This window comes from Mobula birostris, chromosome 7, assembly GCF_030028105.1.
Source record: "Mobula birostris isolate sMobBir1 chromosome 7, sMobBir1.hap1, whole genome shotgun sequence".
NCBI lineage: Eukaryota > Metazoa > Chordata > Chondrichthyes > Myliobatiformes > Myliobatidae > Mobula > Mobula birostris.
The window spans coordinates 5546499-6045394 of record NC_092376.1 but is presented as its reverse complement, the minus strand read 5'-3'; the positions used below and the strand labels follow the sequence as shown (position 1 = coordinate 6045394).

Here is a 498896-nt window from a genome sequence, read left to right as displayed (position 1 = left end):
TGTTGATCTTTTATTTTTATTTTCATTCTTTTTTTTTCTTTAATTGTGTTCTTTTGGGTTTCTTGCTTTGTCAGCAAGCAAATCTCAAGTTACACATTCTCTGATAATAAATGAATCTTGAAGAGTCTCCAATGTTTCTGCCTCTACCTCCAGCCCAGGCAGCGCATTCCAGTCACCAACCACACTCTGGGTAAAAAAAAAATGCCCGTCACAAGTCGTTTGAAATTACTTCCTCTCACTTTCAATACATGCCCTCAGGTACTAGACATTTCAACCCTGGGAATAAAATACAGTCTGTCTGCTCTATCGATGCCTCTCAGATCTCCCCTCAGCATCTGCCACTCCAGAGAAAACAATCCACATTGGCCTAACCTCTCGTTAAAGCACATGGCCTCTAATCCAGGCAACATCCTGGTAAACCCCTTCTGCATCCTCCTTTGGTATTGCATTATTTGACTAGGTGATGATTGGTTAACTCTTATCTACAAGTTTGAATGGAATGTCTCTTATCTACTGTGTAAGTGCAGAACGCTTTGGCTGTCATCATTTCTTCTTCTTTTCCTTCTATACTAGATTCTTTAACTCCCAGTTTCCAATTCTCATTGTTCTATCAAATTTTGTGAAGCAACAAGTTTTCTGCCTCTTTCCTGACTTCCAAAAGATCTTTGGATTAAAAACATCAGAATCCTACATGGGTCTAAATTCTGGAATTCTGTTCATCTGAAGGACTCCGCTGCAAGTCAAGGGGTTAGTTCCCCCTCACCTCCTCAGGGGCAATACATGTTAGTTTTGTATGTGATACCAAAGTACCAAAAGCTGAAGAAATAAATATTGCTGGAATGGGAGAGAGCATTCTGAGGAAAGAAAGGCAATTAAAGTCAGTGATCCACACAATGGGGGTGTAGTGGACAACGAGGAGGACTATTGGAGCTTGCAGGGGGATCTGGACCAGGTCAAAAAACAGAAGATGGAATTTAATGCAGACAAGTGCGAGTTTTTGCACTTCGATAGGGCCAACCAGAGTAGATCTCACACGGTGAACGGTAGGGCATTAAGGAGTGAGGTAGAACGAGGGGATCTGGGAATTCAGGTCCACAATTCATTGAAAGTGGCGGCACAGGTAGATAGGGTTGTAAAGAAAGCTTTTGGCACGTTGGACTTCATAGATCAAAGTACTGAGTACAGGAGTTGGGATGTTATGTAAAGTGGCACAACACAAACTACTACATCTCCATGCTACCCAACAACTAGGCCTCCACAACTGTCTGTGGCAATGAATTCCGCAGATTCACCGTCCTCTGACTAAAAAAACTCCTCCTCATCTCTGTTCTAAATGGATGCCCCTCAGTTCTGGGGTTGTGCCCTGTGGTCCTAGACTCCCCTAATATAGGAAACATCTTCTTCACATTCACTCTGTTTAGGTCTTTCAATGTTCAATAGGTTTCATTGAGATCCTCCCTCATTCTTCTAAACTCCATTGGGGACAGGCCCAGAGCCATCAAACACATTATACATTAACCCTTTCATTCCCAGAATCATTCTTGTGAACCTCTGCTGGACCTTCTCCAATGCCAACACATCCTTTCTCAGATAAGGGGCCCAAAACTGCTCACAATACTCGGTGAGCATGGTTTGGTGGTTGCATGGATTTTTTTCTTAGGGAGATAAAGAACACTGATAGCCAGTACAAAGAGGTGAGAGGGAGAAGGGTTGAGGTGTGATCAGAAATAAGTGAGTGAAATGCCCTCTTCTCATTACCCAGAAGGGACTCTCCCTGAAACCTTTGACACCTTCGTCGTTGTGGCTATCGCTCGAGGTCGAGGATGATGGTCTTCGTTCTGAAGAAGTGGCCCACAGAGCGAAGATGCCTGTGCGTGTATTTGTTTAACGTGCACTTGATGTTGCACTCCAAGAGGGACACAATACTTCACAAATCAACCAACTGATCCCAATGGCATGGAAACCACGATGATTGGAGCTGATGGATTTGTTGCAGCCTTCATCCGCTTTCACAGCCGTTGAGTTTGAAGTAACTTCGTCTGCCTGTTCCACCGTTGAGGTCTTGGTTGGATTGTTCTTTGTCAAGGACCTCACCCTCGACCTTACCGCCATGGGTGACCCTACCAGGAGCATAGCTCCAGATGGCATTGCTCTCGGGATCACAGGACCACACAAGCTTCTCCACCACGACAAGGTGACAATCCATGGAGAAGCTGACACCTTACTAATCAGGAACTTATCAAACTCTGCTTTAAATATACCCAATGACTAGGGCTCCATAGCAGTCTGTGGCAATGAATTCCACAGATTCACCACTCTCTAGCTGAATAAATTCCTTCTCAGTTTTGTTTTAAAGGGATGCCCTTATATTCTGAGGCTGTGCCCTCTTCCCCTTGCCCCAATTAACTACCTTCAGACCAACCAGTATATTTATACCACCTTGTGTTGGTGTCTCACACCTCGCCCCACCACACACCCACTCATCTGCAAACTAATCACCAGAGCTCATACTGTGCTGAACAAGAAACAAAGGAATCTGGTGAAGAAAGAGGTTGCTGTGATCAGCCGAGTTCACCACCTGGAGTTCAAAGTCCTGCAGTTGGCCAGTGATAAGATCATAAGACATGGGAGCAGAATGAGGCCATTCAGCCCGTTGAGTCTATTCCACCATTCCATCATGGCTGATTTATTATCCCTCTCAACCCCATTCTCCAGCATTCTCCCTGTAACGTTTGATATCCTATCTAATCAAGAACCTATCAACATCTGTTTTAAATATACCCAATGACCTGGTCTCCTCAGCCATCTGCAATTGACATTACAGAAATGTAGGTGCTGGCAGTCTTAAAGTGGGAAAAGCTGAATAAATCCCTGTGGTCAAACTAAGTGTTTCATGGAGACTACAACACCATACAGGCTACTTGGCCCACAATGTGGAGTCGACATCTTAACTGAGATCAATATAACCCTGCCCTCCCACATATCCCTCCGTTTTTCTGTCACTCATATGCCTATCTAAGAGGTAGTTAAATGCCCCAAAAGTATCTGCCTCTGCCACCAGCTCCCCACCTCCCACTGCAGTGCAGTCCTCACTGTGCGGGCACTATAGTAGCAGACCGGTGAGCGAACAATATTACAGCTCAGGGTGTCGGAGTTCAGAGCATCCTCTGTAAGCAGTCTATGTATGTCCTCCCCATGAGGAGGAACTGTTTTTCCCAGAGAGTGGTGAATCTGTGGAATTCTCTGCCCAATGAAGTAGTAGAGGCTGCCTCAGTAAATATATTTAAGGCAAGGTTGGATAGGTTTTTGCATAGTAGGGGAATTAAAGGTTATGGGGTAAAGGCAGGTAGGTGGAGATGAGTCTATGGCCAGATCAGCCATGATCTTACTGAATGGTGGAGCAGGCTTGACAGGACCTACTCCTGTTCCTATTTCTTGTATTCTTATGATAATGAGGTGACTAGAACTGAAATTAGTACTCCAAGCGTGGTCTAACTCGGGTTTTATAGAGCCACAAGATTAAGTCATAAGTCCATAAGATATTTCATCATGGCTGATCCCATCTTCCGATCATCCCCAATCTCCTGCCTTCTCCCCACATTCCTTCATGCCCTGACCAATCAAGAATCTATCAACTCCTGCCTTAATATGCATAACTACTTGTCCTGTACAGCTGCCTGTGGCAATGAATTCCATAGATTCACCTCCCTCTGACTGAAGAAATTCCTCCTCATCTCCACTCTAAAAGGACTATTCTAGGCTACGTCTTCTGGTCTTAGATTCTCCCACCATAGGAAATGTTCCCTCCACATCCACTCTATCAAAACCTTTCATCATTCAATAGGTTTCAATGCAGTCACCTCTCATTCTTCTGAATTTTAGGGAATACAGGCCCAAAGCCATCAAACACTCTTCATATGACAAGCCTTTCAGTCCTGGAATCATTTTCATGAACCGCCTATGAATCTCCTCCAGTTTCAGCACATCCTTTCGAAGGCGCCCAGACCCGCTCACAATACTCCAAGTAAGGCCTCACCAGTGCTTTATAAAGTTTCAACATTACATCCTTGCTTTTATATTCTAGCTGTCTTCAAATGAAAGCTAACATTGCATTTGCCTTCCTCACCAATACTGACCCCCCAAGTCACTGGCAGCCAATGAGAAAAGGCCTCCTTTATTCCCACTTGCTACCTCCTGCAGGTCATCCATTCCTCTATCCATGCCAGTATCTTTCCTGTAACACCATAGGATTTTATCTTGTTAAGCAGCCTCTGAGGCACTTTATCAAATGCCTTCTGAAAATCTAAGTAAGTGACATCTACTACCTCTCCTCTGTCCACCCCACTAATGGACCACAGCTTTCCCAACCACTGAGGTTAGGCTAACTGGCCTATAATTTCCTCTCTTTTGTTTTCCTCCCTTCTTTAAGAGTGGATGACATCTGCAATTTCCCTGTCCTCCAGGACCATGTCAGAATCAAGTGGTTCTTGAAAGATCATGACCCATTCATCTCTTCAGTAATCTCTCTCAGGACTCTGGGATGTAGTCCATCGAGTCCAGGTGACTTATCCACCTTACAACCTTTCAGTATGCCTAGCACTTTTTCCTTTGTAATAGAAATGGCACTCACTCCTGCTCCGAGACACTCACAGACCTCTGGCACACTGCTCGTGTCTTCCACGGTGAAGACTGATGCAAAGTACTTACTAAGTTCATCGGCCATTTCTTTGCCCCCCATTACGACCTCACCAGTGTTATTTTCCAGTGGCCCAATATCAACTTTCACCTCTCTTTTATTCCCTATATGACTGAAAAAACTTTTAGTATTCTGCTTTATATTATCAGCTAGTTTGCCCTCATTTCACCTTTTCCCTTCTTATAACTTTTTAGTTGCCTTTTGATAGATTTTAAAAGCTTCCGAGTCATCCAACTTCCCACTCACTTTTGCTACCTCATATGCCCTTTCTTTGGCTTTTATGCAATCCTTAAAAGCTTGAGCATGTAGATATTAAGAAAGAGGATGTGCTGGAGCTTTTGGAAAGCATCAAGTTGGATAAGTGGCCGGGACCGGATGAGATGTACCCCAGGCTACTGTGGGAGGCGAGGGAGGAGATTGCTGAGGCTCTGGCGATGATCTTTGCATCATCATTGGGGGCAGGTGGTTAACATATGAGGAGCGTTTGGAATCTTTGGGCCTGTACTCACTGGAATTTAGAAGAATGCGTGGCGATCTCCTTGAAACCTATCGAATGTTGAAAGGACTAGATAAGGTGGATGTAGGGAGGATCTTTCCTCTGGTCGGGGTATCCAGAACTAAAGAGCACAGCCTCAAAATTGAGGTGTGATCTTTTTCAAACGGAAGTAAGGAGGAATTTGAGGATGATTTAGCCAAAGAGTGGTAAATCTGTAGAACGTTCTGCCACAGACTGTGGTGGAGCCCAAGTCCGTGGGTATATCTAAAGCAGAAGTTGATAGATTCTTGATTGGTCAGGGCTTCAAAGGATATGGTGTGAGGGCAGGTGTATGGGGTTTAATAGGATCTGGGATCAGCCATGATGAAATGGCAGAGCAGACTCGATGGGCTGAATGGCCTAATTCTGCTCCTTTGTCTTATTGTTCACAGACTCAACCTTCAAATTATCCTTTAGGGAATCCTGAACTGGCTCCTTCACCCCTTTGCCCTTCCTGTCTGTCACATGGTCCTGAACTCAATCCCCTGACTAACAAATGCCTACTTAAGCACCCTATCACTGCAACTAGACTGGCATCTTTGAGGGATCTATGGATGTGGACTCCAAGATCCCTCTGTTCCTCCACAATGCTGAGAATCCTGTATTCCGACTTCAATTTCCACCTTCCAAATTGAAGCATTTCACATTTCTCCAGGTTGAACTGCATCTGCCACTTCTCAGCCCAGCTCTGCATGCTGATGTTCAGTTGTAACCTACAGCAACTTCTACACTACTAAAAATCTCACCAACCTTTGTGTCATCTGCAGACTTACTAACCCACCTTTCCACTTCCCCCTCCGTCATTTATTAAAATCACAAAGGGCAGGAGTTCTAGAGAGATACGAGCACTACAGCACTGAAGTAGGCCCTTCAGCCCATCTAGTTCATACCAAACTATTATTCTGCCTAGTCTCATCTACCAGCACCCAGACCATAGCCCTCCATTCCCCTCTCATCCATGTACCTATCCAAATTACTCTTAAATGCTGAAATCAAACCCTCATCCATCACTTCTGCTGCAGTTCATTCTACACTCTCATCCCCCGCCTCTGAGTGAAGGCATTCCCCCTCATTTCCCCCTTAAACTTAGGTTAGGAGCAGTAGTGAGAGAGGAACAGGCAGGAGATTCTGTGGACATGAACAGGGCACTCTGATGGTATGTTGCCTCACAGGTACCAGGGTCAGGGTCATCTCGGATCACACTTACAGCATTTTGGAGGGGGAGGGAGAACAGCCAGATGCCTTGGTACATATTGGTACCAATGACATAGGAAGGAAAAGCAAAGGGGTCCTGAAAAGAGAATTTAGAGAGCTAGGTAGAAAGCTGAGAAGCAGGACCTCCAGAGCAGTAACTTCTGGATTGCTGCCTGTGCCACGCGCCAGTGAGGGTAGAAACAGGATAGTCTGGTAGATTAATGCATGGCTGAGAAGCTGCTAGGGTTTCAGGTTCTTGGATCATTGAGATCTCTTCTGAGGGAGGTATGACCTGTACAAAAGTGACTGCTTACACCTGAACCCAAGGGGGGCCAATATTCTTGTGGGCACGGCATGTTAGAGCTGCTAGGGAGAGTTTAAACTAATTTGGCAGGGGGATGGGAACCAGAGTGAAGGGACACAGGATAGGACGGATGGTAAAAAAGCAAAGATAGTGTGCAGTCAGATTGTCAGGAAGGTCAGGCAGATGATAGGGCAAAATTGCAGCCAGCAGGGTGAGTATCAGTACATTAGGGATGCAGAATCAAAAAGGGTAGCAAATACAGTACTCAAAGTGTTATATCTCAGTGCATGGAGTACAAGAAATAAAGTGGATGATCTTGCTGCACTATTACAGATTGTCAGGTATGATGTTGTGGCCATCACTGAATCATGGCTGAAGGAAGGTTGTAGTTGGGAGCTGAATGTCCAAGGCTACACGTTGTATCAGAGGGATAGGAAGGTAGGCAGAGGGGATGGTGTGGCTCTGCTGGTAAAGAAAAGCATCAAATCAGTAGACAGATGTAACATAGGATCAGAAGATGCTGAATCCTTGTGGGCTGAGTTAAGAAACCACAAGGGTAGAAGGACCCTGATGGCAATTATACACAGGCCTGCCAACAGTAGCTGGGATCCAGACAACAGGAAATAGAAAAGGGCATGTCAAAAGGGCAATATTATGATAGTCATGGGAGATTTTAACATGCAGGTCGACCGGAAAAATTAGGTTGACAGTAGATCTCAAGGGAGTGAGTTTGTTGAATGCCTATGTGATGGCTTTTTAGAGCAGTTTGTCATTAAGCCTACTAGGGGATCAGCTATACTGAATTGGAGGTTATGTAATGAACCAGAGATGATTAGGGGAGCTTAAGGTAAAAGAACCCTTAGGAAACGGTGATCACAATATGATTCAGTTCAACTTGAAACCTGATAGGGAGAAAGTCTGATGTAGTAGTATTTCAGTGGAGTAAAAGAAATTACAGTGGTATGAGAGAGGAGTTGGCCAGAATTGATACTGGCAGGGATGACAGCAGAGCAGCAATGGCTTGAGTTTCTGGGAAAAATGAGGACGGTTCAGGATAAATGTATTCCAAAAACAAAGAAATACTCAAATGGCTAAATAGTACAACCATGGCTGACAATGGAAGACAAAGCTAATGTAAAAGCAAAAATTAGCGGGAAGATAGAGGATTGGGAAGCTTTTAAAACCCTACAGAAAGCAACTAAAAGAATATTAGGAGGGAAAGGATGAAATATGAAAGCAAATAATATCAAAGTGGGTAAGAAAAGCTTTTTCAATTATGTAAAAAATAAAAGAGAGATGAGAGTGGATTTAGGACTGCTAGAAAACGAGGCCAGAGAAATAATAACAAGGGGCAAAGAGATGGCAGATGAACTATTTTGCATCAGTGTTCACTGTGGAAGCCACTAGCAGGGTACCAGACACTGAAGGGTGTATGGGAACAGAAGTGAATGCAGTTACTATTACAAAGGAGGAGGCGCTCAAAAAGCTGAAAGACCCATGGGTACATACTGTAAGTCACCCGCACCAGACGAACTGCACCCTAGGGTTCTGAAAGAGGAAGTGGTAGAGATTGTGGAGGATAGATACATACACAGACAGAGACAGAGACAAACAGACAGATAGATACACAGATAGATCTACACAGAAACGGACAGAGCGACAGATAGACTGACAGAGAAAGACAGTCAGACAGATAAGTAAATAGATGAATAAAAAAAAACAACTAACTAATTAAGGTAACTAAACACATACATAACGTGGGCACTGAATGTACATGTGATAAATAAATGAATTTGAATTTGAATTTTGACTCTGAATAACATCATTGTGAAGTGGAGAAAAAACAAACTGGGGCATCAGTCACAAGAAAAGTTCAGTTCCACTGATTTATTTAACAAAAGTACAAAAACACAAATCATGACATTCAAAGTTAATGAAATAACAGACAGACATTTATGAGATGAATTTAATAGTTTGTTAGCCGAACACATGTAAACACTGTTTAATGGACCAGGGACAGGACCAAACCTGGACTTCCAGAGTTTCCATCCACTGAGTCCCTGGTTACTCTTGCTTTTCGACACAGCCGTACAGAACGGGTACAGACCATCTGACACAGCATGCATTGGTCCTCATCTGTACTAACACTATCTGCCAGCTCCTGTAGCCTCTTTTGCCTGGTGATTGGAGGAACTATCCCGATGTTTCTGTGATGTTGCGAGAGGCTCTGCCTCCTCCTCATCATTAGGGAGTCCGTGTAGACTCCAGTCACACTCAAGATGGGGGGAGTAAAGCTCCTCAGATCCCCTCTGGCCTCTGCCACCTTCCTTTTCCAATGAAGGGTCTCGGCCGGAAATGTTGACCGTTTAATCCCCTCCATCGATGCTGCCTGACCAGCTGAGCTCCTCCAGCATTTTGTAGGTGTGTGTCGTTCAGATCTGTTCTAACCCTCTTCCCCCAACCTTAAATTTATGTCCTTTGATTTTATACACCTCAGCCACAATTGAAACAAAATCTGGTTTTCCACCATCAAAAATTAGATCACCTCCATCAGAACTGCCCTGAACCCCCCATTTCTTCCACTTTAAGGAAAACACATTCAGCCTCTCCTCATCACTGAAAGTCTCCCTCTATAGATAACATGCAGGGTAAGTCTTTTCCCCAGGGTAGGAGAGACCAAAACTGGGGATGGGATGTTGTAGGTGAAAAGAGGAAAAATTTTAAAAGGGACCTTTTCACACAGTGGCTGGCGTGAATATGGACCAAGCTGCCAAAGGAAGTGGTTGAGGCAACAGTTAAAACACACTTGGACAGGGTTGTGGATTGGAAAGGCTTAGAGCACGGATTCCTGTCCTGGGGTCCAGAGACTCCTTGGGTAAAGGTCAGAGCCCATGGGATAAAAAAAGTTTGGGAGCCCCTAATTTAGAGGGATACAGGACAAACATTGGCAAATGGAACTAGCCTAGATGGGCATCTTATTCCAAATCAGGGGTCACCAATGTCTTATCAACTTGACCGTAAAATCCCATGGTTCTCAATCCCATCCCAAATCTCAGGTTGGGAAGCCTCCAACCTGATGGCATGAACATCAATTTCTCAAACTTCCAGTAATTGCACCCCCTCCTCCTCTCCTTCACCATTCCCCATTTCTGTTTCCCCTCTCTCAACTTATCTCCTTACCTGCCCATCATCTCCCTCTGGTGCACCTCCTCCTTCCCTTTCTTCCATGGTCTTCTGTCCTCTCCTATCAGATTCCCCCTTCTCCAACCCTTTATCTCTTTCCCCAATCAACCTCATGGCTCTTTACTTCACCCACCCCCTCCCCCCGGGTTTCATTTATCCCCGACCACCTTGTAGTTCTTCCTCCCCCCCCCCACCTTCTAGTTCTGACTTCTCATCTTTTTTTCCAGTCCTGACGAAGGGTCTCAGCCTGCTACATTGACTGTACTCTTTCCCATAGATGCTGCCTGGCCTGCTGAGTTCCTCCAGCATTTCGTGTGTTGCTTGGATTCCCAGCACCTGCAGATATTCTCGTGTTTATCATCCCAAATCCACTTTGGTCACAGGCCAGAGTATTCCAGGACTCGATGGAGATGACTTCCTTAAGGACTTCCTTAGATTTCTTTTCTGTTTATCTGGTTATCACTCCCAGTGACAGAGCTTGGAATAGTGTCCAATCGCCCGCTGGCTCCCAGTCCCAGCAGCCAATGGGATATCTCATTCCTCCTCCAAAGTCAGCTGATGACCCAATGATTTTAAGCCAAAGGCCCCTGCCCCATCTGCAGATGTTTCCTGGCCAGCTAAGTGGTTTCCTGCGTTTCTCTTCTCGTGACAGATCCAGCTGAACTTCTGAGTTCGACATGCCTTCCTGTGACTCACTGCCTGTCCAACCTCCAAACTTGTTGCTTCCCTTCAAAATAATTAATGGTCACGGAAGTTGGAATTTAGTGGATGGCTTTACATTTCTAGTCACAGGTTATTAGCACCAGTCTACCAATAACATAGTTGCCCACAGATCTTTCCTCTCCTCTGTCTCTTCACTTCCCAGGCCTGGGTCATTAAACCAGAAGTCATAGGAGTAGACTATTTGGCCCATCGCATCTGCTCCACCATTCCATCATGGGTGATCTATTATTCCTCTCAAACCCATTCTCCTGTCTTCTCCCTGTAATCTTTGACACCCTGACTAAACAATTCCACAGATTCACCACCCTCCGGCTAAAGAAATTTGTCCTCATCCCTGTTCTAAAGGGACATCCTTCGATTCTGCAGCTGTGCCCTCTGGTCCTAGACTCTCCCACTGTTAGAAACATACTCTCCACATCCATTTTATCTAGGCCTTTCGATATTCAATAGGTTTCAATGCAATCCCCTCTCATTCTTTTAAACTCCAGTGCCCAGAGCCATCTAAACAACAAGGCCAGAGCCATCAAACGTTGGTCATATGTTAATTCTTTCATTCCTGGGATCATTCAAAGGAACCTCCTCTGGACCCTCTTCAAAGCAAGCACATCCTTTCTTAGATATGGGGCCCAAAACTGCTCGCAATACTCCAGATGCGGTCTGACCAACGCCTTACAAAGACTCAGCTTAACTATAACATGTCCCACTGCCCAGGAGGGACCCAGAGCAGGCTCTTGCCCAGAGGTATCGAACCGATGACGCGTACTGCATGTCGCTCCCATGGATGTGTCAGTAGTCAGTCCAGAGATTGGCCACCTTCGCTCTGTCCACACTGACCAGGTACTCGCCCGACTGCGACCAGGAGACGGCATTAATGGAGGACCTAGGGGAGTGAAAGAAAGAGAGGATGTATTAATCTCTGAGGGGGAGAGGAAGACCTCAAGGGAGGCGGAGTTGTGGGGGTGGGGAGGGGTAACAAGGATGCTTAGCAGTGTGGAGGATCCTGGGGTCCATGTCCATAAACATTGCCACACAAGCTGATAGGATAGTTAAGAAGGCTTATGGCGTGTTGGCCTTCATTAGTCGGGAAGGTAATGTTGCAGCTGTACAAAACCCTGGTTAGACCACACTTGGAATATTGGTGCTTCATGATAGGAAGGATGTGGAAGCTTTAGAGAGGGTGCAGAGGAAATTTACCAGGATGCTGCTGGGATTAGAGAACATGTCTTATGAGGTCAGGTTGAGTGAGCTGGGGCTTTTTTCTTGGAGCGGAGGAGGATGAGAGGTGACTTGATAGAGCTGTACAAGATGATAAGAAGCATGGATCAAGTGGACAGCCAGAGACTTTTCCCCAGGGTGGAAATGGCTACTACAGGGGGCATCATTTTAAGAGGATTGGAGGGAAGTGTAGAGGACATGTCAGAGATAGATTTTCTTTTTTAAACAGAGTGGTGGGTGAGTGAGCCAGTGGTGGTGGAACAGGCAGATACATCAAGGATATCAAAATCAACATTACATCTAAAAACTGGGAGGCCATTTCACTCGATAGATAAAACTGGAGGAAATCTGTTCTAAAGGGAGCTGCGATACATGAGAGTGACCTCCGCCATACTGCAAAGAACAAGTGGCGGCTGTGACAGGAGAGACTGAACAACCAAAAGACTCAACCACTGACCACAGTCACCACTTACTCGTGTCCACACTGAACCAGAATACGTGGATCCTGGATCGGCCTCCACAGCCGAATGAGGACCCACCAATAGACAACCCACTAGGGGAACATCATACTCAACTCCAGTGACAAGACTACTATTTATACCCCAAATAACCCCTTACATTTATTGAGGGTTTAAATGTAGTATCTATACTAGATTGGAGGCATCTAGTATACATAACGCCAAGAACAATCATGGTCGCCCACGTCACATGACACGGCACACAATGATGATGATGAGTAAAGAGTGCTGCTAGAAAGTTTGTGAACCAAGTAGAACTTTCTCTATTTCTGCATACATATGATCAGATCTTCACACAAGCCCTAAAACTTGATAAAAAAAAGAACCTAATTAAATAAATAACACAAAAAATATACTTGTTAATTGATTTATTGAGAAAAATTATTCAATATTACACGTATTTGTTGGAAAACCTATGTGAAACTTTGCTTTCAGCAACTGGTGTGACTTCTCCTTGTACAGCAACAACTTCAACCAAACATTTCCATTAACTGTTGATCAGTCCTGCACAGCAGCTTGGAGGAATTTTACGTCATTCCTCCTCACAAACTGCTTCAACTCTGGGATGGTGGTGGGCTTCCTTGCATGAACTGCTTGCTTCAGATCCTTCCACAATGTTTCTATAGGATTAAGGTCAGGCCTTTTGACTCGGCCATTCCAAAACAAGAATTTTCTTCTTTTTAAATCATTCTGTTGTTGATTGACCCTTGTCTTTCGGGCCATTGTCTTGTTGCATCATCCAACTTCTATCAAGCTTCAGGTGACGGACTGCTACCCTGACATTCTCCTGTAAAATGTCTTGATACAATTTTGAATTCATTGTTCCCTCAATGATTGTACGCTGTCCAGGCCCTGAGACAGCAAAGCTGCCCCAAATCTTGGTGCTCCTTCCACCGTGCTTCATAGTTGGGATGAGGTTTGATGTTGGTGTGTTGTGCCCTTTTACCTCCAAACATAGCAATGTGCATTTCTACTAAAAAGTTCAACTTTTCTCTCATCTGTCAACAGAACATTGTCCCAGAAGCATTGTGAAACATCCAGGTGGTCTTTTGCAACTTGAGACATGCAGCAATGTGTTTTTTCGGAGAGTAGTGGTTTCCTCCATAGTGTCCTTCCATGAGCACCATTCTTGTTCAGTGTTTTTCTTATAGCAGACACGTGAACATAGACTTCAGCAAGTTCTAGAGATTTCTGCAGGTCTTTTGCTGTTACCCTTGGGTTCTTTTTCACCTCCTTCAGCACTGCACCTTGTGCTCTTGGTGTGATCTTTGCAGGGTGCCCACTCCTAGATAGAGTAGCAACTGTACTGAGTTTCCTCCATTTGTAGACAACTTCTCTTACTGTGGGGTGATGAACACTCAGGTCTTTCGAAATGCTTTTGCAGTCTTTTCCAGTTTCATGCATCCGTATAATTCTTCTTCTAAAGTCTTCTGAAAGCTGTTTTGACTGAGGCAGGGTGCACATAAAGAGATCTCTCTCGAAAAGAGCGGGCTCTGTCAGTAACCTGACTTTATATGTCTGTTTTATAGGACACAGCACCTCTACAATCCATACCTCCAATCTCAACTCATTGATTGGAACATCCAACTCCAAATCGCTTTTGTAGAAGGCATTACCCCAGAGGTTCACATATTTTTTCCAACAAATACATGTAATATTGAATCATTTTTCTCAATAAATAAATGAACAAGTATAATTTTTTGTGTTAGTAATTTAATTGGGTTCTCATCCTCATTTTAGGACTTAGATCTGATCGCATTTTAGGTCATATTTATGTAGAAATAGAGAAAATTCTACAAGGTTCACTAATTCTCGAGCATCACTGTACGTAGGTGCCAATTGATAATCAGCATTCATGGAGCTTTCCCACATTGCGGAACTGTTCCACTTCACAGCTTGCTAGGGTGTAGAAAGTTTTAGGAACTTGGAGTATTCTGGTCAGTTCTGGTTGCCTCATTCTAGGAAGGATCCAGATGTAGGGAGAAGTTGGGTGGACTCAATGTTAGAATTCCAAAGAGATCTAGATTACTCAGGCCTCCACTGGTCGGGGACAACCATGGATGCTGTGGCCTAGCTGTCAAGGTCGCAGGCCAGGGCAGTGTGATATGGAGAGCAAGCTGTTGCCCATGCAGCAGGCTCCCCCTCTCCACACAGCTGATGAAACCAAAGGAACAGCAAAGGCCGATACAGTTTGGCACCAGAGACGTTGTAAGTGTTGCCAGTCAACATGGGACTCAATGTAGGTCTGCCTTAGGGACTCCAGCTCCGAATTTCTCGCTTGGGATTTCTTCCCAAAGCCTCCCCCATGAGAGGGTATAGCTGCAAGGCAGCGGAGGTTTGAAATCAGAGTTTTCCTTCTCCTAGATGAGCTGCCAGCCACAGCTAATGAGCCCCATCTGCCATGAGCGAGAAGCTTTAAGGCACCAGTAATCCACCTTTGCTCCTTCACCTGTCAGTAGAAACAATTCTACCAGGCTTAGTAGCTAAACCAGACATGAGGGCCAGGAGCTAGACTTGGTTGTCAGAGGCCATTTTGGGATGCACGCCACTGGGAGCGTTTAATAGGCAGTGGGAGCTTATCCCACTACTCACCATCTCACTCTAGCTATAACAACCTTAAGGAACCTTCCTGATCCATACCCAATGTGAAAGAGTTTGGTGAATTCTGGGGAGACACCAAAGAATGGGGTCAGGCTGGACTGTCATTACATGGGGTCAGTACAGGCTCCGTGGGTCGAGTTTACTCCACCTACCTGTGCTCTCCAGACAGGGCTGCCTTTACGTCCCCGGTGTGGACGTCCCAGATGTGGAGCGTCCCATCCGAGGATCCGACCACAGCATAGCACCCATCGGGGCTGAGGAGAAAGGAAGAGGAACGCGAGTGGGAAACCAATCAGACAATCAGCATTTACGGATCATCCTCAAACTGTAGAACTGCTCCAACTCACACTTGCTAGGATTGGTCAGCGGGGCACTGAGAGGATGCAAACCTGGGCTGAAAGGTGGCAGACGGAGTTCAATCTGGAAAAGTGTGAAGTGATTCACTTTGGAAGGTCAAACTTGAAGGCAGAGAACAGGGTCAATGACAGGATTCTGAGCAGTGTGGAGAGACAAAGGGATCTTGGGATCCACATCCATAGATCCCTCAAAGTTGCCACTCAAGTTGATAGGGTTGTTGAGAAGGTATATGGTGTGTTGGCCTTCATTAGTTGGGGGATTGAGTTCAAGAGCTGGGAGGTAATGTTGCAGCTCTATTAAACCCTGCTTCGACCATACTTGTAACATTGTCAAATCACAGACAAGAGAAAAATCTGCAGATGCTGGAAATGCAGAGCAACACACACAAAATGCTGGAGGAATTCAGCAGGCCAGGAAGCATCCATGGAAAAGAATGCAGCTGACATTTTGGGCCAAAACCCTTCAGCAGGACTGGAGAAAAAAAATGCTGAGGAGCAGACTTAAAAGGTGGCAGGAGGGGAGAGAGAAACACAAGGTGATAGGTGAAACCTGGAGTGGGATCCATAGATGCTGCCAGGCCTGCTGAGTTCTTCCAGTATTTTGTGTGTGTTGCTTGAAATATGTTTCGTTCTGGTCGCCTCATTACAGGAAAGATGGGGAAACTTTAAAGAGTGCGCAGAGGAGATTTTCCAGGATGTTGCCTGGATTAGAGAGCATGTCTTATGAGAATAGATGGAGTGAGTTAGGATCTTTCTGTTTTGACAGAAGGAAGATGAGATGTGAGGGGAGAAATGGTTCATACAAAAGGGTAAATTTTAAGGTGATTGGGGGAAAATCAATCTTATTGAAACATACAGTGAAATGCATCATTTGCATCAACAACCAATACAACCATAACAATGTGACGGGGTCCCCGTAACTGTCATCACACTTACTGGCGCCCACACAGCATGCCCACAATGTTTGGAATAACAACATAGAACACAACAGCAAAATAGTCCCTCTCTTCCAATCCCAGCAAAGCCTCCAAGCCTCCAGTCTTCAGTCATCGGCCTTTATCTTCCAAACTTCCGATTGACCTTCCAACTTCAATATTGACTCTCGGACTAGCTGATGATGGGACCCCAAACTCTAGGCTCATCGGCTCACTGGTGGTCGTGCCACCTGCTCACACGGATACTTGATCCTAGGGCCCACCGACCTGAGACAGGCCGATATCCACAGATGTCTAGTATCTAATCAGCCACTCATGTGGTGGCAACTCAATGCAAAAAAGCATGCACACACAGTCCAGAGGTTTAATTGTTCAGACCAGACATCACAATGGGGAAGAAATGTGATCTAAGTGATTTTGACCGTGGAATGATTGTTATTGCCAAATAGAATGGTTTGAGTATCTCAGGAACTGCTGATCTCCTGGGATCTTCATACATAACAGTCTCTGGAGCTTACAGAGGACGGTACAAAAAAAACATCCAGTGACATACACAAGATGCTGGAGGAACTCAGCAGGCCAGGCAGCATCTATGGAAAAGGGTACAGTCGGCATTTCAAGCCAAAACCCTTCAGCAGGAAGGGTGTTGTTCTCTTTTCCATAGATGCTGCCTGGCCTGTTGAGTTCCTCCAGCTTTCTGTCTGTGTTGCTCGGACTTCCGGCATCTGCAGATTTTCTTTTGTTTGTGATTGGATAAACATCTAGTGAGTGGCAGTTCTGAGGGTGAAAATGCCTTGTTAGTGAGAGAAGTCAGAGGAGAATGGCCAGACTGGTTCAAGCTGACAGGAAGGCGACAGTAACTCAAATAACCACGTGTTACAACAGTGGTGTGCAGAAGAGCATCTCTGAATGAACAACATCAAAACTTGAAGTGGACGGGCTACAGCAGCAGAGACCATGAACATACACGCAGTGGCCACTTTGTTAGGTCCAGAAAGTACCTGTTCCAGTTTCCTCCCACAGTCTACACACCTACCAGTTGGTAGGTAATTGGCCATTGTATATTGTGATTAGGCTACGGTTAAGTTGGTGGGTTATAGGAGTTACCTAACAAAGTGGCCAATGAGAGTATTCCATTGTGAGAACTGATCGTGTGGATAGTACACGAGACAAGTTACTCCATTGCACCTTGGTACCTGTGACAATCATAAATCAATATCTGGGTAGGCAATACATTGATGATTGGAAAATGTGGGCTGCCCCCAGCACATCTTCGGACTATGTTGGTCGTTGACGCAAAACAACAAATTTCACTGTATATTTTGATGTACATGTGAGAAATATTTTTTTTATAATCTTTAGATTCTTTGGTTTCTAATCTAACTTAAACATTTTGGGTCATCCGTAATGGAAGAGACTAGTACCAGATGGTACAGCCTCAGAATAGAAGGACGTCCCTTTAGAACAGAGAGTAGGAAGAATTTCTTTAGCCGGAGGGAGGTGAATCTGTGGAATTCATTGCCACAGATGACTGTGGAGGCCATGTCACTGGGTATAATGTATTTAAAGTGGAGGTTGATAAGAAAAGGTGCAAAAGGTTCTGGGGAAAAGGCAGGAGAAGGGGGTTGAGAGGGATAATGAATCAGGCATGATGGAATGGCACAGCAAACTTGATGAGCCGAAAAGCCTAATTCTGCTCCTGCGTTTTAAGGCCTTATCCAATCCTACTTCTCTGCCCCCTTCGAACGTGAGGATTCTGTACCTCAGGCTGAACGGCTCCAGCTGGGCTTTGATTTTCTGTGCACCGTCGATCTTCAGGCCAAAGCACTCAGGGACCCGTGCTGATATTATTTTTGTGACTGTATGTGCTGTGTGTGACTGTATGTAGCCTGGTTTACACCTTGACCCTGGAAGGATGTTGTATCGTTTGGTTGTATATACATGTATGGTTGAATGACAATTAAACTTGAACTTGAAGTTCAGTGCAAGACCCACCCGCCTTCGAGTCTCACTCACCTGAAAATCGCTTTGGTCCAATCAGCTCCACACTTGAACCCTTCTGACCTGGAAAAAAAGCGTTCAGGTAGATTGAGGTACGTCCAGCTTCACGTTCCGGGGCACTAACATCTCTAAGGGGCTATCCTGAGCCCAAGCACATGAAGCAATTGCACAAAAGGCATACCAATGGCTGAACTGCATTAGGAGTTTGAGGAGGTCTTAGACCATTACAGCACAGTCCAGGCACTTTGGCCACGACGATGAGCCAATCCTCAACCTACTCTAAGAACTATCAAAGTTTTGCCTCCTACAGAGTGCCCCATTTTTCTCTTGCCCATTTGCCTATCCTTTAAGTGCCCCAAATGTATGGCACCAAAGACTCTTACAAGTTTCTAAAGATGCACCGTGGAGAGCAGTCTGATTGGTACGGTATTGAGAGGATCCAAGAGCACGAGATCACAAGAGGCATTGGTACAAATCCATAGTTAACTAGCAAATTTCTCCAGATGTATGGTGGAGGCACGCCGACTGACTGGTAACGAAGGGCCACTGCACTGCACTGGAAGAGGGTTGTAAAGACTATCCTGGGCACTGGCCTCCCCAGCATTGAGGACATCTTCAACAGATGCCTCAGGAAGGTGGCATCCAGCTCTGAGAGCTCTGATCATTGGGAACGTGGCCTCTTTTCCCTACTAAGACGCAGTGAATCAGGAACAGCTTTTTCCTCTCTGCCCTCAGATTCTTGAATGGTCCATGAACTTATCAACTAATTTTCCTTTATTTATACATTATTTATTTACTGTATTTATTAATCAATAGTAATTTTATGCCTTTGCACTACTGCTGCAAAATTTCATGTCATATAAGTCAGTGTCAATAAATCTTGAGTGGTGGTGTGCAAATATGACTCTACCAAAGGAGGTGAAAGGTGCTCCTTATACCGGCCAGCCCGCAGGTCACCCTTGGACAAGGTGTAGCACCTACTTAACTCCCCCCCAACCACAAAAATCAGGGTCACGTGAAGCCAGGGGAGCAGGTGGTGGATGGTCGTACGAGCAGCCGGAGCATATCACAAGTCCTGGTTATGCGACCACTGACACCAGGCAGACAATCTCTGAAGAGTATTGATAATGGCTGGGGTCACCTATCCTGTAAAGACACTGCCCAGAAGAAGCCAATGGCAAACCACTTCTGTGGGAAAAAATGCCAACAACATTAATGGTCATGGAGTCATAAAAAAGTACAACACAGATACAGGCTCTTTGGCCCATCTCATCCATGCTGACCATTTAAACCGCCAACTCCCATCGACCTGCAATCCGGAGAGACCATGATCGCCCATGGCATACGACACATCACATAATGAACAGATAAGAATATATTTGTATCTAATGAGACTGGAACCTGGAGCACAAAAGAGCTCTTGGAAGAACTTAGCAGATCAGGCATCTGTGGAAGGAGTAATACACACACACACACACAACTGGATATGCATCTGTGGAAATGAATAAACAGTCAATATTTATGGATGCACCGTAGAAAGCATTCTTCTAGAGTGCATCACAACCTGGTATGGAAGTTGTCCTGTCCAAGACCAGAAGAAGCTGCAGAAGATCGTGAACACGGCGCAGCACATCACAAAAACCGATCTTTACATCGCACACTGTGGGAGCAGTGCTGCCAGGATAATCAAGGACACGACCCACCCAGCCAACACACTTTTCGTCCCTCTTCCCTCCGGGAGAAGGCTCAGGAGCTTGAAGACTCGTACGGCCAGATTTGAGAACAGCTTCTTTCCAACTGTGATAAGACTGCTGAACGGATCCTGACCCGGATCTGGGCCGTACCCTCCAAATACCCAGACCTGCCTCTCGGTTTTTTTGCACTACCTTACTTCCCATTTTTCTATTTTCTATTTATGATTTATAATTTAACTTTTTAATATTTACCCATTTTAACTATTTTTAGTATCTTTAACATTTAATATTTATAATCCAGGGAGTGTGAAGCGCAGAATCAAATATCGCTATGATGATTGTATGTCCTAGTATCAATTGTTTGGCGACAATAAAAGTATAAAAGTATTTTGGGCCGAGTCCTAATGAAATGTCAACTGTTTATTCATTCCCACAGATGCTGCCTGACCTGCTGAGCTCCTCCAGCACTTTGTGCGTGTTGCTCTGGGCTTCCAGTATCTGCAGAATCTCGTGCCTTTATGGTCTGTGGAAGGAAATGTTTCAGGTTGAGACCCTTCAGCTGGACCTTAAAAAAGTCTGAGTGTGGCTGGAAGTTAGTGACACAGGCTTAAAAAAGTCTGAGTGTGGCTGGAAGTTAGTGACACAGGCTTAAAAAAGTCTGAGTGTGGCTGGAAGTTAGTGACACAGGCTTAAAAAAGTCTGAGTGTGGCTGGAAGTTAGTGACACAGGCTTAAAAAAGTCTGAGTGTGGCTGGAAGTTAGTGACACAGGCTGGTGCAGGAAGCTGCAACGATGCATTCGTCACTAGAGCAGACAGGAGTTGTAGAGTGGTGTCAGGAACATGTAGGCACTGAGAAGTGAGCTGTTGCCCGTGGCTAAGCCTTCGCTTTGGAGGAAGTAGGATCGATCAGAAGGGATGTTCATCGTGAGGATAAGTTGCACTGGGCAGAGGGGAGTGCCAGAGGGAGACAGGTTAGATACAAAGACAGAGTGCAGAACAGACCCACCCGAGCCGCACCACCCAGCAACCTACCAATTAACCCTAGCCTAATCACAGAACAATCTACAATGACCCATTAACCTACTAACCCATATGTCTTAGACTGTGGGAAAGGTAAATGCTGTCCTTTTCTGCTAACTCCCTCTGCATGCTCTCCAAGAAACCTCCACCAGTGAAGTCTCAGCACAATCCCAGACACGGATAGACCCGCATTCTATGGGGCAGTCCCAGGACATTTCCTACCTGAGCTCCTTCATGACCCTGTTCATCCGCAAGTCCACCACACTCAGGAGGTCATCCCGAGAGCACCCGAGCAACTGCGTCTGGTCCTGGTTGATGTCCAAGGATGTCACCTTCCCCTGCAGTACGATGGCGTCAGTCTGGACTCCCGACCTGAGCAGAAATGACCGACAATATGAATGGAGACGTCCTAGTAGCCAAGAGGTGTTTAACACCACGAGTGACATGGGTTCGATTCTCCCCATGACCACGTGGGTTTCCTCTTGGTGCTCCGGATTCCCCCACGTTCCAAGGACGTACGATGGGCTAGTAGGCTAATTGGTCTCACGGTGTAATGGGAATCCCTGCTCTAGCCCTTTCCTCTCCATGCCCAAGTGTCACTTAAAAGTTGTTATTGTAGCTGCCTCTTCCAAGAGGACCACAACCTTGTCATTGGGTTTGAAGGTTTGCATGCCTCAATGGCCGGGAAAGTAATGTCGGCTGGAGTCAGGGCTTTATACTTTGGCTCATGGTAGGGTCACTCATGCCAGACAGGTCAAACTAAGAATGGTCCACTGGTCCTCCAGGTTTGGGCGTTTGGCTCAGGGCTAACAACCCTGACTGGTTGAACAAAACTGTTACAGAAACAGCAATGAAGAATCCTTCTACACCTGAGTGCGACGGTATTCCCGAGCCTCCACCCGAGACTTGCATGACTGACGGTAGTGAGAACTGAGAGGAAGGTACTGAGATGAAGAAGGAAGGACTGAACACCGCCAGAGATGGACGAGCTTCACTGCCGCCCGAAACGCCAGCGGCATAACAGGCAGTAAGTGTGGTACCTCCCTCAACCACTTCCCCTGGCAGCTTGTTCCATAAATGGACCACACAGTGTGTATTAAGTGTTGCCCCTCAGGTTCCTATTAAACCTCTCCTCTCATCTTAATAATAATAATAATAATAAGTACTTTATTGATCCCGAGTGGGAAATTATTTTGTTACAGCAGCAACATTTAAAAACACACTTAGCAATAATAATAAGTATAAGAATATTAACTAATAAAGTACAGAATAATAATACACAATAATTTACCACTGTGCAAAATAATCTACAAAATAATAAAGCAGGGACTATTGCGTTATGAGGTGTGTTCTCCTGTTGCAGAGATGAACTGTTGCATATGCTAATTGCATTTAGTAGGAAAGATAAACCCATGTCCTAAGCTTCCTGCATAACCTGCATAAAAGTGAATTATTTCCTTTCAATGATTCTGCTTCTATATATGACGACATTCCTTTTAGGGTTACGGATTCTTTTAAATATTTAGGTATTTTCATCACTAAAAATTATGGAGACCTTTATAGAACTAATTTAGTTCCCTTAGTGGATTTTATGAAGCAATTATTTTCTAGATGGAATCCACTTACACTTTCATTAGCCAGTCAAATTCATGCAGTTAAAATGATGATTTTACCCAAATTTTTTATATGTATTTCAAAATATTTCTATTTTTCTAACTTTTTTGATCAGGTTGATTCTATTATTTCATCTTTTGTTTGAAATAATAAAAGACCAAGAATTGGAAAATATCATTTACAAAAATTAAAAAAGGATGGAGGTTTTGCTTTGCCTAATTTAAGAGTGTATTATTGGGCAGTTAATATACGTTATGTGTGTTCTTGGTTATAATGGACCAATAAAAAATCAACGACCACCTTGGGTTGATCTGGAATTGAAAGCTGTGAAACAATTTTACTTAACTTCGTTAATAGGAGCTTCTTTACCTGTACAACTAGCCAAAATTTCTATTCTAAATATATACCCTATGATTAAGCAGTCATTACAAATTTGGTATCAGTTTCGTAAGTTTTTTAATCTTAAAAAATTTAACCTTCTTAGTTTAATTTATGAAATTATTTATTTAAACCTTCACTTGATGATCCTACCTTTTCTCTTTGGAGGAATAAAGGAATTTATTCCTTTATGGATCTGTTTCAAGAAGGTGGATTGATGTCCTTTGACAAATTAGTAACTAAATACTGTCTCTCATACTCACACTTTTTGCAATATCCTTACAAGAATATTTAAGTAATTTTCCATATATACAAGATTCTGACCTGTTAGACATTATTTTAAAAATGAACCCTTTAGTGAAAGGTTTCATTGGGAAAACTTGTAATAGTAAATTACAACAGGATAATTATCCTTTACTTAAGATTAAGCAAGATTGGGAAACAGAGCTTAACATGACCTTGATAACAGAGGATTGGTTGCGAATTTTGAAGTTGGTTAACTCTCTTCGATTTGTGCTAGTCACTCTCTAATTCAATTTAAAATTATACATCAACACGAGGAATTCTGTAGATGCTGGAAATTCAAGCAACACACATCAAAGTTGCTGGTGAACGCAGCAGGCCAGGCAGAAGGGGTACAGTCGACATTTCGGGCCAAGACCCTTCGTCGGGACTAACTGAAGGAAGAACTAGTAAGAGATTTGAAAGTGGGAGGGGGAGGGGGAGATCTGAAATGATAGGAGAAGACAGGAGGGGGAGGGATGGAGCCAAGAGCTGGACAGGTGATTGGCAAAAGGGATATGAGAGGATCATGGGACAGGAGGCCCAGCGAGAAGGAGGGGGGTGGAGAACCCAGAGGATGAGCAAGGGGTATAGTCAGAGGGACAGAGAGCGAAAAAGGAGAGAGAGAGAAAGAATGTGTGTATATAAATAAATAACAGATGGGGTACGAGGGGGAGGTGGGGCATTAGGGGAAGTTAGAGAAGTCAATGTTCATGCCATCAGGTTGGAGGCTACCCAGACGGAATATAAGGTGTTGTTCCTCCAACCTGAGTGTGGCTTCATCTTTACAGTAGAGGAGGCCGTAGATAGACATATCAGAATGGGAATGGGATGTGGAGTTAAAATGTATGGCCACTGGGAGATCCTGCTTTCTCTGGCAGACAGAGCTACATTGACACATATGTTTTGGTCGTGTTCTGTATTGAAACAGTTTTGGAAATCTATTTTTTCTACAATTTCTAAAGCTTTATAAAAATTAATTTACAACCTAATAAATTGACAGTTTTGTTCGGTATAATCCCTCAATATATTCACAGTATTTCTATATCAGACCAATATGTGCCAGAAGGACTGTTTTATTGAAATGGAAAGATGCCTCTGGTCCCACTTTGATACAATGGTTTTCCCAGGTGATGTTATGTCTTAGTTTGGAGAAAATCAGACGTCGAACTTTTGATCCTCGATTTGACTTTGAGAAAAGGTGGGGCTCTTTTGCCCACGACTATCATTTGATTTCAGTTAATTAAGATGGTCCCTTTCTGATTCTTGGGTAAGTGGATTTGGTTGGCAGATTGATGTCTTTCTTTTATGGAAGCTTGTATGGCGTACAGTTCCGGGGTTGTGCTCCAAATGGATTTTTTTTTGTTAGGGTTTTTTTGTTTTAGTTAGTAGGGGTTCTTTTTCCTTCTTTCTTTTTTCCAAAAAAAAATAGCTTTAACATTTTGTTTTTTTCTTATTATTATTAATATATTGTTTAACTTGGTTGATCGTTTAACTCTTATTGTACATATTGATATGTTGACTTAATTACTTCAATGTATTTTTTGTTGTTGATTTTCAATAATAATTGATAAAAAGATTTAAAAAAGAAAAGAAAGAAAAAGGTTCTGGATTTCACTACCCTGGGAAAAAAGACTGTGTGATTAACCAGAATGTTTCTAGGACTAAAGAGACTGAGTTATGGGGGCAGGGCAGGGGGTGGTGGAGTTGAAAGTTGAAAGTAAATTTATTTCTTAAGTACATATATCATGGGGGTAATTGGGTGGCGCAGGCTTATTGAGCTGGAAGGGCCTCTTACCGTGCTATATCTCTAAATACGTAATAAATCTGTTCATTCTATACACCCTGAGATTCATTCTCTTGTGGGCATTCACAGTAACATAAACAAACAGAATAGAATCAATGTAAACAACAAAATGCTGGAGGAACTCAGCAGGCCAGGCAGCATCCATGGAAAAGAGTAAACAGATGATGCTTTGGGCTGAGAATCTTCATCAGGACTGGAGAGTAAAGACGAGGAGTCAGTGTTAGAAGGTGAGGGGAAGGGAGGAAGAAATACAAGGTGACAGGTGAAACCGGGAGGGGGGGAGGGGGGAAGTGAAGAGCTCGGAAGTTGATCAGTGAAAGAGATACAGGGCTGGAGAAGGGGGAATCTGACAGGAGAGGACAGAAGGCCACGGAAGAAAGAAAAAAGGGGCGAGGAGCACCAGAGGGAGGTGATGGGCAGGTGGGAGAGGGAAATGGTGAAGGAGAGGGGGGAGAATCAATGCAAAACTGCACACAACACGATAGACTAACAACCAATGTGCGAAGGACAACAAACTGCGCAAATGCAAAAAGCAAACAATAACAAAATAATAATAATAATAATTAAAAAACAATTAATATCAAGAACATGAGATGAAGAGTCCTTGAAAGTGCATCCATTAGTCTGGGAACATTTCAGTGATGGGGCAAGTGAAGTTGAGTGAAGTTATCCCCTTTGGTTCAAGAGCTTGATGGTTGAGGGGTGATAACTGTCCCTGAACCTGGTGTGGGTCCTGAGGCTCCTGTACCTTCTGCCTGATGGCAGCAGTGAGAACAGTGCCTGGCCTGGGTGGTGGGAGCCGTTGATGGTGGATGCTGCTTTCCTGCAACAACACTCCGTATAGATGTGCTCAGTGGTGGGAAGGGCTTTACTGATGATACACAGACTGGGACTTTTCTCCTTAGAGTGCAGGAGATTGAAAGTTCATCTTGTTAGACTTGTATCAAATCATGGGGGGCATAGATAGGGTAAGCGTTTTTTTTTATATACAGGGAAAACCAGAATATGTGGTTGTAAGGTCAGAAGTTAAAGCTTTATTAAGAACCCGAGGAGCAACTTTACTTATTTATTTAATGATAGAGCTCGGGAACTGGCCCTTCCGGCCCGATGAGCCCACACGGCCAATTCGCCCACATGCCCAACTCACCTGACAACCCATACATCTACAGAATGCTGGAGGAAACCTATGAGGTGACGGCGAGAGGGTACAAACTCCTTACAGACCATAGTGGGAATTGAACCCACATCACTGGCATTATGCATCCTGGTGAATCTCCTCTGCATCCACTCTAAAACTTCCAGATAGGCATGACCAGAACTGTTCACAATATTCCAAGTGTGGCCTAACCGGAGTTTTATGGAGCTGCTCGCCTGGATAATGAATGCCAACACACCAGACACCTTCTTAACCACCCTATCAGCTTGCTCGGTGACTTTGAGAGATCTATAGACGTGGGCCCCAGGATTCCTCTGTTTCTCCACACTGTTAAGACTCCTGTAATTAACCTTGTACTCTCTAGGACTCAGTCACCCTATCCAGCCCCACACAAGGAAACCTTCCTCCATAACATTTCTCAGTCTCCTTTGCTTCAAGGTTCATTCTGTAACCCCCATTGTCCTGTTACCCAATTACTTTCTCCTCTCCATCTACACTTCACGCAAACCTTCAGTCCCCTGGGTCCCTGACCCTCTTCCCTACCTGTTCCCATCTGCCCACCAGCCGTCCCTTATCTAAATTCACTAATCACCTTCTGTAATTCTATAGAAGCGCAGTAGAGAGCGTCCTAACAACTACATCACTGCATGGTGCGGAAACTGCATTGCATCAGACAGGAAGACTCTGCAACGACTGATCAAAACTGCTAAATATATTATCAGCACCAGCCTACCCACCATCAAGGACATATAGACAGAAGGGTGTTGGAAAAGGACCAGGAACATCATGAAGGATCCCACCCATCCTGCTCATGGACTGTTTGTCCCACTCTCATCAGGGAGGAGGCTACGTAGCATCCACACCAGGACCACCAGACTCAAAAACAGTTACTTTCCCCGAGCAGTAAAGCTGATCAACACCTCCACCTACTAACCCACACTTCAATGTCTCTAACCACCAATACTTCTGCTTTTCCAATTTCCCCCGGGATCAATAAAGTATGACTATGACTATGACTATGACTATTTTCCTGACGGACAAATGTTAGGTGCTCAGTGAAGTGGTCTCCCAATCTACTTCAGGTCTCACCAATATACAGGAGGCTACACTACACCGGGAGCACTAGATTCAGTAGATGACCCCAACAGATGCACAGGTGAAGTGTCACCTCACCTGGAAGGACTGTTTGGGGCCCTGTGAGGGAAGACATGTAAGGGCAGGTGTAGCACTTGTTCTGTTTGCAAGGATAAGTGCCAGGAGGGAGATCAGTGGGGAGGGACAAATGGACAAGAGAATCAGGTAGGGAGCGATCCCTGCAGAAAGTGGAAAGAGGGGGGAGGGAAAGATGTGCTTGGTTGTGGGATCCCTTTGGAGATAGCAGAGATTACTGAGAATTATGTGCTGGACGCGGAGGCTGGTGGGGTGGTAGGTGAGGACAAGAGGAACTCTATCCCTGGTGTGGTGGCAGGAGGATGGGCTGAGGATGTATGCAAAATGGAAGAGATGTGGGTGAGGGCAACGCGGATGGTGGAGGAAGGAAAGCCCCTTTTCTGTGAAGTAGCAGAACATCTCAGTAGTTCTGGCACAAAAAGTCTCAAGCTGAGAAAAATGCAGCGGAGATGGAGGAACTGAGAGAAGAGAATAGCGTTTTTACAAGTGACGGGGTGGGAAGAGATAGCTGAGAGAATCAATGGGTTTATAATAGACATCAGTAGATAAGTGTCTCCTGAGATAGAGACAGTGAGATTGAGCAAGGAGAGGAAGATGTTGGAAATAGACCAGGTAAATTTGAGAGCAGGGTTGAAGTTGGAGGTAAAGTTGATGTAGTCGATGAGCTCGGCATGAGTGCAGGAAGCAGCAACAATGCAGTCATCGATGTGGCATAGGGGAAGTTGGGGAACGATACCGGTGTGGGATTGGAATGTGGACTGTTCCACATAGCTGACAAAAAGGCAGGCATAGCCGGGACCCATGCGAGCACACATGGCTACACCTTTGGTTTGAATGAAGTAGGAAGGGGCAATGGAGAAATTATTGAGAGTGAGGACCAGAGCAAAACACACAAAATGCTGGAGGAACTCAGCAGGTCAGACAGCATCTATGTCATCTTCCCACTTCCATTCTGACATGTCCTCCTCCGCAACCACGGTGAGGTCACACTCAGGATGGAGGAACAACACTGTTTATTCTGACTGGGTAGCCTGTAAACTGATGGTATGAACATCGATTTTTCTAACTTTGGGTAATTGCACCCCCTCCCCCCACGGCTTCACCATTCTCCATTCCTGTTTCCTCTCTCCTCACCTCCTTACCTGTCCATCACCTCCCTCTGGTGCCCCTCCTCCTTCCCTTATTTCCATGATTTCCTGTCCTCTCCTATCAGACTCACACTTCTCCATCTCTTTATCTCTTTCACCTATCAACTTCCCCCTCCCTCTCTCCCTCACTTTATCATTTCCTGTCAGTCACCCTTTGTACAGACACTCCCGTGCCTAACATCACTTTATGAACATACAATCAATCTATGTAGATACTCCCTTATGTATTTATATTTATTTTGTTTATTATTATTATTTAATGCTCTTTATCTTTTATGCTGCATCAGATCCAGAGTAACAATTATTTCATTCTCCTTTACACTTGTGTACAGAAAATGCGATTAAACAAGCTTGAATCAGATTCCACCATCTACAGCCCTTTGTTGGCTCCACCATCACCTCCCGGACTCTCCACACTTCCCTACCCCACCTGACTCCATCTGCCAATCAACTCCTCCTCAACCACATCCACCAATCGCTTTCCATCTGCTGTCCCGCCACCCCGCGTCGCTGCCAATCTCCCTGGTTACGACCTTGCACCTTACCGTCTACCTGCACTGCACTTTCTCCAGAGCGGCTTCGCTTTATTCTGCATTTTTTAATTGTTCTATCTCAATCCACTGTGATCTGTACAAACGGTATGCAAGATAATTTAAACAGTCTTCCTCAAAAGATAACTTATCTCTGCACCAAACTGTTGCTGTGGCCTGCAACGATCACAGTGTGAACTCATTGTTGTGAACATCAGTTCTGAATTCTATTTGCTTACTTTCATTATTTGTATGATTTGGTTTCTTTCTTTTTTTTCTCTCTGCAAGTTGCGTGTTTGACGGTCTTCTTTTGTTTAAATGGGTTCTATGGGGTCTCTGTTTTGTGGCTGCCTGTAAGAAGACGAATCTCGAGGCTGTATAAAGAATACATACTTTGACAGTAAATGTACTTTGACTTTGAATTAGCACATCAGCTTTTTCAAACTCCACTCCTAAACTGTGGAATTCAAAACCTAAAACTATGAAGGATGCAGACTCAGTTGACGCATTTAAACACCAGCTCAAAACCTATTTATTTATCCTCACTTTTAATGAACATCTTTTTGTCTTTTATATTCTTTTTTTTTAAATTTTCATGTTTGTACTTTATCCAGTTGTTTACAATATATATTAATGACTTGGATGAGGGAATTAAATGCAGCATCTCCAAGTTTGCGGATGACACGAAGCTGGGCGGCAGTGTTAGCTGTGAGGAGGATGCTAAGAGGATGCAGGGTGACTTGGATAGGTTGGGTGAGTGGGCAAATTCATGGCAGATGCAATTTAATGTGGATAAATGTGAAGTTATCCACTTTGGTGGCAAAAATAGGAAAACAGATTATTATCTGAATGGTGGCCGATTAGGAAAAGGGGAGGTGCAACGAGACCTGGGTGTCATTATACACCAGTCATTGAAAGTGGGCATGCAGGTACAGCAGGCGGTGAAAAAGGCGAATGGTATGCTGGCATTTATAGCGAGAGGATTCGAGTACAGGAGCAGGGAGGTACTACTGCAGTTGTACAAGGCCTTGGTGAGACCACACCTGGAGTATTGTGTGCAGTTTTGGTCCCCTAATCTGAGGAAAGACATCCTTGCCATAGAGGGAGTACAGAGAAGGTTCACCAGATTGATTTCTGGGATGGCAGGACTTTCATAAGGTGAAAGACTGGATCGACTAGGCTTATACTCGTTGGAATTTAGAAGATTGAGGGGGATCTTATTGAAACGTATAAAATCCTAAAGGGATTGGACAGGCTAGATGCAGGAAGATTGTTCCTGATGTTGGGGAAGTCCAGAACGAGGGGTCACAGTTTGAGGATAAAGGGGAAGCCTTTTAGGACCGAGATTAGGAAAAACTTCTTCACACAGAGAGTGGTGAATCCATGGAATTCTCTGCCACAGGAAACAGTTGAGGCCAGTTCATTGGCTATATTTAAGAGGGAGTTAGATATGGCCCTTGTGGCTAAAGGGATCAGGGGGTATGGCGAGAAGGCAGGTGCAGGGTTCTGAGTTGGATGATCAGCCATGATCATACTGAATGGCGGTGCAGGCTCGAAGGGCCGAATGGCCTACTCCTGCACCTATTTTCTGCATTTCTATCCCATTGTAAAGCACTTTGAACTCCATCATCTGTATATAAATGTTCTATAAATAAAGTTATTATTTTTATTATTTTATTTTTATCTTTTTTTCAGCCCGAGCTGGTAAAATCTGAGGTATGGGTATAACCAAGTGCACTCATTTCTCAATTGTTAGGAACTTGCAGACTATTCTTGTGCTGTTTAGTATTGTGGTTTTCTGAAGATTTATATAAACATTGCTGTGTGGGCGTTTAACGCTACTGTGTAGAGACTTTGGGATGCTACCAGTTGTCGCTATTACTACTGGGACAATATACTGCCAGGTTGCTATAGGCAAAGTGAGTCAAGCAAGCAGCTCCGATGGAAACAATCAAATACTCCCTTTTCAGTCGGCTACAGCTGCGAACCGCAACTACGTCCAAGGTCTGCACACCATTTTAATGCTATTAAATAATCTGTCACTACTTAAAATCGATGGAGTTCAAATGGACTCTGGTCGCTGGCGCTGGCCCACTTCTCCTTCGAGACGGCAGAAGAGGGGATGCCGAGCAGGCTTAAAGGTTTATCTAAGAAAATGTGGATTTGGACTCTCAATACCGACCATCTTGCTGGCAAACCTACAGTCTCTAGTAAGTAAAACTGAAGATCTCAGAGCGAGGCTGCTGTATCAGAGGGATGTTCAGACCAGTTGCATTTTTTGTTTCAGGGAATCTTGGTTAACCCCTTCCATTCTGCACGTGGCGATCCAGATTGATGGGTTCACAATACACTGCTAAGGTAGGACTGTGAGTCTCCCAAGGGTAGAAGAGGTGGAGTTTGCTTCATGATCAAATCCTTGTGGTGTACAAACATGGTGGGTCTGTCCCAGACCTGTTCACCTGACTTGGAACAGCTTGTAACCAGGTGCCGTCCACTTTATCTGCTGCAGGAGATTTCAGTGATCTCAGGCCAGTGTAAAACAGGCTCTAGACGAGCTGAGCGAAGTAAGCAACAGGCATGAAACAGCACATCCGGATGCCTTCGCCATCATGCTCTGGGATTTTAACCAGGCCAGCTTGAAAATGTCGCTAAACAAAAAGTCTCTAACAAATCACTTGTAGTACCAGAGGAAACAACACACTGGACCACTGTTACACCACCATCTAGAATGCCTATCGTACTATTCCATGCCCTCATTTCAGAAAGTCTGATCACCTGGCTGTACTTCTCCCTGAGTAGAGGCAGAGACTGAAGACTGCAGCACCAGTAGTGAGGACAAGAAGGTATGAACAAGGGAAGCACAGGAGCGCTTACAAGACGGTTTTAAATTGGTGGACTGGACTGTGTTCGGGGATTCATCTTCAAATCTGGATGAGTGCCCCACAGTTGTTACCAACTTCATTAAAACCTGTGTGGATGAGTGTATCCCTACGAGAACTTGCTGTACATTCCCAAATCAAAAGCCACAAATGAACCAGGAGGCTCGTCGTCTGCTGAGGGCTAGGTCTGTGGCATTCAAGTCTGGTGACCCAAGCCTGTAAAAGAAAATCAGGTATGGCTTGCAGAGGACTATTTCAAGAGCTAAGGAATGATTCTGAACAAGGTTGGAGGTGAAATCAGACTCTGGCAGGGTTTGCAGGCCATTACTTCCTAGAAAGTGAAACCCAACACCACGAATGGCAGCGACTCTTCACTACCAGATGGGGTCAACACCTTTTGTGCTCGCTTTGAAAGGGAGAATGAAACCACAGCTCTGAAGATCCCTGCAGCATCCAATGACCCTGTGATCTCTGTCTCAGAGGCCGACATCAGGCTGTCCTGCAAGAGGGTGAACCCTTGTAAGCCAGCAGGCCCCAATGGATTGCCTGGTAGGGCTCCGAAAGCCTGTGCCAACAAACTGGCTTGGTGTTCAAAGACATTTTCAATCCCACCTGCTTCAAAAGGGCAACAATTATACCAGTGCGCAAGAAGAGTAGTGTGAGCTGCCTTAACGACTATTGTCCAGTAGCACTCACATCTATGGTGATGAAATGCTTTGGGAGGTTGGTCATGACTAGAATCAACTCCTGTCTCAGAAAGGACCTGGACCCACTGCAATTTGCCTATCGCCACAACAGGTCTACAGCAGACACCATCTCAATGGCTCTTCACGCGGCTTTGGGTCACCTGGACAATGCAAATACCTACATCAGGATGCTGTTTATTGACTATAGCTCAGCATTGAGCACAGTTCTGATCAAAAAGCTCCAGAACCTGGGCCTCCGTACCTCCCTCTGCAACCGGATCCTCGACTTCCTAACCGGCAGACAACAGTCTGTGCAGATCGAAAACAACATCTTCACCTCACTGATAATCAACACTGGTGCACCCCAGGGGTGTGTGATTAGCCCACTGCTCTGCTCTCTCTACCCCCATGACCGTGTGGCTTGGCACAGCTCAAACACTATCTGTAAATTTACTGACAATACAACTACCGTTGGCAGAATTTCAGACAGTGACGAAAAGGTGTACTGTATATATCCTTAGGAGTTTTATCTGACCGTGGTATAAACTTTTTATGTCTGTTATTCCTCCTTATGTCCTCCGTAGTGTTAATGCAAGCAGACTTTAGATGACTCTCCTAATGATTTATACTGCTCTTCTCATCAACACAGTAATATTGCTAACGTAAGCACCCCTAGTCTAAATGTTTGTTTTTTTTTTGTTTTCTTTTGGAAAATAGAGAATTAACACAAGTAAAGGGAAAGATTTGGGAAAGGGATAAAAAAATGAAAAAATTAAGTAAATAAGTACATAGGGATTGGATAATTATGTCTGCGGGCAGGAGCAAGCATGAACAAATTAGGATATAAATACCTACAATGGTTGATACATAGGCTTATATACAACATATTGGACCAGTGGAAATGGTCCAGAAGGGTTATATGGAAACTATTATTACTATTTTTCTTAACAACTAATTCCATTACTTAGCCTAATAGGTTAGATTTACCACAGTACATAATTACCTATTTAAATGTTTATTTTCCTTTTATATCATCTCAATGTGTACTTAAGAATGTATAAATAATTGTAGTTTTATACATATAAAAAAATGGAAAAGATTATATGTGTGAAAAAAGTACATGATATTTGTGAATTCCTTATCCAAATAAAAATAAAATTTAAAAAAAAAGTGCGTTTGAATGTACATAATGTTTTCCAAAGTTTGTCATTTCAGTTCTTGATTTTCTTTGTAAATTTTCCAGATCAGTTTCAGACCAAGATATTATTCCAAAAGAATACTTTAATATGGGTGTGGCAAATGTTTTTATTGCTTTTGTTATATTTTTACTGTTGAGCTCTGTTTGGCAGATTTTCTTAAGTCATGAAGTAAATTCTGTCAGAAGCTTTACTACTATTAAGACAACATTTTCACTATATCTTGGTATTTTATCTTGGTTAGGGGGGCACGGTGAGCATAACCCTTTACAGTCCCAGCAACCCGGATTGAATTCTATCTGCTGTCTGCAATGAGTTTGTACGTTCTCCCCTTGACTTTGTGGGTTTCCTCCGGGGGCTCTGGTTTCCTCCCACAGTCCAAAGACATAAAAGTTTGTGTTAGTAAGTTGTAGGCATGCTATGTCGGTGCTGGAAGCATGGCGACACTTGTGAGCAGCCCCCAGCACACCCTCGGACTGTGTTGGTCGTTGATGCAAATAACCCATCTCACTGTATACTTGGTGTACATGTCACAGATAAAACTGATCTTTTTAAGACAAATATTACAGGAATTCAAGCTGCCCTCCTCATTTGACATTGAACTAGATTAGGATTTAGCACATGATACCCCGGCAGAATGTCTACTGGGGATTTCACGTCAAACACCTACCTGCTGTCCCATAGGCGCACGTTCTTGTCAAAGTGCCCGCTAATGATGCTGTAATCGGAGCAGACGACGTCACTACACCGAGATGGGACAGACAATGACTTCACACCTGGGACAAAGAGGGAAACAGGTAGACTCGTTAGATAATCCTTGGTCGAGGAAATAACCCTCCTCAGAGTTACAGATATTCTGGTTAAATAATCAGTCAACTCATTTCAAGGGCTGGAATTCATTAGCTCCAGAGCAGGGGTTCCCAACCAGGGGTCCACAGAGGATAGTGGTAGGGGACTAGGCATAAAAAAGGTTGAGAACCCCTGGTTTAGAGTGACGCCAAACTGTAAGACCATAAGATGCAAGAGCAGAATTAGGTAATTCAGCCCATCAAGTCCGCTCTGCCATTCCATCATGGCTGATTTACTGTCCCTCAATCCTATTCTTCCTGCCTGCTCCTCATAATCTATGATGCCCTGACCAATCAAGAATCTATCATCCTCCGCTTTAAATGTAGCCAATGACTTATCCTCCCCAACTATGTGTGGCAAAGAGTTCCACAGATTCACCACCCTCCAGCTGAAGAAATAACTCCTCATCTCTATTCCAAATGGATATGCCTCTATTCTGAGGCCGTGCCCTCTGGTCCTAGACTCCTCCCCACAATAGGAAACATCCTCTCCAGGCACCCCCCCCATCCAGGCCTTCCAATTTTCAGCAGGTTTCAATTAAATTCCCCCTCATTCTTCTAAACTCCAGTGAGTCCAGGCTCAGAGCCATCAAACATTCTTCGTACTTTAATCCTTTCATTCCCGGAATCATTCTCCTGCACCTTCTCCAATGTCAGCCCCTCCTTTCTTAGATATGGGGTCCAAAACTGCTCACAATCTTCCAAAAATGGTCTGATCAATGCCTCGTAAAGCCTCAGCATTACGGAGAACATAGAACAGTACATCACAGAAATAGGCCCTTCAGCCCTCAATACTGTGCGAAACCAATTAAATCAGTAAGCAGGTGGCCAATTAAACTAATCCCTTCTACCCACACAATGTCCATATCTTTACAGTTTCATCACATTCATATGCCTATTTAAATGCTTCTTGGAAGTCCAGAATGTATCTGCCTCTACCCCCACCCCAGGCAGTGTATTCCAGACACCCACCACTCCCTGTGTAAAAACCTTGCCCCTCACATCGTTTGAACTTACCTGCTCTCACCTTAAACGCATGTAATAGACATTTCAACCCTGTTTGTCTGTTCTGCCTCTCGTGATCTTATAAAGGTTTATTAGATCTTTCCCCAGCCTCCGCCGCGCCAGAGAAAACAACCCAAGTTGTCTGACCTCTTATTATAACACACGCCCTCTATTCCAGGAAACATCTCGGTAAACTTCTTCTGCACCCTCTCCAAAGACTCAACATCCTTCCTATACTGGGGCAACCAGAACTCTATGCAATACTCCAGATGTGGCCTTGCTTTTAAATTCTAGTCCTCTCAAAATGAATGGATCATTTGATTGTATAGTCTATACAATAACATAATGTTGAGGACTTTACACAATCCATCAAACAAACCATGGACTCTGGCTACAGTTCCCACTGCCTCAGTAAAACAACCAACATAATCAAAGACCCCACTCAGCCCAGACATTCTCTCTTCTCCCCTGGTCCCATGGGACAGAAGATACAAAGGCCTGAGATAACGTACCTCCAGGCTGCAGGACGGCTGCTATCCCACTGTTATCAGACTATTGAACGAACCATTCAACACTAAAGATTAACTCTTCATCCATCTTATTGTCTATCTGCTCTAAACTTTCCCTGTGTCTGGAGCAGTTTATTCTGCATTCTGTTTTGTTTTTAACTACCTCGGTGGGCCTACGTATGGAACAATCTGCCTGGATGGAAGGCAAACAAAAGCTTTTCACTGTATCACTAAGCATATGACAAAAATAACACACACACAAGGTGCTAAACCTCACACTTACTTGAGTTACATTCCATTATGCCTCCCTGACTGGAGGCCTGTGACTAGTGGTGTGCTGCAGGGATCAGTGCTGGGTCCATTGTTATTTGTCATCTATACAGTGGCATGCAAAAGTTTGGGCACCCCTGATCAAAATTTCTGTTACTGTGAATAGGTAAGCGAGTAAAAGATGACCTGTTTTCCAAAAGGCATAAAGTTAAAGATGACACATTTCTTTAATATTTTAAGCAAGATTACTTTTTTATTTCCATCTTTTACAGTTTCAAAATAACAAAAAAAGGAAAAGGTCCTGAAGCAAAAGTTTGGGCACCCTGCATGGTCAGTACTTAGTAACACTGTGGCAAGTACCACAGCTTGTAAACGCTTTCTCTAGCCAGCTAAGAGTCTTTCAATCCTTGTTTGGGGGATTTTCACCCATTCTTCCTTGCAAAAGGCTTCTAGTTCTGTGAGATTCTTGGGCCGTTTTGCATGCACTGCTCTTTTGAGGTCTATACACAGATTTTCGATGATGTTTAGTTCGGGGGACTGTGAGGGCCATGGCGTGCGCCTGTTGAGGTAGTCCATTGTGGATTTTGAGGTGTGTTTAGGATCATTATCCTGTTGTAGAAGCCATCCTCTTTTCATCTTCAGTTTTTTTACAGACAGTGTGATGTTTGCTTCCAAAAAGTTCTATTTTAATTTCATCAGTCCGTAGGACTGGTTTCCAAAATGCATCAGGCTTGTTTAGATGTTCCTTTGAAGCTTTTGAATAGAACTTTTTGGCCGCAATGAGCAAAGGTATGTTTGGAAAAAAAAATTTCATGAAAAAAAACCCTCTCCGACCTTTAAGCACGGGGGTGGATCGAACATGCTTTGGGCTTGTGTTGCAGCCAATGGCACGGGAAACATTTCACTGGTAGAGGGAAGAATGAATTCAATTAAATACCAGCAAATTCTGTAAACAAACATCACACTGTCTGTCAAAAAGCCAAAGCTGAAAAGAGGATGGCTTCTACAGCAAGGATAATGATCCTAAACACACCTCAAAAATCCACAATGGACTACCTCAAGAGGTGCAAGCTGAAGGTTTTGCCATGGTCCTCACAGTCCCCCGACCTAAACATCATTGAAAATCTGTGGATAGACCTCGAAAGAGCAGTGCATGCAAGACAACCCAAGAATCTCACAGAACTAGAAGCCTTTTGCAAGGAAGAATAGGCGAAAATCCCCCAAACAAGAATTGAAAGACTCTCAGCTGGCTACAGAAAGCATTTACAAGCTGTGATACTTGCCAAAGGGGGTGTTACTATGTACTGACCATGGACGGTGCCCAAACTTTTGCTTCGGACCCTTTTCCTTTTTTGTTATTTTGAAATTGTATAAGATGGAAATAAAAAAGTTTTCTTGCTTAAAATATTAAAGAAATGTGTCATCTTTAACTTCATGCCTTTTGGAAATCAGGTCATCTTTTACTCGCTTAGCTATTCACAGTAACAGAAATTTTGACCAGGGGTGCCCCAACCTTTGCATGCCACTGTAGCAATGATCTGGATGATAATGTGGTTAACTGCATCAGCAAATTTGCAGATGACACCAAGATTGGGGGTGTAGTGGACAGTGAGGAAGGCTGTCATGGCTTGTAGAGGGATCTGCTTCAGCTGGAAAAATGACAGATGGAACTTAATGCAGACATGTGTGAGGTTTTGCACTTCAGTAGGACCAACCACGGTCGTTCTTACACAGTGAATGGTAGGACACTGAGAAGGGTGGAGGGCACGTGAATGCGAGCCTATAGAGGTGGGGTGTAGACGTTTTGTTGGCTGCTCACTCTCTCCTTGACATTACGGGGGCTGCAAAGAAAAGGGCCATCAGGACCATCGCAGAGGCTGCTGAGTGAGCATCCAGATAGCTACAGATCAAGAGGTGTGACCTGTGGACCAGTGCTGCTGGGACATAAGCTGGGGGCTGATCAACTCTGGCTAGGTTGCCTGCATGAGGGTGTCTGATGTTAAGTGACCCGAAACATCCAATGACCCCAGGTTACATCATTGATTATGTGTCCCAGCGCATCCAAGGATGTATCTCAGCAACTATATACTGTATATGTAACTGTATAGTATGTTTCCCAGTGGTCATAGTATGTATATGGAATTGTTCAATGTGTCTCCTAGTAGTTACAGTTCTCTGTATACTTCCGGGAGCTTCTTGGGGGTATTGCGTTATTTGAATAGGAGCAATCTCATTGGTTAACTCTTATCTACAAATTTTAATGTAATGTCTCTTATCTATGTGGTATCAGAAGGGCTGAACACACTGGTCATCTGTTTTTTTTTGTTCTTTACGACCAGACTTTAACAAGTCTACAATTCCAGATCATTTTGCTCTATTCATTTAACACACATCAAAGTTGCTGGTGAACGCAGCAGGCCAGGCAACATCTCTAGGAAGAGGCACAGTCGACGTTTCAGGCCGAGACCCTTCGTCAGGACTAACTGAAGAAAGAGCTAGTAAGAGATTTGAAAGTGAGAGGGGGAGGGGGAGATCCAAAATGATAGGAGAAGACAGGAGGGGGAGGGATGGAGCCAAGAGCTGGACAGGTGATTGGCAAAGAGGATATGAGAGAATCATGGGACAGGAGGCCCAGGGAGAAGGAAAAGGAGGAGGGGGAAAAACCCAGAGGATGGGCAAGGGGTATAGTCAGAGGGACAGAGGGAGAAAAAGGAGAGAGAGAGAAAGAATGTGTGTATATAAATAAATAATGGATGGGGTGCGGGGGGGGGAGGTGGGGCATTAGCGGAAATTAGAGAAGTCAATGTTCATGCCATCAGGTTGGAGGCTACCCAGATGGAATATAAGGTGTTGTTCCTCCAACCTGGGTGTGGCTTCATCTTTACAGTAGAGGAGGCTGTGGACTTTGATGTGCGTTGCTTGAATTTCCAGCATCTGCAGAATTCCTCGTGTTTATGCTTTATTCATATATTCGTTTGTTATGTGCTGTGTCGTACGACATGGGCGATCACGGCCTGTGACCATGTTCGTTTTAGGTAAATTTTTCTACAGAAGTGGTTTGCCATTGCCTTCTCCTAGGCAGTGTCTTTACATGACGGGTGACCACAGTCGTCACCAACACTCATCAGAGATTGCCTGGCGTCAGTGGTCGCATAACCAGGACTTGTGATATGTACCAGCTGTTCATACGACCATCCACCACTGCTCCCACGGCTTCACGTGACCCTCATCGAGGTGGGGTGCTAAGCGGGTGGCCTGCAAGCCAGCGGAGGGAAGGAGCACCTGACACCTCCTTTGGCAGAGACATAACTGTGCACAGTTCCATTTGCTCTGGAAGAACGTGATCATGCTAGAGAGGCAGCAGAGAAGACTCACAACGATGGTGTGTAGACTCTGTGGATGCTGAAAATCAGCAGCAGCACACAAAAAATGCTGGAGAAACTCAGCAGATCAGAAGAAAGTAGTAGATTGTTTTCCAATCGTGATGAAGGTACGTGGCCTGAAACGTTGACTGTTTAGTTCCCTCCATAGATGCTATCTGACCTGCCGAGTTCCACCAGCATTTTGTGTGTGTTGAGCATAAAAACTGAACAGCACAGGCCCTTCGGCCCACAATGTTGTGCCAACCTTTTAACCTACTCCAAGATCAACCTAACCCTTCCCTCCCAGGAAGGCCTCCATTTTTCTATCATCCTTGTGACTATCTAAGAGACAGAAGATGGTGGGTTATAGAATGAGCTGCCAGAGGAAGTCGTTGAGCCAGGTACAGTTGCACCATTGAAGAGACATTTGGAAAGGTCTATGGAGAAGAAAGGTTCCGAACTGGGATTCCCAACCTGCGGTCTAAGGACCCTTCAGTGAATGGTAGGGGTTCGCGGCATTAAAAAAAAAGGCTGGGAGCCCCTGGTTTAGAAGGATATGGACCAAATTTGACTAGCTTGAGAGAGCCCCCTTGGTTGGCATGAACAAGATGGGCCAAAGGGCCTGTTTCAGAGCTATACATCTTCTGTGACTCTATAACTCACTCACAGGCTTCTTTATTCAGGTCCCAGATTTTGATCGTCCTATCGTGGCTCCCCGTCACCACCTCTCGGTAAAAGCACCTGAACTTTGCAGCCGTGACCTTTGCACTGTGACCTGATAGCGTGTGCTGAGCACAGCGGACAAGAGAAAAGTAGATGGTTAGCACAGAAGCAGAATAAAATCAAAAACGTGACCAAACCCACCAAAAGTCCAACAGAAGTCTCTGGAGATTTGACCTACTAATCTGACGGAAGACCCCTTCACTTTCCTTCTGCTTTAGAACATACGACGTTGAACCGTATAGGCCCTTTGGCCCTTGATCCTGTGCCAACCCTTAAACCTATTCTAAGATAAGTCTAACCCTTCCCTCCCATATAACTCTCCATTATTCTATCATCCATGTGTCTATCTAAGAGTCTCTTAAACATCCCTAATGTATCTGGCTCTACCACCACCCCCAGCAGTGAGTTCCACACACCCACTCTCTGTGTAAAAAACCTACCTCTGACATCCCCCCTATACTTGACTCCAATCACCTTAAAATTCCACCCCCTGGTGATAGCCACTTCCACCCTGGGAAAAAGTCTCTGGCTGTCCACTCGGTCCATGCCTCTTATCATCTTGTACATCTCTATCAAGTCACCTCTCATCCTCCTTCGCTCCAAAGAGAAAAGCCCTATCTTGCTCAACCTATCCTCATAAAACATGCTCTCTAATCCAGGCAGCATCCTGGTGAATCTCCTCTGCACCCTCTCTACAGCTTCTACATCTTTCCTATAATGAGGAGAACAGAAATGAACACAGTATTCCCAAGCGTGGTCTAATGATGGTTTTATAAAGGTGTTTGAATGTTGTAGGCATCTTCTACCAGATGGGGACAGGCACCAGAATCAAAATTAGATTTAATATCACTGACATATGTCATGAAAGTCGTTGTTTTGAGGCAGTAGAATCTTGTCGTACAGGTTTCCCCAGCCATCCGAAGGTAGAGCGTTACTATGAAACGGTTTGTAAGCCGAAATGTCGTAAAGCGAAGAAGCAATTACCATTGATTTATATGGGAAAATTTTGTGAGCATTCGCAGACCCGAACATAACCTACCAAATCATGCCAAATAACACATAAAACCGAAAATAACAGTAACATATAGTAAAAGCAGGAATGATATGATTAATACACAGCCTATATAAAGTAGAAATACTTTTTCACAATCATTGCCGGCACTGTTCGCCGAAGCGAAAATCTCACGCAAGCGCTCTCCGCAGAAACACTCTCTCCAGTAACCTTTCAGCTATGAAGCTGCCAAATCATACCAAATAACACGTAAAAATACACAGCCGATGTAAGGTAGAAATAATGTATGTACAGTGTAGTATCACTTACCGGAATAGGGAAGACAGCTTGCCAATGGTGTGTTAGACTGAGTCGTCAGACGTTTGAGTGGTGCAGTGGCCCCCACCCTCCAGGCCGCTGACCGATACATTGCCACAAAGCATGCAGGAGTCCAGCGGTAGCCGGGAGGCACACAGCACATATTTAAGAAAAAAGCCAAAATAAACATGCTAATTAATTAGGTGCCGCCAGACACGTAATTGTCGGCTCAGATCAGTGCTGATTGCATTGGCTCTGATCTGGGCCGACATTCACGTGTAGGGTGGCACCTAATTAATTAGAATGTTTATTTCGGCTTTTTTCTTAAAGATGTGCTGTGTGTCTCCCGGCTACTGCTGCATTCTCCGCGAATCGGTACTGTATCTGTCCGTGGCCTGGGTGTTGGGGTGGTGGGACAATGGGGTGTCATCTCGTCATCTGTATCCATTAGGGCAGGCAGCTCATCTTCTCCTATGACTGCCCGCCTGGATGTCGAAGGTCGAGGTTTGTTGTCTGCTGTGGCTGATGTGGAAGGCTTGCTTGACTGTCGAGCCTCGCGCATTTTTCTATCATACAGTTCTTTGTAAGCACTCAAACCATCTTGCAAATATCCCCTAAACCGACGTAACCTTTCAAAATTAAAGTTGTACTTTATCATTGCAGCGAAAATCTCACGCAGTGGCTTCGTGTTCATTTCGCTACTGCATTCGGTTTTGATTGTTATCCTTTCCTCTTCCAATTGCATCAGCTCTTCATCTATCAGTTCTTGGTCATGGGATGCCAAAACCTCTTCAACATCATCTTCGTCAGCTTCCACAAGTCAAACTCACTTTGTCCTTACTTCGTTCACCACGATCAAAACGCTTAATTATGTCTAGTTTTATGCTAAATATAACACCCTTACGAGCTCTTTCAGGCTTTTCCAATACCTCAGAACTCATCTTGCTAACGGCTGCTCAATGCAACGTGTTAAAGCAATGCCATTCCGAATCCGGGGGAGAGCGGCTGCTTGGGGCGCGCGCGGCTTTTTATCGCCCGCTGATTCTTTTGTGCGCTGATTTTTTTCGTAACAGTGAAAACACCTTCTGAAAGCGAAAACAGGGTACTAATGTAGGTCTTTTGTAACAGTGAGGTTTCGTAAAGCGAATGTTCGAAAAGCGGGGGACACCTGTACATAATAATTTTTTAAAACTATAAATTACAATAAAATATATAAAAAATCAAATCAAGTATTGCAAAAAGAAGAAAAGGCCCCATGCCTTCGTTCCTCCTATCCAAGCTGCAACAATCACTCACTCAATGAGTCAGACAGGCCGCTGTTCCTGCAACCATCTCCCACACACAATGCTGTAGTTCATTTCCCTGATAACTCACAAACAGTTCGAGTTGTGGACACGTTCCGGGATCTGAAAGCTATCAGGTTGTGGGCCATAGCTGGCAGGATGCGTCCCGTTGCGGGCCGCAGCTGGAGGACTGGGCGCAGACTATGGCCACACTTTGGGGGAAGGTGTGACACTTGGAGGAGGTGCAGAAGATGAGTTTTGTCATCTCCGCCATCAGCACGGTAGCACGGTTTCTCCGTGCAAATGACTCTGCCCTGTTTATCTCCTTCAGACGGGAATCCCTCTCACCTTGAGCTCACAGTCCCTCAGGCTCCACAGGCGTGCTGAGTTGTCGTATGATCCGGCCAGCAGCTGCAGACCCTACAGCAAAGGAAAACTGAACATGGGGTCACCATATACAACCCTGAGATTCATTTTCTTGTGGGCTTACTCAATAAATCTATCGAATAATAACCATAACAGAATCAATGAAACACCACCCAACTTGGGTGTTCAACCAGAAAAATGATAGGTATAATAATATACCTACCTGTGCTTGGTTCTAACTCCTCCCCCCCACCATCCTGCCCATGTTTATCCCCTCCCTTTGAAATCCCTCACTCACCGATGGGTCAAAGTCGATGCTGGTCACCCCGTCGTTGCTCCCCTCCAGGGTCCTCCTGTTCTGTAGGGTGCCTGAAAGAGGACAGGAGAGAATGAGATCGGACCAGTGCTGGTACCAACACTCAAAATGATGGAAGCACTCAGCAGGCCAGGCAGCACCTATGGAAAGGAGTAAAGAGTCGATGTTTCGGTCCGAGACCCTTCATCAGGACTGGAAAGGGAGGGGACAAAGCAGGAATAAGAAAGTGGGGGAAGGGGGAGGAAGACAAACTGGCAGGTAATAGGTGAAGCCAGGTGAGGGGGAAGGTAGGTGGGGTGATGAAGTAAGAAGCTGGAAGGTGATAGGTGGAAGAGGTTATCATGATCTGAAGAAGAAAGATTCTGATAGGAAAGGACAGTGAACCATGGGAGAAGGGGAAGGAGGAGGGGCACCAGACGGAGATGATTAGGGCTTTTGGGGTGAGGGAAGCAGAGGGAGAGTTGGGGAGAGAATGCTGGATGCAGCCCCACACTCAAGAATCAGCTGCTCCACCAGAGAATGTCCAACTTCCCTGACCCCAGCAAAAAGCACATCGCGCTCACGTGCACGTAGATACTCGGGCACACACAGACAGACAGCATTTCGACTTCATTAGGAGTTTGAGGAGCCTTGGTATGCAACCAAGTAGTCTAGTAGTGATGGCAGGGTTACACTTCTGGATGCATCACCGCCTGGTATGGAGGGGCAGGAAGTTGTAAACCCCACCAGCTCCATCACGGACACTAGACTCCCCACCGTCAAAAGGCGATGCCTCACGAAGGTGGCATCTATCACCATTCAGGACATGCAATCTTCTCATTACTATGATCAGGGAGGAGATACAGGAGTCCTAAGATCTATGCCAAATGTTTTAGAGACACCTTCTTCTCTTCCATCAACGGATTTCGAAAAGGACAACATACCCATGAACACTCCCTCACTATTCCTCTTTACTGCCATTTACTTATTTGTAACTTAAAGTCATTTTCTGTCTTGTATGGTCCTGCTGCCACAATTCAGTAAATGTCACTAAGTATGTCAGTGATAACAGATCTGATTCTGATGCAGGCAGACAGGCATGCATACACCACTGATTCCTCTCAGCCGCCCAGGTGCACGGCCACACAGTCACTGCAATGCTCCCACGCACGTACCCTTTGTTGCAGCGCAGCTGGAATGAAGACAGACGTGAAGAGGTTTACGAAAGGTGAAAGAGTTTCTTTGTTGTACTATATTTCATTAACCCCTTCAATTGACAAATAAAAATCGAAAGTATGCACTTTTTCAATTTTCATTTGAAGTATTCATATTATCCATATTACAAACAGAAACATTTAAAGTGTCACTCAATGTTCAGGCCGTGTAAACATTTCCTCTCAGAGCAACGGTTGGCCTACACAGCTGCAATGTTGGTTGTACACACAGGTAGACAAGCGTGTAGACACAAACCGATAAGCGCACATGCACAAAGCGACTTGCACACAGATACGTACTCACACTCACTCACATACAGTGGTGCTAAAATGTTTGTGAACCTTTTAGAACTTTCTATATTTCTGCAAAAATACGAACCAAAAATGTGATCAGATCTTCACACAAGTCCTAAAACTAGATAGAGAGAACCCAACTAAATAAAACGAAAAACATTGTACTTGTTTGCTTACTTATTGAGAAAATGATGCAATATTATATGTATTTGTTGGAAAAAGTATTGAACCTCAGAGGTAATGCCTTCTACTAAAACTATTTGGAGTCGGGTATCCCAATCAATGAGATGAGATTGGAGTGTGAGTTGTAGAGGTGCTCTATCCAATAAAAAAGACCCGACAAAGATCTGTTTACGTGCACCAAGCCTCAGTCAAAACAGCTTTCAGAGGACCTTAGAAGAATTGTAGAGATGCATGAAGCTGGAAAAGACTACAAAAGCGTTTCTAAAGACCTGAGTGTTCATCAGTCCATCCTAAGAGAAATTATCTACAAATGGAGGAAATTCAGTACTGTTGCTACTCTCTCTAGGAGTGGGCATCCTGCAAAGGTCACACCAAGAGCACAACATGCGATGCTGAAGGAGGTGAAAAAGAACCCAAGGTTAACCGCAAAAGACCTGCAGAAATCTCTAGAACTTGCTAAAGTCTCTGTTCACTATAAGAAAAACACTGAACAAGAATGGTGTTTATGGAAGGACACCATGGAGGAAAACACTGCTCTCCAAAAAAAAAATTGCTGCTCATCTCAAGTTTGCAAAAGACCACCTGGATGTTCCACCATGCTTCTGGGAAAATGTTCTATGGACAAATGAGACAAAGGTTGAACTTATTGGCAGCAATGCATATTGCTGCGTTTGGAGGGAAAAGGACACTACACACCAACACCAAAATCTCATCCAACTGTGAAGCACGGTGGAAGGAGCATCATGGTTTGGGGCTAATTTGCTGCCTCAGGGCCTGGTCAGCTCACAGTTGCTGAGGGAACAATGAATACAAAATTGTATCAAGACGTTTTACAGGAGAATGTCAGGGTAGTGGTCCGTCACCTGAAGCTTAATACAAGTTGGATGGTGCAACAAGACCATGATTTGAAAGACAAGAGTAAATCAACAACAGAATAGTTTAAAAAGAAGAAAATTAGTGTTTTGGAATGGCCAAGTCAGAGTCCAGACCTTAATCCTATAGGAATGTTATGGAAGGACATGAAGCAAAGCAGCTCATGCAAGAAAGTTCACCAACATCCCAAAGCTGAAGCAGTTTTGTAATGAGGAATGGCCTAAAATTCCTCCAAGCCAATGTACAGGTCTGATCAACAGTTAGCGGAGACGTTTGGTTGAAGTTATTGCTATACGAGGGGTCACACCAGTTACTGAAAGCAAAGGTTCACATACTTTTTACAACAACTACATGTAATATTGGATTATTTCTTTGTAAATAAATGAACAAGTATAAAATTTTTTTGCGTTATTTATTTAATTGAGTTCTCTTTATTTAGTTTAGGGCTTACTGTCATAAGGAGGTGGCTGGTAACGGACCCAAGTGCAAGACACAGACACTGAAGTACCAGGGACAGGACTAGGATACAGGGCGATGGCTAGGACATGGACAAGAAAACTGGGAACCCCGAACAGGACTAGACAACAGAGCTAGGAGCCAGGGCTTGGACTCCGAGCCAGAAACTGGACAAGGACCCAGAATCTGGGTCTTGCCTCTGGCTCGGACCCCAGAACTAGGCAAGGACGTGACTTGGCTGGCAAGCAGGACGAGGTTGGAGTCTTCAGACTTGAGGCCAGGATTGGCTAGAGACTTGAGGCGAGGCGGGAGACCAGAGACTTGAGGTGAGGCGGGAGACTGGAGGCTTGCGGTGAGGCTTGAGGCTAGGGGTCTTGAAGCTCATCCTGGGCAGGGTGCGGATCATCACCCAACGGAGGCAAGAGACAGGAAGGGACAGGACCAACCGCAGGGTAACGGCAAGACGACCTGACCTACCCGACGGAGGCAAGGGACAGAACCAACCGTAGGGTAACAGCAAGATGGCCTGGTTTACCCAACGGAGGCAAAAGGCAGGAAGGGACAGAACCAACTGCAAGGTAATGGCAAGACGGCCTGAATTACCTGGCAGAGGCAAGGGACAGGAAGGAACAGAACCAACAGCAGGGTAACGGCAGGACGGCCTGGCTTACCTGATGGAGGCAAGGGACAGGAAGGGACAGAACCAACTGTGGGGCAACGGAAATACAGCCTGGCTTACCCGACGGAGGCAAGGGACAGGAAGGGAGCTAGGTACAGGGTGGCTCCAGGACAAGACTTCAGGTGAGACGAGGCGAGAGTTACCAGAAAGACAAGACTTCAGGCGAGGAAACAGAAGACAGGGAAGGGATACAAGGAGTAAGGACAAGAACAATCCAGCCACCACGCCCTGGTCTCTGGGAGTATTTATGCAGCCAGCTCCAACGAGAATCAGCTGCCTTAATTAGTGCTCAACAGGAACAGAAACTGGGTAGACAGGAAAACCTGGAGCAAGGGTCAATGGACTGGACTGTGAACTGGAATGCGGACTTTACGGACCGGACCAAGAACACTTACGTGAAGATCTGATCACATTTTAGGTCATATTTATGCAGAAATAGAGAAAATTTTACAGGGTTAACAAACTTTCTAGCACCACAGTACAGGCATCTGCTGCTTTACACATTAAGCCACTGGACATTTGACTCCTCAGAGTGCGTTGGGTGATACGAGACCCCTGGAGTCTCACCTCCGACAATGTCCCACAGCTTCACAATCCTGTCACTTCCTCCTGTGGCTAGGATCTTGGAACTTGGGGAGAACTTGACAGTGTTAACCTCTCCGTCGTGTGCAAACTGGTCCAAAGTGGAGAAAGAAAATAAAATGCTTGGAGTTAATCAAATGAAATGAACCTCCTGAATTGAAAACCCCACAGTGTGACCCTTCCTCAGTACCACCCACTCCCATACTGGGACCCTCCCTCAGTACCACCCTTCCCACAGTGTGACCCTCCCTCAGTACCACCCCTCCACAGTGTGACCCTCCCTCAGTACCACCCCTCCCACAGTGTGTCCCTCCCTCAGTACCACCCCTCCCACAGTGTGACCCTCCCTCAGTACCACCCATCCCACAGTGTGGACCTACCCACCTTCAAACACTTGGCCACACCCTCATGCATGTTGACCACACCCACTCACCACCCTGACTCCGCCCTCCCACATATGGCCACGGACACTCAAAACAATGGCTCCAATTCCCACACCTGTCCATGCCCTCTCAACCTGTGACCCCACGTTCTCACCACTCCGAGCCCCTCAGACTCACCACACTATGCCGGACACAGGCGGGGACCCTGGAGATGGAGAAGATGCCAGTGGGGCTGCAGTCAATTTCACTGCAGGAGGCACTGGAGCGTATCCTAGATGGGGAAGACAGAGATAATCAGATCAGTCTAGACAGTGAGATAACCCCTTTCATAGGTTTGCTTCCTGTCTAGACAGTGAGATAACCCCTTTCATAGCTTTGCATCCAGTCTAGACAGGGAGATGCATCCATTCGTCTGCCCACGGTCAGTCTAGATAGGAAGACCCCAGTCTCTCTGTCTGGACAGGGAGAGTCTCCTATTTGTCTGGTCTGCTTGCACTCAGTCTAGACAAGGCCAGCCCCTGTTTATCCGCCTGTCAGCACTTAGTCAACACAGGGTATGTCCCCTATTTGCCTGTCTGCTTGTTCAGTCTAGACATAGTGGAAATGGTCTGTCCGCCTGTCTGTGCTCAGGTTAAAGTTGATGTGTCTGTGGTCTGTCTGTCTGCAGAGGATGGGACCCCACTTATATGTCTGCACCCAAAGCTGAAGAAGATGAGATCCCATGCCCTCCCCAATGTGGGTGGAGGGGTTTAGACACTTCGGGGTTTAGTCAAGATAGAATGGGTGGGGGTGAGAACATCCGTCAAAATCCAGCTCATTTGAAACTCCAAGACTTTGTTAGTCACAGCCTGACCCCACCCAGTTGAGGCAGCGATGAGGCACTTCAGCCCAACTCATCCAAGATGCCTATTGGTACTAGCCCCACTTGCCTGTGTTTGGCCCACACCGCTCTAAACCCCAGCCTGGGGTCCACAGATCCCCTGCCTAATGGTATTGGTCCATGGCATGAAAAAGATAGGAACCAGTGCTCTAAACCTTTCCAATCCTTCTACCTGTCCAAGCGTCTCTTAAACATTATAATTGTACCCACCCCTCTCACTTCCTCTGGCAGCTCATTCTATACATCCACAACTCTCTGAGCCAGTCATTAACACTAATGTACAACCAATGTTCCCTTTAATTTTTTTTTACAGCTGTATGAGCCAATCATTGGTGTGAGCAGGAAACTTTTACACGGCCTGAAAACTGTGCAGCACTTTAAATTGTTTTTTTGTTATATATATACTATGAATATTTAGAATGAAAATTGAAAAATCACATACTTTTGATTTTATTTATTAATTGAATGGTATAATGAACTACAGTACAAAAATCTTTCACGTTTCATAAACCTTTTCCAGCTGCGTCCAATTTCAGCTGCGCCACAACAAAGGCGACGGCGCGGGAGCATTTCAGTAGCTGGTGGCCACGCACCCGACAGCTTAGAGGGAACAGTGCGTACAACATAGAACACTGCAGCATATGATGTTGTGTCGACCTTTTGGCCTATTCCACCCCACACAGCCTTCCCTCCTATAAAGCCTATAACCCTCTATTTTTCTACCATCTGCGTGCACCGGGCAGAAAATAGAATAGTCGTACTACCGGGCTGAAGCACAATTTCCACCCCAGAATATTGAACAGACCTCATGTACAATAAGCTGGACTCTTGACCTTACAATCTACCTCAATATGATCTTACATTTCATTGTGCTACCTGTGCTACACTTTCACTGCAACTGAAGCTGGGAGGTGATAGGTGGAAAAGATTAAGGGCTGGAGTCTTCTTACTTCACCCCCCCCCCCCACCCACCTGGCTTCACCTATCAGCTTCTAGCTTGTATAATTTAACCTCTTCATCACGAAGGATGATTGCATTTCTTACTTTAATAGCTAGAAGGTCCATCTTGTTGAATTGGAAAGAGATCAACCCTCCTACAGTATTTCATTGGTTTTCACAAACTATGGTGTGTCTGAATTTGGAGAAAATTAGAAGTGCAGTTTATGACCCTTCTATTAAGTTTGAAAAAATTTGGAGGCCATTTATTCAGCATTTTCATTTGATGTAATTTGATCATTTCCAAACTGGTTTCATTTCTCTGTACTGTTGTTGGAGGGGAGTGGAGGCGTCGACGCTGAAGTTTTCTTCTTTTCCATTTTTAAGTTGTTAGTTTTGCCCAAGTCTTTTAGTTTAGTTTAGTTTTTTTTTCTTTTGGGATGGGTTTTTTTTTCTTTTTTTGTCTTTTTCCTTTTTTTTTGCTTTATATTATCCGTGATCAGTTCTACATGTATGGGAGTTTTGGTAATTTCCACTATTTGGTTTTGCAATTACTCTTTTTTTAAATGTAACAATACATCTCATATTATCTGTATTATTGCTATGTTTTGTTTCTATATTTTGAAATTAATAAAAAGATTGAAAAAGAAAGAAAAGCTTCTAGCTTGTACTCCTTCCCCTCCCTACCTTCTTATTCTGACACCCTCCCCCTTCCTTTCCAGTCCTGATGAAGGGTCTCAGCCCGAAACATGGACCGTTTATTCATTTCTATAGATGCTGCCTGATCTGCAGAGTTCCTCCGGCATTTTGTGTGTCACTCTTGATTTCCAGCATCTGTGGAACCTCTTGTGTTTATGTTCTGAATTCTGTTATAGCTTTACCTTGTCCTACAGCAATGCACTGTGTAGTGATTTGATCTGTATGAACAAGCTTTCCACTGTATCTTGTTGAGGGCCTTCTGTTGGTCAGGTTCAAGCAGGGATGTTGCATCCCAGACATCAATGTGATAAGCAAGTGTGGGGAGGTACAATATGGAGAGCAAGATGTTGCCCATGTAGCAATCTCCCCCTCTCCATGCAGCTGATGGATTCAAAGGAATGCCAGAAACCGATGCAGTTTATCACTAGTGGCGTCGCAGGAGTTTCCAGTCAGCGTTGAACTCAACGTAGGACTGCCTCAGGGACTCCAGCTCCGGATTTTTCCCCTGGGGTTTACTCCCGAGGCCTTCCCCGTGAGTGGGTATAACCGCAGGGCAGCAGAGGTTTGAGATCAGAGCTTTCCTTCTCCTAGATGTGAAAACAATAAACCAATTCCAGTACTTACCGAAAGAACCCTCTGATGGTCTGGAGGACCTTGGACTGGTCCGGAAGGCTGAAAGAGGCTGACCTAAAACAAAGAGGGACATGTGAGGCTAAATATCAGAGGACCAAACCAGGACGGGGCAGTAGGCCGAGGAGAACCCAGGAAAAGCTAAACAGGGTGATGGAGGCAGCTTTTGGAATGCTAGTCTGTGATGGCCATTCATTTTCCAGGGCCCAAGGGAACTACTGATCACCCCATCTTTAGATTAGGTGAGCTTTAATTGTCACACACATATCAGAACATCAATGACCAGCAGTCTGAGGCTGTGCTGGGGGCAGCCCGAAAGTATTGCCACACTTCAGGCGCCAACATAGCATGCCACAGCTCACTAACTCTAACCCTCATCTCTTTGGAATGGGAGAGGATCCTGGAGCATGCTGTCTTGGGGAGAACATAAAACTCTTTATAGGCTGCAACATGGACTTGAACTCTGGACTTACAGTGGGCGCTGTAAAGCACTGCACTGATCGCTATGCTGCCGTGCCACACAGCATGTAACCTTTCCAAGTATAAATGTTAGAAAGCAGTCAGGATCGCCAGGGACGGCAGAGAGATGGAGAATTCATCCCTCAGCAATCGGTTCCACGACTGACGACTTGTTCGTCTGCAACTAACCGGTATACCTTTTTAGGTTGTAAGTCATGTACCTGTGTTTGGAAATCCTTCATAGTCTAGAAATCTTCAGTAACCTGGAAATCTTTTATAAGTTAGAATTCCTTGCTGAATTAAACTTTTTGTCAAGAACTATTCCTCCAGATTAATTGTACAGTATATCAATAAACTGTGTTTAAACTATTTTGTAAGCTGAAGGTATCTCCTCCTTGGTAGGGAGGTGGGACGCACCAGTCGGACAGTGATTATTGACAGCTATGTCTCACCGTGGACACTAAACTGAGAAGTGAACTAGTCCGTGACGTGTCTGTTGATGTGATACAGATTAAGCTCCCTAAAGTGAGGGGCTCACGGTTACTTGTGTCCGATAGGGCTTAAAGATTTTAAACGTTAGCTTTATTACCACACGCACATCGAAACACACAGCAACATGCATTGCCTTGTGTCAAATCAAATCAGTGAGGATGATGCTGGGGGCGACCCACAAGTGTCACCACGCCTCCAGTGCCAATGTAGCATGCCCACAAATTACTAACGCTAACTGGTACGTCCTTGGAATGTGGGAGGAATGCAGAGCACCCGAAGTTAAGAGAGAGAGGACGTACAAACTTCTTACAGACAGTGGCGGGATTCGAACCCCGATCTTACGACTGGTACTGTAAAGCATTGCGCTAATTGCTACGCTGCCGTGCCACCTTCGTCTTAAGGTTAGAGCTCCCAGACAGCGGAATCATTTTATCGCAGACCTTCATTGGTCAGGACATTGAGTACCGAAGATGGAAGGTCATGGTATGGTTGTACAAGAAATTGAATGGCGTCATTCGAGGTGTAAAGTCAAATCTGAGGGGACAAATGGCCTACCTGTATATTTCACCTGGGGACTTTGGTGGGTGGGAGGGGTTACCCATACATTCTTGTGGCAGGTGGCAGGACCCACCCCCCTCCACACTGGCTGATGTCAACAGGAGAGGGGTGATCTCGGCTGTGCATGGTCCCAATCTCCATCCAATCATCCACTGCTCCTAGCTCCCTGCTGCCCAATCCCTCAACAACAGCCCCCTGATCTGAAACCAGAGCAATCGGAGGATAATTCCCCCTCAGGAAATCTTACCCCACCCCCCACCACCGCCTGAGGGTGGAAGCTGAGTGGTTACGTCACAGCCTGGTATGGAGCCCAATCCAACACAGGTAAAGCACTCGCCATCAGTGAGCACACCTACATGAAACACTGTCGTAGGAAAGCAGCATCCATCATCAGGGACCCCCACCACCCAGGACAGGCTCTCTTCTCGCTGCTGCCATCAGAAAGAAGGTACAGGAGGTTCAGGACTCACACCACCAGGTTCAGGAACAGTTATTACCCCTCAACCATCAGGCTCCTGAACCAAAGGGGATGACTTCACTCACCCCATCACAGAACTTTCCCCACAACCAACAGACTCACTTTCAAGGAATCTTCATCCCATGTTCTTAATATTTATAGCTTATGAATTAGATTATTATTTCTCTTGTTTTCTTTCTTTTTTGTATTTGCGTGGTTTGTTGCCTTGTTCATGTTAGTTGTTTGTCCATCCTGTAAGTGGTGGTCTTTGTGTTTTTTTGTGTTTCTATTGTGTTTCTTGGATTTACTGTGTAGATGGTGACGTATATGCACTTTGAGAATAAATTTACTTTGAACTCTTGAGTGAATTCTGTCTTAACGACTCCCGCGAGCTGCTTGTTTACCTGGGAGCCAAGCGGGATTTGAGATCTGTGCCTTCGTGCGACCCTGATTCCTCCTGTGGGACAACTGGTTCCCAGTGAAGTGGCTCCCTGAAGGCAAAGAGAATTTCAGAGTCAACATGGAGACTCAGGACCACAGACTGTACGGAATGTTCCCTGGATTGAAACTGCAATGGCTTCCACAACTGGCTGCTAGATTCCCCAGCAGGTGACTGGTTTCTTCAGACAGCAGGTCATCCAGGCAGCATACTGGCGCAGCAGCTTTGATACCAAGTTCCAGCACTGTCTGCGTGTGGAGTTCGCACGTTCTCCCCATCAACAAGATTGAAAGCTTACAAAGGAAATTTACGAGGGTGTTGCCAGGACTTGAGGAACTGTGCTACTTGAAAGGCCTGGAGTATAGGAGAATGAAGGGAGATTTGATAGAGATATACAGAATTATGAGGAGTATAGATAGGGAAAATGCAAGCAGGTTTTTTCCACCGAGGTTTTTATGAGACTAGAACTAGAGGTCATGGATCAGGGGTGAAAGGTGAAATACCTCATCCCCATCAGAGCAATGCACAAAATACTGGAGGAACTCAATTGGTCAGGCAGCATCTATGGAAGAAAATAAACAGTTGATGTTTCAAACTTGAACTAGAGGGTTAGGGGTGAAAGATGAAATGTTTGAGGGGAACATGAGGGGGAACTTCTTCACACAGAGGGTGGTGGGAGTGTGGAACGAGCTGCCAGTGGAAGTGATGGATGCAGGATTGATTGCAACATTTAAGAGACATGTGGAGAAGTGCATGGTTGGGAGGACTATGGTCTGGGTGCAGGCTGATGGGAACAGGCAGAATAACAGTTTGACATGGACTAGATGGGCTGAAAGGCCTGTTTCTGTGCTGTAATGCTCAATGACTCGATTATCGCGCGATTTTCCATGAGGTGCTTAGGTTTCCTCCGAAATTGCAACAATGTGCGGAGGTCAGAGGGTTAATAGGCCTCAGGTTGCAGGAACAACACCTTATATTCCATCTGGGTAGCCTCCAACCTGATGGCATGAACATTGACTTCTCTAACTTCCATTAATGCCCCACCTCCCCCTAGTACGCCATCTCTTATTTATCTATTTATTTTTTCCCCTTTTTTTCTCTCTCTCTTTTTTCTCCCTCTGTCCCTCTCACTATAGTGGGCTCCCATCCCCCTTTCTTTCTCCCCAGGCCTCCCATCCCATGATCCTCTCCCTTCTCCAGCTCTGTATCCCTTTTGCCAATCAACTTTCCAGCCCTTAGATCCACCCCTCCCCTCCTGTCTTCTATCATTTCAGATCTCCCCCTCCCCCCCACTTTCAAATCTCTTACTATCTCTTCTTTCAGTTAGTCCTGACGAAGGGTCACAGCCCGAAACGTCGACTGTAGCTCTTCCTATGGATGCTCTCTGGCCTGCTGCGTTCACCAGCATTTTTGTGTGTGTTGCTTGAATTTCCAGCATCTGCAGATTTCCTCGTGTCGTTGTCTCTGCAATTCTTATTAGTTTGGAAGCATCCAATCAGAAGATGAGGTTGCTTGTCCAACGTGACTTGGGCAGCCTCTGATCAGATGGCAAAAATACTCACTTCTCTAACTTCCCGTAGTTTCTCCCTACCCCACTGCCAACCCTCGCTCTTTCACTCTTTTTTCATTCCCCAATCCGGCTCATCTCTCACCCCTTCTCTTCACCTCACCTGCCCATCCACTCTCTTGGGTTCCTCTCCTCCTTCCCTTTCTCCCGTGGTCCGCTCTCCGATCCTCTCTGTCACAAAACGAGCAATAGCATCCAAGCCAGCAATGTCGCTTTGTTGAGACCCTCTGCTCCTTCTGCAAAAAGTGGAATTCCCCGGTGGCCAACCATTTTAACCTAGCCCCATTCCCATTCCAACATGTCAGTCCATGTCCTCCTCTTCTGCCACGATGAGGCCACTCTCAGGGTGGAGGAGCAACACCTCATATTCCAAATAGGTACCCTCCAACCTGAGCATGAACATTGATTTCTCTTTCTGTGAAAAAAAAAATTCACTTCCCCTTCCCTCTTCTTCTATTCTCCACTTGGACCTCGTACGTCTTCTCCCCACCTGTCTATCACTTCCCCTGGTGCGCCTTCCCCTTCCCTTTCTCCGGTGGCCCACTCTCCTCTCCTATCAGATTCCTCCTTCTTCAGCCCTTCAGCTCTTCCACCTATCGTCTTCCAGCTTCTTACCATTCCCCACCTCCACTCACCTACCTTCCCCTCATGTGTTTCACCTATAACCTACAAACTTGTACTCCTTCCCCTCCCCACTAACTTCTTATTTTGGCTTCTTCCCCCCTTCATTTCCAACCCTGATGAAGGGTCTCGGCCCAAAACATGGAGGGTTTATTCATTTCCATAGGTGCTGTCTGACCTGTTGAGTTCCTCTAGCAGTTTGTGTGTGTTGCTCAGGACTTCCACAATCTGCAGAATATTGTACATTTGGAACTAGTGAAGTAGTGGGGGTGGGGGTGGGCTGGGATTCTGGGGTTGTTTTGTGAACCAGCGTACCTCTGATGGGCTGGCTGCCTATCTTCTGTATTGCATTAAAATATTAAAACAAAGGACTAGCATTGACCAGACAGGCTGAATGTCCTTCTCCAATTTTGTGAGCCCATCCCACTCCCCCCAACAAAACATGTTTCTGACTCACGGTTCCTTGGAGATTGGGGTACTTGAAGCAATTGCCAGATCCTTCTGTAGATGTCTCTGCTCAGCCCTGGACAGGAAAATGCACACAGTCGTCATGGCCAGAGCAGTAACTCAATGCAAACTCTAGAATGCGTGCCCAAAGTAACACATCTGTGATGGGGCAGTGCAGAGGGAGCTTCACTCTATATCTGACCCCATAGTGTGTGATGGGATAGTGTAGAGCGAGCTTCACTCTGTGTCTGACCCTAGGAGTGTGTGATGGGACAGTGCAGAGGGAGATCTGCTCTGTGTCTGACCCTGGGAGTGTGTGATGGGACAATGTAGAGGGAGCTTCACTGTGTTTCTGACCCTGGAAGTGTGTGATAGGACAATGTAGAGGGAGTTTCACTTTGTGTCTGAGCCCAGGACTCTATGATGGGACAGAGTACAGGGAGTTTCACTCTATATCTGACCCCATAGGGTGTGATGGGATAGTATAGAGGAAGCTTCACTCTGTGTCTGACCCTGGGAGTGTGTGATGGGACAGTGTAGAAGGAGCTTCACTTTATATCTCAGCCTATGAGTCTATGATGGGACAATATAGAGGGAACTTCACTCTGTGTCTGACCTCATAGTGTGAGTTGGGATAATGTAGAGGGAGCTTCACTGTGCTTCTGATCGCGTGAGTGTGTGATTGGGATGGTGTAGAGGGAGTCTCACTCTGTTATCTCATCCTGCTCGAAGACGAGATCAGAGACCATTGTTTGGACTTTTTCGCCCAGTTTGGGACCTCTCCGCCCCTCTCCCTTCCCTGTGCTCATGGAATAAGCTTTGGCCATTACCTCCTGGGCTTCTCGATACTGTTGTTGAGGTGCTGAGCCTCACGGGACTTGAGGATCAGCAGGTCGTGGATCAGCTCGGAGGCCTCGAGCTCGCGCTGGCGCAACTGTTGCCACTGTGCATGGTACTGCAGCCGCAAGGCATCATACTCGCCCTTCACCGTCCGATTCGCCTGATCCAGCGATGCCACTTGACCTAACAGCTTCCTCCGTTGCTCCTCCATCTCTGCCAGCTTCTCCAGCAGCTCTGCCAGCCTGCAGTGAAGTGAGAGCAGGGGTCCACGGTGACGCAGGGGTAAGGAGTGCATCAGGGGTCAGAGGTGGTAGGGGTCCATGGTGGGTCAGGGGCAAGCAATGGGTCAGGGGTCAGAGGTGGCAGGGTTTGTGGTGGGGTGAGTGGGGGGTAGAAAGGGAACAGGAGGGGAGTGAGTCAGGGGTAGGAGGGACACAATAAGAGTAGGTGTGAGAAGGGTATGGGTCAGAGGTTGCACATTGAGGGTCAGGCCCCCCTGCATCCTGTGGCTCACACAATAACGGTGATTACATCCCAACCCCATCATCATAAGGCATTGCTCAGACCGCACTTGGAGTACTGTGAGCAGTTTAAATACACCTAATGACCTGGCCTCCATAGCTGCCTGTCGCAATGAATTCCACAGATTCACCTCCCCCTGGCTAAAGAAATTCCTCCTCATCTCTGTTCTAATACTGTGTCTGTAGGGCCTGTACTGTGCTGTACTACTCTAACACACACAGGTCGTTGGGTGTGTAATGCTCTGTAATGTTTCACTGCTAATGTAACGGCTTCTCTGTAGCAGCAGTGTATGCGTTATGACTAGAGATATCGGGCGCTTTGGAATGTGCGCCGTCCAATCAGAGTTTCTTTCTTGTGGATCTGAGAGAAGGTATTCGTGGTCTTTTGTCGGCAAGAGGTGAAGAGAGAAGACGCGAGTGGAGAGGGTCGGTAGACCGCCGAATGGAGTGGACTTGGAGCCAGGGTGCAAGGGTTAGCAACACTCGGAGGTCGGTGGGGAACGAATGGACGGACAACCGTGAGCTCCAACGTGCACATTAGACTGTTTCATTAAAATGGGCCCTTTTTCTTTTTCTTTTCTTTACTAACCCGACAGTCAGATTAAGATTTATAAAGTTCAATTGTTTAATTGCATACGGTGTGGTGTCAGATATTTTGCGGTGCAGATTTGTAACTGGGCAGCACATCACACAGCTCCACACAAAGAAGATTTCTCAGTTTGGCTGGGCCAGAGGCTGTCCTCCCTTAGACAAACGCATGCTGGCCGAACCTCAGGCTTACAACTGTGGGGGTATCGCTCGGGATTGATTCCGCTGGATGCTGCATGACTGCCCTGAGCATTGTGTTTAAATCTGTGCTGGGATGAATGTTGCTGGGGTGGAGTGCTGGTACGCCTCTGTGGGGTTACCGTGCATGTTGAGAGGGGTGGATATTCATACCCCTGATGAATTGTTAGTTCGACTTTTGAGTACTGTTAAAATTGTCGGCAAAGTTGAGGTTGTCGCGCAGAGGTTTGGTAAAATGGTGGGCTCGGTCCTTGTTTCAGTTCAGACTAGCGTTGACGAACAGGGCTGGGACTGCCAGTGTCTATCAGTGGCCCAAGTGAGGCGGGGCCATGGCCTGTCCATGCTGTCAGGGAGGACGGGAGTGTAGCAGAGCGGTCCGAGTCACATCGAGTTTCCTGTAGCTGGGGGCGGAGACTTCAAAGACAGGGTTCGACCGTTTCTGAGGAATGAGGGGAAGGAGTGGTCAGATTTGGAATGTCAGTGAAGAGTGAGAGTTCTGAGTTCGCATCAACCCTCACCTCTCTGCTGAATAAGTGGCCCAGTGCAGAGGCAGAGGGTCCCCGCCGGAAGCTAAGAATATTCTCTGGAATAACGCCCACCCGCCGAGGGGGAAGAGGAGTATGAGACGTGGGTGGTGCAGACTTCTCAGTTGCTAGATGAGAGGCAGCGCTCTGATGACATAAGAGATTGGCTGAAAGTTTGAGGAGGTTCGTCGCTGATGTAGTGAGAGCTGTGAAAATGTGGAAACCCCTAGACAACACTGCCGATTATCCGAGAGCACTGGAGAACGCCTTTGACATGACAGGGTGCCCACTGGAGCTCATGGTGGGGTTTCAGGACATGCTTCAGAAGGGGGAGAAGCTTTCTGCTCACATTTTCCGGCTAGAGAGGCAGCTAAATAGCTTGCAGCACAGAGGGGTCATTCAGGTGGCTGAGGTGGATCAGTTAAGAATGGACTAGACAGCAAAGGGCGCCCAGTCCCAGGACCTGATTGCTTGGGGTCTCCGACGGTCTCGTAAGATGTGCCCCTTCCCTCTTTAGTTGAGCTGATTAGAGAGGTATGGGAGGATGAGAACATGTCAGAGGTGTGGGAGGGCTCCGTCAGCAGGATACAGTCCTCGGTAGTAGCCCCTTGTGGTGAAGTGACCACAGCTAGCCCAACCCAGGGGATGGTAAAGGAGAATGTGGCAGAGTTGAGAACTGAGACGTCCCGGGTGTTAACAGTGGGTATGGACCCTCCGGATGATAGGACAGATAGACGGGCAGACCCCCTAAGGGGACGGACCGCGCAGACGGGTGCTGGTGGCTGGGGTTCTGCTAGGCGTTGGGGGAGGGGTGCAGCCAGTATTACCTGTTATAACTGTGGTGAAGAGGGACACTTCAGGCGGGAGTGTGAGCAGCAGGAAGCCCCTAGGAGAGTGAGCCCCTGGATACCTAAGTAGAGAGGGATGTTGGGAAAGTTAGCGAAGACCCAGTGAGGGAACGGCCTGGTGTCTCTGGGGGAACACGTTCCCAGCAATATACCATTGAACCCCCAAAAGCAAAAGACCTTATTCCTGAAGGCTTCGTGGGGTTATGCTTTAGTGTGTCACTACAGATAGAAGGTATTTATGCTAAAGTCATCCTCAACACCGGGTCGCAGGTCACGTTGCTGTACAGTTCGTTTCACAACCGGTATCTGAAGCATTTACCATTGACACCATTCAGGGCACTGGAGATCTGGGGGCTTAGTGCTAGTGATTATCCATACGACGGTTATTTGTCAGTGAAACTGGAGTTCTCGGAGGCCGATGTGCGAGTGTCTGAGGTTCTTGATACATTGGTGCTGGTTTGTCCGGACCCTGTTGAGAAGGGCGGCGTTTCAATTCTGGTGGGGACCAACACCCCTCTTGTGAGGAGACTCGTGGGGGCCTGCAAGGAGAAGGCTGGTGAGAGCTTTCTGGGAACATTGTCCGTGCACCCGGGGTTTCGAGCTGCGTTTGAGGAAGTGCATGGCTGCATCAGGCCAGATACCGAATTTAGACGAAGGACTGTGTAGTTCACCCAGTTGAAGCCAATGGTGTTAAGGCCCAGGGAAGTAGTGAGAGTGATGGGGACCCCCAAATTTCCCGGAGTGCCTGGGGCAAGGCCCTCTTTGTGGACACCCCAGAAGACCAATGAGGGGGAGTCAAGATTTCCTGCTGGGGAACTGGTGAGGCCCGAATTGCAGAAGCCCTCGGTTGTACAGGCGAGCAGGATGGCAGTGATTGTCAGGAACACTATGAAGAGGGAGTTCACCTTCAAGCAGGGATGCCCCTAGCATATCCCTTCCCAGTGATGGTAATGTCTAGCGTCCCTGTGAGACAAGCCGGGGAGAAACTATTGGAAAAGGGGGGAAAGTCGACAGCTGAGTCATTCAACTTGGGGACTCCCCAGTGTGTGCGGTGTGGAAAAGGAGGTTTGTAGAAAAGATGTTGAAGCTGGAAGGTGTTTTTTCCACTGACTAGTTTGATGTGAGTTGTTCCAAGAGGGCCTTGCCCCCAGGTACTATCTGAGTGCCCGAGGACACCCTGTTCAGAGAGAGGTCGCGGCGACTGGCCCCTGCAGAGGTGGAAGATGTTAGGCAGCATTTGAGTAAGTTGAAGGAAGCTGGAATCATCACTGAGTCCAGAAGCCCCTATGCGTCCCCAATAGTAGTGGCCCGAAAGGATAATGGGAAGGTATGGATGTGTGTGGACTATAGGACTCTGTACAGGTGCACTGTCCCTGACCAGTATACAGTCTCGAGGACTGAAGACACGCTGGCCTGTCTGAGTGGTGGGAAGTGGTTCAGTGTGCTGGACTTGAGGAGTGGATATTACCAAATCCCCATGAGTGAGGCTGACAAAGAGAAGATGGCATTTATATGTCCCCCGGGATACTTCCAGTTCAAAAGGATGCCCCAGGGCATATCGGAGCCCCTGCAACCTTCCAGCAGGTCATGGAGAAGATGGTGGGGGACATGAAATTGCTTGAGGTATTGGTGTACTTGGATGATCTCCCGGTGTTTGTGTCTACCTTGGAAGAACATGAAGTGAGGCTGCTGAAGGTGCTGGGCTGCCTGAAAGCTGAAGGGTTAAAACTTTCCCTGGACAAGTGCCAGTTCTGCAAAACGTCTGTTAGCTATGTTGGGCACATAGTCTCACAAATGGAGTAGCTGCAGATCCAGCTAAGATAGAGGTGGTTACCACTTGGCCAAGACCCCAGACTGTGAGCAATCTGCACTCGTTCCTTTGGTTCTGTGGTTACTATCGGAGATTTGTGAAAGGCTACGCGAAAGTGAGTCACCTGTTGAATCAGCTTCTATGCAGTTACCCTCCCTTGGGGAAGAAAGGGAGGTGAGAGAAAGAACCGGAGGGTGGAGAGCATCTTAGCCCCTCAGAGCCCTTTGGACTGAGGTGGGCTGCGAATTGTGAAGAGGTTTTTCAAGTGCTGAAGGAGTTGCTGACCCAGGCACCGGCGCTGGCTTTTGCAGGCCCCTGATTGCACATGAATGCCAGCCGAGAGGGCTTAGGGGGCATCCTGTATCAGGGTCAGGGCACCGGGTTGAGGCCCGTTGCATTTGTCAGCCGGAGTTTGTCGCCCTCCAAGAAAAACTATCCCATGCACAAGTTGGAATTCCTGGCATTGAAATGGGCGGTGGTGGATAAGCTGAGCGACTACCTCTATGGGGCCAAGTTTGAGGTGAGGACGGACAACAACCCCCTAACTTATATCCTGACCTCAGTGAAATTGGATGCCACAGGCCATCGGTGGTTGGCAGCGTTGTCTGCCTGTGATTTCAGCCTGAAGTACCGGCCGGGAAGCAGGAACTTTGATGCTGATGCTTTGTCCCGACGGGTGCATGAGGGACTGGACATGGACGAGGAGTGGGAGAGCGTTCCTGCCCCTGGGGTGAAGGCCATGTGTCAGTTTGTCATCACTGTGAAGGCAGAGGGAAAGGAGAGGCAGGATCAAGCGGTGGATCAATTGGGAGCTTCTGATGACGCCATTCCCCAAGTTTACTGTAACCTGACTGCTCTGAAGACAAATCAGCTGCCAGAATTGAGTTCTGGGGAAGTGGCAGCTGCTCAGCAAGATGATCCGGGAATCAGTACCATTTTGTCAGCGGTCGAAAAGGGAGACATGGCTCAGGCGGAGAAGACGAAACACGTGTTGGTGCCTCCATTACTGAGAGAATGACCTTGGCTGGAGTTGTGGAACCAGATCTTATACCGGGTCACGTCACCCCTGGACCGACCTCGGCGTTGCCAGCTGGTTCTGCCCAAGAAGTATCAGAGGATTGTGTTGAAGTCACTTCATGATGATTCTGGGCATTTGGGGATTGAAAAGACCTATGGATTGCTCAGAGACTGGTTTGACTGGCCCTGAATGGAGCTGGAGGTCGAAGAGTACTACAAGTCATGCATTCGATGCATACGGCAGAAAACGCTGCCTAGGTTGACAGCTCCCTTGACCCACTTGCAGAGTGCAGGGCCCCTGAACCTGGTTGTAATGGATTTCCTGTCAATAGAACCCGATGCCAGCAACACAGCGAATGTCCTAGTCATCACGATCACTACACCAGATGATAAAGTTCAATCATTTAATTGCATATGGTGTACTGTCTGATATTTTGTGGTACGGATTTGTAATCGGGCAACACATCACGCAGCATTCACACAAACGAGATTTCTCAGTTTGGCCGGGCCAGAGGCTGTCTTCCCCTGGACAAATGCACGCTGGTCAAACCCGAGGGTTACAGGTGTACTTAAGGCAGAGATTGACAGATTCTTGATTGGACATGGCATCAAAGGTTACAGGGAGAAGGTCGGGAACTGGGTTTGAGGAGGAGAAAAAAAAGGATCAGCCGTGATTGAATGGTGGAGTAGACTCAATGGGCCAGATGGCCTAATTCTGCTCCTATGTCGATGATCTTATGGTCTAAATGGACGTCCCTCTATTCTGAGGCTGTGCTCTTTGGTCTTAGACTCCCCCACTATAGGAAACATCCTCTCCATACCCACTCTATCTAGACGTTTACCTAGACCACTCTATCATGATAGATTGTAATGAGATCCCCCCCCGTTTCTTCTAAGCTCCAACGACTACAGGCCCAGAGCTATTAAATGCTCCTGATGCATTAACCCTTTTGTGCCTGGGATCATTCTCATGAATGGACCCTCTCCGATGATAATGGGCCCAAAACTGCTCACAATACTCCAAGTGCCGTCTGACCAATGCCTTATAAAGCCTCAGCATTACATCCTTGCTTTTCAGTATTCTGTACTCTAGTACTCTCGAAATAAATGGTAACATTGCACTTGCCTTCCTCACCACTGACTCAACCTGCAAGGTAACCTTCAGGGAACCTTGTACAAGGACTCCCGAGTCCTTTTACACCTCTGATTTTTGAATCTGGAAGACGCACATGGGTAGTTCCTCCACCCTGTATGGTAGGGATTTAGGTTCATTGAGGAACAGAGTCCTCAGTGTACAAGCCCGAGGAATTGGAACTGTAATTGTTTATTTTTCACAGGCACCATCGAATGCAGAACTAGGCAGGTTTTATGGCCTCGCCCCTCAAAAGACAATTGGCTGGTCAGCTTTTTCGAACTCTGCTCCTAAACTGTAGAATTCAATACCCAAAACTATACGAGATGCAGACTCATTTGCACTTGACACTTTTAAACACCAACTCAAAACCTATTTAGTTATCCTTGCTCTTAATTAACATTTATCTTTTATTTTCAAGTTTGTACTTTATCCCATTGTAAAGCACTTTGAACTCCATCGTCTGTATGAAAAATACTCGATAAGTAGTTATTATTATTATTAATAAAGTGCCCTGACCAACTGCATTACTGTGGGGTATGGAAATTGCAAGGCATCTGACTGCAAGGCCCTACAAAGGACTGTGAGGACAGCTGAGAGGATCGAGGTCTCTCTTCCACCCATCCGGAATGCTGCGTAAACAAGGCCCTTAGAATTATCAAAGATCCATAAAGCCACAGGACGAAGGAGCAGAATCAGGCCTCTCAACCGATCAAGCCCATGCCACCTCACAAATTCCATAGAATCACCACCCTCTGGCTAAAGGATTTCTTCCTCATCTCTGTTCTCCCTCTATTCTAAGGTTGTGCCTCTGGTCCTGGACCATCCCACTAAAGAAAACCTCTTCCCCACATCCACTTGACCCAAACCTTCTAAAATTCGATAAGTTGTAATGAGATCCCTCCTCATTCTTCTAATCTCCAGTGAGTACAGGCCCAGTGCTATCAAATGCTCCCCATACGTTAAGCCTTTATAACCATATAACCATGTAACAATTACAGCATGGAAACAGGCCATCTCGGCCCTTCTAGTCCATGCCGAACTCTTATTCTCACCTAGTCCCACCGACCTGCACTCAGCCCGTAACCCTCTATTCCTTTCCTGTCCATATAGCTGTCCAATTTAACTTTAAACTACAACATCGAACCTGCCTCAACCACTTCTGCTGGAAGCTCGTTCCACACAGCTACCACTCTCTGAGTAAAGAAGTTCCCCCTCATGTTACCCCTAAACTTTTACCCTTTAACTCTCAACTCATGTTCTCTTGTTTGAATCTCCCCCACTCTCAATGGAAAAAAGCCTATCCACGTCAACTCTATCAATCCCCCTCATAATTTTAAACACCTCTATCAAATCCCCCGTCAACCTTCTATGCTCCAAAAAATAAAGACCTAACTTATTCAACCTTTCTCTGTAATTTAGGAGATGAAACCCAGGCAACATTTGAGTCAATCTCCTCTGTACTCTCTCAATTTTATTGACATCTTAATTTCCTTTCTGGGATCATTCTTGTGAACCTCTTCTGGACTCTCTCCAATGCCAGCATATCTTTTCTAAGAGAAGGGGCCTAAAACTGCTCACTATACTCCAAGCGCGGTCTCACCAATGACTTGTAATGCCTCAGCATTATATCCCTGCTTTTATATTCTAGTCCTCTCGAAATGAATGCTAACATTGCATTTGCCTTCCTCACCACTGACTCAAACTGCAAGTTAACCTTTGGGAAATCTGACACAAGGACTCCCAAGTCCCCTTGCGCCTCATATTTTTCTATTTTATTCCTGCTTAGAAAATATTCCACACCTTAATTCCTTCTACCAAAGTGCATGACCATACACCTCACTGCACTGTATTCAATCTGTCACTCTTTGTCCAGTCCCCCACTCTGTCTAAGTCCTTCTGCAGACTCATTGCTTCCTCAACACCACCTGGCCCTCCACCAATCTTCATATACTCTGCAAACCTGGCCACAAAGTCATCAATTCTTCATCCAAATCATTGACATATAACATAAAAAGAATCGTTCCCTACACCGACTACTGCGGAACACCACTAGACACCAGCAGCCAACCAGAAACGGACCCTTTATTCCCACATTTTGCCTCCTGCCAGTTAGCCAAACTTCTATCCATGGTAGTACCTTTCCTGTAATACCATGTGTGGCATCTTGTCAAAGGCCCTCTGAAGATCCAAGTAGACATCCACTGACTCTCCTTTGTCTATCCAGTTTGTTATTTCCTCAATGTATTCCAACAGATTTCAAAGGCAAGATTTCCCCTTTAGAAAACCATGCTGACCCTGGCCTATTTTATCATGTGCCTCCAAATACCCTGAAACCTCATCCTTAATAATCAATCCCAACATCTTTCCAATCACTGAAGTCAGGCTAACTGGCCATGATTTCCTTTCTTCTGTGTCCCTCATTAAATTTTCAGTCCTCGATAACTATGCCAGAATCTAGTCATTCTTGAAAGCTCGTTTCTAATATCTCCACAGTCTCTTCAACTCCCTCTTTCAGAACCCTGGGGTGTAGGCCATCCTGTCAGAACCCTGGGGTGTAGGCCATCCTGTCCAGGTGACTTACCTACCTTCAGGCTTCTCAGCGTTCCAAGCACCTTCTCCTTGTAACAGCAACTTCTGCCCCCTGACACTCTCGAATTTCTGGCATACTGCCTGTGACTTCCACAGTGAAGACAGACACAGTACGTTCCTCCACCATATCTTTGTCCCCACTTTTTGTATCCTCTTATATTATTGGCTAGCTTCCCTACAAACTTCATCTTTTCTCTCTTTATGGCTGTTTTAGTTGCTTTCTGTTGGTTTTTAAAAACTTCCCAATCCTTTCCTTCCCACTAATTTGTGACCTCTCTTTTGCTTTTATGTTGTTTTTACTTCCCTTGTCATCCATAGTTGCCTCATCCTCCCTTTAGAATATTTCTTCATCTTTGGGATGTATCTTTCATGTGCCTTCCGAATTTACCTCATTAACACCAGCCTTTGCTACTCTGCTGTCATCCCTGCTAGTGTCCCTTTCCAATAAACTTTGGCCAGATCCTCTCTCATGCCTCTGTAATTCCCTTTACTCCACTGCAATACTGACACATTTAATTTTAGCTTCTCCCTCTCAAAACGCATGGTGGAATTCTATCATATTATGATCACTGCCTCATTTGATCACATTTCCGAGGATCTCACCTGGTCCCTAAGCTCCTCCATCCTGATCAAAAAGGTGCAACAGCACCTTTATTTCCTGCAGAGCATCAAGAAAGCTCACTTCTGTCCCAGGATACTGACGGACTTTTACCGCTGTACCATTGAGAGCATACTCACCAATTGCATCTCAGTGTGGTATGGCAATTGTCCCGTATCAGACCACAAAGCACTCTGGCGTGTGGTGAAAACTGCCCAGCAGATTATCGGCACCCAATTGCCCACCATTGAGAACATCTACCATAAACGCTGCCTGGGCAGGGCGAAAAGCATTATCAAGGATGCATCTCACCCTAACCATGGACTTCTTACTCTCCTCCCATCCAGTAGGCGCTACAGGAGCCTCTGCTCCCGCACCAGCAGGCACAGGAAGAGCTTCTTCCCTGAGGCTGTGACCCTGCTGAACCTCACATCACAGCGCTAAGCAGTATTGCACCCATACTGTACTGTCTCAGTACTTTTATATTTGTGTGCTGTAGCACTTACTTTTTATTCACAGTTATTTTGTAAATAACACTATTCTTTGCATTTCTGGTCAGATGCTAACTGCATTTCATTGGCTTTGTATCTGTACTCGGCACAATGACAATGAAGTTGAATCTCATCTAATCTAATCTAATCCTTTACCTTAAACTTCCTAACCAAATCTGGGTCATCACATAACGCCCAATCCAAACTTGTTGTTGCCCTAGTGGGCTCAACCGCAAGCTGCTCTAAAAAGCTATTTCATTGGCATTCTACAAATCCCCTCCCTTGGGATTCAGCGCCAACTGGATTTTCCCAATCTACCTACATATTGAGATTCCCCCATTTTAGTCCTCTTGAAATGAGTGCTAGTATTGCATTTGCCTTCCTCACCACAGAGTCAACCTACAAGTTAACCTTTAGGGAACCTGGTTAATTGGGAGACCATGTGCAGGATTCCCTACAGGTTAATTTGCAGTTTGAGTCTGTGTAAGGAAGGCAAATGCAATGTTAGCACTCATTTCAAGAGGACTAGAAAATAAAAGCAAGGATGCAATGTTGAGACTTTATAAAGCACTGGTCAGGCCTCACTTGGAGCACAGTGAGCAGTTACCTCAGGAAGGATGTGCTGAAACTGGGGATGGTTCAAAGGAGGTTCAAGAAAATGTTTCCAGGATTAAACGGCATGACATATGAAGACTGTTTGATGGCTCTGGGCCTGTATTCACCAGACTTCAGAAGGATGAGGGGTGACCACATTGAAACCTATCGAATGGTGAAAGGCCTTGATAGAGTGGATATGGGGAGGATGTTTCCTGTGGTGGGAGAATCTAAGACCAGAGGACACAGCCTCAGAATAGAGGGGAGTCCTTTTAGAATGGAGATGAGTAGGAATTCCTTCATCCAGAGAGTGGTGAATCTGTGGAATTCTTTGCCACAGGCAGCTGTGGAGGCCAAGTCTTTATGTATATTTAAGGCAGAGGTTGATAGATTCCTGATTGGTCAGCTCATGAAGGGAGACAAGGAGAAGGCTGGAGATTGGGACTGAGAGGAAAATTGGATCAGCCATGATAAAATGGCCTGACTCTGTTCCTATATCTTATGGTCTTAAGGGCCTATGGTACAGGAGGCCGAAGGCATGTGCTCACAATTTCAGGGACAAATTCCTCAGATTCACCCCCCTGCCCTGGTGTTCTGATGTTAGCCTACCTGCTCTGCGCCGCCTGCAGCTCCATCTCCTTCTGTCTGTAATCCTTGTTTCGTTCAAACACCTCCTGGGCAAGCTGGGGGAGATACAAGGAACGTTACTCTGAGGCCTGAGCCTGGTTGCAAATGGAGGAGGGTTCGTTATGGAGCTAGCAACCCCATCCCATAAAAAACCAAGCTACAGAAACACCAAGAGAAGCTCCAACAACCTCATCCATAGGATCAAGGATCTTCAAAGGGCTACACCTGGGGACAACTTGAAAAATTGGCCCAGGACAAAGGACTCTGTTGAGCTGCTGTGGGTGGCCATGGGCTTAGGTAAGTAGGTATGCTTACTAAAGCAGTGAGAAGTATAGATAGACTCTATGGAGGAGAGGCTAAGACTATAAAAAACTGTTACCAGACCAGGTATTCCAAATGAAGCTTCATCGGTGGAACACCCTGGCTCACATTTTTACGGCTACGCTGCAGGTGTTTCATTTTAGCAGCTCTGTAAGTTCAGACTGTTCTGCTTCAGCCTGTTTGGGTTATTGTTGAAGATAAGGGATGCTGAAGAATGTGTGTCATCAATTAGAAAGGCTGGTCTTGTTTTTTTTTTCCTGTGTAGCATGAGATAAAGAGGGAAGACGCTGCAAAGAACCAGCCATAGGATTCGACCCAGTGGGGCCTGTGATTCGACGGAGCCAGGCACCGAGATCAACTGAGGGTCGGTGAATATGTGTGACTTTTGGAAGAGCTGAGCTCCAACTTGTGCACATTTGACTGTTTAATTATAATGGGTCCTTCTTGTTTTTTTCTTTCTTTTCTTTACTCACCCTTTAGTCAAGTTAAGGTTTATAAATATAATTCCTTTAATCGTACGCAGTGTGCTGTCTGTTATTTCTTGGCATTGAGCTGTAACAGGGTAGCAAAGTACACAGCACCCACACAAACCGGGGCTTGGGGTGGCAGAGTCATCTCAATCTCACTGGTTTGCCGGGACCAGAGCGTGTATTCCCTACGCGTACGCAGCCAAGGAAACCAGCGGGGTTTCGTTTGAATACTACAATTATATCTGCTTCACTCCTCTCCCTGGACCTGCATTCCAAACTTCAAACCCTTGCTGAGGAAAGACCCTCTCCCCGTCACCTTTGGCTTCTTTACTGATCTTCATTCTCTGTCCCCTGGTCCTAAACACCTCCATCACACAACATAGGAACAGGCCTTTCAGTGTATAATGTTGTGCTGAACCAATTAAATTAGTCATCAGAGAACCAACTAATCTCTTTTGCCTACAGTGTCCATATCCTTCCATTTTCCTCACATTCGTGTGTCTATCTGAAAGTCTCTTAAAAATCCCTAATGTATCTGCCTCTACCCCCACTCCAGGCATCCACTCTCTGTGTAAAAAACCTGCCCCTCGCATCTCCTTTGAAATTACCCCCTCTCACCTTAAATGTGCCCGCTCTGGTATTAGACATTTCAACCCCGGGAAAAAGATACTGTCTGTTCACTCTATCCATGCTTATAATCTTGTATACCTCTATCAGATCTCCCCTCAGCCTCCAGCACTCCAGATAAAACAACCCAGATTGTCCAATATCTCACACGCCCTCTAATCCAGGAGCATCCTGCTGAACCCTCTCCAAAGCCTCGACAACCTTCCTATAATGACCAGAACTGTACGCAATACTCCAGATGCGGCCCAAGTAGAGTTTTATAAAGCTGCAACGTAACTTGCTGACTTTTGAACTCAGTGCCTCAACTAAAGGCAAACATGCCACAAGCCTTCTTAACCACCATATCAACCTGCGCCGTCACTTTCAGGGAGCTATGAACTTGCATCTCAAGATCCCTCTGCTCATCAACACTGTTAAGGACCTTGAGAACGTTCTTTCCATTTACTTCTTTCCCTCCACCATGAGATTTCTGAACGGTCCAATGACCCACGGACAGTAACTACTATTTTGCTGTCCTTTTGTACTATTTTTATATATCACTATTGTAATTTAACGTATTGCACTGTACTGCTGCCATAAAAGAAAACTCATGACATACTGTATGTCAGTGATAATAAAACTGATTTTGATTCCGAGGAGACTTGCTGTGCCACCAAAGACTCTTACAAGTTCCTACAGTGTACAGTGGAGACCATTCTGACTGGTTGAATCACAGAGGCGCCAGTGCAGAAGATCACAAGAGGCCGCTGACGGTTGTGGACTCAACCAGCTCCATCATGGGCACACCCCTCCCCACCATCGAGGACATCTGAAAGAGGTGATGCCTCAAGAAGGTGGCATCCATCATTAAGAACCCTCACCTTCCAGGCCATGCCTGCTTCTCATTACTGCCATCATGAAGGAGGTACAGGAGCCTGAAGACCCAAACTCAATGTTTTACGACAGCTTCTTCCCCTCCACCATCAGATTTCTTAACTGTGCCATGAACAGGACTTTATTGTTACTTTTCTCCCCCCCCCCACTATTTATTAATAATGATGTTCTGCCCGTAAACACTACATCATTATTCCTCCTCAGCACTATTTTCCTTTCTATTGTAATTTTTATGTCCTTGCACTGTACACCTGCCACAAAACAACTTCACCACATCTGTCAGTGAGAATAAACCTTCCTCAGGGAAAATAGTTTGCTTGGATTAACCCTATCTATATCCCTCATAATTGTGTATAACTCTATCAGATCTCCCTTCATTCTCCTCAGCTCTGGGGAATAAAGACCGAACTTATTCAACCCTTCCCTATAATTCAAACCATCAAGTCCCGGCAACATTCTTGTAAATTTTCTCTGCACTGTTTCACTCTTATTGACATCTTTCCTGTAGGTAGGTGACCAGAACTGTACACAATACTCCAAATTTGGTTCCAACAACATCTAACACAGCTTCAACATAACATCCCAACTCTTTGTGGTAAACTATATATATATAATGTTGTAACAGGGTTATCCGTCCTGGCACGTCCCTCTGCTGACTGCTCCCGCGGCTCCTTCCACAGACCACTGAATGAAGGCGATTGTGCCATTGCCCCTCCTCTCAGTCTAGGGGCAGATACTCAGCATGGACAAGATCACATTTTACTGCTAATAAAAGCCTTTCAGTATTTACTCTACTTCCAGTCTTTTGGAGTTATTGATAGTGCATCACTCTTGTTCTCCAATACTTTGATTTATAAAGGGCAAGTTGATAGGGTTGTTAAGGCATATGGTGTGCTGGCCTTCTTTAGTTGGTGGATTGAGTTCAAGAGCTACAACTCTGTAAAACTCTGGTTAGATCACACTTGGAATATTGTGTTCATTTTTGGTCATCTCATTATAGAAAGGATGTGGAAGCTTGAGAGAGGATGTTATGTACTGCAATATTCTGCTGCTGCCAAACATATGTCAGTGATATTAAATCTATTTCTAATTCTGATGTCTGTTCCCATCTGGTAGAAGATGCCTACAACACTGAAACAGCTTTATAAAACCATCGTTAGACCACGCTTGGGAATACTGTGTTCATTTCTGCTCCCCTCATCATAGGAAAGATGTGGAAGCTTTAGAGAAGATGTAGAGGAGATTCACCGGGATGCTGCCTGGATTAGAGAGCGTGCCTTATGAGGATAGGTTGAGTGAGCTAGGGCTTTTCTCTTTGGAGTGAAGGAGGATGAGAGGTGACTTGATAGAGGTGTATAAAATATAAGAGGCATAGATCAAGTAGACAGCCAGAGACTTTTTCCCGGGGCGGAAATGGCTACTACAAGGGAGCATAATTTTAAGGTAGTTGGAGAAAAGTTTAGGGCGGGAATGTGAGAGGCAGGTTTCTTCTGTTTTTTTATTTTACACAGAGTGGTGGTGTGTGGAATGCCTTGTTATAAATGGTGTTAGAGGTAGCTACATTAGGATGTTTAGGAAACTGGGCACACTGATGATGGAAAAATGGAGGGTTAAGTGGGAGGGAGGGTCATGATCTTGCAGTAGGTTAAAAGCTCAGAACAGCATGGGCAGAAAGGCCTACAGCATACGGCAATGTTCTATGTTCAGTACCAGGGATGTGGGACCTCAGGTCTGTGGATGGACTGGAGAAGTGGAACCGTTCTCCTGGGAACAGAGGAGGTTGTGAGTGGAAGTGTTTATGATCATGACAATGGCACAGCGGGAAGAGCCACTGCCCCAAAGCCCTGGAGATTCAAATTCCATCCCAGCCTTTAGTGTTGTCTGTGTGGAGTTCGCACGTTCTCCCCCTGTCGCCACATGGGTTTCCCCTGTCCTCCCAAGTGTGTAGGATGTGAGAGATCAGTAGGTTAATTGCCCCTTGTGTGAGTGAGGGGCAATCGATGGGAACGTGGGGATTAGTGTAGGGTTGATGTTAACTGGGTTAGCATAGTCTTGATGGGCTGAAGGGTCTGTTTCCACACAGTATGACTCTAATGCTTAAGCCTCTCATAGAGCTCAATAGTGGAAGAGAAGGTTCAAACCACACCATCACTTTCACCAGTTGGACAGACTGAGGTGTTGAGAACCACGTAAGTTGGTATGCTTGCTTCGGCACTGAACTGAACCCGTACACTCAGTTTCAGGGACTCTACAGCTCATTGTCTCGGTATTACTTATTTATTTTTCTATCATTTGCACAAGTTATCCTCTTTTGCATATTGGACGTTTGTCGCTCTTGGCTACGTGTGGTTTTTCATCTATTTCTTGTGTTTCTTTGTTTTGTGGCTGCCTGTTAGGAGACAAATCTCAAGGTTGTCTGTGGTGGTTCGTCCATCGTCGTTGATGAAGTCCTCGACACCATTAGTCACTTTGAGACTGGATGCGGTGTGTCCGAAGGTGACTGGTCAGGCCAATTCGGGCACAAAATGTCAAGATTCAAAAACTTTATTGTCATTCTAACCGTACATCAGCTCTGCAGGGCAGAATGAGACAGCATTTCCCAGGAGCAGTGCAATCATAACTTAACAAACGCAACACTAAATTATAAACATAACAATAAATAGTAAAACACAACAGCCATATGTCAGTTAAAATCAAGTTAAAAGTTTTCAAAGCAGAGTCAGGTGGAGCAGCTATTCAGCAGTCTGACTGCCTGTGGGAGGAAGCTGTTTAGTAGCCTTGTGGTTTTAGTTTTGATGCTCCTGTAACGATTGCCTGATGGAAGAAGAACAAACGGTCCTGGCACATGTTGGGCAGACATGTGTAGGCACTGCAGTTGTTGTGCTGGTGGCTCTGGACTTGTGCAGCTCGCGCTTATGTTGTGTTTCAGCAATGAGCCCTGCTTCGTAAGCTTGACAGCCCTTGTGGATGAGGCCACACCAGGTAGGGTGGTTTTATGCCAGCGTTTCCCAGGAGGTCGTGTCTATGTCAAATGACTTCAGGGAGGCCTTTAGTGTGTCTTTGTAACGTTTCTTCTGCCCTCCATGCGAGCGCCTTCCAGCAGAGAGTTCCCCAAGAAGGAGCTGCTTGGGTATGCGCTCGTCCGGCATGCGGATGACATGACTTGCCCACCGGGTCTGTGATCTCATCAGCAGTGTGTGGACTGATGGTAGACTTGCTCTAGAGAGAACTTCAGTGTCTGGTACTTCGTCTTGCCATCTGACGCCTAATATTCTGCGAAAACAAGTCACGTGGAAATGGTTGAGCTGTCTTGCATGCCTTCGATACACAGTCCACGTTTCACAGGCATACAGGAGGGTACTGAGTACCACGGCTCTGTAGACCTTCAGTTTTGTTGCTGGACTGATTCCTCGACGTTCCCATACAGTGGAGCGCAGTCTACCAAAAGCAGAACTTGCCTTTGCTATTCTGCAGTTAACGTCTGTATCAATAGTCACTGCTCGGGAGAGGGTGCTGCCAAGGTCAGTAAACTGGTCCACTGCCTGTGGTTTCTGTCCTTTGACTGTGATTTTCGATTCTGTGTATGGTGCATGAGGAGCAGTCTGGTGCTTGACTTCGGTCTTTTTGATGCTGATGGTGAGTCCAAAGTTGTCACAAGCCGTGGAGAATTTGTCCATATTGACTTGCATCTCTGGCTCCGAGCCAGCATACAGGGTGCAGTCATCGGCAAAGAGGAAGTCTCTAGAACAGTCTCCTTCTCTTTGGTAATAGCCTGAAGTCTCCTCAGGTTGAAGAGCTTCCCATCCACACTGTACTTGAGGCTGATTCCAGCATCACTGTCCTGGAAAGCATCATTCAGCATGGCAGTAAACATCATGCCAAGCAGTGTGGGTGCGAGCACACAGCCCTGTTTGACACCATTGGTGACTGGGAATGCCTCAGAGGGTTCTCCACCGTCCAGCGCTCTGGCCATCATGCCATCATGGAACTGGCGTACCATCTGAAAGAATTTGGCAGGGCAGCCGAACTTTGACATGATCCTCCACAGGCCTTGTCGGCAGACAGTGTCGAAGGCTTTCGTGAGGTCAACAAAAGTTGTGTAGAGTTCGCAATTCCGCTCCTGACACTTCTCCTGAAGTTGGCACGCGACAAAAATCATGTCGATAGTCCCACGAGTTTTGCAAAAGCCACACTATGACTCTGGCAACAGGCCCAGCTCCAGATGAGTGACCAGACGATTTAGCAGGACTCTTGCAAGGGTTTTTCCTGCGATGGAGAGCAGTGAGATTCCTCGGTGGTTGTCGCATACTTGTTGATTGCCCTTCCTCTTGTAGAGGTGTACGATGGATGCATCTTTCAGTTCCTGAGGAATGGATCCTTGCTTCCAAAAAGACTGGAACAACTCGGTGAGCTTCTCTACAAGTACAGGACCACTGGCTTTCTAGATCTCTGCAAGTATGGCGTCTGCCCCTGGGGCTTTGCCACTGGATAGCTGGCTGACAGCTTCCGTGACTTTGGCTACTACCGGTGGGTCATCCATGGCGCTGTTGATATCAACCTGGGGAATCCTGTCTGTCGCCTCATTGTTAATAGATGACGGTCAGTTGAGGACGGCTTCAAAGTATTCAGCCCATCTCTGCAGGATCTGAGCCTTCTCTGTAATGAGAGTTGTACCATCTATACTCAGGAGGGGACATTCCTGAGAGACTGAGCTCCGTGGAGAGTGTTGAGGGCTTCATAGAATCGTTTCCAGTCGTTTCTGTCAGCGTATCCCTGTATTTCATCTGCCTTGGCGCTCAGACAGGCATCTCGCATTTTACACAGTTTTTTCTGGACTATCCTGAGAACACTGGTAAAGGCGTTTTTCTTGGCAGCTGATGATGGGTCGTTCTGATGGGCACGATGAAGGCGGTGCTTTTCAACAAGTAGAGCCTGTATCTCCTCATCGTTCTCATCGAAGCAGTCATGCTGCTTGCGGGTAGAGAACCCGAGCATCTTCAGTGCAGATGAATGGACAGCATCCCTGAAGCGATCCCAGTCGTCCACAGCGCTGCCTGCAAGGTGTAGGTCAGCAAGCCTGGTTTCTAAATCTTCAGCCAGTGCTGAAACAATGCTGGGGTTCTTCATCCCGGCCACATTGAATCTTTTCATTGCCTTGCTTCCTTGTGGTCGCCTCTTGGGTCTGATACGAAGCTTCATTTTGGAGACAATGAGCCTGTGATCTGTCCAGCAGTCAGCGTCACACATGGCCTTGGTCGCTCTGACATCCTGCCTGTCTTTTCTCCTGACAATGACATAGTCGATAAGATGTCAATGCTTAGAGTGGGGGTGCATCCAGGAGGTCTTGTTACGGGTAGGCAGGCGGAAAGTTGTGTTGGTGAGGAGCAGGTCGTGTGCTGCACAGGTCTTCAGTAAGAGTAGGCCGTTACTGTTACATTTGCCACTCCATGACTCCCAACGACTCCCTGCCAGGCTGCAGAGTCGCGCCCTACTCTTGCATTGAAGTCGCCGAGTAAGATCAGCTTGTCGGTGCTGCTCCCTGCGTCTAGTTCTTCATAGAACCTGTCTTTTGTCACGTCTGGGTTGGTCATTGTGGGGGCATAGGCGCTGATCAGGGTGGTTTGATTTCTGTTCTGTAGCGGAAGCTGTAGTGTCATGAGCCGGTCATTCACGCCCTTGGGAAGACTGGCAAGTTTCCGAACAAGATGACTCCTGACGGCAAATCCAACTCCAGCATCATGACACTCATCGCTCCCGCGACCGCTCCAGAAAAACGTGTATCCGCCTCCAGTTTCAGTCAGCTGACCCACGTTGGCAAGACGAGGCTCACTCAGGGCTGCAATGTCAATGTTGTATCTTGCAAGCTCTCTGGCAACTAAGGCTGTTCTTCTCTTTGGTCTGTTTGCTGTAGGGTTGTCCAGTAGCGTGCGCACGTTCCAAGTGCCAATGGTGAGCGGTGTTACCTTGCGTTTTGTTGTGTTTGTTCGACCGCCACGATAGGATCCCCGCCAGCCGCGGTAAACTGGCCAGGGTGTAATGAAGCTGGCAATGTTTCGGGCACCTTCTCTAGCCCCTTCCTCATCCTACGGAGGTGAGCAGTGCGTTCCTAAAGAGGGCTGCTCAGTCGACCGGGTAGACACCAAGTTTCACTGCTGCTTCGGTCAGTGAGAAACGACCATTAGACCTGAGCCGCCTATGTGCAGATCTGTGACTACAGCTCCCAATGTATCCACACCTGCTGCTCCATCGCTCGCCCATCGGCACAGGACTTCAGACGTTGAGGGTGATGATGATGACGATGGTGTCGAGACTAGCGCGTGATTTGGATTTATTTGAGGGAGAGTTGCCTCACTCTCTCTTCCCCATTCCCATCTGGATCCAGTGGCAAAACAGAGTCGAGACGGCTGGAGATGGGACTAGGTGCAGTGGATGACCAGGACATCTTCTGTGTCTTGTCCTGCTCTACATGTTCCACAACGCTTGCAGAGACCGCCTTCTTGACCGTTGGACCTTCCGCTGGTCTCATCCGCTCAATCCGCTGGAGTCTGTCTTCACATGCTGGGATAGACAACTCCCTATCTCACCGAGGGTTTGAGACCCGTCAGCTACCCTCACCTGGTTTAGCCGGCTTGTCGAAGCCGTTGCCCGGGGTATGGCTGCTGTCGCATGCAAACAGCGACGGGGAGCCACAGGTGAGAGTTGAGTGCTAGGTGGGGACCAAAGGTGGACAAACTGCCTCGAAAAGGATGCGATATGTTCCCCCACCAGAGGTGCTACCCCTCCCTGACACCCCATACACCCCTAACCTCTATCTATGGTATACATACTTTGAAAACTCGACCCAGCTCCCTGGAATCTGACTCCACTCATCCAGACAGAGAATAGAGAATTGAGGGATGTCCATTTAGAACAGAGGTGAGGAATTTCTTTAGCCAGAGGGAGGTGAATCTGTGGAATTCATCATCACAAACAGCAGTGTAGGCCAAGTCACTATTTAAAGCAGAAAATGATTATTTATTCGTTATGTGCTATGTCATATGACCATGATTGTTCCTGGCAAATTATTCTACAAAAGTGGTTTACTATTACCTTCTTCCAGGCAGTATCTTCACAAGACGGGTGACCCCAGCCATTATCAATACTCTTCAGAGACTATCTGCCTGGTGTCAGTGGTCACATAACCAGCACTTGTGATATGCTCTGGCTGCTCGTACGACCATCTGCCACCTAATCCCGTGGCTTCACGTGACTCTGATCAAGGTGGGGGGGGGGGGAAGCTAAGCAGATGCTACACCTTACCCAAAAGTGACCTTCAAGGCTGGCAGAGGGCAGGAGCGCCTTATATCTCCTTTGGTAGAGACATATCTCTACCCCGCCACCCAGGAGGATGATAGGTTCTTGATTAATCAGAGCGTCCAAGGGTACAGGGAGCAGGCAGGAGAGTGGGATACAGAGGAATAGTGCATCAGCCCGGATGGAAGAGCGGAGCAGAGTCAAAGGGCTGAATGGCCTAATTCTGACCCACAGGATGCACCTAATATCCACAGTAACACGATGGTCAAAATTGCCTAATTCTGCTCCTATCTCTGTACTCTGGGTGCGGCTGTTGTACAGATGCAGCATTACTTCTCAGTGTTTTGCTCCGTGCCCCTCTCAGCAAAGGTGTCCTTGTTCATCAGTCACTGAAAACAAGCAGGCAGTGAAGAAAGCTAATGGCATGCTGGCCTTCATAACAAGGTGAGTTGAGTATAGGAGCAAAGAGGTCCTTCTGCAGTTGTACAGGGCCCTGGTGAGACCACACCTGGAGTACTGTGTGCAGTTTTGGTCTCCAAATTTGAGGAAGGACATTCTTGCTATTGAGGGAGTGCAGCGTAGGTTCACGAGGTTAATTCCCGGGATGGCGGGACTGTCATATGTTGAAAGATTGGAGCGACTGGGGTTGTATACACTGGAATTTAGAAGGATGAGAGGGGATCTGATTGAAACATATAAGATTATTAGGGGATTGGACAAGCTAGAGGCAGGAAACATGTTCCCGATGTTGGGGTAGTCCAGAACCAGAGGCCACAGTTTAAGAATAAGGGGTAGACAATTCAGAACGGAGTTAAGGAAAAACTTCTTCACACAGAGGGTTGTGGTTCTGTGGAATGCTCTGCCTCAGAAGGCAGTGGAGGCCAATTCTCTGGATTCTTTGAGTTAGATAGCGCTCTTAAAGATAGCAGAATGAAGGGATATGGGGAGAAGGCTACTGATTGTGGATGATCAGCCATGATCACAGTGAATGGTGGTGCTGGCTCGAAGGGCCGAATGGCCTACTCCTGCACCTATTGTCTATTGTCAAAGGCAATTATGCCGCAAGGCCGCCTTGGCACCCGCCCACCTACTTATCTGGCCACTTTCAGGGAGCCATGAGCATGGTCCCCAAGGTCCCCCTGTGTACGTCACTGTTTCTCCAGGGTCATTTATTGCAGAGAGCAACAGACACAAAATGCTGGAGAAACTCATCAGGTCAGGCAGCATCTCTGGAGAGGAATAAACAGTCAGTGTTTCAGGTCAAGGTCCTTAACATCTGCATTAGTGCAGGTGGCTGTGGAAAGCGTACACGTCCTGCCAGTCAGAATGGAAAGAGGGAAATTGTTTCACAGTCACGCACGAACCTTGCTGTCTAACCTGAAACCTCGGACAATACTAAAATTTATCATGAAGGAAGTGGCAACTCTGATATTCATAATGCTTGTGCAGAAGTGGCATGGTTTGTGAACGGTTTCGTTTTTCTGAGGTTTCAGCTTGCAGAAGGAGAAGGGGAACCAGCAGAACTTTGGTCTCCGGAGTGCTCAGAAGGCCTTCAATACAGTGCCACATGAGAGGTCATTAATCAAAGTTGGAGCACAGGGGGATTGTTGTTGGAGTAGAGAACATTGCATAGAGTCATAGAGCACTACTGAAGAAAAGCAGGCCTCTCAGCCCATCTGGTGTTGGTGATGGCATCCGTTAGTCTCGCGAGACCATGGATCTGCGCCTGGAAAGTCTAGTGTCCTCTCCAGGGTGCAGGCCTTGGCAAGGTTGTATGGAAGACTGGCAGTTGCCCATGCTGCAAGTCTCCCCTCTCCACGACACCGATGTTGTCCAGGGGAAGGGCAAGGGCCGATACAACTTGACACTGGTGTCATCGCAGGAGTTGCCAGAACGAGATTGAAAGCAACATCGGACTGCCTTAGGGACTCCAGCTCCAGATTTGTCCTCAAGGTTTACTCCAGAAGCCTTTCCCATGAGTGGGTATGGCCACAAGACAGCAGAGGTTTGAAATCCGAGTTTCCCTCTCTTAGATGGACTGTCTTCCCAGGCTGACGAGCTCCATCTATCCGAAGCACTGGTTTTAAGGCGCCAGGACCTGCCTTCGCACCTTCTCCTGTCAGTAGAAACAGCTCCGCCGGGCTTAGAGGCTAAACCACACGAGAAGGCCAGGAGTTGGACTTGGTTGTCAGAGGCTATTTGAGGCGCATGCCGTGAGGAGCACTTTTAGGTAGTGGGAGCTTGTCCCCACTACCACTCCTCAGCTTGACAACCTTTCGGCCCATCTGGTCCATGACAAACTATTAATCTGCCTCATCCCATTGAACTGCACCAGGACCATAGCCCTCCAAACCATCCCATCCATGTACAGTACCATCCAAACTTCTCTTATGTGTTACAATTGAACCCGCATCCACCATTTCTACTGGCAGCCTGTTCCACACTCTCACCTCCCTCTGAGTGAAGAAATTCCCCTTTGGGTTCTCCTTAAATACATCACCTTTCACCCTTAACCTATGACTTGTAGTTGTAGTTCCACTATGCATTCAAGGTTGGTTAACAGTCTGTTGCCACGGAGATGTGCTGAGGCCTACAGGTTTGTGATTTTTTAAATTTTTATATTATATATATATAAAAAATTAAATAAGTAGTGCAATAAGAAGGCAAATAAAAATAGTAGGTAGTGTAATTGGGTTCAATGTCAATTCAGAAATCTGATAGCGGAGGGGAAGAAACTGTTTTTAAAATGATGAGTCTGTGTCTTCAGCTTTCTGTTCCTAAACAGTGTTCTGTTCCATCATTTTAGAAACTGTTCCTAAAATCATGAGTACGTGTACCTCCACCCTGATGGAATGGGAGGAGGACATGTCCTGGGTGATGAAGGTCCTTAACGATGAATACGACTTTTTGAGGCATCACCGTTTGAAGGTGTCCTGGATGCTGGGCTGGTGAATCTGTGGAATTCACTGCCACAAGTGACTGTGGAGGCAAAGTCATTGCGTATGTTTAAAGTGGAGATTGATAGGTTTGTGATTAGTCTCGGCATCAAAGGATAAGAGGAGAAGGCAGGAGAATGGGGTTGAGGGGATAATAAATCAGCCAAAATGGAATGGTGGAGCAGACTTGATGGGGTGAATGGCCTAATTCTGCTCCTATGCCTTAAGGTCTTATGGAGACAGGAGAGAAGACGAACTTGGACAGAATGGAAGAATAGGTGAAGAAGTGGCAAATGGAATACTGTGTGGTCACACACCAAACATCAGACCGGGGAGTATCTCAGAAACTGATGATCTCCAGGGATTTTCCTATGCAACATTCTTAGAGTTTACAGAGAATGGTGCAAAAAAATCAAAAAACATCCAGTGAGTGGCAGTTCTGAGGGTGAAAATGCCTTGTTAATGAGAGAGGTCAGAGGAGAATGGCCCGACTGGTTCAAGCTGACAGGAAGGTGACAGTAACTCAAATAATTATGCATTATAACAGTGGTGTGCTGAAAAGCATCTATAAATGCACAACAAATCAAACCTTGAAGCGGACGGGCTACAACAGCAGAAGACCACAAACATACACTCGGAGATCTCTTTATTAGGTACAGGAGGCGTCTACTAAATTGTGCACGTCACCACAAACTACCTTGAGATTCATTTTCTGCAGGCATTTACAGAAAAATTAAATACAATAGAACTTATGAAAAACTATACACAAATAAACACCGACAAACAGCAAAGGTGCGAAAGAAGTCAAAATGCAAATAAAAGAAATAATCTTGGGTGGCGGGTTGGAGGTATGCCTCTACCAAAGAAGGTGTAAGGTGCTCTTTCCCTCCGCTAGCCTGCAGGTCACCCTTGGGCAGGGTGTAGCATCTGATTAGCCCCTCGATCAGGGTCACATGAAGCCACGGGAGCAGGAGCTGGGTGGTCATATGAGCAGCCGGTGAACATCACAAGTCCTGGTTATGCGACCACTGACGCCAGGAAGACAATCTCTGAAGAGTATTGATAATGGCTGGGGTCACCCACCTTGTAAAGACACTGCCCCAAAGGAGGCAATGGCAAACCAGTTCTGTAGAAAAACTTCGTGAAGAACAATCACGTCCTTGAGACCACGATCACCCACGTCATACGACACGGCACATAATGATGATGAATACTGAGAATACGAGTTGTAGAGACTTTGAAGTGAGTCCTTAGATTGTGCAGACAGTTCAGACTTGATCTCTGGTTCTAGTTTCCCTAATCCCGCATGCATTCATCCTGACCGTGTCCATCATAATTTTTGATTTTTTGATTTTTCATCCTTTCTTGCCTCTATGAAGTCATTGCTCAGTCTCCTAATCTCCAAGAAAAAAAACTCTCCTTATAACTTAGTCCTGGCAACAGCCTCATAAATCTCCTCTTTCTAGTTTAATACCATCGTCCCCATAATTCTGATGCCGTCTGTAAGGAGTTTGAACATCCTCTCATGGGTTTCCTCCGGGTGCTCTGGTTTCCTCCCACAGTCCAAAGATGTACCAGTTAGTCTTTGTAAGTTGTCCAGCGACTAGGCTGGGGTTAAATCAGTGAGTTGCTGGGCAGTGAGGCTCATTGTCCTGGAAGGGCCTGTTCACACTGCAAGCATCTCTAAATAAGTAAGTAACCGTGCATCTGCTGAGAGCGTCCATCTGGGTGGGAGGTGATAGATGCTGTATAACGCATACAAAATGCTGGACAGATAATAGATGATAGGCTCTGGCACATTTCTGTGTTGCTATTCAATACGACAGGGTGATCTTGCCCACAAATCATAAGATGAATTGTTGTGAAACTAGATATATCAATGGAGAAGTAAATGAAATGTGGTTGAGGACATCCAGTCCAAGTTCCTCAGTGACAAGCAATACTTAGATTTTGTTAAATCTGGAAGACCACAAGACATAGAAGCAGAATTAGGCCATTCGCCCCATTGAGTCTGTTGACCATTTCAGCATGGCTGATTTATTATCCTTCTCAACCTTAGTTTCCTACATTCTCCCCATAATCTTTGATGCTCTGACAAATCAAGAACTATCAGCCTTCACTTTACATATACCCAATGACATATATATATTTTTTAGATTAAGCATTCTTGTACATTTAAATAATTCATATGTAAAATTCCATACGTCATCACACTATTGTGATTTGTGCATGCCTCGATTAAAGTAAACTCGAAGATAGACCTGCATTTCAGACTCTCATATCTTCCTTTAAAGTGATTTAGTGTTTTGAAATTACAAAACTTAACACTGGCAGCGAGGGATTTTCTTTTAAAATGAACCCAAGATGGCTACCACCCTATACGAGCACAACAAGATGTACCAGATGTTAAAGTTTTAAAAAAAGGCAACAAGGAACGGCAAAACAGAGCAGCATATGTTCCTCGAGGGGGGGAGAGAGAGGGCGGGGGAGAGAGGGAGGGGGAGAGAGGGAGGAAGGGCGAGGGAGGGAGGGGGAGAGAGGGAGGGGAGGGAGGGAGGGCAAAGGAAGGGGAGGGAGAGAGGACAAGGGACGGGGCAGGAGAGAGGGAGGGGAGGGAGAGGGGACGAGGCAGGGGAGGGAGAGGGGATGAGGGAGGGGGAAGGAGAAAGGATGGGGAGGGGAGGGAGAGAGGACTGGGAGGGGAGGGAGAGAGGACGAGGGGGGGAGGGAGAGAGGACGGGGGGAGGGAGAGAGGACGAAGCAGGGGAGGGAGAGGGGATGGGGAGGGGGAAGGAGAGAGGACGGGGAGGGGGAGGGAGAGAGGACGAGGGGGGAGGGAGAGGGGACGATGGGGAAGAAGAGAGGACGGGGAGGGGGAAGGAGAGAGGACGGGGGGAGGGAGAGAGGACGAGGGGGGAGGGAGAGAGGACGAGGGGGGGAGGGAGAGAGGAGGAGGGCAGGGGAGGGAGAGGGGACGGGGAGGGGGAGGGATTGAGGACGAAGGAGGGGAGGGATTGAGGACGAAGGAGGAGAGGGAGAGGACGGGGAGGGAGGGAGGACGGGGAAGGGAGGGAGAGAGGACGGGGAGGGGAGGGAGAGAGGACGAGGGAGGGGAGGGATTGAGGATGAGGAAGGGGAGGGATTGAGGACAAGGAAGGGGAGGGATTGAGGACGAGGGAGGGATTGAGGACAAGGAAGGGGAGGGATTGAGGACGAGGAAGGGGAGGGATTGAGGACGAAGGAGGGGAGAGATTGAGGACGAAGGAGGGGAGGGAGAGGGGACGAGGTGGGGAGGGAGAGGAGATGAGGCGGGGAGGGAGAGGGGACGAGGCAGGGGAGGGAGAGGGGACAGGGGAGGGGGAAGGAGAGAGGACAGGGAGGGGGAGGGAGAGAGGACGGGGAGGGGGAGGGAGTGAGGACGGGGGTGGGGGAAGAAGAGAGGACAGGGAGGGGGAAGGAGAGAGGACTGGGAGGGGGAGGGAGAGAGGACGGGGAGGGGGAGGGAGAGAGGACGGGAATGGGGGAAGAAGAGAGGACAGGGAGGGGGAAGGAGAGAGGACCGGGAGGGGAGGGATTGAGGACGAGGAAGGGGAGGGATTGAGGACGAGGGAGGGGGGAGAGGGGACGAGGGGAGGAGGGAGAGGAGACGAGACAGGGGAGGGAGAGGGGATGGGGGAGGGGGAAGGAGAGAGGACGGGGAGGGGGAGGGAGAGAGGATGGGGTGGGGGAGGAAGAGAGGACAGGGAGGAGGAAGGAGAGAGGACCGGGAGGGCCGGGAGAGAGGGGGAGGGAGGGAGGGGGAGGAAGAGAGGATGAGGGTGGAGGAGGGAGCGAGGACGAGGAGGGGGAGGGAGAGAGGATGGGGGAGGGGAGGGAGAGAGGACAGGGAGGGGAGGGAGAGAGGATGAGGGAGAGGGGACAAGGGTGGGGGAAGGAGAGAGGACGAGAGAGGGGAGGGACAGTGGACGAGGGAGGTGGAGAGGAAGAGGGAGGTTGCGAGGACAAGGGAGGGGGAAGTGAACAGAGAAAGGCTCAGGCTCCATCGCAAACTCACCTCGCCATTGATACGTTGCAGTTTCGAGATCTCTTCTTGGTAACGTTGCTGGTGTGAATCTGTGGTTTCAGGCTCCTGTGTGGGACTGAGAGAACAATTAAGTTTAACGATTAACATCGAAATATCTACACATACAGTGAAATTCATCATTTGCGTTAAATCAAGTCAGTGAGGATGTGCTGGAGACAGACCGTATGTGACACCATGCTTTGAGTAACAACAGAGCATACCCTCAATTTACTAACCCAAACCCCTACATCTTTGGAATGTGGGAGGAAACCACAGCAGCTGGAGGAAACGCACATGGGTCTCGGAGGGGACATACAAACTCCTGCAGGCAGCGACGGGATTACACGATTGGTAAGGCTGCCATTGCACTAACCACTACACTACCGCACAGCCTGGGGAAACTGTGTGAGATCCATGGCACTCCCAACCCAAAACCAACCTCCCAACTGTGACAAATGCTCTCACTTCCCTCCTGTCTCCATAGGACCATTAGACACAGGAGCAAATTTAGGCCACTCAGCCCATCGAGTCTGCTCTGCCATTCCATCATGGCTGATTTACTATCCCTCTGCACCCCATTCTCCAGCCTTCCCCCCGCAACATTTGATGTCCTGACTAATCAAGTGTCTATCAGCGTTCACTTTAAATATACCCACTGACTTGGCCTCCACAGCCATCTGTGGCAATGAGAGGCCTTCCGTTGGTCAGGTCGACCGTCAATACTATGTCCAAGCTGTCTGTGATACGCAGGCCAGCATTCAAGCCAAGGCATAGGATAGAGCCTGCTGTCGCCCGTGCAGCAAGCTCCCCCTCTTTATGCAGCTGATGAATCCAAAGGGATGGTAGAGACCGAAACAATTTGGCACCACTTGCCAGTCAGCGTTGAACTCAACGTAGGATTGCCTTAGGGACTCCAGCTCTGGATTTTTCCTCGGGGTTTACTCCTGAAGCCTTCCCCATGAATGGGTATAGCCACAGGACAGCACAGGTTTGAGATCAGAGTTTCCCTTCCCTGAGATGAGCTGCCAACCACAGCTGATGAGCCCCATCTGCCTGAAGCGACTGGATTAAGGTGCCAGTAACTCCCCTTTGCCCCTTCTCCTGTTGGTAGAAACGGTTCCACCAGGCTTAGTAACTAAGCTACACAGGAAGGCCAGGAGCTGACCTTGGTTGTCAGAGGGCCAGGAGCTGAGCTTGGTTGTCAGAGGCTATCTGAGATGCACGCATTGGAAGCATTCATTAGCTAGTGGGAGCTGATCCACACCACCTCTCCCAGCTATAATAACCTTAAGGAAACAGTGGCAAAGAATTTCACAGATTCAACACCCAAAGACTAAAGGAAATCCTCACTTCTGTTCTAAAGAGATGTCCTTGTCTCCTGAGGTTGTGCCCTTGATCCCAGACTGACCACCTCTCCACATCCACCCTCTAACTTTCAATACTCAGAAGGTTTGCAGTTCTCAGCAAAGATCCAAAACGGCGAGTCAGAGACTGACCTGCACTTTAGTGTTGCCACGGAACATCTAAGGGATGGTCCAGAACTTCCTCCCTCATCCCACTTCTAGTGCTTCCAACACTTACACTCAATGACCTCTTCATTAGATACCTCCTGTACCAAATAAAGTGGCCGTTGAGTGTATGTTCATGGCCTTCTGCTGCTGGCCATCCGTTTCAATGTTTAATGTGTTGTGGATTCAGAGGTGCTCTTCCGCATACCACTATTGTAACACGTGGTTATTTGAGTTACTGTCACCTTCCTGTCAGCTTGAACCAGTCTGGCCATTCTCCTCTGACCTCTCTCAGTAACGAGGTGTTTTTGCCCACAGAACTGCTGCTCATTGGATGTTTTCTGTTCTTCACACCATTCTCTGTAAACTCTGGAGACTGTTGTGCATGAAAATCCCAGGAGATCAGCAGTTTCTAAGATACTCAAACCACCCCATCTGGCACCAACAATCATTGCATGGTCGAAATCACTTGGATCACATTTCTTCCCCATAATGATGTTAGGTCTGAACAACAACTGAACCTCTTGACCGTGTCTGCATGCTTGTATATGTTGAGCTGCTGCCGCGTGATTGGCTGACCAGATATTTGCATTAACGAGCAGGTGTACAGGTGTTCCTTATAAAGTGGCCACTGAGTGTGTGTCTTCAACGCGGATAAATAGGTGAATGTACCTGGGAACAGAGGGAAAGTAGGGATCACGTGTGCCCAACCAGTGTTGAAGGAAGTCTGATTTCTCCAGGAGTTGGTTGTCTATTAGTAAAATAGAACAAAAAAAAACATCAACCAAGGACTCAAACCCCTGAAGAAGAAACATCAATAATGATTTCACGACTACGGGAAGTCCTGGGTCTGTCCAAATTTTTATCCCTTGACTCAGCATGCCATAGAAACCAGCCTCCCCTCTGTGGATTTATTTTCTTTGTATTTGCAGTTTGTTGTCATTTGCAAGCTAGTTGTTTGTCCTGTTGGGTGCGGTCTTTCATTGATTCCATTGTGTTTCTGTGTATTATTGTGAATGCCAACCAGAAAATAAATCTCCGAGCTCTCTATGGTGATACATACGTACTTCAATAACACATTTAACTTAACTTTGAGATGTCTCACAGCTTGGCACAGCAACTGCTCGGCCAGTGACCACAAGAAGCTGCAGAGAGTTGTGGGCACAGCTCAGCACATCAGCCTCCCCTCCGTGGACTCTGTCCACACTTCTCCCTGCCTCAGTAAAGCAGCCAGCATCATCATAGACTTTACGTTCTCGCTTTGCCTCCTCCCATTGGGTAGAAGATACGAAAGCCTGAAAGTGCATCCCACCAAACTCAAGGACAGCTTCTCCCCCAGGGTTATAAGACTACTGGATGGTTCCATAGAACAATAAAATGAGCTTTTAATCTCGCAAATTGACTCGTTATGACCTTACACTCAGGCTACGTCCACACTACGCTGGATAATTTTGAAAACAAAGCCTTTTCTCTTCGTTTTGACTCCCTGTCCACACTAAAACAGTGTTTTCATCCCCCAAAAACGGAGATTTTCAGAAACGGTCTCCAGAGTGAATAAATCTGAAAACGCCTAATATGCATTGCAGTGTGTACGGGGTAACCGGAGCTTTTTAAAACCGCTGTCATGACGTGCCGCAACAGATGGCGACAGCCTGGCATTTCATTGTTTTCTTCTTATTATTATTATTATTACTACCTTATTGTGGCAAACCATTGATACTAGAGCAAACAATCATCACAGCGACATTTGACTCTGCGCTTCGCAGAACCTAACAATTTCAGAACAGACGACAACAAGACTGAAGCCAGAAGAGTTAGAAAGGTACTTACCAAATACTTTGACCCATAGCTTACTGAATAAATAAGTATACTCACTTTGCCCTGTTTTCTGTCCTTGCTTGTATGAAGGTGGTTTACCTATTTATGCAAGTACTTCTCTGACAATAGATGTGTAACAGCCTAATGTAACATTGTATGGAAATACAAGATAACACTGATGCAGACATGTTTTATACATTTAACAAGGTGCTTTATTAATGCAACAGAGTTAGTCAGTTTTTCAATGTTCGTCGTCAGCCGGGTTATACTGTCTGTGAACTCCCTGTCAGTTGCCTCCATAGGCTTCAGTATTTGTTTTTTTTTAGTTTTAAGTCCTCCTGCGCGAGAGCCAAGAGCAATTCCTTTTAAGTTTTTTTACTCTGTAACTGGACAAACGTGCACTAAGTATACCATTTCCTCTTCGCTTGTTTTCTGTGTGTTCTGCGCGTGCCCAGTAGAGGAGATTCGCCCAAATATCCGTGTTAGTGTGGACAGGGATATTTTGAAAAATGCTTAGTGTGTACGCCTATCGTTTTTACTCGAAACCGGTGTTTTCAAAATTATCCGGCGTAGTGTGGACATAGCTTTAATTGCCTACCTGTATTTTATCTGTAACTGTTAAATTCTGCTTTTGGAGCTCCTGGAGAAATAATGTAGGGAGTTGGGTAGAAATCTGAAAAGCAGGGCCTCCAAGATCGCTGCCTGTGTCACACGTCATTGAAACTATGAATAGGATGATTTGGTAGATGAATGCATGGCTGGAGAATTGGTGCAGGGGGCAGGGTTTCAGATTTCTGAATCACTGGGATCTCTTCTGGGGAAGGTATGACTTATACAAAAATTACAGGTTACACCTGTACCCGAGAGGGACCAATATCCTTGCGGGCAGGTTTGCAAGAGCTGTTGGGCTGAGTTTAAACTAATTTGGCAGGGGGATAGGAACCAGAGTAAGAGGGCTGACGATAGGGCAGTTGGTATCCAACTAGATGCAGTGTGTAGTGAGACTGTCAGGGAGGACAGGAAACATAGAAACATAGAAAATAGGTGCAGGAGTAGGCCATTCAGCCCTTCGAGCCTGCACCGCCATTCAGTATGATCATGGCTGATCATCCATCTCAGAACCCTGCACCAGCCTTCCCTCCATACCCCCTGATCCCTTTAGCCACAAGGGCCATATCTAACTCCCTCTTAAATATAGCCAATGAACTGGCCTCAACTGTTTCCTGTGGCAGAGAATTCCACAGATTCACCACTTTCTGTGTGAAGAAGTTTTTCCTAATCTCGGTCCTAAAAGGCCTCCCCTTTATCCTCAAACTGTGACCCCTCGTTCTGGACTTCCCCAACATTGGGAACAATCTTCCTACATCTAGCCTGTCCAATCCCTTTAGGATTTTAAACGTTTCAATCAGATCTCCCCTCAATCTTCTAAATTCCAACGAGTATAAGCCTAGTTCATCCAGTCTTTCATCATATGAAAGTCCTGCCATCCCAGGAATCAATCTGGTGAACCTTCTTTGTACTCCCTCTATGGCAAGGATGTCTTTCGTCAGATTAGGGGACCAAAACTGCACACAATACTCCAGGTGTGGTCTCACCAAGGCCTTGTACAACTGCAGTAGTACCTCCCTGCTCCTGTACTCAAATCCTCTTGCTATGAATACCAGCATACCATTCGCCTTTTTCACCGCCTGCTGTACCTGCACGCCCACTTTCAATGACTGGTGTACAATGACACCCAGGTCTCGTTGCACCTCCCCTTTTCCTAATCGGCCACCATTCAGATAATAATCTGTTTTCCTGTTTTTGCCGCCAAAGTGGATAACTTCACATTTATCCACATTAAATTGCATCTGCCATGAATTTGCCCACTCACCTCACCTATCCAAGTCACTCTGCATCCTCTTAGCATCCTCCTCACAGCTAACACTGCCGCCCAGCTTCGTGTCATCCGCAAACTTGGAGATGCTGCATTTAATTCCCTCATCCAAGTCATTAATATATATTTAAAACAACTGGGGTTCCAGCACTGAGCCTTGCAGTACCCCACTAGTCACCGCCTGCCATTCTGAAAAGGTCCCGTTTATTCCCACTCTTTGCTTCCTGCCTGCCAACCAACTCTCTATCCAGATCAATACCTTACCCCCAATACCGTGTGCTTTAAGTTTGCACACTAATCTCCTGTGTGGGACCTTGTCAAAAGCCTTTTGAAAATCCAAATATACCACATCCACTGGTTCTCCCCTATCCACTCTACTAGTTACATCCTCAAAAAATTCGATGAGATTCGTCAGACATGATTTTCCTTTCACAAATCCATGCTGACTTTGTCCGATGAGTTCACCGCTTTCCAAATGTGCTGTTATCACATCTTTGATAACTAACTCTAGCAGTTTCCCCACCACCGATGTTAGGCTAACTGGTCTATGATTCCCTGGTTTCTCTCTCCCTCCTTTTTTAAAAAGTGGGGTTACATTAGCCACCCTCCAATCCTCAGGAACTAGTCCAGAATCTAAAGAGTTTTGAAAAATTATCACTAATGCATCCACTATTTCTTGGGCTACTTCTTTAAGCACTCTGGGATGCAGACCATCTGGCCCTGGGGATTTATCTGCCTTTAATCCCTTCAATTTACCTAACACCATTTCCCTACTAACATGTATTTCCCTCAGTTCCTCCATCTCACTGGACCCTCTGTCCCCTACTATTTCTGGAAGATTATTTATGTCCTCCTTAGTGAAGACAGAACCAAAGTAATTATTCAATTGGTCTGCCATGTCCTTGCTCCCCATAATCAATTCACCTATTTCTGTCTGTAGGGGACCTACATTTGTCTTAACCAATCTTCTTCTTTTCACATATCTATAAAAGCTTTTACAGTCAGTTTTTATGTTCCCTGCCAGTTTTCTCTCATAATCTTTTTTCCCCTTCCTAATTAAGCCCTTTGTCCTCCTCTGCTGAACTCTGAATTTCTCCCAGTCCTCAGGTGAGCCACTTTTTTCTGGCTAATTTGTATGCTTCTTCTTTGGAATTGATACTATCCCTAATTTCTCTTGTCAGCCACGGGTGCACTACCTTCCTTGATTTATTCTTTTGCCAAACTGGGATGAACAACTGTTGTAGTTCATCCATGCAATCCTTAAATGCTTGCCATTGCATATCCACCGTCAACCCTTTAAGTGTCATTTGCCAGTCTATCTTAGCTAATTCACGTCTCATACCTTCAAAGTTACCCCTCTTTAAGTTCAGAACCTTTGTTTCTGAATTAACTATGTCACTCTCCATCTTAATGAAGAATTCCACCATATTATGGTCACTCTTACCCAAGGGGCCTCTCACGACAAGATTGCTAATTAACCCTTCCTCATTGCTCAAAACCCAGTCCAGAATAGCCTGCTCTCTAGTTGGTTCCTCGACATGTTGGTTCAAAAAACCATCCCGCATACATTCCAAGAAATCCTCTTCCTCAGCACCCTCACCAATTTGGTTCACCCAATCTACATGTAGATTGAAGTCACCCATTATAACTGCTGTTCCTAATTTCCTGCTTAGTACCATCCCCAACCTCACTACTACTGTTAGGTGGCCTGTACACAACTCCCACCAGCGTTTTCTGCCCCTTAGTGTTATGCAGCTCTACCCATATCGATTCCACATCTTCCCGGCTTATGTCCTTCCTTTCTATTGCGTTAATCTCCTCTCTAACCAGCAACGCCACCCCACCTCCTTTTCTTTCATGTCTATCCCTCCTGAATATTGAATATCCCTGAATGTTGAGCTCCCATCCTTGGTCACCCTGGAGCCATGTCTCTGTGATCCCAACTATATCATATTCATTAATAACTATCTGCACATTCAATTCATCCACCTTGTTACGAATGCTCCTTGCATTGACACACAAAGCCTTCAGGCGCGCTTTTACAACACCCTTGGCCCTTATACAATTATGTAGAAAAGTGTCCCTTTTTGATTTTTGCCCTGGATTTGCCAGCCTGCCACTTTTACTTTTCACCTTACTACTTTTTGCTTCTACCCTCATTTTACACCCTTCTGTCTCTCCGCACTGGTTCCCAACCCCCTGTTCTGAACTAACCTCCTCTCGCCTAGCCTCTTTAATTTGATTCCCACCCCCCAACCATTCTAGTTTAAAGTCACCTCAGTAGCCCTCGCTAATCTCCCTGCCAGGATATTGGTCTCCCTAGGATTCAAGTGTAACCCGTCCTTTTTGTACAGGTCACGCCTGCGCCAAAAGAGGTCCCAATGATCCAAAAACTTGAATCCCTGCCCCCTGCTCCAATCCCTCAGCCACGCATTTATCCTCCACCTCATCGCATTCCTACTCTCACTGTCGTGTGGCACAGGCAGTAATCTCGAGATTACTACCTTTGCGGTCCTTTTTCTCAACTCCCTTCCTAGCTCCCTATATTCTCCTTTCAGGACCTCTTCCCTTTTCCTACCTATGTCATTGGTACCTATATGTACCACGACCTCTGGCTCCTCACCCTCCCACTTCAGGATATCTTGGACACGATCAGAAATACCCTGGATCCTGGCACCAGGGAGGCAAACTACCATCCGGGTCTCTGGACTGCGTCCACAGAATCGCCTATCTGACCCCCTTACTATCGAGTCCCCTATTACAACTGCCCTCTTCTTCCTTTCCCTACCCTCCTGAGCTACAGGGCCAGACTCTGTGCCGGAGGCACGGCCACTGTCGCTTCCCCTGGGTAAGCTGTCCCCCCCAACAGTACTCAAAGAGGAGTACCTATTGTCAAGGGGCACAGCCACCGGGGTAGTCTCTATTACTTGACTCTTCCCCTTCCCCCTCCTAACCGTGACCCACTTGTCTGCCTCCCGTGGCCCCAGTGTGACCACCTGCCTGCAACTCCTCTCTATCAACTCCTCACTCTCCCTGACCAGACGAAGGTCATCGAGCTGCAGCTCCAGTTCCCTAACACAGTCCCTTAGGAGCTGCATCTCGGCGCACCTGGCACAGATGTGGACGTCCGGGATGCTTGGAGACTCCAGGGCCTCCCACATCCGGCACCGAGAACAACAAACTGCCCTCACACTCATACTGCCCCTCTCCTCAAATAACAACAAAAAATGAATAACAAACCTTCCTCGCCTCACCCATTTCTGCCTATGCCCGTTGAGCCGAAGCCCTTAAGCCTTCACTCTGCTCCCGCCTCACTCCGCTGCCTGCTGGCTGAAGGAATTTCAGTCAATAGGATGAGTTGCAGTGTTACAGGGAAACAAAATGAAAAATGGTAATAAAAACAGGACAGAAGCTGTAATACTTGAATGCATGCAGTGTATGGAATAAAGTAGATGATCTTGTAGTGCAGTTAGAGATTGGTAGTTACGACGTTGTTAGCATTACTGAGCCACGGCTGAAAGAAGATCATAGTTGGGAGCTTAACGTCCAAGGATACACACACTGTATCAAAAGGACAGCCAGGTAGGCAGAGGAGGTGGCATGGCTCTGTTGTTAAAAAATAAAATCAAATCATTAGAAAGAGGTGACATAGGATTGGAAGATGTAGAATCCTTGTGAGTAGAGTTAAGAAACCCTGTTGGCAAAGACACTGCTGGGAGTTATATACAGGCTTCCAAATAGTAACTAGGATGTGGGTACAATTACAACGGGAGATAGAAAAGGCACATAAGAAAGATAGTGTTACGAAAGTCGTAGGGGATTTCAATATGCAGGCAGATTGGGGAAATCAAGTTGGTGCTGGATTCCAAGAGAGGGAATTTGTAGCATGCCTAGAAAAGGCTTTTTCAGAGCAGCTAGGGGATTGCGCATTGTGTAATGAGCCAGATTTGATTAGGGAGCTTAAGGTAAACAACTCTTGATCATAATATGATAGAATTCACCCTGCAGTTTGAGAGGGCGAAGCTAAAGTCAGATGTATCGGTACTACAGTGGAGTAAAGGAAATTACAGAGGCATGAGAGAGGAGCTAGCCAAAATTGATTGGAAGGGGACACTAACGTGGGAGACAGCAGAACAATGGCTGGAATTTCTGGGAGCAATTTGGAAGGTGCAGGATAGATACGTTCCAAAGACAAAGTACTCTAAAGGGAGCTCATTTGCTCGTTATTATCATTTGAGTTAATTGATATCATTTTTCCAAGATCTAATTGTAGATGTTTTAGTATATTTTCTTTTCTTGTTGGCGGTTTGATGTTTATTTTTAGAAGCTTTTTGTATGACACATGACTCCGGGGTTGTACACCTAATGGGTTCTTTTTTTTCTCTCACTTTTCTGCTCAGTAGGTTTTTTTTGTTATCACAAAATTTTTTTTCAATCTTTAAAATAATGTCTTTTTTGAGACATTGTAAGTGTTGTTACTTCAATGTACTCATGTTATTTTTCCTGTATAATATAACAATAAAAAGATTTGAAAAGAAGGAACAAGATCAGAGCCCCTGGATTACAGTAAAGATATTTGCATGGATAGAGCACTGGCTGATTGGCGGGAGCAAAGGGTGGGAATAAAGAGAGTTTTTTCTGGCTGACTGCCGGTCACTAATGGTGTTCAACAGGGCTCTGGGTTGGGACCACTTCTTTTTATGCCATATGTCAAAGACTTAGACGCTGGAATCACTGGCTTTGTGGCCAAGTTTGCAAACGATACAAAGATAGGTGGAGGGGCAGGTGGCCTAGAGGAAGTGGGGAATTTGCAGAAGGACTTAGGAAGATTGGAGAATAGGCAAACAAGTGGCAGATGAAATATAGTGCATGGTCAAGCACTTTGGTAGAAGGAACAATGACGAACTATTTTCTAAATGGGGAGAAAATTCAAAAATCAGAGATGCAAATGGACTTGGGACAGGGACTTCAGAAGTCCCTAAAGTTTTACTTGCAGCATTGAGTCAGTGGTGAGGAAGGCAAATGCAATCTTAGCATTCATTTTAAAAGGATCAAGGATGTAATGCTGAGGCTTTATAAGGCATTGTTCAGACCACAGTTGGAGAATTGTGAGCAGTTTTGGGCCCCTTATCTAAGAAAGGATGTGTTGGCATTGGAGAGGGTCCAGAAGAGTTTCACAAGAATTATTCATGGAATGAAAGAGTTAACATATGAGAAGTGTATGATGGCTCTGGACCTGTAGTTGCTGGAGTTTAGAAGAATGAAGGTGGGATTGCATTGTAACATATCAAATATTGAAAGGCTTAGATAGAGTGGATGTGGGGAGAATGCTTCCTATAGTGAGAGAGTCTAGGACAAGAGGCCACAGCCTCAGAATAGAGAGACGTCCATTCAGAACAGAGATGAGGAGGAATTTCTTTAGTCAGAAGGTGGTGAATTTGTGGAATTCATTGCCACAGATGGCTGTGGAGGCCAAGTCATTGGGTATATTTAAATGGGAGTTTGATAGGTTCTTAATTAGTCAAATTGTGTCAAAAGGTTATGGGGAGAAACAGGAGCATGGGGTATAGAGGGACAGTAAATCAGTCATGATGGAATGATGGAGAAGACTCGATGGGCCAAATGTCCTAATTCTGCTCTTAGGTCTTATGGATTTATGGTTAAATAAATGCCAGGAAGCAATGACAGCACTAGAAATATTGCCTCATGTTTGCAACCACTTCCTGAACATTCTGTTGCCTCTCAAAATTCAGTGTTGCCTAGTCTGTGTCTTGTCATAGCACAGGAACTGGCCACTCAGACCATTGAGTCTGGGCTGACCCACACCCACCCAGTTACACCAGCCCCATTAAATTTAATGTTTACAGCAAATTTACTAACAAAGTACCTACAAGTCACCATATACAACCCTGAGATTCAATTCCGTGCAGGCATTCACAGTAAACACAGGAAACACAGTAGGATCAATCAAAGATCACACCCAACAGGGCAGACAAACAACCAATGTGCAAATGACAACAAATTGCGTAAATACAAAAAGACAAAAAAAAATAATAATAGTAAATAAATAAGCAATAAATATTGAGAACATGAGGTGAAGAGTCCTTGAAAGTGAGTCCATTGGTTGTGTGAACAGTTCAGTGATGGGGCAAGTGAAGCTGAATGAAGTTATCCCCTTTGGTTCAAGAGCCTGATGGTTGAGGGGTAGTACAGTTCCTGAACCTGGTGGTGTGAGTCCTGAGGCTCCCGTACCTTCTTCCTGATGGCAGCAGTGAGAAGAGAGCACGTCCTGGACGGTGGGGGTCCCCGATGACAGATTCAATTCAATTCAAGTTGAATTGTCAGTCACCTGTACGTGAATACTCATGAATACAGCCCAATGAAACAGCGGTAACCTGGAGTCAAGCTGCAAAACGTAATACCAACAGCCACACACAACACAAAGCACACACGGCATCACAATTACACAGTAAGAGTCCAAAACCTGCGTCATTAATCTATAATCAACCACAACAGTGCTGGGGGAGCACTAACTCCAGCCTGGACAACACGCCACACCAACCCCGGTGGACCACACCGGTGATGTCTCTCTCAGGCGACACTGCAGCTTAAGGCCCAGTCCTTGCCTTTACAAGATAACAAGCACATATAGAAAACCAATAAACTACAACCACGCAAAATAGTCCAGACCTTCAGCCCATTGAAATCTTCAGTCGACCACAATAGAGTTTGCCTTCTGCTGAACGAGAACGGGGGGGGGGGGGGGCAGCTATGACTCCAGCCCAGATGTTGTGCCACACGGTCCCTGGTGGAGAACACCAGCTCGGATGCCTCTCTCCCCGGTGGCTGTAAAGCAAGTGGCCCCTCAGCTTGAGGCCCTGAGTGCACTGACCGCAACAGGGCTTGTCTTCTGCCGAGCAAACAACGGGGGTGTGGGGGGGGATGGTGCAGCACTGACTCCATCCTGGACTCTGCACCACACTGCCCCTGATGTAGCACACTGGCTTCGACACCCCTGTCCTGATGGCTGTAAACAGGCAGCGCTGCGGCTTGAGGCCTCACTAGGACCAGGGCTACGCAGTTCTTCTGCCGTCCACCCCTACTCCCAGCTAATAAATCAGTGAATGCAACTTGCAGCATAGCACATTAACAGTATCCAAAAGGGTCTTGTGATCACAAGAAAAGGAACCATGACGGTCACTGGCTATTTGACTGCCAGCCTCCATCGATTCAGGCAGCGGCACGGTGCACAGCTCCTTCATGTTCTCCGCCAGCGAGCAACTCAGTGGTGGTGTAGACCTGAGGAACTTCAAGTTCTTAATGTATTTCAGGATCTTGTGATCATTAAAAATACGTTTTTAATAATCAGATGCTGCTTTCCTGCAATAGTGCATCATGCAGATGTGCTCAATGGTGGGGAGGGCTGTATCCACCACTTTTTGTAGGCTTTTCCGTTCAAGGGTTTCGATGTTTCCATACCAGGTTGTGATGCAGCCAGTCAACATACTCTCCACCACACACTTACTGTAGAAGTTTGTCAAAGTCTGCTACATCTTCTCAAACTCCTCAGGAAGTAGAAGCCCTGCTGTGCTCACAGAGGTACTTGCATGCTGGGCCCAGAACAGGTCCTCTGAAATCCTAACACTGAGGAATTTAAAGTTGCTGACCCTCTCCACTTCTGATCCTCCTGAAGCCAACAATCAGCTCCATCGTCTTTCTGACATTGAGTGAGAAGTTGTTGTGGCACCACTCAGCCAGGTTTTCAATCTCCCCCGATACGCTGATTTATCACCACCTTTGATTTGGCCTATGATGGTGGTGTCATCAGCAAGCCTGAATATGGCATTGGAGCTGTGTTTAGCCACACAGTCAGAAGTGTAAAGTGAGTAGAGCAGGGGGCTGAGCACACAGCCGTGTGGTGCATCTGCCCTGATGGAGATTGGGGAGGAGATGCTGTTGCCAATCCAAACTGACTGGGGTCTACAAGTGAGGAAATCGAGGATCCAGTTGCACAAGGAAGTATTGAGGCTACGATCTTGGGGGCTCATCGATTAGTTTTGAGGGGATGATGATATTGAATGCCAAGCTGTCCTGGTATTCCAGGGTTGAGTGAAGAGTCAATGAGATGGCATCTGCTGTGGATCTATCATGCAGGTAGGCAAATTGGAGCAAATCTAAGTTGTTCTCAGGCAGGATGTGATACGTTTCATTGCCAATCTCTCAAAACACTTTATCACAATGAATGTACACTGCCTATAAAAAGTATTCACACCTCTTGGAAGGTTTCATGTTTTATCGTTTTACAACATTGAATCACAGTGGACTTAGTTTGGCTTCTTTTGACACTGATCAACAGAAAATGACTCTTTCATGTCAAAGTGAAAACACATCTCTACAAAGTGATCTAAATTAATTACAAACATAAAACACAGAATAATTGATTGCATAATTATTCACCCCTATTATGACACAACAAATCATTACTGATGCAGCCAGTTGGTTTTAGAAGTCACATAATTAGTTAAATGGAGATCACCGTGTGCAGTCAGGGTGTTTCAATTGATTGTAGTAAAAATACACCTGTATCTGGAAGCTCCAACTGCTGGTGAGTCAGTATCCTGGCAAAAGCTACACCATGAAGACAAAAAAACATTCCAAGCAGCTCACAAAAAGGTTATTGAAAAGCAGAAATCAGGAGATGGATACAAGAAAATTTCCAAGTCACCGAATATCCCTGGGAGTACAGTTAATTCAATCATCAAGAATTGGAAAGAGTATGGCACAGCTGTAAATCTGCTGAGAGCAGGCCATCCTCAAAAACTGAGTGACTGCGCAAGAAGGGGACTAGTGAAGGAGACCACTAAGAGGCCTATGACAACTCTGTTGAGACTAGAACTAGGGAACATAGCCTCAAGATTCGAAGTAGTGGATTTAGGACGGAGGTGAGGAGGAACTACTTCTGGAGCGTTGCTCTTTAGCCTCTACCTGTACGCAGGTAGAAGAAGGGCAGCCATGTGATCAGATTTCCCGAAATGCAGTCTGGGCATGATTCAGTAGGCTTTCCTTATCTTAGTATAACAGTGGTCTCGTGCATTGGGACCCCTGGTGCTACAGGTTGTGTGCTGATGGTAACTGGGCAGAGATTTCTTCAAAGAAGCCTGGTTGAAGAATCTGACTATGATTTGAAATGCATCGGGGTGGACTATTTCTTGTTTGCTGATGGCAGCATGCAGTATCTCAATTACCTGATTATGATGGTGCTATGTAAACTGCAGTCAGGATCACGGAGGATCATCTAATCACCTTAAAATGGTGCCCTCTCATGTTAGCCATTTCTGCCCTGGGACAAAGTCTCTGCCTGTCCACTATCTATGCCTCTTATCATCTTGTACGCCTCTTATCAAGTCACCTCTCGTCTTCCTTTGCTCCAGAGAGAAAAGCTCGAGTTCGTTCAACCTATCCTCATAGGAAATGCTCTCTAATGCGGGCGGCATCCTAGTGAATCTCCTCTGCACCCTCTCTAAAGCTTCCACATCCTTCCAATAATGAGGCAACTAGAAGTGATCACAACATTTCCAGTGTGGTCTAACCAGGGTTTTATAGAGCTGCAACATTACCTCATTTGGTAGTTTTGTTAATAACTGACTACCTCTTTCAATGACCTTAGATCATTCACTGAACTTAAATTCTTGTTCTGTCTTGGAATTTTAGCACTTGGATTATTTTGCCAGGAGATGCAGTGAGAGAAGACATGATCTAACCTGTTTAGTTCACATTCCAACAGCTCAGGAGGGGTGCGGTGTCATGCTAGAATACAAGCAAACAGTAGAGAGAGAGAGAGCAAGACTAGTATAAACTGCTTCTTGCCTCTTTCCAACCCCGTCCTCCTTCCTGGTACTTCTGGTTAGGGACACGTTTAAACTAACTACACGGTCAAAGTCAAGCTTGCTGCCCTGTCAAAGACAAAGTGGAGTTTATTGTTATCTGCACAGGCCCAGTGAGAAATCTACTTTGTATTTGCAGCAGCATCACAGGCACCGAGCACTGTTTACCTGTGCTGCGCCTGCACTACGCGCACTTTGAATTATATCTTGTTAACTTATTTGTGGTAATATTCTGTTTTGCGTGCTGTATGTGATGTGTTTAGTGGGTGCACCGTGGCCGGAGGAATGTTGTTTTGTTTGGTTGTATGTATGTCCAGTCAGATGACAAAGTTCGATATTACATCAGATAAGCGGCATTCACAAGAAAAACATAATCACAAACTATAAACGAGAAAGCCTGGAAATCCAAAGCAAAGGGCACAAAATGCTAGAGGAACTCAGCAGGTCAGACAGCATCTGTGAAAAAGACCAAGGAGCTGGTGGTAGACCTGAGGAGAGCTAAGGTACCAGTGACCCATGTTTCTATCCAGGAGGTCAGTGTGGACATGGTGGAGGATTACAAATACCTGGGGATACGAATTGACAATAAACTGCACTGGTCAAAGAACACTGAGGCTGTCTACAAGAAGGGTCAGAGCCGTCTCTATTTCCTGAGGAGACTGAGGTCCTTTAACATCTGCCGGACGATGCTGAGGATGTTCTACAAGTCTGTGGTGGCCAGTGCTATCATGTTTGCTGTTGTGTGCTGGGGCAGCAGGCTGAGGGTAGCAGACACCAACAGAATCAACAAACTCATTCGTAAGGCCAGTGATGTTGTGGGGATGGAACTGGACTCTCTGACGGTGCTGTCTGAAAAGAGGATACTGTCCAAGTTGCATGCCATCTTGGTCAATGTCTCCCATCCACTACATAATGTACTGGTTGGGCACAGGAGTACATTCAGCCAGAGACTCATTCCACCAAGATGCAGCACAGAGCGTCATAGGAAGTCATTCCTGCCTGTGGCCATCAAACTTTACAACTCCTCCCTTGGAGGGTCAGACACCCTGAGCCAATAGGCTGGTCCTGGACTTATTTCCTGGCATAATTTACATATTACTATTTAACTATTTATGGTTTTATTACTATTTAATTACTTATGGCGCAACTGTAACGAAAACCAATTTCCCCCGGGATCAATAAAGTATGACGATGACTATGACTATCTATGGAGAGGAATAAACAGTCGAAGTTTCAGACCTGAAATGTGGACTATTTGTTCATTTCCTTGGATGTTGCCTGACTGCTTGAGTTCCTCCTGCATTTTGTGGGTGTTACCAATCATAAATGATTCACAATTTTTACAAGAAAAAACACAATTAGAACAAAATCTAAAGTCCATTTTGGTGCAAAGTGTTGCTATATAGAGGTTGTGGTGAAAAAGAAAGATCAGTTTATTTGTCACATGTACATCAAGGCATTCAGTGAAATGCATTGTCGGCATCACATCAACTCAGTGAGGATGTGCTGAGCGCCGCCCGCAAGTGTTGCCACACTTCCAATGCCGAAACAGCACGTCCACAACTTACTCACGTCTTTGTAATGTGGGAGGAGTCTGCAGCACCCGGAGGAAGCCACGGGGCCACAGGGAGAACGTACAAACTCCTTACAGGCAATTAAACTCCGATCTTACAGCCAGCGCTGTAAAGTGTTACACTGAGCACTAGGCTACCATGTCGCCCCAATAAGAATTGAGCCGGGTGGCTCGAGAACCAAATGGTTGAAGGGAGGTAGGCGTTCCTGAACCCTTTGGTGTGGGACTTCACGATTCTGTACCTCCTGCCCAGTGGGAGCTGTGACAGCCAGGGTGGCATAGCAGGCAGTACGGCACAAATACAGCTTGGGGTTCAATTCAGCTGCCAGCCGTAAGGAGCTTGTACTGCATGGGTTTCCTCCCACAGTCCAAAGACGTCCCAGTTTATAGGTTGGTTGGTCACTGTATATTGTCCTGTGATTGGGCTCGGGTTAAATACGTGGGCTGCTGGGTAACGCGGCCCGTTGGGCCGGAAGGGACAGGTCCATGTTGTGTCACTAATAAAGACTAAAGAAATAATGCTGGCTTGGCACAGGTAGCAGGGGTCTCTGATGACGGACGTGCACAAGTACAGTGAGGTACAGGTTGCAATGAAGCACTTGCTTGCAAAACAAGACTGTGCAGAACAAGAGAGCGTAAAAACATAAATACAAAGTTGTCCACGATGCAGCAAGAGCAACCGGCAACGATCAGCTCAATGACACCTCTATCCCACTGTTATACCACTATTGAAACGTCCTCTAGTACGATAAGACACACTCTTGACCTCACAGTCTACCTTGTGTTGCCCTTGCACCTTACTGCCTGTCTGCACTGCACTCTCTCTGTCACTGTAACCCTCTACTCTGCACTCTGCTTTCCTTTGTACCACCCTGATGTACGCATGTTTGTAATGATCGGTATGGATGGCACGCAAAACAGGTTTTCCCTCTACCTCAGTACGTACTAATAGTAAACAGATTACCAGTGACCAAAAGAAAGGTTGACAATTCCTTGAAAAGTAATACTCTAAGTTCAAAGTAAATTATATGCTAGTCAGAATAGAGGGATGTCCATTTAGAAAGGAGATGAGGAGGAATTTCTTTAGCCAGAGGGTGGTGAATCTGTTGAATTCATTCCCACAGACGGCTGTGGGGGCCAAGTCATTGGGTATATTTAAAGTGGAGATTGATAGGTTCTTGATTAGTCAGAGGGTCAAAGGTTACAGGGAGAAGGCAGGAGGACGGGGTTGAGAGAGAAATGGATCAGCCCTGCTGGAATGGCAGAGCAGACTTGATGGGCCAAATGGCCTAATACTGCTCCTATGACTTATGGTCTAAATTTAATATCAATATACGTATATGTATACTACCCTGAGATCCATTTTCTTCTGAGTATTTACAGAAGATACAAAGAAACACTATAAAATCAATAAAAACCCACGCACAAAAAATCTGACAAATTAATGTGCAAATACAAAAGAGAAAAAAAATATACGAGCAATACATATCAAGAACATGAGATGAAGAGTCTTTCAAAGTGAGTCCGAAGGTTGTGGGAACGGTTCAGTGTGGAGATGGATGATGTTGTCCATGTCAGTTGAGGAGCCTGATGGTTGTAAGCTGTTTCTGAACCTGCTGGTGTGGGGCCTAATGTTCCTGTACCTCCTTCCCAGTGGTAGCCGTGAGAAGAGAGCACGGCCTGGGTGGTGGGGGTCCGTGATGATGGATGCAGAGCTCCGTGTAAGTGTACTCAATGGTGGATGGTGGGGATAATCAGCTCAGGAACACCTTCTATCCCACTGTTATACAACTATTGAAATGTCATCTATGGGGAGGGTTTTACCCATGGGAACTGGGCTGTGTCCACTTCTTTTTGTAAGCTTTTTTATTCCTTGGCACTGGTGTTTCCACACCATGTGGCACAAGGAAGAGAAAATCCTGGAAATCCTTAGCATAAAGTCAAGGAACAATAAGAAGCTCTCTGGCCCGATCAGTCCATGCTGAACACCGTGCCCACCCAACTAGTCGCAATTTCCTGCATTTGGCCCATGTGCCCCCCATCCCATCCCTCCATGGACCCATCCAAGTGCTTCTTAAATGACACCTTTGTACCTGCCTGAATCACTTCCTCTGCCACCTCGTTCCATTGACTCATCACCCTCTGGATGAAAATGTTGCCCTTCAGGTCCCTTGTAAACCTTCTCCCCTCTCGCCTCTAAAACTATGCCCCCTCCCCAGTTTTGAATTCTGCTCTGAGACATTTCAAGTCAACGACTTGTAGCACCAACTTTTTCCAGTCCTAATGAAGGGACTCAGTGACCACTTTATTGGGTACAATTGTACTCCTGCTCGTTAATGCAAATATCTAATCAGCCAATCACATAGCAGCAACTCAATGCACAAAAGCTTGCAGACATGGTCAAGAGGTTCAGTTGCTGTTCAGGTCAAACATCAGAATGGGGAAGACATGTGATCTAAGTGACTTTGACCGTGGAGTGATTGTTGGTGCCAGACAGGGTGGCTTGAGTATCTCAGAAACTGGTGAGCTCCTGGGATTTTCATGCACGAGACTCTTTAGAGTTTACAGGGAATGGTGCGAAAATCAAAAAAGAAAAGCATTCGGTGAGCAGCTGCTCTGTGGGCAACAGCAGCTTGTTAATGAGAGAGGTTGGAGGTGAATGGCCAGACTGGTTCAAGCTGACAGGAAGGCGACAGTAGCTCAAATAATCACAAATTACATCAGTGGTGTGCAGAAGAGCATCTCTGAACGCACAACATGTCGAACCATGAAGTGGATGGGCTACAGCAGCAGAAGACCACGAACATCCACTCAGTAACAGGAGGAACATCATAAAGTGGCCACTGAGCAAAGACACTTTTCTCCCTGATTTGCTGGTTGTTTTATGAATTTTGTGCACGGTGCAGAGGGAGGAAAGTGAAAATAAACGAGGGTAGTATGAGGGACCTACAGATAGGTGGCATGCATCATTAAGGACCCCATCACCCAGGACATGCCCTCTTCTTATTGCTACCAGCAGGAAGGAGGTACGGGAGCCTGAAGACACACACTCAACGTTTCAGGAACAGCTTCTTCCACTCTGCCATCAGATTTCTGAATGGACACTGAACCCACAGTACCTCACTTTTTTTTTCCTTTTGGTCTCTTTTTGTCCTACTTTTTCAAATCTATTATATATTTACAGCACTGTGCAAAATTCTTATATATATACTGTGCAAAACACTTATATATAGTGCCTAGGTCTCTGTCCGAAATGTCGACTGTACTCGTTTCCATAGATGCTGCCTGGCCTGCTGAGTTCCTGCGGCATTTTATGTGTGTTGTTTGAGACCATAGTCATAGTCATACTTTATTGATCCCAGAGGAAATTAGTTAATTTCACTGTATTGCGCTAGTACTGCTTTGGTATTGCACTGTACTGCTGTCACAAAAATACCAGCTTCATTTCATATGTGAGTGATGATAAACCTGATTCTGATCTGGGTCTCTATTGTGGACTGAGAGCAGGAAGGGGGCAGGGAGAGGGGAATCATGGTTGGGAAAAGGGGAAGGAAGAGGGGAGGGAGAGGGAAACACCATTGAGACATTCTGTAATGATCAATAAGCTAATTGTTTAGAATCAAATTTCCTGGCCTGGTGTCTCGGTGCTGGGTGTGTCTGCACCCGCACCAAACCTTGCCCCTTGGCACTCCTTTGCCAGCTGTCCCACACCTTTCCCGTAGCATTCCACCCTCACCATTCCCACCATCCTCTACTCCCACCAGATTTACAAACTCGCTCTCCACTCCTCACTGACAAACACAGTACTGTGCTGAAGTCTTAGGCACCCTGGCTATATATATGTGCCTAAGGCTTTTACAAGGTACTGTACAATACGTATGTTTTCAGTATTATGTTTTTCAATGTACTCTGCTGCAAAACAACACATTTTACGACAGTGATATTAAACCGGGTTGTGATTTAGGGGGCTCAGCATCATCCTGGGAAGGTGAGGTTGTGAGTTGGGTCGGGTCAGCAGTGAGGAAAGCAGATGCATTCATTTTGAGAGGACTGGAATATAAAAGCAAGGGTGAGACTTTATAAGGCACTGGTCAGACCGCACTTGGAGTATTGCGAGCAGTTTTGGGATCCTTACCTAAGAGAGCGCGTACTAACATTGGAGACGGTCCAGAAGAGATTCGCAAGTACAGTCTATGAGGAGTGTTTGATGGTTCTGGGCCTGTAGTCACTGGAGTTTAGAAGAATGGGGAGGAGTGCTCATTGAGCACCACACCAAATACACTTTGGGAGTTCTCACTGTGGAACATTTTGTTCTCTTTCCATAAGACAGTGAAGCAAAAGTAGGCTATTCAGCCCATCAAGTCTGTTCCATCAAGTCTGATTTATTATCCCTCTAAACCCCATTCTCCTACCTTCTTCCCGTAACCTTTGACAACCTGACTAATCAAGAACGTATCAATGACTCAGCCTCCACTACGGTAATGAATTCCACAGATTCACTACCCTCTGGCTAAAGAAATTCCTTCCCATCTCTGTTCTAAATTCTTTATTCTGAGGCTGTGCCCTCTGGTCATAGGTCTTTCCATACTTGATGGGCTTCAGTGAGATCCCAGCTGGTTGTTCAAAACTCCAGCGAGCACAAGCCCAAAGCCATCAAACGCTGCTCATGTGTTAACCCTTTCATTCCCAGAATCATTCTCACTGACCAGGGGTTCCCAGTCTGGGGTCCACGGACTGCTTGGTTAATGATAAGGCTCTGTGGCATAAAAAAAAAGCTGGGAACCCCTGCTCTGGTCCCTCTCCACTTCCAACACACTTTTTCTTAGATAAGGGGCCCAAAACTGTGCACAATACTCTATGGATATCTGGACAGGAAAAGATTCTAGGGATATGGAGGCTGTGCAGGGAAATGGTCCTGAGGTAGGAAATCACCTCAATCATAGATAGCATAAATAGGGTAGATGGTCAGAGTATTTCTCCAAGGGTAGAAATGTCAAGTACTAGAGGTTAAGGAGAGAGGGGAAAAAGTTTAAGACGGGATTGGCAAGTTTCATTTTTAAGGCACACTGAGGTATATGCAGTTAGGATCTACACAGAGGCCACCAAGAGTGGTGCTGGAAGCAGATACGGAAGTGGTGTTAGATGGATGGGCACATAAATGTGCAGAGAAGGGAGGGACATGGATCACACGTGGGCAGAAATTAGGTGGTTTCATTCAGCATCATGTTCAGTGGGCTGAACCCGCACTGTTCTAACATTCCGCTTCACTGAATGATGCAGCAACATTGAGGGTTTGTGGGGTCCACGTCCATGGATCCCTCAGAGTTGTCACGTGAGTTGATGTGGTGGGTACGAGGGCGTACGGTGCATTGGTGTTTATTACTCGGGGGAGAGCCATGAGGTGATGTTGCAGCTCTATAAAATTCTGATTAGACCACACTTGGTATCTTCTGTTCATTTCTGGTCACCTCCTTATAGGAAGGATGTGGAAGCTTTAGAGAGGGTGCACAAAAGCTTTAGAGGTCTGGATTAGAGATCATGTCTTATGAGGAGAGGCTGAGTGAGCTAGGGCTTTTCTCTTCAGAGTGAAGGAGGATGAGAGGTGACTTGATAGAGGTGTACAAGATGACAAGAGGCATAGATCGAGTGGACAGCCAGAGACATTTTCCCCAGGGCTGAAGTGGCTAATGGGGGAGGGGGATAACTTTAAGGTGCTTTGAGAAGAGTATGGGGATGATTTCAGAGGTAGTTTCTTTCTCCAATGGAGAGCAGTGGGTGTGCAACACCCTGCCAAGGTCCTGGCAGGGGCATGCACAATAGGGATATTTAAGAGACTCTTGCATAGGCACATGGATGATGGAAAATAGAGGGTGATGTAGGAGGGAAAGGTTAGATTGATCTTGGAGGAGGTTAAAAGTTTGGCACCACATCGTGGGCTGAAGGACTTGTACTGTGCTGTACTGTGTTCTGGATCGAAGGGGTAAATTCCCAGCTTCTATCGCCTTCCCCTGGTCGAGGATGAATGGAAGAGGCACGAGTAGATTGCTGCTTCATTGGGAGGGGCGGGGAGGGGAGGGGACGGGAGGGGAAGGGGCGAAAGGGCAGTTCTGGCATTTGTCACGCAGCTTCAAAATGTCAAGGTATGGCCCTGTGTCCCCGTCAGCCCGCACCCACCGGGGTGCCGGTGCCACTACATCTAACATCTCAGTAAGGAATCTTAGTTCCAGGTCACACCAGTTCACTGTGTGCGTACAGAAGACAGAGATCCAGCCCTGGGGTACAAGACTGAAGTGGCCAGGAAGGAGGCATTGCCCCAGCGCGCTGGTGTACAACAGCCACATTCCTCAACGACCTGATGAAGGTCTTGGCTCGGAATGTTGACCGTTTATTCCCCTCCACAGGTGCTGCCTGACCTGCTGAGTTCCTCCAGCATTGTGTGTGTGTTAACACACAACTGGGCTATCTTTGTAGAGGTCCGCTTCCGGGCTCCATGCGCATCTGGTTAACGCAAAGCCGAAAAGGAAATGCCCGGACGACTATACCTATATATTTTTTGAAAACGCCCTGCCCACACTGAGATACCTCTGGCGAAAGTAGACCGAGTTTAATCATTGACTACACCGGCGTGCGGATTCCCTCCCACCCCCGACCCCAGGGTTAAACAAAGAGCCAGGCCTCACAGGAGTTGATGATGGTCTTGAAGCGCTGCTTTTGGTTGCGGTCCCTCTCCTGGAGCTGCCGGGAGATGTTCGCTCGCCAGCGACCGGGATCTCCCACCGCCATGGCGGCAGTGACAGACGGGATTGACAACAGTGAGTTTGTTACAGCGCGGCTGACGTCACGGCGCTAGGGGAGGGAATCCCCGACTGCTCCACGCCGAGCCCATGGGGGGGGGGGAATGAGGAACACCGCACATCTCTGCCAGGTTTAAAGCACCGTATTTAGCGAAGAAGCCAAGTTTACCGCACGCACATCGATAAATACAGTTGATGAACAGGGTATGGATTAGAGGGACGCGCGTCAGAGAGGGAGAGGAGGCTGCATACTGGATGTGTAGATTTGTAGATTATACACCCCCCCCACAACCTGGTTTATTCTTAAAAGATGTCCTGAAATCGCACGTCGACTTCGATTAACCCTCTAAAACCTTTTAGAATAGCGGGTTTATTATCAGAGTAACACGCACAAAATTCTGGAGGAACCTGGAAGGTCAGGCAGCATCTATGGAGAGGAATAAACAGTCGGCGTTTCGGGCCGCGACACTCCATGGATGCTGACCGACTGTGTTCCTGCAGTATTTTGAGTAATCCAAAGAACTGGGCTCGATTCTGACCTCCGAGCCTATCATAAAGATAAATATTATGAAATGCAAGCAGGCTTGTTTTTCCACTGAGGTTGTGTCATAGGATGAAAGGTGAAATGCTTTAACGGAACCTGAGGGGAAACCCGACGGTTGAGTGAACTTGGCCTTTTCTCCTTGGAGCGACGGAGGATGAGAGGCGACCTGATAGAGGTGTATAAGATGATGAGAGGCATTGATCGTGTGAATAGTCAGAGGCTTTTTCCCAGGGCGGAAATAGTTGCCACAAGAGGACACAGGTTTAAGGTGCTTGGAAGTAGGTACAGAGGAGATGTCAGGGTTAAGTTTTTTACGCAGAGTGGTGAGTGTGTGGAATGGGCTGCCGGCAACGGTGGTGGAGGTGGATACGATAAGGTCTTTTAAGAGACTTTTGGATAGGAACATGGAGCTTAGAAAAATAGAGGGCTATGGGTAAGCCTAGTAATTTCTAAGGTAGGGACATGTTCGGCACAACTTTGAGGGCCGAAAGGCCTGTATTGTGCTGTAGGTTTTCTATGTTTCTGTGTTTTTAACTTCGCTCAAGTAGTGCTGGCACGGAAAAGATGGACCTACAGTATTTCTGTGCTGTAGTTCTCGCTGAGAATCATATTTATTAAATGGCTGACATACTGACTTAACGTGAATTTTATTGCGTTGAGGCAGCAGTACAAATATAATTAATTGCACAAAATAATAAATAGTGAGGGAGAAAAGTAACAACGAATTTGTGTTCGTGAGACTGCTCGGGAATCTGATCGTGGAGGAGAAGTAGCTGTTCCTACAACTTTGAGTGCGGTCTTCAGTCTCTTGTACCTCCTCACTGACGGTAGTAACGAGAAGGCGGCACGTTGCGGACGGTGCGGGTCCTTAATGACGACAGGGGCTTTCTTGAGGCATCGCCTTTTGAAGCTGTCCTCGGTGGCGGGGAGGGTTGTGCCCGTGGTGAAGCTAGCTGAGTCTACAACCCCTGCTGCCTCTTGAAGATCCCCGTGTCGAGTTTCTACATCCCCCCGGGACCCTGTGGGTTTCCCAGGGGGTGCCGATTTCTCCGCACATCCCAAAGACACGCAAAATTGGTGAGCTTACTGGACGTGCTGCAAGTTCACCCCAGTGTGTGGGTGAGGGATTCAATCTCGGGGGGGGGGGGAGAATAAGGTGGGTTCAGCATAGGATTGAAGTAAATAGGCAAATGATAGCACATAATTATGAACCGAAACGCCTGTTTTAGGGCTGTACATCTTCCTATGATTGATCTACCCCAAGCCTCAAGGAGTCATAAAACATTACAGAACATAAACAAGCCTTTCAGCCCATCTAGCCTATGACAAACTGGTATTCTGCCTAGTCCTATTGACCTACACCTGGGCCATTGCCCCAATACACGTCCCATCCATGAACTTATCCAAACTTCTCCTAAATGTTGGAATCAAACCTGCATCCACCACTTCTGCTGTCATCTCATTCCACACTCACCACCCTCTGAGTGAAGAAGATTCCCCTTCAACACTTCACCTTCCATGCTAAACTCATGCCCTCTGGTTCCAGTCTCACCCAACCTCAGTGGAAAAAAGCTTGCTTTAACCCTCTATATACCTCTCGTAATTCTGTATACTGTACCTCCATCAAATCTCCTCTCAATCTTCAACATTCCAGGGAATAAGGTCCAAACCTGCTCAATCTTTCCCCATTTCTCAAGTTCTGGCAACATCCTTGTCAATTTTCTCTGCACTCTTTCAAACTTCTTGATATCTTTCCTGCAAGTTGATGACCAAAACTGCGCACAATACTCCAAATTTGGTCTAACTAATATCTGTGATGTCTTCAAAGTAATACTGTATCCCAACTCCAGTATCAATACATTGATTTATGAAGGCTAATGTGCCAAAAGCTTTCTTTATGACCTGTGACGCCACTTTTGGGGAATAACGGACCTGTATTCCCAGATCCTCAGTTCCACCACACTCCTCAGTGTCCTAATTCTCACTGTGTCCTGTCCTGGTAGAAGTATATTCAAGACTAGACAACCAGGTTCATTATCACTGGCGAATGTTGTGATTTTTGTTGTTTTGTGGCAGCAGTGCAATGCAATATATAAAATTACTATAAATTACAATAAGAAATGTCTGAGACTTAGGTAAATAAATAAATTGTCAAAAGAGTATGATGTTTATGTGTTCATCAACCATTCAGAAATCTGACGGCATAGGGGAAGAAGCTGCTCCTAAAATGTGTGTGCGCACGCGTTTGCTTCTTTGTTTGTCTTCAGGCTCCTGTACCTCCTACCTGATGGTAGCAATGAGGAGAGGGCATGTGCTGGGTGATGGGGTCCTTAAAGATGGATGCTGCCTTTTTGAGGCTCCGCCTTTTGAAAATGTCCTCAAGGCCAAGGAGACTAGTGCCCATGTTGGAGCTGAATGAGTTCACATCTTTCTGCAGTTTTTTTCTGACCCTGTGCAGTGGCCCGTTCCCCACACCAGGCAGCAATGCAACCCATTTGAATGCCCTCCACGGTTCATCTTTAGGAGTTTTCTAGAGTCTTTGGTGACATACCACATCTCCTCAAACTCCTAATGAAGAGAAGGATAGATGTGTGGATGCTGAGTTGATTGAGAGATATGAAGTTCATATAGATAGCTGGTCAGTCAAGATCTGCTGAACGGTCTCCAAACTGAAACAGTAACAGGATTGGAGGATAGCTAATGTTGTTCTGCTGTTTAAGAAAGGCACTAAAGTAAACCAAGAAGTGACAGGCTGGTGAGCCTGACATCAGTCGTGGGAAAGTAAATATATTCTAAGGGACCTAATAATATACGAGTATTTGGATAGAAATGGACTGATTTGGGATAGTCAACATGGCTTTGTTGGGTCATGTCTAACCAATCTTACAGAGTTTTTCAAGGAAGTTATCAGGAAAGTTGATGAAGTCAAGGCAGTGGATGTTGTCTACATGGCCGTTAGTAAGGCATTTGGCAAGGTCCTGCTTGGGGGGTTGGTCAAGAAGGTTCAGTCACTTGCCATTCAAGATGAGGTAATAAATTGGATTAGACTTTGGCTTCGTGGGAAAAGTTAGAGGGTGGTAGTAGATGGTTGCCTCTCTGACTGGCGGATTGTGACTAGTGGTGTGCCGCAGGGATCAGTGCTGCGTTTGTTGGTACTTGTCACCTATATCAATGATCTGGATGTTAATGTGGTAAACTGGATCAGCAAATTTGAGGATGACACCAAGATTGGGGGTGTACTGGACAGCAAGGAAGTCTATCAAAGCTTGCAGCGGGATCTGGACCAGCTGGAAAAATGGGCTGAAAAATGGCAGATGGAATTTAATGCAGACAAGTGCGAGGTGTTGCACTTCGGTCAGACCAACCAAGGTAGATCTTACACAGTAAACGGTAGGGAACTGAGGAGTGTGGTAGAACAAAAGGATTTGGGAATATAGGTCCATGATTAGTTGAAAATCGCACCACACAGGTAGGTAGGGTCATAAAGAAAGCTTTTGGTACATTGGTCTTCACAAATCAATGTATTGAGAACAGGCGATGGATGTTATGGTGAATTTGTATAAGACATTGGTGAGGCCTAATTTGGAGTATTGTGTGCAGTTTCGGTCACCTTTCTACAAGAAGGATGTAAAAAAAAAGTTGAAAGAGTACAAAGAAAATTTACAAGGATGTTGCCGGGACTTGAGGACCTGGGTTGTAAGGAAAGACTGAATAGGTTAGGTCTTTATTCCTTGGAACATAGAAGACTGAGAGGAGATTTGATAGAGGCAAACAATATTATGTGGGATATAGATAGGGTAAATCCCAGCAGGTTTTTTTCCCACAGAGTTTGGGTGGAACTACATGGGATAAGGGTGAAAGGTGAAAAGTTTAAGGGGAACATGAGAGGAAACTTCTTCACTCAGACGGTGGTGAGAGTGTGGAACAAGCTGTCAGCGTAAGTGATGCATGCAAGCTCAATTTCAATGTTTAAGAGAAGCTTGGATAGTTACTTGGATGGTAGGGGCATGGAGGGCCATGTGCAGGGAGAAAGCAGTTTAAATGTTTCAGTCTGGACGTTTGGCCAAAGGGCCTGTTTCGGTGCCATACTTCTCGCTGGCTCTTCAACATTCTTTCTCTTCAAAGGTTCAGAAGTTCAAAGGTTCATTTATTATCAACGTATACATCTCTGAAATTCTTCTCCAGAAAGCCACGAAACCAAGAAAGAACTGCAGCACAATCATTAAAGCTCCCCCCCCCCAATCCCTCCTCCCTGCGCAAAAAAAAAAAACAAAAACAGAACAGGCACGTCGATCCCCAAATCCCTCTTCCTCATACACAAAAGATGAGAAGGATTGGGCGAAAAATACAGAATATAAAAAAACTTTAAGTCTGAAAAAGAAGTCTATAGTCCAAGTCCATATCCAAAACACAGAAAACCTGGGTAGCGTTCTCCGGACACAATGGCAGCCTCTGCCCTCTCTGATTGCAGAGCGATCCCACCAGCAACCAAAATGCAGTCTCCCCTCTCTGAAAGCAAAGCGGTCCCACCAGTGATCAAAAGGCAATCTGCCCTCTCCGATAGCAGAGTGTTCCCCCAGCGATCAAAATGCAGGTAGCTGGTGCTCTCCTTCCACATTCATCTTGATGTTTCAATCTCCCTCGTTGTATACGGGATGGTTTTTTGAGCCAACATGTCGAGGAACCAGTATGCGGGATGGTTTTTTGAACCAACATGTCGAGGAACCAACTAGAGAGCAGGCTATTCTAGACTGGGTTTTGAGCAATGAAGAAGGGTTAATTAGCAATCTTGTCGTGAGAGGCCCCTTGGGTAAGAGTGACCATAATATGGTGGAATTCTTCATTAAGATGGAGAGTGACATAGTTAATTCAGAAACAAAGGTTCTAAACTTAAAGAAGGGTAACTTTGAAGTTATGAGATGTGAATTAGCTAAGATAGACTGGCAAATGACACTTCAAGGATTGACGGTGGATATGCAATGGCAAGCATTTAAAGATTGCATGGATGAACTACAACAATTGTTCATCCCAGTTTGGCAAAAGAATAAATCAAGGAAGGTAGTGCACCCGTGGCTGACAAGAGAAATTAGGGATAGTATCAATTTCAAAGAAGAAGCATACAAATTAGCCAGAAAAAGTGGCTCACCTGAGGACTGGGAGAAATTCAGAGTTCAGCAGAGGAGGACAAAGGGCTTAATTAGGAAGGGGAAAAAAGATTATGGGAGAAAACTGGCAGGGAACATAAAAACTGACTGTAAAAGCTTTTATAGATATGTAAAAAGGAAAAGACTGGTAAAGACAAATGTAGGTCCCCTACAGACAGAAACAGGTGAATTGATTATGGGGAGCAAGGACATGGCAGACCAATTGAATAATTACTTTGGTTCTGTTTTCACTAAGGAGGACATAAATAATCTTCCAGAAATAGTAGGGGACAGAGGGTCCAGTGAGATGGAGGAACTGAGCGAAATACATGTTAGTAGGGAAGTGGTGTTAGGTAAATTGAAGGGATTAAAGGCAGATAAATCCGCAGGGCCAGATGGTCTGCATCCCAGAGTGCTTAAGGAAGTAGCCGAAGAAATAGTGGATGCATTAGTGATAATTTTTCAAAATTTGTTAGATTCTGGACTAGTTCCTGAGGATTGGAGGGTGGCTAATGTAACCCCACTTTTTAAAAAAGGAGGGAGAGAGAAACCGGGGAATTATAGACCAGTTAGCCTAACGTCGGTGGTGGGGAAACTGCTGGAGTCAGTTATCAAAGATGTGATAACAGCACATTTGGAAAGCGGTGAAATCATCGGACAAAGTCAGCATGGATTTGTGAAAGGAAAATCATGTCTGACGAATCTCATAGAATTTTTTGAGGATGTAACTAGTAGAGTGGATAGGGGAGAACCAGTGGATGTGGTATATTTGGATTTTCAAAAGGCTTTTGACGAGGTCCCACACAGGAGATTAGTGTGCAAACTTAAAGCACACGGTATTGGGGGTAAGGTATTGATGTGGATAGAGAATTGGTTAGCAGACAGGAAGCAAAGAGTGGGAATAAACGGGACCTTTTCAGAATGGCAGGCAGTGACTAGTGGGGTACTGCAAGGCTCAGTGCTGGGACCTCAGCTGTTTACAATATATATTAATGACTTGGATGAGGGAATTAAATGCAGCATCTCCAAGTTTGCGGATGACACGAAGCTGAGCGGCAGTGTTAGCTGTGAGGAGGATGCTAAGAGGATGCAGGGTGACTTGGATAGGTTGGGTGAGTGGGCAAATTCATGGCAGATGCAATTTAATGTGGATAAATGTGAAGTTATCCACTTTGGTGGCAAAAATAGGAAAACAGATTATTATCTGAATGGTGGCCGATTAGGAAAAGGGGAGGTGCAACGAGACCTGGGTGTCATTATACACCAGTCACTGAAAGTGGGCATGCAGGTACAGCAGGCGGTGAAAAAGGCGAATGGTATGCTGGCATTTATAGCAAGAGAATTCAAGTACAGGAGCAGGGAGGTACTACTGCAGTTGTACAAGGCCTTGGTGAGACCACACCTGGAGTATTGTGTGCAGTTTTGGTCTCCTAATCTGAGGAAAGACATCCTTGCCATACAGGGAGTACAAAGAAGGTTCACCAGATTGATTCCTGGGATGGCAGGACTTTCATATGAAGAAAGACTGGATGAACTAGGCTTGAACTCGTTGGAATTTAGAAGATTGAGGGGGGATCTGATTGAAACGTATAAAATCCTAAAGGGATTTGACAGGCTAGTTGGAGGAAGATTGTTCCCAATGTTGGGGAAGTCCAGAATGAGGGGTCACGGTTTGAGGATAAAGGCGAAGCCTTTTAGGACTGAGATTAGGAAAAACTTCTTCACACAGGGAGTGGTGAATCTGTGGAATTCTCTGCCACAGGAAACAGTTGAGGCCAGTTCATTGGCTATATTTAAGAGGGAGTTAGATATGGCCCTTGTGGCTAGGGGGATCAGAGGGTATGGAGGGAAGGCTGGTGCAGGGTTCTGAGTTGGATGATCAGCCATGATCATAATAAATGGCGGTGCAGGCTCGAAGGGCCGAATGGCCTACTCCTGCACCTATTTTCTATGTTTCTATGTTTCTATGTTTAATTGACAAACAATGGAAGCTTTACTCGGTGAAATGGAGTCGAACATTGGCTTGCGCCCAACAGCCTTCTCACCATAAGATTCGTGCACACTGTCTCCACCTCCCGGAATCCTCTCGGAGACTGCAGAGCACTGTACCACCAAAATGATCTCCAAACTGCAAATCACAAGCTCAAACAGTTCCAGAATCACATTCAAGATGAAAAACAAACATAAAAGACATAAAAGAATTGAAATATATGGTTTCATGATCTATCCAAACGATGTCAACTGAAGGAGCATTGTACACAGACATCTTCTTGACCGGAAGTCAGTATAATCTTTCCACAGATTGCTGCCAGATCTTTTGAGCATTTCCAACTCTTTCCATTTTTATTTTGGACTTTTAGCATCTGCAGCACTTTGGTTTCAATAAAACTTTGACAAACTTCTCTGGATGCACAGTGGAGAGTATCCTGACTGGTTGCATCATGGGTCGGTATGGAGACACTGATGCCTGGGAACAGAAAAGTCTATAGAAAGTGGTGGATATGGCCCAGTCCATCACAGGCAAAGCCCTCTGCATCATTTGAGCACATCTACAATGGGCACTCCAACAAGAAAGCAGCAATCATTATCAAGGACCCCGTCATCCAGGTAATGCTCTCTTCTCACTACTACCATCAGGCAAAAAGCACAGGAGCCTCAGGACTCTCACCACCAGGTTCAGGAACCCCATAACTATCAGGCCCATGAACTGGTGTGGATAACTTTACTCACACAACACTAAACTGATTCTGCAACCTACAGACTCACTTTCAAGGACACTTTACAACTCAAGTTCTCAGATTTATTTTGCAGAGTTTGCCTTTGTTTACACATTGGTAGTTTGACAGCCTTTCTTTATAGTTTTTTTCATAAATTCTATTGTATTTCTTTATTTTCCTGTAAATGCCTGCAGGAAAGTGAATCAAGGTAATATTTGGTAAAATAAACTTACAAACGTACTTTGATAACGACACACACAAAATGCTAGAGGAACTCAGCAGGTCAGGCAGCATTTATGGGGAGGAATAAAGAGTCGATATTTCAGGCTGAGACCCTTGATCAGGACATCCAGTATTTTGTGTGTTACTCTGGATTTCTAGTATCTGTAGAAACTGTTGTGTTTATACTTTGATAATAAATTTACTTTGAACTTTGAACCTAGGGGTTCTCAGTAACAGAAGCACAAACAGGAGGCTAGAGAACACAAAAGCCAAATTTATTGAGAAACATAAATGTTTAATATTTACAGTAATCCGACTACCTGGGTTGTACTGACTGAGTGATATGTTGGTAAGCCTGGACCTGCTCCATGATCAATGACTCTCATTCCAGTGAGCGTATTCTGCGCCATGTCGTACAGGAAGCCGCTGGCACTCTGCTGCCTATCGTTCTGTACTCTGTGTTGGTTAGGAGGGGTGGGTGGCTTCACTTGTTCTGGAGTGTCCGCACCTTGCTGACATTGCTCTGCCACAAGCATGCAGTGGAGAATAAGGATGAGGGATCTTAACCAAAACTGGGCTTTCACTAAAGCAGGGGTTCTTAGCCTAGGGTCTGCATAACCCTTGGGGGGGCGGGGGGGGGGGGGTTCCATGGATAGATTCCAGGGAGACTGTAAATCTTGTTATTTAATGTGTTAAAGAAGCACAAATATTGCTATATCACACATTTGTTTTTTTAAATATGTTGATCACTATTTCAATATGTGGTTGGTGGGGTGGAGATACGTCTCTACCAAAGGAGGTATAAGGCGCTCCTTCCCTCTGCTAGCCTGCAGGTCACCCTTGGGCAAGGTGTAGCACCTGCTTAGCCCCCCATGTGAAGCCAGGGGAGCAGGTGGTGGATGGTCATAATGAGCAGCTGATGCATATCACAAGTTCTGGTTATGTGACCACTTTGACACCAATTTCTGAAGAGTGTTGATAATGTCTAGGGTCACCCATCTTGTGAAGACACTGCCCAGAAGGCGGCAATGTCAAACCACTTCTGTAGAAAAAATTGCCAAGAATTCATAGTCAAGACCATGATCACTCACGTCATATGATACGTCACATAACGATGATGATGGTTGCTTTTGTAATCTTATGTATTTTATTTTATATATTTAACTACATTATTCTGTGAAGGGGTCCTTAGGCTTCACTGGACTGCTAAAGGAGTCCATGGTTTAAATAGGTTAAGAACCCTTGATCTAAAGGATGGTTGGTGAGACGTCACCTCTTTAAACTAGACTAGCCATATAAATACCATGGTTTCAAAGGTTGTTGGCGGTTCTGCAGTGTTTGATTCATGTTTGGGATGGCACGGTAATGAAGCGGGTAGTGTAACTCTTTATCATAATGATCAGGCTTCAAATCCTACCCCCTGTAAGGAGTTTGCATACTCTCCCCATGACCGTATGGATTTCCTCCGGGTGCTCCAGTTTCCTCCCACACTCCAAAGACGTACAGGTTAGGGTTAGTGAGTTGTGGGCGTGCTATGTCGGTGCCAGAATCATGGTGATGTTTGCGGGCTGCCCCCATTACATCATTGGACTGTGTTGGTCATTGACACAAACAAAGCATTTCACGGTATGTTTCGATGTTCCAATGTCCACGTAACAAATATAGCTAATCTTTAAAAAAGACTGTCTTGATCCATCACACTCATAGCTTGTGAACAGTCTCGCCCCCATCGACAAGGCACAGGTCAGTGTGACGGAATACTCTCCAATTGCCTGGGTGAGTGCAGCTCCAGCAACTCTCGAGAAGCTCGACACCATTCAGGACAAAACAGCCCTCTCATTCGGCACCCTATCCAACCTCGCTAAACACTCCCTCCCTCTCAACGCTAGCGCACAGTGGCTGCAGTGTGCACTGTATACCAAACACACCCCAGTTACTCACCTGAGCTACTCCGACAGATCCTCCCAAACGCGCCACCTCTCCCACCCAGAGGGACAAGGGACACCACCACCCACATGTTCCCCTCCCAGTCACACACCGTCCCTTCACTGTCAGCATGTCTGAATCCTGGAACTCCCTTCCTGACAGCACTACGGGGTGAGGAGGGGGCGCTCCTTCGCCACCCCCAAGGGACAGTTCAACCCACCCCCAGGGGCCAGTTCAGATTCAGGTTTACACTCAATGGCCACTTTGAAAATTACAAGGGCGGTCTGCTGCTGCTGTACCCCGTCCACGTCAAGGTTCGACATGCTGTGTGTGTTCAGAGATGTTCTTCTGCACACCATTGTTGTAACACGTGATTATGTGAGTTACTGTCACCTTGAATCAGTCTGGCCATTCTCCTCAGGGCTCTCTCATTAACAAGGTGTTTTTGCCCACAGAGCTGCTGCTCACGCCGTAAACCCTGGAGACTGTTGTGTGTGAAGATCAGCAGTTTCTGAGATACTCAAACCACTCTGTGTGCCACCAACAATCATTCCAAGGTCAAAATCATTTAGACCATAAGACCATATCTTATGGCCTTAAAATCACATTTCTTCCCCATTCTGATGTTTGGTCTGAACAACAGCAGAATCTCTTGACCATGCCTGCATGCTTTTATGCATTGAGTTACTGCCACGTGATTGGCCGATTAGATATTTGCATTAATGAGCAGGTGTACCTAATAAAGTGGCCGCTGGACTCACTTATCTCACGCGCTTCGCAAAATACAGTGAAACGTGTCACTTGTGTTAACAACCAACACAACCGACGATGTGCTGAGGGCAGCCTGCAAGCGTCACTGTGTATTCCGGCACCAACAGACATTTGAGAAGGGGAAATAAATGCCAGTATTTTAGTGACACCCAGGCCAAATGGACATAAAAAATATCCTTGCCTCTTCGGGGCTGAGTAGCAGCTCGGTGGAATTCATTTCCTTTTTGAACAAGGTTGACTCTGCCACAGACAGTTCCAAGCCCTACTGCGAATGGAGGAAGGTTTTACATGGGGCTAGCAACCCCACCCTGTAAAAGCACAGAGCTACAGAAACACCATTCCAGGGAGGAGAAGGATCTTTGAGGATGGGCTCCACCTGTAGACAACATGAAAGACCGGCCCAGGTCCGAGGATTCTGGCTAGATGCTGTCAGTGGCCTACGCCCCAGTTCCTCTCCCCGCCTTGTGGCACTCCAGGCAGCAATTGCCATTTCTTTAGCATTTTAGTCTTTTTTTTAAATGAGGCCACGTTGCTAGCTTGACACTCAACTCAGCACTGACGGAAAGTGTGCAGGGAGCCAGCGGGATTCAAACCCGGGACCACTCGCCTCCAAGTCCAGTGCTGATGCCGGCCGGCTAAGGGCTTAAGTAGTAAGTTTAGTAAGATTAGATGGAAATTTATTAAACAGAAAAGCCATCAATCACTGAGCCAGGTGGACATACACATTCAATGTCATCCCATTAACCATGGCCGGGGTTGGGTGAGAGAAGTAGGCCACTCCATTGAGGTCACATGATTCACCTGGAAACACGTGAGGCAGTTCACTTTGGAAGGGCGAACCTGAAGGCTGACAACAGGGTCGATGGCAGGATTCTCAGCAGTGCGGAGAGACAGAGGGATCTCGGTGTCCACATCCACAGATCCCTCAATGTTGCTGCGGAAGTTGATAGTGTTGTTAAGAAGGAATATGGTGTGTTGGACTTCATTAGTCGTGGGATTGAGTACACAAGTCACAAAGTAACATTGCAGCTCTATAAAACTCTGGTTGGACCACACCGGAATATTGCGTTCGTTTCTGGTCACCTCATTGTAGGATGGATGTGGAAGCTTTAGAGAGGGTGCAGAGGAGATTTACCAGGACGCTGCCTGGATTGGAGAGTATGTTTTAAGGGGATAGACTGAGTGAGTTTGGGATTTTTTGATCAGAGGATGAGAAGTGACTTGATAGAGGTGTACAAGATGATAAAAGGCACAGATCAAGTTGACAGCCAGGGCAGAAATGGCTAATACAAGATGGCATTATTTTAAGGTGATTGGAGGGAAGAGTATAGGAGGATATCAGAGGTAGGTTTTTTTTTTCCACACAGGGAGTTGTGGGTGCATGCAATGCCCTGCCATGGGTGGTAATGGAAGCGGATACATTAGGGGCATTTAAGAAACTCTTAGGTAGGCACATGAATGGAGGACTATGTAAGAGGAAAGAGTTGGTCTTAGAGAAGGTTAGAGGGTCAGCACCACATCATGGGCTGAAGGGCCTGTTCTGTGCTGTGAAGGTCTGTGTTCTATGTTGTATGCCTGTCTGCCATGTTTCTATGGGAAGGGATGATCTCGCTTGGAACTGGGTGAGGATAATATCACTGTGAATGCAGCGAAGAGATTCTCGCACAGCCACACATCAGACATGGTCAGAGACCGGAGGACAGACACATCAGACGTGGGTCAGAGGCCAGAGGAGGATAGACACATCAGACGTGGCTCTGAGACCGGAGGACAGACACATCAGACGTGGCTCAGAAACCAGAGGAGGACAGACACACCAGACATGGCTCAGAAACCGGAGAAGGATAGACACATCAGACGTGGCTCAGAGGCCGGAGGAGAGACACATCAGATGTGGGTCAGAAAACGGAGGAGGACAGACACATCAGAGGTGGTCAGAAAAAGGAGGAGGACAGACACATCATACGTGGTCAGAGACTTGACGAGGACAGACACATCAGACGTGGTCAGAGACCGGACGAGGACAGACAAATCAGACATGGCTCAGAAACCAGAGGACAGACACATCAGACGTGGTCAGAGACCGGAAGAGGACAGACACATCAGATGTGGATCAGAAACCAGAGGACAGACACATCAGACGTAGCTCAGAGACCAGAGATCAGACACATCAGACGTGGCTCAGAGGCCGGAGGACAGACACATCAGACATGGCTCAGAGGCCAGAGGACAGACACATCAGACGTGGCTCAGAAACCGGAGGACAGACACATCAGACGTGGCTCAGACGCCAGAAGACAGACACATCAGACGTGGCTCAGAGACCGAGGGAGGACAGACACATCAGACGAGGCTCAGAAACCAGAGGACAGACACATAAAACGTGGGTCAGAGACAGGAGGACAGACACATCAGACGTGGCTCAGAAACCAGAGGACAGACACATTCAGACGTGGCTCAGAAACCGGAGGACAGACACATCAGACGTGGGTCAGAGACAGGAGGACAGACACATCAGACGTGGGTCAGAGACAGGAGGACAGACACATCAGACGTGGCTCAGAAACAGGAGGACAGACACATCAGACGTGGTCAGAGATGGGAAGAGGACAGACACATCAGACGTGGCTCAGAGACTGGAGGACAGACACATCAGACGTGGCTCAGAGACCGGAGGAGGACAGATACATCAGATGTGGTTAGAGACCGGAGAAGGACAGACACATCAGATGTGGATCAGAAGCCAGAGGACAGACACATCAGACGTGGCTCAGAGGCCGGAGGAGGACAGACACATCAGACGTGGCTCAAAGGCCGGAGGAGGACAGACACATCAGACGTGGCTCAGAAACCGGAGGACATTCACATCAGACATGGCTCAGAGGCCGCAGGAGGACAGACACATCAGACGTGGTTCAGAGGCCGGAGGAGGACAGACACATCAGACGTTGTCAGAGACAGGAGGAGCACAGACACATAAGACGTGGCTCAGAGGCTGAGGACAGACACATCAGACGTGGCTCAGAAACCGGAGGACAGACACATCAAACGTGGCTCAGAGACCGAGGGAGGACAGACACATCAGATGAGGCTCAGAAACCAGAGGATAGACATATCAGACGTGGCTCAGAAATCGGAGGACAGACACATCAGACGTGGCTTAGAGACCGGAGGAGGACAGACACATCAGTCGTGGTCCGAGATTGGAAGAGTACAGACACATCAGACGTGGCTCAGAGACCGGAGGACAGAGACATCAGACGTGGCTCAGAGACCGGAGGAGGACCGACACATCAGATGTGGCTCAGAAACAGGAGGAGGACAGACACATCAGACGTGGTCAGAGACTGGAGGAGGACAGACACATCAGACGTGGCTCAGAAACAGGAGGACAGACAGATCAGATGTGGCTCAGAGACCGGAGGACAGACACATCAGACGTGGCTCAGAAACAGGAGGACAGACACATCAGACGTGGCTCAGAGGCCGAAGGAGGACAGACACATCAGACGTGGCTCGGAGGCCGGAGGACAGACACATCAGACGTGGCTCAGAAGCTGGAGGAGGACAGACACATCAGACGTGGCGCAGAGGCCAGAGGACAGACACATCAGACGTGGCTCAGAAGCTGGAGGAACAGGCACATAAGACGTGGTCAGAGGCCAGAGGAGGACAGACGCGTCAGACGTGGTCAGAGGCCGGAGGAGGACAGACACATCAGACGTGGCTCAGAGGCTAGAGGACAGACACATCAGCTGTGGCTTAGAGGCCAGAGGACAGACACATCAGACGTCGCTCAGAAACCGGAGGATAGACATATCAGACGTGGCTCAGAAATCAGAGGACAGACACATCAGACGTGGCTTAGAGACCGGAGGAGGACAGACACATCAGTCGTGGTCAGAGATGGGAAGAGAACAGACACATCAGACGTGGCTCAGAGGCCAGAGGACAGACACATCAGAATTGGGTCAGATGCCGGAGGAGGACAGACACATCAGACGTGGCTCTGAGACTGGAGGACAGACACATCAGACGTGGCTCAGAAGCTGGAGGAGGACAGACATATCAGATGTGGTCAGAGACCAGAGGAGGACAGACGCATCAGACGTGGCTCAGAGAACGGAGGACAGAGACATCAGACGTGGCTCAGAGACCGGAGGAGGACCGACACATCAGATGTGGCTCAGAAACAGGAGGAGGACAGACACATCAGACGTGGTCAGAGACTGGAGGAGGACAGACACATCAGACGTGGCTCAGAAACAGGAGGACAGACAGATCAGATGTGGCTCAGAGACCGGAGGACAGACACATCAGACATGGCTCAGAAACAAGAGGACAGACACATCAGACGTGGCTCAGAGGCCGAAGGAGGACAGACACATCAGATGTGGCTCGGAGGCCGGAGGACAGACACATCAGACGTGGCTCAGAAACAGGAGGACAGACAGATCAGATGTGGCTCAGAGACCGGAGGACAGACACATCAGACATGGCTCAGAAACAAGAGGACAGACACATCAGACGTGGCTCAGAGGCCGAAGGAGGACAGACACATCAGATGTGGCTCGGAGGCCGGAGGACAGACACATCAGACGTGGCTCAGAAGCTGGAGGAGGACAGACACATCAGACGTGGCTCAGAGGCCAGAGGACAGACACATCAGACGTGGCTCAGAAGCTGGAGGAACAGGCACATCAGACGTGGTCAGAGGCCAGAGGAGGACAGACGCATCAGACGTGGTCAGAGGCCGGAGGAGGACAGACACATCAGACGTGGCTCAGAGGCTAGAGGACAGACACATCAGCCGTGGCTTAGAGGCCAGAGGACAGACACATCAGACGTGGCTCAGAAACCGGAGGACAGACACATCAGCCATGGCTTAGAGGCCAGAGAACAGACATATCAGATGTGGCTCAGAGATCAGAGGATAGACACATCAGAGATGGGTCAAAAACCGGAGAACAACAGACACATCAGACATGGCTCAGAGACAGGAGGAGGACAGACACATCAGATGTGGCTCAGAAACAGGAGGACAGATCAGACGTGGCTCAGAGACCGGAGGAGGACCGGCACATCAGACATGGTTCAGAAAGCAGAGGACAGACACATCAGAACCGGGTCAGAGGTCGGAGGAGGACAGACACATCAGACGTGGCTCTGAGACCAGAGGGCAGACACATCAGACGTGGCTCAGAGACCGGAGGACAGGCACATAAGACATGGTTCAGAAACCGGAGGACAGCCACATCAGACGTGGCTCAGAAACCGGAGGACAGACACACCAGAACTGGGTCAGAGGCCAGAGGAGGACAGACACATCAGACGTGGCTCTGAGACCGGAGGGCAGACACATCAGACGTGGCTCAGAAGCTGGAAGACGACAGACACATCAGACGTGGTCAGAGACCAGAGGACGACAGACACATCAGACGTGGCTCAGAGACCGGAGGACAGAGACATCAGACGTGGCTCAGAGACCGGAGGAGGACCGACACATCAGACGTGGCTCAGAAACAGGAGGAGGACAGACATATCAGACATGGCTCAGAAACAGGAGGACAGACAGATCAGATGTGGCTCAGAAACCGGAGGACAGACACATCAGACGTGGCTCAGAAACAGGAGGAGAGACAGATCAGACATGGCTCAGAGGCCGAAGGAGGACAGACACATCAGACGTGGCTGAGAGACAGAAGGAGGACAGACACATCAGACGTGGCTCAGAAACAGGAGGACAGACAGATCAGATGTGGCTCAGAAACCGGAGGACAGACACATCAGACATGGCTCAGAAACCGGAGGACAGACACATCAGACGTGGTCAGAAACCGGAGGACAGACACATCAGACATGGGTCAGAGGCCGGAGGACAGACACATCAGATGTGGCTCAGAAGCTGGAGGAGGGCAGACACATCGGATGTGGTCAGAAACCGGAGGAGGACAGACACATCAGATGTGCTCAGAGACCGGAGAAGGACATACACATCAGTCGTGGCTCAGGGACTGGAGGACAGACACATAAGACGTGGTCAGAGACCGGAGGAGGACAGACATATCAGATGTGGCTCAGAAACTGGAGGACAGACACATCAGATGTGGCTCAGGGACCAGATGACAGACACATCAGACGTGGTCAGCGTCCGGAGATCAGACACATTAGACGTGGCTCTGATATCGGAGGAGGACAGACACATCAGACGTGGCTCAGAAACCGGAGGAGGGCAGATACATCAGACGTGGTCAGAGACTGGAGGACAGACACATCAGATGTCGCTCAGAGGCTGGAGGAGGACAGATACATCAGACGTGACTCAGAAACCGGAGGACAGACACATCAGACGTGGCTCAGAGGACGAAGGAGGACAGACCCATCAGACGTGGCTCAGAGGCCGGAGGAGGACAGAAACATCAGACGTGGCTCAGAGGCCAGAGGACAGACACATCAGACGTGGCTCAGAAACTGGAGGAGGACAGACACATCAGACGTGTCTCAGAGACCGGAGGACAGTCACATCGGACGTGGCTCAGAAACCGGAGGACAGACACATCAAACGTGGTCAGAGACCGGAGGAGGACAGACACATCAGACGTGGTCAGAGACCGGAGGAGGACAGACACATCAGATGTGGATCAGAAGCCAGAGGACAGACACATCAGACATGGCTCAGAGGCCGGAGGAGGACAGACACATCAGACGTGGCTCAGAAACCGGAGGACAGACACATCAGACATGGCTCAGAGACCAAAGGAGGCCAGACACATCAGACGTGGTCAGAGACCGGAGGAGGGCAGACACATCAGACGTGGCTCGGAGACCGGAGGACAGACACATCAGACGTGGCTCAGAGGACGGAGGAGGACAGACCCATCAGACGTGGCTCAGAGGCCGGAGGACAGACACATCAGACGTAGCTCAGAGGCCGGAGGACAGACACATCAGACGTGGCTCAGAAACTGGAGGAGGACAGACACATCAGACGTGGTCAGAGACCGGAGGAGGACGGACACATCAGATGTGGATCAGAGGCCAGAGGACAGACACATCAGACGTGGCTCAGAGGCCGGAGGCGGACAGACACATCAGACGTGGCTCAGAAACCGGAGGACAGACACATCAGACATGGCTCAGAGACCAGAGGAGGCCAGACACATCAGACGTGGTCAGAGACCGGAGGAGGACAGACACATCAGACGTGGCTCGGAGGCCGGAGGACAGACACATCAGACGTGGCTCAGAAGCTGGAGGAGGACAGACACATCAGACGTGGCTCAGAGGCCTGAGGACAGACACATCAGACGTGGCTCAGAAGCTGGAGGAACAGGCACATCAGACGTGGTCAGAGGCCAGAGGAGGACAGACGCGTCAGACGTGGTCAGACACCGGAGGAGGACAGACACATAAGACGTGGCTCAGAGGCCAGAGGACAGACACATCAGTCGTGGCTGAGAGGCCAGAGGACAGACACATCAGACGTCGCTCAGAAAACGGAGGAGGATCGACACATCAGACGTGGCTCAGAAACCGGAGGACAGACGCATCAGCTGTGGCTTAGAGGCCAGAGGACAGACACATCAGATGTGGCTCAGAGATCGGAGGACAGACACATCAGACATGGGTCAGAAACCGGAGGACGACAGACACATCAGACGTGGGTCAGAGGCCAGAGGAGGATGGACACATCAGACATGGCTCTGAGACCGGAGGACAGACACATCAGACGTGGCTCAGAAGCTGGAGGAGGACAGACACATCAGACGTGGTTAGAGACCAGAGGAGGACAGACACATCAGACGTGGCTCAGAGACCGGAGGACAGACACATCAGACGTGGCTCAGAGACCGGAGGAAGACCGACACATCAGACGTGGCTCAGAAACAGGAGGACAGACAGATCAGATGTGGCTCAGAGACTGGAGGACAGACACATCAGACGTGGCTCAGAAACCGGAGGACAGACACATCAGACGTGGTCAGAGATCGGAGGAGGACAGACACATCAGACGTGGTCAGAGACCGGAGGAGGACAGACACATCAGACATGGCTCAGAGGCCAGAGGACAGACACATCAGACGTGGCTCAGAATCCAAAGGACAGACACATCAGACGTGGCTCAGAAGCTGGAGGAGGACAGACACATCAGATGTGGTCAGAGACCAGAGGAGGACAGACACATCAGATCTGCTCAGAGACCGGAGGAGGACATACACATCACACGTGGCTCAGGGACCGGAGGACAGACACATAAGACGTGTACAGAGACTGGAGGAGGACAGACACATCAGACGTGGCTCAGAAACTGGAGGACAGAAACATCAGACGTGGCTCAGGGACCAGAGGACAGACACATCAGACGTGGTCAGAGTCCGGAGATCAGACACATTAGACGTGGCTCTGATATCGGAGGAGGACAGACACATCAGACGTGGCTCAGAAACCGGAGGAGGGCAGATACATCAGACGTGGGTCAGATACCGGTGGACAGACACATCAGACGTGGGTCAGAGACAGGAGGAGGACAGACACATCAGACGTGGTCAGAGGCCAGAGAAGGACAGACGCATCAGACGTGGTCAGAGACCGAGGAGGACAGACACATAAGACATGGCTCAGAGGCCAGAGGACAGACACATCAGCCGTGGCTTAGTGCCAGAGGACAGACACATCAGACGTCTCTCAGAAACCGGAGGACAGACACATCAGCCGTGGCTTAGAGGCCAGAGGATAGACACATCAGATGTGGCTCAGAGTTCGGAGGACAGACACATCAGACATGGGTCAGAAACCGGAGGACGACAGACACATCAGACATGGCTCAGAGACAGGAGGAAGACAGACACATCAGATGTGGCTCAGAAACAGGAGGACAGACAGATCAGACGTGGCTCAGAGACCGGAGGAAGACCGGCACATCAGATATGGTTCAGAAACCGGAGGACAGACACATCAGACGTGGCTCTGAGACCGGAGGACAGACACATCAGACGTGGCTCAGAAACAGGAGGAGGACAGACACATCAGATGTGGTCAGAGACTGGAGGAGGACAGACACATCAGATGTGGTCAGTGACTGGAGGAGGACAGACACATCAAACGTGGCTCAGAATCAGGAGCACAGACAGATCAGATGTGGCTCAGAGACCCAGAGGACAGACACATCAGACATGGCTCAGAAACAGGAGGACAGACAGATCAGACGTGGCTCAGAGGCCGAAGGAGGACAGACACATTAGACGTGGCTTGGAGGCCGGAGGACAGACACATCAGACGTGGCTCAGAAGCTGGAGGAGGACAGACACATCAGACGTGGCTCAGAAACCAGAGAACAGACACATCAGACGTGACTCAGAAACTGGAGGACAGACACATCAGACGCTGCTCAGAGGCCAGACGAGGACAGACACATCAGACGTGGCTCAGAAACCGGAGGACAGACACATCAGATGTGGCTCAGAGATCGGAGGACAGACACATCAGACTTGGGTCAGATACCGGTGGACAGACACATCAGATGTGGGTCAGAGACAGGAGGAGAACAGTCACATCAGACATGGCTCAGAGGCCGGAGGACAGACACATCAGACGTGGCTCAGAATTCAAAGGACAGACACATCAGACGTGGCTCAGAAGCTGGAGGAGGACAGACACATCAGATGTGGCTCAGAGACAGGAGGACAGACACATCGGTCGTGGCTCAGAAACCGGACGACAGACACATCAGACGTGGCTCAGAGACAGGAGGACAAACAGATCAGACATGGCTCAGAGACTGGAGGAGGACAGACACATCAGATATGGCTCAGAAACTGGAGGACAGACAGATCTAACATGGCTCAGAGGCCGGAGGACAGACACATCAGCCGTGGCTCATGGACCGGAGGACAGACACAGCATACGTGGTCAGACACCGGAGGAGGACAGACACATCAGACATGGCTCATGGACTGGAGGACAGACACATCAGACGTGGCTCAGAAACCAGAGGGCAGATACATCAGACCTGGTCAGTGACCGGAGGACAGACACATCAGACGTGGTCAGAGGCCGGAGGAGGACAGACACATCAGACATGGCTTAGAGGCCGGACGAGGACAGACACATCAGACGTGGCTCAGAAACCGGTGGACAGACACATCAGATGTGGCTCAGAGATCGGAGGACAGACACATCAGATGTGGCTCAGAGACAGGAGGAGCACAGACACATCAGACGTGGCTCAGAGGCCGGAGGAGGACAGACACATCAGTCGTGGTCAGAGATGGTAGGAGGACAGACACATCAGACGTGGTCAGAGAGCGGAGAAGGACAGACACGTCAGATGTGGCTCAGAAACTGGAGAACAGACACATCAGACGTGGCTCAGAAACCGGAGGACAGACACATCAGACGTAGCTCAGAGACAGGAGGACAGACACATCAGACGTGGGTCAGACACCGGTGGACAGACACATCAGACGTGGGTCAGAGACAGGAGGAGGACAGACACATCAGACGTGGCTCAGAGGCCAGAGGACAGACACATCAGACGTGGCTCAGAAACCGGAGGACAGACACATCAGACGTGGCTCATGGACCGGAGGACAGACACAGCATACGTGGTCAGACACCGGAGGAGGACAGACACATTAGACGTGGCTCATGGACCGGAGGACAGACACATCAGACGTGGCTCAGAAACCGGAGGGCAGATACATCAGACATGGTCAGAGACCGGAGGACAGACACATCAGATGTCGCTCAGAAACCGGAGGAGGACAGACACATCAGTCGTGGTTCAGAAACCGGAGGAGGACAGACACATCAGACGTGGTTCAGAAACCGGAGGAGGACAGACACATCAGACGTGGCTCAGAAACCGGAGGACAGACACATCAGACATGGCTCATGGACTGGAGGACAGACACATCAGACGTGGCTCAGAAACCAGAGGGCAGATACATCAGACCTGGTCAGTGACCGGAGGACAGACACATCAGACGTGGTCAGAGGCCGGAGGAGGACAGACACATCAGACATAGCTTAGAGGCCGGACGAGGACAGACACATCAGACGTGGCTCAGAAACCGGTGGACAGACACATCAGATGTGGCTCAGAGATCGGAGGACAGACACATCAGATGTGGCTCAGAGACAGGAGGAGCACAGACACATCAGACGTGGCTCAGAGGCCGGAGGAGGACAGACACATCAGTCGTGGTCAGAGATGGTAGGAGGACAGACACATCAGACGTGGTCAGAGAACGGAGGAGGACAGACACGTCAGATGTGGCTCAGAAACTGGAGAACAGACACATCAGACGTGGCTCAGAAACCGGAGAACAGACACATCAGACGTAGCTCAGAGACAGGAGGACAGACACATCAGACGTGGGTCAGACACCGGTGGACAGACACATCAGACGTGGGTCAGAGACAGGAGGAGGACAGACACATCAGACGTGGCTCAGAGGCCAGAGGACAGACACATCAGACGTGGCTCAGAAACCGGAGGACAGACACATCAGACGTGGCTCAGAAACCGGAGGACAGACACATCAGACGTGGCTCATGGACCGGAGGACAGACACAGCATACGTGGTCAGACACCGGAGGAGGACAGACACATTAGATGTGGCTCATGGACCGGAGGACAGACACATCAGACGTGGCTCAGAAACCGGAGGGCAGATACATCAGACATGGTCAGAGACCGGAGGACAGACACATCAGATGTCGCTCAGAAACCGGAGGAGGACAGACACATCAGTCGTGGTTCAGAAACCGGAGGAGGACAGACACATCAGACGTGGTTCAGAAACCGGAGGAGGACAGACACATCAGACGTGGCTCAGAAACCGGAGGACAGACACATCAGACGTGGGTCAGAAACCGGACGACAGACACATCAGACGTGGCTCAGAGACAGGAGGAGGACAGACACATCAGACGTGGCTCAGAAACCGGAGGAGGACAGACACATCAGACGTTGTCAGAGACAGGAGGACAGACAGATCAGACATGGCTCAGAGACTGGAGGAGGACAGACACATCAGACGTGGCTCAGAAACTGGAGGACAGACACATCAGACGTGGCTCAGAGGCCGGAGGACAGACACATCAGACGTGGCTCATGGACCGGAGGACAGACACATCAGACATGGATCAGAACCCGGAGGGCAGATACATCAGACGTGGTCAGAGACCGGAGGACAGACACATCAGATGTCGCTCAGAAACCGGAGGAGGACAGACACATCAGACGTGGCTCAGAAACTGGTGGACAGACACATCAGATGTGGCTCAGAGACTGGAGGAGGACAGACACATCAGTCATGGTCAGAGATGGGAGGAGGACAGACACATCAGACGTGGCTCAGAGGCCGGAGGAGGACAGACACATCAGACGTGGCTCAGAGGCCGGAGGACAGACACATCAGACGTGGCTCAGAGACAGGAGGAGCACAGACACATCAGACGTGGCTCAGAGGCCGGAGGAGGACTGACACATCAGTCGTGGTCAGAGATGGGAGGAGGACAGACACATCAGACGTGGTCAGAGGCCAGAGGAGGACAGACGCGTCAGACGTGGCTCAGAGGCCAGAGGACAGACACATCAGACGTCGCTCAGAAACCGGAGGACAGACACATCAGACATCGCTCAGAAACCGGAGGAGGACAGACACATAAGACGTGCTCAGAGACCGGAGGACAGACACATAAGACGTGGTCAGAGACTGCAGGAGGACAGACACATCAGACGTGGCTCAGAAACTGGAGGCCAGACACATCAGACGTGGCTCAGGGACCAGAGGACAGACACATCAGACGTAGTCAGAGTCCGGAGATCAGACACATTAGACGTGGCTCTGATATCTGAGGAGGGCAGATATATCAGACGTGGTCAGAGACAGGAGGACAGACACATCAGACGTGGCTCAGAAACCGGAGGGCAGATACATCAGACATGGTCAGAGACCGGAGGACAGACACATCAGATGTCGCTCAGAAACCGGAGGAGGACAGACACATCAGTCGTGGTTCAGAAACCGGAGGAGGACAGACACATCAGACGTGGTTCAGAAACCGGAGGAAGACAGACACATCAGACGTGGCTCAGAAACCGGAGGACAGACACATCAGATGTGGGTCAGAAACCGGACGACAGACACATCAGACGTGGCTCAGAGACCGGAGGCCAGGCACATCAGACGTGGGTCAGATACCGGTGGACAAACACATCAGACGTGGGTCAGAGACAGGAGGAGGACAGACACATCAGACGTGGCTCAGAAACCGGAGGAGGACAGACACATCAGACGTTGTCAGAGACAGGAGGACAGACAGATCAGACATGGCTCAGAGACTGGAGGAGGACAGACACATCAGACGTGGCTCAGAAACTGGAGGACAGACACATCAGACGTGGCTCAGAGGCCGGAGGACAGACACATCAGACGTGGCTCATGGACCGGAGGACAGACACATCAGACATGGATCAGAACCCGGAGGGCAGATACATCAGACGTGGTCAGAGACCGGAGGACAGACACATCAGATGTCGCTCAGAAACCGGAGGAGGACAGACACATCAGACGTGGCTCAGAAACTGGTGGACAGACACATCAGATGTGGCTCAGAGACTGGAGGAGGACAGACACATCAGTCATGGTCAGAGATGGGAGGAGGACAGACACATCAGACGTGGCTCAGAGGCCGGAGGAGGACAGACACATCAGACGTGGCTCAGAGGCCGGAGGACAGACACATCAGACGTGGCTCAGAGACAGGAGGAGCACAGACACATCAGACGTGGCTCAGAGGCCGGAGGAGGACTGACACATCAGTCGTGGTCAGAGATGGGAGGAGGACAGACACATCAGACGTGGTCAGAGGCCAGAGGAGGACAGACGCGTCAGACGTGGCTCAGAGGCCAGAGGACAGACACATCAGACGTCGCTCAGAAACCGGAGGACAGACACATCAGACATCGCTCAGAAACCGGAGGAGGACAGACACATAAGACGTGCTCAGAGACCGGAGGACAGACACATAAGACGTGGTCAGAGACTGCAGGAGGACAGACACATCAGACGTGGCTCAGAAACTGGAGGACAGACACATCAGACGTGGCTCAGGGACCAGAGGACAGACACATCAGACGTGGTCAGAGTCCGGAGATCAGACACATTAGACGTGGCTCTGATATCTGAGGAGGGCAGATATATCAGACGTGGTCAGAGACAGGAGGACAGACACATCAGACGTCGCTCAGAGGCTGGAGGAGGACAGATACTTCAGACGTGGCTCAGAAACCGGAGGACAGACACATCAGACGTGGCTCAGAGGCCGGAGGAGGACAGACACATCAGACGTGGCTCAGAGGCCAGAGGAGGACAGACACATCAGACGTGGCTCAGAGGCCGGAGGACAGACACATCAGACATGGCTCAGAAACCAGAGAAGGACAGACACATCAGACGTGGTCAGAGACCGGAGGAGGACAGACACGTCAGATGTGGCTCAGAAACTGGAGAACAGACACATCATACGTGGCTCAGAAACCGGAGGACAGACACATCAGACGTGGCTCAGAGGCCGGAGGAGGACAGACACATCAGACATGGCTCAGAGGCTGGACGAGGACAGACACATCAGACGTGGCTCAGAAACCGGTGGACAGACACATCAGATGTGGCTCAGAGATCGGAGGACAGACACATCAGATGTGGGTCAGAAACCGGAGGAGGACAGACACATCAGACGTGGGTCAGATACTGGTGGACAGACACATCAGACGTGGATCAGAGTCAGGAGGAGAACAGACACATCAGACGTGGCTCAGAAACCGGAGGAGGATAGACACATCAGACATGGCTCAGAGGCCGGCGGAGATCAGACACATCAGACGTGGTCAGAGACCAGAGGAGGACAGACACATCAGATATGGCTCAGAGGCCGGAGGACAGACACATCAGACGTGGGTCAGATACTGGTGGACAGACACATCAGACGTGGATCAGAGTCAGGAGGAGGACAGACACATCAGACGTGGCTCAGAAACCGGAGGAGGATAGACACATCAGACGTGGCTCAGAAACCGGAGGAGGATAGACACATCAGACATGGCTCAGAGACCAGAGGAGGACAGACACATCAGATATGGCTCAGAGGCCGGAGGACAGACACATCAGACGTGGGTCAGATACTGGTGGACAGACACATCAGACGTGGATCAGAGTCAGGAGGAGGACAGACACATCAGACGTGGCTCAGAGGCCAGAGGACAGACACATCAGACGTGGCTCAGAAACCGGAGGAGGATAGACACATCAGACATGGCTCAGAGGCCGGCGGAGATCAGACACATCAGACGTGGTCAGAGACCAGAGGAGGACAGACACATCAGATATGGCTCAGAGGCCGGAGGACAGGCACATCAGACGTGGATCAGAAACCGGAGGACAGACACATCAGACATGGCTCAGAAACAGGAGGACAGACACATCAGACGTGGCTCAGAAACCGGAGGACAGACACATCAGACGTGGCTCATGGACCGGAGGACAGACACAGCATACGTGGTCAGACACCGGAGGAGGACAGACACATTAGACGTGGCTCATGGACCGGAGGACAGACACATCAGACGTGGCTCAGAAACCGGAGGGCAGATACATCAGACGTGGTCAGAGACCGGAGGACAGACACATCAGATGTCGCTCAGAAACCGGAGGAGGACAGACACATCAGACGTGGTTCAGAAACCGGAGGAGGACAGACACATCAGACGTGGCTCAGAAACCGGAGGACAGACACATCAGATGTGGGTCAGAAACCGGACGACAGACACATCAGACGTGGCTCAGAGACCGGAGGCCAGACACATCAGACGTGGGTCAGATACCGGTGGACAGACACATCAGACGTGGGTCAGAGACAGGAGGAGGACAGACACATCAGACGTGGCTCAGAAACCGGAGGACAGACACATCAGACGTTGTCAGAGACAGGAGAACAGACAGATCAGACATGGCTCAGAGACCGGAGGAGGACAGACACATCAGACGTGGCTCAGAAACTGGAGGACAGACAGATCAGACATGGCTCAGAGGCCGGAGGAAGACAGACACATCAGACGTGGCTCATGGACCAGAGGACAGACACAGCATACGTGGTCAAACACCGGAGGAGGACAGACACATCAGACATGGCTCATGGACTGGAGGACAGACACATCAAATGTGGCTCAGAGACAGGAGGAGCACAGACACATCAGACGTGGCTCAGAGGCCGGAGGAGGACAGACACATCAGTCGTGGTCAGAGATGGTAGGAGGACAGACACATCAGACGTGGTCAGAGAGCGGAGGAGGACAGACACGTCAGATGTGGCTCAGAAACTGGAGAACAGACACATCAGACGTGGCTCAGAAACCGGAGGACAGACACATCAGACGTAGCTCAGAGACAGGAGGACAGACACATCAGACGTGGGTCAGACACCGGTGGACAGACACATCAGACGTGGGTCAGAGACAGGAGGAGGACAGACACATCAGACGTGGCTCAGAGGCCAGAGGACAGACACATCAGACGTGGCTCAGAAACCGGAGGACAGACACATCAGACGTGGCTCAGAAACCGGAGGACAGACACATCAGACGTGGCTCATGGACCGGAGGACAGACACAGCATACGTGGTCAGACACCGGAGGAGGACAGACACATTAGACGTGGCTCATGGACCGGAGGACAGACAAATCAGACGTGGCTCAGAAACCGGAGGGCAGATACATCAGACATGGTCAGAGACCGGAGGACAGACACATCAGATGTCGCTCAGAAACCGGAGGAGGACAGACACATCAGTCGTGGTTCAGAAACCGGAGGAGGACAGACACATCAGACGTGGTTCAGAAACCGGAGGAGGACAGACACATCAGACGTGGCTCAGAAACCGGAGGACAGACACATCAGACGTGGGTCAGAAACCGGACGACAGACACATCAGACGTGGCTCAGAGGCCGGAGGAGGACAGACACATCAGACGTGGCTCAGAGGCCGGAGGACAGACTCATCAGACGTGGCTCAGAGGCCGGAGGAGGACAGACACATCAGACGTGGCTCAGAGGCCGGAGGACAGACACATCAGACGTGGCTCAGAGACAGGAGGAGCACAGACACATCAGACGTGGCTCAGAGGCCGGAGGAGGACTGACACATCAGTCGTGGTCAGAGATGGGAGGAGGACAGACACATCAGACGTGGTCAGAGGCCAGAGGAGGACAGACGCGTCAGACGTGGCTCAGAGGCCAGAGGACAGACACATCAGACGTCGCTCAGAAACCGGAGGACAGACACATCAGACGTCGCTCAGAAACCGGAGGAGGACAGACACATAAGACGTGCTCAGAGACCGGAGGACAGACACATAAGACGTGGTCAGAGACTGCAGGAGGACAGACACATCAGACGTGGCTCAGAAACTGGAGGACAGACACATCAGACGTGGCTCAGGGACCAGAGGACAGACACATCAGACGTGGTCAGAGTCCGGAGATCAGACACATTAGACGTGGCTCTGATATCTGAGGAGGGCAGATATATCAGACGTGGTCAGAGACAGGAGGACAGACACATCAGACGTCGCTCAGAGGCTGGAGGAGGACAGATACTTCAGACGTGGCTCAGAAACCGGAGGACAGACACATCAGACGTGGCTCAGAGGCCGGAGGAGGACAGACCCATCAGACGTGGCTCAGAGGCCGGAGGAGGACAGACACATCAGACGTGGCTCAGAGGCCGGAGGACAGACACATCAGACATGGCTCAGAAACCAGAGAAGGACAGACACATCAGACGTGGTCAGAGACCGGAGGAGGACAGACACGTCAGATGTGGCTCAGAAACCGGAGAACAGACACATCATACGTGGCTCAGAAACCGGAGGACAGACACATCAGACGTGGCTCAGAGGCCGGAGGAGGACAGACACATCAGACATGGCTCAGAGGCCGGACGAGGACAGACACATCAGACGTGGCTCAGAAACCGGTGGACAGACACATCAGATGTGGCTCAGAGATCGGAGGACAGACACATCAGATGTGGGTCAGAAACCGGAGGAGGACAGACACATCAGACGTGGGTCAGATACTGGTGGACAGACACATCAGACGTGGATCAGAGTCAGGAGGAGGACAGACACATCAGACGTGGCTCAGAAACCGGAGGAGGATAGACACATCAGACATGGCTCAGAGGCCGGCGGAGATCAGACACATCAGACGTGGTCAGAGACCAGAGGAGGACAGACACATCAGATATGGCTCAGAGGCCGGAGGACAGGCACATCAGACGTGGATCAGAAACAGGAGGACAGACACATCAGACGTGGCTCAGAAACCAGAGGACAGACACATCAGACGTGGCTCATGGACCAGAGGACAGACACAGCATACGTGGTCAGACACCGGAGGAGGACAGACACATTAGACGTGGCTCATGGACCGGAGGAGAGACACATCAGACGTGGCTCAGAAACCAGAGGGCAGATACATCAGACGTGGTCAGAGACCGGAGGACAGACACATCAGATGTCGCTCAGAAACCGGAGGAGGACAGACACATCAGACGTGGCTCAGAGACCGGAGGCCAGACACATCAGACGTGGGTCAGATACCGGTGGACAGACACATCAGACGTGGGTCAGAGACAGGAGGAGGACAGACACATCAGACGTGGCTCAGAAACCGGAGGACAGACACATCAGACGTTGTCAGAGACAGGAGAACAGACAGATCAGACATGGCTCAGAGACCGGAGGAGGACAGACACATCAGACGTGGCTCAGAAACTGGAGGACAGACAGATCAGACATGGCTCAGAGGCCGGAGGAGGACAGACACATCAGACATGGCTCATGGACTGGAGGACAGACACATCAGACGTGGCTCAGAAACCGGAGGGCAGATACATCAGACGTGGTCAGAGACCGGAGGACAGACACATCAGACGTCGCTCCGAAACCGGAGGAGGACAGACACATCAGACATGGCTCAGAAACCGGAGGACAGACACATCAGACGTGGCTCAGGAACTGGAGGAACCTCGTAAAACACTACAATAGTCGTAGTGCCTTACAGCAAGGATACAGGCCCTTCAGCCCAACCTGTCCTTGCTGACTGTGTTGCCCATCCCCGCATTTCGACCCTAGCACTCGAAGCCCCTTTATCCATGTACTTACCTAGGTAAGACCATACGACATAGGAGCAGAATTAGGCCATTCAGCCCATCAAGTCTGCTGCACCATTCCAGCATGGCTGGTTTATTATCCCTCTCAACTCCATTCTCCTGCCTTCCCCACATAACCTTTGATGCCCTGACTAATGAAGAGCCCATCAACCTCCGCTTTAAGCAGGTGGCATATCGGTAAGCATAACATTTTACAACACTAGTTGTAATATTGGGGTTCCGTTCCCGCCACCGTCTGCAAGGAGTTTCTACATTCTCGCCGTGACTGTGTGAGTTGCCTGCGGGTGATCTGGTTTCCTCCCACATTCCAAAGACCCATGGGTTAGGATGAGTTGTGGGCATGTTAATTAAGCCCAGACGCGTGGCGACACTTGCAAACTGTCTCCAACACATCCTCGATGCAATGAGTCATTTCACTGTATGTGACAAATAGAACTTATCGTTAAAAAAAAGTCTTTAAATGTGCCCACCTCAATGGCTATCTATTTATTATTTATTTAAAGACACAGTGTGGAACAGCTCCTTCTGCCCCACTGAACCACACCGCCCCGCTACCCTATCCCAATCACATGACAATTTACAACGACCAATCAACCTACTACTGGTCCGTCTTTGGATTGTGGGAGAATCCGGCACTTATTCCAAATACGCCCCACCCTTTGCGTGAAGAAGCTGCCACATTAGGGACATTCAAGAAACTTAGACAGGTACATGGATTATAGAAAAATGGGGGGTTACGTGGGAGGGAAGGGTTAGATTGATCCTGGAGTAGGTTAAAAGCTTAGCACAACAGCGTGGGCCAAAGGACCCCTGTACTGTTCTACGAACTCTTGGCCTCAACCAAATTTACACCTTCTTAACCAAACTTAAACGTAATTCGCTAATGAATTCTGTTCAATAACGCCTTGCGTTGCCTGGGATCGACCCTCAGTGGCCACTTTATTAGGTACAGGAGTGGAAGCCAGTGTGGTCTTCTGATGCTGTAGCCCGTCCACTTCAAGGTTCGACTTGCTGTGTGTTCAGAGATGCCCTTCTGCACATCACTGTTGTAACACGTGATTATTTGAGTTACTGTCGCCTTCCTGTCAGCTTGAACCAGTCTGGCCATTCTCCTCTGACCTCTCACATTATCAAGGCGCCTTCAACCTACAGAATAGCTGTCGAGCCGGTGCGAGTCACATTCCGAAAGAAAGCAGACGCCAGGGATCCAAGGCGGTGTTGGTAACCCCACCTGTCCCATCTTGAAACACAGACCAAGAAGTCTAACACATGCACACGTCTGAACAACAACTGAACCTCTTGACCATGCCTGCATGCTTTTATGCATTGAGTTACTGCCACATGATTGGCTGATCAGACATTTGCATTAATGAGCAGGTGTACAGGTGTACCTAATAAACCGGACACTGAACGGATGTTGTGAACCATATTGAAAAGAATTCCAGCAAACGGAACACGGAGAATGCAGTGACAATTATTAATCAGGTTCCTATATATAAAAAAAAAATCACATTGTAGGGTGCCAATGATTTTTGATTTCAGATGCTTCCAATGACACATTTTTGTATTTTTTTGTTCTGTTTGTTTAAACTGCAATAAAAATTATAATTATTGGTTAGGGTTGGTTTCTGCAATCACTGGGAGGGTGTATCTTTAGAGTTCAATTGGGACTCTCCGATCTCAGTGAGAAAGTCCAAGTTGCTGCTGCTAGGAAGCCCTGTGAAGCTGAATTTGGAGGACACCTTCACCCACTGGTCTCGATTGGCTTTTACCTGCTGGTACAGAGGTTCTGCCTGTGGGAAGATGTCCATCAGGAGCCTGGAGAGAGAAGAGAAAGTCACAGAGATGCACAGAGTAGAAACAGGCCCCTCATCCCATCAGGTCATCCCTGACCTTTTGGCCCATTATGTCTGCCCGCATTAAGACCATATCCAAAATTCTGGAGGAACTCAACAGATCGGGCAGCATCTACGGAGAGGAATAAACAGTCGATGCTTTGGGCTGACACCCTTCATCAGGACTGGAAAGGAAGGGGGCAGAAGCCAGAATAAGAAGTTTGGGGGGAGGGGAAGGAGGACAAGCTGGAAAGTGATAGGTGAAGCCAGGCAGGTGGGGGAGGGGTGAAGTAAGAAGCTGGGAGGTGACAGGTGGAAAAGGTATGGGCTGGAGAAGAAGGAATCTGATAGGAGAGGAGAGAGGACCATGGGAGAAAGGGAAGGGGAAGGGGCACGATGGGGAGGTGATAGGCAGGTGAGGAGAAGAGATAAGGGGGGGCAGAGTGGGGAACTGAAGAAGAGGGAAGGGGAAGGGGGAAAGAAATTACCGGAAGTTGGGGAAATCAATGTTCATGCCATCGGATGAGAGGCAACCCAGACGGAATATGAAGTGCTGCTACTCCAACCAAAGTGTGGGCTCAGCATGGCCATAGAGAAGGCCATGAACCAATATGTCGGAATGTGAATAGGGAGTGGAATTAAAATGGGTGGCCAAGGGAAAGTCTGCATTTTGCAGATGGAGCAAAGGTGCTTTTGTGTGCTGCTCTGGACTTCTCACATCTGAACAACCTCCAGTGTTCAAGACCATATCTTTCTACTTAAGTGTCTGTCTGACTCTTGAACATTTGTTTGTATCTGGTTCCTCATCATTTGCTTTTTCTTTTCTACGTCAATGTACAAATCTATGGAACAATCTGTATGGATGGTCCATTACTGTGCGGTAAGACGGTGGCATGTTTGCACACAGCAGCCTCTCAGGGGCCAACCAAAGGTATTTGGTTAAATGTGTTTTTTTTTAACAAACTCAAAACAATTCTACTCCAAGAACTTCGAGTACTGCAGGGCTACCTTATCAGTGAGCGGCTGGCTGATGGGAGTAGCTGGACTGGTGTCGACAGCAGAGCCGGCTGAGGGGTCAAAGGGGATGGCTGGGATGTCGGAGAAGGAGCTGGCCAGGAGGTCAGGATGTCAGAGGAGTTTGGGTTTCTGTTTGAAGGAGCTGATCTGGCTGCAGACCGTGTTGCAGCCCACTACTCGGGAGCATCGGTGCTGGTGCACAAAGGCAGTGCGCGGTATAACCATGGGAGATCGTCTCTGACATTCAACTTGTGACTGCAAGACTCTGTTGGGCAGTGATAATGTAAGTTTCCAGAGGCTTGTACGTTTGTCTGGTGGCGCGACAGACAACATGGAAGCTGTGTAGCCTCGTCTGTAGTGAGGACCAGGCCGTAGGCTTACCTGCTGCTGCTGCAGACCAGGTGAGGAGACGCTGGAGGCATTGCAGCATGGCGTCCAGGCTCAGCTGGGAGCTGGCCCCTCCCACTGGTGCTGCCCTCCTGTGGTCAAGTGATGGAATGGCAGGCTGGATTGCGTACGACTGCACATTCCCGGGAGACTGGACCATCAATTGTGGCACGTGTCGCTCAGGGTGTTGGACTATATATATATGTTTTCTTGTGTGAATATGCTTCTTTGCTGGCTATCTTGAATATGCTGTTTTCTATGTTTTATACCTTGGCTGCAGAGGGACACTTAAATTTGATTTGATTTGATTTTGACAGAAAAACTTTTCACATAAGTACTAGGAGCAGGGATTGGCCATCTGGTCTGTCAAGCCTGTCTGCCATTCAATATGGGATCATGGCTGACCTGGCCATTACTGAGCTTGTCCTTCCCTTTCTCCCAGGGTCCACTTTCCTCTCCGATCAAATTCCTTCCTCTTCAGCCCTTTACCTTTACCAACTATCACCTCCAAGCTTCTCACTTCATCCCTCCTCTCACCTGGTCTCATCTATCAGCTGCCAGCTTGTACTCCTTCCCATCTCCTTCCCGGACAATCTCACCTGGTCCAGGAACACCACTGGGATTGTGAAACGGGCCCAGCAGAGATTGCACTTTCTGAGGAAGCTTAAACAAGCATCACTCCCCACTAACATCTTAACTACATTCCACAGAGGTGTGGTTGAGAGTGTGCTGACCTTTTGCATCACAACCTGGTACTCCAGCTGCAGTGCTGTTGACAAAAAAGCCTTGCAGAGGGTGGTTAGGGGAGCAGAGAAGGTTATTGGGATCTCCCTACCTTCTGTCCAAGACCTCTTTCAGAGTCGATGCCTCCAGAAGACACGGTACATCATTAAAAACCCCTCACACCCTCTCCATGAACTGTTGTTCTTCTGCCATCAGGCAAACGTTACAGGAGCATCAAAACTAAAACCACAAGACTACTAAACAGCTTCCTCCCACAGGCAGTCAGACTGCTAAATAGCTGCTCTACCTGACTCTGCTTTGGAAACTTTTAACTTGCACTGGACACTTATAATTGATTTTAACTGACATGTGGCTGTTGTGTTTTACTATTTATTGTTATGTTTATTATATAATGTTGCATTTGTTATGTTATGATTGCACTGCTCCTGAGAAACGCTGTCTCATTCTGCCCTGCAGAGCTGATGTACGTTTAGAATGACAATAAAGTTTTTTTAAATCTTTGAATCTTTGTATTTGAATCCTTTCACCTTCGTATTTTGGCTTCTGTCCCCTTCCCTTTCCAGTCCTGGTGAAGGGTCTCGGCTGGAGAAGTGGACTGTTCATTCCCCTGCCCCCCCCCGATGCTCTTTCTCTTTACCCATTCTTCATTCTTCATTCTGGTTTCCCTCTCACCCCTTCCCTTCTCCTCACCTGCTCAACACCATCCTCTGGTGCCTCTCCTCCTTCCCTTTCTCCCTTGGTCCACCCTGTTCTATTAGATTCCTTCTTTTTCAATCCTTTCCCCCTTCCACCCATCACTTCCCAGCTTTATACTTCAATCTCCCTCCCAACTTCCCCCTCACTTGGTCTTACCTATCACCTGTCAGCTTGTGCTCCTCCCTCTCCCACCACCTTCTTACTCTGGCATCTTCCCACTCCCTATTTATTCCCTCCATAGATGCTGCCTGGTCTGCTGAGTCCCTCCAGCATTTGCGTGTTGCTCTGGATTTCCAGCACCTGCAGAATCTCTTGTGTTTATAGTTCCCAACCTCTCTACTGAGTGGCTGGCCCTTGTATGTAAGTAGGCCATTCACCATCTTTACCAGCCTATCTAGTTGTGTGGCCATATTCAGGGAGCTACGGTCTTTCACTCCAAGATCCCCCTGAGCCATTGCCTGGATTCTATTGGAGAGAAGGATGATGAGAGGCAACTGGAGAGAAGGTGTACAAGACGATAATTGGCATAGGTAGATTGGTTAGACAGACAATTTTTCCCAGTGCAGAAATATTTAATACAAAGGGACATAATGTTAAGGAGATTAGAGGAAAGTATAGGGGGGTTGTCAGAGGTAGGTTTCGTACACGGTGAGTGGTGAGTGTGAAGAACATGCTTCCATGGATGGTGGCAGAGGGAGGTACATTAGGGACATTTAACAGACTCACATATAGGCAATGGATGATAGAAAAATGGAGGGTTATGTGGGAGGGAAGTGATCTTGGAGTTGGTTAAAAGGTTGACGTAGCATTGTGGGTTGCAGGGCCTGTACTGCTCAGTAATTTCTACGTGTTATATTTTATGTCTGGTTCTCAGTCACTGGCTATTAAGTGATGTGGAACGAGTGAGTTCTGGTCCCTCAGGGTGAAGGCCACTCCTATCTCTCTCCTCTTTCTGGAAACATTTAAAGTAGCCAACGCCCTTCGAGTCCATAATGAATTATTATTCTGCCTATCCCATCATTCTATACCTGGACCATACCCCTCCCATCCATGTACCTATCCAAACTTTTCTTAAACATTGAAATCAAACCTGTATCCACCACTTCTGCTGGCAGCTCATTCCACACTCTCACCACTCACTAAGTGAAGAAGTTGCCCCTCGGGTTCTTATTAAATATTTCATCTTTCCCCCTTAACCTATGACCTCTAGTACTAGTCTCACCCAACCTCAGTGGAAAAAGCCTGCTTGCATTCACCCTAACTATACCCCTCATAATTTTGTATACCTCTATCAAATCTCCCCTCATTCTCCTATGCTCCAGAAATTAAAATCCTAAGCTATCCAACCTTTCCCTATAACTTAGCAACATGGCAACATTCTTGTAAGTTTTCTCTGTACTCCTACAATGTTATTGTTATCTTCTTTGTGGGTAGGTGACCAGAATTGCACAAAACAATCGACAATATCTTACACCATAAGATATAGCAGCAGAATTAAGCTGTTTGGCCCATCGAGTCTGCTCCACCATTTCACTTGGGCTGATCCAATTTTCCTCTCAGCCCCAATCTCCATCCTTCTCCCCAGCCTTCTCCCCATATCCCTTTATGCTCTGACCAATCAAGAATCTATCAACCTCTGCCTTAAATATACATAAAGATTTCGCCTCCACAACTGCCTGTGGCAAAGAATTCCACAGATTCTCCACTCTCTGGCTAAAGAAATTCCTCCTCATCTCCATTCTAAAAGGACGCCCCTCTATTTTAAGGCTGTGACCTCAGATCTTAGACTCTATCAAGGCCTTTCACCATTCAATAAGTTTCAATGAGATCACATCTCATTTTTCTGAATTCTAGTGAATACAGGCCCAGAGCAATCCAGCATTCTTCATATGGCAAGCCATTCAATCTTGGAAACATTTTTGTGAACCTCCTTTGAACTCTCTCCAGTTTCAGCACATCCTTTCAAAGATAAGGACCCAAAACTACTTACAACACTCCAAGTGAGGCCTCACCATGCTTTATAAAGTTTCAACGTTACATTCTTGCTTTTATATTCTAGTCCTCTTGAAATGAATGCTAACATTGCATTTGCCTTCCTCACCACAGACTCAACCTGCAAATTAACCTTTAAGGAATCCTGCACAAGGATTCCCAAGTCCCTTTGTACCTCAGATTTTTGTAGTTTCTCTCCATTAAGCAGCCTCATGTGTGGCACTTTGTCAAAGGACTTCTGAAATTCCAAGTACACAACATCAACCAATTCTACTTTGTCTATCCTGCTTGTTATTTCTTCAAAGAATTCCAACAGATTTGCCAGGCAAGATTTTCCCTTGAGGAAACCATGCTGACTATGGCCATTTTATCATGTGCCTCCAAGTACCCTGAGACCTCATCCTTAATACTCAGCTCCAACATCTTCCCAGCCACTGAAGTCAGACTAACTGGCCTATAGTTTCCTTTCTTCTGCCTCTCTCCCTTCTTGAAGTGGGGAGTGATATTTGCAATTTTCCAGTCTTCCAGAACCATTCCAGAATCTAGTGATTCTTGAAAGATCATTACTAATGCCTCCACAATCTCTTCAGCCACCATTTTCAGAACTCTGAGGTGTACACCATCTGGTCCAGGTGACTTATCTACCTTCAGACCTTTCAGTTTCCCAAGAACCTTCTCCCTTAGTAATGGGAACTTCACACACTTCATGACCAATGACACCTGGAACTTCCACCATACTGCTAGTGTCTTCCACAGGAAAAACTAATGCAAAATTCTTATTCAGTTCAACAGCCACTTCCTTGTCCCCCATTACTACCTGTCCAGCATCATTTTCCAGTGTTCCAATATCTACTCTCACCTCTCTTTTACATTTTATGTATCTGAAGAAACTTTAATATTACTGGCTAGCTTACTTTTGTATTCCATTTTTACCTTCTTAATGACTTTTTAGTTGCCTTCTGTTGGTTGTTAAAAGCTTCCCTAACTTCCCACTCATTTTTGCTCTATTATATGCCCTCTCTTTGGCTTTGACTTCTCTTGTCAGCCATGGTTGTACTATCTTGCCTTTAGAATACTTTTTCCTCTTTATGATGTATATACAAACCCCATTTCCAGAAAAGTTGGGATATTTTCCAAAATGCAATAAAAACAAAAATCTGTGATATGTTAATTCACGTGAACCTTTATTTAACTGACAAAAGTACAAAGAAAAGATTTTCAATAGTTTTACTGACCAACTTAATTGTATTTTGTAAACATACACAAATTTAGAATTTGATGGCTGCAACACACTCAGCAAAAGTTGGGACAGAAGCATGTTTACCATTGTGTTACATCACCTTTCCTTTTAATAACACTTTTTATTCGTTTTGGAACTGAAGATACTAATTGTAGATTTGCAATTGGAAATTTTGTCCATTCTTGCTTGACATAAGACTTCAGCTGCTCAACAGTCCGTGGTCTCCGTTGTCTGATTCTCCTCTTCATGATGCGCCATACATTTTCAATAGGAGATAGATCTGGACTGGCAGCAGGCCAGTCAAGCACACGAACTCTGTGTCTACAAAGCCACGCTGTTGTAGCCCGTGCAGAATGTGGTCTGGCATTGTCCTGCTGAAATAAACATGGACGTCCCGGGAAGAGACGTCACCTTGATGGCAACATATGTCTCTCTAAAATCCTAATATACGCCTCAGAGTCAATGGTACCTTCACATACATGCAACTCACCCATGCCGTGGGCACCGATGCACCCCCATACCATCACAGATGCTGGCTTTTGCACCTTTCGCTGATAACAATCTGGATGGTCGTTTTCATCTTTGGCACGGAGAACTCGACACCTGTTTTTTCCAAAAACTAGCTGAAATGTGGACTCATCTGACCACAGCACACGGTTTCACAGTGTTTCAGTCCATCTGAGATGAGCTCGGGCCCAGAGAACTCGCCGGCGTTTCTGCATAGAGTTGATGTATGGCTTCCTCCTTGTGTAATACAGTTTCAAGTTGCATTTCTGGATGAAGCGAGGGACTGTGTTGAGTGACAATGGTTTTCGGAAGTACTCCCGAGCCCAGGTGGCTATAATTGTCACAGTAGCATGATGGTTTCTTAGGCAGTGCCGCCTGAGGGCTCGAAGATCACGTGCATTCAACAGTGGTTTCCGACCTTGCCCTTTACGCACTGAGATGTCTCTGAATTCTCTGAATCTTTTCACAATATTATGTACTGTAGATGCTGACAGACCTAAATTCTCTGCAATCTTGCGTTGAGAATTGTTCCTTTTGAACTGACGAACAATTCTCTCACGAATTTTGGCACAAAGGGGTGAGCCACGACCCATCCTTGCTTGCAAAGACTGAGCCTTTGACGAACGCTACTTTTATACCCAGTCATGATACCTCACCTGCTACCAATTAACCTGCTTAATGTGGAGTCTTCCAAACCAATGTTACTTGAATATTCTGTGCACTTTTCAATCTTATTTTAACTCTGTCCCAACTTTTGTTGAGTGTGTTACAGCCATCAAATTCTAAATTTGTGTATGTTTACAAAATACAATTAAGTTGGTCAGTAAAACTATTGAAAATCTTATCTTTGTACTTTTGTCAGTTAAATAAAGTTTCACGTGAATTAACATATCACAGATTTTTGTTTTTATTGCATTTTGGAAAATATCCCAACTTTTCTGGAAATGGGGTTTGTATATCCCGTGCCTTCTGAATTGCTTCCAGAAATTCCAGCCACTGATGTTCTGCCATCATCCCTGCCAGAGTTCTTTTCCAATCAAATCTAGCCAACTCCTCTCTCATGCCTCTGTAATTCCCTTTACTCCACTGTAATATTGATGCATCTGACTTCAGCTTCTGCTTCTCAAATTTCAGGGTGAATTTGACCATATTATAATCACTATCCCCGAGGGGTTCTTTTACCTTCAGCTCTCTAATCAATCGTGGTTCATTGCACAACACCCAATCCAGAGTAATAGATCCCCAAGTGGGCTCTCTTTTACGAGCTGCTCTAAAAAGCCATCTCATAGGCACTCTGGAAATTCCCCTTCCTGAAATCCAGTACCAATTGAATTTCCCAGCCTACCTGCATGACTATTGTAACATTGCCCTTTTAGCGTGTATTTTATATATCCCATTGTAATTTGCAGGCCAAATTCTTACTACTGTTTGGGGGTCTGTATACAACTCCTTTGCAGTTCCTTAGCTCTATCCACAATGGTTCAACACCTTCTGACCCTATGTCACCCTTTATAATGATTTCATTTCATTTTTTACCAGCAGAGCAACACCGTCCCCTCTGCCCTCTTGCCTGTCCTTTAAATACAATGTGTATCCTTGGTCATTAAGCTCCCAGCTATAATCTTCTTTCAGCCATGATTCAGTGATACCTACAACATCATACCTGCAATCTGCAACTGTGCTACAAGTTCATCTACCTTAATCCATATACTGCTTGCGTTCAAACACAACACCTCCAGTCCTGTATTCACCCTTTTTGATTCTGTCTGACATTTACATTGGAACTCATCCTGTTGACTGCAAATTTGCCCTGTCCACAGCCTCTCCTCAATACACATCAGCTCTGTTTGTAAACAAGCTACCTCACCTTCAGCACCATTATCCACCTTTCCTACGGTTCTTCCTGCATTGAAATATACGCAGCTCAGGACACTACTTCCACCATGCTCAACCTTTTGATTCCCAATTTTGTCTGAGGTCTTATCAACATTTCCTCCACAATCTCTCCACTAACTGCTCTGGTACTCTGGTTCCCATCCCCCTGCAATTCTGGTTTAAACTCCACAATGCAGCATTAACAAACCTTCCTGCTAGGGTATTAGTCAGGTGCAGACTCAATGATCCAAAAATTTTATACCCTCCCTCCTACACCAACTCTTTAGCCACATATTAAATATATAACCTTTCTAGTTCTGGCCTCCCTAGCATGTGGCACAGGTAGCAATCCTGAGACCACAGCCCTGGAGGTCCTGCCCTTTAACTTCCACCTATCTCTCTGACTTCCTTTCGTAGAACCTCGTCACTTGTACCCGTGTCATTGGTACCCACATGGGCCATGACTTCTGGCCGTTCACCCTCGATCCAAAATATCCTGGACCCTGGCACCCGGGAAGCAACATGCCATCCGGGAAGCCCACAGAACCTCCTGTCAATTCCCCTCACTAACAAATCCCCTGTCACCACAGCGTGCCTCCTCTCTCCCCTCTTCCCTTCTGAGTCACAGAGGCAGACACAGTGCCAGAGACCCGACTACTGTGACTTTCTTCTGTTAGTTCATTCCCCCCCATCAGTATCCAAAGTGATAAACCTGCTGTTGAGGGGGATAGCCCCAGGGGTGCTCTGCACTGGCTCCTTAATTGCTTTCCCCTTCCTGACTGTCACCCAGTTTCCTGTGTTCTGCACCTTGGGTGTAACCACCTCTCTGTATGTCCTATCTCCCACCCCCTCAGTCTCCCAAATGATCCAGAGTTCATCCAGTTCCAGCTCCAAATCCTTAACGCGGATTGTTAGAAACTGCAGCTGGATGCACTTCTCGCAGTTGTAGTCGTCAGGGTCACTGGAGATCTCCCTGCTCCGTCACATCTCACAAGGGGAGCGTTCCACTATTCTTGCTGAGCAGATGTAAAGAAAAGAATGAAAAAACTTGAACTTTTCTTTCCTTTTCTTTCCAATCCCAAATGCCAATTGGTTGCTGGTCAAAGCTCTTTTCCGTTGTAGCGACCCACTGCTGCCTTTTATCCTCGGGCACTGGATCTGACTGAAATCCCCTCCTCGCAAATCTTACCATGTCCTGACTAGCCACTGGACAAAGCTCTTATACAACTTCAACATAACATCCCAACTCCTCAAAGTTCAAAGTACATTTATTATCAATAAGTGTGTAGTTTATACAATCTTGTACTCAGTACTCTGCTTAATGAAGGCCAATGTGTTTCTTTATGACTCTATTTACCTATGTCACCACTTTCAAGGAATTATGGATCTGTATTCTCAGATGGCAGGGTGGAGATACGTCTCTACCAAAGGAGGTGTAAGGCACTCCTTCCCTCTGCTAGCCTGCAGGTCACCCTTGGGCAAGGTGTAGCACCCACTTAGCCCCTCAGTCAGAGTCACATGAAGACATGGGAGCAGGTGGTGGATGGTCGTATGAGCAGCTGTTGCATATCACAAGTCCTGGTTATGTGACCACTGAAGGGTATTGATAATGGCTGGGATCACCTACCTTGTAAAGACACTGCCCAGAAGGAGGCAATGGAAAATGAGCTCTGTAGAAAAATTTGCCAAGAACAATCATGGTTATGGAAAGACCATGACTGCCAACATCATACGATAGGGGATATTACAAATGAACAAGTCCCAGATCCTTCTGTTCTACTGCAACCCTCCATGTCCTACCGCGTGCTGTGTAACTCCTACACTGGTTTGTTCTCCCAGACTGCTACGTCTCTCACTTATTTGCATTAAATTCCATCTATTATTCTTACAGCTGGTCCAGACACCTGCCCTCAGTACCACCACTGACGGCGGGGGTGATCACGGTCTAGTTGCTGTTGACTGTTGCTGGGTAATGGTAACCTGGTTACGAGAGTGAATCCTTGTACTTACTTGTAAGTTGGCATGCAAATATGTTCCATGAAATTGATCTGGAGCTCAGGAACATAGGCCTTCTCTCGGTCCATCATCTCTAAGGGACGGTTCCCCATTGCCTTCTCCTGCAAACAGGACATGAAAGGAAGAGGTCAAATGTCTGCAGAGGCCGTCAGGGTCTTGGCCTGACTACTCTTGTCACTATTCGACTGCAAGAGGAATCACGGACCAAAAAGTTAGACCTTCCCCACAGTCGAGCTGCACGGTAGCAGGTGCCGCAGTAGCGCAGCAGTTGGCGCAATGCCATTACAGCCTTGGCAGAGTTCGGCATTCATTCTGACGCTGTCTCTAAGAAGTTTTTAACGTCCTTCCTGTGTGTACATATGTTTCCTCCAGGTGCTCTGATTTCCTCACACAGTCCAAAGGTGTACCGGTTAGTGGGATAATTAAGTCATTGTAAATTGTCCTGTGACTAGGCTAGGGTTAAATAGGTGAGTTGCTGGGTGGTGTGGCTCGTTGGGCTGGAAGGGCCTGTTATGCACTACACCTCTAAATAAAATAAAATAAAATATATTGGCCAGGGTAACACGTTACAGCACCAGCACTGAGGGATTGATTCTCACTGCTGTCTGTAAGGGGTTTATATGTTCATCTCATGACCATGTGGGTTTCCTCTGAGTGCTCTGGTTTCCTCCCACAGTCCAAGGACGTATGGGTTAGGTTTAGTAAGTTGTGGGCTTGCTATGTTGTCACTGGAAATGTGGTGACCCTTGTGGCCTGCCCCCAGCGCATCCTTGCATTGTGTTGATGCAAACAAGGCATTTCACAATGCCCAAGAGATTCTGCAGATGCTGGAAATCCGGAACAACACACACACACAAAATGCTGAAGGCACTCAGCAGGTCAGGCAACATCTGTGGAGAGGAATAAACCGTCGATGTTTCGGCTGAGACCCTCCATCAGCACCCTTCATCAGGGATTTAATAAGACTCTGAGCATCAACTTTTCCACCCAATGGGTGGTGAGTCTATGAAGTGAGCTGCCAAGGGGAAGTGGTTGAGGCAGGAACAATAACAACATTGAAAAGACTCTTGGACAGGTACTTACTGTAGGTAGGAAAGTTTTTGAGGGATATGGGCCAAATGCAAGCAAACATTTGGTTTCCTCTACCAAATGGCAGTGTGTTAGCTTAGCTTATCGTGCAATAATATTACAGCAACAGTTTTAAAGATAAGGTTCAAAACCCATTGCTGTCTGTAAGGAGTTTGTATGTTCTCTCTGAGACCACTTGGATTTGCTCTGGAAGCTTCCGTTTCCTCCCACATTCCAAAGACATATGGGTTAGGGTTAGTGAATTGTATGAATTCTATGTAGGTGCCTGTAATGTGGCAAGACTTGTGGGCTAACCCCAGCAGGTTCCTCAGGTGGAGCCTCTTTATCAGCAGGTCAAAGCGAATTGAGACCAGTGAATTAAGGTATCCCCTAAACTCATTTTCACAGAACTTCCCAGCAGCAGGTGCTGATGAAGGGTCTCATCCCGAAGAATTCTTTATTCCTGTCCATAGACGCTGCCTGACCTGCAGAGTTCATCCAGCGTTGTGTGTGTGTTCCACTGTATGTTTCAATATTTTGATGTACATGTGACAAGTAAAGTTAACACCCACCTACATTTACTGGCATAATTTACATATTACTATTTAACTATTTATGGTTCTATTACTATTTATTATTTATGGTGCAACTGTAACGAAAACCAATTTCCCCCGGGATCAATAAAGTATGACTATGACTATGACTTTCCCATCAGAGAACACAGACAAGTCCCAACAAAAATAAGCCTTAAAACACATGAATGTGAGAAGAGAAACAAATATTTTCCAGTGTTAACTCACCAAATCTCCTTGTGAGAAGAATTCCTTATAAATCAACTCCTAGAGAAAGGAAGAGGAATGTTCGAATGAGTAGAGTTTCTAATGAACAACGCAAACACGAGGAATTCTGCAGATGCTGGAAATTCAAGCAACACACATCAAAGTTGCTGGTGAACGCAGCAGGCCAGCTGTTCCTTACTATCTCTTCCTTCAGTTAGTCCTGATGAAGGGTCTCAGCCCAAAACGTCAACTGTACCTCTTCCTAGAGATGCTGCCTGGCCTGCTGCGGCCACCTCCAACGGGATCCCGCCACTAAGCACATCTTTCCCTCCCCGCTTTCTGCTTTCCGCAGGGATCACTCCCTACGCAACTCCCTTGTCCACTCGTCCGCCCCCATCCCTCCCCACTGATCTCCCTCCTGGCACTTATCCTTGTAAGCGGAACAAGTGCTACACATGCCCTTACACTTCCTCCCTTACCACCATTCAGGGCCCCAGACAGTCCTTCCAGGTGAGGCGACACTTCACCTATGAGTCGGCTGGGGTGATATACTGCATCTGGTGCTCCCGATGTGGCCTTCTATATATTGGCAAGACCTGACACAGACAGAGAGATTGTTTTGCTGAACACCTATGCTCTGTCCGCCAGAGAAAGCAGGATCTCCCAGTGGCCACACATTTTAATTCCACATTCCATTTCCATTCTGTTATGTCTATCCACGGCCTCCTCTACTGTAAAGTTGAAGCCACACTCAGGTTGGAGGAACAACACCTTATATTCCGTCTGGGTAGCCTCCAACCTGACGGCATGAACATTGACTTCTCTAACTTCCGCTAATGCCCCACCTCCCCCTCGTACCCCATCCGTTATTTATTTATATACACACATTCTTTCTCTCTCTCTCTCCTTTTTCTCCCTCTGTCCCTCTGACTATACCCCTTGCTCATCCTCTGGGTTTTTTCCCCCCTTCCCTCTTTCCCTTCTCCCTGGACCTCCTGTCCCATGATCCTCTCATATCCCTTCTGCCAATCACCTGTCCAGCTCTTGGCTCCATCTCTCCCCCTCCTGACTTCTCCTATCATTTTGGATCTCCCCCTCTCCCTCCAACTTTCAAATCTCTTACTAGCTCTTCCTTCAGCTAGTCCTGACGAAGGGTCTCGGCCCGAAACGTCGACTGTACCTCTTCCTAGAGATGCTGCCTGGCCTGTTGCGTTCACCAGCAACTTCGATGTGTGTTTCTAATGAACAAGTCCAAATTAGAGCTAATCAAAGAGTAGCTAGCAAAGCATGAAAGGCATGGAGGTAAAGCATGAAGCACCTTGGGTATTGCATTATTTGAATAGGGGCCATCCGATCAATTAACCTTTATCTACAAACTTGAATGGAATGTCTGTTATCTTTGGTATAAGAAGAGCAGAGCACATTGGCTCGCTATCTTTTCTCTCTTTGCTCTTTCCTGCTGTTTCTACAAGACTCTTTCTACTCTCTGTTCTCCTAGCACTTAATAAAACAATTGTGAAACAAGATTTTTGTCTCATTCTTGACTTCCAAAAGAACCTTGGATCAAAAACATCCGAATTCAACACCCATGAACAGGCAGCTGGGATTAGGTGGTATCCAGTTCTAGTCACCACATTTCTGGAAAGTTGGGAAGATCCTGGAGAGCATGTGGGAGACTTTTAGTGGAATAGTTTGGGAAGCAAAGGTATGCAGCTTAAGGTTTGGATCTTGGAGAAGTGAGGATTGTTTCCCATGGAGCAGATGGGATGTGGAAGATGAGAAGACCTGAGGAGAGCTAAGGTACTGGTGACCCCTGTTTCCATCCAGGGGGTCAGTGTGGACATGGTGGAGGATTACAAATACCTGGAGATACGAATTGACAATAAACTGGACTGGTCAAAGAACACTGAGGCTGTCTACAAGAAGGTTCAGAGCCACCTCTATTTCCTGAGGAGACTGAGGTCCTTTAACATCTGCCGGACGATGCTGAGGATGTACTACAAGTCTGTGGTAGCCAGTGCGATCATGTTTGCTGTTGTGTGCCCTGGGCAGCAGGCTGAGGGTAGCAGACACCAACAGAATCAACAAACTCATTCGTAAGGCCAGTGATGTTGTGGGGATAGAACTGGACTCTCTGACGGTGGTGTCTGAAAAGAGAATGCTGTCCAAGTTGCATGCCATCTTGGACAATGTCTCCCATCCACTACATAATGTACTGGTTGGGCACAGGAGTACATTCAGCCAGAGACTCATTCCACTGAGATGCAACGCAGAGCGTTACAGGAAGTCATTCCTACCTGTGGCCATCAAACTTTACAACTCCTCCCTTGGAGGGTCAGACACCCTGAGCCGATAGGCTGGTCCTGGACTTATTTCATAATTTACTGGTATAATTTACATATTACTATTTAACTATTTATGGTGCAACTGTAACGAAAACCAATTTCCCCCGGGAGCAATAAGTATGACTATGACTATGACTATGAGAATTATTTTGGAGAGGACAGAAGGTATTTCTATTAGTTTTCCCGAAGACTTGAAGACAACACTTAAGCCCCTCAGCCTCCCCTGCTCCACGGAATAAAGCCTCAGCTTATTGTATAGTATTTCTTTATTTTTCTGCAAATGCTTGCAAGAAAATGAATCTCAAGGTATATGGTAACATAAACGTACTTTGATAATAGACTTTGACTTTGGTTTTTGAATCTGAATGGGAATCGGAACGTGAACCTGCACCTGAGTCCGTTAGTGGTGCAGATGTTATTGCCTCACACTCACCGCTGTTTTGATGGTGGTTTTCCACCCTTTGGTTTGGTCATTGAGGTCACAGGTTGTCATCATCAGATTCAAGAGCAGAGTGTGATGGTCCATGTTCTCTTTGTCGTAAGCTGCCGTGAAACACAAGAAGTCTGTAAGAAAGATCCCAGTTCGAACCAGGAGAGGGTGGATGGGAACACCACGTACTGTTGAGAGTATCCTGACAGGTGCAATGAAACACTTACTCTCAGCAGCATCACAGGTGTACAGCATCAGGTAAGCAACATTCATACGAAAAAGAAAAAAGAAATTGAACATAAATTATTTATTGTCTTCCTAGATAGCCATGAACAGGCCCTTTCAGCCCACCCGGCAACCCACTGATTTAACCCTCGCCTAATCACAGGACAATTTACAATGACCAACTAACCTACCAACCAGTACATCCACAGAGTGTGGGAGGAAACCAGAGCACCCGGAGAAAACCTATGCATTCCACAAGGAAAGCATACAGACTCCTTACAGATGACGTTGGAATTGAAATCTGGATTCCGACAGCCTGAGATGTAATAGCGTCACGCTTAGCCATCACTCTAATGTACTGCCCTGTTACGTCGTGGTCTGGTACGGCAATCTGAATGCGCAGGAAGCTATAGGGAGTGGTGGACACAGCCAATACATCACAGGCACTTAACTCCCCACCACCAGTTCCATCTACAGGAGCTTCTGCCTCAAGAAGGCAATGTCTATCATCAATGGTCCCCACCACCTGGGCCACACCATCTTCTCATCGTTCCCGTTGGACAGGAGGTACAGAAGCCTGAAGTTCCACACCACCAGATTCAGGAACAGCTCCTTCCCTTCAACCATCTGGTTCTTGAACCGGCCGGTACAACCCCAATCGCCACAGTTTAGCATCATGATCACTACTTTGATCACTTTGCTCCAGGATGAACTTACCTCTGTTTTAATTATGTTTTTGCCTTTAAAAATTGTTCCAGTTATATTTTTTTTCATGTGAGTGCTGATTATCTGACGCCCTATGCCAGTGATGCTGCTGTAAGATTTTCATTACACCTGTGCAGACGGCTAGAGGACCATAAGATATAGGAGCAGAAGCCAAGGAAAAAGGCATATAAGGTAGCAAAAGTGAGTGGGAAGTTGGATGATTGGGAAGCTTCTAAAATCCAACAAAAGGTAACTTAAAAAGCTACAATAAGGGAAAAGATGAAATATGAGGGCAAACTGGCCAATAATAAAAAGCAGGATATTGGAAGTTTTTTTTTCGGTTATATAAAGAGTAAAATGGAGGTGAGAGTTGATATTGGACCACTGGAAAATGATGCTGGTGATGTAGTAATGGGAGACAAAGTAATGGCAAATTAACTTAATGAGTACTTAGTCATGATCTTTCAAGAATCTCTTGATTCTGGCATGGTCCAGAGGACTGGAAGATTGCAAATGTCACTCCACCCTTTAAGAAGGGAGGAAGGCAAAAGAAAGGAAATCATAGGCCAGTCTCCTAACCTCAGTAGTTGGGAAAGTGTTGGAGTCTATTATTAAGTATGAGGTTTCCGGTTACTTGGAGACTAATGCTAAAACAAGTGGCTTCTAGGAAGGGAAATCTTGCCTGACAAACCTGTTAGAGTTCTTCAAGGAAGTAACAAGCAGGGCGGACAAAGGAGAGGCAGAGGACATCATTTAATTGGATTTTCAGAAGGCATTCGATAAGGTGCCACACATGAGGCTGCTTAACAAGATAAATTCCTATGGTATTACAGGAAAGATACTGGCATGGATAGAAGAATGGCTGACAGGCAGGAGGCAGCGAGTGGAAATAACAGACCTTTTCTGGTTGGCTGCTAAAGACTAGTGGTGTGCCTCAGGGGTCAGTATTGGGATTGCTACTTTTCACATTGTTTGTCAATGATTTAGATAATGGAATTGATAGTTTTGTGGCAAAGTTTACGGATGATATGAAGATAGGTGGAGGGGTAGGTAGTGCTGAGGAAGCAATGCGATTGCAGCAGGACTTAGACAAATTGGAAGAATGGGCAAAAAAGTGGCAGGTGGAATAAAGTGTTGAGAAATGCATTATAATGCATTTTGGTAAAAGGAACAATAGTGCGGACTATTATCTAGTGGGGAGAAGGTTCAAACATCAGAGCTGCAGAGGGACCTGGGAGTCCTTCTGTGCAGGACTCCCAGAAGGTTAATTTACAGGTTGAGTCTGTGGTAAAGAAGGCAAATGCAATGTTGCCATTTACTTCAAGGGGAATAGAATATAAAAACAAGGAGATAATGCTGAGCCTTTATAAAACACTCGGCAGGCTACTTGGAGTATTGTCAATAGTTTTGGACCCCATATCTCAGAAAGGATGTATAGTCATTGGAGAGAGCCCAGAGGAGGTTCACAAGGATGATTCTGGGAATGAATGGGGTAACCTATGAGGAGAATTTGGCAGCATTCAGGCCTGTACTCACTGGAATTTAGAAGAATTCGAGGGGATCTCATTCAAACCTATGAAATGTTGAAAGGCCTAGATGGAGCGGATGTGCAGAGGATGTTTCCAATAGTGGGGGAGTCTAGGACCAGAGGACACAGCCTCAGAATAGAGGGACGTCCATTTGGAACAGAGATGAGGAGGAATTTCTTTAGCCATGGGGTGGTGTGGTGAACCTGTGGAATTCATTGCCACAGATGACTCTGAAGGCAAAGTCAATGAGAATATTTAAAGTGGAGATTGATCGGTTCTTGATTAGTCAAAGGTTAGCGAGAGATGGCAGGAGAATGGGGTTGAGAGAGATAATGAATCAGCCATGATGAAATAGCAGAGAAAACTTGATGGGCCGAATGGCTTAATTCTGCTCCTCTGTGTCAGTGGCTTATGGCAGTTACAGAGAAAGTTTAGCGAGCTTGGTACCTTTAACCATCTCCTGGAGTTCCGGTAAGATCTCGATGTGGTGAGCCATGTCAGTGGCCAAAATAATGTCCCGCATCAAGTCCAGCATCTTCTGGTAGTCCTGCGCCAAGGAACAGAGGAGGTCAGGAGCACTCAGTACGAAGCTACTGGAGAAGGATGGGGAGAGCGTGGTCACCGGGATTGGACGGGACGAGACGGACAGCAAGTAGGATGGAATAGTCACCAGAAGGACAGATGCCAGGATGGGGTACTCACCGGAATGGAGTGGTCGCTGGGTACATGGGTACTATGGACACTCAGATGGGATGGTCACCCATAGAACATAGAATAGTACAGCACAGTACAGGCCCTTCAGCCCACAATGTTGTGCCGACCCTCAAACCCTGCCTCCCATATAAGCCCCCACCTTAAATTCCTCCATATACCTGTCTAGTAGTCTCTTAAACTTCACTAGTGTATCTGCCTCTACCACTGACTCAGGCAGTGCATTCCACACACCAACCACTCTCTGAGTAAAAAACCTTCCTCTAATATCCCTCTTGAACTTCCCACCCCTTACCTTCAAGCCATGTCGTCTTGTATTGAGCAGTGGTGCCCTGGGGAAGAGGCACTGGCTATCCACTCTATCTATTCCTCTTATTATCTTGTAGACCTCCATCATGTCTCCTCTCATCCTCCTTCTCTCCAAAGGGTAAAGCCCTAGCTCCCTTAATCTCTGATCATGGAGAGGGGAAGGATGAACACTGGGTTCGTATGGACGTCTGGGGTGGGACGTACACCAGAATGAGATGTACAGAGATAGAATGGTCACCAGGCTGGAATGGACACTGAGTTCAAGTTTCTTGTTGTTCAACTGTACACACGTATACCACCAAACGAAATAACGTTCCTCTGAACAAAGGTGCACAACACAGTACATATAACCCACACACATAGCACATAAAGTAACTTTACCACAAATAAAATTAACAACTAATAAGGTGCATTTACAACACAAGTTAAAAAGCAAACAGCATAATGCCACTGGCGCTTTAGAAAAGATGAGACCCAGGTGGTGGCAGAGAGTTCAGTAACCTCACAGCCTGGAGGAACAAGCTGTTTCCCATCCTAACTGCTGTTCTTCTAATGCTATGGTACCTCCTGCCTGATGGTCAGGGCTCAAAGAGATTATTGGGTGAATGGGAGGGACCATTGACACTGCTAAGGGCCCTGATATCCTTCATAGGGACTTGTGGTCAAATACTTCACAATTCATGTGCCACACAGTGATACAGCAGATAAGGACACTCGGCGGTGCTTCTGACATGGGATGGTCACTCAGCCAGGCTGGGATAGGGACAGGGACAGGATGGACACAGGGGGAAGGTGGACGGGAAGGATGGACATTGAGGTTGGATGGACACTGAGTTAGATGTCAGGCACTGCCTGTGTGGAGTTTGTACATTCTCCCCACAATAGTATAGGCTCTGGTTTCCTCCCACATTCCAAAGACCGACATTGTCGATGGCTCAATCGGCCATTGTAAATTGTCCCCAGCGTGTGGGTGACAGGTGGAATCTGGGAGGAAACGATAGGAATGTGGGGAGAATGTGATTAGTGTGGGCTCAGCACATCACTGGGACTCAACTACAAGACCTGGCAACAATCTACAAGTCTCGAAGTACAGGCACACTCATAACATCATTAAAGACCCATCCCATCCCGGACTTGTCTGTTCAATCTCCTGCCATCTGGTAGGAGATACAGAAACATCTTAGCCAAGACAATAAGACTGAAAAACAGCTTCTTCCCCAGGGCTGTTGTTTAGCTGAATAATGCTACACCCCAGCTTGCCGATGGCCTTTGTATGTTATGGACCATCAAAGTCACTTGCTGCATGTAAAAATGGGATTTTTTTTCTAATTAAGCAGTACTGCATGCATTGTAAATATCTATTTTGCACGGACTGGAGTAACTCCACAATCTCACTGTCTTGAGCAATGGCAATAAAGTTCTACACACAAAATTAGAACATAGAATAGTACAGCACAGTACAGGCCCTTCGGCCCACAATGTTGTGCCAACCCTCAAACCCTGCCTCCCATATAAGCCCCCACCTTAAATTCCTCCATATACCTGCCTAGTAGTCTCTTAAACTTCACTAGTGTATCTGCCTCCACCACTGACTCAGGCAGTGCATTCCACGCACCAACCACTCTCTGAGTAAAAAAACCTTCCTCTAATATCCCCCTTGAACTTCCCACCCCTTACCTTAAAGCCAAGTCCTCTTGTATTGAGCAGTGGTGCCCTGGGGAAGAGGCGCTGGCTATCCACTCTATCTATTCCTCTTATTATCTTGTACACCTCTATCATGTCTCCTCTCATCCTCTTTCTCTCCAAAGAGTAAAGCCCTAGCTCCCTTAATCTATGATCATAATGCATACTTTCTAAACCAGGCAGCATCCTGGTAAATCTCCTCTGTACCCTTTCCAATGCTTCCACATCCTTCCTATAGTGAGGTGACCACTAAAATTGCTGGAGGAACTCAGCAGGCTAGGCAGCATCTATAGAAAAGTACAGTCGTTCGGGCCAAAACTCTTCGGCAGGACTGGAGAAAAAAGGTGAGGAATAAATTTAAAAGGTGTGGGAGGGGAGAGAGAAACACCAGGTGATAGGTGAAACTGGGAGGGGAGGGATGAAGTAATTAGCTGGGAAATAGCCTTCTCCAATCAACTTCCCAGCAATTTACTTCATCCCTCCCCCTCTCGATTTCACCTATCACCTTGTGTTTCTCCCTCCCCTCCACTCACCCTCTAACTGTGACTCCTCATCTTCTTTTTCTCCAGTCCTGCGAAGGGCCTTGGCTCGAAAAGTCGACTGTTTACTATTTTCCACAGATGCTGCCTGCCCTGCTGAGTTCCTTCAGCATTTTGTGTGTGTTGCTTGGATTTCCAGCATCTGCAGATTTCCTCGTGTTCGTGACAATAAGGTTCTGCTTTGTCCTATTCTATTCTATTAGTGCGAGTGGGTGGTTGAACGTTGGTGCATCCTGGTGAAGTTGGCATTTGGCATCCTGGTGAAGTTGGCAATTGGCATGCCGGTGAAGTTGGCAATTGGCATGCTGGCCTTCATCAGTCAGGTCATTGAGTACAGAGGTTGGTACATTATGTTGCAACTCTACAAGACACTGCGGAGGCTGCACTTGGAGTACTGAGCTCAGTCTAGGTCACTCTGCTATGGAAAGATGTCATTAAGCTGGAAAGAGTGCAGAGGAGACTTATAAGGATGTTGCGAGGTCTTGGGGAACTGAGTCATGGAGAGAGGCTGAACAGATTGGGACTTTTTGTTCTGTCAGCACACAGGTGAATGAGGGGTGATTTAATAAAGGTGAATTAAATCATGATGGGCATAGTTGAATGCACACAGCCCTTTTCCCAGGGCTTGGAAGTCGAGAAATCGAAGGCACAGGTTTAAGGTGAGGAGGCAGAGATTTAACAGGAACCTGAGGGGTAACATTTTCACCCAGAGGGAGGCCCATACATGGAATGAGCTGCCAGAGAAAGTGATTGAGACAGGTATATTAACAATATTTATGAGACATTTGGGCAGGTATATGGATAGGAAAGGTTAGCATTGTTGCAGCAGCCATCATCTTGAGTGGACATAGTCGGAGTGGTGATCTTAAAGCGAAAAGAGACTTCACTCAGAGAGAGCAAAGGAAAGAAATGCTCAGTGTTTCTCCCTCTCTTCTTTATATCTGCTCAGTGAGGACAGGAGAGATGACAGATAGGATAGTGAAATGCTCCCCTTGTGGGATGTGGGAAGGCAGTGTCCCTGACAACTACAACTGCACATGGTGTGACTAGTATCTTGAGTTGTGTATATTTCAATGTAAGAAGTATCGTAGGAAAGGAGGATAATAGTACTGAAGATGAGGTAGCTGGTTTACAAACAGAGGTAATGTGTAGTGAGGAGAGGCTGTTGATAGGGCAAAATTGCAGTCAACAGGATGAGTTGCAATGTAAATGGCAGATAAAATCAAAAGGGTGAATACAGGACTTAAGGTGTTGTATTTGAATGTGTGCAGTATATGGAATAAGGTAGATGAACACAGCACACAGATACAGATTGGCATGTATGATGTTGTGGGCATCATGGAATCAAGGCTGAAAGATTATAACTGGGAGCTTAATGTCCAAGGATACACATTGTATCAAAAGGATAGACAGGAGGGCAGAGGGGGCTGTGTTGCTCTGTTGGTAAAAAATGAAATCAAGTCATTAGGTAGAGGTGACATAGAAGGTGTTGGCTGATTGTGGATGGAGCTAAGGAACTGCAAGGGTAAAAAGACCCTGATGGGAGTTGTATACAGACCCCCAAACAGTCGGAAGGATGTGACCTACAAATGACAAAGGGAGATAGAAAACGCATGCCAAAAGGGCAGTGTTACAATAGTCACGGGTGACTTCAATATGGAGGTAGATTGGAAAAACCAGGTTGGTACTGGAACAGGAGGGGGAATTTCTAGAGTGCCTACGAGATGGCTTTTTACAGCAGCTTGTGTTGAGCCCACTAGAGGGTCAGCTATTCTGGATTGGGTGTTGTGCAATGAACCAGAATTGATTAAAGAGCTTAAATTAAAAGAATCTTGAGGGTCAAATGATCAAAGTATGGTCTCAATTCACCCTGAAATTTGAGAAGGAGAAGCTAAAGTCAGATGTATCAGCATTACAGTGGAGTAAAGGGAATTACAGAGGCATGAGAGGCGTTGGCCAGAATTGATTGGGAAAAAAACACTAGCAGGGATGATGGCAGAGCAGCAACGTCTGGAATTTCTGGAAGAAATTGGGAAGGCACGGGATATATACACCCTAAAGAAGAAGAGATATTCTGAAGGAAAGATGGCATAACCGTGGCTAACAAGAGAAGAAACAGCCAACATAAAAGCCAAAGAGAGGACAAATAATAGAGCAAAAATCAGTGGGAAGTTGGAGGATTGGAAAGCTCTTAAAAACAAACAGAAGAAAACTAAAAAAGTCATTAAGGTAAAGAAGGAATACAAAAGTAAGCTAGTCAATAATATTAAAGAGGATACGAAAGATTTCTTCAGATACATAAAGTGTAAAATAGAGTTGAGAGTGGATATCAGACCACTGGAAAACGATGCTGAACAAATAGAGATGGGGGACAACAAATTAGTGAAGAGACTGAATAAATAGTTTGCATCAGTTTTCACTGTGGAAGACAGTAGCAATATGGTGGAAGTTCCAGGTATTGGAGGAATAAAGTGTGTGAATTTACCATAACTAGAGAGAAGGTTCTTGGGAAACTGAAAGGTCTGAAGGTAAATATGTCAGCTGGACCAGATGGTGTACACCCCAGGGTTCCAAAAGCGATTGTGGAGGCATTAGTAATAATCTCTCAAGAATCAATATGTTCTGGAATGGTTATAGAAGACTGGAAAATTGCAAATGTCACTCCACTATTCAAGAAAGGAGAGAGGCAGAAGAAAGGAAACTATAGGCCAGTTAGTCTGATCTCAGTGGCCGGGAAGATGTTGGAGTCGAGTATTAAGGATGAGGTCTCAGGATACTTGGAGGCACATGATAAAATGGCTGTAGTCAGCATGGATTCCTCAAGGGAAAATCTTGCCTGACAAATCTGTTGGAATTCTTTAAAGAAATAACAAAGAAATAAAATGAAGATCATTTGATGGCTCTGGGTCTGTACTCATTGAAGTTCAGAAGAGTGAGACGAGATATGACCTCATTGATACCTATTGAATGGTGAAAAGCCTTGATAGAGTCAAGTCAAGTCACTTTTTATTGTTATTTCGACCATAACTGCTGGTACAGTACACAGTAAAAAGGAGACAATGTTTTTCAGGACCATGGTGCTACATGAACAATACAAAAACTACACTGAACTACGTAAAACAACACAAAAACCACACTAGACTACAGACCGACCCAGGACTGCATAAAGTGCACAGAACAGTGCAGGCATTGCAATAAATAATAAACAAGACAATAAGCACAGTAGAGGGCAGTAGGTTGGTGTCAGTCCAGGCTCTGGGTATTGAGGAGTCTGGTGACTTGGGGGAAGAAACTGTTACATAGTCTGGTCGTGAGAGCCTGAATACTTTGGTGCCTTTTGCCATATGGCAGGAGGGAGAAGAGTTTGTATGAGGGGTGTGTGGGGTCCTTCATAATGCTGTTTGCTTTGCAGATGCAGCGTGTGGTGTAAATGTCTGTAATGGTGGGAAGAGAGACCCCGATGATCTTCTAAGCTGACCTCACTATCCACTGCAGGGTCTTGCGATCCGAGATGGTGCAATTTCCGAACCAGAGTGGATTTGAAGAGGATGCTTCCTACGGTGGGAGAGTCGAAAACCAGAGGACATAATCCCAGAATAGCAGGGGTGTCCTTTTTGAATGGAGATGAGGAGGAATTTCTTTAGCCAGGGAGTGGTGAGTCTGTGGAATTCTTTGCCACAGGTAGCTGTGGAGGCCAAGTCTTTATTTATATTTAAGGTGGAGATTGATAGATTCTTGATTGGTCAGGGCATGAAGGGATATGGGGAGAAGACAGGAGATTGGGGCTGAGGAAAATTAGATCAGCCATGATGAAATGGTGGAGCAAATTTGATGGGCCTAATTCTGCTTCGAAATCTTAAGGTCTTGTAGCCTTATGGCTAGGAAAGGTAGAAATTCAGAGAAGATTTGATAGGAGTATACAAAATTATGAGGGGTATAGGTAGGGTAAATGCAAGCAGGCTTTTTTCACTGAGGTTGTGGGAGACTAGAACTAGAGGACATGGGTTAAGGTGAAAGATGAAATGGTTAAGGGGAACCTGAGAGGAAATTTCTTCACTCGGAGGGTGGTGAGAGTGTGGAATGAGCTGCCAGTGGAAGTGGTGGATGTGGGTTTGATTTCAACATTTAAGAGGAATTTGGGTATTTTATTTATTTCGAGATACAGCAAGTAACGGGCCCTTTCAGCACAACACACCGCACTGCCCAGCAATGCACCTGTTTAACCCCAGCCTAATCACAGGACAATTTACAAAGACCAATTAACCTACCAACGAGTACGTCTTCGGACCGTGAGAGGAAACTCTCTCCCTCAGGGGAAGAACATACAAACTTTCTTACAGAGGACGCCGGAATCGAACTCCAAACTCTGACTTCCCCAGGTGTAACCGCTAACCTACCGTGATGCCCCAAGAGTAATCTGTGTAAATTTAACGTTTTGAAATTGTGGACGGGTAAGTATGTTTGAACAGTATGCAAGACAGGTTTTTCAATGTGCCTCGTTACACGGTACGATAATAAACTGATCTACCAATTGCACTCACCTTCCGTGAGAAGGACTCAAAGATATTGCACCCCTCAGTGTTCAGAATGGCGATGGCCTGAGCAAAATGGTGCCTCTGTGTATGGGAGAAAGAACGCAGACCTTGTAAGTGAGTGAGACCACACCACAGACCCCCTCAAACCCTTCCTTCCCATCCCACCAAGTGTTGACACAAAGTTGTCACTCACAGCTTCCATTCCCACCACTGACACTGATGGGAATGAGGCTCTTGGGCCCACTCCGTCCATTGCAGCGCTTGGGATTCCCCCCATGGATCCCATTCCCCTTCTGCTCCAAATGTGCCCAGATCCCAAGGAACCCTTAAATTCTGGTTGCCCATTCTATCAGAAGAAAGGACACGAAACTGTACAGAATGGTACAGGCCCTTTGGCCCACAACCTTTTAACCTACTCCAAGATCAATCTACCCCTCCCCTCCTGCACAGCCCTCCATTTGCCAACTGAATAGTCTCCTAAATGTCCCTAATGTATCTGCCTCTGTCACTGACCCTGGCAGCACGTTCCACACATCCACCACTCTCTGTATAATAAAAACCTACCTCTGACATTGCCCCTGCACATTCCTCCAATCACATCAAAAAGCTGTCCATTAGAACATGGAACAGAGAACAGACAAGCACAGTACAGCTGAACTGGCCCACAATGTTTTTAACCTACTCTAAGATCAATCTAACACTTCCCTCCCACAGAGCCCTCCAGCTTTCTACCATCCATGTGCCTATCTAACAGTCTCTTCAATGTCCTCAAAAGTACCTGCCTCAACCACCACAAACCATGCAATGTGTTCCAGGCATGCAGGTAAAAATCTCAAGAAAGCAGCATCCCTCACCACCCAGGGCATGTACCATGAGGGAGGAGGTGCAGGAGCCTGAAGACACACCTCAATGATTCAAGAACAATTTCTTTTCCTCTGCCAGCAGTTTTCTCAACAGTCTGTGAAATACCTTACTATTCCTCTTTTCCACTTCTCTTTTGCAACTCATACCAAATAGAGTCATTGAAAACTACAGCACAGCCACAGGCATTTGGCTCATGTAGACCATGCCAAACCATTTAAACTACCTACTCCTACTGAACTACACCTGGACCATAGCCGTCCATACCTCTCCCATCCATGTACCTATACAAATTTCTCTTAAACATTGAAATCGACCCCACATCTACCACTCGCACTGGCAGCTCGTTCCACACTCGCGCCACCCTCTGAGTGAAGAAGTTTCCCTCATGTTCCCCTTGAACATTTAACCTTTCACCCTTAACCCATGACCTCTAGTTGGAGTCTCATCCAACCTCAGTGGAGAAAGCTTGCCTGCAGTTGGACGGTGGGCAGCAGGGGTGTGTAAAAAGTTCTAGCTTTCAATCAGGATGGTGATCAAAATTTTAAAGGCAGCAGTTTCTCTGAGTTGAGGAGTAACCAATCAACAGGAGGCAGTGCGTAAACAGAGTTACCTTTCAGTCAGGTTGGCATTCAAGATTTAATAAGCAGAGCTTCCTGATAGCTTCTCGGAGTTGACAACCAATCAGCAAGAGGGATTAATTAGAAAGGACCAATAAAAATAGCACAGGTGAAAGTGGAGTGGCCATCTTGTGAGTGTGCCAGTACTTAAGAGTGGCTTTGGCTCATCAGGCTTGGCTGAGGTAAAGTACTTTGTAAGTTACTTTCTCTTTCTCTTCTTACTTGTTCATTCCTCATCCATTAGGGCATAGTTGCTTAGTGAGAATGGCTCCAGGGGCTGGGTTTTGTACTGTGTGTGGCATATGGGAAGTCTGGGAGACCTTTGCACCAGGTGCTCCAAGTTGCATCTCGTGAGGGAATGTGCTAAGTAATTGGAGCTGCAGCTCAATGACCTTCAACTCACACAGGAGAATGAAGAGGTGATAGACAGGAGCTACAGGGAGGCAGTCACTCCTAGATTGCAGGAGACAGGTAACTGGGTGACTGTCAGGAGAAGGAGGGATAATGCACAGCCAGTGCAGAATACACTTATGGACATTCCCTCAATAGTAAGTATTCAACTTTGGATACTATTGGGGGGGGGAACCTACCAGGGGGAGCCACAGTGGCCGGGTCTCTGGCACTGAGTCCAGTACCGTGGAATTGATGGCTTTTTTGCAAAGTTTGCAGATGATATGAAGATACAGTAGGTGGAGGGACAGGTAGTTTTGGAGAAATAAAGGGACTGCAGAAGGATGTAAACAGATTAGGAGAATAGGCAAAGAAGTGGTATATGGAATACAGTGTTGGGAAGTGTGCAGGCTCTGGTCTGTATTCACTCGAATTCGGAAGAATAACGGGTGACCAAGTTGAAGCTTATCAAATGGTGAAATGCCTTGATGGAGTGGATGTGGAGAGGATGCTTCCGGTGATGTGAGAGCCTAAGACTAGAGGACACAGCCTGAGAATAGAGCGCTGTCCTTTTAGAAGGAAGGAATTTCTTTAGCCAGAGAGTGGTGAATCTGTGGAATTTGTTGTCACAAGCAAGTCCATGTATATTTAAGGCAGAGGTTGATAGATTCTTTAGTGGTCAGGGCATGAAGGGATGCGGGTGGGGGGGGGGGGGGGAAGCCAGGAGATTGGGGCTGAGAGGAAAAATGGATCAGCCATGGTGAAATGGTGGAGTGGACTCAATGAGCCAAATGGCCTAATTCTGCTTCTATGTCTTATTACTGTATCTTATGGCCTCAAGATCTTCCAGAGGACCAATTTTGTCCCTTGCAAACCTTTTGCTCTTCACATATCCATAGAAGCCCCTAGGATTCTCTTTCACCTTCTCTGCTAGAGCAAACTCATGCCTTCTATTAGCCTTCCTGATTTCTTTCTTAAGTGTTCTCTTGCATTTCTTATATTCCATAAACACCTCATTTGTTCCTGCCTGCCTGCCTATACCTGCAATCCACACTTGCCAGATCCTTTCTGATACCATCAAAATTGGCCTTTCTCCAATTTAGAATATCAACCTGTGGACCAGACCTATCCTTCTCCATAATTATCTTGAAACTAATGGCATTATGATCACTGGATGCAAAGTGTTCCCCTACAGAAACTTCTGTCACCTGCCCTGTCTCATTCCCTATAACAGATCAAATATCACACACTCTCTTGTTAGGACTTCTATGTACTGATTAAGGAAACTTTCCTGAACACACTTGACAAACTCTCTCCCATTCAGCCTTTTTACAACATGGGAGTCCCAGTCAATATGTGGAAAGTTAAAATCACCTACTATAACCATCTTATGTTTCTTGCCACAGTCTGTGATCTCTTGACAAATGTATTCCTCTAAATCCTGTGGACAGTTAGGTGATCTATAATATAGCCCCATTGGTGTGGTCATACCTTTGTTATTTCTCGGATCCACCCATAAAGCCTCACTAGATGAATTCTCCAGTCTGTCCTGATGGAGCACGGCCGTGACATTTTTCCTTACAAGTAAAGCCACTCTTCCCCTTTAATCCCTCCTGCTCTATCATCCCTCACAGGTGGATAGGGTAGTTAAGAAAGCTTATGGGGTGTTAGCTTTCATAAGTTGAGGGATAGAGTTTAAGAGTCACGATGTAATGATGCAGCTCTATAAAACTCTGGTTAGGCCACACTTGGAGTACTGTGTCCAGTTCTGGTCACCTCACTATAGGAAGGATGTGGAAGCATTGGAAAGGGTACAGAGGAGATTTACTAGGATGCTGCCTAGTTTAGAGAGTATGCATTATGATCAGAGATTAAGGGAGCTAGGGCTTTACTCTTTGGAGAGAAGGAGGATGAGAGGAGAAATGATAGAGGTGTACAAGATAATAAGAGGAATAGATAGAGTGGATAGCCAGCACCTTTTCCCCAGAGCACCACTGCTCAATACAAGAGGACATGGCTTTAAGGTAAGGGGTGGGAAGTTCAAGGGGGATATTAGAGGAAGGTTTTTTACTCAGAGAGTGGTTGGTGCGTGGAATGCACTGCCTGAGTCAGTGGTGGAGGCAGATACACTAGTGAAATTTAAGAGACTAGTAGTACTAGAGAGGTATATGGAGGAATTTAAGTTGGGGGCTTATATGGGAGGCAGGGTTTGAGGGTGGCACAACACTGTGGGCCGAGGGACCTGTACTGTGCTGTACTATTCTATATTCTATATTCTATCATGTCTAAAACATTGAGCTGGCAGTCTTACCCCTCCTGCAACCAAGTCTCACTAATGGCTACGATATTGTAACCCGAGGAAAGAGGACCGGGTCGAGACAACAGAGACTTTTGGAGAAGAGGAGTTCAGTGGGTAATACCTTTCTGGCTGACCGGAAGTGCACTGAGAGTGGTAAGCGTAAAGGAGTTGGGCGCTTATTGGTCTGGCTAACAACGGATGGTGCAATCCGGGGCATATTACGATCGAGGAACGTGTTTGCAGACTGGATATTGAACTTTTTACTGTTGGACTTTGGCCACATTCCACCATGATACAACACTGGGTATCACAGGAGGTCGTTCCTGCCTGTGGCCATTGAATGTGCAGCTCCTCCCGTGGAGGGTCAGACACCCTGAGCCAATAGACTGGTCCTGGACTTATTTTCCATCTGGCATAGTTTGCATTTTGTTGTTTGATTGTTGGGGTTTTTTGTATTGCTATTTACACCCTATTCTTGGTTGGTGCGGCTGTAATGAAACCAAATTTCCCTCGGGATTAATAAAGTATATCTCTATCTATCTATCTATCTAACTCCACGTGCTGATCTATGCCCTAAGCTCATCTGCCTTACCTATGACACCTCTTGCATTGAAATACATGCAGCTCAGAAAATTAGCCCCACCATGCTCAGGCTTTTGATTCCCGACCTCGTCTGACTTCATAACAGCATCTGTCTCCGTGACCACTCTACAATTTGTTCTGGTGCTCTGGTTTCATTCCCCTACAACTCTAGTTTAACACCCCCAACACCGTGCAGCATTAGCAAACTCTCCCACTATAGATATTAGACCCTTCCAGTTCAGGTGCAAACCATCTCTTCTGTATAGGTCCCAGCTCCCTGGAAGAGAGACCAATGATCCAAAAATCTGAAGGCTTCCTTCCTTCCTACACCAACTTCTTAGCTGCGTATTAAACAGTACGATCTTCCTATTTCTGGAATCATTAGCACATGGCATGGGAAGCAATACTGAGATCACAAACCTGGAGGTCCTGTCATTTAACTAAGCACCTTACTCCCTGAACTCACTTTGCAGAACCTCGCCCTCTTCCTAGCCATGTCATTGGCATTTACATGGACCACGATCTCTGGATGTCTATGTTTAAATGTTTATAATTACACTGTACTGCTGCCAGAAAACAAGTTTCCTGGCACCAGTCAGTGATGATAAACCTGATTCTGACTAATGTACCTTTCGAGTGTTTCTATGGCCCAGACATGCCTGCAGTTCCCAACAACGACACTGGATGGCGGTATTGGCCAGGATAAATCTGTGCATTTGGACTCTGAGTATTCTGAGCAACGTTAAGCTTCTCTAAGTCATAGTCATACTTTATTGATCCTGGGGGAAATTGGTGGGAAGAAAGGATGTGCTGGCTTTGGAGAGGGTCCAGAAGAAGTTTACAAGAATGATCCTGGGAATAAAAATGTTCATGTATGAGGAGCATTTGATGGATCTGGGACTGTACTTGCAGGAGTTTAGAAGAATGAGGGGTGATCTTATTGAAACCTACTGATTAGTGAAAGACCTAGATGAAGTAGATGTGGAGAGGATGTTTCCAGTAGTGGGAGAGTCTAGGACCAGAGGGCACAGTCTTAGAATACAAGGACATCCCCTTTAGGACAGAGATGAGTACATTCTTTAGCCAGAGGGTGGTGAATCTGTGGAATTCACTGCCAATGGCAATGGAGGCCAAGTCATTGAGTGTATTTAAAGCAGAGATAGATAAGTTCTTGATTAGTCATGGCATAAGAGGTTATGGGCAGAAGGCAGAAGAATGGGGTTGAAGGGGAAAATAAATCAGCCATGATGGAATGACAGAGCAGGCTTGATGGCCAAAGGTGGACAGGAAAGTTGATGAAGGCAAGGCAGTGGATATTGTCTACCTGGACTTTAGTAAGGTATTTGATAAGGTCCCACATGAGAGGTTGGTCATGAAGGTTCAGTCAACTCACACAAAATGCTGGAGGAACTCAGCAGGCTAGGCTGCATTATGGAAAAGAGTAAACAGTCAATGTTTCGGGCTGAGACCCTTCATCAAGATGCTGCCCAGCCTGTTGACTTCCTCCAGCATTTTGTGTGTTGCTTGGATTTCCAGCATCTGCAGATCTTCTCTTGTTTGTGAAGAAGGCTCAGTCACTTGGATTTCAAGACGAGGTAGTAAATTGGATTAGACATTGGGGTTGTGGGAGAAGACAGGGAGTGGTAGGAAGGGTTGCCTCTCTAGGGATCGGTGCTGGGTGGGTCCTTTGCAGTTTGTCATCTTTGTGGATGATCTAGATGATAATGTGGTAAACTGGATCAGCAAATCTGTGGATGACAGCAAGGTTGGAGTCATAGTGGCCAGTGAGGAAGGCTATCATGGCTTGTAGAGGGATCTCAACCAGCTGAAAAATGGCAAATGGAGACAAGTGTGAGGTTTAGTACTTTGGGAGGACAAACCAGGGTAGGACTTACACGGTGAGTGGTATGGCACTGAGGCAGAACAGAGGGATCTTGAAGTACAATTCTATAATTCCTTGAAGGTTGCATCACAGGGTAGACAGGGTCATAAAGAATACTTGGCACCTAAATCAAAGCACTGAGTACAAGAGATAAGATCTTAAGCTGAAGTTGTATAAGGCTTGGTGAGGCCTAACGTGGAGCATTGTGTGCATTTCTGGTTTCATACCTAAGGAAAAATATCAATAAGATTGAAAGAGTGCAGAGGAAATTTACAAGGATGTTGCCAGGACTTGAGAACCTGAGTTATGGAGAAGGTTGAATAGGTTAGAGCTCTGTTCCCAGGAGTGTTGGAGAATGAGGGGAGATTTGATAGAGATATACAAAATTTTGAGGGGTATAGATAGGGTAAACACAAACAGGCTTTTTCCACTGAGGTTGGGTGAGACTATAACTAGAGATCATAGGTTAAGGGTGAAAGGTGAAATGTTTAAAGGGAACCTAAGGGCGAAATTTACTTGGGGCGTGGTGAGGGTGTGGAACGAGCTGCCAGTAGAAGGTGTGGATGCAGGGTTGAATTCCACATTTAAGAGAAATTTGATTAGGTACAGTACACGGATGACAGGGATATGGAGGTCTATGTTCCAGGTAGATGAGACTAAGCAGATTAATGGTTCAGCACAAACTAAATGGGCCAAAGGGCCTGTTTCTGTGCTGAGAGTTCTATGACTCTATGTCTTATGGTATTATGGATTCAGCTGTACTTGAACCAGGCTCGTCCTGATAAGTCTAGGCCTTTAGAGAAAAGTCTCGGGCTGATGTCAGAGGTAGGGTTTTTTCTCCTCACAGAGTGATGGGTGCATGGAATGCCCTGCCTGGGGTGATGATAGAGGCAGATACATTGAGGGCATTTAAGAAGCTCTTAGATAGGCACATGGTTGATAGAAAAATAGAGGGCTAAGTGAGAGGGAAGGGTTAGATTGATCTCAGAGTAGGTTCAAAGGTTGGCACAACATTGTGCAGAACTGTGTTGTAATGTTCCATGTGTTATGTTTTAAAGACCTCCTCTGTCTGGCAGAAGTGGTCCACACTCTCAATTTCTTCTTTGGCTCTTCCCACCTCTTTCAAACCAAAGGTGTAGCCGTGGGCACTCGCATGGGTCCCAGCTGTGCCTGACTTTTCAGTCTAAGTTCCAAGCTTACACCGGTACCACTCCCCAACTTTTCCTATGCTACATCGACTTCTGCATTGGTGCTGCTTCCAGCAGTCATGCTGAGCTCATCGACTTCATCAACTGTGCCTCCAACCTCTGCTCTGCCCTCAAATTTAGCTGGTCCATTTCCAACACCTCCCTCCCCTTTCTCGATATTTCTGTCTCTGGAGACAGCTTATCTACTGATATATTTTATAAACCCATCGATTTTCACAGCTGCCTGGACTATACCTCTTCCCACCCAGTCACTTGTAAAAATGCCACCTCCTTCTCTCAGCTCCCCCATCTCCACCGCACCACCTCTCGGATGAGGTTTTCCATTCCAAAACCAATGAGATGTCCTCCTTCAAAGAAAGGGGCTTTCCTTCCTCCACTATCAATGCTGGCCTCACCCACACCTCTTCCATTTCACTCACACATGCTCTCACCCCATCCTCCCACCACCCTACCATGGATAGGGTTTCTCTTGTCCTCACTTGCCACCTCACTAACCTCTGCATCCATAATTCTCTGTAACTTCCACCACCTCCAATGGGATCCCACCACCAAACACATTTTTCCTCCCACCCCTACTTTCCACATGGATTGCTCCATACCCAACTCCCTTGTCCATCAGTCCCTCCCCACTGATCTCCCACTGACACTTATCCTTGCAAACAGAACAAGTGCTGCACTTGCCCCTACACTTCCTCACTTATTACCACCCAGGGCACCAAACAGTCCTCCCAGGTGAGGCGACACTTCACCTGTGAGTCCATTGGGGTCACCTACTGTATCAGGTGCTCCCAGTCTGGCCTCCTGTATGTCGGTGAGATCCAACGTCAATTGGGAGACTGCTTCACCAAGCACCTACTCTCCCTCCACCAGAAAAAGTGGGATCTGCCAGTGGTCATCCATTTCAAATCTATTTCCCATCCCCATTCTAACATATCAGTCCATGGCCACCTCTACTGCTGTGATGAGACCACACTCAGGTTGGAGGAGCAACACCTTGTATTCCGTCTGGGTAGCTGCATGACCATTGAATTCTCCAACGTCTGGTAATTACCCACCCCTTCTCCTTCACCACTCCCCATTCCTGTTTCCCTCTCTCACCTTACTTCTCTACCTGCCCATCACCACCCTCTAATGCTCCTCCCCCTTCCACGGTCTTCTACCCCCTCCCATCAGATTCCCCTTTCTCCAGCCCTTTATCTCCTTCACCCATCAACTTCCCAGCTCTCCTCACCCCTCCCCCTCTCTCAGTTTCACCTATCACCTACCACCAAGTACTTCTTCCTCCCCTCCCCCCCCACCTTCTTAGACTTCTCATCTTTTTTCCAGTCCCGATGAAGGATCTTGGCTTGAAACATTGACTGTTTGCTCTTTTCCACAGATGCTGCCTAGCCTGCTGAGTTCCTCCAGCAGTGAGTGTGTGTGTGTGTGTGTGTGTGTGTGTGTGTGTGTGTGTGTGTGTGTGTGTGTGTGTGTGTGTGTGTGTGTACTTGGAAGCGTTTCTCTTGTCAGAGCCACCTTATGTTTAGATATCCTGTTCCTGGTGTCACTTTACATATGTAAAAATTGATCTCTCTGTATAAACTAATCTTGCGTATCCACAGTCACACTCAATGCTTACTTGTACAATGTGTTTTTTGTGTGACTGTTTACTTTTGCTTGCTATTTTGAAAGTGCTGTGTATGTTTTTCACCTTGGCCCCAGAGGCACGCTGTTTCACTCGGCTGTATCCATGTACGGGAGAATGATAATTATACTTGATTTGATTTGAATTTGTTTATAGGATTGCTTTTGATTTTGTTTTTTGTTTGTGTTTTTCACCCTCTTTGCGTTTTTTTTTTATGCTACAATGGATCCAGTGAAAATACTGGCAGAACTCAGCAGGTCAGCTACTATCAATGGAGAGGAGTAAGCATTTGATGTTTCAGGCCTTGACTCTTCATCAGGAGTGGAAAGGAAGAGGGCAGAAGCCAGAAGAAAAGTGTGGGGCAAGTGGGGAGCATGAGCTGGCAAATGATAAGAGGAGGGTGGGGGAGGAGTGAGAAATTATCATAGAGCAACACACACACACACACACACACACACACACACACACACACACACACACAATGCTGGAGGAACTCAACAGGTCAGGCAGCATCTATGGAAATTATCTACGTTTCGGGCTGAGAACCTTCATCAGGACTGCTCGCTCACTCCCACCCTAAACCTGGGCTTTCCAGCCTGGGAGAGGATTTCTGTCCCACTTAGAGGGAGGGGAGACAAGGGGACAAAAAAAGATTCTATTACCTCCATGACTGATCCTTCTGAACTGTACAACGCAGCTAACACCGACTTCTGTGGAGGGAGAGCAGAAATGTTTAAAGTCAAGAGAGTTCTCTCACCTGCCATGGTAATTTTGAGCAGAGATTATCATTGGTTAATGAATTAGTAACAATAATTATAGACATTTTACTGAAAAAATGTATGTGTTTTCATTGTTTTACTATTAATAAAGAACAACAGATTGAAATAAATGAAACATTTTAGAAATACTGTTCAAAAATCATTCATATTAATCTTTTGAAAACAGAACATCAATTCTAAATAATAACATTTCTCAGGTTGGACAAAGCAGTTAGTTAGAGTTCAATGCTGGCATCCTCCGTACGTCATCCCTGTGGAACGTATGGGTTTTCCCCGGGCACTCCAGTTTCCTCCCACAGTCCAATTCACACCGGGTGATTGTAAGCTGTCCTGTGACTAGGTTAGGATTAAATCGGGGTTGTCTGGGGTTGCTGAGGTGATGTGGCTCGAAGGACCAGAAGGGCCTACTCTGCACCGTATTGCTAAATCAATCAATAAATAGTGTTGCTCTCCATCTAAATGCTAATTTGCATACCAGGCCTGCGATGATCTCAAAACGTATCATCCAGCGTCAGGTGTTCTCACAACCATCCAGCAGATCCCAAGTCGGCATGAGATAATTCATGAGAAAACATCACACTGCTCTCCAGTTGTAAAATCCTGCTCTGCTTCATTTGGCAGTGAAGCTAATCATTATGAATCTTTTTACTATGGGTGGATTTTAAAGAATCAAGGGCAACACTAAAAGCCATTTGTCAACAATATTTTTGTCTGTGCCAACTTGCGCATGTGTGCCATGGGTTCGCCACCCGTTAGTCCTTTGTGGGATAGGGGAGACTCAGTTGTCATTAAAGATTCCACTAGACCCAGGCCTCTGGTGTTGCAGTCTTCCAGCACACTGGATAAAACAAACTCCCCGTGACTGTATTTCCATGTGGGGGAAGATGAGTGAGCAGGGAACCCTGTTAGGGAATTCTCCACCACGGTACGGCCCCAATGCTCACCGTCTGGTACGGAGGGGCCACTGCACAGGATCGGAAAAAGCCGCAGAAAGTTGTAAACTCAGCCAGCTCCATCGTGGGCACTAGTCTCCCCAGCATTGAGGACATCTTCAAACTTTGATGCCTCAAAAAGGCAGCATCCATCATTAAGGAGCCTCATCACCCAGGACATGCCCTCTTCTCATTGTTACCATCAGGGAGGAGGTACAGGATCCTGAAGACCCACACTCAACGTTTCAGAAACAGCTTTTTCCCCTCTGCCATCAGATTTCTGAATGGGCAATGAACCCAGGAATACTACCTTATTATTTTGTTTTGCTTTTTTTGCTCCCTTTTTGCACTATTATTTAATTTATTGTATGTATATTGTATTGTAATTTACAGTATTTTCTATTATGCATCGTGATGTACTACTACCACAAAGCAATGACTTTCACAACATTTTGCCAGTGACATTAAACCTGATGCTGGTTCTACTCACCGACGCCACTTGGAAAGAGTTGTTGGTCCCCCGGTGGTCTAGATCATGACACATACAAGACACAAAGAGCGCGAGAATCTCAAGGTCACTGTGAAGGGAAAGAAGAGAGAGTGAGTGTGAGGGCTTCTCAGACTCTGCCCAGTCTGGGCAACCCAGATATCGTGAGGGACACAGCTGACCTTATGACGTACGGGTTAGTAGGTGAATCGCACACATGGGTGTAATTGGGTGGCACAGGCTCACTGGGCTGGAAGGGCCTGTTACCATGCTGTATCACTAAATAAATAAAAATAACAATGTTACCCCTCACTTACAATAAGGTCAACTTCAGCAGCTGATTAACCCACTGACCTTACGCATCCTTGGCTTGTGGGAGGAAACCAGAGACCCTGGGGGAAACCCAGGGAAGACACACAAACTCCATTCACAGACAGCGCCAGAGATGGGACTAGATTCAGATTTTTTCTTCATGTTTACATCAAAACTTACAGTGAAATGTGCCGTTTCTGTTAATGACCAACACACCCAAAGAAGTGCTGGGGCAGCCCGCAAGTGTCGCCACACAATCTGGTGCCAACATTGCAACGCCACAATGCCCAGTAGTGCCCAGGCCTCAGCCAGTGGAATACGAAACCTGGACTTCAGGTTTCTATGTCCGGAAGTCTGGAGATCCAAATAAACTTCCAATGAGTCAGTTGAACATAATTTTCCCTTCATAAAACAACCCTGACTTTACCTTGATTTATTTCTGAAGGTCCTGCGGATCCATTTTTAATAAAAAGTTGACCAGCTGTATCACCGTCTGGTACAGGAATTGCAAGTCAGCTGACTCTGTTACAGGTTGTGGGAACCATCGGGGGTCTCTCCTCCCCACCTCACCTCCATGTAGGACATACACCAGAAGCTCGGCATTCACAGAGCCCTCAGCATTGTCAAGGACCCCTCCCTCCCATCCGTCCCTCCGTCCCTTTGACCTCCTGCGTCAGGAACTCAGTATAAGAACACGTACGAACTGTCAGGCTGGGTACCAGCTTCTTCCCCAGGCCGTGAGACAGCTGAACACCCGGCTACCACCCAGTACACGTTATTTATAACAATGCCAGTAGCATTATACTGTTGTATATTTAACTCTATGTTAACTTGTACACCCTACAGAATCTTTTTTTTTTGTCTGTTAATATTATTTTAAGTGCTGTGAGTGATATATGCACTGTGTGGTGCACCTTGGTCCCAGGGGAATGATGTTCCAGTTAGCTGTGTATTTGTGTACAGTTGAATGACAATAACCTTGAATTTGATGATGGAGCTCAGCCCATCGCCTGTCCATTTCCTTCCACAGACTAAATGGGCTGAATGGCCAAATCCTACTCCGATACTTTATTGCCTTTAGATGTCAAGAGTTGCTGAGTTGCTCCAGCAGTTTGCATATTCTCTATTTTCCCACAGCTCCGAGATTTTCTCAGGACTGAGGAGCTTCACTTCTCCCAATGATTTTCGAATCTGTCTCTCCAGGGAGGCAGTGGACCCTTCTGCTCCACCTCCCCCTACCCTGTTGCTCCTCTGACCCTGGCTGATACAATTACAATGTTTAAAAGAGAGAGTAACTGGCCAAAGTTGACTGGAAAGAGACACTGGCGGGAAAGACGGCAGAGCAGCAGTGGCTGGAGTTTATGCGAGAAATGAGGAATGTGCAAGACAGGTATATTCCAAAAAAGAAGAAATTTTCGAGTGGAAAAAGGATGCAACTGTGGGTGACAAGAGAAGTCAAAGCCAAAGTTAAAGCTAAGGAGAGGGCATACAAGAAAGCAAAAATTAGTGGGAAGACAGAGGATTGGGAAGTCTTTAAAACCTTACAAAAGGAAATCAAGAAGGTCATTAAGAGAGAAAAGATTAACTATGAAAGGAAACTAGCAAATAATATCAAAGAGGATACTAAAAGCTTTTTCAAGTATATAAAGAGTAAAAGACAGGTGAGAGTAGATATAGGACCGATAGAAAATGATACTGGAGAAATTGTAATGGGAGATGAGGAGATGGCAGAGGAACTGAACAAGTATTTTGCATCAGTCTTCACTGAGGAAGACAGCAGGATACCGGACACTCAAGGGTGGCAGGGAAGAGAAGTGTGCACAGTCACAATTACGACAGAGAAAGTACTCAGGAAGCTGAATAGGCTAAAGGTCGATAAATCTCCTGGACCAGATGGAATGCACCCTCGTGTTCTGAAGGAAGTAACTGTGGAGATTGCGGAGGCATTAGCGATGATCTTTCAAAAGTCGATAGATTCTGGCATAGTTCCGGAAGACTGGAAGATTGCAAATGTCACTCCGCTATTTAAGAAGGGGGCAAGGAAGCAAAAAGGAAATTATAGACCTGTTAGCTTGACGTCGGTGGTTGGGAAGTTGTTGGAGTCGATTGTCAAGGATGAGGTTACAGAGTACCTGGAGGCATATGACAAGATAGGCAGAACTCAGCATGGATTCCTTAAAGGAAAATCCTGCCTGACAAACCTATTACGATTTTTTGAGGAAATTACCAGTAGGCTAGACAAGGGAGATGCAGTGGATGTTGTATATTTGGATTTTCAGAAGGCCTTTGACAAGGTGCCACACATGAGGCTGCTTAACAAGATAAGAGCCCATGGAATTACAGGAAAGTTACATATGTGGATAGAGCGTTGGCTGATTGGCAGGAAACAGAGAGTGGGAATAAAGGGATCCTATTCTGGTTGGCTGCCGGTTACCAGTGGTGTTCCACAGGGATCAGTGTTGGGGCCGCTTCTTTTTACATTGTACATCAACGATTTGGATTATGGAATAGATGGCTTTGTGGCTAAGTTTGCTGACGATACGAAGATAGGTGGAGGGGCCGGTAGTGCTGAGGAAACGGAGAGTCTGCAGAGAGACTTGGATAGATTGGAAGAATGGGCAGAGAAGTGGCAAATGAAGTACAATGTTGGAAAGTGTATGGTTATGCACTTTGGCAGAAGAAATAAACAGGCAGACTATTATTTAAATGGGGAAAGAATTCAAAGTTCTGAGATGCAACGGGACTTGGGAGTCCTCGTACAGGATTCCCTTAAAGTTAACCTCCAGGTTGAGTCGGTAGTGAAGAAGGCGAATGCAATGTTGGCATTCATTTCTAGAGGAATAGAGTATAGGAGCAGGGATGTGATGTTGAGGCTCTATAAGGCGCTGGTGAGACCTCACTTTGAGTACTGTGGGCAGTTTTGGTCTCCTTATTTAAGAAAGGATGTGCTGACGTTGGAGAGGGTACAGAGAAGATTCACTAGAATGATTCCGGGAATGAGAGGGTTAACATATGAGGAACGTTTGTCCGCTCTTGGACTGTATTCCTTGGAGTTTAGAAGAATGAGGGGAGACCTCATTGAAACATTTCGAATGTTAAAAGGCATGGACAGAGTGGATGTGGCAAAGTTGTTTCCCATGATGGGGGAGTCTAGTACGAGAGGGCATGACTTCAGGATTGAAGGGCGCCCTTTCAGAACAGAAATGCGAAAAAATTTTTTTAGTCAGAGGGTGGTGAATCTATGGAATTTGTTGCCACAGGCAGCAGTGGAGGCCAAGTCATTGGGTGTATTTAAGGCAGAGATTGATAGGTATCTGAGTAGCCAGGGCATCAAAGGTTATGGTGAGAAGGCGGGGCAGTGGGACTAAATAGGATAAAATGGATCAGCTCATGATAAAATGGTGGAGCAGACTCGATGGGCTGAATGGCCTACTTCTGCTCCTTTGTCTTATGGTCTTATGGTCTTATGGTCTTAAAAAGAATTTGGATATGGGCCAAAATGAAGATTCAGTTTATTCCGGACACGATGTAACATGGCAATTAATGGGACACTATTACAGCTTGTGACATTGCAGAGTTTGGAGACCAATATCAGAGTTTCTGTAAGGAGTTTGTATGTTCTCCCCATGACCACGTGGGTTTCCTCTAGGTGCTCTGGTTTCCTCCCACAGTCCAAAGACGGACCAGTTAGAGGGTTAATTGGTCATTGATTGGGCTAGTGTTAAACATGTGGGTTTCTGAACGGTGCAGCTTGGTGGGCCAGAAGGGCTGTTCCACACTGTATTTCTAAATAAATAAATACACGTCACATGTACTTCAAAACACACAATGAAATTTGTCAGAATCACATCAGTGAGGATTGTGATGAGGGCAGCCCACATGTGTTGCCACACTTCCGGCCCCAACATTGCATGTTCACAATGCGCTAACCCAAGCCCCTACATCTTTGGAAAGTGTGCCTGAAGAAGGGGCCTATGGTCCCAGAGGAATGGGGTATATGGGGGACTTTCCAGGGCTGGTCTGAGTTCTCAATAGAGATGTCACATTGTAATGTGAAACCGCTGATACTAAAGAGAGTGAATATCAGAACATCAAAGCTGCCCTCCAGTGTTTGCTCAGTGAAGACAAGCTAGATTGTGTTTGTACTGGTGTATGATAATTGCATTGTTGTTTGTTCTTGCAGAAAGCATAGCTCCAGGATAACATCCCACCCAACTTTAATCTATAGACCATGAAACTTGGGTTATATTATTAATTATTTTTATGGTTTTATGTTTTTCTGCCATCATAATTACATGTGCTATATGTGCAGTGTGCTGTTGGTACTATGTTTTTCACCTTGGCTCCGGAGGAATACTATTTAATTTGGCTTGTATTCATGTGTAGGGTTCAGTCACAATTAAACTTGAACTTCAACTTAACTTTTAACTTGTTTAGGGGACGGCTTTGTCAGACCTCCACTCCATCCGCAAAAAGCAGAATTTCTCAGTGGCCAACCATTTCAATTCCTGTCCTCATTCCCAATCTGGCATGTCTTCTGCCACTCTCAGGGTGGAGGAGCAACACCTCATATTCTGTCTCAGTAGCCTCCAACCTGTTGGCATGAACATTGATTTCTCCAACTTCCGGTCAATTTTCCACTTCCCGTCCTTCCCTCTTCTTTAATTCCCCACTCTGGCCTCTTACCTCTTCTCCTCAACTGCCCATCACCTCCCACAAGTGCCTCTCCTCCTTCCCTTTCTCCCATGGTCCACTCTTCTCTCCTATCAGATTCCTTCTCCTCCAGCCCTTAACCTTTCCCACCTATCACCTCCCAGAGTCTTATTTCATCCCCCTCTCCCATCTGCCTAACACCTTCTAGTTTGTAATCCTTGCCCTCCCCACGTTCTTATTCTGGCTTCTTCCCCCTATTTTTATTCATTTCCATAGATGCTGCCTGACCTGCTGAGTTCCTCCAGCATTTTGTGTGTGTTAAACTTAACTTGATGCATTGTAAAAATGCGGTCCTGTAATCACTGAATAAATCCCCTTTGTAAAAGGGGAAACACACCAAAGGTTTCTACAGTGCAAGAGAAATACCTCTACAACCAGCAAGCCTTAATTGTCTGGTGCAGGGGTGGCAAACTTCTTTGAGAACATGTGCCAAAATCGGCAACGGTCTCCGAAACAATTCTCACATGCAACGGAAATTGTAAGTAGCGATGAGCATTGATTACTTAATTAGTAACTATAATTATGTATATTTTCAAGGAAAAAAGTCCATGTTTTTATTGTTACTGTGACGGTTAGCATTCTAGGGTTCAGAGTTCAATCCCAAAGTTGTTCTACAAGGAGTCTCTGTACATTCTCCCTGTGGAATGTGTGGGTTTTCCGGTTTCCTGCCACACTGGGTAGGTTAATTGGTCATTGTCAATTGTCCCGTGACTCGGCTAGGGTTCATTGTGGTTGTGACTCAAAGGGCCGGAAGGGCCTACGCCGTACTGTATCGCTAAATAAATAAATAAAATAAAAGACAAGTTCTGTTGTTTATTTACATGTATTTGTTGTTTTACTATTAATAAAAGGATAACAGAGATAAACTGAAATAAATGGAGCCTTGCAGAAAATCTCTTCAAAAATGAATTAATATTTTAAAAAGACAATTGAAAATCATATCTAAATAGTATTGTTTACTATCCAAATGGGTGGCGGGGTGGAGATACATCTCTACCAAAGGAGGTGTAAGGTGCTCCTTCCCTTTGCTAGCCTGCAGGTCACCCTTGGGCAAGGTGTAGCACCTGCTTAGCCCCCCCAGTCAGTGTCACGTGAAGCCATGGGAGCAGGTGGTGGATGGTCGTATGAGCAGCTGGTACATGTCACAATTCCTGGTTATGTGACCACTGACACCAGGCAGACAATCTCTGAAGAGTACGGTATTGATAATGGGTGGGGTCACCTGTCCTGTAAAGACACTGCCCAGCAGGCGGCAATGGCAAACCACTTCTGTAGAAAAATTTACCAAGAACAACCATGGTCATGGAAAGAGCGTGATTACCTATGTCATCTGACACAGCACATAATGATGATGACGATGACTACCCACACACTCAGGTCTGGGATAATTTCAAAACATATCATTCGATGTCAGCGTGTGTCCTAATTGGTGATAATCTTCTACAATAATTCCTGCATGGCATGGTAATCTTGGACTGTGGGAGGAAACGGGAGGACCCGGAGGAAGCACACGTGGTCACAGGGAGAACATACACACTCCTTACAGACAGTGGTGGGAATCGAACCCGGGTCTTTACCCTCATCTCCTTACAGCCAGTGGTGGGAATCGAACCCTCATCTACTTACAGCAGGTATTCTGCCACCGGCAGGTTCTTGTAGAGGAGATAGCAGAAGTGCGTGACAGAGAAGGCGTGCGTCCAGTTGTGGTAAGGGGGGTCTCGGTAACCCTTCTGCACCATCAGGCAGAACCTGTCGAGACAGAGATGTCAGTGAGGGTCCACGAACCACTACCCCCCGACCTCCTCCCCCTGCTCCTGCTCCCAGTGCGTGATCTACAGACAGAGCAAATCAGAATCCTACTTATTACCACTGTGTTCACTCAGTGGCTACCTCATTTACTACCTCCTGTAACTAATAAGATGGCCTCAGGAGTGGAACCCGATGAGAGCTTCTACCACCGTGGCCCGTCCACTTCAAGTCTGACAATGCTGTGCATTCAGAGATGCTCTTCTGCACACCACTGTTGTAACACGTGGTTATTTGAGTTACTGTCACCTTCATGTCAGCTTGAACCAGTCTGGCCATTCTCCTCTGACCTCTCTCATTACAAGGTCTTTTCACCCACAGAACTGCAGCTCACTGGATGTTTTTTTTTGTTTCTCACACCACTCTCTGTAAACTCTGGAGACTGTTGTGCAGGAGATCAGCAGATCCTCAGATACTCAAACCACCCCATCTGGTACCACCAATCATTCCACAGTCCAAGTCACTTAGATCACATTTCTTCCCCGTTCTGATGTTTGGTCTGAACAACAATTGAACCTCTTTACCATGTCTGGATGCTTTTATGCATTGAGTTGCATTATGATTGGATGATTATATATTTGCATTAACAAACAGGTGTACAGGTGTGCCTAATAATGTGACTTTTATGAGATTGCCACCCTGGGTATATTTGCCCATGAGATTGGCACCCTGAGTATATATACCCATAACATTGGACCCTTAGGTATATATGCCCATGAAATTAGCACCTTGGGTATATATACCCATGACACTGGCACTTTGGGTATATATGCCCATGAGACTAGTCACTCTGGGTATATGTGCCCATGAGATTGACACCCTGGATATATGTGCCCATGACAATAAACTGAAACTTGAGTAAATTATTCATGACTGACAGATGATGACAAGTTGTGTCAATGGCTCATAGGACAGGACATAGAATAAGACTTAGGAGTGGAAGGGAACATAGCACATGCCATTGGCAAGGTTCTAGAGGAAGTTCACAAGAATGATTCTGGGAATGAAAAGGTTAATGTATGAGGAGCATTTGATGCCTCTGGCCCTGTAGTCTCTGGAGTTTTTAAGAATAAAGGGGTATCTCATTGAAACCTGCTGAATATTGAAAGGCCTGGATAGGGTGGATGTGGAGAGCAGGTTTCCTATAGTCGGGGAGTCTTAAACCAGAGGGCACAGCCTCAGAATAGAGGGATGTCCATTTAGAACAGAGATGAAGAGGAATTTCTTTAGCCAGAGGGTGGTGAATCTGTAGAACTCATTGCCACAAGCAGCCTTGGCGATCAAGTTGTTGGGTATATTTAAAGTGGAACTTGATGTGTTCCTGATTAGTAGGGGCGTCAAAGGTTACAGGGAGACAGCAGGAGAATGGGGATGAGTGGGAAGATAAATCAGCCATGACCAAATGGCAGATCAGGCTCAATGGGCTAAGTGGCCTAATTCTGCTCCTTTGTCTTGTGTTCTCACATTCTAAGCCAATTAGAGGAAGATTTGCCCATGACGTCTGAAACCAAACAATGACAGGAATATGGTCCCCAGTTTCATAAAGGGAAACATTCTGCGCTGGGTCAAGGTCCTTACCTTCCCAGGCTTCGTGTAATCTGCAAATAACCAACAAGTCATCTGCAAGAACCAACATATTTCTGACCTCATGTATGCGTGAAGGTTTCTTTCACTCCCAAGTAGGGGCCAGGCCTCCTCCAAGAGGACCACAGCCTTGTCGTAGGGCTTGGAGGCTTGTGTGCCTCAGTGATCCAGAGAACGACGTTGGCTGGGGTCAGGGCTTTAAGCTTTGGCTCTTGGTAGGGTCACCCATGCTTAACAGGTCAAAGGGTAGATGGCAGACTAAGAATGGTCCATTGGTCCTCCAGGTTCGGGGGTTCAGCTCAGGGCTAACAACCCTGACTGGTAAAACAAAACTGTTACGGAAATAGCAATTAAGGATCCTTCTACATCTGTGTGCAATGGTATTCCCGAGTCTCAACCTGGGACTTGCATGACTGAAAATAGAGTAAATGACATAATGAAGGAAGCCCTGAATGTCCTGAGATGGAGGACCTTCATTGCTGCCCTAAGCACCGGCAGTAGAGAGAGAGAGAGAGTGGTCAGGACTAGGAAGAAGACCTACCTGGCGAGAGTCTTCAGGTCAACCTTAAAGTTGGTGGTAATGCCCATATCTTGAGCCATACCGAGGACAGCCTGAAACCAGAAGGGAAGGTTCCTGAATATTAACTGTGAACACTGACACGAGATTGTACAAGATCAAAAGATGCAGTTGGGAAGCAGTAAGGTACAGGAAAGAGATAGAGGACCTGGTGGTGACACAGTGTCCAACAACCTTTCTCTTAATGTCAGCAAAACTAAGGAGCTGGTCATCAATCAAGAACGTGGGTGGGGGGGGGGGGTCGGTACACAAGCTCCTTCTAAATCAACAGTGTTGAAGTTGAGAGATCATAAGATATAGGAGAGATTGGGCCATTTGGCCCATCGAGTCTGCTCTGCTATTTCATGATGGCTGGTCCATTTCCCTCTCAGCCCCGATCTCTCACCTTTCCCCCCTGTATCCCTTCCTGACCTGACTAACCGAGAACCCTATCAATCTCAATTTAAATATACCCACTGATTTGGCCTCCAAAGCTCTCTGTGGCAATGAGTTCCACAGATTCACCACTCTCTGGCTAAAGAAATTCCTCCTCATTTCCATTCTAACTGGACATCCCTCTATTCTGAGTCTGTGTCCTCTGGTCACAGACTCCTCCACTACAGGAAACATAAGAGTAGAAAGCTTGAACGTCACCAATACCCTGCCCTAGTCCAACCACATAGACCCTCACCAACTCCTCTGGAGGCTGGAGAAATTTCTTTGATCTTCACCAAATGTTGCACGATAGGGGAAATAATAGTGAGGGCTACTAACCAGTGATGTGGATTGTGTGAATGCGGTAAAAGTAGAAACATGGAATGCAACAGTGACCACACCCAGTGTGTCATAGTGTGCACCCAATGTTGTAATAAAAAACAGGATTTACTGTTACACCTGTGGATAACCATTTTATTCTGTAATCAGGACCTAGTCTACTATATAATCCGAACAAGCATGCTAACCACTACATCCCTACATAGTATGAAAAATGCACTGAGACGGACAGGAGGGCTCTACAACGGGTAGTCAAAACTGTCCAACCCATCCCCGGCACAAGCGTACCTGCCATCAAGGACATCTGTACAGATAGGTGCCAGAAAAGAACCAGTAACATCATGAAGAATCTCTCCAAATGGGAAGATACAAAGGCCTGAAAGCGCATTCCACCAGGCTCAAAGAAAGCTTCTTTCCCACAGTTATTAGACTCTTGAATGAAAGTCTTGTACAATAAGATAAACTCTTAATCTCTCACTCTATCTAGTTGTGACCCTTGCATCTTTCTGTCTACCTTCATTGCACTTTCTCTCAAACTGTTAACACATTCTGTTTTCCTTTTTTTATACCTCAAGGACTGATGTATGGAATAATCTGTCTGGATGACACACTGACTTCAAGTTGAAGCTTAATTATCATTCAACCGTACATGAATGTAGCCAAATGAAACAGCATTCCCCCGGGCAAAAACACATTACCCAAAGCACACAGCACAAACAGCACATAAGATTACAATTTCGGAAAAATAGTCACGCAAAAAAATATAGCCCAAGTCCCTGAGTTTGTTCTTCCACTGAGCAAACACCAGAGGGCAGCACCGAGTAACACCAAACAGCGGGGAGCCTCATAAATGACACTGGGGCCAGCAGTCCAAGCCTGTCCACTTTCTCCTTATAACTCAAGCCGTCAGGTTCGGAATCATCCTTGTGAATCGTTCCCGCACTGATGACAACCTTCCTATAGCTGGGTGTCCAGAACTGCACCCAGCACTCCAAGTGTGGTTTCATCAATCCCTTGTACAGCTGTAACACGCAGTCCCAGCTCCTGCACTCTGTGCCCTGTCTGATTAAGACAAGCATGCCAAACACCTTGTCCACCACCCTATCTGCCAGGCCTTTTGTACACAAAGAGCCCAAAGCATAGTTGAGGAGGTAAGAAATAAAGTCAATTCAGTTCAACCTCTTTGACCCACCACTGTCAGGGAGGAGGTCCAGGAGCATCAGGACTAGGACTGCCAGACTTGGTAACACCTTCTTCCCTCAGGCTGGGAGACTAATGAACACGCTGCCAGCACTGAGGTCTCGTCACTAGGACAGCGAACTGTTTACCTGTGCTGTGCACCGGGTGCACTATGAATTATAGATTATTAATTTATTCATGCTAATATTGGTTTATGTGCTCAATGTGATATATTCAGTACTGTGCAAAAGTCTCGGGCATATATTCTTAGTGAGAGTACCTAAGACTTTGGCACAGTATCATTTTTGTCAATGTGAAGCAGAGAGCCAGTAAAGGTTGTTGGGAATGGTGAGGGTGGAGCGCTGCAGGATGGGTGTGGGACATGTGGCAGAGAAGGAGAGCCGGGGTAGCAGGGTGACACACTCAACCTTGAGACAACAGGCAAGGACATTTGATTCCAAACAATTGGTTTCTTGATCATTACCGAATGTCGATCTGGCGCTTCCCACTCCCTTCCACTTTTCCTAACCATAATTCCCCATTTCCCTGCCTCCTTCCCACTCTCAGTCCACAATACAGACCCATATCAGAATCAGGTTTATCATCACTCATATTTGTCATGAAATTTGTGTAAGACATAAAATTGCTACAGTCCTGTGCAAAAGTCTTAGGCACGCAACTCTGCTTCCCACTCCCATTCAGATATGTCCATACATAGCCTCCTCTACTGCCATGATGAGGCTAAACTCAGGCTGGAGGAGCAACACCTCATATACCGTCTAGGTAGTCTCCTGCCCCTTGGTATGAACATAGAATTCTCCAACTTCCGGTAATTCCCTTCCCCTCCCTTCCCCTATCCCTATGTCACTCTGCCCCCTCCTCCAGCTGCCTATCACCTCCCTCATGGTTCCGCCTCCTTCTACTACCCATTGTGTTTTCCCCTATTCCTCTTCACCTTTCCTGCCTCCCTTCCCCCACCCCTTTATCTTTCCCCTTACTGGCTTTTCACCTGGCACCTACCAGCCTTCTCCTTCCCACCCTCCCCACCTTCTTTATAGGGCATCTGCCCCCTCCCTCTTCCGTCCTGATGAAGGGTTCCGGCCTGAAACGTTGACTTATCGTTTCCATGGATGCTGCCCGACCTGCTGAGTTCCTCCAGCGTGTTGTGAGTGTTACCATACTTTGTGGGTGCACCCTGGTCCAGAGGAATGTTGTTTCATTTGGTTGTAGAGTCAGATGACAGTAAACTTGAACTTGATAACGTAACGTAACCACTGCACTGTATAGAGGCTTGGCCCCTAATGGACAACCTACCATCGCGGTGCTATCCACAGGGACGGAGCGTGGGGTGAAGGTGAACTTGTCAAAGTCAGGACTGATCTCGACCACAGGCTGAATGCCGTACCGCAGCAGTTTCATTACTTCCTCGTTCGTGACCTGTGTTTGACACAAGAGGAAGAGGAAAACCCAGTTACACAGAACATGGAATGGCACAGGAACAGGCCCATCGGCCCACATTGTCTGTGCTGAACACGATGCTGAATTAAACTGCATCTCTTCTGCCTGCATGTGATCCATATCTTTCCATTCTCTGCAGACTCATGTGTTGAACACCTTATACTCCAGTATCAGACCTCCTGTTCACCTTTCGCAGTATCAAGTTGATTTTTGTGACTTAATAGTACTTTTTATGTCTTGCACCATACTGTTGCTGCAAAACAACAAACTTCACAACAGATGTCTCTGATAAGATCAGAATCAGAATTCAGAATCAGTATTAGAATCGAAAATCAGAATCAGGCTGAGTATCACTGGCATATGTCATGAAATTTGTTGTTTTATGGCAGTAGTACATTGTAATACATAAAGATAAAAACTATAAATTACAATAAGAAATATATAATATAAAAAATTAAGTAGTGCAAACAGAGAGCAAAAGAAAGAAAAATAAGTATTGAGGTAGTGTACATGGGTTGATTGTCCATTCAGAAATCTGATGGAGGAGGGGAAGAGGCCTTTCCTAAAACATTGAATCAGACCACACTTTTAGTACTGTGAGCAGTATGCACCCCTTAGCTAAGAAAAGATGTGCTGGCATTGGAGGTACACAAAGATTCCAGGAATTAAAGGGTTACCATATAAGGAACATTTGATGGCTCTGGGCTTGTATTTGTTGAAGTTTAGAAGAACGAGGGGGGGGTTCTCTTTGAAATCTATCAAATACTGAGAGGACAGAGATAGAGTGGATGTGGAAAGGATATTTCCTTTGGTGGGGGAGTCTAGGACCAGAGGGCAGATCGTCAGAATAGAAGGACATCCAATCAGAAAAGAGATGAGGAGGAATTTCCTTAGCCAGAGGATAGTGAATCTGTGGAATTCATTGCCAGAGAAAGATGTAGAGGCCAAGTCATTGGGTATATTTAAAGCAGAGGTTAATAATTTCTCGATTAGTTGGGGCATCAAAGGTTACAGGGAGGAGACAGGAGGATGGGGTTGAGAGGGATAATAAATCAGCCAGGATGAAATGCTGGAGCAGACTCAATGGGCTGAATGGCTTAAATCTGCTCTATTGTCTTATGGCATCCAAGGTCTCGTTGTTTTACAGCATTACCCTAGGTTCATACATTTCCAGGCGACCGTCTGGACTCTGTCCTTATGCTGTACGGCCTTATAATAAAGCTGATTCTGGTTCACCACTCACTCTCTGTAAATAAACCTGCCCCACACATCTCCTTTCAACTTTCCCCCTCTCACTGTAAATGCATCGATCAGCTCCCTTGAATCGACCCTTCAAAGTCTTTTCTGCACACATTCTCGATTCCTAACATCTCGCCTATGGCAGGGTGACCATGGGCACCGCGGCAGTGTAGCGGTTACTGTGACACCATTACAGCTCACGGTGTTCCGGAGTCCAACTCCTCCTGCTGTCTGTAAGGAGTTTGTACTTGCTCCTCATGACAGCGTGCCTTTCCTCTGAGTGCCCCGGTTTCCTTCCACAGTCCAAAGACATACCGGTTAGCAGGTTAATTGGTCATTGTCAATTGTCCTGTGATTGGATTAAATCAGTGGGTTGTAGGGTGGTGTGGCTCACTGGGGCTGAAGGGCCTGTGCTGCGATATATTTCTAAATAAATAAATAAAACTCAACACAATAATGCATGAGCAGCCTCATCAGTCTCCTGTACAACCACACCATACCTCACAACGTCTATACTCAATGTCCTGACTTAAAAGTTGAGAGGTCATGGTGCAGTTAGTCATAGTCATAGTCATACCTTATTGATCACGGGGGAAATTGGTAATAAAACCATAAATAGTTAAATAGTGATATGTAAATTATGCCAGTAAGTTATGAAATAAGTCCAGGACCAGCCTATTGGCTCAGGGTGTCCGACCCTCCAAGGGAGGAGTTGTAAAGTTTGATGGCCACAGGCAGGAATGACTTCCTATGACACTCTGTGTTCCATGTCGGTGGAATGAGTCTCTGGCTGAATGTACTCCTGTGCCCAACCAGTACATTATGTAGTGGATGGGAGACATTGACCAAGATGGCATGCAACTTAGACAGCATCCTCTTTTCAGACACCACCGTCAGAGAGTCCAGTTCCATCCCCACAACATCACTGGCCTTACGGATGAGTTTGTTGATTGTGTTGTTGTCTGCTACCCTCAGCCTGCTGCCCCAGCGCACAATAGCAAACATGATAGCACTGGCCACCACAGACTCGTAGAACATCCTCAGCATCGTCTGGCAGATGTTAAAGGACCTCAGTCTCCTCAGGAAATAGAGACGGCTCTGACCCTCCTTGTAGACAGCCTCAGTGTTCTTTGACCAGTGCAGTTTATTGTCAATTCGTATCCCCAGGTATTTGTAATCCTCCACCATGTCCACACTGACCCCGTGGATGGAAACAGGGGTCATCGGTACCTTAGCTCTCCTCAGATCTACCACCAGCTCCTTAGTCTTTTTCACATTAAGCTGCAGATAATTCTGCTCACACCATGTGACAAAGTTTCCTACCGTAGCCCTGTACTCAACCTCATCTCCCTTGCTGATGCATCCAACTATGGCAGAGTCATCAGAAAACTTCTGAAGGTGACAAGACTCTGTGCAGTAGTTGAAGTCCGAGGTGTAAATGGTGAAGAGAAAGGGAGACAAGACAGTCCCTTGGAGAATTGTATTAAGTTTTAGTCACCCTGCTATTGGAATAACGTTAACACTAACAGTTAGGAGTTATAATACAGTTGCATCTTACATCTCCACCTATCACTGAGCAACCCATGTCTCATCCCTCCCCCCACACCTTTATAATAAGTCCTTCCCCTCTACACTCTCAGCCCTGACATGGGATCTCCACCTGAAACATCAAACATTCATAAGACCATTAAACCGTAAGACATAGGAGCAGAATTAAGCTATTCAGCCCATTGCATCTGCTCCACCATTCCATCATGACAGATTTATTATCCCTCTCAACCTCATTCTTCTGCCTTCTCTCCATAACCTTTGAGACCCTCACTAATCCGGAATCTATCAACCTCTGTTTTAAATGTACCCAGTGGCTTGGTCTCCTCAGCTGTCCATGGCAATGAATTCCACAGATTCACCATCCCCTGGCTAAAGAAATTCCTACTCATCTCTGTCCTATAGTGACAGCCATCTATTCTGAGTCTGTGTCCTCTGGTCCTAGACTCCCTCATGATAGAAAACATCCTTTCCGCATCCACTCTATCCAGGCCACTCTACGTTAGATAGGTTTCAATAGAAAGAAAGATAGAATTCAAATGATAGTCAGATAGATCCCTCTGCCTCCTCACATGTTGCTTGACCCATTGAGTTTCAATATGAGGTTCTTTTTTGTTCCAGGTTGGAGAACAGGGTTTAGCGGGAGTATAAATCTATTTATTCATTTACTTATTGAGATACACCGCAGAAAAGGCCCTTTTAACCCTTCAAGCCACGCCACCCAGTAACCCCTAATTTAACCCTAGCCTAATCACGGGACGATTTACAATGACCAATTAACCTATCAACTGGTACATCTTTGAACTGTGGGAGGAAACCGGGGCACCCGGAGGAAACCCATACATGCCAGGAGGAGGACACACAGACTCCTTACAGGGAACAGTGTGAATCAGCCATAGTGGAATGGCAGAGCAGACTTGATGGGCCAAATGGCCTAATTCTATCCCTATGCCTTATGATCTTACAGTCTATTCCAGCATCTGTGTCCGTTGTGCTGCCAGATTTAGTACTCAGATAACTGAGGTCGGCAACGGTAGTGTAGCGGTTCACATAACACTATTACCTGGGTTCCATTCCCGCCCCGTCTGTAAAGAAATTAGACATTCTCCCCCATGAACTGCATGGGTCTCCTCCCACAGTCCAAGGAGGTACCACTCAATAGGCTAATTGGTCATTGTATATTGTCCCGTGATTAGGCGAGGGTTAAATCAGTAGGCTGCTGTTTGGCGCAGCTCGAAGAGCTGGAGGGGCCTGTTCCGCACTGTATCTCCAAATAAAGTTTTAAAAAATAAACACTCTTCACATGGGTGTAATTCGGCAGCGCGGGCTCGTTGGGTCAGAAAGGCCTGTTACTGTGCTACACCTCCAAATCAAAAGTGTGGCAACACTTGTGGGCTGCCCCCAGAACATCCTTTTTCTGGGAGGGCCCTTAATACAAACAATGCATTTCACTCTAATTTTTGATGTACACATGATAAAATGAATCTGAATGAATTGGAAATAAAAATAAAATATATTATCCTTTTATCAGAGACCACTTCTGACCTTTAACCTAAGACATCAGCTCTGCTTCTCTCCCCACACCCGCTGCTGGTACTGCAGAATATTCCCAGGACTCCCTGATTTTGTTTCAGAATTCCAGTATCTGCATCTCACCTTCATGTGGTACATCATCATCTCATTGGCCAGGTGACTTCTGTACTGGGCTTCGTGAACCTTCTTATACAGCAATGACTAAGAAGAAGGAAAAAGAGGTCAGGACATCCAACAGCATCATCCTGCTCACTAATGATATGCAATTGAATTTGAAGACAGCATGCGGGGTAAATGGCATGGTATGGTTCTTTGACGTGTGGAGGAACATGTCCATAGATCCCTCAAAGTTGCCATGCAAGTTGATAGAGTTATTAAGAAAGCGTGTGGTGAGCTAGCCTTCATTAATTGGGAGGTTGAGTTCAAGAGCAGCGAGGAAATGTTACAGCTCTATAAAACCCTGGTTAGACCACACTTGGAGTATCGTGTTCAGTTCTATTCACCTCGTTATAGGAAGGATTTGGAAGCCCTCAGCCTCCACCGCTCCAAAGAAAACAAGCTAAGTTTATCCAAGTTGTATCTCATATCCTCTAATCCAGGCAGCATCCTGGTGAATGTCGTCTGCACCCTCTCCAAAGCCTCGACATCACTTCATTATAGGAAGAATGTGGAAGTTTTAGAGATAGCGTTGAGGTTGAGACCAGGATGCTGCCTGGATTAGAGATAGGTTGAACAAGCTAGGAATTTTCTCTTTGGAGTCAAGGAGGATGCGAGACGAGTTGATAAAGGTGTACAAGATGATAAGAGACATAGAGTGGAGAGCCAGAGACATTTTCCCAGGTTGGAAATGACTAATTCAAGGGGGCATAATTTTAAGGTGATTGGAGGAAAGTATAGGGGTGGATTTCAGAGGTAGGGTTTTTTTAAACACAGAGTAGTGGATGTTTGGCACGTCCTGCCAGGGGTGGTGGTAGAGGCAGGTACATTAGAAACTTTTTAAAACACTCTTAGATAGGCACATGGATGATAGAAAATGGGGGGGAGGGCTATGTCAGAGGAAAGGGTTAGATTGAACTTGGAGTAGGTTAAAAGGTTGGCACAACATTGCGGGCTGAAAGGCCTGACTGTGCTGTGTTCTATGGTCAATGTTCTATGATCAATTTCTCTGATTACATTTAAAACATCAATCAGATCTCCCCTCAGCTACTGCCACTCGAGAGAAGACAACTCAAGTTTGTTAAATCTTTCCTTGTACAGCAGTTCACTCTGTAATCCAGGCACCCTCTCCAAAGCCTCCCCACCCTGTAATAGGGCAACCAGAACTGCACACCAACCCTGAGCTGTAAAGTTCTATGTTCCATGTACAGATAGGGTAAGTTCAAACAGGCTTTCCCCCATCAGGTTGGCTGAGACTAGAACTAGAGGTCATGGGGTAAGGGTGAAAGGTGAAATATTTAAGGGGAACTTCTTCACTCAGAGGGTGAAATGAGCTGTCGGTGGAATTGGTGGATGCGGGGCTTTGTTTCAACATTTAAGAGAAGTTTGGATAGGTACATGAATGGGAGGGTTATGGTCTGGGTGCAGGTCAATGGGACTAGGCAGAACACACTGGGTTGAAGGGCCTGTTTCTGTGCTACAACTTGGAGCCACCTAAACTCCACGGCCCACGCCCCCTGTCCCCTGTCCCTCCCCGTGTACTCACGTGTGCAATGCTGATACCACAGTAGATGGAGAAGGCCAGAGCCAGGTCCTCATCAAACTTGGTAAACCACGGCCCATTGACCTTATTACACAGCTCGGCTACCCCAACGATCTCTGTGAAGGCAGGGGTTGGGGAGGAACGGGAAAGGGAACAGCATCAGACCAGAAACAGAGCATTAGGCAGGAGTTTGCAGGAAGAGATGTCTGTCATCTCAACCCTGCTCCACCTTTCAGAATCCTTGACTCAGATTTGAATTTTAAATCCCACCTAAAAATGTGGCCAGAACAGCATTTCGATGCTTAAGAAATGATACAAAGGTACGTCCATTTCTGTCACATAATGATACAGAAAATCTAATTCACGCCTTTGTATCAAATAGACTAGGTTACTGCTATGCACTTTCTACTGGCCTTCCAAAGTAACTTCAACTCATTCAGAACACCACGGCTAGACCTTTAACCAAAACCAGGATGAAGGAGCATTATCACTCCCATACTAGCTACTCCGAATTGGCTTCCTGTAACTTAATTATTGTTTTTAAAGTTCTCTCACTTGTTTTTAAAGCCCTCAATGATCTGGGACCAGAGTACATCACAGAATCATTTTTGTTTTATAATCCTGCTTGAGCTCTCAGATCTTCTTACACCAGTCTCTATAAACCTAAATAATCTCCCTCAAAAGATAATTGGCAGGTTGGCTTTTTTGAACTGCGCCCCTAAACCCAGGGCACACAGTACTGCAGTGGTCAGCACAACACGTTACAGTACCAGTGACCCGGGTTCAATTCCCATTGCACGGTAGTGTAGTGGTTAGTACAACGTTTTACAGTACCAGTGACCCGGGTTCAATTCCCATCACACGGTAGTGTAGTGATCAGCACAACACGTTACAGTACCAGTGACCCGGGTTCAATTCCCATCGCACAGTAGTGTAGTGGTCAGCACAACACGTTACAGTACCAGTGACCCGGGTTCAATTCCCATCGCACAGCACTGCAGTGGTCAGCACAACACGTTACAGTACCAGTGACCCAGGTTCAGTTCCCATCGCACAGTAGTGTAGTGGTCAGCACAACACGTTACAGTACCAGTGACCTGGGTTCAATTCCCATCGCACAGTACTGCAGTGGTCAGCACAACACGTTACAGTACCAGTGACCCGGGTTCAGTTCCCATCGCACAGTAGTGTAGTGGTCAGCACAACACGTTACAGTACCAGTGACCCGGGTTCAATTCCCATTGCACGGTAGTGTAGTGGTTAGCACATGGCTTTACAGTACCAGTGACCCGGGTTCAATTCCCATCGCACGGTAGTGTAGTGGTTAGCACATGGCTTTACAGTACCAGAGACCCGAGTTCAATTCCCATCACACGGTAGAGCAGTGGTTAGCACAACGCTTTACAGTACCAGCGACCCGGGTTCAATTCCTGCTGCCTCAAGAAGGCAACATCCATCCAAAATCCCCAACATCCAGGCCACGCCATCTTCTCACAGCTCCCATCGGGCAGGAGGTACAGAACCCTGAAGTCCCACACCACCAGGTTCAGGAGTAGCTGCTTCCCTTCAACCAATTGGTTCTTGAACCAACCAGGACAACTCTACTTACTACCGCAGTACAGCAACACTCTGAACACTTTCATCACCGAGCATGACAATGGACTGTAATTGTGTTCTTTCTCCCATAGGGCAGAAGAGATACAAAAGCCTGAAAGCACATACCACCAGGCTCGAAGACAGCTTCTATCCCACCATTATCAGACTCTTGAATGGTCCCCCTGTATGATAAGATGGACTCTTGACTTCACAATCTACCTCGTTATGATCTTGCACCTTATTGTCTGCCTGCTCTGTACTTTCTCTGTAACTGTTATACTTTATTCTGCATTCTGTTATTGTTTTACCTCATTGTACCTCAGTGCACAATGATTTGATTGGTATGAACAGTTTGCAAGACAAACTCTTCACTGTACATGTGACAATAAGAAGCCAATTCTAATACCCACACTCAAGGACTAGAGTGGTTAGAGTTACAGAACACTACAGCACAGAAACAGGCCCTTTGGCCCATCAAATCCATGTCAAACTATTAATCTGCCTTGTCCCATCAACCTGCACCCCAACCATAATTCTCTATACTCCTCCCATCCACGTTCCTATCCAAATTTCCCTTAAATCAAACCAGAATCCAGCACTTCCACTGGCAGCTCATTCTACACTCCCTGAGTGAAGAAGTTTCCCATCAGTTTCCCCTTAAGCATTTCACCTTTCACCCTTACCTTATGATCTATAGTTCTAGTCTTGCCCAACCTCAGTGGAAAAAGCCTGTTTGCGTTTACCCTATCTATACCCCCTCATAACTTTGTTTTACTATCACATCTCCCCTCTTTCTCCTACACTCCAGGGAATAAAGCTCTACTCTATTCAACCTTCCCCTATAACTCAGGTCTTCAAGTCCTGACAACGTGCTTGTAAATTTTCTCTGCGCTCTTTCATATCTATTGAAGGTTCAAAATGGCAACTCACCACAACCTTCTCAAGGGCGACTAGAAGGGGCAATTAAATGTTGGTAATAATAAACCAATTCCAATTATATATTCCTTCTCTAAGAGCATGATGACTAGTGCAGATAGGCACCAGGGTCAGCACGGATGATTTGGGCCAAAGGGTTTGTTTCTATGCTGTACAATAAACCAATTCACCTCAGATTCCATCAAGGTATCCTCTAAGCTGATGGAAGAACATTGGTTCCTCCAACTTCCAGTAATATTCCCCTCCCACTTCTTCCATTCCCTCTTCACCTCACCTGCCTATCACCTCCTTCTTCCCTTTCTCCTATGCTCTACTCTCCCGTCCTATCAGATTCCTTCTTCTCCAGCTCTTTACCTTTTCTACCCACCTGGCTTCACCTATAACCTTCTAGATTGTCCTCCTTCCCTTCCCTCCGCCTTTTTATTCTGGCGTCTTCCCCTTTCCTTTCCAATCCTGATGAAGGGCCTTAACCTGAAACATCAACTGTTTGTTCATTTCCATAGATGCTGCCTGACCTGCTGAGTTCCTCCAGCGTTTTGTATGTGTTGCACCAATTCTATATTGACTAGAGTAGAAAGGCACCAGGGTCAGCATGGGTGAGATGGGCCAAAGGGCCTGCTTCCATGCTGTACACACTCCAAAATTAATTCCACATCTGCAATGTGGGATTCGAACTCAGGTCCTGGGATTCCCAGTCCGGCACACCATACAAGAGCCGGGCATTGCCCTCGGCCCATACTCACGGTTGTTCTCATCGATAATGGGGAAGCAAAGGATGTTCCTGGTCCGGAAGCCAGTTGTGTCATCGACGCCCCGGTAGAACAGTGGGTGAGAATAAGCATCCTTGATGTTGAGGATCTGACCAGTGGTTGCCACATGACCGGCGATCCCCTGGTCTGCTGGCATCCGGAATTCAGCGGACTGTGGGGACATGGACAGAGCAATCGGGGTAGTTGGGATGGAGGCTTGGGAGGGTGTGGGTAGGGGTAGGACAGAGGGAGGCACAGAGAGTGATGGACACAGACAGAGAGACAAAGAAACACACACAGACAGAGACACACACAAACAGAGAGAGAGAGACAGAGACAGAGGCAGAGAGAGAGGGGCAGTGGCAGAGACGGAGAGAGACACGCTCAGACAGAGACAGTGACAGAGAGAGAGAGAAAGAGAGAGACACAGGTAGATAGAGAGGGAGAGAGACACGGGGGGGAGGGAGGCAGAGAGACAGACAGACACACACACACTTTCACAATTGTATTTGTTTCTATAAGATCCCCTCCCCTCTCATTCTTCTGAACTCCAGCGAGTATAGTCCCAGGCAACTCAGTCTCTCCTCATAAGCTCATCTCCAGAACCAACCTGTTAACCTCCTCTGCACCACCTATTGAGGAAGTATATCTTTCTGCAAGGAGACGAGGGCTGCCCGCAGTACTCCAGGTACGGCCTCACCGGTACCCTGTACAGTTGCAGCATAACCTTCCAGCTCCTAAACTCATTCCTTCTAGCAATGAGGCCAACATTGCATTGCCTTGTTGAGGACGTTACCAAGACCATAAGCCATAGGAGCAGGTTTAGGCCTTTCAGCCCATCGCATCTGCTCCACAATTCCATAATGGCTGACTTATTAACCATCTCAACCCCATTCTTTCCCTTCTCCCCATCATGTTAGATGCCCTGACTAATCAAGAACCTATTGACCTTTGCTTTAAATATACCCAATGATTTGGCATTCACAACAGTCTGTGGTAATGAATTCCAAAGGTTCATCACTCTCTGGCCTAATAAATTCCTCCTCATCTCTGTTCTAACGTGATATCCCTCTATTCTGGGGTCTGTGCCCTCTAGTCCTAGGCTCCCCTACAATCGGAAACATCCTCTCCACATCCACTTGATCTAGGCCTTTCAATATTTAGAGAGCTTGAGATGAGACTGGATAGGCTTGAGCTTTTCACCCTGAAACTTAGGAGGCTGGGGTGGGGGGTGTGACACTATATAAGTTTATAAAATCATGAGGGGCACAGGTAAGGTGAACAGCCAAAGTCTTTTCCCAGGGTAGTGGAGTTTAAAACGAGAGGGCATAGGGTTTTCGGTGAGAGGGGAAAGCTTTAACATTAACCCAAGGGAAAAGTGTTTCACACAGTGGGTATAATGCTTGGAGGGGAGTGGGAAAAAGCATAGGTATGGCGGACGTGCTTGATTCCTTGCTGGGTTGGGGGCTGGCCTTTTCCATCAGTGCTGCCCTCCAGTGTTCGCTCAGGGGAAAGCAATCTGGGTTGCATTCATCTACAGCTGCACTAGTGCATGATGAGAAACCGCTGCATGTTTGATCTTACAGAAACATGGCTGTAGGTCAACATCCCATGTACTATCAAACTACAAGCCATGGCAGTTAGGGACTTGGGCTATATTATTGTTAGTGACTGTGCGTTTTTCTGCTATCATAACTATATGTGGTCCATGTGCTGTGTGCTGGTGGTACTGTGTTTTGCACCATGGCCCCCAGAGGACTGCTGTTTCATACGGCTGTATTCATGTGTATGGTTGAATGACAAACTTGAACCTAAACTTGATACAGGCCAAAGGGAGGCAAATGGGATTAAGATAAATATGCATCTTGGTCAGTATGGACAAATTGGGCCAAGTGGTCTGCTTCAGCGCTGTATGATTCTGAATATTGCGAGGATCCCAGATAGTCTGGATAAATTCGGCATAGCCCTTTTGACCCTCACCAATTTTTATCAATTCACATAGAAAGCATCCTATCTAGATGTATACTTTGGTATGGCAACTGCTCTGCTCATGACTGCAAGAAACTGCAGAGAGTTGTGAACACAGCTCAGCATATCACGAAAACCAGCCTCCTCTCCGTGGACTCTGTCTACACTTCTCTCTGCCTCAGTAAAGCAAACAACATAACCATATACACAACTCACCCAAGTCAGGCAGAAGATACAAAAATCTGAAACCATGTACCACCAGGCTTAAGGAAAGCTTCTGCCCCACTGTTATAAGACTATTTAACAATCCCCTAGTATGATAAGATGGATTCTTGACCTCAAAATCAACCTCATTATGGCCTTGCATCTTATTGTCTACCTGCTCTGCACTTTCTCTGTAATTGTTACACTTCACTTGTATTGTTTTATCTTGTTCTGCCTCGGTGCACTGTGTAAAGAAGTGATCTGTATGGATGGTACACTGTACGTCAGTCAGTATATGTGTAATGAAGTGATCTGTATGGATGGTACACTGTATGTCAGTCAGTATATGTGGCAATAATGAACCAATTACCAAAATCATTTATGTATTAATCGGTATCTTGGTCAGCACAGACAAGTTGGGCTGAATGGCCTTTCAAGAGCTGAAAATTACCCCCAAGCACTCTCCCTTCCTATGTTATTCAACTTTCATCCTCTCCTCAGTCCTGTAGCATGAATCTGTGTGGTACAAATAGACTCTGCTCTCACAAGCCCCAGTGACGCATCCCAGCCAGACATTGTCAGGTTGACCAGAGAAAGCCCCTCACCTCATCAGTTACAAATCCTCCATCGAACACTTTTGCAACAAGCTCCTTATTGTTCTGCTCCAACAGGAACACCGAACAGCTGTGGGAGGGAAAGAGGGAATGAGTTTAACATCACTGACAGACATCAAGGGGAGTAACTGCCTACAGGGCAGGGGGAGACCCTCTTTAATGGGTATGGTCGATGGGGGTACTGAATAATAGGTATAGCTAAAGGGGACTGGCCATCCCTCTAAAAGGTATAGCCAATCAGAATGCTCTTTAAAAGGTGTAGTCAATGGGGATAGACTATCTTTAAGAGGTGTAGTCAATGATGAGAGACTCATTTTAAAAGATGTAGCCAATGGAAAGAAAGCTGCTTTGAAAGGTGTAACCAATGGGGAGAGTGCCTGATTAAAAGCTGTAGCCAATGGGGAAGCGACTCATTACAAAGTGTGGCCAGTAAGGAGAGACTCATGTTAACAGGAGAAGCTAATGGGGAGATAGCCTCTATAAAAGTTGTAGCCAATAGGGAGAGGCCTCTTTCAATGCAGTGGCCAATGGGAACAGACTATCGTTAAAAAGTGTAGCCAATGGACAGAGAGTTTCTTCAAAGATGTAGGCAATGTATAGAGGTTCCCTTTAAATTGATGAGCAACGGTTTCCTATAAAATAATTTGACGGGTAGAAGTTCCCCCTTTAAGTAGAGGAGATGTTTTTACAGAGGGGATATGATGAAAAGACTCCCTCTTTAATAAGGGGGAAGGTGACAGGGAGCCTCTCTCTTTAAGAGGGGTTCTGCATCAGGAGAAACTCCCTCTTTAAGGCTGATTTATACTTGTGCGTTAAATGTACGCTGTAGGTATGGCGTAGCCGCGAACCCTACGCAGTATCTACGCTGAACCCTACGCCGTAGCCTAACGCGCACCTCTCCCAAAATGTAACTACGTGTCGCAGCGTCGTAGATCGCAACAAGTGTGATTGGTCTGCTTGATAGCATCACATTTCCTCCTATGCTGCGATAGCTTCCCATTGGGCAACTGAAGGGCAACTGTGGCTTCAATGCTTTCCATAAAGCTTTACAGACCTCTGAAATTATGGAGGACCCTGTGCTTGACGCCAGTTTGTAGCTAGCTGCTACAGCCTGTTGACTTCTACCTGAAGCTAAAACTCAAATGGTGATTGCCAGTCTCTGAGTATCCTGTGCGTACACTGATGCAAATAAATGGTTGGAGACGATGCACCAAATCGTCAAATCTACCTGTCGGCATCCGAAAATATTTGAAATGCACTTCCTCGTCCATGTCTCTCAGTGGCCAGACAAGCACAGAAAATTCACCCTCCTTCAGTTTCAGTTGCCATTGTTTGAAGCTTGAGTTTCTTCGTGTTGAGTTCAACACGAAGAAACTCAACACAGTGGCATAGAAACCCCACCACCAACTAGCATTTTGGCGGTGAATTGCAGAGTGACGCAGACACACCAACTCACAAGTATAAATGCTCACAACTACATAGCCCACTTGCATAGGCTGAGGCGTAAGCTAGTACACACAAGTATAAGTCAGCCTTTAGAAGGGATCCTTGTTGAGAAGACAACAGTAGCCATAACTTGTCTTCCTATGGCACCTTTAATCATTGGTTTTATTAATTTTATGCTTTTAACCTGAGATTCACTAAATCCCTTCAACCTGAGTAAAAAATTGGAGTATTGTGTTCAAATCTGGTTGCTCCGTTATAGGATGGATGTGAAAGCTTTAGAGAGAGTACAGGGGAGATTTACTGGAATTCTGACTACTCCCCCTCCCTTTCCAGTGCTGACTCGATGAGCTGAATGGCCTAATTCTGCTCCTATATTTAATGGTTGTAATAGATGCTGCCTGGCTTGCTGGGATCCTCCAGCATTTTGTGTGTGTTGCTCAAGATTTCCAGCATCTGCATAATCTCTTATGTTTAGAATTTAACAGATGCTGCTCAGATTAAAGAGCATGTTTTATTAAGATAGGCTGAGTGAGCTAGCACTTTTCTTTTTGGAGAGAAGGGGGATAAGAGGAGACTTGGTAGAAGTGTACAAGATGATAAGAGGTACTGACGGAGTGGACAGCCAGAGACTTTTTCCCAGGAAATGACTGGGAGAGCACAATTTTAAGTCATAGTCATAGTCATACTTTATTGATCCCGGGGGAAGGTGATTGTGGGAAAGTATGGGGGGGTGTGAAGATGTCAGAGGTTGATTATCTACACAGAGAGTGGTGGGTGCTTGGAACACACTGCTGGGGTGGAGGTAGTGCTGATACATCAGGGACATTTAAGAGAGGAGGGCTATATGTTAGGAAAGCGTTAGATTGATAGTAAGATCGGCACAACATCGTGAGCCAAAGGACCTGTAGTATGGTATAATGTTCTAATGGACATCCATTTGATGTGATTGCCAACTGATTCGAAGAAATTGTAGGGTTGATATCAGAGGTAAGTTTTTTTTCACACAGAAAGTGGTGAGTTAGTGGAACGTGTTGCCAGGGGTGGTGGTAGAGGCAGATACATTAGGGACATTTAAGATACTCTTCGATAAGCGAGAGTACGCTGTGAAACAGGGACACTTCTTTTTCCCTTATTAGGGAAAGAGAGAGAGAGAGCCTGTGGTATGTCAAATGACCGGGTGAACGAGTAGTTTTTGGGGTACTGGAATTCTGTGTCACGCTTGAGTGCTCGGTGGGGGGCACAGATGCTTTTTTGCTGGTGGGGGAGGGAGTGTCGTCTCTTTGCTGCTGCTTATTCATGGGAGGGGGAGCTGGGGGACTTTGGGGTTCTAACATTTAACTGTCATTCATTCTTTGGGGCACTCTGTTTTCGTGGATGTCTGCGAAGAAGAATAATTTCAAGATGTATATTGTATACATTTCTCTGACATTAAATTGTACCTTTGAAACCTATTGATAAGCACATGGATGAATGAAAAATGGAGAGCTACATAGGAGGGAACAATTAGAGATTGATCTTGGCCCAGACAAGAGAAAATCTGCAGATGCTGGAAACCCAGGCAACATATTCAAAATGCTGGAGGAGCTCAGCAGGCCAGGCAGCATCTTTGGAAAAGATTAAAGAGTCGGCATTTCGGGCTGAGAGCCTTCATCAGGATGGGGTGAAGATTGATCTAGGAGTGGGTTAAAAGATCAGCACATCATCGTGAGCCGAATGGGCTGTACTTATGCAGTACTGTTCTATGTTCAAAAAGCATTCCAGTTTGCTTTTTGCGGTTGTTGTCAAATATAATCTGAGGGCAGAAGTCATTTGGATACGTGAGAAAACACTTGGACAAAGGGCTCGGCATTAATGAAGATCATAAAACACAGAGACCTTGATTTTGTTATCTCCCTTTTTTCTTTCAAAGTCAAGATTAGGTTTAGGGTGACACTCTTTCTAAAGTTTGCATTTCTATAACACCTTTAACATCCCCAGGTGCTTCACAGCCAATGGAACGTTTGCATTGATACTACACGTAGCACAGAGCAGACACCACCAGTCATTGTTCAGGATGATGAATTATGCCTGGGGATTAAGGCCAGAGGACAGGCAGGGCTCTGTTCATGTCTGACCTGATACACAGCGTGGACTCTTGGCCTCACAATCTACCTCATTATGATCCTTTGCTCCACCCACAAAAAGCAGGATTTCTCGGTAGCCAACCATTTTAATTCCAATCCCCACTCCCATTCCAACACGTTGGTCCATGGCCTCCTCTATCCCCATGATGAAGCCACTCTCAGGGTGGAGGAGCAACGCCTCATTTTCTGTCAGGGTAACCTTCAACATAATGGCACAAACATCAATTTCTCCAACTTTCGGTAATTTCCCCCCTCCTCTTCCCTCTTCTTCAATTCCCCACTCTGCCCCCCCTTACCTCTTCTCTTCTCCTCACTTGCTTATCCCCTCCCCATGGTCCTCCTTTCTTTCCCTTTCTCCCATGGTCCACTCTCCTCTGCTATCACATTCTTTCTTCTTCAGACCTTTACCTTTTCCACCTATCAACTCCTAGTTTCTTACTTCATTCCCTCTTCCTCCAGTCACCTGGCTTCACCTATCACCTTCTAGATTATACTCCTTCCTTCCCCACACCTTCTGTCATCTTCCCCCTCCCTTTCCAGCCCTGATGACGGGTCTCGACCTGAAACATCAACTATTTATTCATCTCCATAAATGCTGCCTGATCTGCTGAGTTCCTCCAATATCTTATGTGGTGTTGCTCTGGATTTCCAGCATCTGTGGAATTTCTTGTGATGTTACGATCCTGCACTTCATTTTTTGCCTGCACTACGCTTTTCCAGTAACTTTTACACTTTATTCTGCATTCTGTTATTGTTTTCCCTTATTCTACCACAATGCAATGTGTAATGATTTGATCTGTACGAACAGTATGCAAGACAAGCTCTTCTCGTATCTCAGTACATGTGACAAAACTAAACCAATTCCAATACCAGTTCAAACACCACCATGGATGATCCCAAGCCTGTCTGCTAAAGGAGGAGGGTTGGGCATGGGGTTACCAACCCCATCCCATAAAAACCCAGAGCTACAGAAACGCCAACAGAAGCTCCAAAGACCTCATCCCTGGGAGAGGAAGGACCTTCACTGAGAAGATGTATGAAGTCATGGGGTGAAAGCAGAAGCCAAGGAGACAACCAAACTTTGTCCCAGGACAAAGCACTCTGGATGGAGGTCTTCACCTCATTAGGGGCAATTGGCTTAAGAAGAAGAAGAATATCAATTCACCTCTGACTGGGAGGCATCTCCGGATTGGAGCTCGAAGCTGCCAGTCTTCTTGCTGAGAAAAGAAAGATGTCGCTGAAGTCCCATTACCTACCTGTCGGTGGAACTCACCTCTCCGCATTGGTAAGGTTGCGTGCTTCCTGAATGATCTCTTGAAGGAGCACTGTAACGTTATCTGCAAAAGTCAGAACAGGCAGTCACCTTGAAACCCTCCGAGTGTTCCTAACCCCTTCTAATGTGGAGAAGCAGCTTCACATAGAAACAACAATAATTGGTATTCATTTCACAGGACTCCAGCACATTTTTATATGTCACCATATACAACCATGAGATTCTTCGTGTGATTTCACGCAAGGAAATGAATCTCAGGGTTGTATATTGTAACATATATGTACTTTGATAGTAAATTGACTTTGAACTTTGGTTGCATCACGGTTAGGCATGGAGGGGCCACAGCACAGTATCTGAAAAGGCTGCAGAGGGTTGTAGACTCAGGCTACGTCCACACTAGACCGGATCATTTTGAAAACGCCGGTTTTGTGTAAAAACGATAGGCATCCACACCAGGCGTTTTTGAAAATATCTCCGTCCACATTAAAACGGATATTTGGGCGAATCTCCGCCTACTGGGCATGCGCAGGACACACAGAAAACAAGCGAAGAGGAAATGGTATACTTGGTGCGCGTTTGTCCAATTACAAACTAGAAAAACTTAAAAGGAAATTGCCAAACGAAAGATTTGGTGCGCGTTTGTCCAGAAACATTTCCTGCAACCATAGCCTCTTCACCGATGAAAGGGACGACAGCTACAACTAAATGCAATAAGGCTTGTTACTGGGCAAAAGTGAAATTTGCTGTTACCTCATTTGTTTGCCTTTACTTTTGCCATGTCTTTGTGTATTATTTTGCTGTATTTAACATATGCAATAAAATGAGTTACTGGGCAAAAGTGACAATTGCATCTATTGAATGTTTGCATAAGCAATACATTAATAAAGCACCTTGTTAAATGTATAAAACATGTCTGCATCAGTGTTATCTTGTATTTCCATACAATGTTATATTAGGCTGTTACACATCTATTGTCAGATATTGTTGTGGTGTTGGAGGCTGCATTCAAGAAAAGAATGAAATGCTGCGTTGCCGCTACCATTTGTTCTGGCACATCATGGCAGCGTTCTTAAAGATAGCCGGTTACCCTGTACACACTACGCTGGATATTAGGCGTTTTCAGATTTATTCACTCTGGAGAGGTGTTTCTGAAAAGCTCCATTTTCGGGGGAGGAAAACGTCATTTCAGTGTGGACGGAGAGTCAAAACGAAGAGAAAAAAGCTTTGGTTACGGATTTATCCGGTCTAGTGTGGACGTAGTGTCAGTCAGCTCCATCACGGGCTCGAGCCTCTCCACCATCAAGAATACCCTCCAAAGTCGATGCCTCGAGAAAATGGCATCCACCATGAAGGACCCTCACCACCCAGGACATGCCCTCTTCTCCACCGCTACCATCAGTGCGGAGGTACAGGAGCCTGAGACACACACTCAGTGATTCAGCAACACCTTCTTCCCCTCCTCCATCAGATTTCTGAAAGGACATTGAACCCATGTACACTACGTCAAGCAACACACATCAAAGTTGCTGGTGAACACAGCAGGCCAGGCAGCATCTCTAGGAAGAGGTACAGTCAACGTTTCGGGCCGAGACGTCGACTGTACTTCTTCCTAGAGATGCTGCCTGGCCTGCTGCATTCACCAATAACTTTGATGTGTGTTGCTTGAATTTCCAGCATCTGCAGAATTCCTCGTGTTTACGTTTTTAAATACATTATCTCACTACTTTTTTCACTCTTTTTGCACTAATTATTTAATTTACATTTTCAATGCACTCCTTACTGTAAGGAGTATTTTTGTTTTTATATACTGCAACGTACTGCTGCCCCAAAGCAAATTTCACAACATATGCCAGTGATAATAAAGCTGATTCTGACTGACTCTTCCCCCTGCCATCAGATTTCTGAATGACCCACGAACAACACCTCTTTATTTCACCCTCTTTTTTCACCACTTTTTTAAAATATTTCTTTTGGTAACTTACAGTAATTTTTTTCTGTCTTGCTCTGTACTGCAACGCAAAGCAACATATTTCACGACAGATGCCAGTGATAATACACCTGATTGTGACCTGGCATTTGTTGGGAAGTGCAGTATTTATTGCTCAGCCCTGAGAAGGAGCCGCTGAGCCGGCTGTTTAATTCAAAATATAGCACAGTACAGTACAGGTACAAATTGTAGATATCGTCAAAGATACCCAGAACCTGTGCCATACCATCTTCTTGTACCTCCCCCCTCTCAAGGAGGAGGTAAATAACAAACGACTTCGTTACTTCCTCACGAGGTTCAGGAACTTTTGTTTACCACTGCATACTTTAATAAACCTATACAGATGTACTGTTCAAAGCATAAACACAAGAGATTCTGCAGATGCTGGAAATCCAGAGTAACACACACACACACACACACACACACACACACAATGCTGCAGGAACTCAACAGATTAAGCAGCATCTATAGAGAGGAATAAACAGTTGACCAGTTGACGTTCCAGGCCAAGGCTCTTTATCAAGACTCCGGTAGACTGTTTATTCTTTTCCACAGATGCTGCCTGACCTGCTGAGTTCCTCCAGCACTTTGTGTGTGTTACAGTTGGAAGCATTCTGAATGGTTGAGCTATAAGGAGAGGTTGGACAAACTTAGGTTGTTTTCCCTGTAGTGGTGGAGACTGAGGGGAGATCTGATAGAGGCTTATGAGATTACGAGAGACTCCGATAGGGTGGACAGAGGGTTTTTTCCCAGGGAGGGTTTGAAGGTTAACTATTTCCCTCCGATGATGCTGTCTGACCTGCTGAAATCCTTCAGCTCTTTGTGTGTTACTCCAGATACCATTACCTGCGGCCTCTTGCGTTTCCTGTACTCAGTGTCGTGACCGATAAAGGCCAACATGCCAAACGCCTCCTTCACCAGTCTACTTGTGACCACACGTTGAGAGAATTATGTACTTGTAATCCTAGGTTCCCCTATTTTACAACACTTCCCTAGATTCACAGACCTAACTGTGCCTTAAAGGCCAATAAGAGGATGCAGAGGAGATTTACCGAGAGGCTGCCTGGATCAGAGAGCTCGTCTAATGAAGATAGGTTGAGTGAGCTAGGGCTTTTCTTTTTGAAGCAAAGGAGGACGAGAGGTAACTTGATAGACGATACAAGATGATAAGAGGCATAGATTGAGTCGATAACCAAAGACTTTTTCCAGGGCGGAAATGGCTAATATGATGGAACATAATTTTAAGGAGATTGTTGGTAAGTGTAGTGGGGGGGGGGGATGTCAGAACAAAGTTTAGGAGGGATTGGAGGCAAGTAGGTGGTGGGGGGAGGAATGTCAGAACAAAGTCAGAGGAGAGTGGTGAGTATTTGGAACATACTGCCAGTGGTGGTGGTAGAAGCAGATACAATAGTTCATTCATTCGTTATCTGCCATGTGTTATGACGTGGGCGATCATGGTCTTTCCATGACCTTAACTGTTCTTGGAAAAGTTTTCTACAGAAGTGGTTTGCCATTGCCTTCTTCTAGGCAGTGTCTTTACAAGACGGGTGACCCCAGCCATTATCAACACTGCCTGGTGTCAGTGGTCACATAACCAGGACTTGTGATATTCGCCAGCTGCTCATACGACCATCCACCACCTGCTCCCACGGCTTCACGTGACCCTGATTGGGGGGCTAAGCAGGTGCTACACCTTGCCCAAGGGTGACCTGCAGGCTAGCGGAGGGAAGAAACGCTTTACACCTCCTTTGGTAGAGACATATCTCCACCCCACCACCCATAGATACATTAGGGGCATTTAAAGACTCTTAGATAGGCACATGGATGATAGAAAAATGAAGGGATATATAGGAGCGAAGGGTTAGGTTAAAAGGATAGTACAACATTGTGGGCCAAAGGGTGATGATCTATTTTATATATTCAGTGTTAAGGGAAGAAGGCAGGGAGATGTGGTAGAGAGATCAGAAATCAGCCTTGGCGGAGCAGACTCAAGTGGCATAGTTCTGCTCCTATGTCTCTGTTCTAACAACATTCCCCTAGACTCATACCATTCCAGGTGATGGCCTAGACTGTGCCTTTAAGGTCAGTTCATTGGCAGCTTGTTTGATGTGTAATTTGAGGAAGAGGAGAAGCATTCAACAACAATCAGTTGTAGGCGATGCCCCTGTTGGCATGGTATGCTATTAGCATAACCTGAATAGTAAATCCAATTTCCTCTGCCTTCCGGCAGTTATGTGTGCAGAATAACAGGAGCAGTACAAATGAGACAATAAGGAGCTGACAAACACAATACATTGCAGAATCAATGAACCACAGGCAAATCCACACACACAACACACTGGAGGAACTCAGCAGGTCAGGCAACATCCATGGAGAGGCGAGACACTTCATCAGGACTATCCCCTTATCCCTTCATTCATCAGTCCTTTCTTTATAAGACATAAGACCATATGATATAGGAGCAGAAAGGTTTAAAAGTAATCAGAGGGACAGCTTTTCCATGAGAAGATGATGAATCCACGGAATGAGCTGCCAGAGGAAGTGGCTGAGGCAGGTTCAACAGTATTATGCTGCTGGGGCAGCAGGCTGAGGGTAGCAGACACCAACAGAATCAACAAACTCATTCGTAAGGCCAGTGATGTTGTGGAGATGGAACTGGACTCTCTGACGGTGCTGTCTGAAAAGAGGATGCTGTCTAAGTTGCATGCCATCTTGGACAATGTCTCCCATCCACTACATAATGTACTGGGTGGGCACAGGAGTACATTCAGCCAGAGACTCATTCCTCCAAGATGCAGCACAGAGCATCATAGGAAGTCATTCCTGCCTGTGGCCATCAAACTTTACAACTCCTCCCTTGGAGGGTCAGACACCCTGTGCCGATAGGGTGGTCCTGGACTTATTTCATAATTTACTGGCATAATTTTACATATTACTATTTAACTGTTTATGGTTCTATTACTATTTATTATTTATGGTGCAACTATATCGAAAACCAATTTCCCCCTGGGATCAATAAAGTATGACTATGACTATTTCAGAAGCTCTTGGACAGGTATGTGGAGGGGCAGGGCTTAGAGGGATATGGGCCAAAAGCAGAATTTTTTTAATGTATTTATTTATTTTTTATTTTAATTTAGAGGTACGGCAAGGTAACAGGCCCTTCCGCCCCCACGAGCCCACACCACCGAATTACACCCATGTGTCCAACTAACTTACCAACACGTACGGCTTTGGAACGTGGGAGGAAACTGGAGCACCCAGAGGAAACCCACCAAGTTGAGGGGAGAGTGTACAAACTCCTTACAGACAGCGGCGGGAATTGAACCCGAATCACTGGGACTGTTACAGTGTTGCACTAACCGCTACACTACGGCGTCACCCCTGCTGGGACTAGCTGGATGGGCACCATGGTCAGCATGGACTGTCTGGGCCGAAGGGCCTGTATCCATACTCTATTGCTCTATGATTCCAGTTAACCTGTGGAGTTCATCCCCCCGAGCTGGAGATTGAAGGAGGGCGGGTTTTATCCACACGGGTGTAGAGGTATGATTCTCACAAGCAGGTCAGCATTAGTCAGACCACGTCTTGTTGTGAGTGTGACTCTCTCCTCCTGACCAGAACACACCCCTGTCTAATCCGTCGCTGCCTCTGCAGACTTTCTCAAAACGTTCTGCCTACTGCTTAACGTCACTGCAGAAATTGGGTTTCTTTCCAAAGGGGGCAGTACAGTTGTGTGGTGGTTCGTGTAACCCTTTATAGTGCCAGTGATCACTGATCGGGGTTCAGTTTCACTGCTGTCTCCAAGGAGTCTGCACGTTCTCCCTGTGACAGTGTGGGTTTCCTCCAGGTGCTCTGGTTTCCTACCACACTCCAAAGATGCACGGGCTAGAGTGAGTAAATTGTGGGTGTGTTAACACCTAATGGCTGCCCCCTGCACATCCCCCGACTGTGCTGGTCACTGAAGCAAGTAAAAGCCTTTCACTATGTTTCAATATTTTGACGTACATGTGACAAATAAAATGAATCTTTATGGGAAAAAAAGTTATATTTACTTACCTAAGTGTGTGAACAGATTCTTGGCAACTTGGAGAAGAGCCTGTGGAGAGAGAGAGAGAGAGAGAGAGAGAGAGAGAAAGGGAGAGGGAGTGGGAGAAAGGGAGAGAGGGAGAGATGAAGAGAGGGAGAGATGAAGAGAGAAAGAGATGAAGAGAGGGAGAGGGAGAGATGAAGAGAGAAAGAGATGAAGAGAGGGAGAGGGAAGGAGAGAGAGAGATGGAGAGAGTGAGAGAAAGTGGGAGAGAGGGAGGTAGGAGAGAGAGAGGGAGAGACAATCAGTCAGCAGTTAATAGGGTAACGAATTCTCCAACATGCCCAGCCCTGGCTCAAGGTCCTTCCTCCAGGTTCAGGCACAAGAGCATCTACACCACAAGTGATCTCTCAACATACAGTATGTACAGACACACACACACACACACACACACACACACACACACGTGCACTCTTCTCTCCCACGTACACATTGCACACAAGTGGATGCTTATTCATGCACACGCAGTCCCACACACATACAAAGACTCACACAGACCTACATACTCATATATGGGCACACACAGATACACAGTTGTTTACAGATATAGACATAAACACAACAACTTTGTGGATGTGGATGTGAAGAGGCTGTTTCCTATAGTGGGGAAGTCTAGAACCGGAGGGCACAGTTTCAGAATAGAGGAGGAATTTTTTTAAGGTGGTGAATCTGTGGAATTCATTGCCACAGGCAGCTGTGGAGACCAAGTCGTCGGGTGTATTTATTGCAGAAGATGATAGGTTCTTAATTTGTCAGGGCATCAAAGGTTACCGAGAAAAGGCAAGAGAATAGGGTTGAGAGGGATAATAAATCAGACACAATGGAATGGCGGAGCAGACTTGATGGTCAATTGGATAAGATCATAAGTCAAGAAGATTTACAAGCTATTTGGCCCATCTTGTCTGCTCCACCATTTCATCATGGCTGATCCAATTTTCCTCTCAGCCCTACTCTCCTGCCTTCTTCCCGTATCCCTTCATGCTCTGACCAATCAATAATCTATCAACCTCTGCCTTAAATATACTTAAAGACTCGGCCTCCACAGCTGCCTGTGGCAAAGAATTCCACAGATTTATCACTCTCTGGCTAAAGAAATTCCTTTCCATCACAGTTCTAAAAGGACACCCCTCTATTCTGAGGCTGTGTCCTCTGGTATTAGACTCTCCCATATTGGGAAACATTCTCTCCACATCCACTCTATCAAGGCCTTTCACCATTTGATAGGTTTCAATTAGGTCACCCCTCATTCATCTGAATTCCAGTAAATACAGGCCCAGAGCCATCAAACGCTCTTCATATGACAATCCATTCAATCCTAGAATCATTTTCGTGATCCTCCTTTGAACCCTCTCCAGTTTCAGCATATCCTTTCTAAGATAAGGGGCCCAAAACTGCTCACAATACTCCATGTGAGGCCTCACCAGTGCTTTATAAAGTCTCAACATTACATCCTTGCTTTTATATTCTAGTCCTCTAGAAATGAATGCTAACATTGCATTTGCCTTGCTCACCACAGCCTCAACCTTCAAATTAACCTTTAGGGAATCCTACACAAGGACTCCCAAGTCCCTTTGCATCTCAGATTTTAGTACTTCCTCTCCATTTATAAAATAGTCAACCCTTTCATTCCTTCTACCAAAAGTGCATGACCATACACTTCATGACACTGTATTCCATCTGCTAATTCTTTACGCATTCTCTTAATCTTTCAAAGTCCTTTGTAGCCTCTCTACTGCCCCTTCACCTATCTTCATATTATCTGCAAACTTGGCAAAAAGCCATCAATTCCATCATCCAAATCATTGCTTTATCCATGCTCGAATCTTTCCTGTAATACCATGGGCTCGTAGCTTGTTAAGCAGCCTCATGTGTGAAAACTTGTCAAAGGCCTTCTGAAAATCCAAATACACAACACCAACTGATTCTCCTTTGTCTATCCTGTTTGTTACTTCTTCAAACAATTCCAACAGATTTGTTAGGCAAGATTTTCCTTTGACAAAACCATGCTGACTATGGCCTGTTTTATAATGTGCCTCCAAGTACCCTGACACCTCATCCTTAATAATCGACTCCAACATCTTCCCAACCACTGAGGTCAGACTAACTGGCCTATAGTTTCCTTTCTTCTGCCTTTGTCCCTTCTTGAAGAGTGGAGTGACATTTGCAATTTTCTAGTCTTTTCAAAACATTCCAGAATCTAGTGATCATTGAAAGATCATTACTATTGCCTCCACAATCTCTTCAGCCACCTCTTTCAGAACCCTGGGGTGTACACTGTCTGGTCCAGGTGTCTTATCTACCATCAGGCTTTTTAGTTTCCCAAGAACCTTCTCTCTAGTTATGGTAACTTCGCACACTTCATGCCCCTTGACACCAGGAATTTCCACCATACTGCTAATGTCTTCCCCAGTGAAGTCTGATGCAAAATACTTATTCCGTTCATCCGCTATTTCATAGTTCCCGCATTACTACCTCTCCAGCATCATTTTCCTGCGGTCTGAGCTCTCTTATACACTTTATGTAGCAGAAGAAACTTTTCATATCCTCTTTATTATTATTATTGGCTAGCTTACTTTTGTATTCCATCTTTACCTTCTTAATTACTTTTTTAGTTGCCTTCTGTTAGTTTTTAAAAGCTTCCCAATCCTCCAACTTCCCACTAATTTTTGCTTTATAATATGCCTTTAGGTGAGTGGGTGTTGGGGAGATTGGATGGGGAGTGTTGGCGCAATTTAATTGGTGTGCATTGGCTAATGAAATAAGTGAGATTGGGGTGATTGGACAGGTGAACGTTGGGGTTATTAGATCGGTAAGCATTGGGGTGATGGAATGGGTGTGCGCTGGAACGATTTGATATTGGATTATCGTATGACTGGATTGGTGGGTGTTGGGTGTGATTGGATAGAGGAACCTTGCAGTGCTTGGATTGGTTGGCATTGGGATTATGAGATAGGGTGATTGGATAAGGGACCTTTGGGGTAATTGGATTGGGAGCACAGGTATAATAGGATAGGCAGGAATTGGGGTGGTTGGACAGGGAGTGTCGGATGGTTGGATTGGGAAAATTTGGAGTGATTGGATTGGTTGGTATTGGGGTGATGAGATAGGTGGGTGCTGGGTTAATTGGACGGGGATTGTTGGTCTGACTGGATTGGTGGGCACTGGGCCAGTTGGAAGTGTTCTGAGCAAGAGTTGGTCCATTGTCCAGATTTAGCCAGATCCATCACATCACCTGACATTCGATCTTCAGTTTCTGCTCCTTCTGCACTGACATGGTGCTGGTGAGGACGCTGGCTGTGTACCGGAAACAATGCCGAATCGTTTGTTCGTCCACCTCCGTGTAACTGCGGGCAGAGAGGGAACACACAGTCCTGTGTTGGTTACAGTACTCTTCACAGACCTGGGGTGATCTCAAATGCCATAACCACCTCCAACATTGTGCCACCCCTCAGTTCCTGCCTCCCCCACCTCAGCTGCTCAAGCAGCAGTGAGCATCCCTCTCTGTGAGACCATCCATTGATTTGTCCTGGTACATCTTACCCCTTCCTCTCCACCCCTGACAGATCCTGGACTAGGGTGATCACACTCTCAGTTCCACCTCCCCAGTGTCTAGGTTAGCTAGTTAACATGTTAACCAGTGGTGCAGAACCCAGAGTTCGGGAAGGGTTAATAGAAGAGCTACCTTTATGGCGTGCTTTCCACAGTCATTGCCCCATCACTTTGGAAAATGATTGGCATTGGTTTGTTATTGTCACATGTATTAAGATACAGTGAACAGCTTGTCTTGCAAGATTATAGTGAGGAAGATTGTGAGGTCAAAGAGGCCATCTTATTGGACTGGGGGCCATTCAAGAGTCTGAAGACAGTGGGACAGAAGCTGATCTTGAATCAGTGGTACGTGCTTTCAGGCCTGATGGGAGAGGGGGAGAAGAGAAAATGTCCAGGGTGGGTGGGGTCTTTGATTATGCTGGATGCTTTACCGAGGCAAGAGGTGTAGACAGAGTCCATAAGACCATAAGGCATAGGGGCAGAATTAGGTCATATGGCCCATCGGGTCTGCTCCGCCATTCAATAGTGACTGATTCTTTCTTTCCCCTCCTCAGCACCACTCCCCAGCCTTCTCCCCGTAATCTTTGATGCCATGTCCAATCAAGAACCTATCAAGATCTTCCTTAGATATACCAAACGACCTGCCCTCCACAGCTGCCTGTGGTAACAAATTCCACAAATCCTCCACCTTCTGGCTAAAGAAATTTTTCTGCATCTGTTTTAAATGGACACCCCTCTATCCTGAGGCTGTGCCCTCTTGTCCAGACTCCCCCACCATGGGAAACATTCTTTTCACATCTACTCTGTCTAGGCCTTGAAAATATTCGAAAGGTTTCAATGAGATCCCCCCTCATCCTCCTGAATTCTAGTGAGTACAGACCCAGAGCCGTCAAACGTTCCTCGTATGATAACCCTTTCATTTCCGGAATCATCCTTGTGAACCTCCTCTGAACCCTTTCCAATGCCAGCACAACTTTTCTTAGATGAAGAGCCCAAAACTGTTCACAATACTCAAGGTGAGGCCTCACCAGTGCCTTATGAAGCCTCAGCATCACATCCCTGCTCTTGTATTCTAGACTTCTTGAAATGAATGCTAACATGGCATTTGCCTTCCTCACCACCGACTCAACCTGCAAGTCTATGGAGTGGAGGCTGGTTTCTGCGATGTGCTGAGCTGCACACACAACTCAGTAAATGCAAGATTTTTGGACTGACAAAGTATGAATCTTTACTAGAGAGTAGCCCATGTTGTTGAGTCATAGAAATATACAGCACAGAAACTGGCACTTTGGCCCACCATGTACATTCTGACATCTATATTATCATCAGACAGGGCCTGGAGTATAGGAGTTTGGACATTTGTATAAGTCCTTGGCGAGGCTGCTCCTGGAGTACTGTGTACAGTTTAACCACCATGTTGTAGTCTTGCGAGACCATGGATCTGCGCCTGGAAAGTCTTCACTCTCCAAGGCACAGGCCTGGGCAAGGTTGTATGGAAGACCGGCAGTTGCCCATGCTGCAAGTCTCCCCTCTCCACGACACCGATGTTGTCCAAGGGAAGGGCATTAGGACCCATACAGCTTGGCACCAGTGTCATCGCAGAGAAATGTGTGATTAAGTGCCTTGCTCAAGGACACAACACACTGCCTTGGCTGGGGCTCGAACTCACGACCTTCAGATCGCTAGTTGAATGCCTTAACCACTTGGCCACTTGGCCACGTGCCCACCCATGTGGTGGTAAGGATGTGGTTATCTGGAAAGAGTGCAGAAATGATTTATTAGGATTTGTCAGGACTCAAGTGTCTGTATCTGGTATTAAGTATTTGTTTACATATGTATGAGTCTGTGACTGTACGTGTGTGCGTGTGTGTGTGTGTGTGTGTGTGTGTGTGTGTATATGAGTGTGTGTATGAGTATTCTCTGTGTGTTGTGCACTGAGTCAGACTGCAACAGGGAAACGATGCAGCAAATCTCAGGAACATTCAGTTCAATCAATTACTATCCACTCAGAATCCATGTGAAATGATGCTGCCATCAGGAATCCAACCAACACTTTACAAATAAATCCGTTTGCTTGTTGCCATGGAAGCAGAGATCCCCAGAGGTTGTCGTCAGATGATAAGCTCCCCACTGATAGGCACACAATATACTGTAGATAAGTTGTAGCCATGAAGGATTTCCAGTAAGATGGTGGCATGTTTGATCGCAACTGCTTCTACAGGGCCAACCAGAGGTGTTGCTGTCGTTTATAAATATATTTTTTTTACAATTACAAGACCCAGATACACATTGAGAATTTGAAGTTCCTCAGGTCTACCCCATCAGCGAGTTGCTTGTTGGAGGAGACACTGAAGGAGCTGGACTTGGTGCGGATCATCAGAGAGACATTGGAGCAGTTGGTGCACGACGGTGCTGCGCAGTCTAACAATAATTGATCATCCTAGTCGCTTTTCTTGTGATCGCAAGACCCTGTTGGACATTGTTAAGGTGGAATACTGCAAGTCCAATTCACTGTTTTATTGGTAGACGGCAGGGGTGGACATTGAACATAGAACATAGAGATCTACAGCACATTACAGGTCCTTTCCACCCACAATACTGTGCCAACCATGCAGTCTACTCTAGAAACTGCCTAGAGTTTCCCTACCGCATAGCTCTCTATTTTTCTAAGCTCTATGTATCTACCTAAGAGTCTCTTAAAAGACCCTATTGTATCCGCCTCCACCACCATCGCCAGCACAGCATTCCACTCACCCACCACTCTGTGTAAAAAACCTACCTCTGACGGTACCTATTTCCAAGCACTTAAAACTATGCCCCCTCATGTTAGCCATTTCAGTCCTGGGAAAAAGCCTCTGGCTATCCACACGATCAATGCCCCTCATCATCTTATACACCTCTATCAGGCCACCTCTCATGCTCCGTCGCTCCAAAGAGAAAAGGCCAAGTTCACTCAACCTTTTCTCATAAGGTATACCCTCCAATCCAGGCAACATCCTTGTAGATCTCCTCTGCACTCTCTCTCTATAGTATCCACATTCTTCCTGTAGCGAGGTTACCAGAACTGAACACAGTACTCCAAGTGGGGTCTGCCTAATGTCTTGTGCAGCTGTAACATTACCTCACAGCTCTTGAACTCAATCCCATGGTTGATGAATGCCAACACACCATACGCCTTCTCAACAACACTGTCAACCTGCGCAGCAGCTTTGAGTGTCCTATGGACAAGGGCCCCAAGATCTCTCAGATCCTCCACAATGCCAAGAGTCTTACCATTAATATTATATTCTGTCTTCAAATTTGACCTCCCAAAATGAACCACTTCACACTTATCTGGGTTGAAGTCCATCTGCCTCTTCTCAGCCCAGTTTTGCATCCTATCAAAGTCCAGCTGTAACCTCTGACAACCCTCCAGACTATCCACAACACCCCCAACCTTTGTATCATTAGCAAACTTACTAACCCACCCTTCTACTTCTTCCTCCATATCACTTATAAAAATCACGAAGAGAAGGGGTCTCAGAACTGGTCCCTGCGGAACACCACTGGTCACCAACCTCCATGCAGAGTACGAACCATCTACAACCACCCTTTGCCTTCTGTGGGCAAGCCAATTCTGGATCCACAAAGTAAGGCCTCCTTACTTTCTGAATGAGCCTTGCATGGGAAACCTTATCAAATGCCTTACTGAAATCCATATACACTACATCCACTGCTCTACCTTTATTAACGTGTTTTGTTACATCCTCAAAGAACTCAATTAGGTTCATAAGGCATGACCAGCCCTTGACAAAGCCATGCTGACTATCCGTAATCAGATTATGCCTCTCCAAATGCTCATAATTCCTGCCTCTCAGGATCTTCTCCAACAACTTGCCCACCACTGAAGTCAGACTCACTGGTCTATAATTTCCTGGATTATCTCTACTCCCTTTTTTGAACAAGGGAACAACATTTGCAACCCTCCAATCCTCCAGTATTTCCTCATCCCTACTGATGACACAAAGATCATTGCAAGAGGCTCAGCAATCTCCTCCCTTGCTTCCTACTGTAGCCTCAGGTTTATCTTCACTGGTCCTAGTGACTCTTCTAACTTAATACTTTTCAAAAGCTCCAGCACATCCTCTTTCTTAAAGTCTATATGTTCAAGCATTTCAGTCCAGTGTAAGTCATCCCCACAATTGCCAAGGTCTTTTTCACTGGTGAATACTGAAGCAAAGGTATTCATTAAGTACTTCCGCTACCTCCTCTGACTCCAGGCACAACATTGTGGGGTAGCTACATGGCCTCGGTCATAGCGAGGACTAGGCCTCAAGCCACGGTGTTGCCTGTTCACAGCCGCCAGGAGAGAGGCATCAGATTCGGTGCACTACAGTGGACAGGGTGTAGCGCGGCATCCAAGCTGGAGTTGGTCCTTGCCCCCAGTGTTCGCTCAGTAGAAGACAAGCTGTATTGTGTTGGACTACAGACTGCTCCATCATTTATGGACTCAGGGACTTGGACTATATTTTATGGTACGACTGTCTTTTACTGACATCTTTTATGTATTTGCCATCTTACATGTGCTATATGTGCCTTATTTTATGTATGTACTGCGTTTGCACCTTGGCCCCGGAGTAACATTTTGTTTGGCTGCATTCATGGATATTCATGTATGGTTGAGAGACAATAAACTTGAACTTGAACTGCTCCACCAACACTCTCATTTCATTGAATGCCAACACATTAATCTTCACAATATCCCACCGTCACTCTCCCACCATTGGATGTCCCTCAATATCCCGCTCCCACTATTCAACAATTGATGCCAACACATCAATCTTCACAATATCCACCACTACTCTCCCACCATGGGATGCCCCTCAATATCTTGCTCCCACAATTCAACAATTGGATGCCACCAAACATCCATCTTCATAATATCCCACCTCCACGTTGCCACCGTTGGATGCATACACACCCAACTTCAACATGGCCGACTGCAATTGGCGGAAACTTAATTACCTGATTGGTTGATTCTTGACTATTTAAAAAGCTTCTATGTCCCCTTTACTTCCTTAAGGTTGTTATAGTCATCCGGGGGGGGGGGGAGGTTGGGGTGGTGATGGTGATTAGCTCCCACTACCTATTAAATGTTCCCAATTGTGTGTGTCTCACAAAAGCCTCTGACAACCAAGTCCAGCTCCTGGTTTTCACACGTGGCTTAGCTACTCAGTTCAGCGGACTTTTTCTACTGACAAAAGCAGGAGCAAAAGTGAATTACTGGCACCTTAAAACCAATTGCTTCAGGCAGATGGGGCTTTTCAGTCATGGTCAGCAACTCATCTGCCTTGCTGCCATACCCACTCTTCGGAAACCCTGAGGAAAAATATGGAGCTGGAGTCTCTAAGGCAGTCCTGGCAACTTCAGTCCTGGTACATTCAGTTCTGGCAACTACTGTTACACTGTTGGTGCCAAACTGTGAGGTCTCTGCCTTTCCTTTGGATTCACCAGCTGCGTGGAGGGGGGTGGGGAGTTTGCTACATGGACAACAGCTTGTTCTCCATATCATACTGCCCTGGCTTGTGTATCACGTAGACAGCTGGGACACAACATCCATGGCCAACCCCAACTAACAGAGAGCCTTGTCCCCCTTTGGCCCTAATCAATTTTCATCGACGCATCATAAAAAGCATCTTATCTGCTTGCATCATGGCTTGGCGCGGCAACTGCTCTGCCAGTGACCACAAGAAACTGCAGAGAGTTGTGGACACAGCTCAGCGCTTCACAGAAACCAGCCTCCCTTCCATGGTCTCTGTCTACACTTCACTGCCTCGGTAAAAAGTAACGAACATAATCAAAGACTTCACCCACCCCAGACATTCTCTCTTCTCCCCCTCTCCCATCAGGCAGAAGATACAAAAGCCTGAAAGCACATCCCATCAGGCTCAAGTACAGCTTCTATCCCACTGTTATAAGACTACTAAATGGTTATCTGATACAATAAGATGAATTCTTGACCTCACAATCTATCTCGTTATGACCTTACACCTTATTGTCTACCTGCACTGCACTTTTTTTGTAATTGTAACGCTTTATTCTACATTCTGTTATTGATCTAACTTGTTTTACCTCAATGCACTGTGTAACAATTTGATCTGTGTGAACAGTTTGCAAGGCAAGTTTTTCACTGTATCTCGGTAACAATATAATCATAAAGCAATTTACAAGTTACACATCTTGAGTGAACCGTTTTAGCATCCTCCCCGGCATGCGGTTTGTTTTTTTAATTTTTATTTTGAGATACAGCGTGGAAGAGGGCCTTCCGGCACACCAAGCTGCACCACCCGGCAACCACCGATTTACCCAACCACAGGACAATTTACAAAGACTAGTTAACCTACTAACTGGCACACCCCTGGACTGTGGGAGGAAACCGGAGCAGCTGGAGGAAACCCACGTGCTCACGGGGAAGACGTACAAACTTGCTTACAGAGGGCACTGGAACTGAACTCCGACGCCCTGATCTGTAATACCGTCGTGCTAACTGCTACACTATCATGGCACCCCAATTAGAAAACCTCATTGCTGATTGTCCCAGCTAAACACACCAAGGTTTGAACGCAACCTCCGTCTGCCACAGAACTTGCACTTGCCACTGCCCTGGTAACCGATTCCCTGCAAATGGTTTGCAACGATGCACTCACTAATTGCCCGCTCGTTTGTTGAAGGCACAGCCCAAGGCGACAACCTTATCTGTAGCCCGAGAGATGACCGGAACACATAACATGGTGCGGACCTCAAATCCCAGCATGCTGTTCAGCTTCATGTGCTGCTCCTGAAACACGAAAGGAAAAAGATATTTTATTTATTTATCAATATAATGTGGAATAAGCCTTTCCAGCCCTTTGAACTATGCCACTAGCAATCCCCAAATTAACACTCACCTAATCACGGGACAATTTACAATGACCGATTAACCCACCAACTGGTAGGTCTTTGGACTGTGAGAAGAAACCAGAGCACCCGGAGGAGAATCACACATTCCACAGGGAGGACGTATAAACTCATTACAGACAAGGCCAGGAGTGAACTCCGAACTCCGACATCCAAGCTGCAATAGTGTTGTGCTAACCACTGTGTCCCATATGAGAAATGGATTCAGATTCTGATTTATTTATTAATCAGGTGTACATCGAAACAGACAGAGAAATACACCGTTTTGTATTAACATCCAACACACCCAAGGATGTGCTGGGTGCAGCACGCAAGAGTCACCACACATCCTGGCACCAACATAGGATGCCCACAATGCTCTGCAGAACAACACAGAACACTACAGCAACACTGGCCCCTTTTCTCCCTCCTAGCCACATACATGGGCAATCCTCCAAGTCCAGGACAGACCTCCAATCTCCAGTCTCCAGGCTTCAGCTTCTGGACTTCTGATTGAACTATGGGCTCTGGTCTTCAGTATCAACTCTCAGACTAGCCAATGATGGTACCACAAACCCTAGACTCAAATTCCAAGTGGTACATACATCCGATCCTGGTTCACACCAGCTGGAACAGCCCAATATCCACTGATGTCCTTTGTCACCCATCCAATTGGCCGGACTTCAAATACAGAAGGGGCAGGAGAAGGCTATTCAGCCCCTCTACCCTCCTGCAACACTCAGCAACATCAGGACCCAGCACCAGTCCATCGCAGAAACCAGCTTCCCCTCCATAGACTCTGTCTACACTCCTCACCGCCTCAGTAAAGCAGACAACATAATCAAATACTCCACACACCCCAGACATTCTCTCTTCTCCCCTCTCCCATCAGGCAGAAGATACAAAAGCCTGAAAGCACGTCCACCAGGCTCAAGGACAGCTTCTATCCCACTGTTATTAGACCATTAAATGGTTTCTTCATACAATAAGATGGATTCTTGACCTTACAATCTACCTCGTTATGATCTTGCACTTTATCATTTACCTACACTGCAATTTTTCAGTAGCTTTTACACTCCATTCTGCATTCTGTTATTGTTTTCCCTGGCTCTACATCAACGCACCGTGTAATGACCTGATCTGTACAAACACCGCTTTTCACCATAACTCTGTACACGTGACACTAATAAACCAACAGCAATACCGGTGTCACCGTTCCTTCATCGTCACTGGGACTAAATGCTGGAACTCCCCCCCTAACAGCAACGTCAGGTCACCTCCACGAGAAGGATTACGGCAGTCATGAAGCTGGCCCACCCCCACCCTCTCAGGGGATAATAACGATGGGATAGAAGCTGTCCTTGAGCCTGGTAGTACGTGCTTTCAGGATTTTGTATCTTCTGCCTGACAGGAGGGTTGAGCAGAGAGAACATCTGGGCTGAGCGGGGTCCTTCGTTATGCTGGCTGCTTCACTGAGGGAGCAAGGGGTGTAAAGCCCATGGAGGGGAAGCTGGTTTCTGTGATGGACTGGTACCTCATCATGATCTTGCTGAGTGTTGCAGCAGGGTAGAGGGGCTGAATAGCCTGCTCCTGCCCCTTCTGCATTTGAAGTCCAATCAAGTGGTTGAGTGACGAAGGACATCTGTGGATATCAGGCTGTCCCAGCTGGTGTGAACCAGGATCAGACCATGATAAATGCTGCTTTTGCCAGCAATCTCCAAATTCAGAAGCGGACAGACTTTTAAGAACATTACTTGCCAAGGCATTCTAAGGAAGGCATGGTTCTCAGGAAGGTAGCTTCTATCATCAGGGTTCCATCAGGGTCATTCCCTCTTCTCTCCGCTACCATCGGGCAGGAGGTACAGACCCCTGTAGCCCCACACCATCAGGTTCAGCAACGGCTACTTCCCTTCCCTTCAACCGACCAGCACAACCTCAGCTTACCAACAGATGACCACTTTGTACTAAACTAGACTTTCTGTTTCCTGTAAAAATTGCATATAATGTATGTTTAATTATGTTTCTCACAAATGCTGCTTATCTGATGTTATATTGGGCAGCACGGTAGCGTAGAGGATAGCATGATGCAATTACAACTCAAGACGTCAGAGTTCAGAGTTCAGCTCCAGTGTCCTCTGTAAGAAAGTTTGTATGTTTTTCACATGTGCGCATGGGTTTCCTCCAGGTGCTCTGGTTTCCTCCCCCAGTCCAAAGACGTATTGGTTAGTAGGTTAATTGGTGATTGTAAATTGACCCATGATTAGGCTAGGGTCAAGTGGTCTGAGTGCCTGTGACACTGCTGCAGGCTAGTTTTTCATTGCACCCGTAAGCTCAACTTGAGGGACTCAGTTACTGGGAGGAGGGTGACAAATACTCACCGCGCTGATGTCACTGAGTGTCAGGGCTTTGTTACTCCTCTCAGACTGCTCCAGATGAGCAAAATCCAGCTGTCAATCAAAAGAGAGAGACAACGTCAGTTAGGCCGTGAGAAGGTGGTGGCTGGAAACGTGTGCATTGCTTGTCATATCCTTGGTGGAATACTAAATCCTATTTCACCTCTTCTTTCACTTTAAGGAAGTCTGTATGTGAACAGTGACATTAATGTTGGTTTTCCTGTTCAGTATCTTCCCTACATGGTTATCTTAATCATAGTGTTGTTCTGATAGAGCACTACAGCATAGAAACAGGCCCTTTGGCCCATCTAGTCTGTGCCACAATACTATTCTGGCTTGTCCCATCGACCTGCACTCAGACCATAGCCCTCCATATCTCTCCCTTGATGCTAATTTATACTGTGGCATGGAAGCGTGATGCTACACCAGTGGCAGGAGCAAGACCAATCCCACAGCATTCGGACTCAGCGTAAGATAGGCCCTTGCCTCCCAGGGACTCCTGAGCCAGGCTTCAGAGAAGACACAAACAGAACTCTTGATGGGTCACATGCTCGTCCTTTGGGAACTCACCGGGAAGATAATCTCCTCCTCCAAGACCTTGTCTCCAACCACCTGTGTGTGAAAACACAAAACAGCACTATTAAAATTTCCTTCGAGACAGTCCCCTTACATATGAAAGGATATACTAGCATTCGAGACATTCTGAAAGAGATTCACTGGGCTAAATCCCGGGATGAGTGGTATCCTACAATCTCTTTGACCCACTGCCCTCAGGAAGGAGGTACAGGAGCATCAGGACTAGGAGTGCCAAACTGGGTAACAGCCTCTTACCTTAGGCTGTGAGATTAATTCCAGGATTAAGCAGCTCATCATATGAAAAATGTTTGACGGCTCTCAGCCTGTATTGATTGGAATTCAGAAGAATGAGGGGTGACCTCATTGAAACCTTTCAAGTAGTGAAAGGCTTTGATAGAGCGGATGTGGAGAGAATGTTTCCTATGGAGGGAGTGTTTAAGACCAGAGGACACAGCCTCAAAATGGAGGAGCATCCTTTCAGAACAGAGAATGAGGAGGAATTTCATTAGCCAGAAAGCGGTGAGCCTATGGAATTCATTGTCACAGGCAGCTGTGGATGCCGTACTTATGTATATTTAAGGCAGAGGTTGATAAGTTCTTGATAGGTTCTTAGTGGGGGCATGAAGGGATACGGGGAGAAAGCAGGAGATTGAGGCTGAGAGGAAGAATAGATCAGCCATGATGAAATGGGGGAGCAGAGTCAAAGGGCCAAATGGCCTAATTCTGCTCCGACATCTTCTGGTCTTATGGTCTAATGAATACCCTGCCACCACTGAGGTCTCATCGTTAAGACAGCAAGCTGTTTATTGTACTGTTTATTGTTTACCTGTGCTGTGCACTACATGCATTTTGAATTGTATTTTATTAACTTAGTTATGGTAATATTTTGCTTTACGTGCAGTGTGTGATATAAGTTTAGTGGGTGCACTGTGGTCCGGGGGAACGTAGTTTCATTTTATTTTATATATGTACAGTCAGATGACAATAAACTTGAACTTGATGCCCCATCATGGACAGCTAAAGAAGTTTGATCTGTAGTTCAGCAGGTCAGATGGGATGGCACAGTGGCACGGTGATTAGCACAACGTGTGTTCAATTCCCGATACTGCCTATATGGAGTCCACGTGGATTTCCTCCGGGTGCTCCAGTTTTTTCCCACAGTCCAAAGACCTAATGGTTGGTAGGTTATATGGTCATTGAAAATTGACCCGTGACTAGGCTACAATTCAATTGGGGGATTGCTGGACTGCAGGTTTACTCCACCCTATATCTCAATAAATATAAATTTTAAAAAATCTATGGAGGGGAATGAACAGCCAACAGTTCAGGCTGAATCCCTGGATAGGAAGGGGACAGAAGCCAGAATAAGAAGATGTGGAGATGTCTACATCCCTTCAACCATTCGGTTCTTTAACCAACCTACGCAACCCTAGTCACTGTTTCCGTAGGGCAACACTGCCACTATTACAATGGTTTGTTTTATTTTCTGCTCTCATTTTGTTCTTTCTTGTAAAACATTGTGTATAATTTATGTTTACCAATGTTTTTATTGTGAATGCTTATCTGACTGGCAGCTCAATCCGTTGTTTTAGATGCGACAGAGCAGGAGGGATTAAAGGGGAAGAATGGCTTTACTTGTCAGGAAAAATGTCACGGCTGTGCTCCATCAGGACAGACTGGAGAATTCATCTAGTGAGGCTTTATGGGTGGATCCAAGAAATAACAAAGGTATGACCACACTAATGGGGCTATATTATAGATCACCCAACTGTCCATAGGATTTAGAGGAACAAATATGTAGAGATTTCACAGACTATTGCAAGAAATATAACGTTGTTATAGTAAGTGATTTTAACTTTCCAGATATTGATAGGGTCTCCCATATTGTGAAAGGACTAGATGGGATAGAGTTTGTCAAGTGTGTTCAGGAAAGTTTTCTTCATCAGTACGTACAAGTCCCAATGAGACAGTGAGTGACAGTGATCTCCTACTGGAGAATGAGACAGGGCAGGTGAAAGACGTTTGTGTAGGGGAACACTTTGTATCCAGTGACCACAATGCCATTAGCTTCAAAATAAATATTTAAAGAGATAGATCTAGGTCCGCAGGTTGAGATTCTAAATTGGATAAAGGCCAGTTTTGATGGTATCAGAGATGATCTGGCAAGTGTGGATTGGGGCAGGCTGTCTTCTGGCAAAGATATACTTGGTAAATTTCAAAGGTGAAATTTTGAGAGCACAAAGCTTGTATGTGCCTGTCAGAATAAAAGCTAAAGATAACAAGTGTAGGGAACTTTGGCTTTCAAGAGGTACTGAGGCCCTGGTTAAGAAAAAAAAAGGAGGTGCATTGCAGGTATAGGCAGGTAGGAACAGATAAGGTGCTTATGAAATGCAAGACGAGACTTAAGAAAGAAATCAGGGGAGCTAAAAGAAGGCATGTTTGCTCCAGCAGACAAGGTGAAGGAGAATCAAAGGTTCAAAGGTTCATTTTAATGTCAGAGAATGTGTACAGTATACAACCTGAAATTCTTACTCTTCACAGACATTCACAGAACAAGAAAACCCACAGAATGAGGGATAGAACCATCGAAACCCCAAAGCCTCCCCCACCTGCACAAACAGCAGATGCATCGACCCTCCCACACCCCCCCCACTTGCGCCAACAGAAGCACTGACCCTCCACCCCCTGCACCACCACGACAGCAACGGCAAAAGCCCTCAAAGAGACTTGATCAAGAGTCCATCAAAAACTACAGTCCATAATCCAGCACTTCGGTATCTCAGAAAGGCTCTCTCTCACCAGCGAAGGAGAGAGAGATCACTCCTGCAACAACGAGAGCAGGAGACCAGCAACTCGCTGTTCCAGTGTTACCACCTTCCATATCGCTTCTCCAAGCTCCCCGACGTGAGGACCAAGAGAGGGAGAGGGGGAGGGAGAGAGATGGAGGGAGAGATAGATAGATAGATATCAAGTACAGGGGCCTTCTTGCAACAGCAATACACATTGCCTATTGTTTCGATGTTTCAGTCTTCCACAGCGCTTTGGTTGTTGAAATTGGTGAGGAACCAAGTCGTCCAAGGGGCCGCTCCCCGAAGGCTCCCATTTTCCAGGCTATTCCTGGAGACAGCAAAGTGCTAGGCTGCACAGCCGGTCCTAAAAGCCACTGCTTGTGAAGAATCATAGATTCTAAGGGATTCTACAGGTATCTTAAGAGCAAAAGGATTGCAAGGGATAGCACTAGTCTTCTGGAAGATCAGAATAGTAATCTATGTGTGCAGCCAAAACAGATGGGGGAGATCTTAAATAAATATCTTGCATCTGTATTTGCTCAGGAGATGGACACAGAATATATACAAACGTTTGTAGAAGTGAGGCAAAACAGCATCAACTTCATGGACCCTGTACAGATTACAGAGGAGAATGTGTTTGCTGTTGTGAGGCAAATTAGGGTGGATAATCCATAGGGCCTGACAAGGTGTTCCCTTGGACCCTATGGGAAGCAAGTGCAGAAATTGTCAGGGCCCTAGCAGAGATATTTAATTCGTCATTAGTGACAGGTGAGGTCCAGAGGATTAGAGGATAGCCAATGTTGTTCCACTGTTCAAAAAAGGATCTTAAGCTTACCTTACCTACTGAGAAATGGCAAAAAAAATTTCAATTACTTAACTCTTCCTCTATTTGTGCTAAACATGCATTGATACGGTTTAAAGTTGTACATAGGGCTTATATGTCTAAGGATAAATTAGCTCGTTATTACTCTCATATAAATCCTATATGTGATATATGTCATTCTGAGATAGCTTCATTAACTCATATGTTTTGGTCTTGCCCTTTATTGAAGAAATATTGGGATGATATTTTTGATATTATTTTCACTGTCTTGAACATTGATTTACAACCACACCCTATTACTGCCATTTTTGGTTTACCAATGATTGAAAAACATCATTTGACCTCTTCAGTTTGTCAGATGATTGCTTTTGTTACTTTAATGGCTAGAAGATCTATACTATTGAATTGGAAAGAGATTAATCCTCCTACAACATTTCATTGGTTTTCTCAAACTATATCTTGTTTTAATCTAGAAAACATTAGAAGTGTTATTTTTGACCCGTCTACTAAATTTGATGAGACTTGGAGACCATTTATTCAATACTTCCACATGATGTAATTTAACCCTTGCCAATCTATTTTGTGATTTCAATATATGGGGAGAGGAGCGGAAGTGGCGACACTATTGGTTCTATCTGAGGTATCATAATAGCCCTTCCCTTTCTTTTCTTTTTTTTTCCCTTAGTTTTCTTTAGTTTGGGTAGATTAGTTTTTTTTTAGAGGATTTTTTTTCCATTTTCTGTTTTTTTTAATGATATTTTATATTTTATGTATACTCCTTATATATTTTGTTGTTAATCTGTGCGATTTTGGGATGTTTCTAACTATGTGTTACCTGACTGTAAACTTTAATAATTACTATCAATTAACATAATCCCAATTATTATGTACTTACTTTTTGTAATGTGTTTGATGTTGAAACTAATAAAAAGATTGAAAAAGAAAGAAAAGAAAGGCTCTAAAAATAAATCAGGAAATTATAGGCTGGTGAGCCTGATATCAGTTATTGGAAAGTTATTGGAAGGTATTCTAAGGGACCAGATATATAGGTATTTGGATAGACAGGGATGGATTAAGGATAGTCAGCATGGCTTTGTGCCTGACAGTTCATGTCTAACCAAACAAGTGTTTTTCAAAGAATTTACCAGGAAAGTGGATGAAAGCAAGGCAGTGGATGTTGTCTGCATGGACATTTCACAAGGTCCCACATGGGAGACTGGTCAAGGAGGTTCAGTCACTTGTAATTCAAGATGAGGTAGTACATTGGATTAGACATTGGTTTAGTGGGAGAAGCCACAGAGTGGTAGCAGATGGTTTCCTCTCTGACTGGAGACTTGTGACTACTGGAGTGCTGCAGGGATCAATGGTGAGTTCATTGTTGTTTGTCATCTACAATGATGATCTGGATGATAATGTGGTTAACTGGATCAGGAAAACTGCAGACAACACCAAGATTGGGGGGGAAGGGTAGTGGACAGCGAGGAAGGCTATCGTGGCTTGCAGTGGGATCTGGAGCAGCTGGAAAAATGGGCTGAAAAGTGGCAGCACACACAAAATGCTGGAGGAACCCAGCAGGCCATGGAATTTAATGCAGACAAGTGTGAGGTGCTGCAGTTCAGTAGGACCAACCAAGGTAACTCTTACACAGTGAATAGTAGGGCACTGAGGAGTGCTGAAGAGCAAAGGGATCTGGGAATACAGGTCCATAATTAATTGTAAGTGGCATCACAGTTGGATAAGGTTGTAAATGAAGTATTTGGCACATCAGTCTTCATAAATCAAAGTACTGAATACAGGAGATGAGATGTTATGTTGAAGCTGTTTAAGATATTGTATACACATTACCAAGGATCTCACCTGGATTGTACATCCCAGCTGTGTGGTGAAAAAAGCACAACAGCGTCTCTTTCACATCAGCCAGCTGAAGAAGTTCGGCATGAATCCCCAGATCCACAGGACTTTCTACAGGGGCACCATCGAAAGTATTCTGACTGGCTGTGTCACTGTCTGGTATGGGGACTGTACTTCTCTCAATCTCAGGGCACTGCAGAGAGTGGTGCGGACAGCCCAGTGCATCTGTGGATGGGAACTTTCCTCTATTTAGGACATTTACAGCAGCAGGTGTATAAAAAGGGCCCGGAGAATCATCAAGGACTCCAGCCACGCCAAGCACAAACTGTTTCAGCTGCTTCCGTCTGGCCAACGGTACCACAGCATTAAGGTCAGGACCAACAGGCTGGTGGTTTCTATCACCAGGCCAACAGATTAATCAATACACACTGATCTGATTGCATATCTGACTGTACATACACGATACATTGCAACGGAGACACAACATAAAGATTTTTACTCCCTTGAATATAAGAAATAAAAATAAATACAAAAGCAATACATTGGTGAAGTCTAATTCGGAGTATTGTGCGCAGATTTGATCACCTACCTACAGGGAAGATGTAAATAAGGTTGAAAGAGTACAGAGAAAATTCACAAGCATGTTGCCAGGTCTGAAGAACCTGAGTTTTAAGGAAAGATTGAATAGGTTAGGACTTTTTCCTTGGAACGTAGAAGACTGAGAGAAGGTTTGATAGGGGTATACATTATGTGGGGTATTGATAGGGGCAATGTAAGCAAGCTTTTTCCACTGAGGTTAGGTGGAACTACAACAAGAGGTCATGGGTTAAGGGGGAAAGATGAAACGTTTAAGGGGAACATGAGGGGAATCTTTTTTCAATCAGAGGTCATGAGAGTGTGGAATGAGATGTCAGCTCAATTTCAATGTTAAAATGAAGATTGGATAGGTGCATGGATGGTACGGGTATGGAGGGCTATGGTCCTGGTGCAGGTTGATAGTAGTAGGCAATTTAAATTGCTTGGCACTGACTAGATGGGCAGAAGGGCCTGTTTCCGTACTGTACTTTTCTATGACTCTATGACTGTATGATACCTTGTGCCTGTGACGTGGCTGCAAGTAAGTTTTCCATTGCACCTGCGCAGAAACATTCAGTGGCCACTTTATTAGGTACACCTGTACACCTGCTCATTAATGCAAATATCTAATCAGCCAATCATGTGGCAGCAACTCAATGCATAAAAGCATGCAAACACAGTCAAGAGCTTCAATTATTGTTCAGATCAAACATCAGAAAGGGGAAGAAATGTGGTCTAAGTGACGTTGACCATGAAACGATTGTTGGTGCCAGACAGGGTGGTTTGAGTATCTCAGAAACTGCTGATCTCCTGGGAATTCCATGCACAGCAGGGGTTCCAACCTTTTTTATGCCATGGACCAATATCATGAAGCAAGGGGTCCATGAACCCCAGGTTGGGAGCCTCTGCTCCAGGGTTTACTGAGAATGGTGCAGACAACCAAAAACATCCTGTAATTAATTCATCTAGCCACTGTTATCAGACTCAGACTCTTCAACAGTACAATAGGATGGTATCTGGGCTCACTATCTACCTCGTCATAATCTCACACATTGATTCGTTTACCTGTACTGTGCTTTCTCTGTAGCTGTTACACTTTATTCTGCATCGTTATTGTTTTGCCTTGTCCTACCTCATTGCACTGTGTAATGATCTGATCTGTATAAACGCTATGCAAGACAAGCTTTTCACTGATTCTTGGTACATGGGACAATAATAAACTGATTCCAATTTCAATGTCTTTTTCTAAAGTAAATACTGAAGAAAAGCAATTGTTTAAGACCCCACCAATGTCCTTTGACATCACAAACAAAAAATACACTTGGTCCCTAATGGGTCAAGTGCTTTTAAAATCAAAGGCAAAGTTGAGTTTTCTGTTGGATGCTCTCCTGCACTGAACTGAGTGGCCACTGAGTGTATGTTCATGGTCTTCTGCTGCTGTGGCCCAAGGTTCAATGTGCTGTGCATTCAGAGATACTCTTCTGCACACCACTGTTGTAACGTGTGGTTATTTGAGTTACTGTCACCTTCCTGTCAGCTTGAACTAGTCTGGCCATTCTCCTCTGACCTCTCTCATTAACAAAGCATTTTCATCCACAAAACAGCATCTCACTGGGCGTATATTTTTTGTTTTTCACACCATTCTTGGTAAACTCTAGAGACTGTTGTGCGCAAAAACCCCAGGGGATCAGCAGTTTCTCAGATACTCAAACCACCAGTCTGGCACCAACAATCATTCCACGGTAAACGTCATTTAGATCACATTTCTTCCCCATTCTGATGTTTGGTCTGAACAACAACTGAACCTCTTGACCATGTCCACATGCTTTAATGCATTGAGTTGCTGCCACATGATCGGCTGATTAGATATTTGCATTAATGAGCAGGTGTACAGGTGGCCACTTAGTGTATCAATACCAGGATATACTTAGAATGTAAACAGCATAATAAAAAGTGATTTAAAGAGTTTATAGTGCAGTGATGGGATGGTGGTAATAGATAAAGGGGGGTGGGGAGGGCTACCTTGAATGGTTGATCAGATTAACTGTCTGGGTGTATTTCTTTTTGTTTTTCACACCATTCTCTGTAAACTCTAGGGACTGTTGTGTGTGAAAACCCCAGGGGATCAGCAGTTTCTGAGATACTCAAACAACTCAGGGCATTGGAGTTTGGAGTTCAATTCCAATGCCGTCTTTAAGGAATTTTTACATCCCTCCCCTTGAAAACATGTGTTTTCTCCTGGTACTCCAGTTTCCTTGCACAGTCCAAAGACGTACTGGTTAGTAGGTTAATTGGTCATTGTAAATTGTCCTGTAATTAGGCCAGGGTTAAATAGGTGGGTTGCCGGGCGGTGTGGCTCAAAGGTCCAGAAGGGACTGTTCTATGCTGTATCTATAAATAAAATAATAAACCTGACTCTGATTCTGAAATGATGAGAGGCATGGATAATGTAAACAGCCAGAATCGTTCTCCCCAGGGTGATTGAGATAATGGCTTTGAGTGAATATTCCCCAGTCCTGCATGGGTAAAGCCACCCCCTCCCCAACAGTTGTGCGCATCTAGACAGAGTGCTGTTACAGGAAAGTAGTATCCCATCATCAGAGACCTCCTACCACCCAGCACATGCTCTCTTCTCACCACTGCCATCAGAAAGGTGGTACAGGAGCCTCAGAACTCACACCAACAGGTTCGGGAACGGTTATTACCCCTCAACCATCAGGCTCTTGAACCAAAGCAGATAACTTCACTCAAACACGAGGAAATCTCGGCCTGAAACGTCGACTGTAGGGTCTCGGCCCAAAATGACGACTGTACCTCTTCCTATAGATGCTGTCTGGCCTGCTGCATTCACCAGAAATTTTTATGTGTGTAACTTCACTCAACTTCACTTGCCCCACCACTGAACTGTTCCCACGACCTATGGACTCATTTTTAAGACCTCTTCATCTCATGTTCTTAATACTTATTGCTTTTTTTTTAATTTATTGGCTCTATTTGTACTTGCAGCTTCTTGTTACCGCACACTGATTGTCTGCCCTGTTGGGTGAGGTCTTTCATTGACTCTATTATGGTTATTGGACTCACTGAGTATGTCTGCAAGAAAATGAATCTCAGGGCTGTATATGGTGACATTTCTGTACTTTGATAATAAATCTACTTTGAACTTTGATCTCTGAACTTTGAATTAGTTGGTTCCTGGTGACCGAGAGGCACTTTATCCATAGAGGTTTATTGACTGTATTTACTGAAGTGCTCTCACACTGAATGAAGGGCACTTCCCTCTGAAGAGCTTAATGAAGAACATCATTCAACCTCCTCCAATCAACCTCACAAGTACTTCAGCAGGGCACCGAGGATTCATTACCAATTAAACTTGTAACTGTCTGGACGTTACCTTAGCAACTGAGTAGAGGTCCGAGGATGAAGTAGTTGATGTTGTGGAGAATAAGTCTTTCTGGGATTGTAGATTCAATCACACGCACCGGCAGGACAAAAAACGAACAAAGCACAGAGTGAAGCTCCCTCTGCACTGTAAAATCACACACTCCCAGGGTCAGACACAGAGTGAAGCTCCCTCTACACAGTTCCATCACACACTCCCAGGGTCAGACACAGAGTGAAGCTTCCTCTACACTGTCCCATCACACACTCCCGGGGTCAGACACCGTGAAGCTCCCTCTGCACTGTCCCATCACACACTCCCAGAGTCAGACACAGAGCGAAGCTCCCTCTACATAGTCCCACCACACACTCCCAGGGTCAGACACAGAGTAAAGCTCCCTCCACACAGTCCCATCACACACTCCCAGGGTCAGACACAGAGTAAAGCTCCCTCTGCACTGTCCCATCACACACCACCCAGGGTCAGACACAGAGAGAAGCTCTCTCCACACTGTCCCATCACACACTCTAGGGTCAGATACAGACTGAAGTTCCCTCTACACAGTCCATCACACACTCATGGGGAGGGAGCTTCACTCTGTGTTTGATCCCAGGAGTGTGGGATGGGACAGTGTAGAGGGAACTTCACTTTGAGTCTGACTAGTGAGGCGTTATGGGTGGAACTGAGAAATAAGAAAGGTATGACTACATTAATGGGGCTATATTACAGACCACACACAGTCCTAGGAATTTAAAGGAACATATTTGTAAAGAGATCGCAGACTGTTGCTGGAAGCATGAGGTTGTTATAGTAGGTGTTTTTAACTGTCCCATATTGATTGGGACTCCCATACTGTAAAAGGACTCGATGGGACAGAGTTTGTCAAATGTGTTCACGAAAGTTTCCTTCATCAGTACGTAGATGTCCAACGAGGAGAGCGTACAATACTGGATCTGCTATTAGGGAATGAGACAGGGCAGATGACAGAAGCTTGTGTAGGGGAACATTTTGCATCTAGTGACCACAATGCTATTAGTTTCAAAATAAATATGTAAAAGGATAGGTCTGGTCCGCAGGTTGAGATCTTAACTTGGAGGAAGGCCAGTTTTGATATTAACAGAAATGATCTGGCAAGCGTGGATTGGGACAAGCTGTTTTCTGGCAGAGGTGTACTAGGAAAGTACAACAATGCAGACAAGTACAAGGATCTCCACTTTGGTAGGACCAACCAGAGTGGGTCTTACACAGTGAACGGTAGGGCACTGAGGAGTGCAATAGAACAAGGGAATCTGGGAATACAGGTCCATCATTGATTGAAAGTGGCATCACAGATAGATAGGGTTGCAAAGAAAACTTTTGTACAATGGCCTTCATAAATCAAATGTATTGCGTACACAAGTTGGGATATTTTGTTAAAGTTGTATAAGACATTAGTGAGGCCTAATCTGGAGCCTTGTGTGCAGTTTTGGTCGCCTACTTACAGGAAACATGTAAACAAGGCTAAAGGAGTGTAGAGAAAATTTATAAGGATGTTGCCAGGTCTGGAGGACCAGAGTTATAAGAAAAGATTGAATAGGTTAGGACCGTATTCTTTAGAACGTAGAAGATTGAGAGCAGATTTGATAGAGGGGTATAGATAGGGTAATTGCAAGCAGTCTTTTTCCACTGAGGTTGGGTGGGACTACAACCAGAGGTCATGGGTTAAGGGTGAAAGGCAAAAAGTTTAAGGGGAACAATCTTCTTCACTCAGAGGATGTGAGAGTGTGGAATGAGCTGCCAGCACAAGTGGTGCATGTGAGTTTGATTTCAAAGTTTAAGAGAAGTATGGATAAGTACATGGATAGTAGGGATGTGGAGGACTATGGACCCAGTGTAAGTCTATGGGAGTAAGCAGTTTAAATGGTAACAACATGGATTTGATGGGCTGAAGGGCCTGTTTCTGTGCTGTATTTCTCTGTGACTCCCAGGCTCAGACACAGAGTGAAGCTGTACCCCTGATCTACTGGACCGAATCCACTACCTTTTGTAGGATTTTCTGTTCAGTATTATAAAAATGTTTTTACTATATGACATATTTTATTTATATATGCTATATATATAATATAAACAGTGTATTTTTTGCAGTTTGACTTCTTTTGTACAATGATTGTTTATCAGTCTGTGTTTATGTATAGGCTTTCAGGAATTTGATTGCATTTCTCTTTTTTGCATGACTACATCAGCTCCCTATCTTGAATGTGCTGTGTCTACCTTGCACCTTGGGCCCAGAAGAACACCGTTTCATTTGCAACACTTTCAGTACGCTGGATGAACTCAGCAGGTCGGGCAGCATCAGTCAGAAATGATGAGTCGACGTTTCAGGCCGGAGCCCTTCGTCAGGACTGAAGAATGACAGATGTGGAATGGATTTGAAGAATGCTTGTAGCGTCAGTTGAAAGACCAGTAATTTGAAAGACAAAGGGGTGGGGGAGGGGAAGCATTGACGCCATAGCCCTGAAAACAATGGGTGGTAGGAGAAGGAAGCGGAACCATGAGGGAGCTGGGGGAGGGGGTAGAGTGAAATAGGGATAGAGGAAGGGAGGGGGAGGGAATTACCGGAAGTTGGAGAATTCTATGTTCATACCAAGGGGCTGGAGACTACCCAGACGGTATATGAGGTGTTGCTCCTCCAACCTGAGTTTAGTCTCTTTTACAGCATCTGCAGATTATTTTGTGTTTACCGCCGTTTCATTTGGCTGTATCCATGTATGGTTGAATGATCATTAAACTTGAATTTGCTTTGATTTGATTTGATTGATTTTCCCACAAGAAAATTAATCTCGGTGCTGTATATAGTGACGTGTACGTATTTTGATAATAAATTTGCTTTCAAATCTGAAACGACCAAGAGCTCACTCACCTGACAGAAGAGGTGGGTTTCGCCTTCTGCTACAACCAGCAAACAGCAGCACATCGAGTGAGTCTCCCGTTGTAACTGGTGAAGAGAGCAGATTCACTGTGAGTCAGTATATACATATCCCACACAAAGGCACTAATACGTGGTCCAGAGGATCACAGAGTCATAGAGAATAGAAACAGGCTCTGTCCCATGTCCCATATCCCTCTAAACCTGTATCTGTCCACCTATATTTTAAAAGTTGCAATTGAACCTGCCTTAACCAAAATCTGAATCAGTTTTTTTTTTAATCACTGGCAAATGTCCTGAAATTTGTAGTTTTGTAGCAGCAGTACAGATAAATGCAGAAAAAAATTACTGTGAGTTACAATAAGAAATACAAAAATATGTACAAGTAGGGCAAAAAGAGAGCAAGACAGTGAAGTAGTGTTCATGGACTCATGCACTGTTCAGAAATCTGATGGTGGAGGAGAAGAAGCTGTTCCTGAAATGTTGAGTGTGACTCTTCAGGCTACTGAACCTCCTCCCTGATGGTCACAATGAGAAGAGGGCAGGCACGGACAGTGAGGGTCCCTAGAGATGGATGCTGCCTTCTTGAGGAATCGCCTTTTGAGAGGGTGGTGCCTGTGACGGAGCCACTATATACACCCTCTATAGCCTCTCTTCTAAAAGCACACCCCTCCATGTTGAATCCATGCACCTGTGCAAGTGTCTTTTAAAAGTTGTTATGGTGCTACCTCTCAAAGTCGAGTATGATGTCCTCCGAAAGGATTGTCCCCTTAATGGAGAACGCCCGTACATGATGTTGTTTCAATGACACTTTGAATATGATGTGGCCAGGAGTTCAGAAGACTAATGGCCTGAGGGAAGAAACTGTTTCTCATCCTGACCATTCTTGTTTTTACACATTGGAGTCTCCTGCCTAATGATAGAAAGTCAAAGAGGATGCTGGCTGGATGGGTGGGATCCTTAATAATACTAAGGGCCCTGCATATGCAGCGGTCCTGATAAATGTCCCCGATAGATGGTAGGGAGACCCCTATGATCCCTTCAGCTGTTCTCACAGTCCTTTGTAGGGAATTCCGGTCCGATGCTCGGCTGCTGAGTATAAGAGCAAAGAGGTCCTTCTGCAGCTGTACAGGGTCCTGGTGAGACCACACCTGGAGTACTGTGTGCAGTTTTGGTCTCCAAATTTGAGGAAGGACATTCTTGCTATTGAGGGACTGCAGTGTAGGTTCACAAGGTTAATTCCCGGGATGGCGGGACTGTCAGATGTCGAAAGATTGGAGTGACTGGGCTTGTATACTCTGGAATTTAGAAGGCTGAGAGGGGATCTTATTGAAACATATAAGATTATTAAGGGATTGGACACACTGCAGGCAGGTAGCATGTTCCCGCTGATTGGTGAGTCCAGAACCAGAGGCCACAGTTGAAGAATTAGGGGTAGGCCATTTAGAATGGAGCTGAGGAAAAACTTTTTCACCCAGAGAGTGGTGGATACATGGAATGCTTTGCCCCAGAAGGCTGTGGAGGCCAAGTCTCTGGATGCTTTCAAAAAAGAGATGGATAGAGCTCTTAAAGATAGCGGAATCAAAGGTTATGGGGATAAGGCAGGAACTGGATACTGATTGTGGATGATCAGCCATGATCACAGTGAATAGTGGTGCTGGCTCGAAGGGCTGAATGGCCTACTCCTGCACCTATTGTCTAATGTCTATAGTCTATTGCTCCTATACCAGATGGAGATGCAACTTGTCAGGATGCTGACAATTCATTACACAGTGCAGTGAGGTACGGTAGTAGTAACAGTGTGATCACTTGAGTTGAGTATGATGTTTTCCTAAACAGTTGTCTATTGGTGGGTCCTCAGTGGCTGCAGAGTCCATATATCCTGACTAGACCCTTCACTGCTGTAGCCTTCCTCCGTCTTCACTGCCGTTGTGATGAGTCATCTTCTTCCTCCAGCTCCACTGTTGAGGTCTTGGTTGGACCGCTCTTTGTCTGGAACAGGGGCCCTTGACCTTACTGTCTGGGTGACCCAACCAGGAGCTAAACTCCAGACAGTATCACTCGTGGGATCTCAGGAACTCACAAACCTCTCCACCATGACAAGGTGACAATCCTCGAAGAAAAGTGAAGTAGTTCAAGGTAAAACATTAGCTGAATGCAGAATAAAGTGCAACAGCCACAGAGAAAGCACAATGCGGCTGGAGAGTAACACATTTATCCTACCTGGGCCCTTTATGAATTATTAAACCTCGGTCCCAGGCAGCTCAGAGGTGTAGCAGTTAGCGGAATGCTTTACAGAGCCAGCGAGTGGGGTTCAATTCCAGTGGGACAGGACTGGCACGTAGTTCAGGGTCATGTGAGACTTCCCCATGTTGTAACCCTTTCCAATCTGCTAACGGTAACATTATCAGGATACATAAAAAAAAGCAGCGAAATGATGTGAAGAGCAAGAGGATAAGATGTGAAAGAATAGGACCTATCAAGTGTGATAGAGGGAAAGTGTGTATGGAACCGGAGGAAATAGCAGAGGTACTTAATGAATACTTTACTTCAGTATTCACTATGGAAAAGGATCTTGATGACTTGCAGCAGACTGAAAAGCTTGAGCATATAGATATTAAGAAATAGGATGTGCTGGAGCTTTTGGATAGCATCGAGTTGGATAAGTCACTGGGACCAGATGAGATGTACCTCAGGCTACTGTGGGAGGCGAGGGAGGAGATTGCTGAGTCTCTGGTGATGATCTCTGAATCATCAATGGGGACGGGAGAGGTTCCGGAGGATTGGGGGGTTGCGGATGTTGTTCCTTTATTCAAGAAAGGGAGTAGAGATAACCCAGGAAGTTATAGACCAGTGAGTCTTACCTCAGTGGTTGGTAAGCTGATGGAGAAGATCCTGAACATTTATGAACATTTATGAAGGATTTATGAACGTTTGGAGAGGTATAATATGATTAGGAATAGTCAGCATGGCTTTGTCAAGGGCAGATCATGCCTTACGAGCCTGATTGAATTTTTTGAGGATGTGACTAAACACATTGATGAAGGAAGAGCAGTACATGTAGTGTATATGGATTTCAGCAAGGCATTAGACAAAGTACCCCATGCAAAGCTTATTGAAAAAGTCAGGAGGCATGGGATCCAAGGGGACATTGCTTTGTGGATCCAGAACTGGCTTGCTCACAGAAGGCAAAGAGTGGCTGTAGACAGGTCATATTCTGCATGGAGGTCAGTCACCGGTGGTGTACCTCAGGGATCTGTTCTGGGACCCTTACTCTTCGTGATTTTTATAAATGACCTGGATGAGGAAGTGGAGGAATGGGTTAGTAAGTTTGCTGATGACACAAAGGTTGGAGGTGTTGTGGATAGTTTGGAGGGCTGTCAGAGGTTACAGCGGGACAATGATAGGATGCAAAACTGGGCTGAGAAGTGGCAGATGGAGTTCAACCCAGATAAGTGTGAAGTGGTTCATTTTGGTAGGTCAAATATGATGGTAGAATATAGTATTAATGGTAAGACTCTTGGCAGTGTGGAGGATCAGAGGGATCTTGGGGTCCGAGTCCATAGGACACTCAAAGCAGCTGCGCAGGTTGACTCTGTGGTTAAGAAGGCGTACGATGTATTGGCCTTCATCAATCGTGGAATTGAATTTAGGAGCCGAGAGGTAATGTTGCAGCTATATAGGACCCTGGTCAGACCACCCTTGGAGTACTGTGCTCAGTTCTGGTTGCCTCACTACAGGAAGGATGTGGAAGCCATAGAAAGGCTGCAGAGGAGATTTACAAGGATGTTGCCTGGATTGGGGAGCATGCCTTATGAGAATAGGTTGAGTGAACTCGGCCTTTTCTCCTTGGAGCGACGGAGGATGAGAAGCAACCTGATAGAGGTGTATAAGATGATGAGAGGCATTGATCGTGTGGATAGTCAGAGGCTTTTTCCCAGGGCAGAAATGGTTGCCACAAGAGGACACAGGTTTAAGGTGCTGGGGGGTAGGTACAGAGGAGATGTCAGGGGTAAGTTTCTTACGTAGAGAGTGGTGAGTGTGTGGAATGGGCTGCCGGCAACGGTGGTGGAGGCGGATACAATAGGGTCTTTTAAGAGACTTTTGGATAGGTACATGGTGCTTAGTTAAATAGAGGGCTATGGGTAAGCCCTACGGTAGGGACATGTTCGGCACAACTCTGTGGGCCGAAGGGCCCATATTGTACTGTAGATTTTCTATGTTTCTATGATCAGTGATAAAAAGGAGAAAACTGAAGACTTACATACTGAATAATCTTCAGTTGAAGAGCAGTAGCATCGAGGTCATACAGCTCGCCTGTGGGAAGTCAAGAGGTAGGAGGTTATAAACACAAGAGATTCTGCAGACACTGGAAATCCAGAGTAACACACACAACCCACTAGAGGAACTCAGCAGGTCTGGCACCATCTGTGGAAAGGAATAAAGAGCCGACGGTTCAGGCTAAGACCCTTCTTCAGACGGTCGGCCTGAGACGCTGGCTCTTTCTTCCTTTCCATAGATGCTACCTGACCTGGTAAGAAATAGGGCATAGGACATAGAACAGTACAGCACAGTACAGGCCCTTTGGCCTACAACGTTGTGCTGATCTTTTAACCTACTCCAACAGCAATCTAACCCTTCCCTCCCACATAGCCCTCCATTTTTCTTTCATCCAAGTGCCTATCTAAGAGTGCCTTAAATGTCCCTAATGTATTTGCCTCTACCACACCCAGGCAGTGTGTTCCACACACTCACCACTCTCTGTAAAAAACCCACCTCTGACATCCCCCCTATACATTCCTCCAATCATCTTAACATTATGCCCCCTGGTATTAGCCATTTTCCCCCTCACTGGCTGTTCACTCAATCTAAGTCTCTTATCATCTTGTACACCTCTGTCAAGTCACCTCTCATCCTCCTCCGCTCCAAAGAGAAAAGGCCTAGCTCGCTCAACTTATCATCATAAAGTATGCTCCCTTATGAGAATTGTTATTCTCATCTAATGTTATTAAAATGTTATTCCAGAACATTCTTTATTCCCATCTACTGCAACCTGCCACCAAAGATACAGCCTCATGAAGCCATGACGAGACACAGCATCTGAAGATGTTGTTGCTAATAGATCTTAAGCCAACACAAAGCTTCTATTCTCCCAAGTTGGTCGCTACCCTCAGTTGGACAGTGCATTTCCCTGTTAACAACGTAAACACAGAACATAGAACAGTATGGCACAGGAGCAGGCCATTCTGCCCAAAATGCCTGTACTGACCATTGTGATGAAAGAGGGTTACAAAAAGTACACATAGACTAAGATGTTAACTGTCCTGTGCTGGCACCAGTGGGATCAACAGTTGATCTGTCACCTCTCTTCAGGAGAAAGAGAGATAAGGAAGACAATGGAGCAGCATTTGGAAATGTTAATGAAGAGACGAGAAAGTTTAACGGAAGGAGACACCGGTCTGAGAACTGTCAAGATTGGCTCCTTTTTGAACCCTGAACTGTTTGAAGTGTGATGGACAGGCGATACCCCAGCAGGGGGATAAAAAGGGGCAGGTTCGCTAAGGCAGGGGACACACACGACACCACGAAGTCACAAAGTAACGAGACCCTGGAAGCGGTGCGCCTCCCACAAGTCGGTGGGAGTTTTGGAGGGCCGATCGCAGGACCAAGCCATAGACGCACAGGGTGGAAAGGTACGATCGGCGGGAACCTGGTGTGTGTCCACCCTTGCCTGGGTGCCAGGTTCACTGCAGAGGAACGATCGTATCTGAATCGGAGGGGTCACAGTCGGTGACCTCAGAAGACATTACAAAGGGCTCGCCCGAAAGCTGACTGCCAGGAGTATCAAAGGTCTGTGTGGAAGCCGTTTTGAATATTCATTCGCTTTCGCCCTCTCTCTCCCTCCCCCCCCCCCCCGTCCACCGGCACGGCAGTGATTACTGTGAACTGAACTGAACTCAATTGAACTGAACTTTGCGTCACTTTGAAACTGGTCATTTACCCCTAGACGACGATAGGGCTTGATTGATCCTATTATCCTAGTTCTGTGTACATGTGTGTTTATCATTGCTGAACTGTTGTATTTATTATCCTTTTGATTAGAGTACTGTGTTGCTTATTTCTTTAATAAAACTTTCTTAGTTCCAGTAATCCAGACTCCAACTGAGGGATCCATTTCTGCTGGTTTGGCAACCCAGTTATGGGGTACGTAACACCATGAAGACTATTTAAACTGATCCCCTCTGCCTGCACATGGCCCATGTCCCTGCTGGTTCATGTGTCTGCCTAAATGCCTCTTAAATATTGTTTAGTTTTTATTTACTGATATAGCGTGGTATAACAAGCCACACTGCCCAGCAACCCACTTAGCCAATCACAGGACAGTTTACAATGACCAATTAACCTACTAACCAGTACGTCCTTGGACGGTGGGAGGAAGCCAGAGCACCTGGAGGAAACCCATGTGTTTATGAGGAGAACATACTAACTTATTGCAGACTACGTCGGAATTGAACTTTGAACTCCGACCCCCCAGTTGTAATACGTCACCCTAACCACTACGCTACCATGATGCCCAAAACTGTTATCATATCAGGTTCCACCACGTCCCTGGGCAGCACATTCCAGGCACCCACCACTGCCTGTGTTAAAAAAAGACTTTGCCTTAAAACTTCCTTTAAACTTTTCCCCTTGTATGGTAAAGCTAGGGCCGTTAGTATTTGACATTTCCACCCTGGGGAAAAGACTCTGACTATTTATCACTGCCTCACATAATTCTACCAGCTCTCCCTTCAGCCTCCAATGCTCCAAGATTGCCTCGCATCTCCTTACAATTACCACTCTATAAAGATAAAGATTAGTTTTATTTGTCACAGGCGGGAGGAGCAGATGGCGACGCGACGCAGCGCACGTAGCCTCTCCGGTGAAATGATATCGTATTTGTAAGTAGGATGCTGTGCACAATTCTGATTTGATGATGACAGACGTGAGAAGCAGAGGAACATCTGGAGAAATTTCTGAAACGCCGGTTCGCTGCTGCTGCTACTGTGCGATTGAGAATCTCCGGAGGGAAGGTCCCAAAATCCCCGGCTTTGCCTGCTGCTGGCGACCGAGGCTGAGGTCGAAGCATTCGGCAGAGATGGTGGTTGGTACTCGGTGTCGGAGGGCTGATCAGAGGCTCGAAGTTTTCGTACGACTCAGAGTCGGACTGTGGTCAGGCATGGCAGGGAGAGTTTTCTTCCTTCTCCCGTCTGCGTGAGATGTGGGACTTTCGAGAGACTTTGAACTTTTTTACTGTGCCATGGCCTGTTCTTCATCAAGTTATGGTATTGTTGCGCTGTTGTAACTGTATGTTACAATTATGTGGTTTTTGTTAGTTTTTCAGTCTTGGTCTGTCCTGTGTTTCTGTGATACCACACCGGAGGAATATTGTATCATTTCTTAATGCATGCATTACTAAATGACAATAAAAGAGGACTACGTGTCCTCATAATCTAATCTAATCTGATGTGTACATCAAGCACACAGTGAAATGCGTCGTTTGCATCAACGACCAACTCAGACTGCGAATGGTGCTGCGCGCAGCCCATAAGTGTTGTCATCTTTCCGGCGCCAACATAGTCTTATCTTAGTCTTATCACAATTTTCAATACCCAATTAACTTACCATCTTTAGACCGTGGGAGGAAACCAGAGCACCCGGAGGAAACCTACACAGGGAAAGCATATGAACTCCTTACAGGCAGCGGTGGGAATTGAACCCAGGTCACTGGTACTGTAAAGTGCAGTGCTAACCACTACGCTACCATGCCACCCCAAATCCCCTGAAGGTCTGGAAGAGTCTATTCCGCATTGTATGTATCTCTGGATAAATAAATAAATATAGTGTTATGGTAACCACTAGGCAGCATCCTGTTGAATCTTCTCTAAAGTCTTCACATCCTTCCAGTAATGGGGTGACCAGATCTGCAACAATACTCCAAGTGCAGCTAAACTAGATTTTTACCTAGCTGCAGCAGAACTTCTCAACTTTTTACTCTGTGCCCCTCTTGGCAAAGGCAATTATGCCACAGGCCGCCTTGACTAACCCACCTACTTGTGTTGCCCCAAGGTCCCCCTGTATGTCAATGTTTCTCGGGGGTCCCGCCATTTACTGCCAACACACACAAAATGCTGGAGGAACTCAGCAGGTCAAGGCAACATCTCTGGAGAGGAATAGAGTTGACGTTTCGATCCAAGACCCTTCAACAGGACTGGAAAGGAAGGCAGAGGCCAGAATAAGAGGGAGCGGGGTGGGGGGGCAGGGGAAAGCATGCAAGCTGGCAGGTGATAGATGAAACCAGGCGAGAGGGAAGGGTGAATGAAATAAGAAGCTGGGAGGGGATGGGTGGAAGAGGAAAACTGCTGAAGAAGCAGGAATTTGATAGGGGTGGAGAGTGAACCATGGGAGAAAGGGAAGGAGGAGGGCATCAGAGAGAGGTGATAGACAGGTAAGGAGAAGAGAAGAGGTGAGGAGAAGAGAAGGGGTGAGAGGGAAAAAGAGAGAAGTCAGAGGGGGGAGAGATTAATGTTCAGCCAAAGGCTTGCTCTTCCGACCTGACTCTGGCCTTATTGCGACAGTAGAGAAGTGGGAAAGGGAAGTAGAAAGCCACCAGGAAATCCCGCCAGTTATGGTGGGTGAAGCAAAGCAGTCAGTCAGTTTTCATCAGGTCCTGCAGGTGAGTGTGGCCTCAGCTGGAGAGGAAAGTGGACTATGGAAGAATGAGAAAGAGGAGGGGACTGTCACAGTTGACCTCCCAAATTACATGTCACACTTGTCTGGATTAAACACCATCTGAAATTTCTTGCCTACATTTCCAGCTGATCCTGGGACAAACTGCCGTATTCTTTGACAGCCTTCCTCACGATCCACAGCTTCACTAACTCTCCTGCCTTCTGCAAATAGCCAAATAGCCCTCATATATATGATTAAAAATCACTCAGTGAATGTACATCACAAATAACAGAGCTTCCAGCACTGATCCCTACAGAACACCACTGGCCTACAGTCAGAACAGCACCTCTTCATGTCTTCGCTGGTCAAGAAAACTTGGAATTCATTTGAACAAATCTCCGTGGATTCTAGATCAGCCCACCATATGGAATTTTGTCAAAAGGTTTGTTAAAGTCCAAGACTGTGCGATGGGATGGTACATAAGGAGCTCCACTCGATTTCTCACCCAGAAGTGTATGATGGGACTGTGTGGAGGGAGCTTCACTCTGTGTCTGACCCCACAAGTGTGTGATGGGACAGTGTAGAGGGAGCTTCACTCTGTGTCTGACCCTGGAAGTGTGTGATGGGACAGTGTAGAGGGAGCTTCACTCTGTGCCTGATGCCAGGAGTGTGTGATGGGACAGTGTATAAGGAGTTTCACTTTGTGTCTGACCCTGGGAGTGTGTGATGGACAGTGTAGGAGTTTCAATGTGTGTCTGACCCCGGGAGTGTGTGATGGGACAGTGTAGAGGGAGCTTCACTGTGTCTGACCCTGGGAGTGTGTGATGGGACAGTGTAGGAGTTTCACTGTGTCTGACCTTGGAAGTGTGTGATGGGGTGGCGCAGAGGGAACTTTACTCTGTGTCTGAACCCAGGAGTATGCAATGGGAGAGTCTGGAAACTAGAAAAAAATCTTGTACCCTGCCTTCAGCAATCACTTTCGTCATCTCTTCAATAAATTCAATCAAGTTTATAAGACATGTCTCACCTTCTTCCTTTGTGAGAAACCCATGCTGACTATCCCAAATAAGTCTTTGCTTTTCCAGATCCAAATAGACTCTGTCCATATGAATCTTCTTTGAGAATTTCCTTACACTGATACAAGGCTCACCAGCCTGCAGTATAATGGCCTATCTCCATTGCCTTTGTTAAACAAAGGGGCAACACTGGGAACTCTCCTAAGTGAAGATCCCTCTACACTGCCCAAAACACACTTTCAGGATCAGGCAGAGAGTGAATCTCCATCTACACTTTCCCATCACACACTCCCAGGGTCAAATACAGAATGAAACTGAATTGAATTGCACTGACTTTATTACTTACATCCATCACATACATGAGGAGTAAAAATATTTACGTTACATCTCTGTCTAAATGTGCATTGTGCAATTTATAGTGATTTGTTATAAATAGTATGTACAACAGAATAGTCAATATAACATAGAAATGCAATTGTGTCAGCATGAATTAATCAGTCTGATGGCCTGGTGGAAGAAGCTGTCCCGGAGCCTGTTGATCCTGGCTTTTATGCTGTGGTACCATTTCCAGGATGGTAACAGCTGGACCAGTTTGTGGTTGGGGTGACTCAGGTCCCCAATGATCCTTCAGGCCCTTTTTACGCACCTGCCTTCGTAAATGTCCTGAATTATGGGAAGTTCACGTCTACAGATGCGCTAGGCTGTCTGCACCACTCTCTGCAGAGTCCTGCGATTGAGGGAAGTGAAGTTCCCATACCAGGCAGTGATGCAGCCAGTCAGGATGCTCTCAATTGTGCCCCTGTAGAAAGTTCTTAGGATTTGTGGGCCCACACCAAACTTCTTCAACTATCTGAGGTGAAAGAGGCGCTGTTGTGCTTTTTTCACCACACGGCTGGTATGTACAGACCACGTGAGATCCTCGGTGATGTGTATGCCGAGGAATTTAAAGCTGTTCACCCTCTCAACCCCAGATCCATTGATGTCAATAGGGCTAGCCGTCTCCATTCCTCCTGTAATCCACAACCAGCTCCTTTGTTTTTGCGACATTGAGGGAGAGGTTGCTTTCTTGACACCACTGTGTCAGGGTCATGACTTCTCTGTAAGCTACACACATCAAAGTTGCTGCGTTCACCAGCAACTTTGATGTGTGTTGTTTGAATTTCCAGCATCTGCAGAATTCCTCGTGTTTGCGTTCTCTGTAGGCTACCTTGTTATTATTTGAGATTAGGCCAATCAATGTATTGTCGTCAGCAAATTTGATTAGCAGATTGGAGCTGTGGCTGGTGACACAGTCATGGGTATATAGAGAGTAAAGGAGAGGGCTTAGGACACAGCCCTGAGGGGCTCCTGTGTTGAGGATGGGGCAGAGGTGTGAGAGTCCACTCTTCCCACCTGCTGGCCATCTGACAGGAAGTCCAGGATCCAGCTGCACAAGGCAGGGTGAAGGGCAAGGTCTCTGAGTTTCTTGTCGAGCCTGGAGGGAATTATGGTGTTGAATGCTGAACTGTAATCCAAGAACAGCATTCTCACATAAGCATCCTTCTTCTCCAGATGTGTAAGGACGGTGTGTAGAGGTGTAACTACTACGTCATCTGTGGATCAGTTGTGTCAGTAGGCGAACTGTAAATTCCGTCTACACTGCCCATCACACACTCCCGGGGTCAGACACAGCGTGAAGCTCCATCTACACTGTCCAAACAAACACTCCCGGGGTCAGACACAGAGTGAAGCTCCCTCTACACTGTCCAAACACACACTCCCGGGGTCAGACACAGAGTGAAGCTCCCTCTACATTGTCCTATCTCACACTTCTGGAGTCAGAGAAAGAGTGAAACTCCCCCAGCAGTCCCATGGCAGATACCAAAGTAACTATAGATGTTTCTAGATCCATAGTTCTTACCACATAATTGAAGAACCTTGTGGTCTAGTTCATCGAAAGCTCCCGAGATCTCCATCGCTGCATTGGTGACCTGGCCTATGTTGAAGTGACTCCAACTTAGTGGATTTAGGAGAGCCTGGACTCGCTTGCAGGAGGCACAGATCTGTCACATAGAACACAGAACATAGTACAGGCCATTCTGCCCACAGTGTTATGCCTACCTTTTCACCGACTCCAAGAGCAGTCTATTCGTCCCTCCCCCATAGCCCTCCCATGTGCCAATCTAAGTGTTGTCTTTAACATCTCTAATGTACCTGCGTTTTTCTACTACCACCCCTGGTAGGACGTTCCACCCACCCGCCACTCTCTGTGTAAACATCTTACCTCTGACATCCCCCCTATACCTTCTTCCAATCACCTTCAAATTATGTCCTCTTGTATTAGCTATTTTTGCACTGGAATAAAGGAGTCCGCTCCATCTGTGCCACTTATCATCTTATATACCTCTATCAAATCACCTCTCATCCTTCTTTGCTGAATTAACCATGTTTGGGAAAGGGGAAAAAAAATCCCATGTTCTTCTCTCGTTCCCAGCAACTCCCGTCGGAGTCTGCCTCTCATCCATGTTGGAATGGCCTTATTCTGCTCCTACATCTTATGGTCTTATACAAAGGGCAATGACAACAGCCAATTAATTAACTGACCAGGCTCCTGTGCCTCCTCCCTGATGGTAGCAATGAGAACCATGTCCTGGTTGATGGGGGTCCTTAATGATGGACGCCACCTTTTTGAGGCATGACTCCTTGAAGATGTCCAGGATACTACAGAGGTTGGTGCCCATGATGGAGCTGACTAAGTTTCCAACTTTCTGCAGCTAATTTCGAACCTGTGCAGTAGCCACCCACCATACCAGACAGTGATGCAGCTAATTCGAATGCTCTGCATGGTACATCTGTAGAAATCTGCGCATGTGTTTGGAGACATGCCAAATCTCCTTACACTCCTAATGGAATATCGCCGCTGCCGTGCCTCCTCTGTTGGAAACTGTGGAACACGGAGGAACCCCTACAATCAGAGGGAAATGTGCCAACCCCACACAGACAGCGGCACAGATCAGGATTGAACCTGGTCCCTGAGGCAGTGAGGTCGTGGCTCTACCTGAGGTCTACTGTAACAGAGGGAGATGGAAAGGGCTGGGAGGAGGCTGACATGAGCGTGAACTTCAGCATGCCTTTGGGATGTGTGGGAGAAAAGCAGAGTTTCTGGAATGTGGCACGAGTTTGCTTTCTTTCCAGGTGGAAGCCATGATGTGGAAGTGACAGGATTTATCTGCCCCAAAGGCCTTTGTGTTGGGCACGTGGCCAAGTGGTTAAGGCGTTCGTCTAGTGATCTCAAGGTCGCTGGCTCGAGCCTCAGCTGTGGCAGTGTGTTCGTGTCCTTCAGCAAGGCACTTAATCACACATTGCTCTGGTGTCTGTGCGAGGAGTGGCGCCCCACACAGACTTCCAATCTGCGCCTTGTAAGGCATGAAAATGCCCGACGCAGGCCTCTCATGGTCTGAGTCGACGTTCCCTCCCCCCCAAAGGCCTTGTAATGTGCGCACAGAAACATCACCCAAAGACCAATATGACAAAAGTGACGATAATTACTGTTTGAAACTGAAGTAGGTTCAAGAATGAGACTGGGTGGAAGGAATTCTCCTGCTCTCCAGTGTAACATATCAGATTTTGGATATCATATTGAATATCTGACCACTACTTTCTGAGATTTATTCAGAGGAGATCATCTCTGATGGTATAGAATTCCTTCAGTACCGCCCTTCCTGCAGTGTGACCCTCCCTCAGTACCACCCCTCCCAGTGTGTGACCCTCCCTCAGTACCACCCCTCCTAGTGTGACCCTCCCTCAGTACCACCCTTTCCCGCAGTGCGACCCTCCCTCAGTACCACCCCTCCCGCAGTGTGACCCTCCCTCTGTACCAGCCCCTCCCACAGTGTGACCCTCCCTCAGTACCACCCCTCCCACAGTGTGACACTCCCTCAGTACCACCCCTCCCACAGGTTGACCCTCCCTCAGTACCACCCCTCCCACAGTGTGACCCTCCCTCAGTACCACCTCTCCCGCAGTGTGACCCTCCCTCAGTACCACCCCTCCCAGAGTGTGACCCTCCTTCAGTACCACCCCCCCACAGTGTGACCCTCCCTCAGTATCACCCCCCCCAGTGTGACCCTCCCTCAGTACCACCCCTCCACAGTGTGACCCTCCCTCAGTACCACCCCTCCCACAGTGTGACCCTGCTTCAGTATCACCCCCCCCCGCCCGGTGTCACCTTTCTTCAGTAGCCCCTGTCCCACAATGTGACTCTCTCTTAGTACCGACCCCTCACACAGTGTGACACTCCCTCAATAATCTGTCAGACCAGAGTTAAAGCAGACACCCTCAGTAAACACAATGAGTGAGAGAATGAAGAGGAGAAGTGGGAGAAACACCGGGAATCAAGAATTGGGGATTGAGAAATCCCTTCGGGACCACTCACATGTCTCTCCAGAATGCGAAGGCATGGTTCATTGATGTTGTTCATGAGCCCACAGTATACCTGGTGATGAGAAGAGAAGTGTGGGTATGTAATCTACTCCAGAGAGAGTCCTACACTGCAGGGAGAGTCCTACACTCCAGGGAGAGCCCTACACTCGAGGGGGAGTCCTACATTTCAGGCACAGTCCTACATTCCAGAGAAAATCTTACACTCCAGAGAGAGTCCTACACTCCAGAGAGAATCCTACACTGGAGGGAGAGTCCTACACTCCAGGTACAGTCCTACATTCTAGGTACAGTCCTACATTCCAGGGAGAGTCCTACACTCCAGAGAGCGTACTACACTCCAGGTAGGGTCCTACACTCCAAGGAGGGTCCTACACCCAGGGAAAAGCAGGCCCAGCCTGTCTAATCACCCCTGATGACCCAAGACTGGTTTAAGATAGTGCTGTGAGACACAGTGACACTTTACTGGCAGCAGACAAATCAGCTAGTTATTCTACGAATCACACTTCTTCTGGACAACGTTCACGGCAATCAACAACCCATAACCTCTCTTACATTTGTGCTTTTGAACCACTAGTATGACCTGGTGTTTGTGCAGTGTGCTGAGGGATTCGGTGAACTAGAGTCTCGAAGGTGTAGTATGGTTACGCTGACACGGTGGGTACAGGCCTAATCAAGGTGGCAGGGCTCAGGCCCGAGAGCAAGAAATGAGTCGACTTAAGCGCAGGGCCAGATTGAAAGGTCAGGGTGTTGGGGCCAGAGGCCAGGGACGGGCTGGTATTCAGCTCACTGCTCAGCAAGGTTTACTCGTCTTCGTGCTGAACTGAGGCTGTGGCCTGCAACTAATGGGCTCCTGGACCGGCTGTGGACTCACTCTTGTGAAATTCAGTTCTGGGAGTTCTTTTCATTGTTTGCACAAATTGTCCTTTTTTTCACACATTGGGTGCTTGATCGTCTTTTTAAATGGGTTCTGTTGGGTTTCTTTGTTTTTTGCGGCTGCCCGTAAGAAGACGAATTTCAAGCAACACACACAAAATGTGCAGGATCTCACAGGTCAGGCAGCACCTATGGAGAAGGGTAAATAGTTGGCGTTTCAGGCTGAGACCCTTCATCAGGACTGGAAAACAAAGATGAGAAGCTAGACCAAGAAGGTGGGGAAGAAGTACGAGGTGGTAGATGATGGGTGAAACTGGGAGAGGGGGAGTGGTGAAGCAAAGAGTTGGGAAGCTGATAAGTGAATGAGATAAAGAGTTAGTGAAGGGGGAATCTGATAGAAGACCATAGAAAAAAGGGAAGGGAGAGGAGCACCAGAGGGAGGTGATGGGCAGGTAAGGAGATAAGATGAGAGAGGGAAATGTGAATGCGAATGGTGAAGGGGAGGGGGCAATTACTGGAAATTAGATAAAGTGATATTCATGCCATCAGGTTGGAGGCCACCCAGACGGACTACAAGGTGTTGCTGCTCCAACCTGAGTGTGGCCTCATCGCGGAAGAAGAGGAGGCTATGGACTGACATGTTTGAATGGAAATGGGAAGGAGAATTGAAGTGGGTGGCCCCCCAGGCAAACTTCGAGGTTGTATGTAGTACTCATACTTTGATAATTAAATGTACTTTGAACGTAGAACTCTTCTGCATCCTCTTTAGGTTCATAACATCCTTCCTATTGCCAGGCAACCAGAACCGCATACAAGTGTGGTCTCACTAACATCTTGTACAGCCGTAACATGATGTTCAAACTCCTGTGCTAATTACCCTGACTGATGAAGTTCAGAGTGTGAAATGCCTTAGGAACATTTAAGAAACTCTTAGATAGGCACATGGATAATAGAAAATAAAGGGCTATGTAGGAAGTTCACATCAGTCCAGGTTGGTGTTTGGCAGGGTCTAGACATGAGCGTGCTGGGCAATGGCAAGGGTGATCTAACTCAGGTTTAAGAGGACTTGGGAAACAGGGAGAGGTAAATTGGTGGTTAAGATACTTCCCAAAGCTTGGAGTATTGTGTTCAGTTCTGGTCACCTCATTATAGGAAGGATGTGGAAGCTTTCGAGAGGGTGCAGAGGAGATTTACTTGGACGCTGCCTGGATCAGAAAGCATGTCTTATGAGGATAGGTTGAGTGAGCTAGGGCTTTTCTCTTTGGAGTGAAGGAGGATGAGAGGTGACTTGATAGAGGTGTACAAGATGAGAGGCGTAGGTAGTGTGGATAACCAGATACTTTTTCCCCAAGACAGAAATGGCTAATACGAGGGAGGTGGCTGAGTCTACAGCCCTCTGCAACTTTTTCTGATCCTGTGCGGTCGTCCCCATACCACAGGCTGATGCAACTGGTTAAACACCTTCCACAGTACACCTATAGGAATTTGCTAGTCTTTGGTGACAAACCAAATCTGAACACAACCTCGCTGGTCCTGTTCAATTGTTTCCTTTCTACTCACTTACACCTCCCTTGATCGGTCCCAACCCCCAACCCCACCCCCCTGTGAGGTTTTCCGAACTGTTGGAAAGCAAGGATCTGCTCGGCCCGAAATGCCGACTGTACTCCTTTCCATTGATGCTGTCTGGCCTGCTGAGTTCCTCCAGCATTGTGTGTGTGTTGCTCGGATTTCCAGCATCGGCAGATTTTCTCTGGCTTGTGATTGGAGCTTTAATAAGGAGTTGGGTGGCAGGGGAGCAATACTACTCTACCAAAGGTGGTCCTTCCCTCCGCCAGCCTGCAGGTCACCCCTCGGACAAGGTGTAGCACCTGCTTGGCCCCCTGATCAGGGTCACGCACAGCCATGGGGGCAGGTGGTGGATGAGCAGTTGGTGCATACCACAAGTCCTGGTTATGTGACCACTGACACCAGGCACACAATCTCTGAAGAGTATTGATAATGGCTGGGGTCACCCGTCTTGTAAAGACACTGCCTAGAAGAAGGCAATGGAAAACCACTTCTGTAGAAAAATTTGCTAAGAACAATCATGGTCCTGGAAAGACCATGATCGTCCACATCATACAACATGGCACATAACGAACAACAGATGATAAGTAGGTGATAAGCAAAGCCAGGTGAAGGGGAAGTGGGCGGGTGGGGGAGGGGGGTGTTGAAGTAAACTGGGAGGTGATGGGTGGAAGAGATAAAGGGCTGAAGAATGAGAGGGGAGTGGGAGAAGGGAAGGAGAACAGGCACTGGGGGAGGTGATGGGCAAGTAAGGAGAAGAGAAGGGGTGAGAGGGGAAGGGAAAAGAGGGTAAGAATTTCTTACCAAAACCACGCCGATTACCCTTCCCATGTCAGTGTCTATAACTGGAAGGATCATTACTGTGAAGAGAGGTGAAAATTCAAAGGACACTTAGTGGTTCTGCATTCAATACTTGATTAACACTAGCAAGTTTACAAAGTCAAAGTAAAATTTATTATCAAACTACATATACACTCAGTTGGCCACTCTATAAGGTACAGGCGTGAACCCAGTGTGGTTTCCTGCTGCTGAAGCCCATTCACTTCAAGGTTCAACGTGCTGTGTGTTCAGAGATGCTCTTCTGCACACCACTGCTGTAACGCATGGTTATTTGAGTTAGTGTAGTCTTCCTGTCAGCTTGAACCAGTCTGGCCATTCTCATAGTCATAGTCATAGTCATACTTTATTGATCCCGGGGGAAATTGGTTTTCGTTACACCATAAATAATTAAATAGTAATGAAACCACAAATAATTAAATAGTAATATGTAAATTATGCCAGGAAATAAGTCCAGGACCAGCCTATTGGCTCAGGGTGTCTGACCCTCCAAGGCAGGAGTTGTAAAGTTTGATGGCCACAGGCAGGAATGACTTCCTATGACGCTCTGTGTTGCATCTCGGTGGAATGAGTCTCTGGCTGAATGTACTCCTGTGCCCACCCAGTACATTATGTAGTGGATGGGAGACATTGTCCAAGATGGCATGCAACTTGGACAGCGTCCTCTTTTCAGACACCACCGTCAGAGAGTCCTCTGAACCCTCTCATTAACAGAACATTTTCACCCACAGAACTGCTGCTCACCAGATGTTTTTTGTTTTTCTCACCATTCTCTGTAAACTCTAGAGACTGTTATGCATAGAAATTCCAGGAGATCAGTAATTTCTGAGATACTCAAACCACCCCGTCTGGCACCAACAATCATTCCACAGTCAAAGTCACTTAGATCATAAATTTCTTCCCAATTATGATGTTTGGTCAGAACAACAACTGAACCTCTTGACCGTGTCTGCATGCTTTTATGCTTTGAGTTGCTGTCACATGATTGACTGATTAGATATTTGCATTAACGAGCAGGTGTACAGGTGTACCTAATAAAGTGGCCTCTGAGTGTATGTCACCATAGGCTACCTTAAGATTCATTTTCCTGCAGGCATTTACAAGAAATGAAATCTGACAAACAACCAATGTGCAAAAGAAGACAAACTGTGCAAATAAAAAATAAATAAATAACAGTGAGAATAGGAGTCCTCGAAAGTGAGTCCCGAAGTTGTAGAATCATAAAAGTTCAAACTTCAAAGTAAGTTTGTTATCGAAGTACATAGATATTACCATATACAACTTCTTGCGGGCATTCACAGAAATTCCAAGAAACACAGTAGAATCAATGAAAGACCGCACACAACAGGTTGGACAAACGACTAATGTGCCAAAGACAACGAATTGTGCAAACAAAAAATGAAAAATAATAAATAAATCAGCAATAAATTTCAAAAACATGAGAGGAGGAGTCCTTGAACGTGAGTCCATTGGTTGTGGGAACAGTTCAGTGATGGGGCAAGTGAAATTGAATGAAGTTATCCCCTCTGGTTCAGGAGCCTGAAGGCTGAGGGGTAGTAACTGTTCCTGAACCTGGTGGTGTGGGTGCTGAGGTTCATCTACGACACAAGGAGTTTCACAGGAACCTCAGTGGGCACGAGCCAAACCGCTTTAGGACCCATTGGGGCAGACATACAAAAGCTCAGGCAGAAGGCAGAGAGGGATGCGGAGGGGTTGAGGAAGGGATCTCCTGGGCTTTGAGACCTGCCAGTGCAGGGCAGCATTGCCGACAACAGGAAGCTTGGTGCTCTGGACGATCGAGGGTCTGGAAATGGAGGAGCGCAGAGATCCAGGAGAGAAGGAAAGGTGAAGGAGGGAGAGGGAAGGGGAGGTGGATGAGGGAGGAGGAGTTGGAACAGGGAGAGGGTGGTGCAGGAGGGAGGGGCTGGAGGAGTGAGGGGGAGGTGGAGGGAGAGGGGAGGTAGAGGAGGGAGGGGAGGTGGAAGAGAGAGGGGGAGGTGGAAGAGAGAGGGGGAGGTGGAAGAGAGATGGGGGTGGAAGAGTGGAGGTGGAGGGGGGGAGGTGCAGGAGGGAGGGGAGAAGTGGAGGGAGAGGGGAGGTAGAGGAGGGAGAGGGGAGGTGGAGGAGAGAGGGGAGGTGGAGGAGAGAGAGGAGGTGGAGGAGAGAGAGGGGCTGGAGTAGGGAGGGGCTGGAGGAGGGAGAGGGAGGTGGAGGAAGGAGAGAGAGGAGGTGGAAGAGGGAAGGGTAGGAGGAGGGAGGGGAGGTGGAGGAGGGAGGGGCTGGAGGAGGGAGGGGTGGTGGAGGAGGGAGGTGGAGGAGAGAGGGGGAGATGGAGGAGGGAGAGGGAGGTGGAGGAGAGAGAGGGAAGGTGAAGGAGGGAGGGGGAGGTGAAGGAGGGAGAGGGGAGGTGAAGGAGGGGGAGGGGAGGTGAAGGAGGGGGAGGGGAGGTGGAGGAGGGAGACGGAGGTGCAGGAGGGAGGGGTGGTGGAGGAGGGAGAGGGGTGGTGGAGGAGGGAGGGGTGGTGGAGGAGGGAGAGGGGTGGTGAAGGAGGGAGAGGGAGATGGAGGAGGGAGAGGGAGGTGGAGGAGGGAGAGGGAGGTGGAGGAAGGAGAGGGAGGTGGAGGAGAGAGAGGGAAGGTGGAGGAGGGGGAGGGGTAGGTGAAGGAGGGAGAGGGGAGGTGAAGGAGGGAGAGGGAGGTGGACGAGGGAGGGTCTGGAGGAGGGAGAGGGAGGTGGAGGGAAGCTGGAGAAGTGAGAGGGGGAGAGCAGGAGTGACAGTGCACCGTCAGCATTTGAACAGGGCAGGGTGGTTGGGGATGAGACCAGGTGCAGGATGCAGGGGGGCAGCAAGGGAACAGCAGAGGCAGAAGGAGATGGGGTTGGGGGAAGAGGGAGTGGATGGTAGCATTGATTGATTAATTGATGATTGATTATGAATTTCCTTAATTATTTATTTGACTATTTATTTATTTGTTTGAGATTCAGCACAGAACAGGTCTAACTAGCCGTGCTGCTCAGCAACCGACCAATTTAACCCTAGCCTAATCATAGACAATTTACAATGATCAATTAACTTTCTAACCATTAAGTCTGTGGGAGAAAACTGGAGCACCCGGAGGATACCCATGTGCTCACGGGGAGGAATGTACAAACTTTCTTACACAATACTCCATCATTGAACTCCAAACTCTTGAAGACCTCGAGCTGTAACAGCATTGTGCTAACCACTATACTACCATGGCGATTGGGGGGTTGACCGTAAGCCCATAGTACAAAGGAGCAGAATTGTGCTCCTTGGCCCATCAGGTCTGCTCCATCATTCTATCATGACCGATCTATGGGGGATAGGTTGGAGAGAATGGCAGCCAGAGGGAGAGGCTGGGACCGAGGTAGATCGGAGGGAGGGTGCTGTGGGGGGGGGGCACACTGGGGACAGAGGAGAATGGCAAGTGGTGGGGAGAGGGTGGGGGTAAGATGGAACGGAGGCTAGGATCACTCACTTTGCTTGTCGTTCGGTAGAGGAGCCACCAGATGACTCATCCCGGGCACCTGGATGTCCGTCTTGTGAAGCCCGTTACACTTGATGCGTTGCTTGGTGATGACGGCCTCCCTGTGAGGGCGAGGAGCAGAGGTCACAGACCGGCCCAGCCTTCCAGACTCAACCTGTGGGCCGTCCTGGGGTAGGACACCCTCCTTCCCTTCCCCTGTCCCCTTTCTTGCCCATCCCCACCCACTCTCTTCCCCCTCCCCCCATCATCCTTCTACCCATCTCCCCTTTGCTCCCTCTTTCCTCCCCCTTATCCTCTCCCTCCCGCTCCACATCCATCCCTTTACCCCTCTCCCTCTCTATCTCCTTCTTCCTCTCCCTCCTCCTGTCGACTCCCTATGCCCCTCTCCCTCTTTCCCTCTACTTCCCCTACTCCTTCCACTCTCCCCTCTCCCTCTCTCACTCTTCTCTGGCTCTCACTTCTCCACATTCCCTCTCACTCACTCTTCTTCGCTCCCTCTCTCTCCCCCTCCCTTTCCTCCTCACACTCCATCTTTCCCTCCATTCCCCCTTCTCCCAATCCCTGTCTCTCACCCTCTGCCTCTGTCTCCCACACATTCACTCTCTCCTTGCTCTCCCTCTCCCCATTGTTACCATCCCACACGCTTTCATCACTCCATTCCTCACACCCTCTCCCCCAGCGAAGAGAGTTTGAGCACTAGAGAACAGAAATAAGCCCATAAGGCCTTTCAGCCTATTTGGTTCTTGCCAAAGCATTATTCTGCCTAGTCCCATCAACGAACACCTGGACCAGAATCCACCATACCCTCCCATCCATGTATCTATCCAAACTTCTCTTAAAAGTTGAAATCAAACCCATATCCATTACTTGGGCTGGCATCTCGTTCCACACTCTCACCATCCTCTGAGTGAAGATTCCCCTTAAACATTTCACATTATACTCTTAACCCATGACCTCTAGTTCTAGTCTCACCCAACCTCAGGGGAAAAAAACCTCCTCACAGTTACTCCATCTATACCCCCTCATAATTTTGTATACCTCCATCAAATCTCCCCTCATTCTCCTACACTCCAAAGAATAAAATCCAATCTTTCCTCCACACCCAGCAACATCCTTGTAAATTTCCTCTGCACTCCTTTAATCCTATTGACATCTTTCCTGTAGATAGGTGACCAAAACTGCATTCCAAATTAGGCCTCACCCACATCCTATACAACTTCAACATAACATCCAAACACCTGTACTCAACACTTTGATATACAGTATAAAGACCAATGTGCCAAAGGCTCTCTTTATGACCCTATCCACCTGCGACAGCATTTCAAGGAATCATAGACCTGTATTCCCAGATCCCTCTGTTCTACTGTATTCCTCAGTGCTCTACCTTTCACTGTGTAAGACCTACCTTGGTCTGTCCTCCGAAAGTGCAAAACCTCACACTTATTTGCATTAAATTCCATCTGACATTTTTCAGCCCATTTTTCCAGCTGGTGCAGGTCTGCCTGCAAGTTTTGGTAGTCCTCTTCACTGTCCACTACACTCCCAATCTTGGTGTCATCTGCAAATTTGCTGATCCTGTTTACCACATTATCATCCAGATCGTTGATATATAAACAACAAAGGACCTAGCACCGATCTCTGTGGCACACCACATGTCACAGGTCTCCAGTCGGAGAGGCAACCATCTTCTATCACTACCTGGCTTCTCTTGCAAAGCCAAGACAATGTAACACCTAAATGGTATCTTCTTAGGTTTCTGGAAGATGTGGCTGAAGGTATTATGGAGGCTTAACAGAGATCTTTCAAGAACCACTAGACTTTGGAATGGTTTTGGAGGACGAAACTCGCAAATGTCACTTTAAGAAGGGAGGGTGTCAGAAGAAATAAAATTATAAGCCAGTTAGTCTGATTTCAGTGGTTGGGAAGATGTTGGAGATCATTATTAAGGATGAGGTTTTGGAGTACTTAGAGTCACATAGGCCTTAGAAGGAAATCTTTCCTGACAAACCTGTTGGGATTCTTTGAGGAAATAATAAGCAGCATAGACAAAGGAGGGTCAGTGGATGTTGTTTATTTGGAATTTCAGAAGACCTTTGACAAGGTGCTGCACATGAGGCTGCTTAGCAAGTTAAGAGTCCATGGTAATACAGGAAAAATACTAGCATCGATAGAAAATTGACTGACTTGCAGGAGGCAAAGAGTGGGAATAAAGGGAGAGTTTTGGTTGGTTGCCAGTGGCTAGTGGCGTTCCGTAGGGGTCATGCAATTTGGCAGAAGGAATTAAGATGTAGACTATATTCTAAATGGGGAGAAAATTCAGAAATCAGCGATGGAAAGGGACTTGGGAGTCCTTATGCAGGATTCCCTAAAGGTTAATTTGCAGGTAGAGTCGGCAGTAAGAAAGGCAAATGCAATGTTAGCATTAATTTCCAGAGGACTAGAATATAAAAACAAGGATGTAATGCTGAGGCTTTATAAGCCATTGGTCAGACCATACTAGAGGTATTACGAGCAGTTTTGGGCCCCTTATCTAAGAAAAGATGTGCTAGAATTGGAGGTGCTCCAGAGGAGGTTCATGAGTATGTTCCTGGGAATGGAAGGGTTAACATATGAGAAGCATTTTTTTGGCTCTGGGCCTGAACTTGCTGGAATTTAGAAGAATGAGGGGTGATCTCATTGAAACCTATTGAATATTAAAAGGGCTAGATAGAGTGGATGTGGAGAGGGTGTTTCCTGTAGTGGGGGAGTGTAGGACCAGAGGGCGCAGCCTCAGAATAGAGCAATGTACATTAAGAACAGAGATGTGAAGGAATTTCTTTAGCCACAAGGTGGTGAATCTATGGAATTTATTGGTACAGATGGCTGCAGAGGCCACATTATTTGGTATATTTAAAGCAGAAGTTGATAGGTTCTAGATTAATAAGGGCGTCAAAGGTTACGGGGAGAAGGCAGGAGAATGGGAGAAAGAGGGATAATAAATTAGCCATTTTGGAATGAATGGCCTAATCTGCTCCTACGTCTTGTGGTCTAAATGGTGATGATGCTATTCAAACAGATTTGTGAATACTTGTGCACCTCTCACTGAAAACAAACAGTTGGCGTGACAAGCAATTAGGAAGGTAAATTACTGTTAACGGGAGGAGATGAGCACAAGGTGTCTTCTATGTGAGATGTCACTTGCAGTATTGTCCACAGATTTGACTGACACAGTAATTTAGCAGTTAGCACAGCACTTTACACCAGCAGTGATCACCAATCGGGGTTCCATTCCCACCACTGCCTCTATGGAGTTTGTGCGTTCTTCCTGTGATCACATGGGTTTCTCCCGGTGCTCCAGTTTCCTCCCACTGTCTAAAGGCATGTGGGTTAGGGTTAGTAAATTGTTCGGATGTCTCCAGTGCAATCCTTACTGATTTAATTTGATGGCAACAATGCATTTCAGAATCAGAATCAGGCTTAATATCACCAGCATATGTCGTGAAACTTGTTAAATTTGCGGCAGCAGTTCAATGCAATACTGAGAATGGGAAGGGGACAGGGAGAGGGGAATCATGGTTGGGAAAAGGGGAAGGGAGAGGGGAGGAAGCGGGAAGCACCAGAGAGACATTCTGTAATATGATCAATAAACAAATTGTTTAGAATCAGATTACCTTGCCGGGTGTGTCTGCACCTGCACCACCCCACCCCCCCACCCCTGGCACTCCTTCTCTGCCACCTGTCCCACACACACCCTTCCCATGGTGCTCTACCTTTGCTATTCCCAACATCCTTTGCTCCCAACAGGTTTACAAAGTCTCTCTCTGCTCCACATTGACAAATACAGCACTGTGCATAAGTCTTAGACACCTAGCTATATAAGACTTCTGCATAGTACTGTACCTCCCAGAGAGAGTGCAGTGAATGAGTTTTTGCACATCAAAATTCATTCTCTTATTCTCCATGGAAACAAGTTGGTCATGAAGATATGGCCACAATGTCATCTGTTTCTTCATCCAGATTGTTAAGCAACAGAAGCCTGCCTGGGCAAGTTGCTCCTCCTCCCATTCACTTTTCAAATAAACATACAACAAGCAAAAAGCCTTGATAGATTTGCTGACGACACAACAGTTGACGGCAGATTCTCAAATGGTGATGGAGAGGCATACTGGAATAGGATAGATCAGCTGGTTGAGTGGTTTCACAATGACAACCCTGCATTCACCATTAGTAAGACCAAGGAATTGATTGTGGACTTCAGGAAAGGGACTGTCACATACCCCGTGACAGGTTAAAGATCCAGCAGAAATGGAAAACATTTTGGAGTCCGGTATTGCTATTAACTAATGGTATTTATTAGTAACTGCGCAATGTAGTCATATAAATGCAGATAAATCAAACAGGTTAGCAATGATTTTATATGTATATATATATATATATATATATATGGAAATATATGAAAGCCAAGCTTCTTCAAATCTAGGGGTAAATAGATAGTCTTACGATGATGAAAAAGGTTCAGTTCAGTTCATGATATTGAGTTGAATAGTGATGGAGAGAGAGAGGGAGAGATTTGAGTCTTCAGGTGAGCTGACACCGTCGATCTTCCTGTTGTCCTCCGAAATTCTTTAGAAGTCACCGACTGTGACTGTAACAAAGGGGACCATTCTTCTGTGGTGGAATTATCAACCCAGGCGTGGCTCGGACACACGAATAACTCCCCACTGGTCACACCCTTTTCACACTGCGAGAGCCACTGATCGGTCCTCCAAAACCCACCTTTTCTGTGGGCACCACAAAGCTCATTCAGTGTCAAAAACCATGTGTCTGTATGTCTATCATCTGACCTTCTATTTATCTCACTGTGCTGAACACCAGCTGTCCATCAAGTAACTCCTCCCTTCTCTCTCTGTAGGAACTTAGAAGCTGCCAGTGTCCTTGCAGAAATGTAAACATGCTGTGAGCAGTCTTCGCCTCTCTCTCTTTCTCTGCCTCTCTTTTTAACAAGGGGTCTGTGTTGGACACCTCTCTCTCTCTCTTTCTCTTTTAAAAGCACAGTTCACATGGATAATTCAGGACCCCATCACAGGGACGTTGCGGGAACACAGAACAACCTTTATCTAGGGGTCAGCAGTTCAAGTTCATGGGCATCAACGACACTGAAGATCTATAGTGCACCCAACATATTGATGTCTTGTGAAGAAGACTTGCCAGCAACTATGCTTCATTCGGAGTTTGAAGTCATTTGGCATGCTACCAAAAACTCCAGCAAATTTCTATATATGTACCGTGGAGAGCATTTTAACTGGTTGCATCACCATCTGGTCAGGAGAGGCCGCTGCACAGAATTGGAAACAGATGCAGAGAATTGTAAATTCAGGCAGCTCCATCGTGGGCTCCAGCCTCCCCAGCATCGAGAACATCTTCAAAAGGTGATGACTCAGAGAGGCAGCATCCATCATTAAGGACCCTCACCATCCGGGGGTGTATGGGGTGTCTAGGGAGGGGAAGCACCTCTGGTGGGGGGGCCTGTCATGCCCTTTTCAGGGCAGCTCATCCACCTTTGGTCCCCACCTGGCGCTCAGCTCTCACCTGTGGCTCCAAGTAGCTGTAACACATGCAGCAGGCACACCCCAGTAAACCATCTCGGCAGACGGGCTAAACCAGGTGAGGGTAGCCAACGGGTCTTCGACCCTCGGTGAGGTAGGGGATCTGACTATCTCAGCGGTGAAGTCGGGCCCTGGCAGATTGAGTGGAGGAGACCGATTAATGGTCCAACAGTCAAGGAGGCAGGCCAGCAGGCGTTGGTGGAGCGCTAAGAGCACGACAAGGCAATTAGACGTCCTGGGCATCCGCTGCAAGAGACGGTGTCCTCTTTAAGCCCACCCGGGAGGAGGCAAAGGCAAACCACTGCTGCAGCCTGCCGAGTATAAGATTTCCCAATATATGTATATGTTTGTACAGTATTTCTTATCATTTACAGTATATTTTATATTATGTGCCACAAAACAACAAGCTTCATGACATGACTGAATAATCCTGATTCTGATTCAAGGTCCTTCAGCAGGATCCACGATAGGTACCAGAAAGTACTGCCTGTGACTATGACAACATGTACAATACCTCCTGCACCTGCCTTATACTGGTTTATTAGTTATAACACCATTCATCTTCATCAGCAGCAGATTCTGTACTGTGTCAACGGCCGATAATTTCAATTCACCATTAGTTCAACCTCACTCTGATTACCTGAGCAAACTCAGGTTGCTGTCACGCACAGACAGGTCATCATCGTTTTAATGCTTGCTGTTTGACAGAAATAATAACCCTCTAATGAAGATCTGTGCTCAAAAGGCAGAGTTTTTATAATACAGATTGAGCTTAGGCAAGGACAGAGTGAGGTGAGACACAGCGTAAAGTCCTATAATACATCCAGGGTCAGACACAGAGTGCAGCTCCCTCCACACTGTCCCATCACACACTCCCGGGGTCAGACACAGCCTTGGAAACGGGTGGCGGGAGGATCTGCCCGGGCAGACTGCCTGGCAATGTTTAAGGGGTATGTCCGTGCCCGGGTAAATATTGAAAAGGAACACGCACAGTCCACGGTGACCTCAGAGGCGTTCTGGGACTGCTGGGCTCTGCGGGGGGTAATTGCCATCATTGACAGAGATGGGAATATTTTGGTTTAATGTGTATTGTCTATTTGTAATGGAGTAATTGTGTTAGTCACTGTTTTGTATATACTGTATAGCACCAAATTTGTAATAAAGGAAGTTTTGTATTAAAAAAAAGGGTCAGACACAGAGTGAAGCTCCCTCTACACTGTCCAAACACACACTCGTGGGATCAGACACAGAGTGAAGCTCCCTCTACACTGTTCTTGGTTCATGTATATGACAATAAACTCTGACTGCTTCTCTCTTTTTCACTCAGCCTAAAACATTAACTCTGCTGCCTAACCTGTTGATTGTTTCCAGCAACTTGCTGTAATTATTTTCTACAAAAGGACATTCTCTCTTCTCCCTCTCCCATCAGGCAGAAAATACAAAAGCCTGAAAGCATGTACCAGCAGGCTCAAGGACAGTTTCTACCCCACTGTTATCAGTCTTCTGAATGTTCCCCACCATGATAAGATGGACTCCTGACTTCACAATCTACCTGGTTATGATTTTGCACCTCATTGTCTACCTGGACTGCACTTGCTCTGAAACTGCATTCTTACTACAAGTATTCTGCATTCTTACTACAAGTATCTCAGTGCACTGTTGGAACCATCTGATCAGTATGAACAGTATGTAAGACAATCTTTCCACAGAATCTCAGCATATGACAATAATAAACCAACAATCCAAAATATTCACACACACACACACACACACACACACACACACACACACACACACACACTCTCCACAATTTCTACAGATGTATTGTGCAGAGCATTCTAACTGTTTATATCACTGTCTACTGGGGGAGGGGGGCACTACACAATACTGGGGAACTCTGCAGAAGGTTGCAGACTCATCCAGCTCCATCATGGGCACCAGCTTCCCCAGCATCGTGGACATCTTCAAAAGGTGATGCCTTAAAGAGTCAGCATCCATCATTAAGGACCCCCATCATCCAGGACATGCCCCCTTCTCATTGCTACCATCAAGGAGGAGGTACAGGATCCTGAAGACACACACTCAACATTTTAGAACAGCTTCTTCCCCTCCGCCATCAGATTTCTTATTTATTTTTTCTCTACTTTTTATTGAAACATATTAATATTTTACATCTTGCACTTTACTGCTGCTACAAAACAACAAATTTCATGACTTGCGTCTGTGAAAATATAACAGATTCTGATTCTCACACACACACATACACACACATTAACACATGCACGCACACACACATACAAACACATGCATGCATACACACAATTATCCATATTTATATACACTCCCCGTGCACTTCTCTACTCACGCATTGGTACAGATAAACAGTCTAACTCTGAAAACCATGCAGGGAAAGTATTCCTTTGAGTCAGACAGTACAATGGAAATTAAACCGCCTGTGAGCTGACTCTAGACTGGCGGGTTCCACCAGAATGCTGCTCCATCATAACAGCAGGGTTTGCACGATCACAGTGGCTGTGAAGGTGGAGGGGCAGAAGCTAATCGCGCACAGGGCAGGAGTTGGCAGAGTGAACTGAGCCATATAATTTAAATGCAATTAAAGAGGGAAACAGTCAAACAAACCGAGATTATCTTCCGCATGGCTGATACACAAAGCAAAAACGCTTGTTTCTCAGGCAAGGGTCAAAAGCCATTTCCTTCAATCAATTGAACTTTATTCCTTATTTTTCAAAAATAAATCAACTGAACAAAAAGCAAAACAACATGAGGAACAAGAGCAACAATAGGCCAGTCCAACCGCCCCCCCCCCCCACCCCACCCCGAGCTGGCTCCACCAAACAAAAAGTCTCAGGCCTATAATATATATATATGTGTGTGTGTGTGTGTGTGTGTGTGTGTGTGTGTCTGTATGTATGTATGTATCTGTGTGTGTATGTATATATGTGTGTGTGTGTATATATATATATATATATATATATATATATATATATATATAGAGAGAGAGAGAGAGAGAGAGAGAGAGAGAGAGAGAGAGAGCGAGCGCACGCAAGCTAGGGTGCCTAAGACTTTTGAGTAGTATTGTAGTAATTTTATGTATTGCACTGTACTGCTGCCACAAAAAAAATATTTGTGACATATGTGAGTGATAAACCTGATTCTGATATGGGTCTCTATTGTGGGCTGAGAGTAGGAAGGGGCAGGGAGAGGGGAATCACGGTTGTGAAAAGGGAAAGGGAGAGGGGAGGGAGTGGGAAGCACCAGAGAGACGTTCTGTAATGATCAATAAACCAATTGTTTAGAATCAAATGACCTTGCCTAGTGTCTCAGGGCTGGGTGCGTCAGCACCTACACCATCCACCCCCGTCGCTGGCATTCCTTGATCCCAAAATGTCCACTGTTCACACTCCTCCATAGATGTGGCCTGAACTGCTGAGTTCCTCCAACGGTTTGATTTTCCCCATCTGCACAACCTGCTGTGCTTATGTATTCAGGCTCTTGTTCCTCCTCCCTGACTGTAGTGACGAAAAATGTGATGGGGGGTCTTCAGTGATGGATGCCACCTTCTTGTGGCATTGCCTCTTGAAAATATCCTTGATTCTGGGGAGGGTTTTCCCGTAATGGAGCTGGCCGGGTCTGCAACCCTCTATAGTTTTCCCGATCCTGTGTATTGGTGCCTCCATACCAGACAGTGATGTAGCCAGTTAGAATGCTCTCCACCGTACATCTGTAGAAATTTGTGAGCGTCTTTGTTGACATACCAAATCTCAAAATGAAGTATAGCTGCTGTCATGCCTTCTTTATAATAGCTTCATTATGTTGGGCCCAGGATAGATCCTCAGAGATATTGACACCCAGGAACTTGAAACTGCACAAACTTTCCACTGCTGGGTCCTTGATGAGGATTGCTGTGCGTTCGACCAACTTCACCATCCTGAAGCCTATGATCAGCTCCGTGGTCATGCCAAGGTGACCAGTCCTGATGATGGGACTTGACCCAAGACATTCACTCTCCACTCCCCTCCGTAGATGCTGCCTGACCTGCTGAGTTCCTCCAGCATTTTGCCTCCAACAATCACAACCCCCCGTAAGATAAATAAAACAATACATGGAGAAATGATTGAACATAGAACATAGAACCCACAACATTGTGTCGACCTTTTAACACACTCCAAGAGCAACCTAACCCTTTCCTCCCAATATTCCTCCAATTTTCTTTGATCCTCGTGCCATCCACGTTCCTAATGTATCTGCCTCTACCAAAACCCTGGCAGCATGTTCCACACACCCACCACTCTCTGTGTAAACAGCCTATCTCCGAGACGCCCCCATATATTACCCTCCAATCACCCGAATATTATGCCCTCTCGCATTAGCCATTTCCACAGCCTCTGTCTGTCCACTCTAACAATGCCTCTTATCATCTTGTGCACGTCGCAGCCTCCTTCACTCCAAAACCCTAGCTTGCTCAAGCTATCCAAATAAAACATGCTCTCTAATCCAGACAGCATCCTCGTAAATCTCTTCCACACCCTCTCTAAAGCTTCCACGTCCTTCCTATAATGATGCGACCAAAACTGAACACAATTTTCCAAGTGTGGTCTAACCAGGGTTTTATAGAGCTGCAACATAACCTCACAGTTCTTGAACTCAATCCCCTGACCAAAGAAGGCCAACATACCATACGCCTTCTTAATCACCCTAACAATGTGCACAGCAGCTTTGAGAGATCTATGGACCCTAAGATCCCTCTGTTCCTTCACACTGCTAAGACTCATGCTATTAACCCCATATTCAGCCTTTAAATTCCAAAGAGGTATGTTTGATAAGTTGTGGGCACCTGAAGCATGGTGATACATGTGGCACATCCTTGCTGATTTGATTTGACACAAACAACACATTTCACTGTATGTTTCAATGTACATGTGACAAATAAAGCTAATCTTATAAACTGGAATTAAGAGTGACACAACATTGTGGGCCGAATGGCCCGCCCAATGCTGTACTGTTCTATGCTCTATGTAAATCCCTTCTGCCTGCATATGACCCATACCCTTCCCCATGCTTCCCTGGGTACTCATGTATTCGTCTACCGGCAGCACATTCCAGGCATCCACCAATCACTGTATGAAGAAATGTGCCTCACACATCTCCTTTGAATTTACCCCCTCTCACCCGAAATGCATGTCCTTTGGCATGAGACATTTCAACCCTGGGGAAAAGATGCCAGTTCTCTACTCTATCTATGCCCCTCATAATCTTAGAAACTTTAAAGGTAAGCTTTATTTGTCACACATCCTGTGATATCACCTGCACCAACAACCAACGACGTGCTGGGGGCAGTCCGAGAGTGTTGCCATGCTTCCGGCCCCACAATTTACTAACACTAACCTGCAAACCTTTCAAATGTGGGAAGGAAGAAGACTACACGGTCATGGGGGGAACATACAGTACAAAACTATTTACGGACAGACTATTCAAGGTCATAGAGTCAGAGCAGAATCTTTTGGCCCATCTAGTCCAAGCCAAACCATTACCTGCCTACTCCCATTGACCTGCACCCGGACCACAGTCCTCCATACCCCTCCCATCCATGCACTGATCAAAATTTCTCTAAAATGTTGAAATTGACCCCACATCCAACTCTTCCGCTGGCAGCTCGATCCAAACTCTGAGTAAAGAACTTCCCCTCAATTTCCCTTTAAGCGTTTCACCTTTCACACTTAACCCATGACCTCTAGTTCTAGTCTCACCCAACCTCAGTGGAAAAAGCCTGCTTGCATTTATCCTATCTATACCCCTCATAATTTTGTACACCTCTATCAAATCTCCCCTCATTCTCCTACGTTTCAGAGAATAAAGTCCCAACCTACACCACCTTTTATTAAAACTCAGGTTCTCAAGTCCCGGCAAAATCCTTGTAAATTTTCTCTGTACTCTTGCAACCTTCTTTACATCTTTCCTGTAGGTAGGTGACCAAAACTGCACACAATACACCAAATTAGGCCTCACCAATGTCTTATACAATTTCAACATAATATCCTATCTCCTGTACACAATACTTTGATTTATGAAGGCCAATGTGCCAAAAGGCTTCTTTACAACGCAATCTACCTGTGTCAAAGAATTATGGACCTGTATTCTCAGATATCTCTGTTCTGCCACACTCCTCAGTGCTCTAGTGTTCACTGTGAAAGACCTACCGTGGTTGGTCCTCCCAAAGTGTGGTTGGACTTCACACTTGTCTGCATTAAATTGCATCTGCCATTTTTCAGCCCATTTTTTCCAGTTGGTCTAGATCCCACTGCAAGCTTTGATAGTCTTCCTCTCTTCCATTGCAGCCCCAGCCTTGGTGTCATCCACAAATTTGCTGATCCATTTAACCACATTATCACCCAGATTGTTGACATACATGACAGCAACAAAGGACCCAGCACCAATCCTCAAGGCACTCCACTAGTCACAGGTCACCAGTCAGAGAGGTAACCCTCTACTACCACTCTCTTGCTTCTCCCTCAAAGCCAATGTCTAAGCCAATTTACTACCTTGTCCTGAATTCCAAGGAACTGAAACTTCTTGACCAACCTCTCATCCAGGACCTTGTCAAAATGCCTTGCTAAAGTCCATGTAAACGACACCAACTGCCTTGCCTTCATCAACTTTCCTGGTAACTTCCTCGAAAAACTCCATAAGATTGGTTAGACATGACCTACCATACACAAGCCCATGTTGACTATCTCTAATCAGTCCCTGCCTCGACAAATACTTACTAAATATATCCAATCCCTTAGAATAGCTTCCAATAACTTTCCCACTACTGATAAGATCATAAGACATAGGAGCAGAATTAGGCAGTACAGCCCATCGAGTTCGCTCCACCATTTCATCATGGCTGAACCCAGATCCCATTCAACCCCATAGCCTTCTCGCTATATCCCTTGATGCTCTGACCAATCAGAAATCTATCAACTTCTGCTTTAAGTAAACCCACGGACTTGGCCTCCACCACAGATTGTGGCAGAGCATTCCACAGATTCACCACCATCGTCAATAAACTCAACATCACCACCACCACTATTGTCTTCCCCTCTGAGTCCTGTCATGTCCATGTTCTCTGTGGCAGCCTCACTCTTAATCTTGTCATGCTCGGATTTATCTGACTTGACTTTCTCCTCAGCTAGTGACGCATTAGTACTTGATCCACCTTCGGATTCTAACAAACTTGTAGCAGGTGCAGGCGACTCCATGGAATATGTCGAACTAACTGTTCCGGGCTTTTCAAAGAAGAGCATGAAAAACTTGCTCAACTTCTTGGCTTCCTCCGCCTCCAACTTTTGTCTCTTCCATCCTTCAGCTCCACGTTCCTTCTTCTCCGTGAAGAAACGTTTCATGGTCTTCTTACACAATGCTCTGAAATAAGGCCATCCGAGTGCTTCTCACTCATGATAATCAAAGACAGATCATACATCTGAAGAGAATTCTTTTTTCTCTATCCGAGGATGGCTTGTCTGACTTTAATAGAAACTGCTCAGTGGCACCCCCCCCCCTTCAAGTGGTGCCCAGGGCACGTGCCATACCTGCCATACCTTAGATACGCCACTGGTGACAGTCAGGAAGGAAAAAGGGGTTAAGGGGCCAATGTAGAGTACCCCTGTGGCCATCCCCCTCAACAAAAGGTATATCACTTTGGATACTGCAGGGAGGGATGACCTAATAGAGGAAAGTTACAGTAGTCAGGTCTCCGGCATTGAGTCTGCCTCTGTGACTCAGAAGGGAAGAAGGGAGAAGAGACACGCTGTGGTGACAGGGGATTCATTAGTTAGGGAAAAGGACAGGAGGTTCTGTGGGTGAGATGAGGTTCCGGAGTGGTAGGTTACCTCCCAGGTGCTAGGATCCAGGATATCTCGGATCAAGTCCTCAGCATTCTGTGGGAGGGTAAACAACCAGATTTCCAAATGCAATATTGGAAAATACATAGTCATGCACTTTGGTAGAAGAAATAACTGTGCAGACTATTTTCCAAATATGGAGAAAATCCAAAACTCTGAGATGCAAAGAGACTTGGGAGTCCTTGTGCAGAACACTGTAAAGTTAACTTGCAGGTTGAGTTGGCGGTGAGGAAGGCAAATGTAATGTTAGCATTCATTTCAAGAGATCTAGAATATAAGAACAGGGATATGATGCTGAGGCTTTATAAGGCATTGATGAGGTCTCACCTTGAGTATTGTGAACAGTTTTGGGCTCCTAATCTAAGAAAAGATGTATTGGCATTGGAAAGGGTTCAGAGGAGGTTCACAAGGATGTTTCTGGGAATGAAAGGTTTATCATACGATGAACGTATGATGGCTCTGGGCCTGTACTCGCTGGAATTTAGACGGGGGATGTCAATGAAACCTTCCGAATGATGAAAGACCTAGACAGAGTAGATATGGAAAGGAAGCTTCCCATGATGGGGGAGTCTAGGACAAGAGGACACAGCCTTGGGATAGAGGGGCGCTCTTTCAAAACAGAGATGTGGAGAAATTTCTTTAGCCAGAGGGTAGTGAACTTGTGGAATTTGTTATCACAGTCACCTATGGAGGCCTGGTCGTTGGGTGTATTTAAGGCAGAGATTGATAAATTTTTGATTGGCCATGGCTTCAAAAGTTAAGGGGAGAAGGCTAGGGAGTGGGGCTGAGGAGGAAAAACAGGGATCAGCCATGATGAAATGGCGGAGCAGACTCGACGGGCCAAATGGCCTAATTCTGCTCCTATGACTTATGGTCTAAGTTATTGTCCATACAGGTACCAAAGACATGAGTAGAACAAGTAATGGGGTTCTGCACAGGGAGTTCAGGGAGTTAGGTACTAAGTTAAAGGGCAGAACTTCCAGGGTTATGATTTCAGGATTGCTACCCATGCCACATGCTAGTGAGGCCAGAATTAGGAAGATTATACAGTTAATCTGTGTTGGAGAGAGGGCATAAAAATTTTGGATCATCTTCCAGGGAAGGTGGAACCTGTACAGATAGGGCAGTTTGCACTTGAACTGGAGGTACACTTTATCCAAACGGGAAGGTTTGTTAATACTGCATGGTGGGGCTTAAACCAGAATTGCAGGGGAATGGGAACGAAAGTGCCAGAAGAGTTAGTGGAGAGGTTCTGGAGGCAGATGTTGGTAAGATCTCAGACAAAGTTAGGAATCAAAACATTCAACATGCTGTGACTGGTGCTCTGAGCTGCGTGTATTTCAAAGCAAGCATCAGGGTAGCAAAGGTGGATAAGTGAAGAAGAAGAAGAAGTAGCTTGGTTTAGAAACAGAGGCAATGTGTAGTGAGGAGAGTCTGATGATTGGGCAAAATTGCAGTCAACAGGATGAGTTGCAACGTAAAAGGCGGACAAAATCGAAAAGGGTGAGTACAGTATACAGAATAAGGTAGATGACATTGCCGTATAATTGCAGATTGGCAGGTATGATGTTGTAGGCATCACTGAATCATGGCTGAAAGAAGATTATAGCTGGGAGTTTAATGTCCAAGGGAACACATTGTATCAAAAGGACAGGCAGGGAGGCAGAGGGGGTGGCGCTGCTCTGTTGGTAAAAAATTAAACCAATCATTAGCAAGAGGAGACATAGGGTCGGAAGGTGTTGAACTCTTGTGGATAGAGCTAAGGAACTGCAAGGGTAAAAAGACCCTGATGGAAGTTGTATACAGACCCACAAACAGTTGTAAGGGTGTGGTCTACAAATTATAATGGGAGATAGAAAGTGCATGCCAAAAGGGCATTGTTACAATATGTAGGTAGATTGGGAAAATCAGGTTAGTGCTGGATTCCAAGAGGGGGAATTTCTAGAATGCCTATGAGGTGGTTTTTTAGAGCAGCTCATGGTTGAGCCCACTGGAGGATCAGCTGTTCTGGATTGGGTGTGGTGCCATGAGCCAGAGTTGATCAGAAAAGCTTAAGGTAAAAGAACCCTTAGAGGCGTGGTCATAGTATGATCGAATTCATCCTGAAATTTGAGAAGAAGCTAAAGTCAGATGTTAAAGGACCTCAGTCTCCTCAGGAAATAGAGACGGCTCTGACCCTTCTTGTAGACAGCCTCAGTGTTCTTTGACCAGTCCAGTTTATTGTCAATTCATATCCCCAGGTATTTGTAACCCTCCACCATGTCCACACTGACCCCCTGGATGGAAACAGAGGTCACCAGTACCTTGGCTCTCCTCAGGTCTACCACTAGCTCCTTAGCCTTTTTCACACTAAGCTGCAGATAATTCTGCTCACACCATGTGACAAAGTTTCCTACCGTAGCCCTGTACTCAACCTCATCTCCCTTGCTGATGCATCCAACTATGGCAGAGTCATCCAAAAACTTCTGAAGATGACAAGACTCTGTGCAGTAGTGAAGAAGGTCTTGGGAAACTGAAAGGTCTGAAGGTAGGTAAGTCACCTGGACCAGATGGACTACACACCAGGGCTCTGAAAGAGATGGCTGAAGAGATTGTGGAGGCATTAGAAATGATCATCCAAGAATCGCTAGATTCTGGAATATTTCGAGAAGACTGGAAAATTGCAAATGTCACTCCACTCTTCAAGAAGAAAGGAAACTATAGGCTAGTTAGTCTGACCTCAGTGGTTGGGAAGATGCTGGAGTTGATTATTAAGGTTAGGGTCTCAGGGTGCTTGGAAGCATGTAATAAAATAGGCCGTAGTCGGCATGGTTTCCTCAAGGGAAAATTTTGTCTTACAAACCTCTTGGAATTCTTTGAAGAAATAACAAACAGTATAGACAAAGGAGACTCAGGCTACGTCCACACTAGACCGGGTAATTTTGAAAACGCCGGTTTCGCGTAAAAAACAACAGGCGTCCACACCAGGCGTTTTTGAAAATACCTCCGTCCATATTAGAACGGATATTTGGGCGAATCTCCTCCTACTGGGCATGCGCAGGACACACAGAAAACAAGCGAAGAGGAAATGGTATACTTGGTGTGCGTTTGTCCAGTTACAGGCTGGAAAAACTTAAAAGGAAATTGCCAAATGAAAGACTTGGTGCGCATTTGTCCAGAAACATTTCCTACAGCCATAGTCTCTTCACCAATGAAAGGGACGACAGCTACAACTAAATGCAATACGGCTTGTTACTGGGCAAAGGTGAAATTTGCTGTTACCTCATTTGTTTGCCTTTACTTTTGCCATGTCTTTGTGTATTATTTTGCTGTATTTAACATGTGCAATAAAATGAGTTACTGGGCAAAAGTGACAATTGCATCTATTGAATGTTTGCACAAGCAATACATTAATAAAGCACCTTGTTAAATGTATAAAACATGTCTGCATCAGTGTTATCTTGTATTTCTATACAATGTTACATTAGGCTGTTACACATCTATTGTCAGATATTGTTGTTGTGGTGTTGGAGGTTGCGTTCAAGAAAACAATGAAATGCTGCGCTGCCGCCACCATTTGTTCCAGCACGTCATGACAGCGGTTTTAAAAATAGCCGGTTACCCCATACACACTATAACGGCCAACCGGCGTTTTCAGATTTAAACACTCTGGAGAGTGTTTTAGAAAAGCTCCATTTTTGGGGGAGGAAAACGTCGTTTCAGTGTGGATGGAGGGTCAAAACGAAGAGAAAAAGCTTCGGTTATGGATTTATCCGGTCTAGTGTGGACCTAGCCTCAGTTGATGTTGTGTACTTGTGTCACAGTCTTGACTGTTAATTCCACATTTTCTCCTAATTCCCTTTGATGGCAGCACACCTGGTTCTCAAGACCTGCAGCATAAAAACCCTGGCTTTGTATCCACTCCTTGCCAGATCGTTGTTTAGCCGGTGTGGTAATTAACATTCCCGGCTGCTTAGGATTGTGTATTCTAAGTTTTACTTCAGTACCGAGGTTTACCTGGGTAACTCTGTCTCTCGTGTCAAGATAAGGATTGTCTACTGCTTGCCTTTCTATGCTCCGTGTCAAGGTAAGTTTTGCCTGCCGCCTGTCTCCTGTTTGCCATTCAGCGCCAGCAACACCCTGTGTCAAGATAGGTTCTGCCTGCCTCCTGCTTTCCTGTTCACCCTCCTGTCTGCCGTTCAGCTCCAGCCACTCTCACACCCTCGTCTGCATCCTAATCCTATCTCCGTGCCAGTGTCCTGCGTTCGGGTTCGCTCCATTCTTTGCAACAACTTGGTTATCCAGAGACCTTTGACAAGGTGCCACACATGACAAGGCTGCTTAACGACCTATGAGCCCATGGTACTACAGAAAGATTTCAGCATGGATAAAGCAGTGACTGATTGGCAGGAGCAAAGAGTGAGAATAAAGGGAGACTTTTCTGACTGGCTGCCGGTGACTAGCGACAGGGCCAATTCTTTTACATTATATGTCAATGATTTGGGTGATGAAATTGATGGCTTTTTGCAAAGTTTGTAGACGATACAAAGATAGGTGGAGAAGCAGGTAGTTTTGAGGAAGTAGAGAGGCAACTTAAACAGATTAGGAGAATGGGCAAAGAAATGGCAGATGGAATATAGTGTAGGGAAGTGTATGGTCATGTACTTCGGTGTCACAACCACGGACTTGGCAGCCAAGCAGAATCAGCAATTGCGCTCGTGAATATGCACGTGTCAGCTAATTATTATATTGGTATTTAACTCCCTTCTTGTTGTTGTTGTACTTGTCAAGACTTAAGAAACTCAGAGCAACATTATGGTGCCTGTTTGCATTCGGCCTTGCCTAAGAAAGTGGACTGTTGAGTCGACAGACGCTGAAGACAAGCAGTATTCGTTTTATATTTAGATATTCCTTTCAGCTGCCACGTTGGCATCTAGATTTCATTTGAGAGTTTTAGTCAACGGCCCTGTTTGGCCTAGTGTCTATTGTTTTCCTTTCCCTTAAAACTCTGTTCGCATTAAAGTCTGTGAACTACCGACCTGCTTCAGTGTCTCTCTCTCTCCACACTTGGGCTATATCTGAATAAACTGACACTTTGGTAGAAGAAATGAAAGGATTGACTATTTTCTAAATGGAGAGAAAATACAAAAAACTGAGGTGTAAAGGGACTTGGGAGTCCTTGTGCAGGATTCCTTAAAGGTTAACTTGCAGGTTGAATCTGTGGTGAGGCAGGCAAATGCAATGTTAGCATTCATTTCCAGAGGACTAGAATATAAAAGCAAGGATGTAATGGTGAGACTCTAAAAAACACTGTTGAGGCCTCACTTGGAGTACTGCAGGCAGTTTTGGGCCCCTTATCTTAGAAAGGATGTGTTGAAATGGAAAGGGTTCAAAGGAGGCTAACAAAAATGATTCCAGAATTGAACGGTTTGTCATACAAAAAGCGTTTGATGGGACTGGGCCTGTATTCACTAGAAATCAGAAGAATGAGGGGTGACCTCATTGAAATCTATCAAATGGTGAAAGGTCTTGATAAAGTGGATGTGGAGAGATTGTTTCCTGTGGTGGGAGAGTCCAAGACCAGAGCACACAGCCTCAGAATAGAGGGGCGTCCTTTTAGAATGGAGATGAGTAGGAATTTCCTTAGCCAGAAAGAGGTGAATCTGTGGAATTCTTTGCCACAGGCAGCTGTGGAGGCCAAGTCTTTATGTACATTTAAGGGAGAAGTTGGTAGGTTCTTCATTGGTCAGGGCATGAAGGGATACAGGGATAAAGCAGGAGATTGGGGCTGAGATGAAAATTAGATCAGTAATGATGAAATGGCAGAGCAGACTCGATGGGCCAAATGGCCTACTTCAGCTGCTATATCTTATGGCCCTATGGTCTTATGAGGAGCTTAAAACTGCTCACAATACTCCAAGTGAGGCCTCACCAGTTCTTTATAAAGTCTCAACCTTACATCTTTGCTTTTATATTCTATTCCCCTTGAAATGAATGCTAGCATTGCATTTGCCTTCCTCACTACAGATTCAAACTGCAAATTAACCTTTAGAGAATCATGCACAAGCGCTCCCAAGTCCCAGCCACTGCGGTCACAGTAACTCGCATATTTCTTTCACACCTTTCTCCACAACCTCTCCTCTATCTGTTGTGGCGCTTTAGTTCCCAAATCCTGCAATTCTAGTTTAAACACTTACACTCCTGCAGCATTAGCAAATCTTCCCTCTAGGATATTAGTTCCCCTCTAGTTCAGGTTGAAACCATCCCCTCGGTATAGGTCTCACCTTCCCTGGAGGAGAGCCCAATAATCCAAAGGTCTGAAGCCCTCCCTCCTACACCAACTCCTCAGCCACATGTTGAACTGTCTTACAGGTACCTCCCTATTTCTGGCCTCACTAACACGTGGCATAAGGTACTGTTCTTTAACTGCACCTAACTCACTGAACTCACTTTACAGAACCTCATCACCTCTCCTATCCAAGTCATTAGTACTGACGTGGACCATGACATTTGGCTGCTCATCCTCCCACTTAAGGACGCTGAGGACTCGATCTGAGACGTCCCTAACCCTGGGACCCAAGAGGCAACAAACCATTCAGGAATCTCGTCCTCGTCCACAGAACCTCCTTTCGGCTCCTCTTATCAACAAATCCTCAATCACAAACAAGGGAAAATCTACAGACGCTGGACAACCAAGCAACACACACAAAATGCTGGAGGAACTCAGCAGGCTGGGCAGCATCCATGGAGAAAATAAGCAGTCAACGTTTTGGGATGAGACCCTTCATCAGGACTGCCCCCTATCACTACAGCTTGCCGCTTCTCCCTCTTCCCTTCTGAGCCACAGAGCCAGTGCCAGAGACCTGACCACTGTGACTTTTCTCTGCTAGGTCATTCCCCACTGTACCGTATAGCCTACATTATTATAAGGGACTACTTTATGTTTTAGTAACATGTCGTTGCATGCGCTATTAGGCGCAGATTGATCTGTTGTGTGTGTCAAGTTCGGACTCTATCAGAAAAGAACCATGAAACTTAGTTCCCGTCTCCAGTGTTTTTATTAATAACACAGTTGTGTAAACAGGCCACATACACAACAAATGAGAATTATGAACTTACATCTTATCAGAATGTCGTGTTTTAGTTGATAATGACACTCGGAGGAGAAGAGAGAGAAGGGAGATGAAAGGGAGTGACACACGCATCTAGACGGAGTGCGCTTGTTGCACTAGCAAAAAGGACATGTGAGTCGAGTAGAACATGCAGTGACTGCAAGGAGCTAGCTAAAAAGAAAACAAGGAAAAACAGGACTAAATTAACATAACAAAGATGGCGATGATTGGAACCATTACAGCATTTGATAGTGGCATTGAAAACTGGGTAATTTACATTGAAAGAGTGGAGTTATATTGTGATGCTAACACTGTTAATGATGAAAAGAAAGCCAGCATCTTACAGTGTTATGGAAGTAAAAACATATGGGCTGCTCTGGAGCTTGTTAACCCCTGAGAAGCCAGCTGTGTGACGCCAAGCAGAGCTACTGGACGGATGATGTTAATGAGAGAGATAACGGAAGACAATGGAGAAACATTCAAAATACTAATAAGAGAGAAGAGAGAGATTAACAAGAAAGAAATACAATTCAGATATTGACAGACCGTTTGCTTTGAACCTGAACTGTTTGAAGTTTGATGGACAGGTGATACCCCAGCAGGGGGATAAAAAGAGCAGGTTTGCTAAGGCACGACACGCCACAAGACCCTGGAAAGAGCAGTGTGCCCCCACAAGTTGGTGTGAGTTTGGAGGACCGGTTCACGGGAATTGGTCAGAGGCTCACAGGGTGTAAAGATACGATCAGTGGGAACCTGGGGTGTGTGTCCGCCCTTGCCTGGGTGCCGGGTTCACCGTGGAAGAACGATCGTATCCGGAACGGAGGGGTCACAGTCGGTGACCACAGCGGGATCAGAAGACATCAAAAGGTCTGCCCGAAACCAACTGCATCTCTCACTCTCTCAAACAACAGGAATTCTGCAGACACTGGAAATTCAAGCAACACACATCAAAGTTGCTGGTGAACGCAACAGGCCAGGCAGCATCTCTAGGAAGAGGTACAGTCGACGTTTCAGGCCGAGACCCTTCGTCAGGACTCTCTCGTTCTCTCTCTCTCTCTCCGATGGTACAACAACAGCGATTACTTTGAACTGCACTAAATTGAACTGAACTCTGCTTCACTTAAGACTGATCATTTTACCCCTAGACTGTGATAGAGCTTGGTTGATTTCTATTACCCTATTTGTGTGTATACGTGTGTATTATCATTGCTAACCTGTTACATTTGTATCCTTGCAGTTAGTGTACTGTACTACTTATTTCTTTAATAAAACTCTATTAGTTCCTAGTAATCACAGACTCCAACGAGCCATTTCTGCTGGTTTGGCAACCCAGTTACAGGGTACGTAACAGGAAGTAAAAACATATGGGCTGCTACTGAGCTTGTTAACCCCTGAGAAGCCAGCTGACAAAATGTTCAAGCAAATAGTAGACACTCTCCAACAGCATTTAAACCCCAAACCACTGGTCATTGCTGAAAAATTTAAATTTTACAAACGGAATCAGAGTGGTTTACGAGTTGTGATTCCGCCCAAGCTACGGACTAGAGTCCTGGAGGAACTGCACAAGGGGCACCTGGGTATCATGAAGATGAAAAGTCTTGCCCGTGCCTATGTGTGGTGGCCAGGAATCGATAAGCAGATTGAGGACTTGACCAAGAACTGCTCTGGATGTCAAAAGATCCAGAACACGCCACCACAAGCTCCTCTCCATCCATGGGATTGGCCCTCATCGCCATGGCAATGAGTGCACATTGACTTTGCTGGGCCATTCATGGACTCTATCTTTTTAATCGTCGTTGATGCACATTCCAAATGGCCAGAGGTCATCAAAATGAAGACAACCACATCGGAAAAGACCATTACAGTTCTGAGGGCCATGTTCGCCAGGAATGGCATTCCAGAACAAATCTGCACAATGGACGACAATTTGTCTCTGAAGAGTTCCAAAGTTTTGTGAAGAACGATGGAATCAAGCACTTTACATCTGCCCCTTACCGTCCATCCACAAATGGCTTGGCAGAAAGATTTGTGGAAACATTCAAGAAAGCCATCAAGGCAATGGACAGCGAAAATCAACCGCTGCAACACAAGATAGACAACTTCCTCCTTGCCTATCGTAATGCAGTGCATACAACCACTAGTCAGACTCCAGCGATGGTGTTTCTGAACAGGAACCTGAGGTCCTGCATGGATCATCTCAAACCAGATGTACAGCATGATGTGGAGAACAGGCAGTTCAAACACTTAAATGCTAAGTCAACACGGAGCTTCAGTGTGGGACAGTCAGTTCTTGCACGGGATTACCGGACTGAAAAGTGGCAGCTGGGTATACTTTCCGCCATAGACAGGCCACTGACGTATAGAGTGGAGGTTGGAGAGAACGTATGGAGACATCACGTGGACCAAATCCTGGATGCTCAGGTGAAAGACAGAACAACACCTTGCCCGGACTCCCCTGACATAGAAGCAAACACTCCTGTTGTGACCACATCAGCCTCACCTACAGATAAGCCTGTCATCAGTGCTGAGGACCCACCTGATGTACCTGTGGAGACTCATTCCCCAAAGCAAATGTTTCAGGACAGACGTTACCCGGAGAGGCAGAGAAGATACCCCCTCCCCCCAGAGACTTGAGTTCTAAATGGGTCTTAGACCAAAAGTAAAAAAAAAAGGAAAAAACAAAAGTTTATTATAATTTGATATTATTAAGTTACTTTGTTATAATTTGTAAAGAAATGGTAGGTGTTTGTATGTTAAGGGTAAACATAATTGTTTAGCATAGTGCCCCAGTTAAAAAAAACAGTTGATAAACTATTAAAATAAACGGGGAGGAGTGTACCGTATAGCCTACGTTATTATAAGGGCTACTTTATGTTTTAGTAACATGTCATTGCATGCGCTATTAGGTGCACATTGATCTGTTGTGTGTGACAAGTTTGGACTCTACCAGTAAAGAACCATGAAACTTAGTTCCCGTCTCCAGCGTTTTTATTAATAACATAGTTGTGCAAACAGGCCACATACACAACACCCACAACAGTATCCAAAACATTATACATGCTGTTGAGAGGAATGGCCACTGGGGTACTCTGCACTGGCCACCTACCCCCTTCCCCCTCCTGATGTTCACCCAGTTACCTGTATCCTGCACCCTGGGTGTAACCACCTCCCTGTATGTTCTATCTATCAACCCTTCAGCCTTCAAATGATCCAGATTCCGTCCAGTTCCAGCTTCAACTCCCTAACATGATAATCATTTCACAGTCTTCTATCAGGTCTCCCCTCAGCTTCCGCTGCAGCAGAGAAAACAACCCAAGTTCATCCAACCTCTCGTGACAGCACATGTCCTCGAATCCAGGCAGTGTCCTGGTGAACCTCTTCTACACTCTCTTCTAAGCCTCCATAAAGAGGACAACCAGCATTGAATGCAATACCCTAAGTGCAGCCCAACTCAAGTTTTATAACTTCAGTGCTGATCATGTTAACCTGCAGGACATTTTATCCAAATTCCACCAACACATCACCATGGAACAGACTCGATCATACTGATACAAACAAATGCAGTACTTACAAAGCCATCCCACACTCTCATCTTGGCCTCTCTGACCACATCCCCATAATGTTAATCCCAGCTGAAAATGGAGAAACCAGTCAAGAGGACAATCTCACCTGGTCCAGGAACACCACTGGGATTGTGAAACAGGCCCAGCAGAGATTGCACTTTCTGAGGAAGCTTAAACAAGCATCACTCCCCACTAACATCTTAACTACATTCCACAGAGGTGTGGTTGAGAGTGTGCTGACCTTTTGCATCACAACCTGGTACTCCAGCTGCAGTGCTGTCGACAAAAATGCCTTGCAGAGGGTGGTTAGGGGAGCCGAGAAGGTTATTGGGGTCTCCTTACCTTCTGTCCAAGACCTCTTTCAGAGTCGATACCTCCAGAAGACACGGTACATCTTTAAAGACCCCTCACACCCTCTCCATGAACTGTTTGTTCTTCTGCCATCAGGCAAACGTTACAGGAGCATCAAAACTAAAACCACAAGGCTACTAAACAGCTTCCCCCCACAGGCAGTCAGACTGCTGAATAGCTGCTCCACCTGACTCTACTTTGGACAGTTTTAACTTGCACTGGACACTTATAACTAATTTTAACTGACATGTGGCTGTGGTGTTTTACTATTTATTGTTATGTTTATTATTTAGTGTTACGTTTGTTATGTTATGATTGCACTGCCCCTGAGAAACGCTGTCTCATTCTGCCCTGCAGAGCTGATGTATGGTTAGAATGACAATAAAGTTTTTTGAATCTTTTGAATCTTTGAATCTTGAAGAGAACCATCACTGTCTGGCCTAAAGAGGCAATCTCTATGCTTCAGGATTGTTTGAATGGACTAAATCGTAGATGTTCAAGGAAGCCACATCAAATGGAGAAGATACAGACCTTGAGGAATATACTGCATCTGTCACTTCTTCTACATCAGGAAGTGTGTAGGCCTTGTTGGTACCTCAAGAACACTCATCTCACAGCCCAACCAGAAGTCAGGGCTGAATGCAGAGATGCACTCAGTTCTAAAGCCTGGGACATTGCCTTCAAGTCTGGGGACAGAACAGCTCTCAGAGCAGGTAGGAGAAACCTCGTCTTAGGCATCAAGGGGGCAAAGACTACCTATGCTCAAAAAATTCAGAAGCAGCTGTCATAAAAATGAATCGCAGTATACAGTATGAAGCTGGGTATCAAGGGCATTACAGACTACATGAGGTAAAGCAGCATCATCTGTACCAGTGATGCCACCCTCCCTGACACTCCATACAACTGCGATGCAACACAATGCCGGCCATGAAAGCTACACTCCTTCTAGGTGAGCAGCCATTGTCTGTGACAGCAACAGATGTGAGGACTCTGCAGAGAGCCAACCGCTGTAAGGCGACCAGGCCTGACAACATCCCAGGCCAAGTACTCAGGGACTGTGCACACCAGTTCAACACTTCACTCGTCCAGGCTGCTGTCCCCACATGCTTCAAATCAGCCACCATCATCCCTGAAGAAATAGCAAAGAACTCCACACATTCAGAACGAAATGACCACCACTCGGTGGCACTGAGGTCAATCATCATGAAGTGCTTTTAACAGCTGGTAATGGCACAAATCAAAATCTCCATCTGTGCCACATTGGACACTCACCAATATGCTAACCGACAGAACCACCCTACAACAGATGTCATAACATCTGTCATGTATCTGGTCCTGACACACCTAGAAAGCAAGGACACGTTAGAAGGGTGTTTCTGGATTTCAGCTCGCCTTTCAACACTACTGTCCCACAAAATTTGGTGAATAAATTCCTTCTCCTCAGTCTAAATGCACCACTGAGCAACTGGGTGTTAGACTTGTTCACTGAACAGACCTCAGACAGTCAGGATGCACAACTGCTCCTCCCTCCCCATCATCTTCAACACGGGTGCCCCCTCCCCACCCTCTGGGCTGTGTATGGAGCCCATGGCTGTACACTCTGCTCACACACAACTGCACAGCCAAACGCCTGAGTAACCGCATCGTCAAGTGTGTCGAAGACATGACAGTGGTGGGGCTCATCACCAATAATGATGAGATGGTCTACAGAGAAGAGGTGGAAGAGCTCGAGGCCAGGTGCCTCTGGTACCAGGCAAATATCCTCTTCCTCAATGTCAACAAGACAAAGGAGATGGTCATTGACTTCAAAAGAACTCACACCACTCACACCTGTCTTTACATTGGCAGCACAGCAGTGGAAACTGTGAGCAGTTTCAAACACTGGGTGTGCACATCTTGCACGACCTCTCATGGTCCCAGAACACATCCTACACAATCAGGAAAGCTCACCAATCCCTCTACTTTCTGAGGAGGCTGAAGGGATCTGGACTACGCACATCTATACTCACATCAATCTACAGATGCGTCATGCAGTGATGCGTCTTAACATGCTGCATCACTGCATGGTACAGAAACTGCACTACGGTGGTCAGGAAGGCTCAACAACAGGCAGTAAAAACTGTGCAAGGCATCACCAGCACCAGCCTACCCACTCTCAATGACAAATGTACAGAAAGGTGCTGTAAACAGCCCAGTAACATCACAAAGGATCCCACCCACCCTGCTCATGGACTGTCTGTCCCACTCACATCAGGGAAGAGGCTACGTAGCATCCACACCAGGACCAACAGACTCAAAAGCGGTTACTTTCTTCAAGCAGTAAGGCTGATCAACACCTCCATCCACTGACCGACCACCAGTACTTTATCATTTCCTATCAGAGTCACCTTGTGTACGGACACTCCTGTTTCTAGCATCACTTTATGGACATAGAATCAATCTGTGTATATAAGCTGTATATTTATTGTTTTTTTATTATTCTGTTCTTTATTTTATTGTGTTCTTTTGTGGTTCATCGAATCCATAGTAACAATTATTTCATTCTCCTTTACACTTGTGTATTAGAAATGACATTAAACTATCTTGAATCTTGTTAGAGTTAATAATTTGAGGGCATGCTATATTGGCACCAGAAACATGACGACGCTTGCAGGCTGCGTTCAACACATCCCCTTAATCATTTCACCTTTCACCCTTAACCCATGACCTCTAGTTTGAGTCTTATCCAACTTCAGCTTGCATTTACCCTATCTATACCCTTCACAATCCTATATACTTCTATGAAACCACCCCTCAATTTCCTACATTCCAGGGAATAAAGTCTTAGTCTATCTAACCTTTCCCTGTGACTCGGGTCCTCAATGCAACTTCAATGGTTACAATGACATAGTTAACTTCAGTAATTTGGGTTGACCATGCTTTCTTTGGATCGCATATCTACAGTGGGAGACACCTCTGAATGTTCAAACACCTTTACTGGGACAAATTAATTGCAAGCTTCCTTGAACCTGTTTACAATGGTGCAATTACTTAATCCCATAATTGCCTGGATTGATGAAGATGAATTAACACAACCTCAATATCTTACCATCTGGCTATGCAATTGCAAATGTACAATGGTCACCATTTTATAAACTATATTTTCTAGTCCGTGGGCCAGTTTGTGACAGCTACCTATACCGCTGGACCTGGACTTCCGAGATTGAGAGAGTGGAACTGTCCCAGTGCAACGGCTTTTACATTTTAAAAACTGTCCCGCACAGGTTTCCTGTCATCATCGCACACAATGGATAACCACTAAAATACCACAGCTTGCAATTTACGAGTTATATTAAGAGATGATGACTAATTCCTGCAATCAGGATGGATTGGGCACGTGATGAAGAAAGAGGCTAACTCCATCATCAAGACCCCTGAAGGTGGAGGAAACGCGGGAGACCAAAGACAACTTGGCACCACACCATAGAGGCAGAAGTGAGGACCCTGAACCACACCTGGGACGCAATAGAGAAGATGGCCGAGGACTTACAGAGATGGAGATCCTTCATTGCTGCCCTAAATGCCAGTGGCGTAACAAGCAGCAAGCTAAAAGGGAAACATTCACATAACTCCAGAATAGTCCCCAACAGCTGGTAGGAAGGAAGGAAGATTTATATTCCTAAAACATTGACTTTGTGTGTTAGGCCAGCTGAAACACAAAAACATTTGCAGAGAATGAATCACTTCTGTATCAGAAATAAACTCAATTTAACACTCCATTTAACACAGAACTCTTTAGTGTCTCAGTGGAGCTGGCACTGGGGGTTGGCTGCATTTCCAGATTAACTCTCTCCACTTCACCGCGCTCCCCTGCCAACTGTAGATAACTGACAGTGTCTACAAGGAGGCATTGCCTCAAGAAGGCAGCATCTACCACCAAGGACCCCCACCATTCAGGCCATGTCATAAGACCATAAGTCTATAAGATATCGGAGCAGAATTAAGCTATTTAGCCTATTGAGACAACTCTGCCATTTCATCATGCTAATCCATTTTCCCTTTCAGCCCCAATCTCCTGCCATTTCCCTATATCCCTTCATGCCCTGACTAATCAAGAATCTATCAATCTCTGCTTTAAATATACTCATCGACTTGGCCTCTGCAGCTGTCTGTGGCAATGAATTCCACAGATTCACCACTCTCTGGCTAAAGAAATCCTCCTCATCTTTGTTCTAAAAGGACACCCCTCTATTCTGAGGCTGTGTCATCTGGTTTTACACTCCCCCCACCGCAGGAAACATCTTCTCCACATCCACTCTCTTGAGGCCTTTCAAAATTCAATAGGTTTCAATGAGGTCTCCCCTCATTCTTCTGAATTCCAATGAGTACAGGCCCAGAGCCATCAAACGCTCTTCATATGATAAGCCATTCAATCCTGGAATCATTTTCATGAACCTCCTTTGAACCCTCCCTAGTTTCAGCACATCCTTTCTTCAATAAGGGGCCCAAAACTGCTCACAACTTTCCAAGTGAGGCCTCGCCAGTGCTTTAAAAAACCTCAACGTTACATCCTTGCCCTTTTCTCATTGCTACTGTCGAGCAGAAGGTACACAATAATCATCAGCTAGATGGCCACAGATCACCATCGCAAGGCAATACTGTGAGCACTCAGCTGAGATTTGCTGGCATTCAAGAGGGTTAAGGAGAGGTTGACAAGAATTATTCCTGGAATGAAAGCCATAATGTATGAAGAACATTTGATGGCTCTGGGCCTGTACTCACTGGAGTTTAGAAGAATGAAGGTGGAATCTCATAAACACCTACCGAATGTTGAAAGACATAGATATACTGGGCATGCAGTTTTCTAGGACCAAAGAGTACAGCCTCAGAATGAAAGAATGTTCGAACAGAGATGAGGAGGAATTTCGTTAGACAGAGGGTGATGAATCTGTGAAATTTATTGCCTTGGACGACTGTGGAGGCTGATTCATTGGGTATATTTAAAGGGGAGGTTTGATAGGTTCTTGATTAGTCAGGGTGTAAAAAGACACAAGGAGAGGCAGGAGAATGGGGTCGAGAGGAAAAATAAATCAGCCCTGATGGAATGGCAAAGCAGCCTTAATGAGCTGCTAGGTCTAATTTTGCTCCTGTGTTATGGTCTAAGGTGCCATTTTCCTTCAGAGATCCCTGCCATCCAGGGCACGCTGTCTTCTTGCTGCTGGTGCACACATCTTTTGCTACTAGCGCACAAAGGAATTTAAACAGTGCACAAAAGGTTGTCACCCTTTACCTCATTGGCATGTTAAATATATTTTACAATTGCATTTCCTTTTATGGTTTCTGATGCAGACAGTGTTGACGTTATGGAATTTGCCATGACTTGTCTGCAGATTTTAGAATTGGCTTATTTATAGTTTTTGTTGAAGAAGTTATTGATTCTCTTTGTCAAATTCCAAAGAAGCAAAGGGCATGGTGCAAAAGAACTGCTGTTCAGTTAAAGCAGAAAGGCTTATTATTCTTAGAATAGCTTCAGGTTTGCTTTCACTTAAAAATTCAGTTGCCACATGTTGTTGTTACTGGGCAAAAAATTGCCCAGCACAAGATATTTGCTCACACTGGTCATTACAAATTAGAGGGAACGTTGGGCAGGAGGGACAGAATAATCATCATTTGATGGCCACTATTGCAAGGCAAGCACACCTTTCACCAAGCTGTCTTCTGAGTCCTGAAGAAGTATCTCAGCCCAAAACGTCGGCTCTTTATTCCTCTCTACAGGCACTGCAACAACCTTGTGTACACAGCAACAACCTTGCCCTCAATGTCAGTGCGACCAAGGAATTGATTGTGGACTTCGGGAAGGAAAGTTGAGGGAAGACACACCAGTCCACATCAAGGGACTGGCAGTGGAAAGGGTGAGCAGTTTCAAGGCCCTGGATGTCAACATTGTTATGTTACTTCTATTTAAACATACCGTGGGTTAACAGTAAGGAATCATTCTGGAAGAATTAAAGAACTTTTATTTACAGTAATAAACAAACACGTCTTAACCCAGTCATGTGCTGGAACGTTTTGGCAAACCCGTGCATGCTCAGTGCTCTGTCCAGTCATGTACTGGCACATCATTACATGTGATATCACCACATCTTCCTTTCATTAAAAAGAAAAAACAATTAACAACATTAATCAAAACACATCTATATCAGATAACTGAAACTCTGAAGTTGGCTCTTTCTTAAATCCTTTGCAATTCTTTTTTAACACCGCTCCCTCCTCTGTTTGGACCATGTATGGTCTGGTCTGTGTCCATGTGTTCCTTTTATCTTGTATCCTCATTTTGTCTCCTTGTCCTTCAGACAAACATCTCCTTAGATTGGTCAATTCTCGTTCCCCTTCCAGTTGTAATGAAATATGAATCTTCTTTTCTTCACCTAATTCATTCATTAACTGTGTAATCTCTTTTTTATGCTGAGACTTTATCATTTCAATAATACTTCTCAATTCCTTCACTTGTGCTTTCACTTCTTCCTTATACTGTGCCCACTGTGAGCGTTCTTGCTCTAGACGGTGATGAAACGGAATCTCATATTCTCTCAGTGTCTCTTTCATTATTGCTTGCATTGAAGCAACCTCCTCCTGCCATTGCTTTTTCACATCATCAATTGCCTTCTGTTTGGTCGTCTCAGACACTGCAGCTACTGCTTTTATATTCTCCATGTCAGCATTTGCCTCCATGAGCTGGACCTGCAGTCGAGTGACATCACCTTCTGCCCACTGTAATGCAACATTCTGATCGCTTCAGCTCTGTGTCACTATCCAAGACAAAAATTCTTCTCACCAAATTAAGTCCTTCACAGGCAGATAAACCCAGAATTGACTGTACATTTTTTGGCACAACCAGAAATGAAAGCGTGTGCACAATATTTTTGTGTGATACCTTTGCCACGCATGTTCATCGCGCACAGCGATCACATGACTTTTTTCTTTCCAATGCCATCGTGCTCTCTGTTGGGTTTGTCAACGTATTATTATATTTTTTGATGTATTTGCGCTTTTTTACAACGTTTACATTGCAGTTTTCGACAAAAAGCTCTTCAGCCTGCAACATCATGGTCTCAGAAGCTTTGCAAAGCGCCAAAGCTTTTTCAAAATTTAAATCTTGCTCTCTCAACAGCCTTTCTCTCAAAGCGTTATCTCGAATGCCACAAACAAATCTATCTTTAATGAGACAGTCTGTGAGCAATCCAAACTCGCATGTTCTACTACGCTTTCTTAACTCAGTAACATGCTGATCAATTGTTTCAGCGTCTCTGTAAATTCTTCACATGTGCACATCGCTCATACGTTAAATTACGCTTAGGTATACAAAATACTTCAAATCTATCCATTATCCATTGTAGATTGAAATTAGATAAGATTAGATTAGATTACGAGGACACGCAGTCCTCTTTTATTGTAATTTAGTAATGCATGCATTAAGAAATGATACAATATTCTTCTGGTGTGATAACACAGAAACACAGGACAGACCAAGACTGAAAAACTAACAAAAACCACATAATTATAACATATAGTTACAACAGTGCAACAATACCATAACTTGATAAAGAACAGGCCATGGCACAGTAAAAAAGTTCAAAGTCTCTCCAAAGTCCCACATCTCACGCAGACGGGAGAAGGAAGAAAACTTTCCCTGCCATGTCTGACCACAGTCCGACTCTGAGTCGTCCGAAAACTTCGAGCTCCGATCAGCCCTCCGACACCGAGTACCAACCACCATCTCTGCCAAACACTTCGACCCCAGCCTCGGTCACCAGCAGCAGGCAAAGCCGGGGATTTTGGGGCCTTCCCTCCGGAGATTCTCGATCGCACAGTAGCAGCAGCAGCAAACCAGGCATTTCAGAAATTTCTCCAGATGTTCCTCTGTGCTTTTCACGTCTGTCTCCATCAAATCAGAATTGTGCATGGTGTCCTACTTACAAATACGATATCATTTCATCGGAGAGCTGCGCGCGCTGCGTCACAAACCATCTTCTCCTCCTGCCTCGAATTATCTCTGTCTTCGAAGACAAAATTATTATATACCTCTACTGCGTCATTCCCGATTACATGGAGCAAAAGCACAGCTTTGGTTTTTTCTGATTTTTCTTCATAATCGATCGCAGATAAGGACAGTTCAAACTGTTGCTTGAATATCCTCCAATTCTCAGCTACATTGCCAGTCAACTGAAGTTTTGGTGGGAGTTGTAAACCTTCCATCTTATCGTTTACAGTTCGAACTTTTTTCTTCTTCTCTTTTTTTTCCAATTATTTTCGATTCTTGATTCTACCATATTATTCTTTGAGAACCACTTCTGACAGCACGTTATGTTACTTCTGTTTAAACGTACTGTGGGTTAACAATAAAGAATCATATTCTGGAAGAACTAGAGAACTTTTATTTACAGTAATAAACAAACACATCTTAACCCAGCAACGCGCTGGAACATTCTGGCAATCCCGTGCATGCTCATTGCTCTGTCCAACCACGTACTGGTACATCATTGCACGTGATATCACCACAAACGTCACTGAGGATGTATCAATATATTGATGCAATTACAAAGGAGACAAAACAGCAGCTGTATTTCATTAGGAATTTGTGGAGATTTGGTTTGTCACCAAACATGCTGACAGATTCCTGCAGATGTACCGTAGAGAGAATTCTAACCCCATTCCGGCCTGGGAGGGGCCACTGCACAGGATTGGAAAATTCAGCAGAAAGCTGTAAACTCAGCCAGATCCATCACGGGCACTAACCTCCCCAGCATCGAGGGCATCTCCAAAAGGTGATGCCTTAAAAAAGGTGGCATCCATCATCAAGGACTCCCAACACCCAGGACGTGCCCTCTTCTCATTGCTACCATCAGGGAGGAGCTACAGGAGCCTGAAGACACACACTCAATGATTCAGGAACAGCTTCTTCCCCTCTGCCATCCAATTTCTGAATGGACATTGAACCTATGAACACTTTCTCAATATTTTACCTCTCTTTTTGCATTACTTATTTACTACATATATATACACACATACACACAGTGCCAATAAAAAGTATTCACCCCCACCCCCACCCCCGGGGAAGTTTTCATGTTTTATTGTTTTATAACATTCAATCACAGTGGATGTAATTTGGCTTTTATGACACTGATCAACAGAAAAAGACCTTCATGTCAAAGTGAAAACAGATCTCTACAAAGCTATCTAAATTAATTACAAATATGAAACACAAAATTATTAATTGCATAAGTATTCACCCCCTTTAATATGACAGCTTCAGTGGCTGAGATGGGAGAGGCTTTACATACAACAACTGCTGCCCAGGTGATTCACCAATCATAGCTTTATGGGAAAGTGGCAAAGAGAAAGCCACTGCGGTAAAAAACTGACATGAAATCTTGACTAGAGTTTGCCAGAAGACATGTAGGAGACTCTGAAGTCAGCTGGAAGAATGTTCTATGGTCTGATGAAACCAAAGCTGAGCTTTATGGCCATCAGATTAAATGCTATGTTTGGCGTAAGTCAAACACCACACATCATCAAAAACACATTATCTCTACTGTGAAGCATGGTGGTGGCTGCATCATGCTGTGGGGATGCTTCACTGCAGCAGGCTCTGGAAGGCTTGTGAAGGTAGAAGGTAAAATGAATGCAACAAAATACAGGGAAATCCTGAAGGAAAACCTGATGCAGTCTGCAAGAGAACTGCGACTTGGGAGATTTGTTTTTCAGCAAGACAATGCCCCAATCATAAAGCCAAAGCTGCATAGGAATGGCTTAAAAACAACAAAGTTAACATCCTGACGTGGCCAAGTCAGAGTTCAGATCTGAATCCAATTGAGAATTTGTGGCTGGACTTGAAAAGGGCTGTTCACTCACAATCCCCATGCAATCTGACAGAGCTTGAGCAGTTATGTCAAGAAGAATGGGGAAAAATTCCAGTGTCCAGATGTGCAAAGCTGATAGAGATCGAACCACATAGACTTAAGGCTGTAATTGATAATAATAAGAAGAAGAATAAGTACTTTATTGATCCCGAGTGGGAAATTATTTCATTACAGCAGCAACATTTAAAAACACGCTTAGCAATAATAAATAATAATATTAACTAATTATAAAATAGAGAATAAAAATATACACAATAATAATCTGCCAATGTGCAAAAATAATGTATGAAATAATAGAACAGTGACTATTGTGCTATGATGTGTGTTCTCCTGTCGCACAGAGATGAACTGTTGTATATGCTTATTACATCTGGTGGGAAAGATTTTCTATAATGGTCCTTGTGACAGCAGAGTTGAATGAGTCTGTTTAAAAGGGTGCTCCACTGCTTATTCAGTAGGTCATGGAGAGGATGTGCCAGATTGTCCATAATGGGTAACAGTTTGTTTAGTGACTTCCTCTCCACCACTAATTCAAAAGAGTCGGGGTCCAGCCATTTTTATGAGTTTATTTAGTCTTTTTGCATCACCAGCACTGATGCTGTTTCACAATATGAAGTTGCAAAGAAGACTGCACCTGCTACAGCAGACTAGTAAAAGATCTCCAACATCCTGCTGCATACATCGAAGCAACTCAGATTCCTTAGAAAATAGTCTGCTCACCCTCTTCTTGTAAACAGCCTTGGTGTTGGTTTTCCAGTCAAGTCTGTTGTTAAGGTGGACACTCAAGAATTGGTACTCCTCCACTGCCACAACTTCTCCCAGAATGTATACAGGACTCATCACAGTCCTCTTCCTCCTAAAATCAATCACCACCTCCCTGGTTTTGGCCACATTCAGGAGCAGGTAATTCCTCACGCACCACTCCACAAACTTGTCCAGCAGTCCTCTTTTCTCTGACTCCTGCTACACTCAACCACTGCAGGGTCATCAGAGAACTTCTGTAAGTGACAAGACTCAGATTTGTACTGAAAGTCTGAGGTGTACAGTATGGAGACAGAACAGTCCCTGGTGGTGCTCCAGTGCCACTCACCACCATCTCAGAGAGAGAATTACCCAGCCGTAAAAACCAGGGTCTATCTGTCAGGTAGTCAGTAATCCAGAAGATAGTGGATTCGCTATGCCCATTCTTTGCAACTTGTCACTCGGAGGAAGTGGCTGGACCGTAATGAAAACACTGTAGAAATTAAAAAATGTGATTCTCACAATGCTACCAGCATCGTCCCTCAGGGCTGTGTCCTAAGCCCCCTCCTTTACTCTCTGTTTACTCATGACTGTGTCGCCACCCACAGCTCCAATCTCCTAATTAAATTTGCTGATGACACTACACTGATTGGCCTAATCTCAAATAATGAGGCAGCCTACAGAGAAGAAATCATCACCCTGATACAGTGGTGTCAAGAAAACAACTTCTCCCACAATGTCATAACAACAAAGGAGCTGGTTGTGGACTACAGGAGGAATGGAGACAGGCTAGCCCCTGTTGACATCAATTGACCTGGGGTTGAGAAGGTGAACAGCTTTAAGTTCCACGTCATAAATATCACCGAGGACCTCACGTGGTCTGTACATACCGGCTGTGTGGTGAAAAAGGCACAACAGTGCCTCTTTCACCTCAGACAGTTGAAGAAGTTTGGTATGGGCCCCCAAATTCTAAGAACTTTCTACAGGGGCACAATTGAGAGCATCCTGACTGGCTACATCACTGCCTGATATGGGAACTGTACTCCCCTCAATCGCAGGACTCTACAGAGAATGGTGTGGACAGCCCAGCACATCTGTAGATGTGAACTTCCCACTATTCAGGACATTTACAAAGACAGGGGTGTGAAAAGGGCCCGAAGGATCATTGGGGACCCGAGTCACCTCAACCACAAACTGTTCCAGCTGCTACCATCCGGGAAGCGGTACCCACAGCATAAAAGCCAGGACCAACAGGCCCTGGGACAGCTTCTTCCACCACGCCATCAGACTGATTAATTTATGCTGATGGAACTGTATTTCTATGTTATATTGACTGTTGTACATAATTTTTTTTAAGGCTCCAAAGGTAGTCATAGCCGAAGGGTGGTAGTAATGGGGAAGAGCTCCCACTGCTAAACAAATGCTCTTCATGGCGTGCGTCTCAGACAGCCTCTGACAACCATGTCCAACTCCTGGCCTTCACGTGTGGCATAGTTCTTGTGCCTGGCAGAGCTGTTCTCACTGACAGGAGAAGGTGGGCAGATGGGGCTCATTAAGCACGGATGGTAGCTCATCTAGGAGAGGGAAAACTCCGATTTCAAATCTTGGCAGCCTTGCGGCTATATCTACTCACGGGAAAGGCTTTGGGAGTAAACCCCGAGGAAAAATCCGGAGTTGGAGTCCCGAAGGCGGCTGACTGCTGTACCCAGCATCGGCACGGCAACTCCTGTGATGCTGCTGGCACCAAACTGTACCGACTTTTGTTGTTCCTTTGGACCTGTCATCAGCATGGAGAGGGGAGTCCCACCATGGGCAACAGACAGATCTCCATATCAACTCTGCCCTGGCTTGCGCCCTGGAGAGGCCGCTCCCAGTGACTACCAGAGGCACAATAGCCATGGTCGACCACGACCAACGGAGGCCCCACACACACACATAATATTATAAAATTCTATAATTGCACATTTAGACGGAGACATAACATAAAGATTTTTACTCCTCACGTATATGAAGGATGTAAGTAAGAAATTCAATTCAATTTAGGTGGGAGAGAGCTCTCTGCAACAGGTAGATGATGGCATCATCTACTCCCACATGAGGTTGGCAGGCAAACTGTAGGGGTCCCAATGAAGATCTCACTTGTGGTCCAAAGTAAGTCAAGGCTGATTTATACTTGTGCATACTAGCTTAAGCCATAGCCTGCGCAAGTGGGCTACGCCATTGTGAGCATTTATACTTGTGCGTTGGTGTGTCTGCGTAGCTCAGCAATTTACCGCCAAAACGCTAGCTGGCGGTGGGGTTTCTACACCACTCTGTCGAGTTTCCTCATGTTGAAACTCAACATGAAGAAACTCAAACTTCAAACAATGGCGACTGAAACTGAAGGAGGGTGAGTTTTCTGTGCTTGAGAGACATGGACAAGGAAATGCATTTCAAATATTTTCGGATGTCGGCAGGTAGATTTGACGATTTGGTTCATCATCTCCAACCATTTATTTTGCATCAGTGTACGCACAGTATACTCAGAGACTGGCAATCACCATTCGAGTTTTAGCTTCAGGTGGAAGTCAACAGGCTGTAGCAGCTAGCTACAAACTGGCGTCAAGCACAGGGTCCTCCATAATTTCAGAGGTCTGTAAAGCTTTATGGAAAGCATTGCAGCTAGAGTTCTTTCCCTGCCCTTCAGTCGCCCAATGGGAAGCTATTGCAGCGTAGGAGGAAATGTGATGCTACCAAGTGGACCAATCACAGTTGTTACAGTCTACGATGCTGCGACACGTAGTTATATTTTGGGAGAGGTGCGAATTAGGCTACGACCTAGGGTTCGGCATAGAGTATAGCGTAGGGCACACTGCTACAGCATACCTACAGTGTACATTTGACACACAAGTATAAATCAGCCTTCAGGAGCAGCCTCTCCAGCACCTTCATCACATGAGGTGTGAGGGCAATTGGTCTGTAGTGATTAAGCTCAAAAGGAGTCACCTTCTTGGGTATAGAAACCAAGCAGGAAGTCTTCCACAGTATCTTTTCCTGACTCAGACTCAGATTGTAAAGGTGCTGCAAAATACCAGACAGCTGGCTCGCCCTCAGGGGTGTATCTACGGAAAATAGCGCCTACGGCAAGCACTGAAATTGCGCCCCTGTCCAAACATCTGACACCCATCTTTCAGATAACTTTACCATAATATCAGCTCAAAAATACAAGTCAAGCTCGTTAATCTTTTAATTAACAAATTATGGTACTACATGAAAATTATAACTGCACTTTCCTTGCTTTCACTGATGCAAATTGGTCTATGATGTGATCAAAGTCAGTTTTTTTCAGTTTCTTCTCTTTCTACGCTCAGCAGAGCAAGATCACAGAGTCTGCCTTGACCCATGGAGGCTCTCAGATACGAAATTATTAGTTTTAACTTGCTGAATGATCTCTCACAGCTGGCGATGGAAACTGCGATGGTGAGCATTATCTGAATAGCAATGCGAAGATTGGGGAAGACATCTCCACACTGAACAGTAAATTCAAGAAGCTCTTCAGGTCTTGATATTTTCATGTTGACCCGCCTTGATAGCAACATTCTGCAATCCAAAATTTCTTCATATAGCTGCTGTCCATCAACCTCAGATCTGTACAATTCACCCAAATTTCTGCACTTCTTCTTTAGGTCGTTACTGTCATCGCCGTAACACAATCCCTCGACATCGAGAAGGAACCCAAACTTGGCGTCAGTGTCATGCAAGTGAGCGAACATTTCGTCCGTTTCTCTGTGAAGACGGTCGAGTGTTCCCTTCATGACTCTTTCCATTTCCTCCTTAGCTGTTAACCTAGCGTCTCTCGAGTTCTCATCAGCCATTCGTTTCTTTTGCCTCTGACATCCTTCAACTTCAATATTCCATTCTTGACAGAGACCGACTCCTTCTTCGAGTGACTCACTGACCAACACTTCTCTTTTATCATAAAAATGATCTCGGAGGGCTTTCAAATCCAGGGCAGCATCGTGGAAGTTCATGCTAGGATCCTGCGGCCTCTTTTGAATACGGTCAACGCGAATGAGTACTTTGTTCCAAAATCACAGCAAAATCAGAAAATCATAACTCAACATGCAGTTATACAGCTGCCTTGCGTCACTTCTTGTTTCACTGGTCTCGTTCTCATTGTCTATCATGTCCTGGAGAACTTGAAGTATCTCCTCAAGGTACTTGTTGACGGGCTTCACTGCTTCTGTCCTTGCACTCCACCTGGTTTCGGACTCTGACTTAACAACCACAGGCTGTTTTTGAGTTTTTCCCAGCGTTGTGTTGAACGAGAGAAAAACACGTAGAGAACTTCGATAGTTCCAAAAAATGTGACCATCATTGTATCCTACTTGGTTGCATGTACACCCACCAAGTTGAGTGAGTGACTGTCGCAATTCACAAACACTGCCAGGTTGTTTTTCTTAATTATTCTTTGATGAACACCACTTCTGTGTCCAGCCATCAAAGCAGTGTTGTCATAGCACTGTGAACAACAATCTCATAGCTCCATTTTGTCCTTCTCTAGCTGTTTCAAGATGTCTTTAACCAAGCTCTCAGCATCCTTCTGGCTTACCTGGATAAAACCAAGGAAGGACTCTCTAACAAGGACTGTTTTCCTCTCAAAATCAACTTTCACATACCTCACTACTTCTGACATCTGCTCACAGTGTGCCTGATCAGGAGTCGAGTCGAACATGAGACCTTAATACTTCGCTTTACGAATGCTTCTCAGTAAACTCTGGCGAACAGTGGATGCCATCAGGTGGGTGAATTTGTCCTGGACACCTGGTGAAAGATAAGACGTGGATCCAGGATGACTTTCCAAATGAGTGAGGTGTTCTTTTATGACAGGGTCAAAGATGGCCAGTAGTTTCAGTAAGCCAAGGAAGTTTCCCACTTTGGAGTCATCGTCTAGCTGAAGTGACTTTCTGTGTCCTCGCAAAGCCAGGTTCTGAGTTGCAAGGAATTTTATGCAGTGAAGGATTCTTGTCAAGATATCATGCCACTTCTGCTTTTCCTTCTCAATCTGTGACTGAAATACCGTGTCAATAACTCCTCTGTTTCCAGCTAAATTTCCTTCCATTTCTTTCCACTGTGTGAAGCATCCCCATGATTCTTGACATTTTCATGAACACTAATCCTTTCAGGTGCTTTCCACTGCGGATCCACTTTCCTGCTCCAATGAGGATTGATGGTCTGACTGGGAATAGAGAAGACAACAGATACAAAATGCAGACTTTTTAAAAGGGGAATAGACCAGCCATGAGCGAGTCACTTCCTCACCACGACCATTTCCCAATTTCCTCGTGAACCACGTTTTGTTCATTGAGCGGTTATTTGTTGGTAGGAAAGGCCCCTCACTGTTCTGGAAATACTTCGAACCTAGCTTTATTATTTCTGTTCTCAGCACGTCAGGCAGAATTGCTTTTCCAGTATCCTCGTCGAACTTCAGAAGTCCAGTGTCATGCTGTTCAATCACTTCTGGTATGACAATTCGAGGCTCCTTGACACCATCTAGTTCATAGGTTCAGTGTCATCAGGTTCAATCTCGTCAGGTAAAATCTCGTCAGTAAGCTCAACATCACCACCTCTACCATCGTCTTCCCCTCCTGTCATGTTCACACTCTCTGTGGCAGCCTCACTCTTAATCTCATCATACTCGGATTTATCTGACTTGACTTCCTCCTCGGCTTGTGACGCATTTGTACTTGATCCACCTTCAGATTCTAACAAGCTTGTAGCAGGTGCAGGTGACTCTATGGAACGTGTCGAACTACTTGTTCCGGGCTTTTCAAAGAAGGGCATGAAGAACTTGCTCGACTATTTGGCTTCCTCCGCCTTCAACTTTCGTCTCTTCTGTCTTTCAGCTCCACTTTCCTTTTTCGTGAAGAAACGTTTCATGGTCTTTTTACACAATGCTCTGAAATAAGGCCATCCTAGTGCTTCTCACCCAGGATAATCAAAGACCGATCACACATCTGAAGAAAATCTTTTTTTCACTACTCGAGGATGGCTTGTCTGACTTTAATAGAAACTGCTCAGTGGCGCCCCCCCTTCAAGTGGTGCCCAGAGCATGTGCCATACCTGCCATACCTTAAGATACGCCACTGCTTGCACTGGCCTTTGGTACCCTGGAACTGGTACCATCCGGGCCTGCAGCTTTGCCTTGATGTAGTCTCTCCAGCTGTCTCTTAACCTGACCTGCAGTCACAGTCAGGTGAGGGAGGGTGGTCATCCCCTTGGAGCCAAGGTACTCCAAAGTTTTGAGGTATGGAGTACAAGCACTCACCAGGGCTGGAGGAAGAAGGCTTCAGGTCAGGGAGGGTGTGCGGTTTGGGCAAGTGGGGGAGGTCCCGTGCTAAACCTGTTGAAAAACAAGTTCAATTCGTTGGCTCTATCCAGGCAGCCCTCGATCTTCCTTTCTGTAACCTTGAAGCCAGTGATCTGCTTCATGCCTGACGACACATCCCTTATACTATTCTTCTGGAGCTTGTACTCCAGCTTCCTCTTGTAGGATTCTTTGCGCTCCCTCAGCTTTACCCTCGGTTCACTCTGCACTTGCCTCGGCACCTGTCTATCTCCAGACCTGAGGCTTTCCTCTTCATATTGAAAAGTTCTTTCAGATCACAGATGATCCAGGGTTTGTTGTTGGGGAAGCAGCGTACAGTCCTGGATGGCAGGATGGTGTTCTCACTGCCAAAGGTGCATCTACTAAATATCGACTTGAAGAGGATGAACACTTATGCAATCAATTATTTTGTGTTTTATATTTGTCATTAATTTTGATCACATTGTAGAGATCTGTTTTCACTTTGATACCAAAAGTGTCTTTTTCTGTTGATCAGTGTCAAAAAAGCCAAAGTAAATCCACTGCGAGCTAATGTTGTAAAACAATAAAACATGAAAACTTCCAATATATACATACATCTTATTATAATATTTTTATTATTATGTGAGATAGTTTGGAAGAGGCCTTTGAAAGGAAGCTCTCCAAGTACGCAGGACTGGTCAGCAACCGTCAGCAGGCTGGATGGAGAGTGAGGTGTCCCCCAGTGGAGGTTGGTTGTAGGGGATTCGTAGCCCATTCTTTAGTTAGAGCCTTCAACATTTTGGGCATCGAGGGAGAGAGGAAGAGGGGAGCCATCTGCAGTACCACCGATGCGGCAGGGAGGGCCTCAAGATGGCTGTGGCTCAAAAGAGGGGAGCCATGCAGCTGGACACAAGCTGGGGTCTGATCAGCCCCGGCTGGGTCACCTGGAGGAGGTTGTATGATGTTGAAAGACCCGAAACACCCGATGATTCCAGGAACATCACTGAAGATGTGTCTAGAAGCATCAATAGATGTATGTACACAGCGTATTGCAATGTGTTCGTCCATTGTCGACATCGATGAGGACCTTGACACCATTAAGATCTATTCCAATATACTGCTGCCACAAAACAACAAATTTCATGACAGATGCCAGTGATATTGAACTTGATTCTGATTTTGCCTGACCTGCGAGTTCCTTCAGTGTTTTGTGTGTGCTGTTCTGGGTTTCCAGCACCTACAGATTCTCTTGTGCTTTGTTCAGGTTTACGGTTCCTCCACAAAGGGATTTAATTTTTGGCTCACCTCTGTACGCACAGTCCAGTCTGTCACAGGTATGGCCCTGGTGGCCCACCTTTGGTAGTATCTACAGGAGACAGTGAACCAAGAAGACGGCATCCATCATCAAGGACCGTCACCACCCAGGTCACCCTCGCTTCTCACTGCTGCCATCAGGAAGAAGGTACAGGAGCCTTAGGACTCACAGGATCAGGTTCAGAAACAATTACTACCCCTCAACCATCAGGCTTTTGAACCAGAGGGGATAACGTCACTCACTTCAATTCTGAACTGATTGCACAACCTACAAGCTCACTTTCAAGGACTCTTCATCTCATGTTCTCAATACTTATTTATGAAGCGAATGAAGTGAAATATCTTTATTATTTTTATTTGCATATTATATATCTTTATTTGAATATTATAATTATTATTTAGCTTTATTTTCTTTTTCGTATTTGCACAGTTGTCTTTTGCACATTGGCTGTTTGTCCATTATGATGTGTGTGGTTTTTCATTGATTTTATTGTACTTCTTTGGATTTAAGTACACAAGAAGGGTTGTACATGGTGACGTATATGTACTCTGATAATAAATTTACTTGGAACTTTATGTTTAGATAAGACCATAAGGCATAGGAGCAGAATTAGGCCATTCAGAGTCTGCTCCACCATTCTATGATAGCTGATTTATTTTCCCTATCGACCCCAATCTCCTGCCTTCTCCCCGTTACTTTTGATGTCCTTACTAAAAAAGAACCGATCAACCTCCACTTTAAATATACCCCATGACCTGGCTTCCACAGCTGTCTCTGGCAATGAATTCCACAGATTCACCATCCTCTGGCAAAGGAATTCCTCCTCATCCCTGTTCTAAATGTTCACCCTCTATTCTGAGGCTGTGTCCTCTGGTCCTGGACTCCCTCCCTCCCCCCACCCCCTCCAGGAAACATCCTCTCCATATCCACTCTATCAAAGCTTCAGATGTAACAGAAATATAATGCCACAAACATACCATACTGGTATGCTATCACAAACACTCCTGAAAATACAATTACTTTATAGTGATGAGTACACACATATGATATGCAGGTAGAGCATGCACGTCAATGTGATTGCAAACTGACGTAGGTGTGAATGTAGAACGGTGTGTACGTGATGCCTTTATAGCCTTTCAAAAATCTGCCCTGACTAAGTATGCCCAGGCATGCCTGGACAAGGCAGAAAACTTTTCAGCTTGCATTGTCAGCAACATTTTAATTGAATTGAATTATGAATTGAAATAACAAATAAAGCATATTTCAAAAAGAAATGGTGTGCGATAGGGAAATTTCATGGTGATTTTCATGATCAGAGCCCAAAATCTGCTGGATACACCCAAAAGCATTCGGGAAGCAAAATCTCTGTTGTTCAGTGTATTCGATAGGTTGCAATGAGATTCCCCCGATTCTTCCAAACTCCAGCGAGTATAGGCCCAGAGCCATCAAATGCTCCTCATATTATAACTCTTTCATTCCTAGAATGATTTGGACTAAATGTTGTTAAAACCCTGGGAAAAGACACTGTCTACTTTATGAATGTCTGCACACCCTAGTAAAACGAGATCAGCTTTTGGCCTCACAATTTACCAGGACCAGAGGGTCAGCCAGCACCATCCGTAACTCTAACACTTCACTCTACATTCTGGTGTGGGTTTTCACAATCACAACAGATTCTGCAGATGCTGGAAATCCAGAGCCACACACACAAAGTGCTGGAGGAACTCAATCAGAGTCAGGTTTAATATCACCAGCATATGTCATGAAATCTGCTGCTCTGCAGCAGTGCAATGCAATACATAATAAAAACCGTAAATTACAGTAAGCAGAAGTTAAATTAAATAAGTAGTGCAAAAAGAGAAAAAAAGTAGTGAGGTGGTGTTCATGGGTTCATTGTCCATTTAGAAATCAGCTGGCAGAGGGGAAGAAGCTGTTCCTGAGTCATTGAGTGTGTGTCTTCAGACTCCTGTACCTCCTCCCTGATGGTAGCAATGAGAAGAGGGCATGTCCTGGGTGATGGGGGTCCTTAATGATGGATGCTGCCTTTTTGAGGCACCGCTCCTTGAAGATGTCCTCGGTGCTGGGAGGGCTTGTGATCATGATAGAGCTGCCTGAGCAACAGATTCTGATTCAGATTTATTTATCACGTGTACATCGAAACATACAGTGATTAAATGTTTTTACTGAGTCATGTTATTAACAGTACACATTGGAGAACTTAGGAGTGTGGGAGCAACAGAGAGGGCCTGCCAATACAAAAAAAATGTGCGCACTCGAAAGCCCACGCCCAGAAAAGAGAGCCCTCTATGTGTAGGGGGGCCAATCAATTCACCGCAGGCTCGATCAGTTACATGTGCATTTGCCACATTCTCGCAATCGAGCTGATATAGTTCAGCGATTGTTTTTACTGCAATGCAGAGGATCGGGAAAAGCTGCAAACACAACCAGCTCTGGTATGGGCACTGGCCTCCCCAGCATCCAGGACACCTTCAAAAGGCGATGCCTCAGAAAGGCGGCATCTGTCATTAAGGACCCCCATCACCCAGGACATGCCCTCTTCTCATTGCTACCATCAGGGAGCCTGAAGACACGCACTCAATAATTTGGGAACAGCTTCTTCCCCTCCGCCATCAGATTTCTGACCGGTCCATGTACACTACCTCAGGCGAGAAATTCAGCAGATGCTGGAAATTCAAGCAACACACATCAAAGTTGCTGGTGAACGCAGCAGGCCAGGCAGCATCTCTAGGAAGAGTTAGTTCTGACGAAGGGTCTCGGCCTGAAACATCGACTGTACCTCTTCCTAGAGATGCTGCCTGGCCTGCTGTGATCACCAGCAACTTTTTTTTTAAACACATCTCTAAACTTTTATTTCTAGCGGGACCATGAAATAGACAAAAAAAAGGCATAAAAGGAAAAAAAAATAGTTATAACAAATTACTTACACTTGGAATATTAATTACAATGTTTTAAGAAAGTCTGTCAGGAGGGGCAAGGGGTACGTGTGTGTGCGTGTGTGTGTGTGTATGTGTGCGTGTGTGTGTGTGTGTGTGTGTGTGTGTGTGTGTGCGTGTGTGTGTGTGTGTGTGTGTGTGTGCGTGCGTGTGTGTGTGTGTGTGTGCGTGCGTGTGTGTGTGTGTGTGTGTGTGTGTGTGTGTGTGCATGTGCGTGCATGCATGCTGGCCCCAAGACCAGCCATCACGAAGAATGTACAATGTGCAGCCGACGCTATATACACAAGACGGACTGCGCGAGTGCTTTACAAACAGAGGCGTCTTTTTTAAAAAAAACCTTTTTAAATAAGAAGAGAGGTCTTGCAGGGAGAGAAATGGGTTCCGGTCCTAATCACAGTGGGTGCACCAGCAACTTTGATGTGTGTTACACTACCTCACTAATTTTTTCTCCTTTTTTTTGCACTAATTATTTAATTTAATTTTTTCTCTATATATTTATTCAATTTATAGTTTTTTTTATTATTACTGTTTGTATTGCACTGTACTGCTGCTGAAAAACAACAACTTTCACAACATATGCCAGTGGGCGCCACGGTAGAGTAGCGGTTAGCGCGACGCTATTACAGGTCAGGGGTATCAGAGTTCGGTTCTGACATCATCTGTAAGGAGTCTGTGCATCCTCCCTCTGAGCACATGAGCTTCCCCAGGTGCTCTGGTTTCCTCCCACAGTCCAAAGACATACCACTGAGAGAGTTAACTGGTCTTTGAAAATCGGCCTACAACTGCGCTAAGGTTAAATGGGGGGCCGCTGGGCGGCCGTCTGAAAGGCCCAGAAGGGCCTGTTCCACGCTGTATTTGAATATCATTAGAAATAAGTAAATATTAAAACTGATTCTGATTCAGATTAAATGATCTGTATGGACAGTGAGCACACCAAGCTTTTCACTGTACGTCAATACACACGACAATAATAAACCAATTTACCAGTTTACTAGGTCACTCTTCCGGTTAGTATTAGGTGAGATGGCGGACGTGAAAGTGTGACACTGATGTGTACTGACAGATAATCTGAGCCGCAGGTCAGAGGAAAGTGTTAATGAAAGAGAGACAGTAGCCAGCTGGAGGCAGTAACTCAGGAAAGATAGATGACCGCTTCTCTCCAAGTGAAGGGCAGGAGATACTTATTAATTCATGTCATACCTACTGAAGATGAAGGTTATGGTGTCACCAACTTCCCCAGCTCGTAGAGTGCGGGGTAATTTATTAATTTAATGGCATCCTGCTCTCGCTCTCGCTGAGACAGATAGCTGGGTAGAGATATATCACGAGCAGGTCTCTGTTTAATTAAAAGAAGGGATCTCATTTCCTCCTCCGATGATGAGTCATTGTTTATTGTGCTGGACCTATATCAGAGGACAGGCCAGATGTAGAATATCAGGGACTACAGATCACAGGGTCTATCAACAGGGTTTCTCACCGCTTCCCTCCCTCACCACACCATGTCACTTCCCCATCGACACCTGTCACCGACACCTCAGCTCATCTCTACATCGCCAGCCTGGGCTGGGCTGCACCCAGTGAGAAGTGACAGGTCAGTCAGTGTGACACGGAAACAGGTATGAGTGTGCAATTGTGTGTGTGTGTGTGTGTGTGTATGTGTGTGTAGGGTTTAGATTCAGGTTCATTTATCAATCACATGTATATTGAACAAGGAACAGAGTTGTTAACCGAGGATGGAGAACTCCTATGGTCAACCACTAGCTGCCATGGACAAGAAAGCTCACCAATGCCTCTACCTCTCCAGGACGTTAAAGAAATTCAGCAAGTCTCAAAGACTTTCCGCAATACACCACAGAAAGCATCCTATCTGGACGAATCATGGCTCGGGGCGGCAACTGCTCTGCCTGTGACCGCAGGAAACTGCAGAGAGTTGTGGACACAGCTCAGCACATCATAGAAACCAGACTCCACTCCATGGATTCTATTTACACTCCTCGCTGCATCAGACCGAGATTCAGATAAAATTCAGATTCTTTATTTACCGTGTGTACGTCCAAACACACAGTGAAATGCTTCATATATGTTAACAACCAACACATCTGAGGAAGCACTTGGGGCAGCCTGCAAGTGTATTCTGGCGCCAACATAGCGTTCCCACAATTTTCGTCTCATCTTTGACTGTGTCTAATATATCTCAGTTGACCTCCTTTCCAGTGACAGAACTGGAGCATTCCCTAGACACTGACGGCAAACTCTGGCACCTCCATAAGACCATGAGGCACAGGAGCAGAATTAGGCCACTCAAAACCGTCGGGTCTGCTCCAGCATTTGATCATGGTTGATTTATTACTCCTCTCAACCCATTCTCTCGCCGTCTCCCAATAATCTTTGATGCCCCGACTAATCAAGAAACTATCAACTTCCGCTTTAAATATACTCATTGACTTGGCTTCCACAGCATCTTTGGGAATGAATTCAACAAATTCACCACCCTCTGGCTAAAGAAATTCCTCCTCGTCTCTGTTCTAAACAGACATCCTTGTATTCTGAGGCTGTGCCCTCTGGTCCTTGACTCTCCCTCTATAGGAAACATTCTCTCCTCACCAGCTCTATAAGTATATCAATATTCAGTGGGTTTCAAAGAGATCCTCCCTCATTTTTCTAAACTTCAGCGAGTTCAAGCCCAGAGCCATCAAACGCCGCTCAATACATTAACCCTTTCATTCCCGGGATCATTCTCATGAACCTGCTCTCGCTCACAGTCATTTACCTGAGCCTCCCCTCCTTGGACATCTCGTGTGGGGGGTTGTCACACAGCAGTTTGCTTGATTTGACATCCAGAAGGTAGATGTAGATGCTCTCCTGCAGAGGGTGGACAGATTAGAAGAGGTCAATAACGTCACATCGACATCATCAGCAACTTCATTCCTTCTTAGGCCCTGTCAGCATACATTAAGGCTGTTCAATCCATCATATCTGCACTGCCCATTCAAAAGACCCTCTCCCATCCTGCACTATCCCATCTTGCAGTTTCCCTGATTTTGAGCACTTCTCAAATTTGAGAGTCCTGAAGTCTTTCTTGACCACCCTCCCAGTCAGCACACCCCAGGTCACTGTGTCTCGCAGCAGAACTCCTTCCCTCTCTCCCCACTGTGTCCGATGCTGACCACCTTCTCTCCATATTCCCTGGTCGACGATAGAGTACAGAACACTACAGCACAGTACAGGCCATTCAGCCCACAATGCTGTGCCGAGCTTTTAACCTATTCCAAGATCAACCTGACCCTTCCCTCTCACACACCCTCCATTTTTCTTTCATCCATATGCCTTTTTATAAGATTTTTAAATGCCCCTAGTGTATCTGCCTCCATCACCACTCCTAAATATCTCAGACATCCCCTCCCACCACCCACTATAGTTTTAAAGTTACTTACCCTTGAATTTCCACCCTGGCTGTCCACCCAATTGATGCCTCTTATCATCTTGTACACCTCTAACAGGTCACCTCCCACCCTCCCTCGCTCCACAGACAAAAGCCTGAGCTCACTCAACAACACTCTCTAATCCAGGCTGCATCCTGGTAAATCTCTGCACCCTCTCTAAAGCTTCCACATCCTTCCTATAATGAGGTGACTTACTTGTTTGTTTGTTTATTTACTTATTTATTTGTTTGTTCATTCATTCATAGGTACAGTGCCAACAGGCCATTCTGGCTCTTTGAACTGCACTGCCAAGCAACCCGCTGATTTAACCCTCGCCCAATCACGGGACAATTTGCAGTGACGAAGTAACCTATCAACCTATCCACCCACATGTCTTTGGACTGTGGGAGGAAACCCATCCGTACACAGTAAGGAATATTCAAACTTCCTTACAGAGGATGCTGGAATTAAACTCCAAACTCCAGAACACCCTGGGTTTTAATAGGGTCGCGCTAACTGCTACACTACCACATCCAGAAGTTCACAGAGTTCGGAAACCTCGGACCAAGGAATTCTCTCTGCTCTTTTATTACATGGAGTGGTTTAGTAAAGCAATTTTTGATTGAGCTTATTCATCTAGAAGTTGTACCATTGGCAAACCAGCATTTATCACCCATCCCTAACTGCGCCCTGACAACGTGGAGGTAAAGTGCTTTCTCAAACCACTCCCATTCCTTATTTATTCTTCATTTTTATTTAGAGATACAGCATGGTATCAGGATCTTCTGACCCAATGAGCCTGCAGAGCAACACACGCAGAAGGCTGGAGGAATTCAGCAGGTCAGGCAGCATCTATGGAGGGGAATGAGGAGTCGACATTTCGGTGGGAGGCAACTGAGTACCCAGGGGAAACCCACATGGCCACAGGGAGAACGTATAAACTCCTTACAGGCAGCCACAGGAATTGAACACGGGTCACTGGAGCTGTAATACTGCTGCACTAACACGCTATGCTACCATGCCGCCTCTCATTCTGGTAATGATGTATCCACAGTGTTGTTGGGGACCAAGTTCCAGATTTAGACCCAGTGGTGGTGAAGGAATGGCACAAGATACCATAAGACATAGGAGCAGAATGAGGCCATTCAGCCCATTGATTCTGCTCCACCATTCCCTCATGGCTGATTTATTATCCCTCTCAACCCCACTCTCTTTCCTTTTCCCCTAAAGCTTTGATGCCATGAAGAATCAAGAATCTATTAATCTTCGCTTTAAGTATACCCAATGACTTAGCCTACACAGCCATCTGTGGCAATGAATTCCATAGATTCACCACCCTCTGGCTAAAGAAATTCCTCCTCAACTCTGTTCTAAATGGATGCTCCCCAAGTCTGAGGTTGTGCCCTCTGGTCCTAGACTCACCCACTGTAGGAAACGCCCTCTCGAGTCTGTGGTGGCCAGTGTGATCATGTTTGCTGTTGTGTGCTGGGGCAGCAGGCTGAGGGTAGCAGACACCAACAGGATCAACAAACTCATTCGTAAGGCCAGTGATGTTGTGGGGATAGAACTGGACTCTCTGACGGTGGTGTCTGAAAAGAGGATGCTGTCCAAGTTGCATGCCATCTTGGACGATGTCTCCCATTCACTACATAATGTACTGGTTGGGCACAGGAGTACATTCAGCCAGAGACTCATTCCACCGAGATGCAACACAGAGCGTCATAGGAAGTCATTCCTGCCTGTGGCCATCAAACTTTACAACTCCTCCTTTGGAGGGTCAGACACCCTGAGCCAATAGGCTGGTCCTGGACTTATTTCCTGGCACAATTTACATATTACCATTTAACTATTTGTGGTTTTATTACTATTTAATTATTTATGGTGCAACTGTAACGAAAACCAATTTCCCCCGGGATCAATGAAGCACTATGACTATCAACATTCACTCTATCTAGGCCTTCCAATATTCGATAGGTTTCACTGAGATCCCTCCTCATGCCCGCTGGAGTTTTCTTCTAAATTCCAGTGCATACAGGCTCAGAGCCATCAAATGCTGCTCATACTTTAACCCTCTCATTCCCAGGATCATTCTCATGAACCTCCTTGGGACCCTCGCCAACATATCTTTTACATCAGCTATACTGGTGTGGGACTTTGGGGGGGGCGGGGTTGGTGGTGGAACTACAGACGATGAAAAACCTTATAAAACAGCACAGGAACAGCCCCTTCAGCCCACAATGATGAACCAATTAAATTAGTAATCAGATGGACAACTAATCTTTTCTGTCTTCACAATGTCCGTATCCTTCCATTTTCCTCACATCCATGTGCCTATTTATTTTACTTTACTTTCTTGTCGCCAAACAATTGATACTAGAGCGTACAATCATCACAGCGATATTTGATTCTGCGATTCCCGCTCCCTGGATTACAAATCAATGGTAAATATTAAAAATTTAAATTATAAATCATAAATAGAAAATGGAAAAATGGGAAATAAGGTAGTGCAAAAAAACCGAGAGGCAGGTCCAGATATTTGGAGGGTACGGCCCAGATCTGGGTCAGGATCCGTTCAGCAGTTTTATCACATTTGGAAAGAAGCTGTTCCCAAATCTGGCCATACGAGTCTTCAAGTTCCTGAGCCTTCTCCCGGAGGGAAGAGGGACGAAAGTTGTGTTGGCTGGGTGGGTCATGCCCTTGATTATCCTGGCAGCACTGCTCCGACAACATGCGGTGTAAAGTGAGTCCACGGATGGAAGATTGGTTTGTGTGATGTGCTGCGCCGTGTTCACGATCTTCTGCAGCTTCTTCCAGTCTTGGACAGGACAACTTCCATACCAGGTTGTGATGCACCCTAGAAGAATGCTTTCTACGGTGCATCTATAAAAATTATTTAAACGTCTCCTATAAGTCTCTAAAGTTTCTGCCTCTACCACCACCCCAGGCAGCGTATTCCAGGCACCCACCACTCTGTGTAGAAAAGTTGCCCCTCCCATCTCCTGTATGCATTCCCCCTCTGGCCTTAAATTCAAGCCCTCTCTTATAAGACATTTCAACCCTATTTATGCCTCTTATAATTGTATGAACTTCCATCAGGTCCCTCAGCCTCCGGCACTCTGAGTTTGTTCCCTCACTCGGTATAGCTCACACTCTCTAATCCAGGCTGCATCCTGGTGAACCCTTCTCATAGCTGGATGACCAGAAATGCATGCAACGCTCCAGATGCAGCCTAACTACAGTTTAATAAACAACACACCCAAACTAACCACAGTTTAATAAACAACACACACACAAACTAACTGCAGTTTAATGAACAACACAGCCAAACTAACCACAGTTTAATAAACGACACACACAAACTACTGCAGGGACTCAGCAGGTCGAACAGCATCTACAGAAAAGAATAAACAGTCGATGTTTTGGGACGAGGCGCTCACTCAGGAAGGCAGAAGACACCAGAATGGAAAGGTGGGGGAGGGGAAGGAGGCTAGTTAGAAGATGAAAGGGCTGAAGAAGTGGAAGCTGGCAGGACAGGAGGGTGGACCATAGGAGCAAGAGGAGGAGGTGATCGGCAGGTGAGAAGAGGTAAGAAGCCAGAGTATGGAACAGAAAAAGAGGGGAAGGAGAGGGAGTTTTTTTAAGCTGCAACATAACTTCCAACTGAAATGAGGGAGCTACAAATTTGGAACTTACCACTTTGGGGAGGACCGTTGACAGGGCATCGCTGATGACAGCTCGTAGAGAGATAGTATCGATGACTGAGGCGAGATGAAGAAGAGATTCCTGCAAGATAAAAGAGAGGATAGATCAATGTTTAACTTTGACACTACAACACAGAGCTGTGGTAATTTTATGTATTGCACTGCACCGCTGCCACAAAAAGAACAAATTTCATGACATATGTGAGTGATGGTAAACCTGATTCTGATATGGGTCTCTATTTTGGACTGAGAGTGGGAAAGCAGCAGGGAGAGGAGAATCATGGTCGGGAGAGAGGAAGGGAGAGGCGGGTGAACGAGAAGCACCAGAGAGACATTCTGTAATGATCAATAAACCAATTGCTTGAAATTAAATTAGCTTGCCTGGTGTCTCAGGGCTTGGTGTGTCTGCACCCACACCACTTCCTGCCCACTCCTGGTACTCCTTCTCTGCCACCTGTCCTAAACCCCTCCCACAGCGCTCGACCATTGTCATTCCCGACATCCTTTGCTTCCGCCAAGTTTATAAACTCGCTCTCTGCTCCGTGTTGAGAATTACAGTACTTGCAAAATTTTAGGTACCCTACCTATATATACAGTGCTATAAAAATTATTCACCCTCTGCCCCCTTGGAAGTTTTCATACTTTACAGTTTTACAACATTGAATCACAGTTGATTCAATTTGGCTTTTTTGACACTGATCAACAGAGAAAATTCCTTCGTGTCAAAGTGAAAACAGATGTCTACAAAGTGATCTAAGTCAATTAAAACGATAAAAAAAACAAAATATTTGATTGCATAAGTTTTCACCCCCTTCAAGTCAGTATTTAGTGGATGCACCTTTGGCAGCAATTACAGCCTTGAGTCTGTGTGGATCGGTCTCTATCAGCTTTGCACATCTGGACACTGCAGTTTTTCCCCATTCTTCTTTACAAGTCTGCTCAAACTCTGTCAGATTGCATGGGGATCGTGAGTGAACAGCCATTTTCATACCCAGCCACAAATTCTAGATTGGATTGAGGTCTGGACTCTGACTTGGCCACTCCAGGACATTAACTTTGTTGTTTTGAAGCCATTCCTGTGTAGCTTTGGCTTTATGCTTGGGGTCATTTTCCTGCTGGAAAAGAAACCCTTCTCCCAAGTCACAGTTCTCTTGCAGACTGCAACAGGTTTTCCTCCAGGAATTCCATGTATTTTGCTGCATTCATTTTACCCTCTAGCTTCACAAGCCTTTCAGGGCCTGCTGCAGCGAAGCATCCCCACAGCATGATGCAATCACCGCCATGCTTCACGGTAGGGATGGTGTGTTTTTGATGATGTGCAGTGTTTGGTTTAAGCAAACATAGCATTTAGTCTGATGGCCAAAAAGCTCAATTTTGGTTTCATCAGACCATAGAACCTTCTTCCAGCTGTCTTCAGGGTTTCCTACGTGTCTTCTGGCAAACTCTAGCCGAGTTTCTTTTTTCAACAGCGGCTTTCTCTTTGCCAGTCTCCCATAAAGCTGCGACTGGTGAAGCACCCGGGCAGCAGTTGTTGTATGCGCAATCTCTCCCATCTCAGCCACTGAAACTTATAACTCTTCCAGAGTTGTCATGGGTCTCTTGGTGGCCTCCCTCACTAGTCCACTTCTTGCACGGTAACTCAGTTTCTGAGGGTGGCCTGTCCTCGGCAGATTTACAGCTGTACCATATTCTTTCTCCATTTCTTGATAATTGACTTAACTGTACTCCAAGGGATATTGGAGATTTGCATCTTGGAAATATTCTTCTATCCATCTCCTGACTTATGTTTTTCAATAATCTTTTTTGTGGAGCTGACTGGTTTCCTTTGTCCTCATGGTGTAGTTTTTGCCAGGATTTGTGTACAAGATAATAAGAGGATTAGATAGAGTGGATAGCCAGCGCCTCTACCCCAGGGCACCACTGCTCAATACAAGAGGACATGGCTTTAAGGTAAGGGGTGGGAAGTTCAAGGGGAATATTAGAGGAAGGTTTTTTACTCAGAGAGTGGTTGGTGCGTGGAATGCACTGCCTGAGTCAGTGGTGGAGGCAGATACACTAGTGAAGTTTAAGAGACCACTAGACAGGTATATGGAGGAATTTAAGGTGAGGGCTTATATGGGAGGCAGGGTTTGAGGGTCGGCACAACATTGTGGGCTGAAGGGCCTGTACTGTGCTGTACTATTCTATGTTCTATGTTCTATATTGATTCACCAGCAGTTGGACCTTCCAGATACAGGTGTATTTTTGCTACAATCAATTGAGACACCCCTGACTGCACCCAGGTCTCCATTTAATCAATTATGTGACTTCCAAAAACAATTGGCTGCATCTGTGCTGATTTGGTGTGACATATTAAAGGGGGTGAATACTTATGCAATCAATTATTTTGTGTTTTGTATTTGTAATTAACTTAGATCACTTTGTAGAGATCTGCTTGCATTTGGACACTGTTGATCAATGTCAAAAAAGCCAAATTAAATCCATTGTGAATTAAAGTTGTAAAATAATAGAACATGAAAATTTCCAAGGGGGGGTGAATACTTTTAACAGGCACTGTATAATTGCCTAAGACTTTTGCACAGTATTGTATGTTTCTTTGTGTTTGTCGAATGTCTCGCCACTACTGTGGCCTTGAACGTGGCAGAACTTTGATTATTGCTCTGGGAGAACACCCATACAGTGTGATACTACCGGGGGAATATGAGGGTTAGTTGAACACAAGGGTGGGACTCATGAAGAGTGGTGACAAGTGATGAGTGGTCTGGTTCACTGGATTGAGATGGTCCACTTATTGAGGTCTGGAGGGTTATGGACTGAATGCAGGTCAATGGGACTAGCGGAATAATATTTTGGCACAGACTAGAAGGGCCGAATGGCCTGTTTTCTGTGCTGTAGTGTTCTATGGTTCTATGGTTCTATTTCATATCAGTGGAAAGGGTATAAAAGTAGAATGTTTAGGGTGGGGGAATTGAGGGTAGTTTTTTGGGGCTTCAATACATACTGGTCAGAAACCACACTGCGGATTGAGTGGGAGGTGTGCTGCTGTGAGAGGGGCCCGCATTAGATAAGGATTTTGATGCTCACTCTGTTCTGTCCTATTAAGCAGTTTTTTCATTCTAAGCAGATAATCGGTGTTTATGTCTTTCTGTGTCATGGAGACAAATCTGAAAACCTATTGTTCGATCGAAACACAGGCAGACCTGAAGCTCCCTCTGTGCCATGCCATGAGACAAATTAGTCAACAATATCCATAAAAATAAAAAAATGCAGAAAACATCCATCAGGGTCAGGCACCATCTGTGAAGAGAGAAACAGTCTGCCGTGACTGCTGAAGCGAACCACACAGAGACTGTAGCTGGAAGATATAAAAGGTCTTTAATCCCGTGTTGTTCTGGATTTCCAGCATCTGCAGAATCTCTTGTGTTTAGATCTTTTTGGAGGATCCATTTCTCCTGTCTTCAAACAATGTTTTACACTTTAAAGCACAAAGACAACAAAAAAATCATTTACTACAGCTTCAATGCACTTAATTACTTTTTGGATGACATCAAGATTGGGTATGTAGTGGACAGTGCGGAAGACTACCAGAGTTTGCAGCGGGAACTGGTGCAACTGGAACAATGGGCTGAAAATTGGCAGATGGAATTTAATGCAGAAAAGTGTGAGGTATTACCTGGACAAACCAGGTAGGTCTTACACAGTGAACGTTAGGGCATGGAGGAGTGTGGTAGGATGAAGGGATCTGGAAATACAGGTCCATAATTCATTCGAAGTGGCATCACAGGTAGATAGGGTCATAAAGAAAGCTTTTGGCACATTGACCTTCATAGATCAAAATATTGTGTATGTTGAATTGTATAAAACGCTGGTGAGGCCAAATTTGAAGTATTGTGTGCAGTTTTGGTCACCTACCTACAGGAAAGATGTAAATAAGATTGAAAGAGTGCAGAGAAAATTTACAAGGATGTTGCTGGGTCTGGAGGACATGAGTTATAAGGAAAGATTGAATAGGTTAGAACTTAATTCCTAGAACATTGAAGATTGAGGGGAGATTTAATGGAGGCATACAAAATTATGAGGGTATAGATAGGGTAAATGCAAGCAGGCTTTTTCCACTGAGGTTGGGTGGGACTACAACTAGAGGTCATGGGTTAAGTGTGAAAGGTGAAAAGTTTAAGAGGAACTTGACGGGAAACTTCTTCACTCAGAGGGTTGTGAGAGCGTGGAACAAACTGCCAGCACAAGTGGTACATGTGAGCTCGATTTCAATGTTTAAGAGAAGTTTGGACAATTAACATGGATGGTAGGGGTACGGAGGGCTAGTCCCAGTGCAGGTCGATGGAGTAGGCAGTTTAGATAGCTCAGCATAGACTACTTCTGTGCTGTACTATTCTATGACTCGATGCCCATCGAAACATGCACTGAAAAGTGTCATTTGTGTCAAATCCAATCAGCGAGGATGTGCTGTTGGCAGCGGCAAGTGTTGCCATGCTCCTGTTGCCTACATAGCATGCCCACAACTTACCAACTCAAACCAGTTGGAACGTGGGAGGAAACTGGAGCACCCAAAGGAAATCCACATGCTGATGAAAGTACAATCTCCTTACAGATAATGCTGGAGTTGAACTCCGATGCCCTGAGCTGTAACAGCATCATGCTAACCACTATGCTACCGTGACACCCCAAATGATAGCATCAGAAGCACGTCGATACTTGTGGTCTGCCCCCGTACTACCCTCACTGACTTGATGCATATGGCGAATTTCACTACGTTGTTTTGATATACAAGTGACAAATAAAGTTAACGTTTAATCTTTTAACTCTTTAAAAATCTGGAGCAACAATCCATTGGAGAAAGCCAGTGGGTTGGGCAGCTACTGTAGAGAAAGGAACTGTTGAAGTTTTAGTTTAAAACTTTGCAGCAGGGCATTGGTGATCATGGGTAAATACAATGTAGAATGAGCTGCCACCCTTAACACATGACCTCCAGTTCTAGTCTCACCTAACCTCAGTGGAAAAAGCCCCTGCCTGCCTTTACCCTATCCATACCCCTCATAACGTTGTATACCAATATCAAATCTCCCCTCATTCTCCTGCACTCTGGGGAATAAAGTTCTAACCTCTTCAACCTTTCCCTATAACTCAGGTCCTCAAATCCCGGCAACATCCTTGTAAATTTTCTCTGCACTCTCACTCTTATTGACATCTTTCCTGTAGGTTACAGGCTTGTGTCGTTACAGAGTTGTGAGACAGCTCTCTGAAGATAGAACTCGTCAGAAAACCACTGAAACCACTTTTTATAACAAACAGGAGAACATCTGCAGATGCTGGAAATCCAGAGCAACACAGACACAAAATGCTGGAGGAACTCAGCCGGTCAGGTAGCATCTAGGGAAATTAATAAACAGATAATTTTTATAACGCTATTTACATTGTAAATAAATGCTGGTATTTAAAAATTAATACATATTTTATTCCACATCCATCCTTTAACCTGTAACTTTATTTTTATATATTTCTTTTTTTTATCTTTTAAATGTTGTTTGTTGTTTCATGTCGTGCTCTGACCAATGCAACACAGCAAATTCCTAATACATGTAAATGTATACAGCGAATAAAGTTGATCCTTGATCTTTGAATATTAAATGACAAACTGACCTGTCTTGAAGTGTGCATTATTTATTATTTAGAGATACAGTGTGGAACAGGCCCTTCCAGCCCTTTGAGCCATGACACCCGGCAACCCACTGATTCAACCTTAGCCTAATCACGGGACAATTTACAATGACCAATTAACCTACTAACCAGAATAGCTTTGAACTGTGGGAGGAAACCAGAGCACCGAGAGGAAACCCACACACACAGGGGAAATACGTACAAACTTTCTTACAGACAATACCGGAATTGAACTCTGAGCTCTGATTCCCTAGCGCTAACTGGTTCTTCAAACAAAGAGTGGTGAGTGTGTGGAATGCCCTACTAGGGGTGGTGGTAGAGGCAGATACACGAGAGGCATTTAAGAAACTCTTAGGGAGGCACATGGGTGATAGAAAAATGGAGGCCATGTGGGAGGCCATCTTGGAGTAGGTTAAAAAAAGAAAGCAGAAGGGCCTGTACTGTACTGTGCTGAACTGTTTGACATTTTATTTTATGTTCTCATTTTTAATGAATATGCATTATCGAGATAATACGCATTATCAAGCAGGTACAGAGGAGATGTCAGGGGTAAGTTTTTTACTCAGAGAGTGGTGAGTGCGTGGAATGGGCTGTCGGCGGCGGTGGTAGAGGCGGAAACGACAGGGTCTTTTAAGAGACTCCTGGGTGGCTACATGGAGCTTAGAAAAAGGGAGGGTGGGGACATGTTTGGCACAGCTTTGTGGGCTGAAGGGCCTGTATTGTACTGTATGTTTTCTATGTTTCTATGCTGATCTACAAGCCTTAGAACTGAGTAAGAGAGAGACAGAAGCACTGGTCCCTCTAAGCTGCACAGGTGCACAGCCACACGGTAACTAAAATGCTCCTGCGCACATAGCATTTGTTGCCACACAGCTGGACACAGTTAGAAACAGTTTACAAAATGTGAAAGATTTTCTTTGTTGTACTGTATTTGATTCTACCCCTCAATTAATAAATAAAATCAAAAGTATGTGATTTTTCAATTTTTATTCTAAATATTCACAGTATGCATATTACAAAAAAACATTTAGAGTGCTGTGCAGTTTTCAGGTCATGTAAAAATTTCCTGCTCAGAGCAGTGGTTGGTCTGCACAGATCTAAAATTAGAGGGAATGTTGGACAGAAGATAGTTCTGTTGATAACACCCTTAGAGCTATCATCAATACTAGCATCTCCTCAGTGACAATCAGCAAAGATACACCTCAATGATACCTGCTTAGTCCACTGTTCTGCTCTCTCCACGCTCATGACTGTATGGCTAGTCAAAGCTCAAATACCATCTATAAATTTGCAGATGACACCGCCGTTGTTGGTAGAATGTCAGATAGCATAGGCAAGGCATACAGGACTGAGGTCGATCAGCTGGTTGTGTCATGTCACAGCAACGACCCTGAGAGATCAAGGGCTTCAGAACAGGGAGCTGGAGGGAACTTACACTAGTCCTCATCGATGGACCAGCGGTGGGAAGGGTGAGTAGCTCCAGTGTGTCAACATATCTGAAGATCTATCCTGGGCTCCATACATTGATGCAATTATGAAGGAGCCACATCAGCGGCTAAACTTTATTAAGAGCTTGAGGAGATTTGCGATGTCACCAAAGACCCTTGCAGATTTCTATAGAGGTACGATGGTGAGCACCACCGTCTGCACAGGATCGGAAGAGAGTGCAGAGGATTGCAGTCTCAGCCAGGTATAGCACAGGCACAACCCTCCCCACAACCAAGGACCTGTACAAGAGCTGGTGCAACATCAATCATCAAGGCCCCTCAGTATCAGGGGCATGCCCTCTTCCCAATACTACCACTGCGGACGTAGCAACAGGTCTTTAGTATTTGGCCAGGTAAAACCGTCTGGGCCGGTTACTTTTTATGGGTTCACCCTCCTGAAGGTTGCTAGCATGTTGATGTCAGAGACTGAAATCACAGAGTCATTGGAGGCTATGGGAGTTCATGATAGTTCCTCCATGTTTTGATGGTCAAAGTGAGCATAGAAGGCATTGAGCTCAGGTGGAACCGGGCCAGGCTGTCTTCCATGTCACCTGATTTTACTTTATAAAAGGTGATAGTGTTCAAGCCCTGTCACTATTGTCAGGTATTCTTTGTTGATTCAAGTTTAGTCCCGAATTGCCACTTCGTCTGTGAGATGGCTTTCTGGAGATCATACCTGGACCTCTTGTAACTTTCTTGGTCATTGGACTTCAATGTCCCTGACCTGGCCCTCAGCAGATTGCAGATCTCATGGTTCATCCAGGGCTTCTAGTTAGGGAAGTCTTTGAACGATTTCGTAGGGACACATTCATCTACAACTGTTTTTATGAACAATGACAACAATGGTATATTCATTCAGATCCACAGATGAGTCCTTCAACATAGTCCAATTCACCAACTCAAAGCAATCTTGTGGCCATCCTCTGCCTCCCGTGACCACCTCTTTGTTGTCCTAATTTCTCGGAGCCTTGCACTTTAGCCTCTACCTTTATGCAGGCAGGAGAAAGACAGCCAAGTGATCAGTCTTACTGAAATGCGGTGTGGGCATGGAATGGTAGGCATGCCTTATCTTAGTATAACTGTGGTCTAGTGTGTTGAGACCTCTGGTGCTACAGGTTTTATGCTGACACTAATTGAGCAGGGAACGTGAACTCCAAGATTCCTCTATTCCTCCACACCACTAAGATTGTGTCATTAACATTTCACTCTGCTTTCAAATTTGATCTTCCAAAGTGAATCACTTCACATTTTTCCATATTGAACTCCATCTGCTACTTCTTAGCCCAGCTCTACATGTTGTCAATGTCACGATGCAACCTACGACAACCTCCTGCACGATTCACAACACCACTAGTCTTTGTTTCATCTGCAAACTTATTTACTAACCCACCCTTCCACTTCCTCATCCAAGTCATCAGTGAAAACATCCTTTCAGCGCTTGAGTTTGTCCTTTGTCCATTGGGATTTTGACCCTTTCCTCCTCACTTGAAGTCCTCGATATTGTTTACATGCCCCTATGGATTTAATATTGTACGTCGTCTGTTCTTGCCTCTCTGTTAATTTCAGCCCTAAGCTTCACAGTCTGAAAGTTTAACATCTGCCGGACGATGCTGAGGATGTTCTAGGAGTCTGTGGGGGCCAGTGCTATCATGTTTGCTGTTGTGTGCTGGGGCAGCAGGCTGAGGGTAGCAGACACCAACAGAATCAACAAACTCATCCGTAAGGCCAGTGATGTTGTGGGGATGGAACCGGACTCTCTGACAGTGGTGTCTGAAAAGAGGATGCTGTCCAAGTTGCATGCCATCTTGGACAATGTCTCCCATCCACTACATAATGTACTGGTTGGGCACAGGAGTACGTTCAGCCAGAGACTCATTCCTGCGAGATGCAGCACAGAGCGTCATAGGAAGTCATTCCTGACTGTGGCCATCAAACTTTACAACTCCTCCCTTGGAGGGTCAGACATCCCGAGCCGATAGGCTGGTCCTGGACTTATTTCATAATTTACTGGCATAATTTACATATTACTATCTAACTATTTACGGTTCTATTACTATTTATTATTTATGGTGCAACTGTAACAGAAACCAATTTCCCCCGGGATCAATAAAGTATGACTATGACTATGACTATGACTATAACTATAAAACATGGAACAGTACAGAACAGGAACAGGCCCTTCGGCCCCCAATGTTGTGTTGATCCAATTAAATGAGTAATCAAGTGGGCAATCTAAATAATCCCCTTTCCCTATACAATGTCCATATCCTTCCATTTTCCTCACACTTATGTATCTATCTCAACATCTCTGAAAAGTCCCCTCCACCCCCCCAGGCAGCACATTCCAGGCATCCACCACTATCAGTATAAAAAACTTTTTCCTCACATCTCCTTTAAAATTACCCCCCTCAACTTAGACGCACACCTTCAGGTATTAGACATTTCAAATGCAGGAAAAATATTGTCTGTCTCAATATCTTACACACATAGTGGCACAACAACAGAATGCAGAACAAAGGCAGATAGTAAGGCGCAAGGTCACACTATTTTTAAGTCAAAAGTACATTTTATTCTACTCAGGAAGCTTTCAATAGTCTGATAACAGTGGGATAGAAGCTGTCCTTGAGCCTGGTGGTACGTGATTTCAGGCTTTTGTGTGTTCTGCCTGATGGGAGGGGAAGAAGATAAAAAAAAAGACCAAATGCACATGCCACCAGCCTCAAGGACAGCTTCTATCACACTGTTGTCAGACTCAGGTCCTGCACCAGCAGGTTTAGGAACAGGTTATACTCTCTGATTAAAGAGTCTGATTTTATTACCCCTCAGCCATCAGGTTCTTAAACGAGAGGGGATAACTTCACTCACTCCAACACTGAACTATGGACTCACTTTCAAGGACTCTTCATCCCATGTTCTCTATTGTTTATTATTATTATTAATATTATTTGTACTTGCATAGTTTATGTCCTTTGCACATTGTTTTTTTATCCATCTTATTGATGTGGTTTTTCATTGACTCTATTGTAATTCTTTTTATTTACTGTGAATGCCTGCAAGAAAACGAATTACAGGGTTGTTTATGGTGACATATATGTACTTTGATAATAAATTTACTTTGAATAGTCACCTGGCACAATGTTAGGATTGGGGATATGAGCAACACCTCATATACCATCTAGGTAGTCTCCAGCCCCTTGGTATGAACATAGAATTCTTCAACTTCCGGTAATTCCCTCCCCCTCCCTTCCTCTATCCCTATTTCACTCTGCCCCCTCCCCCAGCTCCCTCATGGTTCCGCCTCCTTCTTCTACTACTCATTGTTTTCAGGGCTATGACGTCAATGCTTTCCCTCCCCCACCCCTTTGTCTTTCAGATTACTGGTCTTTCAACTGAACGTACAAGCATTCTTCAAATCCTTCCCCATCTTTCATTCTTCAGTCCTGACGAAGGGTTCCGACCCGAAACATCGACTCATCGTTTCTAACTGATGCTGCCCGACCTGCTGAGTTCATCCAGCAAAGTGTTGCTTTGATCACAGCATCTGCAGATTATTTTGTGTTTACGATGTTAGGATTGGGTTCGATCTTTCGTTATTCACTGCTTTACTGATGCAGTGAGAAGTGTAGACAGAGTCCATGGAGGGGAGGCTGATGTGCTGAGCTGTGTCCATAACTCTCTGCAGTTTCTTGTGGTCACAGGCAGAGCAGTTGCCGTACCAAACCGTGATGCATCCAGATGGCATGCTTTCTATGGTGCATTGATAAAAATTGGTGATGGTCAAAGAGGACATGACAAATATCTTTAGCCTCCAGAAGAAGTTGTTGCATTCTGATGTTTTTAATCCAAGGTTCTTTTAGAAGTCAAGAAAGAGGCATAAAACATATTGCTTCACAATCGTTTAAACCATTAATTGAACAAAGAGAATGGGAAATGTAGAGTCGCAAGAGTCTAGTAGCTAAGAAAAAAAACTAAAAAAATGGCAAGGCAATGTGTTCAGCTTTTCTCACACCCCATAGAGAAATGACATTCCATTCAAATACATAGATAAGAATTAACCAATCAGACAACCCTTATTCAAATTCGTAGATAAGTGTTAACCAATTAGACAACCTTTATTCAAATAATGCAATACCAATAGTTTCCAGAAAGTAACTGAATTGTAACCATGAGGGGACACACCGAACAATTGTATATTCATACTGTGACCACTAGGAAACATACCAACTAGTTATATGTAGATAGGTATGTATATAAAACACAAGCAGGCATAAATTGTTAAACTGCATAGAAAATAACAATTATACAGTCTAATCCAACAAAGTCAATGCTGTCCTGAGCCCTGTGGGCCTGTGTGGTGAGCCGTGGAGCGTTGGGTTCCAAGGTTTCTAGAGCACCTGTTTTGTTAATTGCTATCTTAACTACAGTTGTTAAACCCTTGTGCTTTCTGTTTAATCTTATCAAGTTAACTGTAACTGCCACGGGTTTTCAACCTACTGTGATTATTTAAAGCAGACCCTTAATTAGTGCTCATCGTGGGGTTATTGTGGGTGTGTCTCAAAAATGATTTGTCACGCAATGTCACTTAGACAAGTTGGAGTTCTGATGAATAAATTCTTGCTTCTTTTTCTACATGGGAGTCTGTCATTTCTTGGCACCTGGGTTCAGTCATCTGTCAGCACACACCGGACAAGATGCACTGGCGGGCTTTCTTGGCCATTGTACCCACATGGTTGGACCAGGACAGCCAATGGGTGATGTTCACTCCCAGAAACCTGAAGCTCTCAACCCTCTAAGCTTCAACACTATTGATATAGACAGGAGAATGTGCACCCAACCCCCCAACACCCCGCCTGAAGTCGATAACCAGTACTGTAAAACACAGGGAAAGTCAATCACATGGGATTTGTCTAAAGTTTGATAATGCCACCCCACCACAGCTCCTTTACCATTCTCCATCCCCTTTCCCTCTCTCACCTTATCTCCTTGCCCACCCATCACCTCCCTCTGGTGCTCCTCCCCATTTTCTTTCTTTCTTTCATGGCCGTCTGATCTCTTCTATCAAACTCCCTCTTCCCTAGCACTGTATCACTTTCACCAATCAACATCCCAGCTCTTTACTTCATCCCTCTTCCTTCCAGTTTCATCTATCACCTTGTGTTTCTCTCTCCCTCCCTCACCTTTTACACCTCAGCAATTTTTCTTCAGTCCTGCCAAAGGGTCTCGGCCCAAAACATGGACTGTACTCTTTTCCACAGATGCTGCCTGGCCTTCTGAGTTCCTCCAGCATTTTGCGTGTGTTGACATGGGAATCAAAATGGCTTAATGAGGGCAGTCCAGCCTGTTAAATTTCATGTTCTGTGCACTGAAGCCGAACTTAAATCAAAGTTCTGAGTACTGAAGTTGCATAAGACATTGGTAAGGCTAAATGTGAAGCATTACGTACAGTTCTGGTTACCTACCTACAGGAAAGATATCAATCAGATTGAAAGAGTGTAGAGAAAATTCACAAGGATGTTGCTGGGACTTGAGCAGCTGAGTTATAGGGAAAGGTTGAATAGGTTAGGATTTCATTCCCTGGAACGAAGGAGAATGAGGGGAGATTTGATAGAGGTACACAAAATTATGAGGGGTATTAAACAAACTGGAAAAATGGGCAAAAAAGTGGCAGATGGAATACAGTGTTGGGAAATATATGATAATGCATTCTGATGAAAGGAACAATAGTGCAGGCTATTACCTAAATGGGGAGATCAAACATCAGAGGTGCAGAGGGACTTAGGAGTCCTCGTGCAAGACTCCCAGAAGGTTAATTTACAGGTCGAGTCTATGGCAAAGAAGGCAAATACAATGTTGGCAGTCATTTCAAGGAGAATAGAATATTAAAAAAACAAGGAGATAATGCTGAGCCTTTAAAAGACACTAGTCAGGACACACTTGAAGTGTTGTCAACAGTTTTGGGCCCCATATCCAGAAAGGATGTGTTGGAGAGAGTCCAGAGGAGGTTCACGAGGATGATGCCGGTAATGAAGCGGTTAACATACAAGGAGCATTTGGAAACTTTGGGCCTGTACTCACTGGAATTTAGAAGAATGCGAGGTAGTGGGGGATCTCACTGAAACCTACCGAATGTTGAAAGGACTATAAGTGGATGTGGAGATGATGTTTCCTATGGTGGAGGCGTCCAGAACTAGAGGGCACAGCCTCAAAATTGAGGGGTAAACATTTAGAACAATGGTAAGGAGGAAATTTTTTAGCCAGAGAGTAGTGAATCTGTGGATTGCTCTGCCACAGACTGCAGTGGAGGCTAAGTCCATGTGTATATTTAAAGCGGAAGTTGATCGTTTCCTAATTGGTCAGGGCATCAAAGGATACGGCAAGAAGGCAGGTATATGGGGTTGAGTGGGATTCGAGATCAGCCATGATGGAATGGCAGAGCATACTTGATGGGCTGAATGGCCTAATTCTGCTCCTATGTCTTATGGTCTTATGGACTTATTGGATAGAACAGGCTAAATGCAAGCAGGCTTTTTTTCTACAGGTTGGGTGAGACTAGAACTAGAGGTCATGGATGAAGGTGAAATGCTTAAGACGGGAACATGAGTGAGAAATTCTTTCACTCCGAGGATGATGAGCGTGTGGAATGGGCTGCCTGCAGAGAGCTGGATGCGGGTTTGATTGTTATATTTAAGTGAATTTTGGATAGGAGCATAAACAGGAGGGTATGGAGGGCTAAGGTCCTGGTGCAGGCTCAACAGGGACTAGATGGGTTGAAGGGTCTCTTTCTGTGCTATAGTTCTCTATGACTCTATCTGCTGCCTTCTTGTTCTGTGCACGGGGGCAATCGGTTTCTTTCCACACTCCATCCCGTCTGCTACTGTCTTCACCCAGCTGACGGACAGCAGCTATATTTCATCCAGAGTTTGAGCAGATTTAATATGTCACCAAAAACACTTGCAAATTTCTACAGATGCACTGTGAGAGCATTCTAATGGCTGTATCACCGTCTGGTATGGAGGGGCACTACTGCACAGGATTGAAGTAAGCTGCAGGGTTGTAAAATTATTCAGCTCCATCATGGGCACCATACTCCGTAGTATAAAACCATGAGACCAAAAGATATAAGAGCAGAATTCAGCCCATCGAGTCTGCTTCGCCATTCCATCATGGCTGATCCTGGATCATTACATCGCGACTCTTAAATTCTATCCCTCGAGGCTAACACCCCATAAGCTTTCTTAACTACCCTATCTACCTGTGAGGCAACCTTCAGGGATCTGTGGACATGTACCCCCAGATCCCTCTGCTCCTCCACACTACCAAGTATCCTGCCAAGTTTCCTTGGCGTTTATGCGGTTCTTAACTTCCCTTGACAACCACGGTTGCCTACTCCTGCCATTTGAGAACTACTTCTGTAGGGCATATCTATCCTTCACCTTGTGAACTACTCGCAGAAACTTCAGCCGTCTCTGTTCTGCTGTCATCCCTGCCAGTGTCCTCCTCCAATCCACCTGGGCAAGCTCCTTTATCATGCCTCTGTAATTCCCTTTATTCCATTGTGATACTGATAGATGTGACTTATGTTTCTCCCTCTCAAACTGAAGTATGAATTCAGTCATATTATCATCACTGTCTCCTGAGGGTTCCTCTACATTAAGCTCCCTAACATGATCAGGATTATTACACAACACCCAATCTAAGATAGCCTTTCCCCCAGTAGACTCAACCACAAGCTGCTCTAGAAAGCCATCTCGTAGGCAGTTAGCAAATTCCCTCTTTTGTGATCCGACACCAATCTGATTTTCCAAATTCCTTTGCATATTGAAGTCCCCCATTACAATTGTGTCATTACCTTATTACATGCCCTTTCTAGCTCCCTTTGCAATCTTAGCCTCACATCTTGGCTACTATTTGGAGGCTTATATATGATTCCCATAATGGTTTTTTTTTACCCTTGCAGTTTCTTAACTCCACCCACAAAGTTTCAACATTCTCTGACTCTATGTCACCTCTTTCTAAAGATATAATTACCAGCTGAGCCACACCACTGCCTATGCCTTTCTGCCTGTCCTTTCGATACAAAGTATATCCTTTGAGGGTAAGCTCCAAACAATGACCTTCTTTCAACCACACTCAGTGATGCTCACAATATCATACCGACCGTTCTCTAATTGCACCATGATATCCAGTATACCTTCAAGAAGTGGTGCCTCAGAAAGGTAGCATCCATCATTAAGGACCCCCATCACCCAGGTGATGCCTCATTTTCATTGTTACCATTAGGGACAAGACACAGAAGATGTCCTGGTCATCCACTGCACCTCGTCCCATCTCCAGCCGTCTTGACTCTTGTCTTGCCACTGGATCCAGATGGGAATTGGGAAGAGAGAGTGAGGCTGACGCTGTGCAACTCTCCCTCACTTAAATCCAAATCATGTGCTAGTCTCGACACCATCATAATGGTGTCGAGGTCCTCATCGATGTCAATGATGGACAAACACCATTAGGGAGGAGGTACAGGAGCCTGAAGACACACACTCAATGATTCAGGAACAGCTTCTTCCCCTCTGCCATCCGATTTCTGAATGGACATTGAACCCATGAACACTACCTCACTGTTTTTTATTCCTATTTTTGCACTACTTATTTATTGTATATATATATAGCAACTGTAACTCAGAGTTTTTTTCTGTATTATTAGGTATTGCATTATACTGCTGCCGCAAAGTTAACAAATTTCACAACATAAGCCGGTGATATTGAATCTGATTCTGTATCCAAACTGGAATCTGTTACAAAACTAATTCAAGAAAGAAATGTGTTTAGCATGCTGGCCTTCACCAGAGTACTGAGTACTGGAGTTGGAACATTGTTGAGGCCACGCATGGAGTACCATAAAACAGAGAAGCAGAATTAGGCCATTCAGCCTATCAAGTAACAGGTATAGGTCTCATCACCCTGGTGCAGGAAAGACATGGTTAAACTGGAAGGATTTACAAGGATGTTGCCAAGATCAGGGAGTCTGCGTTTTAGGGAAAGATTGGCCAGGCTGGGTCCTTGTTCCTTAGAATGTAGGAAAGAGATAACTTTGTGGAGTCATTTAAAATTATCAGAGATATAGATAAGGTCAATGGTAAAAGTCCTTTCCCCAGGGTAGGTGAGTCCAAAACCACAGAGCATAGGTCTAGGTTGAAAGGGTAAAGATTTAGAAGGGACCTAAGGGGCAACTTTTTCATGAATAGGCTGGTGAGCATATGGAATGGGACAAAATAAGAGTTCTGCATGGAAGACTTTTGCACAGGACTGTATTTGTCAACGTGGAACAGAGAGCGAGTTTCACATCACACGCTGGTGATAATAAACCTGATTCAGATTCTGAGTTTGTATATCTGACAGGAGCAAAGGATGTTGGGAATGGCGATGGTGGAGCACTGAGAGAGGGGTGAGGGGAGGGTGGCAGAGATGGAGTGCCAGAGCTGGAGGGTGGCGTGGGTGCAGACACACCCAGCCCTGAGACATCAGGCAAGGTCATTTGATTCCAAACAATTGGTTTATTGATCATTACAGAATGTCTCTCTGGTGCTTCCCGCTCCCTCCCCTCTCCCTTTCCCTTTTCCCAACCATGATTCCCCTCTCCCTGCCCCTTCCCACTCTCAGTCCACAATAGAGACCCATATCAGAATCAGGTTTATCATCACTCACACATCATGAAATCTGATTTCTTTTTTGCGGCAGCAGTACAGTGCAATACATAAAATTACTACAGTACTGTGAAAATGTCTTGGGCTGCTAGGATTTTTGCATAGTACTGCATATCTAAGGTGAGAGGGTAAAGATTTAGAAGGGACCTGAGGGGCAACGTTTTCACACATAGGGTGGTGAGTGTATGTGTCGAAGCAGAATAACAGTTCAGTATGGGTCTAGGTGAGCGAAAGGTTTGCCCTCCCCACTGATCTCCCTCCTGGCACTTATCTTTGCAAGCGGAACAAGTGCTACACCTGCACTTCCTCCCTCACTACCATTCAAGGCCCCAAACAGTCCTCCCAACTGAGGTGACACTTCACCTGTGAGTCTGTTGGGGTCATCTACTGTATCTAGTGCTCCCAGTGTGGACTCCTGCGTATTGGTGAGACCCGATGTAGATTGGGAGACCACTTCGCCGAGCACCTACACTCTGTCCACCAGAACAAATGGGATCTCCTAGTACGCATCTATTTTAATTCCACTTCCCACTCCCGTTCCAATATATCTATCCATGGCCTCCTCTACTGATGTGATGAGGCCACACTCAGGCTGGAAGAGCAACACCTTATATTCCGATTGGGTAGCCTCCATCCTGATGGCATAAAAATCGATTTCTCGAACTTCCAGTCAGGCCCTCAACCTCTCACCCCCACTTCACCATTCCCCATTACTACATCTCTCTCTCACCTTATCTCCTTACCTGCCCATCACCTCCCTGTGGTGCTCTCCCCCCCCACAACTTTCTTTCTTCCAAGGTCTTCTGTCCTCTCCCCCCACATTCCCCCTTCTCCTGCCCTGTATCTCTTTCACCATTCAACTTCCCAGCTCTTTACTTCACCCTTCCCCTCTCCCGGTTTCACCTATCACCTTGTGTTTCATCCCACCCTCCCCCCACCTTCTTAGTCTGACTCGTCATCTTTTTTTTTCTCGAGTCCTGACGAAGGGTCTCAGCTTGAAACGTCGACTGTACTCTTTTCCATAGATGCTGCCTGGCCTGCTGAGTTCCTCCAGCATTTTGTGTGTTTTCAATGAACATAACCTCACAACTTTTTTATTTCTGTTTTTGCACTACTTAATTAATTTAACTATTTGATATATATATATATACTTACAGTTTTTTTCCTATATTATCCTGCACTGCTGCCGCAAAGTTAACAAATTTTAAGACATGAACTGGTGATGCTAAAGCTGATTCTGACACGGATTCATATTGGCCTCTGGTTGAATTAGTGACTGCTGTATAAATCGTCACAGTGCGACAGGTGTTACATAAATGCAGGAGTGTGTTGTTGCACTGGGACGGCTGGTTTGGCAGTGATGTGTGCTTTAATCAGGGTTTGTGTCCTTCATATGCCTGTGGGGTGACCTTCCCTCACGATTTTGTTGATTAAAGCCAGCCCATTATTTTCCCCTGAGAAATCAATAGTCAGCGCTGTCACTGGCCACCTCAGGCTCCACCCAGGATGCCCCGTCATGAAAGCCAATTACGCAGAGGGAAAGCAAATGACTGTCATTGCAGCTCGGCGGGACAAGAATAAATCTCAAAATTACTTCAGCGACAGAGAGATGTTATCACCAGCAAATTGCTTGATAAAGGCATTCTCCCCATCTGACATTCCACAAAGTGAGTCATAGACTCACACCGCCTGGTTATTTAATAAATTAATAAATTGGCTTATTATTGTCACGCATAATGAGGTACAGTGAAAAACTTTGTTTTACATGCCATCCATACAAACCATTTCATCACCCTCAAGGTCATACAAGGGAAAACGATAACAGAAGAAAGTGCTACAGAAGATAGAACACAAAAGTACAGCACAGTACAGGTCCTTCGGCTTATGAAGTTCAACTGAATCTTTAACTTATTCTAGATCAATCTAATCCTTCTCTCCCACATAGCCCTCCATTTTCCTTTCATCCATGTGTCTATCTAAGAGTCTCTTAAATGTCCCTAATGTGTCTGGCTCCACCACCACCCTTGGCAGCATATTCCACACACCCACATCTCTCAGAGTAAAAACCTATCTTTGACATTTTCCCCTATACTTTTCTCCAACCACCTTAAAATTATGCCCCTTTGATATTAATCATTTCCACCCTGGGAGAAAGGTGCTAGCTCTACTCAGTCTCCACCTCTTATCATCTACCAAGTCCCCTCTCACTCTTCACTCCAAAGACAAAAAAGCTTAGTTTGCTCGATCTATCCTCACAAGACATGCTCTCAAATCCAGGCAGCATCCTGGTAAATCTCCTCTGTACCCCCTCTAAAGCTTCTACATCCTTCCTATAACGAGCTAATGAGAACTGAACACAATATTCAAAGTGTGGTTGAACATAGGTTTGCTGCTCTTGAACTCAACTATTACAGAGAGAGTGCAGTGCAGGAAGACAATAAGGTACAAGGGCCATGATGAGGAACACCTTGAGATTAAAAGACGATCTTCTCATACCAAAGAAACATACGTTAGTCCTTGAGCCTGATGGGACGTGCTTTCAGGCTTTTGTATCTTCTGCCCGATGTAAGGGAGAAGAGAGAATGTCTCGGGTGGGTGGGTCTTTGATTACACTGGCTGCTTTACTGAGGCAGAGAGAAATGTGGACAGAGTCCATGGAGGGGGGGCTGGTTTCTGTGATGGGCTGAGCTGTGCCCACAACTCTCTGCAGTTTCACGCAGTCTTGGGCAGGCCACTTGTTATACCAAGCTCAGATGCACCCAGATAGTCAGTACTTAACACTCTCTGAATGGAAGACCATCCTCTCAACTCCCCTGCAAATCTTTTTCCCTTTCCCTTAACCAGGCCAGTCTGAAAAAATCACTAAGCAATTACCATCAACAGATCACTTGCAATACCAGAGGAAACAACACAATGGACCATTGCTACACCACCATCAAGAATGCTTACCGTGCTATTTCATGCCCTTACTTCGGGAAGTCTGATCACCTGGCTGCACTTCTACTCCCTGAGTATAGGCAGAGACTGAAGACTGCAGCACCAGTAGTGAGGACCGGGAAGGAATGGACAAGGGAAGCACAGGAGCACCTACAGGACTGCTTTGAATCGGTGGACTGGACTGTATTCAGGGATTCATCTTCAAACCTGGATGAATATGCTGCAGTTGTTACTGACTTCATTAAAACCTGTGTGGATGAGTATATGCCTATAAAGACTTACTGTACATTCCCAAAACCAAAAGCCGTGGATGAACTGGGAGGTACGTTGTCTGCTGAAGGCTAGATCTGTGGCATTCAAGTCTGGCACCCCAGGCCTGTACCAGAAAACCAGATATGATTTGCGTAGGGCTATTTCAAGGGCGAAGAGACAATTTTGAATGAGGTTGGAGGCGACATCGGATGCACGGCAACACTGGCAGGGATTGCAAGATATTACTTCCTACAAAGCGAAACCCAATAGCATGAATGGCAGCGATGCTTCACTACCAGATGAACTCAGCCCCTTCTATGTACGCTTTGAAAGGGAGAACACAACTACAGCTGTGAAGATCCCTGCTGCACCTGATGACCCTGTGATCTCCGTCTCAGAGGCCGATGTTAGACTGTCTTTAAAGAGAGTGAACCCTCACAAGGCGGAAGGTCCCGATGGAATACCTGGTAAGGCTTTGAAAACCTGCGCCAACCAACTAGCAGGAGTATTCAAGGACATCTTTAACCTCTCACTGCTACAAGCAGAAGTTCCTACTTGCTTCAACAAGGCAACATACCAGTGCCTAAGAAGAATAATGTGGGCTGCCTTAATGACTATGGCCCAGTAGCACTCACATCGACAGCGATGAAATGCTTTGAGAGGTTAGTTATGACTATACTGAACTCCTGCCTCAGCAAGGACCTGGACCCATTGCAATTTGCCTATCGCCACAATAGGTCAAAGGCAGAAGCAATCTCAATTGCTCTCCACATGGCTTTAGACCACCTGGACAACACAAACACCTATGTCAGGATGCTGTTCATTGACTATAGCTCAGCATTTAATACCATCATTCCCACAATCCTGATTGAGAAGATGCAGAACCTGGGTCTTTGTACCTCCCTCTGCATTTGGATACTTGACTTCCTAACCGGGAAGACCATAATCTGTGTGAATTGGTGATAACATCTCCTCCTTGCTGACGATCAACGCTGGCACACCTCAGAGGTGGTCTGCTTAACCCACTGCTCTACTCTCTATATACACATGACTGTGTGACTGGGCATAACTCAAATACCATCTATAAATTTGCTGATGATACAACCATTGTTGGTAGACTCTGGTGGCAACGAGAGGGCATACAGAAGTGAGATATGCCAATTAGTGGAGTGGTGCCACAGCAACAACCTGGCACTCAACATCAGTAAGATGAAAGAGCTGATTGTGGACTTCAGGAAGAGTAAGACGAAGGAACACATACCAATCCTCATAGAGGGATCAGAAGTGGAGAGAGTGAGCAGTTTCAAGTTCCTGGATGTCAAGGTCTCTGAGGATCTAACCTGGTCCCAACATATTGATGGAATTATAAAGAAGTCAAGACAGTGGCTATACTTCATTAGGAGTTTGAAGAGATTTGGCATGTCAACAAATACACTCAAAAACCTCTATAGGTGTACCGTGCATAGAGCATTGTGACAGGCTGCATCACTGTCTGGTATTGGGGGGGGGGGGGCGCGGTGGCTACTGCACGGGACCGAAAGAAGCTGCAGAGGATTGTAAATCTAGTCAGCTCCATCTTGGCTATTAGCATACAAAGTACCCAGGACATCTTCAGGGAGCGGTGTCCCAGAAAGGCAGAGTCCATTACTAAGGACCTCCAGCACCCAGGGCATGCCCTTTTCTCACTCCTACCATCAGGTAGGAGGTACAGAAGCCTGAAGGTACACACTCAGCGATTCAGGAACAGCTTCTTCCCCTCTGCCATCTGATTTCTAAATGGACATTAAACCCTGGGACACTACCACACTTTTTAAAATTTACAGTATTTGTTTTTGCTTTTTTAAAAATTTATTTAATATACATATACTGTAATTGATTTATTTACTTATGTATTATCATTACTTTTATTTTTTTCTCTCTCTCTGCTAGATTAGGTATTGTATTGAACTGCTGCTGCTAAGTCAACAAATTTCACGTCACACGCCAATGATAATAAACCCGATTCTGATTCTGATTCTGAGATCTGCCATCTGGTTTTAATCACCAGTCCTGGACTCCAATTATTTTTATGTGGCTAATTTTCATCTGCACCAATGAACTCTTCTTTAATTATAAGCTTCTATCTGAAGTTGCTTTGTTGGTCTAGGGGTATGATTTTCACTTAAGGTACAGCAGACTCCAAGTTCAAATCCCGGATGAGCCCTTATTTTTGGGTGGCCTGGTAGTGTAGTGGTTAGCACAGCATTCTACAGTAGCAGAGAACAGGGTTCAATTCCCACCACTATCTGTGGATTCCTCCCACAGTCAAAAATGTACCAGTTGGTAGATTAATTGGTCATTGTAAATTGTCCCATGATTATGCTAGGAATAAATCAGGGAAATGCTGGGCAGCGTGGCTCAAAGGGCTTGAAAAACCTCTTTCGCACTGTGTCTCAATGAATGCAGTTCCTTTTAAAAGTATTCACCTCCCTTGGAATTTTTCATATTTTATTGCTTTACAACATTGAATCACAGTGGATTTAATTTGGCTTTTTTGACACTGATCAACAGAAAAAGACTCGTCCTTGTCAAAGTGAAAACAGATCTCTACAAAGTGAGTTAAATTAATTACAAATATAAAACACAAAATAATTGATTGCATTAGTGTTCACCCCCTTTAATATGACACACCAAATTATCACTGGTGCAGTCACATCATTAGATCACCGTGATCACCGTGTGCATTCAAGGTGCTTATAGTAAATATACACCTGTATCTGGAAGGTCCAACTGCAGGTGAGTCAGTATCCTGGCAAAAAAACCACACCACAAAGACAAAAGAACACTCCAAGCAACTCCGTGAAAAGGTTATTGAAAAGCACAAGTCAGGAGATGGATACCTGTACAAGGAAATTTCCAAGCCACTGAATACTCCTGGGAGTACGGTTAAGTCAATCATCAAAAAATGGAAAGAATATGGCACAGCTGTAAATCTGCTTAGAGCAGGCTGTCCTCAAAAACTGTGACCGTGCAGTGAGGGGTGGGGGGAACAAGTGAGAGAGGCCACCAAGAGAACTAGGACAACTCTGGAGAAGGTACAAACTTCAGTGGCTGAGATGGGAGAGATTGCACACACACAATAACTGTTGCCCAGGTACTTCACCAGTCGCAGCTTTATGGGAGAGTGACAAAGAGAAAGCTACTGTTGAAAAAAAAACTCACAGGAAATCTCGGCTAGAGTTTGCCAGAAGACTCGGAAATCAGCTAGAAGAAGGTTCTATAGTCTGATGAATCCAAAATTGAGCTTTTTGGCCATTAGACTAAATGCTATTGTTTGGCGTAAGCCAAACACAGCACATCATCAAAAACATGCCATCCTTAATGTGAAGCATGGCGGTGGCTGCATCATGCTGTGGGGATGCTTCACTGCAGCAGGCCCTGGAAGGATTGTGAAAGTAGATGGTAAAATTAATGCAGCAAAATACAGGGAAATCCTAGAGGAATATCTGATGCAGTCTGCAAGCGAACTGTAACTTGGGAGATTTGTTTTCCAACAAGACAATGACCTCAAGCATAAAACCAAAGCTACACAGCAATGGCTTAAAAACAACAAAGTTAATATCCTGGAGCGGCCAAGTCAGAGTCCAGACCTCAATCCAAATGAAATTTATGGCTGGACTTGAAAGGGGCTGTTCAGTCAAGATCCCCTTGCAACCTGACAGAGCTTGAGCAGTTTTGTAAAGAAGAATGGGGAAAATTTGCGGTGTCCAGATGTGCAAAGCTGATAGAAACCTAACCGTACAGATTCAACGCCGTAATTGCTGCCAAAGGTACATCCACTAAGTACTGGCTTGAAGGGGGTGAATACTTATGTAATCAATTATATTTGTAATTAATTTTGATTACTTTGTAGAGATCTGTTTTCACCTTGACATGAGTCTTTTTCTGTTGATCAGTGTCAAAAAAAAGCCAGATTAAATCCACAGTGATTGAATGTTGTAAAACAATAAAACATGAAAACTTCCAAGGGGGATGAATACTTTTTATGGGCACTGTAAATACTATATTGCAAAGAGCAGTGGGTGCCTGGAATGTAAATGCTGGAGCTGGTGGAGGCTGTTATAATAGAGGTTTCCAGACAAACACGTGACAATGCAGAAGATGAAGGGTATATGGGCACTGTGTAGGCAGAAGGGATGAGTTTGGTTAGACTTTTGATTTCTAATTTTATTGGTTCAGCACAATATTGTGGGCCGAAGGGCTTGTTCCTGTGTTGTATTGTTCTGTTCTATGTTCCACCATAGACAAGAGGAAACGTTTCCTGCAGCCCACCCTATCTAAAGCCTTCATACCTCAATTATGTCACCTCTTAACCACCTCTTAAAATATTACAGCATAGTTAGGACCTTCAAATGTTGTGGCAACTTCTTAACCAACTCCAAGATCAATCTAACACTTCCTTCCCACATAGCCCCCCTCCCCATTTTTCTTTCATCCATGTGCCAATATGTCTCTAAACGTCCCTATAATGTTGAATAAACTCTTCTCGGGGTTCCAGTCGAGTAAAGGTATCAATTTTAACCAACATTTTGATGACAAACTCCGCCATCTTCATCAAGTTTGGTGCCTGGACAAGTCGGGTCCAGTGGTATTTATACCCCCGTCGTCAGTCCTTCCTGATTGGTTAGTCTTCAGCTAATCAGGTTTCTGCTTTCCCACGGAAACAACAGGAATTCTGCAGATGCTGGAAATTCAAGCAACACACATCAAAGTTGCTGGTGAACGCAGCATCTCTAGGAAGAGGTACAGTCAACGTTTCAGGCCGAGACCCTCTGTCTCGGCCTGAAATGTCAACTGTACCTCTTCCTAGAGATGCTGCCTGGCCTGCTGTGTTCACCAGCAACTTTGATGTGTGTTGCTTCTGCTTTCCCACCTTGTTTACAGTCGAATTCCAGTTCTTACTTAGAGCAAGACCTTCGTCTTTTTTAAAATTCTTTTCCTCTGGTTTTATTTCAATGACTTCCTTTACCAGGAGGTCCCAAAAGCCATTGGCACGGCACAGTCGTTTGATGCCGTTGAAGTCAATCCTATGGCCATTGCAAATGCAATGTTCTGCTACCACCAATTTCTCCAGGTAACCCAAACAGACACACCTCCTGTGCTCCTTAATGCGGGTTTCCACCGTGCATCCTATCGGGTTGATATACATTGCTCCACATTCACAGGGAATCCTGTTAACGCCAGCCGTCCTGAGTCCCAGGTATTCTTTGACCTGCGTAAGCTATGATTTGAGCTTCCTTACAGGTTTGTGGACGATAATGCACTAAATCCTTTGTGCTTATAATATATCTGCCTCTATCACCACCTGATTCTGATTAGTAATGGGAGTAGTGGACTCAGCCCAATACATCAAGGGCACATCCCTTTCCACCTACTCTCTCTATACCCATGACTGTGTGGCTACACATAGCACAAATGCCATCTATAAATTTGTTGATGATGCAACCATTGGCAGAATTTCAGATAGTGACAAGAGGTACACAGGAGTGAGGTATACTAGATGGTTGAGTGGTGTCGTAGCAACAGCCTTCCACTCAAAGTCAGCAAGACCAAAGAGCTGATTGTGCACTTCGGAAAGGGCAAACTGAGGGAACACAAACCAATCCTCAAAGAGGGATCAGAAGTGGAGAGAGTGAGCAATTTCAAGTTCCTGAGTGTCAAGATCTCTGAGGATCTAACCTGGTTCCAACATATCAATGCAGCTATAAAAAAGGCAAGACAGTGGCTATGTTTCATCTGGTGTTTGAAGAGGAAGAGGTTGAAGAGGTTTGGTTTCTAAGAACATAAGAAATAGGAGCGGGAGTAGGCCATCTGGCCCGTCGAGCCTGCTCCGCCATTCAATAAGATCATGGCTGCTCTGGCCATGGACTCATCTCCACCTACCTGCCTTTTCCCCATAACCCTTAATTCCGCTATTATTCAAAAATCTATCCAACCTTGTCTTAAGTATATTTACTGACACCACTGCTTCATTGGGAAGAGAATTCCACAGTTTTATCACTCTTTGAGAAAAGCAGTTTCTCCTCTATTAGCGAAAACATTTCAACACTTCTACAAATGTACCATGGAGAGTATTTTGACTGACCGCATCACCGTCTGGTATTGCGGGGGGGTGTGGTTGGGGGGGAGACTACCGCACAAGATCGAAGTAAGCTGCAGAGAGTGATGCAATTAGTTAGCTCCATCATGGTCTCCATAGTACCCAGGACATCTTCAAGGAGGGTGCTTCAGAAAGGTGGCATCCATCATTAAGGACCCCCACCACTCAGCTCATGCCCTCTACTCACTGTTTCCATCAGGTAGGAGGTACAGAAGCCCGATTCAGGAACAGCTTCTTCCCCTCTGCCATATGATTCCTAAATGGATATTGAATCCATGAACACTATCTCACTACTTTTTTTTAAATTTTCTTTTTTTTGCACTAATTTTTTGAATTTAACTATTTAATATACATGTATATACTTCCTGTAATTCTGCTTTTTTCTATACTTATCATCTATGACATTGTATTGCGTCCACAAAGTTAACAAATTTCACAACATATGCTGGTGATATTAAAACTGATTCTGATTTACAAGAGGTGCTGTCTCAGGAAGGCAGTGTCCATTGTCAAAGATCTCCACTATCCCAGTCATGCCATCTTCTCACAGCTCCCATCGCACAGGAGGTGCAGAAGCCTGAAATCCTACACCAGCATGTTGAAGAACAGCTACTTCCCTTCAGCCATTTGGTTCTTGAACCAACTGGCACAACTCTAATCTCTACCTCAGTACAGTAACATTTTAATCACGTTGCTCTAATCTCTAATGTAGGCTTTATCTGGGTCTTCTTTTGCTCAAATTGAGTTCTTTCTTGTGAACATTGTACATCATTTACACTCAGTGACCACTTTATTAAGACTAAGAGAGAGGAGCAGAATTAGGCCATTTGGCTCAGCAAGTTTGCTCTGCCATTTCATCATTCCCTCTGAAGCCCATTCTCTTGCCTTCTCCCTTCCTGTAACCTTTCATGTCCTGACTAATCAAGAATCTATCAACTTCCACCTTAAATATACCCAATGACTTGGTCTCCACAGCTGTCTGTGGCCATGAATTCCACAGATTCACCACACCACCCTCTGACTAAAGAAATTCCTCTTCATCTCTGTTTTAAATGGATGTCCCTCTATTCCGAGGCTGTGCCTCTGGTCCTAGAGTCCTCCAGTAGGAAACATCTTCTCCACATTCACTCTGTCCAGGCCTTTCAACATTTGATATGTTTCAATGAGATACCCCTCATTCTTCTAATTTCCAGCAAGTGCAGGCCCAAAGCCATCAAATGCTCCTCCTATATTAACCATTTCATTCTGGAATCATTCTTCTCTAAACCCTCTCCAATGTCAGCACATCCTTTCTTAGATACGGAGCCTAAAACTGCTCACACTTTTCCAAGTGAGGCCTCACCAGTGCCTTATGAAACCTGGCATTACATCCTTGCTTTTATATTTATTCCTCTCCAAATGAATGCTAATATCACATTTGCCTTCCTCACCACAGACTGAACCCACAAGTTAACCTTTAGAGAATCCTGCACAAGGACTCCCAAGTCCCTTTGCACCTTGGATTTTTGAATTTTCTCTCCGTTTAGAAAATACTCTATGTTTTCATTGCTTCTACCAAAGTGCAAGACCATACACTTCCTGGCACTGTATTCCACCTGCCACTTCTTTGCTCATTCTCCTAATTTGTCTATATTCTTCTGTAGCCTCCCTGCTTCCTCAACACTACCTGCCCTTCCTCCTATCTTCTTATCATCCGCAAACCTGACCACAAAGCCATAAATTCTGTCATCCAAATCATTGACATACAACATAGAAAGAAGTGGTCCAAACCATGCCCCTGCAGAACACCACTAGACACCAGAAGCCATCCAGAAAAGGCCCCCTTTATTCCCACACTGTCTCCTGCCAATCAACCAATGCTCTAGTCATGCTCATATTTTTCCTGTAATCTTACGGGCTCTTATCTTGCTAAGCTGCCTCACATGTGGCACCTTGTCAAAGACTTTCTGAAAATCCAAATCCCAACATCCACCGATTCTCATTTATCTATCCTGCTTGTTATTTCCTCAAACAGTTTCAATAAATTTGTCAGGCAACGTTTTCCCTTAAGGATACCATGCTGACTCTGGCCTATTTTATCATGTGCCTCCAAGTACCCTGAGACCTCATCCTTAACAATCGACTCCAACACCTTCTCACCCACTGAGGTCAGGCTAACAGGCCTATGGTTTTCTTTCTTCTGCCTCATTTCCCTCTTGAAGAGTAGAGTGGTATTTGCAATCTTCCAGTCCTCCAGAGCCATGTCAGAATCTAGTAATTCTTGAAAGATCGTTACTATACTTGCACATTTAGAACAGAAGGGATACCAGGCAGGATAGTTGAATGCTCCCCTTGCGGGATGTGGGAAGGCAGGGAGACCACCAGTGACCCTGATGACTACAACTGCGAGAAGAGCATCCAGCTGCGGCTTCTAACAAACCACATTAAGGAGTTGGAGCTGAAACTGGATGAACTCCGGATCAGTTGGGAGGCTGAGGGAGTGAGAGATAGGACATGCAGAGAGGTAGTTACACCCAAGGTGCAGGACACAGGAAACAGGGTGACAGTCAGGAAGGGGAAAACAACTAAATAGCCAGTGCAGAGTACCACTGTGGCCACCACCCACAATAACGTCAGATACTGGTGGCAGGGATGTCTAAGCAGAGGAGAGTCACAGCGGTCAGGTTCCCCAATGGCATGTTGCTTCCTGGTGTCAGAATCCAGGACATCTTTGACAAGGTGCCACACATGAGGCTGCTTAACAGGAATTACAGGAAAGATTCTAGCATGGGGAAAGCAGTGGCTGATCAGCAGGAGGCGAACAGTGGGAATAAAGGGAGCCTTTTCTGGTTGGCTGCTGATGACTAGTGGTATTTCACAGGGATCGGCGTTGGAAACAATTCGTTTTACGTTATATGTCAATGATTTGGGTGGTGAAATTGATGGCTTTTTGCAAAGTTTGCAGACAATACAAAGACAGATGGAGGGACAGGAATTTTTGAGTAAGTAGAGAGGCTACGGAAAGACTTAGACAGATTAGGAGAATAGGCAAAGTAGCAAATTGAATACAGTGGCGGGAAAAGTGTATGGTCATGCACTTTAGTAGAGGAAATGAAAGGGTTGACTATTTTCTAACTGGAGAGAAAGTTTTAAAAAATTCTGAGGTGCAAAGGGCTTTGGGAGTTCTTGTGCAAGATTCCCTAAAGCTTAATTTGCATGTTGAGTCTGTGGTGAGGAAGGCAAATGCAATGTTAGCATTCATTTCAAAAGGATTAGAATATAAAAACAAGGATGTAATGTTGAGAAATAGTGATGTAATAAGGCACTGCTGAGGACTCACTTGGAGAACTGTGAGCAGTTTTGGGCTCATTATCTTAGAAAGGATGTGCCAGAACTGGAGAGGGTCCAAAAGAGGTTCACAAAAATGATTCCAGGACTGAATGGCTTGCATTATGAAGAGTGTTTGATGTTTTTGGCCCCGTATTCACTAGAAATCAGAGGAATGGCGGGGTGGGGGTGACCTCATTGAAACCTATCAAGATGTGAAAGGCCTTGATAGAATGGATGTGGAGGGGATATTTCCCATGATGGGACACAGTCTCAGAACAGAGAGTGTGTCCTTTTAGAATGGAGACCAGGAAGAATTTCCTTAGCCAGCGAGTGGTAAGTCTGTGGAATTCTTTGCCACAGGCAGCTGTGGAGGCCAAGTATTTATGTATATTGAAGGCAAAGGTTGATAGATTCTTGATTGATCGGGGCATGAAGGGATATGGGGAGAAGACAGGAGATGGGGTGGAGAGGAATATTGGATCAACCATGATGAAATGGCGAAGCAGACTTGATGGGGCAAATGGTATAATTCTGCTCCTACATGGTCTCATCTCGGATCGAATCCAAGTCATTCTTAAATGGGAGGGTGAACAGGCAGAGGTCGTGGTCCACGTAGGTGGACATAGGTAGGAAGAGTGACAAGGTTTTGAAGAGTGGGGTTCTGGGAGTTAGGCGCTAAGTTAAATGATAGGTCCTCAAGGGTTGAGATCTCAGGATTGCTACCCATGCCACGAGCTAAAGGTTAACTTGCAGGCAGAGTTGGTAGTGAGGAAGGCAAATGCAATGTTAGCATTAACTTCAAAAAGTTTAGAATACAAGAGCAGATATATGATGCTGAGGCTTTATAAGGCACTGGTGAAGCCTCACCTTGAGTTTCGTGAACAGTTTTGTGTCCTTCATCTCAGAAAAGATGTGTTGCCATTGGAGAGGGTCCAGAGGAGGTTCACAAGGATGATTCCAGTAATGAAAGGGTTATCATACGAGGAATGTTTGATAGCTCTGGGTCCGTACTCGCTGGAATTCAGAAGGATGGGGGGGGGGGGATCTCATTGAAACCTTTCAGATGTTGAAAGGCCTAGACAGAGTGGATGTGGAAAGGATGTTTCCCATGGTCTAGGACAGCCTCAGGATAGAGGGGCGTCCATTTAAAACAGAGATGTGGAGGAATTTCTTTTGCCAGAGGGTGGTGAGTTTTGGAATTTATTACTACAGGCGGCTGTGGAGGCCAGGCCTTTGGTTGTACTTAAGCCAGAGCTTGATAGGTTTTTGATTGGACCTGGCGCCAAAGGTTACGGGGAGAAGGCTGGGTAGTGGGGCTGAGGAGGGGAGAAAAGAATCAGCCATGACTGAATGACGGAGCAGACTCGATGGGCCAAATGGCCTAATTCTGTTGCTATGTCTTATTGTCTTATGGTCTAATGAGGCCAGAAATAGGAAGATTATACGCCTTAACATGTGGCTAAGGAATTGGTGAAGGAGGGAAGGATTCAGATTTTTGGATCATTGGGTTCAATTCTAGGGAAGGTGGGACCTGTGTGGAGAGATAGTTTGCATCTGAACTGGATCAAGCCAAGTCGAGTGAAGTTTATTGTTATTTAACAACGTACATGTATATAACGTATATAGAAACATGACAATGTTTCTTGAAACCAGGGTGTAAAGCACATAACCCCTGATAACTTATGAAGGTAAGGATAAAACTTACAGATCAATCACACATGAATAACAAACTAAAGTGCATTAACATTAAATATTGTAAGGTACCCATCCCAGGTTAACCAGTGACACTTTGAATACTGATGGGGACTAATATCTTAGCAAGAAGGTTTGCTAGAGCTGCATAGGGGGGTTTAAACTAGAGTTATGGGGCGGGGAGGGGAGGGGACCAGAGTGCCAGAACAGATAGCAGAGAGGTTGTAGAGACAGATGCTGGTAAGAACTTAGTCAGGAATCAAAAGGTTGAGCACAGTGCAACTAATGTTCTGAGCTGTGCATATTTCAATGCAAGAAGTATTGAAGGAAATGGAAATGAGCTCAGGGCATTGATCAACACATAGAGTTATGACATTGTAGCCATTAGTGAAACTTGGTTGCAGGAGGGGCAGGACTGGCAGCTCAATATTCTGTGCTTCCATTGTTTTAGACTTATCGGAGAGGGTTGGATAAAGGAGGAAGGGTGACCGTAAGACCATAAGACCATAAGACAAAGGAGCAGAAGTCGGCCATTCGGCCCATCGAGTCTGCTCCGCCATTTTATCATGAGCTGATCCATTCTCCCATTTAGTCCCACTCCCCCGCCTTCTCACCATAACCTTTGATGCCCTGGCTACTCAGATACCTATCAATCTCTGCCTTAAATACACCCAATGACTTGGCCTTTACTGCCGCCCGTGGCAACAAATTCCATAGATTTACCACCCTCTGGCTAAAAAAATTTCTTCACATTTCCGTTCTGAATGGGCGCCCTTCAATCCTTAAGTCATGTCCTCTCGTACTAGACTCCCCCATCATGGGAAACAACTTTGCCACATCCACTCTGTCCATGCCTTTCAACATTCGAGATGTTTCTATGAGATCGCCCCTCATCCTTCTAAACCCCAAGGAATACAGTCCAAGATCAGACAAACGTTCCTCATATGTTAACCCTCTCATTCCCGGAATCATTCTAGTGAATCTTCTCTGTACCCCCTCCTACGTCAGCACATCCTTTCTTAAATAAGGAGACCAAAACTGCCCATAGCACTCCAAGTGAGGTCTCACCAGCGCCTTATAGAGCCTCAACATCATATCCCTGCTCCTATACTCTATTCCTCTAGAAATGAATGCCAACATTGCATTTGCCTTCTTCACCACCGACTCAACCTGGAGGTTAACCTTAAGGGTAACCTGTATGAGGACTCCCAAGTCCCATTGTACCTCAGAACTTTGAATTCTTTCTCCATTTAAATAATAGTCTGCCCGTTTATTTCTTCTGCCAAAATACATAACCATACACTTTCCAACATTGTACTTCATTTGCCACTTTTTTGCCCATTCTTCCAATCTATCCAAGTCTCTCTGCAGACTCTGTTTCCTCAGCACTACCGGCCCCTCCACCTATCTTCATATCATCAGCAAGCTCAGCCACAAAGCCATCTATTCCATAATCCAAATCATTGATGTACAATGTAAAAAGAAGCGGCCCCAACACAGACCCCTGTGGAACACCACTGGTAACCAGCAGCCAACCAGAATAGGATGTTACGAGTCAGGGAAAATATCACACAATGTTTGGTCACGACAGACAGAACCCATCTTGTGAGGCTTTATGGGTGCAACTGAAGAATAAGAAAGACATGAACATGGGGCTATATTACAGTACACCCAACAGTCTGTGCAATTCAGAGGAACAAATTTGTAGAGAGATCACAAACCGTTGCAAGAAATATAAGGTTGCTATAGTAGGTAATTATAACTTTTCACATATTTACTGGGACTCCCATACCGTAGATGGGATAGAGTTTGCCAAATGTATCCAGGAAAGTTACCTTAATCAGTACATAGAAGTCCCAATGAGTGAGTGTGCAATACTTGATCTGCTATTAGAGAATGAGACAGGGCAGGTGACAGAAGTTTGTATAGAGGAACATTTTGCATCCAGTGACCACAATGCCATTAGTTTCATAGTATAGAAAAAGATAGGTCTAGTCCTTGAGTTGAAATTCTAAATTGGAGAAAGGCCAATTTTGATGGTATCAGAAATGATCTGACAAGTGTGGACTGGGAGAGGCTGTTTCTGGGAAAGGTGTACTTTGTAAATAGGAGGCCTTCAAAAGTGAAATTTTGAGAGTACAAACTTTGTATGTGTCTGTCAGAATAAAAGGAAAAGATAACCTGCTTAGAGAACCTTGGTTTTCAAGAGATATTGAGGCCCTGGTTAAGAAAGAAAAGAGGTACATCACAAACATATGCAGGTAGAAACAAATGAGGTATCTGGGGGAGTACAGGTCCACAACTCATTAAAAGTTGGAGCACTTTTAGATAGGAGTATAAACAAAGCTTTTGGCACATTGGCCATAAATCATGCAGGAAATGGGATGCTATGTTGAAATTGTCTAACATGTTGGTGAGAGCAAATTTGGAGTAGTGTGTGCAGGTTTGGTCACATACCTGCAGAAAAGATATAAATAAGGTTGAAAAAGTACAGAGAAAATTTACAAGGATGTTGCCAGGACTGGAGGATCTGAGTTACAAGGAAAAATTGAATAGGTTAGGACTTTATTCCTTGGAACGTAGAAGATTGAGGGGAGATTTGATAGACATATACAAAATTATGAGGGTATAGACTGGGGCAAGTAGGCAGGTGGGACTACAACTGGATGTCATGGGTTAAGGGCAAAAGATGAAATGTTTAAGAGGAACATGAGTAGCAACTTCTTCAATCAGAGGATCATGAAAGTGTGGAACGAACTGCCAGCACAAGTGGTGCATGTAAGATTAATTTCAACAATTAAGAGAAGCTGGATTGGTATACGGATGGCAAGGGTATGGAGGGCTATGGTTCGGGTGCAGGTCAATGGGAGCAGGCAGTTTAAATGGGGGAGAAAGAAATGCAGAAGAATTTAATAAGTACTTTGCATCTGTCTTCACTGTGGAAGACACTAGCAGTGTGACAGAGCTCCATGAGTGTCAGGGAGCAGGAGTGAGTGCCATTGCTATTACCATGGAAAAAGTGCTGGGCACACTCAAAGGTCTTAAGGTGGATAAGTCACCTGGACCAGAAGGACTACATCCTAAAGTCCTGACAGAGGTTGCTGAAGAGATGGTGGATGTATTGGTCATGATCTTTCAAGAATCACTTGATCTGGCATGGTCCCAGAAGAATGTCACTCCACTCTTTAAGAAGGGAGGAAGGCACAAGAATGAACACTATAGGCCAGTTAGACTAACCTCAGTGGTCTGGAAAGTGTTGGAGTCTATTATTAAGGATGAGGTTTCAGGGTACTTGGAGACTAATGATAAAATAAGTCAAAGTCAATATAGTTTCTGTCAAGGGAAATCTTGCCTGAGAAATCTGTTTTTGAGAAAATAACAAGCAGGGTGGACAAGGGAGAGGCAGTGGATGTCATCTACATGGATTTTCAGAAGGCATCTGATAAGATGCCACACATGAGGCTCCTTAACAAGATAAAGTCCTATGGTGTTACAGGAAAGATACTGGCATGGATAGAGGAATAGCTGACAGGCAAGGGGCTGTGAGTGGGAATAAACATAGCCTCTCCTGGTTGGCTGCCAGTGATTAGTGGTGTTCCTCAGAGGTCAGTATTGGGACCGCTACTTTTCACATTGTTTGTCAATGATTTAGATAATGGAATTGACGGCTTTGTGGCAACATCTGTAGATGATATGAAGATAGGTGGTGGGGTAGGCAGTGCTGAGGAAGCAATGTGATTGCAGCAGGACTTGGACAAATCGGAAGAATGGACAAAAAAGTGGCAGATGGAATACAGAGGGAAATGTACGATAATGCATTTTGGTAAAAGGAGTAATAGTGTGGACTATTACAGTATCTAAATGGGGAGAAGGTTCAAACATCAGAGATGCAGAGGGACTTGGGAGTCCTCATGCAAGACTCCCAGAAGGTTAATTTACAGGTTGAGTCTGTGGTAAAGAAGGCAAATGCAATGTTGGCATTTATTTCAAGGGGAATAGAATATAAAAACAAGGAGATAATGCTGAGCTTTTATAAGATACTATTCAGGCCACACTTGGTCAACAGTTTTGGGCTCCACATCTCAGAAAGGATGTGTTGTCATTGGAGAGTGTCCAGAAAAGGTTCATGAGGATGATTCCAGGAATGAAGGGGTTAACATATGAGGAATGTTTGGCAGCTTTGGGCCTGTACTCACTGGAATTTAGAAGAACGCAGGGGGATCTCAGTGATACCTACCAAATGGTGAAAAGACTAGATAGGGTGGATTTGGAGAGGATGTTTTCTATTGTGAGTGTTTCCAGAACTAGAAGGCACAGCCTCAAAATTAAGGGCCAAACTTTTAGAACAGAGGTAAGGAGGAATTTTTTTTAGCCAAAGGGAGGTGAAACTATGGAATGCTCTGCTGCAGACTGCAATGGATATATTTAAGGCAGAAGTTGATCATTTCCTGATTGGTCAGGGCATCAAAGGATATGGTGAGAAGGCAGGTGTATGGGGTTGAGTGGGATCTGGGATCAGCCATGATAGAATGGCAGAACAGACTCAATGGGTTGAATGTCCTAATTCTGCTCCTACGTCTTATGGTCTTATGGTCTTATGGACTAAGTGAGCCAAAGGGCCTGCTTCTGTGCTGTACTTTTCTATAGCTCTTCAGTTCCCTCTTTCAGAACCTCGGGGTGTAGGCCATCTGCTCTAGGTGATTTATCTACCTTCAGACCTTTCAGTTGTCTTAGCACCTTCTCCCTACTAATTGCAATTACACTCATTTATGCTTCTTGAAATTCTCAATCATCCAGCCTACTGCTAATGACTTCCACTGTGAAGAGAGATGCAAAATACTTATTTAGTTCATCGGCCATTTCGTTATCTCCCATTGTTACCTCTTCCGCAGTCTAATATCTACTCTCATCTCTCTTTTATTCTTTATATATCGAAAATATTTTGGTATCCTCTTTGCTAAATTTAGCTAGCTTATCTTCATATCTCATCTTTTCTCTCCTTATGGTTTTTTTTTAGTTGCCTTCTGTTGATTTTTAAAGCTTCCCAATCTTCTAACTTCCCACTAATTTTTGCTTATTCTACACCCTCTCTTTGGCTTTTATGTTGTTTTTGACTTCCCTTATCAGCCACACTTTACAATACTACTTCTTCTTTGGGATCTATCTATCCTGCACCTTCTAAATTGCTTCCAGTCATTGCTGTTCTGCCATCATCCCTGCTAGTGTCCCCTTCCAATCAACTTTGGCCTGACCCTCTCTCTTGGTTCGATAATTCCCTTTACTCGGCTGTAATACTGATAAATTTGACTTTATCTTCTCCCTCTCAAATATCAGGGTGAATCCTCTCATATTATTATTACTACTTCCTAAGTGTTATTTTACCGTAAGCTCCCTCATCAAATCTGGTTCAATACATAACACCCAATCCAGAATAGACTTTCCCCTAGTGGACTAAAACCACAAGCTGCTGTAAAATGTCATCTCGTAGTCATTCTGCAAATTCTGTCTTGCGATCCAGCATCAACCTGATTTTTCCAATCTATCTACATATTGAAGTCTCCCATGACTATCATAACCTAGACCTTAATACAAGCATTCTCCATCTCCCATTGTGATTTGTAGCTCTCATCCTGGCTACCCTTTGGAGACCTGCACATAATTCCCATCACGGTCTTTTTACTCTTGCAGTGCCTGAACCCTACCCACAAGGTTTCTACATCTTCTGATCCTATGTCACCTCTTCCTAAGGATTTGATTTCATTAATTTACCAGCAAAGCCACACCACCCCCTCTGCCTACCTGCCTGTATCCTTGGATGTTAAGCTCCCAACTAAAATCTTCTTTCAGCTACCTCTGTACCAATAAATTGACCCCAGAGGGTATGATAGTGGTCTTCTGCTGCTGTAGCCCATCCACTTCAAAGTTCGACATGTTGTGCGTTCAGAGAAGCTCTTCTGGACACCACTGTTGTAGCACATGGTTATTTGACTTACTGTCGCCTTCCTGTCAGCCTGAACCAGTCTGGCCATTTTCCTCTGAACTTTCTCATTAACGAGGCATTTCTGCCCACAGAACTGCTGCTCACTAGATGTTTTGTGTTTTTCACTGTAAATTCTAGAGACTGCTGTGCATGAAAATCCCAGGAGATCAGCAGCTTCTGAGATACTCAAACCACACTGCCCTGACACCAATAGTCAAAAATCACTGTGATCACATTCCTTCCCCATTCTGATGCTTGAACTGAACCTCTTGACCATGCCTGCATGTTTTTATACACTGAGCTGCTGCCTCATGATTGGCTGATTAGATATTTCCATCAGAGTACAGGTGTTGAGGTGAGTAGCCACTGTGAATGTGTACACTGCTTATCTGATGCTCTCTGCCTGCCGTGCTGCAGCAGGTTTTTCATTGAACCTCTGCATGTTATAGTTGTGCATGTATAATAGTCTTGACTTTGACTGCACCGAAGGTCATAATTTAACTCTATCTCGAACAGCAGCTTGTTTTTATGGAGACCTGGAAATGTACGGAATGTTAGCATAGTGGTTGGCGTAATGCTTTACAGTGCCAAAGACCCAGGTACAATGCCTGTCACTGTCTGTAATGAGTTTCTATGTTTTCCCCATGACTGTGTGAGTTTCCTCCCACGTGCCAAAGATGTACGGATTAGGGTTAGTGAATTGTGGGCATGTTAAGTTGGCGCTGGAAATATGGCGACACTTGCAGGCTGCCCCCAGCACATCCTCGGACTGTGTTGGTCGTTGATGCAAATGACACATTTCACTGTTTGTTTTGATGTTTCCACAAGACCAGAAGCTATAGGAACAGAATTAGACTATTTGGCCCATCGAGTCTGCTCCACTATTTCATCATGGCTGATCCATTTTACCTCTCAGCCCCAATCTCCTGCCTTATGTTTCAATGTACATGTGACAAATAAAACTAACCTTTCTTTAAAAAGCCGCTATGTCACCTTCATTCAACAATCATTGAAGTTTGTCATTTTCGGGGATCCCCACAGAGGATTACAGGTCTCTTCTGGGCTGGGAACTACATGTCTGGGCAGGTAAGTTGTTTATTGAAATTTGGAAGACCTCAGTACAGTGGATTTGGAGAGAATGGCTCTTATGGTGGGGAGTCTTGGACCAGAGGGAACAGCCTCAGAATAGAGGGCCGTCTTTTTAGAATGGAGATGAGGGAGAATTTCTTTAGCCAGAGAGTGGTGAATCTGTGGAATTCTTTGCCACGGGCAGCTGTGAAGGCAAAGCCTTTATGTATATTTAATGCAGAAGTTGATAGATTTGTGATTGGTCAGGTCATGAAGGGTTATGGGGAGAAGGAAGGAGATTGGGGCTGAGAGGGAAGGTAGATCAGTTGTGATGAAATGGTGGAGCAGACGCGATGGGTCGAATGGCCTAACTCTGCTCCTATGTCTTATGGTCTTAACACTGAGTTCTAAGTACTAACAGGAAAAGGGGCAAAAGTGGGTCACTGGCACCTTAAAACCAGTCACTTCAGTTAGATGGGGCTTATCATCTGTGGTTGACAGCTCTCCTAGGAGCTCAAAACCTCTGCTGCCCTGCAGCTATACCCACTCATGGGGAAGGCTTCAGGAGTAAAGTGCAAGGAAAAAATCCAGAGCTGGAGTCCAACATTGAGTTCAACACTGACTGGCAACTCCTGTGATGCCGTTGGTGCCAAACTGTGTTGGTCTCTGTCATTCCTCTGGATTCATAGCTGCATGAAGAGAGGGAGCCTACTGCGCGGGCAACTCCTTCCTCTCAGTATCGTACTGCCCTGGCTCGCATATCACATAGACATCTGAGACACAAGTTCCACGATCAACCGCGACCAACAGAATGGCACAGTATATTGTATACATTGCATTGTACCCTGCTGCCACACAACAAATTTGACGACATATTCTGGTTACAATAAAACTGATCCTGACTCTCGACCTCACAATCTACCTCGTTATTGTCTGCCTGCACTGCACTTTCTCTGTAACTGTAACACTTTATTCTGAATTCTGTTATTGTTTTTATCCCTGATACAACGATGTAATGCACTGATGTGATGAAATTACCTGTATGGATGACGTGCAAAACCAAGTTTTCTTTTCACTGGACCTCCACACATGTGACAATAATAAACCAATTACCATCTCGCCCTGTTTTAGCGGGTATGTTCGTGCCCGGGTAAATATTGAGAAGGAACATGCGCAGTCCACGACGACCTTAGAGGCGTTGCGGGACCATTGGTCTCCGCGGGGGGTAATTGCCATCATTGATAGAGATGGTTTAATGTGTATTGTCTATTTGTAGAGAAGTAATTGTGTTAGTCACTGTTTTGTATATGTAACACTGAATTTGTAATAAAGATATTTTGTATAGAAAAGAAATGTCTCTCGCTGTATCACCAGCACATCTAAAATAAATTTGGTGTGCTCCATTTGACCCTCACCAATTCTTAGTGATGCACCACAGAGAGCACCCTATCTGAACGCATCACGCTTGGTACAGCATTTGCTCTGTCTGTGACCCTAGGAACCTGCAGAGAGCTGTGGACACAGCTCAACACATCACAGAAACCAGCCTCCCTTCCACAGACTCTGTCTACACTTCTTACTCCCTCAGTAAAGTGCCCTCCTGCTCCAAATCATCCACCATTGTCCCTGTACCAAAAAAGACCAAGGTAACATGTCTGAACGACTGGCATCCTGTCACACTCACCTCAGTAATAAGCAAATGCTTTGAGAGGCTGGTCAAGGACTACATCTGCGGCTAGCTACCACCAAACTGGACACCCTACAATTCACCTACCGACACAACCCATTGACAGATGACACAATAGCCACAGCTCTACACACCGTCCTTAAACATCTGGAGAAGAAGGATGCTTATGTGAGAATGCTGTTCTTGGACTACAGTTCAACATTCAACACCAAAATTCCCTCCAGGCTCGACAAGAAGGTCAGAGACCTCGGCCTTCACCCTAGCTCGGCGCAGCACATCACACAAACCAATCTTCTGTCCTTGGACTCACTTTACACCGCACGCTGTTGGAGCAGTGCTGCCAGGATAATCAAGGACACGACCCACCCAGCCAACACACTTTTCGTCCCTCTTCCCTCCGGGAGAAGGCTCAGGAGCTTGAAGACTCGTACAGCCAGATTTGGGAACAGCTTCTTTCCAACTGTGATAAGACTGCTGAACGGATCCTGACCCGGATCTGGGCCGTACCCTCCAAATACCCGGACCTGCCTCTCGGTTTTTTTGCACACCTTACTTTCCATTTTTCTATTTTCTATTTATGATCTATAATTTAAATTTTTAGTATTTACTAATTTTTACTATTTTTAATATTTAATATTTGTAATCCAGGGAGCGGGAAGCACAGAATCAAATATTGCTGTGATGATTGCACGTTCTAGTATCAATTGTTTGGCGACAATAAAGTATAAAGTATAAAGTATAAATCTCAATCCTGGACTTCCAGTCAGATCGCCAGCAGATGGTAAGAGTGGGCTCCCTCACCTCTGCCCCTTTGACTCTCAACACAGGAACCCCTCAGGGCTTTGTACTAAGTCCCCTCCTTTACTCCCTGTATACCCATGACTGTGTCGCCTCCCACAGCTCTAACCTGCGAATTAAATTTGCCGACAACAATACATTAATTGGCCTAATCTCAAACAATAATGAGGTGGCCTACAGGGAAGAAGTAATCCCCCTGACACAGTGGTGTCAAGAAAACAACCTCTCCCTCAATGTCGCAAAAACAAGGGAGCTGGTTGTGGATTACAGGAGGAATGGAGACGGGCTAACCCCTTTGACATTAATGGATCTGGGGTTGAGGGGGTGAACAGCTTTAAGTTCTTCGGCATCCACATCACCGAGGATCTCACATGGTCTGTACACACCAGCTGTGTGGTGAAAAAGGCACAACAGCACCTCTTTCACTACAGACGGTTGAGGAAATTTGGTATGGGCCCCCAAATCCTAAGAACTTTTTACAGGGGCACAATTGAGAGCATTCTGCATCACTGCCTGGTAAGGGAAATGTACTTCCCTCAATCACTGGATTCTGCAGAGACTGGTGCAGACAGCCCAGTACATCTGGACATTTACAAAGACAGGTGTGAAAGAAGAGGCCCTAAGGATCATTGGGGAACCAAGTCATCCCAACCACAAACCATTCCAGCTGCTACCATTCAGGAAATGGTATCACAGCAGAAAAGCCAGGACCAACAGGCTCCGGGACAGCTTCTTCTACCAGGCCATCAGATTGATACCTGGGGATTCGAATTGACAATAACTGGACTGGTCAAAGAACACTGAGGCTGTCTACAAGAAGGGTCAGAGCCGTCTCTATTTCCTGAGGAGACTGAGGTCCTTTATCATCTGCCAGACGATGCTGAGGATGTTCTACAAGTCTGTGGTGGTCAGTGCTATCATGTTTGCTGTTGTGTGCTGGGGCAGCAGGCTGAGGGTAGCAGACACCAACAGAATCAATAAACTCATTCGTAAGGCCAGTGATGTTGTAGGGATGGAACTGGACTCTCTCACGGTGGTGTCTGAAAAGAGAATGCTGTCCAAGTTGCATGCCATCTTGGTCAATGTCTCCCATCCACTACATAATGTACTGGGTGGACACAGGAGTACATTCAGCCAGAGACTCATTCCTCCAAGATGCAACACAGAGCGTCATAGGAAGTCATTCCTGCCTGTGGCCATCAAACTTTACAACTTCTCCCTTGGAGGGTCAGACACCCTGAGCCAATAGGCTGGTCCTGGACTTATTTCATAATTTACTGGCATAATTTACATATTACTATTTAACTATTTATGGTTCTATTACTATGTATTATTTATGGTGCAACTGTAACAAAAACCAATTTCCCCCAGGATCAATAAAGTATGACTATACTATACTATACTATACTATCTTGAAAAGGGAAGTAGATGTAGTGTATATGGATTTCAGCAAGCCATTTGTTAAGGTACCCCATGCAAGGCTTATTGAGAAAGTAAGGAGGCATGGGATCCAAGGGGACATTGCTTTGTGGATCCAGAATTGGCTTGCCCACAGAAGGCAAAAAGTGGTTGTAGACGGGTCATACTCTGCATGGAGGTTGGTGACCAGTTGTGTGCCTCAGAGATCCGTTCTGGGGCCCCTTCTCTTCGTGAGTTTTATAAATGACCTGGATGAGGAAGTGGTGGGATGGGTTAGTAAATTTGCTGATGACACAAAGGTTGGGGGTGTTGTGGATAGTATGGAGGGCTGTCAGAGGTTATAGTGGGACATCGATAGGATGCAAAACTGGGTTGCGAAGTGGCAGATGGAGTTCAACCCAGATAAGTGTGAGGTGGTTCATTTTGGTAGGTCAAATATGATGGGAAAATATAGTATTAATGGTAAGACTCTTGGCAGTGTGGAGGATTCGAGGGATCTTGGGGTCCGAGTCCACAGGACACTCAAAGCTGCTGCGCAGGTTGACTCTGTGGTTAAGAAGGCATACGGTGCATTGGCCTTCATCAACCATGGGATTGAGTTTAAGAGCCAAGAGGTAATGTTACAACTATATAGGACCCCGGTCAGACCCCACTTGAGTACTGTGCTCAGTTCTGGTCACCTCACTACAGGAAGGATGTGGAATCTATAGCAATGGTGCAGAGGAGGTTTACAAAGATGTTGCCTGGATTGGGGAGCATACCTTATGAGAATAGGTTGAATTAACTCGGCCTTTTTTCCTTGGAGCGGCAGACGATGAGAGGTGACCTGATAGAGGTATATAAGATGATGAGATGTGTGGATAATCAGAGCCTCTTTCCTAGGGCTGAAATGGCTAACACGAGAGGGCACAGTTTTAAGGTGCTTGGAAGTAGGTACAGAGGAGATGTCAGGGGTAAGTTTTTTACGTGGAGAGTGGTGAGTGCGTGGAATGGGCTGCCGGCGATGGTGGTGCAGGTGGATACGATAGGGTCTTTTAAGAGACTCCTGGATAGGTACATGGAGTTTAGAAAAATAGAGGGCTATGGGTAACCCGACGTATTTTCTAAAGTCCATGTTCGGCACAGCGTTGTGGGCCGAAGGGCCTGTATTGTGCTGTACGTTTTCTATGTTTCTATGTTTCCAGGGAATGTCCCAAGAAGGCAGCATCCATCATTGAGGATTGGCCCTCTTCTCATTGCTACCATCAGGGAGAAACATAGAAACATGGAAACATAGAAAACCTACAGCACAACACAGGCCCTCCGGCCCACAATTGTGCCGAACATGTCCCTACCTTCGAAATTACTAGGCTTACCTGTAGCCCTCTATTTTACTAAGCTCCATGTACCTATCTAAAAGTCTCCTAAAAGACCCTATCGTATCCACCTCCACCACTGTTGCCAGCAGCCCATTCCACGCACTCACCACTCTGAGTAAAAAACTTACCCCTAACATCTCCTCTGTACCTGCTCCCCAGCAAACCTGTGTCCTCTTGTGGCAACCATTTCAGTCCTGGGAAAAAGCCTCTGACTATCCACACTATACATATCATCTTATACACCTCTATCAGGTCATCTCTCATCCTCCGTCGCTCCAAGGAGAAAAGGCCGAGTTCACTCAACCTGTTATCATAAGGTATGCTCCCCAATCCAGGCAACATCCTTGTCAATCTCAAAGCTACATACTGCAGTTTAATTAAACAGTGGAGTCATAGAGCACCACCACTCAATGCTCAAATAGGCCATCTAGTCTGTCCACTGTCCCACGGACACAGAATAAGCATCTCACAAACAGGAGAAAATCTGCAAGTGCTGGACCTCAGGTGCTTACTGATGCCTATAGACGTTTATACAGAACCCACAATCACATCTAGTGGCTCGTAAACAAGGGTTCATCCGGGACTTCTCACACCCTAAGCGAGAATCATACCCCTAGACCAATGAGCCAACGAGAAGGTAGAGCTGCTTGTGAACTTGCACAACAGCACCGGCTAGCACGATACTATTACTGCTCACGGCATCGGACTTCGGAGTTCAATTCCCTCATCCTCTGTAAGCAAGTTTTTATTTTCCTTCCCATGTGTGCATGGGTTCCTTCCAGGTGCACCAGTTTCCTCCCACAGTCCAAAGACATGTTAATTGGTCACTGTAAATTGTCCTGTTAAAAATCAGTGGGTCACTGGAGTGGCCAGTCCCAAACTGTATCTATAAATAAATAAATACACAACAACCTGAGTCTCCAAGTGGACAAAACTAAGGAGATGATTATGGACTTCAGGAACTTCATGATTGTGACCACCCTCACTGCACGCCATCATCTCTTCCGCAGAGTTATGAGCACCAAGTTTCTGGGAGTGCACCTTACTGTCAATCTCACATGGTCCCTCAACACCACCTCTTCAGCCAAGGGAGTGCAGCAGCTCCTCCACTTCCTGAGGAGATCGAAGCGAGTGAGGCTCCCCTTCCACCATTCTAACCACCTTCTCCAGTAACACCATCGAGAGTGTCCTGATCAGCTGCATCACCGTCTCGTATAGGAATTGCAATGCACCTCATCGCCAGATCCAACAGAGAGTGAGGAACGCTGAAAACATTATCACGGTCACTCTCCTCCCAGCCCACCTCCCATTCGGAATATATACTAGAAGCACTGAATACAGTGTCTCCACCATCGTCAAAGACCCCTTCCATCCTTCCCACAATCCCTTTGACTTCTTTCCGTCAGGCAGAAGGTACCACAGCATAAGAATCATGAATATTAGGCTGGGTAATAGCTTCTTCCCCCAGGGTGTTAGACTTCTTAACACCTTTCAGCCACCCAGCAGGCACATGCATCCTGTGTCTGAATGCTCTGCCACCCCCAACAACCCCACTCCCCAACTCACAGACACACTCTCACCCTGCAATGGTCACTTTTCATCTTTTATGCTGCTGTTTCACATATTTATACAACTACTTGCTTTATTATAACAGTAACATTATACCGTCTCACATAAACATGCACCTCGCACTTTATGTCAACCTGTCAATCTTCAGGCCATGTCTCTCAGGGACCTGTGCTGATATTATTTTGTGACTCTATGTGCTGGACCATATGTGTTGTGTGCACACCACATGCTGTGTTAGGCACTTTGGTCCCAGAGGAACAATGTTGAACTTAGCTGTATACATCTGTAAGTTTGAATGACAATAAACTTGAACTTGAACCTGAAGACCGCAACACAGCATTTTAAGAACAGCTTACTCCTCTCCGCCATCACATTCCTGAACCATTCATGAACCAAAGAACGCTACTCTGTTCCTCTTTGGTGCCCAGAACGCTACCTCAATGTTCCTCTTATGTGCTATTTGTTTATTTCTGTAACTTTTTCCAGTCTTTATGTTCTGCACTGTACTGCTGCCACAAAACTGTGGAATTCATTGTCACAGACAGCCATGGAGGCCCAGTCAATGGGTATAATTAAAGTGGAGGTCAATAGGTTCTTGATAAGTCAGGCTGCCAAAGGTTACGGGAAGAAGGCAGGAGGGTGGGGTTGAGAGGGAATAAATCAGCCTTGATGGAATCATGGGCAGACTCGATGGGCTGAATAGCCTCATTCTGCTCATATGTCTTATGGTCTTATGATCTAAAATAACAAATCTCACAACATAGGTCATAAAGTCATAGAAAAGTTCAGCAACCTTCAGCCCATCTGGTCCACGCTGACCATTAAAACTGCCTAGTCCCATTGACCTGCATCTGGACCATAGCTCTCCATATCCCTCCCATCCACGTACTTATCCAAATTCCCTTACACGTTGAAATCGAGCTCGCATGCACCACTTGGTAATAAACCTGATTCTGTGTCAGCTAAAAGGATTTGTTGATCACTAGACAATGGAGGGAACAACAGTTCAGTCTCCAGGCATTCAGGGGATCCTGAGGAACCAGTTTTTGGCTTCTCCAAGCTCTTTCCAGATACATGAGCTTACTTGCCTGGTGACTGCCACACCCCTGCACCAGGAGAGATTATTATCAGTAACTCAGCACCCTAGGCCTTTCACTTTGACACAATTGCTCTTCCCTGCTGGGCACTTCAATTACAGAACCAAGCTATTCAGCCCATTGGGCAAATACCAGCTTTCAGTTTCCGTTCCCAGTAGTCTCATTACCTCCCCATAGCTCTACACACAGCTCGGATAAAAGGCCCCTCGGCCCAAATCTGTCCATGCCGACAAAGGTACCCAACTGAGCCAGTTCCTGAGCTTGCATATGGTTTTAACCCTTTCCTACCCTGCGGGGTCCTCTATTGGTCAGGGTTGACCATGGATGTTGCGACCTAGTTGGCTATGTATACACACACCTGAACATTATGACATGGAGGGCAAGCTGTTGTCCAAATAGCATCTTATAAACCCAAGGTAATGGCAGAGTCCGACACAGTTTGGCACCAGCAGCATTGCAGCAGCTGCCAGTCTGCACTGAATTTAATGCAAGACTGTCTTGGGGACTCCAGCTCCAGATATAACCGCAGTGTTTATTCCAGAATCCTTCCCCATGAGTGAGTATAGCTGCAAGGCAGCAGAGGTTTGAGATCAAAGTTTTCCTTCTCCTAGATTAGCTGCCAACCACGGCTGGCGAGCCCCATCTGCCTGGAGTGAAAAGTTATTAGGCACCAGTAAGCCACCCCTACCCTTTTTTCGATCAGTAGAAACAGATCCACCAGGCTTAGTGGCTAAGCCACATGTGAAGGTCAGGAGTTGGACTGGTTGTCGGAGGCTATTTGAGACGCTATTTGATAGGTAGTGGAAGCTTGTCCCCACTACCCCACCCGGATAACTCCTCAGCCTCCTTCACTCCAGACTATCCACTGCAACACACACAGTATGCTGGAGGAACCCAACTGTTCAGGCAGCATCTGTGGAATGGAATAAACACAAGAGATTCTGCAGACTCCGGAAATCCTGATTAACAAACACAAAATGCTGGAAGAACTCAGTAAGACAGGCAGCGGCTATGGAGGGGAACAAACAGTTGAAATTTCAAGCTGAAACCCTTCATCAGGACTGGTAAAGAAGGGGGAAGAAAGGAAGTGAACAGCCAATGATTTGATCTCCATACATGCTGCCTGACCTGCTAAGTTTCTCCAGTACTTTAGTGTGCATTGCTCAAAATTTCCAGCGTCTGCAGAATCTCTTGTCTATCTAGTCGCTCCTCATAACACAAGGACTCCAATCCCAGTATCATCCTTGTGAATCCTTTCTGCACCTTCTCTAGTTTAATGATACCCTTCCTGTAGGTAGGTGATTGGAACTATGCACAGTACCCCAAGATGGTCTCACCATTGTCTTGTACAGTTGGCAACATCATGTCCCAACCCTTGTGCTCAGTACCCTGACAATGAAGGCCAGCATGCCAGACAGCTTCATCACCAAGCTGTCTATCTGTGTCGCTATGTTCAGAAAACTATCTACCTGTAGCCTCAGGTCTCTCAATTCTTCAACGCTCTCTGGAGCCCTGACATTCACGTTCCATATTCTGCCCTGGTTTAACTTCCCAAATCTTACCAATTTACTATGTACATCTGAACACCTGCTCGTTAATACAAAAATCTAATCAGCCAATCATGTGGCAGCACCTCAATACATAAAAGCATGCAGACATGGTCGAGAAGTTATGTTGTTGTTCAGACTAAACATCACAAAGGGGACAAAATGAGATCTAAGTGACTTTGTGGAATGTTTGTTGTTGCCAGATAGGGTGACCTGAGTATCTCAGAAACTGCTGATCTCCTGGGATTTTCACGCACAACAGTCTCTAGAGCAGAGACTCCCAACCTAGGGTCTATGGCCCCCTCAGTGAATGGTAGAGGTCCATGGCATAAAAAGGCTGGGAACCCCTGTTCTAAAGTTTACATAGAATTACTAGAAAAGCAAAAAGCATCCAGTGAGTGGCAGTTCTGTGGGTAAAAACTCCTTGATAATGAGAGGGTCAGAGGAGAATGGTCAGACTGGTTTAAGCTGACAGGAAGGTGACAGTAAATCAAATAGCCATGTGTTACAACAGTGGTGTGAAGAAGAGCATCTCTGAACACACATGTTGAACCTTGAAATGGATGGGTGATAGCAGCAGAAGACAATAGCAGGTTCCACTCCTGTACCTAAAAGAGTGACCACTGAGTATATATTCTAATTGAATGTACCATAAGGCCACTCAACCCATCATTGCCAGCTCTCAGCAACCCCATTGCCCCTTTCTCTGTAGTTCATTCTGTCTCACATGCTCATCATCTCCCCCTCCCAGTCTATGATCCACCTGACACACACCAACCAAACCAAACATTGGTTAAGGCACTGACTACAAGAGCTGGAACGTGATAACACTGCTGCACCAGACACTGGAGAGATCACACTTGGAGTATTACAGTCATAGAGTCATAGAACAGAAACAGGACCTTCAGCCCATCTAGTCCATGCCAAACTATTTATCAGCCTAGTCCCATCTCTTAAATGTTAAAATTGAATTTGAATCCACCACTTCCACTGACAGCTCATTTCACTCTCACCAACCTCTGAGTGAACATAAGAACATAAGAAATAGGAGCAGGAGTAGGCCGTCTGGTCCATAAGGTCTGCTCCGCCATTCAATAAGATCATGGCCGATCTGGCCATGGACTCATCTCCACCTACCTGCCTTTCCCCCAAAACCTTTAATTCCCCTACTATGCAAAAAAGCTCATCGTTTGATGAAATACCCCTCATGTTCCCCTTAACATTTCACCTTGTACCCTTAACCTATGACGTCTAGTCTAGTCCTACCCAGCCTCAACGGAAAGAGCCTGTTTGTATTTACCCTGTCTATACCTCTCATGATCCTGTATACCTCTATCAAATCTCCCCTCATTCTCCCACGTTCCAGGAATAAAGTCCCAACATAAACCACCTTTTACTAAAACTCAGGTTCTCAAGTCCCAGCAACATCCTTGTAAATATTTTTCAGCACCCTTTCAATCTTATTGATATCTTTCCTGTAGGTAGGTGACCAAAACTGCACACAATACTCCAAATTAGGCCTCACCAATGTCTTATACAACTTCAACATAACATCCCAATTCCTGTACTCAATACTTTGATTTATGAATGCCAATGATCCAAAAGTTACTAGGTGCATTTCTGGTCTCCCAGCTATAGGAAGAGTATCACTCAGTTGGAAATGGTGCCCATCAATAGGATGTGGGAGCACCCAGGGGGAACCAACACATTCACAGGGAAAACCTGCAAACTCCACGCAGACAGCTTCCAAGGCTGGAACTGAACTCGTGTCATTGGAGCCATTGGACAGCCATCTCACAAGCTATTCAATGAGAAGAGCTTGGCAATAACACTGGGAAACTTCATCAGACAAAAGGCGCTATATCAATGCACAATTAGCCTGCAGTTTATTCATTGAATCTAACAATCCATTGAGGCAACAGGGATTTATACATTCATTATCATAATATGTACACCTTGAGATTCGTCTTCTTGCAGGCAGCCACAAAATAAAGCACAATAGAGTCCATGAGGACCCCCATGACCAAGACTGACATATGTCCAATGTGTGGAAATATAACAAATCGTACGAACAAAAAAATGAACAAATATCACACAGGACACGAGCCACAGAGTGCCCGAACATGACTCCACAGCCACAGAACCAGTTCAGCTCATGGAGTAAGGCTGGAGAAGACAGGATTCGGTGGGTGATTATACAGGTGTTAAACTAGTTTATGATTGTCACATGTAGTGAGGCACAGAGAAAAACTTTGTTTTGCATTCCATCCATACAGATCAAATCATTATATCAGTGCATTGAGGTAGGACAAGGGACAACAATAACAAAATGAAGAATAAAACTACCAAATATTGAAAGATCTAGATAGGGTGGATGTTGAGAAGATGTTTCCTGTAGTGGGGGAGTCTGGGACCAGAGGGCACAACATAAGAATAGAGTGACTTCCATTGAGATCAGAGATGAGGAGGAGTTTCTTTAACCAAAGAGTGGCCAATCTTTGGAATTCATTGCCACAGACGACTATGGAGGCCAAGTCATTGTGTGTATTTAGTCAAAGTCATAGTCATAGTCATACTTTATTGATCCCGAGGGAAATTGGTTTTCGTTACAGTTGCACCATAAATAATTAAATAGTAATAAAACCATAAATAATTAAATACAAATATGTAAATTATGCCAGGAAATAAGTCCAGGACCAGTCTATTGGCTCAGGGTGTCTGACCCTCCAAGGGAGGAGTTGTAAAGTTTGATGGCCACAGGCAGGAATGACTTCCTATGACGCTCAGTGTTGCATCTCGGCGGAATGAGTCTCTGGCTGAATGTACTCCTGTGCCCACCCCGTACATTATGTAGTGGATGGGAGACATTGTCCAAGATGGCATGCAACTTGGACAGCAACCTCTTTTCAGACACCACCGTCAGAGAGTCCAGTTCCATCCCCACAACATCACTGGCCTTACGAATGAGTTTGTTGATTCTGTTGGTGACAGGTTCTTGATTAGTCAGGACATGAAAGGTTACGGGGAGAAGGCAGAAGAATGGGAATGAGAGGGATAATAATTTAGCCATGATTGAATATTGGATCAGATTTGATGAACTGAATGGCCCAATTCTGCTCCTATGTCTTGTGGTCTAAAGTGTTACAGTTACAGAGAAAGTGCACTGCAGGTAGATGATAAGGTGCAAGATCAAAATCAGTTAGCTTGTGAGGACAAGAGTTCATCTTATCATTTTAGGGGATTGCTAAATAGTCTTATAACAGCAGGGTAGAAGCTGTCCTTGAGCCTGGTGATATGTACCGTCAAATGTTTTGTATACTCAGCCCAGTGAGAGAAGGGAGAAGAGAGACTACTCAGTGATTAGAGATATAGATCAGGTACACCGTCAGAATACTTTTCCCAGAACTACTGGAAGACATGTATTTTGGGTGAGAGGAAAAATTTAGAGGAGATGAAGAGAGTTTAAATGAACATCCATCAGCAAGGAACCCCACCATCCAGGCCATGTTCTCTTCTTACTACTACCATCTGGAAGGAGGTACGGGAGCCCTAAGTCCCACACCACCAGACTCAGGGACAGTTATTACCCTTCGATCTTCAGGTGTGGACAACTTCACTCACCTCAATTCTGAACTGATTCCACAAGCTTTGGACTCACTTTCAAGGACTTTTTGTAACTCAAGTTATTTGATTGTTTGTTTATTGCACAACTTGTCTTTGCACATTGTTTATTTGTCAGTCTATAGTTTAGGTATAGTTTTCATAAATTCTATTATATTTCTCTATTTTTCTGTAAATGCCTGGAGAAAATGAATCCCAGCGTAGTACATGATGGCATACACGTAATTTGATAATAAATTTACTTTGACCATGGACGTTGAGATGTGGGGGCAAGTTAATTTTTACGACAGAAGTTGGTGGGTGCCTGGAACAGGCCGCCAGGGGTGGTGGTGGTGGTAGAGGCAGATAAGAGTGTTGCTTAAGAGTTTGTCAGGTAGACACATGAAGATGCAGGGAATGGAGGGATATTAGAATCAGAATCAGGTTTATTATCACTGGCATGTGTCGTGAAATTTGTTAGCTTAGCAACAGCAGTTCAGTAAAATGCATGATCATATAGAAAGAGGAAAATAAGTAAATCAATTACAGTATTAATTACTGTAATCAATTACAGGTACGTCCCAATGAGAGAGTGAAAGGATGGTAGGGTACAAGAACCATGGGGTACAAAGGCTGTTGTAAATCGAGTCAAGAAGAAAAGCTTACGAAAGGTTCAAAAAACTAGGTAATGATAGAGATCTAGGAGATTATAAGGCTAGCAGGAAGGAGTTTAGGAAATAAATTAGGAGAGCCAGAAGAGCCCATGAGAAGGCCTTGGTGGACAGGATTAAGGAAAACCCCAAGGCATTCTACAAGTATGTGAAGAGCAAGAGGATAAGACGTGAGAGAATAGGACCAATCAAGTGTGACAGTGGAGAAGTGTGTATGGAACCGAAGGAGATAGCAGAGGTACTTAATGAGTACTTTGCTTCAGTATTCACTACGGAAGAGGACCTTGGCAATTGTAGGGATGACTTACAGCAGACTGAAAAGCTTGAGCATGTAGATATTAAGAAAGAAGATGTGCTGGAGCTTTTTGAAAGCATCAAGTTGGATAAGTCACTGGGACCAGACGGGATGTAACCCAGGGTACTGTGGGAAGCAAGGGAGGAGATTGCTGAGCCTCTGGCAATGATCTTTGTATCATCAATGAGGATGGGAGAGGTTCCGGAGGATTGGAGGGTTGCGGATGTTGTTCCTTTATTCAAGAAAGGGAGTAGAGATAGCCCAGGAAATTATAGACCAGTGAGTCTTACTTCAGTGGTCGGTAAGTTGATGGAGAAGATCTTGAGAGGCAGGATTTATATACATTTGAGAGGCATAATATGATTAGGAATAGTCAGCATAGCTTTGTCAAAGGCAAGTCGTGCCTTACAGTCCTGCTTGAATTTTTTGAGGATGTGACTAAACACATTGATGAAGGTAGAGCCGTAGATGTAGTGTATATAGATTTCAGCAAGGCATTTGACGAAGTACCCCATGCAAGGCTTATTGAGAAAGTAAGGAGGCATGGGATCCAAGGGGACATTTCTTTGTGGATCCAGAACTGGCTTGACCACAGAAGGCAAAGAGTGGTTGTAGACAGGTCATAATCTGCATAGAGGTCAGTGAACAGTGGTGTGCCTCAAGGATCTGTTCTCGGACCCCTACTCTTCGTGATTTTTATAAATGACCTGGATGGGTTAGTAAATTTGCTGATAACACAAAGTTTGGGGGTGTTGTGGATAGTGTGGAGGGCTGTCAGAGGTTACAGTAGGACATTAATAGGATGCAAAACTGGGCTGAGAAGTGGCAGATGAAGTTCAACCCAGATAAGTGGTTCATTTTGGTAGGTCAAATATGATGGCAGAATATAGTATTAATGGTAAGACTCTTGGCAGTGTGGAGGATCAGAGGGATCTTGGGGTCTTGCGATCAGAGTACCATCTCGGATCGCAAGACCCTGCAATGGATAGTGAGGTCAGCTGAGAAGATCATCAGGGTCTCTCTTCCTGCCATTACAGACATCTATACCACACGCTGCATCCGTAAAGCAAACAGCATTATGAAGGACCCCACGCACTCCTCATTAAACTCTTCTCCCTCCTGCCATCTGGCAAAAGGCACTGAAACATTTGGGCTCTCATGACCAGACTATATAACAGTTTCTTCCCCCAAGCCATCAGACTCCTCAATACCCAGAGTCTAGACTGACATCAACCTACTGCCCTCTACTGTGCCTATTGTCTTGTTTATTATTTATTGTAATGCCTGCACTGTTTTGTGCACTTTCTGCGGTTCTGGGTAGGTCTGTAGTCTACTGTAGTTTTTGTGTTGTTTTATGTAGTTCAGTGTAGTTTTTGTATTGTTTCATGTAGCACCATGGTCCTGAAAAACGTTTACTCATTTTTACTGTGTACTGTACCAGCAGTTATGGTCGAAATGACAATAAAAAGTGACTTGGCTTGACTTGTGTCCATAGGACACTCAAAGCTGCTGAGCAGGTTGACTCTGTGGTTAAGAAAGCATACAGTGCATTGGCCTTCATCAATCATGGGATTGAGTTTAGGAGCCAGGAGGTAATGTTGCAGCTATGTAAGATCCTGGACCCACTTGGAGTACTGTGCTCAGTTCTGGTCGCCTCATTGTAGGAAGGATGTGGAAACCATAGAAAGGGTGCAGAGGAGATTTACAAGGATGTTGCCTGGATTGGGGAGCATGCCTTATGAGAATAGGTTGAGTGAACTCGGCCTTTTTTCCTTGGAGTGACGGAGGATGAAAGTGTGTAAGATGATGAGAGGCATTGATTGTGTGGATAGTCAGAGGCTTTTTCCCAGGGCTGAAATGGCTAGCAGGAGAGGGCACAGTTTTAAGGTGCTTGACAGCAGGTACAGAGGAGATGTCAGGGGTAAGTTTTTTACGCAGAGACTGGTGAGTGCTTGGAATGGGCTGCCAGCAACAGTGGTGGAGTTGGATACGATAGGGTCTTTTAAGAGACTCCTGGATAGGTACATGGAGTTTAGAAAAATAAAGGGCCATGGGTAACCCTAGGTAATTTCTAAGGTAAGGACATGTTCGACACACCTTTGTGGGTCGAAGTGCCTGTATTGTGCTGTAGGTTTTCTATGTTTCTGGTGTAAATATATATATGCATATTAAATATATGAGCAAAACCAGAAGTAATATATATATTTTTTAAAAAGTGAGTTAGTGATCATGGGTTCAATGTCCACTTAAGAATTGGATGGCAGAGGGGAAGAAGCTGTTCCTGAATCGCTGAGTGTGTGTCTTCAGGCTTCTGTATCTCCTACCTGATGGTAGGAGTGAGAAAAGAGCATGTCCTGGGTGCTGGAGGCCCTTAATAATGGACGCTGCCTTTCTGAGACACTGCTCCGTGAAGATGTCCTGGTTACATTGTAGGATAGTGCCCAAGATGGAGCTGACTAGATTTACAACCTTCTGCAGCTTCCTTCGGTCCTGTGCAGTAGCCCCCCCCCCCATACCAGACGGTGATGCAGCCTGTCAGAATGCTCTCCATGGTGTGTCTGTAGAGGTTTTTGAGTGTATTTGTTGACATGCCAAATTTCTTCAAACTCCAAATGAAGTATAGCCGCTGTCTTGCCTTCTTTATGACTACATCAATATGTTGGGGTCAGGCTAGGTCCTCCGAGATCTTGACACCCAGGAACTTGAAGCTGCTCACTCTCTCCACTTCTGATCCCTCTATGAGGATTGGTATGTGTTCCCTCGTCTTACCCTTCCTGAAGTCCACAATTAGCTCTTTCGTCTTACTGACGTTGAGTGCCAGGTTGTTGCTGTGGCACCATTCCACTAGTTGGTATATTTCACTCCAGTACGCCCTCTCGTCACCACCTGAGATTCCACCAACAATGGTTGTATCGTCAGCAAATTTGGAGATGGTATTTGAGCTATGCCTAGCCACACAGTCACGGGTATAGAGAGAGTAGAGCAGTGGGCTAAGCACACACCCCCGAGGTGCACCAGTGTTGATTGTCAGTGAGGAGGAGGTATTATCATCAATCTGCACAGATTGTGATCACCAGTTAGGAAGCCAAGTATCCAATTGCAGAAGAAGGTACAGAGGCCCAGGTTCTGTAGCTTTTCGATCAGGACTGTGGGAATGACGGTGTTAAACACTGAGCTATAGTCAACAAACAGCATCCTGACAAAGGAGTTTATATGGTCCAGAAGATCTAAGGCCACTTGAAGTGCCACTGAGATTACATCTGCTGTAGGCAATAGACAAATTGCAGTGGGTCCAGGTCCTTGCTGAGGTAGGAGTTCATTCTAGCCATGACCAACCTCTCAAAGCATTTCATCACCATAGATGAGAACGCTACTGGCATTAGCCTTTAAGGAAGCTCACACTACTCTTCTTAGGCACTGGTATAATTATTGCTCTTTTGAAGCAGGTAAAAACTTTTGACTATAGCAGTGAGAGGTTGAAAATGTCTTTGAATACTCCCATGAGTTGGTTGGCACAGGTTTTCAGAGCCTTACCAGGTACCCCATCGGGACCTTCCATTTTGCGAGGGTTCACCCTCCTTAAAGATAGCTTGACAGCGGCCTCTGAGACAGAGATCTCAGGGTCACCAGGTGCAGCATATATCTTCATAGCTGTAGTTGTATTCTCCCTTTCAAAGCAGGGAAAGAAAGCTCATCTGGTAGTGAAGCATCACTGTCATTCATGCTTTTGGGTGCCATTGGGTTTCCCTTTGTAGGAAGTAATGTCCTGCAAACCCCGCCAGAGTTGATGTGCATCCAAAGTCACCTCCAACCACACACGGAATTGTTTCTTCACTCTTGAATTCTCCCTCCGCAACTCTTACCTGGTTTCCTTGTCACCAGACTTACATTCCATAGATTTAGACTCAGCCAAAGATTAACCTCCTGCTTCATCCATGTCTTGATTTGGGAATGCACAGCATGTTTACTACATGTGATTTGTTGATGGTAATTATTTAGTGGCCTTTTCAAGCCGGCCTGATTAAAGTCCCCCGAAATGATAGTGAATGTGTCAGCATGTGCTATTTCGTGAATGTTGATCCCATTGCTGAAATCATCTAGAGCCTACTTGACATTGGCCTGAGGTGAAATGTACGCTGCTACCAAAATGATTGCAGAAATCTCCCGTGGCACTTAATTCCAGGTCTGGTGAGCAGAATTGGGACAACACTGATACATTTGTGCACCAAGAGGAGTTGACCTTGAAGCATACACCTCCACCTCTGCTTGTGAGAGACTCGACAGTCCCATCCTGATGGTGTAGAGTGACCCATCAATCTGAATCGCTGTGTCCGGTACAAAAAGGATTCCGTGAAACGAAGTACACAACTGGTCCTAATATCCCTCTGATACAGCACCCTAGCTCTGAGATCTTCAGTTTTATTTACTAGTAACTGTATGTTTGTCAGCAAGATAGTCTCTATTGGGAGTCGAAAACCCCGTTTCATTAAATACACCTGACTGGCAGCCACATTTCCTACAAGGAGTCCGGGGAGAAATATGGCTACAATCAGCATTGTTTCCATCCGTTTTAAGCAGCGATAGGTTAGTAAATTACATTGACATTTTTATTAACTGTACAGACCTTGGAAGCTGTTCTGATTCTCAGCCGTTATCAGGCTAAAGTGGAAATATTTAATCACATCCATTGAGCTGTGCTGCACGAGATTGCCTTCAAGGCGCCCCGGAAGTAATTGATCACGTGCAGGCAAAAGGGATTGAGTTTAAGTCATTGTGTTTGGCACAGACATTGTTATCTGAAAGCAATGGTCGAATTCTTAGCAGTATGGAGGAACCGAGGGATTTGGGGTCCATGCCTATGGATCCCTCAAAGTTGCTGAGCAAGTTGAACCCGAATCAGAATCAGAATTAGATTTATTATCACTGGCATGTGTCGTCAAATTTGTTAACTTAGCAGCAGCAGTTCAATGCAATACTTAATATAGAAGAAGAAAAGAAAATAATAACAACAATTGGAAAGTGTATGGTCATGCACTTTGGTGGAAGAAATGAACAGAGTATTATTTAGATGGAGGGAGAATTCAAAATGCAGAGATGCAAAGGGAGGTGGGAGTCCTTGTGCAGGATACCCTAAAGGTTAACCTCCAGGTTCAGTCGGTGGTGAAGAAGGCGAATGCAATGTTGGCATTCATTTCTAGAGGTATAGAATATAAGAACAGGGATGTGATGTTGAGGCTCTGTAAGGCACTCATGAGACCACACTTGGAGTATTGTGTGCTGTTTTGGGCTCCTTATTTTAGAAAGGATATACTGACATTGGAGAGGGTTCAGAGAAAATTCACAAGAATGATTCCAGGATTGAAAGGGTTACTGTATGAAGAACGTCTGGCAGCTCTTGGGCTGTATTCCCTGGGGTTCAGGAGAATGAGGGGGGAGCCCGTAGAAACATTCCAAATGTTAAAAGGCCTGAACAGATTAGATATGGCAAAGTTATTTCCCATGGTAGGGGATTCCAGGACAAGAGGGCACAACTTCAGGATTGAAGGACGTCCATTTAGAACTGAGATGTGGAGAAATTACTTTAGTCAAAGGGTGGTAAATCTATGGAATTTGTTGCCATAAGTGACTGTGGAGGCCAAGTCATTGGGTGTATTTAAGGCAGAGATAGATAGGTTCTTGATTAGCCAGGGCATCAAAGGGTATGGGGAGAAGGCAGGTGAGTTGGGATGACTGGAAGAATTGGATCAGCCATGAGGAATGGTGGAGCAAACTCGATGGGCCGAATGACCTACTTCTGCTCTTATATCGTATGGTCTTAATAAATAAATAAATAGTAAATCAATTACAGTATATGTATACTGAATAGATTAAAAACCATGCATAAACAGGAATAATATTTATTTATAAAGCGAGATAATGTTCATGGGTTCAATGTCCATTTAAGAATCAGATGGCAGAGGGGAAGAAGCTGTTCCTGAATTGCTGTGTGTGTGCCTTCAGGCTCCTGTACCTCCTCCCTGATGGTAACAGCGAGAAAAGGGCATGCCATGGTGCTGGAGGTCCTTAATAATGGACACTGCCTTTCTGAGACGCCGCTCCTTGAAGATGTCCTGGTTACTTTGTAGGTGAGTACCCAAGATGGAGCTGACTAAATTTACAACCCTCTGCAGCTTCTTCCAGTCCTGTGCAGCAGCCCCACCCCACATACCAGACAGTGATGCAGCCTGTCAGAATGCTCTCCACAGTAGATCTATAGAAGTTTTTGAGTCTATTTGTTGACATACCAAATCTTTTCAAACTCCTAATGAAGTACAGTCACTGTCTTGTCTTCTTCATAACTGCATCAATTTGTTGGGACCAGGTTAGATCCTCAGATATCTTGACAGCCAGGAACTTGAAACTGCTCACTCTCTCCACTTCTGATCCCTCTATGAGGATTGGTATGTGTTCCTTCGTTTTACCCTTCCTGAAGTCCATAATCAGCTCTTTCATCTTACTGACATTGAGCGCCTAGTTGTTGCTGTGACACCACTCCACTAATTGGCATATCTCACTCCTGTATGCCCTCTCATCACCATTTGAGATTCTAACACCAATGGTTGTATCATCAGCAAATTTATAAATGGTATTTGAACTATGCCTAGCCACACAGTCATGGGTATAGAGGAGAGTTCAGAGTAGAGCAGTGGCTAAGCACACACCCCTGAGGTGCACCAGTGTTGATCGTCAGCAAGGAGATGTTATCACCAATCCGCACAGATTGTGATCTTCTGGTTAGGAATTTGAGGATCCAATTGCAGAGGGAGGTACAGAGACCCAGGTTCTGCAACTTCTCAATCAGGATTGTGGGAATGATGATATTAATTGCTGAGCTATAGTCAATGAACAGTATCCTGACGTAGGTGTTTGCGTCGTCCGGGTGGTCTAAATCCATGTGAAGAGCCATTGAGATTGTAGATAGGACAGTTAAGAGGGTGTATGGTGTGTTGGCCTTCACTAGTCGGAGGATTAAGTTCGAGAGCCAAGAGGTAAAGTTGCAGCTCTATTAAACCCTGATTAGATCCACACTTGCCTCCAAGAAGACCACAGTCTTGACATAGGTCTTGGAGGCTTGCAAGCCTCAATGACCCAGAGAGTTATGTTGGCTGGAGTCAGGACCTTGTGCTTTGGCTCTTGGTAGGGTCACCCATGCCAAACAGGTCAAAGAATAAGAGTGGTCAACTGATTCTCCAGGTTCAGGGGTTCAGCTAACAGCCCTGACTGGTCAATAAACAATTGTTACTGAAACAGCGATGAAGAAACCTTCTGTACAGACAGAGATGAAGGACCATCATTGCTGCCTGAAACACCTGCAGTGTAACGGGCAGTAAGTAAGACCATGCTTGGAATATTGTGTTCAGTTTTGGTCATAATAGCAAAGAGACTCTTAGATAGGCATGAGATGATAGAAAAATGGAGAGCTATGTGGGAGGAAATGGTTGATGTTGGAGTAAGTTAAAAGTTTAGCCCAACACCGTGGGCTGAAAAGCCTGTACTGTGCTGTAATGCACTCTGAGGTATGCTTTCTGAATGTTCCTGTGCTGTACTGTTCTCTATGCCATGTTAAAGCAGGCATCTCAAGTTGCTTTAAGCCAGGGGTCTTTTTTTAACCCTTTTAATGCCATGGACCAATACCATTAAGCAAGGGGTCCATGGACCCCAGGTTGGGGCCCCTGCTTAAGCAGACACAAAGATTAAGATTTGAGAGAAAACCAGCAAAGCGAGTGATGCACACGGTGGAGATAAAAATATATTAAAGCTACCACAATCACAGGGTCGTTGCCATAGCAACGGTACCACATTAAACTTCTCTAATAGCTATCCGGGGAATCGGAGTGCGGAGAAAGCTCTGTAAATTATTGTAATGTCAATTGGTACCTGAAATTAGACCTGAGCATTTCACGGCGTGTTTTCCAACAATATCCAAAACCGAGCCTCGCTGGGTGATATTAGACGAGATAATCAAAGTGCTCAGGCGCAGAGGGAGGTTTCAAGGGGAGGAGGGAGAGACAAGGAGGTTTGTGGAGACCCAAAGGAATCAGAATCAGGTTTGTTATCGCTAACATACAGTATGTTGTGACATTTATTGGTTTCGAGGCAACAGTACAGTGCAAGACATAAATATTACAAAAGAATGTATAGAATTGAAACACTACACCACAATCCAGGTGCTCCGGCCCATGACCTTTTAACCTATTCCAACATCAATCTAACCCTTCCCTCCTACATCGCCCAAAATGCATCCATCATCGTTGTGCCTTTCCAAGTCTCTTAAATGTCCCTAATGTATCTGCCTCTACCACCACACCTTTTAGTGTGTACCATGCACCCACCACTCTCGGTGTCAAAAAACCTACCTCTGACATCCCCTTATCTTTCCTCCAATCACCATAAAATTAGCTTCCTCCCTCAGAAATTATACCCTGGGAAATGATTCTGGCTGTACATTTATCTATGCCTCTTATCATCTTGTTCACTTCTATCAAGTCACCCCTCATCCTCATTCACTCCAAAGCAGCAAGCCCTAATTCGCTCAAAGTTCAAAGTACATTTATTATCAAAGTATGTATACATTATACAACTTTGAGATTCGTCTCCTTACAGGCAGCCACAATACATATCCTCATTAGACATGCTCTCTAATCTTGGTAGTATCCTGGCAAATCTCCTCTGCACCCTCTCCATATCCTTCTTAGGATGAACAAGAAAAGGGACAGAGGCGGGCCAGGTCACCTGAAATTAGAAAGGTGTTGCTCTCTAAAAAAAAAGAGTGGGGAGTAGGAAAGATTTGAGACTCTTTCAAGTTGCTAGCAGGAACACCACGGGCAGAATGGCCTGCTCTTGAGCTACAGAATTCAGTCACATTCTGCTAGTGATGGACCCGTGAATATTGCAGTTCATCATATTGTGAGCAGTTCTGGTCACCTCTCTACAGGAAAGATATCAATAAGATAAAATGAGTACACAGAAAATTTGGAAGGATGTTGCCAGGACTTGAGGACCTGAGTTATAGACAAAGGTTGAATAGGTTAGGGCTTCATTCCCTGGAGCAAAGGAGATTAAGAGGAAATTTGATAGAAGTATACAAAGTTATGAGTGGTATTGATAAGGTAAATGCAAGTAAGCTTTTTCCACTGAGGTTGGGTGAGACTAGAACTAGTGGTCATTGGTTAAGTGTAAAAGGTGAAATGTTTAGGGAGAACATGACGGGGAACTTCTTCACTCAGAAGGCAGTGAGGGTGTGGAAGTGGTGGATTCTGGTTCAATTTCACCTTTTGAGGGAAATTTGGATAAGTACGTGAATGGGAGGGGAACAGAGGGCCACTGGCCAGGTATGATCAATGGGACTAGGCAGGATAATTGTTTGGAACAGACTGGATGGTCTGTTTCTGAGCTGTAGTTTTATATGACTCTCTATGAGCGTCCAGTATTGGCACTCTGGTATGTTACCTAAAATAAAGGATGGAGTGAGACTAGGACACTCGACCAATGGTGGAGAGGTTAAAGTTGGGGATGGCTAGTGGGAGGAGGAGGATGTAGTGATAGAGAGCATTGAGGGAGTACAGTGGAGGGGTAGAGGTGGGGGTCACTATCCTGAATCTAAAATTAGAGGGCATAGGTTTAAGATGAGAGGGGGGAATGCTATGGTACCCTTCCATCAAGCAGGAGATACCACAGCATTAGGGCAAGAACTGTTAGGGTGGGAAACAGCTACTTCTTCCAGGCTGTAAGGCTACTGAACTCCTTCCCACCACCCAGGCTTCATCATACATGAAACACCAGTAACGTTATACTCTCCAGTCCTGCTGAAGGGGTTCGGTCCGAAACATCGACTGTACTCTTTTCCATAGATGCTACCTGGCCTGCTGAATTCTTCCAACATTTTGTGTGTGTTGCTTGGATTACCAGCATCTGCAGATTTTCTGTTTGTGGTTATTATTTGTTAATTTACTAGTGGTAATATTAATAATGTGTTGTGTGAGAGCTATATGTACTGTGTTGTTCACCTTGGTCCAGAGGAACATTGTTTCATTTAGCAGTATACATGTGTACAGTTGTGTGTGAGTTATATGTACTGTGTTGTACACCTTGGTCTATAGGAACATTGTTTCATTTGGTGGTATATGTGTGCATAATTGAATGACCAATAAACTGAAATTGAACTTGAAGGATTTCTGGGGACCTGACGGGGAGGTTTTTCACACAGAAGGTGGTGGGTGTATGGAACGAGCTGTGTACAGTGAAGCACATAAAACTACAGCATTTATATTTGAAACATAGATGGTCTTTAACAATGACACCTTTATTCAGAAACACTTCAGCCACAATCACCCTCGTACTTGTACTCCTCAAGGTTGCTTCAGAATCAGAACCAGTTTTTTTTTAAATCACTGACATCCTTATCCGCAGGTGAGATGCCAGAGTACTGGAGAATAGCTAACGTTGTTCTGATGTTTCAGACTCTAAGAATAAGCCAGGAATTATAGGCCGCTGAGCCTGACGTCAGTAATGGGAAAGTCATTAAAAGGTATTCTAAGAGACTGGATATATCAGTACTTGGATAGACAGGGACTGAGTTGTGTGTGGTAGGTTGTATCTAAGCAACCTTATAGAATTTCTTGAGGAAGTTACTAGGAAAGTTGTTGAAGGCAAGACAGTGGATGTTGTCTACATGGACTTTAGCAAGGCATTTTGAGGGTCAGCACAACATTGTGGGCCAAAGGGCCTGTACTGTGCTGTACTTTTCTGTGTTCTATGTTGACAAGGTCCACATGTAAGGCTGGTTAAGAAGGTTCAGTCACTTGGCATTCAAGATGAAGTAGTAAATTGGAATAGACATTAGCTTCACAGAAGAAACCAGAGAGCGATTGTAGGCGGCTGCCACTCTGACTGGAGGCCTGTGACTAGTGGGGTGCCGCAGGGATCAGTGCTGTGTCTGTTGATGTTTATCACCTATATCAACAATTTGGATGATAATGTGGTACACTGGATCAGCAAATGTGCAGACGACATCAAGAGTGGGAGTATAGTGGATAGTGAAGCAGGCTACCAGAGCTTGCAGAAGAATCTGGACTAGCTGGAAAAATGGCAGATGGAATTTAATGCATAAAAGTGTGAAGAGTTGCACTTCAGTCGGACCAACTAGGGTTGATCTTACACAGTGAACGGTAGGGCACTGAGGAGTGTGGTAGAACAAAAGGTTCTGAGAATACAGGTCCATAATCATTAAAAGTGATGTTGCTGGTAGATAGGGTAATAAAGAAAGCTTTTAGTACATTGGCCTTCATAAATCAAAACGTTGAGTACAGGAGTTGAGATGTTATGTTGAAATTGTATAGAATACTAGTGAGTCCTAATTTGCAGTATTGTGTGCAGTTTTGGTCACCTACCTACAGGAAAGATGTAAATAAGATTGAAAGAGTGCAGAAAAAATTTATAGGCGTGTTGCCGAGACTTGAGAACCTGTGTTATAGAGAAAGGGTGAATCGGTTCGGACTTTATTCCCTAGATGGCAGAAGACTGAGGGGAGATTTGATAGAGGTGTACATAATTATGTGAGGTATAGATAAGATAAATGCAACCAGGCTTTTTCCACCGAAACTAGCACTAGAGGTCATGGGCTAACCATGAAATGTTTAAGGCAAACATGAGGGGAAATTTACAAGCTGCCAACACAAGTAGTGGACACTTAATTTTGGAACAGTCTATGCATGGGAGGGTTATGGCGGGCTGTGATCCTGGTGCAGGTCAAAGGGCCTGTTACTGTGCTGTAGTGCTCTATGACTCTATTGCCATAACTTTACATCTTTGGAATGTGGGAGGAAACTGGAGCACCCGGAGGAAACCTATGCAGTCATGGGGTGAATGTACAAACTTCCTGCAGACAGCGACAGGAATTCAGAATCAGGTTTAATATCATTGAGATAATGTTGTGAAATTTGTTGTTACGCTGCAGCAGTACATTGCAATATATAAAAATAAAAACTATAAATTCCAATAAATACATATGCAAAAAAAATTAAATTAAATAAGTAGTGCAAAAAGAGAGTGAAAATACTAAGGTAGTGTTCATGGGTTCATTGTCCATTCAGAAATCTGATGGCGGAGAAGCTGTTACTGAGTCGTTGAGTGTCTGTCTTCAGGCTCCTGTACCTTGGATGGTAGCAATGGGAAGAGGACATGTCCCCTCTTCCTGATCCTGCAGATGGCACTGTAGAGCATGGCACTAACCACTAAGAGCGAGTAACCTTCCTTCTTTTCCATCAGAAAGAACTCTCCGCATCATCTGTCCCCTTGGGGCAGCTTGTGGTTTCCATGCCTACCCATACCAAATGCAACGCAGCTAACTCACTGTGAGATTGCCAAGTACCAGTTCTGAGCATGACAAATTGCTGCATTCAGAGACCTCGTTAACCTTTGACGATCAGCGATAGCCTTCCCACTGAGCTCGTGCACAGAGCTGCGACGAGTGGAGCTATTTGCTCGCTTCATTAAGCATAATAGCTTCACTTGCGGGGTAATTCACAGTCATCGCCTCCTCGTGAGGTTCCACTTGAGGCAACGTTTAATCTGCAAATCTGTTGGGGTCGTTTACTGCATCCAATGCTCCCAATGTGGCTTCCTCTGCATTGGTGAGACCCATCGTAGATTGGGGAAGCACTTTGTCGAGCACCTTCGCTCCACCTGCACGTAGCAAGCAGGGTTTCTCGGTGGTATATGTCGATGATAATAAACTAGAGTCTGATATCCCTTGTCATTCTAGCTCTGGGAACAACATCTGTTTCCTTCTTGAAAATTTGCAATAATTTCCGTATAGAATTCCACAGGTTTGCTATCCTTTGGGACTGACCTCACAATCTAACTTGTTATAGCCATGCACCTCATTGCCTGCCTATACTGCACTTTCTCAGCAAGTGTAACACTTTATTCTGCATTCTGCTATTGCCTTACCTTTCCTTCTAATAAATTTATCTCTATGAATGCTATGAAAGACAAGTTTTTCACTTTAACAGCAGATGTGACAAGGATAACTGTGCTCAGTTCTGTCTTCAATTTCTCGAATTTCTGGTAATTGCCATCCCATCACTATTCCCCATTCCTGTTCCCCTTTCTCACCTTTTTCCTAACCTGCCCATCACAACCCTCTGGTGCTCCTCCTCTTTTCCCTTCTCCCATATCTTCTGTCCTCTCCTATCAGATTCCCCCTCCTCCAAGTCCTTTATCTCTTTCACCAGTCAACTTCCCAGCTGTTTACATCACCCCCTCCCCCTTTCCCGGTTTCACCTATGTCCTACCATCTTGTGCTTCTGCCTCCCCTCCCCCCACTTCTTACTCTGACTTCTCATCTCTTTTTCCAGTCCTGATGAAACATGGACCGTTTATTCCTTTCCACAGATGCTGCCTGGCCTGAGTTCCTCCAGCATTTTGTCTGTGTTGCTTTGGATTTCCAGCATCTGCAGATTTTCTCATATTGGTGTTCAGTTCTGGTCACCTCATTATAGGGGGGATGTGGAAATTGATAGGGTTGATCAGAAGGCATATGGTGTGTTGGCTTTCGTTAGTTAGGGGATTGAGCTGAAGAGCCGTGAGGTTATGTTGCAGCTCTATAAAACCATGGCTAGACCACACTTAGAAAGTTGTGCTCAGTTCTGGTCACCTCATTATAGGAAAGATGTGGCAGCTTTAGAGAGGGTGCAGAGGAGATTTACCAGGATGCTGCCTGGATTAAAGGGCAGGTCCTATGAGGAAAGGCTGAGTGACCTCGGGCTTTTCTCTTTGGAGCGAAGGAGGATGAGAGGTGACTTGATAGAGGTGTTCAAGATGATAAGAGATATTGATAGAGTGGAGAGCCATTTCCCAGGCCACAAATGGCTAATACAAAAGGGCATAATTCTAAGGCTTTTAAAGAAAAATATAGGGGAGCTGTCAGAAGTAAGTGTTCTTTAAAAAGAACAGAGTGGTGGGTGTACAGAATGCCCTGCCAGGGGTGGTGTTAGAGGCAGATATATTAGGAACATTTAAGAGACTCTTCCATAGGCATATAGATGAAAGAAAAATGAAGGGTTATGTGGTAGGTTAGGTTGAACTCAGTGTAGGTTAAAAGGTTAGCACAACATTGTGGGCTGAAGGGCTTGTACTGTGTCATAGTGTTCAATGTTCTATGTTCCAATAAATTAATTCCTCATCCCAATTCAGTGATAGCTTTGGAACACTCTGAAGTAATAAGAAATACATTTCCACATCCTCTTTGCGTCTCCCCAGAAGACAACGATCACCAGCGACGAGTCCTTCCTTCCAATTTCAGGTGCTCAGTGACTCAGAGACTGAGTGAGCCGTAGGTTTTGGCACTGGATGTTATTCCAACAGAGCCGTGTCCCCAGTTCCCCAGGTAACACTGGAGACACATGCACTGTAGAGTGCAGCCAGGCCAGTCTAGGTCTTGTGCAAGAGCAGCTTTAACAAGACGTCTCCTCTCCCAGTATCCGAAGGATGTTCAACACCGCATTTGTCGCTCTGGCCTCAGAACGGTGCTTAATAACATGGGATACATCTAATGGTGATAGTTATATGACTGATATCAGAGCCTGCTTTGGCTGTTCAGAAGGATGACAGGGATCTCATGAAAGGCCAGGTTGAGAGAGATGAACATCCCCAATAGCCCATCCTGGTCTAACCACATTGCTGCTACAGCCAAGCCGCGACACAGTAGAGTAGTGGTTATACTCACGCTATTTCTGCGCCAGATACCTGGGTTCAATTCCCACTATCCCCATGCCGACATAATGGTCCATGGCCTCCTCATGTGCCATGATGAGGTCAGCCTCAGTGTGGAGGAGCAACACCTTATATTTCATCTAGGTAGCCTCCAACCTGATGGCATGAATAATCATTTCTCCTTCTGATATAAAAAAATTTCCTACCCCTTCTTTTACATTCCACTCTGGCCTCTTACCTCTTCTCACCTGCCTATCACCTTCCCTCTTCCCCTGGGTCCCCTCCTCCTTCCCTTTCTCCTATGGTCCACTCTCCTCTCCATCTCCAGCCCTTTATCTTTCCCACCTACCTGGCTTCACCTATCACATTTTAGCTATCCTCCTTCCCCTTCCCGCCCCCACTTTTTTTTTATTCTGGCATCTTCCCCCTTCCTTTCCAGTTCTGAAGAAGGGTCTCGGCCCAAAATATCAGCTGTTTATTCATTTCCATAGATGCTGCCTGACCTGCTGAGTTCCTTCATCATTTTGTGTTGCTTTGGATTCCCACTATTGTCTGTAAGAAGTTTTGTACGTTCTCTCTGTGACCACAAGAAACATCATAGCTTTCCTCTGGGTGCTGCGGTTTCCTCCCACAATCCAAAGACATCGGGGTTTGCAGATTAGTTGGTCACGAGTGTAATTGGGTGGCATAGGCTTCTTGGGATGGAAGGGCCTCTTACCATGTTGTATCTCTAAATAAAAATATGAAAGCTCACCAAAGCCTCTACTTGCTCAGGAGGCTAAAGAAATTTGTCATGTCCCCTTGCAGTGATTTTTATCAATGCACCTTTGAAAGCATCCTTCCTGGATGCATCACAGCTAGTACAGCAACTGCTCTGCCCGTGACCACAAGAAACATCATGGACTCTGTCTACACTTCTCACTGCCTCAGTAAAGCAGCCAACGTAATCAAAGACCCCACCCACCCCGGACACTCTCTCCTCTCCCATCGGGCTAAAGAAACAAATGCCAGAAAGCATGTACCACAGGCTCAAGGATGGCTTCAGTCCTGCTGTTACCAGATTTAAATGAACTCCAGTCTACCTCATTATGATCTTGCACCTTATTGTCTACCTGCACTGCACTTTCCCTGTAACTGTTACACTTTATTCTACATTTTGTTATTGTTTTACCTCAAAACACTGAGTCATAACTTTATCTGTATGGATAGTATGCATGTCATAGGCAGCACAGTAGTGTAGTGGCTATCTCATCGATTTATAACACCAGCTGTAAGGTTGGGGTTCAATTCCTGTCACTGTCTGTAAGGAGTTAGTACTTTCTCCCCATGACTGTGTTTCCTCCCACGTTCCAAAGACATACCAGCCGGGATTAGTAACTTGTGGGCATGCGATGTTGGCACCAGAAGTGTGGCGACACCTGCGGGCCACACCCAGCACAACATCGGACTGTGCTGGTCGTTGATGCAAACGACACATTTCACTGTTTTGATGTACATGTGACATGTAAAGCTAATCTAATCTGTCTACTGTACCTGAAATGTCACCTTCAGAGAATCATGGACTTGTACTCTCAGCTCCCTCTGTTCTACAGCAATCCCAGAATCACGTTGAATTTGAAGAGGAGGCTCTGAGATGCCTCATGTAAAAATCAAAGAATATTATCAAGCAATGAAGTACTCCAAAAATCCTCACTGTTTGGCTCCTTAAGATGTTTGCACTCCATCCCCCAAGTTTATTTAGCCAATTCTGACTAGAACACCCTATCTAAGGTCTATCCTGGCACCAAGGTATTTTTCAGCCCCCGGTGTCCCACAATTCAATGAGTGGTGGATATTTCAAGTTCAAGTTCAGTTTATTCTCATTCAACCGTACACATGCATACCACCAAACAAAACAATATTCCTCTGGACCAAGGTGTACAATGCAGTACATACAGCTTAGACACATAACACATAAAATAATATTACCACCATTAAACTAACAAATAATAAGGTGCATTTACAACACAAGCTTAAAAAGTAAACAGTGTAACGCTACTAGTGCTCCATACGTGGGTGGTGGCAGTGAGCTCAGTAGTCTCTTGGCCTGGGGGAAGAAGCTGTTTCCCATCCTAATAGTTCTTGTCCTAATACTCGGGTGCCTCCTGCCTGATGGTAGGGGGTTAATGAGATTGTTGGACGGATGGGAGGGATCATTGACAACGCTACGGCCCTGCGTATGCAGCGCTCCTGATAAATATCTCGGATGAGTATAAGAGACCCCAATCCTCTCAGCAGTCCTTACAATCGTTTGTAGGGTCTTGCAGTCAGATGCCTTGCAATTCCCATACCACACAGTAATGCAGCTGGTCAGGACACTCTTGGTTCCTTGCTCTTCATCGAGGTTCTAGCCCCAGGCTAGTGCTATCTACACTCCTGGTTACCAAGCAACTCTCATCTCTGCTATATCAATTTGTGCTTTCAGCCTCTGCACTCAGCATCTCTCTGCTGGAATCAATCCACCGAGTGTGTGCTGCCAGTTGCCCTAGCTGCCTGTGTCCCCTATCAGTCAAACCACCACCAGCTCCACCAATGCCAATATTCCACTGATTGGGTACAAGGTACCCTTATCTGAATGTAGAATGCTGCAAGTCCAGTTCACTGGTTTATAAGCAAGACCGACGGCAAGGGAGCTGTGTAAATGTAGTGCAGGCTAGGCCTCATTTCGCGGCGTTGCCTGTTATAGCTGACGAGGAGAGGTGACAGTGTGGCGCAGCATCCACGCTGGCATCAGGGCTGCCCTCCAGTGTTTGTTCGGTGGAAGACTGCATTTGTCCACAGATTGCCGCGGGCTTGTTCTTGCCAACAAAATTCATGGACTCAGGGACTTAGATTATATTTTTCTTTTGTGCAACTGTATGTTTACTGCTATCTTATATGTGGTATATGTGCTTTGTGCTGTGTGTGACTGTTGGTGCTGTGTTTTACACCTCGGCCCCAGAGTAACGCTGTTTTGTTTGGCTGTGTTCAGCAGTATTGATGTCTGGTTCAATGACGATTAAACTTGAACTTAAAGGCCAGACCCCACCCTGACCACCATCCTCACACACAACATTCCAGCACTAATGGACAACCTGCTCCCATTTTCACCAGTAATGAAAAATTCTACAATGACCTTTATTAATCAAGGCATTGAGTTGAAAAGTCAGGAAGTTATACTACAGCTTTATAAAACTCTAGTTAGGCCGCATCTGGAGTATTGGGTACAGTTCTGGTCAGCCCATTACAGGAAGGATGTCGGGGACTTGGAGAGGGTGCAGAAGAGGTTACCATGATGCTGCTTGGTTTAGAAGGCATGTGCTATAATAAGAGGCTGGATAAACATGGGTTATTTTCTCTGGAGCAGTCTGGGGAGATCTGATTGAGGTTTATACAATTATGACAGACATAGGGAGTGGACAGAAAGAAGTTGTTAATTCAGCCAGCCCCATCATGAACACCAGCCGCCCCAGCATCCAGGACATCAAGGAGCAATACCTCGAAAAGGTGGCATCCATCATTAAGGACCCCCATCACCCAGGACATGCCCTCTTCTCATTGCCACCATCAGGGGGGAGGTACAGGAGCCTGAATGCACACACCAGTAATTCAGGAACTGCTTCTTCCCCTCTGCCATCTGATTTCCGAACGGACAATGAACCCTTGAACACAATGTCACTATTTCTTTTCCTCTTTTTGCACTACTTATTTAATTACACACACGCACACACACACACACGCACGCACACACGCATGTGCACACGCACGCGCACACACACACACACACGCACACACGCACGCACCCACACGCGCACGCACACACACACAAATACAAACGCACACACACACACACAAATACACACAAACGCACACACACACACGCACACACGCACACGCACACACGCACACACACACACACACACACGCACACACACACTGCTTGCTGTAATTTACAGTTTTAATGTATTGCAATGTTCTGCTGCCGCATAACAACAAATTTCACAACATATGCCAGTGATATTAAACCTGATTCTGATAGGCAAGTGAACGTAAGGAAAATGGAAGGATATGGACATTGCGTAGGCAGATGTGTTTAGTTTAGCTGGCCATTTGATTACTAATTTATTTGGTTTGGCACGACATTGTGGGCTGTTCCTGTCCTGTCTATGTTCTTTGACTAGTTGCTGGAAACAAAACAATACCACAAATGCTGGCAATCTGAAACAAAAACAGAAAGTGTTTGAACCACTCAGCAGGTCAGGCAGCATCTGTGGAGAGAGAAACCAAGTGAATGCTTCAGGTCGAAGATCCTTCTTCAGACCATGTCATCCATCCAGGCCATGATATCTTCTCACAGCTACCACTGGGCAGGAGCTGTGAAGTCCCACACTGCCAGGCTCAGAAACAGCCACTTCCCTTCAACCATACAGTACTTGAACAAACCGGCACAACTCTAATCACTACCTCAGTACAGCAACACTCACCACTTTGCACTAGAATGGGACTTCATATTATTTTCTGTTTTAAGTGTGTTCCTTCTTGTTAAAAAATTGTGTTCAGCTTATATTTAATTCATTTCTTTCTTGTGAACGCTGTTTATATGATGCTCTGTGCCTGCGATGCTGCTCAGGTAAGTTTTTCGTTGCACCTGTGTATCTGACATTGAACATCACTTTGACCTGGCCCAGAAGAGGGGATGAGGCCTGGCACTTCTGCCATTGAATGCTGGGGTAGGTTTAAGGTGTCAAGTTGGACAGATAATTCAACAGAATAGAACAGAAATTTATTGTCATTGTTTAAGACAACAAGATTGTGGAGTTATTCCAGTCCATGCAAAACGGATATTTATAATGCATGCAGTACAGCTTAATTAGAAAAACATTCCCATGTTTACATTCAACATGTGACTTTGATAATCCACAACACTCAAAGGCCATTGGCAAACCGGGGTGTAGCATTATTCAGCTACACAACAGACATAGGAGCAGAAATAGGCTATTCAGCCCATCGAGCTTGCTCTGCCTTTTGATCATGTCTGATATTTTTGTTTGCCTTTCTCCTGCCTTCTCCACATAACCCTTCCCAATCAAGAACCTATCAGCCTTTGCCTTAAATACACCCAACGACGTGGCCTCTACAGCTATCTGTGGCAACGAATTCCACAGATTTACCACTACTGGCTAAAGAAATTCCACCACATCTCCGTTTTAATGAGCCATTCTTTTATTCTGTTGCTGTGCCCTCTGGTCACAGGCTAACCTACTGATGGAAACATCCATTACAGGAATAATCCTTCCTGAACCAACAATTTAGACCCCACGGCCAGGAGCACTCGCGAGCACCTCATCGTCCTCAAGATGCTAAAGAAATTTGACATTACCCTCACCAATTTTTATTGATGCACCATAGAAAGCATTCTATCTGATGCATTTGATATGGCAACTGCTCTGACTGTGACCACAAGAAACCACAGAGAATTGTGGACTCAGCTCAGAACGCCACGGAAACTAGCCTCCCCTCCATGGACTCTGGCTACACTTCACAATGGGTCGGTAAAGCAACCAGCATAATCAAAGACCCTTCTCACTTAGAATGTTCTCCACCCACGCACTGGGTCGTATGCTGTGTTGTATGGTGTGAGCGAGCATGGTCTTTGACCATGATTGTTCCTGGACAATGTTTCTGCTGAAGTGGTTTGCCATTGCTGTCTTCTGGCCTGTGCCTTTACAAGATGGGTGACCCCAGCCATTATCAACACTCTTCAGAGGTGACCTGCAGGCTAGCGGAAGGAAGGAGTGCCTTACACCTCCTCTGGTAGAGATGTATCTCCACTCCACCACCTGATCCCACTGGGCAGAAGATTCAAAAGGCTGAAAACACATACCAACAGGCCACAGGACAGCTTCTACCCTGCAATTATAAGAGTATTGAACTGCAATAAAATAGACACAATCTCACAATCTACCTCAATATGGCCTTGCTTCTTATTGTCTTCCTGCACTGCATTTTCTCTGTAGCTGTTCCATTTGATTCTGCATTCTGTTGTCATTTTTCCTTATCCTACCTCAATGCACTGATGTGATGAAATGATCTGTATGAATGGCAGGCAAAACAAAGATTTCACTCTCTACCAGGGGTTCCCAACCCGGGGCCCAGGGACCCTTGGCTTAATGGTATTGATCCATGGCACAAGGTTGGGAACCCTTCTCTACATGTTCATTCTCTCTGACAACCTCCCCACCACGCCCCCCCCCCCATCACTCATGTGGGAAGAAGACTTATTCTAAGTTTCTCCCAAATTCCCAAGCAGGTGTCTTCTAACAACAGTACAGGTAGCAGTTAGCGTAATGCTTTACAGCGTCAGTGATCGGAGTTCAATTTCCCCACTATCTGTAAGGAGAGTATATGTTCTCCCTGTGACCATGTGGGTTTCCTCTGGGTGCTATGGTTTCCTCCCACCGTCCATATGGGTTAGGATCAGCGAGTTGTGGGTATGCTATATCAGCGGCAGAAGCATGGCCACACTTTCGGGCTGCCCCACGTTGGTTGTTGACAGAAACAACACATTTTATTTGTATGTTGCAATGTACAGTATGCATGGGGTGTCGAGGGAGGGGTAGCACATCTGGTGTAGGGGCTTTTCGTGTCCAACACGCACAAAATGCTGGAGGAACTCAGCAGGCCAGGCAGCATCTATGGAAAAAAGTTGAGTCGGCATTTTGGGTCGACGAAGGGCCTCGGCCGAAAACGTCGACTGTACTCTTTTCCATAGATGCTGCTTGGCCTGCTGAGTTCCTCCAGCATTTTGTGCGTGTTGCTTGGATTTCCAGCATCTGCAGATTCTCTCGTTTGTCGTGTCCATTCTGGAGGAGCTCATTCACCTTTGGTCGCCACCAAACACTCAGCTCTCACCTTTGGCTCCAAGTAGCTGTTTGCATGCGACAGTAGCTACATCCTGGTATGCCATTTGAATAGATGGGCTAAAGCAGGTGAGGGTAGCTGGTGAGCCTCATACCCTGGTGAGATAGGGAGATACCTGTACCAGCATGCAAGGTAAGCTCTGACAGACTGGTTGGATGAGATCTACAGTGAGATCCAATGACCAGGAAGACAGTTCTGCAATACTTCATGGAGTGCAAAGGGCATGACAAGGCACTGAAGACATCACAGTTATCCACTGCAACCAAGGAAGACCCCAGTTTGTGACACTTGTTCATACCACTGGACTCAGAACTGCCCCAGTGCAATGGCTTTTCACCTTAAAAATTCTCCCGCGAGGTCTCCTATCATCGTCGGAGACATTAGACAACCAACACCACCCACAGTATGTATGACAAATAAAACTAATATTAAATCTTTAACTTCATTTTTACTTAATCAACACATTCTGTAACTTTAAAGCTTTTCAATTTTCTTTTACTTCAGAGCTCACTAAATCTCCCATTTCCCTTACCAGCCTTGTGTACAATCCTTTAACCTCTTTTTCCAGAATTTTTACACTGAGACCAAGGCTTAATGCAAATATTTAGTTAGAGTTTAAAAAAAGAAATGACAGAGGACACAAGAGACTGCCAGCGCTGGAATCTGGAGCAACACACAAAAGGTGCTGGAGGAACTCAGCAGGTCAGGCAGCATCTGGGCCTGGAACTTTGAAGAATGAGGAGGGATCTCATTGAAACTTATTGAGTATTGAAAGGCTTAGATGGAGTGGATGTGAAGAGGATGTTTCCTATAATGGGGAGTCCAGGACAAGAGGGCACAGACTCAGAATAAAGAATTCAGAACAGAGAACAGAGATGAGGAGGAATTTCTTTAGCCAGAGGGTGGTGAACCTGTAGAATTTATTGCCACAGACAGCTGTGGCGATCAAGTCATTGGGATAACTACCCTCATTTAAGGACTTTTTATCTTGTTATTTCATGCTCGTTATTTATTGCTATTTATTTGTGTCTGCATTTGTACTATTCGCTTAGTTTACAGATCCTGTTTACAGTTACCGTTCTATAGATTTGCTACATATGCCTGCAGGAAAAGAATCTCAGGGTAGTGTGTGGTGATGTGCATGTACTCTGATAACAAATTTTACTTTGAACTTACATTTAAAGTGGTGGTTGGTAGGCTCTTGATTAGTCAGCGTGTCGAAGGTTATGGGGATAAGGCTGGAGAATGAGGTTGAGAGGGATAATAAATCAGCCATGACGGAATGGCAGAGCAGACTCAATGACTTGGATGCCATAATTCTGCTTCTGCTCCTACATCTGTGGGGGGAAATGGACATTTCACATATCCTGTTGAGACCCTTCATCAGGACTGGAAAGCAAGGTGGCAGATAGCCAGTATAAAGAGGAGAGAGAAAGAACACCTGGTCGGTACAGACACATATGGGCTAAATGGCCTTTTCTGGGCTGTTAAAACTTTATGACTCTATAAGCAGTGGCAAGTGATAGGGAGGTACAGTTGAGGGGGAGTGATGGACAGATGGGAGTGTGGAAAGAGCAAAAATAGAGTCAGGTGCTGGGAGGTGACAAAGGGCAGAAGATGATAGAATCTTTGCCACAAATTGATACCACTTACCGCACAATGTAATAGGGTGCTTAAGAGGACATTTAGTGTGTTGGCCTTTAGTACTTGGGGGACTGAGTTCAAGAGCCGTGAGGTAATGTTGCAGCTCTAAAAAACCCTGGTTAGAATCAGAATCCATTTATTAACACCGGCATACTTCGTGAAATTTGTTAGCTTAGCAGCAGCAGTAGTACAATGCAATACATGATCATATAGAAAGAACAAGGTGAGGTAGTGTTCATGGGTTCAATGTCCATTTAGGAATCGGATTTTTTTTTAAACACAGAGTGGTGATTGCCTGGAATGCTCTGCCAGGGATGGTGGTAGAGCCAGGTACATTAGGGACATTTAAGAGATTCTTAAGCCATGTAGGAGGGAAGGGTTAGATTGATCCTGATGAAGGGTCCCTGCCCAGAACATCAACAGTTTATTCCCCTCACTGGATGCCGCCTGACCTGCTGAGCTCCTCCAGCATTTTGAATGTGTCACTCTGAATTTCCAGCGTCTGCAGAATCTCTTGTGTTTAAGATTGAACTTCGAGTAGGTTCAAAGGTCGACACATCACCGTGGGCCGAAGGGCCCATACTGTGCTCTACTGTTCTCTGCTCTATGTAACACTTCCCTGTGCGGTTCAAATGCCCCTGCCCCTGCCCCTGCCTCTGCCACTCCCCTCCCTCCTGCCACATCCCAACCCAACCACCCTCGAACCTCACCTCTTGAGCAGTATAGGGCAGTGTGGAAATCGCGCAGGCACTCTCAAAGTTCGGCAGTATCTTCACCTGTCTCTGTACTTTCTGGTCTTGTTCCTGCTCACACCTGTGCTGCCTCTCTGTGAAGGTCTCTGTGCCTCTCTCCCTGTCATTATTGCTTCTCCTCTCTTTTCCTTTCCTGCGACACTTCCTCCCGTCCTTTACAGTGGCATTCTCTGCCTCTCTTTCTGCACCGGAGTCTGGATGTCCATCAGTGTTCTAGAATATCAACACAAGCCATCAGAAATCACGAACCCACCAGGGATAGACCGGGCAGGCCACACCCTCTACTTTCTTAGAATTTTTTGCAGATTTGTATGAAACTCAGAAGTTTACCAAACTTCTACAGATGCACAGTGAAAAGCATCATGACCGGTTGCATCACAAGAAACACACACAAAATGCTGGAGGAACTCAGCAGGTCAGGCAGCATCTATGGAGAGGTGTAAACAGTTGAGGTTTTGCCCAGAGACCCTTCATCAGGGTGTCAGCATGTAATATTGACTGTTTATTCCTCTCCATCGGTGCTACTTAACCTGCTAAGTTCTTTCAGTTCTTTTCATCTGTCAGTCTCTGTCGTTCCTTTGGATTCATCAGCTGCATGGAGAGGGGGGAGCTGAAGAATACAAAGGAATGGCAGAGACCGACAGAGTCAAGCATCAGTGGCTTCGCAGGTGTTGCCAGTCAGCATTGAATTCAACGTAGGATTGCCTTAGAGACTCCAGCTCTGCGATTTTCCTCAGGGTTTACTCCTGAAGCCTTCCCCAAGCGTGGGTATAGCTGCAAGGCAGCGGAGGTTTGAGATCAGAATTTTCCTTCTCCTAGATGAGCTGCCAACTATGGCTGATGAGCCTCATCTGTTTTGTTTTTGCATTGGAGTAGATAGGTGCCAGATAAATGCAGGTCAAACCTTCATCGCCAAGCAACCAACTGCATTTCTGTGACCCCTGTCTCCTCCAACAATTTCCTGAATTAATGAATGTTGGTATCTAGAACACGTTGAGTGGAATGCTCACAGGAGCAGCTGGGGATGGAGAAATTGCTCCTTCTCAGTGACTGAGCCGGAACTCATCCAACTTTACCCAGGAAATTAATATCAAGAGAATTAACAAGCTGAGATCTTGGATGAAATCCGTCCTGTTCCCTGCTGTTCCCCACCAGGAGACGCAGCCTCTGACACTCCACAGAACCATCATATAATGTGTTCTGACATTTTAATTTTACACTGCCTTTCAGCTTGCCTGAGAGGCTCAGGCCAAGCCAGTACCTGGGAACAACATGCCTCCCCCTATTTAATCTCCTGGGTTAACCCTTTGGAGGCAATAAGAGATTCTGTAAGTACAAAAGTATCAGGAAAAAATCCAATGGATTTCAAAGATCAAAGTAAATTTATTATTGAAGCACATATATGTCATCATACTGTGAGATTCATTGTCTTGCAGGTATTCACAGTAGAACAAAAAAACACAATAGAATGAATGAAAAACTACACACAAAGACGGACAAGCAACCAATATGCAAAAGACAAACTGTGCAAATACAAAAGCAACTAATAATAATAAAAATAATAATACTAGACATCCTCATGATCTGAGCAGACTAGATGTCAACAAGGGAGCGTCAAACGCCTGACTCAAAGTTGGAGACCTTTTCCCAGAAATAGATGGGTTCCTTGTGGCAATGCAGGTTAATACAAATAATTTCAAAAATACATAACAAAAAACCAACAAATTCAAGACAATAAATGCAGAAAATGCAGCGAGAAACCAGAAACAATCCAACACATTACAGGATCCTGCGGCAGTTTAACTCAATCTGATTACTTACACAGCAAGTGGAAATCATTATTAACCAAAATCTTGCCTTAAAATACAAATTCATAAAAGAAACCAAACCTTACTATAAATACAAGTCTGATCCAGTTTTAGTGTCAGAGTGCCACAAATTATATTATGACTGATCGGTTATTACAGACCACAATCTACAATATCCATCTGGATATAATAATACAGGATGAACAAGCAAAAATAATTTACTTAATAGACATGGCCATTCCAAACACACACAACATACAGAAATCAGCAAGTGAAAAACACCAGAAATATGCTGAATTAAAATAGGAAATTGAAAGACTATGGAACATGAACATGTCCCAATAGCGATATCTACAACTGGTGTCATCCCAAAGTCCCTACACAATAGTATTAAATAATTAGGCTACACAGCAATATTTATGTAAATCTTCAGAAAGCAACAATAATAAACACCACTAGAATAGTCTGAAAATTCCCAGCAATTGATAAATGAGTGTGCTTGGTTCTGCCCATACCTCAGGTTTTACCAGCCCGAGTTGAAAAAATAAATAATAATAATAATAAATAATTCTGAGAACATGGTCTGCAGAGTCCTTGAAAGTGAGTCCACCGGTTGTAGAATTGGTTCAGTGTTGGAGTGAGTGATGTTACCCCTCTGATTCAGAAGCCTGATGGTTGAGGGGTAATAACTGTTCCTGAACCTGGTGGTATGAATCCTGAGGCTCCTGTACCTCCATCCTGATGGCAGGAGTGAGAAGAGAGCGTGACCTAGGTGGTGAGGGTGTCTGATGATGGATGCTGCTTTCTTATGGCATTGCTCCTTGTAGGTGTCTTCAATGGTGGGGAGAGCTTTACCCATGATGAACTAGGCTGCGTCCACTACATTTTGTACACGTTACTGTTCTTGGGCATTGGTGTTTTCATTCCAGGCCATGATACAACCAGCTGGGGCACTCTTCACTGTGCACCTATAGAAGTTTGCCACAACATGCCAAATATGCGCTCTTCCTCAGATTTGGAATTAACCCAACTGAACTACATGTTTCCTTAGAATGGAATCAAAAGGTGACAGCCTGTAAAATTCAGAGACAGGTTGCCAGGGTAGTGGAGTGTCTCCCAGAGCAGAGGAATTCTGTGAAGACAAGTGAATACACACAAGTCCTCAAAGAGAGGTCAGCAGTGGAAAAGGTGAGCATTTTCAAGTTCTTGGGTATCAACATATCTGAGGATCTATCCCTGCCCCAAAACACTGATGTATTTACGAAGAAGGCATGACAGCAGCTATATTTCACTGAGTTTGAGAAACTTTGGTATGTCACTAAATATTCTAGCAACTTTCTTCAGATGTACTGTGGAGAACATTCTAACTGGTTGCAACATTGTCTGGTCTGGAGGGGCCACTGCACAGGATTGGAAAAGCCACAGAAAGTTGTAAGCTCAGCCATTTCCATCATGGGCACTAGCCTTCCCAGAATCGTGGATATCTTCAAAAGGAGATGCCTCAAAAAAGGCAAAATTCATCATTATGGACCTTTACCATCTTGGACATGCCTTCTTCTCATTGCTACCACCAAGGAGGTGGTACAGGAGCCTGAAGACACACACTCAATGTTTTAGGAACAGCTTCTTCCCCCTCCACCGTCAGATTTTTAAAATATATTTCTTACTGTAACTTACAGAGAAGTAGAGTGTGCGGGGAGAGCTGATGAAGGGGGAAAGTGCCCGTGAGCTGTGGGAGGAGATTCTGTGTGTGGGGAGAGCTGGTGATGGGGGGAGAGTGCCCGTGGGCTGTGGGAGATGTGCAGGGAGAGCTGGTGAAGGGAGAGAGTGCCTGTGAGCTGTGGGAGGGGAATGAGTGGCTGGGGAGAGCTGGTGAAGGGGGAGAGTGCCTGTGAGCTGAGGGAGGAGATTCTGTGTGCGGGGAGAGCTGATGAAGGGGGAGACTGCCTGTGAGCTGTGGGAGGGGATTGAGTGGCTGGGGAGAAATGATGATGGGGGAGAGCATCCGTGAGCTGCGGGAGGGGATTCTATGTGTGGGGAGAGATGGTGATGGGGGAGAGTATCCGTGGCTTGTGGGAAGGGATTCAGTGGCTGGGGAGATTCAGTGACGGGGGAAAGAAGGTCCATGGGCTGTGGGAGGGGATTCAGTGGGTGGGGACATTTGGTGACGAGGGACAGTTTCCGTGGACAATGGGATCGGATTCAGCGGGTGGGGAGAGTGGATGATAGATGGCACCAACCCACAAGAACAATCAGTTAACTGCTCCTTCACCCAACAGTGACAGGCGTCCAACTCAAGTATCAAGTCAGAACGTACTGAATGTTCCATAGGGATGGTGAGGAATAGCAGGTCCGTTCCCTTGGAAACAGAATTTAATTTAGCAAATACACATCTCATTTCAATTCACTTCAAACCGTAAAAGCTAATTGAAGCTGAAAGCCTCCAGCCGCTAGTCCCAAAACTGAACTTTACGCAGTGTGAAGCTCCCTCTACACAGTCCCATCACACACTCCCAGGCTCAGACACAGAGTGAATGTCCCTCCACACAGTCCCATCACACACTCCCGGGGTCAGACACAGAGTGAAACTCCCTCTACACTGTCCCATCACACACTCCCGGGGTCAGACACAGAGTGAAACTCCCTCTACACTGTCCCATCACACACTCCCAGGGTCAGACATAGAGTGAAGCTTCCCCTACACTGACCCATCACAAACTCCCAGGGTCAGACAGAGAATAAAGCTTCCCCTACACTGTCCCATCACAAACTCCCAGGGTCAGACAGAGAATGAAGCTTCCCCTACACTGTCCCATCACAAACTCCCAGGGTCAGACACAGAATGAAGCTTCCCCTACACCATCCCATCATTTACACTCAGAGCACAAGTCAGACAGAGAGTAAATCTTTCTTCTCTTAGTCACTGTCTGCAATTTAAATTCCGGAAACGTTTGTGAGATATAGTGACCAGGTATGTGATGGAATGAGGTGAACAACTGTGTGCAGTATGCAGATCCAGCTAACAGGGATGCCACTAATCCCCTTGTTAGCCCCATTATAGTGTGGGTTTCCACCCACATTCCAAAGACATGCAGGTTAGGGTTAGTGACTTGGGGAAATGCTATTTTGGCACTGCAAACATGGCAATACTTTTGGGCAGCCCCCGGCAAATTCCAAGATCGTGCTGGTTGCTGACACAAATAATGCATTTCACTGTATGTTTCAATGTACAGTGCCTACAAAAAGTATTCACCCCCCCCCCCATTGGAAGTTTTCATATTTTATAGCATTAAATCACAGTGGATTTAAGTTGGCTTATTTGACACTGATATAGGAGCTATCATAGGAGAGCCAGATGGGGCAATGAGAAGGCCTAGGCGGGCAGGATTAAGGAAAGCCCCAAGGCATTCTACAAGTATGTGAAGAGCAAGAGGATAAGATGTGAAAGAATAGGACCTATCAAGTGTGACAGTGGGAAAGTATGTATGGAACCGGAGGAAATAGTAGAGGTACTTAATGAATACTTTACTTCAGTATTCACTATGGAAAAGGATCTTGATGACTTGCAGCAGACTGAAAAGCTTGAGCATGTAGGTATTAAGAAAGAGGATGTGCTGGAGCTTTTGGAAAGCATCAAGTTGAATAAGTCGCCGGGACCGGATGAGATGTACCTCAGGCTACTGTGGGAGGCAAGGGAGGAGATTGCTGAGCCTCTGGCGATGATCACCGCATCATCAATGAGGACAGGAGAGGTTCTGGAGGATTGGAGAGTTGCGGATGTTGTTCCTTTATTCAAGAAAGGGAGTAGAGATAGCCCAGGAAATTATAGGCCAGTGAGTCTTACCTCTGTGGTTGGTAAGTTGATGGAGAAAATCCTGAGAGGCAGGATTTATGAACATTTGGAGAGGTATAATATGATTAGGAATAGTCAGCATGGTTTTGTCAAGGGCAGGTTGTGCCTTATGATCCTGATTGAATTTTTTGAGGATGTGACTAAACACATTGATGAAGGAAGAGCAGTAGATATAGTGTACAGTATATGGATTTCAGCAAGGTATTTGATAAGGTACCTGATGCAAGGCTTATTGAGAAAGTCAGGAGGCATGGGATCCAAGGGGACATTGCTTTGAGGATCCAGAACTGCCTTGCTCACAGAAGGCAAAGAGTGGTTCATATTCTGCATGGAGGTCGGTCAACAGTGGAGTGTCTCAGGGATCTGTTCTGGGACCCTTACCCTTCGTGATTTTTATAAATGACCTGGATGAGGAAGTGGAGGGATGGGTTAGTAAGTTTGCTGATGACACAAAGGTTGGAGGTGTTGTGGATAGTGTGGAGGGCTGTCAGAGGTTACAGCGGGATATTGATAGGATGTAAAACTGGGCTGAGAAGTGGCAGATGGAGTTCAACCCAGATAAGTGTGAAGTGGTTCACTTTGGTAGGTCAAATATGATGGCAAAATATATTATTAGTGGTAAGATTCTTGGAGTGAGGAGGATCACAGGGATCTTGGGATCCGAGTCCATAGGACACTCAAAGCAGCTGCGCAGGTTGACTGTGTGGCTAAGAAGGCATACGGTGTACTGGCCTTCATTAATCGTTGAATTGAATTTAGGAGCCAAGAGGTAATCTTGCAACTATATAGGACCCTGGTTAGGCCACACTTGGAGTACTGCGCTCATTTCTGGTCGCCTCACTACAGGAAGGATGTGGAAACCATAGAAAGGGTGCAGAGGAGATTTACAAGGCTGCTGCCTGGATTGGGGAGCATGACTTATAAAAAAAAGGTTGAGTGAACTCGGCCTTTTCTCCTTGGAGCGACGAAGGATGAGAGGTGACCTGATAGAGGTGTATAAGATGATGAGAGGCATTGATCGTGTGGATAGTCAGAGGCTTTTCCCCAGGGCTGAAATGGTTGCCACAAGAGGACACAGGTTTAAGGTGCTGGGGAGTAGGCACAGAGGACATGTCAGGGGTAAGTTTTTTACTCAGAGAATGGTGAGTGTGTGGAATGGGCTGCCGGCAACAGTGGTGGAGGCGGATACGATAGGGTAGGTACATGGAGCTTAGAAAAATAGAAGGCTATAGGTAAACCTAAAATTTCTAAAGTAGGGACATGTTTGACACAACTTTGTGGGCTGATGGGCCTGTATTGTGCTGTAGGTTTTCTATGTTTCTACTGATCCACAGAAAAGGCTCTTTTGTGTCAAAGTGAAAACAAATTTCTACAAATTGGTCTAAATTTATTACAATTATTAAACACAAAATAATTGATTGCATGATCATTCAGCCCCTTCAAGTCAGTATTTAGTAGATGCACCTTTGGCAGCAATTACAGCCCTGAGTCTGTGTGGATAGGTCTCTATCAGCTTTGCCCATCTGGACACTGCAATTTTTCTCCATTCTTCTTTACAAAACTGCTCAAGCCCTGTCAGATTGCAAGGGGATCATGAGTGAAGTCCAGCCACAAATTCTTAATTGGATTGAGGTCTGCACTGTGACTTGGCCACTCCAAGACATTAACTTTGTTGTTTTTAAGCCATTCATGTGTAGCTTTGGTTTTATGCTCAGGGACATTGTCTTGCTGGAAAACAAATCTGATTTGTTTTCCAGCAGAACAAAGCTGATGCTGGATGCATCAGCAAGGGAGATGAGGCTAAGTACAGGGCTACGGTAGGAAACTTTGTCACATGGTGTGAGCAGAATTATCTGCAGCTTAATGTGAAAAAGACTAAGGAGCTGGTGGTAGACCTGAGGAGAGCTAAGGTACCGGTGACCCCCGTTTCCATCCAGGGGGTCAGTGTGGACATGGTGGAGGATTACATATACCTGGGGATATGAATTGACAATAAACTGGACTGGTCAAAGAACACTGAGGCTGTCTACAAGAAGGGTCAGAGTCATCTCTATTTCCTGAGGAGACTGAGGTCCTTTAACATCTGCCGGACGATGCTGAGGATGTTCTACGAGTCTGTGGTGGCCAGTGCTATCATGTTTGCTGTTGTGTGCTGGGGCAGCAGGCTGAGGGTAACAGACACCAACAGAATCAACAGACTCATCCGTAAGGCCAGTGATGTTGTGGGGATGGAACTGGACTCTCTCATGGTGGTGTCTGAAAAGAGGATGCTGTCTAAGTTGCATGCCATCTTGGTCAATGTTTCCCATCCTCTACATAATGTACTGGGTGGGCACAGGAGTACATTCAGCCAGAGACTCATTCCACCAAGATGCAGCACAGAGCATCAAAGGAGGTCATTCCTGCCTGTGGCCATCAAACTTTACAACTCCTCCCTTGGAGGGTCAGACACACTGAGCCAATAGGCTGGTCCTGGACTTATTTCATAATTTACTGGCATAATTTACATATTACTATTTAACTATTATGGTTCTACTATTTATTATTTATGGTGCAACTGTAACGAAAACCAATTTCCCCTGGGATCAATAAAGTATGACTATGACTATGACTATAACTAAATCTTCTCCCAAGTCACAGTTCTCTTGCAGACTGCATCAGGTTTTCCTCCAGGAATTAAGACCAGAAGACCAGAAGATATAGGAGCAGAAGTAGGCCTTTCAGCCTATCAAGTCTACTACACCATTCAATCATTGGCTGATCCAATTCTTCCAGTCATTCTCACTCCCCTGCTTTCTCCCCATACCCTTTGATGCCCTGGCTAATCAAGAACCTATTAATCTCTGCCTTAAATACACCCAATGACTTGGCCTCCACAGCCGCTCGAGGCAACAAATTCCATGGATTTACCGTCCTCTGACTAAAGTAATTTCTCCACACTTCTGTTCTGAATGGACGTCCTTCAACCCTGAAGTTGTGCCCTCTTGTCCTAGACTCCGCTACCATGGTATTTCTCTGTATTTTGCTGCATGCATTTTACCCTCTGTCTTCACAAGCCTTCCGGGGTCTGCTGCAGTGAAACATCCCCACAGCATGATGCAGCCACCACCATGCTTCACAGCAGGGATGATGTGCGATGTTTGACCTGCACCAAACATACTCATTTTTGGTTTCATCAGACCATAGAACCTTCATCCAGCTAACTTCAGAGTCTCCCACATGTCTTCTGGCAAACTCTAGCGAGATTTTGTGCAAGTTTTTTTCAACAGTGTTTTTTTCTTTGCCACGCTCCCATAAAGCTGCGACTGGTGAAGCAACCGGGCAACAGTCTTTCCCAGCTCAGCCACCGAAACTTGTAACTCCTCCAGAGTTGTCTTAGGTCTCTTGGTGGCCTCCCTCACTGGTCCTCTTCTTGTACAGTCACTCAGTTTTTGAGGACAGCCTGCTCTAGGCAGATTTACAGCTGTGCCATATTCTTTCCAATTCTTGATGATTGACTTTACTGTACTCCAAGGAACATTCAGTGACTTGGAAATTTTCTTGCATCCATCTCCTGACTTGTGTTTTTCAATAACCTTTTCACAGAATTGCTTAGAGTGTTCTTTTGTCTTCATGGTGTAGTTTTTTGCCAGGATACCTACTCACCTGCAGTTGGACCTTCCAGATACAGGTGTATTTTTACTACAATCAATTGAAACACCTTGTCTGCACATGATGATCTCCATTTAACTAATTATGTGATTTTTAAAACCAATTGGCTGCACCAATGATGATTTGGTGTGTTGCATTATGGGGGGGGGGGCGAATACTTATGTAATTAATTATTTTGTGTTTTATATTTGTACCTGATTTAGATCACTTTATAGAGATCTGTTTTCACTTTGACATGAAAGAAGCTTTTTCTGTTGATCAGTGTCAAAAAAAAAGCCAAATTAAATCCATTGTGATTCAATGTTGTAAAACAATAAAACATGAAAACTTCCAAGGGGGGGGGTGAATACTTTAATAGACACTGTACATGTAACAAATAATGTTAATCTTTTATCTTTAATCTTTAGCTTGGCTTCACAGTCCATTGAAAGAGCGCTTTTCAATGTCCCAGCAATCTTCAGGACAGCCACAGATCACCTGGCATTGAACATCTCCTGAATAGGACAAGTTTCAGAGACAGACAACAAAACATGGAACAGTAGAGCACAGGAACAGGCCCTTCGGCCCTCGTTGTCTTGCTGAACACAATATTAAATTAAAATAAATCCCTTCTGCCTGCACATAATCCATATCCCTCCATTGCCAGCATATTGAAGGCATTGAAAGGCCAAGACAGAGTGAAGGTAGAAAGGATGTTTCCTATAGTGAGGGAGCTTAGGACCAGAGGGACCTCCTTTTAGAACAGAGATGAGGAGCAATTTCTTTAACCAGAGGGTATTGAATCTGGAATTCATTGCCATAGACTAGTGTGAAGGCCAAGGCTTTGGTTATATTTAAAGCAGAGACTGATAGGTTTAGCAAGGTTGTCAAAGGTTACATTGGAGAAGGCAAGGGAATGGGTTTGAGAGGGATAATAAATCAGCCATGACGGAATGGCGGAGCAGACTCGATGGGCTGGATGGTCTAATTCAGCAGCTGTGTCTTGTGGTCTAAAGAGCTGATCGTTGATTCAGTAAGGGGAAAGAAAGTGAACATGTGCCCATCTACACTGACAGATCGGTGGTAGTGAAGGTCAGCAGCTCTAAATTGGCTGAGACGACTCAATGGGCCAAGTGGACGGACTCCGCTCCTGAGTCTTATGGCCTTGTATTCATGTGTTGAACAGCCTCCTGAAAGCCTTACATGGGAAGATCGAATGAGTGCTACCAATCAGAGTTGGCAGTTTCCCCTTTTAATGGATAGCCGTCACCATGGTGATGGTGATTGACATCAGGACTTGTCGATTTTGGTCTGCTGTAGCCATGATGATATCACAGTTGCCAACCCTCCTGAACAACTGAGTCTTCTATGGTTAAATAGGTGGGTTGCTGGGCAGCGCGGCTCGGTAGGCTGACTGTGTCTGTCCCATCAGTATCTCTAAATAAAATAAACCCGAAGGGATGTGTTCCCTCTAGGCTGCCGCACAGTAACTGAAATGCTCCCACGCACATAGCCTTCATTGCCACGCAACTGGAATTTTCTTTTATATCATGACAAAGTGCCAGGCAGATTTCAGCTGTGCAGAAATTTCCTGCTCAGAGCAGTGGTTGGTCAGAGCAGCTGTTAAAAAAAAATTACAGGTAACATTGGAAGGGGGATATTTTAAAGGAATCTGAGGGACAATTTTTTCACCCAGAGGGTGGTGTGTGTATGGAACAATCAGCCAGGGGAAGTGGTTGAGGCAGGTATATCAAGACAGTTGGACAGGTAAATGGATAGGAGAAGTCCAGAGACAAATATCAGCAAATTGGAGTTGTGTAGTCAGATGTACTAACTTCGTCTTCCATACCATTCATACTGATCAATTCACTACAATGCGTGGAGGTTTGTTCGTTCGTTTTGTGCCTTGTCGTATGACATGGGCAATCATGGTCTTTCAATGACCACGATTGTTCTTGGTAAATCTTTCTATAGAAGTAGTTTGCCATTGCCTTCTTCTGGGCAGTGTCTTTACAAGACGGGTGACCACAGCCAGTTTCAATAATCTTCAGAGATTGTTTGCCTGGCGTCAGTGATTACATACCCAGGACATGATATGCACCGGCTGCTCGTACGACCATCCACCATCTGCTCCCATAGATTCACGTGACCCTGATTGGGTGGGGTGGTGGGGGTGCTAAGTGGGGCTACACCTTGCCCAAGGGTGGCCTGCCAGTCAGCAGAGGGAAAAAGCATCTTACACTTCCTTTGGCAGAGACATATGTCCACTCTGCTACCCAAGGTAGAACAAGGTAAACAAGGCATCGAGGAAGAAGGCAAAATAATACCAATGCAGGATAAAGTGTTACAGTGACAGAGAGAGTGCAGGTAGACAGTAAGGAGCAAAGGCCTTGGCAAGGTAAATGGTGAGGTCACGAATCCACCTTATCAAAGTAGGGAATCACAAACACGAGATTCTGCAGATGCTGGAAATCCAAAGCAACACGCACAGTATGCTACAGGAACTCAGCAGGTCTGGCAGTGTCGATGGAAAAGAGTAAACAGTTGACGCTGCAGACCAAGAGCCCTCCTCAGGACTGGAAAGGAAGGGGGAAGATACCCAAACAAAAAGGCGGGGGGAAGGGGGGAGGAGGCTAGCTGGAAGGTGATAGGTGAATACAGGTGGGTGGGAAAGGTCAAGGGATGGAGAACAAAGAAGCTGATAAGAGAGGAGAGTGGATCATATGAGAAAGGGAAGGAGGAGGGAACCCGGAGGGAAGTAATAGGCAAGTGAGAAGAAGTGAAAGTCAGAGTGGGGAATAGAGGAAGGGGGAGGGGTGGTAATTGTTCATCGGAAGGTGAAATTGATATTCGTGCCATCTGGTTGGAGGGCACCCAGACAGAATGCGAAAACTAGGGGACTGTTCAGTACTCTTGGAATTGCAATTGGATTATTAATGTCCCATGTACTGAGATACGGAGAAGAGTTTGTCTTGCATAGTGTTCACACAAATCAAATCATTACACAGCGCATTGACGTAGGACAAGGGGAAGCAATAACAGAACGCAGTTATGAGTTAGGGAGAGAGGTTGGGCAGGTTGGAACTTATTTTCTCTCCGAGTGTAGGAGAATGAGGGATGATCTTCTAGAATCACTCGGGTCATATATACAAAAGGGTGAATACACCAGGGCTGGGGAATCAAGAACTTAGAGGTTTTCATTAAGAGGGGAGAGATTTAATGGGAACGACGTCTTCACCCAAAGGGTAAGACATAGAACATTGAAGCACAGTACAGGCCCTTCAGCCCAGGATTCTGTGCCAAATCTAAGATCGACCTAACCCTTCCCTCCTACATAACCCTCCATTTTTCTATTATTTATGTGCTTAATATAACAAAAAACATTACAGCGGGTGGTGAGTACCTGGAACAAGGAAGTGGTTGAGGCAGGAACATTGACAACATTTAAAATGTATGTGGACAGGAAGGGTTTAGACTAACCCTGTTTATGCCAGGGATGAATTCCGTGGGCAAAATGCAAGCAAATCGGATTGACTTAGAGAGAAAAAGCTTCTTCCCTTCCGCAGTCAGATGCACAACAGTCTCTAACACTAGAACAGTACAGCACAGGAACAGGCCCTTCAGCCCACAATGTTGTGCCCAACCAATTAAATTAGTGATCAAATGGCCAACTAAACTAATCACTTCTGCCTACACAATGTCCATATCCTTCCATTTTCTTCACATTCATGTATCTATCTAAAATCTCTTAAAAGTCCCTGATGTATCTGCCTCTACCCCCACCCGAGGCAGCACATTCCAGGCACTCACCACACTCAGTGTAAAAAAACTTGCCCCTGGCATCTTCTTTGAAATTATCCTCTCTCACCTGAAATGCATGTCCTCTGATATTAGTCCTTTCAACCCTGGGAAAAAGATACTGTCTGTCTAATCTATCTATGCTTCTCATAATCTTATAAACCTCGATCAAATCTCCCTTCAGCCTCTGCCATTCCAGAGAAAACAATTCAAGTTTGTCCAATCTCTCGTTATAGCACATGCCCTCTGATCCAGCCAGCAACCTGGTGAACCTCTTCTGCACCCTCTCCAAAGCCTCGACATCCTTCCTGTAGTGGGGCAACCAGAACTGTACACCATACTCCAGATGTGGCCTAAGTTAGTTGCAACATAACTTCCTGATTTTTGAACTTGGTGCCTTGACTATTAAAGGCAAGCATGCCGTAAGCCTTCTTAATCATCGTATCAATCTGCGCAGCCACTTTCAGGGAGCTATGAACTTGGATCCCAAGGTTGTTCTGCTCATCAACACTGTTAAGGATCTTGCCCTTACCAGTGTACTCTCACTTTACATTTGAAACATTTTCCTTGTATTCCTCACTATTCTTCTTTTACACTGTGCATTTACTTCCTTATTAACTTGTAGTAATTTTTATGCATTGCAATGTGCAGCTGCCCCATAGCAACAAACCTCATGACATCATCATCGTTATGTACTGTGTCAGATGACATAGGCAATCATGGTCTCAGAACCATGATTGCTCCTGGCAATTTTTTTCTACAGAAGTGGTTTGCCATTGCCTTCTTCTGGACAGTGCCTTTACAGAACGGGTGACCACAGCCGTTATCAATACTCTCCAGAGATTGTCTGCCTGGTGTCAGTGGCCGCATAACCAGGACTTGTGATATGCACCAGCTGCTCATACGACCATCCACCACCTGCTCCCATGGTTTCACGTGACCCTGATCGAGGGGCTAAGCAGGTGCTACACCTTGCCCAAGGGTGACCTGAAGGCGACTGGAGGGAAGGAGTGGCTCACACCTCCTTTGGTAGAGACGTATCTCCACCCCACCTCCCAAACGACATAGGCCAGTGATAATAAACCAGATCCTGATTCTAATTGGAATCTAGATTAAACTGGAAGATTCAGCGATAATAAACCTGTTTCTGACTCATCGTGCTCGGCATGGATCACTTAGTCCGAAGGGCCTGTTCCCGTCCTCCACGACTCTTCCCCAGTGAACGAGTTAAGAACTAAAATAGCCTCTCCCTTTGGTTGTCAAAGTTGTTTCTGCGCTTGTTTCGACAGCACCTTTCACATTTGCTGGAAATGTGTGTTATCATTCCTGCGGAGTCAGTCTGTCTGTTGGAACATAAGAGCAGCAATTGAATCTGACAGGAAGTGGAGAAGAAACCGGGAGGCAAAAGCCATCACTTTACTTCTCACTCATCAGCAAGGAAATGTCGCCTCATGGAGACAAACTCTGGTGAAGGCCAGAGCACTTGAAATTACAGTGTTCGCTTCCAACTCAGAGACTGCATATCCACTGAACAAATCTCCCAGGTGGCACGTAACACAATGTAACCCCCTCTACGCCATATACCATTACCCTTCTCTGTAATTCCCCCCCCCCCTCAGGCCCTACCCCTACACTTCCCCGTCTCCGTAACCCCTTCCAGTCCCTACATCCCTCCCTGTCTCTGTAACCCCTCCATCCGTACACCCCACCCTTGCCTCTGTAACCCCTCCAGTCCCTACACCCCTCCCTGTCTCTGTAACCCCTCCAGTCCCTATACCCCTCCCTGTCTCTGTAACCCCTCCAGCCCCTACACCCCTCCCTGTCTCTGTAACCCCTCCAGCCCCTACACCGCTCCCTGTCTCTGTGACCCCTCCAGTCCCTACACCCCTCTCTGTCTCTGTAACCCCTCCAGTCCCTACACCCCTCCCTGTCTCTGTAACCCCTCCAGTCCCTACACCCCACCCTGTCTCTGTAACCCCTCCAGTCCCTACACCCCTCCCTGTCTCTGTAACCCCTTCCAGTCCCTACACCCCACCCTGTCTCTGTAACCCCTTCCAGTCCCTACATCCCTGTCTCTGTAACCCTTCCATCCACACACCCCACCCTTGTCTCTGTAACCCCCTCCAGTCCCTATACTCCTCCGTCTCTGCAGCCCCTCCAGTCCCTACAACCCTCCCTATCTCTGTAACCCCTCCAGTCCCTCCACCCCTCCCTGTCTCTGTAACCCCTCCAGTCCCTATACCCCTTTCAATCTCTGTAAACTCCTCTGGCTCCTACATGATAGATGGACTCTTGGCCACACAATCTACCTCGTTATGACCTTGCTTCTTATTGTCCACCTGTACTGAATTTTCTCTGTAACTGTTACACCTTATTCTGCATTCTGTTATTGTTTTCTCTTGTTCTACCTCAATACACTGTGTAATGATTTGATCTGTACGTATGAACAGTATGCAAGACAAACTTCTGCTACACCTTGGGGCATGTGATAATAACACACCGATACCAACTGCAGATAACACACATCAAAGTTGCTGGTGAACGCAGCAGGCCAGGCAGCATCTCTAGGAAGAGGTACAGTCGATGTTTCGGGCTGAGACCCTTCGTCAGGACTAACTGAAGGAAGAGTGAGTAAGAGATTTGAAAGTTGGAGGGGGAGGGGGAGATCCAAAATGATAGGAGAAGACAGGAGGGGGAGGGATGGAGCCAAGAACTGGACAGTTGATTGGCAAAAGGGATATGAGAGGATCATGAGACAGGAGGTCCAGGGAGAAAGAAAGGGGGAGGGGGGAAGACTAGAGGATGGGCAATAATGGATGGGGTACGAGGGACAGGTGGGGCATTAACGGAAGTTAGAGAAGTCAATGTTCATGCCATCAAGTTGGAGGCTACCCAGATGGAATATAAGGCATTGTTCCTCCAACCTGAGTGTGGCTTCATCCTTACAGTAGAGGAGGCCGTGGATAGACATATCAGAATGGGAATGGGACGTGCAATTAAAATGTGTGGCCACTGGGAGATCCTGCTTTCTCTGGCGGACAGAGCGTAGGTGTTCAGTGAAACAGTCTCCCAGTCTGCGTCAGGTTTCGCCAATATATAGAAGGCCGCATAGGGAGCACTGAACGCAATATATCACCCCAGCCGACTCACAGGTGAAGTGTCGCCTCACCTGGAAGGACTGTCTGGGGCCCTGAATGGTAGTGAGGGAGGAAGTGTAAGGGCATGTGTAGCACTTGTTCCGCTTACAAGGATAAGTGCCGGGAGGGAAATCGGTCGGGAGGGATCAGGGGGGGGGGGGAACGAATGGACAAGGGAGTCGCGTAGGGAGCAATCCCTGCAGAAAGCAGAGAGGAGGGGCGGGGAAGATGTGTTTACCGGTGGGATCCCGTTGGAGGTGGCAGAAGTTATGGAGGATTATATGTTGGACCCGGAGGCTGGTGGGGTGGTAGGTAGGACAAGGGGAACCCTATTCCTCGTGGGGTTCTCTTCCTATAGATGCCGCCTGGCCTGCTGCGTTCACCAGCAACTTTTACGTGTATTGCTTGAAATTCCAGCATCTGCAGATTTCCTCGTGTCTGCGTTTTTAAACCAACTACAGATGCTGGCAATCCAGAGCAACACACACAAAATGCTGGAGGAACTGCCCGCATTGCCCAATTACACTATGTGACCACTTAACCTACTAACCAGTACGTCTTTGGAATGTGGGTGGAAACCAGAGCATCTGGAGGAAACCCACACAGTCATGGGGAAAAGGTACAAACTCCTTAGGGGCAGAGGTGAGAATTGAATGCTGGTCTTCCGATCACTGGTGCTGCAAAATGCTACACTACTTTGGTGCCTTTGTTCTGCCCAGATTCCCATCAACAAAACCCCCTCAAATCTGCCCTGGAGACTATTTACAATTCACCCACCAACTCACACGACTCTGGGAAGTAAGAGAGGACGTAGGGAAACCCACATGCTCACAAGGAGACCGTGCAAACTCCACACAGAAAGCACCAGAGGTAGGGTTTGAACCCAGGTCTCTAGAGTGGTGAGGCAGCAATCCTTTCCCTTTCGCGGTCCCGTTCCTCCCATGTAGGTGTTCAAAGTTCAAAGTACATTTATTAACAAAGTACATATACGTCACCATACACAACCCTGAGATTTGTTTTCTTGTGGGCATTCACAGTAAATCACAGAAACACAATAGGATCAATGAAAGACCGCACCCAACCAGTGAGCAAAAGACGACAAACTGCAAATACAACGGTAAAAGAACAAAAACAATAAATATCGAGAACATGAGATGAAGAGTCCTTGAAAGTGAACCATTGGTTGTGGGCACTGAGGAGCAAATCTACTCCTGGATCAGGATTGTGGGTGGTATGCTCTGGATCCATCCCCACAAACCTCACAGTACTGGGAGACAGCATTGCCCTTGGCAACAGTATCCGTTATCTCTGACAATTTTCCGCACTTATAAAACATAGAACAGTACAGCTCAGGAACAGGCTGTTCGGCCCACAATGTCATGCTGAACCAAATAAATTAGTAATCAAATGGCCAACTAAGCTAATCCCTTCTAACTCCCCAATGTCTATATCCCTCCAATTCCCTCACATATCTCTTAAAAGTCCCGAATATAATTGACTCTACCCCGACTCCAGGCAGCGCATTCCAGACACCCACCACTCTCTGGGTAAAAAACTTGCCCCTCACATCTCCTTTAAAATTACCCCCCCCCTCACTTTAAATACATGCCCTCTGGTATTAGACATTTCAACCCTTGGAAAAAAATGCTGTCTACTCTCTCTATACCTCTCATACTCTTATAAACCTCTATCAGATCTCCCCTCAGCCTCTACTGCTCCAGGAAAACATCCCAAGTTCATCCAACCTCTCCTTATAGCATATGCCCTCTAATGCAGGCTGTGTCATGGTGAACCTCTTCTGCACCCTCTCCAAAGCCTCGACATCCTTCCTACAGTGGATTGACCAGAACTGTATGCAGTACTCCAGATGTGGCCTAACCAGAGTCTTATGAAGCCGCAACGTAACTTCCCAGATTTATAGATGTTCGTTTCACGTCCTTTATTGGTGGTGGGGGGGGGGGTGGAGGTCACTGGGGAGAAAGGGGAGGGGACCGTTATTTGAGACAGAGACCAGAAAGAGAGCCACTGAGAGAGGGTAAAGCATGAAGAGGTGGGTTTCAGAGGGAGGGAGTTAAAGCGAGAGAAGAAAAGGAGAGGATGAGAGAAAGGGGGGGTGAGAGAGGGTGAGAGAAATGGGGGTGAGAGAAGTGGGGGTGAGAGAGGGTGAGAGAAAGGAGGGGTGAGAGAGGGTGAGAGAAATGGGGTGAGAGAGGGTGAGAGAAAGGTGAGTGAGAGAGGGTGACAGAAATCGGGGTGAGAGAAGGGTGAAAGGGGGGTGAGAGAGGGTGAGAAAAAGGGGGGTGAGAGAGGGTGAGAGAAAGGGGGTGAGAGAGGGTGAGAGAAATGGGGGTGAGAGAGGGTGAGAGAAATGGGGGTGAGAGAAAGGGGGTGAGAGAGGGTAAGAGAAAGGGGGGTGAGAGAGGGTGAGAGAAAGGGGGGTGAGAGAGGGTGAGAGAAATGGGGGTGAGAGAGGGTGAGAGAAAGGGGGGGGGTTGCAGAGAGGTCCATTCAAGGGTCTGATATCAGCTCACAGTAACTTGTCTAGACATGAAGAAGAATTTTAATCCAGGTAAGCCCGGCAAGTATTCAATCCTCATGGAATGTCCGATGTAATCCATCCCACAATGAGCAGTGTAACCAGAATCAATTTGATCCCATGTGCTTACAGGAAAAACCTTTCACAACACAAACACGGCGTCGATATCACTTTCTCGAGCACCTCCACTCCATCCACAAGAAGCAGAATTTCCCAGTGCCCAACCATTTTAATTCCTATCCCCATTCCCGTTCCAACAGGTGGGTCCTCCCCTTCTGCCGCGATGAGGCCACACACAGGTTGCAGGAGCAACACCTTATATTCTGTCTAGGTAGCAACCAATTCTGTGAAAGAAAACTTCTCCCTCCTCCTTCTCTCTTCTTCTACTCTCCATTTTGACCTCTTATCTCATCTCCTCACCTGTCTATCACCATCCCCTGGTGCCCCTTCTCCTTCCCTTTCTCCAATGATCCACTCTCCCCTCCTATCAGATTCCTTCGTTTTTGACCTTTAACTGCTCCACCTACCACCTCCCAGCTTCTTACTTCATCACCCCTGCCCCACTCACCTGGCTTCACCTATCATCTAGCTTTTACTTCTTCCCCTCCCCCCTTCTTCTTATTCTGACAGTTTCCCCCGGTCCCGAAGAACAGCCTTGGCTCTAATCGTCAACTTTTTATTCCCCTCCATAGACGCTGCCTAACCTGCTGAGTTTCTCTGGCATTTTGTATGTGTTGCTCTGGATTGCCAGCATCTGCAGGTTCTCCTGTTTAATAGCCATGTCAGCTATTATACGAGGGTGATTGATAAGTTCGTGACCTAAGGTAGAAGGAGTCAATTTTAGAAAACCTAGCACATTTATTTTTATAGTCCCCTCCTACATTTACACACTTAGTCCAGCGGTCGTAGAGCATACGGATCCCTTCTTTGTAGAAGCTGGCGTCTTGGACCTCCAGGAAGTGGTCCACAGCAGGGGTGATTGATAAGTTCGTGGCCTAAGGTAGAAAGGGTTGAGTTATTAACTTCAAATTGTCTGCATAATCACTCAAAGAGTTGAACTGTACGTGCATGTAACGAGAGCTGTGTAACACATCGCCTTCTACCTTAGGCCACGAACTTATCAATCATCACTGCTGTGGGCCACTTTCTGGAGATCTGAGACACCGACTTCCACAAAGAAGGGATCTGTATGCTCCATGGCCGCTGGACTAAGTCAGTAAATGCAGGAGGGGATATGTTGAAAAATAAATGTGGTAGGTTTTCTAAAATTGACGTCATCTATCTTATGCCACAAACTTATCAATCACCCCTCATACTTATCTGTACCAGACCTGTTTACCTACATGACACCTGTAGCCATCTATATCTTGGTGATATAGGAGCAGAATTAGGCTATTCATCCTATCAAGTCAGAGAGACATAGAGTCTTAAAACTCTCCAGCATAAACACAGACCCTTTGGTCCCTCTAGTCTGGGCCAATTTAATAATCTGCCTAGTCCCATCAAAAAGAGTCATAGAAAGTCTGTTCCGCCATTCAATCGTGACTGATTTGATATCACTCCCAACCCCATTCTCCTGCCTTTTCCCTGTAACCTTTGATGCCCTTACTAATCAAGACCCCATCAGCCTCCACTTTAAATGTACCCAATGACTTGACCTCCACAATCATCGGTGGCAACAAATTCCACAGATTAACCACCCTCTGACTGAAAAAAAATCCTCCTCATCTCTGTTCTAAATGGTTGCCCTCTATTCTGAGGCTGTGCCCTCTAGGCCAAGACTCCCCCACTATAGGAAACACCCTCTCCACATCCTATCTAGGCCTTTCAATATTTGATAGGTTTCAATGAGGTCCCTCCTCATTATTCTAAACTCTTCTAAACATTCTTCTGATCCTGTTCATTGAGTAGGTTAAGTCTCAAAATAATTCCAAGTAAACTTATTATTAAAGTATATTTATGTTACCGTACATAACCCTGAGATTCATATTCTTGCACGCATTCAGAGTAGAACAAAGAAATACAACAGAGTCAAAGACTGACAATCAATATGCAATGACAAACTGTGCAAATACAAAAAAAGACAAATAATAGCTAGATACAGCACTGCTCAAAAGTCTGTCACATATCTATAGCTAGGGTGCCTAAGGCATTTGCACAGTACTCTATTTAGCAACGTGGAGCAGAGAGCAAGTTTGTAAATCTTGTAGGAGCAAAGGGCATTCGGAATGGCAAAGGTGGAGCGCCATGGGAGGAGTGTGAGATAGGTGGCAGAGAAGGAGTGCCGGGGTGGGGGGGGGGGGGGTGGCGGCCTGAGACATCAGGCAAAGTCATTTGATTCCAAACAATTGGTTTATTGATCATTACAGAATGTCTCTCTGGTGCTTCCCACTCCCTCCCCTCTCCCTTTCTCTTTTCCCAACCATGATTCCCCTCTCCCTGCCCCATTCCCACTCTCAGTCCACAATAGAGACCCATATCAGAATCAGGTTTATCATCACTCACACATGTCATGAAATCTGTTATTTTTTTTAAACCAGCTACAGTGCAATACATAAAATTACTACAGTCCTGTGCAAAAGTCTTAGGCACCCTAGTTATATATATGTGCCTATGACTGTACTGTAGATAGATAAATAATACCAAGAATATGAGTTGTAGGATCCTTGAAAGTCCATAGGTTGTGGAATCAGTTCAGTGTTGGAGTGAGTGAAGTGATCCACACTGGTTCAGGTACCTGATGGGTGTAGGGTTATACATGGCATCAAGAGGAGAGCATGGCGTGGATGGTGGAGGTCCTGGATGATGGATGCTGCTTTCTTGCGGCAGTGATCCCTGTAAGTGTAGTTGGACCTTGTAGATGAAAAGGTCGGCACAACATTGTGGGCCGAAGGGCCTGTACTGTGCTGTTTCATTCTATGCTCTGTGTTTCAAATTATGAGGGGTACAGATAGGGTAAATACAAGCAGGCCTTTTCCACTGAGGTTGGATGAGACTAGAACTAGAGTTTATGGGTTCAGGGTGAAAGGTTAAATGTTTAAGGGAAACCTGAGAGTGGATCTTCTTCACTCAGAGGGTGATGAGAGTGTGGAAAGAGCTGCCAGCAGTGTGGTAACTGCATGTTCAATTGTGAGACTTATTTATTTATTTATCTATCTATCTATCTAGTTAGTTAGTTAGTTAGTTAGAGATACATCGTGGCACAAGCCCCTCCAGCCCAATGAGACAAGCTGCCCAGCAACCCACCAACCCACCAATTAACCCCAGCCTAATCACAAGACAATGTACAATGACCAATTCACCTACTAACTGTGCGTCTTTGAACTGTAGGAGGAAAGCCAAGAAACCTGAGGAAACTCGCGCATTCATGGGGAGCATGTACGAGCTCATTACAGACGGTGCCGGAATTGAACGCTGAACACTGATGCCCCAAGTTTGGATGGGTACATGGATGGGAGGTGTTTGGAGGGGTATGATCTATGTTTAGGGAGATGGGGCTAGGCTGAAGATCACAGGAACGTAGCAGTTTGTGCAACGCTATTACAGCTTGGGGCATTGGAGATCAGAATCCAATTCAGGAGCCATTTATAAAGAGCCTGTATTGTCTTCCCCATGGAATGCGGGGGTTTTTGCCGGGTGCTGCTGTTTCCTCCCACAGTCCAAAGTCATACAAGTTAGTAGGTTAATTGGTCATTATAAATTGTCCCATGATTAGGCTAGGGTTAAATCAGTGGGTTGCTGGGCAGCGCAGTTCTAAGTGCTAGAAGGGCCTATTCTGCACCGTATCTCCAAATAAGTAAAATAAATCTGGTTAGCATTAGCTAGATGGGCCGAGTGACATGTTTCTGTACTGCAGTACTCTAGGTTGGAATCTCTGTTTAAGGAGGGGAGGTTGGTGCCCATGAAACGGCAGCACTGAGCTTGGGGTGAGGGGGAACATAACAGGGGGACATTGAAATCCAGTGTGTGTGAGAATCTTAAAATCTGTATGATCTGCATTCCTGCCCACAGACTAGCGTTGAGAGAAAGAGGTGCATGAAATATTCGGCGCGCGATGGTAATTGTATTATCTGACAGCTGTAGTGAGTCATACTGCGGATCGCTGAGGTTTTCTGCTGAAAGGGATGGGAGTGAGGCACTCAGCAGCTGTCGAACAGGACTGCGTTTTGTGCATTAAATGCCTTGTAAAACAAATACACAGAGAGCGAAACTCACGTGTGTCACCAAGACTAGCAACATATTTTCCGAGAAACTCATTGAACACTACAGTACCGAAACAGGCCCTTTGACCCATCTAATCCATGCCAAACATTCTGCATAGTCCTATCAACCCAAGCCTGGATCATAGCCCTCCATACCCCTCTGTTCCATGTACTTATCCAAGCTTCTCTTAAATATTACATCCACCTCTTTCACTGGCAGCTAGTTACACCCTGGAACCACCCACTGAGTGAAGTTCCCACCCATATTCCCCTTAAACATTTCACCTTTAACCCATGACCTCCAGCTCATCCAACCTCAGCAGGAAAAGCCTGCTTTCATTTATCCTTTATATAATTTAGTATACCTCTATCAAATCTTCTCTCATTCTAAGCTGCAGGCATAGAGTCCTAACCTTTTCAAATTTTCCCTAAAACTCAGGGCCTGAAGTCCCGGCAACATCCTTGAAAATTTTCTCCGTACTCTTTCAATCTCATTGACATCTTTCCTGTAGGTAGGTGACCAGAAATACACACAGTACTCCAGTTAGGCCTCACAGACGTGTTGTACAACTTCAACGTCACATTCCAATGCCTGTACTCAATACTTTGATTTATGAAGGCCAATGCGCCAAAGGTTCCTTAAGATTGGCATAATCAAGGGTGGTACTGGGGACAAACTCCCACTACCTATTAAATGCTCCCAGTGGAGTGCACCTCAAATAGCCTCAGACAACCACATCCAACTTCCAGCTTTCATATGTGGCTTACTAAGCCTGGTGGAACCATTTCTACTGACCGGTGGAGGGGTAAAAGTGGGTTACTGGTGCTTTAAAGCCAGTCACTTTGTCCAGATGGGACTTTTCAGCTGTGGTAGGCAGCTCACCTAGGAGAAGGAAAACTCTGATCTCAAACCTCCTCTGCCTTGCGGCTATAACCACTCATGGGGAAGGCTTCAGGAGTAAACCCCGAGGAAAAATCCAGAGCTGGAGACCCTAAGGCAGTCCTACATTGAGTTCAAAGTTGATTGACAACTCCTGTGACACCGCTGGTACCAAACTTTATCAGTCTCTGCCGTTCCTTTGGATTTATCAGATGTGTGGAGAGGGGGAGCTTACTACAAGGGCAACAGCTTGCTCTCCATATTGTACTACCCTGGAAGTGTGCCTAGACAGCTAGGATGCAATATCTATGGTTGATCCCAACCAACAGAGAGTGTCAATATGCCAAAAGCTCTCTTTAGGACCCTATCTACATGTGATACTCCTTTCAAGGAATTATAGATCTGTATTCCCAGATCCCTTTGTTGTACAGCATGCTTCACTGACCTGTTGCTCACTGTGCAAGTCCTCCCCTCATTTTTCCTGTCAAATGAAGCACTCTTCACTAGCCTTGATGAGTGCAGTTTCAATAAGACTCAAGAAGTCCACTTGACAGGACCCCCATCCGCAACCATTCACTCACTTTATCACTGCCAGCAGTTCATCCATCTACAGGATGCACTCCTACCCCTCGGAGAGCACCCTCCAAACCTGCCACCTCTACCACCTGGAAGGACAAGGACAGCAAAATCACAAGGAATAACCCCCCCGGAAGGTGCCCACCTGGCCTCACACCACCTACACCTGGAAATATATCACCGTCACTAGGTCAGAATCAAAATTCAAAATAAGTTTATTATCTAAGCAAGTACATGTCACCATACACTGCCTTGAGATTCATTTTCTTGCAGGCATTCACAGGAAAATGAAGACATAGAATAGGATTTGTGAGAAACTAGACATAAATAAAAACTCAGCCCTCATCCAAGCCCAGCTGTGGAAGGAGGAGGGTTGAGCATGAGGCTAGCAGCCCCATCCTGTAAAAACCCAGAGAAGCAGCAGCACAAACTCCAAAGACCTCATCCCTGGGTGAGGAGGGATCTTCAAAGATGGGCTATACCTGGGGACAACTTGAAAGACCAGCCCAGGACGGAGGAGTCTGGTGAGCTACTACCAGCAGCTTATGCCCCAGGACGGGTGATGGGCTGAAGTAAGACATTAACAAAGACTGATAAATTGATAATGTGTAAAAGAATACAAACAAATAATTTTTAAAAAAACGTAAATAAATAATACTGATTTCTAGAGTCCTTGAAAGTGAGCCTATTGGTAATGGAGTCTTTGCAGAGTTGAGGTGAGTGAGGTCAGTTCAGGAGCCTGATGGTTGAAGGGTAATGATTGTTTCTGAAGCTGATGGTGTGGCGGGATAATCCTGGAATTATTTCCCAACCGCACCGCGGGGGCACCCTCACAAGAAGGACTGTTGTGGTTCAAGAAGACTCCTCAACCCCGCCTTCTCAATGTTTCAATACGAGATACCATTAACTTGAGAAGTACACGGTAACTTGTCGTAACTTGCAGGAGAATTTGGGTGCAGGCCAGCCCAGCAAGTATTTAAGCCTTACGGAATGTTTGGTGTAACCCATCCCACAATAATTGGTGCAGGACCAATGTGCTTACAGGAAAAACCTGTCACAACACAAGTGACAATATACAATGTACATGCCAACTACTAAACTTAACTACACTCAGAAGCCACTTTATTAGGTGCATCTGTACACCAGCTTGTTAATGCAAATATCTAATTAGCCAAACAGGTAACAACAAGTAAATGCATAAAAGCATGCAGACATGATCAAGAGGTTGAGTGATTGTTCAGACCAAACATCAGGATGGGGAAGAACTGTGATCTAAGTGACTTTGACGGTGGAATAATTGCTGGTGCCATACAGGGTAGTTTGAGTATCTCAGGAACTGCTGATCTCCTGTGATTTTCACACACAACAGTCTCTGGAGTTTACAGAGAATGGTGCAAAAGAAAAAAAAATATATATATCCAGTGAGCAGCAGTCCTGTGGAATGATTGTTGGTGCCAGACAGGGTGGTTTGAGTCTCTCAGAAACTACTGATCTGGGGTTTTCACACACAACATTCTCTAGAGTTTATAGAGAATGGTACGAAAAACAAAAAAAAATCCATTGAGTGGCAGTTCTGTGGGTGAAAAGGCCTTGTTGATGAGAGAGATCAAAGGAGAATGGCCAGACTGGTTCAAACTGACAGGAAGGTGACATTAACTCAAATAACCATGTGTTACAACAGTGGTGTGCAGAAGAGCATCTCTGAATGCACAACACATCGAACCTTGAAGTAGATGCAGAAGACCATGAATATATACATGGCCACTTTATTAGGTACAGGAGGTATCTAATGAAATAGCTATTGAGTGTTTTATTTGCCCCATTTATCAGCATTATATCTGTAGCCTTTGACATTTGGTGATTCAAGCATTTTTCTGGCTATGATTACTTCCTACATGCTGTGAGAGTTCCTGGCTCCACCACCTCCTCAGACAGTGCTTTGTAAATTTCTACAGATGTACCATGTAAAGCATTCTAACTGGTTGCATCACAGTCTGGTATGGAGGGGCCACTGCACAGATTAGGAAAAAGCTGCAGAAACTCAGTCAGCTCCTAAAACGAGAAAATCTGCAGATGCTGGAAATCCGAGCAACACACACAAAATGGTGGAGGAACTCAGCAGGTCAGGCAACATCTATGGAGAGGAATAAACAGTCGACGTGTCAGGCCAAGCCCCTTCAGCAGGATGCAAGAATGAGTCCTGATGATGGGTCTCAGCCCAAAACATCGACTGTTTACCCTTTTCCATAGATGCCGCCTGGCCCGCTGAGATCCTCCAGTGTTTTGAACATGCACTAGCCTCCCCAGCATCGAGGACACCTTCAAAAGTCAATCCCCCAGAAAGGTGGCATCCACCATTAAGGACCCCCAGCACCCAGGACATGCCCTCTTCTCATCGCTACCATCAAGGAGGAGGTACAGGAGCCTGAAGACACGCACTAAACATTTCAGGAACAGCTTCTTCCCCTCTGTCATCAGATTTCTAAATAGACAATGAACCCATGAGCATTACCTCTATATATTTCCCTCTCTTTTTGCACTATTTAATTTATTTTTTATACATATACATGTTATAATTTATAGCTTTTTTAATATTATGTTTTACACTGTACCGCTGCCACAAAACAACAAATTTCCCGACATATGCCAGTGATATTAAACCTGATACCGAATTTTTTAATTCCTACCAGCCCTGGAGTGAAAAGTTCCCCTTCACATCCTATCTAATGCTCCCACCTCTTATCTTGGAATTATAATTAATATTAGTTTATTATTGTCACACGCACCAATATACAGTGAAAAACTTGTACTGTTCATACAGATTAAATTATTGGAATGCATTGCGTAAAACGATAACAGAATGCAGAATAAAATGTAACAGTCACAGGGTAAGTGCAGTGCAGGTAGACAATAAAGTGTAAGATCATAACAAAGTGTATTGTGAGGTCAAGAGTCCATCTTATCTTACTACAGAACCAGTCAGTAATGATGATGACGTACATGTAATAATAATAATGAACCAGTTTAGGGTTCTGAGGAGATTTACCAGGATGCTGTCAGAATTAGAGAGCATGTCCTATGAAGGAAGGTTGAGTAAGCTAGGGTAGAAATTTGCTAGATTTGGGTGACATATCCAATCTCCTCAAACTTCTAATGAAGTGTACCACTGGTGTGCCTTCTTATTGACCATTCAATAGAACTATAACATTGGGTTAGAAGACGTCCTTGAACCTGATGGTACGTGCCTTCAGTCTTTTGCATGTTCAGTCCAATGGGAGATCGGGGAAAAACATCTAGGGTTGCTTAGGCCTTTGATTACGTTGGCTGCTTTACTGAGGCAGTAAGAAGTGCAGACAGAGCCCATGGATGGAAGGCTAGCTTCGGTGACATACTGAGCTGTGTCCACAACTCTCTGCAGTTTCTTGTGGTCACCGGCAGTACAACCACCATGCCAGAACATGATGCATCTGGATAGGATGCTTTCGTTGGTGCATCGATAAAGATTGGTGAAGGTCGAATTTCATGAGGAAGTAGAATGATTGGTGAGCTTTCTTGGCCATGGTGTCTGTGTGGTAGGACCAATTCAGGATATTGGTAATGCTAAGCAACACACACAAAATGCTGGAGGAACTCAGCAGGTCAGGCAGCATCTATAGAAAAGAGTACAGTCGACGTTTCAGGCTGAGACCTTTCATCAGGACTGGAAAGGAAGGGGAGAAGTCAGAGTAAGGAGGTGGGGGAGGGGAGGAAGAAGTACCAGGTGGTAGGTGATAAGTGAAACCGAGAGAGGGGTAAGGGGTGAAGTAAAATGCTGGGAAGTTGATTGGTGGAAGAGATAAAGAGCTGGAGAAGGGGGAATCTGACAGGAGAGGATCGAAGGCCATGGGAGAAAGAGAAGGGGGAGCAGCACCAGAGGGAGGTGATGGACAGGTAAGGAGATAAAGTGAGAGAGGGAAACAGGAATGGGGAATGGTGAAGGAGGGAGGGAAATTACCAGAAGTTCGAGAAATCGATGTTCATGCCATCGGGTTGGAGGCACCCCAGAAGGAATGTGAGGTGTTGTTCCTCCAACCTGAGCGTGGGCTCATCGCAGCAGTAGAGGAGGCCGTGGACAGGTCAGAATTGGAATGGGAAGAAGACCACACTAGCAGACAGAGTGAAGGTGCTCAACGAAGCATAGGTGTTTGGTGAAGTAGTCTCCCAATCTACATCAGGTCTCACCAATTTACAGGAGACCAACTCATAGAGACAGAGCTCTCAACCTTCTTAACCTCAACACTGTTGTGTACAGGAACACGTGCACCATCCCCCCCCCTTAAAGTCAATAACTAGCTCTTTCATTTTGTTGACATTGGGGGAGAGGTTGTTGTCAATACACCATGTCACTAAACTCCTTATCTCCTCCCTGTACTCCTATGTCTTCTTGTTTTAGACTGCGTTGTGGGAGTCTACAAAAAGAGCATCTTGGTATAATAAGACTACCTACCTGTCAGAAACACAATTTGATTGGTTCTCACCAACCTGGATGACCTGAAATTTGATGTTTTGCAACAGTAGTACACAGCAAAGACACAAAAAAATACTATAAATTACAAACCTAAAGAGCGCAGAAACAAAAGGACTACAAAGATAGTGTCAGTGGGTACAAGGACTGGTCAGAAATAAGACCATGAGATATAGGAGCAGAGTTAGGCCATTTAACCCATCGAGTCTGCTCCGCCATTTCATCATGGCTGATCTGTTTCCCTCTCAGCCCCAATTTCCTGCCTTCTCCTTGCAACCTTTGACGCTCTGACTAACCAAGAACCTATCAACCTCTGTCTTAAGTACACCCAATGACTTGGTCTCCGCAGCTGTCCGTGACAACGAATTCCACAGATTCACCTGGTAAAAGAAATTCCTCTATTTTGGGGCAGAATCCTCTAGTCTTAGACTCCCCCACTATAGGAGATGTGTTCTCTGCTTCCACTCTATCACGGTCTTTCAATATTCATTAGATTTCAATGATATCCTCCTGAACTCCGGTGAGTACAGGCCCAGAGCCGTCGAACACTCCTGATACGTTAACACTTTAACTCCTGGGATCATTCTAGTGAACGTCCTCTGGACCCTCAATGAGATTCCCCCCAGTGAGTGGGGGGGGGGGCCAGAATATGGGGGTCCTGTGGGGTGACCACAGTACTCCGACTGCAGTGTTTTGTAAGGAGATAGCATGATGTCCCAGCTCTTAATTTCCATGGGCAAAGACATTTTTCCATGTACCGTAAAAAGGCTGAGGTTATAGGGGTTTACAGAATCATAGATAATGATTTCATGAGCCCCTATAACCTCAAAGTAAATCATATTCACAATCTTTTCCCCGGAGTAGGGGAGTCTAAAATGAGAATGTTATATACAACATTTTAAGAGGTATAGATAGGGTAAATGCAAGCAGGCTTTCTCCACTGAGGTTGGCTGAGACTAGAACTAGAGGTCATGGATTAAGGGTGAAAGATGAAATACTTAACGGGAACCCGAGGGAGAGCTTCTTCACTCAGAAGGTGGTGAGAGTGTGGAATGACCCAACAGCGGAAGTGGGGGTGCAGGTTTGATTTCAACACTTAAGGGGCGTTTGGATAGGTGCATGGATGGGAGGGGTATGGAGGGCTATGGTCTGGGCACAGATCGATGGAACTAGGCAGATTAATACTTCAGCACAGACTAGATGGGCCAAGAGCCCTGTTTCTATGCTGTAGTGCTCGAGACCCTATGACTAGAGGGCAAAGGTTTAAGGAGACAGAGGAAGGATCTACAAGGACATCACACCTCCGTTCAAAAAGAGGTCCTTCTGCCTGCAACAGTTTTACTAGCATTTTGAAAGAACCCCAGTCTTCCCTTGTTGTTACTGAGAAAGAAGACTGAATTTCGAAGCACAGTCTGTGCTTGCAACGGCAGGTGAGAGATTGAATTACAGCACATTGCCTTGTTTAATCTGATATTTATTCATTGCAACAAGCGTGCGGAGGAGGAAGCTATTAATTAGAGAGCAGCGTAGGGTGCACTGTGAAGAGAGAGGGAGACTGCGAGGCAAGCAGGATTGGTGGCTGTTTTCACTCCGAAACGATAAATTGCAGGCAATAAAGGGGAATGTAACTCTCCTCAATACAATAGCACCTAACTATCATTACAGAGAGAGAGACAGCCTTCACATCACAGCTCAGGCATAGGCTCTGTCTACACTTCTCACTGCCTCAGTAAAGCAGACATCCCACCCTGCAAAAACCCACTTCAGGGAGGTAGCACCATCAATTTGCGGGAGGCTCCCTGGAGAGGTGGGATGTCTGCAATAGAGTAGCTCCTTAGCAGCTCGCCAGCTAGCTTAAATAACTTTAGCTATGCTAATGAACGAATGACACCTGTTGAACTCACCTCAACATGTCTTTTACAGTCTTAACCCACCGTGGGCAATAGAAAAGTCACTGTTGCAAACAGTGCAGCGAGCAACACTGTCATTATTTTGACCCCTCTTAGGCAGGGGTACACTTTAGTGTAGTCTGGGGTGACGTACGTTTTATATTTTCTTTGGGACACTCTGCCATGGCGCGCGCGCGCGCGCGCTCTCTCTCTCTCTCTCTCTCTCTCTCTCTCTCTCTCTCTCTCTCTCTCTCTCTCTCTCTCTCTCTCTCTCTCTCTCTCTCTCTCTCTCTCTCTCTCTCTCTCTCTCTCTCTCTCTGTCGCTCGCTTTTACTCGCGCGCTCTCCCTTGCTTTCCCTCTTGCTTGCTCTCTCGCGCGCTCTCTCTCTCTCGCGCTCTCTCTTGCTTTTCGCTCGCTCGCTCTCAAAAAAATAGATTTCCATGATATTGTATATAATTTGCGGGCATCAGGGAGCCACTATTAATATGCGGGAGACTCCGGGAAGTTCCGGGAGAGGTGGGATGTCTGGTAAAGCAGCCAGCATAATCGAAGATCCCACACACACCATTCAGAAACAGAACAAGAGGTTCAGCAACTTTAAATTCCTCAGTACTATTATTTCGGAGGACCTGTCCTGGGCCCAGCACATAAATGCCGTGACAAAGAAAGTACACCCTCTACTTCCTTAGAGATTTGCAAAAATTCAACATGACATCTAAACCTTTGACAAACTTCTAATGATGTGTAATGAAGAGTGTATAGGCTGGCTGTATCACAGCCTGGTATGGAAATACCAATGCCTTTGAACAGAAATCCTACAAAAAGTAGTGGAAATGGTCCAGTCCATCACGGGTAAAGCCCTCCCCAACGTCGAGCACATCTACATGAAATACTGTCGCAGGAAAGCAGCATCCATCATCAGGGACCGCCCTCCCCACCCTGGACATGCTCTTGTCTCACTGCTGCCATCAGGAAGAAAGTACAGGATCCTCTGGGCTCACACCACCAGGTTCAGGAACGGTTATTAACCCTCAACTATCAGGCCCCTGAACCAGAGAGGATAACTTCACTCAACCCATCACTGAAATGTTCCTGCAACCTGTGGACTCACTTTCAAGGGCTCTCAATATCTCGTGTTCTCAATATTTATTGCTTTTTTTTGTATTTACACAGCTTGGCGTCTTTGTGTACTGGTTGTCCGTGCTATTAGATGTGGTCTTTCATTGATTCCATTGTGCTTCTTGGATTTACTGTGTATGCCTGTAGAAAAATGAATCTCAAGGTTCTATATGGTGACATATATGTACTCTGATAATAAATTTACTATGAAACTTCAAACTTAGAACAGTACAGGCCCTTCAGCCCACAATGTTGTACCAAACCAATTAAATAAGTAATCAAATGGCCAATTAAACTAATTCCTTCTGCCTACACAATGTCCATATCGTTCCATTTTCCCCACATTCATGTGTCTATCTAAAAGTCTCTTAAAAGTCCCTAATGTTCTGTCTGTGCCGGGCCCGATGCCAAACTAATCTTTCTACCTACACTTGATGTATATTCCTGTATGCATAAACAATCTCCTTTGACCTCTTATTTAAAGATTAACTTTATTTCTCACATGTACATCAAAACATGCAGTGAAATATGTCATTTCAGTCAATGGGGGCAGCCCACAAGTGGTTCCGGCACCAACATAACACGTCCATACCTCACTAACTCGAACTGGTCTGTCTTTGGACTGTGGACTGATCAAGCTGCCTATCTCAGCTAGTTTCATTTGCCTGGGTTTAGACCAGATCCCTCTGAACCTCTCCTTTCCATGTCCTCATGTAAATGTTGTAATTGTACCCACAGCTACCACTTCCACATAACCACCATCCTTTGTGTGTAGCTTCCCTTTAAATCTTTCCCCTCTCACCAATGCCCATTAGACGGCTCTATCCCCAGAATCAGGTTTATTATAAGGCCATTAGACAGAGGAGCAAAGTTCAATGATTTAGCTTATAAAGTCTGCTTTGCCTTTCCAACATGGCTGATTTATTGTTCCTCTTAACCCCTTTCTCCTGCTTTCTCCCCATAACCTTTGATGCCCTGATTAATCAAGAATCTGTCAACCTCTGCTTTAAATATACCCAATGACTTGGCCTCCACAGCCGTCTCTGGTAATAAATTCCACAGATTCAACACCTTCTGGTTAAAGAAATTCCTCCTCACCTCTGTTCTTAATGGACGTCTCTCAGTTCTGAGTCTGTGTGCACCTAACATATGTAATGAAATTTGTTGTTTTACAGCAGCAGTACAGAGCAACACATAAACATCTCTATGAATTATAAAGATAAATATCGTGTGGATAGTCAGAAGCTTTTCCCCAGGGCTGACATAGCTAGCATGAGAGGGCATAGTTTTAAGGTGCTTGGAAGTAGGTACAGAGGAGATGTCAGGGGTAAGTTTTTTACGCAGAGAGTGGTGAGTGCGTGGAATAGGCTGTCGGCGGCGGTGGTGGAGGCGGAAACAACAGGGTCTTTTAAAAGACTCCTGGATGGCTACATGGAGCTTAGAAAAATAGAGGGCTATGGGTAAAGCCTAGGTAGTTCTAAGGTAGGGACATGTTCAGCACAACTTTGTGGGCTGCAGGGCTTGTATTGTTCTGTAGGTTTTCTATTTTCCTATGTTTCTATGATATATTACTTGTGTAAAAGAGAAATGGTGAGGTAGTGTTCATGGGTTCATGGACCGGTCAGAAATCTGATGGTGGAGGGGAAGTAGTGCGACTAAAACAAAAGATTGTGAACATGCACCTCATATGATCTTATACATCCCTATATGCTCACCTCTCAGCCCCCTACAGTCCAGGGAATCAAGTCCAAGTCTACACAACCTCTCTCCTTGTAATTCCTTGTCAGACCCCAAGTCCAGGCAACATCTCTAAATCTTCTCTGCACTCTTTCCAGTCTAATAACATCTTTCCTATAACACAATACTCTAAATTCCAACCTCAGTACTGGCTTATAAGAGGCCTTTATACCGACACATGAGCAGTCAGAGAACGGACGGATATGGATAATGTGTAGGCAGATGCTTACATTAGTTTAAATTGGGCACATGGTTGTCATGGCAACGTGACCCGTTCCTAGTCCTGTACTCATCTATGTCCTACCGCAAGAGGATCTGAGTGCCAGGGACATCTTGCTGAAATTCAGTGGAGCTCTGTGGAGGCGCTCAGAGATACAGGCCCTTCTGGCCCAGTGAGCCCACACCACCCAATAATACCCATGTGACCAATTAACCTTCTACCCAGGACACCTTTGGACTCTGGGAGGAAACCGGAGCACCCGGAGGAAATCCACGCAGTCACAGCGAGAACGTACAAACATCTTACAGGCAGCAGCGGAATTGAACCCGGGTCACTGACACTGTAATAGTATTTAGCTAACCACTAGCTACCATGAACTAGCTACCTGAACTAAGTCTGGTCTCCCTATAGAAGGAAGCATGCGCTTGTGGTGGAGTGGGAGTAGAGAAGAATCACCAACTCAATTTTTGCTGCGGAGGTATCAATAAGACCATAAGACACAGGAGCAGAATTAGGCCATTTGGCCCAACGAGTCTGCTTCACCATTCCAGCATGGCTGATTTATTATCCCTCTCAACCCCATTCTCCTGCCTTCTCCCTATAATCTTTTGATGCCCTGACTAACCAAGAACCTATCAAACTTCACCTTAAATATACCCAATGACTTGGCCTCCACAGCCATCTGTGGCAAGGAATTCCACAGATTCACCATCTTCTGGCGAAAGAAATTCCTCTTCATCTCTGTTCTAGGTGTACATCCTTCTATTCTGAGCTTGTGTCCTCTGGTCCAAGACTCCTCCACTATTGGAAACATCCTTTCCACATCCACTCTGTCTTGTCCTATGAAGTAAGATTACACAGACTGCACCTGAACTCCCCAGAGTTCAGGAGAATCAGAGATGAAATGTACAAATTACAGAGATGAGGAGAGGTGTAGAAGCAGGAAGGGGCCAAAGAAAGTCACAGAGATAGGGATCGGTGTAGGGACTGGAGGGGGTTACAGAGACGGGTAGGGGTGTAAGCACACGGATGAAAGAAAAATAGGTGTGGGAAGAGTTAAAATGATCTTAGAGTAGGTTAAAAGGACAGCACAATATTGTGGGCCGAAAGGCCTGTACTGAGCTGTAATATTCTATGTTCTATTGCATCCATGGTAAAATAGCCCATTTGAACAGCAGCTCTTTCTCCCCACTAAACACTCCCTCCCTCCCAACACTAGCATACAGTGGCTGCAGTGTGCACCATCTACAAAACACACTGCGTTACTCACCCCAGGCTACTCTGACAAACGCTCCCAAACCCACCACTTCTCCCACCCAGAGGGAAGAGGGGCTGCACCACCTGCAGGTTCCCCTGCCAGTCACACACCATCCCCACTTGGAAATATATCACCGTCCCTGGGTCTGAATCCTGGAACTCCCTCCCCAACAGCACCGTGGACTGTTGAGGGGGGTGGGGTGCTCCTTAACCAGAAGGACTGTAGTAGTTCAAGAAACCAGTTCACCCACACTCTCTCGGGGAGGGGATTAGAGACGGGTGATAAATGTGAACGGTTTTGATCGGTGCTTGCAGTGAAATCCTATGAGCATTAATCTAACTTGCTACTATTCAGATTCAGGTTTACTTATCACATTTACATCAAAAACACACTATGGCATGCCACAGAACATAGAACATTATAGCACAGTACAGGCCCTTTGGCCCACAATGTTGTGCTGACCCTTTAGCCTACTCAGAGATCAACTTAATAACTCCCTCCCACATAAGCCTCCATCTTTCTATCATCCATGTTGCTATCTAAGAGTCCTTCTGCCTCTAACACCGCCCTGGCAGAGTGTTCCATGCACCCACCACTCTCTGTGTCAAAAACTTAACTCTAACATCCCCCCTATAATTTCCTGCAATCACCTTAAAATTATATATACCTCCCTGCATAGCTGCTTCCATCCTGGGAAAAAATTTCTGGCTGTCTACTCAATCAATGCCTCTTGTGTCATTTTGTACACCTCCATCAAATCACCTCTCACCTTTCTTCGCTCCAAAGAGAAAAGCCCAAGCTCGCTCCACCTATCCTCATAAGACACGCTCTCTAATCCAGGCAGCACCCTGGTGAATCTCCCCTGCACCCTCTCTAAAGCTTCTACGTCCTTCCAATAATGAAGCAACTAGAACTGAATACTGCAAGTGTGGTCTAACCAGGGTTTATAGAGCTGTAATATTACCCCAGGACTCTTGAACTCAGTCCCTTGAGGAGCAGCCCACAAGAGTCGCCACACACTCATGTAGCATATGGTTACCACAAAGCTTCACAGACCCAGCAACCTGAGTTCAATTCCCACTGCTGCCTGTAAGGAGTTTGTACATTTTCCCTGTGACCACGTGGGTTTCCTCTGGGTGGGTGTTCCAATTTCCTCCCTCAGTCCAAAGACGTATGGGTTAGGAGGTTACCTGGTCATTGTAAATCATCCTGTCATTAGGTTAGGGTTCAATTGGGAGCTGCTGGGTGGCTCAGCTCGAAGGGCCAACAGGGCCTGCGCTGCACTGTCTCTCAAGAAATAAATGTAATAAATAAGCATTCCAGTCCCATCACGTTCAGCAGAACAACGCCAGGAGCAATGGATAATACTGAGAAAGGAAGTGTTAAAAATGACGCAAACACTCCTTGTAGATAATCACTGAAATGAACAGCCCAGTGTCCTTATCTCTTCAAGCACTTTGAAGAGACACTTCACTCCACACCACTATTTGTTCACATATCCTTATTGCCTGTTTAGTTTCCTGTTATTTGGACGTGTTCAGTAAATATTGCACTTGCTACCTGCTGTTAATAACAAGGTCCTTGTTTAAAGCAGCACCTTGCAAACTGCTCACTGCAAGGAGGGCACACCCTTTGAATCCATGTTGTCAGAGGTCAGACACGATCAGAAACGACCCCATTCACCCCACTCCTCTCCTCCCTCAGCCCTCTGAGAAGCACCAGGTCAACACATTCTTTTCCAAACACCTCGACTCTACCAGGGCAGACACAGCATGAATTAGGTACACAGAACAGTTCCTTCCTCACTGTCCCTTCACACACTCCCAAGGTTAGACACAGCGTGAAGCTCCCTCTGCACCATCATCACACCCTCCCGGGGTCAGACACAGAGTGAAGCTCCCTCCACACTGTCCCATCACACACCCCCAGGGTCAGACACAGAGTGACGCTCCCTCCACACCGTCCCATCACACACTCCTGGGGTCAGACACAGAGTGAATCTCCCTCCGCACCGTCCCATCACACACTCCCGGGGTCAGACACAGAGTGAAACTCCCTCCACACCGTCCCATCACACCCTCCCGGGGTCAGACACAGAGTGAAGCTCCCTCCACACTGTCCCATCACACACCCCCAGGGTCAGACACAGAGTGACGCTCCCTCCACACCGTCCCATCACACACTCCTGGGGTCAGACACAGAGTGAATCTCCCTCCGCACCGTCCCATCACACACTCCCGGGGTCAGACACAGAGTGAAACTCCCTCCACACCGTCCCATCACACCCTCCCGGGGTCAGACACAGAGTGAAGCTCCCTCCACACTGTCCCATCACACACCCCCAGGGTCAGACACAGAGTGACGCTCCCTCCACACCGTCCCATCACACACTCCTGGGGTCAGACACAGAGTGAATCTCCCTCCGCACCGTCCCATCACACACTCCCGGGGTCAGACACAGAGTGAAACTCCCTCCACACCGTCCCATCACACACTCCCAGGGTCAGACACAGAGTGAAACTCCCTCCACACTGTCCCATCACACACTCCCAGGGTCAGACACAGAGTGAAGCTCCCTCTGCACCATCACTTCACACACTCTCCGAGTCAGACACAGAGTGAACCTCCCTCTACACCATCCCATCACGCACTCCCAGGACTAGGATGATCTGGGGTCCTAGATTACATTGAATGTTTTCTGGAGGCAACAGAAGTGTAGAGGGAATACGTGGAGTGGAGGTGGGTTTACATGATGGACAAGGCTGTGTCCACAACTCTCTGCTGTTGCTTCCATTAGGCAGAGCAGCTGTCTTTCCGATCTGTGATGCATCCGGAGTGGATGTTTTTAATGGTGCATCAATAAGAATGAGCAAGAGTCTTGCTGAAGAAGCCTTGCCTAATATCACCAACAGGTTCGGTCACAAGCCTCTGACTGTGAACACATTTAGTCTCAAAGGTTGGTAAAGTGACATCACCAAGAGAACAACACATCTCTGATGGTTTAGGTCACTCTAAGTTCAAGTTCCAATTTAACATCATCTGACCAAATGAAAGTGTTCCTCCGGACCACAGTGTACCTACAAAATATATATCACACACATAAACCAAATTATTACCATATACTAGTAAATAAAATATCATTCAAAATGCATATAGTGTGTGAAGAGTAAACAGCTCGCTGTCCTAGTGACAAGACCTTGGTGGTGACAGGGTATTCATTAGTCTCACAGCCTGAGAGAAGAAGCTGTTAGCCAGTCTGGCAGTCCCAGTCCTGATGCTCCTGGACCTCCTTTCTGATGGTGTTGGGTCAAAGAGATCATGGGATGGGTGGTAGAGATCCTCAACAATGCTTTGAGCCCTTCATCTGCATCACTCCCCGTAAATGTCACAAATGGGGAAGGGGGAGTTCCCAGTGATTCTCCCAGTGCTTTCTTATCATCCTCTGTAGGGTCTTGCAGATGCCCTGCAGTTTCCATACCAAACACTGAATGTTCTCTGACAGCCACACCTCAGACATAATCTATACCACGTAGGAGCCCAGTCATTGAGTCTGCGCCACCATTCGATCAAGGTTGATTGATTTTCCCTCTCAACCCCATTCTCCCTGTGAACTTTGACACCCTGACTAATCAAGAACCAAAGAACCTGCACATTAAATATACCCTATGAATTCCACAGACTCACCACCCTCTGGCTAAAGACATATCTCCTCATGTCTGTTCTAAAGGGATTTCCTTCTATGCTGAGGCTGTGTCCTCTGGTCCCAGACTCTCCCACTATAGGAAACATCTTCTCCACATCCACAACACGAGGAATTCTGCAGATGCTAGAAATCCAAGCAGTACACATCAAAGTTGTTGGTGAACGCAGCAGGCCAGGCAGCATCTCTAGGAAGAGGTACAGTCGACGTTTCGGGCCGAGACCCTTCGTCAGGACTAACTGAAGGAAGCTTGCAGCTGGTACATATCACAAATCCTGGTTACGCCGCCATTGACACCAGGCAGACAATCTCTAAAGAGTGTGCTGGGGTCACCCGTCTTGTAAAGACACTGCCCAGAAGAAGGCAATGGAAAAGTACTTCTGTAGAAAAATTTTATTATTTTTACTGAGACACAGTGCAAATCAGGCCATTCCGGCCCTTCGAGCCAAGCTGCACATCAATCCCCCAATTTAACCCCAGCCCAATCACAGGACAATTTACAATGACCTATTAACCTACCAACTGGTATGTCTTTGGACTGTGGGAAGAAACCATAGCATCTGGAGGAAACACACACAGTCACGGGTCAAATGTACAAACTCCTTACAGGCAGCGGTGGGAAATGCACCCGGGTCGCTGGTACTGCAAAGCTTCGTGCTAACCGCAACGTATAGCCCCTGATCACACGACACAGCACATGGTGAAGACAATGATGATAATCAGTGATAATAAACCTGATTCTGATTCTGAACTGGGACTGGAGAGCAGAGACTGTCACAACACATCAAAACCAAAACCTTTAGCAAAAGATATCTAGCTGAAACCTTCATAGGAAGAGAATGTCATGGGCAATGCCAGCATTTATTGCCCATCCATAACTACTCCTGATATGAGGAACCAGTTAAAATTCAGATTCTTAACTACCTCTGCCAGAGTACAATACAGCACTGGGAAGTCTTGTAGAACGGAGTTCACAGCTCCCTGAAAGTGGCTGTACAAGTTGACAGGGCGGTCAAAAAGGTATATGGTATGCTTGCCTTTATTAGTTAAGGCACTGAGTTCAAAAGTCAGGAAGTTATGTCGCAGTTTTATAAAACTCTTGTTAAACCACATCTGGAATTTTACATACGGTTCTGGTCGCCCCGTTAGAGGGATTTCGAGGCTTTGGAGAGGGTGCAGAAGAGGTTTACTGAGAGAGCTCACAGGAGGATGGCCAGACTAGTTCAAGCTGACAGAAGGGTGACAGTAACTCAAAGAACCACACAGCGGTTACAACAGCAATGTACAGAACAGCATCTCTGAAGATGCAACACATGAAACATTGATGTTGAGGGGCTACAACAGCAGAAAATCACAAACATACAGAATTACACTCAGTGGCCACCCTACTAGGTATCTCCTGTGCCTAATAAAGTGGCCAGTGGGTGTACATTGGTACCAGAATACATGGCAACACTTGCGGGCTGCCCCAGTGCTCCTTGGCTGTTAATGTAAATGACTCCATTCACTGTGTGTTTCAATCTACTTGTGATAAATAAAACTAATCTGAATCTGAATCAGGTACCAGGAAGATCCACTTTGCATACCGTTCATACAGATCAATTCACTACACAGTGCATTGAGGTAGAAAAAGGGAAAACAATAACAGGACATTGGTGAGCCTGCGTTTGGAATACTGCGTCCACTTCTGGTCACCCTGAGTTCGGGAAGATAGAAACATAGAAACATAGAAAACCTACAGTATAATACAGAGCCTTCGGCCCACAATCTTGTGCTGAACATGACCCTACCTTAGAAATTAATAGACTTCCCCATAGAATCAGAATCAGAATCCTTTATTATCGCCAAGTATGTGGACACATACAGGAAATTTGATGCCAGTTTCCCTGCGCTCTCGCTGTACAGAATCAAAAAGCAAACAAAACAATAGTGCAAATAATTGTGAACTATATACAATACCTGTGTATGTACAGGTGGACTTGGTTTATAATAGACTAAAATTCAAGTGTTCGTAAGACTGCTGGCATATGGAAAGAAACTGTTCTTGTATCTATTTGTCCTGGCATACAGTGATCTCTATTTTTCTAAGCTCCATGTACCTATCTAAAAGTCTCTTAAAAGACCCTATTGTATCCGCCTCCACCACCATTGCCAGCAGCCCATTCCACGTACTCACCACTCTCTGAGTAAAAAACTTACCCCTGACATCTCCTCTGTACCAACTCCCCAGCACCTTAAACCTGTGTCCTCTTGTGGCAACCATTTCAGCCCTGCGGAAAAGCCTCTGACTATCCACATGATCAATGCCTCTCATCATCTTATACACCTCTATCAGGTCACCTCTCATCCTCCGTCACTCCAAGGAGAAAAGGCCGAGTTCACTCAGTCTGTTTTCATAAGGCATGCTCCCCAATCCAGGCAACATCCTTGTAAATCTCCTCTGCACCCCTTCTATGGTATCCACACCCTTCCTGTAGAGAGGCGACCAGAAATGAGCACAGTATTCCAAGTGGGGTCTAACCAGGGTCCTATATAGCTGCAACATTACCTCTTGGCTCTTAAATTCAATTCCATGATGAATGAAGGCCAATACACCGTATGCCTTCTTAACAAAGAGTCAACCTGGGCAGCTGCTTTGAGCATCCTATGGACTCGGATCCCAAGATCCCTCTGATCCTCCACACTGCCAAGAGTCTTACCATTAATAATATATTCTGCCATCATATTTGACCTACCAAAGTGAACCACTTCACACTTATCTGGGTTGAACTCCATCTGCCACTTCTCAGCCCAGTTTTGCATCCTATCAATGTCCCGCTGTAACCTCTGACAGCCCTCCACACTATCCACAACATCCCCAACCTTTGTGTCATCAGCAAACTTATTAACCCATCCCTTCATTTCCTCATCTAGGTCATTTATAAAAATCACAAAGAGTAAGGGTCCCAGAACAGATCCCTGAGGCATTCCATTGGTCACCGGCCTCCATGCGGAATATGAACCGTCTACAACCACTCTTTGCCTTCTGTGGGCAAACCAGTTCTGGATCCACAAAGCAATGTGCCCTTCGATCCTATGCCTCCTTACTTTCTCAATAAGCCTTGCATGGGGTATCTTATCAAATGCCTTGCTGAAATCCGTATACACTACATCTACTGCTCTTCCTTCATCAATGTGTTTAGTCATATCCTCAAAAAATTCAATCAGGCTCGTAAGGCACGACCTGCCCTTGACAACGCCATAATGGCTATTCCTAACCATATTATACCTCTCCAAATGTTCATAAATCCTGCCTCTCAGGATCTTCTCCATCAACTTACCGACCACTGAGGTAAGACTCACTGGTCTATAATTTCCTGGGCTATCTCTACTTCCTTTCTTGAATAAAGGAACAACATCCACAACCCTCCAATCCTCCGGAACCTCTCCCATCTCCATTGATGATTCAAAGATCATCACCAGAGGCTCAGCAATCTCCTCCCTTGCCTCCCACAGTAGCCTGGGGTACATCTCATCCGGTCCTGGCGACTTATCCAACTTGATGCTTTCCAAAAGCTCCAGCACATCCTCTTTCTTAATATCTATATGCTCGAGCTTTTCAGTCTGCTGCAAGTCAGCACTACAATCACCAAGATCCTTTTCCATAGTGAATACTGAGGTAAAGTATTCATTAAGTACCTCTGCTATTTCCTCCAGTTCCACACAAACTTTCCCACTGTCACACTTGATAGGTCCTATTCTTTCACATCTTATCCTCTTGCTCTTCACATACTTGTAGAATGCCTTGGGGTTTTCCTTAATCCTGCCTGCCAAGGCCTTCTCATGGCCCCTTCTGGCACTCCTAATTTCCTTTTTAAGCTCCTTCCTGTTTGCCTTATAATCTTCTAGATCTCTAACATTACCTAACTCTCTGAACCTTTCGTAAGCTTTTCTTTTCTTCTTGACTAGATTTATTACAGCCTTTGTACACCACAGTTCCTGTACCCTACCGTAACTTCCCTGTCTCATTGGAACATACCTATGCGGAACCCCACACAAATATCCCCTGAACACTTGCCACATTTCTTCCGTTCTTTTCCCTGAGAACATCTGTTCCCAATTTAAGCTTCCAATTTCCTGCCTGATAGCCTCATAATTCCCCTTACTCCAATTAAACGCTTTTCTAACTTGTCTGTTCCTATCTCTCTCCAATGGTATTGTAAAGGAGGTAGAATTATGATCACTATCTCCAAAATGCTTTCCTACTGAGAGATCTGACACCTGACCAGGTTCATTTCCCAATACCAAATCAGGTACAGTCTCTCCTCTTGTAGGCTTATCCACATATTGTGTCAAGAAACCTTCTTGAACATACCTAACAAACTCCACCCCATCTAAACCCCTTGCTCTAGGGAATAGCCAATCAACATTTGGGAAATTAAAATCTCCCATCACGACAACTCTGTTATCATTACACCTTTCCAGGATCTGTTTCCCTATCTGCTCCTCGATATCCCTGTTACCATTGGGCGGCCTATAAAAAACACCCAGTAGAGTTATTGACCCCTTCCTGTTTCTAACTTTCACCCACAGAGACTCCGTAGACAATCCCTCCATGGCGTCCACCTTTTCTGCAGCCGTGACACTATCTCTGATCAACAGTGCCATGCCCCCACGTCTTTTGCCTCAGCTCCTGTCCTTTCTGAAACATATAAAACCCGGCACTTGAAGTAACCATTCCTGTCGCTGAGCCATCCAAGTCTCTGTAATGGCCACCACATCAAGATGTCACGAAGCAGGAAGGAGTGCTGAGGTGATTTACGAGGATTTTGGTGGGACTCGAGGGACTGAGTCGTGCAGACAGGTTAAGCAGGTTGCAACTATTTTTATTGGAGTATAGGAGGATGAAAAGTGATCTTACAGAGGTGTCGACAATCATGAGGGCTGTAGGCAGGGTGAATGAACAATCTTTTTCACAGGGTTGGGGAAAATCAAGAATTTGAGGGCAGGAGTTTAAAGGGAGAGGGGAGAGAGTTAATAGGAGGGGCAACTTTTTTGAGTGGTTAGTGTACAGAACAAGCTGGCAGAGGAAGTGGCTGCAGCAGGTACAATAACAACATTAAAATACATGGACAGGCTATGGTTTAGAAAGATACAGACCAAACAGCTCGGAACCACCAGCGCTCCTGAGTAGAAAAGCCTACAAATAGTAGAGGACACGACCCAGTCCGTCACGGGTAAAGCCTCCCCACCACTGAGCACATCTACGTGGAGCGCTGTCGCAGGAAAGCAGCATCCACCATCAGGGACCCCCACCACCTGTCTGTGCTCTCTTCCCGCTGCTGTCATTGGAAGGAGGCACCAGAGGCAGTGGTTGAGGCAAGTACAATACAACATTTAAAATATATTTGACTGGTCTATGGACAGGTTAAAGTTTGGAGAGATATGGGTAAACAGTCAGCCTGGTCAGCACCAATGAGTTAAGCTGAAAGGCCTGTTTCTATGCTGTATAACTCGAAGGACACTGTTACTCCACAGAATGAGATCCTGTGGCCTACCCCCCATCAAGGACATATATATAGAAAAGTGCCAGAAAATGGACAGTAATGTCACAAAGGATCCCACCCACCCTGCTCATGGACTATTTGCCCACTCCCATCAGGGAGGAGGCGCTAATAGCATTCATGTCAGGACCACCAGATTCAAAAACAGTTACATTCCCCAAGCAGTAAAGCTGATCAACACCTCCACCTACTAATCCACCCCTCCACACCCCCAATCACCACTACTTTATCATTTCCTGTCAGTCACCTTATGTACAGACACTCCTGTGCCTAGTGTCACTTTATGGACATGCAATCAATTTATGTATATAAGCTATCTTGTGTATTCATATTTATTGTGTTTTTATTTGTGCAGCATTCGGATCCGGAGTAACAATGATTTCATTCTCCTTTACACTTGTGTACTGGAAATGACATTAAATAATCTGGAATTGTAACTGGTGATTCGGGAGTCTTCCCAAACTGGCAGGGGACAGGGCCCAGTCTGAGAACTAACAGAACATTACCCAAAGCTGTGCTGTGCAGTTAGAGCTGATCCACTTAGCATGAGCCCAGCTGACTACAGAATAAACAGCATCAAACGGCAAGAAGTAATTTTCTTCAGAGAAATAAAATCTCTCCAGAATCAAATGCAATCATTACTTTACGCTGGGCTTAATCTCTGAGCAATTGATCGGTTTGCTTGTGATCCCAGCAACATGGTCTTTACAGAGCCTATAGTGTGAGAGTGGATGTGGATAGAACTTTCCATCAACCTGCCGATCCACTGTTAACCCTTTCACAACCAAAGCAAGCAGCAGCACAAAACTGTTGCAATATAACTCATGGCTGGAATAAACAGTGACTCTGGGCAATTACACAGTGCAACATACACACACACAAAATGCTGGAGGAACTCAGCAGGTCAGGCAGCATCCATGGAGACATACAAACTGTCGACCTTTCAGGCCGAGACCCTGCCTCGGGAATGGAAAGTGGGGGTGGGTGGGGTGGGAGAGAGTCCAGAATAAAAAGGTGGGGGAGGGGAAGGAGGATTAGTTTAAAAATGATAGGTGAAGCCAGGTGTGTAGGAAAGGTAAAGGGCTAGAGAGGAAGGAATCTGCTAGGAGTGGAGAGTGGACCATAGGAGAAAGGAAAGGAGGAAGGAAGCCAGGGGAAGGTGATAGGCAGATGAGGAGAAGAGGTAAGAGGTCAGAGTGGGGAATTGCAGGAGGAAGAGGAAGGGAAAAAATTTCTAGAAGGAGATCAAGTAAAAAAAATAACACAGTGAGCAGTTTCTTTATCCCATTGATTCTGTAGACACACTGTGTGTAACCCTCACCCTGAATCGACAGTGATTCTTGTACAATAACACATTAAGTAATCCATACCCTGAATAAACAGCAGTAGCATAGAATTACACCGTCACCCTTGGCCCATCAAGCTATCAACAGTCAATCCTTATGCTCTCCTCCTACTCACAGACACAGACAAACAGAAACACACAGACACACACACACACACACACACACAAACATAGACACAAGCGCACACACAAACAGACGCAAGCACACACACATACACATAAACACATAGACACAGGTACACACACACACACACACATGCACATTAAAAAAAACAACACAGGGACACACACACACACACACACACACACACAAGCACAAAGACACACGCAAGCACACAGGCACACTCACAAACACACAGCCACGTGAACACAGACACACATCCACGTGAACACAGACACACATCCATACACACACAAACGTAGATATACACAGACAGACACACACACATAGTGCAAACAATCCCCATTCCTATCGCATTAGCAATATCAGCAATTACTCGGTAGGCAAAGGGCCATCTTCTCAGTATTCAATTTCCTCGCACCTAGCATACTGAGACTCCCCTCTGTTCCCCAAGAAGACCAGAATACAGGAACAGAATTAGGCTATTCAGCCCATCGAGTCTGTTCCACCATTCCATCATGTCTGATTTATTATCCCTCTCAACACCACTCTCTTGCCTTCTCTCCATAACCTTTGATGCCCTGATTAACCAAGAAACTATCAACCTCTGCTTTAAATATACCCAATGGCTTGACCTTCCCACCCTCTGGCTAAAGGGGTGCCATGGCAGCCTAGCGGTTAGCACGATTCTGTTACAGCTCATGATGTCGGAGCTCAGATTTCGATCCCAGCACCCTCTGTAAGGAGTTTGTATCTGCTCACTGTGGAATATGTGGGTTTTCTCCAGGATCTCCAATTTCCTCCCACAGCCCAAAGACCTACAGGTTAGTGGGTTAATTGGTCATTTCCATGAATTCTCATGAAGGCTAGGATTAAATCAGGGGCTTGCTGGGCAGTGTGGCTCAAAGAGCTGAAAGGGACTTTTCCGCACTGTATCTCTAAATGAATAAATAAATAAATTCCTCTTCACCTCTGTTCTAGAGGGGTCTTTCTATTCCGAGGCTGTGCCCTCTGGTCCTAGACTCTCCCACAGTTGGAGACACCCTCTCCACATCCACTCTATGTAGTCAGTGGGTTTCAAAGAGATCCCCCTCGAGGATTCCTTTCTTATTGCCAGTTGTTGTACAGTCACTATATCCTCGAGGATTCCTTTCTTATTGCCAGTTGTTGTACAGTCACTATATTGAACTGGGGCTGCCATAGCTGTCCACATCTGGAATTATCCACAAGCGTTTCCTTGGCAACCTTGCCAAAACTGTCTGTAGTGCTGATAACTCACCAGGCCTCCTGTCCACAAGGAGGCCTCCCTCAGGTTGGAGGAGCAATACCTCATATTCTGTCCAACTAGCATCAATTTTTCTCTAACTTACTATCATTCCTTTCTATACCGCTTCTCTCTTTTTCCATTTCCCATTCTGCTTACCCTCTCACCCCTCATCATCTCCTCAGCTGCCCATCACCTCCCCCGGGTTGCCTCCTCCATCACCTTCTCCCATGGTCCACTCTCCTCTCCTATCAGATCTTTTCTTCTTCAGTAGCTCTTTACCTTTTCCACTAATCACCTTCCAGTTTCTTACTTTCTTCCCCCCCACCACACCTACACGTTTTCCCCCTTACCTGGTCTCACCTGTAACCTGCCAGCTTGTACTCCTCCCCCTCTCCTCGCCTTCTTATTCTGGCTTCTTGCCCCTTCCTCTTCAGTTCTGATGCAGGGTCTCGGCCTGAAACACTGGCTGTTCATTCCCCCTCCATAGATGCTGCCTGACCTGCCGAGTTCTTCCAGCATTTTGTGTATCTTGCTCCCCCTGTTCAGTTGCATTGAGCTTTCCCTAGAGCTCCTTTTACATACATAGAAATCTACAGCACATTACAGGCCCTTCGGCCCACAGTGTTGTGCTGACCATGTAACCTACTCTAGAGACTGCCTAGAAATTTCCTTAGCGCATTGCCCTCTATTTTTCTAAGCTCCATGTACCTATCGAATGGACTCTCAAACGACCTGATTGTATCTGCAACAGGACTTTGGTGAGCAAAAGGACCATTTCTGATGAGAAAGGACATTCTTGCTATTGAGGGAGTCCAGCGTAGGTTCACAAGGTTAATTCCCGGGATGGCGGGACTGTCATATGTTGAAAGATTGGAGCGACTGGGCTTGTTTACACTGGAATTTAGAAGGCTGAGAGGGTATCTTATTAAAACATATAAGATTATTAAGGGATTGAACACGCTGGAGGCAGGAAGCATGTTCCCGCTGATGGGTGAGTCCAGAACCAGAGGCCACAGTTTAAGAATTAGGGGTAGGCTGTTTAGAACGGAGTTGAGGAAAAACTTTTTCACCCAGAGAGTGGTGGATGTATGAAATGCTCTGCCCCAGAAGGCTGTGGAGGCCAAGTCTCTGGATGCTTTCAAGAAAGAGATGGATAGGGCTCTTAAAGATAGCGGAATCAAAGGTTATGGGGATAAGGCAGGAACTGGATACTGATTGTGGATGATCAGCCATGATCACAGTGAATGGCGGTGCTGGCTCGAAGGGCCGAATGGCCTACTCCTGCACCTATTGTCTATTGATGAGAACACAGGTGCAAGAGATTGAAGATGCTGGAACTGAGAGCAACGCAGGGAAGGGCTGAAGGAACTCAATGGACCAGGCTGTGGGTGGGGGTATGGATAGTTGAAGTTTCAGGTCAAGAACATGGATGGAAATTGTGGCAGGGAGAAAAAGAGGTTGAGGGAGAAGGAGTGGCACAAGATCTGCAGGCATTGGGTGGACCCAGGTGAGGAGGGATGATAGGCAGGTGGAGTTGAGGCACTTGAATAAGACAGTGGAATTGAAAATTGTGAAGGCTTCAAGGCAGGTCCGGTTTACTGCCATGTGAAGTTAACTTAACAGTGTGGAAATCCAGAGAGATCTTGGGGTCCATGTCCATAATTCCCTCAAAGTTACAACAGTGGTTAAGAACGTGTACGGTGTGTTGGCCTTCATTAGCCAGGGAATTGAGTTCAAAAGCCAAAGGTAATGTTGCAGCTCTATAAATCCTGATTAGACCACACGGAGTACTGTGCTCAGTTCTGGTCGCCTCATTATAGGAAGAATGTGGAAGCTATAGAGAGGGTGCAGAACAGATGTACTATGAAGCTCTCTGGGTTAGAGAGCATGTCTTATGAGGAAAGGATGAGTGAGCTCGGGCTTCTCTCTCTGGAGTGAAGGATGAGAGGAGATTTGATTGAGGTGTATAAGCTGAAAAGAGGCATAGATAGAGTGGACAGCCAGCACAGTTCTCTCTAAGCTGGCTGCAGAGTAACTGAAAAGCTCCCACACACACAGCCTTTGTAGCCGCACAGCTGGAATTTTCTTTTATATAATGCTTTATTAAAGTACCGCGCAGTTTTTCAGACTGAGTAAAAATTTCCTGCTTTGGGCAATGGTTGGTCTGCGCAGCTGTAAAAAAAAAAGAGGAATGTTGACTGCCAGAAATATTTTCCCAGGACAGAAATGGCTGCACAAGGGGGCATAATTTTAAGGTCATTGGAGGAAAGTATAGAGGGGGAGATGTCAGGTTTTTTTTACACGGAGAGTGGTGGGTGCGTGAAACATCCTGATAGGGATGGTGGCAGAGACAGATACATTAGGGACATTTATGAGACTCTTGGATAGGCACACGGATGATAGAAAAATGATGAGCTGTGTAGGAGCGATGGGTTAGATTGATGTCAGGGTAGGTTAAAATGTCAGCACAGCTGAAGGGACTTATTGTGGTGTACTGTTTAATGTTCAGGTTTACTGTCATTCAACTCTACACATGTATACAGCTCAACGAAACAACTTTCCCCAGACACCAGGATGCAAAGACGCAAAACAGTATGTATGTATATATCACATACAGTACATAGAATAATACTAACACAATAATATTAACAGTTTTTAAAAAACTATTCTATAGATGTACAAGTTCTATGTTCTATGTTGTATGTGCTAAAGTACGGTGAGATACAGGGACAATGAAAAACCTGTTTTCAGCAAAGTCACAGGTGCCCACAGAGGTACAGACTGAACTAAACTGGTCAGAGTGTTGTAACGGATCCCCATTGTAGCGGTCAATGTGTCACTATTACAGCTTGGAGTGTCGGAGTTTGGAGCTCAATCCCAGTGCCCTCTGTAAGGAGTTGCTGTACGTCTTCCCTGTGGAATGCGTGGGTTTCCTCCGGGTGCTCCGCTTTCCCCCCACAGTCCAAAGACGTACAGGTAGGTTAATTGGTCACTGCAAGTTGTTCCGTAATTAGGGTCAGGTTGAAGAGGTGGTTACTGGGTTAGCGCAGCTCGGAGGGCTGGACGTGTCTGCTCTGTGCTGTACATCTAAACAACTAAATAAGATATTCCCTCAGGAGTGGGCCAATCTGTGGCGACTGCAGTTTGAAACAACCAAGGATCAACTTTATTCACTGTGTATATTTACATGTATTGGGGAGTTGTGTTGGTCACAACAAAAAACAAGGATTATAAACAGTAAAGAATTCTATAAAAATAGAGTTAGAACCACGGATGTGGAATAAAATGTGCATAAGTACGTAAATACCACAGGTATTTACAATGTAAACAGCATTATAAAAAAAGGTTTTAAGTGTCCACAGTGCAGTGCGGAGACAGGGAGCTAATAGATAGAGGGAGGTGGGGGGGGGGGATAACAAGAATCATTGATCAGATTAACAGATAAATCTGAATTTATTAATTTTCCAAAACTGGTTATCTTAAAACACAGGTAAAATGGTTTTTTTTTTAAATGAAATACTCTGTTGCTCCAAACTTTCTATTTACAAAATCTGTACTGGGGAGGAAAAAAAATTAGCCACAGCAGATGTGTTTTTTTCTTTGCAAGGTTAGAACCTATTGGCAGTTAGAACATCCAGCTGCATCACTGCTTAGTACAGACACTGCACTGCAGTGGGCAGGAAGACCTCTCAACGGACAGTCAAAACTACCCGGTGCATTACCGGCACCAGCCTACCTGCCATCAAGGACACATATACAGAAAGGTGCAGGAAAAGGGCCAGTAACATCATGAAGGATCACACCCACCCTGCTCATGGACTGTTTATCCCACTCTCATCAGGGAGGAGGCTACGTAGCATCCACACCAGGATCACCAGACTCAAAAACAGTGACTTTCCCCAAGCAGTAAGGCCGATCAACACCTCCACCCACTGACCCACCGCTGCTTTATTATTTCCCGTCAGTCACGTAGCATCATTTTATGGACATACAATCAATCTATGTATAGAAGCTATCTTATGCAATTATATTTATTGTGTTTGTTATTATTATTGTGTTCTTTGTCTTTTTGTGTGTTTTTGTGCTGCATTGGATCTGGAGTAACAATTATTTCATTTGTGTCCTGGAAATGACATTAAACAATCTTGAATCTTGAATCTGTAAACAGCTGACATTTCAGGCCAAGACCTTTCATCATGAGTCCTGATGAAGGGTCTCAGACCGGTATGTCCACCGTTCATTCCTCTCCATAGATGCTGCCTGACCTGCTGAGTTCCTCCAGTATCGTGTGTGTGTGTGTGTGTGTGTGTGTGTGTGTGTATATGTATGTGTGTGTTGGTTGCTCTGGATTCCCAACATCCGCAGAATCTCTTGTGTTTAGAAAACCTCTAATTTCGTTTACCTCCGAGATCTTAACTACTATTAAACTATTAATACACTGAGTAAAGGGATCATTACAAATATTTACTCAAAGACTACAAATGTACCCAAACTAATATTTTCCAATGAAAATCGCCTGAATGAACTTTAAAGCAACGAAAATTTAGGCCATCTTAAAAGTTTCTTTAAAAGTAAACATTTCAACCACTCTATAACATTGCTTACATTATCAGTTTCTTGTCACACATCACGCCAAAAAAGTGGTTTAAAGTGTTTACAGTGCAGTGACGGGGTAACAGATTGAGTGGGATGGGGGGGCTAACTAGAGTGGCCGATCAGATTAATTGCCTGGGGGACAAAACATTTAAATGTGCAGCAGTTGGTAATATAATGGATAAATAATTAGCAAGATACTATCCAACATAGTCAGGGGTCTTGGAGAAGCGATGTGGAAGATTGTAACATTTGGAACAGCAAGCTGCTGGTCTCTTGCTCTCATTGGTGCAGGAGCGACCTCTCCCTCCCTTGATGGAGAGAGGGAGCCTGTACGAGATACCGAAGCACTGGGTTATACACCGTAGTTTTTGATGGACTCTGGATCAAGGTCTTTTTAGAGGACTTTAGCTATTGCTTGCATGGTGGGGGGGGGGGGGGAGTGGTTCTGCTGATGCAAGTGGGGGGATCGGGAGGGTCAATGTTTCTGCTGCTGTTTGTGCATGGGAGGAGGGGGCTTTGGAGTTCTCATGTTCCTATCATTCATTCTTAGGGATTTCTTGTCTGTGAAGAGTAAGAATTTTAGGTTGTATACTTATACATTCTCTGATATTAAATTCAACTACTTGAACACCACCACTGGCTCCCCACCCACCCTATTTATACGTGGTATTATCCAGAAAGGAGGAGCGGGCAGGGAGGGATGCAAATGTCTGAGTAAACTTAGTCCTGGGGCTGGCAAAGAGAGCTATTCATTAGTCCTAGAAGCGGGCAGCAGTGGGTGCCACCGGTGCAGGCTGCCTGGCGCTATTCGGAGGGTATGTCTGTGCCCGGATAACTGCGGAGAGCGAACACATGGAGTCCACGATACTGGGTCCGTTTAAGCTGCAGGGGTGCGCAACCACGCAGGAACTGAAATGCTCCCGTGCAGATAGCCTTTCTGGAATTGGACACAGCTAGAAAAAGGTTACAAATGTGGAAGATTTTCTTTGTTGTACTGTACTTCACTATACCTTTCAATTAATAAATAAATTCAAAAGTATGTGATTTTTCAATTTTCATTTGGAATATAGTATTCATATTACAAAAACAATTGAAATTGCTGCGCAGTGTGAAAATTTCCTGTTCAGAGCAATGCTTGGTCTGTGCAGCTGTAAACAAAAGTTAGAGGGGATGCTGTTCACACGTATTATGGGGGTGATCTGGAACCACTGGGCACCACCACAGGGGATGAATGCCTTTCTTAATAAGCATGGGAGCCTTTGCATTTTCATTTATTTATTTAGCGATACAGAGCCGGGTTGGCCCTTCTGGGCCTTCGAGCCACACTGCCCCAGCAACCCCTGACAAACCCAACTAACTCTATCCTAATCATGGGACAATTTATAATCACCAATTAATCTATCTGGACTGTGGGAGGAAATGAGAGCACCCGGGGAAAACCCATGCATTCCACAGGGAGGATGTACAGAGACTCCTTACGGAACTGCTCCGGAATTGAACTCCGAACTCTGGAATGTCGCTAGCTGTAATGTCATCATACTGACTGCTACGCCACTGTGGCACCCTAATTTTAATTAGTTCTTGATCGTGATACTGTTTCCATGGCTTTGTCTCTGTGTTCATTGTGAATTGAAATCTGGAACAAATGTATTGTTGTGGAAAAAAGGGGGTCTTGCTCCCATTTCTCCTGGATGTTCTCCTAGGTTAGAACATAGAACTGTACAGCACAGGAGCAGGGCCTTGGACCGATAACGTGGTGCCAAACCAATTAAATTAAGAATCAAATGGCCAACTAAACTCATCCCTTCAGCCTACGCGATGTCCATGTCCTTCCTGAGGAGATACAGGAGTCTGAAGTCTGAAGATGATTTAAGGTTGGTAAACAGTCCAAAGTCCTGTCAAAGTACACACACGTCAACTCTACCATGGACGGTCATAAGCCCTCTGTGAGAGGAGGAGGGTTGGGCATGGGGCTAGCAACGCCATCCCATAAAAACCCAGAGCGACAGAAACACCAACAGAAGCTCCAAAGACCTGATCCCTGGGAGAGGAAGGATTCACCTACAAGACATAAGTCATGTGGTGAAAGCGGAAGCCACAGGGCCAATCAACCTCCTCAGCCCAGGACAATATAGAAAGCTTGGAGACAGTGCGAAAGGGAGGGTAGGCAGGTGATAGACAAGGGATGCACTCAGACCAATAGTTTGAGATGTGTCTATTTTAATGCGAGGAGTATTATGAATAAAGCGGATGAGCTTAGAGCGTGGATCAGCACTTGGACCTATGATGTTGACTTGGGTGGTGCAGGGACAGGAATGGCTACTTCAAGTGCCAGGCTTTAGATGTTTCAGAAAGGACGGGGAGGCAGGCAAAAGAGGTGGGGGCGTGGCAATGTTGATCAGAGATAGTGTCACGGCTGCAGAAAAGGAGGAAGTCATGGAGGGGTTGTCTACGGAGTCTCTATGGGTGGAAGTTAGGAATAGGAAGGGGTCAATAACTCTACTGGGTGTTTTTTATAGACCACCCAATAGTTTCAGGGACATCGAGGATCAGATAGGGAGGCAGGAACTTGGAAGCATAAATTGGAAACAGATGTTCTCAGGAAAACGTACAGAAGAAATGTGGCAAATGTTCAGGGGATATTTGCGTGAGTTCTGCGTAGTTACGTTCCAATGAGACAGGGAAAGGATGGCAAGGTACAGGAACTGTGGTGTACAAAGGCTGCTGTAAATCTAGTCAAGAAGAAAAGAAGAGCTTACAAAAGGTTCAAAAAACTAGGTAATGATAGAGATCTAGAAGATTATAAGGCTAACAGGAAGGAGCTTAAGAATGAAATTAGGAGAGCCAGAAGGGGCCATGAGAAGGCCTTGGCGGATAGGATTAAGGAAAACTCCAAGGCATTCTACAAGTATGTGAAGAGCAAGAGGATAAGACGTGAGAGAAGAGGACCAATCAAGTGTGACAGTGGAAAAGTGTGTATGGAACCGGAGGAGATGGCAGGGGTACTTAATGAATACTTTGCTTCAGTATTCACTACGGAAAAGGATCTTGGAGATTGTAGGGATGGCTTGCAGCGGACTGAAAAGCTTGAGCATGTAGATATTAAGGAAGAGGATGTGCTGGAGCTTTTGGAAAGCATCAAGTTGGATAAGTCACCGGAACCAGATGAGATGTACCCCAGGCTACTGTGGGAGGCGAGGGAGGAGATTGCTGAACATCTGGTGATGATCTTTGCATCATCAATGGGGATGGGAGAGGTTCTGGAGAATTGGAGGGTTGCGGATGTTGTTCCCTTATTCAAGAAAGGGAGTAGAGATAGCCCAGGAAATAATAGACCAGTGAGACTTACTTCAGTGGTTGGTAAGTTGATGGAGAAGATCCTGAGAGGCAGGATTTATGAACATTTGGAGAGGTATAATATGATTAGGAATAGTCAGCATGGCTTTGTCAAAGGCACTTATGAGCCTGAATGAATTTTCTTAGGATGTGACAAAACACATTGATGAAGGTAGAGCAGTAGATGTAGTGTGTATGGATTTCAGCAAGGCATTTGATAAGGTACCCCATGCAAGGCTTATTGAGAAAGTAAAGAGGCATGGGATCCAAGGGGACAGTGCTTTGTGGATCCAGAACTGGCTTGCCTACAGAAGGCAAAGAGTGGTTGTAGACGGGTCATATTCTGCATGGAGGTCGGTGACCAGTGGTGTGCCTCAGGGATCTGTTCTGGGAACCCTACTCTTCGTGATTTTTATAAATGACCTGGATGAGGAAGTGGAGGGATGGGTTAATAAATTTTCTGACACAAAGGTTGGGGGTGTTGTGAATAGTGTGGAGGGCTGTCAGAGTTTACAGTGGGACATTGATAGGATGCAAAACTGGGCTGAGAAGTGGCAGATGGAGTTCAACCCAGATAAGTGTGAGGTTCATTTTGGTAGTTCAAATATAATGGCAGAATATAGCATTAATGGCAAGACCCTTGGCAGTGTGGAGAATCAGTGGGATCTTGGGGTCCGAGTCCATAGGACACTCAAAGCTGCTATGCAGGTTGACTCTGTGGTTAAGAAGGCATATGGTGTTAAAGAGCCAAGAGGTAATGTTGCAGCTATATAGGACACTGGTCAGACCCCACCTGGAGTACTGTGCTCAATTCTGGTCGCCACACTACAGGAAGGATGTGGAAACCATAGAAAGGATGCAGAGGAGATTTACAGGGATGTTGCCTGGATTGGGGAGCATGCCTTATGAGAATAGGTTGAGTGTTGAGTGAACTCAGCCTTTTCTCCTTGGAGCGACGGAGGATGAGAGGTGACCTGATAGATAATGAGAGGCATTGATCATGTGGATAGTCAGAGGCTTTTCCCCAGGGCTGAAATGGCTAGCATGAGAGGGCACAGTTTTAAGGTGCTTGGAAGTAGGTACAGAGGAGATATCAGGGGTAAGTTTTTTATGCAGAGAGTGGTGAGTGCGTGGAATGGGCTGCCGGCAGCGGTGGTAGAGGCGGAAATGATAGGGTCTTTTAAGAGACTTTTAGATAGGTACATGGAGCTTAGAAAAATAGAGGGCTATGGGTAAGCCTAAGGTAGGGACTTGTTCAGCACAGTTTTGTGGGCCGAAGGGCCTGTATTGTGCTGTAGGTTTTCTATGTGTCTATGTTTTTCAATGACAGAGGACTCTGGTGAGCTGCTGTCAAAGCCTTTGCCCCAGTAGGGCCGATGAGCTTAAGAAGAAGATGAACAAGGCATACTGTCTCTCTATATTATTCTGAGATTGATTTACTTGTGAGTACTCATGATAAATATAATCAAATCAAGGGAAAAAAAACTGACAAACAGCCAACACGCAAAAGAAGACAAACTGTGCAAATACTAAATAAATAAATACATAAATATTGAGAATATGAGATGAAGAGTCCTTGAAAGTGAGCCCATAGGTTGTGGGAACATTTCACTGATGGGGTAAGTGAAGGTGAGCAAAGTTATCCCCTCTGGTTCAACAGCCTGATGGTTGAGGGTAATAACTGTTCCTGAACCTGGTGATGTGGGACCTGAGGCTCCCGTACCTCCTGCCCATAGCCCAGAGGTGAAGAACAGAGGACCATGGAAGAAAGGGAAAGGAAGGTTGGAGAGGTGGGTTGGAGCTGGTAAGAAGGCCTTTGCGGCTTCTCATTACTTGGTCCAATCAGCTGGTCTCCCGCGCCTGGACTCCGTGGGGTCATGTCTGCATTAGGGAAACAGACAGCTGAACTTTCTGGCCAGACCCTCCTCCATCTCTAGAAGGAAAACATTCAGTCAAACCCCAAAAAAAGAATGAGAAATTCTATGGAGGTGGGGTGGGGTGGAGAAGAGAAGAGGCCCGTGGCAGCATTCCAGTTAGTGCAACACTGTTACAGCTCGGGGTGTTCTGAAGTTTAAAGTTCAATTCCAGCACTGTTCTGTAAGGAGTCCCTGTACATCCTCCCCATGGAACGTCTGGGTTTCCTCCGGGTGCTCCAGTTTCCTCCCACAGTCTGAAGACATACCGGGTAGTAGGTTAATTGGTCATTGTAAATTCTCCTGTGATGGGGCTCGGGGTAAATCGGGGTTGCTAGGACAACGTGGCTCAAAGGGCCGGAGGGGCCTGTTCTGTGCTGTATCTCTAAATCAATATATCATATTAATAAACAAAGAAATAAAAAGGGGGTGGTTATTACATCGTGGGGAGGGTCAGTTGGGAAAGAGTAAGAGCCAATCGATAGTGAGAATGTATCAGTGAAGACTGAATCCCCCTTCAGTCACTGCAGAATGGGCAAGGTCATTGGGGGGGGGAGGTTGCAGTGACTTCACCTCAATCCCCACCTTACCTCTCCCCACCCTCATCCCCTCTCCCCACTCAGCAACAGCTCGATCCGATTGTCCAACTTGATGAGCCAGAGGGCGGCGAATCCGTGGAATTTATTGCCATAGACGGCTGTGGAGGCCGAGTCGCTGGGTACATCTGAAGCAGATGTTGATATGTTCCTGATTAGTGACTGCATCAAAGGTTACGGAGAGAAGGCAGGAGGATGGGGTGGAGAGGGATAGTAAATCAGCCATGATGGAATGGTGGCACAGTCTCAATGGGCCGAGTGGCCTACATCTGCCCATGTTATTTTACCCAGCTGCATTCCTGGGTGCCCAGCCAATGTCTTGGGATCGCCCCCAGCAAGGAGGAAAGGGTGAGAAGGGTGAAGGAAAGGGTAGGAGAGGGGAGAGGAAGGAAGGAGAGGGAGAGGTTTAGCTTGGGGAGGGAGGAGGAGGGAAGGAAAATAAGATGGATGAGGGGAGAATAAATCTGGTGGAGGGAGGGGGAGCAGAGGAGTGAGGGGTGGGAAGGAGGGGAGGGAGGGAGAGGGAGAGAATCGTGTGTGGTGGGGGGATAGTGAGTGAGGAGTAGGAAAACAGGGAGTTACAGGAGTGAGGGAGGGAGAGAGAGAGAGAGAGGGGGGAATGTTTGGTGGGAGGGAAGAGAGGCAGGGGGAGTTTAGACAACTGTGGAACTTTGGTTAAAGGATGAAGGGTCTCTGCCTGACCATCAATTACTTCTGTATCTCCATAGATGCCGTCGACCTGCCGATTTCCCTCAACATCTTTGTGTGTGTTACCCTGGTTAAATGGATTGCTGATACCCCCATATTATCACACAGAGATGTGGGCCGAGGGTGTGAGGGCATGACAGGATGTAGAAGGCTAGCAGCCTCCAAACCAGCAAAGGGTTAATTCTGACCCACATGTCCCAATCTCACTTACCCCCTGATATCCCCTGCTCCAAACCCCCACATACCCAGACAGCTGACAGACTGGTGTGAGTAAACCTCCTCCCACGGTGAACCTGCCTTCTTGACCCCGGCTCCCTTCCCCTGTGCAACACACACACACACACACCCACCCACACCCACACACATATACACAAACACACACACACACACACCCAAACACTTATACACATACACACAGACCCACACACATAAACACACACACAAACAGATCTACACACATACACAGACCCAAATATTTATACACATAGACCCACACACATACATAGATCCACACACACACAGACCCACACACATATACACAAACACACACACACACACACACACACAGACCCACACACATATAAACACACACACACATACACAAACACACACACACACACACACACAAACAGATCCACACACATACACAGACCCACTTATACACATAGACCCACACACATACATAGATACACACACACACACACACACACACACAGACCCACATACATACACGCATAATGACACACGCAGAGACGAACGCATACTGACATACAGTATAAGACACAAAGACGTGCGTTGTACTGTATAACACACAGATACAGAGACAGAGACACTCAGGCAGACACTAACCCTCACACACACCCAATTCGAAACCATACTCACTTCCTCTGCCGTACACAATAGGACTGGAAGGCACCCCATTGCGCTTACCTGAACCGCGGCAGACTGGCTCAGATCACTCTCTGGTTTTACCGCGGCTTGCTGTCCTCGCCTGAAAGATTGAAACAGCGCGATCAGGATGTGGTGCAGGATTAGAACCATGCTTGCATACTGCCGCCGCTCCGCACCGCACCAGCTTGTGTCTGTGTCTCTGTCTCTCCCTCGCTGTGCAACTCAACGCGTTCGTTCTGTCTCTCTCTCTCTCTGTCACACACACAAACACATTCTCTCTCTCTCCCTCTCTCACGTTCTTCCTCCCTATCTCTCCTTCTCTCACGCACACAGTTCCACAGCTCGCCAATGAGTCTACACTCTCCACACGAATAGGTAGGTGGGGAGGGAAATAGCAGAGTCTGGGGGCTAGAACGAACATCCAACATCGCACACCTGCTCATTCCCCCTGCGATGGGCCAGGGCAGGTGGAGCGGATTCAGCCACCAGTCTTTGGCCCTTCAAGTAAATTTACAAAAGAAAATAAAACACAGAAAATGGAAACAATATTAGAGGAGGCAGTTCCTGTTCATTTGGGAGTCTGCTAGGTCCTAATGCTCGCCGATTCAGTGCCGGCGTCAGGACTGGAAAGACTCAGCTAGATGTTCTTGAGATTCCAAAGAGGAGAGTCGCACAACTACCTCAACAGAGATGAGGAGAAATTTCATGAGCCAGAGAATGATTCCGGGACTAAAGGGGTTAACGTATGGGGAGCGTTTGATGGCTGGAGTTTAGAAGAATGATGGGGGGGGGGGGGATCGCATTGAAACCTATTGAATATTGAAAGGCCTGGATAAAGTGGATGTGGAGAGGACGTTTCCTATAGTCGGGGAGTCTAGGACCAGAGGGCACAGCCTCAGAATAGAGAAACTGCTATTTAAAACAGAGATGAAGAGGAATTTCTCCAGCCAGAGGGAGGTGAATCTGTAGAATTCTTTGCCACAGATGGCTGCGGAGGTAGGTCATTGGGTATATTTGAAGCAGAACTGTCTCTAGTTTCTAAGGAGACTGAGGTCCTTTAACATCTGCCGGATGATGCTGAGGATGTTCTACGACTTTGTGGTGGCCAGTGCTATCATGTTTGCTGTTGTGTGCTGGGGCAGCAGGCTGAGGGTAGCAGACACCAACAGAATCAATAAACTCATTCGTAAGGCCAGTGATGTTGTGGGGATGGAACTGGACTCTCTGACGGTGCTGTCTGAAAAGAGGATGCTGTCCAAGTTGCATGCCATCTTGGACAATGTCTCCCATCCACTACATAATGTACTGGTTGGGCACAGGAGTACATTCAGCCAGAGACTCATTCCACCGAGATGCAACACTGAGCATCACAGGAGGTCATTCCTGCCTGTGGCCATCAAACTTTACAACTCTTCCCTTGGAGGGTCAGACACCCTGAGCCAATAGGCTGGTCCTGGACTTATTTCATAATTTATTGGCATAATTTACATATTACTATTTAACTATTTATGGTTCTATTACTATTTATTATTTATGGTGCAACTGTAATGAAAACCAATTTCCCCCGGGATCAATAAAGTATGACTATGACTAAGTTGATAGGTTCTTGATTAGTTGGTGTGTCATAGGTTACGGGGAGAAGGCAGGAAACTGGGGTTGAGAGGGCTAATAAATCAGCCGTAATGGAATGGCAGAGCAGACTCAATGGGCCCAATGGCTTCATTCTGCTCCTTTGTCTAATGCAAAGAAAACTGAACATTTCAAACTGAGATCTGATGACGGGTCTCGGCCTGAAACGTCAACTGTTTATTCCTCTCCTGACCTGCTGAGCTCCTCCAGCATTTAGTGTGTGTTGCTCAGGGTTTCCAGGATCTGTTGTGTTTCAACCACATCCTCTTGCAGCCTTTCCATATGGCTATCACCATTTGTGTAAGTTGCTTTTCAAGTTCCTATCAAATCTCTCCCCTCTCACAGAGGGGGTAATTTCAAAGTAGATGCAAGGGGCAAGTTTCTTCACGCAGAGAGTGGAGGGTGCCTGGAATGTGCTGCCTGGGGCGGGGGTAGAGGCAGATATATTAGAGGTGTTTAGATTGGCACATGGATGGGAGGGAAATGGAAGGGTATGGCCATTGTGTAGGCAGAGGGGATTGGTTTATTATTTGTTTATTGAGATACAGTGTGGAGTGGGCCCTCCCAACCCATCGAGCCACGATGCCCAGCAATCCCCAATTAAACCCCGTCCTAATCATGGGACAATTCACAATGCCAAATTAATCTACCAACCAGTATGTCTTTGGACTGTGGCAGGAGATCGGAGCACCCAGAGGAAATCCACATGATCACAGGGAGAACGTATACGGATGACACGAAGCTGGGTGGCAGTGTTAGCTGTGAGGAGGATGCTAAGAGGATGCAGGGTGACTTGGATAGGTTGGGTGAGTGGGCAAATTCATGGCAGATGCAATTTAATGTGGATAAATGTGAAGTTATCCACTTTGGTGGCAAAAATAGGAAAACAGATTATTATCTGAATGGTGGCCGATTAGGAAAAGGGGAGGTGCAACGTGACCTGGGTGTCATTATACACCAGTCATTGAAAGTGGGCATGCAGGTACAGCAGGCGGTGAAAAAGGCGAATGGTATGTTGGCATTTATAGCGAGAGGATTTGAGTACAGGAGCAGGGAGGTACTACTGCAGTTGTACAAGGCCTTGGTGAGACCGCACCTGGAGTATTGTGTGCAGTTTTGGTCCCCTAATCTGAGAAAAGACATCCTTGCCATAGAGAGAGTACAGAGAAGGTTCACCAGATTGATTCCTGGGATGGCAGGACTTTCATATGAAGAAAGAATGGATGAACTGGGCTTGTACTCGTTGGAATTTAGAAGATTGAGGGGGGATCTGATTGAAACGTATAAGATCCTTAAGGGATTGGACAGGCTAGATGTAGGAAGATTGTTCCCGATGTTGGGGAAGTCCAGAACGAGGGGTCACAGTTTGAGGATAGAAGGGAAGCCTTTTAGGACCGAGATTAGGAAAAACTTCTTCACACAGAGAGTGGTGAATCTGTGGAATTCTCTGCCACAGGAAACAGTTGAGGCCAGTTCATTGGCTATATTTAAGAGGGAGTTAGATATGGCCCTTGTGGCTACGGGGGTCAGGGGGTATGGAGGGAAGGCTGGGGCGGTGTTCTGAGTTGGATGATCAGCCATGATCATAATAAATGGCGGTGCAGGCTCGAAGGGCCGAATGGCCTACTCCTGCACTTATTTTCTATGTTTCTATGTAACTCTAACAGATTTGTCAGGCAAGATTTCCCTTCACAGAACCATGCTGACTTTGACATTTTATCATTAGTCTCTAAATACCCCGAAACCTCATCCGTAACAATAGACTCCAACAATTTCCAAGACACTGAGGTTAGGCTAACTGGCCTATAATTTCCTCTCTTTTGTCTTCCTCCCTTCTTAAAGAGTGGAGTGTCATTTGCAATCTTCCAGTCCTCCAGGACCATGCCAGAATCAAGTGATTCTTAAAAGATCACGACCAATGCATCTGTTATCTATTCAGCAACCTCTTTCAGGACTCTGGAATGTAGTCCATCTGGTCCAGGTGACTTATCCACCTTAAGACCTTTCAGTTTACCTAGCACTTCATGGACAATGGCAAGAGCAATTTAATGGGTTCAGCACAACATTGTGGGCCACAGGGCCTGTTCCTGTGTAGTACTGTTCTATGTTCTAATTCCTGTCACTGTTTGTAAGGAGTTTGTACATTCACCCTGTGTTCTATGTTATATGTTCTCCTTAAACCTACATCCTCGAGTAATTTCCAGCATCTGTAGAATCTTTTATATGTTTCCCAAGCAAGGAAAAGACATGCTAACTATCAAGCAACACACACAAAATTCAGAAGGAACTCTGCTAATGATCAATTTCTTACATCTTTCCCATTTTCCCTCACCTGGATCCACCCATCAACTCCCCTTCCTCCTGACTTTTTATACCAGCTATCTCTCTCCTCTTTCCTTCCAGTTTTGATGGTCTTCATCGGGGAGGCAAAGTCGATGAAATTGACAAGCTCAGCATGCGTGCACGAAGCAGTACCGATGCAGTGGTCAAAGTAGCGCAGGAAGAGTTGGGGAGCCCCCACAGGCTGTTCCATGCAGCCGACAAAAGGCAGACAGGGCTGGGGTTAATGCGGGTGCCCACAGCTACCCTTTGGGTTTGGGGAAAGTGGGAGGCGCCAAAAGAGAAGGGTCTCGCCCAAACCCTCAACTCTTTATTCCTCTCCATCGATGTTGTCTGATCAATTGAGTTCCTCCAGTTTTTGATTCCCTAAGCCAGGGAAAGTGGCTGTGTACATTCACATATCTATGTCCCTGGTGATTTTAATAAAGGTTGGGAACCCCTACTTCAGAACAGACATGAAGTGGAATTTTTAGCCAGGGGGAGGTGAATCTGTGGAATTTATTGCTACGGATGGCTGTGGAGGCCAAGTCATTGGGTATATTTAATATTTAAGATTCAAGGGTATTTATTGTCATTCTCCAGTACACAAGTGTAAAGGAGAACAAAATTTTTGTTGCTCCAGATCCGATGCAGCACAGAAAAACCACAATAAGCATACAGAACAGAATAAAAACACAGTAAATATAAACACATAACATTATCTACGCCCCTCATGATCTGGTATGCCTCTGTAGCACTGGCAGAAACGCACGATCCTATCTGTCTCATTCAGTCTCTCCTGAAACCACTTGGAATTAGAATTGCATTCTAATTGGTTGCATCACTGTCTGGTACGGAGGGGCCACTGCACAGGATTGGAAAGAGCTGCAGAAAGCTGTAAACTCAGCCAGCTCCATCATGGTCACCGGCCTCCCCAGAAATGAGGACACCTTCAACATGCAATTCCTCAAAAAGGTGGTATCCGTCACTACGGACCCTCGTCATCCAGGACATGCCCTCTTCTCATTGCTACCACTAAGGAAGAAGCACAGAAGTCTGAAGACACACACTCATTGAAGATAACATCTTGCTAACCATCAACACTGGCGTACCTCAGGGATGTGTGCTTATCCCACCATTCTACTCTCTCTATACCCATGATTGTGTAGCTAGTCACAGCTGAGATGCCATTTATAAATCTGCCTGACACAACAGTTGTTGGCAGAATTTCAGGTGGTGACGAGAAGGCGTACAGGAGAGAGGCAGGCGAGAGGAATACACAACATCAGCAAGACCAAGGAATTGATTGTGAACTTCAGGAAGGGGAAGCCAAGGAAACGCACACCAGTCCTCGCCGAGGGATCAGCAGTGGAAAGGATGAGCAGCTTCAAGTTTCTTGGTGTTGACATCTCTGAAGATCTATCCTGGCCCAACATTGTGATACAATTATAAGGAACTTGAGGAGATTTGGAAAGCCACCAAAGACTTGCAAATTTCTACAGATGTACTGTGGAGAGCATTCTAACTGGTCGCATCATCATCTGTTGTGGAGGGACCACTGCACAGGATCGGAAAAAAGCTGCAGAACGTTATAAACTCAGCCAGCTCCATCGTGGTCACTGGCCTCATCAGCATTGAGAACACCTTCACGAGGCGATGCCTCAAAAAGGCGGCAACAATCGCCAGTAGCAGTTAGCGCAATACTGTTACAGCTTAGGGCATCAGAGTTCAGAGTTCAATCGTGGCACCCTCTGTGAGAAGTCTCTGTATATCCTCTCCGTGTAATGCGTGAGTTTTCCCTGTGTGTGCTGGTTTCCAAAGACGTACTGGTCATTGTAAATTGTAGACTGGGGTTAAATCGAGGTTGTCAGAGGTTACTGGGTGGTGTGGCTCGAGGGGCCAGAAGGGTATTTCAAAAAATAACTAAATCTGGGAGAGTGGGCAGAGGAACGGTTGATAGAATTTAACTCAGAAATTTGTGAAGTGATGCATGCTGAATCAGAATGAGAATCTAAAAGCAAAGGGGACACAGGTTTAAAGTGAGAGGGGAAAGATTTAAAGGGGACCAGAGGGGCAAATTTTGTTCCATCGACCTGCACCTGGACCACAGTCCTCAACACCCCTCCCATCCACGTACCCATCCAAACTTCTCTTCAATATTCAAATTGAACCCACATCCACCACTTCCACCCTCTGAGTGAAGAAGTTCCCCCTCATGTTCCCTTAAACATCTCACCTTTCACCCTTAACCCATGACAGTCACACCCAACCTCAGTGGAAAAAGCCTGCTTGCATTTACCCTATCTATACCCCTCACAGTGTGTGTGTGTCTGTATGTGTGTGTATATAAAAATATGCTGGCTCAGATACACACACACACACACACACACACACACACACACACATATGAGATATTTATCAGGAGCACCAGTGTATGTAGAACCCATAGCATTGTCAATGATCCTTCCCGGCTGTCCAACAATCGTTTTGACCTTCTACCATCAGGCAGGAGATACCTCTTTCCCCCAGGTTGTGAGACTACTGAAATCCCTGCAACCACCCAGATTTCTGTACCAGGGGACTGCTGTGTACTCTGCCTTACAGAAACATGGCTCACACCAGCAATTTCAAATGCAGACCTGCAGCCCAATGGCTTCACCATTCTCTGCAAAGACAGGATAGGAAGAGGAGGTGGAGTATGATCAATGATTAACTCATTGTGGTGCCCAAATGTGGTGGTTCTGTCTGAGTCCTGCTCACCCGACCTGGAACATCTAGCGGTCAAATGCCATCCACTTTATCTGCTGAGGGAACTTTCTGCCATTATCCTGGTAGCAGTGTACATTCCTCCTCAAGTCAATGTCAGGCAGACACTGAAGGAGCTGAGCAATGTAATCAGCAGGCTTGAAACTGCTCACCCTGATGCCTTCCCTGGCAGGCCAGCTCGAAAAACTCTCTGAACAAGTACCACCAGTATATCACCTGTGGAACCAGAGGAGCCTAGAATTGGGGACGCTGAGACCTCCATCCCGAACGCTGGCGTCAGAAAATCTTTCAAGAAGGTGAACCCTTGCAAGGGATCAGCCCTGATGGTTTACCTAGTAGGGCCAAAAAACCTGTGCCACCAACTGGCAGGAGTGTTCAAGGACATCTTCAGTCTCTCCTTGATGCAGTTGGAGGTCCCACCTGCTTTAAAAGGGTGACAATCATACGTGTGCCCAGTGGCTCAATGGCTATTACCCAGTGACATTCACATCTATTGTGATGAAGTGCTTTGTGAGATTGGTCATGGCAAAAATCAGCTCATACCTAGTAAGGTCCAGGACCCACTGCAATTTGCCTATCGCCACAACAGGTCTACAGCAGATGCAATCTCATTGGCTCTCCACTTGACCTTGGATCAGCTGGAGAATTGTAATACCTACGTCAGGCTGCTGTTTATTGATTACAGCTCAGCATTCAGCATCATGATAGCCTCAGTTCTCATCAACAAGCTCCAGAACCTGGGCCTCTGTACCTCCCTCTGCAACTGGACCCTTGACTTCCTCGAGAAAATCTGCAAATCCTGGAAATCCAAGGCAACATACACACAAAATGCTGGAGGAACTCAACAGGTCAGGCATCATCTATGGAAATGAATAGACAGACGGTCTCAGCCCAAAACATCAACTGTTTATTTATTTTCATAGATACTGCCTGACTTGCTGCATTCCTCCAGCATTTTGTGTATGTTGCCTGATTTCTTCACAGTCTTCACAGATTGGAAATAACATCTCCTCCTTGGTGACAATCAACACTGGCACATGTCAAAGATGCATGCATAGCCCACTACTCTATTCTCTCTAAACCACGATTGTGTGGCTAGGCACAGCTCAAACCCCATCTATAAATTTGCTGATTTGTTGGCAGAATTTCAGATGGAGATAAGAGGGCATACAGGAACGAGATAGGTCAGCTGGTTGAGTTGTGTCGCAGCAACAAGCTTGCACAACGTCAGGAAGACCAAGCAATTGCTTGTGGACTTCAGAAAAGGTAAGCCAAGTGAATACTAGACCTCGTTGAGGGATCAGAAGTGGAAAGAGTGAGCAGTTTGAAGTTTTTGGGTGTCAGCACCTCTAAGGATCTATCCTGGGCCCAACATATCAATGCTATTACAAAGAAGGCACAACAGCGGCTATATTTCATTAGGGTTGTAAGCGGCTATATTTCATTAGGCTGCAGAGGGTTGTAAGCTCAGCCAGCTCCATCATGAGCACTAGCCTGATCAGCATCCAGGACAACTTCGAAAGGAAATGCCTCAAAAAGGTGGCGTCCATCATTAAGGACCCCCACCACCAAGGACATGCCCTCTGCTCATTGCTACCATCAGGGAGGAGGTACAGGAGCCTGAAGACACACACTCAACGTTTCAGGAACAGCTTCTTCCCCTCCATCATCACATTTCTGAATGGACAACAAACCCATGAACACTACCTCACTATTTTTTCCTCCCTTTTTGCACTATTTATTTAAGTATATACAGAATTTATTGTAATTTATAGTGTATTTTCTTACTATGTATTGCACTGCCATAAAACAACAGATTTCACGACACATGCCAGTGAAATTAAACCTGATTCTGATGCAGGTATCATCACGTCTGTAGCATCAGTAGCGTCACACTGTTTACTTTTAACTTGCGTCATAAATAAACCTTACTACTTGTTAATTTATTTGTGGTAATATTACTTCATGTGTTGTGTGTGAGTTACATGTACTGTGTTGTGCACCTTGGTCTGGAGGAACATTGTTTTGTTCGGTGGTATACGTGTGTCCAGTTGTATGACAGTAAACTTGAAACACTCACACATTGACTCTCAAACGTTATGTACACACAAAGGACACAGACTTAGACACACACACACACACACACGTGCGCGCACGTACACACAGTCCCCCAAACACATTCACATGCACACACTCACACAAAGACAGACACATACACACACACACACACACACACACACACACACACTCACTCACACACAGGCAGACACACACAGAGTCACACACATACACATACAAATACAGGCGCACACACACACTAACACAGAAACACACACATAATGACACTCACACACACACTAGCACACCCACACACGCTCACACATACAGTCATGCACACACTCACACACACACACCCCCACACTCACACACACTCATAGATGTGGATCTGAGGATGAAAGTTGCTCGGAACTCCAGGGGATAGGGCTGATCCCCTGCTGCCCTCATGTGGTCTAATGGAGAAGTGCCGCTCACAATTCACCAGGGCAAGCCCACCTTGGGAGTGAGACCAACAGCGGCTCTAGGGGAAGCCAGTAGGAGCATCGGACAGGAAGGGTGGTGTGAGAGGGGGGAGGACATGGAAGTATAAAGAGAGAATGCAAAGTAATAAGAACAAAGCAAACAGGAGTAGCAGGAATTCAAAACGGTCAAACCTGTTTCTAAATTCATTTATTACCCCACACTTAGAACATAGAACACAGAACAGTACAGGCCCTTCGGCCCATGATGTTGTGCCGGCCTTTTAACCCACTCTAATATCAATCTAACTCTTTCCTTCTGCATAATCCTTCATTTTTTTCTATCATCCATGTGCCTACCTAAGCGAGTCTGTTAAATATCCCAAATGTATCTGCCTCTACCACCATCCCTGGCAGGGCGTCCGACACACCTACCATTCTCTGTGTAAAGAAACTACCTCTAACTTCCTCCCTATACTCTCCTCCAGTCACCTTAAAATTATGCCCCCTCATATTAACCATTTCCACCCTGGGAAAAAGGCTCTGACTGTCCACCATCTACACCTCTTATCATCTTGTACACCTCTATCAAGTTACCTCTCGTCCTCCTTCACTCCAAAGAAAAAACCCCTAGCTTTCTCTATCTATCCTCATAAGACATGCTCTCTCATCCAGGCAGCATCCTGGTAAACCTCTGCCCCCTCTCTAAATCTTCCACATCCTTCCTATAATGAGGCAACCAGAAATGAACACGATATTCCAAGTGTGATCTAACGAGGGTTTTATAGAGCTGAAACATTATCTTATGGTTAGTGCCCTACTTTGAAGCAGCTTGGTCTCACCCTATCACAGATACTCCTGTACTTCTACACCCTCCCTTCTCCACATTCTCAGCTATAAAATTAACTCCATCTCCTCTCTTTCTCAGTTCCAGGCAGCGTCCCTGACTTTGAAAACACTGATTCTCCTCTGACACCACAGCACAGGAACAGGACCCTCATTCAACCCATCTTATCTGTGCTGAACGCAGTAACAAATTAAACTAAACTGCTTCTGCCCGTGCATGATCCCCACCCCTTCATTCTCTGCACCTTCATGTGTCCACTAACAGCATCTTAAACACCACTGTTTCATCTGCCTCCACCGTACCTGGCTCCACTTTGCATCTTCCCCCACCAGTCTAGCACCCGACACTCTGTGTAAAATAACTTGCTCCCACAACTCCTTTGAATGTTTCCCCATCTCACCTTAAACATACAGCACTGTGCAAAACTCTTAGGTACATAAATAAAGCTAGAGAGTCTCAAACTTTGCATGGTACTGTATTTGTCAACGTGGAGCAGAGGGCGAGTTTGTAAATTGGGCAGGAGCAAAGGATGTTGGGAATGGTGAGGGTGGAGCGCTGTGGGATGGTTGTGGGACAGGTGGCAGAGAAGGAGTGCCGGGGTGGGCGGGCCTGGGGGGGGAGGGGGTTCATCTGATTCCAAACAATTGGTTTATTGATCATTACAGAATGTCTCTCTGATGACTCCCACTCCCCACTCCCTCCCCTCTCCCTTCCCCTTTTCCCAACCATGATTCCCCTCTCCCTGCCCCCTTCCCCCTCTCAGTCCACAATACAGACCCAGATCAGAATCAGGTTTATCAGGACTCACATATGCAATGATATTTGTTTTTCTTCTGGATCAGCAATACAGTGCAATACATAAAATTATTACTGTTCTGTGCAAACGTCTAAGGCAGCCTAGCTATATGTATGTGCCGAAGACTTTTGCACAGTACCGTCCGTCCTCTAGTCGTTGACATTTCTATTCTGACTGTCTACCTCGTCTGTGCTTTTCATGACTTTATCAAATTCTATCAGGTCTCCCGACAGCCTCCGGCGCTCCTGAGAAAAGAACTAATCTTATGGCATTTCTCATTATACCCTCCAATCCAGACAGCATCCTGGTAAATACAAAGATTAAAAATTAGCCTTATTTGTTACATATACATCAAAACGTAGAGTGAAGTGCATTGTTTGTGTCAATGGACACAGACCAAGGATGAGCTGGGGGCAGCCAAGTGTCGCCATGATTCTGGCACCAACATAGTATACCCACAACTCGCTAACCCACACATGGACATCCTTGGAGAGTGAGGGAAGCCCAGAGCACCCAGACGAAACCCGCGGTCACAGGGAGAATAGGCAAAATCCTTACGGCAGCAGTAGGAATTGAACCCCCATCTCTGATCACCGGCTCTGTACAGTATTACACTAAACACCATGGTACTCTGATGTCCTAGAGGGTGACAGAGACAGGGAGGGGTGTAGGGGCTGGAGGGGTTACAGAGACAGGGAGGGGTGTGGGGGATGGAGGGGTTACAAAGACAGGGAGGGGTGTAGGGGCTGGAGGGTGTTACAGAGACAGGGAGGGGTGTAGGGGCAGGAGGGGTTACAGAGACAGGGAGGGGTGTAGGGGCTGGAGGGGGTTACAGAGATGGGGGGGTGACTGGAGGAGTTACAGAGACAGAGAGAGGTGTGGGGGTTGGAGGGGTTACAAAGACAGGGAGGGGTGTAGGGGCTGAAGGGGGTTACAGAGACAGGGAGGGGTGTAGGGGCTGGAGGGGTTACAGAGACAGGGGGTGTAGGGGCTGAAGGGGTTACAGAGACTAGGAGGGGTGTAGGGGATGGAGGGGTTACAAAGACAGGGAGGGGTGTGGGGGATGAAGGGGTTACAGAGACAAGGAGGGGTATAGGGACTGAAGGGGTTACAGAGACAGGGAGGGGTGTAGGGACTGGAAGGGTTACAGAGACAGGGAGGGGTGTAGGGATGGAGGGGTTACAGAGACAGGGAGGGGTATGGGGACTGGACAGAGTTACAAAGACAAGAAGGATGTGAGGGCTGGGGGGCGGGGGGGGGGGTTGGTGGGGAGAGATGGGTTTACAGAGACAGGAAGGGGTGTAGGGGCCAGTGGATATTACAGAGACAGAAATACGTGCAGGAGCTGGAGGGTGTGTTTCGATTTAATAAAACACACTATAATATAGAAACAGGCCTTTGTACATTGTCCCTGAAAGTGTATACCACCAGTCTGCAGGACAGCTTCTAGCCCACGGTTGTAAGACTATGAATGGTTCCCTGGTATGATAAGATGGACTCTTGACTTCACAATCTACCTCGTTATGATCTTGTAACAATGTCTGCCTGCACTGAACTTTCTCTGTCATTGTTCCGCATTATTTTGCATTCTCTTACTGTTTACCTTGTTCTACCTCAATGCACTGTGCACAAACAGAATGCAAGACAAGATTTTCACTGTATCTTGGTACATGTGACATTAAGACCATAGACTGAGGAGCAGAGTCAGACCGTCAAGTCTACCATTCCATCATAAGTGATTTATTATCACTCCCAACCCATCGTCCAGCCTTCTTCCCATTACCTGGCTTATCAGAAACCTATCAACCTCCGCTTTAAAGATACCCAGTGACTTGGCCTCCACTGCTGTCTGTGGCAATGAATTCCACAGATTCACCATCCTCTGGCTAAAGAAATTTCTCCTCATCTCTGTACTAAATTGTTCTAACTACTTTCTTTCTTGTAAAAATTGTCTATAATTTACAGTATTGTGCAAAAGTCTTGGGCACATATATAAAACATAACACATTACAGGCCCTTCGGCCCACTATGTTGTGTTGACCATGTAATCTACTGTAGAATTACCCTACTGCATAGCCCTCTATTTTCCTAAGCTTCATGTACCTATCTAAGAGTCTCTTAAAAGACCCTATTGTACCTGCCTCACCACCTTCGCTGGCAGTGCATTCCACGCACCCACCACTCTCTGTGTGAAAAACTTACCTCTGACATTCCCCTTGCCATCACCCTCCACCTGGTCCTAACCCACCTAGACAAAAAAGACACGTACGTTCGAATGCTGTTCATAGACTTCAGTTCAGCATTCAACACAATCATTCTTCAGAAACTGATTGGAAAGCTGAGCCTACTGGGCCTGAACACCTCCCTCTGCAACTGGATCCTAGACTTCCTAACTGGGAGACCTCAGTCAGTCTGGATCGGAAGCAGCATCTCCAACACCATCACACTGAGCACAGGGGCCCCCCAGGGCTGTGTGCTCAGTCCACTGCTGTTCACTCTGCTGACCCACGACTGTGCTGCAACACACAGCTCGAACCACATCATCAAGGTCGCCGATGACACCAACGTGGTGGGTCTCATCAGCAAGAACGATAAGTCAGCATACAGAGAGGCTAACAGACTGGTGCAGAGCCAACAACCTGTCTCTGAATGCGAACAAAAGAGATAGTTGTTGACTTCAGGAGGACACAGAGCGACCACTCTCTGCTGAACATCGACGACTCCTCCATAGAGATCGTTAAGACGGAGAATCTCACCTGGTCCCTCAACACCAGTTCCATAGCAAAGAAAGCTCAGCAGTGTTTCTACTTTCTGCAAAGGCTGAGAAAAGTCCATCTCCCACCCCGCCATCCTCACCACATTCTACAGAGGTTGTATTGAGAGCATCCTGAGCAGCTGCATTACTGCTTGATTCCAGAATTGCACCACCTCGGATCGCAAGACCCTGCAGCAGAAAGTGAGGTCAGCTGAGAAGATCATCAAGGTCTCTCTTCCCACCATTACAGACATTTACACCACACGCTGTATCTGCAAAGCAAACAGCATTATGAAGGACCCCACGCACCCCTCATACAAACTCTTCTCCCTCCTGCCATCTGGCAAAAGGCACCGAAGCATTCGAGCTCTCACGACCAGACTATGTAACAGTTTCTTCCCCCAAGCCATCAGACTCCTCAACACCAGAGCCCAGACTGACACCAACCTACTGCCCTCTACTGTGCTTATTGTCTTGTTTATTATTTATTGTAATGCCTGCACTGTTTTGTGCACTTTATGCAGTCCTGGGTAGGTCTGTAGTCTAGTGTAGTTTTTCTGTTGTTTTACATAGTTCAGTGTAGTTTTTGTATTGTTCCATGGTCCTGAAAAACGTTATCTCGTTCTTACTGTGTACTGTACCAGCAGTTATGGTCAAAATGACAATAAAAAGTGACTTGACTTGACTTGACTAAGCACCTTAAAACTATGCCCTCTCATGTTAGCCATTTCAGCCCTGGGAAAAAGCCTCTGGCTGTCCACACGATCAATGCCCCTTAATCAGCTTATACACCTCTATCAGGTCACCTCTCATCCTCTGTTGCTCCAAGGTGAAAAGGCCAAGTTCACTCAACCTATTCTCATAAGGCATGCTCCCCAATCCAGGCAAAATCCTTGTAAATCTCCCCTGCACACTCACTATAGTATCCACATCCTTCTTGCAGTGAGGTGACCAGAAATGAACACAGTACTCCGAGAGGGGTCTAGTTTATATAGCTGTAACATTAACTCATGGCTTTTGAACTCAATCCCACGGTTGATGAATGCCAGCACACCATATGCCTTCTCAACAACACTGCCAACCTGTGCAACAACTTCAAGTGTCCTCTAGACATGGACCCCAAGATCTTGCTGATCCTCCACACTGCCAAGAGTCTTACCATTAATATTATATTCTGTCTTCAAATTTGACCTACCGAAATGAACCACCTCACACTTATCTGGGTTGAACTCCATCTGCCACTTCTCAGCCGAGTTCTGCATTCTATCAATGTCCCGCTGTAACCTCTGACAACCCTCCAGACTATCCACAACACCCCCAGCTTTTGTATCATCAGAAAACTGACTAACCCACCCTTCTACTTCCTCATCCATGTCATTTATAAAATCACAAAGAGGAGGGGTCCCAGGACAGATCCTTGCAGAACACTACTGGTCACCGACCTTCATGCAGAATATGAACCATCTACAACTACCCTTTGCCTTTTGTGAGCAAGCCAGTTCTGGATCCACAAAGCAAAGTCTCCTTGGATCTCATTCCTCATTACTTTCTGAATGAGCCTTGCTGGGGAACCTTATCAAATGCCTTATTGAAATCCACATACACTACATCCACTGCTCTACCTTTATTAATGTGTTTTGTTACATCCTCAAAGAATTCAATCAGGTCCGTAAGGCAAGGCCTGCTCTTGACAAAGCCATGGTGACTATCCCTAATCAGATTATGTCTCTCCAAATGCTCATAAATCCTGCCTCTCAAGATCTGCTCCAACAACTTGCCGACCACTGAAGTAAGACTCACTGGTCTATAATTTCCTGGTTATCTCTACTCCCTTTCTTGATCAAGGGAACAATGTTTGCAACCTTCCAATCCTCTGGTACTTCTCCCGTCCTTATTAATGATACAAAAGTCATCGCCAAAGGCTCAGCAATCTCATCCCGCGCTTCTCACAGTAGCCTCGGATATATCTCGTCCAGTCCCGGTGATATATCTAACTTAATACCTTTCAAAGCTCCAGTACATCCTCTTTCTTAATGTCTATACACTCCAGTGTTTCTGTCTGCTTTAAGTCATCCCCACAATTGCCAAGGTCCTTTTCACTGATAAAGTAAAGTAAAGGCATCCGTTAGTCTTGCGAGACCACGGATCTGCGCCTGGAAAGTCTTCACCCTCCAGGGCGCAGGCCTGGGCAAGGTTGTATGGAAGACCAGCAGTTGCCCATGCTGCAAGTCTCCCCTCTCCATGACACCAATGTTGTCCAAGGGAAGAGCATTAGGACCCATACAGCTTGGCACCAGCGTCGTCGCAGAGCAATGTGTGATTAAGTGCCTTGCTCAACTGGGGCTTGAACTCACGACCTTCAGGTCGCTAGTCCAATGCCTTAACCACTTGGCCACGTGCCCACACTGAAGCAAGGTATTTATTAAGTACCTCTGCTATCTCCTCCGGCTCCATGCACGTTTCCACTCTCGATCCTGATTGGTCCTATTCTCACAGGGCTCATCATCTTGCTCTTCACATACTTGTAGAATGCCTTGGGGTTTTCATTAATCCTGCTCGCCAAGGTCTTCTCATGGCCCCTTCTAGCTCTCCTAATTTCATTCTTGAGCTCCTTCCTGGCAACCTTGTAATTTTCTAGACTAACAGTATCTAGTTTCTTGAATCTTTCGTAAGCTTTTCTTTTCTTCTTCACTAGATTTTTTACAGCCTTTGTACACCATGGTTCTTTTACCCTACCATCATTTCCCTGCCTCAATGGAACATACCTATGCAGAGCTCCATGCAAAATGTTCCCTGAACATTTGCCACATTTCTGTCATGCATTTCTCTGAGGATACCTGCTCCCAATTTATGTTCCAAAGTTCCTGCCTAATAGCATCATATATCCCCCTACCTCAATTAAATGTTTTCCAAAATTGTCTGCTCCTACCCCTTTCAGGCACTATGGTAAAGGAGATAGAGTTGTGATCACTACCTCCAAAATGCTCTCCCACTGAGAAATCTGGCATCTGACCAGATTTATTTCCCAATACCAGATCAAGTGCAGCCTCTCTTCTCATTGGCTTATCTATATATTGTGTTAGGAAACCTTCCTGAACACACCTAACAAACTCCACCCCATGTAAACCCCTTGCTCTCAAGAGATGCCAGTTAATATTAGGAATGTCAAAAATCACCCATCACAACAACCCTATTATTATTGCACTGTTCCAGAATCTGCCTCCCCATCTGCTCCTTGATGTCTCTCTTACTATTGGGTAGTCTATAAAAACACCCAGTAGAATTATTGCCCCCTTCCTGTTTCTGACTTCCACCCCCAATGACTCAAGTGGATAATCCCTCCATGATGTCCTCCTTTTCTGAAGCCGTGATACACTTGACCTGACTATGTTTATGGGTTATGGAGATGTTGGAGGAACAGTTCTAATTTGGATGGTAGTTGGACAATCTGTTATTGGAGCTGGACAATCTGTCCAGCTCCAATAGCACCCCACCTCTGGGCACATCTTCCGTTCCCTCCCCTCCCCATAGAGATCACGCTCTCTGTGAATCCCTCATCTTCTCATCCCATCCTAACAAACCCCCTCCAGGTACTCATCCCTGCAAGTGCAGTAAGTCTTCCAACTGCTCCTCCATCTCCTCCCTCACCACCATTCAGTCCCCATTCACCCCAAACAGTCCTTCCAGGTGATGCAGTCCTTCATAAGTCAATCCACTGGGGTCACTTATTGTATCTGGTGCTCCCAGTGTGGCTTCCTCTACACCAGTGAGACCCAGTGTGTTTCTTCACTGAGAACCTTCGGTCTATCTATCAGACCAGCTGGGATCTCCAGGTGGTCAGCCATTTTAATTTCTCTTTCCATTCCCACACTGATGGCTTTGTCCACACAATCCTCTACTGCCACAGGGAACCCAGAAATACTCTTTCTTTCCAGCCCAAATGAAGGGTTTCAATCTGAAATGTCCACTGTCCATTTCCCTCCACAGATGCTGCCTGACCTGCTGAGTTGCTCCAGCATCTTGTGTGTCACTCTGTCCCTCTGTCTTTGCTCTGCCATTTGATAACACCATGAGACCATAAGACGTGGGAGTGGAATTACGCCATTTGGCACATCGATTCTCCATTCCATCATGGCTGATTTATTTTCCATCTCAACCCTATTCTCCTGCCTTCTCCCCGTAACCTTTGATGCCCTGACTAACCAAGAACCTCTGCGAGATTTGATGGTCACCTCAACTCTACATTCCCACTGCCCTTCGTAACCAAGTTAGCATAGCCTCAATGTGATGCTATTACAGCTCGGGGCATCGAGTTCAGAGTTCACGTCTGGTGTCCTTTGTAAGGAAGCTTGTACTTTGTTCCTGCTTGTGCATGGGTTTCCTCCGGGTGCTCTGGTTTCCTCCCACAGTCCTAAGATGTGATGGTTAGTAGGCTAATTGGTCATTGTAAATTGTCCTGTGCTTAGGCTAGGATTAAATAGGTGGGCGGAACAGCTTAGTGGGACAGAAGGCCTGTTCCACACTGTATCTCTAAATAAATGAATAAGCTTTAACCTCCTTGCTTATAGAGAATCCACCCACCTTCTACCCCACTGACTACTGAACAGTTTTCTAGTACGAGATGGACTCTTGACCTCACAATCTAACTCGTTATGAACTTGCAACTTGTTGTCAACCTGCATTGCACTTTCTCTCTAACAGTGTACTATACGTGTCGTGGCAACTGTACACCTGTACACATGCTCATTAATGCAATATCTAATCAGCCAATCATGTGGCAGTAACTCAACACATAAAAGCATGCAGACGTGGTCAGAAGGTTCAGTTGTTGCTCAGACCAAACATCAGAATGGGGAAGAAATATGATCAAAGTGACTTTGACCGTGGACTGACCGGTGGTGCCAGATGGGGTGAATTGTGTACCTCAGAAACTGCTGATCTCCTGGGATTTTCACTCACACCAGTCTCTAGTTTACAGAGAATGGTGTGAAAACAAAAAAAAAAATCCAGTGAGCAGCAGTTCTGTGGGCAAAAACGTCTTGTTAATGAGAGAGGTTGGAGGTGAATGGCCAGACTGGTTCCAGCTGACAGGAAGGTGACAGTAACTCAAATAACCATGTATTACAACAGTGGTGTGCAGAAGAGCATCTCTGAATGCACAACACGTCGAAATTTGAAGTGGATGCACCAGAAAAAGACCAGAAACATACACTCAGTGACCACCTTATTATGTATAGGCGGTATGACTATATAAACTGGCCACTGAGTATATATATTCTGCACCCTGAAGTCACAGGAGATTCTGCAGATGCTGAACACACACATGACGCTGGAGGAACTCAGCAGGTCAGGCAGCACCTATGGAGGGAAATAAACAGTCGACATTTCAGGTCAAAACACTTCATCGGAACTGAAGAGAATGAGGAGCGATAGTCAGTGGAAAAAGGTGAGAGGAAGGGGAGAGGTAAGAGCTGGGAGGTGATAGGTGGATCCAGGTGAGGGAGGGGGAGAGTGGAAATGATGTGAGAGGCTGGGAGGTGATGGGTGGATCCAGGTGAGGGAGGGGGACAGTGTAAATGATTGAGAAGCTCGGTGTTGATGGGTGGATCCAGGTGAGGGAGGGGGAGAGTGGAAATGATGTGAGAAGCTGGGAGGTGATGGGTGAAAGTGATAAAGGGCTGAAGAAGATGGACTAGAATTGGTATTGGTTTATTGCTGTTACATGTACTGAGACACAGTGAAAAGCCTGTCTTGCATACTGTCCATTCAGATCAGATCATTACACAGTGCAGTGAGGTAGGACAAGGCAAGACAGTAACAGAATGCAGCAACTTTGATGTGTGTTGCTTGAATTTCCAGCATCTGCAGTATTCCTGTTGTTTGCAGAATAAATTGTAACAGTTCAGAGAACGTGCAGTGCAGGCAGACAATAAAGGTGCAAGAGCCTTGGCGAAGTAGATTGGGAGGTCAAGAGTCCATCCTATCGTACTGGGCATTCCATAGTCTTATACCAGCAGGTAGGAGCTGTCCTTGGAGCCTGGTGGTCCATGCTTTCAGGCTTTTGCATCTTCTGCCCGATGGGATCGGAGAAAAGAGAATGTCCGGGGGGGGGGGGGCTGGTGTCTTGATTATGCTGGCTCCTCTACTGAGGTATGAGAAGTGTAAGCAGAGTCTAATAGGAGAGGACAATGGAATGAAGGGAAAGAGGTGTGGAGAAGGGAGACAGTAGGAGGAGTGTGTGGCTGATGGGCAGGAGGAGAAAGAAATCAAAGAAGGGAATAAGGATTAGCACTGTGGGCAACATTTAATTGTCTGAATAGTGATAGTTAGCTCATTAATTATATAGATCCAACCTTCAGCATATCGAATAAACCAAGGGAGATTTAAAAAAAGTCTTTTAACGATGATTGCCTCATCCCAGCAAACCGTGGAATTGTGGGTGAGGGTAAAATCGTCTTCCTCTGCCACACCCGAACCTTCACTGCAGCTGGTTTTCAAGACTGACCCAATGATTTGGCCACCATAACTGTCTGTGGCAATGAATTCCAGAGATTCTGGCTAAAGATATTCCTCCTCACCTCTGTGTGACTCACCCACTATAGAGAACATCCTTTCGACGTCCACTCTATCTAGCGCAGACAACCCCAACAGGCGGGCCGCGAGAACCGAACGTCCGGGCCGCGAGAACCGAACGTCCGGGCCGCGAGAACCGAACGTCCGGACCGCGAGAACCGAACGTCCGGGCCGCGAGAACCGAACGTCCGGACCGCGCGACCCATCGGCACTTACGTGAACCGGACGCGCCTGTCGTAACATGTAAATAAAGCGCACGCTGCTGGAATTGCTTTTAACCTCGGCCCACGCCGTACACCGGGCCTACGCCCCCGTAGAGCGCGACCTAAATCAACGATTGCAGGGCAACAACCGCGCTGTACCAGGCGATTGAAGCTCTCCGGTCAAAGCTGAACCTTTTGGAGAGACGCGTTCACGGGCGAAAGTTGCACTTTCCACGTCTGCGGGAGCATTGCGAGAATCACGAAATGCGGGAGGATCCAGTGACGAAGGATTTCGTGACGAGCCTGGCAGAAAACTTAAGGGAACGATTTGAAAGCCTCCCTAAACTCTCAGGTGACACCCTCCTCTTCCTGAGACAGCCGTTCTCCGTTTCGGCTGACAGACAGTGGGCTGCAGAGGCCAAAAGGCTGGTGCCTTCCATAGATGAGGCAACTCTTCGGATGGAGGTCTTGGAAGTGGGAACATCTGATTTGCTCAAAGCACAACACAAGGACGTCGGGGTGAGTGACTTTTGGCTCAACGTGGTTCCCCGAGCTCAATTCAAAAACACGAGAGCTATTGCAATGCTCCTACTCACACTGTTCCCCTCCACGTACATATGTGAGTCATCGTTTTCTTCAATGAACTCTATCAAGAACCAGGACAGAAAGACTCTCCCATGCACATCTTCGCCAGTGCCTCAGGATTGCCACAACAGAATACAGGCCCGACATCTGAAGGATTGCCCCATCCCGTCGCTGTCACGTCTCTCACTGATTGGTGAGTGAATCAATTTATTTTTGTCCATTTATCACTCTTATTGTGGTATAATAATATTACAACAATAATAATACAGATAATTTCATTTATAGCTACAGTTCATACCTCAAATGCTACATAGCTTAATTAAAAAGAACAAATAGATTCAATGAGAGAACAGAAACAGTGGAAAAGGCAGTACTACTAAAACTCTTTGTGTGGAAGAGAAGTGGTGAAGACCACCATGTTTACTGTGTGTGTGTGTGTTTGTATTTTAAGTCCCAGATGAGATCTCAATGAGTTCTACTACTACTACTATAATAATAATAATGGTAATAGCAGCAGCAACAACAACATCTGCCCATAAAACAACTTACTGGTGCAATGAAAAAAAACCCTGGACGTTTTGGCCCTTGGCTTGGTATGCTTGACATAATTTGGCCCTTGAGGAGAACTAATTGGGGAACCCTGACCTAGACCTTTCATATGATCATAACAAACCAATTCCAATCTCCCAATTTCACCCTCTGTGTTTAAAAAGGATTTCATGGATAGAGTCCATTCTCATCCCCTCACCGTCCCATCACGTCCCTTTGGTTCCTCCTCTCCTTCCCTTTCTCCCATGGTCCACTCACCTCTCCTATCAGATTCCTTCTTCTTCAGCCCTTTACCTTCTCCACCAACCACCTCCCAGCTTCTTACTACATTCCACCTCCCACACCCACCTGGTCTCACCTATCACCTTCCAGCTTGTCCCCCTCCCCTCCTCCCACCTTCTCATTCGGGCTTCTGCCCCTTTCCAGTTCTGATGACGGGTCTCGGCCCAAAACTTCGACTGTTCATTTCCTTCCATAGATGCTGCCTGACCTGCTGAAATCCTCCAGCATTTTGTGTGTGTTGCTCCGGATGGAGTCAGTTGCTTCGGGGAAAATTCAGTAGTCAATGTGTCATAGAAAGCTCCCACAAAATACAACATACCCTCAGTGGCCATTTTATTAGCTACCTCCTGAGTGTATGTTCGTGTCCTGCCAAAGGGTTTCGGCCTAAAACATCGCCTGTACTCTTTTCCAAGATGCTGCCTGGCCTGCTGAGTTCCTCCAGCAATTTGTGCGTGTATGTTCATGGTCTTCTGCTGCTGTAGCCCATCCATGCCAAGGTTCAATGTGCTGTGTGTTCAGAGATGCTCTTCTGCACACCACTGTTTCAATGTGTGGTTATTTAAGTTACTGTCACCTTCCTGTCAGCTTGAACCAGTCTGGCCATTCACCTCCAACCTCTCTCATTAACAAAGTGTTTTCTCCCACAGATCTGCCGCTCATTGGATGTTTTTTTTAAATTGCTTTTTTTGCATCATTCTCTGTAAACTCTAGAGACTATTGTGTGTGAAAATCCCAGGAGATCAGCAGTTTCTGGGATACACGAACCACCCTGTCTGGCACCAACAATCATTCCAAGGTCAAAGTTACCTAGATCACGTTTCTTCCCCATTCTGATGTTTGGCCTGAACAACAACTGAACCTCTTGACCATGTCTGCATGCTTTTATGCATTGAGTTGCTCCCACATGATTGGCTGATCAGATATTTTCGTTATTGAGCAGGTGTACCTATTAAGATGGCAACTGAGTGTAATTTAAGTGCCACAGGGTGACCTTATTCAACATAGAAACGGGCCCTTCAACCCGGCTGGAGTACACTGACCAGGTTTCCCATCTAAGCCAGCCCCGTTTGTCTGTCTTTGGCCCATATCCATCTAAATCAGGGGTTCCCAGACTTTTTATGCCATGGAGTCCAACCATTAACCAAGTGGTGCAGGTTGGGAACCCCTACCCTGAACCTTACCAATCCATGTATGTTCTCTCTGTAACCACATGAATTTCCTCCAGTGCTCCTGTTTCCTCCCACATTCCAAAGACATACGGGTTAGGATTGGCCATTTGTGGTATGCTGTGTTGGCACCAGAAGCCAGATGACACTTGCACGCTGTGCCCAAGACATCACAAATGATGACACATTTCACTCTATGTTTCAATGTACATGTGACAAATAAAGCTAATCTTTCTCGTCCAAGTTATAGTATCAGCCTCAATCACATCCTCTTGCAGCTCGCTCCAGATCACACTACGTCTCCACCAAAGGAGGTGTAAGGTGCTCCTTCCCTCTGCAGATCATCCTTGGGCCCAAATCAGGGTCATGTGAAGCCATGGGAACAGGTGGTGGATGGTTGTATGAGCAGCCGGTGCATATCACAAGTCCTGGTTATGCAACCACTGATGCCAGGCAGAAAATCTCTGAAGAGTATTGGTAATGGCTTGGGTCACCCATCTTGTAAAGACTCTGCCCAGAAGAAGGCAATGGCAAACCACTTCTGTAGAAAAATTTGGCAAGAACAATCATGGTCAAAGACCATGATCACCCACGTCATATGACAGGGCGCATAATGATGATGTCATTATCCTCTCCTCTATTCAATGCCCTGACGAATGAAGGCCAACGTGCCAAAAGCCTTCTTCACCGTCTCCAAAGGTAGTTCAAAGGTACTCGTGGAAAGAGTCCAGAATAAGTGGAATCAGAACCAAGTTTATTATCACCAGCATGTGTCATGAAATTCATTAACTTAGCAGCAGCAGTACAATGCAATACATAATATAGAAAGAAAAAGATAAATAAGTAAATCAGTTACAGTAAGTATTCATATGTATATTGAATAGATTAAAATAGTGTAAAAACAAATATATATACTTTTTAAAAAGTGAGGTAATGTTCAAAGGTTCAATGTCCATTTAGGAATCGGATGGCAGAGGAGAAGAAGCTGTTCCTGAATGGCTGAGTGTGTGCCTTCAGGCTTCTGTACCTCCTTCCTGATGGTAACAATCAGACGAGGGCATGTCCTGAGTGATGAGGTCCTTAATAATGGACGTTGCCTTTCTGAGGCACTGTTTCTTGAAGATGTCTTGGACACTACAGGGGCCAGTACCCAAGATGCAGCTGACTAATTTTACAACTCTTGTAGCTTCTTCTGGTCCTGTAAACCCGTCAAACTGAATCGCTGTGTCCGGTATGGAAAGGGTTAACCAGGATTCCGTGAAACAAAGTACACAAGTGGTCGTAATGTCTCTCTGATACAGCACCCTAGCTCTGAGATCATCGATTTTATTTACCAGAGGTTGTACATTTGCCAGCAAGATAGTTGGAATTGGGGGTCGAAAACCCCGTTTCCTTAAATGCCCCGAGCTGCAGCCGCGTTTCCTACATGGAATCCGGCGAGTAGTACAACCACAATCGGCATTGTTTCCATGGAGATATCCAACATATTGATACTACTACAAAGCAGCCGCCACAGCGGCTATATTTCAATAGGAGTTTGAGGAGATTTGATATGTCACCAAAGACTCCCGCAGATTTCTACAGATGTACGGTGGACAGCGTTCGGACTCATTGCATCACCATCTGGTATGGAGGGGCCACTGCACAGGATCGGAAAAAGCTGCAGGAATTTGCGAACACAGCCAGTTCTATCGTGGACACGGACGGAGGTATCACTATTAAGCACCTTCCTCACCCAGGACGTGCCCTCTTCTCAATGCTGCTATCAAGGAGGAGGTACAGAAACCCGAAGTTCAAAGTTCAAAGTAAATTTATTATCAAAATACATATACGCCACCGTATACAACCCTGAGTTCATTTTCTTGAGGACATACACAGTAAATCCAAGGAACACAATAAAATCAATGAAAAGACCACACCCAACAGGACAGACAAACGACCAATGTGCAAAAGGCAACCAACTGTGCAAGTACAAAAGAAAAAAAATAATATTAATAAATAAGTAAGCAATAAATATCATGAACATGAGATGAAGAGTCCTTGAAAGTGAGTCCGTAGGTTGGGGGGAACAGTTCAATGATAAGACGAGTGAAGTTGAGTGAAGCTACCCCCTTTGGTTCAAGAGCCTGATGGTTGAGGTGTAATACTGTTCCTGAGGCTGGTGTACCTCCTTCCTGATGGCGGCAACGAGAAGAGAGCATGACCTGGGTGGTGGGGGTCCCTGATGATGGATGCTGCTTTCCTACAACAACACTCTGTGTAGATGTGCTCAATGGTTGGGAGGGCTTTACCCGTGATGGACTGGGCTGTATTCGCTACTTTTTGTAGATTTTCTGTTCAAACCATTGGTGTTTCCATACCAGGCCGTGATGCAACCAGTCAACACACAGTACTCTCCACCACAGATCTATTGAAATCTGTCAGTGTTTTAGATGTCATGCTGAATCTTCACAAACATCTAAGGAATTAGAGGTGCTGCCGTGCTTTCTTCGTAATGGTACTTGCATGCTGGTCCCAGGACAGATCCTCTGAAATGGTAACACCGAGGAATTTAAAATGGCTGACCGTCTCCACCTCTGATCCCCCGATGAGGACTGGATAATGGACCCCTGGTTTCCTCCTCCTGAGCTCCATAATCACCAGCTTGGTCTTGCTGACGTTGAGTGAGAGGTTGTTGTGACACACACTCAATGTTTCAGGAGCAGTTTCTTTCCTTTTGCCATCAGATTTCTGAATGGACAATGAACCCATGGACACTACCTCACTATTTCTTTTCTTCGTTTTTTTTTTGCTCTCTTTTTGTGCTACTTATTTACTTCATATTTTGTATAGATATTTACAGTATTATTGTAATTTATAGTTTTTCATTTTTAAGTATTGCACTGTACTGCTGCCCCAAAACAACAGATTTCATGACATATGCCAGTGATATTAAACTTGATTCTGGTTCTGAAAAGCTGAGTTGGAGATTGGTTGAAACTTGTCAGACCCTGAGGGGTCTTGGCAGCTGGATGCAGGAAGAGTGTCTCATCTTATGGGAGAATCTACACACACCAGATGGAACATGGAACAAAAAACATTACAGAACAGTACAGGCTCTTTTAGCCCTCGATGTTCTACCAAACTTTTAATCTGCTCTAAGATCAGTCTAACCCTTCCCTTCCTCCATTTCTCTTTCATCCATGTGCCTACCTAAGAGTCTCTAATTGCCCCTAATGTATCCACTTCCACCACTCCACCTGGCTATATGTTCCATACAGTAGCCACACTCTGCAAAACAAAAGTTCTTCTGACATCCCATTAAACCAGGGGTTTCCCAGCCATTTTTATGCCATGGATCAAAGGGGTCCATGGACCCCAGTTTGGGAGCCAATTTAAGTTCTTCCAACCTCCTCGTGGCTCATGCCCTCTAATCCAGGCAGCATCCTGACAAACTTCTTCTGCAGCCTCTCCAAAGCCTCCAAGTCCTTCTTGTAATGGGGTGACCAGAACTTTGCATGTGTGGCCAAACCAAAGTTTCAACAACAGCAACATGACCTCCCATCGTTCATACTCAACACCCCAAGCAAAGAAGGTAAATATGCTGTTTCTACCACTCTAGTCATTTGTGCCCCACTGTTTTTCTTGTGATTGCAAGACCCATTGGGCATTGGTAATGCAGAATACTGCAAATCTAGTTCACTGGTTCAGTGGTGGGACCGATGGCGGGGAGCTGTGTGGCCTCAGTTGTTGCACGGACCAGGCACTCATGTCATGGGGTCACCTATTGCAGCTGCTTAGGGAAGGAGAGGCCAAAGCCAGTGTGCGAGAGTGTTTGAGCGTCCTGCTAAAGGGTCTCAGCCCGAAACATCCACTGTACTTTTTTCCGTAGAAGCTGCCTGGCCTGCTGAGTTCCTCTAGCATTTTATGTGTGTTGCTTGGATTTCCAGCATCTGCAGATTTCCTCTTGTTTGGAACTTGAATCCATGCTGGGTTGGGGGCTGGCACTCCAGTCAGTGCTGCCCTCTAGTATTCACTCGGTAGAAGACAAATTGGATTGCATTCCAGTGCTGACCAACTAGAACACTGCAATTGTTACTCTGCTATTTAAGAAGGGTGGGAGGCAGCAGAAAGGAAACAATAGCCCTGTTAGCCTGACATCAGTGGTTGGGAAGTTGTTGGAATCGATTGTTAGGGATGAGATTATGGAATACCTGGAGGCACATGACAAGATAGGCGTAAACCAGCAAGGTTTCCTGAAAGGAAAATCCTGCCCGACAAACCTACTGCAATTCTTTGAGGAAATTGCAAGCAGAGTAGACAAGGGAGATGCAGTGGATGTGGTGTACTTGGATTTTCAGAAGGCCTTTGGCAAGGTGCCGCATATGAGGCTGCTTAGCAAGATAAGAGCCCATGGAATTACAGGGAAGTTACTAGCAGGTGGAGCATTGGCTGGTCGGCAGAAAACAAAGAGTGGGAATAAATGGATCTTATTCTGGCTGGCTGCCGGTTACCAGTGAGTTCCACAGGGATCGGTGTTGGGACCGCTGCTTTTTACGATGTATGTAATGATTTGGACTACGGTATTAATAGATTTATGGCTAAATTTGCTAATGATACAAAGATAGGTGGAGGAGCAGATAGTGTTGAGGAAACAGAGAGCCTGTTCAGAGACTTAGATAGTTTAGGGGAATGGGTAAAGAAGTGGCAAATGAATACAATGTTGGAAAGTGTACGGTCATGCACTTTGGTGGAAGAAATAAATGGGCGGGCTTTATTTAATTGAGAGAATTCAAAATGTAGAGATGCAAAGGGACTTGGGAGTCTTTGTGCAGGATACCCTAAAGGTTAACCTTCAGTTTGAGTCAGTGGTGCAGAAGGCGAATTTCTAGAGGTATAGAATATAAGAGCAGGGATATGATGTTGAAGCTCTATAAGGCATTCATGAGACCACATTTGGAGTATTGTGTGCAGTTTTGGGCTCCTTATTTTAGAAAGGATATACTGACATTGGAAAGGGTTCAGAGAAGATTCAGGAGAATGATTCCAGGAATGAAAGGGTTACCGTATGAGGAACGTCTGGCAGCTCTTGGGCTGTATTCCCTGGAGTTCAGAAGAATAAGGGGGTTTCTCATAGAAACATTCCAAATGTTAAAAGGCCTGAACTGATTAGGTATGGCAAAGTTACTTCCCATAGTAGGGGATTCTAGGACAAGAGGGCACGACTTCAGGATTGAAGGATGTCCATTTAGAACAGAGGTGTGGAGAAATTACTTTAGTCAGAGGGTGGTAAATCTGTGGAATTTGTTGTCACAAGTGGCTGTGGAGATGTATTTAAAGCAGAGATAGATGGGTTCTTGATTAGCCAGGGCGATAAAGGGTATGGGAAGAAGGCAGGGGAGTGGGGATGACTGGAAGAATTGGATTAGCCCATGATTGAATGGCGGAGCAGACTCGATGGCTGAATGCTCCTATATCTTATGGTCTTATGGTCCTTTGGAATCTAGGGTGAGAGGACACAACCTCAGAATTAAGGGATGACCATTTAGAACAGAGATAAGGAGGAATTTATTTTAGTGCATCTGTGGAATTCACTATCACGGGTGGCTGTGGAGGCGAAGTCATTGGGTATATTTAAAGCAAAGGTTGATGCGTTCTTAATTAGTCAGGGCATCAAAGGTTACAGGGAGAAGGCAGGAGAATGAGGTTGAGAGGGATAATAAATCAGCCATGATGGAATGGCGGAGCAGAATCGATGGGCCAAATGGCCTCATTCTGCTCGGTCTTATGGCCTCAAGGTCTCACTCCATCCTGCACCCTGCTCCCCTTCTCCCCCTCCCGCACCAAGTTGCGAGTGGGAATGTCCAGAGACCAAAAATGACTGGGGATCCTCTGAAGTTGTGATGACCTTTTAAACCTACTCCTAGATCACTCTACATTTCTCCCCCATGTGTAACCCTCCATTTTTGTATCATTCATGTGCCTGTCTAAGAGTCTCTTATCTGCCTCCATCGCCACCCTTGACAGTATGTTCTACATTCCCACCACTCTCTGTGTAAAAAAGAAACCTACCCCCAACATCCCCCCCCCCTTACACTCTTCCAATCACCTTCAAATTGCACCCTCTATTGCTTACTTTGTGCACTCCAACGGGCATGGAGCTTCACTGAAACCTGGTGTATATGACAAGAGAACATGGAACATCAAACAAAAACATGGAACACAGATGAAGAACATGGAACACACAACATGGAACATGGAAGCACACTAGAGGCCCTCTGGCCGATATAAATGTACGCCTCCTACACAGCCCATGACACTTCACTTTTTCTTACATCCATGTGCCTACATAAGATTCTTTTAAATGCCCCTTTTATATCAGCCACGACCACCACCCCTGGCAGCACATTCAGACACTTTCCACTCTTCGTGTAAAAAAAAAAAAAAAAAAAAACTTACCTCTGATATCCCCCCTATACTGGTCCTCTGGTGCCCTGGAAAAAAAGTCTCTGGGATTACTCCATCTATGCCTCTTATCATCTTGTACACCTCTATCAAGTCACCTCTCATCCTCCTTCACTCCAAAGAGAAAAGCTTTAGCTCACTCAACCTATCCTCATAAACCATTCTTTCTAATCCAGACAGCATCTGGTAAATCTCCCCGACACCCTCTCTTAAAGCTTCCACGTCCTTCCTGTAATGAGTAGGCTAGAACTGAACACGATACCTCAAGTGTGATCTAACTAGAGCTTTACGGATATGCAACATTAATTCGCAGTTCTCGAGCTCACTCCCCTGACTAATGAAAGCCAAGACAAATAATAAAAAAAAACATGAATCTGAATCAGAATCTAAATTTGAATCTGGATCTGAATCTCATGATCGTTCAAGTTTACTGTCATCTGACTGTACATATATACAACCAAACTGAACAATGTTCCTCCAGACCACAATAAAGGGATCCTGTTCCGGTTGGCTGCCGGTTACCAGTGGTGTTTCACAGGGGTCCGTGTTGGGGCCGCTTCTTTTTACGTTGTACATCAATGATTTGGATTATGGAATAGATGGCTTTCTGGCTAAGTTTGCTGACGATACGAAGATTGGTGGAGGGCCCGGTAGTGCTGAGGAAACGGAGAGTCTGCAGAGAGACTTGGATAGATTGGAAGAATGGGCAAAGAAGTGGCAAATGAAATACAATGTTGGAAAGTGTATGGTTATGCACTTTGGCAGAAGAAATAAACAGGCAGACTATTATTTAAATGGAGAGAGAATTCAAAGTTCTGAAATGCAACGGGACTTGGGAGTCCTGGTGCAGGATACCCTTAAGGTTAACCTCCAGGCTGAGTCGGTGGTGAAGAAGGCGAATGCAATGTTGGAATTCATTTCTAGAGGAGTAGAGTATAGGAGCAGGGATGTGATGTTGAGGCTCTATAAGGCACTGGTAAGACCTCACTTGGAGTACTGTGGGCAGTTTTCGTCTCCTTATTTAAGAAAGGATGTGCTGATGTTGGAGAGGGTACAGAGAAGATTCACTAGAATGATTCGGGAATGAGAGGGTTAACATATGAGGAATGTTTGACCGCTCTTGGACTGTATTCCGTGGAGTTTAGAAGAATGAGGGGGGACCTCATAGAAATATTTTGAATGTTGAAAGGCATGGACAGAGTGGATGTGGCAAAGTTGTTTCCCATGATGGGGGAGTCTAGTATAAGAGGGCATGACTTAAGGATTGAAGGGCGCCCATTCAGAACAGAGATGCGAAGAAATTTTTTTAGCCAGAAGATGGTGAATCTATGGAATTTGTTGCCACGGGCGGCAGTGGAGGCCAAGTCATTGAATGTATTTAAGGCAGAGATTGATAGATATCTGAGTAGCCAGGGCATCAAAGGTTATGGTGAGAAGGCGGGGGAGTGGGACTCAATGGGAGAATGGATCAGCTCATGATAAAATGGCAGAGCAGTCTCAATGGGCTGAATGGCCGACTTCTGCTCCTTTGTCTTATGGTCTAATAGTGCCCCCCAAAGCATATATGACATAAAACAAAATATTACTACAAATAAGTGAATAAAATATAATTCAAAATGCTTGTAGTGAACAGCAGAAATAAACAGTAAACAGTTGGTTGTCCTAGTGACGACACCTCGGTGGTGGCAGAGTATCTGAATCTGAATCGGTATCTCTAAAACAACAGGGAGAGATGGCTTCTCGTTCATTTGGTGCGGTTTGGATCCAACCTGAGGGGGAGGGTCCATTCACAAAGCTGATCCGAACCCCTCGTGATGAACCATGTCTCAGGCTCTGGGTCCGGGGACTGAACCACTGGCTTTGAACACTGGGCAGGATAGGAAAGAGAAATATCAGGCCCTACCTGGCCATAGCAGGCAAAACTGTCCTCCACTGGTTGTTTGCCCTCTGTACAGAATACAGACGACAGAGTGACATCACAATAAGGGCACAAGGCCCAGCAGCCTTGCTGAGACAGTCCTGTCACCATCACCTCAGCCTGCCCCACTGGGTGGACAACATGGACATTCTGAGGTTCTCAAAGGCTTGCGATTTTCCTTGGATTTCTTCTACCTCTTCCAGTGGCAGTTGTAAAATTCATTGTTACGGCCATGTTTCAGAATTCAGAACAATCCAGCCTCGGGTTTATTATCACTGACAGATGTTCTTTAAAATTGTTTTAGCCAGGAGTGGTAATGGGGATAATTTCCCCATTACCTATTAAATGTTCCCTGTGGCATACATCTCAAATAGCCTCTGACAACCAAGTCCAGCTCCTGCCCTTCACATGTGGCTCAGTTACTAAGCCTGCTGGAACTGTTTCTACTGACAGGAGAAGGGGCAAAAGCAGATTACTGGTGCCTTCAAACCAGTCGCTGCGGGCACACTGAGCTCGTCAGCCAGGGTTGGCAACTCATCTAGGAGAAGGAAAACTCTGATCTCAAACATCCACTGCCTTGCGGTTATACCCACTTATAGGGAAGGTGTCAGGAGTAAAGCCCAAGGGATAAGTCCACAGCTGGAGTCCCTAAGGCAGTACTACATCGAGTTCAATGTTGACTGGCAACTCCTGTGACGCTGCTGCTACCAACCAACTGTAGCAGTCTGTGCTGTTCTTTTGGGTTCACCAGATGCTTGGAGAGGGCAGCCGGCTACATGGGCAGCAGCTTGCTCTCCATATCGTACTGCTCAGGCTTGTGTATCACACAGACATCCATTTTCGACCCTGACCAACAGAGGGCCTCCATGTCATGGAGTTTGTTGTTTTGCGGCAGCAGTACAATGCAATACATAAAAAATAAGTAGTGCAAATAATGATCAAAATAATGAGCTAATATTCATGGACTGTTCAGAAGGGAAGAAGCTGTTCCTAAAAATTGAGACAAGGTCTACAGGCTCCTATACTTCCTTACTGATGATAGAAAGCATGTCCTGAGTGGTGAGAGGCCTTCATGGTGGATGCCACCTTCCTGAGGCACTGCCCTTTGAAGAGGTAGTTGAAAACATTTGGTATACTGTGTACATTTCTGGTCACCCTGAACATTAGGAAGGATGCCATTGAACTGGAGAGCGTGCAGAAAAGGTTACACCACAAAGACCATAAAATATTGGAGTAGAATTAGGTCATTCTACCCATTTAAGTCTGCTCTGCCGTTCCATCGTGGCTGATTTATTATTCTTCTCAACCCCATTCACCTGCGCTCTCCCTGTAACCTTTGGTGCCCTGTCTAATCAAGAACCTATCAACCCTTGCCTTAAATTGGCCTGCACAGCTGTCTGTGACAATGAACTCTAGATTCACCACCGTCTGGCTAAAGAAACATTTCCTCATTTCTGTTCTAAGTGGATGCCCCTCTATCCTGAGGCTGTGTCCTCTGGAGATGTTTATGAAGGCGTTACTGGGACAGGGGGACTTGAGTTATAAGGTAAAAGTTAGTTAGGCTGGAGTGTATGAAACTGAGGGGTGACCTTATGGAGGTTTATAATATCACAAAGGGCATAGATAAGGTGAATAGTCATAGTCTTTACCCCAGGGTACGGGAGTGGGACTGATCCTTTGACCGTGAACGTGAAGGGCAACACTTTATCATCAGAAACACAAGCGATTCCGCAAATGCTGGAAATCCAGAGCAACACACACAAAATGCTGGAGGGTATTTGCAGGAATAAACGGTCGACGTTTCGGGTTGAGACCCTTCATCAGGATTGGAAAGGAAGGGGGGAAGTGCCAGAATAAGAAGGAGGGGGGAAGAGGAGGAGTACAAGCTGTCAAGTGATCGGTGAATCCAGGTGAGCAGAAAGATGGGTGGGTGGGACAGGGGGAATGAAGTAAGAAGCAGGAAGCTAGGATTTGGGAGTCCTTGTGCAGGATTCCCTAAAGTTAATTTGCAGGTTGAGTCTGTGGTGAGGAAGGCAAATGCGATGTTAACATTCATTTCAAGAGGATTAGAAAATAAAAGCAAGGATGTAATGTTGAAACTTTATAAAACACTGGTGAGGCCTCACTTGGAGTATTGTGAGCAGTTTTGTGCTCCTCATCTTAGAAAGGATGTGCTGAAATTGGACAGAGTTCAAAGGAGATTTATGAGAATGATTCCAGGATTAAATGGATTGTCATCTGAAGAGCTTTTGATGGCCCTAGGCCTGTATTTCTTGAACTCAGAAGAATGAGGGGTGACCTCATTGAAACCTATCGAAGGGTGAAAGGCCTTGATAGGGTGGATGTGGAGAGGATGTTTCCTATGGTGGAAGAGTCTAAGACCAGAGGACACAGCCTCAGAATAGAGGGGTGTCCTTTTAAAATGGAGATGAAGAATTTCTTTAACAAGGGAATGGTGAATCTGTGGAATTCATTGCCACAGGTAGCTGGGAGTCCAAGTCTTTACGTATATGTAAGGCAGCGGTTGGTAGATTCGTGATTGGTCAGGACATGAAGGGAAACGGAGGGAAAACAGGAAACTGAGGCTGACGAAAAATTGATCAGCCATGATGAAATGGCAGAGCAGACTTGATAGGCCAAATGGCCTAATTCCGCTCCTATATATTATGGTTTTATGGAGGTGATGGTGGAAGAGCTAAAGGGCTGAAGAAGAGAGAATCTGATAGGAGAGGACAGTGGACCACGGGAGAAAGAGAAGGAAGATGGGAACCAGAAGGAGGTGATGTGCAGGTGAGAAGAGAAGGGGTGAGAGGGGAACCAGAACTGGGAATGGAAAAAGAGAGAAGGGGGCTGTTGAGTTCCTCCAGCATTTTGTGTCTGCTGCCCTGGATTTCCAGCATCTGAAGAATCGATTGTTTTTATGGTGTAGAGGTAACTTCACTCTGTGTCTGACCCCAGGAATGTGTGATGGGACAGTGTAGAGGGAGCTTCACTCTGTGTCTGACCCCAGGAGTGTGTGTGATGGGACAGTGTAGAGGGAGCTTCACTCTGTATCTGACCCCAGGAGTGTGTGATGGTTCAGTGTAGAGGGAGCTTCATTCTGTGTCAGACCCTGGGAGTGTGTGATGAGACAGTGTAGAGGGAGTTTCACTCTGTATCTGACCCTGGGAGTGTGTGATGGGACAGTGCAGAGGGAGTTTCACTCTGTATCTGACCCCAGGAGTGTGTGATGGGATGGTGTAGAGGGAGTTTCACTCTGTATCTGACCCCAGGAGTGTGTGATGGGATGGTGTAGAGGGAGTTTCACTCTGTGTCTGACCCTGGGAGTGTGTGATGGGACAGTGTAGAGGGAGTTTCATTCTGTGTCTGACCCTGGGAGTGTGTGATGGGACAGTGCAGAGGGAGTTTCATTCTGTGTCTGACCCCAGGAGTGTGTGATGGTTCAGTGTAGAGGTAACTTCATTCTGTGTCTGACCCTGGGAGTGTGATGGGACATTGTGGAGGGAACGTCACGGTGCATCCAATCCATACTGTCCTCCCTTGGGTGTGGGATTTGGGTCAGATCAGGGGAGGCCCTTCTCTGCCTCTAACCCCCAAGTCTCTGCTCTGACATTCTGTGAAGGTTGAGTATAGAAGATTAAATTCTGCCTGTCCTGTTTAACAAATAGATCTCCAATGCAGAAAATAAAATCAATATTCCCAAAACAAAAGAATTTCACAACAGCTTATTCACGCTTCTTATTCATACAGTACAGCGTCTGTGAGTGACAGCGCTCCAGTGTAACCTCTTCCATCGGAGCCGTTCCCAGCTCACGGAGATCCCATGGTGCGATCGGAGCCTCGACAGGCAGGGATACATCTTGCAGGAACGGTGATACCGTGTCCTGTTCACTGGCAGATCGGATGAGGCTCTCCTTCAAGTAATTAAAGAGAGCTATGGGTCGAGAGGAATTGCGCTACAAAGGAGCGAAAATCTCCTCTGATCCTATCAAGCCCATTCAGAGGTCGGGACAACTGATATTTAATCTGTGGGCAAATCAGAAGTTTGTCCGGATTAAATAAAGAGACGAGGGAAAGGGAGCCGCAGGATTGATTTCGGGTATGTTTTTTTTTGTAATCAGCTCGTTCTATTTTAAACCACTCGGCTGCATTGTTAACATGGCTGGAGAGAGAGGTTCAAGAAATCCTTACCAGCTCTGCAGAAAGTGGATCTGAGAATCTCGGCACAGGCTGGCGTGTCGCATTACCTGCCCCATCTCCTTGCGATGGGGAGCACCATGCTTCCTGCGGCTCCGCGGGTGTGAACCTTACCGGGAGGCACAGTCCTTTCCCGATGCACGGCGAGGGAAAGGGACAGGCAGGGTTAGAGGCTGCTCTGCTCCTGGCTGGTGAGCGATGGAAGACACGTCCCCCCACCCCCCCGCCCCCCACAAGCTGGGCAGTCCGGATCACGGAACAATCAATATATCTGACGCCGCCTCAGAGACTCCACTCCGATCAGCAAGATCACACAGGATGGCGTGTGTGTGTGTGTGTGTGTGTGTGTGTGTGTGTGTGTGTATACGCGTATCTGTGTGTGAGTGTGTGCGTCTGTGGGTATCTGCAAGTGTGTGTGTGTGTATGTATACGTGTATCTGTACAAGTGTGTGTGTGTATGTATACGTGTGTGTGTGTGTGTGTGAGTATGTATATGTGTATCTGTGTGTGAGTGTGTGTGTGAGTATGTATATGTGTATCTGTGTGTGTGAGTATGTATACGTGTATCTGTGTGAGTGTGTGTGCGTCTGTGTATCTGCAAGTGTGTGTGTCTGTGTGCATGTGTTTGTATGAGTGTGTGCGTGTCTGTATGTCTGTGTGCATAAGACTATAAGATATAGGAGCAGAATGAGGCCATTCAGCCCATCGAGTCTGCTCTGCCATTCCATCATGGCTGATTTATTAGCCCTCTCAGCCACATTTTCCTGCCTTCACCCTGTAACCTTTGACACCCTGACTAATCAAGAATCTAACTCCTGTGTGTGTGTGTGTGTGTGTGTGTGTGTTCTGGTCTGCAGAAGAGAGCCAGGAGAAATGCAGCCATGGTTGCCACCTACCACCACCACTACTACAAATACATGTCCCACCTGCAATAGAGCTTGTGGGTCCAGGATAAGACTGTATAGTCATCAAAGATCTCACCGTTAGAGGAGTGAACGTTGTCATCGGATTTCGATGGACAACCAAAGAAAGATGAAGAAGAAGCGGTGTGTGTGTGGTACAACGGTATTTAATGTGTTGACACACTCAAAGGTATAAAAGTGCATGTATGTACTGTGTATGTTGTATGTGCATATACATGTGTATAAACTGCCACACACACACGTCTCTGAGCATGTCTGCACATGTGTTTTAACTGTATGTGTGCATGTGGTTTTTCTACGCGTTTGTGTGCATGTGACACTGGCAGTCTTAGGAAGTCCGTAACAGGGCCCTTTCTCTCTCACTCTATGCTAATAACCCGCTTCTCATAAAGGCATGTAGGCAGGTTTGCTGTGGTGTCTGAGCCCCAGGCTGTGTCCCACAAGGGGGCACCAAAGACTGGTGGTTTGAGTCCCTTCTCAGCCGATCGGAGAACTAGAATCCAAGCTGAGGCTGCCTGGCTAATGCGGAGGGAGAGCGGCAGGGTTGTGAGGAGGCTGGTAAACTGGGGACCTCAGCTACATGGCAGTGAGATGGCCCTGTGGCCACGTTTGTGGATGGGTGGCGTTGAGTAAGCAGGGTGCCTGCAGGACCCGGACAGGTTGGGAGTATGGGCAAAGAGGAGCGCAGGGAGGAGTGGCATAATGCACTGTTATGGACAGACAAAAGGAGGAGGCTTTTCTAAATGGGGTGCCACAGTAGAGTAGCGGTTAGCACGACGCTGTTACGGCTCAGAGCATTCCGGAATTTGGAGTTCAATTCCAGCATCCTCTGGAAGAAAGTTTGTACGTTCCTCCCTGTGAGCACGTGTGTTTGCCCCGGGAGCTCAGGTTAATTGGTCATTGTAAATTGTCCTGTGATTAGGCAGGTTGCTGGTGGCGCAGCTCGAAGAGCCAAAATAGCCTGTTCCACAGTGTACCTCTAAAAATAAAACAAATCACAGGTTCAAAGAGACTTGGGATTCCTAGTTCAGAATTGCCTGAAGGTTAACTTACAGTTTAAAGATTAACTTTATTTGTCACATGTACATTGAAACACACAGTGAAATTCATTGTCTGCATCAACAGCCAACACAGCCCGAGGTAGTGCTGGAGCCAGCCGGAGGAAACCAGAGCACCTAGAGGAAACCCACACAGTCACAGGAAGAGCATACAAATTCCTTAGAGACAAAGCTGGAAGTCAAACCCTGATCGGTGAGAAGCACTTACCACTACACTACCGTACCGAGCCTCGCAGTTCGAGTCTGTAATAAAGAACACAAGTGCAACGTTAAAGGGGAGGAGATGGCCTCCTTTCCAGACCACAGAATAATCTGCAGATGCTGGGGTCAAAGCAACACTCACAACACGCTGGATGAACTCAGCAGGTCGGGCAGCATCCGTGGAAATGATCAGTCAACGTTTCGGGCCGGAACCCTTCGTCAGGACCCGAAAACTTCCAAGGACTTCCTGACGAAGGGTTCCAGCCCGAAACATTGACTGATCGTTTCCACGGATGCTGCTCGACCTACTGAGTTCGTCCAGCGTGTTGTGAGGCCTCCTTTCCAGTCCTGATGAAGGGTCTCAGCCTGTCACGTTGCCCATTTATTCCCCTCTATGAGTGCTGCCTGACCTGCTGAGTTTCTCCAGCATTCTGTGTGCATTGCTCTGGATTTCCAGCATCTGCTGAATCTCTTGTGTCAATGTAATGGTGGCATTCATCTCAAGATGACAAGATAATGAATATTCTTTTGAGGCTTTGTAAGGCATTGGTCAGATTGGTTATTTTTGAACATTGTGAGCAGTTTGGGGCCCCTTATCTAAGAAAGGATGTGCTACCACTGGAGAAGGTCCAGAGAAGGTTCACGAGAATGATCCCAGGAATGGAAGGGTTAATGTATGAGGAGCATTTGATGGCTCTGGGCTTGGACTCACTGGAGCTTAGAAGAATGAGGGGAGGGGGAACTCACTGAAAACTCTCAAATATTGAAAGACCTGTATAAGGTGGATGTAAAGAAAGTGTAATGGGAGTGTCTTCTTATAATGGGAGAGTCTAGAATGAGAGGGCACAGACTCAGAATAGAGGAACATCCACTTAGAACAGATGAAGTGGAATTTCTTTAGCCAGAGGGTGAAGAATCTGTAGAATTCATTGCTACTGGGCACTGTGGAGCTGGTCATTGGGTATATTTAAGGCAGCGCTGGGTTCTTGATTACTAAGGGGGTTAAGGGCTATGGGGAGAAGTCCGGAGAATGGGGATCTTGCTATGCACACATCAGCTGCCTCCATTTCTGCATTGCAATAGCAACCATGCTCCAGGGAAGTATTTAGTTACTCACAGTACTGCTGGACATGGTGGGGGGGGGGGGGGGCACCAAAAAGGACAAGAATGACTCCATTGTCGGCTTGTTCTCCTCAGCAGATGCTAAGAGCGGTCTCCTTCTTTAGGAGGCTAAAGAAATTCAGCATGTCCCCTTTGACCTTCACCTGTTTTTTAACAATGCACCACAGACAGCATCCTATTCAATGTTCAAATAGTGCCCGACCTGCTGAGTTCCTCCAGCACTTTGTGTGTGTTTCCAGAGATTTCAGAAGCCTGGTGGAGGATTCAGAGCAGGTCATGAGGGGAGCTGAGAGGTTTGGGAGCAACCTCACCAGCTACATCCTCGGACAATCCTCTCCCCATGACCCATGACTCCGAGTGGACTACAGCCTTGTTGTTGGGTTTGACAGCTTGCGTGCCTCAACAACCCAGAGAATTATGTTGGCTGGAGTCAGAGTTTTATGCTTTGGCTCTTGGTAGGGCCACACATGCCAAACAGGTCAAAGGGTAGAGGCCAGACTAAGGTCCTCCAGGTTTGGGGTTCAGCTCAGGGCTAACAACACTGACTGGTCAAACAAAATTGTTATAGAAATAATGATGAAGAATCCTTCTACATCTGAGTGTGACGGTATTCCTGAGTCTCCACCCAGAACTTGCATGACTGGCAGTGGTGAAAACCGACCTACTGACACGATGAAGAAAGCTCTGAACACCAGCAGGAATGGAGGCCTTTCATTGCTGCTGTAAATGTCAGCAGTGTATGGGCAGTAGATTAGATGCTGCCTGGCCTGCTGAGTTCGTCCAGCACCTTGTGTACGTTGCTCAAGATTTCCAGCAACTGCGTAATCTCATGTTTAAGAGAGGCCGCATCCAATGTCTCTTTTAAATGCCAGAGTGTTTCATCTTCTGAGGGGTGACCATATGGTTTATAAAATCATGAGGGGCTGAGGTAAGATGAATGGCCAGCATCTCTACCTCCTCAGAAGGCTAAGTAAGTGTCTGATGACCCTCACCAATTTTTATCAATGCACCACAGAAAGCACCACGGCTTGCTAATGGCAACTGCAAGAAGCTGCATGGAGTCATAGAACACCACAGCACAGAAATAGGCCCTTTGGTCCATCTAGTCTATGCTGAACCATTAATCTGCCGATTTCGATCAACCTGCACCGGGACCATAGCCCTTCACACCCCTCTCAGCCATGTACCTATCCAAATTCATCTCAAATGTTGAGATCAAGCCTGCATCCACCACTTACACTGGCAGCTCATTCCACTCTCACCACCTTCTGAGTGATTACGTCTCCCACCCCTACAAACTCTGACTTTCCCCCTATACTTCCCTCCAAACACCTTAAAATTATGCTCCCTTGTATTAGCCATTTTTGCCCCCTGGCTGTCCAGTCATACCGTGTCTCTAATCATCGTGTATGCCTCTATCAAGTCACCTCTCGACCTCCTCTGCTCCAAAGAAAAAAGCCCGAGCTCACTCGGCCGTTCCTCATAAGACATGCTCTCTAATCCAGACGGCATCCTGGTAAATCCCCCAAAATGTGACCCTTGCAATTTATTTGTCTGCCTGCACTGCACTCTCTCTGTAATTGTAACACCCTATTCTGCATTGTTTTCTCTTTGCACCACCTCAGTGAATTTGTGTATGAAATAATCTGTCTGGCTGGCTGGCAGGCAGGCAGACAGACAAAAGTTTTTTCACAGTACCTTTGTACATGTGACAACAAGAAAGCAACTGTGGTTAGGTTGAAGGTGAAAGTTGAAAGAATGGGAAGTGACCTGAGAGGCAGGTTTCTCATCCGGGGGGTGCTGAGTCTGCCAGAGGAAGTGCTTGAGGCAGGGACAACACAGCAGTACCCTTTAAAAAGCCTTCGGATAGCTACAATGGATTTAAAGATTAGCTTTATTTGTCACACGTACATACATCGAAACATATGCTGAAATGCATCCTTTGCATCAACGTCCAGTAAAGCCCGAGGACGTGCTGGGGGGGCAGCCCTCGAGTGTCATCATGCTTCTGGAAGCAAAATAGCATGCCTGCATCTTACTAACCCTAACCCATATGTCTTCAGACAGAGCACCCAGAAGAAACCCATGCAGTCATGGGGAGAACATAGAAAATCCTTATAGCAGCGGGAATTGAACCCTGATGGGTAATCACTGGTGTTATGATAACCCCTATGCTACTGTGCCGCTGACCAGAAATGTTTCGAAGGATGTGGGCCAGACTGAGGTAAATGAGACTAATTCATGCACTTATCACACTGTGTAAACAAAAAATACCTTTGATCCCCCCCCTAGACTTACCTCCAATCACCTCAAAGTTATGCCCCCACAAGGTCTATATGGATGTTGGGCCGTAGGGCCTTTCTCCTGGTACTATGACTAGCCTCTTTCAGTGAAGTGAGCAGACGCCTGGGCGGTCTTCCCAGGAGCTGCTCGTCCACCTGGAGAGTTTGTTACGCAACAGAAATGGAACTCTCCTCCAGGTCGAGAAGTGTTCAGCTTCTAGTTTAGATTCTCTCTCTCCACAACACTCCGCCAAGACAGCCCCAAACCTGGCTGTGAAAGGAGGAGGGTTGGGCATAAGGCTAGCAACCCCATCCCGTAAAAACCCAGAGCTACGGAAGTAGCAACAAAAGCTTGGAAGGCCTCATCCCTGGGAGAGGAAGGATCTTTACCTAGACATATGAAGTTGTGGGGTGAAAGCGGAAGCCACTGGGCCAATCAGCCTTTGGCTTCAGGCAGAGCACTCTGCCGAGCTGCTGTTGGCGGCCTATGACCCCTTAGGGTCGAAAGGCTTATGAAGAATCTTTGCACAACCGACCAGCAAATTATCCTTTCTTACTCCAAATCCTTTTGTCTTCTCAGTAGCCTCTAGCTTTTGTAGCCATGGCAACAGCTACAGGTAGTCATAGAAACAACTTGCCAGAGGAGGGACAGGTCAGAAACATTATAATTTTCCTGATCGCTTGGAAATCTGTCTGTCAGATATCACCATAGCAACACACCAAGGCAGCAATCTCAAGTCCACTACTGATTGTCTTCTCCTGAGGCTGATAGAAAATTTAAGCCAACACACCTCTCCACAATGTGCCAAGATTGAACATAGAACAGAATAGGACAATATAGGTTCTTTAGATGTTGTACCAGCCTTTTAACATACTCCAACATCAATCAAACCCAGGGGCTCCAACCTGAGGTCCACAGATCCCTCAGTTAATGGTAAGGCTTCATGGTGTATGAAAAAGTTCGCTGATCTAACCCTTCCCTCCCACATAGCCCGTCATTTTTCTATCATCCATATGCCTATCTATTTTTTTGTAATTTATTTTTTATTGAATTTCATCAACAAACAAACATTTCCATAAGATGTATTTCAGATACTGTACATGTATACTGTATCATATGATCATATTTGTCACAAATCTCCACATATTTATCTGAGGTATACACTTATAGAAAGGGGAGGAAGGAAAGAACAATCGAAAGAAGAAAACTATGTACAGAGTAGGGAGTGATTTTTTACAACATATTCATTGACTTGTGAGAATAAAATCAGGCCTATGAGGTGTTATGTAGTTAAACCATTTTTTCTAGTATGAATAAAATTGTTCCAACTCATGATTAACAGATGCTATTATCTTCTCCATTTTGTAAATGTCCATTGTGATTTCCAACCATACATTTAAAGTTGGGCTCTCCTGTGATAACCATTTCCTGGTAAGAGTCTTTTTACCAGTCACCAGCAATACATTCATTAAATATTTATCTCTTTTCAACCCTCCTTGAGGTATATACCCAAAACATATGGTCTTACTCTCTAAGGGTATTTCACATTTAAAGATGTCTTTTAGGGCATTATGTATCCCACTCCAATAGTCTTTGATAACAGGGCATTCCCAGAAAATATGATAATGGTTTGCATTTTGATCTCCACAATTTCTCCAGCAAACGGGGGGTTACTATCATAATGGAATTTCTGAGAGGGTGTGATAAAATATCTTATCAAGTTTTTCCACCCGAACTCCCTCCATTTCTGTGAACTGGTACACTTCCATTGATACCTCCATATTATTGTCCAGTCTTCCTCAGATATTATTATCCCTCCTCCCTTCTCCCAGTTTGTTTTAATGTATGAAGGCGAATGTGTTTTAAGATTTGACAAACCCTTATACACGCTTGAAATTATTTACTATCGTCGTCTGAATTATATGCTTTTCTAAATAGCTCTATCAGACATGTACTTGCCTTGGTTACATTTTTAACTGTCCTATTAACATACTGTCGCAGCTGTAAATACCGGTAAAATTCTTGTTTTTCTAATAAGATCTAGTATCCAGTTTATTGGCGTAAAATCCGAGTCATGCACACAATTTAAGAATTGCAATGTCTCTCTCTAGTTTATATTCTTTTATAATAGTTTCCCATATTTTAAGAGTCCATTTCACCCACGGGTTGTCAATAGTATTTATGTAACTTTGTAGGTTGTTATCAGCCAAAATTGCCTGTATGGGGATGGAAAGTATCCTCTCCTCAATGTTTTTCCATTGATCGTCATATGATAAGTTGCACCAGAATATCACAGCTCTCAACTGTGCTGCAAAATAATAATCTCTTAAGAGAAGGTAGGCCCCATCCCCCCTTTTCCTTGGCTAATTGCAAAGTTTTGAGACGAACCCTAGGCCTTTTACCTTGCCATATATATCTCGATAGCATCTTGTTCCATTCATTGAATTGATTTAGGTTAATCTCTATTGGTAGGGTCTGAAAGAGATATAGTAGTCTGGGCAGTATATTCATTTTAATAGATTCAATCCTTGAACTGAGACCAAGAAAAGGAATTAGGTTCCATCTTGTTATATCTTCCTTAATTTTTTTAATATATAGGCTGATAATTGCATTCTGATAATTTTGCCAAATCTTTTGGCATAGTGATGCCCAAATATTTGACAGACTCTGTTTGCCATGCCCAAGGATATCTGCTTTCAATTTCTCTTGGTGGGCTCTTGTTATATGAAAGTAGTTGGGTTTTATCTATGTTGATCTTGTATCCTGATAATTGGCCATATTGTTCAAAGGATTGGATCAATTTAGGTAAAGAGTATGTTGGTTGCCCTAGATAGATCAACATGTCATCCGTGTAACAGGCCAATTTATGCTCTGTCCCTTTAATAATAATTCCCCTGATGTCTTCATTTTGTCTGATGTATTGAGCTAATGCGGAGTAGCGGTGACCATGCACAACCCTGTCTCATGCCCCTTTCTAGGGTAAAACTATTAGATAAGTATCCACTGATTTTAATCCTGGTAGTAGGATTGTCGTATAGTGCCTGTATAGTTTTAATAATTGTGTCCTGTAGACCAAATCTGTGTAAAACTCTGTGAAGAAAATTCCAGTTAACCGAATCAAATGCCTTTTCAGTGTCCACACTTATCACTATTGCTTCAATTTCATTTTTTTATATGGTCCATAATGTGAAGTGTCCTTCGTATATTGTCTTGTGTTTGTCGTTGTTGTATAAAACCTGTCTGATCATTATGTATCAGTGTGGGTAGAAACTCTTCTAATCGTTTGGCCGTGATGGAGGTAAATACTCTATAATCCACATTAAGAACAGATATTGGTCTAAATGACCCACATTTCATTTTATCCCTACCTCCTTTCAGTATAGCTGAGATTATCGCCTCCTTCCAGCTGGGTGGCGTTTGCACCTTTCTTAGGGCCCAGTTCAGTGTGGGGAGTAAAATAGGAATTAACTCACTTCTAAGCTCTTTATACCACTCTGCCGTATATCCATCTGATCCTGGTGACTTGCTTAATTTAAGCCTACTAATTGCAGTTTTTAGTTCAGCTTCAGTTATGTCAGCAGTCATCATTCTATTTCATTCTTTGCTTAAAGTGGGTAACTCTAAAGAATTCAGGAAGGTGTCAATTTGGGTTATGCTTCCCCCTAGAACTTTGGAATATAGAGTTTTGTGAAACATTCAAAAGCTTCTTGAATTTCACTTAGCGCTTTTTTTTTAATCACTTTTGTTCTTGGATCCCTAATTCTATGAATTGTATTTTCTGCTTTTTTTTTTCAGTTTCCATGCCAGTATCTTCATAGATTTAGATCCACTTTCATAGTCTCTGTTTCAGAAACATTTTTTTTCTAATTTCTTGTGTAGCCAAACTACTAAGTTTCATTCCTAATTTTTAAAATTTCCTCTAGTGTGTCCTGTGCCAAACTCAATTTGTTTTTTTTCTAGTTCCTTCAGTTTATTTTGTAATTCCTCTGATGTTTTATTCCTTATTTTTTCCTTATATGAAGATATCACTATAATTTTCCCTCTTAAGACAGCCTTCAGAGTATCCCATAGAATGGGAGGTGAAACCTCTCCATTATCATTGAATTCTAAGTAAATACCAATTTCTTTTTTAATTTGTTCCTTATAATAGGGATCATTGAGTAGACTTGAATTTAGTTTCCAAATAGTATTCTTTGGTTGTAGGTCAAAATCAACAGATAAATATATAGGTGCATGGTCACTTACATCTATTGTCCCAATTCCACAGGTGATTATTTTGTCTCTATCTTTTCCAAATGTTATGAAATAGTCTATTCTTGTATATACGGAATGGTGGGCAGAACAATGAGTGTAATCCCTTCTGTCGGGGAAAAGGTCCCTCCATATATTACTTAGAACAACATCCTCAAAAAGTTTGTTAACTTTCTTATGTAAGGACTTTGTTTCATAAGTTTTTCTATCGGAAGAGTCTAACTTTGGTTGTAATTGTAAATTTAAGTCTCCCCACATATCAAGAGACCTTCTGTTTCCGTTACCATAATAATAGTAATTTTCTGGAAGAAACTAATATCACTTTCTGGTGGCGCGTATATATACAATAAAGTAACTGGATTTCCATCTATATTCCCCCTTACCAGAATATATCTGCCCTCCTTATCTCCCATTTCGAATATTTTTTCAAAATTTAGCTTGCTTGAGATGAGAAGAGCAACTCCTCTTCTATGTCCTGATTTATATGAGGAGAAAAACAAATTAGTGAAGCCCATTCTCTTTAATTTTCCATGCTCATTATCACTTAAATGAGGTCCCTGTAAATATACTACATGGGCTTATTCTTTTTTCATTTTTGATAGAATTTTTACTGCGCTTGACTGGATTCAACAGCCCATTGACATTAAAAGAAATGAATTTTACTTTGTCCTTAGCCATGTGTATTTATCTGTTAGTTTATCATTGAAATTTGCAGAACATAACTTAATCGATCTACTCCCTGAACAAATAAGAGCCAAAAAACACGAATAATTTAAAAAAAGGTAACGAAGGTGTGATTCCAAGGCTGGGGTCTCTAGATGACCCTGAGTTGAGCAAGAAGAAACATCTAGCTGTAGGGGATATCCCCTTCTACCTGTGAGTTGAGGGCCCCTGCTGCAGTAAAAGTAAGTAAAAAAAAAAAATCTATGTCCTTTACACAGAAATGATTTCCCTGTGTATTCCTCCCATGTGTATATTCTCATTTAGGTGGGGAAAAAGGAATGAATGAATGAGTTTTTAAAATTGAGTAATATAAAATCCACATTATAATACGTATTTCTCGAGATAGGTATATCACTGTCTATTTTTGCTTCCGTTTAGTTTATCAGTACTTTTAAAGTTAGCCAAACCTTATGTCTGTTCTGTAGGAGGTGAGGGCTGTCCTCGGAGAACTGACAGTCTCTTCCTAATATCCTTCTCTCATCCTGCTCCCGTCCCCTGCTTTCTCAGTTCTCTTACTATTTCCCAAGCAGATCAGGATGACTGCTCAGCCAGGCTTTCCCTTGGTTTGACCACACTAACGGGCAGTCCTCTGTTGTTCTATATGCCTATCTAAGAGTTTCTTAAATGTCCTTAACGGATCTACCTCTACTACAACCACCCCTTTTAGAGCATACCGCTCTGTTTAAAAAAAACCTGCCTTTGACATCCCACCCCCCCCTTTACTTTTTAGAAGCCAGACTAAGAGTGGTCCACCAGTGCTCCGGGTTTGGGGGTTCAGCTCAGGGCTAACAACTCAGACTGGTAAAACAAAATGGTTGCAGAAACAGTAATGAAGATTCCTTTCACATTTGAGTGCGACAGTATTCCTGAGTCGCCACCTGGGGCTTGCATGACTGACAGTAGTGATAACCCAGAGGAAGCTACTGGCACGATGAACACTGCCAAGACCAAAGCTAGACAGAGATGGAGGACTTTCATTGCTCCCCTAAACACAAACAGCCAAATGCGCAGTAAGTATCTCTAAATAAAATAAAGGCCAAAATGGATTGTTTTGTGTGAAGTGGCTGATGGAAATTTAAAAAATATTGCAAGGTACAGATGGAATAGAGAATAAAGGGGTGGGATGGCACGATGGTGGTGAGGCTCATCACCAACATCGATGAGATGGCGTACAGACAGTAAGTGGGAGAGTTCGAGGCCTGGTGCAAGGCAAATAACTTCTTTCTCAATGTCAACAAGATGAAAGAGATGGTTATCGACTTCAGGAGAACTCACACCCCTCTTTACTTCGCAGTGGAAACTATGAGCAGTTTCAAACTCCTGGGTGCACATCTCACACACACTCTCATGGTCTCAGGACATAATCAGGAAAGCTCACCAACATCTCTAGTTGCAGATGAGGCTGAAGAGAGCTGGACTTTGCACATCTGAACTGACATCTTTCTACAGATGTGCAGTAGAGAGCATCCCAACATACTGCATCACTCCACGGTACAGGAACTGCACTGTGATGGGCAGGAAGGCCCTACAATGGGTAGTTAAACTGCCCAATTCATCCCCACACCAACCTACCTGCCATCAAGGACATACAGCTGCCAGAAAAGGATTTCACCATTCTACTCATGTTCTGCTCTGTCCCACTTCCATCTGGAAGGAGGCTATGGAACATCCACACCAGGACCACCAGACTCAAAAAACAGTAACTTTCCCCAAGCAGTAAGATTGAGCAACACTTCCACCCACTGACCCACCCCTCCACACCCCCAACCACCACTACTTTATCATTTCCTGTCAGAGTCCCCTTGGATCACTGCAACTTACAGTGTTGAGCTTTTGAAACGCCTGTGCCTAGCATCAATTTATGGACATATAATTAATCTATGCATATAAGCTATCTATCTATTTATATTTATCCTGTGTTTTAAAAAAAATTGTGTTTTTTATCTTATTGTGCCTGTTTATCTTATTATGCCAAAACCAAATTTCCCTCGGGATTAATAAAGTATATCTATCTATCTTTTTGTGCTACATCGGATCTGGAGCAGCAATGATTTTGTTCTCCTTTACATTTGTGTACTGGAAATGATCTTAAACAACCTTGAATCTTGAAACCTTGAATCAGGGTGGAAACGCCAAGACACTAGTGGGCATAAACTTAACATGAGAGGGGGAAGTTTGAAGGAGTTATACAAACTTCTGTTTCACACAGAGTGTGGCGGGTGCCTGAGGTGCTGCTGGTGGTGGTTCTGGTTTAAGATGGCCCTGGTCAAGCACAGCGACAACTTCCTGGCAGCAAACAAAACAACTAATTTATTAATCACACATTTTCTCAAAAAGGATCATTGGAACTTCCCTTACAGTGTTGAGCTTTTGAAACGCCCATGCAACCTGGCATTTTTGTAGTGTGAAGTCTCGAAGGTGCAGGATAGCATTGGCATGGTGTGTACCAGCCGAAATGAGGCAGCGGGGCACAGGCCCGAGATCAGGAGACGAACCAATGTTTGGCCATTGCTGGAGCGGACTTGGAGCTGAATCGAAGTGGCAAATCTGAGATGAGGCGAGGAAGGGTCAAGGCGGTGTGGCCTGGGCCTGAGAGCACATTAAAGCAGCAGTGCCCATGTCTGAGAGAGTCTGGAACAACCCAAGGGTTGGCCGGTTTAAGCACCAGGCCAGGTTGAAAAGGTCAGGAGGGAGGGTCCAGTTCAGCTGGCTGCTGCACAAGGTTTACTCATCTCTGCAATGAACTCGTGCAGCTAACAGGCTGCAGTGGTGACTGGCTTTGCAGCCATGGACCCACTTTAGTGACCTTCTGAAGGTTACTTGCTTACTTTTATTGTTTGCACAACTTGTTTTTGTTTCTCCCCCCTGCTCATTTTGTGTTTGACGGTCTTTTTTAATGGGTTCTATTGGGTTTCTTTGCTTTGGGGCTGCCTGTAAGGAGACGAATCTCAAGGTTAAATAGCATATACATACTCAGGTAATAAATGTATTTTGAAATTTGGTGGAAGCAGATCTACGCATTTAAGAGGCACATGAATATACAGAAAAGGTATGTTCTTTACATAGTGAGTGGTGGGTAGTGACAGAGGCAGTTACAATAGAGCAGGGGTCCACAGACCCCTCAGTTAATGGTAGGGGTCCATGGCATAAGAAAGGCTGGGAACCCCTGGTTAGGGGCACTTAAGAAACTCTTAGATGAACATGGATGAAAGAAAAATGGAGGGCTTTGTTAAGGGAAGGATTAGATTGATCTTAGAGTAAACTACCTAGGTTGGCACAACATTGTGGGCCGAACAGCCTGTACAGTGCTGTGTTGTACATTTTAAATTGGAGGGATGTGATGCTGATTCTGATGGGATTAGTTCAGCACGGTCATTACGGGCTGAATGGTCTCATCCTGTGCTGTACTCTCCATGTTCTATGGGTCTACAGGTCAACCAGAACTCACTAATTCCAGTTATGTTTGAGGGGTAAGTGACCTCACCCTGATTCCTGTATGAATTTTCTAGAAGATCTGTAGAGAGATGATCCAGTCTGCTTGTCATTGTAAGTGCAAAATGGGGCTGCAGAGAAGTACACGTCTCCCTCCGGTAACAGCAGAAATTCTCCTGCCTGTGCTGGGAGACTTTGCCATAGTTCTAATCGCCAGCAGAGGCCTCAGTTCTGCTGCCACCAGTCCGGCATCCAATTCACAACCCCCAGCAAACGTACTTCAATGTGCGCACACACGACAGCCCACGGTAGCGTAGCAGTTAGTGCAACGCTATTACAGTTCGGACGGAGTTCAGAGTTCAATCCCTGCATCCTCCATGAGGAATCTCTGTACACCTCCCGCCCCCAAATGGAATGTGTGGGTTTCCTCTGGGTGC

At 45.8% G+C, this 498896-nt stretch overlaps 2 protein-coding genes across 7 annotated transcripts; both read right to left on the bottom strand.

Annotated features, from left to right (window-relative positions):
- Nucleotides 1-10107: 10107 nt before the first annotated feature.
- On the bottom strand, nucleotides 10108-109077 carry LOC140199981 (autophagy-related protein 16-like). The gene is made up of 18 exons (XM_072262541.1): nucleotides 108943-109077; nucleotides 87784-87862; nucleotides 85595-85679; nucleotides 69003-69076; nucleotides 57471-57722; nucleotides 56651-56716; nucleotides 53971-54057; nucleotides 51595-51657; nucleotides 48633-48726; nucleotides 48058-48163; nucleotides 43795-43865; nucleotides 43479-43550; nucleotides 40483-40603; nucleotides 34492-34597; nucleotides 21198-21347; nucleotides 18277-18324; nucleotides 15122-15223; nucleotides 10108-11515 (listed from the first exon to the last, which is right to left on the bottom strand). Exons 1-18 carry the CDS (start codon nucleotides 109043-109045, stop codon nucleotides 11422-11424), a joined length of 1773 nt encoding a protein of 590 aa, XP_072118642.1. The 5' UTR covers nucleotides 109046-109077; the 3' UTR covers nucleotides 10108-11421.
- A 32008-nt stretch (nucleotides 109078-141085) lies between these two features.
- Nucleotides 141086-484629, bottom strand: LOC140199980 (cGMP-dependent 3',5'-cyclic phosphodiesterase). 6 transcript variants are annotated; one of them, XM_072262534.1, is made up of 32 exons: nucleotides 484461-484629; nucleotides 448961-449021; nucleotides 389782-389970; nucleotides 313382-313471; nucleotides 309037-309128; nucleotides 260527-260636; nucleotides 256993-257048; nucleotides 253742-253801; nucleotides 251228-251369; nucleotides 243864-243916; nucleotides 239594-239668; nucleotides 227268-227309; nucleotides 226683-226751; nucleotides 224076-224206; nucleotides 217073-217184; nucleotides 213810-213849; nucleotides 207764-207827; nucleotides 202913-202991; nucleotides 200130-200307; nucleotides 196858-196970; nucleotides 195279-195356; nucleotides 190692-190814; nucleotides 187410-187480; nucleotides 185105-185227; nucleotides 178457-178544; nucleotides 176918-176965; nucleotides 166796-166870; nucleotides 159460-159559; nucleotides 156557-156666; nucleotides 153800-153838; nucleotides 151926-152032; nucleotides 141086-141440 (listed from the first exon to the last, which is right to left on the bottom strand). In XM_072262534.1, the coding sequence occupies exons 1-32, from the start codon at nucleotides 484523-484525 to the stop codon at nucleotides 141257-141259; spliced, it is 2967 nt and encodes a 988-aa protein (XP_072118635.1). In that variant the 5' UTR covers nucleotides 484526-484629; the 3' UTR covers nucleotides 141086-141256. The 6 variants fall into 6 exon arrangements, with proteins under 6 accessions (XP_072118635.1, XP_072118640.1, XP_072118636.1 ...); XM_072262539.1 differs by lacking the exon at nucleotides 389782-389970 and adding an exon at nucleotides 403988-404189 and having other exon boundaries at nucleotides 484461-484627; XM_072262535.1 differs by lacking the exon at nucleotides 484461-484629 and adding an exon at nucleotides 449357-449436.
- Nucleotides 484630-498896: the final 14267 nt, after the last annotated feature.

Coding starts and splice junctions, on each gene's coding strand:
- LOC140199981 (XM_072262541.1), bottom strand. CDS start 109,045: ATGGCGGTGGGAGATCCCGGTCGCTGGCGAGCGAACATCTCCCGGCAG. Junction 85,680..87,783: donor TACTTTCCCTCTGTTCCCAG/GTACATTCACCT, acceptor TTGTTCTCTCAG/TCCCACACAGGAGCCTGAAA. Junction 69,077..85,594: donor TGCAACGTATCAATGGCGAG/GTGAGTTTGCGA, acceptor TATCTCCCCCAG/CTTGCCCAGGAGGTGTTTGA.
- LOC140199980 (XM_072262534.1), bottom strand. CDS start 484,525: ATGGGGCAGGTAATGCGACACGCCAGCCTGTGCCGAGATTCTCAGATC. Junction 251,370..253,741: donor TTCGCATTCTGGAGAGACAT/GTGAGTGGTCCC, acceptor TCTATGTGACAG/ATCTGTGCCTCCTGCAAGCG. Junction 141,441..151,925: donor ATTTGCATGCCAACTTACAA/GTAAGTACAAGG, acceptor TTCTCTCTCCAG/GCTCCTGATGGACATCTTCC.